The sequence below is a fragment of the Balaenoptera ricei genome, chromosome 5, assembly GCF_028023285.1.
Source record: "Balaenoptera ricei isolate mBalRic1 chromosome 5, mBalRic1.hap2, whole genome shotgun sequence".
In the NCBI taxonomy this organism is placed as follows: domain Eukaryota; kingdom Metazoa; phylum Chordata; class Mammalia; order Artiodactyla; family Balaenopteridae; genus Balaenoptera; species Balaenoptera ricei.
This window is the reverse complement of record NC_082643.1, coordinates 78,446,432-79,023,147: the sequence shown is the minus strand read 5'-3', so window position 1 is coordinate 79,023,147 and position 576,716 is coordinate 78,446,432. Positions and strand designations below refer to the sequence as shown.

Genomic DNA, 576,716 nt, shown 5'->3' with positions numbered 1-576,716 from the left:
CGAGCCCTGGCCCGGGAAGATCTCACATGCTGCGGATCAACTAAGCCCGTGCGCCACAACTACTGAGCCTGAGCTCTAGAACCCGCAAGCCACAACTACTGAGCCCACGTGCCACAACTACTGAAGCCCGCGCACCTAGAGCCCGTGCTCCACAACAAGAGAAGCCACAACAATGAGAAGCCCGCGCACCGCAACGAAGAGTAGCTCCCGCTCACAACTAGAGAAAGCCCGCGCACAGTAACTAAGATCCATCACAGCCAAAAATAAAATAAATAAATTCATTTAAAAAAAGAAGAAGAAGACTGTGATGTTTTTGGGTCAAAGAAGAATTTCTTTTTTATTTTCTCTTTCAGTTTTATTGACATATAATTGACATACAGCAAAGAAGAATTTTTTTTTTTAGAATTCTTAAACAAGACTTGGAAAGCATAAATCATAAAGGAAAAGATTGATAAATTTGACTGGGTTAAAATTAACTTCTGTTAATATTTTATTATTTTCTGGTTAACCAAGGTAGGTTAATGGTCCCAGGTTTACACTCTCTGCGGGTAACAGAATAATGCAAATACATTGGTGCCGTTTCTACGGTGACTTTGCATTGCCTCCCTACTGTAGAGTAGGCAAAATGCACATGTCCACACAACTGAGTTTGAGCTTGACCACATGACTTGCTTTGGCCAACAGAATGCAGAATAACATATATGATGCTCAACTAGAGATGTCAAATGTGCTGGTGTGGTTTACCCTGCCCACTACCATCTATCATGAGAAGAGCATGCCCTGAATAGCTGCTGGTGTCACTGTCAGATAGCTCAGGAGTTGCCAAACTACAGCCTGGGGGCCAAATCTGACCTGCCACCTGTTTTTGTAATGAAATGTTTACTGGAGTACAGTCATGCTTATTCATTTATATATTGTCTATGGCTGCTTTCATCATACAACGGCAGAGTCGGATAGTTGTAGCAGACCATATGTTCTGCAAAGTCTAAATAATTTGCTTACATGGCCCACTACAGGAAAAGTTTGCCAACTCCTAATATAGATTTATTGATTTTGCTTCTCTTCCGTTGAGAAAACTAAGGTATCCAGTCTACTGTGGTAGGCAATGTTCTATAACTATCCATAAAAAACAAAAAAATTCATTGGTTAAATAACGACCATATAATAACTCTCTCAATAAGAAAATGTGTAGTTCTTCCCTCTATGGCCCGCATCCTGCAGCAAACAGTCAAGTCATAATATGTGAATTTTAGAAAATTTAAAGTAATCTATGAAACGTATTTTCAAATGTATTATTTGAAACTGATGAATAAGAAAAAGTAAAGGGACAAAGTATTTTTATCTTAAATATTTGCACCTCCAAAAGGCTTTCTGACAGCTTTCTCTGAAGAACTATTGCAATAGATTCTCAGTCCCTGTCTATTGCATCACCCTATTTATTTAATTAAAAATTTTCACAATTAAAAAAAAAAATAGTTGCTGGTGCCTTCAAATGAGAGGTACGTGGAGCAGACCTAACCAGACCTGAAGTCTGAAACAGAACCACCCTGGTGGACCAACAGACCTGTGGGTTAGGAAAATAAAATTCTGTTGCCTCAAACCATTTAGATTTTGAGGGTGCTTTTTAATACAACATTATTCTAGCAATAGCTGAGTAGCACATTAACTTAATTAAAAGAAAAAAATTATTTTGGAAGGATGCTGGGGGCTCACAGAGTCAATAACAGGGTGGAGGCGCAGAAACAGGCAGGAACTAGGATATTTCTTGAGGATAAGATGCAAAGACCCGCAAGAAGTCTGAAAGCAGGTTCTGGAAGGCTGGGATGAAATAGAATTCTTTTTTGTTTCTTTGATCCTCCAGTCAAGATTCAAATACCAGGAAGAGAGAATGTAACTGACCTAGCTTGGGCCACCTCTCTACCCATTAATGAAGGAATGCTGGAATCTTGGTCATTGTCTCCCAGACTATGTCCAGTGGGAAGAAAGAATGCCCAAAAGGAAATGTTGTACTTTTAAAAAGATGGGTTTGAAACTGGGCAGCCAGAAACATGAAATGGCCAAGACTCGTACTGACCAAGCAAACTTCTGGTTATGCTATTTCTTCCACCGAGGGGCTGAAGAAGAGAATACCCACCAGCATTTGTACTTACCTGTCAGTAATGATACTTTTCACAGTAAACTCGTGCTTGGTCTTGAGAAAAGGCTATCTAACTGTTACTTGCCAGAACTGTTTTCCTGTGTCTGTGTAGGACCTACCTCTGCATCCCAAGTGACTTCCTGGAGAGGGTCACCTTAGCCACTAGCTGGCCTCCTAGAGGTCTCCTCTGAGGTCACCATTTTCCACCACAGAGACTAGACGAATAGTCTAGACAGAGTAAAGGGAGTAGCAGCAAGCAGGTTGGTTGGTATTAGATTTTACTTTGAAGACCTAGGTAATCAGAATAAGCTTTAGCTCACATAACCAGCTGGGCATAGTTGGAGTAACTTTGTGTTGGGGAATAACTCAAACAGAACTCTGTTTTAGGAAAATTATTTTTTCTAGGGTGTATGGGTTGGAGAACAGAAGGGAGCAACAGTCCATGGGGTCTGTTGGTCTCTACAGTGTAGTTTTCAAGCTAGAAATATAACCACGGGGAACTTCTTTGAGACGTTTCCTACTCCCCAGAAGTCTCCCATCCAAGGCCAAGGCAAGCCTGGTCCTGCTAATCATCAGAGACTAGATGAAATCAGCCATGTTCCGGAGTGCATGGTATGGCATCAATAAAGGATTGGGGGTATTTCTACATCGGGGCTCCCAGACTGTGAGCTATGAATCCTCTGGAGAGCCTTGGAGCTGTTGCAAGATACCCCAAGTCTATATACACCCCAAACACTGTCTGAGGCTGGGTAGATAACATATCGTATATGTCTGCACTACTCTTCCCTAAATGTATGTAGAAGTGATTGGATTTAATTCAATGCAAATTCATTCCCAAGAGTTACTAGAGTCATAATATTAGTTTCTTGTTAGTATAGATTTTTCTCAACCAATAAATATTACTGTCAGAGAGGGATCTACAAACTAGAAATAATATAACACCTGTCTCACTGAATTGATGTGAGGTTTAATTGATTAAAGGCCTGCAGGCTCTTAGAACAGTGCTTGAAACAGAGTAAATGTTCAGTAAATACCAACCATTATTATAAAGCGAGCTTCATGTTTAAAAGGTGGGAACTACTCATCTCAATAATCTCTAGAACCATTCTTGTGTCACTGAGTTTTAATGGCTTTATGAATTTTATGATAAGTCTTGTGAAGGGGAAAGAAATACTTTGAGATCTGTTGATCCTGCTGGTTCTAATTTCGAATGCATGAAATCACTATGGCTATAAGCTGTTCCCAACTCAGGTAGAAGGCATCCTTGGAAAAGAGCCCGTATCTCTTTGATTGACAGCGTGGTGGAGAGAGGCCAAACCCGGAGACCTCCGGGAACTGGTACAACCTTCATCTTGTTTCCTCCAGTGATGAATAATGAACTGCTGTTCAGTCAAAAGCAGCTTGCCCACCGGAAAGCTCAACAGCAACTACTACGGTAACCACAAGGTGTCGCTGTGACCCAAAATTTCACACACGGGCATAGGTTCATTTTCCAAGCTTTCTTTCACAGTGCTTCTCAAACCCTACTGAGAGTAAGAATCAGCTGAGGTCTTGTTAAAATGCAGATTCTAATTCATTAGGTCTGGGATGGAGCCTGAAAGCCTGCATTTCTAACAAGGTCTCAGGTGATGCCGATGCTGGAGCTTTCGGCATTTCTGCATTGTGGTCTTGATGTGGGCCGGGAGTAAGAATTAAGTAGACCCGAAAAGCGGCCCCATTCTACGCCTTTCGGAGGTAGTGGAGAGGAAGAAGAAAGAAAAATGGGAAACAACAAAAGAAAAAGAGGGCAGCTTTCTTTTAACATGCCAATCCCACAAGCCTCCTGCGGTTCCGTCCTCTGAAGGGTGACTGATGTGGCAGGTGCCCTGGTCAAGGTGAGCCGTGGAGAAGATCAGAAAGGGTTTTCCCGGGACGTTCTTTCTCTGACACGGGGGCTCATTAAAGAACTTATTGCAGAACTTATAAAACACGAAGTGGCCAAATGCTTCAGCACACACTCCATAGCTCCCCCCAAAAGCCAATTCAGGTTTCTAGTAGAGTCCGTATAAATAGGCTGAGGGGAGCCAAACTGGGAATTGAAAATGTGGCCTAGCCGGAAGAGACGCCGTGCTGATGGCGTTGCTCTTGCATGCACAATGGGATCTATTTTAATATCTTGATCTTCTGCTTTCCGCCTCCGGAAAGGCCCGTGGGTGGGGCGCAACCAACGAAGTGAAACTGCTTCTAATCCGACTTCCCTGGGGCCCTGGCGTTAAGGTTAGATGCACGCTGCGAAATGAGAAGTTGCAGGGCAGCTGCCTCCCGCTGTGCTGCTACTTCTCTTGGTTTTTTTTGTTTGTTTGTTTTTTTATTTTCCGGTTTGGTTTTTCCTTTTCAGTGATCTTCGTTTATTATTTGTGGCCTTTGGGGGCCTGAAGCTGGTTTTAAGACAGAGATTTCAAAATGAAAAACAAATTTCTATCTATTCAGTTTTAATCTATCAGTTCAGTTTAAAGTTTAGCCAGCTTTTGCTTGTAAAATCTAAGGAAGATGTTAGCTCTCAGGTTTTTTTAAGGTTCTGACAATGGAGTTAATTTCCCCCCTCCGTCCTCTCCTGGGCCTCCTTAGGGGGTAAACCTCCCCATCCAATTTGCATAAAATATGCAGCAGGGCGTCCTATCAGAACCCAAACTGGGAAGAAAAGTTTCGCTGTTTGGATGATGTTCACTCCTCTCCGTTTACATGCATAAATTGCTATGAATAACTGGGTTGGGGGAGATGGTGTTTTGGGGGGTCGCAAAGGAGGGGTGGGAAGGAGCACGGACAGGGGAAGGGAGGGGGCGCCGTTTCACACTCCTTCCTCCCTGGGCTGGTTCAGAGCTCCCAGGAAGGGATTTCCCAGGAACGGATTTCATAAGAGACTCGGTGAGACTCTGGATCCCAGCGTAGAAGCTTTGAAATGCTGAGATGTTGACAGCCTGTTTTGAGGAAAGAGGTTTCGTTGTTGCTTTTAATCTCGCGTAGCACATGTAGTTCAGCTATTTGTTTTGATTACATAAACCACATACTTGGCTTGGGGGAGCCGATTTCCTGAACTTTTTAAAGAATAAAATGTTTTAATATTCTAATTTGAACTTGTTATATAAATTGTAAAGGCTAAGAAATATGACACAATTTTATGGTCTTTGCACAATTATGAATCCTGAAACAATCTTGTACAAAAACTGGAAAGGGAAACAGCAAAGGACCAAAAATTATTTTTGCCCAATAGGCTAGTTATTCACAATTTTGCCTTCATAATTTATTATTAAGCATCAAAAGATCTAGTGATTTTTCTTCACTTTCACTTTTCAGAAAAATGAATATTTGACAATGGGAAGAAATTAAAAGGTTATAAAAGTTATAGAAAAATTTCACCAGATCATTATTTTGATTATACATACTTATGGTACTTTTTTTACAAAATTTATTTATTTTATTATTTATTTATTTTTGGCAGTATTGGGTCTTCGTTGCTGCGTGTGGGCTTTCTCTAGTTGCGGCGAGTGGGGGCTACTTTTCTTTGCGGTGCGCGGGCTGCTCATTGCGGTGGTTTCTCTTGTTGCAGAGCATGGGCTCTATATGCGTGGGCTTCAGTAGTTGTAGCGCATGGGCTCAGTAGTTGTGGCTCGCGGGCTCTAGAGCACAGGCTCAGTAGTTGTGGCGCAAGGGCTTAGTTGCTCTGCGGCATGTGGTATGTTCCCAGACCAGGGCTCAAACCTGTGTGCCCTGCACTGGCAGGCAGATTCTTAACTACAGCACCACCAGGGAAGTCCCCCTTATGGTACTATTTTTATTGGAATGAATATGCGGTGTTTTCCTCTTTCCTTAGTGTCTCTTTAATCAGGAAGTTTTCTGAGGTTGTGTATATAGCCACAGTCACTTTTTATTTTAAAAAGTTGACTGGTACTTTATAGATTTGGTAGTTTTATAGTGTATATTTATGTGCACCCAAATCAATACGTTTGTTTTTGAAGGTTTATTTATCTATTTCTCTAACAGAGTCATTTAATATGACATCAGATTTTAAATTATTAGTCACTTTCAGATAAACTGTAAGCACCAATAGGATTGTCTTACGTTTCCTATTTTTTTTTTTTTTATTGAGGCATGATTCACATTTAATATTACATTAGTTTCAGGTGTACAATATAATGATTAGCTATTTGTATCTATTGCAAAATGATCATTACAATAAGTCTAATTAACATCTGTAACACCATAATAACATTTGTAACACCATACATAGCTACAAATTTTTTTCTTGTGATGAGAACTTTTAATATCTTCACTTTTAGCCACTTTCAAATATGCCGTACAGTATTATTAACTATAGTTACCATGCTGTACGTTACATCCCCATGACTTATTTTATAACTAGAAATTTGTACCTTTTGACCCCCTTCACTCATTTCACCCACAACTCTACCCCTGCCTCTGGCAACTACCAATCTGTTCTCTGTATCTATGACCTTGTTTTTTTGCTTTTGGTCTTGTTTTTGTTTTGGATTCCATATATAAGTGAGATCAAGTAGTATTTGTCTTTCTCTGCCTGACTTACTTCACTTAGCCTAATGTCTTCAAGGTCTACCCATGTTGTCACAAATGGCAAGATTTTTTTTTATGGCTAAATAATAATCCATTGTTTATACACCACATTTTCTTTATTCATTCACTATCCATGGACCCTTAGGTTAGTTCCATATTTTGACTATTGTACATAGTGCTGAAATGAACATATATTCTTTTCAAATCAGTGGTTTTTGTTTTCTTCAAATAAATACCCAGGTATGAAATTGCTAGATCATATGGTAGTTCTCTTTTTAATTTTTTGAAAAAACTCCCTGCTGTTTTTCATAGTGACTGCACCAATTTACATTTCCAACAACAGTGCACAAGGGTTCCTTTACCTCCACATCCTTGCCAACAATTGTTATTTCTTGTCTTTTTGATGACGGCCATTCTAACAGGTGTGAGGTGGTATCTCGTTGTGGTTTTGATTGCATTTCCCTGATGATTAGTGATGTTGAGCCTGTTGACTTGGTGAGATTCTGAATCCTAGCATTGCAGCTATGGGATGCTGAGATGTCGACACCCAGTTTTGAGGAAAGATATTGAACCCACCACCATACGGAGCTCAGCATGGCTTCTCACCTCTAGATAAGTGGATTTGGGATTATTGGGAGAAAGCACCCTTAACATGAACATTAGCACCATCAAGAAGGCACTTCATTCAGCGACGTCAATAGTGCAAGACTCCTTCAAGGACCTTGACAGGCCCCAGTCTAGATACCTGAGATAGCTGGAGTGGAGTAGACTGTGGTGGTACCAGATGGTGAGAGTGGCTGACAGTGTGGGATATGAGCACACACAAGGCTCCTTGGGATCCCACAGAAGTATTCATAGGGACCAAGAATTTGGGGTCATTGATGTTGAGGAGGCTTCTTTGTAGCCACAGGCAGTGAGGGCTGGAAGCATGTGGGTTACACACCAAACCATGCTAATTTCTCTTATGCAACAAGATCCCTCCATCCGAGAACAGGGTCTAGCAGGAACAGTAGTTAGTTTCCAAGCTCTTGGGAGGCAGCCTAGCAGGAAAGATAAGAAAGCAGGCTCTGTAATCAGACCACCTTGAATTTCTGTCATTTACTAGCCACGAAACCTTAACTTTTTGGTACCTTGGGTACTTTGTCTATTATATGAGAATAATAATAAAATTTAATTCACAGGTCTATGAGGATTAACAGGTAAAGTTCATAACAGCCTTAGAACAGTGACAGGCACATATAAACCCCAAGAAGGGTCAGGTTTGTATTGTTACACAGTAGGCCAGGATACTTCAAACAGCATCATGGAGACTGATTCACCCCTTTTTTAGAAATAAAAGAACCAGGAGGAGGTTGAGGGCTGATGGGTCTTTGGATCTCCTCAGGGCTAGTGAGTCTAGGAATTAAAAGAAGACATTGGTCCTAATGACAATGAGAGCTAACCTGGTAGAGATTCTTCCAGCATATGTCTCTGGTCTATTTTTTTCCCAGGACCAAAGGTACTGCTTCCAGGAAGTCAAACACTTCAGGGCCTTAGGATTGGAGAGTTCCTGGGCACAACTAAGGCTCTAACTTCCTCCATGGGGAGAACATAAGTTAATAATGTGGTACTTTCACCCATCGTGATATAAAATAAGATGCCTCTTCTTCTTTCAGTTTTTTATGAAAACCATAGGAGGAACTTCCTATAACCTTAATATCATGGTACTAGAATTTGCCTGTTCCAAACTGTCAGATCCATCAATCTTAGCACTGAATTTCACCACATCCCCATTAGCACTCGAGACAAAAACTGTCCTGAAACTGAAATAAGTCATTGTGCCACCAAGAAATAAGAAGCAATGTATGTTCTGGCTGCATAAGCCAGGATATTCTCCTTCTCAGAGCTGCCTCGGGTGTGCAGGGCGGCAGGAAAATTTTTTTTTGCAGAGCTCCTGTCTTTTATAGTTATTATATAAATAACCTGATTTTAAAATGTTTCAAAAGGTACAGACCTATGTGAAGTACAGTGACTTTTCCATGGAGATGGATAGAGAAGAGTTACTTGTACATTGTCCATTGTCCATTGTGCCTCAGAAGATTCTTTGTAGGGTCCAAGCACCTTCTCGCCCTGTTCAAATCCAGGAACCATCTCTTCAGGCATTTTATTGTCCAATGTACTGTTCCTGGTTAATTTCCACCAAAAAAAAAAAAAAAAAAAGCAATGCTGTAATTAACCACACAGACCACGGCTCTTCGGAACCTGCTTCCATTAAACAGTATAGATCTTCTTGCCTCTGCAGTTCCCTGATAGCATGTCTGTAATGATGGTTTTATTACTACTCATGTCACTGCATCTGTCCACAATGCCTTACAGTGACTCTCTCTCAGAGTGCTGTGCCTCACTGATGCAAGTCTTCCCCAAAGTATGCAGGAAAACGTAAACTAGTATTTGTTTTCTGGTCCTGTTTAGTCTAACATTCAGAATTTTATGGTGGAAACATAGAATAAGGCATATTCCAGTTGTGTCTTCTCTTGGACTCTTGAGATGGTAATCACTGCATCCCTAGAATGGGAGCTCTTTCAGTGTTGACTGAAAACTCACCATCGCCAGTGGGGAGGGTAGTGAGGGGTCCATGCAAGAAGAGAGAGGCTCAGTTCCACTCCCACAACATATGTCCTCCCCTTATGAACATGGCTTACGACAGGGAGAGCATGATGTCGTCATGTCAATGGGAGGTGAGAGAGGACATTGACCGGAAAGCCCATTGGTGTTCAGTCTTGAAAGCCATCCTCCAAGGACTACCTAATACATGGCACAGAACTGCAGCAATGGTGGTTATCACCCGGGATGCTGGGGGCTGGGGGATGAAGCGGGCAGCATCTGCTGTCACACCTGTCACAGGTACTGAAGACAGGAGGTGGCACCACAATCAAATCACAGATGGACACAGGCCTACACTGCTGGCTCAAGCCCAAGGGTTGGTGGTAGACTGTTGGTAGCCCAGACCCCCCACGTCATCTTGTGGTCGATATGTGAGTCACCCCAAATCAGCACATGTGCACCGTTCTGGTGGCCCAATCTTGGGTGACCCCACGCTGCTTCAGCCAGCAGAAGTGATCTTCTTGCCGGACTGTCCACCTCAAATGGAGGCCCAACCACCAGTCTCTGAGAGGACCGCATAGGCGTGAGATCCAGAGCTCCGCAGGATACCTGGTTGGCCTCATGTGCAAGGCAGAGGGTCAGAAAGTACCTTGAAGGGTCGAGTGAAGACCAGGATCCATGTGGGTCTGGATGTGGGCCAGGGACATCCTGTTTGGAGGACATTGTCAGGCCTGGCCGTACCAGGGCTTAAGAATGTACCCATCATTACAGACATGCCATCAGGGAACTACAGAAGCAAAACCTATCGGAAAATTCAAGGAAGTCTCTCCAAAGATCTGGGGGTGGGGGAGAGGGGAAGGCGTCTGAGGAGTGGGCCATGGCAGAGGCTTTATTGGCCCAGAACTTCCCCTTCTCCTCTTGAAAAGCTGATACAGCAACAAGAAGAGGGACACTGATGGGGGTTGGGGGGGACCATAAAACCCATTTGTGGTGATTCCTATAATCTGCAGACTCTGAAATTCAAGGGCTGTCCACAGCAAGCCCCTGAGATGAAGCAGATCCCAACAGGTGGAAGTAAAGAGAAGAGCCAAAGGTGGGGGGCAGGGGGAGACGACCCAGGGACGGCTGGTCCCAGAAAATGTAAGCAAAAATATAGTTATTGAAGGTGAGGGAGGCTCCCTGCCGAGTAAATCTATGTGCCTGATGTACAACAAGGGCTGACACTGAAGTGGGTGACCTTGGCTGCCCTGCTAGACCTGAGAAGAGCAGAGGCGGCCAATCAACGAAGTGTCTACAGACAAACTATATTTCCTTTGGAAAATCCTTGGAGAGTAGCTATGTGCCAGGCACTGTCCTGGGCACAGGTAGAAGCAACATCTGTGAGCAAAATAGACAAAATCTCTGCTCTAAAGGAGTTTGCATTCTAGTGGGGGAAGATGGAATAAGCAAAATAAATAGAAAAATGATAATGGAGGGCTGAGATCAGTACCAGCTTCACACAGGTGAAAAACGGAGCTAAGGGACCATGGGAAGTTTCCCCAGCAGAGTACCAGTCATGAAGCCGTCCTCACAACCTCCAGGGGAAACCAGGATCCCAATTATTCTTCATCCTTTATACAAAGAACACGTTCTGGCTTGTGGACAAAGGGTGGCTAATCTGAGAAGCTACCTCCGGTCGTGAGTTACTGATAGAACAAGAACGTTGTTTTAGGAATGTGAATCAGGTTGCAAACGCAGGATGCCCTGGTGAGTAGGTAAAGACTGCAGACAGAAACCAGATCTCAAATAATTGTGGGGAAGATTTAGGGGTTGTCCAGCTGCTAAAATCAGAAGTTGCTGAGAACTAAGCCTAATGTGTTATTTTTTTTAATTATAATAAAATGTCTATTTAAAAAACTGTATTACTAAACTGGGGACAGGAATAACGGCCATGAATAACCCAATCCTGACAACTTTAGGGCTGATGTTATCCTCTTTGTTTGTTCCAAGTTAATTAATCTGTAAAGGTAAGAGTCTCACACTAATTTATGCAAGATCGACAAAGTCTTTATACAGTGTCTGTCTGACTCTTTCCGAAGCCGTGAATCACACTAATATCAGCAGCCCAGCTGCTGGGACCCTGGGAGGAGAGGTGTTCTCCTAATCCTCTGCCATCTCTCCACTGTGGTTTCCTCGGGTTTCCCATTCTACCAGACAGACCAAGGCTCACCAGGAAGACAGAAGAGAGACACTCAGCCTCAGGGCTGCTGAACTGTAGCTCCTCAGAGTAGACTGGCCGTCGGCCAAATGGAAGTACAACCCACTTCTAGATTGACACCAGCCTTCTCCCTACACTCTCAGGCTGACCTTCTTGAGTCCACTTTTTTTAATGACTACTAGTGTGAGGAATTCATACGACCACAAACTATAAGGAAACACAGTAGATGCAGAGCCCAATTTTAGCCTGCTTAGGAGATTGGTTTTATTAGCTTGAACGAGCTGAAATAGATGTCTTTGTAAGTCAAGAACAACCAAATATTGGCAAATTCACCTGATTCAAGCTGTACTCAGGAATCCATCAATTCTGGGTTCTCAGTCTTCTCTTCCTTTCACCTATTCCTGCTCTTCCTCTTCAGCTTCTCAGAATTTGCCTTCAAATTCCACTCTCTATCCTGAAGCCAGCTGAGTCCCTACTGAGTTCCTCTAGCTAACCCAACGTCCATTCCATAAACATTCATTGAGCATCTTTTCTGAACCATGGACTGAGCAAACTGCCGCTGATACAAGGGCAGAGGGAAGTCTGTCCTCACCTTTGAGGAGCTCATAGAAGAGTAAGAAAGGGATTTTTTTAAAGATATAGAATCAGTTTGGTGATGAAAATATGTCCCAAGTGTTACAGAGAATAGAGGAACATCATGCTTGGGGGAAGAAATGAGGAAAGTTTCAAAGAAGAGTCGACATTTGGATTGTGCCTGAAGGATATGTAAGATTTCCTAAACGAACTAAGTCAGGAAAGGTATCACAGGCAGACATGATGCCAAGTTCTAGAGTCTGGGGGCATGAAAGGAGATGTGTGTTCTGGGAAAGGGCCAATAATTTGATAGGGTTCAATGATAGGATGCAAGGCGATCGGTGTCAGATCTTAAAGGCATTTCCTTCCTTTATCATGTGGGTGAGCCACAGAAATTTTCCTAATCAGGGAAAGAACATGTTTGTTCTTGATGTTTGTTTTTGCAAAATTCAAGAGAGCTTGTTTTCTTCCAATGAACTGTGAGGCTAGAAGGGAAGATCAAACAAAATGAGTAGGATGTGTAGGCTTTTAACATTATCTTTATTGTTTTCTCTGCTTGCAAAAGAAGTATAGATTCATTCTAAGCAACTCCAACATTACAGAAATATACAACATAGAAACCAAATGCTCCCTGTAATCCAAACTCCCAGACCCTAACCACTGTTACTACACCAATGTACAGGTATAGATTCCTTTAGACTCCTATTTCAATGTATAAACCAAAATATAAACTTTCTCCATACCAGAAAATATAGAGCTACCTCATTTTTTAATGGCTGTGTAATATTCTGTTGCATTAATGTACTATAATTTGTTAGATCAATCCTTATTTTGTGGACATTTGAGCTGTTTTTAATTTTTCATGATTACAAACAATGCCAGGATGAATGCCTTTTTTACATAAACCTTTGCAAATTGCATTTCTCTAGGATACATTCTTAGAGCTCCTTCAAGGAACTGACATGAAGGAATGATAATTTTTCATTTGAATAGATATTGCCAAATTGCCATCATAAAGGTTGTATCAATTTATATCCTAACAGTATATTCAGGTCCCAATTTCCCTAGGGGTGGGTGGGACTCTATAGGCAGTCTGTTCTTATCAGAGAGATTGCAGAACCTCGAGACTCTTCATTCAGTTCTGTGAATGTCTGCAGTTCACACATCTCTCTGGTTTCTAATAAATTAACACGAATAGCAGCTCGAAGGTTTGCCCAAAAAAGGCCACACTTACGCCTATCCTTGGGCCATTCCAAGTATGCTTTCTTTTCCATGAGAGTTTTCAGCTTAGGATACCTGGTAGGAATACAGTAGAGTGGAATGGGTTCCAGTAAGATAAGAATTATGTAATCAGAACTTTCATGGAAGAGATCGTGATGGGCAAAGTAGAGTTCATAATGGCACCACTCCGTCTGGACAAAGTTGGGAGACAAAACAAAGATGGACTTATAACTTTTCTCAATGCATTTTATGGTATCTTCAGTAATGCTCTTGCCAGGGTCAGAGTTTCCCTCGTGAAGGCAAATCAGGACAGAACCATCTTCTTTCTCTACATTGGGAATCAATTCATGCTTCACCCAGGCAGAATCATGTTCACTGTATGAAATAAACACATGGAATTGGATATTTCTCTTGAGCTGTTCTTGGGTTGTCTTCCTAAACCTGTGCCATGTCTGTGTCCATTGACCTAGCATCCTGAGATACCAGGGCAGATCGAAGTGGAGGCAGCAGAAGGCCACAGCCATCCCCAGAACTAGCATGATAAACACAATGGTGACAATCAACAAAGGTGTGTTGCAAGATATTTCAGGAAGATGAACATCTTTTAACTGAGTCCCCTTTAGATTCAAAGGGTATTCACAGATGTATGAATCTGACCATCCAACCATCATGCCCTCTGAGTATTTTTCAAGCTGAATGAAATCTCTTAATTCACAGGTACACCGGAATGGATTTCTTCCTACATTTAGAGTCTTAACTTCCTGGCAGCTCTGGAAAAAATCCAGAGATGGGCTGAGAATTAAGTTCATTTCAATGTTCAGAACTGAGAGTCTTCTGAAATGACTGCACCCAGGAAGATCAGTTAGAAAATTAAATGCAAGATTTAACTCTCGCAAGGATGTCAGGTGAATAATGTCTTTAGGGACAGTTTGAATTTTGTTATTATTCAAGTCAAGTATTTGAATATTTCTGGGCAAGCACCTGAAAACAGAATCAGCAAATTTGTTGGATGACAAGTTCATGGTGATCAAGGTTTCTGGCCACAAGCAATTTTCATCATTTTCATGTTGTAACAGATTTTCGCTCAGATCTAAGTGCCTCAAGGATGTGTTGCCGGCAAAGCAACTCACTAAGGAAAGTGTCTCCAATTTATTGTCCTTCAAAATGAGAGTTTTCAAATGAGGCAGTTGGATAGAATTTTTAAACACGTCATCTGTTAAGATATTGTTAGCAAAATTTAAATATTGGAATCTTGTAGGATATATAGGGAACAGCATGTGAGGCATTTGTGCATCTGATATTGTCAGGTTTTCTATATCCATTTTGGTAAAAAGCAAGTAGACTCTCTCCTGTGGGATATTAAAAATTCTGAAATGTACATTCTCCAATTTTATAGTTTTCATTACAGTATTTGAGTAGTCAAATGAATTATGGTCAAGATAAACCTTACCTCCAAAAGTCACATGTTGAATCTGGAAATATTCTACTGATGTATGCCAAACAAATTGGAAGATAAGCAGAAGATCATCCCAGAGTAAATCAACTTTATTAAGTAACAGAATGGATGTCTTGGCATTCTCTAAAATAAGATTTTGCTGAGTTTCATAACTTGCAAATTGGCTTTTGCCATCTATATTCGTAATTTCTAATATTTTTGAAGTCTTCATTCCATCATGCAAAAGAACCCAGAAATTTGTGTTCATTGGTAAAACAATGTGAAGTTTTGTTGTGTTTAAGATGGGCAGGCTACCTTCTTCATAATGAGAAAGAGTTCTCAATCCTAAGAAGACAGTATTTAGATGCAAATGAGCAATTTTCTGGAAATCTGATTTTTGTATTTTTGCCCCACTCAAACCTAGGATTTCCAGGTGTGACATGTTGCCAGTCTCCTCACAGATAGGCACGGTGTCAAAGTCATTGAAGGACAGATCTAAATGTCTGAGACCTGCCAGTGAGAACCAAGTTACACTCTTCAGTCTGTTGTAAGACACATCTAAATATCTTAACTCCTTGTTGAATTCAAAGGTCTTGATATCCAGCTCTTGAATTCTGTTACGGCATAGAATCAAAACTTTCAGTTTAGAGAAGGAATGAAAATCTGAACGCTGGAGTTGAAAAAGGAGGTTGTAGGACAAATCCAGTATGGTTGTGGTTGGGGTCAAGTCTTCAGGAACCTTTCTTAAAGACATGTTGGAGCAGTTGGTAGTCAATTCTGTTTCTTCTGGCAGCTTTGAAGCCCCACTATGCACTGACGTAACAATACTACAAAATACATAAATGCTTCTGATATGTTTCATTGTAATTCTGAGGATTTTATCACTGGTTCACCTCAGATGAGTTTTTTCACACATCACCTCATATGAATGAGGAAGATGAGTTCAACTCCTAGAAAGACAACATATAATGTTAAGTGGTTATGTGATTTGTTAAACCCTGTAGGATTTTTTTTTTTTAATGCCAACATCTGACTATATTCACCAAGAATTTGGAATAGGGTTCCAACCCATTTATTGAGTCTTTGACTTGATCTCAGAGCTTGGCTCATAGATTTCCAAGCCAGTTACTGTGTCACACCCCCATCACTGAGGCAAGTCAGGATTCCCAGAAGGGAGATAGATATATAATAGTTGGCAGAAGTTCCTCCCACCCAGTTCAAATTAGGGACTGTGTTGCTAGGTCATAGTCAACACCCCCCTGCCACATCCCCTTTTGATAGCCTGAAAGCTTTAAGAAAATTAAAAGAAATTTTTAAAAATTAAGATTTTTTTAGAGCAGTTTAAGATTCATAGCAAAATTGAAGGGAAGGTACAGAGATTTTCCATATCCCTCCTGCCTCCACACATGCACAGCCTCCCCCAATATCAACACACCCACTGGAGTGGTGCATTTGTTACAATTGATGGACCTACATTGACTCCTCATAATCATGCAAAGTCCATAGTTTAAGCTATCGTTCACTCTTGGTGTTGTACATTCTAAGGGTTTGGATACATTATGGATACATAATGACGTGTATCCATCATTATGGTATCATACAGAGTATTTTCATTTCCCTAAAAATCCTCTATGCCAATTCATCTCCGCCCACCCCACAACCACTGGCAACCACTGGTCTTTTTATTGTCTCCATAGTTTTGCCTTTTCTAGAATGACATATAGTTGGAATCATACAGTATGTCCCTTTTTCAGATTGGCTTCTTTCTCTTAGTAATATGCACTTAGGTTTCTTCCATGTCTTTGCATGGCTTGATCGTTCATTTCTTTTTAGCGCTGAATAATATTTCATTGTCTGGATGTACCCCAGTTTATCCATTCACCTACTGAAGGACATCTTGGTCGCTTCCAAGTTTTAGCAAATATGAATAAAGCTGCTATAAATACCTGTGTACAGGTTTTTGTGTGGACATAAGTTCTCAGTTAAAATAATTCTTCATCACTGAATGCTGTGGGCCCCTGAATTAATGCCATGAAGTTGTTCTTCAACTTTGTATTTGTGAACATAGAGAGTCTCTTGAGTGAATATCTGACTTTCAATAACACTTACCCATGTGTATAGAAGGTCCAAAACACGGAAATAAACAGAATGGTTCCTGTCCTTGTGCCTCCATATGTCTTTAGGTTGGTGGCAAAAGCAATCTGGATCACTGCTAAATGGTGATAATGATAGAAACAATTTCCATTTCTTGTAGCTTTTTGATGTGCTAAGAGATATACTAAACCCTTCACATATATTATCTCACTTATCCATCACAAAACTCTGGGAGAGAAGTACTATTACCCACATTTTATAGATGAAGAAACTCATGGATGCAGAATTCTGAGGATTTTGAGAGAAGAATCAGGCTTCAAGTGTTTGTTTAGACACAGAACAGAGGTGGTTGGAGAACTAAGAATTTCATATTATTATTCAAGGTATTTATTGAGTACCTACTCTGCCAGGCACTTTTTCTAGCCACTGAGGATATAACAGTGAATAGAACAGATAGAATTTCTCTTCTGACGCAGCTTATATTCTAGTAAGGGGTAAGAAAGGAGAGACTATACACAAAATAATAAATTTATCTGTTAGGTGATGATCAGGGCTAGAAAGAAAATAACTAAATGAGGGGACTTGAGGGTGACTGGGGAGAGAGATTTTGTACAGGATGGTCTAAAAAGGCCTCACATGACCTTCATGCAAAGATCTAAAGGGAGTGAGGAAGTGAGCCACTTGTTGTCTGGGGATAGAGTATTCTGGAGAGAGAGAGCAGGTACAAGTTCAGAGACCTGATTGGGGGGACATGTTTGGAAAATGCGGGGAATGACTTGTGGAATTGGGGGAGGTGGATTGAAGACGTCAGACCTTGTAAGGATTGGGGATTTTCCTCTGACTAAAATAAGAAACCAGTACAGGATGTAGAGTAGAGGAGTCATAGATTCTGATGTACGTCTTAAAGAGTCCTCTGCTTGTCTGTTGGAAATGACTGGAAGGGCACAAGCCTGGCAGGGAAGATCCCGGGGACACTATGGAATAATTCATGCAAGAAAGAAGGTAGAGAGGGAGGTGGTGAGAAGTGGTTAGATTCTACTATTAAATCAGTAAATTCTTCAACTTTACGTCCTCCCTCAACAGGCACTCTGAAAACACAAGGGAAGGTAACTAGCAGTGGTGAGAGTTTTTCTGCTTCTACTTGCATGTGTTTAATACACATTGACCCTCAGTCTCCCTCAGACTGGTCACTCCCATAGACAAACAGGAGGAACAAGAGGCAAACTCATGGTGTAGTGAGACTTCTCTGTACTGTTCATGCTGTCCTGTTGTTCTGAGAAGTTGTGTGTATGTGTGTGTGTGTGTGTTGTGTGTGTGTTGTGTGTGTGTGTATGCACCCATGCAGGGATGGTGGGGAGAAAAACTGGCAGAGCTAACACAAAAGGATACCTGGAATATTACTCGCTCCCATCTGGATTTTTCTTTCTCTAGAACCTGTCTGGTTTTATTGTTGTGGTTGTTCTTGTTGAAATGAAGAAATTCTAGAAAACATGTTGATATTTCCTAAGATAACTTACAAATGAAAATACTTTATAAAATCGTTTCATAGAAAATAGGAAAAGGGAAAGAGAAATGTCATGTCAAGCATCCTGTGACGTGAGTGTGAAGAGAGTATGTTGATTTTTGATATTCCTTGTCCGTTGTGCCCTCAGTGGAAGAGGACCATGAAAGGCACTGGCTGGGGGTGGGGCTGAGGAGGGGCGAGCCCAGAACTGGCCTTTCACTTTTCCGCTGAGATAGTCCCTCCATGTTTATTTCCTCCAGTCCATCCCACGCAGCCCTTTCTTGGTCATCTCCTTTTTCTGTAACATTTAATATACCATCCAATGATCAAAATAAGAACAAATACCAACATAAAAAAAGAATCTCTGTGATATAACTTTATGTCCATGGTTATTTTCCAGATTTTAGGAATCCAGCAAAATAAATTAGTTGCCAATACCAAATTTTAATCCATACCCACATTTAAGATGACCTGAGTAATTGTTCTGTTTGATAAATCTACACATTTATTCAGCATGTCTGGTAGCATCTCCACGCCATATTGACTCTCATGCAAATGAGGCAGTGGCCACCTGATATCTTTTTGGATAACAGCTACCATTCACTTACTTTCTGTAGATTGATTCCTACAACCACCACCTTGTAAGGTAGGTGCTATCACTGTTCAGCCTTTACAGGTAGAGAAGGTGGCTCTCAGAGAGGCCCTGTAACTGCCTCACAGTCACAACTTAACCCATGGTGAGTGCAGAGCCTGGGCTCTTAGCCACTCTGCTATCTTGTCTCTCTAGGGTGAGTCAAGATAAATCTGTTTTCAAAATACACTATAATACATTAATCATAATGAAATTATAGCTCACTACGTCATGCTGAGTCTTTAATGTTTCCTTATACACAGTTCAAGGAATCCAGTGAATAAGTCTGCAAGTGTCACCCAACTTAGGATTTAGATCAGTTACTTACAAGGATTGACATGGATTGAGCCATTATGTTGAGCACTGTCTTGTCGAAGCCACTGTATTTTGGGGTCACTTGTTACAGCACCCTGCCTATGTCCTACCTAACGTACTGTTGCACTTAGAATGAAATCCAAACTCCCAATACTGGATTATAACGTCTCCCAGGAGCTGGTCTTGCTTCCTTCTGGGATCTCATTTCATATAACTCTTCTCCTGACCCTCTGCACTCCAATCATACTGCCCCTTTCTTTGTTCCTTGGCCACATCATGCTTGCCCCAACCTCAGGGCCTACCCTAGTTTTCCCCTCAACTTGGGATGCTCTTCTCTCATCCTTCCTTGGCTGGATCTTTCTTATCATTTAGGTCTTGGCTTAAAGTTTATCTCCTCTAAGGAACCTGATTTGACCACCTAATCTAAAGAGGCCATTTTGGGCTTCCCTGGTGGTGCAGTGGTTAAGAATCCACCTGCCAATGCAGGCGACACGGGTTCGAGCCCTGGTCCAGGAAGATCCCACATGCCGCGGAGCAACTAAGCCCGTACGCCACAACTACTGAACCTGCGCTCTAGAGCCCATGAGCCACAACTACTGAAGCCCACAGGCCTAGAGCCCGTGCTCTGCAATAAGAGAAGCCACCGCAATGAGAAGCCTGTGCACCGCAACAAAGAGTAGCCCCTGCTCACCGCAACTAGAGAAAGCCTGCGTGCAGCAACGAAGACCCGATGAGCCAAAAATAAATAAACAAAATAAATAATTTTTTTTTAATGGGAAAAAAAGGCCGTTTAGATTAACTTGGTGTTCGTTCCCTTCATCCTATTTTATTTCTCTACAAAATAGAGCACTTACCACTCTCTGAAACTTTTGTTCATGTATTTGTTTGTTGATTACTACCCCACCGCTCACACCCATGAGAGAAGGGGTCCGACAATCTTGCTCATCTCTGTATTCCCAGCACAGAGAATAGTGCCTGGTACATGGCATGTGCTCAGTAAATACATTAATGTATATATGAGTAAATGATCTCAATGTTGTATTCCTTAGCACAATGCGGTACATAATATGCTCTCGAAAATATGTATTGGATGAATTAACTGGAGTTATGAATTCCTGTTATAATGCAGTGCATGATAATCAGAGAATGAGTTTAGTGATAGGAATTGATCACTAAGGCATAAAAGAGATAATGTATATAAACCACTTGGTATCACACCTAGCATATCACAAATGGAAGCAGTTATTAGGGCCAAGACTAGGGTGATTTCAGGCACAAATTTTAAGAAGCACCAAGAAACTCAGAAATCAAGATAAATAATATTTTAATAAAATATTTTAAAATTAATATAAAATCCATAATGAACAAAATATCAAATTTTTTCATAAAGACAGGGTTAGTATTACTGATTTTTCCTCTTGTCTCAGGTTCCAGTATGGCTTGGTAGGACATTGGCAGTTATAGTCATTAGGAAGATGAAGTGTTGGGCTTCCCTGGTGGCGCAGTGGTTGAGAATCTGCCTGCCAATGCAGGAGACACGGGTTCGAGTCCTGGTCTGGGAAGATCCCACATGCCGCGGAGCAACTAGGCCCGTGAGCCACAATTACTGAGCCTGCGCGTCTGGAGCCTGTGCTCCGCAACAAGAGAGGCCGCGATAGTGAGAGGCCCGCGCACCGCGATGAAGAGTGGCCCCCGCTTGCCACAACTAGAGAAAGCCCTCACACAGAAACGAAGACCCAACACAGCCATAAATAAATAAAATAAATAAAGATACATGAAATTGCTAAAATTAAAAAAAAAAATATGGGACATGCTCACCATCCGTCCTTTTAAAAAAAAAAAAGAAGAAGATGAAGTGTTTTTAACATTATTGTCTCACAGAGTACTTCAGTTCATAGCAACTTACTGTAAGTTGCTCCTATGTCTAGGAGCTATGGCCCTTGAAAAATGCTATGTCTAGGAGCTAAAGCAACCCAGTTGCTTTATCTGGAATCCCCTGAGTTGAGATGTCATAGCTTTCATGTTTTACCCACCTCTTCTCTCTGCCCAATACCACAACCTCATGTGAAACTTATTTTAAAGAAGTGAGAGGAACTAACTCTTTCTGAACTTCTCTTAATATAATAAGATAAAAAGGTCCTCTCAGGCAATGCATATAAATTATGGCATTTCATTTAAACATTTTTAAAAGTAGGACAAACTTTTGATGAAAGATGCAGTCAATAAATATGTTACTATCATAGTCATGCTACTGTTACTGGGTGCTGAAAGCAGGTGAAAAACAGAATGACTTTCTTTAATAGTTTATGATTTAAAAGTCCAAGTCAAAAGACACCATGAAATGATTATTGGTAGCTTGCCAAAGAATACTTAAACATCTAATTTCTCTTTACCCAATGATGCAAAAAAAAAAAAAAATGGAGTAGGGGTTAAAAACCCATCGAATGTTGAATAATCTTTACAACGTAAGAGTAAGAAAGACTGACATTTTATGAGCGTTTCCCGTTTGCCTGGCACAGAGCTAAATGCTTTCCATACATTCATTATCTTGTTCAATCCTCTCAACAACCCAACAAAATGATGGATATTTTTATCCCCATTTTACAAATGGAGGAGCTAAAACTCAGAGGTTAAGTAACTTGTCCAAGGTGAGCCAGTGAATAAGCGGTAGAGCATGAATTTGAACCCAGACCTATCTGTTCCTTCTGAACCCAAATGGAAGGCATTTCAAACTCTGAAATGAAAGAGTTTAGGGTGTGATTACCGAGGCTAATTCCGTTGCCAGGACTAATTGCCACTGTGGCCTCTTCCTCTCTTCCCACCTTATGTGCCTCTCTCCGAAGCTATTTATACTCTGCTAGGTGTCATAAATTTCCAGAAATCAGCAAAAGGAAACCCAAACTCTCAAGCGCCTGCAAGACAATTCCTCAGGTCAATAGTGATCAATAGTAAGCCCAAGGTCACTCACTAATCATTAACATTTAGATTAGTATAGGCAAAATAATAAATACTGAAAATCTGAACAAGGCTACTTTCCTCCCATTTACTGAATAAGTCTGAAAAATCTAAAAATCTGAACAAATCTACTTTCCTCCCACTTTCTTTAGAAAAGACCCATGCAGCCCTTAGTTCGTTTTCATGAGTGTTACAGCAAACAAAACTAAAGAGTTCTTACCCTCAGGCTTGCAGCGTCTCCGTCAGAGCTGCAGGTGTGGATGATCATAGACAGGACTAGAACTGGCTGGAGGAGTGATTGAATCAAGCTTTTCTGTGAAGCTTACGCTCCTTTGCCCTCTACTGCACAGTGGTGGCATTACATGTTGCATGAGTTCATACAATCTTAGATCACTTTTTAAAGAATTGCAGTAAAATACACATAATGTAAAATTTACCGTTTTAACCATTTTAAGTGTACAGTTCAGTGGCATTAAGTACATTCACATAGTTGTTCACCCATCAGCATCACCCATCTCCAGAACCTTTTCATCATCCCTCCCTGAAACTCTATATCCATTAAGCAGTAACTCCCATTCCTCCCTCTCTTCAGTCCCTGGTAACCACTATTCTACTTTCTGTCCCTATAAATTTGCCTACTCTAGGTACCTCAAATAAGTGGAATCATACAATATTTGTCCTTTTGTGACTGGCTTATTTCATTTAGCATAATGTGTTCCAGGTTCTTCCATGTTGTAGTGTGTATCACAATTTCCTTCCTTCCCTTCTTAAGGCTGAATAATGTTCTGTTGTATGTATATACCACATTTTGTTTATCCATTCATCCATCAATGGATATTTGGGTTGTTTTCACCTTTTGACTATTGTGAATAATGTTTCTATGGACATGGACGTGTACAAATATCTGTGCAAGTCCCTGGTTTCAGTTCTTGTGGGTAGATACCTAGAAGTGGAATTGCTGGATCATATGGCAATTCTACGTTTAAATTTTTGCAGAACTGCCATATACTGTTTCCCACAGCATCTTAGAGCACTTCGATGGTGCTTTACTTCAAGGTTCGAATCAGTCATGCCGCCCATCAAACTGGGTGGGAAGGCCAAGTGATAATAAGAAGAAATAGGAATGGTGGCTCCAAAATTTCAGCAATCTGACTGGAAGAGAGTGGGAAGGGGTTAATTAGAGGCTTTGTCTTGAAACGAAGTGGTAAAACAAGCATGACATTTTTTAATGTAGACTGCAGAGAACAGATCAATTTTTTAAAAGCAACACTTTTTGAGGTTTTATTTATACTTGACTTTAGGTTCAGATGACACTGCTGGAGATCACTAAGGAAGATGAAAATTTCCAAATGGATTTGTCCACAGGGGGGTGATGGTCAATTTTTAAATGGATAATTATAATAGGTTTATGTAAATGTAAAATCGGGGGGTCCTTAACACAAAATTTTTTTCACAATTATGTTGAGGTTCTTTAGTAAAAATGTATGTATCTCTATATATATTGTAGGGATAAAATCATACAATGAATAACTGTAAAGAAAAACAACAAAAACAGTCTGTTCTACTGCCCACCTAAACATGTACAAACATGTCTACATTCACATATACATGAAGTCAGGTGCTGGATGCATGCCCATCGGAAATATTGGAGAGAGTGTTGTTAGCTTGTTGGATAAGCTCTAAAATTTCTTTCATCTCAGAAATTCTCCAACAACTCTGATCGGTACACATATTCTATACAGCCCTCTCGAGAAAAAATAATCACTTGGGGTTTTTCATGTCCAAAGACATATTCTTCCCTTTCTCAGAGCCCAACATTTTTAAACATTCTATACTCTCAGTGAATGGGGAATTTTCTTTACTTATTTTTATTATCCAGAAACAAGTCAAGCCAAGTTAGAGAGTAGTATTCTGTGCCGTCATCATCATCATCGTTGTGATCACTATAGCTTGCATTCTTCCTAAGTGCAGAAAGTATTGCAAATAAGATATTGGCTAATCCTCACTACAAAGGACATAGAACATATATATGATTCCCATTTGACAGATGATGAATCTGGTTCAGTCAGAATAAGAAACTTGCCCAAGGCCATCCTCTGGTAAGAGATGGAGTCAAGATTTAAAACTGAGTCTAGAGACTTCCCTGGTGGTCCAGTGGCTAAGACTCCATGCTCCCAATGCAGGGAGCCTGGGTTCGATCCCTGGTCAGGGAACTAGATCTCACATGATGCAACTAAGAGTTTGCATGCTACAACTAAGATATCCTGCATGCCGCAACTAAAGATCCCACATGCCACAACTAAGACCCAACGCAGCCAAACAAATAAATATTTTTAAAAAATAAATAAAACTGAGTCTATCTGGCTCCAAAGCCCACAATTTTCACTACTTCAGGTACCTAAGAGTTTGTATCCTATTTCCTCTGCCTTCACCTGGAATTTCTAAAATCTTTAAATCCTTATTTGCAATTAGCTGTAAGAATAGTATGCTCAGAACCATATGTGCTGATATCTTTGGCTAGTAATTTTTTTTATTCCCTTCAAAAATCTTTCTCCCTTTTCCTTCCTTTTATTCCCCCTCTCCTCTTATTTTAGTTATCTGCATACATGTAATGTCCTCTGATTGACTGTAAGTTTTTTAGGGCAAGAAACAACTAGCACAGGTTAAGTGTTACGTGGGTTTCTCCTCCCAAAAGTGAAGACTGAGACAAGAGCTTTGTGTGTGGGTCATTTGTTCTGAAGACGTAATCTCAGGGCTCAAGAGTGAGGAGACTGAGAAGAATGAAACAAGGAAGAACGGAAAGCCAAGCCAAGAGTGAGTTATTGAGCTGGTTACTCCTGTGGGCAAGTAAGTTTCAATCCCATGGGGGATTCTGAGGAATGGTCTAGACTATGCCTCATTTTTTTTACCCAAGAATAAAAGAGAAAGGAATATTTATCTAATGACTCCCATCCCTTTAGAAGTCAAGGATCTCTTCCCAGGGTATCTCTTGTACTTCCAGGTTTGTGCATAGACCAGAATAGCTGAACAGGCTTCTACAAACGTCCTGTAGCGTGGTATTAGTGACATCATGGGGCATAAAGTGAGAAGTAGATGGCGCAGCTATGACAAGGTGCTGCCGAGCTACACTTGCCTAGAACTGGCTGCCAGAGTAAGAGTCTCTAGAGACTGACTGATGAGTATGGAAAATAGCTGATATCATAAAGCTGGGGAAGAAAGTATGACAAAGCCCATTCCTTGCACTGCTCCAATCTGCTCATGCCCTATTTTAATAGTTTCCCCAAAGACAGGGATGCTGTATATAGAAGCAGTACACATAGACTATATTCCTCCCTCTGATCAAAAGAGCAAAGGCTCTCCTGCATGCTAGTTCAGACAACTAGAATCTTAGCAAGATATCCAGCCACAGAAAACCAGACTCAATTTCCATTTGGCCTGAAGTGTAACACACTCTTGGTTTGGGACCCTGAGACAAGTATTCTACTGCAAGTAGTTTATTTCAAAGGTGTTCCCAGGAAACACGCTTGGAGGAATGAGGATATGAAATAAAAATAGAAAGGAAGCCAGTAGAGTCATTTCTACCATAGAGAATCAGAATTCCATCCTACTGGGGGATTCAGGGAGAATGTAAAGTATACCCCAGATTTGTCTCCCCCAAAATGGGTGAGAAAGTTGTGGTATTTATCTGCCACTTCCTTTCTGGCATTGGTTGATGGCTGCTTCCAAGGACAACTTCCAGCACTTCTGAATTGCCCTTTGTGTGGACTAAGTGGCTCCTCATGGCCAAGAAGAAAATACTTCAGGCAAAGAGTCTCCAGTATTAGCAATAAACAGCCTTCAACATGCAGAGGCAAATGCTGAGTGGAAATGAGGAGGACGCCAATAGCTTTAGAAATCTGCTTTAGAAACCCAGCTACAAGTATAAAGTGCATGGAGTTTTCTAACACTGACCCTGGCACAAAGGGACATTTATCAACTGAAGTTGTTTGAATAGGTGCTTCTCTTGATTACATGATAATTTCAATGAATTCAGTCCTACCAAAGAAATAGGTGAATCCTGATGAATATAGATGCAAAAATCCATAAGAAAATACTGGCAAACAGAATCCAACAACACATTAAAAGGATCATACACCATGATCACGTGGGATTTATCACAGGGATGCAAGGATTCTTCAATATACACAAATCAATCAATGTGAAAACCATATTAACAAATTGAAGAATAAAAACCATATGATCATCTCAATAGATGAAGAAAAAGCTTCTAACAAAATTCAACACCCATTTATGATAAAAACTCTCCAGAAAGTGGGCATAGAGGGAACCTACCTCAACATAATAAAGGCCATATACGACAAACCCACAGCAAACATCATTCTCAATGGTGAAAAACTGAAAGCATTTTCTTCAAGATCAGAAGAACAAGACAAGGATGTCCACTCTCGCCACTCTTATTCAACATAGTTTTGGAAGTCCTAACCACGGCAATCAGAGAAGAAAAAGAAATAAAAGGAATACAAATTGGAAAAGAAGAAGTAAAACTGTCACTGTTTGCAGATGACATGATACTATGCGTAGAGAATCCTAAAGATGCCACCAGAAATCTACAAGAGCTAATCAATGAATGTGGTAAAGTTGCAGGATACAAAATTAATGCAGAGAAATCTCTTATAGTCCTATAAACTAATGATGAAAAATCTGAAACAGAAATTAAGGAAACACTCCCATTTACCATTGCAACAAAAAGAATAAAATACCTAGGAATAAACCTACCTAGGGAGGTAAAACACCTGTACTCAGAAAACTATAAGACACTGATGAAAGAAATTAAAGACGATACAAACGGATGGAGAGATATAGCATGTTCTTGATTGGAAGAATCAATGTTGTGAAAATGACTATACTACCCAAAGCAATCTACAGATTCAATGCAATCCCTATCAAATTACCAATGGCATTTTTTACAGAACTAGAACAAAAAAAAATCTTAAAATTTGTGTGGAGACACAAAAGACCCCGAATAGCCAAAGCAGTCTTGAGGGGAAAAAACGGAGCTGGAGGAATCAGACTCCCTGACTTCAGACTATACTACAAAGCTACAGTAATCAAGACAATATGGTACTGGCACAAAAACAGAAATATAGATCAGTGGAACAAGATAGAAAGCCCAGAGATAAACCCACGCACCTATGGTCAACTAATCTATGACAAAGGAGGCAAGGATATACAATGGAGAAAAGACAGTCTCTTCAATAAGTGGTGCTGGGAAAACTGGACAGCTACATGTAAAAGAATGACATTAGAACACTCCCTAATGCCATACACAAAAATAAACTCAAAATGGATTAGAGACCTAAATGTAAGACTGGACACTATAAAACTCTTAGAGAAAAACATAGGAAGAACACTCTTTGACATAAATCACAGCAAGATCTTTTTTGATCCACCTCCTAGAGTAATGGAAATAAAAACAAAAATAAACAAATGGGATCTAATGAAACTTAAAAGCTTTTGCAAAGGAAAGGAAACTACAAACAAGAGGAAAAGACAACCCTCAGAATGGGAGAAAATATTTGCAAACGAATCAATGGACAAAGGATTAATCTCCAAAATATATAAACAGCTTAAGCAGCTCACTATTAAAAAAACAAACAACCCAATCCAAAAATGGGCAGAAGACCTAAATAGACATTTTTCCGAAGAAGACATACAGATGGCCAAGAAGCACATGAAAAGCTGCTCAATATCACTAATCATTAGAGAAATGCAAATCAAAACTACCATGAGGGATCACCTCACACCAGTTAGAATGGACATCATGAGAAAATCTACAAACAATAAATGCTGGAGAGGGTGTGGAGAAAAGGGAACCCTCGTGCACTGTTGGTGGGAATGTAAATTGATACAGCCACTATGGAGAACAGTATGGAGGTTCCTTAAAAAACTGAAAATAGAATTACTATATGAACCAGCAATCCCACTACCGGGCATATACCCTGAGAAAACCATAATTCAAAAGGAGTCATGTACCACAATGTTCATTGCCGCTCTATTCACAATAGCCAGGACATGGAAGTAACCTAAGTGTCCACGACAGATGAATGGATAAAGAAGATGTGGCACATATATACAATGGAATATTACTCAGCCATAAAAAGAAATGAAAGTGAGTTATTTGTAGTGAGGTGGATGGACCTAGAGACTGTCATACAGAGTGAAGTAAGTCAGAAAGAGAAAAACAAATACCGTATGCTAACACATATATACAGAATCTATAAAAGAAAAAAAAGGTTCTGAAGAACCTAGGGGCAGGACAGGAATAAAGACGCAGACATAGAGAATGGACTTGAGGACACGGGGAGGGGGAAGGGTAAGCTGGGATGAAGTGAGAGAGTGGCATGGACTTACATATACTACCAAATGTAAAATAGATAGCTAGTGGGAAGCAGCCACATAGCACAGAGAGATCAGCTCGGTGCTTTGTGACCACCTAGAGGGGTGGGATAGAGAGGGTGGGAGGGAGATGTAAGAGGGAGGAGATATGGGGATATATGTATATGCATAGCTGATTTGCTTTGTTATAAAGCAGAAACTAACACACCATTGTAAAGCAATTATGCTCCAATAAAGATGTTAAAAAAAAATAGGTAACTAATAAGAACCTGCTGTATAAAAAAATAAATAAAATAAAATTCAAAAATACAAAAAAAAAAAAAAAGAAATAGGTGAATCCCTCATGTGGTAGAAATTAACTGTTTAAATAGAAATTATAACATTTCATCAAATTTATTACCACATATACATGGGGAACTGGGGCCTGAAAGGACATACACATTTTTATCTACATCCTAAATTCAGAATCATGTTTATATCCATATTGATGCAAAACAAGGTCATTGCTGGAGCTTCTAAAAGCAGCAACATTTTTTCCGAATGCAGCAGAGGAATATTTTTAGATTTGTGTGTGACTTATTTCTTTTGCTTTGTCCATCAGTTTAATATTAATGGATGCTCTTAGATTAGCCCAAAAAAGTCCATGTTTGCTCTTCTCCTTGGGCCATTCCAAATAAGTTCTCTGTGCCATGAGAGCTTTGAGTTTGTGATAGCTGCTAGGAATGGAATACTGTGGAATGGGATCCAGCAAGATCAGGATTAAGTTATTAGATCCTTCATTGAAGAGATTGTGATGGGCAAAATAGAGTTCATAATGGCACCACTCACTCTGGACAAAGTTGGGAGACAAAACAAAGATGGACTTGTAACTTTTCTCAATGCAGTTTATGATATTTTCCATGATGCTCTTGCCAGGAACAAAGTTTCTCTCATGGAGACAAATTCTTATATCTTCTTTTTCTAGGTTTGGTATTAATTCATTCTTCACCCAGGCAGAATCATGCCCACTATATGAAATAAAAGCATGGAACTGGACAGTTCTTTGGAGTTCTTCTAAGGGTACATTCCTAGCCCTGCGCCGGGTCTGGGTCCACTGACACACCATCCTGAGATACCAGGGCAGATCCAAGTAGATACAGAGGACAGTCACTGTAACAGCAAACACCAGCCCAGAGACCCCAATGGTGACAATCAGCAGAGCTGTGTTGCAGGATAATTGAGATACATGGAAGTCCTTTAGTGGGGTTCCCTTATAGCTTTCTGGATAATCACACTTATAAGAATCAGGCCAACCCTCTACCACTTCACTTGATACTTGGCATATGCTTTGGATAAAGTCTCTTAACTCACATGTACACTGGAATGGATTGTTCCCTGCTTTTAGGGACCTAATCTTCTGGCAGCTCTGGAAGAAATCAGCTGATGGGTTGGAGACTGAATTATAGTCAATGATCAGTATGGAAAGGCTGCTAAAGGTACCACATCCAGGAAGGTGGGCTAAAGAATTGGAAGCAACATTGAGTTCTTGCAAAGTTTCTAGACTGGTGACATCTATAGGGATGCTCCTTATCCTGTTATTGTGGAGATCAAGAACTTTGACCCTGGGAGGTAAACATCTGAAAACAGAGTCAGTAAGTATATTTGAAGACATATTTAAACTTAATAAACTTCTGGTCCAAGGGCAATTTCCTTCACTTTCATCATACTTTAGGGAATTCTGGCTAACATCCAATTGTTGTAGAGACTTCATCTCCTTGGTCATATGAACTATATTTGCAAGTTCTTTTAACTGATTCATTTGTAAACTGAGTGTCTTCAAATTAGCCAAGTTTGCACAGTTTCTAAAAACCATGTCTGTTAAGAGATTGTTGGAAAAATTCAAATACAGAAGTGGGCTAATTTGGGATGGGCAGACCATGTGGACCATGTGTGCAGCAGACACTGTGAGATGCTGGATGTTCATATTTGAAAGGATTTTATAGATATAACCTTGTGGAAGGCTGAACACATCATTGACAACTTGGTGTATAGACAAGGTCTTCAGTGAAGTACCAGAATAATCAAAATCGCTGAAGTCAACGCGACCTTGTAGTTTCACATTTGAAATTGAGAAATACTTGATGTTTGTATGCCAAACCAACTGGAGGATCATAAAGAAGGAATTCCAAGTTGTTTCAATGTTGTTTAAAGTAAGATTTGATAACCTTGAATTCTTTTGAAGTTTTGACAGAACATTTTGGAAAGAAGAACACCCATTATCATCTAGCACACATTTGATATTAGACAGTTCCAGACTTACGGCGGTGCTGACTGACACATCCAAAATAAAATGGAATTCATTTCTTGTGGGGAAAACAATGTGCAGACTCTGGGTGTTAAGGTCTCGAAGGCTCTCAGGGTCTTCTTTTTCCCCATAAGTGTCTCCTAAGACCAGTAAAACCTTACTGATGTGCAAATAAGCAATCGGCAGCATGCTGGATTTTTGTAACTGTGTGGCACTCAACCCCAGAAATTCTAGTTGAGACATGTTGCCAAGCTCTTGGCATATGGGCAGAGCATCAAATGCATTAAATGAGAGGTCTAAGTGCTTGAGGTTCAGAGTAGGGTGGCAAGAAATCTTCTCCAGCTTGTTGTGGGACAAATCCAAGTATTCCAGTTCTTGGTTGAATCTGAAAACACTCATGTCAAGATACTGGATTCTATTATGAGAAATTATCAAAATCTTCAGCTTTGATAGTGATATGATGTCAGAAGTCCGAAGTTCAGAAATGTAGTTTTGTGATATATCTAAGATTGTTGTGTTCAGGGATAGGTCTTTGGGAACATGGGTAAGACCTGTTTTTGATCTGTCAACTAAAAATTCACTTTCATTAGATAACTGGGTTCTGATCTCAAGTATTAGTATGAAGATGATGGCAAAATGGAAGATACTAGAATTCGTTTTAGTCATTTTGTAACAGTAAACAATCCTAAGGGTAGCTGCTATTCTTCAGAGCATCTTGATACAGATACAGATCCTAGGGGAAAAAAAAAATCAACATTAATTGACTGTATTAAATTAGGCATGGCTGACATTAAACATTTTTTACTAGAGACTCATTAAATGAAGTTTACATTATTTGGAGTCACACAACCTGAAACCAGGAAAATATACATATTTATAAACAATTATACTATCTCTAATCAAATAACTTTTAATATGGATACGTAATGGGCTGAATGGTGACTCTCTCCCCAAAAAAGATATGTCTGCCTCCTAACCATGTCCTAATCTCCTAACTGAATGTTATCTAATTTAGAAAAAGGGTATTTGTAGAGATAGTTAAGTTAAGAATCTTGAGAAGATCATCCTGGATTATCTAGGTGGTCTCTAAATCCAATGACAATTATCCTTACAAGAGAAAGGGGGAGCATTATTTACAATAACCAAGATATGGAAGCAACCTAAGTGTTCATCAATAGACAAAAGATAAAGATGTGGTATACATATACAATGGAATATTACTCAGCCACTAAAAAAAAAAATGAAATCTTGCCATTTGCAACAACATGGATAGATCTAGAAGGTATTATGCTAAGTGGAATAAGTCAGACAGAGAAAGACAAAAACCACATGATCTCACTTTTATGTGGAATCTAAAAAACAAAACGAACAAAATGAAAACAGATTCATAGATACAGAGAATAAATGTGTGCCAGTGGGGAGGTGGATGGAGGGTGGGAGCAATAGGTGAAGGGGATTAAGAGGTACAAATCACCAGTTATATAATAAATAAGTTACGGGGATGTAACATACAGCATGAGGAATATGGTCAATAATATTGCAATAACTCTGTATGGGGACAGATGGTTACTAAACATATCGTGGTGATCATTCCATAATGTATTCAAATGTCAAATCATTATGCAATACATCAACTACATTTCAGTTAAAAATAATAATTATAATTTTTAAGCATAAAAAATTAATTATAAAGAGAAAGGCAGAGGAATATTTGACAGAGACAACAAAGACATGGAGAAGAAGGCCATATGAAGATATGAAGAGGGCCATATGAAGGCAGAGAGTGGAATGATACACCCACAAGGCAAGGAATGCCAATAGCCAGAGAGCCACCAGAAGCCGGAGAGGCTCTGGAGAGAGTGCAGCTCTGCTGACGCCCTGAATTTAGACTTCTGGCCTCCACATCTATGAGAGAACAAGCTTCTGTTGTTATAAGCCACCAAGTTTATGGTAACTGGTTACAACAGCCACAGGAAGCTAATACAGATGGCTTTACACATTCAAGGGGAGTCCTCTGACCCCAACCTCCCCAAGATCCTTTAGAGCTCAAGCTAGGCTTCACAGCTGGTGTACTTTCTACATTTGATATGTACCTCCCCATGGCTTTTTTGAGAGTTCCATCCCTGTGTGGTTGAATTAGGATTCTTTTTGCATTACCTTTTGTTACCTGCACATAGTTTGGTGCCTAACTTTGGTCTTATTCAAAAGACAAGGATGTCCACTCTCGCCACTCTTATTCAACATAGTTTTGGAAGTCCTAGCCACTGCAATCAGAGAAGAAAAATAAATAAAAGGAATACAAACTGGAAAAGAAGAAGTAAAACTGTCACTGTTTGCAGATGACATGATCCTATACATAGAGAATCCTAAAGATGCCACCAGAAAACTACTAGAGCTAATCAATGAATTTGGTAAAAGTTGCAGGACACAAAATTAATGCACAGAAATCTCTTGCATTCCTATATACTAACAACGAAAGATCAAAAAGAGAAATTAAGGAAACAATCCCATTCACCATTCCAACCAAAAGTGGTGGGGGGAGGGGTGGTGCTGGTGGAATGAATTGGGAGATTGAGATTGACATATATACACTAATACGTATAAAATAGACAACTAATAAGAACCTGCTGTATAAAAAATAAAATAAAATTCAAAAATTCCATAAATAAAAGAATCCTGCCAATGTAGGGGACACAGGTACGAGCCCTTGTCTGGGAAGATCCCACATGCCAAGGAGCAACTAAGCCCGTGCACCACAACTACTGAGCCCTCGTGCCACAACTACTGAAGCCCGCGTGCCTAGAGCCCGTGCTCCGCAACAAGAGAAGCCACCGCAATGAGAAGCCCGCGCACCGCAACGAAGAGTGGCCCCCGCTCGCCGCAACTGGAGAAAGCCCACGCACAGCAACGAAGACCCAACGCAGCCAAAAATAAATAAAATAAAATTAATTAAAAAATAAAAGTAAAGGTGGTATTTTTATGTCATTGATTGTATTTGGCTGAAAGACCCAGACATGTCCCAAGTCTTCCTCTCTAGCTTCCTGAAAGAGCTACTCATACAAGGAGAAATATTTCAATGAGAATAAAAATACTACTCAATTACTGCCTGGGCCAGTGCCTAATATCTCAGAACAGAACCATCCTGTATAAGCTATATTGAAGTAAAAGTGGTTTGGGCTTATGGCTCGAGTGGGTTTCCCTACTTATTCCTAAACCTGAATCCAAATCTGGGGATCTTTTAACTTTCTGGCCAAACTCCAGAGTTCAAGGAAGCAGTGGTCAGCACCGTCAGGTATGGTGCACAGCGTGTGACGGGAGAGACAAGGGCAGAGACAGGATCCCACACACAGACGTGAGCGCTTAGCACACAGTGAACCCATCACAAGCAAGATGAAAGCTGTCCTTGTTTCCTTAACAACGGCAACCATCACAACAAATTTAAATTTATGAAACTGAGACAGGCTGGGACCTGGGACCCTCTGTGGCAGTGCTGCAGTGCTTGCATCTGGACAAATGACTCCTCAAGCAACAAAAAAAAACAAAACAACTCTAAGGGACTAAAAATAACTGCGTGCATGTAAAGTTGGGGCAAATTCTGGACAAAAGACACAAAAAGACCAAAAAGGCCCAGCTGCCGCTTCTAAAGAGCCTGGAGCAAAAGCAGAGTACTGCGCATGCCCCCTGCACACAGCACCACAAAGGGGCGGGCAAACCACCAAGCCACCCCTCCAGCGACCCCCTGGACACACCCCTAACCTCACCCCCATATAAGGAACCAGCTCACCCCACCCCACCTCGGGCCAGCAAGCAAGGGAAACTGTTACTTGTTCTTGCTCCCGTCTGCTGCGGCAGGGGCCCCAATAAAGCCTTGCCTGAATTTCCTGTCTGGCGTCTGGTCAATTTCTATTTATTGGGGAAGGCCAAGAACCCTGGTCAGTATCAAAACTGCCTGTCTTCAAGCATTTAATGAAAGCATGGCTTCAGTTTTCTATCTAGCTTAATTAGTTGACTCAAATATCTTCTATTTGCTCAACCTCCATTCTGCCCTTTCATTTATAGTCATTATTTGAAGCACTCAGTTTATGAAACCATCGTATTACAACTGAGAAGATCAATGGCCAGCTCTTTTTACATTCCTTTCCGTTTATGCCTGACTGTCCCATCCCTTTAATGGGAAGACATTTGTTAACTAAGTTAGGGGCCACTCTTTCTCGAGGGGCAAGGGAACCACCCTCATCACCAAATGGTTCTAACAAAAAGCAAAAAGGAACAGATAAAATCTGAAGCTAAAATAGAAGCCTTAGTAGACCCTGGAATGTGCAATATCGAGGTTCCGGGCTTGGCCAAAGATATCCAGACAGTGATTATTAAGTAAAAAGGGTTATACAGTGTCTAAATATAAGGTACAAATTTCTTAAACCTAAGGAAGATCTTCAAAAATGTTTGTAAGTAGATTAACAAAATAGGAGGCCACTGGTCTGACTAAACTGACCATAGCTGATATTCAGACCCTGATAGGAATTTTGGAAGAGGCCTTCTCCCTTAAGCTAAATGAGGAAAAGTAAAACTTTCCAACATAGGCGAATGGGTATGTCAGTCCTTCAATATCATTGAGGTAACCACCCAATTCTTTGAAAAGGAAAACAAAACTGTCCTTGTTTTACAAATGTAGTCTTTACAGGACCAGAGGTGTGGTTCCAAAAATAATCCAAAACCCACCAATCCTTTTGCCACTCCCAAAGCCTTCCCTATTTATCTTAAGAGGCTTGAAAGTATTAAACAAAGGGGAAACAAAGTCATCCTAGGAGGAACTTGCCTGTACCTTTGAGAAGCAAATATCCTATGTGGTCTTCTCAGGAACCCTAATCTCTGACATCTTTTTAAATGGAAATTTTTTAAAAGAGGGTAAAGTAATTTAGAACTTGACTTGTCAAGGATAAATAGAAATCTTAAGTGCCTTTTCTGTAAACACTAGTAAAAAGGGTTTGTTCCATCTGCTACAAGCCCAGTTTGAATCCAGCCCCTTGTAACTGATGGCTTTTATGTTATACCTGGCTGAGGGCTGAAATTTTGAAATGGGTACTAGAAGGCCTCTGTGTTTGTTTGTGTGTTCATATGTATCTGTATGTGTGTTGTAGGTGTATGATATTGCGAAAAATGAATTTGTAAAAGAGCTCTACTTAATAGGCTTAAAAAAAAATTAAGTGCTTATATAAATACTCAGAAATAGAAAATAATCTGGCCAGAATGAATTTCAGGTTCATGTTATCTGGATAATGTTCACTACTAAACTGATATCTGGTATTGAAGGTGGCTTAAGCTTGTTGGTTTGATTAATATAGACATGTAAGAGTCATCAATGTTAAGTATAATACTTCTGTTGTAACTAGGTGTTTTTTTTTTAAGCTTTTTTCCCCATACATTTATTTATTTATTTATTTATTTATGGCTGCATTGGGTCTTCGTTGCTGCACACCGGCTTTCTCTAGTTGCGGTGAGCGGAGGCTACTCTTCCTTGCGGTGTGTGGGCTTCTCATTGCGGTGGCTTCTCTTGTTCCGGAGCACGGGCTCTAGGTGCATGGGTTTCAGTAGTTGTGGCATGCGGGCTCAGTAGTTTTGGCTCATGGGCTCTAGAGCGCAGGCGCAGTAGTTGTGGTGCACGGGCTTAGTTGTTCCGTGGCATGTGGAGTTTTCCCGGACCAGGGCTCGAACCCATGTCCCCTGCATTGGCAGGCGGATTCTTAACCACTGCACCAGGGAAGTCCTGTACCTAGGTTTATTAGAGGTCAAATAAGATCTTATTCTATCTGTTACAAATTTGTCAACAAGACAAGTAACTCAACGTGAAAAAAACTTTTAAGAAAAGTGTTTTTAGTAAAAATGGTGTGAAGAATGAAAAATACTGAAAAGAGTTATACATGATCAGGATTTTCTAGGATTGGATTACATTTAGTTGGGTAAATGGATTTTGTTGGGAGTGGGCTGGGACAAGTCTGGATTTGGTTTCTCCCTCCAGAGTTTTCTTGAAATGCTGATTTTAATAACAGATAGTATGAGTGTCTTTACCTTTAAGTGATCTGTATTTGTTTTTGCGATCTTTTGTAACTTTAGTTAAGGAATACGTATTGTCTCACAGTGACCTATGATCTTATTTTACAAAAAGTTTTAAAACTTTTTGACAAACTTCCCAAATGTCAAATTTTAATTAAGTTTCTTTTGATTTCCAGCTAACTTTAGAGGGCCCCTGAGGTATCTTAAAGAGAAATATTTAACTAGGATTATTCGGTATGTTAAGTTAAATGTAATCATTCATAATTCTGGTTATTGTAATCAAGATTCTTTATCGATTACACTGTAATCAGATGTTTAACCATGCCTTTTAAGTCTTTTGTCATTTATAGATATTTTTGTACTCTGATGCTATTACAAAAAATGCTTCATGATCAAGGAGATTCACAGAAAGGCTACGGAAGCAGTTACAACGGTTCCACACCAAGGTGATGGCTATGTGAGGATTCCAGCCCTTACTGACTTGAAACGAGGAGCTGTCCTGCCCCTGGGGCCCCTAGATCAGGCATCCAGAGATTTTTACTCTGACAGGCAAGGTCAACGCCCCTACTCAGCGTTGAAGCACTTACAGAAGACGGAACATTGCCCTTCTGCTTCCCATAAGAATATGGGAGTAAAATCTCTGAGGGGGGTATGAAACAGGAGGGAAGGGGGCAGGGCACAAACCTTTGAAAGAATGACATAGCCCAAGGACATGACATAAACTGATTAGAACAAAATGGGTCCAAGATGGCGGACAAGTCAACTTCCACTAGACCTTGAGCCTCAGTATATGCTCACTGTAACACATCAGCAAGCTAAATGACACACCCACAGGCACCAAGACAGTTCCAAGACGGACCACAAGGATCAAAAACTGGTGGTGGCCCAATTCCTGGAAATCCCCGCCCCTTCCCAAAATAGCTGGAATACTCCTCCCACTCATTAGCCTATGAAATTACCCACCCCTATAAAAACTGACAACCCCATACCCTGGTGTCTTTCTCACCTTCTGAGATGGCCCACACTCTGTCTGCGGAGTGTGTTTCTCTCTAAATAAATCCACTTCTTGCCTTAAAAAAAAAAAAAAATTCTATAATTAAGAAGTCAAAGTGTTGCATACAAGAGGAACTGACTTTTAGGCACTTACAGGAGCTACAAATTGTATATGTTAAACTTGCTAGATCAGTGAAAAATCAATATTTTTTGTCAAAGTCCTAATGACCAGCACTGAATCTCATCTGTAGTAGAAACTCAAAACTATTTTATTGCCAAATAAAGTTATTATTTGCAAAGTTGATTAGTAATAGGGTGCTTTAATCAGAAAGTATAAAAATATCTCCAGGTGTGTTTATGTCTATTTTCATGATTATGATAGGTTTAGCTTCACCTTTTATGATCCAATGCATCAATACATGTGAATCGCCTTTGTTTGAAGACTTTGGGGGCATCCTGTCAGGACTTTGACTTATCTTAATAGCTAATACTCATACAATCTGGCTCATTAAGTTCAGTCCCACAAATATTTATTGAGAGTTTTCTTTGCACCAGGGCAACTAGCTATTAACCACAGGCTGAAAGGATCAGAACCAGGTCAAGAGATTTTCTGCTTTGTTTCCTATGTGGTTTTGTGAACTTTCGCTTTCTGTTGTAAAGATGCAGTCACAACTCTTTGGATCCAATTGGGGGTAGCCTGGGAAACATTTTCAAAACCTGCAATTCCCCCTGACTAGTAGCACCCCACGATAGTTTCAGTGGTCTGAGAAAACAGAAAAAAAAAATAAAATAAATAGCTTGTGGAAACAGCCCAGAGAAAAAACTCCAATGAACCTGCCCATAAAAAACAGAGGAGTCATTCGGCAGCACGGCCTCCGGGAGTAATTTACCTGTAACCCATTGTCCTCAGCAACATCACTGCGAAGAGATAAACGGAGAGGACAGGATGAAGAGCAGGGTCACCTGAAATCAACACCTCGCAGCTCTAGAAGAAACCCATGAGGAGACGTTTGTGACCCCAATGTTCATCTCCCAACTGAAACATATCTCCTAAAAGCAAATCACGCCTGAGATGAGGTTCATTCAGGAAAAAATAACACACACACACACACACACACACACAAAAACCCTTTCTCTGACTTAGGACAAGGAGCTGATAAATAAGTACATATCAGAAATAAACCACTTACAAAAACACCCAGGACTTAATCATAGAGATGTTCGAGATTTCTGTGTCTAACGACTCATTATACCATAATTTTATTTTATAGAATTTAAAAAGATGTCGCTTACCAAGACGCCCTGTTCCTCTGTCCTGTTGGTAGTCTGTAGGAAAATCAAGTACTTCCTCAAACATTTATTTCACTGGTAACCACGTTTAATGTTTGGGGTTGGGGTGGGGAAGCTCTTTCACGCCACCTACTGAAGCCCACTGAAATTACATTACACAGTCAGTGTAAACCTATTTTCTCCTGTTCAATGTAGAGAACGGTCTGCGGGTTAATTGCTAGACCTGCATTAAGATAGAATTGCCTCTCCGTGGCTCTCCTTCACTACAGTTAGTTCACTATTGTCTACACTAAGGAAGTGAAGGAGGTGGTGCTAATAATCCACAGATGATTTATTGGCTGAATTCGAAATGCTGTGCTGGTGGAGGTAGGGGTCCTGGTCTGAAGTATTCCAGGTGTTTTGCTTATCTTATTGCCTTTTTTATATACATATAAACTTATTTATTTATTTATTTGTTTATTTATTTTTGGCTGTGCTGGGTCTTTGTGGCCGCACGCAGGTTTTCTCTGGTTGTGGTGAGCGGGGGCTGTTCTTCGTTGCGGTGCGCGAGCTTCTCATTGCGGTTGCTTCTTTCATTGAGGAGCATGGGCTCTAGGCGCGCGGGCTTCAGTAGTTGTGGCACGTGGGCTCCGTAGTTGTGGCTTACGGGCTCTAGAGCACAGGCTCAGTAGTTGTGGCGCACGGGCTTAGTTGCTCCATGGCATGTGGGATCTTCCCGGACCAGGGCTCGAACCTGTGTCCCCTGCATTGGCAGACGGATTCTTAACCACTGTGCCACCAGGGAAGTCCATCTAATTGGCTTTTGATCAGGCCACTATTAAAGGTGGCTGAAAGTGGGAAGAGGGAGGGGTCAAGATAAAAGTTTTGCTAAAACTCATTCATAGAGAAGATCACTCATGGGCTTTTACCAAATGGATGCTAATCATGTCTTTTCTGACAAACTGGTTTTCAGAGAAAATCTGGTGCTCACATTTTTTTCCATGGATATTTCAAACTTTCTTCAAAAAGCGATTTTTGAAATCTCCATGTGAAAAACACGCTAGCTAACAATCTCTTTTCTCCGATAAGGTCTAAGACATTTCCTGTGGGTTCGTTGCTGTTGTCGGCATGCTCAAGGAATCCAACCTGATAATTCCACTCTGGTCTTTTAAAAGAACAACAGTAACAAAATAACAAATGGGCAAATAAAGCTAAGAAATGCTAGCTAGCTGTCTTCCTCTGAACTTGTGCTCAGCCTGGTGCTGCATGATGTCCTGTACAAGCTGGATGCAGTTCTTGCTGGAATCAGCTTTTCTCCCACAGCAAGCAAAGTCAACTTCCCTAAGAACCCTGAGATGCTTTTTGACTTGTACTATTCTGTCTCTCTCTGTTTCCTCCTATCCCCTCACAATTTGTTTAAGGGGGAGGCATGTCTATAAATATATTTCTGTGACTGAAAGAATGAACGTCCTCCCCCCTCCACTCTCACTTATCATTACTTCCCCCAGGTCCATAACTGGAGATAAGGGTGCTCTTTGATTAACAATTCAGTTCCTGGCTCCCAAAAGGCATTTGACTTTGTGAACCAAATCTAGAAACTAATGCCCAGGACAGGGAAGTCAGCAGGGCAGAAAGAAAGCACTTTAGCACTCAAAAAGTCCTGTGTTTCCCTTCAAGCTCATCCCCACTCTGAGTTGCCCACCCGCCTCTTTTTTTTTCTCCCTATTATCCAATAGGTCAGCAGTCTCCAACCGTTTTTGGCACCAGGGACTGGTTTCGTGGAAGACAATTTTTCCACAGAAGTGGGTGGGTGGGGGACGGTTCAGGCGGTAATGCCAGCGGTGGGGAGCAGTGGGGAGCGATGGGGAGTGGTGGGGGGCGGCAGACGAAGCTTCACTCGCTTGCCCGCCACGCACCTCCTGCTATGCGGCTCGGTCCCTAAGAGGCTGCGGACCGGTAGCAGTCCACAGCCCGGGAGTTGGGGACCCGTGTAATAGGTAACCAGGGGACAAACATACTTGTAATCATGTACACCCAGGCATTGATATATCCACCTCTCCTAAGGAAAAACTTTAATTCTCAAAGAACATGCTTTCTGTTAACTTTTTAAACTATTTTATTTAACCCAATATATCCAAAATATCATTTTAACGTGCCATCAATATAAAACATTATTAATAAGATATCATATATAATATTCTTCATTCTAAGTCTTCAAAATCCAGTGTGTGTTCTACATTCACAGCCCATCTCATCTGGGCTCCCCACATTTCAGGTGTTCAATGGGCACACGTGGCTAGTGGCTCTACCATATTGGATGGCCCGAGTCTAGATGGAGTTATCACAGCCATGCAAATAAGTACAAGCCTAAGTCCAGTCAACAGCAGCTCAAAGAGCTAACTTAAAACAGAGGTTCCATGTCTTAGACTCTAGGCACCTCTTTACTTCTCTCAATAGCAGTTTCTGCCCACTCTTGATTCCATACCCAGGTGTTTCTTTTTGGATCCAGGGCAATGTAAATATTCTGCCAATTAGATGTGACCTGTACTTGTTGTTTGTTTTTTTTAAACAAAAGTTTTATTGAGATATAATTCATATACCATAAAAAATTTCACCCATTTAAAGTGTACAATTCAGTGACTTCAGATAAATTCACAGAACTGTGCAACCATTACAAGCAATTTAGAACATTTTCATCACCCTGAAAAGAACCACACCCCTTAGCTGTCACCCTCCAATGCTCCATTTGCCTCAGACCTAGACAACCACTATAGATTGTACTAATCTCTATAGATTTGCCTATTCTGGATACTTCATATAAATGGAATCATATTATAAGTGGTTCTTTGTGTGGTTTTTTTTTTTTTTCACTTAGACTAGTGTTTTCAAGATCCATCCATGTTGAACCATGTATCAGGATTTCATTTTTTTGTTGCTAAATAACTTTCCTTTGTATGGATATACCACATTTTATTTATCCATTCATCAGCTGATGGATATTTGGGTTGTTTACACTTATGGCTCTTATGAATATATAAACATTCATGTACAAGTTTTTGGTAGACATACTCTCTCTTGGGTATATACTTAGATACTTAGGCATGGACTTGCTGCGTCGTATGGTAACTGTGTTTAGTCTTTTGAGGAGTTCCAGGCTAGCTGCACCATTTTACCTTTCCACCAACAGTGTATAAGGGCTCCAGTTTCTCCACATCCTTGCTAACACTTATCATCTGACTTTTCTTATAACCTTCTTACTGGGAATGAAGCAGTACCTCATTATGGTTTTAACTTGCATTTCCTTGATACCTAATGATGTTGAGCATCTTTTCATGTGTAGATTAGCCATTTGTATATCTTCTTTGCAAATTTGCTGAACTTGTTTATTAGTTCTAATGGTTTTTTAGTGGATTCCTAAGTATTTTCTGCAATTAAAATCATGTCATCTGCAAAATGTCATCTTCTTCCTTTCCAAGATGGATACCTTTTATAATATGTTCTTGCCTAACTGCCCTGGCTGGCACTCCCAGTACAATGTGGAATGGAAGTGGTGTGAGCAGACACCCTCATCTGGCTCCAAATGTTAGGGAAGAGCTTTGAGAACCATTAAGTATGATGTTAGCTGTGAGTTTTCCATCTATGCTTTTTATCAGGTTGTGGAAGTTCCCATCTGTTTCTAGTTTGTGAGTGTTATTTTTCCGGAAGAGGCAGAGTATTGTTTCTTAATCAACAAGGAAGAAAACAAATGCTCTGACCACAGTGTCTTAGTTTGGGAGATGCCTCTCCCAGCGGAGTTAGTACAGTTGACCCTTGAACAAAGCAGGTGTTAAGGGTGCCTAATATGATTATAACTTTACAGTTGGCCCTTTGTAGCTGCGGTTCCGCATCCTTGGATTCAACCAACTGCAAATAGTGTAGTACTGTAGTACATATTTATTGAAAAAATATCTGTGTGTAAGTGGACCAGTGCAGTTCAAACTCATCTTTTTCAAGGGTCAGCTGTACTCACAACTGTGTTCCATTCCTTCCTTCCCTCCCTATTTTCCTGACAGAAAGCACAATTCCTCTCTCCCACCTGACCCTAGAGTTCAAACTGTGCCCAATGAAGCTGGCTGGGAATGAAAAATGACATCACTAGGACATTTAGCATTTAATTAATTCTCCCTTAACGACTTAAAATTTTCCAGCAATTTTTTTTTGAGTTGCCACCTGAGTAAATCTTAGGCTAAGGCCAGCCTGTCTCTAGCTACTGACCTGAGGGTCTTTTAGCTTCACGAAATGTTAACCAGCAACTTTGTACACAATCTTGGTCCAAGTTTTTTACTGTTGGCTTAGGATAAATTCCTGGAAGGAGTAAATAAATGTCTTGGATGGTTTTTCATGTTTATTGATAATTTCTATCACTTTTGTGAATTACTTGTTCACATCATTGCCTATATCAGGGTTATGATTTTACTATTTAATTATATATTCTCTTTTATGTTACTGACACTAACCCTCCATCAAACTTTTTGCAAACATCTTCGCTCATTGTTTATCTTTTTATCTCATGATCTTTTGAACCAATAAATACATAACTTTTTATATAAACAGGTAAGTTGACTTTCTCTTTGCTGCTACTGTCAGTTAGTTGTGTGCTGGTGAACCAGGTTACAAAACAAAAATAAAAAGCCTGATTTTTTAGCACTTGCCAATATCTATGGTGTAAGTATTTCCAGTATAGCTGATTTCTAGCTACCAACTGACCTGCCTGCAAAATTTCTGAATATTTAACCACTGGTTCTCACAAGTGTGTACAAACCAGCTCCAGCAGACTACTGCTATATGTTCCTTTTAGGTTTAGAGTGTTCTTCTTCATAACAAGGTCAGATAAATATATGTGTATATGTTCTCCTCAAACATAATTTTTTAGTTAATTTGATTTTTTTATTATCCAAGTAATAAATGTTTACTGAAGAAAACAGGAAATATGAATAAATAAAAACAAAATTTCAAATCAATAATAACTTACCATATAGAGATACACCAACATCATTTTTGGAGCAACCATGAAGACTTTTTAATATATATATAAACATGCTTTAGGCTCTTGATGCCTGTTGCCAAATTGCTATTCAGTAAGTTTGTACAGTTTACATACACACACACACACACACACACACACACACACACCCACCCCCTCAGATGGCACTGGACCAAGTATTCTGTTTTGTAATCTGCTTTTCTTAATCCATAATACATCGTAAATGTCTGTTTATATCAGTAAATATCCACCTACAGCTTTGTTATTATTGGCTGAATAATATTCCATTTTATTTACAATGTATTTTTAAAATATTTTAATTAACAGTGTATTCAAGCAATCTTTTTAAGTTGTCTCCAAACTTCACATTATTAACATAAACAACTCTGCAATAAGCAGCATGTTCATCCATTTTCTTAGGGTGTGTATGAGCAATTATTTCCTTAGGATACATTCCATGAAGTGAACTCTCTGAACCAACTGACATAAATCCATACCATTTTTCTCTGCCTATTGCTATGAATATGTCTTTTTCATTTTTATTTTTTTTGATATGTCTTTTTAAAATGATTATTTAATCCAAATTTAGAATAGATTTTTAGGTTGTTCATCTGCCATATAATTCAATAGCCTACTGACAATTTTGGTTTCCCTTCTCGTCTGTTGGTTCTACTGATTATGGTATAGGGTGTTGACTGGAACTTTTACTATGACTTGGGTCCAAAACCAAGGACTAGGAAGTGTTACTTACCCCATATTCTAAGGAGAGCTCCCAACAATTCAGGCCAAGCACTTCCTAAAGCAGTTGAACCAGACAGTGCAATCCCCACCATCACCCCATCCTCACATTTCCCAGGTACATATACATAAAGGGGCGGCAGTGAGAGAGTCAGCAGCATTGAGATACCAGTGTTTATGATGTAAGGCTACACCCTATGATATGGGGAAAGAAGACCTTTAGATGGAATTGGAGATTGCAAATGTTAAGCTAGAGTGCACTGTTAATACCTCAAAAGGGCTGAAGATGTCTGAAATCTGCTCACAAAAATTACTTCGTATTTAGACTTGACTCTGTTGAGATTCCTTACTCCGTGCTTCCAATGCAGGAGGCGTGGGTTCGATCCCTGGTCTGGGAACTAAGATCCCACATGCCATGCGTCCAAACAAACAAACAAACAAAAAACAGAAAGTCCCTGTGGCTTTAGAAATCCCTTTAAGTCTCTTTATCTGCCTGTAATTTATTCTCATTCTCTTCTGATCAAACCAATCTCCAGAAATCTAGACAGAAAGTGACCTCCTCCTTTTCCAGTGTTGTGTTCTGTGTTCTCATTAAGACTCACTCTCTCCTCCATTTATAGCCCAGTCATCCAGTCACTGTCTCTTAGCCATGCTCTCACACCCCTCCATCCCATCTTCTCTGCCAATCTCTCCCTTTTTTGGACTTCAGAACTTCAGAACTGTGAGAAATACATTTCTGTGGTTTAAGCCACCCAGCCTGTGGTATTCTGTCAGGGCAGCCTTAGCAGACCCCTGCACCACTCTTCTCGATAATGGTCACGAGGCAGGTAACCCTGTTCCCCACTCCTCAATCCCCGTCCTCACCCACCACCATGACAGCAGGTCATGACAAGGAGCTTGACTTTTGTTCTAGCTGCAAGGGGAGGTCATTAGAACGTTTAAAGCAGGCGAGTGGCTTAAAATAATTTATACTTTAAAAATAAGTACTCTGATTGCTGTTTGGAGAATGTATGAGGCAAGAGTAAAAGCAGGGAGGCCGGTGAGTTTACTGCAGTCGTACAGGTGAGAGATATGGGTGGCTTAGTCGGGACAGCAGATGCTATACTCCAGGTTACAGAGTGGAACATGCACACTCTGTCCCTGATGGCCTGCAGACTCAGCTGGGGGTGGCAGGAGAAAAAAAGAGAGGGAAGAATATGACAGAATCTGTGTGGGTCCATGAGACACTTCTGTATCCTTGAAATAAATACGCCCTTTCCCAAGTTGGTATCTGCTACTTGCAACTGGAAGAATTCAAAAGAGGAAACAGAGGATTCCTGGAGATAGAACATCTTTATCTAAAAAACAAACTGATCTCTTATGATAGAGCTTTCATATGTCTGAAACGTGTATGGTTTCATATGTGACAAAAATACAGGTTTTGTTTAATTCTATTTGAAAGTGCCAAAATTCTATATTTTCACTGTCAACAGTATTTTGTGGGAAACATATTGGAACCATTTTAAAATATTTGATCATTTAGAATGTGTGACATAGTTTGTTGTTGTTTGCTTTTTTTATGAATTTATTTATTTTTTATTTATTTTATTTTTGGCTGTGTTGGGTCTTTGTTGCTGCGCACGGGCTTTCTCTAGTTGTGGCGAGCGGGGTCTACTCTTCCTTGTGGTGCGCGGGCTTCTCATTGCGGTGGCTTCTCTTGTTGCGGAGCACGGGCTCTAGATGTGCAGGCTTCAGTAGTTGTGGCTCGCAGGCTCTAGAGCGCAGGCTCAGTAGTTGTGGTGCACGGGCTTAGTTGCTCCGCAGAATGTGAGATTTTCCCAGACCAGCAATCAAACCTGTGTTCCCTGCATTTGCAGGCGGATTCTTAACCACTGCCCCACCAGGGAAGTCCCAGTTGTTGTTTGCTGTTTTGGTTTTGTTTGTTGATTTGGGGATTTTTTAGTTTAGGAAACAAGTCCAACAGAGGCTAGAGAAAATTTACCATTTGAGAGAGGGCCTGTGGAAGAAAGTAAGTGCTCTCCTGAAGAGAAGGAAGGGCTAATGCAGACAGAAGATGACTCTAATACAATTTCATTAAGGCTAATTTCTTTATAACTATTAATTGTGAAACCAGTTTATTGAATGAGCTAAGTCCAGAAGGAAAGGGCTTTATTTTTCTCTCTAACCATAACTTTACAAGCAAGTTTTGTTGAATCTCTCCCTCTATAAGGATCTATTCAGGATCTATCCTGAATCCTGAATCCCATAGATTTTAGTGACAAGTCTCATTTTAGTAACTGCACCCCTATTTCAGGCATTGAAATGTCCAGGCCAGTCCAGTTTAACATCAGTCTCACACCTAATTCAAAATTCTGCTTGGCCCTGGCTCAGGCCTTTCTTGCAGTGAAGCGAGGAAGGAGTGCGGTCAATATCATCACTCCTCCTCCATCTTCTCTGCCTTCTCTATATTCTGGATGTTCCCAGGCCACTGCAAGTGAAGAGAGTATTAGAGAAAAAGGAGCAAGTCTCCCTGCAATTAACTATTGGATAAGGCAGGCAGGCCATCATGCCTCTGCCTCTGATTATGGCAGAGTCCAAATGTTGGCTCTTTCACAGGATGCATCTGTGGGTCATTCAGAGGCCTTGGGGGGATCCCACATTGCACAGCTCTTTGATGCAAGTGGCACATTCTCTGGCTGACCTCTTGCAGCACCCCCCTGACCCCCCAAGTCATACGCCTCTTCTCCCTAACGCCTTGCCTCTTAGCAGTATTGTCCCTTTGCACAACAGGCTGCCCTATTAGCTAAAGTCGTATCATGACAACTCAAGCCCAGCTACCCTTCCCATGGTCATTATGGCCCACAGGAAATCCACAACACTTCTGCCATGCCAAATAATGGAAGAGTAGGTTGCAATCACTGCTTCCTTTCTTTCCTCATCCTGCCATTTTGGGCTGCCCAAGCCACCCTCTTACCTCCTGAATTCTCCAGGTGAGGAGCACTCATCCATTCATTCAACAAATATTTATCAAGCACCTATATTTGCAAAGCATTGTTTGCCAATAGGTGACACTCATCCAGCTCTTCCAAGAGCTCTCACTCCATACTCTGTCTGCCACACTGGACCTGTGCATTCCTGTTACTCTGCAAGCTTTCAGGCTGGGAGTAGGATGTGAGGTTACTCTTCTCCTAAGCTTAGAGCCCATCTCGGTTGCCTTTGGGAGAAATCCAAAGCAATTTCCCCATAAGTCTAGAACCTCTACTTAATGACTCTCTAATCACTCTTTTGAAGCCAGTCTTCTGAAAATAAGTAATATGAGTTGATAGTTACTGATAGTTACTGACCTCTTTCTGCTATTTTTTAGTAATTCCAGCCTGGCTGTGTCTAATATCTGTTTAAAATGTGGTGATATTTACTGCCTTTTGTCAGCTTTGAGGCATTCGCCAAAATTCTAACACAACCAGATAACTCCTATTCAATAGGTTACAAATAAATTTGGCTCTCAGTTTCCTTGGCAAGCCAGTAAATCATGTCTCTGGCCTCAACAGCCTATGACTAAGACTCTATTTCCCTTTATATACATAGACTACCAATGCCATGAGTCACTACTGATTAATTGCATATTTGTGTAGCAAAGTCAAACATTTTATAAACTATTACTCAGATGTGAAGAAAAAAAATAGTATCTTTATTTTCCATAGCTGGTCTAATTTTTCCCCCAGCCCCAAAGTAGAGCAGGATAACAGAGCCGACCAGAGGCCGATGAGGATCCACAGGACACTCCAAGCACCACTGCATACAGTTCTGAGGTTGACTCTTTCCTTGCTGCCATGAAGTCTCATAAACTCGTGCTCACACAAAATCCTCTGGGGAAAGGAGAAGAGAGGGGAAAGGTCCTTGAACGACTGAGCATTTACTCAAAAGAGCTTGTTTCAATTTGAAACAGAATGGTTCAACCAGAAGAGACTGAGCTACCTGTCATCAGCAAGTTTGAGCACCACCACAGCCCCCAGTCTGGTTCCCAGTTCAGCTGAAACACAGTTGTCATTAAGTGTTTCCTGAATGCATGGAGATAATGAAGGCAGCATCCACAATAAATTGAAAGCACAGTGTCCATCAGAATCCAAGTTAATGATGGTTTCTTAAGTTGGACTTCTGATCTTTTTATTTTTTCAAGCTTTCACATCATCATTTTCAGTGACTAGTGTTAATTTAAGATTAAAAGCAGCTCTAATATTAGCCCAAAAAAGTCCATGTTTGCTCTTCTCCTTGGGCCATTCCAAATAAGTTCTCTGTGCCATGAGAGCCCTCAGCTTGTGATACTTGCCAGGAATGCTGTTCTGTGGAATGGGTTCCAGCAAGATCAGGATTAAGTTATTAGATCCTTCATGGAAGAGATTGTGGTGGGCAAAGTAGAGTTCATAATGGCACCACTCACTCTGGACAAAGTTGGGAGACAAAACAAAGATGGACTTGTAACTTTTCTCAATGCAGTTTATAATATTTTCCACGATGCTCTTGCCAGGAACAAAGTTTCTCTCATGGAGACAAATTCTTATATCTTCTTTTTCTAGACAAGGTACAAGTTCATTCTTCACCCAGGCAGAATCATGTTCACTGTATGAAATAAAAGCATGGAACTGGAGAGCTCTTTGGAGTTCTTCTAAGGGTACATTCCTAGCCCTGTGCCGGGTCTGGGTCCACTGACACACCATCCTGAGATACCAGGGCAGATCCAAGTAGATACAGAGGACAGTCACAGTAACAGCCAACACCAGCCCAGGGACCCCAATGGTGACAATCAGCAGAGCTGTGTTGCAGGATAATTGAGATACACGGAAGTCCTTTAGTGGGGTTCCCTTATAGCTTTCTGGATAATCACACTTATAAGAATCAGGCCAACCCTCTACCACTTCACTTGATACTTGGCCTACGCTTTGGATAAAGTCTCTTAACTCACATGTACATTGGAATGGATTGTTCCCTGCTTTTAGGGACCTAATCTCCTGACAGCTCTGGAAGAAATCAGCTGACGGATTGGAGATTGAATTATAGTCAATGATCAGTATGGAAAGGCTGCTAAAGGTACCACATCCAGGAAGGTGGGCTAAAGAATTGGAAGCAACATTGAGTTCTTGCAAAGTTTCTAGACTGGTGACATCTTTAGGGATGCTCCTTATTCTGTTATTGTGGAGATCAAGAACCTTGACCCTGGGAGGTAAACATCTGAAAACAGAGTCAGTAAGTATATTTGAAGATAAATTTAACACCACTATACTCCCAACCCAAGTGCAATTTCCATCATGTCTATCATATTCCAAAGAATTCCAGCTAACATCCAGTATTTCCAAAGACAGCATATCCTTAGTCATGAGACCTACTTTGAAAAGGTCTTTTAATTCATTCTTTTGTAGAATAAGTGTCTCCAATCTAGTTAAAGTGTGGCAATTTTGAAAAACACTATCTGTGAAAATATTCTGGGTGAAGTTCAAAAACGTAAATGTGCTTGGTTTCTGAGGACAAAGCATGTGTACAAAAGGTGTGTCTGATATGGTTAACATCGTAATAGTCATCTCAGAAAACACTGTGTATAATGCTGTCTGTGAAAAAATAAAAACTCTGTTTATAACATGTTCTATATTCAGTGCTTTCAATGTTGTTTCATGATAAGTAAAAACTTCTTCATTGATGCTTTCAACTATTGTTAAATTGTAAATATTGAGATATTCTACAGGTTTGGGCCAAAGGAATTGAAAAACTCCAACCAAACATTTCCAAGTTGTTTCCATATGGTTTAGGGTAAAATTCAGTAAGGTTGGCCCTCTAGTGAGTTCTGATAAAAATTTAGTTAAAACTTGACAGTTGTCATCATTCAATTTAATATTAGTCAGTTGTAACCACCCTAAACTATTCACTGATATGTTAACTTGGACAGAGAAGAAGCTATTTGGGTGAAAAACAAGGTGAAGTTCCTTTGTATTCAGAATTTGAAGACTTTCTTTCTCATTTTCTTTCACAAAATAACCTTCCAAATCCAGAAGGACGCAACTTAGGTGCAAGTGAGCAATTGGTAGTAGATCTAATTGCTGTAACTTTGTAGCACTTAATCCTAAGAAATTCAGTTGAGTCAAGCTGCCAAATTCCTTACAGATGGGCAGGGTATCAAAGTCATTGAATGAGAGGTCTAAATGCTTGAGACTTGTAGTGATCGGATGACAGGATATCTTCTGCAACCGATTGTGAGATAAATCCAAATATTCCAAATCCTGGTTGAACTTGAAAATACTAATATCAAGGCACTGGATTCTATTATGGGAAAGTCTCAAAACTTTCAGCCCTGAGAGAAAGCCGATGTCAGAGAGGTGAAGCTCAGATACGTAGTTTTGAGACATATCTAAGACTTCGGTTTTTGGTGACAGGTCTTTGGGAACATGAATAAGGCCTATTTTTGACATGTCCACCACAAATTCACTTTCATCAGAGAACTGGATTATGGTTCCAAATACTAATGTCAGGATGTAAACAAAATGAAGGTTTCTGACAGCAGATTCTTTGTCTTTGGTCATGATGTTGAAGTGGCTATCCCCTAGAGGGTTGTTGCTATTCTTCAGAACATCTTGATATGAATCCAAATTCTAGAAGTATAATATACGTTAAGATGTATAAAGATCGGATGATTGCTCTCAAACCTCAGCTTACTAAACACAAAATCTCAGTGAGTTCTTCATTCATTATCAGAATCATTTCTGTCCCCATAATTTAATGTGTTATTTTTTCCAGTTATACAAGTTGCTTGTGCCAGGAAAGGCAATACAGACCTTGTTATCAAAGAATTGTGGTTGTGTGTTCTAACCTGTCTGGTGGCTCTCTGAGGGATCCACTCAGGAGCGTGCCTTTGTTTCATCCCATCCAACTCAGAACTTTCCCAGGGCTGCAGCAGCCTCCTGGACAGTGTTTCGAAAACCTTTAAAGGCACGAACACTAGCCACAGCCACCTGGAGCAAGGGATAAGAGATGGGGCAGGCAGCAGACACACCAAAAAGCCAGAGAAGAAGGAAGCTGGGAAAGGAGATACATGGGAGAAAAAAGGCTCTGGAAAGCTCCATGTATCCCAGGTAATCTAGAGGCCATACACATGCCCAGGGCTGGATGCATGCTTAGAGAAGACCTGAGAAAATCCTAAACATTCACCTCTGGTTGGCTTTTAGGCTCCGTGCAAGCAGAAAGTAAAAGCTAAGGCAGAGTTGTAAACAGCCTGGATAAGCACTGAAGAAATGCTTCAACACAGAGCCAATCTGCAAAGATCAGGTGTTTTTTGTTTTGTTTTGTTTTGTTTTTTTTCTCCAGATGTTTAAGAAAATCTCTGTCAAATCACTAGCTGACCACTAAGCCAATGGAACAGAGAATTCAATGGCCACACACAAGAAGGAATACAGTCTTTACAAAAATAGTTTAGAAACATCACTAAACAAATAAACAACCACACCCCACAGCAAGCAGCAACAACAAACGCTGGGAAAGAGAAGAATCTGAGTTACCACATCCTAATATTTCCAGAGTTACCACGTTATCATATTCAAAATGTCCGACTGAAGCAAAAGAACTATGAGGCATGCAGAGAAATAAAAAAGTATTGTTCATTCATAGGAAAAAAAATTAAAAGAACAAAGTTAGAGAATTGACGCTACCCAACTTCAAGTCTTACATAAAGCTACAGCAATCAAGACAGTGTGGTATTGGTGAAAGAATGGACAGATAGATCAACTGTCCAGCATAGTGAGCTCAAAAATAAACCCATCCAAATACAGTCAACTGATCCTTTACAAAGGAGCAAAGACAATTCAGTGAAGAAAAGATAGTCTTTTTAACAAATAGTGCTGGAAGAACTAGACATTCCACATGCAAAAAAAAAAAAAAAAAAAAGAAGGTCTAGCTCAAATTGGACCATAGACCTAAATGTAAAATACAAAACTATAAAACTTCTAGAGGTTAGTATAGGAGAAAATCTAGGTGACCTTGAATTTGGCAATGACTTTTAGACACAACATCAAAAGTACAATCCATGAAAGAAAAAAATGTTAAGTTGGACTTCATTAAAATTAAAATTTTCTGCTTTGCAATTAAGAAAATGAAGAGACAAGCCACAGACTGGGAGAAAATATTTGCAAAGCACATATCTGTTAAAGAACTTGTATCCAAAATAAATGAAGAACTCAAGCTCAACAGGAAAATAAACAACACAATTTAAAAATGGGCAAAAGATCTGAACAGATATTTCGCCAAAGAAGATATACAAATGGCAAATAACGACATGAGAAGATACTCAATACCATGTGTCATTAGGGAATTGCAAATTAAAACAACGAGGAACTACTACATACCTGTTAGAGTGGCCAATCAATCCTGAAACAACATCAAATGTTGGTGAGGATATGGAGCAACTGGGACTTTCATTCATTATTGAAATTCAAAATGGTACAGATATTTTGGAAGACAGTCTGACAGTTTCTTACATAGCTAAACAGTCTTACCATATAAGCCAGCAATCACACTCCTAGATATTTACCCAAATGAACTGAAAATCTATGTCTACACAAAAACCTGCATGTGGATGTTGATAGAAGCTTTATTCATAGCAGCCCCAAACTGAAAGCAACAAGATGTCTTTCAATAGGTAAAAAGATAAACAAGCTGTGGTACATCCATCCAATGGATTATTATTCAGCAATAAAAAGAAATGAGCTGTCAAGCCATGGAGGAACCAAAATGCAGATTGCTAAGTGAGGAAGCCAATCAGAAAAGGCTACCAACTGTATGATTCCAACTCTCTGACATTCTGGAAAAGGCAAAACTAAAGAGACATTAAAGATCAGTGGTTGACAGAGGCTGGGGGAGTAGGGGATGAATAGGCAGAGTATAGAGGACTTTTAGGGCACTGAAACTATTCCATGTGATATTGTAATGGTGGATATATGACCTTATGCATTTGTCAAACTTATAGAACTATGCAACACAAAGACTGAATCCTAATGTAAAGTATAGACTTTAGTTAATAATATAGCAATATTGGTTCATCAATTATAACACATATACCACACTAATGCAAAATGTTATAATAAGGAAAATTGTGTGCAGTGGAAAGGGAGTATATGGGAACTCTCCGGCCCATTTACTCAAATTTTCTGTAAACCGAAAACTGCTCTAAAAAATAAAGTCTATTTAAAAAAAAAAAAAAAAAAAAAGGAGAAGAAAAGTCAATAGAAATGGTCCCCGAGGAAGCACAGGCATTGACTTGCTAGACAAAGACTTTAAATCAACTGTCTTAAAAGCTAACTACATGACTATGGTCTCTTTTCATTGGACTCAGCATACTTTATTGCTCTTTCAAAGGGCAATCCTCTTATCCCCTCAAAATGTTTACCAGTCAGTCAGTTTGATCATCTAAAATTGTACAAAAGGGTACGCAAGGAGCTACTGCCAAAAACTACAAGATATTCTCAAGAGTCTACACCAGTATTCAGTTTGGTACTACGCTCAGCCATCTGCTGCAACCAGTGACCCCTCATGGGTGAAGGGTTAACAAACTCATTTCTCTCCTTCTCCATGGACTAATCTGATCTAACTCTTTTCTGGAAACCTGATACAGGGAGAATGTCAGCTGTGTTATCAGGAAGAATCACTTATGATAAAAATGACCATTGAGGGGCTTCCCTGGTGGCGCAGTGGTTAAGAATCCGCCTGCATATGCAGGGAACATGGGTTCGATCCCTTGTCTGGGAAGATCCCACATGCCGTGGAGCAACTAAGCCCGTGCGCCACAACTACTGAGCCTGTGCTCTAGGGCCCGCGAGCCACAACTACCAAAGCCCACGCGCCTAGAGCCCGTGCTCCACAATAAGAGAAGCCACCGCAATGAGAAGCCCACGCACCACAACAAAGAGTAGCCCAGCTCACCACAACTAGAGAAAGCCCGTGCACAGCAACAAAGACCCAACACAGCCAAAAACAAAAACAAATAAATAAATTTATTTAAAAAAAAATGACCATTGAACGGTAAATAGCATCCAGGCCGAAAGGACTGCGTATGAACTATAAATACCAAGAAGGAAACCTGAGCTCTATTTCCTCTCCTGTATCTTCCTGAGTAAACTGGGACCAAGTGTGGCCTATTAGGGCTTGTGCGTCTGAATGTTGAGATGAGCCTGAGAGGTCCTCCTGGTGGGCATTGCAGAACCACGCCAGCAGTAGGCTAGACCTTCAGATCCTCAACTCAATTTGGCTAAAACAACATGAGATGAAAAGGATGGGGAGGAAGGTGGTTGACAAGTCCCTGAGGCCTGGTTGGAAGGCCCATCTCCCTGTAGCTTGATGGCTAAATCTCTATGGCATATGACAGGGGATAAATCCTCTTGTGAGGGTAGATGAAGATAGGAATGAGGCCAAGTTTGTGTTACAAGGAAGAACTACTTATACTCTTTACCTCCATGAATTGGACCTCAACAAAACCAGCTGTAGCTGGGCTGTAAGAGAGGATATTACCGTTCATGGAGCCATATGAGAACATATGATTAATACAGGCCAAGCCAGGCATTGATGACTAGCTGCGAGGTGGAAGCAGATTCACCAGCCCACAGACATCATGCTTGTGACTGAGACAAAGGGGTGAAAATAAAATTGTGCAAAAGGTCAAGCAAGAAGCCAGTCCCAGAAATTCAGACACACATTCGTGAGTCTATGCCACTCCAGCTCTGATCTGCACAGAAAAACATCTATGAGCCCCAGCAGGGAACAAAAGCTGGCCAGGACACACCAGGCTCCACAGCCACCTAATTCCCTCAGCAGCATCCTGAGAGCAGCAGTGGCAGCTGTGATGGCCACAGGGCAGCCTCCTGCACCTACATTGGAGTGTCCACACCACATCTGCCTGGAACCACCTATAGGCAGAGGTTAGAAGTGCTTCACAGACTGGCAAGGGTCCGTTGAGATAACACATATACTCTGCTCTTTCCAGTCACAGGATTTTTTTTTAGTTGCAGGATCTCATTTTTGGACACAATTCCCATAAACATGGAAATATGTTTTTCCCATTCACATTAGACCAGAAGCAACAAATTCAGAGAGGCAGGATTCGGTACTTGATAATCTGAAATCATCAAGTTCCTACAGTTGACAAACTGATAAAACTGGAGAAGATGGAGAAATATTAAAAAGTGCACTGAAGAAATCGGAAGGCACGTCAGGATAAAGCTGCTGCATGTAAGACAAAAGTCTTCCCAGAGCCCAGAAAGTCTCACTGTACTACAATGGATTACAAGACATTGCCTCTCATGACAATGATGCTGAGTGAATGAGAAAAGATTACCTGACTGAGGGGAGGAGGCAGGTGTATGCACCCACGGACTCAATATCTGCTTACCAAGACAAAGGGCTAGAACTTCGAGGCTTGCTCAACCCTACTTAGGATCTGATCTCCACAAAAAAGCATCTAGGAGGCCCCAGGGGACAAGAGCAGGCAACAGGGTCCTGTGTAGCAGGAATAATTGAGAACAGATTTTGACTACTTGTTGTTGTTCAGTTTTATTAACAAAAGGATCCACTGTTCATCACTTGAGGGCATACTGGAAACAGCAAAATAGTTAAGAGATGAATAGTTTCAATTAGTCATACTTTGGAAGAGTAAAAACTCTTCTGGGTTGGGGAAATTTCATTACAAAATGGCATATAGTAGTTAAAAGTCCCTCCCGGCTCCTCCAATACAGCATTTCCCAACTGCCCATCAAAACACCCAGAAAACACAGAAACTCTCAAAAACCCACCTTGCCACCAAAACCAAAGAGGGATGGAAAATTAATGGCCGGATCCAAAAGCATTTACACTCATGAAGAAATATCTGGAGCTGTATTAAGGAAAACCTGGCATACTCAAGCTTTGTTTCAGGAAAACAGATTCCCTTCTGAAAGGCAGGAAAGAATTTTGTCCCTCTACCTGTTTGTCTCTGATTCAAACACCAAGGATAAGTAACAACCAGGCAATTAAGTAGCATTTCTTTTACCCCAATGCTACTGATGTTAATGGGTCAGAATACTGAGTTTTCCCTCTGAAGACCACCACCCCCCAGCTCTCCAAGATTTCTACACCTAGTCAGTGATGGACATTATCAGGTAAGAACTGAGCAAGAAGCACTATCACCACTCCTATTCAACACAGTACTGAAAGTCCTAGCCAGAGCAATTAGGCAAGAAAAAGAAATAAAGGTGTCCAAATTGGAAAAGAAGAAGTAAAATTATCTCTGTTTGCAAATGATATGATTTTATATGTAGAGAATCCTAAAGATTCCACCAAAAAACTGTTAGAATAAACAAATTCAGTAAGTTTCAGGATACAAAACCAACATACAAAATTAGCTGTGTTTCTATGTGCTAACAAAAAACTATATGAAAAAGAAATAAAGAAAACAATCCCATTTACAAATGCAAGAAAAATAATAAAATACTTAAGAATAAATTTAACCAAGGAGGTGAAAGACCTCTACACTGAAAACTATAAGGAATTGATGAAAGAAATTGAAGAAGACACAAATAAATGGAAAGATATGCCATGTTCATGGATTAGAAGACTTAATATTGTTAAAATGTCCACACCACCCAAAGCCATCTATAGATTCAATGCAATCCCTAACAAATTCCAAAGGCATTTTCCACAGAAATGAAAAAAAAATCCTAAAATTCATATGGAGCCACAAAAGACCCTGACTAGCCAAAATAAGCCTGAGACAGAGCAAAGCTGGAGGCATCACACTTCCTGGTTTCAAACCATATTACAAAGCTATAGTAATCAAAACAGTATAAATTTAGCATAAAAACAGACACACAGACGAATGGAACAAAATCAAGAGCTGAGAACTAAGCTCACACATATATGGTCAACTAATATTTGGCAAGAGAGTCAAGAAGACTCAATGCAGAAAGGGCTGTCTCTCCAATAAATGGTGTTTGGAAAAGTGGATAAGCACATGCAAAAGAATGCAATTGAACCCCTGTCTTACCCCACTCACAAAAATTTACTCCAAATGGATTAAAGACTTAACTGTAAGATCTGAAACCATAAAACTCCTAGAAAAACAAGTAGGAGAAAAGCTCCCTGACTGTGGTCTTGGAAATGATTTTTTTTGGATCTGACACCAAAAACATAAGCAACAAATGCAAAAATAAATAAATGGAGCTACATCAAACTAAAAATCTTCTGCACAGCAACAGAAACAATCAACAAAATGAAAAATCAACCAACAGAATAGGAGAAAATATAAACCATTTTATCTGGTAAGGGGTTAATATCCAAAATATGTAAGGAACTCATACAACTCAATAGTGAAAACAAAACAAAAACTTAAATAATTTTATTTAAAAATGGGCAGAAGACCTAAATAGACAGTTTTTCCAAAGAAGATATACAGATGGCCAACAGGTACATGAAGAAATGCACAACATCACTAATCATCAGGGAAATGTAAATCAAAATCACAATGAGATATCACCTCACACCTGTTAGAATGGCTATTCTCAAAAAGACAAGAGATAACAAATGTTGGCAAGGATGTGGAGAAAAGGGAACCCTTGTGCACTGTTGGTGGGAATGTAAATTGGTGCAGCCACTATGGAAAACAGTATGGAGATCCCTCAAAAAATCAAAAATAGAACTACCATGTGATCTAGCAATCCCACTTATGGGTATGTATCTGAAGGAAATGAAATAACTATCTCAAAGATAGTGCACCCCCATGTTCATTCCAGCATTATTCCCAATAGCCAAGACATGGAAACAACCTAAGTGTCTATCAGCGGGTGAATGGGTAAAGAAAATGTGGTGCAGACATACAGTGGAATAGTATCCACCCATAAAAAGAAGGAAATACTGCCATTTGTGACAACATGAATGGAACTTGAGGGCATTATGCTAAGTGAAAGTAAGTCAGACAGAGAAAGACAAATACTGTATAATCTCACTTATATGTGGGATCTAAAAAAGCCAAACTCATAGAACAGAGAGTAGAAAGGTAGTGGCCAGGAAACAGAGGAAATGGGGAGATGTTAGTCAAAGGCTACAAGCTTCCAGATGTAAGGCGAATGGGTTCTAGGGATCCAATATGCAACCTGAGGACTACAGTTAACAATAATGTATAATATACTTGAAAATTGCTAAGAGAGTAGATCATACATATTATTACCACACACACACACAAAGGTGTGTGTGATGGATGTGAATAACTAACCTTATTGTGGTAATCATTCTGCAATATATATGTATCAAATTGTCACACTGTAGACCTTAGACTTACACAGTGTTGTATGCCAATTATATCTCAATAACGCTGGAAAATAAAAAGAACTGGGCAAGAGGTAAGGAGGGATTTGAGGGGGTACATTTCATTCTGAGTGGTGTAAGACCTACAACAATACTTGTAAATGGGGCAGAGATAAGAACTTTAGCAAGTGTATTCATCAGAAATTGCAGTTTGTATGTAAAATACTCCATTAGGTCAAAGTATCAGAGAATTGGGCAATGAGAATAAGAGACGCTACTGTTTAATACTGGTTAAAACAAATAGCTCACAATGAAAACACAACAGATAAGAACACCTATGCAATGAATAACATTGCATCAAAATTTACAAAGTAACAATGCTGAAAACATAAGGAGACATTGATAATGAAAGTAATATATTTCTCTGGGTCACAGTTAGATCAAGTAGCAAAAAATAAACATATATGGAGGGTTTGAATAAAATAATTAATAAAGGATTTAATAGAGACATAAACTTTGACCCTACAAAAAGAGAATATTTTATATCTAAGTGCCAGGGTTCATGGAACATTTGCTAAAATTGTTTCTTAGGTCAAATACATTTTAAAACAAATACCCCAAAGCAGAAATTCATGAAGTCATATTTCTGACTACAAAATAAACTTTTAAGATCACTTTTTAAAATGTTCTAAATATGTTCTGGATCAAGAAAATCACATTTTCAATTATAAACATTAAAAATGATGAGAGGGCTTCCCTGGTGGCGCAGTGGTTGAGAATCTGCCTGCCAATGCAGGCAACACGGGTTTGAGCCCTGGTCTGGGAGGATCCCACATGCCATGGAGCAGCTGGGCCCGTGAGCCACAACTACTGAGCCTGCGCGTCTGGAGCCTGTGCTCCGCAACAAGAGAGGCCGCGATAGTGAGAGGCCCGTGCACCGCGATGAAGAGTGGTCCCCACTTGCCACAACTAGAGAAAGCCCTCACACAGAAACGACGACCCAACACAGCCATAAATAAATAAATAAATAAATAAATAAATAAATAAATAAACACAAAAGTTAAAAAAAAAAAATGATGAGAGTCAACAGGGTGATATGCACATGCGCTAGCCACCGCCTCTTGCCCTAAATCCCCAAAATGATGAAATACACACACACACACACACACACACACACACACACACTTCAAAGCAGAAAGGGAAGTCTTTAGGGGAACTGAAACCAAAAGAAGTCTCTGAAATCCACAAGCAGATTGGACTACCATAGACAGAACAGTAGCCTCCCAGAGATGTCCACTTCCTAATCTCAGAACTTGTAAATATGCTGTTACATGGAAAAAGGGATTAAAAGTTGCAGGTAGAATTAAGATTGCTAATCAGCTGACCTTAAAAGTTACTCAGGTGGGCCCAATGTAATCAAAGTATCCTTAAAAGTGGAAAAGGGAGGCAGAAGAGGTCAGAGTGATGTGATATGAGAAGGACGTGACCTTTCTTGAGGAAGAGGGCCATGAGCCAAGGTACACAAGCAGCCTCTAGAAGCTCAGAAAGGCAAGTAAGTGGATTCTCCCATAGAGGCTCCAGAAGCAATGCAGCCTTACCAACACCTTAAACCCAACAAGACCTATGTTGGACTACTAGCCTATGGAACTGTAAGATGATAAAGTGTGTTTTTTAAGCCACTAAGTTTGTGGTAATTTGTTACAGCAGCAATATAGAATTAATACAGACTAGTTTGGTCTACCCTTCCAACAAGCAGGCTGTGAAAACAGATCAACAAGCAGTTTTACATGGAGCCTCAAGCACAATTTGAGTTGCACAAACAAGAAGCATGACACTTTTACAAAGCAAACACTGTGATAGAAAGGAACCAAACTCAAGATACAACAGACATTAACACCCAAGGAGACAGAGATAAAAGAGCAGAATAGGCATTTTAATAGATAGATATCCTCAGAGAGGTAAGATTCTAAAAAAGAATTGAGTAGGAATCATGAAAATTAAAAACTTAATAACTGAAATGGAAAACTCACTGGATGAGTTGGACTGCGGAGTGGCACTGCTGATGTGAGAATAAGTGAGATAGAAGACCAAGAAGAGGAATTTTCCCAAAATAGAGTCCAAGAGGCCAAAGAGATTAAATATATGAAAGAAATGCTAAAAGATGTGGAAGACAGATCCACTGTATGAATTACTAAAGGACAGACTCTATCCTCTGAAAAAGAAACTGACTCAAAAAAAAAAAATTGGGAATCAAGAAGGAATACTTTGCAAAGAAAGTAGAAAATTTATTGCTAAGTCCCAATAAGGATTGATGACAAAAATTTTAATAACAATCTGGAATTTAAATTGCCAATGATAACAAGGGAGTTAGTTAGTGGATAGTGGAGGGAGAGGGGCAGAGCGGACTGAAAGCATGTAAAGATCCTTGCCTGACTGAGAAGAAGCTATAGATACCAATTAACTGAAGATTCTGTTAGAAAAATATAAGTTTAAGTATGTGTATTATAAAACTAAGAGTATGTATATGTATATTATTAAAATATAAGTAAAAGAGATAAATTCCAACTATTTGGTAGTAGGGAGAAGATCAGATTGAAGAAACCCTAATCAATCTTGCTCTGTGCTGAAGGGATAATACATAGTGATTAATTCGGATGTTTCTGGGATTTTAAGCATGACATTATTAGCAAATCTATGACAATAACACAGCAATGGATAAAAGGAAAAAAAAAACACAGAAGAGCATCTCCATAGATGTTAAAAATTCACTTGATAAAATTCAGCATTCATCTTTGACTAAAAACATGTTAATTAAAGTATACATTTAAAAGATACTTTTAAAACTTGATAAAGAATATATCAAGTATCTGACTTAAACCAATATCCCACCCTCAAAGCATTTCCATGAAAGTCAATATCAAGGATGCCCACTATAATTTAACACTGTTTTAGAAGTTCTAGCCATTGTAAGTAAGGGGTGAAAATGAGAGACAGAAATATTGGAATGGAGGAAATAAAATTATCATTATTTTTAGATTATGTTATTGTCAATGTGGAAAATCCAAGAGAAGTAATTAAAAAACTGTTAGAACCAGTAAAAGAGTACAATAAAGGGGCCAGTACAAAAATATTTTTTTAAAAAGAAATCTGTCCAAAAATAGCAGGTTGTTCAAATAAATTATGGTATCTCCATATAATTAAATATTACTGTGTGGCCTTTAAAATAATGAAAATCTAATTCCATGGAGTATTGCTCACTATATATATGTGACAAAAAGTAGCTTATTTATAAAATGTGCAGCAGTTAATATGTACACATGCATATGGAAAAATTAATAAGATACATACCAAGATATTAACAGTGATGATCTCTACCTGGTAAAATTTTAAGGGGAGGGGTTATTTTCCTTTTAGTTGTTACCTATATTTTTCAAATTTTGGACATTTAAAATTAAGTAGATCACGTGATTTGCTCAGAAAATTTATCCCCCCAAAATCAATAGTCAATAATATGAATAACGTCCAGTCACACAAAAATCATATTAAATCAAAATAGTGTATAACATCTAAATGAAACTTGTGGTATTGGACTGAATCTCAACTTAGACAGACCTGCTGTAAACGTTACTTGAGTAACAAGGGGAGAAAGGATTTTAAGAGGGACCAGGTATTAGATTCTATTAAGAAATAAATGTTAATTTTTGATAATGTTATTTGGCTATGTTAGGAAAATGTACTTTTTTTAGAAATACAGAATGAAGCATTTAGAGATGAATCATTAGCACGCCTATAATTTAAGATATTTAAGTATAAAAAGATAAAGTGAATCAAATGGGAATTTTTTTCTTAAATATTTTTTAAAAGGCATGATTATTTTCACCTACCAAATTGGGAAAATTCAAAAATATAGTACCCAGTGTTAGCAGGTGGGACTAAAATAAGAACTCTCACTTACTGCTGGCAGGAATGAAAAATTAGTACAACCTTTGTGAAAGGCAATTTGGTCCCATGTATAAATTCCTTAAAAATATGCTTACCCTTATTTTAGCAATTCCACTTCTCAGAATTTTCTTCTAAAGGAATACACATAAAAATATTACTATGAGGTTGCTCATGAAGATGAAAAATTGAAAAAAATCATAATGACTAGTAGAGAAAATTGTTTAATCAGTTATGGTACACCCATACCGTGGAATAGCATGCAGCCTCAAATACTGCACTTTGGAAAAAAAATTTCTACGATATAATGTTAAGTGAACAAAAGAATACAAAATCGTGTGTGCAGTAGGACTCTAGTTCTGTTAAATATGATTAAAAACTGACATGTACACAAAGCCTAGGGGAAAAAAAGAATGGAAAGATATATACAAAATGCTAACAGTGGTTATCTCTAGATCTCTAACTCAGATGAATTTATATTTCCAAAATTTCTAATTTTGAACATCTTTTATAAGTTGAAAGGCTTGTCTGGAAATATAGCTAATATAAAAGTATTCTATATTTAAAGAAATATAATACACTTGCATTTGTGTGGAGAGAGAGAGAGGGAGAACTTCTTCCACGTGATAGATGATTGACATCCGTGAATGAGAACCCACTCAGAGGTCTCTGGATGGTGTCTGTGTTCAGGGGACTGAAACTCAGCCACTACGTGGGAAAGTTGATCAGCTTCCTGTATATCACCCTGCTTCCAAAACACAAATATTCCTCCCCGATCATTTATATCCTCAAGCGTTTCCTAGTGTTTACATTTAAGCCAGGAGCTTCTCTATTTAAGAAAAAAAAAAATATGGAGGGGGGAAAAGGGAGACGAGAGAGCGGAAGATTACAGAGGTCACAACTTTTTTTTTAAAAGGAAGTGGAAGAGATAAAAGGTAAAAGGTGTTTTGTTTTGTTTTTTTCTTTAATGCATCAAATGAAAGGTGTGGGTGGGGGAGACAGATGGAAGAAGCTCTATATCAAGAAATAAAATGATGTATAGGATCTATGAAAATAAAAACTACGAAACAGGAAAGACTGGAAAAACGTGCAATTCCATAATCAAATAAACAAATATGCAAGAGAAATACTGTTTTATTTTTCAAAGTTTAGGTGAGAAGGTTGAATAAGGCAAGTTCTGAGCCAGTCCCTGCCACTTCCTCCATTTAATAAATGTTTATTCAGAGTGTACTATGTGCCAAAACTGCCCCAGACGTCCAGTGCTGTGGATATAAATACGAATAGCACAGGCATAAGCCCTGCTTTCAAAAGCTTATAAATTAGTGACAGACACAAATAAACAATTATAGAACCATGTGACAGGAAGGATCAAACACTCATGTCTGTGGTAAAAATACATAACATGTGATAGGTGCCATATCAGCGGCACAAACTACTGTAAACCTTACTGAAAACAAGGAACTAGGGAAAGGTGAAAAAAAATGTAGTAGACAAAAACAGAAGAAAGAAATAACATCAGTTAGTTTTTTCCTTAACTATGACAAGTGCTAGTTATTTTTATATCTTTCAAGATAGCTATATCTTTATCTTTCTTGTATAATAAGAAGAACGCTTGCAACATTTTAAAAAAAAAAACAAACCTTAAAATCATTTTGCAAAAACTTAAAAGAAACTTTACCTATTTCCTATACAATCGTTAGCATTTTCTTGCTTATCTGAAGTAATTATTCCATAATTTGAAAAAGCCACAAAAGGCTTCTTACTTACCAAGATTTCTTTCTCAGAAGAAGAGAAAGTAACTTCTAAACGCACGGAAAAATAAGTGCTTGACAAAATGCGAGTCCTTAGTTCAAGTAAAGCAATACCATAAAAACGGTTTGCGCCATCTGTCGGACATTACTGGAATTACCCCTGCACATGAATTTCCCCTTCAAAGGCCCTGAGCAAAGCATGTGGTCAGTAGCTTTTTCTGGGCTACAGATTAAAACAGTAATCAAATTTTTAAATTCATATGATCACGCAGCTTATGACAATTTCAGTGTGAAGAAAAATGTTTTTCTAAGGTGATATTTATGTGTAAAAGTTTTCAGCCTGAATGTTAAATTGTCACCACAATGGAAAGTTATTGAACTTTGCCTGTTTTATCACCATTTTTAATATTTCCAATAAAATTGCAACTACCATGATCAATCAGCTTTGAAGCATTATTTTATCTGGACGGGATACCTTAAAATAAAATGAACTTAGGTTCAAGAACTGGTTTTCAAAAAATCAACTTTTAAGGAAAGTTTAGTAGTTACCACACCTGGGGGAAATTACATCCTGTTTCTCCATGTTCTGACCAACATTTGGTATTGTTAGATGTTTTCATTTTTAATTCTAAAATAATAAATACCACTGAGATCCTGCAAGACTAATTAAAAATCAATTTTCTAAAGGCCATTTAGAATAATTTTAGAACAATATCAACAAAGGTTGATGATACAAAAAGAGGATGTCTGATTAACCAGATACTTCAGGCAGCCAGGATACCCTGTTCCCAAGACTTTCCCTTAACTGAGGTTCTGTAAAGAACTGAACATATGAGTTAAATATTCATTCTATAACTAATCCCACTGTTTGGCATTATTTCATCGTTAAAAAAACAAGTTAAGACTGTACAGTCTGACCCACGACAAATTTGGACATCAGGGTTAGAATCACTTCTGCTTTCAGGTGGAAGGAAAGGCCAACTTCTTACTATTCATTCTTACTCATCAAACATAACGGGAAGCCTTCACAGGCCTGGGGAGGGTCAACAAGGAGTGGCTGGATCTCTGCTGAATGAGCAGAGGAGATGGCTGGAGTGGACTGGGTGCCTGTGACCCTGGGAAGCCAGCTTTGTGAAACAGGCAGAGGAGAAAGGAACCAGCTATGGGTTTGAGGGAATTTCAAACAACACTGAGCCAAAGTCTTTAAGAAATAAGCACACATACATCGCTGCAGATTTGGTCACATCACACAGTGACAAAATGTTTATGAGCATTTGGTCACAAACGCTCATTAGGGTATTGCATAATAATGCTGGTTTTCGGGAACAAAGAGGCTATTCTTGTTGAGGCTGTTAGAATTCTGAGAAATGTCTTTAAGGAGATGACAAAACCCACAAAAATCAGGTAATGTGCAAGATGGCATGGCAGTGGAACAAACAAACAGACAGTGCTGGGCAGAAGTCCTCCAAATGCCATGTCCTAGCTGTATGGCCTTGGGCAAGTGGCTTAACCTCAAAGACTCCATTTATTCATCCACAAAATGGGAGTGCTTGTGACTTTTTGGGGAAGATAATAAATAAAAAGTGTCTGGAATAGTGATTTCCATAGAAGACAAGTCATTATAGTAAGGAGTTTTAGAATTCTATGCAAGCCTCACATTTTTTCTGCTGAGGTGGAAAGACTATTAAATGAAGAAAAGCAAAGGGCAGAAGAGTATGGAGAGTGTTTCAGCATTTGCATAAAATCCGGTCCCTCAGACATCTGCACAGGTTATCTTCTTGCCAGGAGTAAGGCACACACAGAGGAGAGACACACACACACACACAGAGAAAGGAACAGGCCAGGTGAAAACAGAGACAGAGATCGGAATTCTGCAGCCACAAGCCAAGGAATGCCTGGACTCACCAGTAGCTGGCAGCCCTGCCAGCACCTTGATTTTGGACTTCCGGCCTCCAAAAGTGTAAGAGAATAAGTTTCTCTTGTTTTAAGCCACCTGATTTGTGGGAATTTGTTATGGCAGCCACAGGCATCTAACACAAGGGTCTACATACTTGTGCTGATATCTGCATAAAAGTCTTTTTTTCTGAGGGGATACTTAAGAAACTGTGAGCCGAAGAACCAAGGGAGGGAGATATTTTTACTCATCATTTTATGCTCTTTTGTCCTGTTTGATTTTTTTTTTTACTATGTACATGCATTACTTTTATTTTTAAAAAATAAAATAGCATTATAGTGGGGTAAGTAAAATAGTCTAAAGCCAGCAAATATACTGTCTCCATACAAACAGAAGCAAGACATTACTTTAATGATTTTTGTTCTTTAAAAAAACTTCTCTTTCCCTGGAAAATCAATTAAAAAATATCAATTGCCTACCAACAGCTTTGAAACAAGTTATATAAAAATGATCAGCATCATAAAATATACAAACCCCTAGAAATGAAATTGATAACTTAGATATTAAATATTAATATTAATATTAAAACCAAAATCTTCTGCTGAATTAAAAAGAAAAAACAAAACACATTCCAGAAGATACTTGTAACACATATAACCACAAAAGGATTAATATCTGAAATATATAAAGAATTCCTACAAATCACTAATAAAATGGCTAACAAACCCAATGCGGGGGAGTAGGAATTAGCAAAGGATATAATCAAATGGATAACAGGATAACATTAAGACAACCAGGAGACACCATTGTACACCCCTGGGATGGACAAAAATTAAAACATCTAATGATACCAAGTGTTGGTCACAATGTGAGGAAACAGGACCTCTTATACATGTCCAGAGATTCTGACTTAAATAGTCCAGGATGGGGCCAGACATCAGTATTATTTTGAAAGCTCTTCAGGTGATTCCGCTCCAACCCAGTGAGGATCAGGGCGCCCTGAGACCTAAACACCATCCTGAACACCGCGCCCTCTAGTGGTCCCTAGTGGTCTCCAGTGGTCCCTCTTTTCCTCACACCTCAGGGCCTGGAGGTGATATAGGTTTCCCTGACTCTCACTGCTACTTCCAGATCGCTGTTCTTCCCTCCAACCCTTGAAACCTACCCCTCCTGGTTGCAGTCATCCACAGGCCCATCACTCCCTCATTCATTGAGTATTTTTGCACCATTCACTGTCTGAGTCCAACACCACCGCTGTCATAACTCTAGCGATTTCAGGAGCTATGTAGACATTCTTTCATTCCCCTGGCTTCTTAGTTCTTTGATATTCTCTCTTCTAATGAGCTTGTCCTGAAACCTACCTCAGCCATGCATTCCCCTATTGTATCCTACATATTATTATTACCAATGGCTGTGCTCTCTCCATAACCTCTCTTGCCAGCATCCCGCTTTTCAACTAGCGCCTCTAACTCTTTCTCTCGGATGCCAACAATTCCCCAGTCCCACTGCACTGGACTGAAAGATCATGGTCCACCCTTTTAATCATCTCTCTGAATTCACCCTCAGCTACCTTACTCCTCTCTCCTCAACCCAGGTTAAATCCAACTTGCCACTGGACTATATTGAGCCTGACCAGCTGAACATAGTTGGAGAAAATACACACCCGTGCTGACTGTCTCACTTGAAATTCATGACTGGGTCCCAACCTCAAGAGAGAGAAGCGATCCTACTATCCTTTTTGCTCCCCTTCCCTAGCCCGTTCACTCTCACTGTCTTACACATCCTCCTCTTATGCTTCCAAAACCTCCTTTCCTTCCTCACTTTCAGCTGCTGATGCTTCATTTTTCAGGAAGAAAATAAATGCAGCCAGAAGAGCATTTCCACATCTTCCCTCCAAAGTTCTACTAGCGCCTACTTGTCCCTGTTCTATCTGTGCTTTCCTCTGTTCTCCTGAATGAACTCTCTGTGTCGAGCCAATTCCTCCCCATTAAGCACTGAACCTCACTCCTGCTTATCTACTCAAGGAAATCCCTTTGGAGTTATCCTCTCTACGTTGCATCATCATTTTTTTGCTCTAATGTATGATTCCAATTAGCATATAATGCTACAATTTCTCTCATAGTAAAAAACAAAACCCTCCTCTGAACCCACAACCTCTTCCTCTCTGCTCCTCTTTACACCAGAAATCCTTGAAAAAGTTGTTTTACTCACTATCTCCAATTATTCTCCTCCCATCTTCTCAAACCCCCCCCTCTATATATATATATTCTTTTTCATATTCTTTTCCATTATGGTTTATTACAGGATAATGAATACAGTTCCCTGTGCTATACAGTAGGACTTGTTGTTTACCTATTTTATATAAGTAGTTTGTATCTGCTAATCCCAAACTCCTAATTTATCCCTCCCCCACCCCCTTTCCCCTTTGGTAACATAAATTTGTTTTCTCTGTCTGTGAGTCTGTTTCTGTTTCATAAATAAGTTCATTTGTATCATATTTTAGATGACACATGTAAGTGATATCATATGGTATCTGTCTTTCTCTTTCTAACTTACTTCACTTAGTATGATAATCTCTAGGTCCATCCACCATCTGCCTCAAACCCCAAACCTGTCCCTTTTGCATCCTTCCTCATCTCAGTAAATGATACTTCTATTCTTGCAGGCTAAATTCCTTGGAGTAATTTGAGACTTCTTTCTTTTGCTCAAACTCCACATCCAATCCATGAGCAAATCCACAAGCAAAACCACTCTCATGCCCTCCACCACTCCCACGTGGCCAAACCATCAACTCCCTCACATCGATAACTGCGGTGGACTCCTAATTGGTCTATCTGGCTCTACCTTTCCCTCCACCCACCCCCCCAACCCCATCCCAACCCAATTAAAATCATGGCACACTCCTACTCAAAAGCTGTAAGGATTCCCTTGCTGCTCAAAGCATAAGCCAAATCCCTACCATGGTTTGCAAGGCACTGCCTGGTCTGCCCCATCTCTCAGTCTTCAGTGCCTCTGTGGCCTCACCTCCTTCCACTCTGCCCCATCCTCCCTCTGCTCCAGCCACACTGGCCATCTTACCATTCTGTGAGCGCACCAAGCATGCTCCCACACTGCTCCTGACGTTCCCCCTGCCTGAAACTGTCCCCAAATATCACCGTTGTTCACTCCCTCACTTCCTTAAAGTCTACACTGAAGTGCCGCTTTATCTGCAGGGCCTTCCCTGACCACGGTTGCTCCCGCCCATCATTCCCTAGACCCTATAGACTCCATATTCTGCTTTATTCCACCACCTGGCACATTATCTAGTTAGGGTCTATCTGCCTTGTGACAGAATATAAGTTCTTGGAGGGCAGGACTTTGCTCTGCTCCTTATTTCATCCCTACCTAGATCAGTTTTAGGTACATAGCGCACTCTCAAAAAATTTTTGTTTAATGAATGGTTGGGACCACAGTGTAGAACGATTTCATAATATCTAGTGACGGTAAACTGGCTATTCCATTTCTAGCCTGGGATACAAGAAAACATATACAAAGTTGACCATTGCAGCTCTATATGCAATATAGTAGATAGCGCTATACTGGCATTCAGCACATGTAAAAACATGTAATAGTGAAACATGAAACACACTAAATGTCCATTGTGTGGGGAATGGATAAATTGTGGCACATTCATACAGTGGAATCCCATGAAGACTTAAAAATGCATGTACTGGAGCTACATGTATGAATATGAATGTTTCTCAAAAATATAATATTGAGTAAGCAAGTGTACAGGATGTTATTTATAACATTTTAAAATACTGAAAAACAATTTTATATAGTGTTGATGAATGAGGATATGTGCAGTCAAATGTAATAGAACTACGCGTGGGAAGGATGCACAACCACCTCAGGACACTCGTTACCGTTACCTCCGGAGAAGGTGGAGACTAGGAGGAACAGGGTTTCAAACATATCTGTAACTTTTTTCTTTTTAAAAGAAGGTTCTAAAATAAATGTGGCAAAAAATAAAATTTGTTAAATCTACATATTGTCATACCATTCTCTACTTTTCTTCACACACATAAGTATTTGTCATATTGTTCCCAACCTGGGTTCTTGGACTCTTTAATCAATAGAAATTGCTAAGAGGCCAGACGAGGAATTCAGGCAAGGCTTTATGGGGACTCGTGCTGCAGCACGAGGGATTGAAAACAAGTAACAGGTGCCCTTGCTCGATCCCCAAGGTGGGTGAGCTGGTCCCTTAAATGGGGTGAGGGTAAGGGCAGATTGGTGCGTTGGGCTGGAGGGTGGCTTAGGTCATTTGCCCACCCCCTTGGTGGTGCTGCATGCAGGGATCATGCTCAGGACCCTGCTTTTGCTCCTGGCACTTCAGAAGTGGCAGTTGGGTTTCGGCTTTTTTGTATCTTATTGTTCATATTTTGCCCCAACTGCACATGCATGCAGCTGTCTTTAGTCCCTCATAGTTTCTTTGTATTCTGTTGCTTGAGGAGACATGTGTCCAGGTGCAAGCAGTGCAGTAAAGGGTCCCAGGTCCCAGGTCCCAGCCTGTCTCAATATTATTCTCTAGTTTTCTATATATTTTAACTACTCCTGAGGTTTTTAAATAAAAATTGCTTACATTGCCAAAAATTAAAATTTTGAAATAAGCCGGGTGGGCTTGAAGCAGCAACATTTGAGTAAAAGGGCATAATTAGCAGTTGGCAACAAAACCTGTTGCTTGATTGATAGTCTTTTATTGTAAAGGTACAGTTTGGGTCAAAGGAGAAAAGAAAACTGGATAAACCTATCTAAGGAGACAAAAGACCGGTACTCCTAAAACTATAAAACTGATGAAAGAAATCGAAGATGACACAAACAGATAGAAAGATATACCATGTTGTATATACCATTGATTGGAAGAATCAATATTGTCAAAATGACTATACTATCCACGGCAATCTACAGATTCAGTGTTATCCCTATCAAATTACCAATGGCATTTTTCACAGATCTGGAACAAAAAAATCTTAAAATTTGTATGGAGACACAAAAGGCCCTGAATAGCCAAAGCAATTTTGAGAAAGAAAAACGGAGCTGGAGGAATCAGGCTCCCTGACTTCAGACTATACTACAAAGCTACAGTCATCAAAACAGTATGGTACTGGCACAAAAACAGAAATATACATCAATGGAACAGGATAGAAAGCCCATAAATAAACCCACTCACTTATGGCCAATTAATCTACAACAAAGGAGGTAAGACTATACAATGGAGGAAAGACAGTCTCTTCAATAAATGGTGCTGGGAAAACTGAACAGCTACATGTAAAATAAAAAAAGAAATTAGAACATTCTTTAACACCGTACACAAAAATAAACTCAAAATGGATTAAAGACCTAAATGTAAGGCCAGATACTATAAAACTCTTAGAGGAAAACATAGGCAGAACACTCTTTGACATAAATCGCAGCTATATCTTTTTCAAGCCATCTCCTAGAGTAATGGAAATAAAAACAAAAATAAACACATGGGAACTAGTTAAACTCAAAAGCTTTTGCACAGCAAAGGAAACCATAAACAAAACGAAAAGACAACCCACAGAATGGGAGAAAATATGTGCAAATGATACAACCAACAAGCGACTAGTCTCCAAAATTTACAAACAGCTCATGTGCCTCAATATCAAAAAAACAAACAACCCAGTCAAAAAATTAGCAGAAGACCTAAATAGACATTTCTCCAAAGAAGACATACAGATGACCAAGAGGCACATGAAAAGATGCTCAACATCACTAATTATTAGAGAAATGCAAATCAAAACTACAATGAGATATCACCTCACACCAGTCAGAATGGTGTTAAAAATCTAAAGATAATAAATGCTTGAGAGGGTGTGGATAAAAGGGAACCCTTCTAGACTGTTAGTGGGAATGTAAATTGGTGCAGCCACTATGGAAAACAGTATGGAGGTTCCTTAAAAAACTAAAAATAGAGTTACCATATGATCCCACAATCCCATTCCTTTGCATATATCCATAGAAAACTCTAATTCAAAAAAAATACATGCACCCCAATGTTCATAGCAACATTATTTGCAAGAGCCAAGACATGGAAACAACCCAAATGCCCATCAACAGATGAATGCATAAAGAAGATGTGGTACATATATACAATGGAATATTACTCAGCCATTAAAAAGAATGAAATAATGCCATTTGCAGCAACATGGATGGACCTGGAGATTATCATACTAAGTGAAGTAAGAGAAAGACAAATATGATATCACTTATATATGGAATCTTAAAAAAAAATGATACAAGTGAAGTTATTTACAAAACAGAAACAGACTCACAGACTTAGAGAACGAACTTATGGTTACCAGGGGGAAGAGTGGTGGGAGATAGATTAGGAGTTTGGAATTGACATGTACACACTGCTATATTTAAAATAGATAACCATCAAGGACCTACTGTATAGCACAGGGAACTCTGCTCAATATTCTGTAATAACCTAAATGGGAAAACAATTTGAAAAAGAATAGATACATGTATATGCACAACTGAAACTAACACAACATTGTTAATCAACTGTACTCCAATATAAAATTTAACTTTAAATTTAAATTTAAAAACAAGGGGAGGAATGCCTGATTGGGTTGTTGCCTTTCAGCAGGGCAAGGAGGGACAGGTGTGGCAAAGGTATTTGCTATGCCCTAGGCAGGCACAGAAGTCACAGGCAATGGTGTTTGTGTCTGTGGTACACCAAAACACACCTGTCACACCTGGAATACAATTTGCTAACACTCACAATGGCAGAACTCAGAAAGAATCACTGTTTTTAAAATTAAATTTTCCCTAAACTTTATACAAAAAATTACAATACATATACATATTCACAAGAATAGGTTTATACTATATATACACTTTTGTAAGCTTCCCTTGCTCTCAACTTAATATTCGGCTATGGCCCGCCTTCCTTCCATATCAACAAATTGGACGTACAGTTATAATTAATGACTACAGCATATCCGATTGTTTGAAGTTACCATAGTTTACTTCACCAGTCTTTTTACTGGGGGACAGATTATTTCCGCGTTATTTTCCCCGGCATAAACAACCACAATAAACATCCTTGGACATACATATTTGCACATTTGACTGTTTACTTAGTACAATTCGCAGATGTGGGATTCCTGGGCCAAAGCTAATACATTTGAATTTTGATCCACATTTCTAAACTGACCTTCTAGAAAGTATTTTTATTCGGTTGATTGGTTTTAAATCAAATTACACTCCCACAAACAGGGTAAGACAAAGCTGTTTAAAGCACCACCAGGGGATCGCAAACTCTTACTGAACTTGAGCGGCCCCTTCTCGGTGAAACTACGGGGTTTCCTGGGCGCTTTTAAAGGAAGGAAAGGGATCCGGAGAACCCCGAGTCCCGCCCTGGGTGGGGGTGGGCGCCCCTCCAGCTCACCCGGAGGCACAAAGCCGGAAAAGCCAAGTTCCCCAAGGTTGGTCGGAAGCGCGGCCGCGACCCCCGCAGCCTGAGGAAGGAGGTGCCCGGGGCTTCCGCAGCGCTCTTGGCGGGGGCGGGGTCACGGGGGGGCGGGGCCCTGTCGGGGCCGCGGGGCGGGGCAGCTCGGCCCGTCAGCGCCCGTCCCCCTCCCGGCCCGCCCTCAGGCCGCGTCCCCGCCAGCCCTGCCGACGTGGCGGGGCGGGACCCGGCGGGCGCTCCCGCGCGCACTCGGCCGCCTGAGCGGTAAGAGCCCTGGGCACCTCTCGCCGTCATCCCCTTCCCCGGGCGGGCAGACGTGGGGGGCGTGGGGATGCGGGGACAGCCGCCGCGGGGTGGTGGGGAGACCCTGCCGTCGCTGCTCGTCCTGTTTCCGGAGTCGGCAGCGGCTTGGCACGGGGCGCAGGACCCGGAGGACCGGCCTTGGGGGGTGAGGGTCCCGGGCGGCGCGAGCGGTGCGGCCGAGGGCCCTGCGTGGGTGCGGGCGTGTGAGTGTGTGTGTGTGAGTGTGTGTCGCTCCGGGTCCACGCTCATGCACACACCCACACGCCCGCACTCCGGCTCTGCCCCCTCGGCCGGCGAGAACCTCTGCGGAGCCTGTCTTGTGCTCCCGAAGTATCCGGTCCAGCACCATGCAAGTCGGAAAAAGTTTCCCCAAGGTCCCGGGTCCGACTGAGAGGTAGGCTGCGGGGCCTCCGCAGCGGGGGAGCACAGAGGAAGCAAGTCCTATCCCGGGGTTCGCTGCCCTTGGCTTCGGAAAACTGAGCTCAGGCCTTGACCTCCCACCCAAGCTCATCATCTCTCGCCCTGCAGACGCCGGCAGTGCCGGCTCTTCCACCCCAGCCAACACCCTAAGCCAGCAGCACCTCCATTCACAGCCCCCAGGTTGAGTCCTACTCCCTACACCAGCTCCCCAGCCCCCCACCTGCCCACCCAGTTGGCTCATCTTCTTCCCTGGAATCTGGTGAGTATTTCCAGTCATCTCAGATCAGGCGCCTAAATTTCACTGCACTTTCCTAGAGTAGGAGACCTCTCTGTATCATCTTAAGAGTGATCTCTGTCCTACCAATCCCATCAATTCCCATCCTAAACACGGAGAGAGTCAGGCAGGTGGCTTTTTAAAATCAATGTCTCTTGAACTCCAGAAGACCTCAGCCAACCTGAGGAAACTGAGAATGAGGCAGGCTTACTCCTCACAGGCCTCTCTCTGCCCTCTTTTCCTCCTAGTGCAACTTTCCTACCTCACCCATATCCATTCCCTGCTCTCTCTTTCCTTTCTCCATCAAAACCTGAGCTCAGGGCAGACTGATAAACTCCTTACATCATAAGCTTTAAGCAAAAGAAGGAAACTTTCAGGGTGGAATTTGAGGCTCCACGGAGCCAGTGCAGAAGGAATTTGAGGGTAGGAAGGGACCTTGCTGAATCTCAGGGATTCAGACCATGTAAGCAGCCATTTATTTATAAGACCAGGCTTATATGGAACGTTGTTTCTTTTTAATCAATATCGAACAATATATTTCAGTTCAGTAAATATTAGAGGATCCAAAGCCAAGCTATGTGCTTGTTGGTCACAGTTCTGGAGGAGAGAATGACACAGAAATAAATATTCCTTATAAATGCCATAGAAGTCCATGCAAGGTATCACGAAAAACATGGAAGAGAGAGTAATTCATTCTTTGGAAGGAGTGGGGCAAATTCAGGAAAATTTCAAAGTAAACAGTGACATTACACATTGAGAAACAAATAGGAGCTTGCCAGGCAGTTGGAGACAGGGCATCCTGGGCAGAGAAACCAGCATAAGCAGAGGTGGGGATGTTTATGAGCAGTGCCGGCAGTGATGGCGCGTCTGGTGAGGGAAGAGTGTCGGGTGTGTTGAGAGTTACAGAAGCGGATAGAGAGACTGGAGCTGGATTGTATGGGCCCACGGATGCCATGCAAAGGTGTTTAAACCTAGTGGTTTTTAAAGAGGGGAGCAGGTAGGTCCTATCTGTGTTTCATAAAATTACCTGGCAGACATGTGGAGGCCAGACGGAAGGAAAAAGAGACTGGGCTCTGGGCACGTGTACTTGTCAAGCACCGTAGAAACTCTTGCAACCTGGTTAAGAGCCTGTCATCCACAGTTTTTGTTCCTGGTCTTTCACTGACTGGCACTTTTTGAAATTGGGAGCAGTGATTTCACACAGGGTATGGTATTACCAAATTCTTATTTTGCCAAGTGAGACCATTAAAAAAAAATCCATGCGCACCACCACTATTTCGTAAAACGAAAGACATTTTAATACCAGGAAAAGCACGAAGGCTAAACTTGCAAGATGAAGGCAGTGCTTTACATTTAATAAATTTAGACTGATGAAAAACTCGCTATCTTGTCCTCATTTTTCTCTGTCATCATGGACTGGTTCCAGTCCTGCAGTCTGGTGGTGGGGAACAAAGTATCCAGATCTTTTTGTCCAGCCTTACTCTACATAGGAGGGAGTGAGGAAGCCCAACAAGAATGAGTTGTACGCCCACAGAGGGATGGTGGGACCAGAGCATGGCTCTTTCCGCCTCAGCATCCATCCCTCCCATCCCTCGCTATTCCTCCATATCGCTCTTGGTCCAGCCACACAGCATCTGTTCTGAATATCTAGATTCATTCTTGGGCATTTGCACATACTCTTATCCCATCATGCCTGAATAACTATCAAAGCCGCTCTCAAGGCTCTCCCATGTCTGAGATCAGTCTAGTTCAGGCACATCTTTCCCTGCTTTGATGTGCTGTTTTGCATCATCACTTAACCATTTCACGTTAGATGCAATAGTTTCCTGGGCCTTCACTGACAAGCAATAAAATGAAAACAGATTATTTGTTTTCTGAAGGATAGTAACCATGTCTTCCGTTTTAAACTTATTTTTGGAGCTGTGATGTTGCTGCTCCAATACCTAGTTCTGGGAGCATTTTAGGTGATGAATGAATTTACTGATGAAAAACTAACTTATTCCCAGCCCATAAAGGCTTCTTTATATGCCGCTCTTCCTCTCCTTGGAATTTACTGAAGAAGCCTCCTTGTTTCTGTGGGTTGAGGCTCCCTGGCATCAAAGCCACAGGACGTGGCTGCAGTGATCAACATTCCAAACCATAAATCAGGGGAGATTTTAAGTCTGACTGCTTCTGGGGCATCCAGGCAGAGATGGGGGCTGTCCCAGGAAATAGCATGTATCACAGCTGTAGTCCTTCTGGACACCAACAGTCACTGCATAGAAACAGCTGTGTCTTGAGAACACACAGTTTCTAATGGCTTCAGACAAAAGGGCACCGTCTTAAAAATGATTACAGGTCTCCTGTCATAATAACATCCAGAGTAGACAAAGGTCTACCAGGACAAAAAAGGTTTGGGGGGGGATTCTTTTTTGGTTTTGGTTTAGGGAAAATGTGGACCTGTAACAGGCAGAAGTTCATGTACAATTAGAAGTTAAAGTAGGGCTGAATATTATGGTGACCATTTTTATTATTTGAACAGATGAAAAAATATAGTCTTTCTGAAATGTATAAGTTGTCCATAAATATTTCCTAACAGTATTGGTTCAGCACCTGATAGATGAATTTTGGGCATGTTTCTGAAGGAATGGCTTCATGTTGATGCTTGAATACAGAGCAGCTGCAGGGAAGAGAGGTTTTGTTCGATAATTTTTCCACAGTTGAGGTGAGCTGACTTAGGGCAGTTTGGCCATCAGAGATGGAGGAGGACAGTAGGGCTCCTCTGTGCAACATCCCTACCAAGACTGATTGATTGTACCATGAATCCACCTCTCAGATGGAGTTCTGCCTCACACTCACATGTATATTAGCGACCAGGCTCAGTTATGTAGCTTGTTCTTGTAGGTTGATGAAGTCCTAGCTCTCTTTGCTTTCAGGACTGCTCTGGTGTCAGGACTCAGCTAACCTTCTAATCAGGCTTTGATGTTCTCCTGCAATTAGCAGAAGAACTAGAAAAACTCTACTGCAAAGTTCAATAGCTGCTGGACTGGCCCTGGAAATGGAAGAGCTGAAAGCACCTGTGCATAATTTCTTGCCAATCCACTTTAAGCACTATTTCCATTTTATCAGTGAAAAATGCTTTTAATACCCCTTAGGATAAGTAGTACCCCCTGATAAATAGCGATCAGAGAGAGGGATAATTGAACCCTCTCAGGAGGTGAACACTCCGTTTCAGAATCTGAGATGCTAAGTAAGTAAAGACCCTGGAGAGTAATTCCTGAATAGGGCACTTCAAATGTTAACCAGCCACCCTCAGGGCATAAAATACAGCTAACTCACATAGATGTCACATGGTATGTGCTGAAATATTTTAGCACTGGGAACAGTATCACAACAATTGAGGGTGAAGCAGATACAACAAAGTGTTTATAATGCTTTTTATTCACCCATGAATGTTTATCGTAACCAGGTTTATTCTCATGTTCCTGCTTATAGAGAAGTGAAATAGTTTGGAACTTCTTAATAATCCAGATTAATAATAAGGATTTTCAAATTATCTTATAAAGAAATTAAGATATCAGACAGTGCCTATGACCAGCTGTTGATGAACAAAAAATGGGAATATCAGTGATGTCCAATATGGACCCATTCTCCTTATGGTTGTGCCCCTAGGACCCAGGCGGGGATAGGGCAAATTAGGACAGAGAACTCTAGGCCATGGCCATCAAGCAGTGTCCTAGACCATGGGTTAGCAAACATTTTCTATAAAGGGCCAGCTAATAAATATTTTAGGCTTTGCAGTTTTGTGGGCCATATGGTCTCTGTTGCAGCTATTCAGCTCTGCTGGTGTACTAGAGAAGCCATAGACAGTACATAAACAAATGAGCGTGTCTGTGTTCCAATAAAATTTTATTTATCAAAACACAGGGAAGGCAGATTTAGCCAGCAGGCTGTAGTTTGGCAGCCCCTCTCCTAGGCCAGTCCTGACTCAAAGTTTTCATAAAGATTTTATAAGTTTCCACGTGATGATAGCTTTTCAAGTATCCTCCCTCAATCTCATCCCCCCTCCCACGAACCACAGTAACTACTCCTTTTCTGTACAGTGGCCTTTTTCACTCTTTACTATTTCATCTAGGCATTGACCATACTCATTGACAGACCATATCCAACCTTGAATATCTGAAATTTAATATCCCACCTAAAAGGAAATATGCATTATTTGCCTTTCCCATCTGTAGACTTGTTTACAGGTGTGTTATCAGAGAATTCAAGTACTTTTGTTTAAAAAGAGACATTCTAACTCAGTTATCTGGGAGGTGAAGGGACAAAGGAAAGACAATATGGGTCATTTGGAATCGCTTGCTGTAAGATAACTCCTGAGTAGTGAATGGGGTAAAGACATTTTCTGCTTGCTTTCATTCCAAATTACACTTTAATTTTAAATCTCCACAAAAATATTAATATAACTCAACACACATATTTGTTGAGCTTCCCACTATGTTCAAGAAACCATGTTAAGTGCTATATAAAATATGAAGACAAAACAAGGAAGATCCTTGTCTTCATAGAATTTACAGTATAGTAGGAAAATACTCAAACGACTGATCAAAGACGATTGTAACCCTCCAAAGTGAGACAGATGCAAAGCACTCTGGGAAGTTCAGAGGAAGAAAAATTATATCCAGTTGGGAAGAACAAAAATAGAGGAGGCGGTTATTTTAAATGGGCCTTAAATATGTTAAAACACCATAATGAACCAACAGCCACCTGAGGTTCTTTTGTGAATGTCAGGCATTTTTCACATAGTTATGTTGTCTCACTTAAGGATTTGGAAGGGCATCGTGGGAGGTAAACCTAGTGGGATCAGAGCACAGAGGTCCTTGGATGCCAGCTGAAGGATGCAGCTTCATCTCAATAGGAAGTGGGAAGCCCCTGAGGATGTCTGAGCAGGAGGTGATGTAATTAAAGCAGTGAGGTAAAGGGTGGGGAAGGATGGGGAAGTGAAAGGGAGAACAGTGGAGAGGTGAACCCAATATTGAAATCATCAACATGAATCAAATTGATGACCTGATTGAAAGTGATGGCAGGGAAAATAGAAGTAAAAGAAAGCATATGGATTCTGAATAAAGAGCCTCTAGAATTTGAGCACTGGTTGAATGTAAGAGAAGAGGCAAGTGGCATTGCAGATAGGGCTCCAACGTGGCTCAATCTCAAAGTCAGACATGGGTTCAGATCTCAAATCTGCCACTGTTCCTTAAAGTGTGACCTCTGAGCATCAGTTGCCTCATCTGTAAAATGAAGCTTGTCGTATCTAACTCACAGGAGATAGCACATTTAAAGATCTTGGATTTAATAGGCACTCAGTAAATGATAGCTATTGATATTATGTATTCTTGAGAGAGTGAAGGTTTGGTCAATGACAGCTCTGAGATTTTAAGCCTGGGTTATTGGAGAAATCTAGGTGCCATTAAAAGAAACACAAAGGTCAAAGTGAAGATCCAGAATTAATGGCAAGACAACAGGTTTCCTTTGGGACAGAAAGAGATGTTCAGCTGATGATTAGAACTGCTTATCCAATGGTAGAAATTTTTCTGTGACAGTGTATTGAGATACAATTCATACATAACAAAGTTGACATACTAAAAAGTCACTCTTTTTAAATGTGCAATTCAGTGGTTTTTAACATGTTCACAGAATTGTACAGCCATTACCACTATCTAGTTTTAGGGCATTTTCATGACCCACAAAAGAAATCTATACCCATTAGCAACCATTACTCATTTCCCCTCCCTTCAGCCCCTAGAAGCCACTAATTTACTTTCTGTCTGTATAGAATGGAGGTAGATATTTGAGAGTCACAACATAGAAGTGTGTAAAACTGTGAGAAAGGAATGTGATTCACCAAGGGAGAGAATGTAGCAAGAGAAAAGAAAATAGCTAGACAACTTTAGGGAATGGCTATTTGAGGGGACAAGAGGGTTGGCATGGGCATGTGAGTTCTAAGTCTGTGCCATCATGTGACCAATATGTTAAATGGCTTCCTATATACTGTGGTTTTAACAGTGACCAGAGATTTGACCAACTGGTAAACACTGAGGTCAACAAAAATACCCACTGATTTTCCTGAGACTTGTCTTCCTGTGTAGTGAGAACACTGTGTCTTTATTTTAGACTAAGAAAATTATCATCTTGAATAAGCCTTCTAGATATGTGTTATCCAGTAAGATAGCCACTAGCCACACATACCTGTGTAAATTTGTTTACATTATTTAAAATTAATTTTTTTTTTTTTTTGGCTGCACCGCATAGCTTGTGGGATCTTAGTTCCCCAACCAGGGATCGAACCCAGGCCCACAGCCCTGAAAGCGCCAAGTCCTAACCACTGGACCACCAGGGAATTCCCTAAAATTAAATTTAAAAATTAGTTCCTCAGTTGCACTAGCCACATTTTAAGTGCTCAATAGCCACAGGTGACTGTTAGCTACCATATTGGCCAGTGCAGATACAGAACATTTTCATCATCACTGAAAGTTCTATTGAACTGCACTGTTCTATATGATAGCAATAACTTGCAAGCTTCATAAAGAGTTTTCTGCTTTGTAGTTATTTTGTAATGGCTACATTCCTTATTTGGCTTAATATTGGCTTCTTTTTTTTCTGTTTCATCCTTGTGTTTTTCCATCTAAACTATTGTCCAGATATAGCCCAGGCCTTCACGGGCTGGTACCCAACAAGGCACACTTATGTGTATATATGTCTCTCTCAATTTGAATTTCAGACCACATTGCAAAGCCAAATGTCAAATATTTTTTATAAGCTCTCAGGTATTTTCCGTGCTTATTCTCATTATGGCTACAAATATAATTAATAAAGTCATATTAAATAAATACTTTCACAGATACAGATAATACTCTTAGTTCCCATATGCATATTTATTTCTTCATGCCAAGTAAGAGATCCATGAAAGTTTAAAGAGAGCACGGTTGGCTTGTATTAGTTTTCTATTGCTTGTAACAAAGTACAACCAACATAGTGGTTTATAATAATACACATGTATTCTCTTATAGTTCTGGAGTTTCTGAAGGGAGAATGGTTTCCTTGACTTTTTCAGCTTCTAGTGGCCACCAATGTACCTTGGCTTGTGGCCCCTTCCTTCATCTTCAGAATGCATCACTCCAATCTCTGCTTCTATCATCACATCACCTTTTCCTCTTTGTAGTCAAATCTCCCTCTGCCTCTCTCTGATAAGGACACTTGTGATTTCATTTAGGGCTCACCCAGATAATCCAAGATTCTTAATTTAATCATATCTTCAAAGTCCTTTTGGCCATATAAGGTAACATTCACAGCTTCCAAGGATTATGACATGGATATTTTGGGGGGCCATTATTCAGCCTACCCCAAGGTTACATAAACTTTCTTCTTGGTAGAAGAAAGGTTACCCCCACCAGATTTAACTTAATTATTCAGGGCTTTGAATTAAAGTTTAACAATTCGGATTAAAGCATAAGGTGTTTGTTTGTAATCATGTTGACAGATACTAAAATGTCTGATGATGGCGATGACACCTTAGCCACTGGAGACAAAGCAGAAATCACCAACATGCCCAGTAGTGATACCTTACCCAAAGATGCAGAAGCGCACTGTGATTCAGCTACGATTTCAAATGAGCTAACGCCAGCTGACCCCAGAGGAGACGTGCATGAAAATGCGGCTGTTCAGGGTGCAGAGACTGCTGACACTGGACTCACTGAGCAGCCCAAAGACCCCGGTCCCGTGGAGCACCCCCCCAATGGAGAAGTGACTGAGGATGCCCTTGCTGAATGCATTGACTCCGTCAGCCTCGAGGCAGAACCTGGATCCGAAATACCCCTGAAAGAACAGAGTGATCCGGTAAGAGTGGTTCACTTGACTCAGTTCAACCTAACTTCTTACTGATACTACCACGGCCATAGATTTGTGCCAGGCTCTGGGGGTAGGGATTAGGAGTTCAGTATATACTGTGACATAACCTCGGTCGTCAAAGATGTGTTGTGTGGTGAGAAAAGGTATATATGAGAGTAATTGGTCATTATAATATTTGCATTTTGATAATTGTTTTATTATTAATAATAACAATCACCAATTATTGGGCACATCCTGTGTGCCAGGCACTCTGCTAGCTACTCTATATGTTATGTAATTCACTCTATACAACAGTTCTTTGAGGTTCTAAGCTGGATATTATTGACCTCCAGTTATAGACGAGGCAACCAGGCTCAGAGATATTAAGCAATCCAGTAAGATTAAGCTACTCAGTAGTAAATGGAAGATATTGTAATATTGAACGTAATGAGTCCAAATTATTAATGAACCTGATTCCACCCTAAACAGTGTTTCTTTAACATCACTCAAATTTTAATACATATTTACAAATCTACTGTGAAGGTCTTAAACATTCAGATCACTCATTTATTATCACATACCGCCGTCCAGGGGACCAGAGGCAGAACACGTTCATGCTTCCCTTCAGCGCCTGCACCTGTCTCTCTGGGAGATAAGACAGGCCAGTGTCTCCCAGGTTCCACATCAATATGACCATCAAGCTGGGTTTTCCTGACACCTTCCCCTCCATCCGTGTGGGGACTGGAAAGGGTGGGGAGGCACTGTCCTCCAATCCTGCCTTCTAGAAGGATGCTACGGTATAGGGGAAATGAGAGTCTTCCCTCTGCCAGGCCCAGCCCTGCTCTCCTGGAGTGTGCCACACAGATCACCGCCTTGAGGTGACTCTGCTGCAAGCAGTGAGGGACGGGAACGAAGCAGGGAGTCGGGGGGCCTGGGTTTTCATCCTCCATCTATCGTTAACTTTGTTAATTTGGGCAAGACACCTAAATTCTCTGTGCTTCAGTTTTTCCTCTGTAAAATGAGGACTTTGCACACGAAGACCACGAGGTGTCCTTCTAACTAATGTTTTGTGATTCTTTGATTCAGAATCAAGCTTCTTGGCCACAGTTTCCTCAAAGCGACTCTTAGAATTGTTCTAAGATGAGATGAGCTTCCTCAGGGAGGAGGCGGGGTTCCCATCACTGGAGTTGTTTAAACAAAAGCAAACAATCATTCTGCAGGAAAGTCATGGAAGGCATTTGAGGACCAGATGGGAGTTTGGATCAGATATGTAAACATACATGTAAAATTTTGTTTACAAGTTCCATGATATCACAGACCCTTTAAAGCCATCCATGGACCCCCCGTGAGGGAACTCCTAGACCAGAGGGTCTCGACTCTAGCTGAACATTTCAACCACTGAGAGAGCGTTAAGAAATAATGATGCCAGGATGTATATTAGCCTGAATTCTCCAGAGAAACAGAACCAATAGGATATACCCTATTCTTGTACTTACCTATATGCCTGACTCTGGAACCTGGGTTCCCTCCATGCTGTCTTTCTATTGGGGGACCATTGGTTCCCAATTGTTATTGTAAGTGCTACTATTGATACATATCTTTGTACATTAAGAAACTATGTCTTAGCCACACCATTCTGACCGAAGATGACTTAAAGAAACTACAAAAGCTCCACTGATTCAAAATACGTGAGCTCATGAAGGCTAGATTATACATTCCAATTTCAGACTTCTAAAAATTATAACAAGATTGCTAATAAAGATAGCACAAAAAAAGTCAGTATGCTCCTACACATCCATTTTCCTAAATTTTGAGCAAATCGAATGAATCCTGCTCTTGCAAGCACTTTATAAACCTCCTTAGTGCTACAGGGAGAGAGCCAACTGGCAGACAGATACTCCCCTCCTCTCCCAGCACCACTGATAGCTTTCAAGGACTTTGAAAAGGTGAACATTTCCTCATAATGAAGCATCACAAAAGTATCTGGATGGAAGTACAAATATTGGCCACAGAGTTGGGGCCATGGCTCTGCATGTATGTGTGTGGCATTGCATCAGGAGCTCAGATAGAAATGGGGTGTAGGAGGAATTCTTGTGAGTATATTGGTTCTAAGAAGGCAGAAAGCTGATATGGGTGGCTGGAAGGGCCTTGAAGGGAAAGGATATATCTCTTTCACCCAGGTTCCATTTAAACCCTTCTAAATAGGTACAAATATAGTCTCTTTTAAATAATTACCAGAAAAGGGGGTTCTGCTATCTCTCTTGGCAACCTATCCTTGTATCTTAAGTTAATATAGGAGAATTCAGTTTTGTGCTTCGTCTTCAAGCATTGTTCGTTTGCTGTTTTATTTGCTGTTTGTTGGACGCTTATAAGAAGTCCTTTTGCAGTGATGAAAACAACCATTTTTCTGTTGATCCAGCAGATAATGAATTCTACAAAAAACCTTCAATGAAAAGTTCATTTACAAGTTGGCTGTTTGGATCTTGAACACAGATCCCCTGAGGAATGTCAAGTCCTATAGGAGTAGTCAAGCTCCAAAACCTATCTGATTCCAGGTGTATCTGAGCCTAAAAGAATCTCATCACCTTTAAAAAAAGTTTCTAAGGGAAAATGCCTGCTTAAAAAAAAACCTGGCAGAATAGTCTTTGAAGAAGTAAACTTATATAATCTAGGACACACTAGATTTTGTGATAATGGGTTTAAATGTATATATTTTTCTATAAGTGGTCTGAGTTCCCTTAAAATCCACATTATTAGCTTCACCTTTGCCTGAGCCAGCATGGGGGCCATACCTTGGCAGGTAGGGCGGTGTGACAAGGAGGGGGCCTGGGGCCAGTGGTTCTGAGAGCTGCTCAGCTGGCACCTCTGCTTTGAAGGATCACACCGTTCACAGTTGATGCACTCAGAGAGGCTATTTCTGTCTTTAGGGCCCCTTTCTCATCCATTCTGAAGTACAGACTCAGAAGCCATTGAGTTAAGGCTTCCTTCAGGAATCCACTCTACAACATCCATAAGAGATGGTCCCCAGCCTCACTTGAACTTTGGAGGTTGTACTAGATCCTTTAAGGCCTCAACCAGCCTCAGGATACATGAGTTACGCCCCAGAATCTGAGTAGTGCAACTATCGTCAGGACACCTACCATCTAGTTGGGTAAGGCAGTGTTGCATAAAAGCAACTATAGCATGTCTTATAGTACTAGATAGGACAGGCACAAGAAAGCCTTAGATGGAGCACTCAAATCAATCTTAAGAAGTCAGTGAATTCTTCAGCCTCCATTCAGAGATGTTTGTCTTGAGTGCTAGCCTGGAGCGACATTTATTCCCAGAGATCTTGTGGGACCTTATTATATACTAGTCTATCAGCCCCTAAAAGATCTAATCTAGATAAAATTTCTCTAAATTCTTAGCACCAAGAAATATTTCCCAGAGTAAAAAAAATTTCATCCCTGCTGTCCTACACCAGTGCATAAGGCCAATTATGAAGAAGGTAAAGAACGCAATGTTACAACTAAAAGTACTCTCAAAGGAAAACATAAACTACCACTCAATAGTTCTGTCCCTAGAAAAGGAAAAGCAGGGTGTTTAAGAGCAATAAAATTGCTATCAACAGAGATAAAGATGAGAGAACATAGGCCAAGACATGCTGATGATAGATTTTTGCCTCTTAAATGAGTGAGTAGAGTTTGCTCCAATTCTGTTGGAGTATTTCTTCTTTTAAACCTCTCTCCATCATGGCACCTGCTTTTTGACTTGGGCAACCAGGTGGATGCTGTTGCCTGTTGGCTATATTGGGCAGTGCTTCCTAAATCTGGTGGTATATTAGAATTACCTGGGAAGCTTGTTAGAAATTCAGATTCTCAGGGTAGAAACCCTGAGAGATTCTTTTTTAAAAATTTATTTACTTTATTTATTTATTTTTGGCTGCGTTGGGTCTTCGTTGCTGTGCACGGGCTTTCTCTAGTTGCGGCAAGCGGGGGCTACTCTTCATTGCGGTGTGCGGGCTTCTCATTGCGGTGGCTTCTCTTGTTGCAGAGCATGGGCTCTAGAGCACAGGCTCAGTAGCTGTGGCTCACGGGCTTAGTTGCTCCACGGCATGTGGGATCTTCCCAGGCCAGGACTGGAACCCGTGTCGCCTGCAATGGCAGGCGGATTCTTAACCACTGTGTCACCAGGGAAGCCTGCTGAGAGATTCTTATTCAAAAGATCACAGTAGAAGCCAAGACTCTGTATTTTTAATAAGTTCCCCCAGATAATACTCTTGCTGTCAGTCTGTGGACCCGTGTTTGGGAACCACGAATATGGGAATCGTGTAAAATTGAGAAGATGGTGAGTTCCATATTGAACATGAGATGAGACATCCAAGTGAAGATATTTTGTGGGCAGTTGGTTATGGTGGTCTGGAGCCCAGGGGTAGAGAGAGATTTGGAGGCCATCAGCAACTGGATGTTATTTAAGTAATGGGAGTGGGTAAGATTGCCCAGGTGTTATATATAAATAAAGAAAGAACAGAGGCCAAGGACCTGGCCCTGAAGTCTCCTGTCTCTAAGCCACTTTGGTCATGGACAGCTCTTTGATATGTTGTGATTGCCAGCAAAGTTCATTCTATAAATGAAATCAAATCTCAAATCACATTATACTACACTGACATTTTAAAATTAAACATTAATTAACAAGAAAGTTAAAGATAGCTTGTGAGGACTCATGTAGGCTTGAGAATGTGCCATTGTTTTGGACTTTTAGGTGCTTTGACCACTACCCTGCATGAAAGGTGCATTCAACGCAAATGTCTAGAATTCTAGGGGCAGGGGTTTCTTCCCTTATACCTGGCATCAAGAAATTGGAATTCTCCAGAGTTCAGAGATGGATAGAAGATCATTTAGTACAGAGAAAAACCCTTTCTTACACCCTATTCATGTAAAGGTAGGAAGAGGCTCTAAAATATATTTAACCATCTGCAAGTGTTTAATACCTTTAATTTTACCATCTAGAACCCCTTTCAGATATTTAAAATGCTAGTTAACAGTCCACCATGTTTACCAGTTAAAGCCCATTTCTGTAATTCAGTATGCTAATTAGCAAAGCATCAGACGTTAATACAGATGCAAATAATAGAAGTGTTCATTATAGCTGCCTTTGGGGTATGGCTTTCCTGATTAGGATGCCAGCTGACCACCTGGACTGTGCATATTTTATTGGAATGCTGGAAGCAGTTGGGTTGTAAGTTAATCTAAGGAGCTTCCATAATATCACAATATGCATGTGGAAACTTTCTAAAGTAAACTGAAATCATCATAGTAAGGGATGGACAAAAAAAAGCAAGTCAAAAGATAGGTCATGGAAGCCATGAGAATAGAGTCTTTTTTTTTTTTTTTTTAACTTTGGGTTTATTTATTTATTTATTTATTTATGGCTGTGTTGGGTCTTCGTTTCTGTGCGAGGGCTTTCTCTAGTTGCAGAGAGTGGGGGCCCCTCATTATCGCGGTCTCTCTTGTTGCGGAGCACAGGCTCCAGACGCGCAGGCTCAGTAGCTGTGGCTCACGGGCCCAGTTGCTCTGCGGCATGTGGGATCTTCCCAGACCAGGGCTCGAACCCGTGTCGCCTGCATTGGCAGGCAGATTCTCAACCACTGCGCCACCAGGGAAGCCCTGAATAGAGGCTTTTAAGAATTGTTAAGTGCTTAAGCTTCTGATGCTACTGAGAGGTCAAGAAATAAAATGACTAAAATGAGTCCATGGCTTTGACAATGAGGAAGCCATTGTGATCTTGGTGAGAATGGTTTCATGAAATAGTGACCATGGGAGAGTCATCATGGTGGGTAGAGGAGTGGAGGGGGTGGATACAGAAGGCAGGCACCTTTTTTAAGAGTTGAAGAAGAAAGAAAGACATGGAGCAGAAGAAAGAAAGACATGGAGCCAGAGAAGTTTGAAAGAAACATTTTGTCATCGTGATTTTCATTTGCTGGTTTTAAGATGGAGGAATCGTGCACATCATTAAATGTGGGAAGCAGCCAGTAGAGAAAGGTTGAAACACCAGGAAAAAAGGGAAAACCAACCTTCCCAGGCCCAGAGGAGTTCAGATGGAGGTGATAATTATAACTAAGAGGAAGATATCATTTCCATTATGATAGAAGGGGAGGAAGTAATTGTGACTGGGGGTGCAGTAAAGTTAGATTTGTATTGAGATAGGTTTTTGGTGTAGGCCAGTGTGTGTTTTGTCCATGAAAAAAAACTACTCAGACTTTTAATTTGGTTTAAACAATTAGTGTTCAATATATTAAGGTTACAGATTCAAAATGTCAATTCTCCCTAGTATTTACATTCATCTCACAAATCTTACTCTATTTAGAAGCCTAACATAATTGAACAGTCACTTTCAAGGGGCTTTTGATTAATGCTTGGTCCTTTTTGCCAACTTAAACACTGTCAAATATTTTTAAACTACATCTATAAACTTAATATACTTTTTAAGTACCTCATTTATCTACTTAAACAAAATCTTGCTGAGTACTTAAAAATTGTTGTAAATCTTAAATTAAATTTATAGAGTAGACTAAACAACCCCTTAGGTGGCATAACATTATGCATAAACTTAGGAAGATTTCAACTTAAAAATCAGAAGTCTAATAATTCAATTATTCATTTTAAATTGATTTTCAAAAAATTGTCACTCTAATCAGTCAAATTCCTTAAACATCAGTAGTATAGAAAAGACCAAATATGTACAGAATGATTAATAACATATTTCATGCTTTAAACCTTTCCATATTTGATTTTAAATCTTCCTAGAGTTGAATGATGCATACTCACCAAGGAACAAGATTACCTGGGAATAACTGAGGCCATTTTCAAGCAAATATTTCGACAGAGCTGCAGGCATCCAGAGCAATTTACATCCTCCCAAATGTCACACTGAGCCCTTTTTAGAACAGCTGTGTCACAAGTTACAAAACTTAAAAAGGCTTTGGTCTCATAACTCCTACTGTCCACATCCCAAGACCGAAGTTATACACAGTATCTGATTCTTGATCTACTCAAGGAAATAGGACAACCAGGTTGGTCTTTATCATTTAAGAGAGGTACATATATTTTCTATCTAAATGCTAAAGGCCTTTGATGAAATTCTAAGATTTGTACATATTTTTCTATCTAATGATACCTTTGAACTTGATAGCCTAAAAATAAATAAATGTCTTTTCTATTTAAAGAACTTCGAACTTGATAGAATCTTGCACTCTTTCATGTTCTTAGGACCACACAACAGTTATAGATGTTTAAATGATCTCCAGTTGAGTTTTAGAGATCCCTCTTGATCAAACCAAGTCTGATTTGCTGTTACAATATGAGGTCACTCTTCTATGAGTTTATGAGGAAGGGACAGGAAGTTGAGAGAGTTCTCATCTGATGGCTTCTGTTTTCTCTGTAAATTAGGATGTGAAGTTCTCCGGTAAAGGAGGTGGGGGTTACATGGGTGAGGGTGAGAAAAAAGCTTTAAAATATCCATATATGAAAATGGGAGATCTGAGTAGATCCATGCTGCCTACTTTATAGTCTCATAAGCATGTGACATTAAAGCTATTTAAAGTGGAGACAATACTCAAGATGAGATATATTTATAATTCATGTCAAACATTTAGTTTATGTGGTTTTATATTAAATGTGCACATTTAGTTATTTGAGTATTTGCCATTGATAACAAATATTCTTTTTAGCTGATCAAGAAGTCACAGCTCAATGTGAAAGGAGCTTTATTAATAAAGCAATTGAAGTAGTCACACTGCAAAAAGTTGTAGACTCATTTAACATTAATTTCCATTTGCTAGTCAATTACCAGCTGTCAGGGCATATTAAGTATTGTAAATTTGAGTCAGAAGCTGTCACCCCTAAGTGTATTAACTCTCCCTAATCACATAGGTAGAGATTTGTCCCATGAAAGAAATATATTAATCACCAACTTACATCTGTCTTCATCATGGTATAAAATTGCCACTGGCTTCATTGCTGAAGCAAAGTAAATCAATGTAGACACCAAAAATGAAAGCAGACTGTCATGAATCTTGAGTATTTCCATTCATGTTAACAAGCTTCTCATTGTTTCCAAACAGAAAAAAATGTCAACCAACTTTCAAAGCTTTTTGCTTCTTAGTGTTAAAAATGTAGTTACTTCTTCTTATTATTACTAGTTAACATTTGTGGAGTATTTATTATGTGCTAGGCACTACGCTTACAGCTTTATGTGAATTATTTCTTTTAATTTTCACAATAACCCTGTGAGGTTATTGGTTCTTATACTTATGGTTGCATTTTTGTAATGAGTCAGTGATAGCTAAAAGACTTGAGTAACTAACATGTCCAAGTGGCAGAGCCTGGAGTCAAACCCAAGCAATTTAATTCCATAACCTTTACTCTTGACCAGTAGTCTATGCTGATGGATGATGTTTGGTATTTACGAGGTGAATCACTTAGGAATGCATTTGGGTGCAAGTAACTAAGACCCAACATATATTAGCTTACAAAATAGCAATTAATTTTTTCTCACTTAACAGAAAGAATGGAGATATGCAACAACTCACATTTGTTTAGTAGCTTAGCAGTACCAGGACCAGTGACTCTGTGATTCCCTGGCCTTTCCCTCATGGCAGCAAAAATGGCTGCTTCAGTTTCAAGCATGAGGTCCACATTCAGGGCAGGAAAAAAGGAGAGGGGAGAGTTGGCACCAGCCAAAACTGTGTAATTTATCATGAAAGCAAAACCTTTCCCATTTATATCTCATTGGTCAAAACTGTTTCACATGGCCACCCTTATCTGCAAGAGTGGAAGATAAGAGTGGAAGACTGCATGCAGCAGGAAGTTGGGGATGATGATGGACCAGCCTTGAGTCAAAAGTTATAGAATCTACAAACTCTGTAGGAATTTTTCATTTACGCCTTAACTTCTTCCTTTGTCTTCTTGGAGTGAAAGAGCTGTTATTCTCCATCTCCTAATGTATTCTTGCCTCATTTTCTATAATGCATTCCTGGATATTAAGGGAAAGCTGTGGTTCCACCGAGTCAGGATGCATTGGTTGCAAGTAACAGAAGCTAAGCACACCTAAGAAAATGGATGAATTTCAGTCATTTATTTAACAACTAAATTTATTAAGCACTTATTATATGCCATGTGTTCTTCTATGCTCTGCGGACATAACAGTGAACAAAACATTAAAAGAGAGAGAAACACTGTGCTGGAATCTCATAAAACCCAAAAGTAGGAATGCAGCAGGGCCTTGAAGAGGGACAGGAAGCAGAGGCTGAGAAACTATCTGGAATCCAAACAGCTTCTCTGAGCGTATCTCCTTCATTCTGCTCACTGTGCTTTCTCTTAATTCTTAGTCTGCATGGTGGGTAGAATATGGTCACCCCACATTGTCTGAGTTTTTATCTTCTATTCAAGCTGAACCAGAATCTCTCAGTCCCAATCAAAATACCTAGGAAAAAGAATTTGAATCAAGTGAGCCCAGGGACAGTGACAGATATAGTTACAAGGGTCATTGTGAGTGGAGTGGACACCTTGAAAGTTGTCTACCTCAAAAGGCTTCCTGTTGCTATTCGCCATCTCCAAGCTTATTGATGCTTTTCTAGACACTTTGCCTACTACCATCCATGCCCAAACTCCCTCCTACCACCCCAGAGATTTGAAAGTTAACTCTACCTTGAAGAGCACATTATTTCAGTTCTGTAAAAATTGCATGAGTCAAGGTCGTTTTGGAGTTTTGACAAATCACTCTGTGCCCTAAAATATTAAATCTCCCCCTCCCCTCCACAGCCCTATCCCTGTCTTCCAGATAATGGGAGATTTGGGTCTTAGATGACATCAGATTCCCTTCTCACTTCAAGCTAAGCCCTCAGAAGCCAACACCACTACAAACCAATTTGGTTCCAAAGTACACATTGCAATGTAGACTGGTATATTCTTTTATGGCCCTTATAAACTATAAGCCAGTGAGATATGGTTGTTGGTGATTTTTTTTTAACCTTCTCTTTGTTTCAAATGAATGGATGTTTTTCCATTCAGGGATAAATGAAATTGCTGACCTTGTGGATAATCTGGTTTTTTGCAGGCCGTGGATTCCTCTCCACATGGAGGGGGATGGGCAGGCTGGGGCTCCTGGGGCAAATCTCTGCTCTCATCAGCATCTGCCACAGTAGGTAAGCATTACACATTGCGTTTGAATGGATAAAGTTCAGGAGCCAAATAGGATATGACGTTTTGATCATACCATGTACTGATAAGAGTTTAACATTAGCTCATGACATAATAAGAGCAAATTGTTTTCAGTGTTTGCTGTTTTAAGTGCTTCCTGTATATTAATATATTTATTCTTCAAAATAACCCTATGAGGAGGTACTCTTATTTTCTCCATTTTAGAGGTAAGGAAGCGGAATCACAGAGAGGTTAAACATTATCCAAAGTCAGGAGTGGCTGAATTGGGCTTTGAACCACACAGTATGGCTTTTAACCATTATATTATATTGCATCTTAGAATATAAGATTTGGGCTTTTATAATATATTCTTAATGCTTTGTGTTTATCATCCCGCTTGAACATTTTAAAATATACAAATAGCCTACTCCCTAAAAGGATTTGAGGTATCTCAATACAAGGCATTCATCACAGGGTATTGAAATACAAATACAAAAAAAAAAAAAAATGCAGGTAGGAAGGAGATATATATCAAGGCTAATATAACTGAACATTGACCTTAACTCTGAGATTCTTGGCTACCAGTAGATTATCTGTCTCACTGAGTGATAAAACAAGACTTAAGTTTATTTAGATAAATTTATTTTCCTTGTATTAAACTTTTGAAGAAATGTCCCGTATTGGCTCGTATACAAAGAGAAAATATAATGGACAATGTCTTCATCAGTGAAGGTTTGTCAAAATATTCTTCATGTGACCATTTCTTATATCCACTCTTCATGAAAACTGAAGGTACAACATAAACGTGTCTAAGATAATGTAGCCGTAGCATTTCATCTTGAGGGTGAAGAGTGAAGAGCAGGACAGGGGAAGCCACAGGTAACACAGCTTGCAGGTCATCTAACTCAGGTGTTCTCAAGGTATCTCTGTGCATGAGGATCTTGTGATGGGCCATGAATTGGTCCAATTCACTGTTACTCCTAGGTCCTTCTTCAAAGTCAGCAGGATAATTTCTCCCATGCTTCAAATCTCTCCCTTTAGGAAGGGCCCAAGTCCCTTTTAAAGCCCACCTGATTAGTTCAGGCTCATCCAGGATCTCTCTTTTGATTAACTCAAATTCAACTGATTAAGGACCTTAATTACTTCTGAAAAGTCCCTTCACCTTTACTATATAATGTAACCTAATCATGGGAATGAATCCCATCATATTCACAATCCTGTCCGCACTCAAAGTGGGGGGGGATTACATGTTGTATATGCCAGGGTTGAGAATCTTGGGGTGATCTTTCAATTCTCCCTAACAAACCTCCCTCTTCCGTTTGAAAACCTCATCAGTTATACCACCAATGCCAGAAACTTAGTATTTTTTAAGGGCTCTGGCTACATGTTGGAATTTTTTTTTCAGGAGAAGGAAGGATTTATTATTACTTGCAGTAAGTAAGGAGAACACCAGGGATCTTTCCCAAAGCACTGTCTCCCTGATATATGTTGGAAGTTTGAAAAGCATTTTAATCTTGGCATTTTTCTCTTATTTGCACCCACAATGACCAAAGGGCACATGAGGGAGAGCAAAGAAAATTTGAAATATTGATACTCATTCTAAGAATCCCTTTGGAAAAATTGGAGCTATCTTTAGAGATGTAGAGACTAAATTTGTTCATCACCACTGGTCATCACAACCCCAATAAATGCAATAACAAGATAGCTGAATGCCATCCCTAAGTTGTTCTCCAGGTATATTTTGGAGATTTTTGGTCAGGATGGGCTTTAGCTTTACAAAGTAATAGTAGCTAATCTAATAGCAGTATATACTTGAAAATGAGATAAGTATTTTGGTAGACCTGATAGAGAACTAAAACTTGAAGCATAAGGGGAGGCTTAGGTTCCAAGGCTGGAAACAGGCAGTGGTGGTGATTGGGAATTTGACTCCCAAAAGATAACAGGGATCACAAGTGTCCCACAAATGGAGAAGTGTCATAGCCAGGCTCACAGCCTGAAACAGAGGGTTAGAATAGGGTTCAACCACCTGTTTACAGAAGCTTGAAAAAGTTATGGGCACCGTCCTGGGTTGTGGTCTATCTTGAGCTACTATCTTTGGATTGAGAGAGGCAAGCAAGGCAGACCTTCCATTATGTACAGGCAAATAATATCCATCCAGGGCTTTGCAGCATTAACAGTTTATTATCACAGGGCGAAAAAACTTATTGGAAAACAGAGCACTCACAGCAGCAGACAAGCTCTTGAAGGTTTATAAATTGCCTGTGGAAAGTAAAGAAAGAAAATAACCACATATTCTATTGCAATTAATTCCCAATCAGAAACCTCATGTTACCCCTGGGGTAATTCCAGTTGTAGATGGAACTCTATGCAAGACAGCATCTATAACAAAACTCAGAGCTGTCAATTGAGCACTAGAAACAGAAACCAATGCTTCTTACAGTTGTTGAAAAACTGCAGTCACAATCATTAGAACTGTTTAGAGTTGGCAGGAGAGTAATTGGAGAATGGAAAGATTTAGAAGGTGGATCTTTCCTGGAAAGAGCACTGTATCAGAAGTCATAAGACCTGAGACCCGGTCCCAACTGCTACTAACTTGTGATCACAAAGAATTGTCACTACCTAGCTACACTATGCACTGAACCTCTCCAGACTCAGCTTCCTTACTTGGAGAAGTATGGGTGGAAGAACTTGAGAAATTCTAAGATTCCTTCCAACTTCCAGAATATAATGATTCCATAGTTTGTGGCTGTATATAGCAGGAGAAAGATATTTGTAACCACTGTGCTAAGTAGAAAAATATAGAAAATTGATTGACTTTTTGCTACACTGTATTTTTATATTTTATCTTTTGCCTCACTACTTTGACCCCCAAGGTTAAGGGAAAATGAGAAAAAGCAACCTTTCCAATGCTTATATAAAATCAAACATTTCTCAGCCAACAGTTGTTTTTGGAGAAGCCATATCTCCTGCATTAGTTTCGTTGACAGCCACGCTATTATCACATTCTAAGAAGACTTGATCAGCTGCCACTCATGCCTTTGGACAAGTTCGTAAGATACAATGAAAATGGTTGTTATTTAAGATCCAGGAAGAAACCAGAGTGGGAGAGGAAAATGTAAAAAAAAGGAAAAAAGCAATTTTGATGATAATTTCAAAGCACTGTTGTGAGAACCAGATGTGATTTCCCACAAGCACCTTAGAGACCTGACTTAATCATAGAATATATTGCTAAGCTAAGTGATGGACCAGTAATCAAAATGAAAGTCAACAATGCTGAGACATATACAAATATACCAAGGTAAAAATTCTACAGTAGAATACATCATCTTGTTTCCAGATACTACAAATGACCTACATGTTTATTTAAAATTCTAGTTTTGACAGTTTTATGAGCCTCAACACCTTGTATAAGAGTACCTGAGGAGGGGGAGGGAGATCTGATCCGCATATTTACCTTTTCAGAGTTACCATTGTTCTCCTTCCCCATCCTCTCCTGAGTTACACGATTTTTTCCTTCAGCACATTTTAATGAAAGCCTTCTACCAGCACTGTCAGAAATAATAAGGACTCTCAGGAGCAAGCCTTGCAAGAGAGTGAAGGGCTAGGAAAGCAGAACTGAGCTGCAGTGCAGTTGCGTCAGAGGCCACAGCCCATCCCACAGGGAGCTTGGGGGTTGGGATGACTCTTCAGAGCCGTCCCAGGGCGTAATGCCCAGGACCAGGCTTTTGTATCACCAGCTTCCCCACTGACCAGTCATTACAGTACAGTCTTGAGGGAGACATATCACAACAAATATAATAAAATGCACCCACATCCCTCATTAAATATATAATTTATATATAACTGTGGAAGAGTTGAATTTACTTGAACTATAGTTGACCAGTTGACCAAATATTACATTTTTGAACACATTGAAGTAAATATTATTTAAATTTCTAATTTGCAAATTTCCTTTTTTGTCTTTTAGAACCAATACTTCTTTTCAGGTCTTAAATCATTCCATAGGCCCCTGTAAGCTCATAGACTGTATTGACTGTTAGGTCAATAGGCGCTGTTTAGGGAGAAAGAGGCTGGCCCACCTTCTGTTGTCTATGTTTCTATACTCTGATTTTGCTAACATTATAAATGTTTATTTTTACTTATTTATTTAAGTTTACATTTTTTATCACTTTAATTAAAAGTTTTATTTTGAAAAATATTCAGACCTACAGAAGAGTTGCAAAAAAGTTATAATGAACTCTTACACTACCTTGATATAGATGAACCTAATAAATGTTTAGTTTTAGAAATAAACCAGATATATCAGAGAAATGAGATTATGGGATTTTTTTAAAGTTTCTTTTCTATATATCCACCTTTTAAAAAGAAAAAGAAAGAAATGAAATGAAAAAGAAGGAAATGTTATATTAAAGATTAAAGCAATCTAAAAGGGGAGAACCCTCTGAACAAGTTAGCTGCTGCCCTCCTGGGGGTCCTTTATCATAAGGGACCAGCAGAAAGTACCCATAAGGCTACCCAGTCATCCAGGGTGCTGTGTAGAACTACTGTTGCTCCCCTAAGTTACCACTTGGTCAGAGAGACCCTCCCACCAACAACAAATTATTTTCATCCTCCAGAAAGAGGGGAGACCTCCCTTCAATGGGGTTTTGATCTTCTCAACAAGAAGCGAGGTTGGTAAAAAGTTTTTGAGAAAAAATTAAACTGGAGGGAGAAGACAGCACCACACAGTGTCTTGGGATCCGTGCCTGCACAGCACAGGGATGATCCTAAAAACATTAAGCTGTACCAACCCAAGGCACAGCTGGGAGGGCCAGGGTTAGAGGAAGGCCTCACTGCAGGGGTGACCTTCACCTGGCTGTTTGGTCAAGGTAAGGTAACTCAAGCTAATTTTAACATAAACCAATATTTTAAAAATGAGGAAGCTCCTGATTAAGTATCTGATTTCCAAGGAGTTATAGAAATGGGACTAAAATTACATTTAATCAACTAGAAATGGCATGTAAGACTTTCTTAACATAACATAGTGATTGAGCAAGTGAGTTTTAGAGTCAGAAATATGGGGTTCAAATCCTGCCTCTGCCACTTATTGGTTTGGGGACCTTCAGCAAGTAATTTCGCATCACCAGGTCTCAGTTTTCTCAATCATGAAATGGGCATAATAGTATCTCTTACTTCATAATGAAAAGATTACATAAGATAATTTACTACACTGAAAATATTTAGTCCAGTGCCTGGGACATAGTAAGTGCTCAATAATGTTGACCAGTACCAAGGGTTTCACATATTTCTTCTCAGTGACCTTATAAAACCCTGAGAGGTAGATGTTATAAACCTCCTTTCAGAGAAGACACAGCAGCAGAGACTCAGAAAGGTCACCAGGACCACATGGCTAATAACTGATGGAACCAAAATTCCTCCACAAGACTCCTGACTCCTAAGTTTAGGGTGTTTTCCACTAGAGTATGGATGGTAAATTAAACACCAGCCCATTATTTAATATTTGTTTTTAAATGATACAGTAACACAGCATGTATTATCTTACCTTCTTTGCAGTACTCACCTTTTTACTGCAGTAAGTCAAAGAGTAGAGGATATTCCATCTTTAGAACCATATAATTTGGATGGGTTCATTTCTTGGGGATACTTAGGGTTCATGATGACATGTGAAGAAATGAATACATGAACCATACCCTGTAGTACTATTCATATTGGTTGTTTTTCTCTGTTATTGGTAGAACAAAATCAGTATCTCTGAGAATGAAACGCTCTCAGTCAAAAGACAACAGTGGCTCCATATTATTACTTCCTTGTCTGGGCACTAGATGTCACACTAAGTAAAATTTTAGAAGTTATTCTTCAAAGTAGGGTGTGGCATAGAGTCTAAACCTTAGCTATGAAAAACCATAGCTTTATATTTCTAGTAGAATGTAGTTAAAGATGTACTTTCACTAACAAAAGAACTCAGAAAAAAAGAACTGTTAATTAGAAAATATAATTGGAGGAATCTTAAATATGTGCAAATCCTTGTACATCCATTATACCTCAGTAGTGTGTGTATGTGTGTGTGTGTGTATATGTGTGTATATTTGTGTGTGTGTGTGTAGGTGGAGAAGCAGCCTATTGTCATGTCTGTTAAAAAGACACATTCTACTTATTATGCACATAAAATGGTATTTCCTTCCAGAAACAAAGCGATTTTTCTAGAGGCAGGTAATGTATACATATCCATAGTCGTTTGTGTTCTGAGATGGTGAGAAGCTGTTCTTCCCCGGGAAAAGATTCAGACATGGCTCTAACCTGCAAAGGGATGGAGAAGGTGAAAGAGGAGGTAATGACAGTGAGGTTCATTAAAACCTGAATGGTCTCAGGGAAGATATGGAATCATCTCTCTTGTACAGTTTACACAAAGAAGATATAGCAGCTGCCTACCAGCCTTCTGAAACTCATTTATCCCTTGATTTTAGCTCTCAGAAATCTAAATGAGAATCATGGATGGAGATTTGGATGTACATTATTTCCTTTTTGAAAATATTTGTGCTTTTAAAGGATGTCAAGGAATATGAGCTCAGTATATAATAAAGTTAGATAATTATATCCCATAATTTACATGTGTTACTGAACCTCCAGTGAGTTTCCATTGAAATGCTTTGAATTAATTGGAAGCTAGAGAGAATCGAGTCTTACTTTTAGCAGTTATAGTGCATCTTTTTTTAAAGTAACTCAGTAATGAATTCGGACTGTGTCTAATGATCTACACATGAATATAGTCATATGTTTTGTATGTAATTAATGTTGTAAACATTGTAAATAATGTTTCCTAAGTTTCAGTGTTTTCTAGATAGTGTATAATAACAGGTGATTCCCACTGGATATAATTAGTCCTCTATCAGTTTGGCAAATTTCGGTGCCGTGATTAAGTTAAGATCCCTCTGATAAGCAAGGTTACGATTGATGAAATATGACTCTTTGGGTTTGGGGTTCATCCATGTCTTTCTGTTATTCAGGAGATGGACGGTCAGTCATTTGAATGGTGCCCTCTACAACTAGATGGTTCTCTTTAGCTCTCAAATCCTGCTGTGACTTGGGCCTTTTTCCCCCAGATATTAATACTGCTGCTGCCTTGGGTTTTAATAACCTGAGGTCGCGTAGGTCCTGAGTGAATCTTTCATTTTCTCCCCGAGCACTAAGGGGGAGGTGAGTGCTGTGATGATGGCAGCCCAGGCTGCTTCTCCAAGAATTCAGGCAGCCACTTAGGACATCACTAGACTATTTCTCTAAGGAGAAAAAAATGGCTCCAAAATAAAATGTAGACAAGGCTATTTCTCTGTCAAGCCAAAGTTTGTTTGTGTGTATGTGTCAGGGGCGGGGTGGGGGGAGTAGATGAGTAGGTCAGCTCTGTATTCACTAAACAGTTATTGATGTTGAATACACACTGTGCTGGGCTCCAGAGAATTATAGGGATTGTCCCCACTCAGAGTAAAATCAGTGCCCCTCATCCTGGCCGACTATTCTTACATCTTGTGTTTGGACTGTTACTGCTTAAGATAACTATCAGAGCTGTTGAGTGCCCTTTCTGGTTTTCCCACTAGCTTGCCTTTGGATCTTGACATGTCATCTCTAGACCCTGCTCTCACACATACAGACCATACTAAAGGAATGACTGACACTTTGTGTTTGTTAAGGCTCAGCTGATTTCTATTCAACAAATGGTAATTGAGTACCTACAATAGGATAGGCCTGCAAGGAATCAAAAAATGAATGACACATACCTGCCTTGAGAAGCTTAGAAAAGAGGAAAGAGGGTAAGACAGGGATACCATTCACAGATAATATCTTGGGTTGGAAACCCCAGGTTGCTAGTTAGATAGTGTGAGAAGTAAGAGGGACTAATAAAGCATCTGGGAGCCCTGTACATGCACTTATTTCCTCCCACGACAACACAGTGGAGAAACTGAGTCACAGAGAGGTGGTAACTTCTCAAAAGTCACCCAGCTGGGTGATGGTGAAACTGAGCTCAGACTGGAACCCACGTCTGACGGCTCGCAAAGTCTGTGCTGTTAATCACCACATTCTCTCACGGTCGGGATATACACCTACAGCTTACAAGAGCTCTGGGAGATGAGCTATGGAACCTGCAGACCGTGGGCTTCTATTGTATCTATGAGCCGTATTTTATTTCCTGACAGGTCATGGGTTGACCGCGGTCAAGGAGAAAGCAGGGGCCACCCTCCGGATTCATAGTGTGAATTCTGGCTCTTCCGAAGGGGCCCAACCTGATACTGCAAATGAAGTCCCTCCAAGTGAGTGGTGCATTTATTTGGGGATTTCTTGGACTTGGGCTGCATTACACCATGTGCAGAAATAGATTTCCAAGTTCATATCAGCAAAACGAACTCTAAAAGGGTGTTTTTCTCTTCAGTAGCAGTTGCAGCCGCAGATCAGAGGCCTGCAGAAAGCCCACCCACTTCTCCTTCATCGGGGTCTCGGGGCATGCTGTCAGCCATCACCAATGCGGTTCAGAACACAGTGAGTCGTTAGCTGCTTCCTCTGTTTTCCCTGAGGTCTGCCAGTGCCTTTTTTTGATATTTCTATTTACCAGTGACCTAGATACATCAGAGAAAAGATGGTCTTGCTCGTAACTTTGGATTGTGATTTTGTTATGCTTTCTCCCACGGAGTAGGCGTAACCTTGGAACCAAAATGATAAGAACAAAATGAAATATATTTTATGTTTAAAAGAAGGGAGCTGCTTAGAAGGAACATTTTTCAGTGTGATATAACAGTGTCCTTTCCAATGGCTGCAAGGACAGCCTCTGTTTGCGGGGAGAGGGCTCTTTCTTAGAGCTGTTTTTCTGAGATGCTCTATGTTTCTTAACCTTCAATTTGAAAAATTATAAAGTGATTCAGGTATACATATATATATATATAGATAGATAGATAGATATACATATATATATACACACACATATATATATATACCAGCAAAGAATCAGGAACATTCCCCAACATGTTTCTAAAGTATTTCCAGATAACTAAGACCAACATTCTTCCTCCATCCCTACCTCCCAATTCCCACTCTCCTCTTTCCTTGAATAGCCCTAGTACCCATCCCTCCTTCCCAGGCCCCTTCCTTTTAAAGAAGCTTAAGAAGCTTGTTATTGACAACAAAACACTGATGAATAATGAATAAAGGGGGATGCACCCCAACTGAGATAAGGCAGTTAGCTGGTCTTCAGGATCAGAAAGAAAAGGTTTACTTTCTGCTGTGTGAAACCAAATAACTAGTTTTTTAAGAAATATGGCTCACGTCCAATTTATTCATTCATTCATTAAAAAAAAAAGGTAATTAGCTTTCATTATATCCCAAGAGCTATGCTAGATGCTGGGCATAAGCTGAAAGACAAGAGGGCATAACATCCTGGAAGGTGGAGGCAACTTAACAGTTGTCAAATGCAGTGCTGTGTGGGAAGAAGAGGGGGCTGTGGACACACATATGGGGGTGTCTTAGCCAGACTTCACATCAGGGCATGCCAGAAATAGGAAATGACTGTTCCTTTCCTTGCTACTCGAGGTCCTCTAGACTAAGCAGGGAGAAGGGGGGGTCAGCAAGTATGTTTTAGGAGTCGGATAGCAGTACAAGTCCAGTATGCCCATGGCGGGTGCGTGGGGAGGGTTGTAGGGTTGGGGATGGGACAGAGCGCTTTCATTACCTCTGGCGTAAGAAGTGAATTCATGGGGACTTCCCTGGTGGTCTAGTGGCTAAGACTTCACGCTCCCAACGCAAGGGAAGCGGGTTCGATCCCTGGTCGGGGAACTAAGATCCCACATGCCACATGCTACAAAGGCACTGCCAAAATAAAAAAAAGGAAGTAAATCCATGGTCTCCCTGAGCCACGAGGCAGGGCCCTCTGAGTTTGTCCTCAGCATCCTCACATTCCTTTCTGTGTGCTCTCCAACCTTCCAGTTCTCCCGTTTCCCAAGCTCCAGACACCCCCAAACCAAGTCTGCCCTTACTCAAAGTCCCTTCATCCTTCCTTCTCCCATCTTATTCTCTACTGAAGTAATCCCTCACAGGATGTTAGGAGAAAGTAAATCAAATTATGCAAAAGTGTGAATTGCTGATATCCCCTAGTCCTCCCAAAATATGTGCATTTAAAAATCTGTTTTGTAGTGTGATTATTGATTGGCTCCCAAATCTGAAACCAGTCTAAATGTCCAAGATGGAGATGACTAATAAAGCATATTAATCAGTGAAATCAAATATTGCTGTTGAAGTGATAATTATGAAAATGGATAATGCATATAAAGAATAATGTAATAATAAAATATAACCTATGCAAACTCATGTAAGGTGAGAAAAAACACAGATATATGCATATTGTAATTGTAATTGTATAGTTGGGGTATAGGCAAAGAAAATGTTGCAAAGAAATGTAAACAGTTCTGTTTGTATGTACAGTTTATGTGAGTAAATCTTGGTTGTTTTACTCTTTTTTTTAAAAGAGAAACAGTGACTGGCAAAGGAATTTGCAGTGGTTAACTACATAATAGAACAATTTCTAAAGCCAGAAGCACATGGAATCAACCTGTCTTATTTCATGAAAATACTAATTATAGGTGGTTATTGCTACTTTCTGAAAGTATGCAAGAGCCAGTGAAACAGCCTGAGGGTCCTACACTCTAGGGCCCTATATTAAAGAATTCCCTAAACTGGCAAGAGTATTTGACATTTTTATAGACTGCTCCAAATAATTCTGTTACTTGGGTTAAAATTTTTTCAAACAAAAACAGCAATTGGGTCACCTATTAATTTTTTGTCTTAGGAACATATCTTTTCATACACACAGCCAATAAAGTGAATCCCTAATGTGCTTTGGTTTTCTTAAGCATCCTTATTTAATAACATTGCATGTCCTACAAATTATATGACATACACTCTTCCACGGAAAAGAAAATAGGATTAAGTGGATAATAAATCTCCTGATGAGAAAAAATTGTAACTTTATATTGCTTTTAATATTTGAAGATAGTGCAGTCTAGGAGGTGCTAACTGCCTCGAAACAGCAAAACATGAAAACCTAATCTCGCGCAATTATCTCATTGGCAGGGTAAAAGCGTCTTAACAGGTGGTCTTGATGCTCTGGAATTCATTGGCAAGAAAACTATGAATGTCCTTGCAGAAAGCGACCCAGGTTTTAAGCGGACCAAGACACTCATGGAGAGAACCGTTTCCTTATCTCAGGTGGGATTATGTACTTTTGTGATTTGTTCTTTCGGTCAATAAAGTAAATAAATTTTTATTTATCTTTTTTAATAGATATTTTAAAGCACATGTCAAATTCAAATGACACAATATATAAGGGAGTGAAAATTGAGTTTCTAATACACCCCTTTCCCCAGCCACACATCATGGGAGACAACCATTGTTAACGACTTCTTACGGATTCTATCAGAGACATTATATAGACAGATTTAGATATAGATATGGATATAGATATGACTATATAGATAGATGTAGCTAAACATATACATATATATACATGTGCACATATATACATACAAACTTTTTCAACCAAATGTTAGCATACTAACCATGCTCCTTTGTACCTTGCTTTATTAAGTATAAATTATACTTAATAATTTCTTGAGGATGATTCCATTGATGCCATTTGTCTTAGTCCATTCGGGCTGCTATAACAGAATACTGCAGACTGGGGGGCTTATAAACAACAAACATTTATTTCTCAAAATTCTGGAGTCTGGGAAGTTCAAGATCAGAATAGCAGCAGATTCAGTGTCTGGTAAGGGCCTGCTTTCTGATTCATAGACAGACGTTTTCACACAGTTTCTTCGCAGGGTGGAAGAAGGCAAAGGAGCTCTCTGGGTCTCTTTTATAAGGACATGAATCCTGTTCGTAAGGGTTCCACCCTCATGACCTAATCACCTCCCAAAGGCCCCACCTCCAAATATCATCACACTGGGGATTATGTTTCAATGTAAGAATTTTGGGGAAACACAAGCATTCAGCCTATAGTGCCATTATATTCCAGCTCTGCCACGTTCTAGCTACATGACCTTGAGCAGATGCCTTAACCCTTCTGTGCCTCAGATTACTCATCTGTACACTGGGAACATCAATACCTACTGATCGCTTTGTTGTGAGGATGAAATGAGTTAGCATAGAACCTGACTCATAGTTAGCACCCAAGAATGTTAGTTGTTGTCATTGTCTTTTTTATGTGTCAAGATGACAGGTAGAAATGGTATCTCATTGGAATTTTAATTTATATTTCTCTTACTATGTGCAAGATTAGACTTCTCCTCTCATACTTCCAGCTCTAAAGTGTTCCTCCTTGACAAATATGGTATGAAGAATTTAATCTATGTTTTGCTTACTTACAGTAGTCAGTAAAATTAAAAATAATCTTATCTTATTATTATTAATAATAATCTTTATCTTATTTTCCAAATACAAAACTCTAATACGGAACTTGCTCTTTCAGTTGACACATGACCAGCTCGGACCCCATAGTGTCAATCATGCCCCTTTTCCCCTTCCCGCTTAAGAGTCTGATACACCACGTCTCTCTATGTCTTATCAAAATCAGGAGTAGCAGATGCAGGACCTTATAAATTTCACAGGCAGGACAAACACATCTTCCCATGGCTCAGTGCTGGGAAACCCCGAAGGAGCAATCACTGGCAACAGGTTAGTGGCAGCTCCTGAAAAGTTTGATTTTTAGGTTATTTCTTCTTGACTCTTCCAGAATAACCCACATGCAACCACTGTGATATTACAGCCCAGGTAGGGACTTGGCAGGATCAGCTAGACCATCACCCGCCTGATCCTTAAAGAAGAAAATAGATTTTGTATTAATCAGACCATTAACACTAGATGTTGTACAAATACAAAACAAAACCAAAAATAATAATAATAACCCAAGTATCAATGTGGCTTAAAATGAAGACGTTTTATCTTTCATTCCTATAGTGTTAGTGTTCGTGGGCAGCCCACATCTTGTGGCTCTACCATCTTAAAATCCTTTACTTCCAGCCTCATAGAAAGGGGAGAAAAATATGTGGGGGGCCATTACCCACTTCAACTTCCTTCCAGACAGTAATTTTTCATTCTGTCATTCACTCCACAATGCATTTTGAATGTCCACTATGTGCTAGGCACTGTTCTAAGCACTTGAGATACATCAGTGGTCAAAATGGATAAATATCCCTGTCATTATGGAGATTTATTCTAGTGAGGAGGGACAAACAAACAATAAACATTACCTCATATTTTAGAAGATGATGAGTGCTGTCAAAAAAATAGAAAAAATAGAGCAGAAAGAGGGTAATCAGGAATATGGGAGTGAGGGGCAGGTTAAGTATTAAGTCAGATTGTGAGGGAGAACTTCATGAAGATAGATGAATGACGTTTGAGCAAATACTTGAAGGAGATGAGGGGCTTGACTATGCAGAATCTGGGTGAGGCACATTTCAAGCAGCAAGAGCAGCTTGTGCAAAGGCCCTGAGGCAGGAGTGTCTGGGATGAACGAGGAAGAGTAAGGATGCTGTGTGGTGGGAGAGGAGTGAGCCAGGATGAGAGATGCTGAAGATGAGGCCAGAGTGGTCATGGGGAGCAGGTGACAGAAGATCGTGGAGGGCATTTGTAAGAACCTTTGACTTTACTGTTAGTGAAATGGGGAGACCATTGCAACGTTTTGGAGTGACAAGATCTGATCTTAAAAGTATCACTCTAGTTATGGTGTTGAAAATAGACTAGGTTGGGGGGAGGGTGAAGGGCAGGGAGACCAGTTAGAGTGTGTATCAGTCTACGTCCTCCCAGAAGCAGATGCCAAGGTAAGTTTAAACATGCAAGGATTTTAGTGGTAGAAATGACAATGTGAGAGAAAATTGTGGGAGTTGGGGGAGAGCCATCAGACCACAATGCAAGTCTGATCCCAGTGGAGGCGAACAAGAAAGGAGACTGGGTGCAATCATCCTAGACTGCTGTGCAGTCTAAGGAAGGTTTGGCAAAGCCATGGGAGAGTCCTTCATCCAAAGTCCACTGACAGAGGAGTTTCCATCTCCCAGGAGAAGGTCCGCCCTAACATCCCTGCTGCACCAGTGATTGGCAGGGGGAGGTGGTAAGAGGCATGACCTCAGTGCAAATGAAGAGTGGGTTTCAAAGAGCCCCTCGGGGCTCTTGGTCATTTATGCTCCCCTCTCACAGCCTCCTCAGGAGGTGTTTGCAGGTGTCTAAACAAAGGATAGTGGTGGCTCAGAGCGGTGTGAAGCCATGAAGGTGGTGATGAAGGCTGGTTCTGGGTGTAGTCTGAAGGTCGATCCAGAGTTCCTGGTGGACTGAATATGGAGTATGAGATAAAAGGAAGAGGCATGGATGATTCCAAGGTTTTTGCCTGAGCAGCTACAAGGAGGAAGCTGCCATCAACTGAGAGAGGGACATCTGTTATGTTTTTCCTAATCCACACTAAATAACTCTGGACATCAGAAATGTTCATGCATGCCCTCCCTAAGTTTCTCATGCATTCTATCTTACTCTTTGAATAACATGGGGACAGGGTGATTCTCAGATCCCACTGGTGTAAGTTTCCAAAGCTGCCCTTCTGTCCCAATGTCTTCCACGCCAGACTCACTCACTGCTATTTAAACCAATCTCCTTTTCTTCTCCAGAAGGAGTGTAGCAGCAGCGCCCCAAAAGCCAGTGAGTTCTTCTTTAGGCCACTTTAATTTCACTCTCCATTTCTTGGGTGAATCCACATCATTCCAAAGTGACCGTTTCCCTTTACCTTTTATTGCATCCCTTTTTCCCCTCTAACCTGAATTAGAATTTAGAGATGGAAGTTGGTGTAGGAAAGAAAGCAATTTCAGTGTCACTTTGTTACTTTATTTCACCACCACCCAAGCCAGTGAGATCCGTGGGGGTAGCTGGGTTTTATTGTAAATGTTAACAATTCCCAGGGATGATTTGATGGGGCTGTTTTGAAAACTTTCAGGTCTTATACTTATTTAGTCTTAAAGACAGGCAGGAGGGAGAATTCTGTCTGCAGCCTGGTGGGTTTGGGGTTAACAACCTCAAGAGCCAAAAAGGAGAATGAAGCTGATTGTTTATTGACACATAATAAAAACCAAAATCTATTCTTTCATGATCTGCCCCTTGTGACCTTGTGGTGGCCAATGCATTTATGGTGCTCTTCACAGATATTAGAGAACCCTATAAACTAAGTGCCACAGTCACCTTGATGAGGAAGCAAATAAAAGATGCTTAGAATCGAAGAAAGCAAAGGCAGGAAATTAAGAGTAACTTGTGGACTTGTGTTTATTTTACTGTCTTATTTAATCAACAGAAAAATAACGAGAAAAATGATCAACCTGGAGAGGAACTTGGTTCACAGTATTTCTCGAAACCAATCTATCAAAGAATTGATAAGCTAACATTCTTATTTATATTAATATTTATATTTATATTAAGTATCTGGTGAGGAATACACTATGAGTTTATATTTTGTTAATTATTTTCATCAAAGATGTTTAATAACCACACACACAAAATTTTTAAATAACTCAAAATCAGATCAGCTTATTTCTGATTTGAAGTCTGCCTAGGTGCACAAGTTGCAATTAATCCTGTCACAATAGATTCAACTTTCCCAGTGTACATAAAATTTGCTCATTATAGGAAATCTGGACATTTTAAAAAATAAGATTAATCACATACATGGAAAACACTTCAGTAGAAACCACTGTTCAGCTTTTGTTTTGCTTCTTTTCAGTCCTCTTCCTGGGTGTAGAATTTTTGCTTTGTTTTGCTGTGTACATACATATGAATATGAAAAGTTCAAAGTGGAATATTATGTAAAAAACTGTGAGTAAAATCAATGCAAAAAGTTATTTTTTTAGAATTTCCACAGTGACTGAAACCTGCTCTGCACAAGTACCAAGTCAATGCTCATCTCCCCCAACATCTTCCGCAGGAAATGCGGCTTTTAAGCGTACACTTAGTTTACAAACACTGTGTATTTGTGCAGATGTTGCGGGAAGCCAAGGAGAAGGAGAAGCAGAGGCTGGCGCAGCAGCTCACGGCCGAGAGGACCGCACACTACGGGATGCTCTTTGATGAGTATCAGGGTTTGTCACACCTGGAAGCCCTGGAAATTCTGTCCAATGAAAGCGAAAGCAAGGTATGTCTGTCCTGGTCATTTGAAGTAGCATGCTCATGAATACGTCTTCTTTCTTTCTTTTTTTTTTTTTTTAATGTTTAAAAAAAATTTATTAAAAACACATACACACACACACACCAACAGGGTCCCTGTACTCATCTCCCACATTTGGGGTCTGAGGACTGTCTACTACATTAGAGGCATCTGGAGTGAATACGTCTTCTTAAACATGAAAGAAAGCCTCCTTTTTAGAGCCTCATTGCTGTGCTGAGGTCACAGATACTGTCCAGCCTGATGACCCCCCTCAGGCTCCATATTATTTTCTCTCTATCCTGTGTCTAGCTGTTCCCCTTCACCAGCCCCAGGAGGGCCAGCATGATAGGAGTCATCACCACCCCCAATTCACGGCCCAAAAGGCCGTGCAAACCCTGGCTGTCAGCGCCTGGCCTGTGCCTCCCTTTGACGATGTAGTATCCAGATCAGAGGTGCCCTGCCAGGCCATGTCTTCATTCCTACCCAGTGGAGACAAAGCAGCTGGTATTTCTCCCAGACTGCAGGGTTCTAATATATTTAGTTTCATGGATGATATAGTTATTTATTCACCCATTGGTTAGAATGCCTGGGCCACAAAGGGCAGGATTATCTTACTGGGTGTTAAAGCTCTATTTAGTGATGCTCCTGAACAGAGCTCTGGGGAATTACCTCACAGCCCTGCACATTCACACTCTCTGATCCCAAGAAAACAAACATGAATAGTGGAAGTCAGCAGGGTTGGTGATTTCTTTTTTTTTTTTTTTAATGTGTTGGACTTTTTTACTAGCCTGAGGCTTCTTACAGAAAGGTTGGCATGTGTGCTGGATATCTTCTCTCTCTTTTATTTATTTATTTATTTATTTATTTATTTATTTATGGCTGTGTTGGGTCTTCGTTACTGTGCGAGGGCTTTCTCTAGTTGCGGCAAGTGGGGGCCACTCTTCATCGCGGTGCGTGGGCCTCTCATTATCGCGGCCTCTCTTGTTGCGGAGCACAGGCTCCAGACCCACAGGCTCAGTAGTTGTGGCTCACGGGCCCAGTTGCTCCATGACATGTGGGATCTTCCCAGACCAGGGCTCGAACCCGTGTCCCCTGCATTGGCAGGCAGACTCTCAACCACTGCGCCACCAGGGAAGCCCGATTTCTTTTTTTTAAAAGGATCTATGTGTGTGTGTGTGTGTGTGTGTGTGTCCCCAAATGTGTGTGTTTTTATTTAACAAACACTTATATGGCATTTATATAATCACTAATCTAAGCACTTTAAAACTATTAACTCATCTAATTGTATATACTGCTCTTTTGTGAGTCAGGCTGACTGTAGTCTGGGGTGTTTTTGCAGTGGAGGCCACAGGGCAGTACCCTCTGGACCTCCTGGGAGGCGCCATGGGCCATCCCAGTGACATTTACTGGGGGGAGAGGCAGGTCCTCAGACAGGAGGCTGAACTTGGAAGTAAGCCTTAGAAGCGAACAGTGATTTTTGACCCTCTGTTGGCCTTACATTTGGACTTTGGGGGGTTGAGACATTCTTGAAGCCCACCTAGTCAGGGAAAGATGACCACTGCTATATAACAGGTAACCAAGAACCAAACAGGATGGACACACACACACACAAGTTTACAGAATTACAAGTTACTATGTGTTTATTTCCTTTTTTGTTATCCATCAGACATCACTGACCGTCTTGTGGTTAAACTGTTAACGGATCATTTTTTTTAAAAGCAAAATCATGACTCATGCAGATACCAAATGAACACAAATCAAAGAATTTACTTAAATGAAAGAACCAGACAGATGTTACAACCGGTTTGAAGGAAAAGCCAAAGAAGCACAAATGCATATGAAATAAAGCAATTTTGAAATGAATGTACAAATGGACACAAACCTGGTTTTTCCATAGAAGGAGAGGTTGTCCCTCCACTGGGCAAAATTCATTATTGTTTTGCACTGCTATCAGCTGTCTACATTTTACAGAGTTATAAAATTACTCCCATGGAATCAGAATCCAATAATCTGGTAAAGTGTGATCTGGAAAATGTAGTTTTCCACTGAAGCACAAACTTTTCCCTACAAAAGCAGGGTTTGGGGATCAGGCATTATGTGATCAAATGCCACTCAGTAACTGTATGGTTTCGGACCTGTCTTACCTCAGTCTCCTTATCTATGAAATGGGAATGCTAATCAACTTCGTAAAATTATTAAAAGAATTAAATGAGATAATCCATGTGAAGCTAGTTGCAGCATGCCTAATACATAATAAGCAGTCAATAAATGTTAGCTGCCATTTTATACATACACATGTATATGCATATATAATGTTGATGACATTTTATTTTTATATGCATTCTTATATATACATGTTATTATTATTGAAAACATTACAGGGGAGCATGGCGCCTTGAATCTATCACGGTGGTAGAGAGACATTCCACTCTGGCTGGTTCCAATGCAGATCTAGCTGTAAAACAGCCCCAGGCCTCTAGAAAAGAGCCCCAGAGGACTGATGTTGCCAGGAAGGCAGTTTGGTCCCTGGAGGGGGGCATTTCCCTCTGTTGGCATACTGCTCCCACAAGCTCTGCTTTTTTTCCCCAGCCTGGAGATTTTCATAGTTGTCATAGTGAGAAATGCAGAACTTTTTCTTGGCATAGTAATAATAGTTACTGGGTGTTATAATAAATAGTCCTAAAAATATATAGGTCAAAAACAGTAAGAGTTCTCACTCCTGTGACAGTCCAAGATATGAGTGTCTGGTCAGCAGGCAGCTTTCCAGCATTTAGGGATCCAGAAGCCGGGCTCTGTCCATCTTGTGGCTCCACTAGTCCCAGCCTAATATTCACAGGCTCCTGGCAAGAATACAAATGGAGACCCTACTGGGGTTGTCAGATTTAGCAAATAAAAATACAGGATGACTAATAAAATTTTAACTTTAGATAAACAGTGAATACTTTCTTAGTATAAATATGTCCTATGCAATATTTGAGATACACACTTATACCAAGAAAACATTCATTGTTTATCTGGAATTCAAATTCAATCAGACATCCTATATTTTATCTGGCAACCCTGCACATACCAAATATTTAAAAGTTAAAGAGCTTTTGGAAACAAACTCTTTTTTTTTAAATTAATTTATTTATTTTTGGCTGCACTGAATCTTCGTTGCTGCATGCGGGCTTTCTCTAGTTGCGGCGAGCCGGGGCTACTCTTCGTTGTGGTGCGCGGGCTTCTCACTGCGGCGGCTTCTCTTGTTGTGGAGCACGGGCTCTGGGTGCACGGGCTTCAGTAGTTGTGGCCCGTGGGCTCAGTAGTTGTAGCTCGCGGGCTCTAGAGCGCAGGCTCAGTAGTTGTGGCACACAGGCTTAGTTGCTCCGCGGCATGTGGGATCTTCCCGGACCAGGGCTCAAACCCATGTCCCCGGCCTTGGCAGGAGGATTCCCAACGACTGTGCCACCAGGGAAGTCCTGGAAACAAACTCTTAAAGAAAATATATTCTGTCATCCTTCCTTGACAAACGTACTTTCATAATGGCCTGGAAGGCCAGGTTCCCATTTAGAATTCTCAGACTCCTCAAATTTTCATATCACCCTCCTGCCTGCTCTCTTCCCTTTATCTCCAGCTGTCTGTTGCTTCAAGGACCCTCATTGGCACGAGTGAGGAAGCCCCAGTTCAAGCACCAGCCACATCCCCTGCAAACGGCCACCTTTGTCCATCCCTTGGGCCTAGGAGTGCACACTCCAGTGGATGGTCCCACCATAAGGAGCACAGCCTGGGGATGAGGTCCATATAGACTGTGGACCACACTCCAGTGGATGGTCCCACCACAGGGAATACAGCCTGGGGAAGAGGTCCATACAGATCATGAAAGGGAACCTTCAGTCACCTGGAGAGTGATCTAGAACTGGGAGTGTGGGTTCTGGGTGGGCACATCCCTTTGGCCCTGTGGACTCCCCTATGACCAAGTCTAATGTATTGGATTTCACTGTCCTCTAGGACCTTGTTGTCTTCTTCATCCCACCAGCATAGGGAGAGAGAATATAGAGGGGACGTTCCCATTTGTTAAAAACTTTAACCCAGAAATGGTACACATCTCGTCTGCTAACATTCCATTGGCTGAAACTTAGACAGGGTGTACAGAATTATAAGGAATCATTACTACCTACTAGATTGATTCTAGGATGGCAACAGGCATGGCAACGTGCTGTACTATAAATCTTAAGGAAAAACTAATATTTTTATTGCCATTATATTCAATACTTAACAAAACCAGTAAACAAGAATCCTCAAAATGACACCCCACACCCCCTTTCAGGGAAAAGATTTACAAGGCAGACTGTTTACCCTTGTGTCCCTGACAACACTTAAGCACAGTGCCAAGCATATAGTCAGCATTCCATGAATATCGAGGAGTGCATGATTACTTATTATTTATTATCGGATTGAAGTAAAGATTTAATGCACATCGTGCTAGCATAATGGAATGAACTAGGAGGAAGCAAAAGAGATGCTGTAATAGAAAGATGCTGACCAAAGAGTACTTCACTAAAAATAACCCTTCCTTGGAGATGCCAAAAGCATAAAACCCCAATGCATTCACTCCTGGAGGATGGCTACCCTCAGAAGACACAGAGAAACCAAGAGGCCCCATATATGTGTATACATTTTCACTAAGCGCTGTACTTTAACATTTATTCAATTACCCATTTTTCTTTACTCTGAGAAAAGTGCTGTTTAGAAAATATACCTGGAGCATAATGATATGATGTGGGCATATCTAGGACCGTGAGCCCTAAACATGAGTGTATGAGCTGAAGTGAAGACTCTGAAGAGGTCAGGGCAGAAGGGAGTGGCGGCGGCAGCATGCAGGGAGCATTACTTCCACCTGCTGAACCCGGAACCTAATGGGTTTTGTGTTGATGACTTCCCCCTGAACTTCCTCTCAGAGCCTTGGTGCCAGTTGCATTATGTCCTGCTGATGTGCATTAGCAACTTTTAGGGAAATGGTGTCTGGCCTCGGCGATGCCCTCTTTAACTCTCTCACTCATCTGGACTGCAAGTCTACTACCGTAATCAATATTAAAACACAATCCAAGGAGTGTGGCAGCTTCTCTGCTGGCTCTCCCTCCAGAGCAAGTGTTTGACCTGCAGAATGAAAAATTTAAAACCTTACTACTTTATAGTCAGACTTCACTTTTTGTATGGTTCTCCATGCTCTGTGACCGTTTTGGAAATTCAGATGGTCTTCAGATTCACAGAGGTTGACTGACCATCTGTACAAATAATTTTTAAGTGTTTATGAAGGACAGTTTCAAAAGAGGGGTTCTGAAGACAGTGAACAGGGAGCACACCAGTTTAAACATCATCCTCTGTGCAGTATCCCTGCCCACCCTCTCGCCTCCCCAAGGGGCCTTGCAGCCCCCTTGCTGGGAACGCCCTACTGTCACTACACTCACACCTGGTGTGGCTGTTACCTGTTCACATGGGCCTCCCTCCTTGAGACTGTAAGATCTCTGAGAAGAAAAATGTATCTTGTACGCTTTTGTAACCCCAGTACAATAGAACATCTAGCAAGTGTATTTGTATGCTTGTCTGTAATATACATACAACTATTTATTTATATATTTGTTTACATACACTTTTTTATTGAAGTATAGTTGCTTTACAATATTGTTAAAGTTTGTTTGTTTGTTAGTTTCAGGTGTACAGCAAAGTGACTCAGTTATTTTTTTCAGATTATATTCCATTATAGGTTATTACAAGATATTAAGTATAATTCCCTGTGCTGTATAGTAAATCTTTCTACTCATCTATTTTACATGTAGTAGTTTGTATCTGTTAATCCCATACTCCTCCCTCCCTCTCCCCTTTGGTAACCATAAGTTTGTTTTCTGTCTTACATATATGTTTGTTTACATTATATATATAATTTATTGACCATCACAATAAATACTCCTGAGTACATCATTTCATTTAACCTTCAAAACAGTCTTATAAGGTAGATGCTATAAGTTCTCATTTTAGAGATAAGAGAACTGAGTCACAGAAAGGTTAAGTAAATTATCCAAAGTCACATAATTAATAAGTGAAGAGCTGATATTTGAATCCAGGGTTGACACCAAGGTATGTTTTCAGCCACTATGATAGAAGAGCTACCACCAACATTTACTTAGCATCTGCTGTTTGCACTTGTGCAATGTTCTTCACATTCGTTATTTCATTTAGCCCACAAAGGATCACAATGAAGTGTGGCTCTCAGTTTAAAACAGAAAACTTCCTTTGGGTGTATACCCAGAAGTGGAATTGCTGAATCACATGGTAGATCTATTTTTAATTTTTTGAGGAAGGCAAAAACAGGATTTTGAAGAGATATATGCACTCCCATGTTTATTGCGTTAGTCACAATAGCCAAGATATGGAAACATCCTAAACGCCCATCAACAGATGAATGGATTCAAAAAGGTGTGAGATATATACACAATAGAATATTATTCAGCCATGAGAAAGGAGGACATCCAGCCATTTGCAACAACATGGTTGGACCTTGAGCACCTTATGCTAAGTGAGATAAGCATGATAGCACTTATATGTGGAATCTCAAAAAAGTCAAACTCATAAAAAACAGTAAAATGGTGGTTAGCAGGGGATTAGGGGGAGGATAAGATAGATGTTACTTAGAGGTACAAACTTGCAAAAGTAGTAAATAAGCCATAGAGATCTAATGTGTAGTATGAGGCATATGGACAACAGTATTGTACTATAATCATCAAACTTGCTAAGAGACTACAATTTTAATTGTCTCAACCACTAAAAAGAAAGTATAATTATGTAATGTGATAGAGGTGCTAAATATCGCTACAATGGCAATCATATTACAATATACATATGTATCAAATTAACATGTTATGCACCTTAAATTTACACAATGTTATCTGTCAAATATATTCAATTAAAAACATGAGAAAACTGAGGCCCAAGGAGCTTATGTAACTTACCCGAAGTTGCACAGTTACTAGGCAGTTAAATCCAACATTCAACCCAGTGTTACCTCCCACACCATGAATCACCTGGGAGAACTGGGCAGAGCTGTACGTAAACATCATTAATGAGAAGAAAAGATGACAGTTATGCTGACCTATTTCTTTTTTTCAGGTTCAGTCATTTTTAGCATCACTTGATGGAGAGAAGCTGGAAGTCTTAAAAAATGACCTAATTTCCATTAAAGACATCTTTGCAGCCAAAGAATTAGAGAATGAAGAGAATCAAGAAGTGCAAGGTAAAGGAAAATAACCAGTTAAATAGCAAGACAAACGATTGGTACCGTCCTTACAAAACTGCTGTTAATAAGCACAGCCCTTTGAACAGGGGAGAATTGCTTAATTCAGGTGCTCCTCCTGCCCACTTCCAAACTCTCTGTGCATCTGCTCTCATTACAGGAGCTGGTCACATTGACCTATGGTCCTCCTGTCCCTTGGGTGGGAACTCCTGAGTGAGGCACCTTTATTTCTCTGGTGTCCCTGGCACGTCACAGGCACATAGCAAATGCATCTGGTCGAGTGAACAAAGAGCACAGTGCACTCAACAGGGCCCTGATGACTGGAGTTTATGCTCCAGTGTCTGATTTTTTACCTGCATGTGGAAGTTGTTGAATGTGGTTGATGTTGATGGTGAGCAGGTCTTTCGATGGATTTCTTATCATATTTTTCTTCTTCCTTTTCATTTCTGTGTGTAGGAGTTAGGGTGTATTTGTAAGTGGCCTACATCTCACCCAAAAAGTACAAAGGCACATGGTGCATCAAGGCGTGATTTGTCAAGTTTGATTGATTTACACTAAAGTGAGCCAAGTACGCGCTCCCAATACTCTTCCAGCCAGATGATGACATGACCCCAAGGAGACTAGAACCTATTTTGTGAGAAGCAAGGCTTCCTTGAGAGAGGAAAAGAGGTTCCCAAAGTTGGACGTGCTTAATGATTAAGTTGTCCATTTGGGAGCAGAATATAGTAAAGCATTTGCTGTGTACATGGAGAGTGATTAATGTCATCACCAAGCACTAGACAGTTGTTTCACGTAGGTTACGCTGAAAACTTAAGCAACCTTGGACACGCAAGGCTGGCTTCTCCTGGGATCATCTGAAGGGTCTTATTTGCAACATTTTCACTACTTACTTGCTATTTGTCCTTGAACAAGTTATATAACCTTTCTGAAATTCAGTATCTTACCTGTAAAATGGAGACAGTGATACCTATTCCTGAGGGCTATTGTAAGGATCAAATTAGATAATATATGCAAAAACATATTACAGAGCCTGGCACACAGAACTGCTCGAAGTGTTAGCTGTTATTATTATTAAAAGTGCTGACACAATTCCAGGAAAATAGTAAAGATGCAATAAGTTATAGCTTTTATTTACAATTGTACTTGTGATAATGTACATGCGTATCATCCACTCTCTGGAAGCATTTTGTGCCCAGACGTGTTACATATCTTTAATCAAATCTCAAACACAAGAGCACAAATGCTTCAGCCTAGATGCTCAGGGCAAAATTATTCTAAGCATTTGCAAACTGTCTTTTAAATACTATCTCCCGCTTTAGCCCCACATGCTGACCTTATGTGCCTTCAGTTTAATGAGATTTATGCTCACTGCATCAAAGTAGAAGAATCAATTATACTGAAGCATAGGAAAAGGTCAATATCAAAGAGACAGTTGGAGAACAATGTTTTTGAGCATTTGTGTGTTTCTACAAAGTCACAAAGGATGACAATCTTGTCTTTGCTTTGATAATGAAGAAACTAAGATACTAGCTGTCAAAGGTCATGCAGCTAGTATTCTGAACCCAAGATGAACTAATGTAGATGCCCCTTTTCCAGAGTAACAATCACCAAAAAGATGCAGGCTATTTTTCTTCAGTTTATGATGCCTGAGGTAGACCTTTGCCTTATTGGGGGTGTCATTCAGAACGGATAAAAACAGGATCCCAAATTCTCCCTAACGTCAAAGAAATATTGTTTCCAGTGTAAGTTAATGCAGTATGGCATCCCCAACTAGTGCAATTTCTTGGAGAGAAAACTTGATTCGATACTGTTAAATAGAAAATGTTACTACATGTGTTATGTTCCAGTCTTAATATAGAGCTTCAGTAAATGGAGATTTTTGAATATGACCAAAAAAAAAAAAAAAATTGAAGTCCTGAACAGCATGCTTAAGAAATGGTAGATTAATCTCTCTTTAAGTGATGGAACCCTGTTACCTCCCATAATATGTCCATTTTCCTAAAGGGCAGCTCCAGATGATCAAAACACAATTAATTTTAATTAACTTAATTTAATAATTAAATGTCATTTAAACACGTAAAGAAGAATGGGAGAGAAGAACAGCAGGGTTGTCATTAAATCAATCCAATATGATGGAGTGTTACAACTCCAGAAAGGTGAGGGATTAATTAAAAGCTGTCGAGAGCAATCTCATTAGTGAGGGTGAGCAGACAATCCAGGAGCAAAATTCTGGGAGAAACCACAGCATTCTCATCATATTTTTTCTTCCAAGCACTTGCATTCCTAAAAGCCCCCTAACACCCAAATAATTTATTTGGTACTCTTAGAAAATGTAATAAACTGTCATTTTTAGATAAATTTAATATTGGGCTCCTCTGCATTTAATAACATCAGCTAATGATTTGCATGTTTGTCCTACCAGCAGAGTGTAATTTTATCACACTGCCGTGGGTCTCTAATTTGGTTTACCAGTGTTGTGAAGAGATTTTTAAAAGATATTTTCTCTTTTTATTGACTTGGTGAAGATCTTCTCGGCCACACGTACAGACCAAGAATTGTAGTAATAGGTATTGTTTGTTGCAACATTCTTTAACATCTGTTTTTTATTTACATCCATTTTTCTCTGTGATGATTTTCCTAAAATATCTGCTACAAGTTATTGGTGTATTTCTCTGTCTTATAGAACGAACGCACATTTAAAAGCTGGAGCTACAGAGAGTACGTGTATCCTAATTTAGTGTTGATTACTCTCAAATATTTTTAATCTCCCTATGTTTATATCTTTGTAACACTTAACAGTATAGTTTATATAAAACTTTAGTGTTTACGAAATACTTACACATTTGTTGTATTATTTGCTCCTTACAATAACACTGGAGTAGATGGTTGGGTTTTATTATCCTATATTTACAGAGGAGGAAATAGAGGCTAAGAAGCCCTGTGACTGGCCCCAGGTCACAGAGCCACTAGTGCAGGAGCTGGGGAAGAACCTCCACGTCCTCAGCCTCAGGCCAGGGCTCTTTCTGCCCTGCAGCACTGCCTCACACAGATGAGAAGGACCAGGCAGTTTGGAAACCAGACCCCATGGGAGTGGCCCCTCTTACTTTGCCTACCTAGAGAGGATGAGACCAAGATCTCTGCCCAGCAGAGAGAGAATCTCAGCTTTTGATGGCCTCTCCATCTCTCTCTCTCTCATTCTCTCTCTGACTCTGTAGCCCTCCAGCTCTCCCTTTGTACATGTGACTAAAGCCTTCTCATTTTTGAAGGCTCTGTTCAGGCATCACCTCCTCCAGAAAGGTTTCTTAATACCCCTGAGAATTGGATCAAGTGTTGCAGAAGACTGCTCCGTCTGAGCACTTGCTTTATGGGTTTTATGATTTGCTTGTGTCAGCTTCACTGTGAACAAAGACAGCCATCTCTCCCTCTACCGCAAGGCACATGCCTGCCTCCCCCTGTGGCGGTCACCCTGTCCTCCTTGCTGTCCCTGAGCAAGCCAGGCACACTCCCTCCTGGACTTGACCCTGGCAGTGCCTCTGCCTGGAAGGCTCTTCCCCTGGTCTGTGTTGCTCATCCCTCTCCTCCTCTGGTTTATTACTCAAAAGCCATTTTCTCAGCTCCTCTCCATTTGAAATTCCTAACCCCGAGCTGTCCCTATTCCTCTTCCTTGATTTATACTTCTCCATAAAGCTTCTCACCTGACATATATGTTTTACTTCTCTAGTTTGTTTATTGACCTGCTCCCCAATGAGAATATATAAATTCTAGGTGATGATAAACTGATGAGGCCAAATTCTTTGAACAAAGACCTACCAGTTCTCCTGGCTGTCTTCACAAGCTGCTGATTAACCATTTTGTCTCTAAAACAGAAATAAGCACAAGCAGACAAGTGTTAGATACAGTATTTCTCACATAGCTTAGTCCTCTCTGAAGCTACTGCCTTCACCCACTAACACAGGCCACGGTATTTTCTTCTCAGAGGGTTTCTGAGATCATGTAATAAGGCCAGATGAATGATGCTTTTATCCCTCCACCACCGCCCCAAACTGGTGATACAATCCATTGTGAAATCAATTCTTTAGCACTTATAAGAAACTTTGAAAACGGCCTCAACTTGTAGATACAAATGAGAGATATAAAATTGTAACTTTTAAAGATCTCTCCTCTTTATTGCCCACCAATAATATTAAGTTATTTTTATTTCATGATATATATATAACACATTATAGATAATCAATATATTAGTATCTATGGTATAATATATTAGTAAATTATTTATTCAGTACATATTCATTTTAGCACCTGTTATGTTCCAGGCACTGTGTTAGATGCTCTGGATTCAGGAATGAGCAAAACAAATATTGTCTGTATCCGTAGGTAGCTTCCAATCTGAAGGGAAGACATATCATTACGAAATATTGTAGGACCAGGAAGGTGTCCTAGGAAACCGTGGGAAATTTCTCCAGAGATATAATGTTGTTATAAGTATTAAGATACAAGTAGATGACCCATGGAGACTAATTCTGCCTGCTCAGCACTGTGGCTCTGCGGACCTAAAAGGGTACCCTGAGTGTCATTAAGGGTTGCAGTGCTAAGCATAACAGTACCATAAGTCATAAACACAGTGTTGTCCCAGGGCTCTCAAGCCTGAGAAGGGTCATTCATTTGTCCATTCAGTCACTCAGCAAACAGCTACTGACCACCTATAGCTGTGAACAAGACCGGTAGGTCCCTCCCTGCCCTCACGTGCCCTTCGGGCCAGCCCAGGGGTGCCCCAGCTAGAGCTGCGAGCAGCAAGACTCCACCAGCCCCTCGCCCAGCTGCAGCCTGCTGCCTCGCCTCTGTGCTCATGCACGGGCACAGCTTGTCTTTGCCCGGCGGCTGGAGGGCGGGCTGCTGCTGCCCCCACTTATACTCTGACTGCGGGCTGTAAGGTTGGGGCAGCTGCCACATTCTGAAGGATGAAGAATAAATCATGCTTCTTACTTCTGTCATTTTCTATTTCCAGGGATAGAAGAAAAGGGAGAAGAATTTGCTAGCATGCTTACAGAGCTCCTCTTTGAATTGCATGTTGCGGCCACGCCTGACAAACTCAATAAGGTCAGCACCATATGAATCTCGGTTTTTGCTCGTTGGTTTTTTTTTTTTTTTTAAAAGGTCTCGGTTGTAAAATCCAGAAATCCACCTGAAATAGAAAAACCCCAAGTCCCAGTGGCACGTGGCGGGAGGGGAGTCCCAGGTCAGTAATTAAGATTCGAGGAGGCAACATCATGAAATGTGACGGCGGAGAACGTGCTAGGCTGTGTCGTGAGACCTGCGTTTTAGTTGCAGTTTCACTGGTAATTACCTTGTGACCTTGAACAAGTCGTTTCTCCTTAACATAGGGTCTTATATCAGATCAGTGGTTATCCTCAGCCTAGAGAAGGAGAGAAGGTGCAGAATCACCAAAGGGCTTTTTCAAATTCCATCTCCCCTCCCCTCGAAAGTGACATGCCAGCATTAGGCAGAGAAAGCACATCTGCCAGAGCCAGGCCACTCACACAACCCCTCCCACTGGAAAGCTGGTGCTTCGTCGTGTCTAAGACCATCTGAGCTTTCACTGTCTGGGTTCTTCTGAGAGTTAACACTGGATGTTTTGCAAGTTCCTACAAGGTCTTGCTATGGCATTTCTTAATGAGGTCACTGATCATTAATTACTTAAAACTGTCATTTTTCCCATTCTCTCTCTCTTTCTTCTCTTTTTTTTTTTTTGAATTTTTGAATTTTATTTAATTTATTTTTTTATACAGTAGGTTCTTATTAGTCCTCCATTTTATACATATCAGTGTATACATGTCAATCCTAGCCTCCCAGTTCATCCCACCACCACTCCCTCTCTTTCTTCTCTTTAGCGATCAGTGGTTGACACAGGTCCTCACTCATCAAGGTGGGTGAGGAAAGGGCAGACTGAGGCAGTGAGGTGGAGAGATGAGCAATTTCTTTATCTCTGGTAGAGGTCACTGATTCTGGCAGGTCAGTGACTTGAACACAGCAGGGAAATTGCCTCATTCATCTCCACATAGCACCTGCCGCAGCTCAGAGAGTGTGTGTGGTGCCTCCAAGGTCTCACTGGCTTATTTACATAGGTAAACCTTTGTCCCTAAAAGAGGACACACCAAGCATGGTTTGTTAGGTTTTGTCTCCCCCAGTCTTCTCCCCATTAACTTGCCATCAACACCATGACACATTAAACTTTGACATACAAGCTTTCAAATGAGAAGTAAGTTTTGCATAAGCTCAGATGCAACTTAAGCAAACAGCTTAAACTATAATATAAAAGCTGGTGAGTCTGCCCTTTCAAAATTCAGGGAGTAACTAACAGATAGGGAAGGTGGTTTCTGCTTGTTCAAAAACTTTTAAGGCCACAAGTTGCTCAAACTGCACTCATGTGAAGTGAAACTCATCGCAGTTCTTCTCCTGTTCCCACCCCCCGACCCCGCCCTGAGAGGTTCTGGCATGGCTGGAGAGGAGCAGAGCCGTCCTTCATCTTCCGGCGTGATACATTATTAGGTTCATGAAATATTAAGGGCTTCATGAGACATAGCAGATGAGGAAATTTGCTTTAGCAATGACCCTGGCTAAATTTCATATATAAAAATATATATATGAAATTTTATAGTTGGTCACAAAAAGTGAAAAATATACTGTGGCTTTTCCAAAGTGACAGTCATTTTTATTCCTATCTGAGTATCATTTTATCTTTTTTTATAGATTTTATTTATTTATTTATTTACTTTTTGGCCACATTGGGTCTTCTGTTGCTGTGCACAGGGTTTCTCTAGTTGCTGTGAGCGGGGGCTACTCTTTGCTGCGGTGCGAGGGCTTCTCATTGCAGTGGCTTCTCTTGTTGCGGAGCACAGGCTCTAGGCGTGCAGGCTTCAGTAGTTGTGGCACATGGGCTTCAGTAGTTGTGGCTCACGGGCTCTAGAGTGCAGGCTCAGTAGTTGTGGCGCGCGGGCTTAGTTGCTCTGCGGCATGTGGGATCTTCCCGGACCAGGGCTGGAACCCGTGTCCCCTGCATTGGCAGGCAGATTCTTAACCACTGCGCCACCAGGGAAGCCCTGAATATCATTTTAGAATGCTTTCCAAAAATTCCTCTGGCCCTGCAGTTTTCTCTCCATACATTCTTTCTATTCTGTCCCTTTTTCTTACTGTATTTTTTACCAGGAAGCAACAACAAGGTGTTTTTAAGGAAGTTGAGGAATTGCCCCATCACTCTTTAAACGTACAGAGAAGCACCCTTGACTGTTTAGGGTTTGATCCAAGTCGTGGGATTGGCTTTTGTGTCTCCATATTTGTACAATAAACGTATTGCTTTGGTTGGGGGCCTTTGCAGGCCATGAAAAAAGCTCATGACTGGGTGGAAGAGGATCAAACCATGGTGCCAGTAGATGTGGCCGAAGAGTCAGAGGACAAAACAAAGAAGGAAGAAAAGGAAGAGGAACCTGAAAACCCCGAAGAAGACAAGAAGGAAGAAAGGAAAACTAAGACAGTCGAGGTAAACACATTACAGATCGTCCGCCTAAAGAGCAGTAACATGATGTTCATTTTATTAACAGCCTAATTTTAAGTGAGGCAAACCCATTTCATTTTCATTTATACCCTATTCCACACTATAGAAATACGAGTATTAATGTAATAAACACTAAAATTTCTCTGTACCAGGACATTTTGTGATTTAGCATAGATATAGTAGCTTTCCTCCATAGCGTTACAGTTATAATTTAAAGGAAAAAAGATCTTTAAGAATATAGTTGATTTATCTTTAGGGTAAAATTCCATCTTATATGCAAATCTGTAACCATAACATGTCCTTATTCCCCATAACTAATGAGGTAATTGAACCGTTTTCCAAAAAAGAATTTCATTGCCACAGTTTTTATTCTGCAGTTTAATAAATTTATATGTGCATAATTTATAATCTGCCTATGTTCAAAAATGAGTTCGTAATAACTTCATTTTACGTTGAATTTTAATTTTAGAGAAAGAAAGTTTCAAATTAGATCACTCTAAAGAAAAATGCCCACTGAGGTCTGTTCAATTCAGCCTCCCTTCCACACGCTTTCACGAGTACCTGTGTGTTGTGTGCCCAGCACTACTCTGAGAACTGGGGACCCAGCTGTGAAGAAGGCTTGTTATGCCCCTGGGACCTGGTGACACTTCTGTTTTTGTTTTTTTGGGGGGTTTTTTTTAGTTTTTTTTTTTTTATTAATTAATTTATTTGTTTATTTATTTATTTTTGGCTGTGTTGGGTCTTCGTTTCTGTGCGAGGGCTTTCTCTAGTTGCGGCAAGCGGGGGCCACTCTTCATCGCGGTGCACGGGCCTCTCACTGTCGCGTCTCCTCTTGTTGCGGAGCACAGGCTCCAGACGCGCAGACTCAGTAGTTGTGGCTCACAGGCCTAGTTGCTCCACGGCATGTGGGATCTTCCCAGACCAGGGCTCGAACTCGTGTCCCCTGCATTAGCAGGCAGATTCTCAACCACTGCGCCACCAGGGAAGCCCGACACTTCTGTTTTATGGTAGCATTTCCACTTAGAAAAGTCTTAGGTACGCCCATTAATCTTTGGGTAAATTTTTTCAGGTCATATTTGTTTTGGGGGATCTTTTACCAGGAATTATATAATTGTTTTAATGTCCCAGGATTTTTTTAGAAAGCATCTGCTCAATGAATAATTTTCTGACTTGCACTTTTTGCTTTCAGGAGGTATACATGCAGTCCATCGAAAGCCTGGCAGAAGTAACAGCTCGCTGTATTGAGCAGCTTCATAAAGTAGCAGAATTAATTCTTCATGGACAAGAAGAGGAAAAACCAGCTCAGGACCAAGCAAAAGTTCTGATAAAGTAAATGTTACTTTTAATTCTTATTTTTCCAATTTTATGTATACGTGCCATTCAACTGCACACACACACACTCGCGTACACCCTCAGCTACTAAAGATTCAGATTTCGTGTCAACTAATTCCATTGTTCTATGGTCATCTTAAGAAATAAGGACTCTCTTAAGAAATGAACCAAGTTAGCGAGAACAGTAATAATTAGCTAGACGTTCCAGGAATTATTTATGAAGAGATTTAAGGGAAGACACCGTAAATCATTCAGAGCTAAGTGTTTGTTTTAATAGATCAGAATCTTGAAAGTACAGACCTTTGAATATAATTACATTTTCAATATGCCACACAGATAAAAGACACCTTAATGGACCTTCTCAACTAGTTTCACAGAAATATGCAAACACACCCCCACTGGTCCGAGGGACTTATACCAGCTCTGCATATTCTGAATTCTGGCAATGATGGTCACTAACGTAAGCCAGTTCACTGTGGATTGCTTTTGCATGCATATTTGCTATCATATGTTTATTCTTCAATAAGCTACTATTATTAGTTTAGTGAAATAAAAATGTGTGTATATATATAATGTTATATACATGAAAATAGCTGGTATGGAGCGTTCATTAAAATAGTTGATTATGGAGCTGAAGAATAAGCCATTAACTTTTATGCGTATGAGTGTAAGCTGTGGTATAGAAAATCAGCACAGGTCCAAATGCCCTCTCATTATTATATAGACACAGGAACCAAAATAAGAGCCTCCTAAAAATATATGGGTACACACACACACACACACACACACACACACACACACACACACCTCAACTCATTCACTCACTTGCTAGCTAACTAGTCTTCACTTATTACTACATTTGGCATTGTAGGTTGGGGAGCAAATTTTTGGTGGAAGGACCTTCCAAAAAGTCATTATTAGTGTCTCTGATGGCATTTTTCCTCACTTGTACAGATTTGTGATCTAGTATAGATTTTCATATCTAAACATGTGAAAATCGAAGCTATTATAAGCACTGCACAATCCTGCCCTTAAAATGCCTACAAAGAATATGTACTTGTCTCGACGTAAAGAAGGAAGAGGAAAGGGCAAAATAGGAAAAGTTTCAAGTATTGAGGAAAACATCTGAGTACTGTTTTATATTTGCATGCTGATTTGAAAGAGGAGGGCTGAAGTCAGAAGTTTCTGAGTATGGAAAGCAGAACCTTACCCTTAGCTCCTGTCTGACTCTCAGCCCCTGATTGTCCCAACCTTACCAAGCTGCTCCAAGCAAAATGTAATAAGGCCTCATATATGTCTGTACAATAAGTGCCTTTCCACCCACCTGCCTGAGAACATAGGCAGAACTGCTCTTTGCTATCTCTTGGCCTTACTCCTGACCCTTTCTGCAGATAAGTTTTGGATGGGTGGGTGGATGGATGAGTAGTTGGATGGATAGATGAGTGGAAGGAGGGATAGATGGATATAGCTCAACAAACCTGAATACATAGCTTAGACAGAACCCCTATTTATCAGAACAAAACTTGCCTCTACTGACATCACTAGATCTTTTAACATGTAAGATTCTTAACTTGGAGTTATTCTTTGCTAATAGCATTTTAATCACTTCATAAAAGTCATATATACTTATTGTTAAAAAAAATCAGGCAAAATGCACCATTGTTAGGTAGATTGTTTTCAGTTTTTGTCATCATCTATAATGTTATGACAAACATTGCTTTGTTAAATATTTATATCTATCTTGCATTATTTTCTTGGGGTAAAGTCCTAGGCGTGGAATGGCTGGAATAAACATTGGGGTAAAGTTTTGATGTAAGTCTTAAAAAACATATTCTACAGGATCTTTATTTTGAGGCATCTCATAAAAACATAATCAAGATATGAAGAGACATCTGAGTTTGAATTTCTTCATCTATAAAATGGGAATAATAATGGACCCTAATAAGGTCATTATGCAGATTAAATGTGATTATGCATATAAAAGTATTTAACATAGTACCTCAGTGAATGTTCATTATTATTTTCAAATGAGCAATGCTGGAGAAAAGTCCCTTGGCAAGAGTTTTATACCCCCTGTGGAGCTCAAGCCTGGTATTTTCCTCCATACGCTTTTGCTTTGGAAAAGAGGTAGGGTGAGAATTAGATTAAACTGTGATTGTGAATCATGGAAGAATACTGAGGAAAACATTTCTACAGAGCATCTTCAAACTTGAGCGCCCTTCTTTTAAAGGGAATACTGTATTAATATCAATAAATGTATTAATGGTACAATTATTTTTCTTTATTAAAAATCCCCAAATCTCTTTTTTTCTTCTTTCAGATTAACTACTGCAATGTGTAAGGAAGTGGCCTCCTTATCAGAGAAGTTTACAAATTCTTTAACCACTGTTGGGGTAAGATTATGATACTGATTCTTTTTTCACCTTTTTGAGGGGGAGGCCTACAACGGGCTGTGATATGAAGTGGAGGACATAGTACCTTCTTTGAAAGCTCCACAAAGCAGAAGCTCTGCCGGGACGTTTGCTAAAATGAGGCCTGAGCATCTTCTCTAGCTATAGGCAGCTTAAGGCTCTCATCTGGCTGAGTTCTAGCCCTGATGTGACCATATCAGACATACAAGGTATTGGGTGGATTTTCAAACCTCTCTGGGCCTCACTTCCTTTATTTGTTCACTAAGGTTCCTTCTATTATTTAACATCTGTGATATATAATTCCACAGTCTCTAGTAAAATAACTCATTTTTAATATTCACATTAACTGTTGCCCTGAAAGCCTATTTTATAAGCCACACAAGACAAAAATGTCTGTGCTTTATTGTTACACTTCAACTTTGACCAAAAGAAAAAAATTTTACCAATCAATCTGTAGAAGTGTTTCTATTCTCAAGGCAACAATTTTGAAAGGTTCGGCATTCATTTGGAGCTATGGCTTCTGGTTATTTTCTTTAGAAATCAGTCATGTTATGTAACTCAGCCTAATGGGATTGGAGAAGATAGTGGCAATTATTCCTTTTCAACCTTTCTACTTTTCCTTTTACGGCCCTGGATGCAAAGGCAGATGATTCTTTACATGAGAAACAGCAAGTTTCACTTCCTGTTTTAGCTGGGGTGTTTGGGTTACAAATGTATTAGTTTCCTAGGGCTGCCTTGACCAGTACCACACACTGGGTGACTTCAACAACAGAAATGTATCGTCTCACCATTCTGGAGGCTAGAAGTCTGAAAGTAGGGTATTGGTAGAGCCATGCTTCTTCTGAAGCCTCTAGGGAAGGACCCTTCTCTGCCTCTTCCAGCTTCCCAGGCATTCTTTAGCTTGCAGCAGTGTAACCCCAATTTCTTTCTCTATCTTCACATCATCTTCCCTCTGTGTGTGTCTGTGTCCACGTTTCCCTCTTCTTATAAGGACAGTAGTCATATTGGATTAAGGTATGACCAGTACAACCTCATCTTATCTAATTGAATCTGCAACACCCTATATCCAAATAAGGTCACAGTCTGATATGCTGGAGGTGGACTTCAACATATCTCTTCCTAACACAAAGTAACAGAAACAAGCACTAAATAATTTAGACAGAAAGGGGAGTTTATTAAAGGTAGTGGAGGTATATGGGTGGGGGACCCATCACCGGAGCTCATGTACCTTCTCTCTAAAGTGTTGCTATTACTGTGACTCAATTACAGCAGTTCCTAGTTCTCTCCATTCAAATTCCAGGATCCTGGGTGAGAAGGTTTGAAAGGCTCAGATATGCATCTTGGTGTCTCCAGTAGTGATGAGGACAGGGTCGTATCATGTAGACCTACTTTGCTGCTGGGGTGCACGTCTTCCCACCCCCACCCCAGGCAAAGAGCAGTTCTCAAAAAAAGCAAAAATGATTGTGGACTGGGCTATCAGGTGTTGTGCACCTCTCAGACTTCTGTAAGTGGCTTAGTTGATAAAGGATGAGTTACATACCAACTATTCATGCTGCTGTCAAAGAATATGGTTTGCTTCCCCTATTTTGTAAAACACCAGCTTTTATATTTGTCTAATTTCAGGCCTTCAGCAATAGAGCTTCACTGTAAACAGGCAGAGTGAAGGGGGAGGGTAGAAGCTCATTGATAGGATAGGCTTGATAAAATACATTTATGTGATTGGCATCCTCTACGTTAACTGATGCCCATGGACTTTGGTGTAACTGCTAGATTTACAGAGAGGTGTGAGCTCTTAATCAGGATGGAATGACCTTGGCGACTCAGCTTCCCAAGGCTCTACTGTACCCTCTTCTCACTCTTTCCAGTTTACTACCTGAGAAACTGAGTCTCAGAAGGGTGAACGATTCACCCAGTTAACTCAACTCCTAGTTGGCTGCCCATCAGACACAGCAGACAGATAGCTAACTGTTTGGTTCTCTACGGTTGCCTAGTGATGAGGATGTATATGTCTGTGTCTATGTGTGTTATATGTTTTATATGATTCATGTTAAACATTAATTAATTTACATCAGTGGGTAAGATTCATGGTATTGCTTTCCATTCCCTTTAATGTATTGTATTCCAGCACAGTGCTTCTCAAACCTTAATGTGCAAGCAAATAACCTAGAGAGCTTATGAAATGCAGATTTTGATTCAGTGGGTCTAGGATGAGGACTGAGATTCTGCATTTCTAACAAACTCCCAAGTGGTAACAGTGCTCCGAATTCATATCCTACATTTTGAGTAGCAAAGCTCTAGCAGATAAGTGTGTACTTGAATCAATACACACACATAAAATACACGCACACACACACACACACACACACGTGTCCAAATGTTTGTATGAACAAAATCAGGAACACACAGATTATCGTTTGGAGAAAGAAAAAGCCAAATCTAAATGGAGTTTACTGAAATACCATCTCACGACAACAGTACCTCTCATCTTGTGCTGTGATGAATCATTCACGTCAAGTCATTGTTTCTGTTCTCTAAAAGAGCCATTATTCATAACTTGAAGCTAATGAGTGTATATTGCTCTCCAGACTCTATTTAAATTGCTTGCACATCTCATTGATTCTGAAAACCAATGCCATTTTATTGCCCTCATTTTGGTTATATTTTAGAAGCTTATTGATAATCAAATAAACATGAGAGCAAACCATAATGGATTTTCTGGTTACTTACTAAAATGACTGGATTTTTAAAGAGTTTTTTCCCAAGACTCCATTCTGGTTTCCCCAGTAAGACATTACTTAGCCCTTGGTAGAGTAATGTCAGTGAAAGTGGGCTGCTCTGGGAAGAAATAGTTCATTTATATACTTTTGTTTGCCATAAGGTCTTTCAAGTACAGTGAGGGAAAGCAGCCTATTAAGACTGCCCTCTTCTTTCTAGTCCCTGTAATTAGTTATTGTCTAAGAGTGGATTGAACATTTTAGATAGAGAAGACTGGACATAATAATAACGGCGACATGAACACTAACTCCCACTTTTTGAACATCTACTTAATATCAGGTTCTGTATTCTGCGCTTTCCACGTTTTGCAAACTGGGGCATGCTGACCTGTTTGCAAGTTATATTTAAGAGTGTTTTAACTTTACTGCCAACCTTGAAGACACACCCTATAACCAAGTACCCGTGTTTGCATTTAAAAGAAAAAAGACTACAGACCAGGGCTGGAACTAGGGTAAGCAAGTAAAGGTACTTAACATGTCTACCAAATTTAAGGGGACTCCCCCCCTACAAATAGAGACAAAGAAACAACCTCAGTCATCTTGATAGATATTTTAATGCAGTATTTTAAAAATCAAAATTAACACCAAAAAATCATGATGAACAAAATATCAAAAATTTAAATAAAGACTGAATCCGACCCAGTACAACTCAGCCTCACTCATCTCTCCCTAATCCTAGACCTGCTACGAGCTTTAAATACTTTAAAAGGTCTGAGTGTAAATTTCTAGCTACATGACCTTAAGCAAGTTACTCAACCTTCCTGATTCCTATTTTCTCATCTTTATTTTTAAAAATTTTTTTATTAAGATTTTTTTTTGATGTGGACCATTTTTAAAGTCTTTATTGAATTTGTTACAATATTGCTTCTGTTTTATGTTTTGGTTCCTTGGCCGCAAGGCATGTGGGATCTTAGCTCACCAACCAGGGATTGAACACGCACCCCTTGCACTGGCAGGCGAAGTCTTAACCACTGGACCGCCAGGGACGTCCCCTATTTTCTCATCTTTAAATCGGGGTTATCATGGTACCTACCTACCTCCTAAGATTTCTGTCGAAATTAAATGATCGTGTAGGGGAAGCACCAAATATGAAGCCTTGTCTGTAGTAAGCATTCCACTTCTCCCCTTCTTCTCTAAGAGATTCCTCAACAAAGCCAGCGTCTTACATTTTCTGGGACAAGCCTTGGAGTACAGCACCTAATCTGTCAATTTTATCCTTTTGATTCCACAGAGCAACAAGAAGGCTGAGGTCCTTAACCCCATGATCAATAGTGTATTGTTAGAGGTAAGTGGCCTCCTGGAGAGAAAGTGCTTCTGAATCAAAGCAAATGTTAGAGCTACATTTTTTTTTTTTGTATTTTTCCCAGGCAGCAAGTGTTACTGCAATTCTAAATTTTATCGTCTAAAGTCTTTTTTGAGTACATGTGTGCAGTTAAACCAGCTGTAAACCCTCGGGTGAAGCAGCAATACCTCATTTTCAAGAATTCTGATTATAAAGAGAAACGCTAAGCTCGCATGTTATTTCTGTCGCTGTTTCCCCCGACAGAAGCACATTTCTGCTGCCAAGTTTGACACCAGATTTAACACTGTGATAATTGGCTGCAATGAGGGATTCTTGCTCAGTGGTGATTTTCATAAAAATGGGCACTTCCCTCCATTTACATAACCTTGAGTTTAGCTGGGTCGAAGCTGCAGACTGGCAAAAATGACAAGTAGAATGTTTAGCATCTGCCCGTTCAGTGACCAGAGGCAAGACCCTCTGTGACCACTCACTCCGTGGCCTGCCCACCCACCAGGACATTGTAACATGAACATGCAGCTGCCCCATACAGCTGTGGCTTTGCCAGAAGTAACGATGTAAAACCGAAGAAAAGAAGCCCAGGAGGCCTCATTCTTGACTCAGAGGCACTGTGTTCCATCTGTGGTTAGTGGAGGAAAACCTTCTATTAGGGACCAGCTCTAAGGAACTGGCACATCTGTAGCCCCAGGGCACCCCACTGAAGCCGCAAGGTGTTGACAAGTTGAGTTTGAACACGGGCAATGCATATACAGTAGTTTCTTGCTGTCTGAAGTACCTGTCAAATGCAAAATTTGGAAATTACAAAAGTCAGGGAGGGCCACCTATGTATTTATAGCAATGCGTTTAGGAATTGGGTCTTATCGTTAAGGGAAACTACCAAGGTACAAGAATAACAATGTGGTGACAACAAATGTTATTGTTTAAGACACAGCCACAGAGGGGGATGGAGTTGACAAGAAGAGACAAGGAACCACAGAGGCAGGTTCTGGAGGACACAGCTAAGAGGAAACCCAGGCAGTCAGAGGCAGAATAGAAACATCCAAAGAAATGTGTTTACATCTGCTTTAAGCACCAACATTAAAAGAAAAATATTCTAAAATAGTGTGGGGTATGAGGAGAAGGAACATTATCAAATGGGAGGAGTTGTCAAGCTGGAACTCTGACAATAACCCTCCAACCACCATTTTCTCCCTTCATAGGGCTGCAATAGCACCACATACATACAGGATGCCTTCCAGCTGCTGCTGCCTGTCTTGCAGGTTTCACACATCCAGACCAGTCCTTCCAAAGCACAGCCATGAGCTGGCCAGACTCCATCTAGTTAAAGGAAACAGCAGGCCCTGTTGCTCTGATATATACCATTTCATGGAATGTTTTCGACGCATCTGACCACAGATGCCTGTTTGGAGACACTACAAGCAATTTTGCACAGACAGATTGAGAATGCAAGTTCAAAGACAGTATCATTTCTCTTAATGTATACGGTTGTTTTTACAAGTAATTATGTTTCCTTTATGTTAATTTAAATTTACACGGCTTTGTATTGATAATTTCCTTTATCTGGAGTTCACTCAAAATATTCATTTCTATTTTCCTGGTCAAGCATCTTATATTTGGAAATTCATGGGCAGACCCTAGACTTTAAATTTCCACTTTTAAATTTCCCATTCTTATAGTATGACTTAAAATCAATTCTTATCCTAAACTTAGTTTTGTTATATTAATGCCACTGTCAGAGATAACACTACTCATAGATATTACCTATTATGGTGAAAGAGGAACATAAGTATCTGTTTATAGTCATGTATTCTCAAAACAAGCATTTATTGAGCTCCTACTGTGTGCTCACAATAGAGGAACATGATCTCACCCCAGTAGAGACAGATATGCTGAGAGAGGATTTATAATAATTCTTAAAATGCTTTAAAATACTATTAACTTTTCTAAACCTTAAAAAATTTGAAGAACAAGGTAAATTAGTGGTTTTTTAAATGTTCTACCCTTCAACTGATTGTACTTTTTTATCCCAAACTTTACATATGGGATGAAAATACGTATGAAAAGGGATACTAAAGAATATTTTGTTTAAAATTGAATTCTTATGACCATAAGTACATAATAGCACAATCATAAAGCTTGTAAGTACTCAGATAGAAAATTAAGGGAATTACAACAGAGTAGACCCCCAGAACTGCATTTTTAAATCTACTACAGTTGAGTCAAGCTGTTCCATGAATACACAGATCACACTCGCCAATGGTAAATGTAATGATTGCTTCTAAAGACAGAAAATGCTGACGTGTGGATGACTAAATGGTCACAATCCAGGAGGCCTGCACAGAAGACCCTGCGACCAGGAGAGGCCTTGTCAATGGGCATTTCCCCCCCCCCGAGCCCCAGATGGTCACTCTGGGTGGGGGTCCTGTACAATGTTCCTATCTGGGAGGCCCACTGACATCCCTCCAGGTACTGTCACAAGGTGTCTTGCACAGTGGCTCTCTCCAGGCCAAATGAAGCCTATACTTTTGCCAGGGTGAAAAAATCCCTCATTCACTTTTGGTTTTATTCCCCTGATAGAGTTCCATACAGGCAAAGTAGGGATATTTTCGTATCATCCTACTTCTTAGCATTTTATTTTCCAATATCCTGCATTTCATTTGTGTATCTCCTGAAACAACGAAATGGAAAATATAAGAATTTATAATCTGGAAAAAAAATTCTCTGAGGAATCAATTAAAGCTGGGTTTTCCTACTTGCTTTTTTTTTTGGCTGCGTTGGGTCTTTGTTGCTGCACGCGGGCTTTCTCTAGTTGCGGCGAGCGGGGGCTACTCTTCATTATGGTTCGCGGGCTTCTCATTGCGGTGGCTTCTCTTGTTGCGGAGCATGAGTTCTAGGCACGCAGGCTTCAGTAGTTGTGGCACGCGGGCTCGGTAGTTGTGGCTTGCGGGCCCTAGAGTATGCGGGCTTCAGTAGTTGTGGCACACGGGCTTAGTTGCTCTGCAGCATGTGGGATCTTCCCAGACCAGGGATCGAATCCGTGTCCCCTGCATTGGCAGGCAGATTCTTAACCACTGAGCCACCAGGGAAGTAGGGAAGTCCCCCTACTTGCTTTTTGATGAGAACAATTAATTGATGAAAGTGTTCCATTTGCCTCGTCATAAATTTTAGACTTTTTGTGTATAGAGCAGAAGAAAGGGTTTAGATTTACAATTTCTTCACATCAGATGTTTTAGCATCAGATGGATTTATAGACATTAACTGGAAATGTAAAAGAAACCAATAGTTTCAAAGGGGCTAGATTTCCAAAATTAGACTTTAAGCCTAACTGCACCCATTTAGTGCATAGCAAAATTTTTAATCATAAAATGAAATAGAAATCTGAAAAAGAACAAGAGAGATAATTATTTGTTTAAAAGTGGTTGACATTATTTACATTACATTTATATATCTTTTAATGATAGAATGTCGAGGGTTGCCAAATGGAAACGTAGGCTGAGAGATGATTCCTGGGGCCTAGCTCCATGGTCTGTGAATTACATTATTTAAGAGAGAATCATCACTTAAAATATATCCACTCTCCAGGATTGCTCTCTTTCAATACTGTTTTTCACCATCACTTTTATTTTTTTTTTATTTTTGGCTGCGTTGGGTCTTCGTTGCGGTGTCCGGGCTTCTCATTGCAACGGCCTCTTTTCCTGCGGAGCACGGGCTCCAGGCGCATGGGCTTCAGTAGTTGTGGCACACGGGCTCAGCAGCTGTGGCACATGAGTTCTAGAGCGCAGGCTCAGTAGTTGTTGTGCACGGACCTAGCTTCTCCGCGGCATGTGGGATCCTCCCGGGCCAGGGCTTGAATCCATGTCCCCTGCACTGGCAGGCGGAGTCTTAACCACTGCACCACGAGGGAAGCCCCCACCATCACTTTTAAATAACTGCTTCTTTGCTTTGCTTTAAAAGCTAGCAAAGCACAGGATCCAGATCTGGGCACATGTCAATCCGTTACTGAATGAATGATTTAGCAGGCTTACTTTGGAAGTTTTGTATTCCTTCAATAATCCTTTACATAAATTGGGTTCATTTCACTCTATGCAATTCCTCTGAACATGCATGCCAGTTTTTTATTTTTTCCTTACATCAAGTGCAAAAGAAGTTCTAGTCTAAACAATGAATGTAGTCCTGTGCCTGTGCCTGTGCCTTATTAAATAAAAAGCATCAAAAGCATATTTCAAATTCAAAGCAAAATGCATCCAAGAAAAATTGCTTTGGGGTATTGATACATACAGCTCTGAAGGGCAAAATCCCAAATCTTAAAGCAAAGGCCTAAGCTTAAATATTCTATCCCACTGAGGACAGAAGCCTCTCTTTTCTCTGGGTCTCACACTGGGCTGTACATCAAGCCCATGGTTAAATGAGCAGTGTGGCTCACTGGGGCAGTGCCAGGAATGAGCTGCTTCAGCTGCACCCACTAAGGAACCATGGACCTCAGCTGCAGAACTCAAAGGCAAAGAAGCACCAGCCTTGGGAAGGCAAAGGAAAGTGCGAATTACATGGTAGAAGTCCCAACCGAGAAATGAGAGTGTCTCCAGTGCTTTGTAGAAGTCAGCTGCCCCGAGGTGCTTGCATATCTGGGAAATTACCTTCTGCACAGGCCAGCCAGGCTGCACTTAAGCTAGAAACAAAAGCAGGCTGACTCCAGTCACAGCCATCTCAGAGGTCCAGGATATAACGTCTTACGAAGTAATTCAGCAAAAATGTGAAATAAGCATATTTCTCTTCTTTCCTAAAAAAAAAAATGTATGTATGTATGCTGAACAGATGGGGTGGATCATAACACATGACTTCAATCCGTATTTAATTTTATAAAAGCAGTTATTCTTCAAGGTCAAGGTAAATTTTGTAATGTTAAAAATTACCCTTTGGTCTTCCTCTTAAGCGTGCCCTACATTCTGATATTCAGATCCAGGCTTCAACTTAGTTTCTTAAATTATTGTGTTTGTAAAGGCACATCAGAAGAGATCATAATGAAAATTCAGTTCAGAACTGCAATTTTGCCTTGATTTTGTAGTTGATTAGAATTCAAAAATCCATAGGAGTGGATTCAGACCAGCCATTCTTCACATTAAAGAAAAAAATCATGGGGTTAACCATTTGTTGTATTTTTCTAGATATCTCATAACTTATTCAGGTTTGTGTTCATTTTCTGTATATTTACCTATAAATAGATGCTCCACTACAATATCTGCTATTAAACAAATCTAAGTTCTTTGTGTGTGTGTGCATGCTTAGATCCTGAAAATAATCTGAGTTACTCTATCGTTTGGGCATTTTACCTTTAGCAATGATTAACTTATTACAACCGAACAGTAAGAAATCAATGGTGTTTCTGATATTTCTAGTGTCTCTTGTCAACATAGACTGGGAATAGAAGCTGATTATAGAGGGTAAGAATTTTGTGTTGGAATTGAAGCTACATTTACCTTTGTCTGAATCAGAGAATATTTTTCTCTGCATGAGCTGTCAGCCAAAAAGCAAAAGGATTATGTCTGCCTTTGGTCACTGCTGACTCACTTGACAGGCCTGTCTCTTCTATTAGTCTCAAAGAAATTCCATACTGCAAAAGACTAATATGTACATTTCATATATGCCTTCCCTGAGAACAGAAGTTTAGGGTAATTCAGAAATGGTCTGTCTCCTTGCCCTGGGTTTCACCACTAGGTTTCTAGAGCTGCATTTGGAGGAAAAAGCAAGCATAGAAGCCAAGACCAGATGGATGAAACCTTGGCAAAAAAGCAAAGCTAATTCTCTGCCTTGAGTCCCTGCCATCTTTATCCTTTTTTTCTCTCAGGACTTTTTTGACAGTCATTAAGTGCCTCTCTTCCAGGATCAGCTTTTCACATCCTGCCTCTCTTTTTCCTCTTGTATCCTTTCTCTTTCTCTACATTTATACTCTCCTTTCCCCATTTACCTCACCAGAAAACAATCCAGACAAAACATTTCTATAATGATCATTATATGTATTTACTGTTTGCTGGGCACTGTGCTGAGTGTTTTATATGCATTATCCCATTTAATCTCCATAAGTACCCTATTGGGTAGATATTATTACAATTTCCACTGCCTAAATGAGAACATTTAGACCCAAGGAATTATGTAACTCATCCAATCTTACACAACTAGTAAAACAGAGCCAGGATTCAAATCCATGTCAGTTCGTCCTGACCAGCTAGCATTGTAAACTATTATGTAGAACTTCCCAACAAAAGAGAAAAGTAACATGTTATTTTTAGAGACATCTGAACACTTATGTGTTTAGTTCTCTTTATGCTGTGAGGTGGATTTGTAGCTGAAAGATTTGGTCGTCAGCTTTGGTTGTTTCCACACGACTGAGAACACACTGGGGCCAAAGAGACACAGAATGAAGCCGTGCGAGGTTATTGAGCCCCTGGATGGTTCTCACCGCAGGCCTCTTCACTGCTTCACAGACATTTACATCAAGCAGCTCCCTGGTCAACTTCAACACAGCAGCCTGTCTCACAGGTGCCTTTGATTGTCCTAGAATGGCTCCATTTCTTCCTCCCCCTCCCCCTCCCCCTTCACTGGTGCCAAGGAAGCCCATTTTCATATCACCACCCTTCCTGAAAATCCTTAACCCTCTACTATTTGCCTGAAGCTTGGGGTTGTTTTATGCTTCCCTTGCCTTGAAGATTACTGACTTTAGGCAGCCTCTCTGCTGAATCTTCAGTACCAGGTGCTGTGAGATACAGATAAGTGTCTTAAGGATGTACTCAGTAATGCCTGCTTGTCCCTGAACTTGGTGCTGTTCCCTGTTTAGCCCAAGAAATTATGGTGGTGGTAGTGATAGGGATGATGATGATGGTGGTGGTGGTGGTTGTGATGATGATGATAATGATGATGATTTTGGTGGTGGTAATAGAGATGATGACGGTGATGGTGATGATGTACTTATTCACTAAGTACTTACTATGTCCCAGATGCTTTATCTCCATGATCTCAATTTAATTCCCAATGTCAACCTTATGAGATAGCGACTATTATCATACTCATTTTACAGATGAAAAGCGAAGCACAGAGAGATTAAATAATCTGCCTGAGGTTATCCAACTGATAATCGGAAGAGATAGGATTTATATCCAGGCAGTGTATAAAATGCTAGTCAGAGCCCACAGACAAGCAGATACCTGGTCATAAAAAGGAAAAGTTGCTCATTTTCCCTTGGGTTGAGTTCTTTTCTTCCAGCTAATATCCGGGCTCTCCTCTCTCTATCCTGTGGCCTCAGGCAGAGACAAATTGCTCCACAAATCTCCCTGTCAGAAGGCTAACCACATTCCATAACCACAGAGAAAGTGGGTAGCCTGTGTGTCCCATTCTCCCTCATGTTATAAATCTCATGCCGAGTGGTCCATTTCTCACTGAAAACTGTGATTGCCTCTTAACACTTCTGCAAGAAAGCTCTTGTCTACTATCTTTGGGAAAAAATCCGCTGCTAGGAAATGTGATAAAGGATGAGAAACCAGTGATGCACTGCAGGGCAAAAAGACTGGTCATTTCTGTCAGAAAGAATTATTTGGTCCTAGAGGACATCTTAGTCAGGGATACATAGGATAATTTTCTTCCAGACAGCTTCACACATCCCTCCCTCACTTCTTTGAGGTCTTTATTCAAAAGCACACCTTCTTGGTGAGGTATCTCCAGGTCAAATTGCAACCCTCCCAATATTCCCTTTCCCTGCTTTGTTTTTTTCTCCTTAGGATATATCACTATCTACCATCCTTTACATCTTACTTGTCTATTATTTATCTCTTGCATTGGGATGTAATTTCCATAAGGCAGGGATTTTTTTTGTCTGTTAACATATTCCCTGCATGCAAACCAGTGTTTGGCTCATAGTAGGGGCTCAGTAATGATTTGTTGAATGAACAAATACATCAAAGTCTTAAGGGTGCAATCTGTAAACAGTGAATAAGAGAATGGAAACAGCCATATTATGGAGTAATTAATGATGGAGAATATCTGATCGAGTTAATGTTAACTATAGAAGTCCTTGTGTCCATTTTAATGGTATTTGGTGTTGTAACGTAAATGGGCATGATTTGGGGGCTTAGAAGTACATAAACATTTTTTCCATTAAAGTGAATGGAATTTACATTTTTTTACTTAGAAGAATTCACTCTGTAAGGGATTTTTCACGACTCTTCATCAGGCCGGGGTAGACTATAGTGAGAAATTAGAACCACCTTAATAAGTAACTATGGTATACCAATACCGTGAAATATTATGCAACAGTTAAAAAGAATAGAAAGCATGTGTCCTGATCTGTTTGAGCTGCTGTAATAAATATACCATAGACTAGGTGGCTTAAACAATAAACATTTATTTCTCCAGTTCTGGAGGCTGGGAAGTCTAAGATCTAGATGCTGGCAGATCCAGTGTCTGGTGAGACCCCACTTCTTGGTTTGCAGATGGCTGTCTTCTCATTGCATTCTTACACAGCAGAGAGCGAAGAGAGAGAGGAAGCAAGCTCTCTTATGTCTCTGCTTATAATCGCACTAATCTCATTCATGAGGGCTCCACACTTATGACCTAATTACTTCCTCAAGGCCCTGCCTCCAAATACCATCACATTGGGGATTAGGCTTCAACACATGAATTTGGGGAGGATACAGACATTCAGTCCATAGCAAGGTGGAAGAGATCTCTGTACTAATGGAGCTCTAAAATGTATCACTGAGTGAAAAAAGAAAGCTACAGTATGGTACTTCTAGTATATATATATTTTTTAAATGATTTTTTTTTAAATTTTTATTTATTTATTTATTTATTATTTATGGCTGTGTTGGGTCTTCTTTTCTGTGCAAGGGCTTTCTCTAGTTGTGGCAAGCAGGGGCCACTCTTCATCGCGGTGCGCGGGCCTCTCACTATCGCAGCCTCTCTTTTTGCAGAGCACAGGCTCCAGACACACAGGCTCAGCTATTGTGGCTCACGGGCCTAGTTGCTCCGCGGCATGTGGGATCTTCCCAGACCAGGGCTCGAACCTGTGTCCCCTGCATTGGCAGGCAGATTCTCAACCACTGCGCCACCAGGGAAGCCCACTTCTAGTATATTTTATCTCAAATAACATGTGCACACACAAAAATATAATACACACACACACACATATTCCTAGAAGAAGATCTGGAAAGATACACACAAAACTATTAACGATGCTTGTGATCAGGGATGGAAAAGGTTGCAATAGGGTGGGGAGAACATCAGAATTTGACATAGTAGTCAAAGGAAACTCCAGTGTTGTTCGTAATATTTAAATATTTTTATAATGAAAATATATTAATGGATGACTTATATAATGAAAATTTTAAAACCAAAACAAGAAGCAAAAGAACATAGCTTCTGATGAGGGAGACAAGAGGATAGGGCCCTGCCAGAGACTTAAAGTGTAAAATACACAGGTTATTTTTCAACAGAAGGGCCAGAAGTGTGAGTGAGAGCATCTAAATGATTTGGATTTCTTTGTCATCAATGTTCCTATAAAGTTCTAAGACAATTTTGAGGACTATACGAATCTCTCCTTCCTTTCCTCAAAAAAGCCCAAAACCAAGTATTCCAAATGCATAGTTTGTAAAGACTGTGATGATGTAAACAGAAAAATTTGTCATTTCTATCTCACTGGAAAAGGCCAACTTCTTTAGCTGGATAGTCTCTCTAATCTTCCTACTAAACCTGAACAATTCTACGTCTATGTAATGACTACAAAAGCAATTTCAGAAACATCTGGAGGGAAACACCACACAAATGAATGAGTCTGTGGTTCACAATTATTAGTTTGATGCCCAAATGCATATCATATTTGCAAGAGGCAGTTTACAATCTGCTCATCTTGACAAATGTAGCACAAGGGGATTTAAATCCCTGCATTTGCAATTTCTGTCTCTCCCTCTCCAAATTTATGGCGAAATTGTAGACATGAATAATGTGTCAGGGATGAGTGAACTGAGGTCTGTGCTCTGTTCCTATAGCTCCATTTCGCTCAAAGGAGAGTAATGAATGGAAAACAAAGAAAAGTCTCAGCAGATAATGAATTTGAGTCCTAATGACCTTCCTGAACTGTAAAATGGATTTTCTTGGCATTGCCCAAACCATTTGGTGCCTGTAGTGAGGTGTGAAAACATTTTGACCATTTGGGGCCATGACCATGCATTTTAAGTATTTCCTCGATGATTCATGAAGAGTCAGAACTACCTTTCCATGGAAAGGTGAAAATCATCCACCAGTGGTAATGGAAGACTTGTTTCCAACCTGCCCTGTCTATTGCCTTGACAGCAGTGTGACTGATTATTAGGAGTCTTGGACTATTCTGCAGCCCCCTGGGACCATAGTATGGCCATTTATATAAGATATGGTTATCACAATCCAATGCCTGGTATCGCACATCTCTTTCTTTTAAAACCAGTTGATCTCTGGCAAGGAATATAGAGTGAAGACTCACATTTACTCAAAGAAAGTCGTGTGCAGAATAACATGTTTGCTTACTGAACAGTAACAAGTCTGTCACTTGACTGGTCATCTCCATCTGGATTTGCTGCAAAGGCAGCAGTCGATCAGTCACTGCTAGGGCATCAATACCTAATGGGAATAATATACATCAATGGTCTGAAATTAGTTGGCATAAAAATGAAAGGCTCATTGACTTTTAAGAGCAGGAATACAGGCTTCCATGTATTGCATCCAAACAGCCCGTCCATTGTGGCCTGCTTGCTTCTTTGACATAGTCATATTTTTCTTCTTTCCAGAGCTAAAACTGAAACAAATCATGAGATAAAGTAAAAGAGGAAAACATCTATTGATTTTCATGCAGCTCTACCCTTCATTCATTCAATTATCCATTCATCCATATATTCATCCAGTCAGTACATAACATTTATTGCAACTGTTGTACCCTCTAGTAATTAAAATAGGGTTCAATTTGAAATTCAAACTGAAACCAACTTTGGATAAGTTCTCTTATCCAAAATTATATAAATCTGTTTGGGCAAAAAAATCCACTAGGTATATCCATGGTTTCCACAGCTACCCACCTATATGTTAATGACACCCAAATTTCTACCTGGAGCCCTGATAGCACTCCTGGATTCTAGCCATGGAGTCAGCTTCCTACCAGACACCTGTACGTTTGGGTGTCCTAGTAAATTTAATCTGAACATGTCTGAATTGAATTCATCACCTTTTCCCCTCCTTCTACATTCTCTGTCTTAGTTGCTTGTCTTAGATGCACAGTGTTACTTCTACCAGAAGCCTAGCTGTCACCCTAGGCTCTTGCTTTTCTTCACCCTCAACACCCAATCAGTTTCCAAATGCTATCAGTTACTTCTTTGTATATCTTCCTCAGTCTTGTTTCCCTTTCTTCTCATCATTCCTGTGAACTGGTGTAATAGATACTGAAGGGTAGCAGCATATGTCACTTCAGTATATAACTGTAGGAGTTCAGGACGTGCCATCCCCAAATATGCTGCTTTGGTATGTTGATTACTTTGAGTTGTAGGCACTTGAAAAACAGCAAATACAGGGAGAGGCTTCATTTGAACTCCCCTTATCTACCTGAAGATAGATCCTCCAAAAGGAAATCAGTTGTCATAGATTCCCACACTAGGAGTTTCATCAACCAGGGAAGATTGACTCAATACAGGAGAGGAGACTATGAGATGACGCCACCCCCAGACAGACTTTGTCACAAACTATCACACCTCCCACCTGTTCTTCTAAGGACCCATTCATATTTCCAAAAACTCATTTACTCTCCCCTAAGAGGCTGACATCTCCTGCCCCTTTCCCTATTTAGATGGCATTTGAGTCTGAATTCTAAGCCACCTCTTTGAGTTACTCATTCTTCCCTGGATATCACCCGTGTATACATGAGGTTACATGTTAGTAAATTTCTGATTGTTTTCCTCTTGTCAATCTGCCTTTTATTACAGGGGTCTCAGTTAAGAACTCAGAAGGGTAGGGGGAAAATCATTTTTCCTCTCCTGTGATACCAAGCTGGTGTCAGCGCAGGTCTTAGTCCCCCTCTAATCACCCACGATGGTAGTGTCAGCATAGACTCTCTAAGAGGGCAAACCTTCGTTGGCTGAACCCCAGCATTCGGGAAAATACCCAAACAAAGCCCTTCGTAATCTGGTCCCTGCCTATCTTTTCTGGCACCTTCATCAATTCCTCATCAACTCAAGGGTAAAGCCCACAGAGATCCTTGTGGGTTGCCCCTTGCACCATGCTCCCTCTCAGCTCTATGTAGTGGCAATTTAACTTATGCAGCTGCTACCATGCATTGATTGGAGCCCATCAGGGACCCGTATGAATTGAGGAATTCAACATTATCGCTAACATCATAGACCAAGGCATTCCTAAAATCAGCATCGCATCATTAGCACAAATTGTGCTTTAATGGAATTTATCTTAGACTGGATTTTTAAAAATCTGGCTATAATATAACCCCAAAAGAGGGATGAAATTTCCTCCAGTGTCTCAATCTTCTCTTACTGCAATGATTCAAAAACTGGTACTCAGGGATAATTGGGAAGGAAAAAAAAGAATTTTCCTGAGAAAAGTGTTAACCATTAATAAACCTTTTTTTTAAAAAACTATAGTGAATTCCCAAACCTTTCAGTTTATTATTGTGCATTGAAACTCTCCAAAAGGGGGACTGAAGGTGCAGCTTCTCTCCAGGTTGAACAGGGAAGCCTAGATCTGGAGCCCCAAATAACAGCCACCTCCAGTGGTGTTCCTCTGAATGCAATCTGGCTTCCCTCTCTTCCAATAACCTTGTGAGTAATAAATCATTCTTTCAGTTGTGCAGTAGCATTTAAGACCTGCCTGCTTAATCTTTAATTGGTTAAGCAGTTACACGCTCAAATTATAGAGTGTGAAGAATATCACAATAGATCACAGTATTGTTAGTTTTCCCCTGCAGAACCCTGACATTATCAACTTTAACAAAGCCCATCCCTCACCCACATTAATTACTGCAATGTCCTTGAAAGAGAATAGCATGGTTATTACTATTTCCAAGAGAGCATGCTTCTGTCTCCTGCATGACAGGAGCTCACACGTGTGTGTGTGTGTGTGTGTGTGTGTTAGACACATAGATCTTAATTTAGGCCCCCCTTTTCTGTACACAACTGCCCAAGTGTCTTCATATGTATTCTTTACACCCTGGCCAACTTCTCCTTTCAGTCTCAGATTGTGTCCCCTCCTCCAGGAAGTTTTCCTTCACTTCTTCCTCCTTCATTTAGGTTCCCCTTGTCTGGGCTCCCATAGCACTCCATTCATTAAGTCCACAAACACTTATTGGGTAATTTCTATATCAGATACCAGTATTCGTTACTGGCGCTCAGACACTAGCTTGTTGGGGGCACAGGTAGGCCAACCTGGGTCGCCAGGGAGGGGAGGCCTACATGCCCAGGGCTCATAAAACCAGTTCCCAAGGGAGGCAGGAAGCCTCCTACCTCCTCTTCCTCTCTCCTCCCTACTGCTCCTCCACCCTTACCCATCCCATGCAAACCAGCAGTTTCTCAGGAATACAGCCTGTGTGAATTCTGTCTCTGATGACATTTCTGTCAGTAAAACATGCCATTGAAAGAGATCCTTTTTGCTCACATTGATCTAATTATTCTGCTAAAAAAGCAACAACTACTACTGAATAATAAACTTTTCGTCTAGTATTAGTCTGTTATTTAGATAGCTGGAATAAAATAGACAATTTTTAAAGTACCGTTTTTTCTATTGAATTTTTCACTCTGAATAAAGAATAATGTAAGAAAAAGAAATCTCACTATGATGTAATCATTAAGCACTCTTTTTTTTTTTTAACATCTTTATTGGAGTATAATTGCCTTAAAATGTTGTGTTAGTTTCTGCTCTATAACAAAGTGAATCAACTATACATATACAAATATCCACATATCTCCTCCCTCTTGCGTCTCCTTCCCACCCTCCCTATCCCACCCCTCTAGGTGGTCACAAAGCACTGAGCTGATCTCCCTGTGCTATGCGGCTGCTTCCCACTAGCTATCTGTTTTACATTTCATAGTAGATATAAGTCCATGCCACTCTCTCACTTCATCCCAGCTTACCCATCCCCCTCCCCGTGTCCTCAAGTCCATTCTCTACATCTACATCTTTATTCCTGTCCTGCCCCTAGGTACTTCAGAACCTTTTTCTTTTTTGTTTTTTAGATTCCCTATATATGTGTTAGCATACGGTATTTGTTTTTCTCTTTCTGACTTAACTTCACTCTGTAGGACAGACTCTAGGTCCATCCACCTCACTACAAATAACTCAATTTCATTTCTTTTTATGGCTGAGTAATATTCCATTGTATATATGTACCACATCTTCTTTATCCACTCATCTGTCGTTGGACACTTCGGTTGCTTCCATGTCCTGGCTATTGTAAATAGAGCTGCAATGAACATTGTGGTACATGACACTTTTTGAATTATGGTTTTCTCTGGGTATATGCCCATTAGTGGGATTGCTGGGTCTATGGTAGTTCTATTTTTAGTTTTGTAAGGAACCTCCATACTGTTCTCCATAGTGGCTGTATCAACTTACATTCCCAACAAGAGTGCAAGAGGGTTCCCTTTTCTCCACACCCTCTCCAGCATTTACTGTTTGTAGATTTTTTGATGATGGCCATTCTGACTGGTGTGAGGTGATACCTCATTGTAGTTTTTTTTTTTTTTTTTTTAATTTATTTATTTATTTTTGACTGTGTTGGGTCTTCGTTTCTGTGTGAGGGCTTTCCCTGGTTGTGGCAAGTGGGGGCCACTCTTCATCGCGGTGCACGGGCCTCTCACTATCGCGGCCTCTCTTGGGAGCACACGCTCCAGACACGCAGGCTCAGCAGTTGTGGCTCACGGGCCTAGTTGCTCCGCGGCATGTGGGATCTTCCCAGACCAGGGCTCGAACCCGTGTCCCCTGCATTAGCAGGCAGATTCTCAACCACTGTGCCACCAGGGAAGCCCTCATTGTAGTTTTGATTTGCATTTCTCTACTGATTAGTGATGTTGAGCATTCTTTTGTGTGTTTCTTGGCAATCTGTATATCTTCTTTGGGGAAATGTCTATTTAGGTCTTCTGCCCATTTTTGGATTGGGTTGTTTGTTTTTTTGATATTGAGCTGCATGAGCTGCTTGTAAATGGTGGAGATTAATCCTTTGTCAGTTGCTTCATTTGCCAATATTTTCTCCCATTCTGAGGGTTGTCTTTTTGTCTTGTTTACGGTTTCCTTTGCTGTGCAAAAGCTTTTAAGTTTCATTAGGTCCCATTTGTTTATTTTTGTTTTTATTTCCATTTCTCTAGGAGGTGGGTCAAAAAGGATCTTGCTGTGATTTCTATCATAGAGTGGTCTGCCTATGTTTTCCTCTAAGAGTTTTATAGTGTCTGGCCTTATATTTAGGACTTTAATCCATTTTGAGTTTATTTTTGTGTATGGTGTTGGGGAATGTTCTAATTTCATTCTTTTACATGTAGCTGTCCAGTTTTCCCAGCACCACTTATTGAAGAAGCTGTCTTTTCTCCGTTGTATATTCTTGCTTCCTTTATCAAAAATAGGGTGACCATATGTGCGTGGGTTTATCTCTGGGCTTTCTATCCTGTTCCATTGATCTATATTTCTGTTTTTGTGCCAGTACCACACTGTCCTGATTACTGTAGCTTGGTAGTATAGTCTGAAGTCCAGGAGCCTGATTCTTCCAGCTCGGTTTTTCTTTCTCAAGATTGCTTTGGCTATTCAGGGTCTTTTGTGTTTCTATACAAATTGTGAAATTTTTTGTTCTAGTTCTGTGAAAAATGCCAGTGGTAGTTTGATAGGGATTGCATTGAATCTGTAGATTGCTTTGGGTAATATAGTCATTTTCACAATGTTGATTCTTCCACTCCAAGAACATGGTATATCTCTCCATCTGTTTGTATTGTTTTTAATTTCTTTCATCAGTGTCTTATAGTGTTCTGCATACAGGTCTTTTGTCTCCTTAGACTGGTTTATTCCTAAGGTATGTTATTCTTTTTGTTGCAATGGTAAATGGGAGTGTTTCCTTAATTTCTCTTTCATATTTTTCGTCATTATTGCATAGGAATGCAAGAGATTTCTGTGCATTAATTTTGTATCCTGCTACTTTACCAAATTCATTGATTAGCTCTAGTAGTTTTCTGGTAGCGTCCTTAGGATTCTCTATGTATAGTATCATGTCATCTGCAAACAGTGACACCTTTCCTTCTTCTTTTCCGATTTGGATTCCTTTTATTTTTGTTCTCTGATTGCTGTGGCTAAAACTTCCAAAACTATGTTGAATAATAGTGGTGAGAGTGGGCAACCTTGTCTTGTTCCTGATCTTAGTGGAAATGGTTTCAGTTTTTCACCATTGAGAATGATGTTGGCTGTGGATTTGTCATATATGGCCTTTATTATGTTGACGTAAGTTCCCTCTATACCTAATTTCTGGAGGGTTTTTATCATAAATGGTGTTGAATTTTGTCAAAAGCTTTTTCTGCATCTATTGAGATGATCATATGGTTTTTCTCCTTCAATTTGTTAATATGGTGTATCACATTGATTGATTTGCGTATATTGAAGAATCCTTGCATTCCTGGGATAAACCCTGCTTGATCATGGTGTATGATCCTTTTAATGTGTTGTTGGATTCTGTTTGCTAGTATTTTGTTGAGGATTTTTGCATCTATGTTCATCAGTGATATTGGCCTGTAGTTTTCTTTCTTTGTGACATCCTTGTCTGGTTTTGGTATCAGGGTTATGATGGCCTCGTAGAATGAGTTTGGGAGTATTCCTTCCTCTGCTATTTTTTGGAAGGTTTGAGAAGGATAGGTGTTAGCTCTTCTCTAAATGTTTGATAGAATTTGCCTGTGAAGCCATCTGGTCTGGGCTTTTGTTTGTTGGAAAATTTTTAATCAGTCTCAAATTCAGTGCTTGTGATTGGTCTGTTTATATTTTCTATTTCTTCCTGGTTCAGTCTCAGAAGGTTGTGCTTTTCTAAGAATTTGTCCATTTCTTCCAGGTTGTCCATTTTATTGGCATACACTTGCTTGTAGTAGTCTCTCATGATCCTTTGTGTTTCTGCAGTGTCAGTTGTTACTTCTCCTTTTTCATTTCTAATTCTATTGATTTGAGTCTTCTCCCTTTTATTCTTGATGAGTCTGCCTAATGGTTTATCAATTTTGTTTATCTTCTCAAAGAACCAGCTTTTAGTTTTATTGATCTTTGCTATTGTTTCCTTCATTTCTTTTTCATTTATTTCTGATCTGATGTTTATGATTTCTTTCCTTCTGCTGACTTTGGGGTTTTTTTGTTGTTCTTCTTCTTCTTTCTCTAATTGCTTTAGGTGTAATGTTAGGTTGTTTATTTGAGATGTTTCTTGTTTCTTGAGGTAGGATTGTATTGCTATAAACTTCCTTCTTAGAACTGCTTTTGCTGCATCCCATAGGTTTTGGGTCATCGTGTTTTCATTGTCATTTGTTTCTAGGTATTTTTTGATTTCCTCAGTGATCTCTTGGTTATTAAGTAGTGTATTGTTTAGCCTCCATGTGTTTGTACTTTTTACAGATTTTTTTCCTGTAATTGATATCTAGTCTCATAGCACTGTGGTCGGAAAAGATACTTGATATGATTTCAATTTTCTTAAATTTACCAACACTTGATTTGTGACCCAAGATATGATCTATCCTAGAGAGTGTTCCATGAGCACTTGAGAAGAAAGTGTATTCTGCTGTTTTTGGATGGAATGTCCTGTAAATATCAATGAAGTAGATCTTGTTTAATGTGTCATTTAAAGCTTGTGTTTCCTTATTTATTTTCATTTTGGATGATCTGTCCATCAGTGAAAGTGGGGTGTTAAAGTCCCCTACTATGATTGTGTTACTGTCGATTTCCCCTTTTATGGCTGTTAGCATTTGCCTTTTGTATTGAGATGCTCTTATGTTGGGTTCATAAATATTTACAATTGTTATATCTTCTTCTTGGATTGATCCCTTGATCATTATGTAGTGTCCTTCTTTGTCTCTTGTAAGAGTCTTTATTTTAAAGTCTATTTTGTCTGATATGAGAATTACCACTCCAGTTTTTTTTGATTTCCATTTGTATGGAATATCTTTTTCCATCCCCTCACTTTCAGTCTGTATGTGTCCCTAGGTCTGAAGTGGGTCTCTTGTAGACAGCGTATATACGGGTCTTGTTTTTGTATCCATTCAGCGAGTCTATGTCTTTTGGGTGGAGCATTTAATCCATTTACATTTAAGGTAATTATCGATATGTATGTTGCTATTACCATTTTCTTAATTGTTTTGGATTTGTTATTGTAGGTCTTTTTCTTCTCTTGTGTTTCTCGCCTAGAGAAGTTCCTTTAGCATTTGCTGTAAAGCTGGTTTGGTGGTGCTGACTTCTCTTTGCTTTTGCTTGTAAAGTTTTAATTTCTCCATTGAATCTGAATGAGATCCTTGCTGGGTAGAGTAATCTTGGTTGTAGGTTTTTCCCTTTCCTCACTTTAAATATGTCCTGCCACTCCCTTCTGGCTTGCAGAGTTTCTGCTGAAAGATCAGATGTTAACCTTATGGGGATTCCCTTGTGTGTTATTTGTTGTTTTTCCCTTGCTGCTTTTAATATTTTTCTTTGTATTTAATTTTTGATAGTTTGATTAATATGTGTCTTGGCATGTTTCTCCTTGGATTTATCTTGTATGGGACTCTCTGTGTTTCTGGACTTGATTAACTATTTCCTTTCCCATATTTGGGAAGTTTTCAACCATAATCTCTTAAAATATTTTCTCAGTCCCTTTCTTTTTCTCTTCCTCTTCTGTGACCCCTATAATTCGAATGTTGGTGCATTTAATGTTGTCCCAGAGGTCTCTGAGACTGTCCTCAATTCTTTTCATACTTTTGTCTTTATTCTGCTCTGCAGTAGTTATTTCCACTATTTTATCTTCCAGGTCACTTATCCGTTCTTCTGCCTCAGTTATTCTGCTATTGATTCATTCTGGAGAATTTTTAATTTCATGTATTGTGTTGTTCATCAGTTTGTTTGCTCTTTAGTTCTTCTAGGTCCTTGTTAAATGTTTCTTGTATTTTCTCCATTCTATTTCCAAGATTTTGGATCATCTTTACTATCATTACTCTGAATTCTTTTTCAGGTAGACTGCCTATTTCCTCTTCATTTGTTTGGTCTGGTGGATTTTTACCCCACTCCTTCATCTGCCGTGTGTTTCTCTGTCTTCTAATTTTGCTTAACTTACTGTGTTTGGGGTCTCCTTTTCGCAGACTGCAGGTTCATAGTTCCCATTGTTTTTGGTGTCTGCCCCCAGTGGGTGAGGTTGGTTCAGTGGGTTGTGTAGGCTTCCTGGTGGAAGGGACTAGTGCCTGTGTTCTGGTGGATGAGGCTGGATCTTGTCTTTCTGGTGGGCAGGACCATGTCTGGTGGTGTGTTTTGGGGTGTCTGTGAACTTATAATGATTTTAGGCAGCCTCTCTGCTAATGGGTGGGGTTGTGTTCCTGTCTTGCTAGTTGTTTGGCATAGGGTGTCCAGCACTGGAGCTTGCTGGCCGTTGAGTGGAGCTGGGTCTTAATGTTGAGATGGAGATCTCTGGGAGAGTTTTCGCCATTTGATATTACATGGAGCCAGGAGGTCTCTGGTGGACCAATGTCCTGAACTCGGCTCTCCCACATCAGAGGCTCAGGCCTGACACCCGGCTGGAGCACCAAGACCCTGTCAGCCACACGGCTCAGAAGGAAAGGGAGAAATAAATAAATAAATTAAATAAAGTTATTAAAATAAAATGTAAAAAATTATTAAAAATAAAAAAGAAAGAAAGAAGAGAGCAACCAAACCAAAAAACAAATCCACCAATGATAACAAGCGCTAACAACTATACTAAAAAAAAAAAAGAAAATGGACAGACAGAACCCTAGCACAAATGGTAAAAGCAAAGCTATACAGACAAAATCACACAAAGAAGCATACACATACACCCTCAGAAAAAGAGAAAAAGGAAAAAAATATATATATCATTGCTCCCAAAGTCCACCACCTCAATTTTGGGATGATTCGTTGTCTATTCAGGTATTCCACAGATGCAGGGTACATCAAGTTGATGGTGGAGATTTAATCCGCTGCTCCTGAGGCTGCTGGGAGAGATTTCCCTTTCTCTTCTTTGTTCGCACAGCTCCTGGGGTTCAGCTTTGGATTGGCCCCGCCTCTGCACGTAGGTCGCCTGAGGGCGTCTGTTCCCCGCCCAGACAGAACAAGGTTAAAGGAGCAGCTGCTTCGGGGGCTCTGGCTCACTCAGGCTGGGGGGAGGGAAGGGTACGGATGTGGGACGAGCCTGCGGCAGCAGAGGCCGGCGTGACGTTGCACCAGCCTGAGGCGCGCAGTGCGTTCTCCTGGGGAAGTTGTCCCCGGATCACGGGACCCTGGCAGTGGCGGGCTGCACCGGCTCCCAGGAGGGGCGGTGTGGAGAGTGACCTGTGCTTGCACACAGGTTTCTTGGTGGCGGCGGCAGCAGCAGCCTTAGCGTCTCCTGCCCGTCTCTGGGGTCCGCGCTGTTAGCCGCGGCTCGCGCCCGTCTCTGGAGCTCGTTTAGGCGGCGCTCTGAATCCCCTCTCCTTGCGCACCAGGAAACAAAGAGGCAAGAAAAAGTCTCTTGTCTCTTCAGCAGCTCCAGACTTTTTCCCGGACTCCCTCCCGGCTAGCCGTGGTGCACTAGCCCCCTTCAGGCTGTGTTCACGCCGCCAACCCCAGGCCTCTCCCTGGGGTCTGACCTCCGAAACTGGAGCCTCAGCTCCCAGCCCCTGCCCGCCCCGGTGGGTGAGCAGACAAGCCTCTCGGGGTGGTGAGTGCTGGTCGGCACCGATCCTCCATGCGGGAATCTCTCCGCTTTGCCCTCCGCACCCCTGTGGCTGCGCTCTCCTCCGTGGCTCCGAAGCTTCCCCCCTCTGCCACCCGCAGTCTCCGCCCGCGAAGGGGCTTCCTAGTGTGTGGAAACCTTTCCTCCTTCACAGCTCCCTCCCAGAGGTGCAGGTCCCGTCCCTATTCTTTTGTCTCTGTTTTTCCTTTTTTCTTTTGCCCTACCCCAGCGTTCGGTAGGTGTTCTGTGGGAGTTGTTCCACATGTAGCTGTATTTCTGATGTATTTGTGGGGAGGAAGGTGATCTCCACGTCTTACTCTTCTGCCGTCTTGAAGGTCTCCCCCATTAAGCACTCTTGATTTGTTTTGACATAGGGGAACTTTGTTTTGATGAATTGTTTAAAAATAAAACATAGTCCGTTTGCCAAAATAGGATGGGGAATAGAGATGATTTCCTGTTTCTCTGTAACAAATTTCAAGTAGAAAAATGTTTTGAACCCATAAGCAGAAAGAGACTTTCCAGGTACTTAGTTCACAGCTTTTTCTAAACAATATTTGTCTGTTTTTGCACTGTAATTAATATCATTCACCAAAGGGGATCTTGAGATGAGTTCAAAGAATTTACCTCTTTTAAAAATCTATTAAATGATTTACCTTTGATCCTATTTTATGAGCATCCAGAGCAAAAAGCTTCCTTCTGTGCAATTTTTCTCACAACTACCAAATAATTAAGTTCTTTAGATGTGCTTTGTTGCATGGGTAGAGACAAGAAAAGCATTTGTTGTGTAGGAGTACTTGCAGTTGAGTGGTGCTTTTTAAGTATACCCTCCAAGCATTGTTGGGACACAAGAGATTCATGCTACAGAACCCCCTGCTAGAAGTGTTTATGAAAAGGTATTGGACAATATCTTCCTAAGAAGATGGATCTACCTTTACCTCCATAATTAAGATGTAACAGGGAAGAGGGTTAAGGACATGGACTTTGAACCCAGACCACCTGGGTTCAAATCTCAACTCTGCCACTTAAACCTGTGTGTCCTTGAGCAACTACTTGACCTCTCTTTGCCTTAATTTCTTCACCTATAAGTTGGGATCCTGATAAAAGTACTTACCTTCGGGTATTGTGCTTAAAATAGAGACAGGCACATAATTAGTACTATATTAAAACCCTCCTCAACTCCTACCCTAACATTGGGCTATTTTGGCAGCAGTTGTATGAGCTACGACTGCCCTAAAGCAACTGAAAAAATAGAGCAGATATATATGTTTTAGTGTGAGTTGAGGACGGCTCTCCCCAAATGCACACAGCCAGAAGCTAGAGTTAAAAATGGTAGATAATCACTTTCAGAACCCTAGCCCATATGTTTCCCTAGAGCAAACCACTTCCTTTCCAAACATGAATTTCAAGAGAAAAATAAACATTTATAGATAGCTGGAAAGAATTAAGCCTCCATATAAGGATATAAACTGATGCCTGTCTTTACCAGATGCCATATACCTGAAAGGACTATCTCTGAAACAAGTTTTTTAACTACACAAAGCAAGTTGTCAGTTTGCGGGGGGAAATGAAGATTTTAAAGTCACTATTCTGTATTAATCATGAGAGAGAGAGGAGAAAGTCAGGCTGTGGTTTATACTAAAAAGGAATTAAAATTAAAAACTGACTACACTACCCTGGGCAAAGGAGACCCTGTCTTATTCCCAGTTCTGTCACTGACAAGCTCTGTGATGTAACCTTGGGTGAAACCCTTAACCTCTGGGAGCTTCAATTTCCTCAGCTGTAAAATGCGGGCATTGACCAAATGATCTATAAGATTTCTTACAGCTCAGACATCCTATGAATTTACGAAATAAAGTAGATGTTAGATGTATATAGCAGGCAACAGAAACCAGCTCTGAAACTGAAGCAGGAAAGAATCTTTTTGCAAGGATGTTACTGGTAGCTCACAGAATCAAAGGGAAGACTGGAGAATCAGGCTCAGGACCAAGGCAGTTTGGTGGGGGTAGGGGGATATTGGGGTGTCTAAAAGCAGGAATGACTCAGCAACTGGAATGAAGAAGCTCAGATCTTTTTTTCCACCCTCGTGTCGCTATAAATCAAAGTCCTAAGAAAGTGGGTCAAATTGGTCTAGCTCAGGTCATATGTCACCCCTTGGCCGATGGGAAAGAAACCATGATTTGCAGTCTTGCCAAGACATCATTCAATGGACGAGAGATAATTCCTAAGAGGAAAGTCATATAAGACCACGAAAGAAAGGTAATGACGACCATGCAGCTCTTCACTACAAATGTTGTGCCTGCCTTTGTAATATCACACACTGATATCACTTTTCTATGTGGAAATAGTTGGGTTATTTTCACAGTCCATCTGAAAATAGACGTGTCTTTGGAGGGAGATAATGGCCCCAGGACAGCGCTGTTGACACCCATCATGAAATGCTGGGCAATGACATATGCTTGGCAAACAGCCTTAGCATGCCCCCAAGAGATTGTTCTGGGGGGAAAATAAACAAGCCTGCGTTTTGTCTTCAATCAGTTTCTCTCTGCACATCTCCTTGGAATTGAGGAGGAACATTCCCAGAGCCACACAATAGTCATTTCCTCTTCTTCCATGTTTACAGAGCCCTGTTTTCATTCTGATGGTCAATTCCTCTCCCCTCTTTAAAAACCAAGCAAATCTGAGTTCTTCTAAACTAGTCATCATGGTCCCAACCCCCTGTCCTGTCATTGGTGGGTTTAAGGGTGGGTCTGTGATCCAATCCTAGATGCTCTGACATGAGGAGAAATCTTTCCAGGAGGGGTCTTCTTATAAAGTTTCTTTACTCTTAAAAAGGATACTGTGGTGTAAGAATGTGCTGATGGCTGGTGCTGTGGCACCACCATTTAATACAATCTCTTCTTGAAACCATAAGAGGGGAAGCCTGAAGGCAAAAGCCAACAAGTTGAAGATGGCAGAGAGGAAAAGGAGGAAAGAACCTGCGTGCTCGATGATGTGAGTTCTTGAATTCACCAACTTGGGACGCACCCTATTCAGAATTTCTATTAGGTAAGACAATAAATCTTATAATTTATGTCATTTTGATTTGGGCCTCCTATTACTTGTAGATGAAAGTACCTCAATTATAACCCTCAACATGATATTCTTTCAATAAGCAATACATTTATCTCCATATTTCTCTCTGGAAACAGCCTTAACTCTCAGGTGAAAAAATAACTCATCCAAAGAATTTTGTATTATTTTTTGCCAAAATGTCCTGTTTTGCTCCATGCCCTTGCATGCACACTTCATCTTGCCCCTCAAATTATAGAAGCTTCTAGACTACCCTATCTTTACTAAAGTACATGATTCCCAGTTCATAGAGGATTTTTAAATGCATCTTTTGTTGTCGTATCTCTCAGTTAATCAATAACATCCTTATTTGGATTTTAAAAATGTAAGAACTTCCTTCCACTCATTATCCTAAGATTGCCACCCATCAGAATAGCACCAATAGTTGGAGATGGTTAAGAAAGATGCAGACAGAAAAGAGAAATAAAATAAAAAATAGACAGAGAAGGAAGTAAACAAAATCAGATCATGAGAATCAACTGTCAGAAAATTGACTCCAAGTCTTTATTCTACCATGTTTTACATGAAGGGAAAGAAATATAGTTGGGAGAGAGACAGACAGAGCTATCTTCTGACAGAGGGAGAAAGGAAGATGCAATTTATACGATATTTATCCTTTGTAAAATTTGGTTTTATTAAATTTCGTGTAGGTACAAAAGTATATTTTAAAATATATGTAAGCTACATAGAATCATGACACAATGACTCCCATATACCCACCACCAAGTTTATAACAGAACATGACAGTTGTGTTAGAAGTCCCTGGCATGTAGCTGCCCATCCCCATCCCCTTCCCCATCGCCTTAGAGGTAACCACTGTGCTGAATTTACAGCCAACACCTGTCAAACTCCATTGATGAGCGTTGCGAGGGAGGAGCGGGTAGGGAGGAGTGAGTACCTGTCCCTGGGGACTCAGAAGCTGGAGAAGCTGTGGTTCCCAGTCTCCTCACAATCTGGAGGGGAAACAGACATCAGTACAATGGTTGTGGTGTGAGGCAGGATGGAGAAGTACTTTGCAAGAGGACTAAATGCTGGGAAAGCACAGAAAAGAGACATTATTCCAGCTGAGGTCAGCAGGGGCCGCTCCATGGGCAAGGTAGCCTTTCTGCCTTTGAAGGGTGGAGAGGATTTCTGCAGATGGAAGGAGAGGGCAGATGTCACAGTCAGAAAGGAGGCAGAAGGAGCAAGGTGGTCTGAAGAATAACTGCTCCATCCAGGATGACTAAGGATGCAGGGGGCAGGGGGAAAGTAGAAGTTACAACCAGGATGAAAGTAAAGTTTGAAGGGAATCCTCTGGGAAATGAAAATTCTTCTAGAAACCCAAGCTAGCTGCTATAAATTCAGGTGATGCTGTTTTCCCCACATAGAGATCCGGAGGGGTGCCCTCCGTGCCTCTTCTCTCCGCCTTCTCCTGCCCCACCCTCATTCCCACACCTGCATCACATCATTGCCAAGTGCCTCCAATTCTCCCCTCACATCCTCTCTCTCTGTCTCTCCCTCTTTCTACCTCTCCAATTCCACCGTGTCGGCTCAGCGACTGAGCAACCCCGGCAACCTCCCCGCCTGGTGCCAGGTGCCCTCCCCCCAGTGCACACCTGAACCCCTCTGCATGGAGTGCTGGGCTCCCGGCTACCGAGCGGGACACAGAGGTCAAGGAGGTGAGTGTGGCTCACAGCTGGGAAGGGGAGCCCGCGGTGAGAGCCACAGACACACGACGACAAGGCTGTAAGTCATAGGGAGGGGGCACGAGGTGGGTCAGTGTCAGACGTGGAACCAGTTGAAAACCGGAATGGGCTAAAAGTCAGGCTCAGTTGTGTAGACTGGAAGCCAGGCATCACACCAGGCACCCAGGAACACAGTGTCGTTTTTATTGGAGCCAGGTGGGCAGGGAGGCGAGCAGAACTGCGGGGCTGAGGGAGACATGCAGGACCAGCAATGCCGAGGCAGTTCCATCAGAGGCCCTCCTCCGAAGGCAGGTTCACCCAGCCTCCTTGCACTCCCAGAAGAGAGGCCGCTGGTGCTCTTGGAGGGAGCCCTTCTCTCAGGCACCCCCTCCAAGCATCCTGCACCCTTTGTCCCGTCTCCAGCCCACAGTGCGAGTCCTGGGAGCAGCGCCGGCTTTACACACCTTGACTGGAGCCAAATATTAGTCCAGAGATGGCAGGCAAACTGGTGAGCTTCCCTTGGCCTCAGCTTCCTCAGGGGTAATGACACCTGTCTTGAGAGCAGTTGTGAGGAGGAAATGAGTATACACGGAATGTGCCTGATGCATAGGGAGGCTCAAGAAATAGTTCTCCATCCAACAAATATTTATTAAGCGCCTACTGTGAGCTGAGCATTCTACCAGCTGCCAGGGATAGGACGGTGAGCAGAACCAGTCTAGAGAAGGAGACAGACATTGATTAACAACCACAAAAATAATTGTAAATGACCGATATGAAAAGGGCTATGAGGGCTGCGAACATGTACACTTGGGAGATTTGACTTCTACTGAGAGAACAGGAAAAGCCATCTTCCAGACCCTGCTCAAAAGTGGCCTTCCCAAGAAGCCCACCAGATTACCCCCACTGGCAATGGTTCTTTTGGCCTGTGAACTCTCAGCATGAAGCATGGAGCCTGCTAATGACATTTATCTTACCATTGCATCTAGTATTATAACTAACGGCATTCATATCCTGTCTCCTCCTCCACATCGTAAGCTTGCTGTGGGCGGAGAGCCCATAACACTACATCCCTCAGTGCTTCACAGTTTCTGTTAAAGTCTAGTATTTTAATAAATAAGTGAAATTAGCTTCTAAAAGCTGCCACAATGTAACAGAACTTGAAGCTTAATTCATGCCTTTTGTAAACCAAGTTCCCATTGATTTCCAAGTCATTTGTCAGATCATAATAGGTGATATACAAGGGAACAATAATTTGACTTCTCAGAAACTGTATAAGGTCCATACCTCAGAGAATGTGACATCCCTCAATTCCTGCTGAAGTATCCCAGACCTGAGCCTGACTCACCTATTAATCAGGGATATACAAATAAGAAAAAGTATGGCTAGTAGAATTCCATTTGCCAAATCCTCAATCCCTAAATTTTACAATTAGAATTTCAGTTTGTGATCTAACAAAAAAAAAAAAAACTGGAGTACCAAAAAAACCTCTGTGTGCTGAAACATTCATTCCTGTTAGGTTGCTTAATGTTAAATCTGACCCTGCAGTTAAACTCTGAAAATCTACTCAGATAAGCAATTTTAACCATATAATGACGTCAGGAGATTAAGTTCCACCTTAACTCTCAGAAGGTGTTTTCTTTTCATTTTTTAAATTGAAGTATAGTTGGTTTACAATGTTGTGTTAATTTCTGCTGTACCGCAAAGTGATTCAGTAATACATATACATTCTTTTTGATGTTCTTTTCCATTATGGTTTATCTCAGGATATTGAATATAGTTCCCTGTGCTATCCAGTAGGACCTTGTTGTTTATCCATTCTATATGTAATAGTTTGCATCTACTAACCCCAAACTCTCAGTCCATCCCTCTCCCACTCCCCCTTGGCAACCACAAGTCTATTCTCTATGTCTGTGAGTCTGTTTCTATTTCGTAGATAGATTCATTTGTGTCATATTTTGGATTCCACATATAAGTGATATCATATGGTATTTGTCTCTCTGACTTACTTTGCTTAATATGATAATCTCTAGGTCCATCCATGTTGCTGCACATGGCATTATTTCATTCTTTCTTAAGGCTGAGTAGTATTCCATTGTATATATACAGCACGTCTTCTTTACTCATTCATCTGCTGATGGACATTTATCTTGTTTCCATGTCTTGGCTATTGTGAATAGTGCTACTATGAACATAGTGGTACATGTATCTTTTTTTTTCTTTTTCTTTTTTTAATTGGAGTATAGTTGCCTTACAATGTTGTGTTGGTTTCTGCTGTACAACAAAGTGAATTAGCTATATGTATACATATATGCCCTTCCTCTTGAGCCTCCCTCCCACCCCCCTGTCCCACCCCTCTGGGTTATCACAGGCGTGCATGTATCTTTTTGAACTATAGTTTTGCCCGGATATATGCCCAGGAGTGGGATCTCTGGGTCATATGGTAGTTCTATCTTTAGTTTTTTGAGGACCCTCCATAATGTTTTCCATAGTGACTGCACCAACATACTTTCCCACCAACAGTGTAGGAGGGTTCCCTTTTCTCTACACCCTCCCCAGCATTTATTATTTGTAGAATTTTTAGTGATGGCCATTCTGATCAGTGTGAGGTGATATCTCATTGTACTTTTGATTTCCAGTTCTCTAATACAGTAAGTCCCCTACATACGAACAAGTTCCCTTCCAAGAGCGCATTCATAAGTCCAATTTGTTCATAAGTCCAACAAAGTTAGCCTAAGTACCCAACTAACACAATCGGCTATATACCACTGCTTTTACGCTTACTTCTGGACATCCTGGGCTTGAAATAATGATACTGTACTACTGTACTCTCTACAGTACTGTACAATAAAGTACACAAAAGCACAACCACTTGTAGAGGATGCACACACGTGACAAGGTATGCCAGACACATGAACTTACATGATTGGACATGCAAACACATGTTCGCATCTCTGAAAGTTCACAACTTGAAGGTTCATATGTAGGGGACTTACTGTAATTAGCAGTGTTGAGCATCTTTTCATGTGCCTGTTGGCCATCTGTATGTCTTTTTTGGAGAAGTGTCTATTTAGGTCTTCTGCTCATTTTTCGATTGGGTTGTTTGTTTTTTTGTTGTTGAGTTGTATGAGCTGTTTGTATATTTTGGAAATTAGGCCTTGTTCGTCTCATCATTTGCAAATATTTTCTCCCATTCCATAGGTTGCTTTTTCATTTTGTTTATGGCTTCTTTTGCTGTACAAAAGCTTGTAAGTTTCCCTAGATCCCCATAATAATTAGATTATTTTTGTTTTTATTTCTATTGCCTTGGGAGACTGACCTAAGAAAACATTGGTACAATTTATGTCAGAGAATGTTTTGCCTATGTTCTCTTCTAGGAATTTTATGATGTCATGTCTTATGTTTAAGTCGTTAAGCCATTTTGTGTTTATTTTTGTGCATAGTGTGAGAGTGTATTCTAACTTCATTGATTACATGCAGCTATCCAACTTTCCCAGCACCACTTGCTGAAGAGACTGTCTTTTTCCCATTGTGTATTCTTGCCTCCTTTGTCGAAGATTATTGACCATAGGTGTGTGGGTTTACTTCAGAGCTCTCTATTCTGTCCCATTGATCCATATGTCTGTTTTTGTGCCAATACCACACTGTTTTGATTACTTTAGCTTTGTAGTATTGTCTGAAGTATGAGAGGGTTATGCCTCCTGCTTTGGTTTTTTTTTTTGTTTTTTTGTTTTTCCTCAAGATTGCTTTGGCAATTTGGGGTCTTTTATTGTTCCATATCAATTTTAGGATTATTTGTTCTAGTTCTGTGAAAACTGTCATGGGTATTTGATAGGGATCACATTAAATCTGTAGATTGCTTTGGGTAGTAAGGCCATTTTAACAATATTAATTCTTTGGAAGGTATTTTTCTATTTTTCAATGTTAAGAACTGTCCTCTTTTTTATATATGATTTTACTGTAATTAATAACTATAATTATTCTTGACATCAATGATAGCTATGAAAAGATGAAAGCCAAAAGAAACAGAGGGAACATGTTGTTATTAGATTTAAACATTCAAGTATTTCACTTAAATTCATTTTATTTTGGTATTTTGAATTTTTTTTAAACATCCCAGTGCCAAAAGGAGGCAAGATTTACAGATGCAAACAAATGTATAAACAAACAACCCAGGTCCTCTTAAGCAATTTGCCAAATAGAAACAATCCATCTATATAAGAAAACACATCAAATCAGGATCTGCAATGCGGGCCAGTGAGAGAAAGGATTTGCATCCTCAACCCTGTTTTTGGTTCCTCAAAATCAAAATCTTGGGGCTAGTGTAAGCTGTATAATGATGGATAAACAAAGAGAGTAAGTGTTCTCTTGCTTTTTCCATGGGTTTCATTAGCTTGTTTTCCATGACTCATAATGCCTTCCTGAAAAAAACTCTTGTCCCTTTGATCTCCTGGGTCAAATGAGTACTGTTGAGTTAGTTTCCATCAACCAGTCAGCACTCCTACTGGTTCCTATTGTGCATCCACAGCCAGACCAACAATTACCAGTTAACTCATTGCCAGAATAGAATTATGAGTACTCTTCAGAAGGGTTCAGTCCAAATTGCCCAGAGGAACTCATAAGGATAGTCTGAAGATTTAAAAAAAGGCAAATATTATTCACACAAAAATGTTGTTGACCTGAAAATTATTAGTGGAAAAAAATTTTAAACCATTTATTAAAACTATGTCTTATAAGAACACGAAAAACTCCCTAAAGTCACTGATTAAGGGCTCTTTCCAATCCTTTGTTATGCCATGGACACTCCTTTATATCCCCAAGTAGACAGTGTGATTAGTGGTAATAAACTTCTCAGCCTAGGTCCCAGGAAACCTAGGGTCTCCTCCAGCCTCTGCCACTATATTTTTTTGGCTTATTTTCCACTTATATAAAATAAAAGTGAAAGTGTTCATGCAAGTTTCTTTTGGTTACAGGAGTCCATGATTCTAGTAGAGAGACACAGAAGTTGAGATTTATCCATTCACTCAATACTTATGTCCACTAAATATTTATTGGACATCTATTAAATGCTAGGCAACATGTCCTCTGAATGAGGGGTCTCCCCATAATGCTCCCCAAGTCCCTTGTGGGTGCCTCCATCATGGTACTTGACACTCAGTTGGAATTAGGGATTCCCTAATCTGATTCCTCCACTGATAGACTGCATGTTATTTTGCCAATGAGTAGCAGAATTCTTGGCACACAGTAGGTGCTCCAAAAGCATTTGGTAAAAGGACAGAGGAGAGCTCTTCACGAGCAAGCTTGAGCATCCCAGAATGAGGACCAGAATGAGAAATATCAAGCATAATAGCCAGTAACATTTCATTAAAACAATTATATGATGACATTATATTCTCCCTAGGAATTTCTGAGCCAACAGCAGACCCTGATTTCACTAAAGACCCAAGCACGAAGACCTGCCTCTCTCTAGTCCTGAAGACAAAGTGTTCCTTGGCACTTAGTTTCCAGTTTGATGTATTGGGCCACCTATGCTGGAACCCTTTGGTTGTCTCTCCAGATCTGCCTTCCCCTTTTGTCCACTTTGCTTGGTGCTCTGGGAGGCCAATCTATATGAACTCTCTCAATCTAGCACCAGTGTCCTCTGGCTCTGGTTGGGTTTGGCCAGTGGGGAGTACTAGACATTGGGAAAAAAGGAGAACACCCTTTTGGGTGTTGGGATATTCATTCTCTCTCCTCAGGGCAACCACAGGCTGTTGTGTCCATGACCAAAAGCCACAGCTCCTATCAGGCAACCCTCCCCACATATTCCTTCTGTGTATGTATGTGTGTGCTTCTGTCTCTGTCTCTCTGAGTTCCTTGTCCCTTTAGTCTTAGGGACAGTAGCAGTGCCCCCAGTTACTAGTCCTAGGATGCTACACTGTCCTTTTTTGGTTTTCCCACATCCTGGTTTAATAGGCCCTTTATGAAACTCTCCCCAAATTATTCAATATGAGGATACCATCAGTTTCCTGCCGGGACCCAAATATTATAAACAGTAAATGATCTAGTCTATCACCACCAAGCACAATAAAAGAATACTAAGAAATGCTAGTTTCCCTTCTTGTCCCTGTTATAATTTTTATACCCCCTACAGTGGTTATCAGTAGTGCCTTTAACAAAATAGCTATTTAATAAATATTTGTTGAACGAAAGAAAAAGATTTCTAAGACATTTCTGATCACAGTTTTGTATACAAATACATGGAAATCAATGTGCATTAATCTAGGTTATCAAATATTAAATTTAGAGAAGTTTTATTTCAGTAGTTGGAAGTCAGTGAGTAGTTCTGCTTTACAAATTTACATTCTCTCTTTTCTCATGTTCCAAGTGAAACAGTGATTAGCCTGCTGGACTTACGACTCAACCCCAGGAAACAGTACCAAGAGATGAGTAGACATCTCAGGGCACATGTTGTTCAACAGACTAAGAGATTAGTTTACTGGTCCTTCCTAGACCTTGGAGGAAACAGTGATTATATTTCATGCCATCTAATTCATATGAACTGATTTCACAAGTTCATCACTTTCTATCTCCTACACCTGGATAGAAATGCAGTTTGGGGTAAACTATACCTCCTTGGATCTATTCACGTTTATAATGAATAGTCAAATCGTCAATAAAGCTGAAGCATCACTCACCGTGTATATTGATCTTGCTGATGCGCCATGGAAGTAACTTCTAGTTCTGGTATTGGAGGAAGCGCGTCCTTGACCTGAGCCATAGGCAGCCTCTGCGTGGTCTCTGCTGTTTAAGAAGGAGAGCTGTTCTAGTCTGTATTTAGTCAAGAGCAATGCTAAAGTAGACACAGTATATTCCAATGTAGTAAGAGAACCATGCCTTCCACCTAGACAGGACTCTGGCAGTTTCCACGACTTACTAAATTTCCTGCCTGCACCTCTGACACTTTGTTTTTCTTTTCTCATTAGTCATCAGTATTATACACATCAGTGTATACATGTCAATCCCAATCGCCCAATTCATCACACCACCATCCCCACCCCCCAGCAACTTTCCCCCTTGGTGTACATACATTTGTTCTCTACATCTGTGTCTCAACTTCTGCCCTGCAAACTGGTTCATCTGTACCATTTTTCTAGGTTCCACATGCATGCATTAATATACGATATTTGTTTTTCTCTTTCTGACTTACTTCACTCTGTATGACAGTCTCTAGATCCATCCACGTCTCGACAAATGACCCAATTTTGTTCCTTTTTTTGGCTGAGTAATATTCCATTGTATATATGTACCACTTCTTCTTTATCGATTCATCTGTTAATGGGCATTTAGGTTGCCTCCATGACCTGGCTATTGTAAATAGTGCTGCAATGAACATTCGGGTGCATGTGTCTTTTTGAATTATGGTTTTCTCTGGGTATATGCCCAGTAGTGGGATTGCTGGGTCATATGGTAATTCTATTTTTAGTTTTTTAAGGAACCTCCATACTGTTCTCCATAGTGGCTGTATCAATTTACATTCCCACCAACAGCGCAAGAGGTTTCCCTTTTCTCCACACCCTCTCCAGCATTTGTTGTTTGTAGACTCTCTGACGGTGCCCATTCTAACTGGTGTGAGGTGATACCTCATTGTAGTTTTGATTTGCATTTCTCTAATAATTAGTGATGTTGAGCAGCTTTTCATGTGCTTCTTGGCCATCTGTATGTCTTCTTTGGAGAAATGTCTATTTAGGTCTTCTGCCCATTTTTGGATTGGGTTGGTTTGTTTCTTTAATATTGAGCTGCATGGGCTGTTTATATATTTTGGAGATTAATCCTTTGTCCGTTGATTCATTTGCAAATATTTTCTCCCATTCTGAGGGTTGTCTTTTCGTCTTGTTTATGGTTTCCTTTGCTGTGCAAAAGCTTTGAAGTTTCATTAGGTCCCATTTGTTTATTTTTGTTTTTATTTCCATTACTCTAGGAGGTGGGTCAAAAAAGATCTTGCTGTGATTTATGTCAAAGAATGTTCTTCCTATGTTTTCCTCTAAGAGTTTTATAGTGTCTGGTCTTACATTTAGGTCTCGATTCCATTTTGAGTTTATTTTTGTGTATGGTGTTAGGGAGTGTTCTAATTTCATTCTTTTACATGTAGCTGTCCAGTTTACCCAGCACCACTTATTGAAGAGACTGTCTTTTCTCCATTGTATATCCTTGCCTCCTTTGTCATAGATTAGTTGACCATATGTGCCTGGGTTTATCTCTGGGCTTTCTGTCTTGTTCCATTGATCTATGTTTCTGTTTTTGTGTCAGTACCATACTGTCTTGATTACTGTAGCTTTGTAGTGTAGTCTGAAGTCAGGGAATCTGATACCTCCAGCTCCATTTTTTTCCCTCAAGATTGCTTTGGCTTTTCAGGGTCGTTTGTGTCTCCATACAAATTTTAAGATTTTTTGTTCTAGTTCCATAAAAAATGCCATTGGTAATTTGATAGGGATTGCATTGAATCTGTAGATTGCTTTGGATAGTATAGTCATTTTCACAATATTGATTCTTCCAATCCAAGAACATGGTATATCTCTCCAACTGTTGGTATCACCTTTAATTTCTTTTCTTTTCTTTTTTTTTTTTAAATTAATTAATTTATTTATTTATTTTGCCTGCACCTCTGACACTTTGTGTTGTTTTTCTCATTAGTCATCAATATTATACACATCAGTGTATACATGCTACGTGATGTGTACACATGGCTGTGTTGGGTCTTCGTTTATGTGCGAGGGCTTTCTCTAGTTGTGGCAAGCGGGGGCCACTCTTCATCACGGTGCGTGGGCCTCTCACTGTCACGGCCTCTCTTGTTGCGGAGCACAGGCTCCAGATGCACAGGCTCAGTAGTTGTGGCGCACAGGCTTAGTTGTTCCGCGGCGTGTGGGATCTTCCCGAACCAGGGCTCGAACCCATGTCCCCTGCATTGGCAGGCAGATTCTCAACCACTGCGCCACCAGGGAAGCCCATCACCTTTAATTTCTTTCATCAGTGTCTTATAGTTTTCTGAATACAGGTCTTTTGTCTCCCTAGGTAGGTTTATTCCTAGGTATTTTATTCTTTTTGTTGCAATGGTAAATGGGAGTGTTTCCTTAATTTCTCTTTCTGATTTTTCATCATTAGTGTATAGGAATGCAAGAGATTTCTGTGCATTAATTTTGTATCCTGCAACTTTACCAAATTCATTGATGAGCTCTAGTAGTTTTCTGGTAGCATCTTTAGGATTCTCTATGTATAGTATCATGTCATCTGCAAAAAGTGACAGTTTTACTTCTTCTTTTCCAATTTGTATTCCTTTTGTTTCTTTTTCTTCTCTGATTGCCATGGTTAGGACTTCCAAAACTATGTTGAATAATAGTAGTGAGAGTGGACATCCTTGTCTTGTTCCTGATCTTAGAGGAAATGCTTTCAGTTTTTCACCATTGAGAATGATGTTTGCTGTGGGTTTGTCATATATGGCCTTTATTATGTTGAGGTAGGTTCCCTCTATGCCCACTTTCTGGAGAGTTTTTATCATAAATGGGTATTGGATTTTCTCAGAAGCTTTTTCTTCATCTACTGAGATGATCATATGGTTTTTATTCTTCAATTTGTTAATATGGTGTATCACATTGATTGAGTTGTGTATATTGAAGAATCCTTGCATCCCTGGGATAAATCCCACTTGATCATGGTGTATGATCCTTTTAATGTGTTGTTGGATTCTGTTTGCCAGTATTTTGTTGAGGATTTTTGCATCTATATTCATCAGTGATATCGGTCTGTAATTTTCTTTTTTTGAAGTATCTTTGTCTGGTTTTGGTATCAGGGTGATGGTGGCCTCATAGAATGAGTTTGGGAGTGTTCCTTCCTCTGCAATTTTTGGAAGAGTTTGAGAAGGATGGGTGTTAGCTCTTCTCTAAATGTTTGATAGAATTCACCTGTGAAGCCATCTGGTCCTGGACTTCTGTTTGTTGGAAGATTTTTAATCACAGTTTCAATTTTATTACTTGTGATTGGTCTGTTCATATTTTCTATTTCTTCCTGGTTCAGTCTTGGAAGGTTATACCTTTCTAAGAATTTGTCCATTTCTTCCAGGTTGTCCATTTTATTGGCATAGAGTTGCTTGTAGTAGTCTTTTAGGATGCTTTGTATTTCTGCGGTGTCTGTTGTAACTTCTCCTTTTTTCATTTCTAATTTTGTTGATTTGAGTCCTCTCCCTCTTTTTCTGGATGAGTCTGGCTAATGCTTTATCAATTTTGTTTATCTTCTCAAAGAACCAACTTTTAGTTTTATTGATCTTTGCTATTGTTTTCTTTGTTTCTATTTCATTTATTTCTGCTCTGATCTTTATGATTTCTTTCCTTCTACTAACTTTGGGTTTTGTTTGCTCTTCTTTCTCTAGTTCCTTGAGGTGTAAGGTTAGATTGTTTATTTGAGATTTTTCTTGTTTCTTGAGGTAGGCTTGTATAGCTATAAACTTCCCTCTTAGAACTGCTTTTGCTGCATCCCATAGGTTTTGGATCGTCGTGTTTTCATTGTCATTTGTCTCTAGGTATTTTTTGATGTCCTCTTTGGTTTCTTCAGTGATCTCTTGGTTATTTAGTGACGTAGTGTTTAGCCTCCATGTGTTTGTGTTTTTTACGTTTTTTTCCCTGTAATTCATTTCTAATCTCATAGTGTTGTGGTCAGAAAAGATGCTTGATATGATTTCAATTTACTTAAATTTACTGAGGCTTGATTTGTGACCCAAGATGTGATCTATCCTGTAGAATGTTCTGTGCGCACTTGAGAAGAACGTGTAATCTGCTGTTTTTGGATGGAATGTCCTATATATATCAATTAAATCTATCTGGTCTATTGTGTCATTTAAAGCTTCTGTTTCCTTATTTATTTTCATTTTGGATGATCTGTCCATTGGTGTAAGTGAGGTGTTAAAGTCCCCCAGTATTACTGTGTTACTGTCGATTTCCTCTTTATAGCTGTTAGCAGTTGCCTTATGTATTGAGGTGCTCCTATGTTGGGTGCATATATATTTATAATTGTTATATCTTCTTCTTGGATTGATCCCTTGATCATTATGTACTGTCCTTCCTTGTCTCTTGTACCATTCTTTATTTTAAAGTCTATTTTATGTGATAGGAGTATTGCTACTCCAGCTTTCTTTTGATTTCCATTTGCATGGAATATCTTTTTCCATCCCCTCACTTTCGGTCTGTATGTGTCCCTAGGTCTGGAGTGGGTCTCTTGTAGACAGCATATATATGGGTCTTGTTTTTGTATCCATTCAGCAAGCCTGTGTCTTTTGGTTGGAGCATTTAATCCATTCACGTTTAAGGTAATTATCGATATGTATGTTCCTATGACCATTTTCTTAATTGTTTTGGGTTTGTTTTTGTAGGTCCTTTTCTTCTCTTGTGTTTCCCACTTAGAGAAGTTCCTTTAGCATTTGTTGTAGAGCTGGTTTGGTGGTGCTGAATTCTCTTAGCTTTTGCTTGTCTGTCAAGCTTTTGATTTCTCCATCGAATCTGAATGAGATCCTTGCGGGGTAGAGTAATCTTGGTTGTAGGCTCTTCCCTTTCATCACTTTAAGTATATCATGCCACTCCCTTTTGGCTTGTAGAGTTTCTGCTGAGAAATCAGCTGTTAACCTTATGGGAGTTCCCTTGTATGTTATTTGTCGTTTTTCCCTTGCTGCTTTCAATAATTTTTCTTTGTCTTTAATTTTTGCCACTTTGATTACTATGTGTCTCGGTGTGTTTCTCCTTGGGTTTATCCTGTATGGGACTCTCTGCACTTCCTGGACTTGGGGGGCTATTTCCTTTCCCACGTTAGGAAAGTTTTCAACTATAATCTCTTGAAATATTTTCTCTGGTCCTTTCTCTCTCTCTTCTCCTTCTGGGACCCTTATAATGTGAATGTTGTTACGTTTAATGTTTTCCCAGAGGTCTCTTAGGCTGTCTTCATTTCTTTTCATTCTTTTTTCTTTAGTCTGTTCCGCAGCAGTGAATTCCACCATTCTGTCTTCCAGTTCACTTATCCGTTCTTCTGCCTCAGTTATTCTGCTGTTGATTCCTTCTAGTGTAGTTTTCATTTCAGTTATTGTGTTGTTCATTTCTATTTGTTTGTTCTTTAATTCTTCTAGGTCTTTGTTAAACATTTCTTTCATCTTCTCGATCTTTGCCTCCATTCTTTATGAGGTCCTGGATCATCTTCACTATCATTATTCTGAATTCTTTTTCTGGAAGGTTGCCTATCTCCATGTCATTTAGTTGTTTTTCTGGGGTTTTATCTTGTTCCTTCATCTGGTACATAGCCCTCTGCCTTTTCATCTTGACTGTCTTTCTGTGAATGTGGTTTTTGTTTCACAGGTTGCAGGATTGTAGTTCTTCTTGCTTCTGCTGTCTGCCCTCTCAACTCTGACACTTTTAACCCTTTTCTCTCAACTCTGTATCTATCCTTTCAATTCCTCCTCCCTCATCTCCTTCTGAGCACAAGATCTGCAGTATAGTTAAGGAGGAGCAAAGTAAAGAAAAAATTTAAGGTACAATGTCAAGTAGCAAGAAAAGAATTTTAGTTTGGAAAGTACAAACATTTCCTTCTTTGCATATTGTTGAAATATGTCCCTAAGAATAATATTAATAAATAACATCCTTGATTTCAGGGACAATTTTACCAAAAAGCAAGGTTACCAATTAGATGAACTCTAACCTGTCTTCCTTTGCTATGACTCTGTGACTTTATAAAATTCTTCTAATATTATCTTCAACTGACTTTAAATAGAAGGTAAAACTTAATGTCCATGGCTCAATGGTATCTCTTTTATTCCACTGGGGTCCTGGGTCTTGCTTTTCTAGTCTTTATATTGAAACTTGAGTTCTACATAATACACGTGGTTTTTTGCTTCACAGATGTCTCTACTTTTTATACAAAGCCCTGAACATGGTTGGAAATGAGGTGACCTCTAATTTAAAGAGAAATTTGTGTAGTTGCTTCTTAAGAAGAGATATCAGAAAGGAAGATTTAAGTATAATCAAGAATATGACTCTTTTTTTCCAAGAAGAGTATTAAACACTGGTGTAGTTTACCAAAAGGGAAATCCTGTCAAACCTTCTCTCAGAATGTTATTCCTTTAATTAGAAAAAAATTTTTGATAAGAAAAACTTATTTTTTTGGATTTAATTTTCTGTATAAGGAATACATTCAGCTGATTAAAAAATTTTAAACTATGAAGGGATATTCAGTGAATATTCCTTTTTACCCCATCTCCCAGGCAATCACTTCCCATCATATCACATAGTTCTTTCCCTTCTAGATAGTTGATAGGTAGATAGATAGATAGGTAGATAGATAGATGATAAATTTGTACTTTAATATATGTGTTATTAAAATGTTGTTTTTGTCATTCTTTACACAATTAGTAGAATACCATACATATATATCATGAATGATGTATCTTAGGGAAACTTTCCACATAAGTGCTTCCTCTTTCCTTTTTACAACGTCCTGGTATTCCACAGTATGGATGTAACACCATGTCTTTAAACAGCCTAGATGGTGTTTGCTTAGATGGTGTCTAATCATTTTTGATCTTGTAAATACACAAGCAATAAACATTGTATAGATGCTATTTCTCTCCTATGTGAGTAAATCTATAGGATAAGTTCCTAGAAATAAAATTGCTGGCTTAAAGAACTTATACATTTGTAACTTTGATGGTTATTGCCAAATTACCTATCATGGAAGTTGCACCAATTTCGCCTCTCAGTTTACCTTAGTAAAGTATGAGAGTACCTCTTGCCCCTTGCCATAGAGTGTGACGTCAAACTTCTGGATTTTTGCCAATCTGATAGATGAAAGTGGCATCTCAGTGTAGCTTCAACTTGCTTTCCCACCTGAATGAAGCTCCATGAGAGCAGAAATCTTTATTTTGTTTGGTTCACTGCTGTGTCTCTTATACCCAAGTGACCAATATTATTGGCACATAGTAAACAACAACAACAAAACATTTTTTAAAGAATTTGGTCTGAGCGAGACCAAACAACCTTTCATATGTTTAAGAACTATTTGTATTTCCTTTTTCTGTAAACAGTCCATTCTTGTCCTTTACCCATTTGCCTACTAGGTTATGGTCTTTTCTTCATCAATTATTAGAAGCTCCTTATATACTAGGAAAGGTTGCTTATTTGTGATGAACTGCAAATAACTTTCCCCCAATTGCTTTTGCTGTGTACATTCTTTTGCACAGGGTCAAATTTATTAGTGTTTTAGCTGAGTTTTGTGTCATGATTAGTTCTGCATTAGTTGTAAATGAATTCTACCATTGTTTCTTCTATTACTTTTGTGGTTTCATGTTTTCATTAAAATCACTGATCTGTATGGAATTTACTCCAGTATTAGTGTGGGCTCTGGATTAAGTAAATTTTTTTTCCTAGATGATTATTCAGTTGTTCCAACATCATTCATTCAGTATTTCTTTGTTTTCCTACTGATTTGATATGCCATTTTCATCATTTACTAAAGTCCTGAACTTTCTAATGTTTCATTGGATATTTTTATCTAGTCTGTACCAGTACCATAATGGAATGGATACTCCTCCTGTTTATTCTTCTATGTCCATTTTTTCCTGTCTACTATTGACAGTTTATTTTTCATTGGGATATGGAAATGAACTTGTTTATTTATTGATTTAGGGGAAATTGGCATCTTTTTATATTCATCTTCCTTTCAAGAACATTATATACCATTCCTTTTCTTCAAGTCATTTTTATGTCTCTCAGGAGCATTTTTCTGAAGTTTTCTTCAGAAAGATCATGCACATTTCTTATGAAGTTTATTCCTAATTACTTTATTTTCAGCAGCTGTTTTAAATGCAGTATATCTTCTAACTGGTTGTTGTTTAAATATATAAATATTGTTTGACTTTTTATATTAATTTTGTACCCTGCCCCTTACTGAACTTTTCAAAGATGTTTTTAGGGAATTAGATTTTTTGGGTACATATCATATCATCTGCAAAATAAGTGATCATTTTACCTATCCTTTCCAACTTGTGAACCTTGTAGTTCTGCCTCTTATCTAATTGTGTTGATTAGTACTTCTAGGATAACTGTAGATAAAGTGGCAATAGTGAACATTCTTGAACATTTCTGGCTTTAGCTAAGCATGCTTTTAGTGTTTCCCTACTAAGCATGAGTCTGAGTTTTTGTTTGAGACAGATATATTTTATCATATTATGGAAGTACCTATTTATCTTATTTTTATTAGGTGTTTTTATGAAGAATGGGTATTGTATTTTGTCAAATACATTTTTTTTTCATTTTTAACAACTGTATTGATAGCTTTGACATATAAACATAGTAATTATATAAGGTGTACATACAACTTGATATTTTGATATATGCATACATTGTGAAAAGATCACCACGATAAAGCTAAATAACTTATCCATCACCTCCACATAGTTACCATTGTGTGTGTGTGTTGAGAAAATTTAATTTAAAATCTATCCTTTTAGCAGATTTCAAGTATACAATACAGATTAAATAACACTTATACAAAATACCCAATTGTTTATACTTAGCATTATATCTTCCTTAATTTGTCTAAATTTTATACATTTTGCTTTTTGTGTGTGGTTTCTGGATTTTTAATTTAGATTTTACTATATGAATTATGCTTTCTGTAATTTAGTCTTAGGTGTTTTGATCGTTAGGTAAATTGTTTTTAATTTTACTAGTTTTACTAAAGGTTTACAAAATCCCTACAGCTATTGCTGTGAAATGACCTAAGCCAATCTAACCATGCACAACCCTTAGGTTCTTATCAGTAGATAAAATCAACTACCAAAAAGTTTGAGCATGGGAATCTCACCAGGAGAAATTTTTCCTCACATACAGGCATTTATTAGGTATTTGTTAGCCAGTAGAGAGAGGGCAAGGACACAGCTTGGAAAACCTGCTGTATAGGCTTGATGTGAGTCCATGCTCCCTGTCACTTGGGCTTCACAGCTCACTTGGGGAGGACAGGACATGCTCCAGAGGTAGGACTTGCTTAGGCTTGCAGTTGGTATCATGCAGCCAGGGACCTGTGCAAGGAGTTGGACGATTCCTAAAGTAGAGGTTACAGTGTTGGCTGGGTTCTCATACCCCATTAGTGCAGCCATGGAGCATTTTTCTACAATATTTTATCCAACTAACAAATCTTGAATGCCTCTAATTTCAACAGTGAACATACAATTCGGACTTTGATTACCACTAATTTTACTAATGAAAACTCATTTCTAATATTCATCATTCTACTTAGCAAAGTCTCTGGTTGATAGCTCAGAGCCTTGTGGTGTGCTTAATATTTAACTGTAACATCATATTATCTATGCTGAAATGTTTTAAATCAATTGAATATAGCATAACAGCTATATTTGTCTTTTAAAAATTAGAAGTAAATTTGTAGAATAAATAATGAGAAAAGTAGGTCTTCTAAGTCTTCTTCTTTTGTGCGTATAATCAAATACATTTTTATCATCTATAGAAATGATCCAACAATCGTTCCCTTAGATCTGTTAATATGATGAATGATATTAATAGATCTCCTAATGCTGAACTGTTCTTGTATTCGTGGAATAAGCCCCACTTGATCATAGGAGTGTGTGTATGTAGGTATGTATACATATTTTTTTAAACTGTGCTACTGGATTCTTTTGCTAATATTTGTTGAGGATTTTTGCATAGATAGACATAAGTAAGATTGCTCGATACTTTCATTTTAGACACAATCTTCCTTGGGCTTGAATATAAACGTTTATTTCATAAATAGACGTAGGAAACATCCTTTTTTTCTATGGTCTATAACAGTTAAAATACCACTGGAAATATCTGTTGTTTAGAAATTGTTAAAATTCCACTGCGTACTGCTCTTCCTGTTATTTTTTGAGAAATAACTGACAAATTTTCTATTTCTTCTATGATAATGGTTTTGTTTAGATTTTCTGTTCTTCTGATGTGAGGTTCTGTAAGTTTTCTCAGAAAAGTATCCGTCTTAACTAGACATTTAAAAAATTAAGGTAACAACTAGTCTTTAAGGGAATAGATGCATTTTTGAGGCCATGTCCAGCAGATAACCGAGGGCCCTTTCCTTCCTATAGAAATGCTAAAATCACCACCAAAGTCCACATTTTTTCCTATGGAGCCTTTAGCTGTAAAGAGTAAATGACAAAGCTTTCTTGACTGATTAGAGCAAAGGTGGGAAAACAAGACCAGTTTTTCCATTTTTATTTTATTGTCGGTAAGGACCAACCGCACCTATGAGACTAGATCTATCAGCCTTATCTGTGTCACACTGAAAGTTCCCAGGCGTCTGTGATTTTTGTCCTCTGAAATCTGTGCTTCTCAAGGGTGGCTGTAGCAAGCAGGATCTCAAACAGCCCCCAGATTCCCACCCCTGGTGTACATGGCAGCCCTTGTGACTCCCTTCCCTTGAGCGTGGGCAGGGCGGTAAATAGCATCTCATTCCGGTGACTGGGTTACACTAAGATGAAGAGCTTTTGCAGGTGTAATTAACATCCCAAATCAGTTGATTTTGAGAGAGACTATCCTGGGTGGGTCTGACTTAAGGAGGTGAAAGCTTTTAATAGAGAGACTGGGCCCTCCCTGGGGTCAGAGAGCATCCCTCCCTGGGCTCAGGAAGCATGCCGCCATGTCTGCACTGTCTATGGAAAGGGTCATGTAGCAGGGGTCTGCAGCTGGCCTCTAGGACCTGAGAGGGGCCTCTGACTGAGAGCCAGTTAAGAAGCCAGGGCCTTCAGTCTACAGCCTCAAAGAAAGGAATTCTGCCAACACCCTGAACCAGCTTGGAAGGAGAGCCTCCAGATGAGAGCACAGGCCAGCTCACATCTTGATTTCAAGCTTGTGAGTCCCTGAGATCCAGCAAAGTTGTTCCCAAATTTCTCACCCACAGAAACTGTGAGATAATGAGCATGTGTTGTTTTAAGCCCCTAAGGTTGTGGTAATTTGTTACACAACAATAGAAAACGAATGAAGTGATCAACAGAGCCTTGGCTTGAAAATCCCCAGAGGTAGTAATTTAAAATGCAGGTTCTAGGACCCTGCCCCAGATCTACTGAATTACAATCTCCTTTCATAAAGGCCCAGGAGCCTTTGATGGTTGATTCTGATGCACATTAAAGCTTCAGAATGAACTTACCATGAGAATAATTGTTTAGACATCTTTGACAAAGCATCTTTTTTTAAACTTTTTATCTTATATTGGAGTATAGTTGATTAACAATGTTGTGTTAGTTTGGGGTGTACAGCAAAGTGATTCTGTTATACATATACATGTATCTATTCTTTTTCAAATTCTTTTCCCATTTAGGTTGTTACCAAATATTGAGCAGAGTTCCCTGTACTATACAGTAGGTCCTTGTTGGTTATCTATTTTAAATATAGCAGTGTGTACGTGTCAATCCCAAACTCCCTAACTATCCCTTCCCACAACGCTTCCTCCCTGACAAAACATCTTTTAACCTTCCAGAATTCGAGATTTGGAGATAATTCTTTTTAAAGGTTAAAATCTCAAAAGAGCCTATTCATGAAACCAAATAATTATCAAAGAAAATTAACAGAGCTCTTTTGGTTGGAAAGCCAAACTGCTCATCATTTGCTTATTCATAAGGTTTGCTGATGTTTTATAGTACGGTATAACCATAATTCAGAAAGCCATTATCTGTCAAAATGACAGCTAGTCCGAAGTAACTCTCTAGTGGTACGTTATCTTCTATTTCTCCTAGTATCCAAAGTCATGTAAGTTACATGCTAATAGGAAAACTTCTGAAAAATTGATAAAAAAGCAAAAAGGTAGGATATCTTGTCATTTTTATACCTTCTTTAGAATAGCTAAAACAGGTGGAATTTTTTTTCTAGTTTTACACTGAGAAATAGGGTTTCTTTCAAATCATATTAATTCAGCAACACTAGTTAAGTCAGCAGAAGTAGTCAGAAGTATTTTAAAACCTCACAGAAGTCTTTTCATGAATTTGTCAAATCTCTAAACCAAATATTTCTTTGACTTTTTCCAAGAACCTTAGCAGAGCCTAAAAAATTTAAAAGAACCCCGGTCTGAGTTTTGACCTGGTTGAGTCTAGTGAACAAAATGGATTTCCAACAGTAGAAACTTTGATTAAAAATAAAACTCCATGCCTTAGGTTCTTGAATAAAGCCCCTATCATTCCATCCATGAAAATGTCCAAGTTGACCTCTGATATTTCTTTCTCTCCTTTTTAAAAAATGTTATCACTTTTCAAAATGCTTTATATCTATGTCATCTGGTATCTAACCTCAATTCATCTTTCCAAAGTAATTATTGATTCCCACTTAGTAATGGAAACTTACGAGGTATTTTCTTCACTTTGTTCCTGATGATTTTCATGTCGAAGACAAGGTACATCTCCCACACTGAAGACACATCTAAAACTTCCCCATCCTAGTCAGGCTGTCTTGGCTGCTAAGGGAATTTGCCCCATCAATGTTTGATATTCGTTATCTCTAAAAATACTTGTTCAGCTAAATTTTACTTGGTTATTAAATTGGAAAGCCAAAAAACAAAAGAAGGAGAACAAAACAGATTTAGGTATCCATACTATCTATGACCCTCTGTGACCTCTACTTCCCCAATAGTGAATTTATCCGATTTTGCATAAATTTGCATAATTTATCCTTATTTGTCTGCCTCCTTATGTACAGAGATTGTATTTTCATGCATGGTTTTACTCCCCAGAACCCACCTTGGAGCATGACACATAATAGGTACTCAATAAATACATGTTGAATGACTGAAAGAATGTTATTTAACTTCTTTGTGCCTCATGTTTCTTAATAACATGGTGCGGGTTCAAGCAGAACAAAAAGTCAACTCTGGGGTGCCACCCAGGAATTTGGAGACAAGGAAAATAAGAGTGCCCTGTGAGAAAGCACTACTAAGTGCAAAACAAAGTATTTTTACTGGCATCTTTTTAAGCCCACTGGAGGGCCCTGCTCAGAATTTAGTAGGACCTGTGTGTGAACTCAGCAGGGAAGGGCTATGGATAGCTAAACTCGGAAGCGATGACCTTGGGCGCTTCCTTCTCTCCTTCGTACTTTGGGAGATTCAGCCATGACTCTTTGTGGAGACAATGGCAATAAATGTCTAAACTGTTACCCACAAAGTACTTGGTTTCCTCATAAGAGCCTCTCCAAAAAGGAAGGAATTCAAGTTAATTGTCACAGATTGCTTCGGTCAAGACAGATGTGGACATTTTCAGATGGTTTGGTGATTCTTATTCAGTTCTCTAATCTGGCTTCAAAAAAACTTTTCAGTCTTAATTATTTCTTCTTACTGTCATAGGAATGCAGAATTTCAATATTGCTATGCATCATTCTGATCTTTCCATCACATAAAAACACAGGCACTTTTGTGCAAGCCCAAGATAGCTAGTAGCCTTTTAGGGTTAATAGAACAAATTATGGTGGCTTAAAATAGATTTCCATTATTCAAAACGCCAACTCCCTACTATGTTCTAAGATCCATCTGTTATTTTTAACGGTGATCCTAAAACTACTCAGCTATTCCAAATCTGGCCAGTGTGAAAATCAAATGAGGATGGAAAAATAAATGACTGCAGAATTATCTAGAAATAGCAATTAAAGAGGGAAAAAAACCCTCCTTGAACAGACAGCTGCCAATACTCTGAGCCATTGACTCAGTTTCCAATTCATTCACACTGCAGGTATCCTTAATACTCCAAGGAATAAAACTGATGAAGTGTTTAACCATTCTCCTCTTGTTATTTGGGGTAGGCATTATCAAAAGTTATAATTTGAGGGAGAAAGTATTTGAAAGGTCTTTGTAAGACAGCAGCAGTCATTCTTTCAACATAGACAGTGTAGAGTTGTATTTATTTAACAAATATTTATTGGGTACCTATTCTGAACTCTTACATGTACTGTGCCATGAGCTGGGGATGCAGTGATAAGTATTATCAGATAGTGTCCCGGATCTCAAGGAACTAACTGGCTCATAGGAGAGACATCAATCAAATAATAACAGAAATGTAAAAAAGCAACAGTGATAATTGCCACAAAGAGAGATGTGTGATGTTATGAGGGTGTAATTTACCTGGTCCACCAGCTCTGAGACAACTTCCCTGAGGAAGTGTTAGTTAAGCCAAAATCAGAAGGACAGGGTTGGACTTAACTAGATAAAGGCAGGGTGGGAAAAGGGGAGGATTGCAAGGGAGGTGGCAAGGGAGGCCAGATGGTTCAGGCAGGGGGAGTTTGTGCGAAGATGGAGAAGATGTTTATCTGCATATGTTTTATCATCAGTTTTTTCAGACCTGGCACAAATGGCTGTCACATAAAGTCATTCAATGAATGAATAGAATAAATCATCTTATTTTGCCTATAGATTCTTCACACTTTATGAATTTCCTCCTGCATGTAGAGTCACCCTCTGAATCTTGATCTATTCTGTAACCAAGCAGATGGCTATAACCTTTACTGTTTTATGAACCCCAATCTGTATTTTGAGTCTTAAATATTATAGTTAAGCAAGTAAAAATTAAATTTCCATGTTATCTTGCTTGGTTGCTAGACACCTGGCACCAGTAATTTATCTTCTCTTCGGCAGAAAATTGAAACCTGCTTAGTCTTTATTATGTTAGCCTTAAACATGTTGCAAATTATAATTTTACATTGCCACTAGTTTTATTTTGGGGTAATATATATTACTGGGTCATCCACTTCCTTTTGGCATTTAGCAATTCTCCTTCACAATGAATTTCCGCTTTCTTTGCTTTAAGAGCCCACCCACATTAAGTGCCAGTGCTGAAATGTTACTTTGAGGATGACTCACATTGTCTCACACAAGCTTCTGATACCTTACAGAGAAAATGTCTCATCTCAGTTCCCAGCGCTAAATGTAAAAGAGCGAGAAAAGTTTTGATCTGTGGTTTGAACCAGCAGGAGTAAACTCCCCAGTTCATCTTGCCATTAAGTGATGTGCTGGAAAGTGCAGCCATTGGACAGAACTGAGTGTGAACCCTAACCCTGCTGGGATCTGGCAGTGGGTCAGTTACTTTAAACTCCCTTAGCTTCAGTTTTCTCACCAGGAAAAAAAGTGAGGTTCTTATGAAATGAAATCAAATGATGTGTGTGGAAGTACTGTGCACGTGGAAGGTGCTGAATGAGTTTGTATAGCTTTATTAGCTTCCCTTCTCCTAGGGAACTAGGAATTGAATCTCCTGAAGGGTGGTGTCAGCTCCATGGAGGCGGGGACTGCGCTGTGGTACAGCCGCTGCATCGGTAATGCTTAGCACAATTTCTGGCCCACAGTCAGTGTTCAACAGATTTTGGTTGAATATTTGAAGGTGAAGAACTTCAAGTTTTAAAGATCTCACCATTTTTGATGGACAAAGTAGAGAGATGACAGGACTCCCTTGGCTGACCCATGCAGTGGAGGCTCGAATCCTAGGAACCTGGTGTCGTGCTTGTAGATATTTATTTGTTGGCTGACCAGCATGTGGACATCTCAGGGGTACTCTCAAGTATGCAGGAAGCCAGAGGGGCAGATATCTCCTCTCCCTGCCTCCTGGTACCCAGAGTACCAATCTGTGGCCTGCATTCAGTCAACCAGCTACCCCTCCTTAGGGCTTGCAATCCTGGGCAGTGATGCAAAGTTGCCAGGTGGTCAAAGGGAAGCTCTAGCAGCCCAGAGGGAGCATCCAGTGGTGGTGACGCCAGCAGACGCATTCTCACCAGACCATTCCTATGGGGCTGTATTTTTGGCTGCTTGGCCTCTCTTGAGTCCTGCATAAGCTCAGCTTGCCTAATGTTCCTGTTGCTTCCATGGGTTACCTACTGGTTTTCCAATAAATTTCCTTTCTGCCAAGTCAGCCAAGTTGGTTTCTATTGTCTGCATCCAATAATTCGAGTCCTAGTACACTGCTCCTGCCCTTGGCCTTGGTCTCCCAATGTGGTCAACTCATTAAACACCGTTTCTAGGGATGCATTTCAAAGTTACTTTTGCATCGTTCTCAAAATCTCTTCTTCAAGATTTTTTTTATTATTCTTTGATATCCTTAGCAATTCTACAAAGTGCATTTTATGTTCTTCAATGAAATGGAATTATGTTCCCTCTGAACACTCTTTGTCTCTCCATTTGTTTTCACATTTCCCAGCCTCCAAGATTCATTTCTCATTCATCTTCTGTTTTTACTCAATACTCATTTCCCCTTAGGGTTTGTGCGATTTAATAAGCTTTTATTGTGCATGAACTACATGCCAGATATTATGCTAGGGACAGGGATCCAAAGATGAATAAGACAGAGTTATCACATGTGTGAAGAGAATAGTCGAGTGAATAAAATGTAAAATAGATTAATACCAAGGCAGGCAACAGAAGGTATCACACTTCCCCAAGCAAGGAAGAAAATATCGGAGACACATAAAAGCTTGGGATTTGATTCTGTATGATATCTCTTTCTACAGCGATGAGGCTTATTTACTCTATCGGTGTTTAACCTGCCCCAGTACATGCCAAGCCCCGTGCAGTGCCAGGGTGTTGGTAATCTCTCCTTATTTCTCTCTTATCTTTTTGAGGGTGTGAGTTATCTATAGCTCTGTGTGTATGTGTGTCACAGTACTTACTTTGCAATACATGAACAACTAGAGAGACATTCTGGAATGTACAGCCAGAGCTGACAGCAAGCTGCTCGGCTGAATGTGACTATAGTCACTGCTCTCTTTGAACTACATTTTTTTTTCGCTCGTGTTACTGCTTCTCCTGAGAACCACGCTGGCACATTTTTTTTCCCCTTAGATTCTCACTGCTGCCTATAATCCATCATTACAAAGAGAGGCCTTAAAAACAGCACTCGGGGGAGACATTATTTCCTTCCCATTTCGCTCTCAGAAAGAGCAACTTAGAATGGGAGGGGAAAATTGGATGTAGGTTAAAGGAATATATATAACAAGAAAGCATCTGCTTCTACCCCTCTTTAAGATGCTAAGCTTCAAAAGGCCTCTTGGTTTTAAAAAAGGCTGTCACCCCTTGGCCCGCTCTAAACATTAATATTATATGCCTGGTAATAAAGCCAGAGGATTTTTTGTGAGAGCCATTAAAGGGAAAGGATGGCCGAGACAGATTTCTCTGGTGAATGAAAATCACAGGCTCATAAAAAGAACCTGTGAGGTTAGTCTTGTGGTTAGCTAGTACTTTAAATTTGCGATTCCCCCGATTATATTTGTTGACGGGAACTGCTGAACTTTTCTCAGACAAGGCTGTGATGCTCAAAATTATGACTTAAAAAGAGAAAGTACCAGAATTCCTAAGGCAACCAAAAGCCCAGCAGCACCAGGTTAAAACACGCCTGGTACATGAACGTCAGGGTACTGATAAAAGGGGAGAACAGAGGAAATGCAATTTTCTCCCCATAAAAGTTAATTTTGCCATTTGAAACCGCCCTATGATATTTATGTCATTCATCAAACAAGATTGTCACTGACCCCACAAAATTTTCATCAACTTTCTTCACATTTAGCTGGTGTCAAATGACTACTTAGCTAATGCTTATTATTAGCCATAGGTTAATAATTTTACTGCTAATTATGAGAGTAGAAAGTCTAAATTTTTTTAATTGAGCTCTTTAGGTGCACCCAACCCAATTTTTCCTCACGCTAAGGGTGTGAGTACCTCCTAGTTTAAATAACTAAGGAAAGTCTCAGCACAGTTCCCAGTGAAATGCTGTGCAAATCTCCATGTGGTTACAGATGCAGCTATGGTGGGCGCTCGGCGTTTGTTCGGTTTCCTTCCATTTTTGAAAACCGTTTACACACCAGACTTGAAGCTCCTTATCTAACTTCTCACAGAGTATGAAGGCACCCACTCCCTGGCTGTGTGCAAGGAGCTGTGGTAACGTTAGTCATAATTCTGTGGTTTTCAAAGAGTCAAGGACGTTATTTCTCCCTGATGAAAAAGAGGCCTTTGCCCACGTTGCATTCTCTCTCTCTTTCTTTTTAATGCGGTTTGACAACTTGAATTCAGAAGGAGGTTTCACAATTAGAAGAACGAGATCGAACCACAGCATCTGTGCTCACAGCCCCCTTAGCTGCTCTAATTAGGATTCCCTTATTCCATTTCTAGTTTTCAGGAGAGGACAGGGGACTTTTTAATTGGGGCTATTAGACGTTCTCTTTGTACAATGACACCCTCTGCTAAGCGAAGGCTCCAGCAAAAGCCATGCCCACTCTGCAATTACTTCTTGCAATTCCGAGGAATAATGGTATCTTGTCTCATTTAAAAATAAACCTGAGGCTTATTCCTTATTGCTTTCTCTCCTCTGCCTACTCACATGAATTTCTTCTTGCCAATTAAACCAACTTTCCATTATTTAAGGAGGTAGTTTTGATCATAACTGTCCCCTGATAATAAGACATATTAAACTAGATTTCATTTGCTCACAGCTCCTTTCTTCCAGCTACAAGACTAATTTAAATGAGCTCAGATCACTCGATCTTATGTTTACTCAATAGTGAGTGGTGAAGTGTTGGAATTTCATAAGTGGTACTCTGCATGTTGCAGAACTCACCTGAAATAACCTGCACATTCAATGTTCGCAGTTTCTCAGAATCACTTCCTCTTAAGAGGACAGATGTCGGTTTGTATTTATGACCTATTCCAAGAAAAGAAATTAAATATTTAGATGATAAGCAAGCACATTCTTAATATATATTCCCCATGTCGGTTCCAAGGATTACCAAGGAAAATGGGCCATTCACAGCAGAGCCTGGAGTAACAAGACATTAAGAGCCTTTTCTTATTAAGTTATTTTCCATTAACAAATAGGTACTTTCTAAAACCAGTGACTTCTCCACTGCCATAAATGCCATTATGCATCTCTTCTTAAATGCAGAATATTATTTACATTATTACATACAATAAATATGATATACACAATATTTGATGTATATTTAATATTTAATAATATTTAATGTCATAAATGGCATAGTATTTTTCACTACTTCATATGCTTGGATTTGCAAGGCAAGCTTTTGAAAGCCAGTAAGCCTGTCATTTAGGTAGATGTTCATAAAAACTTAATGTCACTCCCCACTATTGGTCTCTTTCTAGGCATTTTTTTCTATCTGGCTTCTATCTCTCTTTCCTAATATGTAATCATTCATAGAAAAACAGATCAAGGAACTCAAAACTATGCACTAATTGCAAATGACACACATTTATTTAAAATAATATAATTTTCAAAACTAGAAAGACCCTGGGTCTTAATTCTGTCATTTTATTAGCTGCATTACTTTGGACAAAACAATCTCTCTGAGGCTCAGGGGTTTTTCATCTATAAAAAATGAAAGGAATAGCACATACCCTGTTTATAAACTTTGAGAATCTAGTAAAAATCTCATGAAAATGTTCTGAAAATGTTTATTCTACAAATATACAATACTGATGATGTTATTACCCAATGCATTTAGGGCCTTATATACTAAGGTACCAATGACAAGACTTGATATGAAACTGCTTTCAGAAATATCTCCAACAAACACTTAGCCAAAAAAATTAATGAAACTTTCACTCAACCCTACAGGCAACCACTCTTTCTGCCTACTGAAAGGACTAACACAGCCTTGCCTGTCAAAGAACACAAGAGCCTTGGGAAATGCTACACCAGCACAATGCTACTATCCTTTATTGAGAACTACTAGGCACTGGGCACTGTGTTACACTTCTTACGTAATCTCTTTAGTTCAATCCTTACCTCAGCCCTTGTGGGAATGGTGATTATTCTTGTTTTACAGAGGAGGAAAGGGACACTCAAACATGGCAAGTAACTTGCACAAAGTCACATAACTAGTAAGTGGTAGCACTAGGGTTCTAACCTAAGTCCACCTGACTCCAAAGCCTAGTCTTGTAATGACACAGTTTATCCTGTCTCTAAGAGACCAACTACTCATATTATAAACTGTCCATCAGGTCTGGTGTTCAGCCAGTATCTGCATGGGTGCATGCCCGTGGAGCCAGTATGTGCATGGGTGCACACCAGAAGGGTCATATATACATGCTCACACACCAGTAGGGCCAGCATATACACGGGTGCACACCAGAAGGGTCATATATACATGCTCACACACCAGTAGGGCCAGCATATACACGGGTGCACACCAGAAGGGTCATGTATACATGCTCACACACCAGTAGAGCCAGTATATACACGGGTGCACATCAGAAGGGTCATGTATACATGCTCACACACCAGTAGAGCCAGTATATACACGGGTGCACATCAGAAGGGTCATGTATACATGCTCACACACCAGTAGGGCCAGTATATACACAGGTGCACACCAGAAGGGTCATGTATACATGCTCACACACCAGTAGGGCCAGTATATACACGGGTGCACACCAGAAGGGTCATGTATACATGCTCACACACCAGTAGAGCCAGTATATACACGGGTGCACATCAGAAGGGTCATGTATACATGCTCACACACCAGTAGAGCCAGTATATACACGGGTGCACATCAGAAGGGTCATGTATACATGCTCACACACCAGTAGAACCAGTATATACACGGGTGCACATCAGAAGGGTCATGTATACATGCTCACACACCAGTAGGGCCAGTATATACACGGGTGCACATCAGAAGGGTCATGTATACATGCTCACACACCAGTAGAGGCAGTATATACACGGGTGCACACCAGAAGGGTCATGTATACATGCTCACACACCAGTAGGGCCAGTATATACATGGGTGCACACCAGAAGGGTCATGTATACATGCTCACACACCAGTAGGGCCAGCATATACACGGGTGCACATCAGAAGGGTCATGTATACATGCTCACACACCAGTAGAGGCAGTATATACACGGGTGCACACCAGAAGGGTCATGTATACATGCTCACACACCAGTAGGGCCAGTATATACATGGGTGCACACCAGAAGGGTCATGTATACATGCTCACACACCACTAGGGCCAGCATATACATGAGTGCACACCAGAAGACCATGATAGTAGTTGACAGTCAATGTCCATTCTGATAGGTGGATGCCCGTGTTATACTAGTTAATTCTTTTTTAATATCATCCCTACTTCCTGATTTCCAACTACACATTTTAGTGCTTCACAGTCAAAAATCTACTGTCCCCCCCACACTTATTAAAGATTGACTCCTGCTCATCACCTAGAGCCTAGAGCTCAAGACCTCCAACTCCGAAATTCTTTATCACCACTCCCTATTCTTCTACCCGTCTTCTGCCCTCACTTCCACCAAGCTCTGCTCAACCTGCAGTGCACCAACTCCTTCCAGTTCATGCAGCCTTTCTTCCCCTTCTATTCACTTGTCTGGGCTGGAGAAAGACACATGAAAATCCTGGAGAGCTGGCCCTATGTCTTACTTATGCTTATGTTCCTTGGGTTACCTAGGATCACCACTTACACACAGTAGGTGCTCAGTTAGTGGTAAATTGAACTAGAAAAAGAAATTGAACCTACAGATAAGATTAGGAGTACCTTGATACGAGATGAATTCTCCCAAAAGATGGATTTATTTTTCAATACTTACCCTGCCACTTCTGCACTCTCCTGTGGGCTTCAAGTATTTTGTGGGTAATGAAGATGAGCAAAAATATAAAAACTAATAGAACCAGAACATACCAAGTGATCTTCATGGAACAAATAAAACCTGCAAAGAAAAATGTACTATAAAAATATGGTAAAATGATGCAGCAGATAAGAGGCAATATGGTAATGTAGCTGGCTTCTACTATACATTCTGCCCATAACTGAAAAGTTGAATATATAACCATCACTGTTACAAGGTCACTTGCTTTCCTGAGTTCTTTCCTAACGCATTAAATGAAGAAACATGACCAAGTGGTTTCCAGGGATCCATTTAGTTTCAAAATTCTAGGATTAATTTCACTTCCAAGTTATATTGATGTTAGTTTTGCTATCATTGCTATCACTAGGTTAAGACCACAACAAGCAGAGTGCCAGAATCAGAGTCATTTGTGATTAACAATTTGGCCCTGGGCCAAGCAGCCAAAAAATGTATCCTCAAATCAACAAAGATGCAGTGTGTAAGATGAGGATGGGGAAGAAAGGGAAAGGCAAAGAAAGAGGCTGGATTGAGGCATATAAGAGACCAGGGTAGATGATTAATCAGACCTTCTTTCCACAGGGGCTCGCGTGGCAATGATCAGATCAAGTGCATGCATTAGTTAAACATACAGTTACTCTCGCCTAAATTTAATAAGGATACAGGTAAAAAATCGCTCATTCAAATGACAGTGAGACAACATGGAAGGAGAGTCACCATCAGCAATAGCTTGGCACGATATTCTTTTGTCCCATAAACATACACTGGCCAGCAGACCCAGGAATCAGTAACTTAAAGGAGGGTGACTTCATTATGTCCAAAACACAATTGTCTACTGACTTTCTAAGCCACCCTATGTACTCTCTTCCTTGTATGCAAAGCACAGCTAGTACTTATTCAACTTAGCAGGATATATAACTTGTTAATACCTTTAGATGACTGCTCTTTTGGGACTCATGATCTGGGTACCCCTTTTACAGGTACCCCACTCCATAAGCAGATGTACATTAAATAGGCAGTGAACATTTATTTAGAGAAGACACTGAATGGAGAAGGTAGAGGTTGATTGGAATGGCAGCACTCAGCCTTCCTAACATCATTCCATACTGTTTAGACTTGCATACCTCACTCAGCAAAATAAAAGCATGCAGTTAACTGGCATAGAAGATGTGCAGTGCCAGCAAGAGTCAAGGTGGGCCTGATACCAAGGTATCATGGGCACTGATCAAGCTATGAAAAAAAACCCATGCATTCACCAACTTTATATTACAATAGCAGAATGTACACAGTTGGGGCCAAGCCAGCCAGTACACCCACCAAAGCACCATTGAGAACACAGATGAGTGTATCTCCCTACATCCTATGCTGTCCCCCTACTCCTCGTCCCTGTAGCCATCTTGGAGAGGAACAAGGGGAAATGGACAGGAATCTGAAAAAAATCTAAAGAGGTGGATTAAATTATTTTTTCTGAGTAAATTTACCAGACTGGTCTAAATTTAGTTCCCCCCCCCCACCACCCTCCAGTAGATAGGACTTTTAAGGGAGATCAAATTAGTCTTTGCACAGCAGAGTAAAATATGAATAAATTTTTAATCTTCTACACATGGCAAAATAGGTATACTTTCTCCCAAATACAAGACTATATATTTGCACTACTATGTCTAAAATAGATAGCTAATGAGAACCTACTGTATAGCACAGGGAACTCTAGTCAGTGCAATGTGGTGACTTAAATGGGAAGGAAATCCAAAAAAGAGGGGCTATGTGTACATGTATAGCTGCTTCACTTTGCTGTACAGCAGAAACTAACACAACATTATAAAGCAACTATACTCCAATAAAAATTAATTTAAAAAAGACTACATATTTGTACACCTCTGTTATCTTTCTGATTTATGGACCCATAAAAGCTGTCAATTACTACTTCACTTTGACTGGAATTTATAATTTTTTCCATTAACACAAAAATTAATTCTCAAAATAATGAATATGGTAATGCTTATTCTTCCTTCATGTTTTAGAAGATACAAAAAGCAATTAGATAGATACATAAATGGACACTGAAACAAGTATAAGTTTTGAATATATATAATCTAAACCTCTTTATCTTTCAGATTTCATCATAGTCTCCTACTCTATGTGGTCTTTTCAGAACCTCCAACCTCATTCCTGAGCCAGAGGGAATTAACCCCCCTGTTCAGCTTCTCAGATCCTCTCCCATACCCCCTACACATACGCACACCTTGAAATACCCCTCTAACTGCAGAGACTGTAGGGCCTTGAGCAAACTAACTCACAGGAGAAATTTATTTGAAGTCTTATATTTCACTTTAAAAATGCATGCATATTATATATTTGTGTTTGCTTTAAAATCAATATAACATTTTAAAATAATTACCTCTAATAGAATTAAAGCTTTAGAAAAGCATTCTAAGGCAATCTGAAAGGCTTCCCTATGTCTGGAACCTCAGAAAACACAAGAAGTTACTCTGCCATAGCACCTGTCCCACTGATTGCACTGACTCCATTGTTTTACATCCATCTATCTCTGTGTCTCCAGTGCCTGGCACACTGATTGGCATACAGCAGGCACTCATTAAATGGTTATATCATAAAATGCTCTTCAAGAGTAGAGTTTATGGGTCAAGTGAGGGTACCCTGCTTAGTAGTGAGGATCAATTGTGTTAATTCAGAATAGGGTGACTAGAGTGTTAATCAACCTTAAGCAGAATTAAGATATATGTAAGTTTTATATTTCAGACTCCTACCTTTCCCTCAGAGTCATCCAGTGACTCAAAATGCTTAATCTGTACCCCACCTATCTTCACAGCAATACATCAAAAATCCCTTTAATTCAGGTCCGTTTCTCAGCTCTAAGAGAGGACATGTTAAATCAATTCAAAATTTAATAGCACATCACAATGTATATGTATATTTAAATTTAAAAAGAAATATCATCCTTTAATACACAAGTGTGATAGTGTTACCTCAAGCACAGCTAATAGGCATTCCCAGAAGTTATTCTGGGGCAGAGGGTCTTTCTAATACCCCTCAGATCACAACCCATAGACATCTCCTCCACCTCTGAGTACAGCTGGGCTCCACAAAAAGCACATTTTGAAAGAAAAATAAACAGATAAAGGGCTAACATTCTTTCCAGCTTTGCTATTTCATCAATAAAATTCTTCAACTATTCGACTTTCAATGCAGTTAATGTGATAGTCCTTACTTAACTTTGTGTCTATATTCCATTCTCCTTTTCCCTCTAATTTCCTTAAAAACTTACTTTTTACATCCATTTCTAGGTGCAAAGAAATATTTATACAATTATTCGGGTGTTCCATAATTCTACAAGTATGGTTTATATCTGTTTCCTTGGTTGGATCTTCCTCTTTGATTGCTGACCTTCTAGTGTGGGTTTTTAGATTACAGGTAATGTTATATTCCTCCAAGTGGTCAACCATAGGAGTTACAGTGAAGTTAAAATGTTGACAAGGTGAATGAAAATCATTTGCCTTCACTTCCGTTGATCCTCTCATGATAAGAACTAGAAAGAGATTAAGAAAATGTTATTCACAAAAAACAGTAGTACATAGTAAGAAAACACATAGAACTCAAAACTAAATCCCCTCCATCCTATACAACAAAAAAGAGTAGAAACAAGAAGATACCAGCACTAAAAATAACAATTACAGTGCTTACATTTTTTAAAAGAGTGAAAACTAGGTGAGTTTGAAATAAAATTGGAGCATCTCAAAGAAAAAGAAAACATTTCCCTGATGACTTGTGGGACAGATTTTATTGTCCAAAATGGTCACAACAATATTTCCCATCCCACATTATACTAGTTTGCTAGGGTTGTCATAACAAAGTACCACAAAATGGGTGGCTTAAACAACAGAAACTTATTGTCTCACAGTTCTGGAGGCTACACTTTCAAAATTAAGGTGTTGACAAGGTTCCTTCCTTCTGAGGGCTGTGAGGAACAACCTGTCCCATGCTTCCCTTCTAGCTTCTGGTGGTTTGCTGGCAGTCTTTAGTGTTCCTTGTCTTATAGAAGCATCACCCTGATCTCTGCTTTCATCTTCACATGGCATTCTCCCTATGTGTGCATGTCTATATCCAAATTTTTTTTATTTATAAGGATGCATCAAGGATTCAGTGACTCCTTGGGGAATCAAAGTATGATTTTATATGAGAACCTGCAAGTTTACTTAGACTTTTTTCAGTACTTTTGAAGAGAGCTTGCTAAATAATCCTTTAACCATTAAATGTGCATGGATTATAGTGGCATTTTGATGTATTTTAAACATAGATTTTTTTATAAATCAAAGTAAACCAAGAACAAGTTATTATACTATCTCAAAGCCTGTAAGTCACTCATTGAGCACCACACAGCTGAGTGTTCCAGGGCCACTAGACTTAAAATTGGGATGTATTATTAATACTTTTTTAACAGAATAAGGTTATTTATCCTTGATAATTTTAATTCTCACTTTTCTTTTGCATTTACCTTCTGATGTTTGTTCCTGAGAAATAAAATCCATGTTTCCTTTGGACTCACAAGCCAAACATGAGGAGCACGTTTTAAATTCACTTGTGATGTCTTGGCAAATCCTGGTGAAGTTTTGAAAACTGGAGTGATTTACAAAGATTCCCGTAATAGTCTGAGTTTCTCTTATTGGTTGCAGAAAAGTCACGAAAGAAAAATTTAAAGAGGAGAATGAATAGGTGAAATTAGGTTGTAAACATACTTCCAGGCATGATAGCTCCAACGTGTTTCCTATAAAGGAAAAAACAAAACAAAACAAAACAAAAAACAACTTTCTTTACTGTAAAATTTTGAGGTTTTGGCATTCAAATGAATACACAATAAGCTCCCAGTTTTTCTTAGGCAGATTCAGTATGTTTCTGTTTATCACTGACAAGACTTTGTTTTCACATGAATTAACAATATCTAGTCCATTTAAATATTTCTTTTTAAAAATTTGTCAACATTCCCTATTAATTTTCAGAGAAGAAAAGTCCTGCTGAGAAGTTCTTTGAAACCCTAGCATTGTAACCATTCTCTTTTCTAGGAAAGTTTTAATGGACAAACCTTAGTTTCCTCTGAATCCATCTGTTCCCAAATAGAGGCTCAAGTGAATTGCATGGAGTTGAATAGGGAATGGAAAACTTGAACAGTATCTCTGTATTAGTTTCTGAGGGCTGCTGTAACAAACTACTACAATCTTGGTGGCTTAAAACAAGAGAAATTTATTCTTTTACAGTCCTGAAGGCCAGAAGTTCAATGCCAGTATTACTGGTCTGAAACCGAGGCGTCCCCAAGACCACACTCCCTCTGAAGACCTTGCACCTCTTCCAAATTTTGGGAACTGTTGGCATTCTTTGGCTTGTGACCACATCACTCCAATCTCTGCTTCCATGGTCACATTACCTTCTCCTCTGTATCTCCATCTTCTACTCTTCTGTCTGTGTCAAATCTCCCTCTGCCTCTCTCTCATAAGGACACTTGTGATTAGATTTAGGTCCCACCAGGATAAGGCTCAGGATAATCTCCCCATCTCAAGATTCTTAACTTAATCACGTGTGTAGAGACTGTTTTTTCCTATAAGGTAACATTTATAGGTTCCCAGGGATTAACGCCTGATATATTTGGGTGACCATTATTCAACCTACTTGAAATTTAATTGGATGGCATCATAATTTTTATTTTGGTCTGAAGACAAATATCAGATTTGGAAATAATGGCATAATAGAAGGAAGACTGAGTTCAAAGCAAAAGACAAAGACTCTAGTGCTAAAGCTGTTATTAGCCAAGATACCTGAATAACTTACTTTGTCTCCACAAGTCTCATTTTCTCATTAGCAAAATAGAGATAATAACAAGATCCTGCTAACCTTGTGGGGTTATAGTAGCATCAAGTGATATATATGAAAATATTTTTGAAAATTGTTCAAATGTATATTATTAAAATGCAAACCCATATTCCAAAGTAAAAATTTAAAATTCATCCTTTATTTAAGATAGGATTATGTAAGATTTAATCCACATGAGTAATTAAAGCTCACCATATGAAAATTGGGAATCCCTATGTAGCAGTAATGATAAACTAAGGAATAGATAACCTCTCTTTCAGATATTCTCAGTTTGACAGTCATTTCCTAGCATGAGAAAATAGCTGACAAGCTCAGTTCCACATTTATGTGGCTTTCGTTACCATTTCTCATAATCATATGGGGCAAAATATATTTTTTAAATTTTCTAAATAATGTGGAGCACAATGAAAGAATTACTTCATTTTTAAGAATGATTACTCCTAGTCATACATCTTGATTCAAACATAAAGGAAAATCAAACTATTGATTGATATTAAAGCACATTTTTTACTTGTTGAATTTGTACTTTGATAGTAATTTCATAATTGTTTCGTTACTGATGATTATATTTTTTTTATTTAACAAATTAAAGGTTCATTTACCAGCCCTCTACATTTGAAATTGCTTCTGTAATAATTCACATGTAATTTCCAGCTATAAACACATTTCATACTTGAGTTGCTATAAAAGTTTTGGGAGGTAGAGATTGTATTTTAGACAAATACACAATTTTGTAATGTCTCAATATATTTGTAAACAAAGTTGTAATCAAATTAAAACTAATTTTTAAAAAAATTGTCTTCAATAATAATGTCCCAAAAAGAAGGTAGGAATGTACCATTTGATAGAAATCTATAATCTGTAGATTTTTTTGTATTACTAAACACATGAAAAACTTATTTCTTGCCATCTTTCCATTTTTCTCACTGGCATTTTTCATCTTATGAAATTTTCAACTTCTTGAATTTATATTCTTATGTTATGACCTAGAAGGGAGATAGAGAAATTTTTACTGTCAATATTGCAGTCTTCTTATCCAATAAGTGACAAACTTGGCTTTCTAGAATTGTTGAGATATATCCTTTATATTTGGCTATGAGGTCATTTTATGATGGTTTTTAAATCTTAGTTTTAAATAATTCAATTAGGAAAGAAAGAAATACAGGACATACCCTTCCCCAGTATAATTTTAAGAAATAAATGAAGTCTACTCAATCATTTTTGTTATCAGCTGGGCTGTATTCTCATCTTCATAAACAAGGATATATGAATTTAACTACTGCCATTAATATTGCTGAGAGTCAGACATCTAAATTCTCACTCCCAGAGATAGAAATGATTCCAGAATTACTCCAGTACTAAGACTGCAATCTTTCAAGATAAGGATATAGAATACTAAGTAGAATTAGGAAAATAAGTTACAGTATAGGACAAATGCGCAAGTCAATGATTTTTTCTTTTTAAAGAAAACCAAAGAGTAAGGTTAAGCTGTCTTTATTTTCTTTTTTAACTTTTATTGTAAACATATATCATATACAAGCATATATTAAATGTATTGTTCCAATTAAAGAATAATAAAAATAAACGAACACCCATGTATCTATCACACAGATTAAGAAATAGAATACTAGCAACATCTCTGAAGCACCCTATCCCTCCCTGCCCCTACATACTCCTTCTTTCCCAGAGGTTAAGCACCACATTGAATTTTGTTGCATTAGCCTACTGTATACATATATATGGACTATATTGTAGGTATTCATCTATGACTTGATTTTTTTACTGAATATGTTTTAGTTGTGTTGCTACACATGGCTGTAGTTAATTATTTGTGGTACATTTTGAATGAATATACTACAATTTATATATCCATTCTTCTGACAGTGAGCATTTGGGTTGTTTCTATTTTTGCTGCTCTGGATAATATTGCTATGAACCATAACTCTCATACATTGTTGGTAGGAATGTAAAATAGTACAACCACTTTCGAAAACATTTTTATTTTCTTTAAGTTAAACATATACTTAGCACATGACCCAACAATTCTACTCCTAGGAGTTTACAAAAGAGAAATAAAAACATATGTCCACACAAATACCTGTACATGAATTTTCATGGCACCTTTAAAATTTATAATAGCCAAGAACTGGAAACAATCCAAAAGTCCAACAACTAGTGAATATATAAACAATTCCTGACACATCCATAGAATGAAATACTACTCAGCAACAAAAAGGAAGAAAATGCTGATACAAACAACAACACGGATGAATCTCAAATGCATTATGCCAAAGGAAAGAAGCCAAACACAGGTGACTATATACTAATGTGATTCCATTCATATGAAGTTGTAGAAAATTGAAAACTATATTGATAGTGGGAGAAGGGTTCTTCTGCAAAGGAGAAAGAGGGACATTTTGGAGGTATTGGAAAGTTGTATATCTTGATTGTGTTGATAGTTACATTGCTGTAAACATTTGTCAAACCTCAAACTTTACACTTAAAAATGGCAGCATTTTAGTATATGTAAATTATATCTCAATAAAACTTATTTTACAATAGCGCTACTATGAATATTCATGAACATGTCTCCTGATACACAAATACAGTAGTTTCTCTAGCATACATATTGAATGAAATTGCTGGGTATTCAGTATGCACATCTTTGATTTTACTAGAAAATGCCAAATCATTGTACAAAGCAGTTGGACCAATTTAATCTCCCACCTGCAGTGTATAAAAGTTTCCCATTGATGCATATCTTGGCCAGCACTTTACAAGTTTTGACAATTCAGTGACTGTTAAATAGAATCTCATCATGGTTTAAAAGTGTATTTTCCTGGTTTTCCCTACTTTTTCTATTTTTCCATTTTTCTGGTAGGTTGTTTGTCTTTTTCTTATTAATGTTTAGGAGTTTTTAACTTTCCTTTTTAAAATTTTAAGAAGTTGTTTACATTTTTTATCAAGATATCTTCTCACAGTTTGTACCTTGTCCATTCATTTTCTTTATGACCTTTTAGTTAAAGGAAGCTCTTAACTTGAATGTATTGAATTTATCAATCATTTTCTTTACAATTTGTGCTTTGTGTCTTGTTTAAGAAATTCTTCTCCTGGACTTCCCTGGTGGCACAGTGGTTAGGAATCGCCTGCTAATGCAGGGGAGATGGGTTCGAGCCCTGGTCCGTGAAGATCCCACATGCCGCAGAGGAGCTAAGCCCATGCACCACAACTATTGAGCCTGCGCTCTAGAGCCCGTGAGCCACAACTACTGAGCCTGTGTGCCACAACTACTGAAGCCCGCGCACCTAGAGCACATGCTCCACCACAAGAGAAGCCACTGCAATAAGAAGCCCATGCACTGCAACGAAGAGTAGCCCCCACTCGCGGCAACTAGAGAAAAACCCGCGCGAAGCAACGAAGACCCAACGCAGCCAAAAATAAAATAAATAAATTTATAAAAAAAAAGAATCTTTCTCCTTTAAAAAGATCTTCACCCACATGGTCTTCTAAAAGTTTGGAAGTTTTGCCTTTTATGTTTAAGTTCTTAATCTATCTGGTATTGTGTACAGTATGAAGTAGGAAACCAGATTAGTTTCTCCCACATGTGACAATCAATTGTACTACCAATTGTTAAGTAGTCTATCTTTTCCCCACTATCTGTAATGACATCTCTATAATCTATCAAAGTATCCACGTATGTATGACTGTGTTTCCGGGTTCTCAATTTTGTTCCATCAGTCCATTTTTCTATCTTGGCAAAGATATGTTACTGACTTAATTACTTTTGCTCTGTAAAGCTCTTATATCTGATAGGAAAAATCTCCTCACCTTGTTCATTTTCTTTAGGAACATCTTAGCGATTCTTGGCCCTTTGCTCTTTCCAATACATTTTAGAATCAGCTTACTAAGTTCAGTGAAGAACCCAGTTGTGATTCTGACTTGAATCTCAAAATCAGTTGGAGAAAAAAGATATGCTACTGAGTTTCTCTTATCACTCATTTATTCCTTTCTTTCTCTCTATATAGGCATTCTTTGATATCTTTTAATAAAGTTTCCAAATTTTCACCGTTATGGTCCCATATATCTTTTGTTAGATTTCCTCCTGGCTACCTTATTTTTTGTTGCTATTGCCAATAGTATCTTCCAAGAAATATGTTTTCTGTTTATTAGTGGTACATGGAAATACAGTTGACTCTTGAATATCAATTTTATTTTTTACCACTTTGTAAACTTCCTTATTAATTTTAATTTTTCCTATAAATCTTTTGAGTTTTCTATGCAGATATGCATGTTGACTGCAGATAATGACACCTTTATCTCTTGCTTTTCAATCCTTATACCATTTATTTCTTTTGCTTGTCTTAATGCACTGACTAGGACCTCCAGTACCATGATAGAGGTGTTGAGAGAGGACATCCTTGCTTGCTCCTGCACGCTTATGATGTTCAACGCTGAGAATGATGTATAATCATTTTTAGACATCCTGTTTCACTTTAAGGAAGTTCCCTTCTATTCCTAGTTTGCTAAGAGTTTTTAATTATAAGGGCTGTTGAATATAATTGAATGCTCTTTCAACAACTATTGAGATGATTATATAGTCTTTCTTCTTTAATCAGTTAATACAGTGAATTACATTATTAGATTTTCTAATGCTAACTCAATCTTGCATTCCAGGAATAAATCTAATTTGATCATTTTTATACATTGCTGCAATCAGATTCTTAATGTTTTGTTTAAATGTTTTTTACCTGTATTTATAAATGAGATTGGCCTGTAAAGTTTTCCTTTTTGTCTTTGTTGGGTTTGGATACTAAGATATACTAGCCTTAAAAATAAATTGGAAAATGTTCCCCTTTTTCTATTTTCTAAGAAGGTTTATTATAAAATTGCACTTATGCATTGCATGGGGAGATCAGCTCGGTGCTTTGTGACCACCTAGAGGGGTGGGATAGGGACGGTGGGAGGGAGATGCAAGAGGGAGGGGATATGGGGATATATGTATACATATAGCTGATTCACTTTGTTATACAGCAGAAACTAACACAACAATGTAAAGCAATCATACTCCAATAAAGATGTTAAAATAAATAAATAAATAAATAATAACAAAATAGCATTTATCTGTTCAATCCATTTCTTGAAAGTTTGACAGAACTTGCATATAAAAGCATCTGAACCTAGTGCTTTTTCAGGAAAATTAAACCACTGGTTCAATTTTCTTTATTGCTGTACGATTCTTGGGTTTTCCATTTCTTCCCACGTAAGTTTTGGTAAGTTATATTTTTCTAAAAATGTGTCTTTATATTTTAAATTTATTGACTTAAAGTTATTCATAATAATATCATTATATTTTAAATTTCTATGTCCCTTTTTCATTCCTAACATTTGTTACTTGTGCCTTCTCTTTTTTGATTATTCAATTTTAGTAGGCAGAATAATGGCCTCCCTAAGATGTCCGTATCCTAATTCCCAGAACCTGTGAATATGTTATATTACATGGCAAAGAGGAATTAAGGCAAAAGATGGAATTCAAGTTGCTAATGAACTGTTCTTAAAATACGGAAATTATCCTGGATTATCTGGGTGGGCATAATGTAATCATACATGTGTCAGATGGGAGAAAAACTCAACAGGCCATCCCTGGCTTTGAAGATCGAAGGAAGCCACAAGCCAAGGAAAGCAGGCAGCTTCCAGAAGCTGGAAAAGACAAGAAAATAAATGTATTCTTTCCTAGAGCCTCTGAAATGAATGTAACCCTACTAACACCTTGATTTTAGCTCAGTGAGAACTCTGCTGGACTTCTTACAGGCTGTAAGATAATATATTTGTGCTGTTTGAAGCTACTGTTTGTGGCCATTTGTACAGTGGCCATAAGAAACTAATACATCAGTCATTCCAGAAGTGTGTCCATTTAATTAGTCTTTCCAAAGAACCAACTTTTGACTTTATTGATCCTTTCTATTGTATCTTTTAATTTCATTGACTTTTGCTTTTGTCTTTATTATTTCCTGCCTTCTACTTTCCTTGGGTTTATCTCCCTGTCTTTCTTCTGACATCTTACATATAAGTATTTAAAGCTATAAATTTTCTTCTAAATACCTGCCATTTTTATAATATCCCACAAGTTTTAATTGATTTTATTTTATTATCATTAATTTTTACCATTTTCTAATTTCCATTATGATTTCTTCTCATCCATGGGTTATTCAGAAGTGAACTTTTTACATTTCCAAATACATTGTTTGTTTTTAGTTTTCTTTTTGTTACTAGATTCTAGCTTAATTGCATTTAGTCAGATATATATTAAAGATTGTTTGAAATTTATTGAGGCTTACTTAGTTTCATAACCTAGTATGTGGTGAATTTGTACTAATGTTTCATAAGTGCCCAAAAATAATATGTATTTCCAGATGTTGAGTTCAGTATTCTAAATATGTCATTAGATAAAACAAGTTATATAAATTGTTTGAATCATCTGTATTCTTATTATCTGTCTGATTATATTTTATACTGGAGAATCATGTTTAAAATCTCCCACTCTAATAATGAATTTATAAATGTCTCTTTTAAGCTATCTCATTAGGGGCATACAAATTTAGAACTGATAGATATTTTTGTGAAGTGAACTCTTTTCCATACATATTGACCTTCTTTATTGCTAATAATGACTTTGATCTTAAAATCTTATATTAAGACAGTGATACGTGCTTTCTTCAATTACTATTTGCTCCTTATATTTTTCTCATCCTTTTATTTTTATCTTTCTCATATTCTAATGCTTTAGGTGCATCTCATTTAAATGTCATATTGCTGAAATTTTTAAAATTTAACCTGATAATTTTTTGTCTCTTTACCTGGATGGATTTGCCTACTTACACTTACTGAGATCATTGATATATTTGGATTTAACTCCATCATATTATTTAGTGCTTTCTATTTTTACCACTTTCCCTATTACCTTTCTTGCTATCTATTGATTTAATGATTTTTTAAATTCCATTGTTTTTCCCTTTAGTTATTTGCAGGTTAGACACTATATTTCTATTATTTTAGTAATTTTTAACATGCATCCTTAACAAGTCTAAAGCCAATCAATAATGTTACCCTCTTTCAAACAATATAAGGATCTTAGAATACTTTAACTCTGATCACATCCTTCCTGACTTAAATGCTATTTTTGTACAACATTTTAGTTCTACCTTGTTTTTTCATTGACACACAAATTAGTAGTTAATTTTGTTTTATACAGTAATATTTTCAAGATTTATTTGTATTTACTCATATATTTATAATTGTTGTTGAGGGTTCTTTTCCTGCCACTTCTTCTTGCATCTCTGTCTTTTCTCCTAGGATTATATTCTTTCTCCTGAAAGTAATTCTCTAGCAGTTCCTTCACTGAGGATCTGCTGATTATACACTCCCTGTTTTTGTTCATCTGAAGATATATATCTCATCAATTCTAGATTGACAATAATTTTGCCCCAGCACTTAGCAGACATTATTCCAGTGCCTTCTGATTTTCATTGTTGCTTTCAAGAAGTGAGTTCTCAGCCTAATTATTGTTCCTTTGAAGACAATCTGCCTTTATCTCTGGTTATTTTTAAGATCTCTTTAGGTTTCATGTTCTACAGAATTTCTTTTTATTTATTCTATCTAGAATTTATTGGGTTTCCTGAATCTGAGGATTTGAGTCCTTCATTGCTTCTGTAAAATTATCAGCCACATCTCTACAAACATTTTCCCCATTCTGTCTCTTCTCTTCTTTCATAGTTTTAATTAGAAATATCTCCCTTTGTTCTCCCATGGAGAGCTATTTCTAATTCAACTCTGTTTCACATTTTCTATTTCTTTGGTTCTCTGAAATGTGTTCTAAGTAATTTCCTTAGATCTATATTCCACTTCATTAATTCATTATTCAGTTGCATCTAATCTATTTATTGCATTCCTTGTGTTTCTACTTCAAGTTATTATATTTTCATAATTAGAATTTCTAGTAGGGTTCTTTTTCAAATCTGCCTGGTTATATTTAATAATCTTGTTTTTTCTTTTTTAAATACTATAGAAGTGGAATCGTATAGTATTGGCTTTTTTTTTTTTTTTTTTTTGGCTGCTTTGGGTCTTCGTTTCTGTGCGAGGGCTTTCTCTAGTTGTGGCAAGCGGGGCCACTCTTCATCGTGGTGCGCGGGCCTCTCATTATCACGGCCTCTCTTGTTGCGGAGCACAGGCTCCAGACGCGCAGGCTCAGTAGTTGTGGCTCACGGGCCTAGTTGCTCCGCGGCTTGTGGGATCTTCCCAGACCAGGGCTCAAACCCGTGTCCCCTGCATTAGCAGGCAGATTCTCAATCACTGCACCACCAGGGAAGCCCCAATAATCTTGTTTCTTAATCATACATTTTGATACCATTTTTAATGTATTGAAACAAATTAAATACTTATTTTATATTTTATATCTCATAATTCTGATATCTGAATTCTTTAAAGATCTGATTATATTTGTTGTTTCTGTTGACTCTTGTCAACTGGAGTCTTAATATGTTTTATGATTTTTGATAATAGCTCATGTTCCTTAGAATTTTATTCAGGAATATCTGAGATCTGGTTTGAAGGTATTTTCCTCCAGAGAGGATTGTGTTTGCCTCTACTTGATGTCTAATGGCACCATTAATCCAAAATCAGTTTAAATTAAATTTTTGGATTGGGCTTTTCACACTTCATAGACAATGACCCTCAGTATCCAAATTATGACCATCTTGTGTTCACAGACTCTCAAAGGAATTTTTTCCTTGCAAAATTTACTTACAAACCAACAGGTTATTTTCCTTGATTACTCTTTCATGGAGCATATCATCTTTTGTGTCCCAGACTTACATGTCCTGCCCATGTATGGCCCAATGAAACTGAGACTCTAGCCACCAGGAATTGGTAGATACTCCTGAGGTGACCAATTTCTTCACTCTTGCTTATCCACCTAGATTTGTAATTTCTAGTCATTTTCCATCGTTAAGGAGTTTTTAAATTTTCTTATCGGTTCAACTATGTATTTTTAATGTTTTTAATATGTTTTATCTTGTATTTTTAGATATTTTGTGCCAGAAGTGTTTTTCAAAGTATGACTGCAAGAACAGAAGTCTCATCTATCTGTTGACCTTCAAAAGTAAGTGAGAATTTATAATAAAATCTTCATTGTTTGGCCCACAATAGGAGCTCCAGAAACTACTTTATGTCATATTTTCCCAATACCTAGGTTATTCCTCTGTTAATCAGTTGTCAGGGAACTCTAAGGAAGCATGGATTATTTTAGACAATATATATATTCTAAGTGTTATTGCTCCAATATATTACATATAAACCAGAGAAGATAAATCTTACCATGAGATATAGTGAGTACAACTCCTTTGGAGAAGCATTTGGTGATTTCTTATAAAATTAAATATACTCAGCTATTTCACTACTAGATGGTTATCCAGTGAAATGAAGACATATATTTATACAAAGATTTGTAGAAGAATGTTCATAACCGCATTTTTATAATAGCCCAAAACTGGAAACAACCCAGTGGTTGAAAGGACAATTGTAGTGTATTTGGACAATGGGCTACTTGACAGTAAACAGAAGGGAACTACTGATACACTCAATAACATGGATGAATCTCAGAAACATTATACTAAGCTAAAGAAGCCAGACCAAAAGTAGATACTTTGTGATTATTCCATTTATACAAAGTATAAGGGACTTCGCTGCTGATCCAGTGGTTAAGACTCCACGCTCCCAGTGCAGGGGGCCTGGGTTCAATCCTCTGGTCAGGGCACTAGATCCCGCATGCCGCAACTAAGACCTGGTGCAACCAAATAAATAAATAAATAAATTTTTTTTTTTAAAAAAAAACAAGTATAAGAAGGGACAAAACTAAACTATGGTGAGCTAGGCCAGAAAGTTGCCTTGGGGTTGGAAGGAGATTTGATCGGAAAGAGCAGAAGGAATCTTCCTGAGAGTGATGACAATCTGTACCTTGTATGGGGTGATAGATAGGTGCATACAACTGTGAAAATTCATGAAACTGAACACTTAAGACCTTTCCATTTTATTGTAGGTAAATTATGTCTTTAAAAAAATAGTCAAACCGAACAAAACGTAGCCAATTGTTTCTAAAGATCTTTCATCATTACTGGATATTCTGTAGCTAAATTCAGCAATTTAAAAATATTAGCTGCCAGAGGTATAGACAAGATGGCAGAGTAGGAAGATCTTGAGCTCACATCCTCCCATGGGCACACGAAAATTACAAATATTTATAGGTCAACTATCAATGAGAACAACCTGAAGACTAGCAGAAAAGATTTTTCACAACTAAAGATATAGAGAAGAAAGCACAATTAGATGGGAAGGAGGAGCAGAGACGTGGTACAGTCAAGACCATGCCTCCAGTTAGGTGGCCCACAAATGGGAGCATAATCACAACTGCAAATGTTCTCGCCAAGGAGCAAGGGGTTTGAGCCCCACTTTGGGCTCCTTAGCCCAGGGGTTCTGCACCAAAAACATGAGCCCCCCAGAACACTTGGTTTTGAAGGCCAGAGGGGTTTACATATGGGAGAGTCAGAGGGCTGTAGGAAACAGAGACACCACTGAAAATCTCACACCCCCCAAGCCTCAGCACAGAAGGAGTAATTTGAAAGAAGCCTGGGTCAGGCTGATCCTGGAGAGCCTCCCAGCGACATGGGAAGCACCTGGGATTCTTGCTTGTGGACATAGATGCTGGTGGCAGCCATTCTTGGGAGCTCATTCTACCACAAGACCACAGGTGCTGGAAAATGCCATTTTGGAGTCCTCCCTCCAGCCTATTAGCATCAGGGGCTTATCCACCCACTAGCAGGCCAGCCACTAGCACCAGGCCCCCGCAGGCCCCACAGCCAGCTACACCAGGACCTGGCTCCACCAGCTGGCCAGCAGCCACCACACAAGCAGAGCCTGGCAGCCAACCAGCCAGGGGCCAGCCCCGCCTACCAGAGTGCAAACAGTAGTTGGCCCCAAAACAACGGAAGGACCCACACAGCCAAGTAGGAAGTACCCCTAGAGCATATAGCTCCAGTGACTATGAAGGAGTGTTCTGTTGGGCCCCATGAGACTTCTCCTACATAAGGCCACTTCTCCAAGATTGGGAAATGTAAATGGCCTAACAAATACATATAAATAAACACAGAGAACTGGGCAAAATCCAGAGACAGAGGAATATGTTCCAAACAAAGGAAAAAGACAAAATCCCAAAAGAACTAAGTGAAGTTGAGATAAGCAATCTACCCAATAAAGAATTCAGGGCAATGATCATAAAGATGCTCAATGGGGCTTCCCTGGTGGCGCAGTGGTTGAGAATCTGCCTGCCAATGCAGGGGACACGGGTTCGAGCTCTGGTCTGGGAAGATCCCACATGCCGTGGAGCAGCTAGGCCCGTGAGCCACAATTACTGAGCCTGTGCGTCTGGAGCATGTGCTCCGCAACAAGAGGGGCTGCGACAGTGAGAGGCCCGCACACCGCGACGAAGAGTGGCCCCCGCTTGCCACAACTAGAGAAAGCCCTCGCACAGAAACGAAGACCCAACACAGCCAAAAAAATAAATTTAAAAAAAAAAAAAAGATGCTCAATGAACTCAGAAGAATAAATGAACACAGTGAGAGGTTTAACAAAGAGAAAATATAAAGAACCCAAAAGCTAAAGAATACAATAACTGAAATAAAAAACACACTAGAAGGAATCAACAATAGATTAGATGATACGGAGAAACAGATTAGCAAACTAGGAGACAAAGTAGTGGAAATCATCCAAGTCGAACAGAAAAAGGAATTTTTTTCAACTTCAAACATACTAATATTTGCATTATAGGGATCCCAGGAGAAGAGAAAGAGAGAAATGTGCAGATAATTTATTTGAAGACATAATAGTTAAAAAATTTCCTAACCTGGGAAAGGAAATAGACATCTAGGTTCAAGAAGTACAGAAAGTCCCAAATAAGATGAACCCAAAGTGGTCCACACCAAGACATATTATAATTAAAATGGCAAAAATTAAAGATAAAGAGAATCTTAAAATCAGCAAGGGAAAAGCAACTAGCTACGTATAAGGAAACGCCCATAAAACTCTCAGCTGACTTTTCAGCAGAAACTTTGCAGGCCAGAAGGGATATATTCAAAATGATGAAAGGAAAAAAACCTACAACCAAGAACATTCTATCCTGCAAGGCTATCATTCAGATTTGTAGGAAAGATAACGAGTTTTACAGATAAGCAGAAGCTAAGAGTTCAGAACCACTAAACTGGCTTTACAAGAAATATTAAAGGGACTTCTCTAAGTGGAAAAGAAAGACCACAGCTAGAAATATGAAGTTACAAAAGGAAAAATCTCATTGATGAAAGCAAACAGTAGATCAACCACTTATATTATGATGGTTAAAAAACAAAAGTAGTAAAATCATCTATATCTACAGTAAGTAGTTAAGGGATACACAAAACAAAAAAATGTAAAATATGATGTCAAAGGCATTAAACATTTGGGAGATAGTAAAAATGCAGGGTTATTATAATACATGCAAACATAACAGATCATCAACTTAAAACAATTACATGTATTATAGGTTGTCATATATATCTCTTGGTAACTACAAACCAAAAATCTATAATAGATACTCACACAAAAAACGAAAAAGGAACTCAAACATAACACTAAAGATAATCATCAAATCACAAGAGAAGAGAGCAAAAGAAGAGGAAAGGAACAAAAAAGGACTCTAAAACAACCCCAAAACAATTAACAAAATGTCAGTAAGTACATACCTATCAATAATTACTTTAAATTTAAGTGGACTAAATACTCCAATCAAAAGATATAGCATGGCTGAATGCATACAAAAACAAAAATCATATACATGCTGCCTACAAGAAACTCACTTCAGATCTACAGACACACGCAGACTGAAAGTGAGGGGATGGAAAAGAATGCTCCATGCAAATGAAAAAAAAAAACTGAGGTAGCAATAATTATATAAGACAAAATAGACTTCAAAAAAAAGACTATAACAAGAGCCAGAGAAGAACATTATGTAATGATCATGGGATCAATCCAAGAAGGTAAAACAACTCTAAACATATATGCACCCAACATAAGAGCACCTAAGTACATAAAGCACATATTAACAAATGTAAAGAGAGAAATTGACAGTAACACAACAACAGTGAGGGACTTTTAACGCCGCACTTACATCAATGGACAGATCATCCAGGCATAATATCAATAAGGAAACACTGGCCAACAGATTAGAGCAGATAGGCTTAATAGATATACATAAAACATTCCATAGAAAAGCAGCAGAATACACATTCTCTTCAAGTGAACATAAAATGTTCTCCAAGATAGATCTCATGCTAGGCGACAACACAAGTCTCAGTAAATTTAAGAAGATTGAAATCTTATCAAGCATCTTTTCTGACTACAACAGTATGAGACTAGAAATCAACTACAAGAAAAAAACTGCAAAAAACACAAACACATGGAGGCCAAACAATATGCCACTAAGTGCCCAATGGGTCACTGAAGAAATTAAAGAGGAAATCAAAAAATACCTGGACAAATGAAAATGGAAACACAACAATCCAAAATCTATGGGGTGCAGCAAAAGCAGTTCTAAAAGGAAAGTTTATAGCAATATAAGCTTACCTCAGGAAACAAAAAAAATAAGTAAACAATCTAACCTTACACCTAAAGGAACCAGAAAAGGAAGACAAAGTTAGCAGAAGGAAAAAATCATAAAGATCAGAGCAGAAATAAATGAAATTGAGACTGAAAAAAAAAAAAACCAGAAAAGATCAATGAAACTAAGAGCTGGTTCTTGGAAAAGATAAACAAAATTGATGACCCTTTCACCAGACTATCAAGAGAAAAGGAGAGCTTCCCTGGTGGCGCAGTGGTTAAGAATCCATCTGCCAATGCAGGAGACATGGGTTCAAGCCCTGGTCCGGGAAGATCCCACATGCTGCGGAGCAGCTAAGCCCGTGCGCCACAACTACTGAGACTGCGTGCCTAGAGCCCATGCTCTGCAACAAGAGAAGCCACCACAATAAGAAGCCCTCACATCGCAACGAAAAGCAACCCCTGCTTGCCGCAACTAGAGAAAGCCTGCACACAGTAACGAAGACCCAACGCAGCCAAAAATAAATAAATAAATAAATAAAATTTTAAAAAGAGAGAGAGAGAAAAAGAGAGAGAGCCCAAATAAATAAAATCAGAAATGAAATAGAAGTTACAACCAACATCACAGTAATACAAAGGGATCATAAGAGATTAGTACAAACAATTATATACCAATAAAAAGGACAACCTAGAGAAATGGATAAATTCCTAGAAACGTTTAATCTCCCAGGACCAAATCAGGAAGAAATAGAAAGTATGAACAGACTGATTAGCAATAATGAAATTGAATCAGTAATTTTAAAACTCCCAAGAAACGATAGTCCAGGACCAGAGAGCTTTGCAGGTAAAGTCCACCCAACATTTAAAAAGAGTTAATACCTATCCTACTTAAACTATTTCAAAAAATTTAAAGGGAAGGAGTGCCTCCAAACTCATTCTACAAGGATGGCATCACTCTGATACCAAAACCAGATAAAGACACCACCAAACACAAAAAGAAAATTACAGGCCAATATCACTGAAAATATTAGCAAACCAAATTCAACAATACATTAAAAGGATCATACACCATGATCAAGTGGGATTTATCCCAGAGATGCAAGGACGGCATTTTTCACAGAGCTAGAACAAATAATTCGAAACTTTGTATGGAACCACAAAGACCCCGGATAGTTTAAAAGAAAAAAACTTAAACAGGAAAAGCTTGAGGTATCACACTCCCTGATTTCAGATTATACTATAAAGCTACAGTAACCAAAGAGTATTACTGGCACAAAAACAGATACATAGGTCAATGGAACAGAATAGAGAGCCCAGAAATAAACCCACACTTAAATGGTCAATTAATCTATGACAAAGGAGGCAAGAATATGCAATGAGGAAAAGACAGCCTCTTCAATAAATAGTGTTGGAAAAACTGGACCGATACATGCAAAACAATCGAACCAGAGTACTTTCTCACACCATATACAAAAATGAACTGAAAATGGATTAAAGACAAATGTAAGACCTAAAACCATAAATCTTCCAGAAGAAAACATAGGCAGTAAGTTCTTTGATATTGGTCTTATTAATATTTTTGGATCTGTCTCCTCAGGCAAGGGAAGCCAAAGCAAAAATAAACAAACAGGACTATGTCAAACTAAAAGGCTTTTGCACAGTGAAGGAAAATATCAGCAAAATGAAAAGGCGGCCTACTGAATGAGAGAAGATACTTGCAAACAGTGTATCTGATAAGGGGTTAATATCACAAAGAGCTCATACAATTCAACATCAAAAAATCAACAACTAAATTAAAAGTGGGCCAAGGACCCAAATAACATTTTCCAAAGAAGACATACAGATGGCCAACAAACACATGAAAAGATGCTCAACATGACTAATCATCAGGTAAATGCAAATCAAAATCACAATAAGATACCACCACACACCTGTCAGAATGGCTGTTATAAAAATACAACAAATAAGTGTTGACAAGAATGTGAAGAAAAGGATACCCTTGTGCACTACTGGTGGGAATGTAAACTGGTGCAGCTGCTATGGAAAATAGTATGGAGGTTACTCAAAAAGTAAAAATAGAACTACCATATGATCCAGCAATTCCATTTCTGGGTATTTTTCCAAAGAAAACAAAAACACTAATTTGAAAAGATATATGCATCCCTATATTCATTGCAGCATTATTTACAATAGCCAATATATGGAAGCAACCTAAGTATCCATTGACAGATGAATAGATAAACAATATGTGGTATACACAGTTGACCCTTGAACAACACAGGTTTGGAACTGCATGGGTCCAAACTTCTACATGGATTTTTTTCAATAGTAAATACTACAGTACTACAAGATCCACAGTTGGTTGAATCTGCAGATGCAGAACGGTGGGTGTGGAGGAACTACGTATTTGGAGGGCCAATTATAAGTTACGCATGGACTTTTTACTTTAAGGAGGGTCAGCACCCCTAACAACTGTGTTGTTTAAGGGTCAATTGTATATACAATGGAATATTGCTCAGCCATAGAAAATAACGAAATCTTGACAGTTGTGACAACATGGATGGACCTAGAGGGTATTATATAAGTAAAATCAGTCAGACAGAGAAAGACAAATACTGTATTATTTCACTTATATGTGGAATCTAAAAACAAAACAAACATATCAAAACAGAAACAGACTCAAACAGAACAAACTGGTAGTTGTTAGAGGGGAGAGGGGTGAGGGGAAGAGTGAAATAGATGAGGGAGATTAAGAGGTACAAACTTCCAGTTATAAAATAAATAACTCTCAGGGATGTAATGTCCAGCATAGGGAATATAATCAATAATATGTAAAAACTTTGTATGGTGACAGATGGTAACTAGACTTATTGTGGCAATCATTTTGTAATATATAAAGATATCAAATCACTATGTTGTACACCTGAAACTAATATAATATGGTAACTCAATTATACTTAAATTTAAAATTTTTAATTAAAAAATTCTTGCCTCTAACCACATAAACTGCATAAAAGATATGCCATGATAAATTTCTATTCCACAACAATTAAAATATGCATATTGGTTGCGAGGATAGAAGTTCATGGCTTAGCTGCCTAATTTACAAAGACGTTAGTTAATATATATTGCTTTCCTTTGGTCACAGGTCTGTTTCTTTAACAACTGGCATAGACTCAAAAGAGTATCAATTTCAATAGCAAAAATTCAATTATATTTCCATTTGAGTACAATAGTTGAAGCTTCTCTAGTAATATTGAGCGGGAAAGGGTGAAAAAATATCATGTTGTGTATGGATGATACATCCATGGTGTTAACCAGATTAGGAACAGGGCAGTCTAGAGAGAGTATGGATTTATTCAGAGATCATTTAGGAAAGACAATATAAAATATTTCCTAGGAGGAAGGGGCAAGGTTTGGGATCACTTTTAACCTATGGTCGCAGTATATGAATGGCAGGTTTGGGACATAAGAAAGAGACTGCTGGTTTTATTTGTCAAAACAAGGAAAGTAAATGCACACTGTGAAATTCTCCATTGGGGAAAAAAATGGTAGGTAAATGATTCAGGGTAAAGTGATGCATATCTTTTAAGTAAAAGATTCTGTGAAATAAATTTCAGAGGCTGCACAACCTAAAAGTTCTAGGTTTGTGGTGAAATTTTATGTTTCAAAAATGTAAGATGAGGATAATAACGCCTGGCCTACCTAAATTAAAAGATGGTTGTGAGGGTCTGATGGGAAATGCTTCCTTCCAGAAAGCATTTTCTTTTTTATTTCCTTTATAATATTTTTTATTTCCTTTACAATATGACTCAAAAATTTCACTTAAGCACAAATTGAGTGACTTCTAATGTGGCGGGTACGTCCTAAGTGCTTGAAATATGAACAAAACAGACAAAAAAACCTCATTTTCATTGAGCTTATGTTCTATTTGGAGAAATCAGGCAACAAAAAATATAAACAATAAATAAGTCAATAATATAGGTGGTAAGTGCTATGGAGGAAAGAAACAGAGCGGTATAAGGGGAATATACATTACCATATTAATGTTTTAGAGAAAGCCATTTTTTCTATAAAAACAAAAAAGATATTCCAAGAGAACACTTATCTACCAATGCAAATGAATGAGACATGTAGTGAGAAAGCTTCCCAAGCAAGGGTTATTGGTATTGTAACCTCGCCTATGAGAGAATAAGGCCAATTCTGCCAAAGCAGTGAAAAGCATTATTTCCAGCAGTATTTTTTTTGCCAGTACGTATGTCTAAGATATATATGTAAAAATACCATGTCCATTAGTAGCCATTTTAAAACTATAATGATTCAGAAAATTCAGTAAGAAATAAAATCTTAAAAAAAAGCAAATTTATCCATCTAGGCTTATTCCTTCTTCCCGTAGATTTTCAGAATAGTCTCCCTTGAGAATGATGCTTCACCATTAATGAGTTGAAATATTTAATGAGTTAAAATGAGTTATTATATGTAAAAGTACTTGGTATATAGTACCTGCATATGTATGTATAAATATTTGTTAAATTTTTAAAAAAATTTTTTAATAGTCATGACTATATCCCAAACCTGATTGGGGATTACTGATTAAATTATTAATGCATCAGCCAATAAGAAAATAAAGTGCCCATTTTTTGAGAACTAAGATAAGAATTTCTCAAATTGATTGTAGTTACCCTGATTACACTGGTCTTTATAATACAGATATAAGTAATATGTACATACGCTCATATACTTCAGGGTTTATCCTATAGTTTGTAAGTATTTGAGGTTCCTTTATCCTTTGTTTTCTTCCACTTCACTGCTCACTATACAGCCATTTCCATCAGAAAGTGTGAAGTGGAAGGGAAATGAAAGCTGGTAAACATAGTGTATGTCAGTTTGGCTCTTAAAAGTAAGACAGGAAGTCAAAACAGCTAGATGAAATTAGGTATGAGGTGTTTTCATCTGTGCTATTCCTGGTCCTCGTCACCACAGTCAGGAATATACTCACATAACTCACTAAAATTTCTGGCTTCAAGAATTTCTGAGATATAAATACGAGTATATTTTATTTGAAAATCAATAACAATTGCTTCTTCTAGAAAGTGCTCCTGCAAGTAGCTAAGGAGAAATATTAGGTGATCATTAGAACTCTGACAATTATTTCTCTTTGTGAATGAAAATGGAAGAAACATCCTCCCCTCGACAGGACTGGAAGCAACTTTTATGTTCCCATTGCATCTTTTTAACATTGCTGTTTTCATAATTACAGTATTGTATTTAATTATTTACTGGTCAGTCCTCCCCTTGACTGAAAACTTTTTGAAGGAAGAATTGCCTTCATTTTTGTAGCCTTGGGTTCCTAGTACAGTTAGACACTATTCATAAGTGAAAGAATAAATAAATAAAAGATCACTGAGATTTATATGAGTTAACCAGGTCTCTCTCTCTCTCTCTCTCTCTTAAACACTGTAAGTCCACCTAAACCAGGTTGGTAAAACATCTCTTATTTGGAACAACCCAGCTCCCTTAATTTCAAGAAGCTCTGAATAAAAATATATCCATACCCTTTTATATCTCTATTATCTAATGCAATATAAGAGTATGAAACTGTTATATTAACTACTGTGTCTTATTATAAGCTGCCTTTCCAATAAACTGAAAGCTAGAATAAGCTATCTTGCCAGTGCAAACCAATGCAAAGTCATTAAAAGTCCCAAACACCATTAAAGAAGTTCCCCTTCTTTGCTAAAGTTAGACTAAATAGCTTATACTATGTAATTATAATAATTGAATATTCTGTGTAATGATTATTCAGATACATTCTTGATGAAGAATGATCAAACACAGTGCTCTATTTTTAACTTAGGCCTTCAGAGGATTTATTATTTTGAAATCAAATCTATTAAACCTGGTGAATACATTATTCCTCATTAAGATTCCTTTTGAATTCATTCGACATGTTAAAGAGTGTATTGATAAATAATTTACAAGTAAAAATCATTTTATAATATTTATCTTAGAAATTAAAGTGAATAGAATATAAGAATGGAAAAAAGACACAACTAACTGACAGAAAGGGTAAGACTACATGGGAAACTCTCATGGTTAATTTTAGCATTTCAGGAACTCTTTTATCTTATCATCTAAATAATCTTACTAGATATTTTATTCCATGAAATACATCAGGTAACAAGTCAACTCATTTCATAAGGCAACTCTTATTGTGATTAAAAATTATTTTTAAAAAAGACAAAACAATTATGTGCCCTTAGTTTAATCAATATCGAACTGTATAAAATGAGGCTATATAAACTTGCTCCTGGTGACCCATAAACCATTATAAAATATAAAGCATTATTACACTCTTGCATGTGTAAAACATTTTGCCTAAGAATCAACTTTTCATTTATGGCAGCTCTGTGCAAAATTCCTTCTACCACAAAATGATATTAGGACAAAATGGTGGTTTTCAAACAGTTTTGTTTGTTAGTTCCAAGGAGAGTTCCTTTGAAACAAAATTCTCAAATAAATCCATCACTCTAAAAAGAGTTGGAGGAAATATCCACGTTGCTCTTGGACAAAGAAAAGAGAAATGGGTATTTTAAATTTTAGGAGGCAGTAAAGGTAGTATTGGAAGCTATTGTAATCAGTTAAGAACCTAAGAGTACAAAATCATTATCAATGATGGTTGATTATTGTCGAGACATCTGCCCCAAAAAGAAAAACTTTTAACATGCTCTTGTAGTCACCAGTTCTCACAAAACACTAACCAATACTTAGCAAATAGATCATTAAATCTTTTAGACTGATTACCTGGTTTTCATTAGATCCAACCTGATTTTCTTTGGAGGTGCTAGATACATCTATCTGACCTACCTTAGACAGCTATTAAACGAGCTACCCCTCAGCCCACAATAGCTTAAAAATTGAAATAGGTTATCTCCATTCCAATTCTAACTATTCCTTTTATATTTTCATTCAGTGAAATCAAGAATTAAAATATAGGCTATGATTGCTTAATCTAAGCAACATAATGCCAGAAAACCAAGAGTAATTTGAAAAATTCGATTATTCACAAAATGGACATTCATAGTATTTATTTATCAAAAAAATTTTATCTGCTACTTCACATCATGTATATGCAATATTAAATAATCATTGCAATATGTCACCAAATGTTATTAGCAAAAGTATTTTCATCTGGCCACTTAGTATTATGTATATGCAATGATAAATAATCATTGCAAAAAGTCATCAAATACAAGCTTTTCTCCGATTTTAATCAAATTCATATGATAACTTTTAAATGATAGAACACAGCATTTTCTTTTTACTTTTTCTTCTTATAAAATGCTAGGGAACACAATTACCATTCAAACAATCACACTAATATATTTTCAAATCTTTTACTGACACATAAACATAGTTTAAATTTACATCTGTTTATTTTCCTACCCTAGGTTTCAGCAATATCACAATTTTCTGAAATATACACAAAGCTACACAAAAATTTTGTTCCATTTTTCTCTAGTTGCAAATATGCACAGGCATACACCTGCTTAAATTTGCACCCATCTTATCTTAATAGTATTTTGAAAAAAATCTAAATACATTTCCATAAAGTGACAGTAAGTGATGTGCGTGAAATAGTTGTGATAGAGGGAATTCAAGCATTTTTAACATAGTAAATGTTACTTTCTTTATAAAATAATTCCAGAATGTAAAAGCATACTTAAAACTGTTTTGAAGGAAACTTTCAAAGAGCAAAATCATATGATGAGATTATTGTAAACTCAGTGTTTGAAAGCTAGAATACAGATTTCAAGTATTTCTTTTCATTTTTTCATTTCATTATTGTATGCTACAATACTTAAGTACTACCACTGTAAACTGGTAAAGACATTTTGGAAATAATAAATGGTAAGAGTATACACACGTGTGCGTGCACACACACATACACATCTATATCTATCTAATGTATCCATGTATATTCTTAGATATAGCAATCTTATTCCTGGGAATTTGTCCTCAGAAAATAGTTCAGTAGAAGGGAAAAGTATGTAGATGCTTTTGGGAGGAGCAGTTATTATCTTTTAAATTGGAGGAAATTTTTCAAATTCTAAAAATAATAAAATAGTTGAAAAAATTCTGGGGCGAAATGTTATAATAAGCTATTATGCATATATAGCAAGTAATTATTAACACTGTAGAAACATTGGAAAGGTTTTTTAATACCATTGTAAGTCAAAGAGCATAATGCAAATCATATGTCTTCTATTTTAAAATAAAACAAATGCATAAAAACAATACTTAAGTACTGTAAGATTACTGTACTATATAACAGTCAACTAAAATTGCAATCGCATTTTATTAGCTTTTCGGACATAGAACTTCAGCCCACACAACATGTATTCAAAAAAAAGGCCTTTCCTGTAACCATTAGCTGACATAATTTTTAAAAATTAAAAAAGAAAAAATAGATTGTAATTAAATACTCACCGTTCGGTGTCTTGAAATATTCTGGCAAAATTAAAATGAACGTGATCACTATGGCCAAAAGTAATTTAAGGACGGCTGTATTGGTCATGTTTCTTCACATGACACGTGTGTTCTCATCAAGTACATTGATGGCATGTTTCTTCCTGGTTTAAGTTTCATCTCTGCGGTACTTTGTTTATACAGTTTACCTCATACTCACTTCCTTTTTTATAAAAAGGAGGCCTTGAACTGAGACTTCTTCATTTTTGAGTCACTTTCCACTAAGAAAAGTATCTTCTAACAAGCACTTTCAAACTATCTTCTAAACAAGAAAGAATAAAGAAATGATCTCAGGAAGTAAAGAGGTCTTGTTCTCATCTAAATTTGAAGCTATTTTCCTACACTTAACCAATCTGTGTGAGTAAATATAAACCCACAATATACTCACCAAAAATGAAATGATGAATGTCAGTCATGTCCAGGTTGTAAGAACATCATTCATTCATTTACTTATTAAGTGATTATTGACCCACTTTTACGTGCATTGTCCTGGATTCTGGTGTTCAGAAAACAATATGTCTAGAAGACAGTAAACAGTACAAACGTAAGGATAAATTAAAAAGACATGTAAAATTTTGGCTCTACTTTACTACACTGTATAAAAGCAATAGAATGGGACTTATTATCATTATACCTATAAATACAGGGATTATTGTTACAGAATCCACATTTTCAGTTCCCGTTTCAAAAAAAGATCCATTACAAAAATTCCAGTGAAATAAAATGCATTGTCTTAGAATATAAATGAAGGGCAGGCAAAATTCATGGTGAATATAGAATATGTGCAAACAAGTGTTTTTATTCCATTGTTCTTGTTTTCTGGTTTTAAAAAAAAAAATGGTATCAGATATGTCCAATCTTTTCTCCCTGCTCATTCCCTCTTGTACCCCCACCACCCATCCATTTCCATTTATCCTATTTCTTGTTCTTTACCCACTCAGCCCTGGGCTTTATGGAACCATGGGTGAGCTGGGGGTAGGAAACAGGGAACAAAGGTCATCCTGTGAATATATTGTGAATATGAACTAACTGTCTTTTCTTCTGATTGGGTGCAACAATTTGTTGGACAAATAGGAACCATGGACCTTAGGACTTGAGTCTAAGAACAGTCAAAATGGGTGTATGACTTCAAACATAGGACTTATTTTATGACCAGCATCAAGGATCATTCAAAGGAAGAGAGGAATTGATGAGAGTTATGGCCTGCACCAATTACTGGACTGAGATATATTGGATTACAGGTCAGGCAGTGTCTTCAGTAGAGATTCTGGTAAGGATGGATGGGAAACCCTGTTCCTTAATTCTTAGAGGTATCACTAAGTGGTCCGTGGACCCTCTACTCCCCATTTTGACCCTGTTTTGATTCCCTCAGACATTCTAACTCTTATTTATGAATACAAACATTCCATCCATAACTTTACCAATGGCGATAAAATTGATCAAGAAAGTATTTACTTGACATAGCACTATTAAGTCAGTTTAATTCCTGGATGAATTTTCTTATAAGAGCAGTTAAACCACTTCTATATTTTTCCCCTTTAATTTTGATTTTACTGAAACTACTTTTGTTAGTACCTGTCCTTTTTTATGAACGACAGCGCTTTGGTTCACTTACTAATTTTTTTGTCCATATTAAATTTTATGGATTTGTGAGTTTTTTGTTTGTGTGGTAGTATTTCTTATAGATCTGCTTCTTTCCTTGCTACTCCCTTCCCCCCAGTATGAACTCAGGCTGCTAAACTTATTCCTGAACACCTAGAAGATAAACTCCCCTAGCGGCTCCATGGGTCCTTTGTCAATAATGGGCTGCTCCATGTTCTCTGCAGCTGGTTTCTCTGGTGCTGTACAGATGGTGGATGTCAGGAGACCAGTCCAGGGTCCCTTAGTCCCAGGCCACTGCCTGGCTGCTCTGAGGATGTAGGGGATCAGTGTCTCATACCTGGCCTATAATCCATTTGCCGGATACCAGTGTATCATCTCTGATTTAGCAAATCGAGAGAAAATTGTGATATTCCTTCAGATTTTTTTTTTTTTTTAAGATTTTTTTTTTTTAATTTTTTTTTATTTATTCATTTATTTATTTATTTATGGCTGTGTTGGGTCTTCGTTTCTGTGCGAGGGCTTTCTCTAGTTGTGGCAAGTGGGGGGCCACTCTTCATCGCGGTGCGCGGGCCTCTCACTATCGCGGCCTGTCTTGTTGCGGAGCACAGGCTCCAGACGCGCAGGCTCAGTAGTTGTGGCTCACGGGCCCAGTTGCTCCGCGGCATGTGGGATCTTCCCAGACCAGGGCTCGAACCCGTGTCCCCTGCATTGGCAGGCAGACTCTCAACCACTGCGCCACCAGGGAAGCCCTCCTTCAGATATTTCAAGAATCTTTTATTGTCCTCGATTGTTCTATTATATTTTAATTTAATTTTCATAAATACTTTTGATCTTTCTGCTTACCGTTACTAACAGCTTAAAGTGTTAGCAGAACAATAGCCAACAAGAAGTTCCAAGTATCCCTTGGGTCAAATCCTCCAAGATTCAATAGCAAGGGTGAAAAGAGCTGAAGTATCTTGCTTTTTCTGACTGCCATAATTCATCCACTAAAATGTTTTATTACTGACATTGCCACATAAAGTATGTCATTAAATATTTGCATTTTAAACACCACCAATCACTAAAATTTAAGAATTAGGCTGCAGTTTCTTGTAGGTAATCCAACTTAAAATGATAGTGCCTTAGAAATAAATAAATATAGGTTGTGCCAACTCTCGATTTAATTTAACTTTTAATTTTAATTTGAAGGTAGAACTGAAGCAGCAGAAAAGTGAGAAACAAATAAGTAGGTAAACATCTAGTGGTGTGTAAGAAACTTTGTTTAACAATGTTATTTGTGGCTTTGAAGGCCAGAGATGTAGTAAGCTCTAAACCTTTAAGTGTGTGACTCTGAGTTACTGTTAGAATTTAATGTGAATATTTACCCTAAGGTACTGTGAGAAGTCCAGGAGACTCCCAGAGCCTGAGAAGTGCGTAAGGGTAAAGGACACTCCTCTTTAGATGTCCCCCCTTGCATCTGTGCTCTCCTTTCTTTCATATTTCTGTACCATCACCTCTCTGTCAGCCAAACATGAAAACTCTACAGAATAAGTTATTTCTAAAGGCTATTTGATGTAAAATAGATAGCTAGTAGGAAGCAGCCGCATAGCACAGAGAGATCAGCTCGGTGCTTTGTGACCACTTAGAGGGGTGGGATAGGGAGGGTGGGAGGCAGACCCAAGAGGGAGGAGATATGGGGATGTATGTATATGTATAGCTGATTCACTTTGTTATACAGCAGAAACTAACACACCATTGTAAAGCAATTATACTCCAATAAAGATGTTAAAAAATAAAATAAATAAAATAAAGACTATTTGATTTTTAATGGTTCATAGCTAGATCAAAATTTATTTAAGCATACTCCATTTGTCATTAAAATTTTTTTATATGTACCACAATGTGAATAGTCACATACATATATTTTTGTGCAAGTCTGATTATAGAGTAGAATTATGAAGACAAACAGCATAAAGATTTTTGAAGTTCTTAATTCATACAGGTAACTGTCTCCCAGCAAAGCTGTGTCAACATATACTCTACCCACAGTGGATGAGGGTGCCCTTGTATCACCAAACTTCAGCACTGGCCATTTTATCCTTTTAACCTTTGTCAATTTGAAAGGGAAAAAAAACCCAAAACTTGTTTTAATTTGTGTTTCTCTGATTGCTAGTAGGTCTGAACATATTCCATATTTACTGGCAATTTGAATTTCTTCTCTTGTGAATTGCCTCTTCGTGTCTTTTATGGGAGCACTCATATCCTTGTTGTTGCTCTATAGGCCTCTTTTCTCTATTGGGAATATGTATCTTTTGCCATATATGTTGCAAACATTTTTCCCAGGTTGTCATGTTCCCTTTTGTTTTGTATATGGTGGGCTTCTTCTCCCCCATTTTGTGACAATTTCCAAAGCACCTTCACAAATATCAGATTATAAAAAGAGGATGGCTACAAATCTGCAGTTACCCACTGTGGGCTTCTCTCTACTATCTCAATGAAGGAATAAAACCTTAATAAATCGAAAACACAAGAGATTGTTGATACTGTACTAGTGTTTAACATTCCTAAGTTTATATTTCATATTTGAGAGTCGGATTCTGGAAATACTTTATTGTATCTATAATTCTAATTGAAAAAAGTCTTAATTAAATAATCGTATGTTGCGTGCTAGATACAACTTTTTTAAATGAGAGAATCCTTTATTTCAAGGAGCTGCTCTATCAGGAAAGCAAGAGCAACATAGTTTTAAAAAATAATAGTCTTAAAAATGATGGTTTGGGGGCTTCCCTGGTGGCGCAGTGGTTGAGAATCTGCCTGCCAATGCAGGGGACACGGGTTCGAGCCCTGGTCTGGGAGGATCCCACATGCCACGGAGCAACTGGGCCCGTGAGCCACAACTACTGAGCCTGCGCGTCTGGAGCCTGTGCTCCGCAACAAGAGAGGCCACGATGGTGAGAGGCCCGCGCATCGCGATGAAGAGTGGCCCCCGCTTGCCGCAACTAGAGAAAGCCCTCCCACAGAAACGAAGACCCAACACAGCCAAAAATAAATAATTTTTTTAAAAAAATGATGGTTTCGATTTAAAGTCTGTGTAGTTATCTCTTATTATATGAAATATACACTTGTTGTAATACTTTATATGAGCAGTATTTTTTCTATTTTTTCTTGGTTGAAACTACCCCCAATCCCTTCACTATATTCTGTGGAAAGATCTTTTGAGGTCAACAAAAACAATAGCAATGATCAATGACATTTATTAAATGTTTACTATGTGCTATTACACATTGTTGACTTAAAACAAGTAGACTGCCAATTATTTCTCCAGGAAAAAAAAAGTGGGGGGTTGTTATTCAGGATCAGCAAAGAATTGCAATTCAGAGCCTGCAATCATGGCAAGCCACAAGCAAGTCCCCAGCAAAAGTGAAGAGGAGCACTCTTTTATAGAAGGGGAAAGGAAATTGGGAGGGCTATAGTAAACAAAGAGTCCATGGATTTTCATTGGTTGAGTTGTGACAGTGTCTCATTGGTTGAGCTCTTGCCAGGCAAGAAGAGGAGTCTTTCTTCTTCCTATTAGGCTCTTCTATTGTTGTAGGGCACGGGAGCTCCCTACTCTGGTCTCCCAACTCTATTTAATTGAGGTTTCTGTTGATTAATTTTTTACAACATTATTGAATGTTTTATATGGATTATTTTATTCAATCCCCAGCAACTTTCTGAGGGAGTTTCTATTGTTATTCCAATTTTACAGGCAAAGAATATGAGGCATAGAGAAGTCAAGTAATGTGCTTAAAATCACATTGTTAATAAACAGTAAAGCTAAGCTTCAAACCCACAGAGTCTGACTGTAGATTTAATGTAGTCAACCACTGTGCTATACCCCCAGTTACAGACAGTGTGAGAACATTTGTCTGTCAGAGAAGGATCACTTATGAAATAATAATAATAGCAAACACAAATAGAGTAAGTCCCCTACATACGAACCTTCAAGTTGCAAACTTTCAAAAATGCGAACATGCATTTGCATGTCCAATCACGTAAGTTAGTTCACGTGTCTGGCGTTTACTGTCACATGCGTGCATCCTCTACAAGTGGTTGTGCTTTTGTGTACTTTACTGTACAGTACTGTATAGAGTACAGTAGTACAGTATCTTTATTTCAAGCCCAGGATGTCCGGAAAAATCAGCAGTATATAGCCGATTGTGTTAGTTGGGTACCTAGGCTAACTTTGTTTGACTTAGGAACAAAATTGGACTTATGAACGTGCTCTTGGAATGGAACTCATTCGTATGTAGGGGACTTACTGTACAGCCCTTTCTGTGTGCCAGACATTGCTCTAGTCGAGGGTTTCTCACAGGTGGCACTACCAACATTTGGGGCTGGATAATTCTGTGTAGGGGGCTATCCTGTGCATTGTAGGATGTTTAGCAGCAGAGGCCGGTAGCAACCCTCCTCACCCCTGTTTGGACAACAACAACAAAAAATGTCTGCAGACAATCCCAGATGTCTCTGGGGTGGGCCAAATAGCTCCCAGTTGAGAACTACTGTGCTAAAAACTTCACTTACATTAAGTCATTTAATCCTAATAACAACCATATGAAATAGTTACTGTCATTATTTCCATTCTACCCACTTCAGACCAGTTCTATTCTAGATAATCTAATCATCCAGAAAGTGAATTTAAAAGACAATTCATAATTTGGATCAGTCTAATTACCTCTAATTGTATTATTTGCAGATAAACCATCTACTTTGGCAACACAGCAATGCTTGGACTAACACATTTTGTGGGTGGAAATAATCTTTTATTAATGAGGCCCACCTAAGTATAGAGAGGTTTTGGGGAAGCTCCAATGTCCTCATTCATTTTGCAGCTCATTCAACAGATATTTACTGAACACCTACACAGTGTCAGGCAGTGTTCTGAACCCTGGAGATGAAGTGGGAAATGAAGCAAAGTCCTGGCACTCACATTCTGGTGGGAGTGTACATTCCAGTGACAGACAACAATCAAGAAAATAATGACAATAGTTCATTTTCAGATAATGTTAAGTGTTCTGAAAAAAATAAGAGTATGATGTGCTAACAGAGAGTTGGGCAAGGTACACGTTGGCTTAAATAAGGATGTTAAAGAAGACTTTCTATGATTTCTTTTATATGACACCAGGGAAAAGCAGAAGTGCAGAGACAGAAAACAGGCCAGTTGTTGCCAGAGGCTGGAGGTAGAGGGAGGGGTTGACTACAAAGGCACATGAGGGAATTTTTAAGGTGATGGAAATATTATATATCTTGATTATATCTTGATGATGGCGGCGATTATAAAACTGTATGCAAAAACTCTAGAACTGTACACTGAAAAGGGTAGATTTTACTTTATGTAAATTGTAACTCAGTAAACATAATTCTCTCTCTCTCTCCACATAGGCTTTCTACTATTTTAGAAACAAAGACTATTGAGAAAGAGGCTGGGATGTTGTTCCTGAGGCTGGGAGTGTGGGCCAGAACTTGAACTTAATTGGAGAGAAATTCAGAGAAAGCCTCAGGTCAGGCTGACAGGAGACCACAGTGTTGCCCCTGCTTGCCTTGTTACCTTCAGTGGCTGTAGTGAGGCTGCTGCAAAGAACTGAGGTCATGTGGCCACACAGGAGGTCACCTGTTAGCAGCCAGTTCAGCCCGGCCAACCTGGGATGTACACCTGGCCCCTCAGAGAACCAGAAAAGATGCTCAGCGTTGCTCAGACCGCAGGCTGCGGTTCACTGAGCTGCCTTTTCTTTGTTCACCTCCCCTCTGGGGAAGATCTGGTTTGCTCTGCCACAGCTGGGTTTAGAACTCTCAAGACTAAGCAGAGTTCACCCAAGGTCTTCACCCACAGGCTTCCTCACAGGTGTCAGGCCTTCATGTGCCTGGCCCATACATGGCTGCTTTCCCTAACCTGTCCCCACCCCATCACCTGTGGCAGGAAAAGCAGAGTCTGTTTTCACTAACAAAACCCGTTGAACTGAGATAGCAGCCTGTGCAGGAAGGAACCTGTTGGGACCACTTTCCTTAAAAGGAATAAGAGGCAGGCTTGTCTGCCCAGACAGTACAGTCAGACAGGGGAGGCTAGATGGAAAGCCACCCTGGAATGGATTCCTTGGACCACTGCAGTATTTCAGCCTCTGGGAACAAAGTTTTTGGCAACTAATTTGACCTTGAAATATATTATCATGTTAATGACATGTATCAAGAAACAGAAAAGCACAACCGAAACATTCTTCATGATGCTAGAATATAACAACCTTTGACTCTTTAGGAAATAGAGTAAAATCAATCGCTGAGCATCTGAAAGTTTTAGGTCCAATAGGTCCATACTCAGATAAAAAGAAGTGGCTGCAATAGGAGGGCTCTTCTAAATCTAAGCAACACTATTTCTTGATTTTCTTGGGAATGGAGGGGAGGAGAACGAAATGCATTCATAATTTGACATTGAAACGCCCTCTTGTTGCAGCAAGTTCTTTATATCTGAGACTGGACCTATTGCACCTAATACTTTCAGATGCTGAGCGATTGATTTTACTCTATTTCCTAAAGAGTCAAAGGTTGTTATATTCTAGCATCATGAAGAATGTTCTGATTGTGCTTCTCCGTCTCTTGATACATGTAATCTATAAGTAATACTATGTCTTGACTTTCTTAGGGACTGGGGAAGGAGAAAGAAATGTTTGTTTTCTTCCCTGTCTTGCTGAGACCATTGACTCTGAGACTGTCTTTGAATGTGTACAGAACATGCCACCTTCTAGTCACCCACTGTTTTTGTATCTGAGGGTCAGCTGCTTATCACTCAACCAGAAACTTTCCTCAAGAATTCTGTGCTAAGTATAGATACTGAATATAGAATGCAGGTGTGAACAAAGAGGGATTTGTGCTTTTAAAAAAAAGATGAGCAAAATGGAGGAGGAAGAGGAAGCATAATGATTGATAAGAACTTTTCAGTTTACATATCTGTCTGAATCATCTTTGTTTAATACTCTTCCCCATAACAAGTAGCATGGTGTCTTCTGTGCTGTAAGCCTCTTCATCACATCTGGTAAATGTTGCTGCATGAATATTCTAAGAGCAAACCATCAGCACAGTGCCAAACCTAAATGCTTAACCCTGCATAGTGGTTATCTACTTGTTCTCTGAGACCATTGAGATGGAAGCTAGAGGAGTGGTTCCTGTCTGTTAGGCAGTGGACCCGGAAGTAATATATCAAATACGAAGATACATCGAGGAACATTTTTTAAAAAGCAAAACAAGTATATTGAGACGCTGGAAGAATTTTTTTTAATGCATGAAAATAAATACAAGTACTTTGTGTTCATTCTCTTGCCTTATAAGTTAATAGGATCCTAAATTAAGGACCTTCTAAAGTTTTATGAAACTGGTAGTGTAACACTATAAATTAGAGGAAAGTTTCCATTCATATATGTTATAATGCTAAGGGGTAGAAATGGCCATACCCTAATAAGTTGCTATTTCTCAAGGCTTCATAGGCAAGGGGTTTTTTTCATTCATTCATTCATTCAACAAATATTTATGAGTGCCTGCCATCATTGACTTCTCAGCTTGTCAGGGAGGCAGACAAGTAAATCAATGTTCATAGCCCATTAAGTACCTGTGACGATAGAGGAGTATGCAGGATATTATGGGAACACAGAGAAGGAACAGGGTCAGCCTGGAAGATTCAGGATAAAGATTGCCAGATGAGATGCCCCTTGAGTTGAATCTTGAGGAACTCACGCAAGCAGAGATTGGAAAGGCAGCACATTCCAGATAGAGGAAACATATGTAGAAGTATAATTATAGAAGAAATGATACATTCTGGACACTGCAAATCATTCAGAATGGGCACAGGCCTGGAGAGGTAAGAAAGGGGTAAGGTTATAAAGGATCTTACAACCATGCTAAGATGTTTGAACTTTACCCTGAAGGCAATGGAGTCACTAAAGCTTGTTAAGCAGGGTCCTGGGGGATGAACAGAATTAGGTTTGTGTTTTAGCAAGGTTAGGGAGACTGGCAGGAAGTGTTTAAATTTGTTTTACAAAAACCTTTTTTTCCGGTTAGAACACGGCCTGATTATAAAAGGCCTACTTACAAATGAGTGAATGGAAATATATGCATGAGAGAATGCACATTCTTTCCCAATGTCCCCAGCAGGTTTGGCGGGTGGGGAGGCTTGGGTTTTTTTGTGGTTGTCGTTTACTTTTCTTAATTTTTGGTAAAAAGTTGGCTTTATTTGTTACTTTTTCACCTTATCTCAGTTATGCCATTTTGGCGACCACAGTGGCAATCCCCCGGAAGCTGGGGCTGGTACCCACCCACCATGATCATTAACCACAGAGCGTGAACCTGAGCCTAGCAGGCCCCACTGAATGGTTACAAGCTTCAGGCAGGGCTGCAGGGTGCCCCCCACGAGGCCCAGTGCCCTCCGACTCACAGCCCCTGAGCCTGAGGACTACTACCCTGCCTGCCAGGGGCCACAGTGCTCCCATGGGAGGGGGGTTGCTGAGCAGACCGTGTGTTGGGGGAGATGCCAGATCTCTGCTCAGGACCAGGTCTGATATGGCCATCTGTGATATGACAAGGGACCATGGAGCATTGTGAAGACACAATGACACACAATGACAAGGGACCATGGAGCATTGTGAAGACCACAGCATGGAGCACTGTGATGACAGGAGTCATGGGGCATTGTGATGACAGGTGGCATGGGACACTGTGATGAGAGTGGGCATGGAGCATTGTGATGACAGGTGTCATGGAGCATTTTGATGAAAGGGGTCATGGAGCATTGTGGTGACAGGGGGCATGGACCATTGTGATGAAAGGAGTAATGGAGCATTGTGATGACAAGGGTCACAGATCATTGTGACTACAGGGATCATGGAGCATTGTGATGACAAGGGTCATGGAGCATTGTGATGAGAAGGGCCATGGAGCATTGTGATGACAGGGGTCATGGGGCATTGTGATGACAGGGGTCATGGAGCATTGTAATGACAAGGCCATGGAGCATTGTGATGACAGGGGTCATGGGGCATTGTGATGACAGGGGTCATGGAGCATTGTAATGACAAGGCCATGGAGCATTGTGATGAAAGGGGTGATGGAACATTGTGATGACAAGGACCATGAAGCATTGTGATGACAAGTGCATGGAGCATTGTGATGACAAGGGTCATGGAGCACTGTGATGACAAGGGCATGGAGCATTGTGATGACAGGGGTCATGGGGCCTTGTGATGTGAAGGTTCATGGAGCATTGTGATGACTGGTGCCATGGAGCTTTGTGATGAGAAGGGCCATGGAGAATTGTGATGACAGGGGTCATGGAGAATTGTGATGAAAGGGGTCATGGGGCACTGTGATTACAGGGATCATGGAGAATTGTGATGAAAAGCACCATGGAGCATTGTCATGACAATGGTCATGGAGCATTGTGATGACAAGTTCATGGAGCACTGTGATGGCAAGGGCATGGAGCATTTTGATGAAAGGGGTCATGGAGCATTGTGATGACAAGGAAATGGAGCATTGTGATGAAAAGGGCCATGAAGCATTGTGATGAAAGTGGACATGGAGCATTGTGATGACAGGGGTCATGGAGCATTGTTATGACAGGGGCCATGGAGCGTTGTGATGAAACGGGTCATGGGGCATTGTGATGACAAGGGCGTGGAGTATTGTGATGACAAAAGCCATGGAGCCAATGTGATATGGTGGTATGTCCTGGACTGTGGGAGGACAGACCTGTTGGGCACATCCTGGTTCTGCCGCTGACTTGCTGGGCAGCTTTAGACAAGTCACTTCTTGTCCCTCTGTCAGTCTGTTTCCTGATAGGCACTGCCAGTGATGTCTCTTAGGAGCCCCTCATGACTCAGACAGGTGCCAAGTTTGCCACCTCTGCTGAATTATGACCATGGATTTGTGCTTTGAAGGCCACTGTGTGTCTGTTGCTGAGCATCTCTCGCCATAGGGCTGCCCTTGCCCCTGGTGTTCCCTTCTTAGAACTGGGGCGCCCTCCAGCAAGAAACCCTCAGGCAGTCAGTGTCTGACTCTGTTGTCTCTGCTGCCCAGCACTGCCAGGCCCCTGTCCCAAGAGGGGAGTCCTTAAACATTCTAATTCCTAAGATCTAGGTCACCTGTTATTGTAAACAGAACTTATTTTAGACACAATTGTGAGTCTTTCTATTGTAGGGTAGTTCTTATGTGAATGCTCTGGGGATGGAAAGGAGTAACATGACAGTGGGCTTATAATGACCTTTCCTCCATAAAGAGAGTCCCACCTGAAGAAGGGGCTCTCACATTGGGTCAGTCCCCAAAGTCCTGGCACTGGACTGGGACTATACCATAGCCCTCTGACCAGAAGTAAGAATTGAACAGGTGCACAAGTCCAATAGTTGTGACTGGGACAAGCCTGATGGCTCTCATGTGAAAGACAGAAAAAATGACCCTACCATGTGGAGAAAGAAAGGAAGTCAAGAGGGAAGGAAACTAGGTAGATTGCCTGCAAATTTATACCTGCCCTTTGGGGATGGAAATTTGATCCTGGAAGAATGGAAACTGGAGAAGAGCAGCTGAACGAATGAATGGAGTTATGGGTGTTGCTTATATTTTCCATAATAATTTCCTTTTTATTTTCCTTTAGAATTTAGTAAAGTTCATTTTGAAAATTCTAGATTGGCTTGGCTGTGGTAAAGAAAGCCAAGGAAACCTTTAATTTAATTTAATTTAATTTAATTTGGTATTTGAACCAAGTTAAAAAGGGAAATGAATTACCCTGGGGAACCAAGAGAAACCAGAGTGAGAATCTGAAGTGAACTTCAAGGGGACACATTTTGGGTTGGGTTTCTTGGCCATCTATCTCTCCCAACCTGGAGATTCTCCTTCCAGGGGTATGATCTGCTCAGACCTTTTAAAGCTCTGTATTGTCATAGGAAACTGTTTCATGTCAAAACATGGATAGCTGCAATACTGTTAAAAGTAATCCTAAAGTCTCTAAAAAGATTCCCATTCCTGGGATTTTGAACATGGATACTGTATATAATGATATTTAAGCCTTTAATTCTCCCCACTCACACAACTGGTAATCAGAGCAGAAAATGAAAAGTCAAACCACTTCTTTACTAAGGGCATCTATACACTAGGATTAAGTTCTGTTTGCTATCTATCAGTGCTACATTTTAACCAGATTAAAACATTAATTGTTGGGCTTCCCTGGTGGTGCAGTGGTTGAGAATCTGCCTGCCAATGCAGGGGACACGGGTTCGAGCCCTGGTCTGGGAAGATCCCACATGCCACGGAGCAACTAGGCCCGTGAGCCACAACTACTGAGCCTGCGCGTCTGGAGCCTGTGCTCCGCAACAAGAGAGGCCACGATAGTGAGAGGCCCGCGCACCGCGATGAAGAGTGGCCCCCGCTTGCCGCAACTAGAGAAAGCCCTCGCACAGAAATGAAGACCCAACATAGCAACCAATCAATCAATCAGTGAAAAATAAATAAATCTTAAAAGCAGAAACCTACCATTTAAAAAAAAAAAAAAAAAAACTACCAGATTTTATAAAAAAAAAAAAAAAAACATTAATTGTTAACCTCACTATCATGATTATTACCAACTAAAATCATCTGAGCATTCACAAAGGACATTGTATTGGCACCATTTATCAAGTTATCAGTAGAGTAATCACATTTTAGGTTCAATTATTCCACTTCTGATTACTGTTATATTGTTTCATCTCAGGGAAAAATATTAAGACTGACAACATTTATTGATCTATCATTATTCTCTGATTCTATGGATCCATTTTGGGCCAAGTTGTAAGATCTTAGCATAAATTCTTAGCTGGGAATGCTTCTTCAATTCCTGTTTCTTAGTGTATTGCCAGAATAAGAGATTAAAACCTGCCATTTTCAAATTCTAATTTTAAATAGGGTAAAACCAGGCTGTATTTTAGACCTTATAAATATGTCTAAGTCATATGACTCACTTATAAGATAAATTTCATGAAAGCCCTTTGGCCATTACAAAAAGGGATACAAGCTATCTTTCCTATGTGAAGCCATTCATTCATTTAAAACATATATATACATATATTTGCTGAGTATCTACTATGTGACAGACAACAGTAAGTAATAAGACACTGGATATGTAACAGTGAACTAAACAGACAGGATTCTGCTCTCATGGAGCTTACATTCTCATGGGAGTAGAGAAACAAATATATGTCAGGTGGTGCTAAGTGTTGAGAAAAAGGAGATGGGGTGGGGTGGTGGTTTGCAGGTTTACATAACATAGTCAGGAAAGGTGACATGAAAAAAAAAGGGAGACAGTCACGTGTATCGCTAACAGCCTTCCAAACAGACAGACATGCAAAGGCTTCACTGGCAAATTCTTGGTTGGTTGGCAGGAGTGAAAGGAGTCCACTGTGTGGAACAGCCTGAGAGCAAGCATGGTGTGAGCTGAGGCCAACAGCAGGATGCCAGATCATGAGGGATGTTTTATTTGATTTGCTTTCACTGGGGTGGAGGAGCAAATAAACTGAAAACAGATTAGTAAGTCAGAGAATAGATTTCAGAACCGAACAAACAATATACTTAGCATGGGGGAAAAAAAAAAGAGAGAGAGAGAGAGGGAATTCCTATTTCTTTTTTACTGCAGCTGTAATCTGATTTGATTGTAATGCTTTTTTAGCCTTTCTCACTATAAACCCAAATGAAAAAGACTGAATTAAATTTCCAAAACTGAACAAATAACTATGAGAGGAAACAAAACTATGAGAAGAATGTCATTTGCTGTCAATGTGCACAAATGTTAACACTGAAAAATCAAATGAGAGCTTAAAATTAGTACCAAATTCTATAAATTCAGGCTGTGGGTCTACACAGTTATCTTGTGTTAAGTACACAAGACAATGCTATAGAAGTAATTTTTATCTATGCATGGTAGGTGTGATTGCAAAGAGGGAGTGGGGCGTCTCTTCCAGGTGGCTCTGATAAAAGATGTATCCTGAGCTTTGCGGTTGGAGCCCTCAGTGGTAGATTTTGTGAAGTATCTCTTCCTGATTGTAACAGTTTAAAATCAGGTCATCCACTTTGAACTAGCATATCAATGCTTCATTGTTTTACATTACTTTGCTTTTTCTAACCACTTCCCCAAGAGGGAGTGTACAAAATAGATCCCTAAATAGATCTCCCAGGCACCCCAGACTGTTGCCACAATTTGGCTATGTTGTTTTGCTTATGACTTGACCCATCAGTCTTCTGGACCATTTGCTTCCATTGGGTTTTCATTATGGACACGTACTGAAGACCTCCTTAGTAAGTCATTTTGGGAGGACTGACCACATGCAGCCGTCACCGATGGGATAGATAGAGACGGCTCAGAGTACACTGACTCTGCAAATAATGAACATATGCATTACATTGAGAACAAAAAGCAGGTTGGCATTTCCTTTACACATCAGTCTGAGACAAACTAAGGAAACCCCTTCCCTCCCTTATCCACCGTGAGCTCCGTGGGGCAGGGACCTTAACTGTTTTGCTTAAGACTTAGTGAGTTAACATACATAAAGCGCTTTAGATTTGTGTTTGCCATATAGGCGCTGAATAAACTAGTCATTGACATTCTCAGCATCTATCATATATATACATTAACATACATAGGCTAGAGAAATGGATAAGGAACCAACTTTTGAGGAATTCTTATTATCCCACCATTGGAAACCAATGATTATGGCCACAGAGTTGAGGATCATAACTGCTATGTCACAATACCCACAAACTCACTACCTGGAGCACAATAATTATCCGAGTGTTGCGAGGGGACGGGTTGCAGGGGCTGGAGAAGAGAGGCAACTCTTGGTGAGTTCCCCCAAAGCTCTAGGACAATACAGTCCTGTTCTCCAAGGAATCAAAAAAACACAGGCCAGCTCTCCGATCGGCTTCCAGCCCTGCAGAGGGACCTCTTCCTAAACTTCCACCCCCAGGAATTCCCCCTTATCCCAGTTTCAAGGGGCGGGGAACAACCAGAATCTTTGTCAGGTCCTCCGCGCCCCGCCCCCTCCGCCCAGAGCCCCACCCAGCCTGACGTACCCCTCCCCCACAAGCTCCCCTCCCCGCAGCCTGCGCCCTTGCCTCCCCTCTACTCCCCGCCCCTCCCCCTTCTCCTCTCCCTCCCCGGGCCCAGGCCGTCGGCGCGCACCACTCCGGGGGCAAGGGAAACCGCCAACCGGGTGACGGCGGCGGTCTCTCGGGGCGAGGGGGCCAGTGAAGAGGGGGCGGAGCCTGGCTGGAGGGGGCGGGGCCTGGCTGGAGGGGGCGGGGCGGGCAGCCGCTCACGCCGCGCCCGGACTGACGGGCGAGCCGGCCCCCGACCCCCACCCGCCGGCTCGCTCGCCCCCCCTTCGGGGCTGCCAGACGAATTTCTCTCCCCACTGGCCTGGTGCGGCCTGACGGAGGCGGAGTGGCTCGCTCCGGGCCGGCCGGCGCCGGGGGTGAGGCTGCCGGGAAGGAGCTGGGGGCGCTCGAGGGGCCGAGCATCCCTCTCCTCGGCCCGCCGGCCCCCGTCCCCCGCCTTCCCTCCTCCTCCCGCCTGGCCGCCCCGCCCCGCCGTGACCCCCGGGCGCCTCCAGAGCCCGACGCGGTAAGTGCGACTTCCTCTTCGGCGTCGGGGATGGGGCCGCAGCGGGCCGGCCGCGCGCCGAGGCCCGCTCCCGTCTCCGCGCGAGCCTCCCGCCCCCGCGCGAGCCTCCCGCCCGGCCGCGGCGGCCAGACTCCGGCCGGGCCCTCGGGGAGGCGGCCCCGGGGCGTCTCGGTCCGGAGGGGTGGGCCAGGCGGGGACTTCCCCGAGCCGCGCCCGGAGCTCGAACCCCGGCCCGGTCTCCCGCCGCGCAGCAGAGAGTCCGGAGCTGCGTCTGGGCCGCCCTCGAGTTGTGCAAAGTTCTGGACGCGGCGTTTGTGGCAGGCCGACTGCGGCGTGGGCTGCTGTCCAGAATCAGTGCTTCCTCCCCGTACTCTTCTACCAGTAAAACAAAGTGGAAACCTTATTTCCACTTTTTTTTTCCCATTGTTACCCGCAGGCGATCATAATCTAAGTTTTTAAGTATATAATTGCCTCATCCCCGGAGTGTGGAGAATCAGAAAGAGACTTTATTTCAATAAAAACCGGCGTGTCTGGTTGAAACTTTTTCATTTAGGCGTTTCAGTGCATACGCAGGGATCAAAAGCTGACGAAGAAAGTTTACTGAATCAAAGAGTAAAGCATTTCTGACGTCTTTATTATCATTCCGTTTTTAAAAAAATTTTTGAGTAATTGATAGATTCATAAAATTCAAACGGTACAAAAGAGATACACAAAGTCTCTCGCCCAACCCACCAATATTACCAGTTTCTTGTGCATCTTTCCAGGGATCACGTATATGCTAATGTCCTTGCTTTCTTTAAAAAAAAATAATAAAATGTAACTGTTGTGTGTTAAGTGCCTAGCAGTTACTGGTACCCAATAAATGGTAGTTGTCCTTACGTTTAGAAAAGAGTTTAATAAGTCTTTTTGGTATTAGACCGCTGAAAACCCAGTAGTAACTTTTCTTCTGGTTTAAGCGTGGCGAATTTGATTATATTGTGAATGTGTATGTTCTATTGGCTTGTCATAACTATGTGGATACTTTTACACAAAGGTGACACTGATATTTTGGGGTAATGGGACAGGTAGGGAGGTATCAATATGAAATTGTAAGAAAATAGGACTTAGTATATACAATAGATAGTTTCAAAAATGATTTGAAGCAACTTAGTGTCCATATGGTATTGTAGGGTAAAACAAAACTAAATGAGAAAAACTGAGGCAGAGCAGGGGAAAAAAAGACTACAAAGTCAAGGGTAAGATAATACCAAGTGCATAAGATCCCGTACTAGAGGTGAGTCACAGTTTTGGCTCTGGGCTTCCCTAGCAGCCAGGCGGAAAAAAGAGAGAGAGAGTGGAATAAAATAAGTTTCAGTGTGTTTCTAATTCCAAGATAAAAACAAACCAGTTCTCCTGCATAAGCACGACATTTTCTAGTAATGAGGCCTGAGAGGAACATTTTCTCATGGGCCCTAATAAAAAGGAAGATTGTTGTGATGCAGTTGACAACAGCTTTAAAATATCCCTACAGAAACTGATGAATTTTGGATAACCGTGTTCTTCAGTATAGGACAATGGTAAGACTCTAAAGGTGAGTTCTCTGAAGGCTTAACTTGATCCATTCATAAAGTTTAGAATTACCTAGGACAGTATTTCCCAAACTGTGTTCTTAGGCATCAGAAATTAGTAGTTTATTTCTTAAAATAAGATTCTGAGCTCAAATAAGTTTGAGATAACTGGGTTAGACAAATTTCAATAGTTTTTTTTCCCCCTCAATTTCTTGGCTAATGTTCAAGTTTACTGTCTTAAAGGGGGATGTATTGTGTGACCTTTTCCAAAATTATTTGACTATGGAACACAAATTGAGAACCACTGAACCTGTAGAAATGGGTGGATTGCCTATCCTTCAGGTGATTCTTTTTTTTTTTTTTTTTTTTAATTTAGTTATTTTTGGCTGCGTTGGGTCTTCGTTGCTGTGCCTGGGCGTTCTCCAGTTGCGGCGAGCGGGGGCTAGTCTTCGATGCGGTGCGCGGGCTTCTCACTGTGGTGGCTTCTCTTGTTGCGGAGCACCGGCTCTAGGCATGTGAGCTTCAGTAGTTATGGTGCACGGGCTCAGTAGTTGTGGCTCGTGAGCTCTAGAGTGCAGGCTCAGTAGTTGTGGCGCATGGGCTTAGTTGCTCCGCAGCATGTGGGATCTTCCTGGACCAGGACTCGAACCCCTGTCACCTGTGTTGGCAGGCGGATTCTTAACCACTACGCCCCCAGGGAAGCCCCCTTCAGGTGATTCTTTGTGAATATTTCTTACAGCTGAGGTTTGATAAGAAGTAGAGAGCAAAGGGTTTGAGGTTAGCCAGTTTATTAAGAGCCAAACTGAAGATAATCTAAAAGTCAGAATTTTTTTTTTTTGGCTGTGCGGCATGTGGGATCTTAGTTCCCAGACCAGGGATCGAACCCTCGACCCCTGTGTTGGACGTGCAGAGTCTTGACCACTGGACCTCCAGGGAAGTCCCTAAAAGTCACAATTTTAAAATACTATATATCAAAGGAAAAGGCTACTCTTCCCCGGAGTTCTTTTATAGTTCCTTGTTGTTCTGCAAATTGCCAAATGGTCTCGAGAACTTTTTCCTGTTCTGTGCTTCAGGGTACTCAGGGTCTTGATTTAAACTAGGTTTAGGCAAGCAGAACTCCTTAAAGGTTGACTTTTATTATTCTTGGATGTAAGTAGGTCATTAACATTTACTTTTTATCCTAAACACTGTTGGTACTATTACTATCAAATCCTAGAATTCTGTAGCTGTAAGAGATCTTCTTGGAAAGCATGGTACATAATGGAAAGGGGTTTGGAGCTGGAAAATCTGGGATTGTGCTACTAATGTGCAGGGTTGTTTCCAGTAAGTTTATGAACCTCTCTGAATCTGTTTCCTTATTTGTAAGATTAGAATGATGACAGCACACAATTCATTCAGTAGATGTTGAGAGTCTAGTAGGTACTGGGTAGTAGAAAAACAGCTTTAAGGGCACAAATGAAATAATGTATCAGGAATCCTTTACTGTCCAAATTTTTTCTGTTCTTGAGTGTAGATGGCAAGAGTTTGAACAACAAGGAATATCATCCTATCCAAATATATTTGGTCTCTGAGTTTCAGATAGCAAGTAGTGAGGGGTTGAGAGAATGAGGGATTAGTCCAAAAATTTATTTGACTCCATCCAGTTGTGTTTGGATTTTGAGAGTTTGGATAATGAGCGATACTTCTATAAGAAAGTATTCTATAAATGATGCAATGCTGTACAAAACGTTACCATTCTGAAGACAATGAGAGGGGTTTGCAGAGTATATCAGGTAGGGTAAATAATGATGTGGTAACAAAAGCCCTCACATCTTAGTGGTTTAAAACAACAAAGGTTTGTTGCTCAGTCAGGCTACATGTCCAGTTAGGGTCAGCAGGAGAGCTCTGTTCCAGTAATCATTTAGAGCTCCAGGTTGTCAGAGGCTCTATCTCAACACCTGCTTCCACATTTGTTAGGGAGGGGAGAAGATGTGATAAATTGCACATTGGCTCTTAAAGGCTCTACATGAAAGTGACACAGTAACTTCTACTGCCATTTCATTGGCCAAACAAGTCATATGACTGCAACCCAACTTCAAGGAGGTGGAGAACTGCAATTCTATCTCGTGCCCAGAAGGAGGAGAACGGGAATAGTCTTAAGAACAATCTAAGCAGACTTTATAGTACCGCAAGTTAATACAAAATCTGAATAAATCAAATCCAGATTATGTTTTTCAGTATTCCATTTAGAGAATAGAAAACAGCATTTCTTTGTGTATATATATATATAATCATAGAATTATGCTAATGAGAATTTAAAGAACGTATTTTATTAATTGGAACTGAAATGCTTTTGAAAACTCCCAATTAGACAAACTGTTTGGCCAAGTGGATTTCATTATTTTTTAATTATATGTCCATTCAATAAACATTTGTTAAATGTGGTGTGTATGAGGCAGGATGTTAGATACCATGAGGATAAAAAGATGAATGGGAAGTTTATACCCCAACAGAAAATAACTATAATTGAATTCTCTCTCTTTCCCTTTCTCTTTAAAACAACATTAAAAAAAAAAATTAACAGAATCTTTCAATATGATAAAACCTGATTATGTATATATACATCGTTACACTTTGCCTCTAACCATCTTTTTTGGTCTTAGGGATTATTTGGTGACAAGTTATAGAAAATTATTTAAACTAATTTAAGCAAAAAGAGTGTTTTGTTAGAAAAGGGATATAGCTTTATGTCAAAGAATCCAAGGGCAAGAAGTGCAGCTGAGTCTCAGAGGCAACTGGCATCAATAACAGAAAGTTAGGAGCTGGGCTGCTTGCCCCCTCCAGGTCTATGTGATCTCTTGTCAGTGTCTCTCTCTGCACATACACTTCATTCCTCTTTTTCTCTGTTGACTGGTTTTCTCTACTCTGCTGTTAAATGGGTGTGTTTAACCTAAGAGTTCATACGCTTAAAGGAAACTAACTAGAGCCTTTAGCAATTCCAAAAGAACTACTTTTTTTCTAAGTGCCACATCTTGGTTAGTTCTTAAGTTAACCACTATCAGAATTTGAAAATAATAGAGTTGGCCCTAAAATATCAATATAACAAGTTAGGGTAATTGACAACTTTGTAATAAAGGAGGCAGTTCTAATAGCTTAGGATGAAAGAAATCTGTGATGCTGGTGAAAGTTCTGCTACATAATTAACATCAGCTTGCAAATCTCCTGGGATAGGCTGATTAGAATAATCAGGATAAGAAGGTAGAACTGGAGCTGACTTGTGGCAACAATATCCCCTCCCTGAACACTGGCAAATGCCATCTCCATTGTAATCCTTTTAGCCATCCCTTCTCCCTCTCCCAAGGTACAGACTACTGAATTGTCTAACTCTTATTAAGTCACCTACTTTTGATGCTAATGCAGTGCTCCCTGGTTTCTTCCCATGGCTAATAATGCAGGAAGAAGGGAGCACTTAATAGACTGCTTTACGCTGTTCTTTTCTTTCTTTTTTTTAAAAATTTATTTATTTTATTTATTTTTTATTTTTGGCTGAGTTGGGTCTTCATTGCTGCGCACGGGTTTTCTCTAGCTGCAGCGAGCGGGGGCTGCTCTTCCTTGCCGTGCGTGGGCTTCTTGTTGCGGAGCACGGGCTCTAGGCACGTGGGCTTCAGTAGTTGTGGCATGTGGGCTCAGTAGTTGTGGCTCACGGGCTCTAGAGCGCAGGCTCAGTAGTTGTGGCACACGGGCTTAGTTGCCCCATGGCATGTGGGATCTTCCTGGACCAGGGCTCGAACCTGTGTCTCCTGCATTGGCAGGCGGATTCTTAACCACTGTGCCACGAGGGAAGCCCTACGCTGTTCTTTTCTATCCTCCAAATTGGTCTAGACACTCTACTTGGCATTTTACCCTTTAACATGATCGCCATATTTCTCCACCAACTTAACCTATTTTTATTCTTGATAAATTTCCATTCTTTTTCTGTAAACTGTGTACTTAGCTTCTCTAGAAAAGTTCCCTTGGCATTCTTTACCTATGCAATATCTCCTTTAGTTTTGGTTGAAAAACATCTGTAGCTTCACCTTAGCAGATGGCTGAAGGGATGGATTGTGGAGAGGTAGTATATGTTACCTGGAAGAGGGAATCCCCAGGAACAAATAACCACAGAGCAAGGCAAGTAAAAGCTGTATAAGAGATCAGGTGGGATTTGACAGGGATACATGTTAGGCTAAAAAAAAAAAGAGGAAGGGGTTGGGTTCAGATTGTAGAACATCTGGAACGTCATTCTAAGACATTCTTATAGACTTGTTGCTGTGCAAATGAATGGGTCTTCTTGGGTTCAGACTCGTAAAACTACCACAGGCTTGTTTACTCAGAAGGCTATCAGACAGGAACCACAGCTTGCCAGCAAGGCAGCATCACATATTCCTCATCAGTGGCTGTAATCCTCACAGCAGGCCATGTAAGCAGTTCATGTAGCCACCTGGGAGACATCTCTCCCCGTGAAAGCTTAGGTGCAAGGAGACAAAGCTCACAACAGGAAGATGCGAGAGCTGAGTTGGCTTAAAAACCTCGTGTCCCACAGGAGACAGTTCTCTCTTACAGGATTCCATAGACTTAGCTTCCAGGGTCCCCACAGGGAATGTGCCAATTACAAGAGCCACCACACTTAGGAAAGTCAAAGCTATGGCTTCTTAAGAGGTATTTATAATTCATCATTCCTCTGAGTCCAGATGCAAATTTACTAATCGGGGGATCATTTTTACTATAAGCAATGTTGCCAGGTAGCATAGTCGACATACCTACTTCCATCAGATTGCCAGGGGAATAGAGCCAAGAGAGTTAACTGAAGGTTAGTAGTAGAAGGCAAAAAGATTTTACCCACACTTGTCATTATCCACAGTGTTTTCCGTAGTCCTTTTCATTTGGGAAGTATTCAATAATATTCATTTTGCTTATGTTAATGTAGTGTGTTTTAACTCTTCGTGACAGAAAGTGTGAAATAGAGAGCTTGAGAGAAAGGGAAGACTGGAAAGGTAGGCAAGGACTACTAGGTTGTCAAAAACACTGAATTCCATACTAAAGATCTTGGCTTTTATTTATCTTGTAGGTGATCAGGGAAAAAAAAAGTTTTAAGTAAGCGTGATGTCAAGAATTACACTTTGGAAGGTTAACTTTGGCTATAGTGTGAAGAGCCAAAGGCTGGTTGGTTCATTTCTAGTAAATATTTGCCTTTCTTTGGGGAGATATTTCTCTGATAAGCAGAAAGAGGGAATACTCAATTCTGTGCTCTGCAGGAGTTTAGAATTGCTGGACAGCTTCAGCATGGTCCACTGGATGGAGGGGCCTGAACCAGTTCGTCTTTCTAAATTTATTCGCCATCCCCCCCAACCCCCAACTTGAAGACTGAGAGTTTGGGAGGACTGCTCTGAACTGCCTGAGAAAATTGGATTAACACTAAGAAATAATCCTCGCCTCCACTGGTCTCCACTGATCGCCATTTGACTCACTAGCATGCCTTATTTTGCTTTTTGCCAGAGTTAAATTATAGAACAGTCTTTTGGTGGCTTTTTCACTTCTTTTCTTTCTTTCTTTCTTTTTCCCTTTTTTTTGGTTTGGTTTGGTTTTTTTAGGCCTGATTGTAGGGCAAGCCAGGGAGTTTCTTTAATGGCTAACTGGTTTAACATTTGTAGTGATTAACCATTTCTAATTATGAGCAGTTGAGAAACCTAGTGCTTCACGTTTTTCTCCTCTCTATTGCTTACATTGCCCTTTTGACCCTTTCCTTACCCAGCTTACACTGTTCTATCTAATATAAAATACAGTTCATAAAATCTGATTGATCCTACAGCAGAGTCAAGTTGATCTGTGATGGGCTCATTATGTTCCGAGAACTCAGGCAATTTTGCTTGATTATATTTGTGTCTAGAGAGTACTGATTGATTACTTTTTTCCATCACCATAAAGCTACAAAGAAGACAGAAACACTGACTGGATTTGGTTCAGGTCAGTAAAAGATAAAATTACGGTTATACAGATTATTACTTTTTATGGTATATAAGACAGCTATGTGCACATGCCAAACATAAAGTATCCAGCAGGAATTTAGCAGTGGTTTGCCGTCATATTTATGGTATGATTTTCATCCTTGTGCCACAGCAAATACATGGTTAAATTCACAGAATCTAAGGAGGTGGGGGTGCTAAGGAAATCTTTTGTTTTGACCTGTCGTCAAGTCAAAGGGCTGTTTTTTAAAGTAAATATTTTGTTATAATCATGCTATGGTCTTCAGAGTATCAATTGTGATAACTTCTATAGATGAGTTGGGGATTAAAAGGCCATATAATATTAGTTTCGCTGATTTTTAAAATGTAGCTTGTTCTACTACAAGCTGTTAGTACCAACAGACAGTTGAGGGATGAAAATGTACTTTTGATGTTAATGTGGGTCAGCACTTCACCCTATAAGAAATAGTGACAGAAGTTGGGAGGGAGCCAAGTGGGGCAAAATCTGTGAGGCATTTGTATTTGGTGAATAAATGCCATATTGGCACTTAATTGCAATAATGATGAACTTAGTATTTTGTTATATTAGGAGTGATGTGGTAAGTACTCTTTTTTTCTTGCTTATTGTCTTTTTGCTTTTAGTTTGGTCAGTCTTACTGATAAAGCATTTAAGTCTGCTCTATGGCTCTCTTCTAGATAGCTAACCTTGATAACCTAGATAACAAATCAACTACACCCTGAGTCTGCTTCCCAATTTGGACAATGAGGGTAAATACCTACTCTACCTTCTAACAAGGTAGCTGTGGGTTACAAATGAGAATACTTTAAAAGCAAGAAGCAATGTGATGTACTTGACAGTGTATGGTCTTTAGAGCCAGTCTTGGATTCAAATTGAACCCTGCTACTCACCAGATAGATATATGTAGCCTTACTTCACTTCAGGGTCCTCACGTGTAAGGGGAAAGCGGAATGACCCCATTGCTTAAGTGTCTGTGACAACTGAATGCTCCATTCAATGTAAAGTATTCCATGTTACCCTGCACATTTGCACACTGAAGAAGTGGTAGCTGCTTTTACAAATTCAGATTCTTACTCAGTTCTTCCACGTTCTACTTACTTAATCCATTTATCTTAAGAGAAAACTGAAGATGGAGGAGGTAAAGTGGTTTGTTAGAATTATACAGCTGAGTGAGTGGCTCAGTTATTGACTCAAGTTCTTTCTGCTCTACCACTTAGGCTACCACTAATAAGTGACCATGTGGGAAAATGACAGCAGAAGCGCCCCCCACCAACTAACTCTGAACTGACTCATGGTTTTAACCTAACGCACTCTCTTCCCTCTGTAAAATGTACTTACTGATCCCAGGGGCCAAGTGATTACTCATGGCTGAGTAGGCTACTCCACAGCAGACCTGCATGACTCTGTGCCTACCTGTTGAGTTGGGTACTTACCAAAAGTTGGTTGTGTTTATTCACAAACCTGTTTTTAACAGTTATGCTTGTTATGGTAACTATAAAACATTGGTAAACATGTAAATTCATGAGAGTGTAAGGAAAAGAGAATTCATTCTTTGAAAATTAAGTTGACTGCTTTGGGACGTCATCTCAATATAAATGAATTATTAACAAATTTGCTATGAAATTTGATGAAGGCTGGATAACTGTAAAAGACTAGCGGGAACATCATCAAAGTCTAAACCAGAGGCTGTCAAAGTGTTCAAGTCCATGGTCCAGCTAACTGGTCATTAGACTATTAGTGGTTCTCAAGGAAATAAGGAGCCCACACCAGAAAGTAAATTAACTACATCATTAAGCACACCGTTTGGTTCAGCTGAGGGTTTTTTCGTGGTAAGACTTTCTCCTTGAAGGAAGCGGTGCATTAATTTACATTCTGGCGCAAGTTTTTTATGTCGTGGTGGATAGACCATTGGACTAATGGATTCTGTATTCATATTCTTTCAGAAGTGCTTTTAAGTTCTCTCTCCATTTATAGAAGCAATAAGTGGAAATCATAGATGATGGGTCATTGTGAGCATGGCTTATGCAAGAAAGAGGACCCAAGCTCAGTAGGAGGCCCACGTCAAATATATGGCATTAACCCTATATGAAAAGATTTGTGAATGAATGTGCATTTATGTTTAAGTTGAGATAAAACCTTTAAGAATACGTAAATATAATTTTTATGCTTACTAACTTTTTCATTTAATGGACCAGCTATGGGTTTCATCCAACAAGGGGGCTTTTATCATACTCAGAGTTCCAGCTTAACTGGAAATATATCTTTCACCTCTGCAGCTATCTTAGCATCCTGTGCTTGCCCCTGTATATTTTTACCATGCTGTATTGCAGTTTTAAAATTGAATGTCAGTGCCTGTATTGTAAGTGCTTCAAAAGCCATAGTCCTTTCTGTAACCTTCATAGAGTTTCCAGTCTTGGGAAGAAGGCAGACATTAAGTAAATAATTTCAGTGAGACTATTGAATTACCTGAGCAAGTAGTTTGGAATGCTATGTGACCATATAGCAAGGAGACATAATTTAGTTTAAAGGTTAAAATTTACCCCACTCATTTTTTTTTTCACCTTGATCTTATATAAGTATATATCACAATACTTTTAGGGTACACAAAGAAATAAAATGCTTGTATTAGATGGCTATTACCATGAAATTAGTCTTGAGTCTTCAGTGTATATGAGAGTTCTCAACTGCTGTTTTCAATCTACTGTGTAACTTACAAAGCTAAACTAAATCTCTTAGCCTGTTACAGCTGATTTTAAATTCAATACTTATTTTTAATTTTCATTTACTGTTTTTTTTTCACACACACACACTGTATTTTATTTTTACAAGAGATAAACAGACTGACACCAAGCATTGTACATGGATGACCACAATAAAAGCAACAATGATTGCAATTACCAAACATGAAACACACTCATACTATGTCATAATATTGACATTCAGTCCAGTAATCCTCCACTGTAACAGCTCCTTTACTTTGCAGTGAAAATTGATTTGTATATTCTTTGCCTCTGAGTCCTTGTGGGATTTTTTTTTTTTTAATTCAAACAGAAAGTCACAAAAATTATACTCATCCTCATCAGTTCACTCAGTCCCATGTAATTAATTTTTTTTTTCATCTTGATCTTTTGTTAGCACTTTTATGAGTTTATCAGTTTTTCATTAGAGTTTTGAAAATGTTTATTCATTCAGTTCAGCAGTACAGTCAGTTACCAGAAACCTGTACTTGTCAGAGTCTTTTCCATGAATTTCTTGAAGATGAAACCCTTTTATAGGAACATATTTGCAAAACCATCAGAGTACACCCAGAACTGTCTGTAAATGACAAAAGACTTAAAAATGACCATGGTTAAAGATTTGATGAAAGTTCATAATAATGCAGTTGACAAGAAAATTAGTTATTTCTGAGATATACATTTTAAAGTAATAACTAGGATTATGACTTATAACATTATACCAGAACATATAAGATTTTTAGAAATTTCATGTAATGTCCAAAACATTTATATTAACATATTTCCATACAAATAACCCAATGAAAGTTTAGTATTAGTTGTTTTGTTTGTTTTTTTTTTTATACTGCAAGTTCTTATTCGTCACCAATTTTATGCACATCAGTGTATACATGTCAATCCCAATAGCCCAATTCAGCACACCACCATCACCACCCCACCGCAGTTTTCCCCCCTTGGTGTCCATATGTCTGTTCTCTACATCTGTGTCTCAACTTCTGCCCTGCAAACCGGCTCATCTGTACCATTTTTCTAGGTTCCACATACATGCGTTAATATACGATATTTGTTTTTCTCTTTCTGACTTACTTCACTCTGTATGACAGTCTCTAGATCCATCCACGTCTCAACAAATGACTCAATTTCGTTCCTTTTTATGGCTGAGTAATATTCCATTGTATATATGTACCACAACTTCTTTATCCATTCGTCTGTTGATGGGCATTTAGGTTGCTTCCATGACCTGGCTATTGTAAATAGTGCTGCAATGAACATTCAGGTGCATGTGTCTTTTTGAATTACGGTTTTCTCTGGGTATATGCCCAGTAGTGGGATTGCTGGGTCATATGGTAATTCTATTTTTAGTTTGTGTTTTTTTGTTTTTTTTTTAAGATGTTAGCTATGAGTTTTTTTTTTTTTTTTAATTTATTTATTTATTTTTGGCTGTGTTGGGTCTTCGTTTCTGTGCGAGGGCTTTTCTCTAGTTGTGGCAAGCAGGGGCCATTCTTCATCGCGGTGCGCGGGCCTCTCACTATCGTGGCCTCTCTTGTTGCGGAGCACAGGCTCCAGACGCGCAGGCTCAGTAGTTGTGGCTCATGGGCCTAGTTGCTCCGCGGCATGTGGGATCTTCCCAGACCAGGGCTCAAACCCGTGTCCCCTGCATTAGCAGGCAGATTCTCAACCACTGTGCCACCAGGGAAGCCCTATTTTTAGTTTTTTAAGGAACCTCCATATTGTTCTCCATAGTGGCTGTATCCATTTACACTCCCACCAACAGTGCACGAGGGTTCCCTTTTCTCCACACCCTCTCCAGCATTTGTTGTTTGTAGATTTTCTGATGATGCCCATTCTAACTGGTGTGAGGTGATACCTCATTGTAGTTTTGATTTGCATTTCTCTAATAATTAGTGATGATGAGCATCTTTTCATGTGCTTCGTGGCTGTCTGTATGTCTTCTTTGGAGAAATGTCTATTTAGGTCTTCTGCGCATTTTTGGATTGGGTTGTTTGTTTCTTTAATACTGAGCTGCATGAGCTGTTTATATATTTTGGAGATTAATCCTTTGTCCGTTGATTTGTTTGCAAATATTTTCTCCCATTCTGAGGGTTGTCTTTTCGTCTTGTTTATGGTTTTGTTTGCTGTGCAAAAGCTTTTAACTTTCATTAGGTCCCATTTGTTTATTTTTGTTTTTATTTCCATTACTCTAGGAGGTGGATCAAAAAAGATCTTGCTGTGATTTATGTCAAAGAGTGTTCTTCCTATGTTTTCCTCTAAGAGTTTTATAGTGTCCAGTCTTACATTTAGGTCTCTAATCCATTTTGAGTTTATTTTTGTGTATGCTGTTAGGGAGTATTCTAATTTCATTCTTTTACATGTAGCTGTCCAGTTTTCCCAGCACCACTTATTGAAGAGACTGTCTTTTCTCCATTGTATATCCTTGCCTCCTTTGTCATAGGTTAGTTGACCATAGGTGCGTGGGTTTATCTCTGGGCTTTCTATCTTGTTCCATTGATCTATGTTTCTGTTTTTGTGCCAGTACCATATTGTCTTGATTACTGTAGCTTTGTAGTATAGTCTGAAGTCAGGGAGTCTCATTCCTCCAGCTCCGATTTTTTCCCTCAAGACTGCTTTGGCTACTCGGGGTCTTTTGTGTCTCCATACAAATTTTTTTTTTTTTTTTTTAGAAATTCACGTTCTTTTATTTATTTATTTATTTATTTATGACTGTGTTGGGTCTTTGTTTCTCTGCGAGGGCTTTCTCTAGTTGTGGCAAGTGGGGACCACTCTTCATCACGGTGCGCGGGCCTCTCACCATCGCGGGCTCTCTTGTTGCGGAGCACAGGCTCCAGACGCGCAGGCTCAGTAATTGTGGCTCACGGGCCCAGTTGCTCCGTGGCATGTGGGATCTTCCCAGACCAGGGCTCGAACCCGTGTCCCCTGCATTGGCAGGCAGATTCTCAACCACTGCGCCACCAGGGAAGCCCTCCATACAAATTTTAAGATGATTTGTTCTAACTCCATAAAAAATGCCATTGGTAATTTGATAGGGATTGCATTGAATCTGTAGATTGCTTTGGGTAGTATAGTCATTTTCACAGTGTTGATTCTTCCAATCCAAGAACATGGTATATCTCTCCATCTGTTGATATCATCTTTAATTTCTTTCATCAGTGTCTTATAGTTTTCTGCATACAGGTCTTTTGTCTCCCTAGGTAGGTTTATTCCTAGGTATTTTATTCTTTTTGTTGCAGTGGTAAATAGGAGTGTTTCCATAATTTCTCTTTCAGATTTTTCATCATTAGTGTATAGGAATGCAAGACATTTCTGTGCATTAATTTTGTATCCTGCAACTTTACCATATTCATTAATTAGCTCTAGCAGTTTTCTGGTGGCAGTTTTAGGATTCTCTATGTATAGTATCATGTCATCTGCAAACAGTGACAGTTTTACTTCTTCTTTTCCAATTTGTGTTCCTTTTATTTCTTTTTTTTCTCTGATTGCCGTGCCTAGGACTTCCAGAACTATGTTGAATAATAGTGGTGAGAGTGGACATCCTTGTCTCATTCCTGATCTTAGAGGAAATGCTTTCAGTTTTTCACCATTGAGAATGATGTTTGCTGTAGGTTTGTCATATATGGCCTTTATTATGTTGAGGTAGGTTCCCTTTATGCCCACTTTCTGGAGAGTTTTTATCATAAATGGGTGTTGCATTTTGTCAAAAGCTTTTTCTGCATCTATTGAGGTGATCATATGGTTTTTATTGTTCAATTTGTTAATACGGTGTATCACATTGATTGATTTGCATATATTGAAGAATCCTTGCATCCCTGGGATAAATCCCACTTGATCATGGTGTATGATCCTTTTAATGTGTTGCTGGATTCTGTTTGCTAGTATTTTGTTGAGGATTTTTGCATCTATATTCATCAGTGATATTGGTCTGTAATTTTCTTTTTTTGTAGTGTCTTTGTCTGGTTTTGGTATCAGGGTGATGGTGGCCTCATAGAATGAGTTTGGGAGTGTTCCTTCCTCTGCAATTTTTTGGAAGAGTTTGAGAAGGATAGGTGTTAGCTCTTCTCTAAATGTTTGATAGAATTCACCTGTGAAGCCATCTGGTCCTGGACTTTTGTTTGTTGGAAGATTTTTAATCACAGTTTCAATTTCATGACTTGTGATTGGTCTGTTCATATTTTCTGTTTCTTCCTGGTTCAGTCTTGGAAGGTTATACCTTTCTAAGAATTTGTCCATTTCTTCCAGGTTGTCCATTTTATTGGCATAAAGTTGCTTGTAGTAGTCTCTTAGGATGCTTTGTATTTCTGCGGTGTCCGTTGTAACTTCTCCTTTTTCATTTCTGATTTTATTGATTTGAGTCCTCTCCCTCTTTTTCTTGATGAGTCTGGCTAATGGCTTATCAATTTTGTTTATGTTCTCAAAGAACCAGTTTTTAGTTTTATTGATCTTTGCTATTGTTTTCTTTGTTTCTATTTCATTTATTTCCGCTCTGATCTTTATGATTTCTTTCCTTCTGCTAACTTTGGGTTTTGTTTGTTCTTCTTTCTCTAATTTCTTTAGGTGTAAGGTTAGATTGTTTACTTGAGATTTTTCTTGTTTCTTTAGGTAGGCTTGTATAGCTATAAACTTCCCTCTTAGAACTGCTTTTGCTGCATCCCATAGGTTTTGGGTCGTCGTGTTTTCATTGTCATTTGTCTCTAGGTATTGTTTGATTACCTCTTTGATTTCTTCAGTGATCTCTTGGTTATTTAGTAACGTATTGTTTAGCCTCCATGTGTTTGTGTTTTTTACGTTTTTTTCCCTGTAATTCATTTCTAATCTCATAGGGTTGTGGTCAGAAAAGATGCTTGAAATGATTTCAGTTTTCTTAAATTTACTGAGGCTTGATTTGTGACCCAAGATGTGATCTAACCTGGAGAATGTTCCGTGCGCACTTGAGAAGAACATGTAATCTGCTGTTTTTGGATGGAATGTCCTATAAATATCAATTAAATCTATCTGGTCTATTGTGTCATTTAAAGCTTCTGTTTCCTTATTTATTTTCATTTTGGATGATCTGTCCATTGGTGTAAGTGAGGTGTTAAAGTTCCCCACTATTATTGTGTTACTGTCAATTTCCTCTTTTATAGCTGTTAGCAGTTGCCTTATGTATTGAGGTGCTCCTATGTTGGGTGCATATATATTTATAATTGTTATATCTTCTTCTTGGATTGATCCCTTGATCATTATGTAGTGTCCTTCCTTGTCTCTTGTAACGTTCTTTATTTTAAAGTCTATTTTATCTGATATGAGTATAGCTACTCCAGCTTTCTTTTGATTTCCATTTGCATGGAATATCTTTTTCCACCCCCTCACTTTCAGTCTGTATGTGTCCCTAGGTCTGAAGTGGGTCTCTTGTAGACAGCATATATATGGGTCTTGTTTTTGTATCCATTCAGCAAGCCTGTGTCTTTTGGTTGGGGCATTTAATCCATTCACGTTTAAGGTAATTATCGATAGTTATGTTCCCATGACCATTTTCTTAATTGTTTTGGGTTTGTTTTGGTAGGTCCTTTTCTACCCTTGTGTTTCCCGCTTAGAGAAGTTCCTTTAGCATTTGTTGTAGAGCTGGTTTGGTGGTGCTGAATTCTCTTAGCTTTTGCTTGTCTGTAAAGCTTTTGATCTCTCCATGAAATCTAAATGAGATCCTTGCCAGGTAGAGTAATCTTGGTTGTAGGCTCTTCCCTTTCATCACTTTAAGTATATCATGCCACTTCCTTCTCGCTTGTAGAGTTTCTGCTGAGAAATCAGCTGTTAACCTTATGGGAGTTCCCTTGTATGTTATTTGTCGTTTTTCCCTTGCTGCTTTCAATAATTTTTCTTTGTCTTTAATTTTTGCCACTTTGATTACTATGTGTCTCGGCGTGTTTCTCCTTGGGTTTATCCTGTATGGGACTCTCTGCACTTCCTGGACTTGGGTGGCTATTTCCTTTCCCACGTTAGGGAAGTTTTTGCCTATAATCTCTTGAAATATTTTCTCTGGTCCTTTCTCTCTGTCTTCTCCTTCTGGGACCCCTATAATGTGAATGTTGTTGCATTTAATGTTGTCCCAGGTCTCTTAGGCTGTCTTCATTTCTTTTCATTCTTTTTTCTTTAGTCTGTTCCGCAGCAGTGAATTCCACCATTCTGTCTTCCAGGTCACTTATCCGTTCTTCTGCCTCAGTTATTCTGCTATTGATTCCTTCTAGTGTAGTTTTCATTTCAGTTATTGTATTGGTCATCTCTGTTTGTTTGTTCTTTAATTCTTCTAGGTCTTTGTTAATCATTTCTTGCATCTTCTCAGTCTTTGCCTCCATTCTTATTCCGAGGTCCTGGATCATCTTCACTATCATTATTCTGAATTCTTTTTCTGGAAGGTTGCCTATCTCCACTTCATTTAGTTGTTTTTCTGGGGTTTTTTCTTGTTCCTTCATCTGGTGTATAGCCCTCTGCCTTTTCATCTTGTCTGTCTTTCTGTAAATGTGGTTTTTGTTCCACAGGCTGCAAGATTGTAGTTTTTCTTGCTTCTGCTGTCTGCCCTCTGGTGGTTGAGGCTATCTAAGAGGCTTGATGGGAGGCTCTGGTGGTGGGTAGAGCTGACTGTTGCTGTTTCGGTCAGAGCTCCGTAAAGCTTTAATCCACTTGACTGTTGATGGGTGGGGCTGGGTTCCCTCCCTGTTGGTTGTTTTGCCTGAGGCAACCCAACACTGGAGCCTACCTGGGCTCTTTGGTGGGGCTAATGGCAGACTCTGGGAGGGCTCACGCCAAGGAGTACTTCCCAGAACCTCCGCTGCCAGTGTCCTTGTCCCCATGGTGAAACTGAGCCAGCCCCCGCCTCTGCAGGAGACCCTCCAACACTAGCAGGTAGGTCTGGTTCAGTCTCCCCCAGGGTCACTGCTCCTTCCCCTGGGTCCCGATGCGCACACTGTTCCATGTGCACCCTCCAAGAGTGGGATCTCTGTTTCCCCCAGTCCTGTCGAAGTCCTGCAGTCAATTCTCACTAGGCTTCAAGGTCTGATTCTCTATGAATTCCTCCTCCCGTTGCCGGACCCCCAGGTTGGGAAGCCTGATGTGGGGCTCAGAACTTTCACTCCAGTGGGTGGACTTCTGTGGTATAAGTGTTCACCAGTCTGTGAGTCACCCACCCGGCAGTTATGGGATTTGATTTTACTCTGATTGCGCTCCTCCTACCCTCTCACTGTGGCTTCTCCTTTGTCTTTGGATGTGGGGTATCTTTTTTGGTGAGTTCCAGTGTCTTCCTGTCGATGATTGTCCAGCAGCCAGTTGTGATTCTGGTGCTCTCGCAAGAGGGAGTGAGAGCACGTCCTTCTACTCCGCCATCTTGGTTAATCCTCTTCATTTACTGTTTAATCAGAAATATTTCCCAAATATTTTTAACAGAGTGAAAGATTTAACATTGTGCTAGAAATTTAATTTTGGATATCAGAGTGTGTTTCTAAACTTGTTTTTATTACAAAAGAGATTTTGATGCCATGTGTTTGTAGTAACGAGTGGAAAGAGTGCAAAGATAAGCAATGTTAACAGCCCAGGGTTCATCTACCCACACTTTAAATTTCTGATTTCTTAAATAGATTGTAGATTGATTTTTAACTATAAGCTAAATATGACTCTAGACTCCATATTCCTAGCTATTTTGTTGCTAAGTACATAATTAAAGCTAAGTTTGTCTAAAGCTACCCTCAGTCCCCCCTGAAACTGTATCCTTCTTACTTCCTTATTTCTGTTAATATTACCATTCTTCCAGCCCCCCACATTGGAAAATGCCGTCCTCTTTGACTTCTTCCTGTCCATTTGCCACAGACATTTTATCAGGCCTGTTTCTGTAGTATCTTTAACAGCCACCCCCCTTTCAGATCTCATTGCTTCCTGCCAAGGTTACTATCCTCTCACCTCAAAGAGTTTTCTGATTTTCCTACCAATGGCATCTTCCCTCACAAATCCATTCTTCACTTACCAAATTAATTTTTTTGGGGTATACCTCAAAATTCTTAACTCAGGAACCTCATCTTCTCCCGAATAAAGGACATACTTACCTCTTGATAATTAGTAAGGGTTTCATTCAAAACCCTCTTCTGCTATATTTTAAGATCGTTCAAGGTCTGTGCCATTAATTTATTCATTTATTCTTTGGTTTAAATTCAGTAAAAGTTTGAATGTCGTGCACTATACAAGTTGTTACAGATATAGTGGCCCCTGCCCTGATGGATTGTACTGTCTATTTTTTCATCTTTGAGTTCTTTCTGCTTATAGCAAAATTTATTGAGTTTATATAAATACAGGATTTCTTTTACATTTATAATGTTTGCTTTTAATGAGTTTGGGGAAGAGGTACAGAATTTTTATTTCTGGAATTAAAGTTAAAATTAAATCTCAAATCTTTCTTAACCTGGGTAAATACTGGACTGACATTTTCTGCTGTCATACATTTTTAAATGTTAGTGGAATTATATCAGTCTTCAAATTTTTAAAATAAGCCAAATTCTCATAAAAGACCTAATTTGACAGAGCTTTAAAAGTGTCCTGGAATTATCAAACTTTAAAGTGTTCTTTGAAATCATGTGTTGTAACTTATTCTTTTTATAGTTGAGGGGAAAATTGGGGAGGTGAAGTGCTGCTAAGTTAGTACAGTAAAATTAATTCTTGATGTGTTTTATGCAATATGTAGTACACACTTAAAACTATAGGAATAGATTCATTAAAATTGATTACTCATAAAACAAATACTGTTTTCTTAAAAACTCTATGTGAAGAGAGGTTTGTATAATAATGATTACACATATAAACCAGTTACTAAATGGTTGTAATTTAAATTGTTGAGTGAAGCCATAGCTTTAAAAGCCATACTGTTGAAGTGAGCTCATCTGCAGTCTATCTTAATGACATCTGTGTTGCTATTGTCATACTGAATAATGTCATCTTTTAAATTCACAGACTAACATTTGAGCAGTTTTGAAGCAGAAATTGCATGTGGATTCCTTAATTACATTTTAAAAAATGTATTCATAATTGACACTTACCTATTTTAAATACTGTGTGAGCTTTTGTATCTCAAATTTAAGTAAAGCAAAGTTATTAAAACAAGAAAGAGGTACAGAATATAATTTGATAATCAGTTTTAAGAAAGAAATGTCAGTCTGAAAAGATATCTGCTGTTTAGCCAGTAGATTTCAAAGTGATACAAATTTTATGCCTAAAGAATGAAATAGAAAAGAGAAGTTCTTAAAGTAATATATTGTGATTTTTCTCTTAAGTTGAAAGATACTAAAAAGGTTTTGTCACCAGAGGTAAATGTTTTCTAATATTCTTTTAACATTTGGTTCTTAAGTTTATTTTATAATTTCAAAAATGTACATAATAAGTATATATCTTTTATTATTGCTTTTATAGTTATTGGATTCATTCATTCATTAGAGAAATATTTATTCAGCACCTGTCTTTCAGGTACTGTTTTAAGTGCTAGGACTACAGCAGTGAGTCAAACAAAGCTGTACTGCAGCTGACTTTGTGGTGAGGGTAAAGATAATAATAAGGGAATAGCATCTAATATGCCAGGGGGTGATAAGTGCTGTGAAAAAAATCAAGAAGGTCAAGGGGATAGAGAATGATGAGGGATCTAATTTATATAGAGTAGCCTGTGCAAACCATTTTGATAATTTAACAATGTAATGCCTTTTAGTATGTATTGCTCTTTCATAAATAATTACCCTAGGAAGGACTTCTCATCAGAAATGCATAAATTTTTGAGCGAAACAATATTATTGTGTAGTAAAAGTTGATGGGACAGAAGAAAAAGTGTTATTTAAATAAATGCTGAATTCCATGCCATGAAAACCTTAATGCATAAGTTTACTACATATTTTTCATAAAGTATTTGGCCCAAGAATTCAGTTAAAGCCGGGAAATATTTCTGTAAACCCCTTTCTATCGGGGGGCTATAACAAGCTACTTTATCAGTAGATCATTTTTTAATGTATTTTGTTAGAGTAAAGATTTTTCCCCAAAATGCCCATGCTTAAGACAGGCTTAAGCTTAGGCGAAAATTGTTAGAGACCTAGCTATAAAGGATTTTGAGCAAATTCTGTCTTTGAGGAGTATTTTCCAACTTTGCTTGCCTAAATTCTCTCCATTTGTCATCATTTCCATTATTCAATATGACATTTAAAATTTTTGTTGCAATAGTGATCTTTTATTTTTTAAGTCTTTTATTTAAATATTCTATTTTAATGGTCATGTTATCCTCGTTCTAAGTTCTAATTTGTTTTTTCTTTGAACTTGCTAGGAGGTAAGAGAAGATACCAGCACATTTTTTTTTTTTTTTTTTGTGGCGTGTGAGCTCTAGAGCACATGGGCTCAGTGGTAGAGGTATGCGGACTTAGTTGCCCCGCAGCATGTGGGATCTTAGTTCCCCGACCAGGGGTCGAACCCATATCCCCTGCATTGAAAGGTGGATTCTTTTTTTTTTCCTTTATACAGCAGGTTCTCATTAGTTATCCATTTTATACATATTAGTGTGTATATGTCAATCCCAATCTCCCAATTAATCAGTACCAGCAAATTTTTAAAGAGCTAGATCTCTAATTCTGTCATTTCATTTCTTAATTCTTTAGTTTCTCCTCTAATCTTTATTATTTCATGACTCCTTTTAGAGGGCTTATTTGGTTTCAACTTGAATAGACTGACTAGTGCATGTCTTTTCTTTCCTTTTTAAATAATCAATGCATTTAGAAAGTCATAAATCTTACAGTAGAGGAAATATCCCACCTACAATGATTATCCAAGCCATCCACTGTGCTTAGGTGCCGTTTCTTTTTCTTTTATCAAAGTCTTCACTTTTTTTGCTCCAGTGCTTCTGCCTGCAGTCAACAATCTCACCTTCCTGTTGGATCATTCTCATCATTCTAATATGTTCTGTGTTTTTTAAAATCAACAAATAAACAAGCAGGCAAAACAAATCCATTGCCTTGATTCCTCAACTCTTCCAGCTGTAATCTCATTCCACAGCCTCACTACTGAGCAGAATTTTCTGAAGGAGTTGTCTGTACATGCTCTCTCTTATTTCTCATCTTCCGTTAACTCTTCAACCCACCGCAGTCTGGCTTTGGTCCCCAACCCTTTACTGAAACTGCTCCTATCTGATTTGGCAAAATTTTTATGTTGCCAATTCCAGTGGACATTTTTCTTTGCACATGGTACCTGACCTCTCATTTGACATTGTGACCATGCCTTTTGCATTGAAACACCTTTATCCCTTGACTTGCCTAACACCATAGGCTGCTGATTTTCCTCTACTTCATTGGTTGTTCCTTCTTAGTGTCCTTTGCCTTTATCTGTTACAGTTCCTTGGAGCTTGGATCTGAGCTCCAGGAACATTTATCCAACTACCTGACATCTCCACCTAGATGTCTCAAAGTTGCCTCTAACTTATCAAGAAATTAACACTAATTTTAAAAATATCATAGCTAATGAGAAAGTATGATAAAAGGACTGGATATAAGATAAATGTACTTAATACTTTTATTATAATAGCAATAACCATGTGGAAATGCTAGAAAAAATTTATTGTATTTACAACAGTGAAAAAAGAGAAAATAAAAGAACATGATAAAAATTTTAATAAGAAAGGCACAGGACCTATAGTTAAAAGATTTAAAAATCTTATTAATGAGCATAAGATCTGAACAAACTAAAAAACATATGCTTGGATGTGAAGCCTTGATATCATAAAATGCCAACCATCTTAAAATTAGTACACAAATTTAATGCAATTCCAGTTAGAATCTCAATAGGGTTGGATTTTTTTTTAAATATTTATTTATTTATTTGGCTGTGCCAGTCGTGTGCAGGATCTTTTAGTTGCAGCATGTGGGATCAAACCTGGGCCCCCTGCACGGGGAGCATGGAGTCTTAGCCACTGGACCACCAGGGAAGTCCCTAGGGTTGGATATTTTTGTTGAGAGGATTGGGTAATATTATTTTAAAGTATATATAGAAGAGTACATATTCAAAATTAGTTTAAAATTTATTGTAAAAGAATATATGTGGAGATAGGAACTTGCTTTAACAAATAATAAACATATTGTAAATGTACTGTAATTAAAACACTAATATTGGCATAAAAATAGACAAATGGTGCAACAGAATTAGCATCCTGAATTGTTAAAATTCATAACAAAAATAATACCTCAATTCGGTGGGAAAAGGGTGGTTTATATCAAGATGATGTTGATAATAGAGGGCTCATATTAGAAATATAAAGAATTATAATAATTGTTGACTGGTGGGCCTGTGAAAATGAATGAGAAGGATACACTCACTTTACTTTTGAAAATATAAATTTCAGGAAAGTAAACTATCTTTTCAAATTTAAAATGCACATACTTGCAACCCAGCAGTTCCACTCCTGTGAATAAATTCCAGAGACACAAAAGCCTCACAAGGATGTTTATTTCAACATTATCTTAATAGCATAAAACAAAAATACCTGAAATCAATCTGCATGCCCACTAGCAAGGAAGTAGTTTAATAAATTGTGTTTTACAATTATGGAATATTACGCAACTATTAAAAAGATCATTATTAGTTTATATTTCCATGTATATAATTTTGGTGGGAAAAGCAAAATGCCAAAATATGTATACAGTATGATCTCTTTTATAAAACAATAACAAAAACTCCTATATATGTGTATATAAGTTTGGATATGAGTTTTATAAAGAAAGAGAAAGTTGTGAAAGGCTCTACACCAAGCTGTCAGCATTGATTACCAGGAAGGAAGAGGAAGATTGACAAAATAAGTGTCTCGGTGAAAAAAGCATGCAGTATAAGTCCACTGATACAAAAGGTTGGGGTGGTGGTGAGCTTTTGTATATACATGCATATGTATGTATGTATGCATGTAACCAAACCCATGACTATTACAGCAGTGGTTAAAGGCTGCTACTTGGCCTTTGTCAACCCAAGATCCTAGTATCCCTTTAAAATCAGAAAGCCTATTTCAGTGGCTAATCTCCCACCTGCATCTCTAGCCTACTCAGAAGAGCTACTACATTAAAGAGGTATTTATTTAATGTGTATCTCACTATCTTGGTGAAGAGGGTCTTTGGCCCCTCTTGGGAGTGGAGGCATGGTTCAACATTTTAATGTTCACGTCTTTGGATTTCTTCTCTATATCGGGAAACGTCTTGCATATCAGTGGTCTTTTTTTTTTTTTAATAAATTAAAAAAAATTTTTTTTGGCTGCATTGGGTCTTCATTGCTGCACGTGGGCTTTCTGTAGTTGGGGCAAGCAGGGGCTACTCTTAGTAGTGGTACATGGGCTTCTCATTGTGCTGGCTTCTCTTGTTGCGGAGCACAAGCTCTAGGTGTGCGGGCTTCAGTAGTTGTGGCATGCAGGCTCTAGAGTGCAGGCTCAGTAGTTGTGGTGCACAGGCTTAGTTGCTCCGCAGCATGTGGGATCTTCCCGGACCAGGGCTCGAACCCGTGTCCCCTGCATTGGCAGGTGGATTCTTATGTACTGCGCTACCAGGGAAGCCCATCTCAGTGGTCTTTAATGAAGTCCACTCTTGTGTTCAGGCTCCAACCAATCAACCAAACAGCAAAACAATTAAAATTAGCTTATGGAGCTGACACAGTGTAAATGAACTCTCTGGTAATTGTTCTCATATTGACAGATTGAATTTAAAATTTGAAATTATATTTATATAAAAGTATATACATTAAAATGTATTCTTTATTTGTAATGTTCACTTAATTATCCTTTTCTCTACCGGAGTATAGCCCTCTTTAAAGAAAGAGCTTTGTTATTTATTTTTCTACCTTTTGTGGTGCCTTAAACATGTAAACGCTTGGTAAATATTTATTTGCATGAAGACAGTGATGGCAAGATCATTATGAACTACTACAGTGGTATTTCTTCATTGTGTGGGTCTATACCGTGCACTGCAAGATGTTTACCATCTCTGGCCCCTGCCAATTCAATGCCCATAGCCCTCTCTGGTCATTCCAACAACTAAAAATCCATGCCCCCTACTTCCAGAAGCCTTTCTGGGGTGTGGGAGCAGAGGGTTGGTGCTACCTTTGTTGAGAACCACAAGGCTAGAGTAATTGGAGAAGCCTTTCTAAGGGCAGCAGTATCTGTGCTAAACCTTGAGGGATGAGTGGGATTTCAAAACCAGAGAAATTGGGACACAAACAGCATGTAAAACAGGAAGCACTATAATGTAGACTCTGTCTTAACTGATGAAGCAGTGTGTCCATTTGGAAAATAGTTAGAAACAAAGTTGTATAGGTAGAGTGGAGTTAGAAGGGTGTTGATGAAAGGAGTCTGACAGAGGTGAGAGGAGAGGGAATGGTGTCATTTCACTCTCTAATGCATCCTGCATGCTACTGCCAAATTAATTTTCTAAAACATTGCCCCGTTCAACAGTCCACTTAACATTGCCTGCTAGCTTTACACCTTTGATGTGTGTTCAGGGCATTTTATGTCATCTTATGCATCCAAATTTATCTCTTATTACTCCTTAATATTAATTAGGTATTTCTGGTTGGCTGATCAAACTGATATTCCCCCCTCTTTCTTTGTCAGTATGCTCACTTCATGCTTTGTTAATATCTTTCTTCCTTTATAAAATCTTTCATCATTCTGGCTGTAAAACTTCTTACTATTCTTAGAAGCCTTCTCCCTAATGAAACTGGCCCATAGCACTCCACACCATCCTGATATCTCCTTTCTCTTTCTTACAGTATTTATGGTTTGTCCTACAGTATTTGGCACAAAATTATATATGGCTTTTCATGCCTATTATTCTTATTTCTCTGAATAATTTTTATTCTCCTAAGGAGCTGTGTGGGGTTAAGATATACCTCACAATATTTTTGTAACCCTCCAAAGCAGCTTTTTTTGTCATTTATTTTGTCATTTGTCATTGTGATATAGCACTAGATATTGAGCATCCTGAAAATTCAAACTCTGTTTTTGTAGATGACAAAATGTTAATACTGCAGCATTATAATATTTCTTACACTTAAGTTATCAATTTTGTTGTTTCAGTAACTCGATTTAATTATTTTTGAGGGTAGGAACCAAGATGTATGTATCTGTGTCCCCCATAATGCCTATAGAGTGTCTTGCTCACAATAATCATTCAATATTTTAAAATTTGATTGCATTTGATAGATTTTTATTTGCTTTATCAATTCTCCTTAGCTGTAACCGTGTTCAGACCATTGCTTTGTTTTGCCAACAACAGAGGGCACCATCAGGGTACTTATACACCCAAGAAATAATCCTATCCCAGTCCTAGGTAGCTTTCTTGAGCCACACTTTCCTTTTCCTAAGTAGTGTCATAGAAATTTGGCTATTGTAGTAATTCAGAGTGGCTCAATCCTAATTATAGAACAATATGGACTTCAGGTCATTTATTTGAGAAAGAATAAGTACTGTCATATTTTGATCCTTTGTAGTTTTCAGACCTTTTCTTTCTTCTTAGTCTTCTCAATATTCTTTGCTCAGATTAAGTCTTACCCAGATCTTACTGTATTAGTGAAACACACTCCTTTCCTGAAGGGAGAAGATAGAAGTGGAGAGCAGTGAACGGGAACCCCACCTTTGTACTCCTCCTCCTTCCTGACCCCGCATCCAAAGAGCCAGCTTGAAAATCACTATAACTCATCTAATTTAAAAAACTTTAAAACAACCTGTTGTTTTGTGATATCTCATTTAGGAACTTAGTATAAAAATAGAAACATTTTAGTTTTACAGTGATTTTTTTAAGTACAAAGGAAAATGCTGTGGAATACATTTCTTGTTTCAGCAATAAAAGAGTTAATATACTAAGCAGCAGAGACTGAGACACTGCGACGGGATAGTGCTTTCTGTCTCTGTCATTTGTGGTTTAAGAAAAGGGGGTGGTGTTCTGCGTTTAAAAGGACTTTAATGAATGCTGTCAGTGTTTGTGAGAGCTAATGGTCAGTAAGGGAAAGGAGAGTAGGGGACAGTGGTCTAGCTGTTTCAGGATAGGTGGATGAGAGTTTGCTCTGATTGAATGGAATGTTCCACCGTGTTTCATCTTTTTTTCATTGTCCTTTGTTCTCTATAATCTGATATATTGGTATAAAAGTAAATGTAGATATATATGTGAATGTGATTTATTTTCCTTTCAATTTGTTTATTGTGTACAACAGGGCAAATACTTCTCTTGTCTTGGTTGGATGCACAAATCTCTGTGCAGTGCTTTTTGCCTGTTGCCTAGACGATCACTTGGTTTCTCTGAGGATGTCTGGTTCTCGTAAAGAGTTTGATGTGAAGCAGATTTTGAAAATCAGATGGAGGTGGTTTAGCCATCAAGCATCATCTCCCAATTCTACAGTTGACAGCCAGCAGGGAGAATTTTGGAATCGAGGACAGACTGGAGCAAACGGTGGGAGAAAGTTTTTAGATCCGTGTAGCCTACAATTGCCTTTGGCTTCAATTGGTTACCGAAGGTCCAGCCAACTGGATTTTCAGAATTCACCTTCTTGGCCAATGGCATCCACCTCTGAAGTCCCTGCGTTTGAGTTTACAGCAGAAGATTGTGGCGGTGCACATTGGCTGGATAGACCAGAAGTGGATGATGGCACTAGTGAAGAAGAAAATGAATCTGATTCCAGTTCATGCAGGTTGATTATTTTCTTACTGATAGAAATGGGGTGTGGGGGTATATTCTATATACTGTTTAAAATAATTTAGTATTATTATTTAAAATCTATGATTTTATATATATATATATATATATATATATATATATATATACCTCTACATATATACACATATGTAATATCTTGGTATGTATATGTGGTACTTTTGCTGGGATTTTTTAAAATGTTCTAATATTGATTTTAATTCTGTAAAATTATAAAGACAACAAATAGCTTTCATTTTGAAATATCTTGTGTTCCCTATATAGATCTGGCTCTGCCTTGAAAATAATACATGGTAGCAATTTTATGCGTCATTGCCTTGCATTTTGCTTCATTCATTTATCTTCTATAGTCATAGCAAAACTATAGAAGACATTTCTATAGTATAAAAATTTTTATGACATTTTAGTTTGCAACAGATTATAGAGTCATTTTTAAATTTTTGTGAAAATGAAAGGTTTTATGAGGAGAGGCATATTGTAGTTGCCAATAATTTTTGCACCATTGTAGTTGTCAATAATATTTTTCTTATGGTTATTTCTCTTTGTCCTATGTTGCAGCCCTCCAGACTAATTCAGAGAATACAGTAACATGTCTCTTTCTAAGATGACAGCTACTAATTCCTGTTACCTTCACTTCTCTGAAAATTGTGCTATTTAGGGAAATGAAGGACATTCCTTCAGGAGAGTGTAAGGGAACATAGAGGAGCTAGATGTGGTCAGCTGGTGAAAAGGGGGCAAAAAGAAGGGGAAATGAGTTTGAGGAGAGAAAATTAAAAATTGGTAATTTCATAATGACTTTATCCACCTGCACCCGTGGAACCAGGCTTTACCTTTGAAATGAATTTTCTTCTTAATCAGTTTAAACTATCAATACTATAGCATATTATGTAACAAGTTAGGGCCTGAAAGTCATCTTTCTGATTCATCTTCATTTAAAAATATTTAAAGGCTTATTATTTTTCTAGATTAATTACTGGATCCTTTTTCTTTTAAAATTTCTTTACAGGTTTTGATAACACTTGTAATGTGTATGTTGGTTATTATTAATATAGGCATCATAAGAGATGGAGACAAAATGAGTTCGTATATTCAAATATCTTTTACTTGGGGATATTCACCGCCTTCTCTTCTAATCTTCACAATATGGAATTCTGAACTGTGATGCTGGAACAATAACAAATATAGAACAGTCCTCTATAATCATTTGTGTAATGGAGAGAGGGGAATATCTTTACATAGGTAACTAGTGTATTTAATTTTTTTTAATTTAATTAGTTCATGATTTAGCATTATTTTAAGGGAATAGGAGCCACAAATAATTTTAATATGGAGATCATTTGAATTAATATGGTTTCATTGTTTTGTATTTTCTTTGGATACTTGTTGCCATAAAAAGAATAAAGTATATATTAAAAGGTTCAGGGTTTATCATTTTTGGGATAAAACCATTCCCATTTGGTGGGAAACCAAAGAGTAATCATCTTTTTATTTGAAACCAATGCAACGTATCAAGAATATTCTAACAAAATTAGAAAAAAATCAAAACATTCATTCATTTACCAGCATTAGTTATGAAAATCTTAACATGTATCTACTACCTGGAGAGATTATGCATATGTGATTATAAAATTTATATACATGTATAACCTTAGAAAGGTTATACACACATAGGTCCCTATAATTTACTTCCTTCAACAAAAGTAGTTTGCATAGCTAATGATTACTGAAATTAAGTTAATCTATTCTTTAGTATCCATATTAAAGTGTCCTCTTGATGGGGTATTCATTATGACAGAAAAAGATTTTTTTTTTTTTACTGAGGTAGCTATGTGCATACTTCAAGAAAATACAATTGTCATTTTTAGTTGTAGGAGTTATAAAAATAAGAAAATTATATGTTTTAAAATATAAAATAAATGTAGTTGTTTTTAAAATGCTAATCAAGAATATTGAGAAAGTAAATAATAAGATGGGAGTAAACAGTTCACATCTGCAGTGACCAAACTATTTTTAAAATATTATTTCAAAAATAAAATGTACTTAGAGAACATGTCTTTGATTTTTAGATATGAGGGGAAATCTGTCAAAGAAATTTAATATTCCTGGTGTTTTAAAATTTCTATCCCAACATCTTATTGCAAAAAAGTAAAAAGCATTCTAGATTTTAGAAATGTCATTTGTGTGTATACTTCTACTTTTCCATTTTTTCCCTAGATTAAATATATCTAATTCTCACATCCTCCTTCAGTCCTCCAGCTCTGAGTCTTTGATCTTCGTTATGAGGATAAATTTATTTGCCCCCAGCTTTTTGATTAAGTAAGCAGTCTCTCTAGGTGTTTGCCCTTCTACTGTAAACAAATCAAAAACTATCACTGTTAATGTCAAAAGAAGCTACACTGACATTCATCAGATTTTGTATATGACTTGGATATAGTTCTTTTCATTATATAATATTTGCAAATAATAAAATATATAGTAAACATTTTATTTGCATATACTATAGATTGATATCACATGGTGGGGAAATACATACAATATACGAAGAATTTCTCATTTAAGCGGTCATAATACTTGTATAGACCTCAGAACTTAGATTGAAATTTTGAGTTATTAGAAAAAAGGGAAGACAACTTAGTGGTTTTACATACACAGAATCATAACCCCTACAGTGGGTCCAGACAAGTTAAAGCAGAAGTTAAGAGGCAGCGTATGTTGCTAATATGTTTGATCAGTTGTATTCTAAGTAGAAGAAATGTCTGCCTGAGCCTTCGACTTATGGTAATTTATGCTGTCACACATCTAAGTGATTTGAAAGTTTCTTATCTTTTAACTTTGATCTTGGGTCTGTAACCTAGCCACTCTTTGTCCATGGAATCATCTCTAAGTCATTACCTTGTTATTAAAATACAAACTTTGTGTTTTATACCGTGAGGAATTTTAGACCCTAAGTAACAGTTGTGACCTATGTGAGCAGTAGGTTCCAATGACTTTAACTCAGGGTGAATTTTCACCAGGGCCAGCCAGGTTTACATAGTGGCTCACCATGTGACCATAGCTTAAACACGGTTTACACTTTACTGGATTTGCCAATTTTGAAATTATGTAATTTTGACATATTGGAGAAATTTTCATTATTTCAACCTTTGTTTATAAAGTTAGGGTTTACTATTTTATATATCAGACTATTTTTAGTCAATATGTATCAAATACTACTATACAAATATCCAAAAATTATAATAGCTAATATTGATTGGGTGCTTGCTATCTGTGAGACACTGTTCTAAGCATTTTAGTACTATATTACCTCATTTAGTCTTCACAAATTTCTGAGTTAGATTGCTATTATTATCATTCTAATTGTAGAGATGAGGCCAATGAGGCACAGAAAGGGTAAGTAACTTGCTCAAGATTAGTAAGTAAAATAAAACCACATTTTTAAAAAGCTAAAGTTTATATTCTTACAATAGTTTTAGATTTACAGGAAAATTTCAAAGATAGTATAGTGAGTTCCTTATATTCCCACACCCAGTTTTCCCTATTACTAATATCTTATATTAATATGGTGTATCTGTTATTGTTGAACCAGTATGATACATTATTATTAACTAAAGCCCATACTTTATTCAGATTTCCTTAATTTCCTTTTTTCTGTTACAGAAAACGTCCTAACATCCTTTTTTTCTGTTACAGTCCAGGATACCAGTTACATTTAATCATCATATCTCCTTAGGCTCCTCTGGGCTGTGACAGTTTCTCAAACTTTCCTTGTTTTTGATGACCTTGGCAGTTTGGGGAGTAGTGGTCAGGTGTTTTGTAGAATGTCTTACTCAGTTGGGATTTGTCTGATATTTTTCTCATGGTTAGATGGGGGTTAATGAGTTTTAGGGAGGAAGACCACAACGGTAAAGTGCCATTTTCAGCACATCATATCACAGATACATATCATCAATCTAACTTATCATTGTTGATATTGACCTTGATCACTTGGAAATAGCTACATTTTGAACCCAAACGATTAACATGTAGATTTCATGCACACATACCAGTAAGCAGTTCTCTGTGACTATTCATTTAATCACTGAGTTCAACTTGGATCAACATAACAGTTAATGATTCAATCTATCCAGTTTCACTTTCTCTCCTCAACTAATTTTCTCAGCCTGGTTCTTGAAAAAGCCAACCCTGGCTGGCATACAGGTATAATCTCTCGACACACCCACAACCCTTTACCCACAGTCATCTGATCCGTCTTATCCGTGGTTTGCTACTCTGTGTTTCAACTGCAGATACCCTTGAACTCTTCTATACCTTGTCAGTTGATTTGCTATTCTTTGACTCATCTTGAAGGCATTTAGGTCCTTCTCCTCTCCCAACAAGGGGTTATCTTCATAATATACCATTTCTCAAGTGCTGTCTCCTTTTTCTTGACCCTCTTTAGGTTGTCTCTACATCTCCTTGTTTGAACCATTCTATTAATTCTGGTTCACTTTAAAATTAAAATCTTATATGTTTCCACATGAAAAAAATTTTGCTTCCAGAGATGGCAAAGAAGTTCAACTATATTGTACTTGTATCTGGGAAGGATGTATTGCATTGTCCTCCCTCACACATGTATGCCCAAGTCATATCATGGATTCCCTTGACATAAGCCGTGGAACCTCTCCCCAGAAAACCATCTGTATGTGTGTGTGCACATACATGTGCATATGTACACGTGTGTGTTAAATATTTCATATAGGGTTCAAGGAATTCGTGAACCCTCTAAAGCCTATCTGTACACTGTATCAATCAGTGTTCTTAGTTTTAAGCAACTGAAATTGGCTGGTTTAAACAGAGTAGGAATTTATTGGAATCACATTAGTTCCTAGAAAGAATCAGCTTAGGAAAAAGGTTAAGCATTACAGTTGCACAACTGGCCTTTATAAGTCCAGATTTTTAAGGCAAAAGAGCCTTTTATGACACTTATTGCTTATATTTTATTTTCATCTAGTTGGAACTGGATAGTGAAGTTTTACATTTTTAGAATTAGATATATTAGGCATGAAAACAATGATACACATGCACACATACACACACCCCACATAAACACTCATATGCACAGAGCCATATAATTTGGCCATGTAACTTTAGGGAATATATATTAGTAGAGAATAGGCTAAGATAATATAACAAAGAGATTCAGAAATATAGTGGCTCAAATAAAATAGAAGTTTATTTCTCTATCACCTAACAAATGGGAAAATGACCCAGGGCAGACAGGTAGCTCTGCTACACAGGTTCCCTCAGAGACCCAGATTCCTTCCATATTGTTTCTCCATCCTGTAGGGTGTTGTTATTTCTTTATGGTCAAAGCTTCCTCAGCTCCCCCCTCTGCATTCTAGCCTATGAGAAGGACCAAAGAAGGAAAAGGGAGGACATTAAGCAAATAACACAAGTTGCATATATCAGTTTTGCTCACGTGCCATTGTTGAAAACCTAGTCACATGGCCACAACTAGTAGCAAAGGAGGCGCAGCTGTGGTCTCTGCCTGGGTAGCCATGTGTCCAGCTAAAACTCATTACTGTGGTAAATGTGAAGAATGGTTTGGAGGTTATAATCAACAGGGTGCAAGAGGTGAAGACAGCTGGATAGAACTCTTTGGAATTCTTTGGATCTAATTTTTTAATGAGTTTTTTCCCATATTATTTACTATTTTTACCACTGAGATGTGAGCAAATAGAGATAAGCAAAAATGGAAAAACAAAAATTACAAATTACCCTGCCACCCCAAAATAATAACCATTAACAATTTGAGGAAGTATCCTTCCAGTATATTTTAGGTAAGTATAGAATAAAATTATGTTTTCAGAATAAAAATCTGAATCTTACTGTACATACTATTTTGTAACCTTTTTTGCCCTAATGTAAACATAAAATTAAGACTCTTTTGGTCAAAAAAGGCAGAAGCCCAACTTAAACTGACAAGCAAAGACTAGAAAATTTTGATTCACATAAGTAAATAAAAACTCAAACAAGTTTAGACATGATGAATCCAGATACTCAAATAACACCAGAAATCCTTTTTTTCCCCCTCTTTTTAGAATCTGTTTTCCTTTGTGATGGCATTTCCTTAGGCAGGCTTTCTTTGTGGTAGCAAAAAGCCATTAGCAGCTCCAAGTTTACTTTTTATCAGCTTAACCTCCTCAATGGAAAGAGAGTGACTCTTTTCCAAGAGTACCAACAAACATCTTGAAATGGACTCTCATTGGTCTTGTTTGGATCTTATGTCCACCCAAATAAATCATTATAACCAGAAGATATGATACTCTTGTTGGCCAGGCCTCAGTCCCTTGCTCACCTCTGCCCAGGGGAAAGACTCAACTCTGCCCAAGCCCTGTGAACTGAGGTAGGGTATATGTGGTTTCCCAAAAGGTCGAGATGGGTCTGTCATCATAGAAAGAATCCTGAATAGGAAAAAGCGGTGTCCAGTAAAACAGCTTGCTATGTCATTAAATGTTCTCCTGTATCTTTTTGAATAGCTACATCATTCTCCCATGCACAGACATACCTTTTGGTTATTTAACCAATATTCTAATTTTTTTGGAATTTAGATTGTTTCCAATATTTTCTTGTTAGAAACAACCTGTGATAACCCCTTCCCCGTAGCTAGATCTCTACATACAGATGACCATTTCCTCTGGATAAAGTCCCAAGGGTGTGCACATTTTTAGGGTTTTTGATCTGTATTCTCAAAGTTATTTCAGGAACATTACTCCTCTTTTAATTCTCAGCAGCATTGTATGAGAGGGCCCACTGGCCCTTCTCCTTCACACTGGTTATTGTTTAAGAAAATCTGATTCTTATGTAAACAACGTTTGACTCTTTTCACCACAGATATTTTGGCCGCAGGACCAGCAGAGAACTCCTTAAATTCCAAAATGAAAAAGTATTTCTCTTGAGAAGGGAAGAGGTGAAGGTATTCTTTTTCTTTGCCTCTTGCCATTTCTCTTTATGCACCTGCCTTGTCCTCTCCTTAAAAGAGACATCCCCAACTCCTCTTCCTCCTTGCTCATCTAAACCTTAAGATGTATTTCAGATCTAACCTGCTGCTGGTTGCCTTTCCGAACACCAGCCCATACTGATCTTTCCTTTCTGTAAATTCTGTCGCAGTTACATTCCAATTGGGGATGTACAAGATGATCTGTTGGAGAAATGGTAATTATATGTATATATACTAGAATGTTTATTTACATTTTATTTTTTAAATCTCTATTTTTTTCTGTTTTATAATGTAAATAATAATTGTACAATGATATATCTATATCTTTTATAAACTCATAAATATATATTGGGGCACATGCTTGAAAGTTCCCTGAAAAGGATATGCATAAGAATTTTTTTAGAGACTGCTAGCCTATACTAAGCAATTTACGTTCTTATTTTACATTTGTGGCTTTGAATATGTGTAAAAGATGTCAAAAGATTCATGATATAGTAATCTGCACTTTGGCAAAAGCATGAATTCTGAATGCCAGAAGCTATGAGGCAGCTTATCACTTACCTGGGGAGTGAGCCAAACAGACCACTTAGAGTTTCAATGCAGCTTTGTTTTCTACTCAAAATCATATACAGTATAATTCTTGTGAAGTGATTTTTAAAACTTCTTTTTGAAAAATTTCTCCATTAAGAAAGCCTAATGCACGTTCTGGTGATGATAGTGAGGAAATCTAAATAGTTTCTAATAAAAAGATAGTATTGGCCATGGTGCATATTGTGTGTCCGCACAGATGTGTGAAATCTGAAGAACTGCAAGTATTAGTGTTGCTGTTTACTTTTTTCCACTTTATAAAACTTAAGTCTTCAAATTCTAAGTCCCTTCACTAAAAAAGAAAATCATATCTTCTTTGCATCCCCAGTTTCTAACAACTGGTGCAATGCTACATCTGAGGAGTTACTCTATAAATAGTTGGTGACTTGATTTGTTTGATACTTGCCTCTTTTCTATGTTTAGGCATTTTCTGACTTACAAATTCATAGCCTACTGCAGAGGGACAATAAGCTAAAAATTAAATGTTTCCCGGTAGCCTGGAAATACCCAGCAATGTAGAGTTCGTTACAGTGAACATCTATTACAAAAGATTTGAATGATCTCATGATGTAATTCTTTGAAATATGACTTACCATCTTAGTAACATCTAAGAAATAAAACGAAGCAGAAATGTTAGATATATTTCCTCTGTTACCATGAAAAGATCTAGTAGAAATCACAGAGAAATGTGTTTTGAATGCTCCATAAATGGCCTATTCCCAGTTGTTTATATTGTGGGTTAGGATGTCTACTGGGTTTGTTAAAGGCCATTTTAATTAGGAATCAGGAAATTTAGTTATAAAAATTGATAATGTTGGCGATCATTTTTTAGGAAGACAACCAAACAAACAACATTGTATAAGACAAAAGACTGAGATTACAGGCCTTCCCATTGGCCTTTAAAAAGCAAGGATCTACTAATAGGAGTTTATTTACCTTGATTGTGTACTTATTCTGTGCTAGGGTTATGCATTCATTTAATAATCCTCCCATGAAGGATCCTCTAAAAGAAAGTACTATGTATTACTTATTCCTGTATTATTATTGAAATAATAATAGGTAAGACTTAGAGAAGTTATTTAACTCATCCAGATACATAGTGACAGAGTTGAATCAGCAGTATGCAATAGAACTTTATGCAATGATGGAAATGTTCTATATCTGCACCATCCAATCTGGCAGCCACTAGCCCCATGGGGCTACTTGAGCATTTGAAATATGACTAGTTCAACTAAAGAACTTTTTTATTTTATTTTATTTTAATTAAAATAGCCACATGGGGGATAGTAGCTACTGTATTGGACAGCACAGCTCTAGAACCTTCCTAAAGTGCTCTTAATCACTACCCCATACCTCTCCAATTCAAGCTTCCAAACCAAAACACATAATAGGAAAAGAAAGAGTAAGAAAGTACTGACATTATAAATTACACAGAGCCAGAGTATTAAAAACATTTGATAAGCCAGAGATAGAGATGTTATCTCTGCCCCATGGAAACCTAAGAGACTCTTGCTCTCTTAACCCTAGCTAAGGGGTAGTCACAGAGCAGTAGACTTTTGTCTAGGATCCTGAATTCTCATGTCTTTTGTTGTTGTTGTTGTTATTGTTTAATTATCCTCATTCATATTGTACTATCGTTCTCCCTTCATACCCTTGGTCCTTGCACTCACTGATGCCTTAGGGTAAAGGTAAGCAAAAATTTCCATTCCTTTGTGAGTGATTTGACCAACATTCTGAATGCCTCCTGATCCTGGTTTTGTATCCAGCTGCCTATATGTCCTTGGTTGATCACTTTGAGCCCTTTGGGGCCTCAAAATTTTCTCATCTGCAAAATAAGGGAGTTGAATTAAATGACTACATAGGTTCCTTCTAGATGTAAAAGTTCTGTGTATAATGGTTCTGATACCTAGGTTCTATAGTTGTATGGATATGCAGTAAATTCTTTTTTTAAGTAAATTCTTGCATTATTAACATTGTATGTGCAAGGTCCCAAATTTCTTAAAACAGAACAAGAAATGCTAGAAAGCTGTGCAGCTCTTTAAGCCTGAGTAGCTCTGTTCCTACCTCTTTCATGTTCCTTTTGTGAATGGATAGCTTTGCTTTTCCATAGACTACAAATCAGAAGCCTGCACTTCTTTTGATCCTTCATTTGGAGCAGTGGGAGTGATTGCTATACTCAGAAATCTCTGAATTAATTGTCTCATTGAAATAACATGTTTATTTAACATGTGATAGCAACTGAAGCCTTGAAAGCAAATCAAGAAGTTCAAAATGTTCAGCAGAGAGTGTAAATAGGAGTAGAAAATTTGAATTCGTAGGAGCCAGAGAGCTAATACAAATCAGCAAAGAGGGTAAGTTTGGTGGTCAAGAGGACAGCTGGTCCCTCTTTTCTAGGACCTGCCCAAATCCAACCCAGAGTTGCCACAGGGGGATGTGGGCCCAGGGGAGCCAGTCTTAAGTCCTGGAGCCGAGGCTGTCTCTCTGACAGCCCTTGGACGGGCCTGCCCATAAGGCCTTCCAGAACCTCCAAATCCTGTTCCTCCACTTGATGTGACCTCTTTTTAGGTGTTTGGATGCCTTCAGACAGGTCCTCCTATCTCTTTAGGGCTGTGGTTGTTAACTTGTAGATTAGTGAACAGGCTTCAGGGGGCTCTAACAATCTCCTCGGAAATTGTATGCAAAATTGTGTAAGGCAACTATGCATTTATTTGGGAAAAACTTCAACAGATTCTCAGAAGGGGTGGATGATGCAATAAAAATTAAACACATCTTTAAAAAAAAGTTTGAAATATTATTTTAGAATCATAAATAGTTTTGTTAATATGTATGTATATAAACAATTTTGATGTTTTACCTTTATGCTCATTTTGAATATAACAAATATTCTATTAAGTTTTACTAGTGCATTTAAAATATTCAAAGAAATTCAGTTTACAAATCTGAAGTAAAGCATCTATTGTGTATATCAATGTTTTGAATCTGTAAGTCGAACGCATGTTGATTTGTGTAATGTATCCATCTCTTGCCTGAAGTGTACTGGTGGTCTTCAGCCTGTGATGTGTTAGGATCGCACGTAGGGCTTTAAAAAATATGATGTTCAGGTTCTCACTTCAGACCTACTGAATCAGTCTTAAGGAATGAGACCTTGAACGCAAATGCTAAACTGCTTTCCAGATTATCCTGATTCATGTCATAGACTGAAGAACTAAACACTCTGAAAATTCTTGACAAGAAAAGAGATGGTCTCTTTATTAATTGGGCTTATACCAACATAAAAGCTGACCTGTAATAACTTAATGATGTTGGTATTATGAAGTTCTGTTGTTCTTTCAAAATTTAACATTGATTAACATTTATGTTTGGATGATGGCAATTCATCACTCAAAAACATTCAACTAACTCATTGACTAGTCATTACTGAGAATTTATTATAAAGTATAAGAAATGTAATACAAAATATAGGGGCCCTAAAAAAAAGTACTTGATTTATTTACCTCATATTTTCTTGTTCTTGAAAGAATTTGGACTTATAAAAATCAGGTGTTCTAATCTTCCTTCATCCTTAGATCACTAATACTCAATCATTTGTCAGTATTTTGACAATATAAAACTTCATTTTATTGACAAATGTTTTAAATCTTCAAATTGGTATTCATCAAGATCAACATTATTTGTTTTTGCTTATGTTACATTTTTCCTAGATTTTAAAATAGTTTCTAATTCTCATTTATTTATATAAGCAACATATAGTTACACATTACTCAATACATTTTTATACTAATGATCTTAAATGTAAAGTTGAGTATTTTATACCAGATTTTCCAAGTCATTACACCAATAATATTCATAGTGTGCAATATATACCTTCTAGATAATATATATTTTGCTTCTGTTATCATTATTGACAGTTATCCCCCAAGAACATATTTTAGGACCCATATTTGTATGGCGTTAAAAATGCAATGGGCTGGGAGGATTTAGGTAGAGATATATATTAGTCGAGGTACTGCTAACTTTCGAAACTGATACATCTCAATCAACATGAGAGTCCTTGTGAGTATAGTCTGTGTATACAGTCTTCTCAATTAAGAACACTCTTGTGTATATTTTACCTCTTCCTCCATATAAGTCCTCAGTCCACATGGACATAGAAAGAAAGAATGGGAGATACACACCTGCTCTTAGCCACTCTAGCCTGGAGTTGACACAGTTCATTTCGATCATAAGACCACACCTATCTGCGAGAGAGGCTGGGAGATGTAGTCTAGCTGTATTGCCAGGAGAAAAAGAAAAAGGGTTTTGGTGAACACATAGCATTCTCTATGAAAGCCCTATTTCTGCCATGAACAAACTCTCTGGCTTTTGTCAAAACACTTAATCTCCTTGGCTTCAGTTCCCTTTATTTTAAAAGATTCAAAGACTTTTTCTTTTTGATAAGATTATTAGATATTTATATTAAGAAAATTCTCTTAAGATATAGTGAGGCTTGATTCAACAAAGCATTTATCAGAATGATTATATCCGGGCTTCCCTGGTGGCGCAGTGGTTGAGAATCTGCCTGCTAATGCAGGGGACACGGGTTCGAGCCCTGGTCTGGGAAGATCCCACATGCCTCGGAGCAACTAGGCCCGTGAGCCACAACTACTGAGCCTGCTTTTCTGGAGCCTGTGCTCCGCAACAAGAGAGGCCGCGATAGTGAGAGGCCCGCGCACCGCGATGAAGAGTGGCCCCCGCTTGCCACAACTAGAGAAAGCCCTCGCACAGAAACGAAGACCCAACACAGCCAAAATAAATAAATAAATAAATAAATAAATAAATAAATAAATAAATAAGAATCATTATATCCTTAAAAGTAGATCTGATGAGAAATGATAACTAAGTTATGGCATAGTCGGTGGTTTTGTAGTTAATTGCATAACCAAGGGATGTTGATTACTTGATTCAAGTGATCTTGGATAAGGGATCTGGGGGAGAGGGGTGGATTTAGGATTTCATTCTTAGTCCCAATCTTTTCACTTTTTCACCAGTTCCATCAATGAATCATAATGAAAATATAGAACTCATACTCTTCAAATTATAATTTGGAAATTTCAAATAATTTTTAGATACCTGGGTTAGGCCATCAAATTCTTTTAAGCTATAATCTAAGTTATAGGTTACCTGGGCTATTGAAGACTAGTCAGAGAATCAAATGATTTATTTATAATTTATAATGATTTATTTATAATCTGTTAATAATTATTATTTATAATTTATAATTATTTATAATTCATTTATAATTTTATGATAATATATTTTGTATTCTAAACAGTTACAAATGAACTGTGAACATAACCCATTTTTAAGTAAAGGATGGCTTGGGTTTATATCTCCAAAAGAGTTTAATTCCCTTTCTGCCTTCAAAAAATGATCTCTTATGCCCTTAAATATAATGTTGGAGCTATGACTATCAATATGAATATAGTTTGGCTCTTTTTCAGCAGAGACGTCGTATTGACCAGAGAAGAGACCTCAAGAACAGGCAAAGAATATATGTAGCTATTAACTAGACGGTATCACATTCACAGTGTTTGCAAGACACACATGATTTGAGCCATCATTTGATTTTCAAAGGCAAAAATGATGAATGATTGTTCATTAATATAGACTGGTAGCATTGCTTCTATTACATCTGAAGGATTTAAAAGGACTTAATAGGAAAGATATTTTTAATGTGTTAGCGACTTTTCAAAACGTGTGTTTTCTTTCTTTTCAGGACTTGCAGTAGCGGTCAGACGTTATCAGCCTGCCATACTATGGAGCCATGTTCATCAGATGAATTCTTCCAAGCCCTTAATCACGCTGAACAGACATTCAAAAAGATGGAAAACTATTTGAGACACAAACAGTTATGCGATGTAATTCTAGTTGCTGGTGATCGCAGAATTCCAGCTCATAGGTAATTGTTTTCTAAATGTCTACATGTGTGAAATACTTCCTTGATCACTTAGTTATGTATGTTGAGGTAACTTGTTCTAATTGATTATGCAATGGACTATTTTGGTAAAGCGGTATATTTCATGGAGTTTCTGCAAGGAAGACAGTGCATATGAAATTATTACACATTAAATGACCCCAAAAGGATCACTTTCCCTCTGTAGAAGCATAAAAACAAAACATACCAGCCTGAAATTAGTATTGTTTGGTATAGATTTCAGCTACTATGAGCAGCACTCCACCTAATTCTCCCTGTTAAATAACTTTCAATAAGCTCAGTAGAAATTAGAGCTTTGAGTATTTAGAAACAAAAAGGCTGGTGGAACGGAGTGGCAAAACTTGAGCTTTTAAATAGCCACATCTATTCCAACTTCTGTTTGCCTGCCTCCAAGAAATATGAAAAGCAGTGGTGCTAGGGAATAAAAGCCTTTAAAAGAAATGAAGTATTACTTCTTGATGTAAGAAAAGGAAATGGAAGCTGTTAAATAAATAACAATTCATTATTTTTCTCCTAATAATTACATATTTAATTGTTCAGTGTTAATCACCATTATGATCCCAAAGGTTTTTTTTTTAATACCTTTCAAAACTAATTAATACTGTGTCCCAAAAGTTTTGTTAAACCCTCCAAAGCGAAAGTAAAATTAGAAAAAATGGGCTTGGTCTTAAAGTTTTCAGTTACTCAGTTCAGCATACATTTATTGAGATGCTACTATATATTGTGACAGAAAGTCCATGTTGTGAGCATGGGTTTATTAGAAAGATATTCCAACCTGAATTTCATACAGGCATCTCAAATTCCCTGTTTCCAAAACAGAACTCATTACCTTACCTGCAACGCTTGTGAAAGCCATCACCATCTCACCTGGATTACCAGTGCAAGAAACTCCTAACTAGTCTCACTGTTTGCACTTTTTCCCCTACGTTCTGTTCTCTACACAGCTCCCTGAGTGATCCTTTAAAATGGAACTTATATCTGGTTGCTTCTCTGATCAAACTTTCCAGTGCCTCCTCATGTCACAGTGTGAAAGCCCATGTCCTCACAGTGGCTCATGTGACCCAGCCTGCCATTACCTCTTTACCGTTCTGCCCTCCGTTCTCACTCTGCTTGAACCACACTGACCCCGTTGTGGTTTCTAGCATGTGGCAGGCATGCCACTTCTGCCTTTGGAGTTTTGCACTGGCTGCTCCTCTGCCTGAATGCTGTTCCCAAATACCTGTGTGACTAATTCCTGCACCTCCTTCAAGTCTTTTCTCAAGTGTCACCTTCCCATGAGACCACCTATTTAAACCCACTCCCCATTTGCCCTTACCCTGCTTTTTTCCCCATGGCACTTATCACTTTTTGATGTACTATAGAATTTACTTCTGCTGGATATTGTTTGTCTCCCTGTAGAATATAAGACTCCGTAAGAGAAGGTATTAATACATCTCAAGTATTTAGAACAGTGCCCAGTATTTATTAGGTGTGCATTATTATTTGTTCAGTGAGTAACTGAATGAATGGGCAGTTCTCAGAAGAAGAAACCTGAATGGCCAAAATACATTTGAAAACACCTTCAACCTCAGTAACAATCAGGTGAATGAAAATTAAAACAACAATGAGATACCATTTAACACCTTGCAGGTGGCCAAAATTTTGACATCGACAGTATTGTGGGGAAAGGTTAACTCTTTTGCAGTGCTGGTGCTAGACTAAACTGGCACAGCTCTTTGGAGAGCAGTTTGGCAAACCATAAGATTCAGCAATGCCCTCCTGGGGAGAGAGGTGAAGGGAATTAGAGAGGAGCACAGAGAGAGCTTCAACTATTATCTTTATCATAATTTCTACTTCTTTAACAAATGAATAAAGTAAATCTGTGTAAGTGTGCTGATATGGAAAATATCTTCAAGACATATTATCAAATGAAAAATGCACGTTTCAAATACATATATTTATAACCTATTTTTGCTTATATGTGACTATCAATAATTTGGACAGAGACATACCTAATATATAATAATGTATTATAACAAAATACAAAGTATAGTTTTGTATTGTGATAACGATATAATTTTATAACAAAATACAAACATTATAATATACTATAATAATTTGAAAATCATGAAGTTTAAAAATAACCTGCTAGGAACTTCCCTGGTGGTCCAGTGTGTAAGACTCCGTGCTCCCAATGCAGGGGGCCCGGGTTCGATCCCTGGTCAGGGAACTAGATCCCACATGCTGCAACTAAGAGTTTGCATGCCAACAGCTAAAAGATCCCACATGCCGCAACGAAGATCCCACACGTGGCAATGAAGACCTGATGCAGCCAAATACATAAATAAATATTTTTTAAAAAATAACCTAAGGGCTTCCCTGGTGGCGCAGTGGTTGAGAGTCTGCCTGCTAATGCAGGGGACACGGGTTCGAGCCCTGGTCTGGGAAGATCCCACATGCCATGGAGCAACTGGGCCCGTGAGCCATAACTGCTGAGCCTGCGCGTCTGGAGCCTGTGCCCCGCGACGGGAGGGGCCGTGATAGTGAGAGGCCCGCGCACCGCGATGAAGAGTGGCCCCCGCTTGCCGCAACTAGAGAAAGCCCTCGCACGAAACGAAGACCCAACACAGTTAAAAATACATAAATAAATAAATAAAGTAGCTATTAATTAAAAAAATAATAATAATAACCTAAAACCAGTATCAAATGTCTTCCATATATTGACTACCTCTACAATTAAAAAAAAAACAGGTTATTTTCAAAAGTGATAAAAAGAACCTTTACATTCCCCCCCCCCCCCATTTTTTATATCATCAGTTTAATGCTGTGAGCTTGTAGCTTTTTTTCAGGATGTTAAAAAGGGATATTTAAGTAGTGAATGAGTAAATCATTTATGTCAGCAGAAAATTTTCAGTAATGGTAATTTATTACTCAAAGGAAGGAGCTGGAGCATAAAGCAATTTGTCAAACTTAAAATGCATTTCTTAGTACCAAACACTTTCTATGGGTAACAAAATTTTTTTTAAAAAGGAAAAGAAAAATAAGGAAAAAGAAAGCAGCAGCATTTGCTAATGAACATCAGCTTTGATGTTGTCACTAATTTGTTGTTTTTCTTCTAATATGTTCTTAGATTGGTGCTCTCCTCTGTCTCAGATTATTTTGCTGCCATGTTTACTAATGATGTCAGGGAAGCAAGGCAAGAAGAAATAAAAATGGAAGGTGTAGAACCAAATTCACTGTGGTCCTTGATTCAGTATGCATATACAGGTAATAAATCTGAAAATATGAATTTAAAACTTCTTAGATTTAAGTTGTATTATTAGATTTCAGATTTCTGCTTTTAATAAAGCCTGCCACAGCTAACAGTTAATTCTGCTGTTATAATCACCACCCCTGGTGGTATGTATATAGGTTAAAATCTCTATATTAGAACCTTTAAAATGGTTTTCATAATAAGCTATTGAATGATATTCTTAAATGTTAATGTAATAATTTGATGAGTTATGTTTTTTATTATTGCATTTAAAATTTGAGTTATATGTAATAGATATATTACTAATTAAATCATTCTTTAAAAATTCTGGAAACAAGCTATTAATTTTTAAATTTTAGTAGAAGTCACAAAGTGCTAATAGTTTTTTTTCATGTTCAGTACTTTTTTTTCTTTTTGGAATATCTTAAATCATCTATGTCTGGAATGCATGTAATGAGCTCTTGTTTAGAATTATTACTGTTAACACCAATTATCTTATAAACTAAAGTTAATATAATTCCATAGTTAATGGAATTTCTTTTTATCATTAAGGCCGCCTTGAATTAAAAGAAGATAATATTGAGTGCCTGTTATCTACAGCTTGCCTTCTTCAGCTTTCACAGGTTGTGGAAGCATGCTGTAAGTTTTTAATGAAACAGCTTCACCCATCCAACTGTCTTGGAATCCGTTCTTTTGCTGATGCTCAAGGTTGTACAGATTTGCATAAAGTGGCTCACAATTATACTATGGTATGTATTTTTTGAAAAGCAGGAAGGTATATGCTCTTTGCCTTATTCCTTATTGTTGCAGGCTTATCTACATGTTGCTGTCTTCCCCATGGCTCTGCCATATGTCTTGAGGTTCAGGCTCACTGTGTAGTGTGTCATATTTTCATTGAGTTTTGAGGAAAAAACATCAAGTCATATTTCTCCTGATTTATGAGTCAAGCCTTAAGTTATTATAGCCACTAAGAAACAGAGCAGTAGCCTAGGACTATTCCATTCAAGATTTTCAGATCTGCTGCTTTTTAAAGCAGGATTTCCCCCAGACAGTTTATTTTGTAGCACATGGATGAATTTCAGAATTGTCCACATACTGATGGAAGTTGGTGATAGTGATTGTAGTGTATGGTGCAGTACTAGTACAGAAGATAGGAGGATGAAAGGGAGACTTTTTATTAAGGATAAATCTGACTATACGTTGGAAGTGTCTTTAGCTACATAGAAAAATGTTCTTATTAATTGTAGCAAATTATGTGCTCAAAGTAAAACACAGGGGGTTCTGATTCAGAAGCCTGGCAGATAATGGATATAGATTGATCTAGGACAGCAAGAAAATAAGGGCATGTTGAGGGCATACTGTTGGGACCAGCCTCCACCATCTCAACAGTAGAGGGATTTGGGGAACAGAGGTGTGTGGATCTTTAAGGAATGACCATCTTGCTACACGTGGGTCTTCACACCTGGGCAGTGATTGAAATTTTTGCTTTAAATGCTTCATTTAGGGCAATACAGCTTCTGAGAGAAGAAAGAATGTGAACATTCACATACACATATATCATTATCCATGTTACTGATTTAGTCAACATTTAGGAGATATTTTTTTTGTCTACCCTCTCCTCCATCCCCCTTCCTTCCATTGAATTGGTTTGTAGGTGAAGGGATTGAACAGTACTTTAGAAATCTTCTACTAGAGAAATAGAGATTTGGAAAAAATTATAAGAATAGATATTTGTAACTATTAGGAAGATTAATTCTACTTACTTCATGAGCTTAATGTGAGGATTAAATGAGTTAATAGAAGTTTAACACTTAAAACCGCGATTGATACATAGTATACCCAGTCAATAAATGATATCATCATCATCATCATTATTTAGATTTACTCTGTTCAACACAGTAGGGATCTATGTGAGTCAGCAAAAGCACTCAGGCAAAAGCAGAACCTTTATGGATTCGTTATTCTCCCCGTGGTGTAATCACTTCTTAGAAATGTTTCTTATTTATGATGTCAAAGGGCTTCAAGTGAAAAAATAGAGACTGTGTGACAGGGCAGTACTGTACAGACCTAGCATCGTATTACGTTAACATCTTTTAGACCTAGCATCATATTAGGTTAACATCTTTTTTTTTTTTTTTTTTTAAAGAAAGCACTCTTTTTTTTTTTAAATTAATTTATTTATTTATGGCTGTGTTGGGTCTTCGTTTCTGTGCGAGGGCTTTCTCTAGTTGTGGCAAGCGGAGGCCACTCTTCATCGCGGTGCGCGGGCCTCTCACTATCGCAGCCTCTCTTGTTGCGGAGCACAGGCTCCAGACGCGCAGGCTCAGTAATTGTGGCTCACGGGCCCAGCTGCTCTGCGGCATGTGGGATCTTCCCAGACCAGGGCTCGAACCCGTGTCCCCTGCATTAGCAGGCGGATTCTCAACCACTGCGCCACCAGGGAAGCCCCAGGTTTACATCTTTTAAAAAAAGTCCTTTGAAATATTTCCCCCCCAAGCCTTTCTTTTTTTTTTTTTCTTTTAAGGAAACTGGCACCCTTTTTAAATTTTTGCTTGTTTGTTTGTTTTTTGAATTTTATTTATTTATTTTTTATACAGCAGGTTCTTATTACTTATCTATTTTATACATATTAGTGCATATATGTCAATCCCAATCTCCTAATTCATCCCACCACCACCCGCTTTCCCTCCTTGGTGTCCATATTTTTGTTCTCTACATCTTTGTCTCTATTTCTGCCTTGCAAGCTGGCTCATCTGTACCATTTTTCTAGATTCCACATATATGTGTTACTATACAATATTTGTTTTTCTCTTTCTGACTTACTTCACTCTGTATGACAGTCTCTCGTAGGTGCATCCATGTCTCCACAAATGACCCAATTTCGTTCCTTTTTATGGCTGAGTAATATTCCATTGTATACATGTACCACATCTTCTTTATCCATTCGTCTGTCGATGGGCATTTAGGTTGCCTCCATGACCTGGCTATTGTAAATAATGCTGCAGTGAACATTGTGCATGTGTCTTTTTGAATTATGGTTTTCTCAGGGTGTATGCCCAGTAGTGGGATAGCTCGGTCATATGGTAATTCTATTTTTAGTTTTTTAAGGAACCTCCATACTGTTCTCCATAGTGGCTGTATCAATTTACATTCCCACCAACAGTGCAAGAGGGTTCCCTTTTCTCCACACCCTCTCCAGCATTTGTTGTTTGTAGATTTTCTGATGATGCCCATTCTAACTGGTGTGAGGTGATACCTCATTGTAGTTTTGATTTGCATTTCTCTAATAATTAGTGATGTTGAGCATCTTTTCATGTGCTTCGTGGCCATCTGTATGTCTTCTTTGGAGAAATGTCTATTTAGGTCTTCTGCCCATTTTTGGATTGGGTTGTTTGTTTCTTTAATATTGAGCTGCATGAGCTGTTTATATATTTTGGAGATTAATCCTTTGTCCGTTGATTCGTTTGCAAATATTTTCTCCCATTCTGAGGGTTGTCTTTTCATCTTGTTTATAGTTTCCTTTGCCGTGCAAAAGCTTTTAAGTTTCATTAGGTTCCATTTGTTTATTTTTGTTTTTATTTCCATTTCTCTAGGAGATGGGTCAAAAAAGATCTTGCTGTGAATTATGTCAAAGAGTGTTCTTCCTATGTTTTCCTCTAAGAGTTTTATAGTGTCCGGTCTTACATTTAGGTCTTTAATCCATTTTGAGTTTATTTTTGTGTATGATGTTAGGGAGTGTTCTAATTTCATTATTTTACATGTACCTGTCCAGTTTTCCCAGCACCAGTTATTGAAGAGACTGTCTTTTCTCCATTATATATCCTTGCCTCCTCTGTCATAGATTAGTTGACCATAGATGCATGGGTTTATCTCTGGGCTTTCTATCCTGTTCCATTGATCTATATTTCTGTTTTTGTGCCAGTACCATATTGTCTTGATTACTGTAGCTTTGTAGTATAGTCTGAAGTCAGGGAGTCTGATTCCTCCCGCTCTGTTTGTTTCCTTAAAGATTGCTTTGGCTATTCGGGGTCTTTTGTGTCTCCATACAAATTAAAAAATTTTTTTGCGGGCTTCCCTGGTGGCGCAGTGGTTGAGAATCTGCCTGCCAATGCAGGGGACATGGGTTCGAGCCCTGGTCTGGGAGGATCCCACATGCCGCGGAGCGACTAAGCCCGTGAGCCACAATTGCTGAGCCTGCGCGTCTGGAGCCTGTGCTCTGCAACGGGAGAGGCCACGATAGTGAGAGGCCCACGCAAGGCCCGCGCACCGCGATGAAGAGTGGCCCCCACTTGCCGCAGCTAGAGAAAGCTCTCACACAGAAGCGAGGACCCAACACAGCCATAAATAAATAAATAAATAAAATTTAAAAAAAAAATTTTTTTGTTCTAGTTCTGTAAAAGATTCATTGGTAATTTGATAGGGATTGCATTGAATCTGTAGATTGCTTTGGGTAGTATAGTCATTTTCACAATATTGATTCTTTCAATCCAAGAACATGGTATATCTCTCCATCTGTTTGTGTCATCTTTGATTTCTTTCATCAGTGTCTTATAATTTTCTGAGTACAGGTCTTTTACCTCCTTAGATAGGTTAATTCCTAGGTATTTTATTCTTTTGTTGCAATAGTGAATGAGATTGTTTCCTTAATTTCTCTTTCTGATCTTTCATTGTTAGTGTATAGGAATGCAAGAGATTTCTGTGCATTAGTTTCGTATCCTGCTACTTTACCAAATTCATTGATTAGCTCTAGTAGTTTTCTGGTGGCATCTTTAGGATTATCTATGTATAGTATCATGTCATCTGCAGTGACAGTTTTACTTGTTTTCTAATTAGGATTCCTTTTATTTCCTTTTCTTCTCTGATTGCCATGGCTAACACTACCAAAACTATGTTGAATAATAGTGGTGAGAGTGGGCAACCTTTTCTTGTTCCTGATCTTAGAAGAAATGGTTTCAGTTTTTCACCACTGAGAACGATGTTGACTGTGGGTTTGTCATATACGGCCTTTATTATGTTGAGGTAGGTTCCCTCTATGCCCACTTTCTGCAGAGTTTTTATCATAAATCGGTGTTGAATTTTGTCAAAAGCTTTTTCTGCATCTATTGAGATGATCATATGGTTTTTATTCTTCAATTTATTAATATGGTGTATCACACTGATTGATCTGCATATATTGAAGAATCCTTGCATCCCTGGGATAAATCCCACTTGATCATGGTGTATGATCCTTTTAATGTGTTGTTGGATTCTGTTTGCTAGTATTTTGTTGAGGATTTTTCATCTATATTCATCAGTGATATTGGTCTGTAATTTTCTTTTTTTGTAGTATCTTTGTCTGGTTTTGGTATCAGGGTGATGGTGGCCTCGTAGAATGAGTTTGGGAGTGTTCCTTCCTCTGCAATTTTTTGGAAGAGTTTGAGAAGGATGGGTCTTAGCTCTTCTCTAAATGTTTGATAGAATTCACCTGTGAAGCCATCTGGTCCTGGACTTTTGTTTGTTGGAAGATTTTTAATCACAGTTTCAATTTCATGACTTGTGATTGGTCTGTTCATATTTTCTGTTTCTTCCTGGTTCAGTCTTGGAAGGTTATACCTTTCTAAGAATTTATCCATTTCTTCCAGGTTGTCCATTTTATTGGCATAGAGTTGCATGTAGTAATCTCTTAGGATGCTTTGTATTTCTGTGGTGTCCATTGTAACCTCTCCTTTTTCACTTCTAATTTTGTTGATTTGAGTCCTCTCCCTCTTTTTCTTGATGAGTCTGGCTAAAGGTTTATCAATTTTGTTTATCTTCTCAAAGAACCAGCTTTTAGTTTTATTGGTCTTTGCTGTTGTTTTCTTTGTTTCTATTTCATTTATTTCTGCTCTGATCTTTATGATTTCTTTCCTTCTACTAATTTTGGGTTTTGTTTGTTCTTCTTTCTCTAGTTCCTTTAGGTGTAAGGTTAGATTGTTTATTTGAGATTTTTCTTGTTTCTTGAGGTAGGCTTGTATAGCTATAAACTTCCCTCTTAGAACTGCTTTTGCTGCATCCCATAGGTTTTGGATCATCATGTTTCCTTATTTGTCGCTAGGTATTTTTTGATTTCCTCTTTGATTTCTTCAGTGATCTCTTGGTTATTTAGTAACGTATTGTTTAGCTTCCATGTGTTTGTGTTTTTTACGTTTTTTTCCTGGTGATTTATTTTTAATCTCATAGCGTTGTGGTAGGAAAAGATACTTGATATGATTTCAGGTTTTTAAAATGTACCGAGGCTTGATTTGTGACCCAAGATGTGATCTATCCTGGAGAATGTTCCGTATGCACTTGAGAAGAAAGTGTAATCTGCTGTTTTTGGATGGAATGTCCTATAAGTACCTTATCTATCTGGTCTGTTGTGTCATTTAAAGCTTTTGTTTCCTTATTAGTTTTCTGTCTGGATGATCTGTCTGTTGGTGTAAGTGAGGTGTTAAAGTCCCCCAGTATTATTGTGTTACTGTCGATATCCTCTTTTATAGCTGTTAGCAGTTGCGTTATGTATTGAGGTGCTCCTATGTTGGGTGCATATATATTTATAATTGTTATATCTTCTTCTTGGATTGATCCCTTGATCATTATGTAGTGTCCTTCCTTGTCTCTTGTAACATTCTTTATTTCAAAGTCTCTTTTCTCTGATATGAGTATTGCTACTCCAACTTTCTTTTTATTTCCATTTGCATAGAGTTTCTTTTTCCATCCTCTCACTTTCAGTCCGTATGTGTCTGAAGTGGGTCTCTTGTAGACAGCATATATATGTGTCTCTTTTTGTATCCAATCAGTGAGCCTGTGTCTTTTGGTTGGGGCATTTAATCCATTCACATTTAAGGTAATTATCTATATGTATGTTCCTGTTACCATTTTCTTAATTGTTTTGGCTTTGTTTTTGTAGGTCTTTTCTTCTCTTGTGTTTCCCACTTAGAGAAGTTCCTTTAGCATTTGTTGTAGAGCTGGTTTGGTGGTGCTGAATTCTGTTAGCTTTTGCTTGTCTGTAAAGCTTTTGATTTCTCCGTTGAATCTGAATGAGATCCTTGCCGGGCAGAGTAATCTTGGTTGTACGTTCTTCCCTTTCATCACTTTAAGTATATCATGCCACTCCCTTCTGGCTTACAGAGTTTCTGCTGAGAAATCAGCTGTTAACCTTATGGGAGTTCCCTTGTATGTTATCTGTCGTTTTTCCCTTGCTGCTTTCAATAATTTTTCTTTGTCTTTAATTTTTGCCAGTTTGATTACTGTGTATCTCAGTGTGTTTCTCCTTGGGTTTATCCTGCCTGGGACTCTCTGCGCTTCCTGGACTTGGGTGGCTATTTCCTTTCCCATGTTAGGGAAGTTTTCGACTGTAATTTCTTCAGATATTTTCTTGGGTCCTTTCTCTCTCTCTTCTCCTTCTGGGACCCCTATTTTGCGGATGTTGTTGCGTTTAATGTTGTCCCAGAGGTCTCTTAGGCTGTCTTCATTTCTTTTCATTCTTTTCTCTTTATTCTGTTCTGCGGCAGTGAATTCCACCATTCTGTCTTCCAGGTCCCTTATCCGTTCTTCTGCCTCAGTTATTCTGCTATTGATTCCTTCTAGTGTAGTTTTCATTTCAGTTATTGTATTGTTCATCTCTGTTTGTTTGTTCTTTAATTCTTCTAGGTGTTTGTTCTTTAATTCTTCTAGGTCTTTGTTAAACATTTCTTGCATCTTCTCAATCTTTGCCTCCATTCTTTTTCCGAGGTCCTGCATCATCTTCACTATCATTATTCTGAATTCTTTTTCTGGAAGGTTGCCTATCTCCACTTCATTTAGTTGTTTTTCTGGGTTTTTTTCTTGTTCCTTCATCTGGTGCATAGTCCTCTGCCTTTTCATTTTGTCTATTTTTCTGTGAGTGTTGTTTTCGTTCCACAGGCTGCAAGATTGTAGTTCCTCTTGCTTCTGCTGTCTGCCCTCTGGTGGATGAGGCTGTCTTCCCCCCTAGTCTTTATTCTTCCCTGTAGATTTCTTAGTTTAACTTTTACAGCTTAGGTTCAAATATTTTTTGGAATAAGATAAATATAAATAAAATAAAGCTGGATTTTTTTTCCTTTGTAATCATTCCATAATTTACATAATATCTCTTACCTAAGAAGGAGTTTTATTCACATGCAAACATTTGTATGCATTTAGGTCATTGCTGTTCTTTACAGTAGAGGCACAGTTGCTCCTTTAAGGCTTAGATATAAATTAAATTTAAATTAGCTTGATGTTTATAAAGCTATTTTCATAGCCCATTAGTTGTGGTAGTTTTTTTCTCCCCAAGGCCATTATTTGACATTATTCAGTTTCAACAGAGACCTGAAATTGAATTCTAATAACAATAAGTACTTAGAGGCAGATTGTGTGATTTGAGTTGTTGCTGTGGGAACTGAATGAAAATGTATAGCAGAATTCAATCTTCAATTTAAATAAATCCCGCAGTAATTTCATGTGCTTGAAAACTATTCCAAAGGAGGAAGGAGCATAATGCTAGCAAGTGTTTGGTAGCATGATAGCTGTTTGTATCGTAAAATGGATTTAAAATATGAAGTAAGCACATGCCACAGAGTGAAATCAACTGTCACAATTAGCAAATAGTGCACGTACTTGGGATGTTCACTCATCCTGCATGAATACAAATAGGAAAGGATGAAAAGTTCCTTCTTGTAATCCTGAAATCTGGAAACTTTTGTTCTTGTTCTGACTGCCACCAAACGTGACCTGGAAGCCATCATGTAACCTCTACCAAAAAAATCTAAGACTGGTTATATCATTACAAATATTGAATGTCATTGTGGATTTATAAAATAAATACAAACATTTGATTTTACAATTTTAAATTTTGTTTCTTGATCTAGAAAACCTGTAAAAAACATTGAATTTTGCTAAAATACTTGCTTCAAAACCAAATTAATACTTTTGAAAAGCACTTTGTGTTTAACCTTGAGTTCAGTAGTATTTCCATAAGGTGTTGAAAAACTCCAATTTCACTTAATACAAATTCTACCAGAATGGAATGGGCATTGTTCTGAAATAGATATATCAACAAATAAACTATTAATTAAATGAATATTTATATAATCTTTTTCTCATTGATGAAATGCAATTAATTCCATTTGAAAGTATGGCAGTAGTTACTTCAGTGTTGTATAACTGTTGACTGTACTATATACTTTTGCACTATTAGAAATGTATATTATTTTGATTTCTTCAGAATCTCATCTAACATTATATAATAAATATCTTTCCGTTTATCTATGTGGTCTTTGTCCCTAAAATTTTTAATGCCTGAATAATAGCCAATTGAGTTACAACCCCCTAGAGCTGGACATTTAAGCTATTTCCCATTTTTTTTACTATTATAAATAATAATACAAAGAAGCACCATCAGAGAAGCATCAGCTTTTTTTCCCCCCTCTTGTGAATTATTTACTAAGGATTAAACTACTTGTGGTATAACTATGCGTTGAGAGCTTCAACATTTTTATAGCTCTTGCTGTGTGTTACCAAATCATTTTATAATGTCGGTATACAATTGAGTAGTACAATTTGCTTGAAGCCATTCCAGCCCTGAGGTTTTATTAAAATATATTTCTGAAAAATGATAATCAGTCATTTTAAAATAGATTCATTTGGGCATCTTTAACAAATCATGATGAATTGAGGCAATTGAATGTAGTTAATTATTCACGTATGGTTTTCCTCTTAAGAATTTCTTGGAAAGAAGTGAAATGTCAACCCAAGATATATCTTAGATCAGTGGCTAACTTGGGTTACTGGAGGCTATATGGAAAATACAATTCTCATCTTGATATAGAAGATAATTGTTGATAGTCCTTATCTCTAATTTAAATAGCTTGAGCTATTTTTAAATAGCTCTGATTTAAACAGCCTTAGCTTTTTTTTATTAAAACTGTATGCTGAGACAGCCATAGTACATTAAGAAGCATAAGAAAAACATTAAGGGACAATACTTCTAGCATTTGTATTTGTATTATAACTATGTAAGCAGCCCATGCATTAAGACTTGTAACCTTTTACAACAGAAGACTATTTCTTTTCTCTTTAGATTGTTCAGCATAATAGCCTAGTAAAAGTTATCTAAGGGCATTTTTATCTTCCATTTCAAATTATAAAGAGGCTGATTCTAGAATGTGGCCAGAACTGAGTCATCTTCTGTCTAAGGCCCTGGAGTCCCAGTGCACTGTAGGTCAACATTTTTGTTTTGGCTGTTTTTCCTATGAGACCAAAAGAACTTTGTATATAAATCAGGTAAGAAGAGATTAAAGTTTCCAAATCAGACCTAAAATCCTTGGTGGTCTTATAAATAATATTAAAATACTTTTAAAGGCCAGTTTGGCTCACGGATAGCTCTAAGGACACATTCTCTTCCCAGGCAGAGTCTGAGAAGACTTCCGTGGTTCAGAATGGTCTTGGGAAATTTAGCCACCCTAGAGGCCATTTCTGGGTAAGAGAAATAACTTCATTCTCACCCAGGTATTTTGCTTCCCTCTTGGCCAAAATCTTCTGCACCACAAATCTAAACTCACTTTTGATGTTAATCATACAAAGTGTCTATGTCATTTTTTCTATCTTCCTTTGAAAGACTTGCCAAAACTATTCCCTAACTTGAGCAAAGCAATACCGAAAAGTCCCAAATTTATTTTTTAATTGTAATAAATGATACAACGCTTTAATTCTACTTACATAGAAATAAGAATTTTAACATAATTACAGTTTAAATGTTATTTTCTGCTGTGTTTTTTCCCTTGCAAGCAATAATACATTGTAAGGAAGGGCGGAAGTATAAACTGTGTTTTGGCATCTAATTAAAAAATGTTTAGTTTCTTTTAAACTGTGATGGACAGAAGAAACAATATCAATTATATGCTCTTTTTCCCTCTAGGAACATTTCATGGAAGTAATTCGAAACCAGGAATTTGTGTTATTACCAGCCAGTGAAATTGCAAAGCTCTTGGCCAGTGATGACATGAACATTCCTAGTGAGGAGACAATATTGAATGCACTTCTTACTTGGGTCCGTCATGATTTGGAACAGAGACGGAAAGATCTCAGTAAACTTTTGGCTTATATTAGGCTACCTCTCCTTGCGCCACAGGTAAACTGTTTTTGATTATTTAAAATCAATGTCATAATTTCAACAACAGTAGTTGCTGCGACTTTGAGTAGTCAGCCTTCCACATCTGTGGGCTCTGCATCTCAAATTCAGCAAAGTGTAGATTGAAAATATTTTTTAAAAAATTCCAGAAAATTCCAAAATGCAAAACTTGAAGCTGTCCTGTACCAGCAACTATTACATAACATTTACGTTGCATTTACAACTAGTTACATAGCATTTGCATTGTATTTGGTATTGTAGGTAATCCAGAGATGATGTAAAATATACAGGAGACTGTGCAGAGGTTATCGGCAAATACTACGTATTTGAGGTGAAATGTTGTATCCACACAAATCCTGGAACCAACCCCCTGTCCCGAGAATACTGAGGGACTACTGTGTTCACTTTATGCTAATTACATTAATATGAGCTTATCTATTAATTACATTAATATGAGCTTATTTATTCTATTCAATATGGTTATTTTATATATATTCCTATGAAATGTTAAGGTGAAAAGATAGTGAGCAAAAAAAAAATTCTGTTTTCAACCCAGAGGGTCTGACTATCTAAATTGCATCCATTAAGTAACATTGTTGCTTTGAGGTTAGTAATTTTATTTGACTCAGCTGCAGACCTATCCTAGCAACTGCAGACCTATCCTAGCAACTGAAGAATTAATAAAGCTGCTAATGAAAGAAACACTGGACTCTAGGAACCAGAAAATTTAGATTAATTCATTTGCCACACATTTATTAAGTATCCACTAAATGCTGGATTCTGGTGGTATATAAATTAATAACATGTTAATAGTTCTGGCTCTGACATCTAAAACTCTGTGACTTGGCAAATTCACATACCTCGGTTTCTTCATCTGTCAAGTGGAGATAACATCCTTGCTATCTAACAGGACTTTTATGAGGATCAGGAAAGTGCTCTGTGAAATAAAATGTGTTATAAATAATATTAGTATAATTATTATCATTATTTTAGAATTGAGAGATATCTAGTTGGTATATTCAAAGCAATCAGTAACATATTTACATGCATGGTTTCCCCTTTTTACAATTTCAGCTGGAATATACAAAAATTTCCTCTGCATACTTTGCTACTTATTTTGAGGCCTTAAATAGAGTCCTTGACAGTAAAGAAAGAATGAGCTGTTACTGCTTGAGATCAGATTTTTTGTTGTTGTTGTTTAAAGTGCCATAAGTTTTATTTTATTTGTATTTATCTTGAGCATTATATATTATTTCCATCTGTTGTGAGCAAAAGTTACTGTTTGTTCTCTACCTCATAGAAACAAAAATCAGTGCTGATGCTTTATAAGAAAGACCTCTCTTCACAGATAGAATATTGTATGAATTCATAGGAGTGAAACTACATGAATTGATGACAATTCAGGAAAAATAACATCATAAAACATTTCTCTTAAAATCAGATTTTAAGATGAGAGGACTATCTTTGCTGATATCCAACAGAATTTTTTCTTATCCTTTTCTGAATGAAAGAAAATAAAATCTGAAAAATCCTAGTGGACTTTGAAAAGAATCTGTGCAATTAAGTAACCTGACAATTTACTTCAGTCCTGTAGCTTCAAATATTTATGATACTATATTTGCATGACTCTAAGAGATCTTTAAAATTTCTTTTATCCAGAATACTGCTGATAATCATAGCCATAAGATCTTAGAGTTGAAAGGCACTTTGGAGAACATTTAGTCTAACACCTGTTGTACAAATGAAGTAACAGACCAAAAAAGTAAAACCATATGCGCAGAATCACAAAGTGATTGCATAATTCCCTTCTGCGTTGTAGGTTTCTTTGGCTTTGTTACCTGGCTAACATCATATATTAGAGTTATGAGACAGAGGTAGGACTTGAACCCAAATAAAGTTCTATGCCTTTTCCACTGAACTATTCTGCCTTTTGAATGTACTTTGGGTAAATTTGCGAGGTGGGGGGAGGGACATCAGGTGGAGGAAGAAATAGATTAAAAAATAAATCAGTAATTACAATATAATGAGATGAAGGCTGTGATCTATACATAAACATGGTATTATGAAAATAATTGGAGTGGCCCACCCAGACTGATGGTGTGGAAGCTAGGAGAACCTCTGAAGTGTCACTCAGTTTGCAGGCTGAGTTCGCCACCCAAAAGAATGGGCATAATAACCCAGGGAAGAAGGGGTTCTAGTTATAGAGCCATGAGCAAATATATCGTGTTCTGGAATTTGAAGATAGCTTGCATGGCTAGAGTACAGAAATAAAAAGGCAGTGTTGAGAGATGAGGCTGGAGAGGTAAACGGACCAGATCGTGAAGGAACTCAGTCATGCCAAGGAGTTTGGATTTTATCCTAAAAGCAGTGAGGAAGCACTAAAGGGTTTTAAGTAGGGAATGGCATAATTATCCTTTTAGTTTAGAAAGATCCTATAACTGCATTGCAGAGAATGGATTGGAGGAGTCAAAGTAGAAATACACTAGGAAGGCTATTGGATTCAGACCAGTGAATTAATCACTTTCTGGAAGTGGAGGTAGAGAAATTAATTACCAGAGTCAAGAGCTATTTAGAAGGTAGAATTGATGCAACTTAATGACCAATTGAATGGTGCAGGGTAAAAAAGGGAAAAAAAAAGAAGGGTCCAGAATAATTCTGATTTGTGCAACTAGGTTGATGAAGGTGCTGTTGATTAAGACAGAATACAGGATGAAGAGCTGATTTTGAAGGTGGGGAAGAAAGTAGAAGAACCATGTTCCCAGAGCTTCTTGACACCTTTAATCCTCTTAGAGTCTAAGAAGTTTTGAAAACTACTTATTTAGGTTGTTGAAGCCAAGGGGAAGAGAGTGACACCGATCAAAGAGAACATGAGGGTACTAGGGGTGGAACCCTAAGAATTACTAATATTTAGTGGTAGTCCCAAAGCTGCCTAAATACCTGTAGTACCATTAAAAAGAGATTGCAAGTTCTAGAAGGAGGAAATTTTGGGGGGGGGGGCATGTTGGGTCTTCGTTGCCACGTGGGTTTTCTTTAGTTGCGGCGAGCGGGGGCTACTCTTCCTTGCGGTGCATGGACTTCTCATTGCAGTGGCTTCTCTTGTTGCAGAGCACGGGCTCTAGGCGCGTGGGCTTCAGTAGTTGTGGCTCACGGGCTCTGGAGCGTGGGCTTCAGTAGTTGTGGCTCACGGGCTCTGGAGCGTGGGCTCAGTAGTTGTGGCGCACGGGTTTAGTTGCTCCGCGGCATGTGGGATCTTCCCGGACCAGTGCTCGAACCCATGTCCCCTGCACTGGCAGGCGGATTCTGGACCACTGCGCCACCAGGGAAGCCCAAGAAGGAGGAAATTTTAACATCATCACATGCTACAGAGAAGACAGATAAGGATGGAAAAACCACTGGATTAGCCCAATGGTTCTCAAAGTGTGATCCCCAACTATAGGATCAGCACCACATGGGTAATTGTTTAAAATGAAAATTATTAGTTCCCCACTCTACACCTACTGAATCTGATACTCTGGGTGGTTATTAAAACACAAGCCAGCTGTGTTTTAATAAGCTCTCAGGTGCATCTGATGCCCACTCAAGTTTGAGAACCACTGTCTTAACTTGATGAGTAGCAGTGATGGAAGCCACATTGCTCTGTATAATTTAAACAAGTTAATAACACCTCTTGGAGCACTGTTTTTCTTTTCTACAGTGGTAATACTCTATTGCACCATTATGGCATTTAGAGATACTAGCAGGGTTTTTTTTTTTTTTCCCTTGCTAAAAGTAAAGGGCAAGTTTGCAGACTTAGAGTTGTCAAGTGATGAAGTATTGAAGTAGACTCTAAAATCATCAAGAAAATGTTGGATTGTATTCTGAATGTTTTATTTTAAAAGATAGGAAAAGGATGAAGTTGCTAAGATCTTAAAAGTTCTCATCACACACCAAAAAATTGTAACTCTCTGGGGGTGGATGTTAACTAGACTTATTGTGGTGATCATTTTCATATATATATATATCTCAAATCATTGTGTTGTACACCTGAAACTAATATGTTCTCTCTCAATTATATTTCAATAAAAAACAAAACTGAAAAATGAAAACAAAAGAAGTCTAGTGCCTATCAAATAAATGACTAATATTTTTTTAATTGACGTTAGATCCAGTTACCTAACGAATTTACTTCTGTGAAATAATTCCTTTTTCAATGAGGTTTTACCCTACTCCGTTGATAAGAAGCATTCTATTTACCCTAACTAGAAAGAGTTCAACTGACATATAGTAATTTTATTGTAGTGTCTCCTTAAAATGATAGAGGAAATCATATATATCATTGTAATCCTCATCCAAATGATAATTTTAGTGTGGCTTTTTTTTTTAAACTCTGAATAATCCAGAAGACAAGTGTGTGTAGTTTTATTTTACCTTCGAAAGCATTTCAGGCTTTTCTCTTTGATCCCATTTTAAATAATGTGCATAGAATGTGCACATTGGCCCTCGAACAGCATGGGGATTAATCTGTGCTAACGTGTAACCTCCATATCTGAGGTTCCTCTATATCTGTGGATTCAACCAGTGGACTGTGTAATACTGTGGTATTACTACTGAAAAATATCTGTGTATAAGTGGACCTGTGTGTTTTGTATCCACGTTGTTCAAGGGTCAACTGCATTAGGACATTATTTTAAAGATTTTGACACCTAAATTCTTACTGTTCCCAATGGTTACCCTGTATTACAAGTATCTTGGTCTCCACTGTTCTGTTCTCAATTCTCATTATTGTTTTTTACTAAAATTCAGAAATATAAAACGAGTCAGTATTTACATTTAGTATTCTTTTATTTTACAAGTTTTGGATACCAAAACTTTTTTTAAAGGCTGTAGAGTTCATAAATCATTCACATTCTGTTTTTCACTCTTAGTAGTAGTTGAAGGGACAGTTTTAGTGAAATAGTCATATAGTGAACAAGTATGTGAGTGAAGATAAAAATTTACAAATGGAAAATATTTCTTCTATTTTCTAAATGTTTCCATTTTAATAATTTGCCATTCTTTTATGGCAGAGAAGGTACATAGTATTCACCTAAAATGAAGAGTATATGAGAGTCTATATTTTGTAGTGCTTTATCAGTGCCTTCTGAATGATTTTCCAAATGATATCTGGTACCTTCCATTTGATTAATCTGATACTTAGATTAATGGATTCACATTTCCTTCCATTATTTTCATCTCTCTACTTACATATAATTAATCCCATTTGTTCAAAAATTATAGTGTCAGCATGCTAAGAAATATATTTTACTTCATATTGCAGTAACTATTGAGTCTTCCAAGACTTTACTTTCTACAATTTTTTCACATTTATTATTATTTTTTTTTACAAAGGACTAAAGCAATTATATATAACAGAAGTAATATAAACACTAAGATTAATCTAAATGAACCAGTTCGGCTTCCCTGGTGGCACAATGGTTAAGAATCCGCCTGCCAATGCAGGGGACACGGGTTCGGGCCTTGGTCTAGGAAGATCCCACATGCCGTGGAGCAACTAAGCCCATGTGCCACAACTACTGAGTCTGCATTCTGGAGCCCGTGAGCCACAACTACTGAAGCCCATGCGCCTAGAGCCCATGCTCCGCAACAAGAGAAGCCACTGCAATGAGAAGCCTGCACACCGCAACCAAGAGTAGCCCCCGCTAGCCGCAACTAGAGAAAGCCCGTGCACAGCAATGAAGACCCAGTGCAGCCAAAAAAATAAATACATAAAAAAAAAATGAACCAGCTCAATGCATATTCATTAATAGCTTCTCTAGCGAGTATAACTATATTTTGTGTACACAGAATAATATAGAATAATTAATACCAGAATTTATACTCTGGCATAGGTCCTGAGACTTATGTCTTAATTTGGCTTTTTTGCTTTTAGCATGCTGTTCTCAGTTTCCAAATGCCACAAACTATTTTACAGTGACTTTTGTTAGAGACTCTTCCTTCTCTTCCATTATCAAAATATGAACATACTCTCAACATTATTAGCCATTAAGGCAATGCAAAGTAAAACTGCATTTCCCACCCACTCAAGTGGCTAAAAAGAGAAGATAGTAATAATTGTTGGTGAGAATGTGGAGAAACAGGAACCCTCATAGATTGCTGGAGTGAATATAAATAGTGCAGCCACCTTGGAAAACAGTTTGACACTTTCTTAAAAAGTTAACATAAGTTTACGACATGACCCAGCAATTCTACTCCTAGGTATACACCCAAGAGAAATGAAAACATATATCCACATAAAGACTTGCACACAAATGTTCCTAGCAGCTTTATTCCTAATAGCCAAAAACTGGAAATAATATAAGTGTCCATCAACTGGTGAACGGATAGACAAAATGTGGTGTATCCATACGATGAATTATTATTCAACAGTAAAATGAAATGAAGTAGTGATACATGCTACACATTGATTAACCTCAAAAACATGCTAAATGAAAAAAAGCAAGATACAAGAGACCCCGTATTGTATGATTCTCTTTATACGAAACATCTAAGGGCAAATCTACAGAGACAGATTAGTGCTTGGAACAGGAGATAGGAACAGAGATTAATAGTAAACAGACATGCGGGATCTAATCAGGGTGATGAAAATGTTCCAAAACTGTTTTATGATAATGGTTGTACAACTTGGTAAATTTACTAAAAATCATTGAATTGTATACTTGAAATGGTGAATTATAAAATATATAAAATATACCTTGTATTATCAAATACAATCCTTCAGTGTATCAAAAGGATAATACACTATGACCAGGAAGGTTTTTTTCTAGGAATACAGGAATGGTTGAGTATTAGGAAATCTGTCAAGGTAATTATATCAGTAACTTCAAGGAGAAAAAGCCATATGATCATATTAATAGATGTATAAAAGATACTGGAAAAAATTAGCAACCATTCTTAATTTTAAAACTCTAAAGTAAAATAGGGAGAGAAGAAAACAACCTATCTATAATAAAGATGGATTACTAAATGCTTTAGTAACTATTATCTTAAATAGTGAAACACTAAAAACATATCAATTTAAACCAGAAAAATGAATACTCTATATCACCATGATTATTTAACATTGCTTTGAAGGTTTTAGCAACTACAATAATAAAATAAAAATGAAATAATTGGCATACATATTAGAAACAGATGCAACTATCCCTATTTGGTGATTATTATGATTATATGCCTAATAGCTAGAGTTTGATAAGGGAATGTGGTAAAGTTGTAGGTTATGATACAAGTATACAATGACAAAAGATATGCAGAGTGGAAATTCAAAAATCCATTTCCAGTAGCAATAAAAATAATTTTTAAAATATATTTATATATATTATTTAATACATTTAATATAAAATTAGTATATTTAATAAAAGGCATAATAGTACCTATATGAAGAAAGCTATAAACAGTAGAAAGGCTTCTTGAACAAAAAGACTTAGCATCATAAAAATGTAAATTCTCCCCAAATTAATAAATTTAATGCAGTTCATATTAGAATGCCAACAGGATCAAGATGGTGATGGGGAATTAGGTAAATTTGTCTTAAGTTTATATGGAAAGTAAAGACTCAAAAATAGCCAAGAAAACTGTGAAAATGAATAGTGAGGGTAGATTTATATCATATAAGCAGGAAATGCCATAAAGATGCTGTAATAAAATAGAGTATTAGAAAAGGAATAGACAAACAGATTAGAGGATCAAAGAGCAGATCTCATATATCCTGAGACTATTTATGACCAAGGTTCAATTCAGTTGGAAATGGAGGGTATTATTTAGTAAATGGTGCCGGTACAGAACTAGCTATTCATTTGGAAGAAAAAATATTTCTCAACTCATCTTCTGTTTAAAAATTAATTTCATATGGATCAATATCCTAAATGAAAGAAATAAGGCAGTAAAGGGGCAGGGAGGGGAATGGAGAACCAAGTACAAAAGGAAAAAAATCATTTTTTAAAAGGCAAGGTATGACCATATTTATACATTTACATAAAATTACATAGGTAAAAAAATAGGATTCAGTGAAGTACAAGGAATTTTAATTCGTTTAGAATAAATCACCATTTGGAGTTCTTTGCCCCTTAAAAAAATATGAAAGTTTTGTTTTTGCTGTTGGTTGCTTGTTGAACATTCTTTAGAGAGGTCAGGTAAATGCAGTCTAATTAGTCAACTCCTACTTATTATTCTTCAGTTAAAACTATTTCTAACTTAAAGAGTAAAATGATTTATTTTAGAAAATCTGGAAAATATAGAAACATACAAAGAAAGATTATTTAAAACACCAGTTTCCCCACTACCCAGAGATAAGCACTATTAAGATTTTAAAGCATACCACTTCTCCTCAGTTTCTGTTTTTCAATGAAACTTAAAATGTAAATTTTGTAAATGTTGAATATTTTAGTTAAAAATAGATGTCCAGACTTGGATTTTTTTTTAAACTTTCGCTTTATCTTTTTTTAAAATTTTTATTTATTTATTTATTTTAATTTGTTTGGCTGCATTGGGTCTTAGTTGTGGCACACAGGATCTTCATCGAGGCATGCAGGATCTTTCGTTGTGGTGCGCAAGCTCTTCGTTGTGGCGCGTAAGCTCTTCGTTGTGGCGTGCGGGCTTCTCTCTAGTTGTGTCACGTGGGCTCCAGGGTACGTGGGCTCTGTAGTTTGTGGCATGCAGGCTCTCTAGTTGAGGCTCACGCAAGCTCAGTAGTTGTGGCACGCGGGCTTAGTTGCCCCACGGCATGTGGGATCTTAGTTCCCTGACCAGGGATCGAACCCACATTTCCTACATTGGAAGGCAGATTCTTTACCACTGGACCACCAGAAAAGTCCCTTGGATTTTTTTTAATGAGATCATTTCCATTTGTGGACTAGTTTATTCTTTCAACCCTACTATTTTCGTGGTCATTCAATACACATACTCACTATTTCTTCTAGTTCCTAGCAGACATGGAAAATAATGCACTTTTTCGAGATGATATAGAATGTCAGAAACTAATTATGGAAGCAATGAAGTATCACCTACTACCAGAGAGACGGCCCATGTTACAGAGTCCTCGGACAAAACCTAGGAAGTCAACTGTCGGTACATTATTTGCAGTTGGAGGAATGGATTCAACAAAAGGTATTAAATAATCTTTTATTTGAAGGAATGGAAAAATGAATATTTTAAAATTATTTGTTGAAGTATAGTTGGTTTACAATGTTATGTTAGCTTCAGGTATGTAGCAGAGTGATTCAGCTATACATATACATATATCCACTCTTTTTATAGATTCTTTTCCCATACAGAGAAAAGAATAATACTCATTACAGAGTATTGAGTAGAGTTCCCTGTGCTATACAGGAGGTCCTTATTAGTTATCTATTTTATATATAGTAGTGTGTATATATCAATCCCAATCTCCCAATTTATCCCTCTCCCCTTTTCGCCCTGTTAACCATTAGATTGTTTTCTACATCTGTAACTCTATTTCTGTTTTGTAAGTAAGTTCATTTGTACCATTTTTTAAGATTCCACATATAAGTGATGTCATGCAATATTTGTCTTTCTCTGTCTGACTTACTTTACTCAGTATGACAATCTCTAGGTCCATCCATGGTGCTGCAAATGACATCATTTTGTTCTTTTTTATGGCTGAGTAGTAGTCCATTGTATATATGTACCACATCATCTTTATCCATTCATCTTTCGATGGACATTTAGGTTGCTTCCATGTCTTGGCTATTATAAATAGTGCTGCATTGAAAACTGGGGTGCATGTATCGTTTCAAAAAGTATAGAACAAAATGAATTTTAATTATTAATAAATATGGCCAAAGAGCTCCTTGGAGAAATGGCTGGTTCTAGCCCTGGGGTAGGAAAAGTACAAGATAGCTTAGAATGACTTGTAGTGCCAGAAAGTAAGGAAGTGCTCAAAGAATAATGGAGACAGGTCAGGAGATACAGGAGACAGTTTGTAGGGGCTACCACTGTCCAAACCTGGGATAATTTCAGCATCAAAATAAACAATGATAGTAAAAGATTATAAATAAGTATTCATGAATTCATACTGATACAAACAAAGGAGGGAGAAGGAATGCTTTTCCTTACGGTAGAATGCCAACTAATTAAAACAGAAGCAAAGATGGGATTAGAAAAATCATCATTTGGCAATCATCATATTTATAAGTAATTCAGTCAATAACCATTAATTCTCTAAGACTAGTAGGCGAAAGTCTAAGAGCAGGATCTTTAGTCTCAAAGTATCTCCCAACCATTTGCTTACTAGTTAAGCATAAAATGGTGTCTTTACAGTGGAGAAACCTGACACACAACACCTTAACCAAATAATCAAAAGTTGTATTGCCAGTAATGAGACTAACTAGCAGCCTGTGCTTCTTATATGATGCACTGAGAACTCAGCTGCACATCTGTGGTATTCTTGCCAAAAGTATATAATCTGGACTTAATCCTGAGAAAAAGACAAACAAATTCAGGTTGAGAGACAGTCTGCAAAATAACTTGTCTGAAGTATTCCAAAATGTCAACATCACGAAATACAAACAGATTTAGGAATTGTCTCAGATTACAAGAGACTAAAGAGACATGACAGCTATTATAATACATCATCTTGGATTTTCTTTTGTTATGAAGGACATAATTGGGACAAATGACGAAATCCGAATAAGCTCTGTAGATTAGATTAACAGCATTGTATAAATGTTAATTTCCAAATTTTGATGATTGTATTGTGGTTTTGTAAGAGGATTTCTTACAAAAGAAGAAAGATACACTGAAATATTTACGGGTACAGAGGCATCTTTTGTGCAACTTACTCTGAAACAGTTCAGAAAAAAATTCATACATACATAAAATCTATATACATGCATACATATATACATACATAGAAAGCAAATGTAAAACATAAGTATGTGCGAAATCTGGGTCAAGAGTATCTGGAAATTCTTTGTACTCTTCTTGCAGCGTTGTTACTCATAGTAACAATAATAGCAACAGACACTATACACAGTGCCTACTCAGTGCCAGGTATTGTGCCAAGAGGTTTCTGTGTATTATTTCTCAATATACATTGATCTCCTCTTCCTCTGAATTCCTAGTACTAATAATCTGCTATCCCTTGACAAAACCTCTGACTTCTGGCTACCTCTCTAATCTCAGCTCATTCTACTTCTCCCCTCCATCCTTCTGTTTCAGCTGCATTGGCCTCCCTGTTCATCTAACATGCTAATCGGTCTCCCATGTCAGGAGTGTTGCATTAGCTGTTTCCTCTCACTAGGATGCTCTGCGCCATGATATCACAATGTCCAGCAGAAATTCTTCACTCAGATCTCCTCTCAAACACCAGTTTACCAAAGAGGACTTCCATGACCATTCAGTAGCAATCTCTTGCCCATCACTTTCTAATCTTGCTTATCACTTTCTCCTTAGTCGGCTTCATGTTTCTTCATGGCACCTCTTACATTTGTTTATGGTCTGTCTACCTCTTTCCCCCAAATAAGCTCCAGGAAAGCAAGGATTTTTTTTGTTCACTAATATATTTACAGAACAGTGCCTCGTACATAGACGGCATCAGTAAGTATTGGTCAAATGAAGGAAGATTGTTCTCTGCCATCTCTTGTATTACTTGTATGACTAAAGCACTTGATGCAGTGATCACATCTAAAGGTTTCTCTTCTATGTGACATCTCAAAAGAATATAAAAATATGAGCTCTAATTGAAAATCTTGCATTGTTATTTAACTTTTAGGTTCACGGAAACAGATACAGATATGAATATAGCTATTATCACACATAGCATGTAACATAGTACTATGTACGTATGGATACTTAAGTTCTAAATATAGGCTTGATGACTGAATGTTACAGAGATACGTAAAGTAAGATAACTGATTGGAGTTATAGTTTAAGTATTTGAACATTTTTGGAGAGCTCCACTGTCCAGATAATCGATCTGCAAATACTTATTAAGTATCCACTATGTGCCTGGAACTGGTGCTTGCCTTTGTAGTCATTACTAGCACTTCCACTTCCCCTCTATCTTTCCCTCTCTTTTTCAAGGCTTTAACTGTTATCTCTGTATTAATTATAGTCTCGCACTTTGATGTTTTAAAATTTATTTTATTGAAGTAGGTTGATTTACAGTGTTGTCTTAATTTCTGCTGTACAGCAGAGTGATTCAGTTATATATATACATCCTTTTTCATATTCTTTTCCATGATGGTTTATCACAGGATATTGAATATAGTTCCCTGTGCTATAGTAGGACCTTGTTTTTATCCATTCTATACATAATAGTTTGCATCTGCTAATCCCAAACTCCCAATCCATCCCTCCCCCACCTGCCCTCCCCCTTGGCAACCGCAGGTCTGTTCTCTACATCTGTGAGTCTGTTTCTGTTTCATAGATAAGTCCATTTGTGTCATATTTTAGATTCCACATATAAGTATTACACTTTGATTTTATTCTCATATTTCCGACTGGTATAAAATATCTATTTGATGTTTGGCTTTCACCTTAAGCTTCATGTATCCAAGTCTTCTCTGACCATGTCTCCCAGACTTGAGAACTTGGGATCATAGTTCAGTGCTCTCCAGTGGACATCAACTCTAGCTCATTTAAGCAAATATGGAATTTATTGGAAGGCTGTTGAGAAACGGGTAGGACTACACCCACTGTCCCTGCTTCTTTATAATTCCTGCTTCAGACTTTAAATTCCGGTGCAGGCATCCATTTGACTAGCTTTAGGTGAGTCCTGGCCCTAAAATTCCAAGGACAAAGAGAATATCTGTCTTCTCAGGTTTCTGGAAGATAGGCTCCTGCCTCCCATCAAGGTCATACATACAGTGGAAAATTCCCCAAGCATGGGAAGGAAACTCAGATACTAAGTAGCCAAGTAAACAATACATATCTCCTCTCTCCCTCTCTTTCTCTCTCTCAAATTTCAACTCTGACAGTCACCAAGTGACTTCTTTCAAATGACTCTTATTCTTCCAAATTTCCACTGCTGTCTTGCTAATTCCAGTTAGCCTTCTATCAGCCCACAAATTTTGATCATGTTTATTTTGTGGGAATAGCATTCATTATATTTTTAATAGATGCCAGGCATTATGCTAAGCACTTGACCTACATTATTTCATTTCATCTTCCTAGCAACTCTCAAAGCTGAATGTTATTATTGCCGTCTTTTACAGAGGAGGTTACTGAGACTTAGAGAAGTTAACTAACTTTCCTAGGATCACACAGCTAATTAGTGATGGGATCAGGATTCAAACAGGCATTTTGACTGCTTAACTCTCATGTTAACTCTTCTGTTAACATGCCATTACTCTACTCAAAAACTCCAGCAATCTTTATTTCTTACTAATAAGTTATAAATTCCTCTTTCTAGGTTTCAAGAGTTTCTGTTATCTGACCTTTGCTACTTGACCAACTTTATTTCTAAGTCTTTCTTAATCATCAAATACTCTGAGGTTCTATCCTATTCAAGCTATCTTCCCAGGCCTTAATTTATCTTAGTCCCAGCATCTTCATAATGAAGAGCAATTTGCATCAGTCGGATGCGAGTCTGATTATTGGGTTCTTGGTCCCTTCATATATCTGATTAGTATAGACTCCAGCAAATAAGCCAGTAATGGTTCTAAATAGCCACTAAAAAAATGTCAGAATGTATTTGTGCTTACTTTTTTTAAAGGTTAATCCTTCAGTATAAATTAGGGAAGTTCTAAGCTTTTACATAGGATTTTGCAATTACTAAGATTTTGTTATTTGGAGATATATTTTTTAAGATATATGTTTTAGACCGTATTTTAAAATCTTATGTTTTTAAGAATTATGTTTGATATTAGCAAAAGAATTTTTATTTACTAGTTCATAAGACTATGATACTGCTTAGTGAACTAGATCTAAAAGGAATAACTTAAAATTCAGATTAAAAATCTTCTTTAAATTCATTAGTGAAGAGAGATGATTAGCAATGCCTTTTTGTTTGTTTGTTTGTTTTGTTTTGAATGGGAATTATTTATTTATTTGTTTATTTATGGCTGTCTTGGGTCTTCGTTTCTGTGCGAGGGCTTTCTCTAGTTGCAGCAAGTGGGGGCCACTCTTCATCGCGGTGTGCGGGCCTCTCACTATCGCGGCTTCTCTTGTTGCGGAGCACAGGCTTCAGACGCGCAGGCTCAGTAATTGTGGCTCACGGGCCTAGTTGCTGTGTGGCATGTGGGATCTTCCCAGACCAGGGCTCGAACCCGTGTCCCCTGCATTGGCAGGCAGATTCTCAACCACTGCGCAACCAGGGAAGCCCTAGCAATGCCTTTTTATTTGAGGAAGGAAGAAGTTTTTAAGGTCAAGTTTAGAGTGATGATTCAAGTATACTATTACATAAAATAATCTGAGTGTATGAGTAAAATCTCATTATAGCTAAAAATTACAAAGAATATTATTCAAATTCAAAAATATTTTTGAACAGCTACTGTATACAGTGGAGTCTATTATATGCCACTGAGAATGCAAAGATGGAAAGAGACTTGGTATTTATTGCAAATAACTTAAAATTTTTGTAAAGTAAATAAAAAATAATAAAACCCAAATATATAAGAAAGATATATTTTATATATATGCATATATATACACACACACACATATATATAAACCTTCAAAGGTTTCTTGCCATATATGTATATGGCAAAACTGTTTCTAAATTTTAGGAGGTATCAATAGCATCTGTGCTCTGGTGACCTAATTGTAGCAAATACTTTAGAATAAATGTTTGTCTTGATTGTAATTTTGTAAGAATAGCACTGATAGCATGTTGTATTAGAGGCTTAGAAGAGAGAAGTAAAGTAGATACTAACTGAACTCTTCATACCTGGGGGTTGGGTGTTTGTTTGTTTTAGAGGAGTGGGTCTTTTTTTTTTCTTAATTCCACTATTCTTACCTCATAAAGAGAGCAAAAGAGTTCCTTGGCTCTTCTAATTCTTAAAAAAATGTAGACACTGCCCAGCAGTTATTCCCTAAACTTTCCACTCTCATAGCTCCCAAAGCACTTGATGCACACTTATGCTCTTGTCCTTCCTGGTTGCAGTATAGTGTGTATCCTCTCCCTCCTCCTATGAAAGCCCCTCCCCTGTGCCCTGATACTGCCCTTTCCTGCCTCTTCAGGAACCTCCCACCATTATGAGGATCCCTTCATCTCCTGTCTTTTCAGCTTCCTTCCCCACAACTAGATCCTTCCCATTGACTCAAGTTTTTCCACTTTTAAAAGCAAAACAAAACGAAACCTCCCTCAACCCACTGAGTAATTCTTATCTCTCTCTTCCTTTTTGTAGTCAAACTTCTTAGAGGAATCGTCTATGCTCACTGTCTCCATTTCATCACCTCCCAATCATGTCTCAACTGCTCAAACAAGGGACCCTGCCTAAAGTCTTAAGTGACCTCCATGCAGCTAAATCCAGTCATACTTTTTAGTCTTCATCTTACTTGATACTCTCAGCAGCTATACACTTTTTTACTTTGGCTTCCACGGTGCTAAACTACCCTGCTTTCCTCCCACTTCTGGCTGTTGCTACTCAGCCCCCTTTGACAGATAATCCTTTCTCATTTGACCTCTTAGTACCAGAGCCAGGTGTACTCTGGTACTAGAGAATAGTAGGAGATGAGGACAGAGATACAAGCAAGGATGAGCTCATGCAGGGGCTTATTGTAATATATTAAATGTATTACTGTCACTGCTAATAATATACTTTTATATGTCTAATTTCATAAAACACTCAAGCGTGGTGAGCTTTTTATTTGCCTAACTTCTGTCTATCACTATTAAGGAGCAACAAGCATTGAAAAGTATGATCTCCGTACAAATATGTGGACTCCTGTAGCCAATATGAATGGGAGGAGGCTGCAGTTCGGCGTTGCGGTGCTAGATGACAAACTGTATGTGGTTGGAGGAAGAGATGGACTGAAGACTTTGAATACTGTAGAATGCTACAACCCCAAAACAAAAACTTGGAGTGTGATGCCTCCTATGTCTACACATAGGCATGGCCTTGGTAAGCGTAACTGCAGATTCGTTCATAAGGTCATACCCTAGGCTTGCACGGCATTTTCACATTCTTTACCAGGCAGAAGAGCAGTGCGGCAGCTGCTGGGCCAACAGCAGTCACCAAGCGTTCCTGCACATGCTCCCTGTCACCTGAGAAGCAGAAACAGAGAAAACAAGCCTGTACATAAACGTATATTGTGCAACCAGCACACGTGAAAACGTGAATGTTTAAGAATTGTGGTGTACCACGATGGACTGACAAGCCACCTTTTGACATGTGGGTTCTATGTTGACAATTAGTGTTATCTAACCTAATGGAAATGCATACTTATTTAAAATCCTTTAGCATTATTGTTTTTCATCTATATCCCTTAGTTTTTAAGCAGAAATGAGTATGACACAGAAAAATTTTGAGGTGGCACAGAGAATGTAATGATAGAGGCTTTTTATTCTTTAATTGAATAATTCACTGAGCAGATATTGATTAGTGTGTACTATATGCCATGCTCTGTGTTCTGTAGGTATACAAAGATGAGGAAGATGAGGCTTGCAATGTATGTGTATCATCCAGATTTTGCTGCATAACAAGCCACTTCAAAACTTGGAGGCTTAAACCAAGAACCATTTATTTAGCTCATGGATCTGTGTATCAGCTGGGCAGTTCTTCTGGTCTGGACTGTCTTAGAAGATTTCTGCTGGGTTTTCTCATGAATCTAGGTTGGGCAGGCAGGCTGGTTGGCTGGTTGATCTAGAATGGCCTCACTCACGTGTGTACTGGTAGACAGACTGTCAGCCTGGGCAGCAGAGGCAACTGGGCCATATGACGCTAATCATTCAGGCTAGCCCAGGCTTCCGCACATGGTGGCAGTCACAGGGTTTCAAAAGCAGAAAGAGAAGGCAGGCTCCAATGCACAAACACTTTTCAAGCTTCTGCTTGCCTCATGTTTGCTAACATCCCATTGGCCAAAACAAGTCACATGGCCAAGCCCAGATTCAAAGGATAGAGAAATAGACTCCTCCTCTTGATGGGAGGACCTACAAGAATCACATGAAAATAAGCATGTATTCTGGGAAAGGAAGAATATGTGACCATATCATCAATTTATCACAATTTGGAAAATGTTTAAAATAGTTGCAATAAAGAATTTGATAGGTTATCATAAAAGATGAATTAAAAGATGAATGAGTAGCAGTGAAAGGATAGTAGAGTTTGGATAGCATAGGTTTCTACTATACTCAATTTATTAATACTGAGCACCACAGTAGAGATTGCCCAAATGGCCAATGAAAAATATCTAGGCATGAAGATTGGTATGGTAGTGGGTACAGCAAAAAAATCAAAGAGACAAGGGATTCTACTAGTTGCATTTAGGTTTCAATGAAAGATGATCTTAAATTTCAAGTTAGGTAAGTGAGTAAAACCAGACAATTGGGGCTAAGGTACTGAGAGAAGAGCTTAAAATTAACTATATGAAATTTAACAAAGAAAACCATAACACATTACTCATGAGTCCATAAAATCAACTATTACGTAGGCACAGAATGGGAAGATATATCTTAAAAGCAACATGAACAGGACTTACAAATTTGTGTTGACCATAAAATCCAGGGTCAAAAGTATGATTCAACTGCAAACTTTCCCCTACTATGGGGAAAAGAAAATCAATTCTAGCTTAAGGTAAATCTTACAGATATAGTATTACATAGAATGAGAATGCCCATGATCCAGCTATGTCTTGTGCAGATGAGATTGTGCATGGAATACTATCATTAGTTCTAGGTACCATACAAAAGACTTTATTGAACTGCAGCAAGTTCAGAGGAGAATGATCATATCACTCAAAGTGTCTTCTTTAAGCCTTTATTTCCATTTTTGTGTCATTCAGAACAGCTTTGTTGTAACTAATTTACCTTATAATAAATAATGTTTTAAATTTGAACTTATAAAAGAAATCTTTACTTAAGTAAATTTTAAATTACTTAATTACACTCACACACACATATATATAATTGAATATGTATTATATATAATTGGAGATAGATAGATTAGATAAATAAGTAGATCTCCTATAGCCAGTACTGGCAGGACACAAATGAGTGGAATGATATGTTGGTTTTGGTCATACATGAATGGTGATTATTTATGTCATCTGGCCATGATTTCACAAAAGTAAATGTCTTCGTATCACAATATTTGTGTTTTGGCCTTCAAGTGATACATATTTATATCTCACCTGACTATGGTCATGTCATACCTCTTCTCAAAACCCTCTGCTGGCTTTCCATCTCATTTAGAATAAAATCCAAAGTCCTTACAATAATCCCGACCACCATGTGATTTGACTCCACCTTTCCTCTCATCTCCTACGCTCTCCCCCTTACTCACCCTCCACAGCCAACTGGACTCCTTGCTGTATGTACCACAGACACACTAAGCATGCCTCAGGGCCTTTGTACATACTGTTCTCTTTATCTCACCTTCTTCTCCCCCAGATACCTTCATGTCTGGTTTCCTAACTTCATTCACATTTTTGTTCAAATGTCACTTTTTCTGAGAGGTCTCCCTTGATCCTCTCTACTCTTTTACTTTGCTCCTTTTTTTATCTTTAAAAAAATTTTTTTTAAGATATAATTATTTATTTTATTTTATTTTTTTTGGCTGTTGGGTCTTTGTTGCTGCACGAGGGCTTTCTCTAGTTGTGGCAAGCGGGGGCTACTCTTGGTTGTGGTGAGTGGGCTTCTCATTACGGTGGCTTCTCCTGTTGTGGAGCACGGGCTCTAGGTGCGCAGGCTTCAGTAGTTGCAGCACACGGGCTCAGTAGTTCTGGCACGCAGGCTCTAGAGCGCAGGCTCAGTAGTTGTGGCTCACGGGCTTAGTTGCTCCTCGGCATGTGGGATCTTCCCAGACCAGGGATCGAACCCGTGTCCCCTGAATTGGCAGGCGGATTCTTATCCACTGCGCCACCAGGTAAGTCCTGCTACTTTTTTTTCTTATTAGCACTTATCAATGCCTGAAATATACTTTGTATCTGTTTCTTAACTAAAATATTAGGTCGGGGCTTCCCTGGTGGTGCAGTGGTTAAGAATCCGCCTGCCAATGCAGGGCACACGGGTTCAAGCCCTGGCCCAGGAAGAACCCACATGCCACGGAGCAGCTAGGCCTATGTGCCACAACTGCTGAGCCTGTGCTCTGGAGCCCGCGAGCCAGAGCTGCTGAAGCCCGCATGCCTGGAGCCTGTGCTCCACAGCAAGAGAGGCCACCACAGTGAGAGGCCCGCGCACTGCAACGAGGAGCGGCCCCCGCTCTCCACAACTAGAGAAAGCCTGCGTGCAGCAACGAAGACCCAACGCAGCCATAAATAAATAAATAAATGATTAAAATAAAATAAAATAAAATAGGTCCATCAGGGCAGAGCCCTTATCTATTATGTTCTACTAAGTGCCTGACACTTAGTAGAAACTCAATAGCTATTTGTTGAATAAATGAACAAATGAAATTTGGCTTGGTTCCCTCACGATGAAACACACCAATAGATTGTGGTATCAAATCTACAGCAAAATCTCATGAATTTGAATTAAAGGGAGAGAAGAATAAAATTGCTGTTTTCTAATATATTGTAAATCCAGATTATTGAAAAATGTTTTAAATATGGCAGTGTGTGCATCTTGTATTTTTTTAAAATACCTTTCCCCTGTTGGACCTCAAAATACTGCCTCTAAAACTTGTAAGGACTACAGTACTATTGCTTCCCCTCACCCACCCACCTATCTACCAAGAAGAGCTATGAGGAAGCCAGATATCTTTATCATAAATTTTTGCCTAGTTAAATTTGCATGTTAAAGGTTCATTGTATTTACATTTCAGTTAAAAGATTTTTAAGTCATTGCTTCTTTCCTGTCTCCTCGTAGGTGTGGCTGTATTGGAAGGTCCTATGTATGCAGTAGGAGGGCATGACGGTTGGAGCTATCTGAATACAGTGGAAAGATGGGACCCTCAGGCTCGCCAGTGGAATTTTGTTGCCACTATGTCCACTCCCAGAAGCACAGTAGGTGTGGCAGTACTAAGTGGAAAGTAAGGAAATACTTAAGGTTCCACTTAAAACACAATAAATTAAATGTATTAAGCTATATCTTGTCCAACTTAAAGATATATAGATATCATGAGAGAAATACTCTGAGTGATGTAAACAAACTTTTTAAATAGTCTCTTTTTATAATAGCCCTAAATATAAATGGCTCAACATTGTTAGTCTTTTATTCTAATGTGCAGATATTATAAATTTCTAGTTATCATTTTGAGTGAATAAATTTTATATGAATATTCAATTTAGTCAAAATCTGGTGGTTCATATAGCTTTAAAAGTATATGGTCTTTTAAAAGTTGTATGGTCTCTCTCATGTTTCCCTAAATAATTCTTTCCATTTCTTCTACTGATTTTTCCTTACTTTCACTTCCTTATCTTGGTAAACTGCTGAAAACTAGAATGCATTTAGAAAGAGGTGCTTTCTTGCTTCTTATCTGCTCTAAATAGAGTAAACAGATTTGGATAGAGCCACCACTCAAATACTAAATACATAGTATCTTTTTCAGGCCTTTCTTCCATAAAATGAAGCCCTTATGGTTATTAAATAAAAGTTGTTTGTTGCATACCTTTACTCACTTAAAATGTTTTATCATCATTTCCAGGAAGAGGAAAGAACCAAGGTTAAAATATAGAGACTTAAAATTATTTGTTGGATTGTTACTGATTATCAAAAAAATGAGAAAATGTTAGTAATATTTTTATATTTTATGACCTTAGGTCTTGTTTCCTCAGGACCTGTTAGTTGCGTCCTTTTTTTGGTTAATTTTTAGCACGATTACAAGTAATAAGATACAGAAATAGAAACCCAATTTTTAAATATCTCTGATCTCAATACACCTCCCCTCATTTGTTTTAGCTAAAGAAATAACTTCAAATTTTATCACTACATTTCTTTCCTAGTTCTTTGGGAGAAGAGTCAGCCACCAAAGAGTATAGAAAGTGAAAAAAAAGAAATTACTATTTCTGGCTAGAAATATTTATTTCTAATAGAAGACATAAGAATAAATGCCTTCTCTAAAACCTGATTTCCAGACCTACAGTATCCTGGACTTCTAGGCATAGAAGTATCTTACTTTCCTACCTTTTCTTTCTCTCTAATGAGAAATAAATATTTCTGTATTTAACCTACCTGAAGCACAATTTATTGAGTATAATTCTGAGAGTACCTAATAATATCAGAAGCTAAGGACTTCTTATCTACTAAATAGTAAGACAGTTGATTTTGAAAGTATCGTATATCTACGTTGTGATTTTAACTGGTCTGCTGGGGTAGACTGGTCACTTTGTCCCTAACCTTAACTCTCTCCCTTTCATTCTTCATTTTAGAGACTCACCTAATGTTCTGCCTAAAACACAAATAGGACCATGTCACTTTCCTACTTAAAACCTTTCAGTAGCTTACCTGACCAAGCCTCCTTTATGATCTTGCCTCTGTCCACCTCTCTAGCCTCTTCTCTCTCCTCTACCCATGCATAATACACTCCAGCAAAACTAATCTATTTGTGAAAAATACATTTTGTTTCACACTCCTATTATCTTTTAACCGACACCATCTTTCTTAGAATATTGTTTCCCCCACTTTCCTTCCTGGCAAACTCAGCATCCTTGAAACTTGCTTAAAAATCACCTCCAGGAAACCTCCAGTCCCCACTCTTACCTCTTCATTCCCCCTGCACTGATTGTCCATTCCATCCTCAGCAATTTTACTGTATATAATTTGTATATAATTGTATTGCAGCATGTACCACTCTATTATTGTAGTTATTGACTGGTCCATCTCCTATAGCAGATCATGGTCTTGAATGACCTGATCTGACTTCTTGTTTCTTACACCTAGCACAGTATCCAGCACATAAGTCTGAAGTGTGCAACCTTAGTGAAGAATATCCTGGTAACAATTATATGCAGTAGTGCTTTAATCACCCCAAGAAGAGGATGTGTTAATCCATCAACCACCATTTTTCTAAGCTTGCAGTACAATAAAGTAGCAATGTTTTAAAATATTTTGTTAGTTTCCATTTTGGGGTACAAATCCAGAACCTGGAAAAAATAGAAATTATGTTTTTAATATTTTAAATATGCAGTTGATTGAAAAAATTAATTATGTATCTTCTCTCTACCAGTCCTTTGTGATTTAAAACAAATCATTTCTCTGTGCCTCAATTTTTTTAATTTATAAAATGAAAAGCCCAGTTAAATACTGTTTTTGTTATTTTAAATTATTTTACAATGCTTCCTGATGCAAAATATAGTTCGTTTCTTTAGGGAAGAACTGTTTTGATGTTTTATGAGTTACACTCTGTATCTTAAAATTTTGAAAGTGTTAAAATTTTTATTTCTGCCATGTTTGACAGAAAGAAGCTTTGTCTAAACTTCCAGTTGCTCAGGCTACTTTTAAGCCATTGGCTGGCAAATACTTTTGGCAACAGAATCTTTCTTTCAAGTGAAATCTTACAGAAACCTCAATACTTAAGGCAAATGGAGGTTCAAGTTTATAATAAGCTTATTTTAAATTTATTATAAGTTTGAGTTTATAATATTTACTTACTGTAAAAATCAATGTAGAAGAATAAGTCTGTTTTAAAGAACACAGATTATTTCTGTTTTGTTTTGGTTGTCCAGTATGAAGAAAATCCTGATTCACAGATAAGAAGCTGAAATTGGTAATAGTTATTTTAACTACTAGAGCAATTTAATTGGAATCACAGGAAATTCTTCAGTTAAATTGCTCAAGTAGTTTGAAAGTAGTAGACATTTTTTTTCTCAGCTGAATCTCAAACAGTATCTACCAACCACTTGTATTCTTGATCATAATTTTAGAAGTCAGGTGAGACCTAAATCTTATTTTTAAATATGTAGTACAATACTATTGCAATTTGACATAATATTTCTCTTTTTATTGTAATAGATATTGTCATGGGGAAGAAAGTGAGTTCTGAATCTTGCATGACGTTTAATTGAGCCAGGTGATATTTTTGAAAATTAAAACTACTTTTTAATCTTTAATTTTAAATAAACCTTTTTGGGGGCCCCCTAACATTCTCCACAGAGTCCTGGTCTTAGAATACAGATTGAAAACCATTGTGTGAGATATGATTCTTCAGAAAGTGTTACAATACATTTTAGCCCTTAATATTATCTCAGTATGAATGTTGTTTATACATTTAACATCTCCTAAAATACCGTTTTCTAAAAGAATGCAAATAGAGACAGAATTTATTTTTCCCCTTTAACACTTATACCATGTTTACCATGTGCCAGGCAATATTCAAAGTACTTTAAATTTGATCACCAATAATCCTGTGAGGCAGGGCTTCTAGATTTTATGGATGATGAAGTTCAGGCAGACAGATATTAAATAACTTGTCCACAGTCACAGCTAGTAAGTGATAAGTGGTAGAACCAGGATTCAAACCCAGAGAGTCTGGCTCCAGAGTTCATGCTCTAAATCACTGTACTACACCACTTTTCACAAGGAAGACCCATGAATTCACTGTGAAGAGGGTAGGGTGTTGGAAGCCTATGATACTATATGTGCGTGTGTACATATATTTTTAGTTATTGACATTACCTAGTTGTTGATTCCTTCTAATATTCTATGATCCATATTTAGGTAATTATTCTTCCAAGTATTAGTTAAAGATGAGGACAGCTTAATATTAAGAACAGTAGCACAAAAAAATAGTTTTTAACAGATAAAATTTTTAACAGATTAAAGTTTCAAATAAATTTCAAATTCCATACTATTAATATATTTTAAGTTTAGAACAAGACACTGCTACAAACATGTTTTGCTGTTTAAGATATGGTCGTCTTATTATTTAAGAACCAGTTTGAGTGGCATAGGTACTTTAAATTATGAATTAAAATTATGAAACCTGTCTTTAAAATATGTATATTTACCCAAATATAAATACTTAGAGTTTTAATGGGCAGAAATTTGATATAGTTCAAATATTATTTCTCAAGAATTAAAAATAGCTAAATATTAACTAAGGCATCCATAAATTCAAAATGTGTGAGCTTTTGAACAAGCAGTGAACTGAAGTTATTATTATTTTTTTAAATGATAGAAAAAATATCTACAAAGAGCTTCCTAAGTGAATAGTAAGAAGATTTTGTGCTTAATAAAGAATATTCAAATGTTTAAATATTTAAAATATTTTATATATATTTTAAGTTCAGAGTAAAAAGACTTTTAAATTAATGCAGTATATTGATTGATAATAAATTGGTTTACTAGGCAATGTTTAGGACGTTAACATACCAATAAATATAAATATGGTATGTTAACGTCCTAAATGTTGCCTAGTAAATCAATATACTTGAATCTATAGTTTTTTTTTTTTGTTTTTTTTTTTTAAATGAGGTCTGCCTGTAGGTACATATGGTTTGTCTGTCTTCTTTTTATTTTATTTTTTTTAAAGGAACTTCATTTATTTATTTATTTATTTATTTTTTGGCTGTGTTGGGTCTTCGTTTCTGTGCGAGGGCTTTCTCTAGTTGCGATAAGCGGGGTCCACTCTTCATCACGGTACGCGGGCCTCTCACTATCGTGGCCTCTCTTGTTGCGGAGCACAGGCTCCAGACGCGCAGGCTCAGTAGTTGTGGCGCACAGGCTTAGTTGCTCCGCGGCATGTGGGATCTTCCCAGACCAGGGCTCGAACCAGTGTCCCCTGCATTGGCAGGCAGATTCTCAACCACTGCGCCACCAGGGAAGCCCTGAATCTATAGTTTTATTCTCATATTTCACTGTTACAAGTACATACCAGATGACTCTTGACTGTCCAACTGCTCATTAATATAACTATTGTCCTGGTTCTGCTTCTTCCTGGGTGACCATGTACAAGTCTCTTAATCTCCATGAATCCCAGTTTCTTCACCTGTGCAACAGGGATACAAATGGTTTGTCACAGCATCATTATAATGATTAAATTAATACATGTAAAGTGCCTCACCTGTGGTAGGTGCTCAGAGAAGGTTAGTTTCTTTCATTTATCACCAAGTCCTATCTTAGCTATTTAAGAAATGTCATGATATATTTATACACAATATTTTATCTATTTTAAGACATACTTTAACATCTCTAAAACTGTGATGCATTTTACACTCAATGGTAACTTGTCAAACAGATGGCAGCTGTGAAAATGTTGTCATTGTTTTCATGTGAGTTTATGTTTTCTTTTTTATATATGTACAGAATAATATATGATATATACATGTGCCATTTAATTGGTAGCACATCTTTCTTTTTTTAATAAATTTATTTATTTATTTATTTTTGGCTGAATTGGGTCTCCGTTGCTGTGCGCGGGCTTTCTCTAGTTGCGGCTAGTGGGGGCTACTCTTTGTTGCTACTCTTTGTTGCGGTGCTCGGACTTCTCATTGCAGTGGCTTCTCTTGTTGTGGAGCACGGGCTCTAGGCGCGTGGGCTTCAGTAGTTGTGGCACACGGGCTCAGTAGCTCTGGCTCGCGGGCTCTAGAGCACAGGCTCAGTAGTTGTGGCACACGGGCTTAGTTGCTCCGCGGCATGTGGGATCTTCCTGGAAGGGATCGAACCCATGTCCCCTGCATTGGCAGGCAGATTCTTAACCACTGCACCACCAGGGAAGTCCCATCTTCTTTCTCAATGGCACATAAATTGACAGTATTTCTTATCGTTGATGGCACCTTGAATTCAATGAAATACCATAAGAATAACCTCTGTCTTATGCATAATAATAGCACCATCTCTTATTTATCATCCCATTTGTTGTTTTTACAGACTTTATGCAGTTGGTGGTCGTGATGGCAGTTCTTGTCTCAAGTCAGTAGAATGCTTTGACCCTCATACTAATAAATGGACACTCTGTGCACAAATGTCAAAAAGGAGAGGGGGAGTAGGAGTCACTACCTGGAATGGATTGCTGTACGCCATCGGAGGCCACGACGCACCTGCATCCAACTTGACTTCCAGACTCTCAGACTGTGTGGAGAGGTAATTTCCTGTGAAGGAAAACTAGGAATAAAAAATCAAACCTAAGCCTCTGACACTTCCACACGAATTGATAACTCTTTATTGAGCATCCACCATGTGCAAGGCAGTTCCTTAGGAGCTCTGTAAACACTGGGTGGTCTGCTCAGGCCATCTCTCAGTCTGTCACCAAGAGCCTACTCAGTCTTCTCTCAATCTGACCTTAGAATTGATTATACAGTTTATTAATTGAATCATATGACAAACATTTATTGTGTACCTATTTTGTACTGGACATTGTACCTAATAAGAAAAGGGGTTTGACAAATTTCACAGAGAGTTAATTACGGGCTGGAGGCCAGATAAGAAGCAAAAAGGAGAGGGACATTCCTGACATATTTTGATATAGAATGAAGTAGTATGAAATACTAAAAGAAAATAAAGGGCTAGTAAGGCTTGAAAGCTTGAACAAGTCATCCTTGTTCGAAACTCAAATATGGGCCTAGGTAAAGAGCCCGACGTCAGTGGAAGCTCTGGACAGTGGCTTAGGCTCCCATCTGCTATGGTCAGTGGAATGGGGAGAATTGAAGGGCTTTAGGAGGTAGAGTCAATAGGAGTGTGTATGAACACTCCAAACCAGGAAGGAATATGTTTCATTCAGAAAACTGGAAGGCAGCCACTGTCATTGGAGAACAAAGAATGATGGAGAGAGTGGCAGGAAAGGAGTGGGGGGACATTGGGGCAGATCATACAGAGTCTTGAGGCCTTATTAAAAACTTTGGATTTTAAAGGGCAATGGGAAGTTAGTGAATGTGTGTGTATATTATTCAATAAATTATAAATGACTAGAAGAAGAATAAAAAGTGAAATGAAGGTTTGTTGATGACAACAAGTGCTTTCTATGAAATAATAAGCAGAGTTGGTTGGTGTTTTTTGAGAGAGCATGATAGTTACACCTGCATTTCACCTGTATTGGGGAGAAAATAATTCAGACTATGCTTGTTACATGTTATAATCCAGGAAAGGGATATAGGAGTCTTTATATACTTTGCCCCATAAATTATAGGCCCACTACAGGACTGCACCCAGTGAAAAATTGTTCATTGATACAAGAAGTATTGGAAGCAGTATAAGTGATCTTAGCATGATGTATCTGCTCTTAGATAGACAATTTGGGGCAGTTCTAATTAACATACTTCATGAAAGGAACAAGAAGCTCCAAAAATGGACAGTTAGCAATGATTGAGGCTGTAAGTCATCTTACATAGAGCTTCATGAATTGATTTCCTCAAATTTTCAGTAGGCAACCTGAAACCTTAAAGCAGTTTTCAACATTTACATTAGCTCTTTTGACTTGTTTAAGTGTTATGCATCTGCAAAATAACTCTATTATGTTGTAAGTTAAAAGTTTTCAGGAAAATATTGATATTTTTCTCTAAAATATGTTCAAATGTATTTTATATAGCAGATAAGATACAAGATTAAAGGACGAAACTATTTTTATGTAAAATATCGTGAGAACAGTATCAGCTCCAGTTCTAAAATTTTCTTTCAGATATGATCCCAAAACGGATATGTGGACTGCAGTGGCATCTATGAGCATCAGCAGAGATGCCGTGGGAGTCTGTTTACTTGGTGATAAGTTATATGCTGTCGGAGGGTATGATGGACAGACTTACCTTAATACAGTGGAGGCTTACGATCCCCAGACAAATGAGTGGACCCAGGTATGGCATTTCATTTTTCATTTTTACACTTACTCTGTTTTTATTACAAACAATTGTTTTGGTAAAACAGATCCTCTCAATTATGTCCAATATCAAAATATATAGCATAAACATGATAAAGTCATCTTTTAACTAAATATAAGAAAACAGAGGGAATATTTAATTTTATAGTATAGTTAAAATCCAAAATTACCTTTAAAGTATAAGTTAGTACTCAGAGAAATTCTTATTAGTTGGTTATTATTATTATTATTACCTGCCACCATTTACTTGCTGAGAATTGGTGAGATGTCCTAGCATTGATAGAGCTGATAGGACCACAAGAGGGCTGTAATAAAGGGAGGGAGATTGTGGAAAATTAAAAACAAAGATAGTAGTCAGGAACAAATGAACCACTTACCCATACATGAGCAATAATTTTTAAATACTCAAGCCACAGATATTTGGGAGCAGATCAAATGTCTGGTTATAACCTAGTAAAGATGGCAATCCTAAATTACATTAACAAGTAAGAAACCTGACCTGACAAACTTAACAGAAAAAATTCCCTCTTTGTCTACTTCTGAGAGGGCCTAGCGCTTCTAAGAATGATCTTTTGAGATCTTTGTTTCCATCATCACCCAGAACAGAACCAGGAATTTTCTGCCTCTGGCATCCAATTCAGTATATGGTACATAAAAGGCACTCAAATGTTTAATTGAGCCAAGGTTTTCCTGCGTACAAGGAGCAGTGGTAAGTACTGTCAAGAAAACAATACTTATGAGAATCCCTGCTGTCACAGAGCTTAACTACTTAGGTAGGTGAGATCTGCTCATGTAAAGGGAGGAGCCACAGTGTGGAGCAGTTGGTAGGAAGTGTCCCATGGTATAGGCAGTGAGTGGCCTAGGAAATCAGGGAGAAGAGAGAAAATGGCTGTTGAGAGGGCTTCAGTAAGGAAGAAGTGGGATTTAATCTAAGCCTTAATGAATTGATCCAATTCAAAAAGATAGAAGGAAGGGGCTTCCCTGGTGGTCCAATGGTTAAGACTCCTTGTTTCCACTGCAGGGGGCGAGGGTTCGCTGCCTAGTCAGGGAACTAAGATCCCACATGCCACGCAGCGTGGCCAAAAAATAAAAGGTAGGAGGAAAAAGGAAATTGTGTGAGAAAACATGAAAGAAATGTCACTAAAGCAGAAATATGCAGGCTCTGTTGAGGAAGTGTGGCGGGTTATAAGGCTCCATGCTTGAGAAGAGTAGGAGTTCTTATTGGAGAGGAAGGTTGGGGTCAGGATGGAGGTCTGCAATGGTCAACCTAAAAAGTTTGGTAATGAGAATCCAGTGGAGACTTTTAACCAAGAAAGCAATGCAGTAATAGAAAGTCCACATGTCAGCAGCTGGGGACAGGGTAAGTTGGGTTAGGAGCAGGGGAAGTGAAACCTGGGTGAAAGGAAAACATTTATAAAGTTACTTCAGTTATAAGGCTTGAGGTGTTAAATATACAGATGGATTCAAGAGATATTACCGAGTCCTGTTTATTTTTAATTCATACACTTACTAGGTTGTATAGAGAGGTGCAGCTTCTGAAGGAAACAGCAAAAGAATGATCAGAGAGTGTCTTAGTAGATAATGAAATAGAGCATTAAAAGAAAGGTGGGGAGCGGGGGGCTTCCCTGGCAGTCCAGTGGTTAAGATTCTGCGCTCCCAACGCAGGGAGCACAGGTTCAATCCCTGGTGGAGGAACTAAGATCCCACATGCTGCATAGCGCAGCCAAAGAAAATAAATAAAATGTTTAAAAAAAAAAGGAGAGGGGAATTTCAACAGCATAAGGAAGAATGAAGAAGATTTGTCATTCATGAAGTTGTCAGGACCTTTGAGAATATGATAGAAGCAGAAGCCACCACACAGTGTAAAAAGTAAAGAGAAGAGTAAAAAGTAAATGTGGGAGCTAGAGGGGCATACAATTTTAAAATAATGATGATGATAGAAAGTTAATACTTACTGAGCCATTTTATGTACCCGACTCTGGTCTAAGTACTTTACATTAAAGAATCTTCCCAACAACCCTATAAGGAAAGTACTATTATTTCCTCACTATGTTGGATGAAGAAGTCTGAGACAGAGAGGTTAAATAGCTGACCCAACGTCACACAGCAGATAAATGGTGGAGTTAGAATTTGAGCCTAGGATCTTTTTCACAATAGAGATGAAGACAAGAGAGTTGAACTGGATTCCAGATACTAGAAGGAGAAAGCAAAATTGAAGGGCACTTTTCTGAAAGAAGGACAGAAACAGAATTGAGAGCAAAGGCAGGTCCTCCTTAGACTGGAGGAAAGATCTTATCCTGCAAAGCTGGAAGGAAAAATGAGAATATCAGTGTAGAAAGATACAAAGTGTTTTTAAGTGAAGAGAAGGATAGAAAAAGAGACTTAGATTGTATGACCTTGATCTTGTTTCTTAAGTAAGTGAGATCACTTGGTGAAGGTGAGAAGGCATAATTTGAGAGCTTGAGTTAGAGCTACGGGATTTCATAGAAATTATGAGATTACCTACCATCAGCCTCCTACCATGGCAGAAGTAATTGTGAATGATAACCAAGGAATCCAAGAAGAGATAGAAGAATCTCTTTTCCTGAGATGTATTTTATTAAGCCCTTGGGCCAGTTATAAGGAAACCTATTAGCCAGTATTTCAGACTTGCTGTTACAGATAATTAATACCTTATGCTGAATCACCCTGTATCAAAATTAATAATCTGTGACCACATAGCTCTTTGGTTTACATGCCATCTCCTTTACTTTTTAAAAAATTCTTTTTATTGAAGTACAGTCAATGTACGATATTATGTTACAGGTATACAATATAGTGATTCACGATTTTAAAGGTTATGCTCCATTTATAGATATTATAAAATATTGACTGTATTCCCTGTGTTGTACAATATATCTTTGTAGCTTATTTTACACATAATAGTTTGTACCTCTTAATCCCCTAGCCCTATTTTTCCCCTCCCCCTTCCCTCTCCCCACTGGTAACCAATAATTTGTTCTCTATATCTGTGAGTCTGTTTCTTTTTTGTTATATTTGCTAGTTTGTTGTATTTTTTAGATTCTACATATAAGTGATTTTAAAGCTCCTAAATGTGAATTTACAACTATAGTATCTGAAAAATAAATGTTTTCCATTCAATGTTTCTACAAATGGACAAGAGGACATTTATTTGTACAGGGAATGAAATGTGATTACAAAGTCTTAAGCCACCACCCACCCCACTACCAGCCTTGACCCAAAGCAGGAGGTGACTGCATTGTATTTAATAAATTCTCTAAGCTAAACTTTCTAGCTGGTTGCCGTGACAGCATCAGCTATTCACAATGTAGAGACTTAGTGTCTTGAGTGTTTTGAGAAAAGCTGCTAATTACAGACATTTTGATTTAAATGACGTAGAGGTTACTTCTAGAATACTGTAAGTAGATATGGTTTTTAAATAGGTTATTTGTTCAAAAAGATATAACAGTGATCAAAACAACTGATTCAGATGGAGAACAACCAAGAATTCTCTTACAATTGAAGTCAGATGTATTCTTAAAATCCACTCATTTGTCTGGGGAGGAGGAGTCAAAATGACTGGAAAGTCACTTTGATATCATGTATTTGACAAAAATACTTTATGACATACACCCACATACATAAGTACAAAACAAACTTTCTTAGTACTTTATATTAGTCACCCCTTCCCAAATGCTAATGTCTTAATTCTGTTAGCTCAAATGCATAGATTCTTACTGGGCTCCAAGTAATCCTTCTTTTAAAACTATCCTTGTCCACACTTACCTCCGCTATGAATTGCCCAGTGTCAAGAGTACTTTAAAAAAAAAAAGACAAGAAGTGAAAGATTTAAGAATTGTTCCTAATGCATAAGTCAAGATTATACTTTTCCCATAGTACCTCATACTTCTATCTCACTGTCATGGAGTTTATTCACCAGGTTTGTTTCCACTCCTAAGGAGTTCAATCGGTGGTATTTATTATTTATTCACTCTGGTAAAAAGCAGTAGAATGGGTTTAGACTCTTCAGCCACGCTGAGAAGGTCATCAGTGAATGTGAAGTTAGTGGTTCCTCTGGAGTCGGCAGACCCAGGACATGTGGTATATTCTGTGTACTCTCTCTGAGATAGCACTTCCGCTGCATGGCCTCTCAGGATAATACTTGGTATTTTCTCCATATTAGTCACAAAGTTACTCTAAGTGTTCAGCATTTCCTCACATCCATATTGTGCATCATGTTGGCCAAAATAGTGTTTCATGTAGAACAATTCCTGTGCTATCTTTAAAAATCACCTTTAAAGAGAAGTAAATACTACATAATTATGTTATATACCCAAAACAATTTAGTCTATGAAGCTTTGGCATCAGGAGGAAGAGCCTTGTTTAAGACCTGGGCCAGCTTAGGGTTCGGGCAGCAGCTCTTTGCCAACAAGTATGAACTATTTCAATATTTCACCAACTGGTGTGGTATTATCAATGTTTTTACCCACAAACCCAACATGTGTCTTTTTTTTTTTTTTTTTTTTTAGGTTGCTCCACTGTGCCTAGGAAGAGCTGGGGCTTGCGTTGTGACTGTAAAGTTATAACAGTGCTTTGTTTTCTAAATGAAGATGTTCTCTTCCTTTATGAATTTAGTATAATTGTTCTACTATCGATGGATATGTTTTTAGTAAATTTGCAAGGCCACATTCCGGGGCACGAAGTGCCTGGTCTCTAAGGGAAGATGTTAAAACAAGGAAGAACCAGGATTAAATACTTTTATTTCTTAGCAAATCAAAACTGCAGCTGGTGGATTGTGAACGTATGTTCCTGATATAAAATATGAGGACAAATGCACTGCTCCTGACACAACCCAGTGTTAACCAGGAATTTCATTTCTTTTAATAATCAAGCCCATTTTGCTCATATTATCCACATTTCTTTTATTACAGTGCAAATACCCCAGATAAAACTTCTAATGTTTTGATTTGTAACTTTATCATACATGAATTATGGTAATTTTTATTCTTTTACTTAACCACAACCACTGTTTTAATGATATTACTAAAGACTATGCATTTAGTTGTTTTCAGAAATAGCTGCATTATATATGCTTCGCTTGTGGATATATTTCTAAAATCGGCTTAGTCCAATGAATAAAGAAAAATATTAAAGAGTTAGAACAACAAAGACCAAATAAAAACTTGATATGACCTTTGGGATCTATTTAAATATTCATTCCATCTAGATTAACCAAGAACTCCACGTTATGATATTCTTAAATTAGAATTGAAACATGGTGTTTTGCATTAAATTTAAGATATGCAAATTTTGTGGAGAAAATGTTATATACCCTCTAATGTTCTTTCACCTAATTAGCATTTCATCGTGTGAATTTGCTTTCTTTTATATTGTTAAAAATGTTTTGATTTTGTCTCTTTATATTGACAGAACTGTTTGGATATTCTTACGTTCTCAGATCTCTGTTTGCCTCCCCTGCCTTGTTTGCTAATTTTTGCCGGAGTTAGTTAATCCTTTGTGCTTCTTTGTAATCAAACAGTTTGGGGGGAATGGGCTTATTGAATGTTTGAAAAATAAGTTTAAAGTGTTTATTACCCAAAGTTTTGTACATTTGTACACTCTTAATTACACATGTGAATGTTAATATTCTCAGTGAATTATTTATTGTTTGCAAAAATGCACTGGGCAGTAACATTTTATGATAAATCCTTTAAGGTATAAGTCATTAACTTATATCTTAATGTAAAATGAGTATAAACTAAATTCCCACCTTTTAAAAGTCCATATTTTGGTTAATGTGTTTTTACATTTTATATCAGGGTAGACTTTATTTTAGTTGCTTCCTTTAAAAATTAAAAGAAACTTTTTTTTTTTTAGCTGATTTTGAATGCTCGTGAAATGTTTCTACACAGGAAACCAAGAAACTTAGTACGTCTATTCACAAAACAAATTCCATGGGCATTTTACTGGCGTGGCCACTAAGAAAATAGCAGTGATAGTGACAAATACATTAATATTTCATATATTCATTATAGTGTGGCTATGAATTCAGTTACTTTCCTGACAAGGAGGGATCAGTGGTAGAGTATATTTATGTATTTAGGGTAAGGGAGAGAGGAAGAGGAAAAGCTATAAGAAACAAAGCAAAAATTTCAAAAGCAGAAATGTGTCAGTACATCATCCCTTCTTGTGGAGGCTTAGACCTGTGATTTTGGACTTGTGATCATTTCTCATCTCCACTCATTATCCACTCTCTTGTCCCCTGTGCCCGCAATGGAGTCAGACTCATCTTAAAGTAAAGGAACTAATTCATTTCTCTGAGGATCTTCCTTTCCTTTATGGGATTCATAGAACAGTCCCTTTGATTTTTTATCCCACTGAAGGGGGCCTCTCTAATGCAGTTTTGTCATCAATAGGCTCTGCTCTTCTGGGTACTAGTGAAGAAAACTATTTCTTTTCTAGTGACAGAGCATTCACCAAAGCATTCATTCTTCTAGTCTGGGATCTTATAAATCTAGAGGAAAATATGGCCCTTCCTTGTGTGCATCATCTAACATTGCTGCCTTGACTTTTACTGTTAGCTTCTGCACTGAGATGTCTAGCTGCTCTTAATTTTAACCCCAATTAATGACCACCTTATGAAAAATAATAATATTTCTTATAATTATTGAATGCTTATTATGAACTAGGAACCAAGTTTTTGCATGTATTAATGCACTTAATCTTCACAGAAACCTTATGAGGTATGTTCTGTTATTATTCTCCTTTTTACAGATGAGGAACCCAGGTCAGGAAGAGTTTAACCCCAAGATTCTATATAGCAAATAAGTGGCAGAGCAGGGATTCAAACACAGGCAGTGGCTCAGGGTCCATTCTGTCATCACTCCTGTTTCTAGGTAGAAAAAGAAGTTTCCTTTTATGTGAGAAATCATTTACTTTAACAAAAAGAAAAGTGAAGAAGGCTTATGCTTTTTAGAAGTGAAATTTATCAGTCACACTCTTATCAGAAGATTTTTGTTTCTTACTATTGGGAAATTTTGTTTAAATCTCTTATGGAATTTTATATACATTTTGCTTTAGAAGAGTAAATGTAAGAAAACATACATTTCAGGTTTTATAAATATTAGATAAATTGCATGGTATTTTGGATGGCTGAACCATAAACAAATTTATTCATCAAAAATAAGCTTTATTGCCAACAAAATAGGTAACCTAGATGAAATGTACAAATTTCTAGGAACACACAAATCACCAAAACTGACTCAAGAAGAAGTAAAAAATCTAAACACATCTATAACAAGTAAAGAGATTGAATCAATAATCAAAAACCCCTCAACAAAGAAAGTACAGAACCAGAATTTAGTAGAAATCACTGGTGAAGTCTACCAAACATTAAAAGAAGAATTAACACGAATTCTTCTTAAACTCTTACAAAAAAATAGATTAGGAGTTAACACTTCCTAATTCCTTCTATAAGACCAGCATTACCTTGATACCTAAGCCAGACAAAGATTATATACCATGACAAACTAAGATTTATTGCAAGAATATGGGGGTGGTTCAACATATAAAAATCAATCAATGCGGTATACCACATAATAAAATGCAGAGAACTCAGCTAGAAGAAACTAGAACAGTGACATGAAAATAAAGCTCTTTGTTATTTAAAAAGAAAAATAGAATGAAGGGAACATAAACAACATTAGAATCTCAATTGATAAGAAAAAGCATTTGACAAAAATCAATACCCTTTCATGGCATTCAGCAAACTAGGAAGAGAATGGAACTTCCTCAGCCTGTTAAAAGGCATTCATGAAAAACCCACAGCTAACAGCATACTAAATGGTGAAAGATTGAAAGGTTTCCCTCTAAGATCAGGAAAATGTTCACTCCCACCACTGCTAGTCAACATTGTACCAGAGTTCTAGCCAGAGCAATTAGGCAAGAAAATAAATAAATAAACAAAAGGAATCCCAAATAGAAAGGAAAAAGTAAGGCTCTCCATTTGCAGCTGACATGATCCTGTATGTTAAAAATCCTAAAGAATACACACACAAACTATTAGAGCTAATAAACAAATTCATTAATGTTGCAGGATACAAGATCAACACACAATTGTTAGTTGATTCCTATACACAGGCCCAAAAAAAGAAAAAAAAAAGCTAAGATGGAAATTAAGAAAACCATTCCATTTACAATACTTGAAAATAAATCTAACCAAGGAGGTACAAGGCTTATACATTGAAAAGTACTAAACATTGCTGAAAGAAATTAAATAAGACCTAAATAAATGGAAGACATCTCATGTTCATGGTTTGGAAGACTTAATGTTAAGATGGAAATACTCCACAAATTAGTCTGTAGATTCAATGTAATCTCTGTCAAAAGCCCAATGGCCTTTTTTTGCAGAAATGGAAAAGCTGATCCTAAAATTTGTGTAAAATTGCAAAGGACCCAAAAGAGCCAAAACAATCTTGAAAAAGAAGAACAAAGTTGAAGGACTCACATTTCCTTATTTCAAAATTTATTACAAAGCTACAGTAATCAAAACAATGTGGTACTGGTGTAGGGATAAACGTATAGACCAAAAGCATAAAATAGAAAGTCCAGAAATAAACTGTGGTCAACATATTGTGGTCAATTGATTTTCAACAAGGGTGCCAAGGCCATTCAATGGAGAAAATAGTCTCTTCAACAAGTGGTGCTGGATATTCATGTTCAAAAGAGTGAATTTGGATCCTTACTTTACAACATATATAAGTATTAAAGACCTAAATATAAGAGCTAAAACCATAAAACTCTGAGAAGAAAACATAGGCATAAATCCTCATGACCTTTGATTTGACAATGATTTCTTAAATATGACATCAAAAGCACAAGCAACAAAAGAAAAAATAGATAAATTGGACTTCATCAAAATTAAAAGCCTCTGTATCAAAGGATACTATCAAGAAAGTGAAAAAACAACCCACAGAATGGGAGAAAATATTTGAAAATCATATCTGATAAAAGTCTAGTATCCAGAATATATAAGGAACTCTTACACTCAACAAAAAGGCAATCTAATTTTAAAATGGGCAAATGACTTGAATAAGCATTTCTCCAATGAAGATATATACAAATGGCCATCAAGCACATGAATAGATTCTCAACATCATTAGTTATTAGGGAAATGCAAATCCAAACAATAAGATACCACTTCACATCCACTAGGATGACTATAATTTTAAAAACAGAAAATAAGTGTTGGAGAGGATGTGGAGAAATTACATAGCAAAGAAAATGGTAAACCAAGGTGGAGCTTCCAACATCAAGGAAGTGATTGAAAGAAGATGAAAGACTGAGGAATGAGGCCTTGAACTCAGTATGTCAGGTCTCCCCACCGAGTCTCTGGGCCTGAAGACAAGCAGAGCCTCTCTTAGGTGTTGAAGCATTTAAATGAAATTGGGCTAAAAGCTCATGTTTTATTAAATTGCCTCAGACTTGGTCATTTGTTTACCGAAATATAGGGAGGTTGAGTCAACTTGATTACGTGGCAGATACTGTGTGCTGAGTACGTTATGTATATGTTCATACATTTAATCTTTACAATAGCCCTATGAAGTAGATATGATTATTCCCACTTAATGATGTAGAAACTAACAGAGCCAAATAACAGAGCCAAATTAAAAAACCAACCAGATGTGTATGACCTTAGAGCCTTTAACAAAAATCTATGCAAGATTGCCACATGCAGGTGAGTTCTGGCTGTCCTGATTACATAGGATGATGATACCTATTTGATGCCAAGGTTAGATATTGCGATAGTGCCCTCATCACATCTGTGCTACATTTTAAGCTTTTACTTTTAATGAGTAGAAACAGGCTGGGTAGTTCTGCCTATTATGTGCATGGTTGCATACACACACACACACACACACACACACACACACGCACATGCAGAAACTGATCCTTACTAAGTACCTTTCAGTGGTGAGAGGACAAAAGCAGGGCATTTTAGTAAGGATGGCATATTTAATGTCCTGGGTACAGAGAAGAATTGGTGCTGTCAATAGAGTGAAGAGCAGGGATGCTGAGTAGACCAGTAATGAGTGGAAATGAGAAGATGAGCCATTAGTAGAAAGTCATGAATCCATTATTAGAAGTTTAGTATAATTTAAGAGAGACAAATGCTTAAAAATTCTAAGGATATGAGGAAGATGATTCTGTAGTTATGATGTATTAGTCAGGGACCAATCAGGAGACAGAAACCACACAATAATTTGAACGGGAGGTTTCATATAAAGAATTAAATGCTATAATAGAGGACTGAGCTCACAAAGGATTGGCTGGTTATTAAGATTTGGAATTTGATTCTGCCCTATTTGCAAGCTAGTAAATTAGCCTGTTATTGTTTCATGGATGCTGGCTGAAGACACAAAACTCCTGGATCAGAGAAAAAGGACTTTATTAATCAAGGCGTAGAAAGCAGTATGACTGTCATCTTTGGGTTAATTCCCCTTGCCTCCCAAGTCCCACATGAGCAACGTGGAAGATCCCAGGTAGGAAATTCCCTGACTTGGGGAATCCACTACTTTTGTAGTAAATGGTAGGCAACCCTGAATTTAAACTATGTCTCAAATTTTAAAATTAATGTGTAGCATCTAATATTCCTTCCATGATCTGATTCCCTTGTCCAGCCCCAATTAAACTTCAGATTCAGAAGTTCAACAGAGACATGGAGGTACATCTCATGTTCTACCTAAACATCAATTGAGAGAACGCTAAAGGATGTTCTTTTCCTTTTCTGCATGAACTAACAATAACAACAAAATCTATTGTGGCCATCTTAGACTGTGTCATACCAGCCTATGGAACCTTCCTTGGAGAAATGAAGAAAAAAAGAAAAGAAAAAATGAGTGACTAAATAATAGAAGAAAAGGGCTTCCCTGGTGGCGCAGTGGTTAAGAATCCGCCTGCCAATGCAGGGGACACGGGTTCGAGCCCTGGTCCCGGAAGATCCCACATGCCGCGGAGCAACTGGGCCCGTGAGCCACAACTACTGAGCCTGCGCGTCTGGAGCCTGTGCTCCGCAACAAGAGAGGCCGCGATAGTGAGAGGCCCGCGCACCGCGATGAAGAGTGGCCCCCACTTGCCAGAACTGGAGAAAGCCCTTGCACAGAAACGAAGACCCAACACAGCTATAAATAAATAAATTAATTAAATTAAAAAAAAAAAAAATAATAGAAGAAAAAAGAAAGAAATAGAACATGGTAACGGGGAAAAAATGGTTTACAGGGGATATTATGAAGTTGAACAGAGAAGGGGGAAGTAAAGAATAGGGAACAAACTATCAAGATTTACAAGGCTTTTGAAAGTAAAAACAACAGCCCTTGAAAAATGTATACTGTTTACCAGTAATTTCAACCTTAAGTACCATCTGATTTTGTTGCCAAGCCAATTTAAAAGTAGGTAAGAGAATCAGAATGACTGACTGTAAAATTAATCTAATTCAAATAAAAACATATGAAGGACTTCCTTGGTGGTCCAGTGGTTAAGAACCCACCTTACAATGCAGGGGACGTGGGTTCAATCCCTGGTCAGGGGAACTAAGATCCCACATGCCTCGGCGCAACTAAGCCTGCACGCCACAACTAGAGAGCCCGTGAGCTGCAACAAAGACCCAGCTCAGCCAAAATAAAAAATAAATTTAAAAAAAAAATTTTTTTTTTAAAGTAATTTAAATTTCTTTTAAAAAAGCATTTTCCTATCCTAATAATGCGATCTAAAGCCATTAGGTGGAGTATGGCAAGGATGGAACCTGCAGTGGTGTTGAGGGACGTCATGGTAGCCCCATGTGGGGTATTGGAGTCCAAGTGGGGTGAAGAGGGCATCCTACAGAGGAGAGGGATGGCCTGGGGTAGGATGTCAGACCCCAAGCAAGGTAAGGAGGGTAACCACACAGGGGGCAGCCTGGCATTAGAAAGTCAGAGCCTGAGCAGTGAGGAAGGTGTGTGTGGGGAGGATGACACATAACGAGTCTAGAAAGAGGACTTAGAGCCCGGCAGGGAGGCGTGGGCATCCGGGCAGAGAGGGAATGGGGGCAGGGATTAGAGAGTGTTTGCATACAAGGGTGTGATGTTGTGATTTATAATAAGAAATATGTATCACTATTTGTCTTCCAGTTTCTGGCAGCCTCCTAAAACCCTTGGAATTTCCTGACCTGAGGGGCATCAAGGTGTCTTTTGTGTGCTAATGAGGTAACTTTCCGAAAGCACCTAAGGATGGAGGTCTGTTGCCAGGAGAACCAACTTAGTGATTAGAGGGTTGGAATTTTCAGTCCCACCTCCTTTACCTCAGGGGAGGGGAGAGAGGCTAGAAGTTGAATCAATCACCAATGGCCAATGATTTAACCAATCGTGCTTTGTAATGAAACCTCCATAAAAACCCAAAAGGATGGAGAACTTCTGGGTTGGTGAACACGTGGAGATACGAGGAATGGAATGCTCAGCAAGGACTGGAAGCTCTGAACCCTTTCTCCATACCTTGCCCTGTGCATCTCTTCCACCTGGCTGTTCCTGCGTTATATCCTTTTATAAACTGGTAAATAAAATGTTTCTGTGAGCAGCTCTAGCAAATGGATGGAACCCAAGGAGGAGGTTGTTGAAACCTCCAATCTATAGCTGGTTGGTCAGAATCACAGGTGACGCCTGGGCTTGAGATTGGTGTCAGAAGTGTGAGGGTGGGTGAGTAGAGGGTAACAGTCTAAGGACTGAGCCCTTAACCTGTGGGATCTGCCAGGATATTCCCAGGTAGTGTCAGAGTTGAGTTGAATTGTAGGACACCCAGCTGGTATCAGAGAATTGCTTGGTGGTGTGGAAAAACCCTGCAGACATTGGAATTGGTCCCAGAACTATTAAAGGGGATTAATCATATTAGTGATTATATTAAGGATAATGAAAGACCAGATTCTTACTGTTGGAGAAGAGAGTTATGAATACAGAAAAGGAAAAAAAAACTAGAATGAACACTGTAGTGTTGAATTGGAATTGGACATATTAGTATGAACTCAGTTTTCAAGATAGATTTAGGTAGATGATAGATAGATAGATAGATAATAAATAGATAAATAGATATATTCCCTAGCTCAGTCCACAGAGAGTCTGGGAATAGCAGTGATCACATCTTGTGCCCAGATCTTGACTGCTAAACATCACTTTCTACCAAAAGGAATGACAGATCCTTGGGCAAATGGCTGGTTCCAGAGTTGAGGCAGGGAAAATACATGGTGAACCTGGAACATCTTATTGTGCCAGTAAACAAGGCTGTGCTCAAAGAATGTTGGGGACATAGCAAAAGTACACAGAAGTCAGCTTCGAGGGGCTTCCACTGGCCAAACTGGAGCCAATTTAAGCATAAAAATACATGAGAATAATGAATATACCCCTTTGAATAACACAGGAATCCATACAGGTATAAATAAACACACAAACTGAAAGTTTGATGAGGAACAAGATACTTACATGGTTCTAAGATATCTCCCCCCAAAATACTCATTTATTACAAAGGGCAAAGGATAACTTTACAGGTAAGAAGCCTGGCAGATACCACTTTAATCAAGTGATCAAACTGAAAATCATCAGTAATGGGACAAATCAAAATCTTATGCCACAGGATAGAATGGGATGAGAACACAGCATTACTTCTGTGATACTCCTGCCAAAAATGCATAACATGAATCTAATCATGAGAAAATATCAGACAAAGTAAAATTGAGGGTCATTCTACAAAACAACTAGCCTGGAATTTTCAAACATGTTGAGGCATGAAAGTTAAGATTGAGCAGCTATACCAGATTGAAGACTAAAGAAAAATGGCAATTAAATGCAATGCATGATCCTGGATTGAGTTCTTTCACTGTAAGCAACATTATAGAGACAACTGTCAAAAGTTGAATGGTTCTGTGAATTAGATGATAGTAATGTATCAATGTTAACTTCTTGATTTTTATGGTTGTATTGTGGTTTTGTAGATAACTGTCTTTGTAGGAAATACAATGTATTCTGGGGTGATGGGCCATCATGCTGGCAACCTACTCTCAAACAATTCAGGGCAGGAGTCAGGGGTGGGGGGGGGGGTGGGGGGAGTTACTTTTCTGTAACTCTGATTGTTTCAAAATTTGGGAAAGTGGTTTTTAAAAAATAGGCCCATTTTAGGCTTAACACATGTTCACTGTTCTAGGCCTCCTCCTTCTGGTTTTCCACAAAGCAAATTTCTTGCCTTCCTCAGATGTATAGGAAACATTAGTGGAGTTGAAAATCATCTACAAGTAATTGATTATTGAAAACTGCACATCTGATCTCAGATTTGCCAGTGATAGCTTCTCCGCATATAACTCCATCAATGAGATCCATTTTATGAAAATGATCCATATTGCAAATGAAGCAGACAAAATTCAGTTTTCAATTTCTTCCTTCCAAGAAATTCTTAGAAGCAAATTGATACCCTTCCCTGTGGAAGAGATTAGATAAAGTGAGAGAAGGCATGGGAAGAAATGCTGAAACCTTTGAAATGAGTAGCATATATTTTACACATTAACTACGAAGATAAAAAGGTGTTTATATTCAGGGATAGCCTTAGGGTTTGAAAGACCTGATGTAACCAGAGTGTGTTAGGGCCTTAGCTCTGTGTTATACTAGTGGTCCTCCTATAGATAGAAGTATCAGCTAGAAGAAATCTAAGGGCAGGTCTCGGGTCCCTGACCACTTCTGCCCTGTAAGTCTGATCCTGTGTGTTTATCATAGAATGTTGCAGCATAACAGTTACATTACTTATCCATTATTTTCAGTCTTTCAGAATAGTAACTTTTCACTCTCAAATAGTAACTTTTCCCTTAGTTCCAAATACATCCCATCGGCTTGGCATTTTTAAATACCATAGGATATCTTTTTCTTTTTTTTTAAGAAAAATTCACATTTCTGGTGTGTTTTCAAGAAAAATCTTGAAGTCTGCAGCTACTTAAGACAATATTCACATTTCTCAACCCTACTACTCTGATTTTTCCTATTCTCTTTTTATTTTTGTTAATTTCTTTCCTTGCCTTTGGTATGCTTCTCTTCTGCCCTTTTAGAGAAAGCATTATTTTCAATCATTTACCCTTGGAGGACAGGCCCATCCAGAAGTTTTTAAATTACTAACACTAAGGGACTTCCCTCGTGGTGCAGTGGTTAAGAATCCACCTGCCAATGCAGGGGACACAGGTTCCATCCCTGGTCCAGGAAGATCCCACATGCCACGGACCAACTAAGCCCATGTACCACAACTACTAAGCCTGTGCTCTAGGGCCCGCGGGCCACAACTACTGAGCCCATGTGCAACAACTACTGAAGCCTGTGCGCCTAGAGCCTGTGCTCCACAACAAGAGAAGCCACCGCAGTGAGAAGCCCACGCACCGCAACGAAGAGTAGCCCCCGCTCTCCGCAACTGGAGAAAGCCTGTGTGCAGCAACAAAGACCCAATGCAGCCAAAAAATAAATAAATAAAAATTAAAAAAAATAAAGACATAATATTAAAAAAAAATCACTAATAATTGAGACAAGGGATACCCTTTGGTCACTGCATGCTCCTCATTGAGGACCTAAACACCCAGTTTAAAAAAAATTCAAATCCCCAGATACAGTATATTCTTAGGTATATTCAGAATATAGGTAAGTCAGAGCTTCTACCTAAGGCTCTTTATGAAACAAACAAAAAGCCTGGATTGTGTGATTAGGTAGATTCAACAGTTGTTTTATGACAAGGTTTAATCTGATTTTCAGAAAAGCTAGTTTTGTTTTATCAAGAAAATCACATTAAATGTAAAGATTCAGTGTTTGTGCATAGGCTTTATTTTTTAAATTAAGTCAAAATTCATATAACATAATATCCATTTTAAAGTGAACAATTCAGTAGTATTTAGTATATTCATATTGTTGTGTAACCACCACCTCTGTCTAGTTCCAAAACATTTTCATAAGCCCAAAAGAAAACCCTGTAGCCAGTAAGCAGTAACCCCCCATCCCTCTTTTCCCCAGCTGCTGGCAACCACCAATCTGCATCCCTTCTCTATGGATCTACCTATTCTGGGTATTTCATGTAGAATAATACAACATGTGACTTTATGTCAGGCTTCTTTCACTTAGCATATTTTCAAGATTCCTCCATTTTGTAGCATGAAATGTAGCAACACTTCATTCCTTTTTATTTTGGAACAATATTCCATTGTATGTGTATACCAAAATTTGGTTATCCATTCATGGACATTTGGGTTGTTTCTACCTTTTGGCTAATGTGAATAGTGCTGCTATGAACATATGTGTACAAGTATTTGTTTGAATCCCTGTTTTTAATTCTTTGGGGTGTATACCTAGGAGTGGGATTGCTGATTCATATAAGTAATTCTATGTTTAACTTTTTAAGGACCCGTCAAACTGGTTTCCAGAGCAACAGAGCTATTTTACATTAGTGAGCATAGGTTTTTACCAGAATTAGCTCTCCACTTTCAGAAACAAAACAGGCGTTCCATCTGCTGTTTTACATTTGGCATACTCTAGAATAAACCAATGGTTCTCACCTCTGTACACCACAGAATTAGAGAGAGAGAGAGAGAGAGAGAGCAGGAAAGAAATAAAAGATAGGCTTCATCTCTAGACATTCTGTTTCAATAAATCTGGGTTGAGCCTGAGCCACCCCAAGTGACCCCAAGTCATTCTAATGGCAGTCAGGATTAAGAACTACAATATGAACTCCGGGGAGTAATGCAAAAAATTTCCCCTAGAGAATAGAAATCATTAAATTGTCATGGACCCAGAACTAATTTTTTGTTTTGGTTTGGGTTGGGTTTTTTTTTATAGATCTGTATTGGAGTATAATTGCTTCACAATACTGTTTTAGTTTCTGTTGCACAACAAAGTGAATCAGCCATATGCATACATGTCCCCATATCCCCTCCCTCTTGAGCCTCCCTTCCATCCTCCCTATTCCACCCCTCTAGGTCATCGCAAAGCACTGAGCCGATCTCCCTGTGCTATGCTGTTGCTTCCCACCAGCCAACAATTTTACTTCAGTAGTGTATATATGTTGATGCTACTCTCACTTCGTCCCAGCTTCGCCCTCCCACCCCATGTCCTCAAGTCCATTTTCTATGTCTACCTCTTTATTCCTGCCCTGCAACTAGGTTCATCAGTACAATTTTTTTTTTTTTAGATTCCACATATATGTATTAGCATACAGTATTTGTTTTTCTCTTTCTGACTTACTTCACTCTGTATGACAGACTCTAGGTCCATCCACCTCCCTACAAATAACTCAATTTTTTCTCTTTTTATGGTTGAGTAATATTCCATTATATATATGTGCCACATCTTCTTTATCCATTCATCTGTCGATGGACACTTAGGTTGCTTCCATATCCTGGCTATTGTAAATAGTGCTGCAATGAACATTGTGGTACATGTCTCTTTTTGAATTATGGTTTTCTCAGGGTATATGCCCAGTAGTAGGATAGCCAGGTCATATGGTAGTTCTATTTTTAGTTTTTTAAGGAAACTCCATACTGTTTTCCATAGTGGTTGTATCAATTTACATTCCCACCAACAGTGCAGGAGGGTTCCCTTTGCACCACACTCTTTACAGCATTTATTGTTTCTAGATTTTTTGATAATGGCCATTCTGACCAGCATGAGGTGATACCTCATTGTAGTTTTGATTTGCATTTCTCTAATAATTAGTGATGTTGAGCATCTTTTCATGTGCCTCTTGGCCATCTGTATGTCTTCCTTGGTGAAATGTCTATTTGGGTCTTTCACCCATTTTTTAACTGGATTGTTTTTTTTTTGGAATTGAGCTCCATGAGCTGTTTATATATTTTGGAGATTAATCCTTTGTCTGTTGTTTCATTTGCAAATATTTTCTCCCATTCTGAGGGTTGTTTTTTTTGTCTTGTTTATGGTTTCCTTTGCTGTGCAAAAGCTTTTAAGTTTAATGAAGTCCCATTTGTTTATTTTTGTTTCTATTTCCGTAACTCTAGGATGTGGGTCATAAAAGATCTTGCTGTGGTTTATGTCAAAGAGTGTTTTTCCTATGTTTTCCTCCAAGAGTTTTATATTGTCTGGCCTTACATTTAAGTCTTTAATCCATTTGGAGTTTATTTTTTGTGTATGGTGTTAGGTAGTGTTCTAATTTCATTCTTTTACATGTATCTGTCCAGTTTTCCCAGCACCACTTATTGAAGAGGCTGCCTTTTCTCCGTTGTATGTTCTTGCCTCCTTTGCCATAAATTAGGTTCCCATATGTGCATGGGTTTACCTCTGGGCATTCTATCCTGTACCATTGATCTATATTTCTGTTTTTGTGCCAGTAGTTTACTGTCTTGATTACTGTAGCTTTGTGGGATAGTTTGAAGTCGGGGAGCCTGATTCCTCCAATTCCGTTTTTCTTTCTCAAGATTGCTTTGGTTATTCGGGGTCTTTTATGTTTCCATACGAATTGTAAAATTTTTTGTTCTAATTCTGTGAAGAATGCCATTGGTAGTTTGATAGGGATTGCATTGAATCTGTAGATTGCTTTGGGTAGTATAGTCATTTTCACAATATTGATTCTTCCAATCCAAGAACATGGTATATTTCTCCATCTGTTTGTGTCATCTTTGATTTCTTTCATCAGTGTTTTATAGTTTTCTGAGTACAAGTCTTTTGCCTCCTTAGGCAGGTTTATTCCTAGGTATTTTATTCTTTTTGTTGCAATGGTAAATGGGAGTATTTCCTTAATTTCTCTTTCTGATTTTTCATTGTTGCTGTATAGCTTCTCTTCTCACTTATGAACTCATTAATTAATTTTAATTAATTTAATTAAATTAATTAAAATTTAATTTTAATTAAAATTAAAACTAATTTTAATTTCTTAATTTCCTTGGCTATTTGATTCATAGCCATGTATCTGCACCTAGAATCATGCTTGGCACAGAATTGGACAAAAATAATTGGCTTAATTTTGAATATTCAATTATATATATTTTTTAAAAAAATAAATAAATTTATTTATTTATTTATTTTTGGCTGCTGTTGGGTCTTTGTTGCTGTGCACGGGTTTTCTCTAGTTGCGGCGAGCAGGGTCTACTCTGTTGTGGTGTGTGGGCTTCTCATTGCAGTGGCTTCTCTTGTTGCAGAGCACAGGCTCTAGGCATGTGGGCTTCAGTAGTTGTGGCTCACAGGCTCCAGAGCACAGGCTCAGTAGCTGTGGCACATGGGCTTTGTTGCTCCGTGGCATGTGGGATCTTCCTGCACCAGGGCTCGAACCCATGTCCCCTGCATTGGCAGGTGGATTCTTAACCACTGCGCCACCAGGGAAGCCCCAGATATTATTTTTGAATACACTATCTTTCTCTAGTTATTGTTAGGCTTATTAGACTTCCTTTCTATATAATATTGGTAGTAAATTATTTATTTCCTCAAATGGCTATCATTTTAAAGTTTGGAAGTGTAAATGATAAACTGGAGGCAAATTATAAGATGATCAAACAATATTGGCATTTCCTGGAAGTGTAGTATGCAATAAAAACTTTCTGAATTTATATCTATTTATCTTTAAAATCTGAATTCCACCTAAATTTCCTAGTTTCTTTATCTGTACTTAGTGTTAAATGTCATTATTTTCCATTCTCAATCCCATGCTATCCCTCTTTCTCTTCACCTTGGAAGCTCTCCTCTTTCTCTCTTTGGAAAAACATTTTTCTGATATTATAACAAGTTATGTTATTCATTCTTCTCAATATCCTTTTGAGAAGCTTCATACCATTTTTACCAGCTTTTATAGCAGATTCTGACAAATACTTTCCTCATAATGCCATACTTTTCCAGATAAATTAGAGGTTCCTGAAGATTACTATAACATATTTATTTATACTTAAATAAGGAATCAATTTTAAGTTGTATAGTTTATTTTAAAAAATAGCTCTGTGCACTCTAGAATTACCCCTTCCCATAGATTGTATAACAGATTGGCTAACTCTTCAGTGAATCTCTCCCAACAAATGGACACCAGATCCTTTCCCAGATATACAGGTTTAATCATGTTTCTGGTTCTTAAATTTTAGAATGGGAAGCTGTATTTCTCTTCTTTCCCAAATATTTTACATAAAATTTTGTATTCAGGTAAGGATACACATATTTCCAAGGTATACAAAAACTTCCAGAAGAATACCACAACTAAAAATATTTTAATCAATTTTCAACTTCCATTATAGATGAGAAAAGTGAATCTTAGGGGGAGTTCCCTGGCAGTCCAGTGGTTAGGACTTGGCACTTCCACTGCCATGGCCCAGGTTCAATCCCTGGTTGGGGAACTAGGATTCTGCAAGCCGAGGCGCAGCCAAAAAAAAAAAAAAAGAAAGAAAAGTGAAGCTAATAATTATCGCTACAATGGCAATCATATTACAGTATATAAATGTGTCAAATTAACATGTTGTACACCTTAAATCTACACCATGCTATATGTCAAATATATGTTTCAATTAAAAAACAAAAGTGAAGCTGAGAAAGTTAAGGACATAATCTGTTACTAACTGGTCGTTACTGGGTTCAAATCAGTTTGTCTGCATCTTCCACCTTCTACCTCATTACCTCTAAGTATCCTTTCTCTTTTATCCACCTACTGAAATCCTACCTATTCTGTTAGCCTAATGAGAAAAACAGAATAATAAAAAACAAAAAACTAGGCATTAATTAGGATCCCTGTTTTATCTAAAATAATAATACCAAATGCTCCTTGCAGCTTAAAAATAATGAATTGAAAAGTGACTTTCAGAGGCATATACGTGGAAAAGATTTGTTGCTTTGTAAATTTAATCAACATAAAAAGGAATACAGACTGTTTTTAGTATAACAAGTATGACAAAAAAGTGGAGAGGATTTAGGAAACAAATATGGAGAGAACAGTGGCCTCAAAGTGTAATCCCCAGATGGGCATAATCAGCATCACCTGAAACGTGTTAGAAACGCAAATTCTCCACATCAACCCCAGAAGGACTAAATCAGAGACCCCAGATGGAATCGAGCAATCTGTGTTTTAGCAGGCCCTCTAGGTGAGTCTGACGCCCACTAAAACTACCAGATACACAGTAAAGTTAGAGAACCAATTTTTCTAAATGATTCAGCCTCAGAAGCAGTGGAAGGAGTTGAAAAAGTTAATTTTCTTGGTATGGGGAAACTAAAAACTTTTATTAGGATTGTACGCTTTTCTATTGCTCAGTACTAAGCACCCTAATAAATGTGTTATATTATTTGACCTAAATAAATGTGTTAAATACACACATATATACCGTAATTATAAATACATAGTAAAATTGGTATACATAGGGGCAAAAACTAGAGGGAAATACGCCCCCTAATAAATGTGTTATATTATTTGACCTAAATAAATGTGTTAAATACACACATATATACCGTAATTATAAATACATAGTAAAATTGGTATACATAGGGGCAAAAACTAGAGGGAAATATGCCCCCCCCAAATTAATATGTTGATGTGGGATTTTTATTTTCTTTCCTTTTAACTAATTCTCCCATATCAGGTAAACATAATACATAGAAATTTGTACGCTTTTCTCCTGTTAATTGGTCTTACGTCAGTTTAATTCTCAGGCCGTAAAGGTAAAAGTAAAATTTTGTCTCACATTCCCTAAATCTAAAAAGTCCCATTCACTCTGTTTTAAATACTACAAGGACAATTTCTGAATTTCTACTTCTCTAACCTTTTTCTCCTTCACTCAATCACCTATTAAAAACATCTCCGTTTAAATGTGCAGGTCTTGCACCCAAATTTGAACATCTGAAGATACAAATATATCCCCAGCAGAAATCAGTCTTCAACTTTAACATGCCTTTAATAGCTTCAGAGTGATCTCTTTGCGTGGATTGCTTAAGAGTATTGCCCCATGAACCAACTCCCCCCTCCTTTTATCCACACTCAGCTCCTTTCTTTTCTTGAAATTCTCAGCGCCCTCCTCTGGCTACTATTGACTTCTTAGTAGCCGGGGCCGAAATTTACGTAGGCGCTTTCCATCGTCTCACAGAGTCAGCCTCCCCTGGGTCGCATCCAATCAAGGCCCCGCCAGAAAGCAGGGGCGCAGGAAGCCCTCGCGAGGTTCAACTTCTCTGGGCCTTGCTTCGCGGGCATCACGTGATCTCAGTCCACGCCTCCCGCTCTTCCTTGCGGAGGTCGGTACTAGGCGCTGTCCTTCAGCTGGCGCTCGCTGATTGGCCATTGCTCGCGAGGTCTCCTGGGTGACGGGAACGCGGTAGCCTTCTTGGAGGAGACTGGGTGCGCCTGCGCACTTGCTAGATCGCGCGGCTGCTGCTCGAGGTTTGAGATGAAGGTAAATAACTTACGAACCCCGGGGGAGCGGGAAGAAGCCCGCCAAGAGTCGCTTTGAGGATAGGAGCTTGTGACCTCCCTTCGTCCTCCCGAGTGCGTGAGAAGTGGGGAAGGGAAGGGGAGAGCAGGGGCGAAGTTGAAGGAACAAGGGAATAGGAAGGAAAATTGAAGAGGAGAAGGCGGGGAGGGAGGCCTCTCATTTCTGGGACCGCGGATGGAGTTGGTGCTTTGCGGGAAGAGGGAAGCCCGCCACGGCTGGAAATGAGCAGACTGGATCTGAAGAGAGCCCGAACTTCGCACGGTGGAAAGAACGAGTTGTGTGAAAGCGCTTGGAGGGTCGCGGTGAAGTTGACTCGTTCGGGAACTGCCTCATTTCTTGCAGCTAAACACCTAGCAAGCCGCGCGACTGCTCAGCGCCTTAAAACGAGTGAAAAGCCTGCGAAAAAATAATCTCAAATTGTATTGCCTGTGACTGGTGCAATTTACAGATCACCTGGTGGCGATGTACATGATTCACGGGGAAATCTGCACACGCAGGTCTCAAGCTCTAGAGCGTCATCCTCTGCACACAAGGTTTCTAGGCTTGGGCTTCTCGTGAATCCCATTCCCCGGTCACTGGCTACAGATCATTCACCCTTCGCTTTACCGAGCAATATCCCCTTACACACACACACCCCGGCCCTGATCTGGCAAAGAAATGGAAAGCTTTATTTTTATAAGTTCTGGTGGCTATTAATGTGGAGATTGGAGTTGACAGACTGGTAATCTTAACTCATTTCTAAAGCTCTTCACAATTTATGAAGTACCAGAAGTAAGGAGATATTATTATTCCTGGTTTACAGTTGAGAATTCTGTGTTTGAGGCAATTTAATCGACCTGCTTTAAGCCCTACAGCTGATAAAAAGCCAAATATAAATGTTGGTTTTCTGGTTGTGAAGCTAGCACCTTTTCCGGTCCATTGTATGTGTAAGGAGCGTCTGTAAAACTCCTTTGAAGAAAAATAGTTTATAAGATCACAGCCAGAGGAGGTCTACCATGAAGCTGGTAAAATTCAAGTTTAGGGACCCCTCACTTGCATGCAGGGGTTCCAGGGCAATGTGGTCATAAAATTGCAAAAGTAAGATGCTTTTATACTCCTTTTTTTTTTTCTTTAAGGGTGTCTTCATGCTCCACAAAACTTGGATGCACCTGTGATTTTAGCACACCTCTTTTCAGTAGAGGTGGATTTAATCTTTAACATAGTGAATGCCTATGGTTGGTGTTCAATTTTGACCATTGGAAGAGTTTTGTGTTGCTATTCAGACTGTCAAGCCACCTGCAGTAGTCTCTAAACTTCACATGCCTACATATAGGCGTCATTGTTTAACCTGTAATTTAACCTAATGTTAAAATCTACATTTATTCATCCAAACTCTTATGTTCCTAGATGTTCTAGATCAGCACTGTTTTGGTATAAATATAATGTGAGCCAATGTAACAATCTTAGTAGCCAAATTAAAATGTTTTTAAAGAAACAGGTAAGATTACTTTTCATAATATATTTTATTTTACCCAGTATATCCAAAATATTGTCATTTCAACATGTAATCAGTATGAAAATTATCAGTGAAGATAGTTTGCATTCTCTCCTTTATAGTCTTTGAAACCCCGTGCGTAGTTTATATTTACAGCACATCTAAATTTGGACTACCCACATTTCAAGTCCTCAATAAAATTCCAAGTCCACATGTGGTTTGTGGCTTCCATACTGGGTACACAGTTCTTTATTGTCTAAGTGAAAAGAATGATTTTTCAGTTGAAAAATTGTCCATCCAATAGCCGAATTAAACACCTAATGATAAAGTAAATGTAACTGATGGGGAAAGGAAAATAATAATTTTGAAGAAAGTATAGACATTTTGTCTTTCTATCAGGGTTAATATTTTTTAATAGCAATTTTGTTAAATTTAATCTCCCCAAATCTATGCTATTAATAATTAGCTAAGTTCAAGTTTAAATTATTTAAATTTTTAATAGCTATTAAACACTAAAGCCATACATTTTTATAAAATTAATATTCGAAAACATTCAAAAGCAGAAACGTTTTATAGTAAATGCTCCCATATATATCGAGGTCCATACTTTACCGACCAGATTGTGGTTATTTGGTTGGTTGGTTGATTGGTCATTTTGTTTGTTACATTGTTGACTTCTTTTGGGTAAGCTCTAGCATAAGCCTTCACCATCCTGAATCCTACTGTTTTCATTATCATGTTTTGACATCTTTTCTGACCAACGCTTAATTGTATGTTTTGAAAATATAGAAATTGTGTTGTGTTTTTTAGCGTGTTTTCTCACTGCTAGAAAAGACTTGGCTTGGCACACCAATAAAGTTTACCTGGCAGAAAACATCAGGAAACTACCTTGCAGTAACAGGGTAAGAAATCAGTGAATGTTGGTAAAGCATCCTAACTCCAAATGGTTGTATGCCCACCTAACTACACTATCTGTTCAGTAGAAATTCTTGGGTGATGACTGAATGGTGGGAAAAGTAATATATTTCCATTAACATCACAATTCATAGAACCTTTTCCCTGGTAATAACTTTTTACATATAAATTATGAAACTATCGTGAGAAAATAAAATCACTTGGGTGTATAAAAGAAACTCTTTAGAGAAATAAGAAGAAACATTTAAATCGTATCTTTGTGTTCTGATTGCTTTTAGAGCTGATCATATTGTGAAAATCTTTGATCGCCATGGTCAAAAAAGAAGTGAAATCAACTTACCTGGGTAAGTACAGTGGTAGATCCAAAACTTTTTCAAGCTTTGTGGCCTAAAAAATAAAAAAACACTGTCTTAAAACTATAATCAAATAGAATTTTATAACGTATCTCACCTGTATCTCCTATTTTGCTTTCTCCATTTGCAAAGAGATTTGGTTTTTTATACCATAAACAGTTAATGAAATATGTATATATATAGTATATGAATTAGAATTTAACGTTTATAAACATTCATACATTCACAGTTAAGCTGTAAGACAGAATTATAAATGAGTCCATGTGAAAGAATTCTTATTTAATTATAAACAAGCTTTAGTGTGTGTATATGCAGATAAGCCCATATGGCTGTAGTATTTCCTCTCTAATAGTTACTTTCTGCATACTTCTTAAAGGACAAAAACCTTATTTTAAGGAAGTCATTCTAGACTACAGTAAGCATAACATAAGCATTTTTAATGATTCAGTGTGATCATTCCCTGTATTAGTTATTTTACTGATAGTCTTAGTGGTTATTATGATGTGTAGAGTCCCTCACCTAAATGGTCTTATGCTGCCAAGCTTTTTAAATTCACATCTGCTTTCTGTAGCTTATCGCCACCATCTTTGCAAATCAGGTTGCTTTACTTCTCTCCCACCCACCTAATGCCACTATTTTAGCATTTCCCATTGCTCTCTTTTTTTTATTATTATTAATTTTTTTTTTCATCCAGTCAACCAAAAATTTTTTTTTAATGCTATTCTTGTCTGCTTACATTCTTTTTATGTATGTATGTATGTATGTATGTATGTATGGCTGTGTTGGGTCTTCGTTTCTGTGCGAGGGCTTTCTCTAGTTGTGGCAGGCAGGGGCCACTCTTCATCGCGGTGCGGTGGCCACTCTTCATCGCGGTGCGCGGGCCTCTCACTATCGCGGCCTCTCGTTGCCGAGCACAGGCTCCAGACACGCAAAATCTCTGAAAATATTATAGAAAATTAAGATCCCAAAACATATTTTATTTATTTATTTTTAACTTTTTTTATTTTTGGCCACACAGGGTGGCATGTGGGATCTTAGTTCCCTGACCAGGGATCGAACCCATGCCCCCTACATTGGGAGCACGGAGTCTTAACCACTGGACCACCAGGGAAGTCCCCCAAAACATATTTTAACAGTTCGAAGAATAAAATAACTGAATACCCAGCTATCTTATGTAAAGCTGAGTATGGCTTAGCCAGTACCCAAGAACAGAGGGTCTCCAAATGAAATATAGCATCAGAGAAGGAAGGAAAGGTTAATCTTCAAGGAAGTTCTTAAATTATAATAAACATTTGGAGTAATTTTAAACAGTAAGAAACATGTTAAATAGAGCATTTCCTATTTATAACTATTTTGTTATCTTAATTGAATCACTCTTATTCTATTAAGATATGAAATGAAAATAAACTTTCTTACTATTTCAGAAATCAGTCTTTCTTGTTGTTTGCAGTCCTACGTCTACCCAGGCTTGATCTGTTCAATACACAGTTTATCTAGTTATAACATCATTTCTTATCAGTACCTACTTTTTCCCTCTGTAAATCTGAAATAACCTTTCGAAAGTTGATCATACAAATTTCCTCTTGATTCCAGATGTGATTCCTTTCCAGAGGTGCTTGATGGGTTTGTTTTACCAAAGGGCCAGGCTCTTTATAGGTGTTGAGAAAATCTGCTAACTTATTAGGTATAATTATATTTAATATAGTATATGAAAATGATATTTAAAATAGAATTAAAAATGTTTCCATCCCCTCAACAACAACATAATTGGTGTTAGTTTTATCCAGGCACTGAATGGTGAGTTATATTTCTCACTTTAGAAAGTTTATGAAGTATTCAAAAATAGATTGAATGGTCTTGTTATAGACAAAAATCACAAATAGTTGAGTGTTTAAATTTCTTTCCCTACTTGAAAAAAATGCATAGTGATGTTTTGCTCTCTTTTTAAAAAGTAACTGTGTTGCTATGGATTGGGATAAGGATGGAGATATCCTAGCAGTGATTGCTGAGAAATCCAGTTGCATTTATCTATGGGATGCCAACACAAACAAAACCAGCCAGTTAGACAGTGGCATGAGGTAAGGATAACTTTTTTTATATTTTAAATCTTCACTTAGAAATATCATTATTTGCAGATTTGATGCTACAAATACTACTTTCATTATAAAGATGCATTGATAAGTTATTTTCTTATAAAGGAAAAAGTTCATTTCTTTTTTAATTGTTATATATAATCCTATTAATTTTGTTCAGTTAATTAGAATAAAGTTGTTATGATTATAAAATATGACTTCTTAAAAAGTTGCTTTCAATGGAACAGACTAAAATGTCCAAAGAAGAGAGAAAATGTATATGGGAAAATCTGGAGATGGGATTGGCTGCAGGCATGGCTAGATCAAGGGGTTCTAATGATGCAGTCAAGACTGTCTCCATCTCTCGGCTCTTCCTTTCTCTGTATTGACTTCTTCTAAGACTCTCTCTCTTTTTTAAATTTTACTGAAGTGTAGTTGATTTATAATGTGTTAATTTCTGCTGTACAGCAAACTGATTAAGTTAAACATATATATATTCTTCTTCATATTCTTTTCCATTATGGTTTATCACAGGATATTGAATATAGTTCCCTGTGCTATACAATAAGACCTTGTTGTTTATCCATCCTGTATATGTAAGTCAGACTCTTGATGGCTACTGGCAGGTATCAGCTTATACCATTCTTCACAGCAAGTTATGCCAGAGAAAAGAGCATGCCCCTGTCACATTACTAGTGTCCACTCATTTCTTCAGAAGGTCTCTGAATAAGGTAGGCAGGGCCATGGCGTTGATAATCCTACCCAGTGAAGAGTGGAGTGAGGGTGGGGCAGTTCACAAGTGGGAAAAATCCTGGGCAGACAGAATAAATTGCAGGTCTCTGCTAAAATGGAAACCATTTTGCCATATGGAAAAGAAAAACCTGTAGGTATTTACAACTAAAACTGCAATTTTGACCTTGGACAAATTGCTTAACCTCTCTGTAAGCCTCAATTTCTTCATATATGTAAAGAGTGTATAGTAATAATAATCTGCTTCATGGCATCATGTGGCCTGCAGGTGGGCAGGAAGAGATCACACACATACCGTAAGATTAGACTATACTTTTCCAACTTACTTACCAAGGAATAACAGAGCAGGACCAAACATGACCTTAGCGCAGGTTCTCTTGACCCTCCAAAGTGACGCACGAGACATGCATCCACAGGCAATAGTGTCTGAACAACATCAAGTCTTGCTAGGTCTGAGAACCTTCATTTCTATTTCTGTCCTTTAACACTTCGGTACATCACTTTTCAGAAGGATTTTACACACCCTGTGTACTTCCATTCAAGAGGATGTTTATAAACATCAAGTGTTGCTTCTTGAACCAAATTGAGCATCAGTGAGGCCACATCCTGACCCAGAGAAAAATGCATAATTAATCCCAGGTGTTTCGAATTGGCAGCTATGCCTCCCACTGTCTATCTTCCCCCGCTTCCATTTTCTCACATCATCTCAGGATTGTTGTGACAGTTAATTGTATGCAGTGGCCAGGCACCAAAATAAGAACTGAGGGAACAGTAGATGTTATTGTAATTATCAATAAAGTAAAATTAAGGGTGTTTTACTGTTGCTATTAATATTTTAATGTCTAAAGGCCTTTGGCTATAGAAAGGTATACCTACTACTATTTGTTTTTTTGTTAATGATCAATCTAATATATCATGATAGTTAACAATTTTGAATATCAAGTTTGCAAAATTTTCTTAAATATTTTGCAAACTTAAGTTTCCTTTAAACAATTAAAATTTCTTTTACAAATTTAATCTGATTAGATTCTTCTGTGCACTTCAAACAAATAATTCACAAAGCGTCAAATATAATTATTACAAAAGTTGCTGCAATGCCACTTAACTATCTTAAATTATTAGGTTAGCACAATGGGTTGAATTTATTTCATCATTTTTACTAAATGTATTTTTTCTACCTTTTTAAGATTATAGTGGTACTTACCCTGATCCTACCTAGGCCTACAGCAGTAATCACTTAGTTTTTTACCTGGGATACATCAGTCTTTTCAGAGAATCTCTGAGTACAGCATCTGGTTCATCAACCAGTAGATTCTTGGTTGGATCATGGAACATGGTTGCTTCTCCCAAGGCCATTCACACCCGAGTACTAGTCGCCCTACTCAGCTTCTTTTCTAATTGACCTTCAACTGTCATATCAGCAAGAATTTTATAAACCTGTGCCTCTCACATAGGTTGCCTTTTTTTGTAGCCAGGTGCATTTTCCTATAATAATATATTCATTACATTTTTCTTGGCCAGAAATATGTGTGATTATTATATGTTGGCCTGATCTGTTAGCATAATTGGAAACATATGTATGTCTTAGGATCTTACTGTACTTTGTAGGACCTTCTAGAGGTCTTATCTTCTAAGAGAGGAAAGATGAAGCCCATTCAGCTAACTCTTCTTTTGAAGACATTTGATTACTTGATCTTCTTGGAATACACTATTTAACCCTCTTTCTAGTTGGTTGTTGTGTGACTGTTGGTACTGATAAACTGTTGACTGGACTAATATTGTTACACTACTCTTACTATATGTGACCACAGTTGCTAATCAGACCTTGTTCTTGTCATATAGTTCCTCTTTTCTCTGGTACTATTTAGCTCACTCCAATTTTTTAAATTCATGTTTTCTGAGCAGCAGACTCCAAAACAGGATTAAATGTGTAAAGTGTTTATCACAGGAAATATCTGTGAGGGAACAGAGAGGGAGAAGAGGTTAGGAGAGCCGTCAGACCACAGTGCATGTCTGACCCTTGTAAAGGAGAGAGGGAAGAAAGAAAGGGGGGTAGAAACATCTGGGACCGCAGCACAGTTCTAAAAAGTTCAGCTAGGCCCAGTCTGAGCCAAGGTTACCATCAAAGGAGCCCTGTACCTCCCAGGAATGGGCCTCAGCAGGACCCCTGCCACGTGCAGTCATTGTCTGGGAGCAACCCATGGGAAGGTGTGGTCCCAGCATGTTGAGGTGATGGATTCCAATGCCTAGCAGCTGGGGGCCTTGGTCAGTTACACTTTCTATAGTTAGAGATCTGAGAGGCACGTTCTCAGGGCTGCTGTACCTACTTAAACTGAGAGATAAATGCATATTTATCTTTTATAAAATATGTACTTAATATCTTTTATAAAGTATACTGTATACTTAATATATTCAATAATTGTAAATATATACTCAATTGAAGAAATCTAGCAGCCCGGTATATTAATACTTCTTATTAAAATTAATTTTTACTAAACATTTTATTACATTCACTTATTATTACAACTAACTTTTCCTATGCTTTAAGTGAACTTTTGTCTTCCAAGTATCATTAGGTTTTATGGCCTGTCACAAACTCAACTTGCTTCAATTAAATATGTAATTTTTAATGCTCAAATTCCCCTAATTTAGCCAGAGGAGTCCCCTTTAAGCTGACTCTTTTGTCCTTTTATTACTGCCCTCAACATTCTTGAAAGCTGTGTTGCTTTCTGAAAACAGTAGCTTGATCTATCAGACTCGAAAAGTTTAGCTGCATCAGAATCACCTGGAGAGTTTATGAAAACACAGCCAGCTGGGCACCACCCGCAGAGTTTCTCATGCAGTAGGACAGGGGTGGGATCTGGGGACTAGCATTTCTGAAGTTCCCAGGTGATGATGCTGGTCCTGGGATTGTATTTTCATAACCACTTTTCTAGATCCATTGTGATTTCTTTCCTCAATATATAAATGAGCTACTCTCCAAGGAGTCTTGATTCCCTTTAGTAGAGGATTGTATAAAAGTTCAACCTTTGGATCCTAGAATGCACAGTAAGAACTGGTGGTAGGCAAACGTGCTTTCTACCTCCTTCTGAGCTACTCTTTAACAGTGACAGAGCTGGGAAATATATGTCCTTTTTCATGAATCATGAATTCCCAATGCTTTTTCCAATTTAGTATATCGTATAGTTGGACACTACTTTTTTTTAAAGCATGAGATGTTATCATCCATGAAGATTTTTACCACAATTAGAGTTACAACTATCATTAGTAGACAAATTAATAAGTATCTCATCATGAGTCATCTGATGAAATTTGAGATTCCATCGTGACTGAATTGAAGCCTATATTCATCATACATTTGTATTTTAAGTCTCACTCACCTAAGATCATTTTATAGTGTCTCAGAATGTCTTTAGCACTTCTTTGTTGTCCTAAAGCATTAAGTTGTAATTTTGTACTTCAGCTTCTAAGTAGATGTTAAAACTATTCATGAAGTACTTTTTAAAAGGACTACTTAGGGGGTTATAATTGTGAATTATTTAGTAATTTGTATCTTAATGTTACAGGGATCAATTGTCTTTCCTTCTTTGGTCAAAATTTGGAAGTTTCCTGGCTGTTGGAACTGTTAAAGGAAATTTGCTTATTTATAATCGTCAGACATCTCGAAAGATTCCTGTCCTTGGTAGGTTGTAGCTGGAAACACTGCTAAATATTTGAGATGCTTTACATAAATGTAAATTTTACCACCTCAGATTTCCCTGATATTGCAAGAGAAATTTTGTAGTTTACAATTAAGACTTCCCTGGTCAAGCCATACATCTATCTAAACTAGAAGATCCATCTTCACTACCTACTAAGAGTTTCCCAGGCTATGTAACTGGTTGCCCTAGGGTGAGCCTGTGCCTTTGGACACCAGTACATTAATAGCATGGCTTCCAACTGTCCCTTTCTCACCCAGATTGTGCCTCTGGCATGGAATAGCTCAGATGCATATCAACACATTAGTAGATGGGGTAAAACATTTGGTGGCTTCTTGGACAGAGTATGTCCAGATTCCTAATTCTGACCCCTCACTCTCTCCAAACACCAATTTAATCTAGGAGTGGACTTCGAGTTATATTTCCCTCAGGGTGTATGACTGGAGGGTATGTGTGTCTAATCCTTTGACCTTCTTGGTTCAGTCTCATTGATTCCCCCAGCCTCTGGTCACCTAGCATCTGCCCTCGGACTCCCCAGCAGGAAACAGTATCGATTCTTTTCAGTTATTGTAACATCATGCTGGTGAATGGTGAAACAGTGGGCTTAATTACATACAGGTGGCCAATATAATTTACCACTAATGAAAGAATTAAATCCTGGAGATAATAGTGCCCACAGAATACTTGAGAAAGTGCCTTTCAATTAAGGACACTTGTTCATTTCAAATTATTTTCACATATATGTATATCTTTCATAGGAATATTTTTAGTGCTCTACCTAAACAGTTATGTCATTGATCCACTTGAAAAATTAAACTAAAAACTTTTGAGTTACAAAACTCTGCTTTCACCATATAAATTAGTTTGACTTAAGTAGGCATTTTCTGTCTCCCACTTCATTTACAGGTATATTCTACCAGTTAACTTATAAGCCCTAGAAATTTTGACACTTGAGGTATAAGAAAATAATTTGTCAAAGCATGATTATTTTGTGTCAGTATCTGTCATATATACATGATTTTATATGTGATCTTTGTATTTAATATGAATATTGATTCTAATCTCAGCTAATTTAATTCACTGTGTAAAATGGAAAAGATTCAGGCTAATTATATATTTTAGGTCCTTTAGCTGCCTCTTTTAGAGTTAGTTGTGATTTGTGGCTCTGCTTTTTTTCCTTTGAAATAATTTACTTTCCTAAAACCAAGGCATTTCACTTCCAACAGCAGCTGCACAAATGCATGGTTTTTACAGTAGCTAATGTCTGTTACCTTGTTTCGTCATGCTCTGATTTATTTCCTTGAACTAGACTAGATATAGGCAGTTCTCACTTTGCATGCTTCTAACATGCATGAATTTCATTGTTCACAGTGTACCTAATATTGCCAGTCTCCCAATAACATGATTTACATTTCAGTGGCCATAGTATGGTAACTATAAGTTAATACTAATTAAATGAGTCAATATATGTAAAGTGCCCAGAACACCGTTAAGTAAGCACGCAAAACATGTTAACTGTTATCAGTGAAGTTAAGGCTAACCTGAATTCTGAGCACTAGAAGAAAAGGAGAGATTTTCTTCTCCCTTTCTTGAGTATAGAAAGAAGTTTGTCTTTGGCATCTTTCCACCTCTCTTCACGTACTCCTTTTTTCCCTTCTAACACCCATTACTTTGGACACCCAGTTCCAGTGTACCACTTAAGCCACTTAATCTATGATCAGCAAAATCTCCTGTTTCCCAGTCTCTTCTCTGAATGTTCCCTTCACTTTTGTGCTCTGGTCTTCTGATTTGAAATACTACCTCTATAGTCCCATATTTATCTCTTCCAAACTCTAGACTCATACATCCAGCTGCTTACTCAACATCTCCAATGAGATTTCTAGTAAACACTTCAAACTTAATATCACCAAAACCAATAGTTTTCCCTCTCATCATTGATGGCATTCCATCCTTTTAGATATTTAAGCCAAACCTTATCGTCATCCTTGACCCTTATCTTTCTCCTACTTTCCATACCTAATTTGCCAGAAAATCTAGTAGGGTCTATCTCCAAATATCTCCAGAATCAAGACTGTTCTCATCACCGTTACTGCTGCCACCGTGGTGTGGGGCTCAGACATCTTTGACCTGAATTTCTGGAATATCTTAACTGGTCTCCCTGCTTCAGATCTTTCCCTGCTATAGAATATCCTCAACCCGGAGGCCACAGTGAAGTTTCTGCTCGGAACTCTCCAGTGCTCTCCATGTCACCCAGGGTCAAAGTCCTCACTATGGCCAGCCAAGCCCTCTGTGACCTGGCCCTTGGCGACTCTCTGACTTCATCTCTTACTCATCTTCCGGGACTTCACAGCCATACATACTGTCCTCCTACCTGAGCCTCTAACACTCGGCAAACTCTGGCCTCAGGGTCTACTCTCTTAACGACTATTTATTTAGAGCCTGCCTTCTGCATACATACTGTATTAGGTTCTGTAAGGGGTACATGAATAAAATAAACATGATCTTTGTCTCAATAACAGCTAAAATAGCTAACATTTATATAGCATTTCCTATATGCCTGGCACTCTTCTAAGTGCTTTAACTCGTTTGATCCTCAACCCCTATGAGAGAGCTCCTACTATTATCCCCAATTTTTGGATGATGTGACTAAGGAATAGAAAGGTTAAGTCACTTACCCATGGTTTTGCAGTAAGTGGTGGAGCCACGTATTCAAAATAGGCAGTCTGCCTCCGGAATCTGTATACTTAATTAACCTTGGGGCTCTTGAGTATTTATCTATCCCAAGACCTTCGACAAATGCCCTCAGTGTCAGGCATGCAATTTCCACCCCAAAATGTGCTTTTTGCACTGTCTAGATTGCTCAATAAAAAAAGTCCTGATACTTAGTGGCTATCTAATATCCCTCACTAGCTAAATGAGTCAATTTTTAACACAAGTCTCACTAGGGTGCCTTCATATTTGTACCTCAGTGTCATCATGAATCATTGTATGTCCTTTAGTTATATACGAATAGTCAGAACTGTGACGTTGAATCTGCTTATGCCAAGGGTCTCCCACACTGTGAAGCTGAATATAGTAAAGATAGCTTTGGTGCTTTGAGATTTAAGCACATTTTGTGCTTAAGACATTATTGTGATAGGTTTGGTTATATGGTAAACAAACAAACTTGTCAAGGGGTGGAATATCTTTTTACGTTAGGACCTATGCTCATATGCACATAAAAAATTGGAAAACAGGATTGCCCTCATATGCCTGTATCTTGATTTACAACTTGGTAATAAACTGTTTTAAATAAGGTTGCTTAGACACTAACTGCTTTGATGAGATTTAAAATTTCTTGTCTGTTTAATTTCCATAGTATATTACGTAAACTTTCAGATTAACATCACAGATATCTAAAATTTTTTTTGAGAAATCAATATGTACAAAAATCATCTCTTTTTCAGGAAAACATACTAAGAGAATCACATGTGGATGTTGGAATGCAGAAAACATGCTTGCTTTAGGTGGTGAAGATAAAATGATTACAGTTAGTAATCAGGAAGGTGACACGATAAGACAGGTAATACAGTAACATCTCTTTGGTCTGCTATATTCAAATTTTCTTCCAAAACAAAGTTTGCCCTATCAAACTGATCTATAAAATTTAAAAATCTCTATGTGAGATATGTATACAATAACTTCACATTCTGAACATCAAATTTTTTTAATGTATTAGGACATATTTCTTTAATATGAATACTTTATCCAAATATCCTCCTTTGTACATTTCCCATTGGCTAGTATTAGCATGGATTATTAGCTCTGTGGTTATAGTCAAACAGTATATTTGTGAAATAACTCTTATTTTATATATGTATATTTACAACATAAATGTTAACAACTGGACTCAGAGTCAGGTAATGTAATCAGCTGCCTGATTCTAAAGCCCACTCCTTTAGCTGATATGTTAAATTGCTTCCAAACTAATCCTAATTAAATTTAATTTTAGGGTTAAATTTTACTGATGTTCAAATTTCCCAAGATTGATTAGATCTTCAGAGGCTCCTCTCAAGGGAATTTGTATTACCCGTAGCTATAGAAGCTCACCAGTGGCAAAATTTCACTTTGGATGACTTGGCTTATGATTTATTACTTCTAGAGCAATGTTGACATTCTTTGAATACCTGCTAGTTACATGGCACTGTGCTATGTACTGTAGAAGAAATATGAAATATGACTACAGAAGAAATATGAAATATGGCCCTATATTAACTATCTATTGCTGCATAATAAATTACCCCCAAAACTTAGCAGTTTAAAACAACAAACATTGCTTTGCAGTTTTTGTGGATGAGGAATCCAAGTGCAGCTAAGCTGGGTGCTTCTGCCTCAGGGTCTCTCATGAGGCTGCAATCATTTTATCAGTCTGAACTGCAGTCTTATCTGAAGGCTTGACTGGGGACCACACCAAAGCAGCTGGCAAGAGAGTGAGAATAGTCATTCAAGACTTAAGCTGCAATCATTAATAAATAACCTGATCTCAAAATTATTTTTGCTGTATTCTGTTCTCTAGAGGTGAGTCACTAGGCCCAGCCTACACTGAGGGGCCGGGATGGGGATTACACAAAGGCATGAACACCAGGAGGTGAGGATCATTCCAGACCATCTTAGAGGCTGCCCACCATAGGCCCCCTACTCTCAAGAAGAGAAAACTAATCATGATAAAACATATATCGTCTTATATGATTATCAAATTGTGTGATATAGCTTACAAGTCCTATAACATTTGTGAGATAGAGGAGATAAATGAAAGTTGGATTGTGAATCTGTAAGAGAGAAGATGATCTAAATCAGTCAGGGTATAGGCTAAACTACTGTAACAACGAGACCCAAAATTACAAGGACTCTAAGAATATGGTAGTTTGGGTAGTTTTTCCTCTTTTTTTCTCATAAAACAGAGAGGGGTAAGCATGTCATCTATGTATCTCTGCTTCTCAAGGTTGTATAAAGTCCCCCTTCCTTCCTTCCCCTCCCTTCCTTCCATCTTATTGTTCTGCCATTTTCTAGGGTGTTTTGCCTTCATGTGCATGGCTAAAGCAAGCATACCAGCACCTCATTTCAGCCCCAGGGAAGGGAAAAAGAGAAGTGGAGTGCAAGAAATTTGTGAACGACCTAATCTGGAAGATGCAATCATAATTTCCATTCATATCATATGACCAGAACCTAGTTCTGTGGTCACACCTTGCTGCTGCCAGGGAAGCTGCAAATTTAGTCTGCCTCGGTGATCATGTGCCCTGCTAAAACTTGTTTTAATGGGTATTGTAAGACATTTAGCAGTCGCTGTCATTCACTCCAAGCAGAACAGAACAAAGATAAGAGGAAAAACTTATTACAGCTTGTTCATGGCTTATTCCAGACTGGACTGACTGAAGATTTGGGCTTTGATTGAGAATTTATAGAAGATAAGTCTGAAGAAGAAAGTTGGTTCTTATATCTGGAAAGCTTTGAAAGTGAGATAGAAGTAACTCAATTATGTTGAGCAGACCATAGCATGATTACAGTGGTTCTTAAGGAAGGTTAATATGGCATTACAATAAAGATGTTAAAAACATATATATATATAGCATTACTGTAAAAAATAGTTTCTAGAAACCTTGTAATTTTGGTCCATCTATATTGGTGTCCTTTAGAATTAGAATGCTACAGGTCCCCCTTGTATCCATATCACACATCATCAGTAGATATTGGCATTTTTTTTCTTCACTGAATCAAGACCTTAGAATACTTTTCCACACATACCATCCAAGGAAGCCACTACCACTGAGCCATTATTAACATACAAGACAACTATTTCCCATTTTTAATCCCCAAGAAGTATGCTTCCAGAATTTGGCATACTACTTAAGTTATGATGCAGTAAACAAAACATACGTTATAAGTATTGTTTTGTCTGGTATTTTCTCTTCATTGCTTTGACTTGGCTATTCTGCAGAGCACTTCATTGTAACTTGTGTGGATTTATCTTTATTTTTCCTGCTGAGGACTTGTCTTGCTTCCTGAATCTGAAGATTGCTGTCTTTCATCAATCCTGGAAAGTTCTTAGTCATTATCTCTTTGAAATTCACCTCTTGCCCTTTCTATTCTGTCTTTCCAGAGCAACTGTTAGACATATGTTGGATCTTCTTATATCTCTTGATCTCTCTTTCATAGTTTCTTTTTGTCACTCTTTGCAATCTTCAGGATAATTTCCTCAAATCAGTTAACTTATTCTTTCTTCAAATTTGTCTAATCTTCTGTCCATCCCATTGAGTCTTTATTTTAATGGCTCTACTTTTTATTTGTAGAAAGTACTTTGTAGTTCTTTTTAAAATCTGCCTGGACTTTTTAAAGAAAGTGTTGTCTTTTCTTATATTTATGAGTCCTTTTATGTTTTTAGCCATTTTAAATGTATTTATTTTATGATCTCTTTCTGATAATTCTGTTCTTTTTAGATCTGGTGACTATTCCTCTTGATCCATTGTTTGTTTCTGAGTTTTCTCATTTTGAATTGTGAGCTCATCTCCAGCAGGGCTTGACTGTGGAAGTTTTTTGCAGCCTTTGAAGAGGCTTTAGATTCGTTTTGGCCAAACACTGCAGGGAGTTTCTAGACCACTCAAAGTATAACTTTGGACCTTAGACCACAATGAGCATAGGAGGGAAAGTCTTTGATTTGAAAAGAATTTTTTCTGACCCAAAGCCCAGCTTGAGCCAAATGGGCTTCCTTATTGTCTCCCTTTACCAGCTACTGCTCTGGATATCTGCAGCATCAGTTTCTGCACACACTTTGGTTTTCAATTTGATCTTTGCTTACGGTCCCTGGAAATCTTCCTAACCTTCTTTCAAGCTTATCTTAGCCATTTAATAAGATACGTGTTCAGTTTCATCCAGAATTTCTAGAAGTTTGTAGCAGTGGGATTTTCAGGTTGTTAGTCCAACCTGTAACAGAAATGAAAGCAAGTTACCTGTTTTAGTAATAGAATGAATTTGAGTTTGGGGTTTATTCATAGTGATAGTATTTTCACCTTTGCAGACACCAGTGAGATCAGAGCCTAGCGACATGCAGTTTTCCATGATGAAGACTGATGACCGCACCTCCACTGCTGAAAGCACAGTAAGAGTTCTAAATCAAATCCAGGCCCAAATTATTTGGTAATTTTTTAGGATATTCTGTCTCCTTTTCTAGTATGGTTCAGAATCTATAGTGATAAATAAATTATAGTCCTTCACTTATTAAACCAATGCAGGCCCCAGTTTCTCAGGCCTAAATGTTTTTTCTGCTGCCACCTAATATCACAGCAAATGAGGACAGCTTCCTGTTACACTTGCTGCTTTTCTTATTCTTATGGTAGCAAAAACAGTGGGGGCACCTTGAAAAGCAAGAGTATTGATTTCTCTATCTTTTTTTTTATTTTCACTCTATCAGATGTGGGGACCAGAGCTCTGGAAATTATAGTTTTATTTTTTTAATACCTTAGATTGTTTTCCCTGCCACATTTTAACATTCTGAAATCCAGATGATTTTTACAATCAACAAGAATATATTTAATGAAGTAATGTTCCTTTATTTCTCTAAAAGCTATTATTAAAGTGATAATAACTCCTAACTGGTAGCGTCTTAGAATCAAGGAAATATATCAAAGTGTTTCTCTTTACATATATATATCCATTACCCTTAATGAACCCAAATAAGTAATGCCCTCTTTTCTCTCCCCAACACAGTTAGACCCTCAACTGAGAATTATAGTTAAGTACTGACTTGTACCAGCTGGATAGTAGTCTAGCCACATTGACCAGTGCCCTGCAGGTGATGGGAAGAGTGATGATATAAAAAGCCGAGCTAGATTATCCACACAGGTGTGGACCTGTAATCCCAGATAGCCCAAAATCAAAATCAGACGGCCTTAGGATAGAAGACTCTCTATACTCCGGATATGAATTCAGTTTTAATGGAACTATGTCAGACCTACCTTCCTGTACTGCACAGGACTCATATTAGAGGTACAGAGAATTTTAAAAGGTTATTCCATCGAGCTATTTTAGTGTACTTCCAAGGGTGTATTGCATATATGTGAAGCCAAGGATCCTTCCCAGACTGTATATTAGTAAAATGTTACAAATGTTTTGAGTTAGTCATATTGTTACCTTACTAATTATAACATTTAACGTGCTAAATTTGGCTCATTGTTTTTCTAAATTAGGTTTATGCTGTTTGGATTTGCTTATTAGTCTTTTCATGAAGTACTGAGTAATTCATTTCATAATCTCTTTTATTTTCTGGCAGATAAGTGTAGTCGTCGGCAAGAAAACTTTGTTTCTTTTTAATCTAAATGAGCCAGATAGCCCAATTGATCTGGAGTTTCAGCAGCGCTACGGCAACATTGTCTGCTATAGTTGGTATGTACAAAAGCTCATTACAGAAGGATACCCCTGTGTTTTCCCTTACTAATTATAATATATTTAATTTTTGTCTGTAGCATTTTCACTTCTCTATGTAACATTTTCTGGATTATAGTCTATGATTTATTATGTGGAACTACCTAGCATATTATCTGGCAAATAGGCCCTTGATAAATTATATTCTCGAATTCCTTAGTTTTAAGGTATTTGCTTATTTACTGTACTGCAAATGATAGTTAATCTCCCTTTTTACTGTATTATTACCTTCGTTGCTATAGGTATGGTGATGGCTACATCTTGATTGGTTTTTCACGTGGAATTTTTGTGGTCATTTCCACTCATATTCGAGAGATCGGTCAAGAGATATTTCAGGCTCGTGACCATAAAGATAGTCTAACCAGTATTGCAGTATCACAGACCCTTAACAAAGCTGCTACATGTGGTGATAACTGGTAAGTTATATTCACATATTCCCAGGAAAGCTTATATAAGGAATATTTAAGAGATTCAACAAGACATTGTTAACTAATGTGATTCTATCAACCATAGTTGCACTGGTAGAATATGTTCGCAATTGAAAATTCCTAACATGCCTTTACCTCTGCCTTTAACACTCGGGGTAATATCTAAAATACTAAATGCATGCTAAATACAAAACCTAAAATGGAGTATGCTTGAAAATCAATCTTAAAAATAAAATAGGCACACTCCACCCTGTCACTCTCGCTGAATACAGCCATAAAACTTGAACAGAATCCATGGAACAGCTATTTAAGGACTCTGAAAAGTAAACAGTAGCAGGCAGATTGGAGAAGAAGGCCAGCGTTTGAAGTATCACTGAGCCAGCGGTGAGTCTCCCATTTGTCTTCCGGTCTCTCTCAGCCAGGACTCAAGGCAGCCTAAAACCTGGACCCTGGATGTAAGCACCGGGGCAGAGAGAGAGAACTCTGAGAGAAGCCCTTTAGTTCTGGCTCAAGTTGCAGGAAAGAGAACTCCTAACACTCAGAGAAAGTTGGGGAAATCCCCCAATTTTCTTTTTTTTTCTTTCTTTGTTCTCTCATGCCCCCAGCCACCAAGCAGTCTCACCATGGCAGTGACAGGAAGGACCCACAGGCACCTAAAACTCTGGTGGAGGGTAACCTTCCTCTCCAATTGGAGGAGCTGTGGTCCCAAGAAGGTGGGGCCTACCCTTGTTCTTTATTTTTCTCTCTGTCCTCTCACTACTTGGCTGCAGGCACAGTTGTAGGAGATACAAGGCAGAGCAGAGCAACTAGAGCCCCAGCTTTCCTGCTGGAAGACCAAAAAGCAGAGCCCCAGGGAACCAGAATATACCAGGGAGGTCCTGGAGAAGGAGAAACTCTGGAAAGCAACCCTATAAAGATATTTATGAACTCCCAGGTTCATCCCTGAGCTGTGTGTGTGTGTATCACATCCTAAACACATACCAAAGACTTTGAGAACTGAAATAAGGGATAGATCATAGCCCAGGTCCTATACTGGCCAAAGAGTAAGGCATACAGGGACATATCCGAGTACCACTGCAAAGGCTTTGGAAGTGGAACTGACATTGAAATCATAACCCACAGAAGGCTGGTTAAAATGTGTGGCCTGAACCCAACTGGGCTGATTGCCTGCTTAAAAAAAGAAAAAAAAAATTAACCTTCTCTGTGGGATTTAAACAAGACAGAGCGTCATAACATAATATTCAAAATGTCCAGAATATAACCCCAAATTACTTGACATATGAAGAATCAGGGAAATTTCAACTCACTTGAGAAATGGCAATCAAAAGACACCAATGCCAAGATGATGGAAATAGCAGCTATTATAAAAATGCTCCAAGAAGTAAGGGCTAGCATTCTCAAAACAGATGGGAACAGTCTCAGAAAAGAAACACAGCCTATAAAGAAGAACCAAATGGAAATTCTAGGACTGAAAAAATAATACTAATGCAGTGTATGTAACACCAGAATGGAAATCACAGAGTAAAAGAGTTGGTGAAGTTGAAGGTAGAGCAATAGAAATATCCGTTCAGAACCCAGAGGAAAAAAAGATCGGAAAAAAAAAAAAAATGAGCAGAGCCTCAGGGACCTGTGAAACTACCAAAGGTCTAACATTTGTGTCTTAAGAACCTCAGACATAATGGCCGGAAACTCTCACATTTGGCAAAAGACATAAACCTATATATTATAGAAGCTCAGCAAACCCCAAAAGGGTAAATCCAAAGAAATCTAGACCCAGACACATCATAATCAAACTGCTAAAAACTAAAGGCAAAGAAAAGATTTTGAAAGCAGCCAGAGAACATTTTGAATGACAGCAGATTTCTCACCATAAACCATAGAGGCCAGAAGGAAACTCACAACATTCTTAAAGTGCTGAAAGAAAAGAATTGTTAACCAAACCTCTATCTATATCCAGTAAAAATATCCATCAGTAATGAAGGTGAAATAAAAACATGCTCAGATGAAGGAGAATGAAGAGAATTTACTGCCAGTGGACCTCCTCTAAAAGAATTGCTGAAGGAAGTTCTTCAGATAGAAGAAAACAGATGACAGAAGGAAATTTGGAACATCAAGAATAAAAGAAAAGTAACAGTAATGGTAAATAGCTGGGTAGGTAAGGTGGAGGCAGGGGAGACTGTTGGTCACAAGGGCTATTGGAGAAGTCACATAAGGAACTTACTTTTGCTTGTGACTGTGGGCTGCTATGTAGGGCATGCATGTGCAGGAAGGACTAGTGTTAGTTTAAGGTCCCTGCAAGCCACTTGGCCAAAGTAGATGCCAAGGCAGCTACATCATGGTGTAGCTTAGCTAAACTCTCAACAGACTTGGACCGTGCTGTAAACCAACCAGACCTAGCAGACATCTACAGAACACTCCACCCAACAACAACAGAATGCACATTTTTTCCAAGCACCCATGGAACATTTACCAAGGTAGACCATATCCTGGACCATGAAACAAACCTCAGCAAATTGAAATTGAAATCATACAAAATGTGTTCTCTAACCATCATGTAATCATGCTTGAAATCAGTAACAGAAAGACAACAAGAAATTCTCTAAACACTTGGAAAGTAGACAACCTACTTCCAAATAACTCATGGGTCAAAGAGTAAATCTCAAAGCAAATTAAAAAATACATAGAACTTAGTGAAAATGGAAATGCAACATATCAAAATATATGAGAAGCAGCTAAAGCATTTCTGAGAAGAAAATTTATAGTATAAATTCATACACAGGAAAGAAAAGACTTCAAATCAATTAGCTAAGTTCCTACCTCAAGAAACTAGAAAAAGAAGAGCAAAATAGGCCCAGAGCAGAAGGAAGAAAGTAATAAAGAGCAGAAATTGAAAATTTAAAAATAGGAAAAAAATTAATTAAAAAGCTGGAATTTTTGAAAAAAATTGATAAGTCTCTAGCAAGGATGACAAAAATAGAGAGAAGACACAAATTACCAATATCAGGAGTGAAATAGAGGTATCACTACAGATCTGAAAACCATTAAAAGGAGAAAGGAATACTACAAACAACTTTATACTCAGAAATTTGACAACTTAGAAGATAGGGAACACAACCCAATCAAAAAATGGGTGGAAGATCTAAATAAACATTTTTCTAAAGGAGACATACAGATGGCCAAAAAGCACATGAAAAGATACTCAACATCATTAATTATTAGAGAAATGGAAATCAAAACTATAATGGGGTATCACCTCATACCAGTCAGAATGGCCATCATCAGAAAAATCTACAAGCAATAAATGTTGGAGAGGGTGTGGAGAAAAGGGAACCCTCCTACACTGTTGGTCGAAAAGATTCGTGCACCCCAATGTTCATTGCAGCATTATTTACAATGGCCAAGACATGGAAGCAACCTAAATGTCCATCGACAGAGGAGTGGATAAAGAAGATGTGGTACATATATACAAAAGAATATTACTCAGCCATAAAAAAGAACAAAATAATGCCATTTGCAGCAATATGGATGGACCTAGAGATTGTCATATTGAGTGAATAAGTCAGACGGAGAAAGACAAATATGATATCGCTTATATGTGGAATCTAAAAAAATGGTACAAATAAACTTATTTACAAAACAGAAATAGAGTCACAGATGTAGAAAACAAACCTATGGTTTCCAGGGGGGAAGGGAGGGGAGGGATAAATTGGGAGATTGGGATTGACATATACATATTACTATATATAAAATAGATAACTAATAAGGACCTACTGTATAGCACAGGGAACTCGACTCAATATTCTGTAATGACCTATATGGGAAAAGAACCTAAAAAAGAGTGGATATATGTATATGTATAACTGATTCACCTTTCTGTGTACTTGAAACTAACACAACATTGTAAATCAACTATATTCCAAAAAAAAAAAGAAACAGTTTTTCAAAAGCCACTAACTGCCAAAACTCAACCCAGATGAAATAGATAATCTGAATTATCTCTGTAACCATTAAAGACATTGAATAATAATTTTAAAGCTCCTGAAAAATACATCTTCACATCCAGATGGTTTCACTGGAGAATTCTACCAAACATTTAAAAAAGAATTAACACCAATTTTACAAAATCTCTTCAGAAAGAGGAGGAAACACTTCTCAACTTATTTTATAAGGCTAGTACTACCCTATACCAAAGCAAATAAAGATAGTATTAAAAAAAGAAAGAAAACTAGAGACCACTGTCTCTCATGAACTTAGACACAAAAATCCTCAACAAAATTGAGCAAACTGAATCCAGCAATGTAAAAAAAAATTGTACCTCATGACCAAGTGGGATTTATTCCAAGTATGCAAAGCTGGCTTAACATTCAAAAATCAATGTAAATTACCATATCATCAGTCAAAGAAGAAAAATCATATGATCACATCAATTGACACACACACACAAAATTTCACTAAATCTAACACCTATTCATAATAAAAACTTTCAGCAAATTAGGAGTAGAGGGGAATTACCTCAACTTGATAAAGAACATCTACAAAAAACTTATAGATAACATTATATTCTACGGTGAAAGACTGAATGCTGGCCCCCTAAGATTGGGAACAAGGCAAGGATATCCACTTTCATTACTCTAACTCAATCTAACATTAGACATTCTAGTCACTGCAGTAAGGCAAGAAAAAGAAATAAACCACATCCAGATTGGAATGGGAGAAGTATAACTATTTTTTATTTGCAGGTGACATGATAGTCTATGTAGGAAATCCCAAGGAATCTACAAACAAACTCTTAGAACTAAAATTAATTAGTGAGTTCAGCAGGGTGGCAAGATACAAGATCAACACATAATCAATTGCATGTCTATGTACTAACAATGAACGTGTGGAAACCAAATTTAAAATATACCATTTTTAATCAATCCAAAGAAAATGAAATACTTAGATACACACTTCACAAAATATGTACAAGTTCTGTATGCTGAAAATTACAAAATGTTGCTGAAAGAAATCAAAGAAGATGCAAATAAATGGAGAGACATACTGTGTTCATTGAGTGGGAGACTCAACACAATAAAGATTCCAGTTCTCTCCAAATCGATCTATAGATTTAATGAAATTCATATCTGAACCCCAGCATGGTTTTTTGTAGATAGAGAAAGCTTATTCTAAAATACATATGCAAAATCATAGGCCCTAAAATAGCTAACAGCAGTCTTTTAAAAAGAACAATAAAATTCTACCTGATATTAAAGCTTAGTATGTAGCTACAGTAATCAAGGCCATAGATTAATGGGAACAGAATAGAGAAGCCAGAAATAAACCCACACAAATATGCACAACTGATTCTTTTTTTTTTTTTTTTTAAAGATTTATTTATTTAATTGATTGATTGGTTGCTATGTTGGGTTTTCGTTTCTGTGCTAGGGCTTTCTCTAGTTGTGGCGAGCGGGGGCCACTCTTCATCGCGGTGCGCGGGCCTCTCACTATCGCGGCCTCTCTTGTTGCGGAGCACAGGCTCCAGACGCGCAGGCTCAGCAATTGTGGCTCACGGGCCCAGTCGCTCCGCGGCATGTGGGATCCTCCCAGACCAGGGCTCGAACCCGTGTCCTCCGCATCCGCAGGCAGACTCTCAACCACTGCGCCACCAGGGAAGCCCTGCACAACTGATTCTTGACAGAAATGCAAAAGTAACTAAATAGAATGAAAATAACCTTTTCAACAAATGGTGCTAGAGCAGTTGGAGATGCATACACCAAAAAAATTAACCTGAACCTAAACCTCACATCTTAATCAAAACTTAACTCAATGCATCATGGACTTAAATGTACTAGGCACAACCCTACCCCACATCTCAACAAACAAAAATTTAAAGGATAAAATATAATTAAATATAGAAAATTTAATATTTTCTTACCTTAACCCAGTGCATCCTCCTGTACATCCCTTTTTGAAGAAACTGACCTGTTCCATAGCTTATAATTGTTTGTGAACAAAAACAATTTAACTTAGCGCTCATATTTAAGGACTTTTTTTATTTTTCAGCATTAAAATCCATGACTTGGCAGAATTAAAAGACATGTATGCTATAATCAACCTGGATGATGAAAATAAAGGTACCGATTTTTCTGTAGCAGATTGACATTTTATCGTTTCGATTACAGAAAGTAATGTGTTACTGTATGGTTTGCATTAATTATAGGAGGAATAAAATTAACACCTTTTACTAGAGTTCCCTAAGATAGCCTCCTTATTTTAGTAATTACGTTGAGTCATACTCCTTGACTAGAAGCATATAAGTCCACTTTGATTCAAAGATTTCTGGTGCGTTTTATCCCAAATCCAGTTGCAAAAACTAAATTCTTACATACCTTCCGTTTGAGCCAGTGTTGAATGAATCAGGGCTCATGTTCATAAGCCAATCCATGATGAATGTCCTAGTCTAAATAAAGACTATTTAAACTATTTATAAAATTTGAAGATTTTTATGCCTCTGGCAGCTTAAGTGAAGACAGTTGCTTGTTTGCCTGCAACAGTATCTCTGTTTTTGAATAATCCTTTATTATGTCCATTATTTCAGGGTTGGGCACCTTGTCCTGGACAGATGATGGTCAGTTGCTGGCACTGTCTACCCAGAGGGGATCGCTCCATGTTTTTCTGACCAAGCTCCCTATCCTTGGGGATGCCTGCAGCACCAGGATTGCATATCTCACCTCCCTCCTTGAAGTCACCATAGCCAATCCTGTTGAAGGAGTATGAAAACGGTGTTACTTTTATTATTAATAAAATCAAAACAGTTTCAGTGGTTAACTACTGTTATTTTTCTCTATTATAGGAGCTACCAATCACAGTTTCTGTGGATGTGGAACCCAACTTTGTAGCAGTAGGGCTTTATCATCTGGCTGTGGGAATGAATAATCGAGCTTGGTTTTATGTCCTTGGAGAGAACGGCAAGTCTAAATCCAGTTGTTTTCTTATCTAGTGTATAATTTGTTTTTATTTGGGAAGCACTGATAGTTTCTTTTAAGACCAAGTCTTTCACTCTTTTTCTTCAGACATCTCTTTCTTAGCTTAAATGGTTTTGCAAATCTTCTAAAAAATTTGCATAAATTTTGGAAAGGTTTTATTCTTTACCTTTGTTGTGAAGACACCATGGTATAGTGGGGCAGAGTGTGATCTTTAGAATTGGGCCCTGGGTTCAAATTCCCTTCTGCCCCTTTTAGCTGGGTGCCTGTAGACAAATTCTTTACCCCTCTGAGCCTTGGTTTACTCATCTGGAAAATGAGGATTCTTCTACTTATGAGGAAAATTAAATGAAATAAAATGTGTGATCTGCTTTTGCACACGGTCTTTCTTAGGCACTTCTTGGTCTGGTGGGTACTTAGTAAATGTTGATTCCCTCCCCCGCTTTATTCTTTGAAAAATGACCATTAGCATCTGAAGGGAGCCTTGCTTTTTCTTCCCCTCCTTCCTCCTCTCCACCCCTTTCCCCACTGGAGGTCAGATATCCCTCAGGAACAGAGCCAACCTGAGAATTATCCTTAGATGTTCTATTAAGCTTACTGTCACTAAGGTTTAATTTTTGGTTGTTTTGCATGTGATTTTATTTTACATTACTTTGTTTCATGTGAACCACTAAGAAATTCCTGAAGGCAAATTTATATGGCAACTAAGATTTTCTTTAAAATGGCTAAAATAAAAATTTTAGGTTCAGAATATTCTTGCAAAGGCACACGTTTAAAACTTATTTGCAAATCATTAATTAGATCATTTTATTTATATTTTAATGTGTTTGGTTTTGTTTTAATTGCTGCAGCTGTTAAAAAATTGAAAGATGTGGAGTATCTGGGGACAGTAGCCAGCGTTTGCCTTCATTCTGACTATGCAGCTGCACTTTTTGAAGGCAAAGTCCAGTTACATTTGGTAAGTATAATTTTGATGTCCTGAGGCCTGCTCAGGTAAGTGATGAACAGCCTAATGTTTTATTATCAAGAACTTTGGTCAAGAAGCGACCATATGCTTTGTGACCACCTAGAGGGGTGGGATAAGGAGGGTTGGAGGGAGCACAAGAGGGAGGAGATATGGGAACATATGTATATGTATAACTGATTCACTTTGTTATACAGCAGAAACTAACACACCATTGTAAAGCAATGATACTCCAATAAAGATGTTAAAAAAACAAACAAACAAAAAAAACGGCATTAGGGTAAAAACTAGGAAATCTGAATAAAGTATGGAGTTATGTTATAAATGATGTATCGATATTCGTTATTATTTGTGATAAACGTACCATACTCATGTAACGTGTCAATGATAGGGGAAACCGGGTTTGGGGTATATGAGAACTCTACTATCTTCACACCTTTTCTAAAAATCTAAAAGCATTCTAAAATAAAGATTTATTTATTTATTTATTTATTTATTTATTTATTTATTTAAAGATTTATTTTTAAAAAATAAAAAAAATAAAGAAGCAACCATATGACAGACTAGCTAGAAAGCCAGATATGGATAAAGGATTAACAGAACTCCTTACCCTTCTGCACAAGCTGTTCAGTTAACTCCCAAGCTCTGTTCCCATGAAACCTGACAGAGTTTCAGCTGTGCTACTCACAACATTGCTTATGGTAAAAATGACTGTGTGAACTGCATCTAGGAGGAACTATAAGTAAATTGTAAAAACTGATGGTAATGCCATACGTCTGGCTTCCTGGAATGCACTGACCCGTGTATTTGGGCATGTCACTTGTGGGGATCTTGAAACTATGCCTGTTGAGTTGCTCAAGAGATATTGGCCCCTGAAATATGGGGCTTCTCAACCAGGGCATCTCCCACATCTGTTTCTTGGCTCTTTGCTTCTGGGAAGCCAAAGAGACTAGCTACTAGACAACTGCAGAGCCTGCTGCGGAGACTATTCCCATTAAAAGGGATGTTTAATGTGCCCTGCTGGCAAGCTGGGTTCCTTCCTGATATCTTTCTGAGTAAACTGGTCTGTGATAGTTTGGTGAGTCTGAATGTTTAGCTGAACTTAAGAGAAAGACTCTCCCCTACCCCTTAGATGTTGCAAACCAGGTTTATTCAGATAAATCTATGATCCACTATTATTCTTTATGTTTTAGATAGAAAGTGAAATGTTGGATGCTCAAGAAGAACGTGAGACTCGACTTTTCCCAGCAGTGGATGATAAGTGTCGTATTTTATGTCATGCCTTAACTGGTGATTTCCTCATCTATGGCACAGATGTACGTATTGTCTTCCTTAATATAGGACATGGGGGAATTTCTCATTTTTACTTTGTAATTTGTTTATTACATATGTGTTTATATACATATATTATATAGATATCAATGTGCAATTATAAACATTATATACTTATGTAGAGCACATAGGTGGCGTGATTTGCCAGTGTCAGGTGCCTTTGTAACTATAAGCAATTTTGATGGCACAACGGCTTTGGAGTCTGGACAATCTGGGCTCAGATACTAGCTCTCTTACTTGCTACTTCCTGCTTGACGCCTCCCAGCCTCATTTTCCTCATCTAGATGCTTTGAGGATTTAATTTGATGACAAATGTAAGACACGTCATTCAACTTCAGCTCTCCAGTGCCTACATTTAGTGGGCATTTAATTAAAATTAATTGAATATTGAGAATCCCACTTCAATTTTTTGGTCTTTGGAACCACCAATACCCTGTACTCCTAAATATTACATTAGCCACATATACATAAAACATAGTTTAGTAATAGCATCTTATATTTGTAAAAAGTTTTCAGAGTTTTTCAAAGCATATCATACCTCTTACCTTGCTTAGCCTCTAGAAGAATTCAGTAAAGTTGGTTTAAAAAAAAAAAAGGCATTGTTTTCCACATTAGAGAACAATTATTCACTGTTTCAAAGGTTCCATTTTCTCACACTTTTTTAAACCGAGCATATTTTAAAGCATGCTTATTGCCAGAAGAGAGACTTTTTAAATTTAATTTTGACCTAAAATAATGAGTCTTTGAGCTAATATACACAAGTAGGGTAGGTTTCATGTATCAGGTAAAGTGGTAAATGATATGGTAAATAAGTAGTAAATATAGTCATAAATATATAAGCAGGAAAGTTTTAGAGATAAGGATACTGAAGATTGAGAGGTTAGTAAGTTTGTAGTAGAGGTGGACTTAACAAGCAAGATTTTCTGATGGAAAATCTACTCTTGCCACCGTGCCACACAGCATTGTGAAGTAAGAACTCAAAGTACAGTAATCTGCCAATAACGTAGCATTTATCTCTATCTCAGTTTCTTTTTTTTATTGAGATATAATTGACATATAACATTATATTAGTTTCAGGTGTGCAGCATAATGATTCAATATTTGTACGTATTGCAAAATGGTAACCCTCTAGTCAACATCCATCACCACACATAGTTGCAAAATCTTTTTTTCTTATAAAATATCTCATTCTTGAGTGATTCTGAAAATGTCGGGGGTTTTTAGCAGCTTTATTGAAGTATAATTGTTATACAATAAACCACACTATTGAAAGTCTATAATTTGATAAGTTTTGACATATGTATATCCTGTGAAAACGCCATCAACTTAATCAAAATCGTGAACATATTCAACACCCCGAAAAGTTTTCTCATGACCCTTTATGATTCCTTCCTCCTGTCCCTCCCCACTGAGTGCTTTCTGTCACTACAAATGAACTTGTCTTCTCTAGAGTTGTATATAAGTGGAATCATATAGTAGGCACTCCTTTTGTCTGGCTCAGTATAGTTATTTTGAGATTCATCCATGTTGGTGTGTGTGTCAATAGTTCATTCCTTTTTCTTGCTGGGTAGTATTCCACAGTATGCATATATCATAATTTGCTTATCCATGAACCTGTGGATGGACATTGGTGTTACTTCCAGTTTGGAATATTTACAAATAAAGCTGCTATAAACAAATTTGTGTTCAAGTCTTTGTATAGACATAGGCTTTCTTTTTTCTCTTGGATAAATGCCTAGAAGTAGAATGATATGTCATATAGCAAATGTATGTTTAACCTTTTAAGAAACTGACAGACTCTTTTCTAAATTAATTGGTTGTACCATTTTACATTCCCATCAACAGTGTATGAGTGCTCCAGTTCCTCTACGTCCTCACTAACACTTGATATGATCGGTCTTTTACATTTTAGCCACTCTAATAAGTGTGTAGTGATACCTCATTATGATTTTAATTTGCATTTCACTAACGGACTAATGATGTAGAACATCTTTTCATATGCTTATTTGCTAGCTGTATATCTTTGGTGAAGTGTCCAAGTTTTTTGACCATTTCTTTTTTTTAATTTACTTATTTATTTATTTTTGGCTGCATTGGGTCTTCATTGCTGCGCGTGGGCTTTCTCTAGTTGCAGCGAGCAGGGGCTACTCTTCGTTGTGGTGCACAGGCTTCTCGTTGCGGAGCACAGGCTCTAGGCACACAGGCTTCAGTAGTTGTTCCACATGGGCTCAGTAGTTGGGGCTTGCGGGCTCTAGAGCACAGGCTCAGTAGTTGTGGCACACGGGCTTAGTTGCTCTGTGGCATGTGGGATCTTCTCAGACCAGGGCTTGAACCCCTGTCCCCTGCATTGGCAGGCAAATTCTTAACCACTGCGCCACCAGGGAAGCCCTTGACCATTTCTTTTTTTTTTTTTTTTTTTTTTTAAAGTGCCTTGGCAAATTTATTGTTCTAAGTCTGTAAGGTTACTTAGACTCTATGAAACATTCTTGTATCCATTCATTCTTAGGGAATACAGAGATTTTATACACATAAAATTCAAGTCTGCACTGACCATTTCTTAATTGGATTGTTTGTTTTCTTATTGAGCTTTGATGGTTCTTCACACATTTTGGATTCAAGTCCCTTATTGGATATATGCTTCACAAGTATTTTCCACCCAGCGCGTGAGTTGTCTTTTCAGTCTCTTAACAGTGTCTTTCAAAGAGGAGAATTTTAAAAATTTTGACCAGGTCCAGTTTATCAATTAATTTTTTTATAGGTTGTGCTTTGGGTGTCATATCGAAGAAATTTTTGCCTAACCCAAGGTCACAAAGTTTTTCTCTTATGTTTTCTAAAAGCTTTCAACTTTTATGTTTTACATTGAGGTCTGTGATCCATTTTGAGTTAATTTTTGTTTATGCTGTGAGATATGGATCAGAGTATTGTGGGTTTTTCCCTTGCATGTAGCTATTCAGTTGTTCCAGCAATGTTTGTTGAAAACACTATTATTCTGTTGAGTCGATTTTGTACTTTTGTCAAAAATCAATTGTCCGTAAATGCACAGATCTTTTTCTGGACTCTCTGTTCATTCTCTTGATCTGTTTATCTATCTTTACATCAGTATCACACTGTTTTGATTACTGTAGCTTTATAAGTCTTGAAATCAGGTAGTGTTAACCCTCTAACTTTTGTGTTTCCTTTTCAGAGTTGTTTTGGCTATCCTCAGTTTTTTGTATTCCCAGTTAAATTTTACAATAAGCTTGTCCAGTTTTACAAAAAGCCTGCTGGGATTTTTATTGGGATCATTGTTGAACTTACAGATCAACTGCCATCTTAACAATATTGAGTCTTCCCACGGAGGAACAAGTTATATATCTTCATTTATTTAGATTTTCTTTAATTTCTCTTAGCAATGTTTTGGAGTTTTCTGTGTACAGGTCTTTCACATCTTGTTTCAGATTTATACCTAAGTATTTCGTAGTTTGGGTACTCCTGTACATGGTATTGCTTTTTTATTTCAGTTTCTGATTATTCATTTCTAGCATATAGACATGCAACTGACTTTTGTATATTCATCTTGTATCCTGAAACCTAGCTAAACTCACTAGTTCTAGTAGCGTTTTTTTTGGTAGATTCCATTGGATTTTCTATATAGATGATCATGTCATCTGCTAATAAAGATAGTTTTACTTCTTCCTTTTCAATCTGCCTTCTATTCCAATACATTGTTGGATAGAAGCGATGAGAGTAGATGTCTTCGTCTTGTTCTTGACCATTAAGTATGATGTTAGCTGTAGGTCTTTTACAGATTCCTGTTATCAGGTTGAAGAAGTTTTCTTCTATTCCTAGTTTACTAAGAATTTCTATGCATGTTGGATTTTATCAAATGCTTTTTCTCCATCTATTGAAATGATCACATGGGTTTTCTTTTTTAGTTTGTTTATAATTTGTGGATTATGTTAATTAATTTTCTAGTGTTAAGCCAACCCAGCATTCCTGGGATAACCGCCACTTGATCATGATGTATTCTTCTTTTTATACATTGTTGAATTCATTTGCTAAAGTTTTATTTCAAATCTTTATATCTACGTACATGAGGGATATTGGTCTGCTGTTTTCTTTTCCTATGATGCCTTTGTCTGATTTTAGTATCAGGGTAATGATCGTAGAATGAGTTAGTCATCTTCAATTTTCTGGAAGAGTTGATTAGAATTAGTGTTTTGTTTTTTGTTTGTTTTTTGCTTAAATGTTTGAAAGAATGTGCCAGTGAAGCCTATTGGGTGATCAAGCAATTCCTAGCAGCAGTTGAGTAGTACCTGCTAGGTTGGCTTGCTGCACTTCCATAGATTCAGCTGGTAAGGAGGAAACAGTCCCAAATAGATGTATACAGCAAGGGAAGATCATGTTATTAGAGCTCCCCACATCCTTAGTGCCACAGGATAATACCAAACCGAAGGGGTCAGATGCTCTTCTAGGCACTCTGTGGTGGAGGACTCAACTCTGCTACAACTAAGCAGTTTATACTCTGCAGCTATACACTAAGAAAGATGAATTGGACAATCCAAGATGAATTGGACATCATTGGAACCAGGGAAGCAGCTGAGAAATTCCTCATGGAAGTCTCCCACAAGACAGAGAGGTGGATGAGAAATGACTCGGTGACAGATTTTCACAAGAGTGCCCATCTCACCATGTTCCTTGTAAGATAACAGAGGATTCTGCCAAGACATGGGTCAGACTACAGTTGAGCCTTGACTCTGTGGCATTGCAAAGTAGCCAGGTGCCATGGTGGAGCTGTTCTCCTACGAAGCCTTCTGGGCCTGGAGTTTTTTTTATGGGAAGGTTTTAAACTATAAATTTAATTCCTATAATCAATATCAAAATATTTGGATTATCTGTTTTTTTCATGAGTGAGCTTTGGTGGTTTGTGTTTTTCAAGGAATTTGTCCATTTATCTAACTTATCAAATGTATAGGCATAAAATTATTCATAATATTCCTTATTATCCTTTTAAATATTTGTAGAATCTGTAGTAATATCACCTGTTTCTTTCCTGATTTTGGTAACTTGTGTCATTTTTCCTGATTGGTCTGCCTGGAGGTTTATCAATTTTGTTTTATCAGTCTTTTAGAAGAATGCAACTTTTTGTTTCATTGATTTTCCTCTGTTGTTTTCTGTTTTCTGTTTCATTGATTTCTGCTCTGATCTTTATTTCCTTTCTCCTGCTTATTTTGGCTTTAATTTGTTCTTTTTCTAGTTTCTTAAGATGGAAGCTGAGTTCATTGAGTTGAGACCATTCTTTTCTAATATACTCCCTTAGTGCTAGACATTTTCCCCTGAGTACTATCTTAGCAACATCCCGCAAATTCTGATATGTTGTGTTTTATTTTTATTCAGTTCAAAATGTTTTACAATTTCTCTTTTAATTTCTTCTCTGATTCATGGGTTATTTAGAAGTCCCGTGTTTAGTTTTCAAACAATCAAGATTTTACAGAGATCTTTCTGTTATTGATTTCTGATTTAGTTCTGTTATGGTCAGTGAACATATTTTGTATGACTTGAATCCTTTTAAATTTGTGAGACTTACTTTATGGTACAGAGTATGATCTGTCTTGGTAAATGTTCTTGTGTATTTGGAGAGAATATGCTGTCCTAGAATGTCAGATCAAGGTGGTTGATAATGTTCAAGACTTCTGCAACTTTATATATACTTGTTCTGTCAATTATTGAGAAAATGGTATTGAAAACTCAGATTACAATTGTGGATTTATCTATTTCTCTTTGCAGATCTGTAAATTTTTTTTTTTATTTATGTGTATTGAAGCTCTGTTATTAGGTACATAACCATTCAGGATGGTTATGTTCTCTTCATAAATTAGCCCCTTTATCATTTTGAAATGACCCTTTTTATCCCTGGCAATAGTCTTTGCTCTGGAATTGATTTTGCCTGATATTAATATAGCCATTCTAGTTTTTTAGAATGTTACCCTGGTATATATTTTTCCATTCTTTTATTTTTAACCATTTGTGTCTTTATATGTAAAATATTTTTTTTGTAGGCACCATATTAATTCTCACAATTTGACAAAGTCTACCTTTTAATTACAGTGTTTATTTTTTTAATTTATTTATTTATTTATTTATTTATTTATTTATTTATTTATTTTTGGTTGTGTTGGGTCTTCGTTGCTTCGCACAGGCTTTCTCTAGCTGCGGTGAGTGGGGGCTACTCTTTGTTGCGGTGCGCGGGCTTCTCATTGTGGTGGCTTCTCTTGTTGCAGAGCACGGGCTCTAGGCATGCGGGTTTCAGTATTTGTTGCACATGGGCTCAGTAGTTGTGGCTCGTGGGCTCTAGAACTCAGGCTCAGTAGTTGTGGCGCACGGGCTTATTTGCGCCACAGCATGTGGGATCTTCCTGGACCCAGGGCTTGAACCCATGTCCCCTTCATTGGCAGGTGGATCCTTAACTACTGCGCCACCAGGGAAGTCCAATTATGTTGTTTAGACTTTTGAATTTAATGAGATTATCTCTGTGTTTAGGTTCAATCTACCATCTCGCTACTTGTTTTCTATTTGTCCCATCTCTTCTTTGTTGCCTTTTTCCTCTTCTTTTGCCTTCTTTTGGATTGTGTATTTTTTATTATTCAATTTTATCTCATTCATTGACCTTATTAGCTACAACTCTTATTTTAGTGGTTGTTTTAGGTTTTGTAGTATACATCCTTAATTTATCACAGGCTACCTTCAAGTGACATTATACCTTGTAAGGTATAGTGAATAGTATAAGTTCATTTATTAGAATAGTATGTGTCCCCTCCTACCTCTGCTGTTGCTGTCATACATTTTACTTTTACAGGTATTATAAACCCCATAATACACTGATATTAGTTTTGTTTAAACAATCAGTTAAGAGATTTACATAATAAGAAATATCTTATATATTTCTCCATATAGTTACCATTTTTGGTGCCCTTCATTCTATTATGTGGATCCATAGTTCCAGCTGGTATCATTTTCCTTCCACTAAAGGACTTCCTTTATCACTGTTTGTAGTGCTGGTCTACTGGTGATGAATTCTTTTGCTTTCATGTCTGAAAACATCTTTATTTCACCTGCATTTTTGAAAAATATTTTTGCTAGATATAGAATTGTAGGTTGACAGTTTTTTCTTTCAGTACTTTAAAGATGTTGCTCCTCTGCTCCTCTGTCTTCTTGCCTGCATTATTTCTAATGAGAAATCGGTCATCTTTATCTTTGTTCCTCTGTGTGTAAGCTGTCTTTTTCCTCTGGCTTCTTTTAATACTTTATCACTGGTTTTGAGCAATTTGATTGTGATCTGTCTTGATGTAATTTTCTTCATATTTCTTTGCTTGAGGTTGTTGAATCCAAGGGTTTATAGTTTTGTTTATTTATTTATTTATTTATTTATTTATTTATTTATGGCTGTGTTGGGTCTTCGTTTCTGTGCGAGGGCTTTCTCTAGTTGCGGCAAGCGGGGGGCCACTCTTCATCGCGGTGCGCAGGCCTCTCACTATCGTGGCCTCTCGCCTGTGCAGGCTCAGTAATTGTGGCTCATGGGCCTAGCTGCTCCGCGGCATGTGGGATCTTCCCAGACCAGGGCTCGAACCTGTGTCCCCTGCATTGGCAGGCAGATTCTCAACCACTCTGCCACCAGGGAAGCCCCAGGGTTTATAGTTTTAATAAAATTTGGAATATTTTCAGCCATTATTTCTTCAAGTATTGTTTTCTCCCTCTGTTTGCATTCCAATATCAGAAACTCCAATTATACATATATTAAACCACTTTAAATTATCCCACAGTTGATACTCTTTAAATTTTTTTATTTTTTTCTCAATTTAATTTTGGATAATTTCTACTGCTGTATTTCAAGGTCACTAGCCTTTTTTTCTGTCATGTTTAATCTGCCAGTAGTTTCATCCATCATATTTTTCATTTCAGACATGGTAGCTCACCTGCAAAAGATATATTAGAGTCTGTTTTTGTATCTTCCATGTCTCCACTTACCTTTTTAAACATATGCCATGCAGTGATATTAACTGTTTTAGTTACATTGTCTGCTAATTCTAATATCTGGGTCAGTTTTGATTGATCAGTTATTCTCCTTAATGTGGGTTATGTTTTCCTACTTCTTTGCACTCATGGTACTTTTACCTTTTGGCGTGCTGGATGTTTTTGTATTCCTAAAAATACTCTTGAGCTTTGTTCTGGGATGCAGTTAATTTGCTTGGAAACAGTTTGACCCTTTTGAGTCTGCTTTTGTGATTTGTTAGGTAGGTGTGAAACCTACCTAACAGTAGGTTTCAGTCACTGAAACAGTCACTGTTCCCAGTCCTGTGTGAGTGCCAGTCACTGTTCACTCTAATCCTTTTGGATGGTTCTTTTTCCTGGCTTCAACAGTTTTCTCATATTTATGCAGTGATTAGTTCTCTGCTGAAGACTCAAGGTAGACCCTCTGAAGATCTCCCAGGTTCTCTCTCAGTGCAGCTTTCTCCTCTCTGGTACTATACCCTGCAAAGTCTAGCTGCCTCCTTCCCTGCCCCCACTGGATTCTCAGCTCTATCTCCTCACCTCAGGGAATCATGTTCCACCTGCATTTTCCCTCCCTTTGCCATGGCTTGAAAACTCTCTCAAGGCGAAAGTTGGAGCATTCACAGGACTTACCTTGTTTGTTTCCCATCTCTCAGAGATCATTGTCCTTTGTTGCCTTATTCCAATATCTTAAAAACTGTTTTTTCATGTATTTTGTCTGTTATTTTTGGTCATTTTGGGTGGGAAAGTTAAATCACGTCTGTTATTCCATCTTGGCCTGAATAGAAATCTAAGATATTATCATGTGTTTTTATTTCAATTAAACTTTTTATTTTGAGATCATCATAGATTCACATGAAGTTGTAAGAAACAATACAGAGAGATCCTAATAAACCCTTTTCCTAGTTTCCCCCAATGGTAATATTACATTGCATTATCACAACCAGGGTATTGACATTAATAGTCAAGATACAGAACAATTCTGTCACTACAAGGATCCTTTATGTTGCTGTTTTATCTCCACATCCACTTTCCTCCTGCCCTCATCCTTAATCCCTGGTAACAAATAATCTGGCTTTTCTGGTGTATTCCAATGATCTATGTGTCTATCCCTCCACCAGTACTACAGAATCTTGATTGCTGTAGCTATAAAAAAAGTCTTGAAATTTAATAGACTAATTTTCCCACTATATTTTTTCAAAAATGTTTTAGCTATTTTAGTTCCTTTGCCGGTCCATATAAATTTTAGAATAATCTTGTCTGTGTCTACAAAAAAATCTTGCTGAGATTTTTGTTGGAATTATATTAAACCTGTATATAAGTTCAGGAGAAGTAACATGTTTACTATGACACCAATCCATGAATACAGTACACCTCTCCATTTATTCAGATGTTCTTTAATTCTTTCATTTGTGTTTGTTAGTTTTCAGCACACAAATCCTATGCATGCTTTGTTGAATTTACACCTAAGTATTTAATTTTTTTGAGTGATTATAAATGATATATTTTTAAATTTTGATGTCTACATGTTCTTTGCTAACATATAGAACTACAGTTGATTGTATCTGGTGGGTTTTGGTTTATTTTTTATTTTAAACTTAATTTTCTAATTTATTAATTAACAGCAAAAATATTTAAAGTAACATGACTTGAAAGTCACTCTTAAACAATAAGGGTATTTCTTGCAAGTGGAAAATCTGAAAAATCAATTAAACTTTAATATCACTAAGAATGTTAGAATTAATAGACTGTTGAATCACATATGCATTCCCATTTTACTAATTTTCTTGGGTCTGTACTTTGCTCATATAGTAGGTATTATTCTTAGATTCTTCCTTGATCAAAAATATGACATTTTTTTCTTTAAGTTAGGAAATAAGTTTAACATAAATGCTGAAAGTCTGTATTTTCTTGACAACCTTTTATTTCTATGACTGTATTTATTTTAGACTGGTGTCATTCAGTATTTCTACATTGAAGACTGGCAATTTGTTAATGATTATCGACATCCTGTCAGTGTGAAAAAGATTTTTCCTGACCCAAATGGGACCAGATTAGTTTTCATTGATGAAAAAAGTGATGGATATGTCTACTGTCCAGTAAGTCGAGAAAAGTTTTCAAATGCTTGTTTTTAAAAAATGCAACATATGAAGAAAAAAGTGTTTTTAAAATATATTCCATATATAAGATCATTTTCTCTTAAACCTTGCCAAGGATTGTAGTACTTTGCTATCATGTTTGTGATATCATGTTTGTGATCCGTTTTCATGACTATTCACATCAAGAAAAGTTTTTCCATTATTTTGCCATTTTTCAGTGTTAAAAATCTTCAGAGAGATTTTTTAGTGGAAAGAATAGTTGTTATATTCTGCACCATTTTTAACCTTATTTACTGCACAATATTACGGTGTATCTTCAGGTACATGAGTTTTCTCTCTAGAAATGCAATAGCGTCAGAGGGCAGGGACTGTTCTCTGTCCTTTCTGCCCACCTCAGTTGATTTCCCTCTTCCCTTAAAGATCCTGAACATAAAGGAAAGGTATTTTTGTATTAGGTGATTGAAAACAGATGAACCCATTTTTAGACTTAGTTACTCTTATTTTTAAACATCCTTAACTTTTTTGAGAATAGATTTAGATAAAGGAAATGTTGTGCTTTTACATCATCTACTATACTTGAATTTTTCATTTACTTTTGATATCCAGTTAATGAATTGTATGTTGTTGGTCACAGTTCACACAGCCTACAGCTGCTCTTGGACCCACCCTTAATAACTGTTCGTCTGTGCTTCACAGTGAAGACATGATTCAATGAAGACAGCTCTCCCCTCACAGTACACTCTCCTAGATATAAAGACTTCCTTCCTTCCGTTTCTGTCTCTCTCTCTCTTCCTCTCCTCCCTTCCTTTCTTTATCTTCCCTTCATTTTTTTTCTTTTTCTTTTCTTTCTTTGACAAATGTAACAGGTTTCCATGGGTGTCTGAATTATTTATGCCAAGTTCCTAATATTCTAGTTCTTATTCAACCCATTTCTCGATCACAGAACAAATGAGGAAAAATGACCTAAATATAAAGATGACCTTGCGTTCCCTCTACTTAATAAGGAAATTCGGTCTGTAGAGATTCCCTTTCTGGAACAGGGTATAAGGAAGTTAAGCTGCCTTGCTTCCTATGTGGGTTCACCCCGGGTGGAGTCTGCTGTTTAGACAGGGTGCACAAGAGGGTAGCAGGGTGCAGCGGGCACGGACAGGACTGACAGTGAGAAGAGGGGTCTGATGGCTCAGAGAAGGGCCAGGGGTAAGACCTGTCCCGGACAAGTTGATGTTTTTTTCTTTCTCCTTTTACAGTTCTCCTTTCCTTGATAATTTCTGTCAAAGAGGCTAGTGTGACCTCCTTCCTGGGGTTGGGACGAGGTTTCAGTGAGCTGATTTTTCCAAACATATTATCAGGCATAGGGTAGCTGTTTAGCAGGGGTTAGTTAAAGCTCTGCCCTCTTTACCTCTTTATCACAACTTAAAACCCTCACGTTCCAGAATTTTGTCACCTGTTGCTGCTCATCCCCTATCCCTTTTCCAAGTCTAACCTGCAACTCAGTTAAGTTAAAAAGAAAAACCCTGGTGAAACAAATCCGCACAAAAGAATGACTCCACGGGGGCATAGCCCCTCCCTAACCCAACATGGGGTTGGGTGTGAACTTCTTTCCAAGTTAGGGTCTCATTGGTAGGTTAGAATTTTAGGCTGTTGGACAAGATATTCGAGGGGCGTGTGGTACCCACAGGAGCAGTCCCTCTTTTAAATAATACCCAGTCTTGCCTAGGAGTAAGGCCAGCCTGGCAGGGAAGGGAAAGGAGAGCTTGTGGTGCAGAGCCTCCCCACACCTCAGACACAAGAGGAAGCTATGCTAAGGCCCTTGGACTCTTGACCAGAGTGCTGTGCTTTTTTTGTTTTATTTTAACACTCACCCTGTCATAGTGTGCTACTATTGCAGCTTACTTTTTCATCCAACTTCAAAGTGAGAAAAACATTGCTTCTGTGATGTACATATATGAAAGTATATAATAATTCAAACTACAACTATTCCTCTTTAAAATTCTCATATATACTCGCAATTTCTCTTCATATGTACATTTATTCAACCTCTTTTCCTTCACTGTGTGGATGGTAAGGAAGTGACTCCTGTCATACATTAGAATTGGGAGAGATGGCTTTTTTCTTACATGTGCCCTAATGAAAACCTTGCACCCCATCACTCCCTATATACCCATAAAGGATGACTTGTGATATACTGTAGGAAGTTCATAAACAGAGGCTGTAGAGTATAGTAGTTTAGTGCATGGGCAGACAGACAAACCTGGATTTGAGATTAGTAATAATGACAACTAATATTTCTGTGCTGAGTATGCTGTACATATATCAGGGATTTCTTTTAATCCTTACAGCAGCCCCAGAGATAAACACTCCTATCTTGCCATTTTACAGGTGGAGAAATTAAGGCATAGAAAAGGTAAGTCACTTGTCCAAGGTCACACAGTCAGCACATGGTATCAGTGGTGTGAGACTAGGCCGGCTTCCTCCAGGGCTCTCACTTTGATTGGATTCCCAGTTTCCCCATCTATAAAATGAATATGGTTCCAGGACCTACTTTGTAGATTGTATAAAAATTAAATGGGATAATGCACATAAAGCTTTCAGTACAGCATCTGCCACATAGTAAGCATTTAACAAATGGTTACCCCCTTTAAAACATTTCTACCATCTAGCAGTGGTGTGCTCATCCTTACAAACTGAGAGTCAGTATGACATAGTGGTTAGAAGCATAGACTGTGGAGCCAGACTGCCTGGTTCAAATCCTGACTCTTCAACATATTAGCTGTGTGACTTTGGGCAGATTTCTGTGTGCCTCAGTTTCTTCATCTGCAAAATGGGCATAATAGTATCTGTCTTATAGAGTAAGAGATTAGAATTCAATATATTAAATTATAATCTATTAAATTATATATATACTTACATATCTTAAAGTAATTCTATATATTAAATTCAATAAGTATAATTTACAAAAAGTAATTTATAAAGTAAATTAAGTAAATATAAGTACAATAAGTATAATTAAATATAAGTACACTACCTGGTAAGCAACACTATCCAATAGAAATGTAATTTGAACTACCTATATAATTTAAAATTTTCTACTAGTCACATTTTTTAAAAAAGGTAAAAAGAAACAGGTGAAATTAATTTTAATAATATTTTTAATTTAACCCAATATTATCATTTCAGTATGCAATAACATAAAAATTATTAATGAGATGTTTTACACTCTTTTTTTCATACTAACTCCTTGAGATCTGGTGGGTAGTTTACACTTCCCCACATCTCAATTTGGACTAGACACATTTCAGTGCTTAAGAGCCACATGTGGATATTAAATAGTGGCCATACTGTATTGTATGGCTGTATAATATTAGTTATTATTATTTATAGGAATTTTATATTTCATTCTTATTTTGAGAGGAAGATAGATTAGAGAGGAGGCAGGTGTTTCTTAGCTCCACATTGAGGATATATATAAGCCTATCTGCCTGAGGAATATGTGGAATCGGAATATGTGGACTGATTTTTTTTAATAGCTTTTATTACTGTAACTACAGTTTATGTTTGTTGGAATTGCACTGTAGAGAAGTTTTTGAAATAAAACATACCCAGTGTAATTTATTTAGATCTCAAATCATATACAGATTAATTTGTTTCTTCTCTAGTTGGAGCATTTCTGTACCCAGTATTATCGAAAATTTTCTAAGCACAAGTGTGTTCATAGTTTAAATTTCCGTCATCTTGAGCAACTTCAACTTTTTTTTCTTAACCTGAAGTTTTGTGTCCAGACTTGAAGTTTTTCCTGCAAATTCACCAAATTTTAGATAAAATCCTTGATTTTCCATATAACTACAGTTTTTTTTCAAGCCAGACCTATAGGAATGGGAAAAGAAACTTTTCTTCCTTTATCTTGGGGTGTTGCTGAGTTGAATGTGGGTTGGTAAGCTTTGCCAGCTAAGGCTGTAGACAGACTCCTTCCTACCAAGGCAAATGATAATAGTTTAAGTACAGACTTGGGGCAAATCTGTAAATCCTTATTTTGTAGGTTAATGATGCTACCTATGAGATTCCAGATTTTTCACCAACCATTAAAGGTGTTCTTTGGGAAAACTGGCCAATGGATAAAGGTGTGTTTATTGCCTACGATGATGATAAGGTGTACACTTACGTCTTTCACAAGGACACTATACAAGGTACTTAATCACTTTTTTGTACATTTACTGAGAAATACATTTCCACTGCAGTGAAATTAAAACATTCCTTTCTGATGTGTGTGCTGAGTATTAGATTTCAGCATTAAGAGGTCTGTTTTATAATATAGGATCCAAGGTCATTTTGGCTGGTGGCACCAAAGTTCCCTTCTGTCATAAACCTTTGCTGTTATATAACGGAGAATTGACCTGCCAGACGCAGAGTGGAAAAATAAACAACATCTACCTTAGCACCCACAGCTTCCTCCACAGTTTAAAAGATGTGGGGCTTAATGATCTGCGGCAGATGCTGACGCAGACTTTAATGCTAAAAAGGTATGGTTTTAAACACTTCTCATGGGGCCTCTCATTTGCTTTTGTGATTTTAAAGGTCAACTTCCATTAAAATAGTTAGAGGTAATAGTATTTACCTCGTTTACTTCACAGGATTAATGTGAGGCTCAGATAAGATGATGGATATGAGAATGTATATAAATTCTAAGGGAAGTACTTTTGTACAATACTATCGGTGCTTTATTCCAAGAAAAGCCGTTCAGAACAAAAAGGTTTCTCATCACCCAAATAGCACAGTTACTGTGAAATTCTAATAAACATAATTATTTCAACACTCTTAATTTCATCATAACAAAGTTTGATTTTACCTTACTTGAGATTTCTTTTTCCTGCTATTTCCTCTCACCTCTTAGGGCCACTGTGAATTCCTTTGTGGTTCTGATTCTTCTCACCATCTCTTAAATGTTGCTCTTCCTCAGGGTCCCTTGAGCTCCTTTCTTCTCTTCTCACTCTAATTATTCTTCCAGAGTGAATCTCCTCAAAGATGGTTTCAGTACCATCTATACGAGGCTGACTCCAAAATGTGCATCCTTGACTTAAACCTGTGTTTACCACTGCCTCCCAGTCATGTGTAGTTGGGAGTCCAGGAGTTCCTCAAACTTGCCTCATCATCTTCCCCAGCCTCCTCTTCTCCCCCTGCCCTAATCACATGGTGCACATGCCCTACCACCCACCCACTCCCACACATACCCACATACCCACACACACCCACACACCCTCACACACACACACATACACCCCCCCCCACACACACACACCCTCACACACACACCCTCGCACACACACCCACACACCCTCACACACACACACCCTCACACACACACACACACACCCCCTCACACACCCCCCCCCCCCACACACACACACACACCCCACACACACACACATACCCCAGGTCCTTTTGTCCTCTGCTATTCCCCCACCTTAACTCAGGCCCTCACGTGGAGTAATGTATATCGGAACCACTTCCTGACTGCTCTCTCTGCTGGTAGCCTCATGACAATCTAATCTATTCTCTACACACTTTGGAAAATGTGAATCTGATCCTCTCATTTCCCTGGTGAAGATCTTCCAGTGACTTCCTGATGCCTTTAGGAAGAAACCCCTGCTTCTCGGGACCTCAGCATGACACGCTAGGCTTATGATGATTTAATACTAGCCTCATCTGTCCCCACTCCTCCACGCCTCTCTGTGCGCTGACTGCTTGGATTCAGTATATTTTATGATTTCTTGCCTTGGCACGAGCCACTTTCTCATCCTGGGCTGCCCCTCCCTGTCTCTGTAGATAGTAACTCCTCATTCTTTACCATACAGCGGAGCCCTCTCCTCCTCCAGGAAGCCTTCCCAGAAGCCCTGACCACTGTCAGTCTCGGTCAGGGCCTTTCCAATGTGTTGCCTCAGAGCCAGGATCCCATGTGGAGAGTGGTTTAGAACACGTTATCGCTTACTGCTGTGTGACCTGGGCTGGATTTTTAAGGCCTCTAAGCCTCACTTTCCTCATCTCTAAAGGAGAAATAATAATAATACATAGTGTCATTAGGGTGATCCAGCAAGAGAATTTATACAAAGCACTTAGCACAAAGATTCACATATTGTAGGCACTCCGGTACCTTTGTCATACTGTGTCATAGGCATCTGTTTTCTTACCTGTCTCTTCCACCTTCCCCAAGTATGACTGCCTAAAGGACAGTGATTTGCATTTGAGCCTTACGTCTTGGTTCCTGGCACATAACGGTGCTCAGTGAATGTGTGTTGGATGGAAAAATGCATCAGTGAATAGAGGGGAAGGCGTAACATATTCATTAATGTAGGGGTTCCACAAAAAGTCTCACTGGCATTTATGGTTAAGTTTTATACCAGAGGTCAGCAAGCTTTTTCTGTTATGGTCCAGGTGGTAAGTATTTTCAGGCATTAAGGACCATAGGGTCTGTCACACCTACTCAGGTCAGCTGTTGCAGTGCAAGTGCAGCCAAGAGAGTCCGTAAAGAGCGGGCGGGTGAGCGTCTGTGCTCCACTCACACTTTATTCCCCAAAACAGGCAGCTGTGGGCCATAGTTTGCTGACCCCTGTTTTAAAAGTTCCCAATTTATAGGAATAGAGTACTAATTTTATTAGACTTATGTGAGAACAAAAATAATTTTCATCTGTGTGTGAAGTAAACCGAAAATAAATAAACAGAATTAGTTGTTGATGAGGGAAGGTGGTTATACAGAATAGATTCAGATTAATTCAAGAAGTTCAAGAAAAAACATCTGCATAAAACTGGAAGAAAAGTTTATATAGCTTTTCATCACTTGAAAATGATGAAAGATTAAGAAATGTTTCTGCAAAATTTATCTAGGGCATAACATTAAATTATATACAATCTGAAAATTGCCTCATAGGGGGCAAATAGAGCTCCCTGATTAAGCTTATGTACTCACCTGCTAGGTTTTCTGATGCTTGGGAAATGTGCAAGACTCTGAATGATCATGCTGCCTGGAATGAGTTGGCCAGAGCTTGTCTACACCACATGGAAGTGGAGTTTGCAATCCGTGTTTATCGGACAATTGGAAACGTTGGCATGGTGATGTCCTTGGAACAAATAAAGGTAAACGGCATCTTATGGGAATTATCAGATTAGCATCTAAATGGTGTTTAGTCAAACATTTAAAGTTTCTGCAGTTACTCTTACCTAACTCGTAAACAAATTAATCGATAGACCACTACCACTTCCTCCTAAGTACAGTCCTTAAATAAAAAACCCTTGTATTTCTTCTCATTAAAACTGCTTTTATTTGTAGGGAATAGAGGACTACAATCTTTTGGCAGGACATCTTGCCATGTTTACTAATGATTTCAACCTGGCTCAGGACCTGTACCTGGCATCCAGCTGTACCATTGCTGCCCTGGAGGTATGGCAGCAAATGAGGGGGAAAACACGCAAAGAGGCTCTCACCTTTTGTAGAGTTAAAATCTCTCAGCACCAGATACCACATGCCTTCCCCCTCCTAGAATTCAGACTTCAGCTTTCAGAATGCCTGAGTATTCATTAACTTCAGAAATATTTTCACTCTGCATTCTCTGGGGCCATGAAAGGCATGGTATTGTAACATTACCAAATGATTTAAAGTCAGACTGTGTCCAGAGAGGACAGATTCCATAACCTACAAAAACGCATACAAATAAAAACAGCCACCATTTCTTTCTTTCTTTCTTTCTTTCTTTCTTTATTTTATAGACAAAGATGTATATTTTAAGAGTATTTGTTTTTTTGTTTTTCTTAACATCTTTATTGGAGTATAATTGCTTTACAATGGTGTGTTAGTTTCTGCTTTATAACAAAGTGAATCAGCTGTACACATACATATATCCCCATATCTCCTCCCTCTTGCGTCTCCCTCCCACCCTCCCTATGCCACCCCTCTAGGTGGTCACAGAGCACCGAGCTGATCTCCCTGTGCTATGTGGCTGCTTCCCACTAGCTATCTGTTTTACATTTGGTAGTGTATATATGTCCATGCCACTCTCTCACTTCGTCCCAGCTTACCCTTCCCCCTCCCTGTGACCTAAAGTCCATTCTCTATGTCTGCATCTTTATTCCTGTCTTGCTCCTAGGTTCTTCAGAACCACTTTTTTTTTTTTTTTTAAGATTCCATATATATGTGTTAGCATATTGTATTTGTTTTTCTCTTTCTGGCTTACTTCACTCTGTATGAGAGACTCTGGGTCCATCCACCTCACTACAAATAACTCAATTTCGTTTCTTTTTATGGCTGAGTAATATTCCATTGTATATATGTGCCACATCTTCTTTAGCCATTCATCTGTCGATGGACACTTAGGTTGGTTCCATGTCCTGGCTATTGTAAATAGAGCTGCAGTGAACATTTTGGTACGTGACTCTTTTTGAATTATGGTTTTCTCAGGGTATATGCCCAGTAGTGGGATTGCTGGGTCCTATGGTAGTTCTATTTGTAGTTTTTTAAGGAACCTCCATACTGTTCTCCATAGTGGCTGTATCAATTTACATTCCCACCAACAGTGCAAGAGGGTTCCCTTTTCTCCACACCCTCTCCAGCATTTATTGTTTGTACATTTTTTGATGATGGCCATTCTGATTGGTGTGAGGTGATACCTCACTGTAGTTCTGATTTGCATTTCTCTAATGATTAGTGATGTTGAGCATCCTTTCATGTGTTTGTTGGCAATGTGTATATCTTCTTTGGAGAAATGTCAATTTAGGTCTTCTGCCCATTTTTGGATTGGGTTGTTTGTGTTTTTGATATTGAGCTGCATGAGCTGCTTGTAAATTTTGGAGATTAATCCTTTGTCAGTTGCTTCATTTGCAAATATTTTCTCCCATTCTGAGGGTTGTCTTTTGGTCTTGTTTATGTTTTCCTTTGCTGTGCAAAAGCTTTTAAGTTTCATTAGGCCCCATTTGTTTATTTTTGTTTTTATTTCCATTTCTGTAGGAGGTGGGTCAAAAAGGATCTTGCTGTGATTTATGTCATAGAGTGTTCTTCCTATGTTTTCCTCTAAGAGTTTTATAGTGTCTGGCCTTACATTTAGGTCTTTAATCCATTTTGAGTTTATTTTTGTGTATGGCGTTAGGGAGTGTTCTAATTTCATTCTTTTACATGTAGCTGTTCAGTTTTCCCAGCACCACTTATTGAAGAGGCTATCTTTTCTCCATTGTATATTCTTGCCTCCTTTATCAAAGATAAGGTGACCATAGGTGCATGGGTTTAGCTCTGAACAGCCACCATTTATCGAGTGCTCACACGTGCCAGGCACTTTTTTAAGCATTGACATATTTTAATTCATTTAATCTTCACAACAGTCCTGTGAGATAATACTATTATTTTCTCTATTTTCCAAATGGGAAAATAGAGGCGCGTTTGTCTTTTATTTATTATGTGAAATTCTCTTGTGTATGAAGAGGGGGCTAAGGCTTGTGTATCATCACTAGTTTCCCAGAGGTGAGTGTTGCAGGGGAAGGGTCAGAACGGAGTGAAGGACCTAGTTCAGCGCAAGGAAGGAGAGAGCTGTGGCAGTGTAGAGTAGCGGTTAAGAACGTGGATTTTAGAGTCGGACGTGGCTGGGTTCAGATCCCAGCTCTGTGTAACCTTGGACAAGTTATTTCATCTCTCTGTGCCCTAGATCCCATTTAAAGGCGGGATAACAATATCTAGCCCACAGGGTGTTGTAAAGATTTAAGGATGAGATTAGATCTTTTGGAACAGTGCCTGACGGGCTGTAAAGACAGAGATGGTGGCTGCTGACACTCACATTATTTCACCCCAGCCCGCATTTCTACAACCACATAGAGGGAAGCATATGTGCTGTTGATTTCACAGCTTCTCTTTTCAAATTGTTCTATAGCAAATTTTCATTTTTAAATTTTAAGTGGACTAAATTACTTTTGTTTTAAGAAAAAATTAGATAATTTTACAACACTATTTGAGATCACTGGGGACACCCTGAGAAATTTTCAGAACTTGGATTGGTAAGCACTGAAGTAGGAACATGGCTGCACTGAGTGAGGGCAACGTGTCATCCCAGCTCTTCTGCATTAGCTGTGGACACTTGTGTGCTGCTGGATTTGTAAAGGATTTAAGGTGATGGCTTCCCAGTGGAAAGAGGTGATTGCACCCCGTTGTTCCTTTAACCTCACTCTGAAGACTGATAGGTTAGCTAAGTAAAGAGGTTGGAAGCAAAGCCCTGCCGCCCAGCCCTGCCACACACTAACATTGAGACTTCGTGTGCAAAACTAGCCTCTCTTTGCCTCAGTTTCTGGATCCCTAAAATGGGCACAAGAGCAGCTCATTACAAAAAGCCTAGTTGTGAAAAGTAAATAGGCTAATGTCCTAAAACAGTACCTGGCAGAAAATAGCACTTACAAAATGTTAGCCATTATTAATTCTTTACAAAGAGTGAATAAAGTGAGGAATGAACTCTAAAAAATTAATAGTTTAATCTTTAATGGTTAGTTGTTATGTGGAATTATGTACCAGACACAGATAAAAGACCTTGGGAGCCAGAGAGAAAGACACGTTAACGTTTTATTTACGTTTGCTACTATTCGTCTCATGATATAGGTTCAGATTTTCTCAGAAAATAACATCAGTTCCTACAGTAAAGTATTTCTCAACTTTTTCTTTATCATCTCCCCTCTAAGGAGAAATATTAATTTTAATTTAGCTGATTGAATTAATTTTAATTCAATGTAATTTTTTCCTATGGAGAAAAATTAAATACTAAAGAAAATAAGATTTTGTTTAGGATTGAGTTTTGGAGGGCCACAAACCATTGTAACAGCCAAGATGTTTTTGGTCCCCAAGAACCAATTTTCACCCTTTTGGAGGCTCTGTCACCTGCATTGAGAATGTATGCTATAGTAATTTATTGTCTTTGGAAAGACCAAGTTTCATTTTTTAAACAAAAAGTATCTGTAATCACTTTTATTAAAAACTGTATGGTGACTGTGCAGAATAGTTTGCTATTTGAAATTAATATCTCTCTCTTCCTAATAGATGAGAAGGGATTTACAGCACTGGGACAGTGCTCTACAGCTGGCAAAACGTTTAGCCCCAGACCAAATACCGTTTATTTCAAAAGAATATGCTATTCAGCTTGAATTCACGTAAGTACTTGTCTTTTATATGTTTCAGTCAGTATCTAATTATTGAATATCTTCAATTCTAAACTGCTGTTCATTATAAGGCCATTGATTTAATAATTAAATCCATTGATTTAATAATTGCTTCTTAGGTGGAAAAAGCCATGTTAATTATACATCAGAAAGTGTTTTATTCTAACTAATGATGTCTTATCCATGTATTTATCCACTTGCATTTTCAGCATCAAAGTCAAGTTTGGGTGTAAGCCTTTTCTATATTTAGAGTCTGAATATTATTTTGAATCACATTTGGCCAACAACAGTTACACATAAACATTGGGGTGACTCTGCTTTTCTTAACCTATGCCCATGACCTTGACCTCTTTGAACACTTGGAGGATTTGCAGTGTGATTTCAAGGCACGGCGAAAAATACCAGGCTTTGTTCTACAACTTCTATTTGCTTAAATTTGTACTTTTTCTTTTGTAAATTGAATTGCACATGGATAAAAATTCAACAGTTAATGTTGAAAATCAAGCCAGAAACTTTTCACAGGTGGATATGTAGTGCTTGAATAATAATCCTTCATGATGCGTGATGAATAGGCTTCACAGATCTTTCCTACCTTTGAAAATGCCATAATCTATTCTGAGAGATTTAGAATTTTCTAGTGCTGTTAATTGCTAGATGGTCTTAACTGTCAGTAGTCTTAATCGACAGACTATACATTTTTATTTCAATGCTGCATAAAAGTGTAATTTTAGAGGCATTCAAGATCCAACTGTAAGCTCACCCTCAGCCATGGTTAATGCCACTAATGCAGATACCTGCAGAGACAAAAAATGAATAATTCATTTGCAAATATAAGTTCACAGGTATATGTGCAATGGCAGTTACATCACAACTGGACAATTCCTTTTGACATTTATTATAGGATACATTCCAATTTCAAAAACTATAAAATGGGGAAAATACTGTTTTTTGAACAAAGAAAATATGGTTCTAGCATTTAAAAAAAACATTTTTATATAGTTCCACTTTGTTTTCTATAGACTTTAGATTCATTGAGAATGTTGACAGATAATAGTTGTAGAAATTATTCCATCAAAAGTATTCTTTCATTTCTAACCAAGATACCTTATTTAAAATTTTCCATTTTGCAAATAAAAACTTTTTGGAGATTTTATTTCTTCTTAGTCAACCTTGATCTAAATTTGGCACATTTCTGCCTCTTATACAGTTAATCCATATGTTGAAAAGGTCAAATAGGAATCTTAGTACATAACACAACGGACAAGGCCCTCCGTGTCTGTCCTGAGAGTAACTGGGTCTTAGAGTAAAGAGAAAAGGGTCATTACACTGGGAGATGACCCACCATCTCCTGTCAGAGCACAAACACCCAAGTAAGCCCTGGAACCATCTAGAAAACTTCCATTGTCTCTTCTTTCAGGAGAATCAAAGTTGTTTTTTTTTTTTTTTTTAATTAATTTATTTATTTATGGCTGTGTTGGATCTTCGTTTCTGTGCGAGGGCTTTCTCTAGTTGTGGCAAGCGGGGGCCACTCTTCATCGCAGTGCGCGGGCCTCTCACTATCGTGGCCTCTCTTGTTGCGGAGCACAGGCTCCAGACGCGCAGGCTCAGCAATTGTGGTTCACGGGCCTAGTTGCTCCGCGGCATGTGGGATCTTCCCAGACCAGGGCTCGAACCCGTGTCCCCTGCATTGGCAGGCAGATTCTCAACCACTGCGCCACCAGGGAAGCCCGAGAATCAAAGTTTTTGTAGCAGACCCTCAAAAACTGTCTCGTTACAGTCAGATGAGCTGAGCCAGTTGAAAGCCTGTGATGTTGTTGATATTTTTTAACCCTTTCTGCTCGACACTTCACCGTGAAGCCACCAATTCCCAAAACTTTCACTGCTATTTCTGTGCTGACCCCTGGACCCTGATCTAGATACACAACCCAGCCCCCCAAATCAGGAGACTTTCCCTTGTGATAATAGTAATGAACTAAGTATATCTCATCATCATCCGATATCCCAGTAGCCACCAGCTGCTGATTTTGATGCTAAGGTCCTAGGCCTGTGCTCAGTTCCATCAGTCTGTTTTATTCTGCATCCAAGACATTGATTAGATCAAAGCAGGACCAGTCTGTCACCTGTGGGAGGGATTTAGCTCCCCAGTCTGGCACTAGAATAATGAGCTAGATCCACATGAGAGTTCCAAAATAATAATAAAGTGAGTGAACTAAAATACCATAAAAATAAAGTGAGAGTTCCAAAGTCTTTATTTAGCATCTCCTAACTGGGTTTGCCCAAGGAAAACCTCAGGTTCCTGAAGGAGGAACCATCAGGAGACATCTCTAGCTGTGTTGATGTAATTGGGTCCAAATATTAGAAATTCCCACCTAGGAACACTGCTGACTGTGAAGCCCTGGGCTGTCCAAAACAAAGTTCTCAATCGGCTTCTCTTCCAGAAAATTCCTTGTAACCAACAGATGAGGAAACTGAGTGAGGCTGAGAGAGGTTGAATAACGGGTCTAAGCTGATAAGGTGGAGCTCAAATAATGCCATTTTCAGAGCTGGTTAATTTATTATGGAGGAGATGATTTCTCAGAGGACAGTGGATCTCCAAATGGATCTTAAGCAAATCACTGATCCATTCTGTTCCAAGCAATAAAAATGAATTGAGGTAATAAATATGACTTCTAGATATGCAGATCCATGTTAGCATTGGTCATGGGAATAGGGAGTGGTATGATTTATTTCACGTATAATACTTCTTATCAGAATAAGAACCAGGGCCCCTAATACTGTCATCCCCAGTGTTTTCCTTCATTTCTACCCAGGTTCTCTCAATACATATTGTACTTATAAATATTGGGTGTTTGGAAAAAACATTCTTTTTTATGGTCACATGATGGTCTTTAGTGCCCCAAAGGAGATAATTAAGCAAAAGTGACCCATAAAATTTAATGCACCTCTCCAAAATGCCTAGCATACTGCAAAGTTAGTACCTTACAGTCTTCGCACGGTCTAAAGAGTCATGTACCAAAATGTTCATTGCAGCTCTGTTTACAATAAATATTTTTAAAGTAGCAAAATAATGGACTGCACTTGAAAGAATGCATGTATAAATGTTGTATATCACAACTTTTATGTGCGTAAGCAATTCAGTGACAGCTGATCTTTTAAATCTTGTATATGTAAATAAGATACTTAAATGTGTATTAAAATTCACATTTTTTTTTCAGGGGTGATTATGTAAATGCTTTGGCTCATTATGAGAAAGGAATAACAGGTGATAATAAGGTAACCTTGAATAAAGATAAGATATGCATAATTACCTTTGGGTTTATTGTTAGTTTCCTTTAAAAAATAATCTTATTTGCATTGTATTTATTCCCTATATAGCAGGTGAGCCTTTTTTCAGTTCATTAACAGCTTTGCAAGGATATGGTTAAATCATTTTAAAACACTTAGAACTCTTAAAAACTGAAGTTGACAATATTTTTGTCAGTCTGAAAAAGCTATGTTTCCCATTACACCCTAATTATGAGCTTCATATTAAGGTTGGGAGTAAGATTTTTATCCCTTCCCAGTTACAGGCTAGCTATGATTTTCATAAAGCTGTTCCTTTTACTCTTAAAAAGTTTCAATAACCACTTTGAAAGTGAATTCCCAGTCCATAAAAGTTTGTTCTGCCATTTCATTCCTTATGCTGTATCTTTTATGATGAACCTGGTAAGCATGTACTTTACCCACCATTCCAGTCCATTCTCCCATCCCAGACAATCCCAGAATTTTAGCTCAAGAAGCTAAATTTTGTGATAAAAATTGATGTTTTTTTTTTTAAATTGATATTTTTAAGTTAGGTGATGTCAAGATTGAAAATCTTTTTCTTTTCTATATTATATCTAGCATTTTATTACAAAAGTAATACAATTTCAGTATAGTCAATTTGAAAAATCACCAAAGTATGTTAACCTGCAAAGTGAGAGTCCAACGTTCTCTCCTCCATCCACACTCCTTAATGGTAACCACTGTTCATGATTTTATATATTTCCATCCAGAATCTCTGCTAAGCATACAGATATGTATATAATAGGGATTTTTACTAAAAATGAAATCATTCACTTCCATTCATTCAGCAAAGATCAACTGAGAATCCATTCTGTGAAAAGCAGCATTTTGCTTTATGGTCTTTCCAAATCAATACATTATGAATGTTTTAATTTTTTAAGAGCTTCTAAAATTTCATTGTTTGGATGTACCATGGTTTTTTCATCCACCCCCTTATTGATTATATTGTAGTTGGGGTTTTGTTTCTATCAAAAACACCACAGTGAATATTCTACCTAGTATATATATCTTTAGCTACTTAAAATAGTATTTCTGCAGGATATATTCTTACAGGTGAAATTTCTAGGTCATAAAACATGTGCTTTTAATTTTTTATACTGCTAGATTGCTCTCCAAAAGAACTTGTAGTAATTCATCCAGCTGTTAGTTGTGTAGGAAAGTGTCTGTTTCCCTCACATTTTCAACACTACCAATCTCTACCAATTTGATCAGCCAAAAAAAAGAGGTTATTTCATTTTACTTTGTGTGTGTTTGATTATTAGTGAAGTCAAGCATGTTTTATTTATTTATTGGCCAATTGTATGTTTTTTTATGAATTGCCTGACTATATCCTTTGTTCATTTATCTCTTGGGGTTTTGACATTTTCTTTGTTTGGCTGCATCTATTTAAGTTCGTCCTTAATTGTGTTATTAAAGACAGTCACCACTAGTCACATGTGGCCATTTAAGTTATTTAAAATTAAATAAAATATAAAATTCAGTTCCTCTATCACAAAATAAATAAATAAAGGTTTTTATGTTTCATCAGGCCTAGTAGAGAAATTTTCAGTTTGATAAATATTTTCTCTCTTAATGTTATTCATACATAGCATTTATGCTATGTGCCCAGTATATTTCCTCTCACATAAAATTTTATACCAAGAAGACATACAAAGAGATGCAAGGTATTATGACAAAGGGGCAGTAAAAATTTGGTCTTGAGCACAAAAGGTCTAGACTTCTAAAGAAAAAAATATAACTTTACAACAGGTGATTTTTAAAAAAAGACTCAATGTTATTTCAAAATCTTGAGATTTGCCAGAAAAGGATTAATGAAAGTAAACCATAACCTTTGGGCTCATTTTAGATTTAAATTGTTTGGCTAGAATACATCATTTTAAGTTAGGGTCTGATTCATTAGTTATTTGCCTTCTAATTTCAGGAACATGATGAGGTATGTCTGGCTGGCGTGGCCCAGATGTCCATAAGAATGGGAGACATCCGCCGAGGGGTTAGCCTGGCCCTCAAGCACCCCAGCAGGGTCCTTAAAAGAGACTGTGGAGCCATACTGGAGAATATGAAGGTGGACTTTTCTGTGAATAAATATTCATGTGGTCTCGTACATAATAAATTTAGTATTTTGACAATCTCATATTATTTTAGCAATTTTCAGAAGCAGCTCAACTCTATGAAAAAGGTCTCTACTATGACAAAGCAGCATCTGTTTACATCCGCTGTAAGAATTGGTAAGAAATTGCTAAAATTTGTTCTGAGCAGGTGTGGAAATGAATGTGTGTCGATGATCCCCCCACTGGTTTTCTTGCTGCTCCTCCCAGCTGTACAACTATTGCCTCTATCTGGGCCTTCCTTCCATCTCCTCTTTTTCTTTTTAGATGAGTTCACATTAATAGTTTCTTTTCCAAAGAACAGCACATTTCCTTGGTTTAATATGGGGAAATACCTGATCAGATAAATTGCTAGAATAAAAAAGCCCTATTGTCCCCAAAGAGTTAATGAACTAACCTTCATTTTCCCACAGAGGGTGGGCTAGTGGGGTTGGGGGCCGGAGAAAGAGCATTTTTTTTTTTTTTTTGCCAGCCGTCATATAAAACTATTTATTCATAAATATTTTCCAAAATGAAAATAGGTTTACCAAAAAAATTAAATCTTTTACCTATAGGAGGCCAAGATTTTTTAAAGATCACGATAACTGTTTTTTGAATCCTAAAAACTAATATCTGATTGTAGGAAGTTACTTTTAGAGCAAATGTAGTGCTGATATTATTCTCCTAAACCTACCTTTCTAGGGCAAAAGTTGGTGAACTTCTGCCTCATGTTTCTTCTCCAAAGATTCACTTGCAGTATGCCAAAGCTAAAGAAGCAGATGGAAGGTTTGTACAATTTCTCAATTTTATACAAATTTAAAAGAATGTTTTATAAATTAACTATTGATATTTGCAACCCTCTAAGAAAGGCAAAGCACAGAAAGACAGAAAATATCTTTACTCCTCACCTGGCTTGAAGTGCCAGACTATTAAATTTTTCCCACACTTTTATATACCTCAGTCAATCCTTTATGTATTCATATATGGACTAAAATCTCATTTTTACTTGAGGGTTAAATATTAGAAGTTGAAATTTTGATATAATATGGCATGAAAATGAAGTTAGGCAATAGTCATTTTATTAAGGACGATAACTTACAGATGCAGAGGAAAAGAATACTGTTTAAGCCATAAAACAGTATTAAAATATAGCAATGGATAGTTGATATCCTGAATATACAGATATTTCCTGGAACTTTAATACAAGAAACTCAAAAGCACTAGGAGGAAATGGGCTAAAGACAAGGAAGAAATACAGTTATGAAATTATATTTTATGCAAACGTGAAAAAGTTCTATCTCACTAACAGTAATTAAATTAAAGCAAACAGTATATCATTTTAACTTATCATATTGGGAAAAGATTTATTTTAAACTAATAACCATATTGTCAAAAAGCACTTGTTTTACATGACTGATGAGACTGTAAATTTCTAAAGCCTTTAGAAAATTGTTTAGCGATATGTATTAAGAGATTTTTAAAGGTTACTTCCTTCTACTTTTAGAAAAGTAACCTTAAGAAAGAGATATACACTAAATGTCTTGTTAAAATGCAAAGAGCTAGAGAGCTCATGGGGACTGAACAGAAGTCTTGAGCTCCATCTAGAGGTCAACACACAATGATTTTATATATCACTGTTAAGCTATATCTCTAATTGTGAAAAATTCCTTATTTTCTGTTTTCTAAAATAAGCCTGTATTACTATTATAATCTTTCCACTCTAACAAAAACAATAAAATGTAAAAAAATTGTATATATATGGTTCAGATGAGAAAACGGTAAAATTGGTATTTTACTGTTAGTTTATCAAACCTCTGAAAAGTACATATTTTAGTGAAATGGTTCCTGGTATTCTTTCTGATAAAAAATGAAGAAGTTCAAGAAAAATAAGCAACCACTGTCAATAAAAAAGTGTCCCAAACGTTTATTGACATTTTTCCCCCAAATGTGACAGTGTTAAGAAAGTTTGTCTGAAATAAGTATCTCTTATAGATACAAAGAAGCTGTTGTGGCTTATGAGAACGCAAAACAGTGGAACAGCGTGATCCGCATCTACCTGGACCACCTCAACAATCCAGAAAAGGCCGTCAGTGTTGTCAGGGAAACCCAGTCCCTGGATGGAGCCAAGATGGTAGCCCGGTAACATAACGCATTAATAGTTTTGGACTTCCAAAAACTAACCTTAAAAGAGAGCCCCCGCTTCCTCTTATCAAATAAATCAATTCAAATGGAATACTTATTCTGTTTTTTGGGTTTTTTTTTTTTTAATTATATCTAAGTGTTTAAAATCAAAGGCTCTTTGTTGTGGTCAACGTATGAGAGTATGTTTTCCAAATATAAACATATGGTATAGAACTGCAGTTTACCAAATACATTTTTACTTTTAAATGGTTTCTCCTGGTTGAAAAAGATCTTATTTTGTAAATGACAAAATTCTTTTAAATGAGTCAAGTTCATTAAAGTACTTTGTTTCAGGTTTTTTCTACAGCTAGGTGACTACGGGTCTGCCATCCAGTTTCTTGTTATGTCCAAATGTAATAATGAAGCTTTCACACTGGCTCAGCAGCACAACAAAATGGAAATCTATGCGGACATTATTGGTAAATATCGTTGTTTTCCCTAATTCCTCTTAAAGACTTTATCAGAGGAACACTTTGACTCTTATGGTCTAATGATCAGATTTGTATATCCACAAGGACATGCACACACACCATTTATACACAGACACACACACCAGCTATATGTTACTTGTTAGATTTCAAGATCCCTACTATACCTTAAAGATGAGATGGAATTATAAGACCATTTTCAAAAATTAAGGTGTTTTGGGTGACTTCCGCGAGAGGCCAGATTTCCCAAATCCTGCTACTGCTCAAGGAACCTGGTAAAGCAAGGTTCCAAGATGAAGGTAATAGGAAATGCAGAATGATTTTTGAAAAAGTAAATGTTTTCATAAATTTTTTAAATTGAGTTATAAATTAAGAATATATGATATGGTTTTTAAAGATTTTGAAAGTACAAAAGAAAATTTTATATTCTGAGAATACCGGCTTATAGGTTTTCTTCCTATGTTTGTAATTAGTCTTAGAAATTACTGAAATAATTTTCAGATTTTTCACTTCATGGGCCATGTATAACATTATTTGTGGTGTGATTTTTCTTCTTTTTTTCCTTTTTTATTGTGGTAAAATATACATAACGTAAATTTACCATTTCAACCATTTTTAAGTGTACAGTTTGGTTGCATTAAGTACATTCGCATTGTTGTGCAACTATCACCACATCCATCTCCAGAACTTTTTCATCATCCTAAACTAAAACTATATACCCATTAAACAATAGCTCCCATTCCCCTCACCTCCCAGCCTCGTAACCACTGTTCTACTTTCTGTCGCTATGATTTTGACTATTCGTGGTACCTTTTATAAGTGGAATTATAATATTTGTCCTGTTATGTTATTTCGTTTTTTTACAACTCACAAAATGACCATAAGAACTGTTGGTGGGGTTCACGAGAAGATTTTTGTTTCAGTCTTCAAGGGAAGTAATAGGTAAAAGCATCTTCTAATATCTTAGGAAGTCATTCAGGTAATTGGAGAAAATAAAGAGCTAAAGAAAAAAAGGAAATACAGATAAAAGCAACATTACAAATATTAATGTTTAACATGACAGATGACATTTCTGTCCTAACAATTGCAAATCATCATTGCACTAAAGCATTTAAGGTTTTCTAATTTCAGAAGGATGTGGCTTATCCTAAATCATACACACACACATACATATACACACATATGCCCTCCCACTCCCAAAACATAACACACACTTTTCTTCACCTTTCTTTACTCCCTTCTTTTATAAACTCCATATCTGCCTTGGTCTGGAGACACGGAGCTGTTCTTATACTTTGGTGCCCTACTGGGCCTCCAACTCCCATGGGTAAACGTAAACAATGAATTGGAATTCCAGCAGCTTTGGGGTCTTCTGTGCTTAATATGTTTAAGCCTGTAAAAGAAAAACAGAAAAGGAACTTCCCTGGTGGTTAAGACTCCACGCTCCCAATGCAGGGGGCCCGGGTTTGATCCCTGGTCAAGACACTAGACCCCGCATCCCACAACTAAGATCCAGCGCAGCCAAATATAAATAAATAAATAAATAAATAAATATTTTTTTTAAAAAAGGAAAAACAGTAATTATCTTTAAATAGCATCTGTTGTCCCTTTGAGTATCATCTCCCTTGTCTGACAAATACATACAGACTATTGTTTAAACTGGGCATTGGAGAAAGGAGATGGATTACATTTGCATTATGGTTAACTTTGCTCCTGATTGTTCCGAAACCCTAGGGAAATCCTGGATTGTTCCTTGTTTTAGGAAATAAGATTGAGACTCTTAAAGAAAGATAAAAGTCACTAAGGGTAATGTCAAACCATAACCCAGCTTCTCACAAAGCGTCATAACTTCCTCTCCTGATTGTTATTTAGAGCGAAAAGAAGATGGAACAGAGTTGATATGTGGGGTTATTATGGTGAATGTGTTTTGTGATGAAAAAGACACTGATAATAATATTTGCTGTGAAAAGGTTTTCATCACCTCTTTTTAGATCACCTGTTTTTAGATCCTATTTTTAGATTAGCAATAAGAGGTAAACAAGTTTTGCTTAAATATTTTACTCAATGAATTTCTGTTGTAGGTTCTGAAGACACTACTAATGAGGACTATCAAAGCATTGCCTTATATTTCGAAGGAGAAAAAAGACATTTTCAGGCTGGAAAATTCTTCTTGCTGTGTGGCCAGTATTCACGAGTGAGTATTTGCCAAGAAAACATACTTTGGACTCCATAGGAATGATCAGATAAAATAAATAATGATATTATTAAAATAATGATAATCATTAAAATAACGATATTATTTTAAGTAATATCTTAAAATATATTACGCTCCCAGACACCCAGATTTGAAGTCTCAGAGTCAGCCTTAAACTCTTCCCCTCTCTCCCACACCCAGTCACATTCTGCCTTCGTAACCTCTCTCACAGCTCTCTCTTTTTCGTTCTACCTCCATGTAATCCAAACCTGGGTCACCTCGCTTTAGATTATGGCAATGGTTTCCTATTTTCCTTGTTTTTAGCTTCTCTGTCTATAACTCATTCTTCATTTTGTTCCCCAAATGGTACTAACTTTGACTGACAAAGAGCCCTTAAAGCAGGGGTTACGGTGTTCAAGCAATGGACGTAAACAAGTGAAGCTGCAGGGTCAGGCTGTGCACTCACTGAGTGACAGGGCAGGGACTGCTGGACGGGACGCGATTCGTCTGAAGGGAACAGCTGCTGCTCACCTCCAAAAAAGTGTTGCCATTCAGGAGTTTGGGCCTACTAGCTCAGATCATAGGATTTTTCACAAGAAACACAAGTCTGGGTCAATATTAAAATATAGGCCCAGATATTTGTATAACATCTCACTGGCCAAAGAAACATGTCTGTGTGTGAATTCAGCCTTCAGGCCATCAATTTGCTGTTCTGGCCTCTTAGTTACTGAGTCTAAACTCCTTAGCTGGCACTCAAGAGAATTTCCGCAACTGACCAACCAGCCTGAACGTCCCAATCTGGCATCTAGCTTTTGCCGCTGAAGAATCCTACGCTCCCGCTAGCCTTTTCCCGTCCCTGTTCTCCACCTGGGTTCCTCTCTGCCCTCTTCCCCACCTTCCACAGACCTGTTCATCTTCAAGTCCTTTTCTTCTGTGTTATCTTCAAGATCATCCTCACGTCTAATCATCTTTTCTTCTTCAGACCACCTATAAAGCCAACTGGCAATACTGCCCATTTGCCTCTGAAACTTTTATAACTTTAAACGTCTTCATAGGTGTGGTGGTGTGGCATTCAGGAGTTAGACAACTATGGCTTAAAATAATTGATTATAATAATTATATTTTCATCACATCACATAGATCTCTCCAGTTAGATTGTACATGATACAAAGAGACGGCCTGGTATTTTCCATAGCATCTAGCACAGTCTCATATACAGAGCAGCAAGTTGTCAGTAAATATTTGTTGAGTGAATAAATGAATGAAAATAATTAAATCTTCCTACTGAAAGAGGGGACATTTTTCATTCTGATTTCATTTGAAATCAGAACTAGATTCTTCAAAGGGTCAACTGGATCCTTCCACTTTTTAAACTACACTCAGCCTTTTAAGTATATATTTTAAGACTCAGCACTGTGCAAGCTCCTGGTTGAGATGAAGATACTTTCACAAACTGTGATTACTTTGTTTGTGTGAAAACTTTGATTTTCCCAATGTGAAAGCAGTCCGAAAAATTTTAATTTCTATACAATTCTCATTTCAGGCACTTAAACACTTGCTGAAATGCCCAAGCTCAGAAGACAATGCAGCAATAGAAATGGCAATTGAAACTGTAAGTTAACTCTGGAATGAAACTTTCATGAATGCTAATTATTCTTTTAACTTTTTGAGGAAATTTCCAAACATTTACAAAAGTAGACCAAACAGCATAACAAACCCCCAGATACCCATCATGTCATTTCAACAGCTATCCGCACATGGCCAGTCATATTTTATTCATACACCCACCCTCTTTCCCTATATTATTTTAAAGCAAGTCACAGACATCATATCATTTCGTTTGTGGATACAAAATCTATCTCTAAAAGATAAGAACCTTTGCATTTTCTTTTAGGTGTAACTTGCATACAGTAAAATGCGCGAATCTTAAATATGCACCTCAATTAGTTTTTTCAAATAAAATCTGTGTACACCTGTGTAACCTCCATCCAGATCAAGCTCCCCAGAAGGCCCACTGCTGCCTCCCAATCAGTGTTCCCCACCAGGGGTAACCACAGTTCTGACTTCTATTCTTATAGAGTGGTTTTACATGTTTATGAATTTCACGTAAATGAAATCATACATATGTTCTCTTTTGTGTCCAGTTTCTTTCAGTCAGTATTAAGTCTGCGAAAGCATCTGTGTTATCGTGTGTAGCAATAGTTCATTCTTATTCATTGCTGTGTAGTATTCCACCATATGACTGTCACAATTTCTTTACCCATTATTCTGTTAATGGACATTTATGTTGCCTCAGTTTGGGCATATTATGAATAAAGTTGCCATATTGCTGTTCATGTCTTTTTGTGTACATAAGCCCTCAGTTTTATAGGGTATATATCCATGAGTAGAATTATTAGGTCACAGAGTATATATATATATCTTCAGCAATAGTAGGTACTGCCAAACATTTTTTTCAAAGTAGTTGTACCAGTTTCATTCTACCAACAATGTAAAAGAATGTAGTTGCTCCCCATCTTCACCAGCACTTATCAGTCTATTTCATTGTAACTATTCTGATAGATGTGCAGTGGTATCTTGTATGGTTTTAGTTCATTTTTCTAAAGAATAATGAAAGTGAGCATTTTTTCATGTGTTCATTAGCCATTCAAATATCCTCTTTTATGAAGTTCTGTTCAAGTCTTTTTTCTAATTTTTAATTGTATCATCTCATTCTTACTGATTTGTAGGACTGTATTATATATTCTGGATACAATTTGTTTCATCAGATAGATACATTGTTGTAACATGTATCAGTACTTTATTCCTCTTAAAGCCTAATAATATTTAATTGAATGTGTACACACTACATTTATCCATTCATCAGTTGATACACATTTGGGTTGTTTCCACTTTGGGGCTATTATGAATAATGCTGCTGTGAACATTTGTGTACAAGTTTTTGTGTGGACATGTGTTTTCATTTCTCTTGGGTATATACCTAGGAGCAGAATTGCTAGGCCATATGTTAAGTCTATGTTTAACATTTTGAGGAACTGCCAAACTGTTTCCCAAAGCAGCTACACCATTTTACATTCCCAGCAACTACGTATTGGGGTTCCAGTTTCTCCAACAATAATTTCTTGATATTGCTCCTTTGCTCTTGCTGTTACCCACACCTTGGACGCCCTCCCTCCTGCACCCCTGCCTCCTACCCAACATGCAGGACCCACTTCACACGCCACTCCCTGTAAAGTTTTCCTGAACTGTCCTCTGGATGAAATTTCACCCTCCTTAGAATCCTGTAAGTACTCTGAACCTTACTTACTGCTGCAGTTAACCCCCTTCAGATTAGTAGTTCCTCAAGGTCAAAGGCCCATCTCTTTATAGAGTGTTTAGCACATTGTGGACACTCAATAAATATTTATTGAAACTACTATGTAGGTGATATTAGTTTCCTTCCCATTCCTTTATTCCTTTATCTTCTTTCCACCTTGAGACCCCTCCCCTGAAAAAAAAAAAATCACCTTTACTTGTGACATGCATTTTCTCACAACCTGTGCATTTGTACCTGCTGATTCTCAACCAGAAGGCATAGCCCTTAATCATTTGAGAACATCTTTAAAATGTTCATACTTCACTCACTCCCACCCCCATCCTCTACACCTCAGGGTTCTGAAATACCTTCTTGGTGTGTGTGTTGGAGAAGGGGGCCAGTAATAGACCCCTAGTCGGGAGTCATCACCTGAGAGAACCCACGATAGGGATGGGAAAGATGGGTCTGTACAGCATCCGACGGTTAGCTTTGTCCGGGGCCTGCTCACCTCCTTGCAGTCAGCTTCTGCCTTCACCACTCCATAAACCTTCTCTAAAAGGTCCCCACTGATCTCGTCCTTGCTAAATACGGACGTCCCTTCTCAGCCTGCACCCTACCCCATGTTATGGCAGCATTTTACGCTATGATAGCGCATCTTTCTCGAACTTTTTACTCCCTTAGAACACTGCTCCTCCTGCCTTCCAGGTGCTCCTCCTGCCTTTCAGGTGCTCCTCCTGCCTTTCAGGTACTCCTCCGATGGTCCCTTCTCAGCCTTCTTCTCTGGCTCCTCTGCCCGTCAGTGGACGTGTCCTCAGCATTCTGTCTCCACCCTTCTTTTAATTCTGAGTGGCCACATCTGTTCCCTGCTGGCTCCCCTTTCCATCTATCCTAATGTCTTGGGTGTGCTCAAGTCCCTGAAATTCAAACTTAACTGGGCATCTTATATTTTTTTGTTTGCTTTATCTGGCAACACTGCCTGTTTGGCACCAGTCCAAGCCCTTTGTGTGTATTAACTTGTTTAATCCTTACAACAATTCTGTGAGTTGTTATACCAACAATTCTGTGGTATTATTTTTATCCTCTTTGAGGTCCCAAGAGTGACCTGCTCTGGATCACACAGGTTATCTTTTGACCTCAGGCAGGCTGACCCCAAAGCCCTTGCTTTAACCATTTCTCCGTACGGGCTTATTCACCCAAAGCCACGCACAAAAGCTGTCGAGGTGATGAGCTCTACCTTCTCTTCCTTCCTTAGAGCAGTGGCGAGAGCAGAGGCAACAGATTGGTCAAAGCTTAGCTTTCCTACACTGGGGATGACCACGGTCAGTGGAGCGTGTAGAAATTCTGCAGCCCGAGAGCCTCTGTCCCCACAGGTTCACGGCCACCTCTTCTGTGCTCAAGTCTACTGATCTCATCCTTCCTCTCCTGCACAAAGAACTTCCGAACTTTTCCTTACACTTTCCCGGAGGGGTGGCAAGCTAGGCCACATGTTGCTCTGTCCCTAATGAGTTTCCTTCCTTTTCCGGTAGCTTTTCTCACTGTATCGCTAATGTGACTGCGCTGTTCAGTGTTCCTTCTCCTTGGCTGAGCTCCAGTTGGGTTCTTGGCTCACCTCTTTTTTATAGACACAAGACTCTTAAGCCTCCTAATCTTGTCAGTAACTATTCCTACTATCTAAATCTAATACATTTCCGTCCTCCAATTTGATAAATAATTTCCCCGATCAACACCGCCCAACACGGCAGTGATTTAACTCAGAGCTTTATGGAGATGACTCTCAAATCCAGATTTCCAGGCCAAAGTCCTCTCCAGAACTCCACCCCACATTTCCAGCTGCCTGCCCTCTTCTGGGACCCTCTGGCCTTACTTTTATTTCTACTTTAAATTACACGTAGCCATATGCAAGTGCCTTTTCTCGGGGAGCTGCTGGAGATGAGGCACTTGGAGGTATATTGTTGTACAAGGTCCAGCTCCTGTGCTCAAGATGGCACTCTCTCCATGTCACAGTCACTTATCTTAAGAAAGTTTTTACTGAAACATCCAAGAAGTACATTCTCTCTGTGTGTAAAAAAAATACCACAGTATTTTGATACGGCAACTTAGAAAAGCTATAGCTTCTAAGGATGGATTTTTATTAATGGAGACTCTACAAATGAATGGAGACATACCCTGAGCTTACATCATGTTTCAGGCACTTGACTATAGGTATTTTTCCACAATTTTTAAATTTCGTCTCCTCAGTAGATTATTTGTCCTCCCCCCCAGCGCCGTCCACGACCACCCCTTCCTAAGTTTAAGATGCTGGACTTATTGTTTCTTTCTCTTCCTAAACAGGTTGGTCAAGCCAGAGATGAACTGCTGACCAGTCAACTGATAGACCACCTTATGGGGGAGAGTGACGGCATGCCTAAGGTACTAAAAGTGTTTTCGCCACTGAGATTCTCAAGTATCTTAGTTATGGTTTTACTTTATTCTGTTTTTATCTGTTAGGACTTTTGCATCATAGATGTAAAAAATTTTCTTTCTGGGTGCAGCTTTAGGTCATCTAGGCAGACCCTGAATTTTAGATATTGTGTACATTCACTCTTTGATATTGGCATTGCCCCCTGTGAAATAGCCACGCCCTTCTGGGTAACAATCCTCACCACCCACGATTTTTCTCAAATGTTATAGAGTTTTATTTATTCTAGGAATTATGAAAATGATTATCAAAACCATGAGTTAGCACTAATCCCTAAAAATCAGTGTACTTTGTTCATATTTCAGAAATTTGGGGACTTAATAAAAATCCTATTTACCTTAAAAGTAACTCACTGAAAATATAAAATAGAAATAAATCATTAAGAACATGTTTTCGAAATAGGTGAATTGGATTTTGTGCAGAAGTTGGTCTTCTCTCAGTCCTAAGGAGGACAGACTCCTTTCAGAACGCCCCTAGAGCCTTTTTTTTCACTTTTGCTTTGGTGTTTTAAGGGGATCTGCTTGTGAAAGAAACTCGAGTACAGTTGACCCTTGAATGACACGGGTGTGAACTGCACAGGTCCGCTTATACACAGATTTTTTTCAATAGTAAATACTATAGTACTACCCGATCTCAGGTTGGTTGAATCCGAGGATACAGAGGAACTGCAGATACAGAAGGGTGACTATAAATTAAACACTGATTTTCAACTGCGTGGAGGTCGGCGTCCCCTAACCCCAGCACTGTTCAAGGGTCAGTTGTAAGTGATTTGGATACAAGGTGCTGGAATGTCATAGCTGGAGAGGATTGTAGCCATCCTGATCCCTGAGTCCATTTTCTGTATTTTACAGATAAAGACACTGAGACCCAGGGAGGCTAAGTTAATCTGCCAAAGGGCACAGGCCCTTAAACTGTGCCGAACCACCTCACCTTATGTCCACTTATTCTAATAATCAGCAAACCAGCATCAAGTATGTGAAATCGTTTAGAGTTAACATAGGAATAGAAAATGGGCCAAAGAAAATTTTATAGGCCAGAAAAATTTATATAGGTGTAAAAATTTTTGAAATCTTGCGAAGTTGGTACATTGTATAAGAGCACCTTTCCGTTTGAAGCACACGAGAGAGAACTCTGTGGACTTGGGTTAGCACACAGACTCTGAAGCCAGACCACTGCGGTTCAGATCCTGGCTCTGGAGAGGTGCTGCTGTGTTTCAGTTTCTCATCAATGAAATTAGTACAGAATCGCACCTTCCTCCCAGGAAGGGTATGAGGATTTAAACGAGTTATTACTTCTAAGGATACTTAGAATATTTACCTGGCACATATTAAACCCCGAATAAATACTTGATAAATAATTCTTTGTTGGCTTTAAAAAAAAACAATTTCAACCCTCAGTTACTGGGAAGTGAATGTGATTCTAACTGAAATGCAAAATTTTAGATGTTTCTCCACTTAGCAAATGCAGAAAGTGATGTTTCTCTAACGGCTTGTACGTCAGGATGCCAAGTACCTGTTCCGCTTGTACATGGCCCTGAAGCAGTACCGAGAAGCCGCCCGGACTGCCATCATCATTGCCAGGGAAGAGCAGTCTGCAGGTAGGTCCCCAGTAGGCATGCTTTTCTCCCCAAACAAGCAGTAGAAGCCAGCTCCAGCCCCTTCTCTGTCCATTTCTAATCTAGGCTTGCTTTGAACCCAAAAAGCTAGGCGGATGGCCATTTCTGGGCTTCAGGGAAGTGAAATAATTCACCATCACAGAACAGCTCCACTGAAGCCTTCTCATGTTAGGTGCTAGTTCCTCTCCTCCTCACAGTTCTGTCTCCTGGATGGCGACTTCTCTGACCTCTCCAGCCCACAGAGCCCCCTGCACTTTCACTACACTTTCTTTCCATCCCAGGTATTTGGCCTTAACAATATAAAACATATTACAAGGTGGAAGACAGTGTGGTATTCTTATTGACCTAGTTCTTTATAACACGCAGGGACTGTTTATAGAATCTCTAGAATGGTTCTGTTCATATCTATGCTCTGTAAATACTCATTGAAAAAGTCAGAATTAGTCTGACATCTTCACTAATTTTTGCAAGCTGATTCTTTCAGATGTTCATAAATATGGAATACAATTTTGGAAAATATGGAATCAAATCTCATTCTTTATTACTTAGTAACTTAATAAGATGATTAACAAAATCCACCTGTAAAATGGTGGCCCATAGAAAGTCCTCAGATTTCATCCTTTGCAGTAATGTCATCTTACCACCTCTTTTCAAGGAAACTATCGGAATGCACATGACGTTCTCTTCAGCATGTATGCAGAACTTAAATCTCAGAAGATCAAAATTCCCTCTGAGATGGCCACCAACCTCATGATTCTGCACAGTTACATACTAGTGAAGGTGAGGCCCTTTGAGTGACTTGGGACCCAGTCTGCCAGGTGCGCTAATCACCTGAAGGGCTTTCCTTCTGGGCTCCTTTCCATTGGATTAGAGCCATTTCCTAGATCTCTGTAGCGTTAACCGAAAAAGCAAGATACAGAATAATTATACAATATGCTGCCTTTTGTGTACCAAAAGGCAGAAAAATATATATTTTTTTCATTGCAAATAAAATTAGAAATATACTTTAAAAAAAACCTAGGAAAAATAGTTTCCTGAAGGGATCAAGGCATGGGGCAGAGGAGGCGTTTCACCAAACCCAGTCAGGGGAGAAGAGGAAGAACAGGTTTCTCCATATAGTATATCTTTTTATACTGTTTTGATTTTGAAGCATATAAATGTATTACTTGGTCAAAAAAAGATTTACAGAAAACATTTTTCTTTAACCAGAGCTTCCTAAGTTTATTAATTCTAGGATAGTGGATTTTATACAATTCCACTGTGTTTTAATACAATTTAGTTTTCATCTGAATATAAAATAGATATTCACTGAGAAAATTTAGAGAATATAGAAAAGTATAATGAAGAAATAACTTGCCCCCTTTAAATCCATCACCAGATATAACAATTGTTAACACTGTGTTGTATATATCCTCCATATTTCTAAAATACATGTGTGCACCCTTTTTTTTTTACATTAGGAATATATTTATGTCCATAAAAATCACTGATATTTTTTAATCAGTGATTTTCAATAAAAACAAAATAGAACATGCAAACCTGAAATACTTCTATTTACAATTTACATAAATATTATATGTGTGTATATATATATACACACACACATATATATATGTATATACACACACACACACACACATATTTATATACAGACACATATCTTTGTAAAAATACAGGTAGATGCCAACTTACATACTTTTCCAAATTTTCATTTATGTCAAAGTACATCTTCCCATATTAATGCTAAGTCAGTTTTCAGGCCAGACCACAAGAGCTTATGCAATTCTGAAGTTTTCTAGGTTACAGCAATCACGTTATGAATGGTTTAGATCCTAATTATGGTCCATAACAGCACTGCCCAATAGAACTTTCCGCAGTGCTAGAAGTGTTCTGTATCCACTAGCCTGGCTGTGGAGCACTTGAAATACAGATAGTGCAACTGATAAACTAAACTTTAAATTTTACATAATCTTAATTTTTATTTAAGTAGCCACATGTGACTAATGGCTGCCATTTTAGGCCCCATAGGTCTATAGTCCTGATTGTAAGAGAAAACTTAGAATTCCAACTTGCAATCACCAGGAGTGCATTTCCCTTCGGAGCCACAGGGGGTCCCTTCTCTCGTACAGAAAGGAATAGAAAGGGGGAGGGAGGACTTTCTCAGCTTCAGACATCAGTGCTGGTGCCAATGTGCTGGGGGCACAGAATCCAGCCTTTAGGGGTGGAGGGGAGGATAGAAACAAGTTAGTGGAAGATGGGAACAAAAATAGGGATTGCTATAAGAAGCCCTCCAGGACCAGGGCTTTCTTCCACCAAAAGCCATAGGGATGGTTCTCGAGTCTTTTTCTTTTCCTCCGGCCCTAAGAGCTGGCCCATCACTTCCACTGGACCAGACATCCTCTTCCCCTTCCACTGAAGAGCACCCATGTTACTTTTCCCCTCTGCTCTAGTCTCTTATTCAAGCACCAGGTATTTTCAAGATTTTTAACTGCTTGTGGTATCAGAAGGGAAACTATTAGACCTTATCAAATAAGAATTGATGTAAAAATGTCACAGCCCTCTTTGACACAAAGGACTGGAGAAAGTCAGCCACATTTCAGGGGAAATGGAGACTTGGCTTTGGTGGATGCTTCCTCCCCGAGCTGAGACAGGGACTTTGGCTGAAGGACAGCCTGGGGCCTTTGCACATGGGGGGCTGAGCCGGGCAGTCTGAGGCCCAGGGAGTCAGTGGAGGGTGACTTTAGATTCAGTTAATATTTACGAATTACGTTGCAGTGCTCAGTAAATTATATCATCATCCACGTGCTTAGACCGGATGGATGTTATGCCTGGGAGTTGAGTTATTCTGTACTCACCCTTCACCTTCTCACCAAATATCATCAGTTCTGACTCCTCGTCTGTCTACTTCTCTCCATCCCCACTGCCTGCCCTCTGTGGACCGCTTCCTCTCACTGGACGACAGCAGTGACATTGTGGTCCGGCCCTGCCGACTCCCCAGCCTCATGTCATCCTAAGTGGACCCCCTCCTTTCATCACAGATCCCACTCGTACTTGCCTAAGCTCAGGCCCCTCCAGCCATCGTTGCCCCTTCCCTTACACAGGCAGCGCCCTCTTCCTATAGCAACTCATCCTCTCTCCTGCCTAACTCAGAACTCAGCTTTCAGGTCTCACAACAACTTGTTAGTCCCCCCATAATGGCCAGTAAGAGATGGACCAGGGATTTGAACTCATGTTGAGTGGTCTCAGGCAAAGTAAAAAGCAGAGTGTAGAGTAGGGGTGAGGCTGGTGACGCCAGGGGGCCAAGTCGCAGCTGCTGGAAGGAGGATAAGGGAGAAACCCCAAGTGGCATTAAAGTAAGGCTGCAAGGAGCCCGTGACCACCTGTTCAGGGTCACAATCAAGGAGTTGTTTATTTGGGTGAATGAAACATGGATTAGGGTTAAAGTCTATAAGAAGAGTAAAATTTATCATTTATTTCAGATTCACGTTAAAAATGGAAATCATATGAAAGGGGCACGTATGCTTATCCGGGTGGCCAACAACATCAGCAAATTTCCGTCACGTGAGTACTGAGAGGAGCCCGTGGTCCCCATTTCTGCCTGACTGTAGCATGACGAGATCCTCCTCACTAACTCTGCCAGCCGCTGTCCTCTACACGTAGTAACTCATTTAATCCTCACAACAACCCCGTGAAGCGGTGTAACCGGCGTCTGTCCCCAAGACCACCCCCAGGTGTGATAATTCACGAGGGGAACTCACATAACTCAACATACAGTAGTGCTAAAGGTAAGATTTATTACAGGGAAAGGATACAAAGCAAAATCGGCAGAGGGGAAAGGTGCAGGGGTGGGGCCCGGAGGTCAGGGGCGAGCGTCCACAGCCCCCCTGCCACCCCCCCGCGCAGTGAAGTCACACGGGACACACTCAGCACCTCCGGGCAGCACGTGGAAGGTGGTGTCTACAGGGTGCTTGTGAGAGACTCGGTACCCAGGGGTGGTCTTGGGGAGCTGGCCACGTCAGCACCGCCTGCTTGGCCTGTACCAAGTTTTCAGACTCCCAGAAAGCAGGTGCTCCGCATAAACCCTGTTGTTTGTACAAAAAGGCCAGGAACAGGCAGCCACTCTTCTCGGTTCTGGAAATGGCGGGAACTCTCCCAAAATCCAAGTTCCCAGATCCCAGTTTCAGGCAGATCCTTCTAAGGAAAACAGTCTCAAGATTGCACACAAGTGGCCTATTGTTATCTTCCCTATTTTACAGATAAGCAAACTGGGGCAAAAGAAGTGAGGTAACACTTGCCCGAGACCATACTGTCAGCCAGTAAGTCTGACTCTGTGTTCTCAACCACTGTAGACCATTGCCTCTGAAAAAGGTCCCAGTATTCTAAAAGACATGTCATTATAACATTTTTCAGTGATCAGATTTTGTCACATTCCATGACGGGGTCAACAAAGGTTTTCTGTAAAGGGTCAGATGTCGAACGTTCGGGGCTTTGTGGGCCACGTGTCTCTGCTGCAACTATTCGACTCCGCCGTTTCGGCGTGACCTGTACATAAACGGATGAGCGTGGCTGTTCCGACAGAACTTTACTCTTTGGGACATTAACATTTGAACCTCATAAATCTTTCACATGTCACAGAATATTCTTCTCCTTTTGATTTTTTTTCCAGTCGTTTAAAAATGTAAAAGTCTTTCTTAGCAAATGGGCCATACAGAAACAGAGGGCCAGATTTAGCTCACAGGTCATAATTCACCAACCCCTGTTCTCTAAATGTGTTCTTTTTTGTTACATAATAAAGACTAAAATAATTGTACAGCATGCTGGCAAAGGGTGTGATAGTACAGGCATTCTCATGACTGCTGGTGGGAATGCACATTGTTGTGGCCTTTCTAGAAAGCAGTTTGGCAATTTGTGCTAGGAGTATTTTTTCTTTAAAGTCACGTTCTTTGAGCCAGTAATTTGACTTTTAGGTATCTGTCCTGAAGAAACAGGTGCACGCAGAGAGGTCAGTGCATGAAATTGTTCATCTCCCCACCCATTCATCAGCAGTCCTGTCAAATGCAAAAAACTCTCTCAGAGGCGGGGAAGCACGCACACAAAAGGTTACTGCGAGGGAGTGTGGGTCCTGGTGTTACAGGCCAAACACAGTATCATCAGGGGAAAGACATTGTGGTGAGCAGTTACCTGACTCCACTGCCGTGCCCTTTCCTCGTTAGTTAAACAGTCCATTTCTGGTTCTTGGTCAGAAGAAGCGAATTTAGAGATGTGCAATCCTGGCATCACGCCAGCAGAGGCAACGTGCTCTTCCCGCTCCTGTTTGTGTTGCAGACATCGTGCCGATCCTGACGTCTACCGTGATCGAGTGTCACAGGGCCGGCCTGAAGCACTCTGCCTTCAGCTTTGCAGCCATGTTGATGAGGCCCGAGTACCGCAACAAGATAGATGTCAAATACAAAAAGAAGATCGAGGCAATGGTCAGGTAGGCGGCGACAGCTGTTTCTACCATCTAATCGCACTTCACAAGTGTATCTTTCAGAACATAGCTGCTATTTTGTGGGCTGAACAAGAACACAGATTGGGGGTAGCAATTAGGATTGTACTCAGCTACCAGCACCTGGAAACCGAACGACGGCTTTATCTGACTTATCTGACTCATGCACAAGGCATCGTAGTCCAGGGCTGGTGGTGCCATGTCCCGATGTCACCAAGGACCGATCCCTCTGCCTTTTGGCTTTACCATCCAGAGCACAGAGGTTTCCTCCTCATGGCTGCACAGTGGTGGTTGTCATGGTGGGGTGACATCATGTACCCCATTCAACGCAGAAAGGAGGAGGGAAATTAAAAGATGAAAAGGTCTTTTGCCTTTTTAGTTAGGAAGGACACCACCCCCAGGACTTGCATTTACATCTCACTACTCAGCCGCGTGGCTACCTCTAGCTGAAAAGCATACTGCTGAGTAAAAACCAAGTTCTGTTGGCAAGGAAGAAGGAAAAGATGGCTATTAGGGAGGCAGCAAATAGCGTGTCTGCCACAGACAAAGAGTGGATATTTCTCAGTGTAAGAAACTTGGTAATTATACCGCCTATTGCCAAAAGAGACTCCATTTCGAAATCCTGTGTAGCTCCAAAGGCACATAAGGCATATCCTCACTTCAGAAAGCCTGGTTTTCAACAGGAAAACTAGGAGAAAGTAGCATTCATCTTTACAAAAGGAAAAATTAACTGCAATCCTGTAGTAGTTCTGTACTACCACTTGTTCACAGCGATGACATCTGGGGTACCTGTTAGTCCCATTTTGACCAGGGAACTCAGGTGTACCTGAATCTTGACCCAGAACTCTCTCATCTCAGCCAAGGGAGATGGCTACACCAGTAATGGCAAAGGGAAGCAAATACTACTTATTGTTAGCTGGGCTCATGGCAGAGAACTCTAACCTGGAGAGGGGCTACTTGGAACACTCCCTTTTTTTTTTTCAAAGCTGATACGCCTAAGTAGCTTCAGACCAAATCAGTCTGAGCCAACATACCTGCCATCAGGGAGAGTGAGGTGGGGAGAAAAAGCTAGAGCACATTTATCCCCCAGTTTCGTGCCACACCAGCCTAGGTGCCAGCTTGAAGAGGCGCTGGTTATTCTCTCCCCGCGCAAGAGTACTCTTAGCTATGAGGTCTAATACGGTATCTGCTGGCTGCATGTAGCTATTTAAACTTAAATTAATTAAAAGTGAATAAAATGTAAAACGTAGTTCCTCACACTCTCCATATTTCAAGTGCTCTGAGCTCCATGTGGCTCACAGCTACCGTATTGGAGAGCGCAGAATTAGAACAGTGCCATTGTCACAGAAAGTTGTGCTGCACAGCCCTGGACAGCCTTCACGACCTCAGTACACAAAGGGAAAGACAGAGAAGTAGCAAGCTCACTACTCCAGTGGCAAGGAAGACACGAGACAGCCAGACCCACCCGTGTTTTCTCCCACGTAATGTGCTGTGAACTCCAGCTCCCAGAGGTGGCCATGGAATGCTAGTCTGAGCAGTCCTCATTCCTCTCGCTCCTCCATGGGCCGGAGCTTGTATCTCTAGTCTCAGGGTCTGACTATGAAGAAGTAGGTGCATTTCATGTGATTCTTCCTCACAGGAGACCTGATACATCCGAGACAGAAGAGGCCACAACCCCATGTCCATTCTGCGAATTTCTTCTCCCAGAGTGTGAACTTCTCTGTCCTGGATGTAAAAATAACATCCCATATTGCATTGCAACAGTAAGTTTCTTTATCATTATTTCCCTTTCTTTGCATATATATCTATAGCCCATTTGAATACTTGTTGTGTGTCAATACTTTCTTCACTTCTGAAATAATCTTATCCCTCAAATTTCCTGCAACATTTAGCATACAATTTCATGGTCAACAAAGTTGAAAGTTATATTCAAGGCACATAATAACCTAAGTGAGTATCAGGAAGGCACTGTGGGGCAGGAGAGCACACACTTGGGGATCAGATGGTCCTAGGCTTAGATCGTCTTTCTGCCCCTTACTGGTTACATAACCTGGTGCGATTTGCTTTTACCTTGCTAGGTCCATCGGTTAACAGTACCTGCCTATTGAGGTAAACTGCAGGTTGACGAGAGGACATGTTTGAAGCCTTAATACAATTCCCGGCATGCTGTAGCACTTAATAAGTGATGGCTTTTATTATACACTTTAATATTAAGACCTATTATTAGAAAATTTTTAAATATCAGATTATTTGTTCATCACTAGGCTAACATAAGCTTTATTTTAAAGGAAAATAAATCTAGGTAATGTCACAATATTGAAGATTATTCTCTTTATACATGAATCTGATAAATTTGGCTTTAGTCCTTTTGATGCCATTTCTTTCTAATCAATTACCCACCTATGTGAAATATCAATAATTTCATAATTTAGAGGTCTGGCTTTTAACTGTAACCATGTATTCTAATTGAATAATGGGGGGAGTTTTAAAAATAAAGATGAATTTTATTCTTCAATGTACTGTTTCCAGGGTCGACATATGTTAAAGGATGATTGGACAGTGTGTCCACATTGCGACTTCCCTGCACTGTATTCAGAATTCAAGATGTAAGTGCACATCATTTCACTCAGCCATACAGATTTATCGAATAATAGGCCTTTTATTCAACCACTTTTATACTGAGGTCTCTTTATTTGTTCATGTTCTTAAAAATCTCTAAAGACTCAAATTGTCTTCTTGGAAGAGAACCTTCTGTGATCTTTGAGAACATTTTCCTTAAACGGGATTTCACATGAGACTGAATATTCCTAATTCTTAAGTCTCATGATGAACATGTACTAAGAAGTAGAAAGGAATAGTTGCTTTTCACATCACAATAACCCAAAAGTAAAGGAATATTTAATCTACTCTGTCTTTCCCTCTCCAAACAGCATGTTAAACACTGAAAGCACATGTCCTATGTGTTCAGAAAGATTAAACTTTGCTCAGCTGAAAAAAATCTCAGACTGTACCCAGTACCTGCGGACAGAAGTGGAGCAGTGAGTGGCATGTGCAGGTAAGTGCCCGACCATCCACTTACCTTCCCAGGGCACGAGATCCACGGGGTGGACACAGCTTTACAGTGTGTTTTGCCATTGGCTCCTTTTTGTGCATCATGTAACTTGTCAGATTTGAACGAACAAAACTTGTCAGATTTGAAACAAACCTTTGATGTACTTTAAAAAAAAAAAAGCTAAAACGCAGGTTGTACAGTCTCCATGGTGACAAAGGTTATTTGGCCAAGCAGCAGCATGGATTCCAACCAAAACATATATTATCAAATCACATGGGCTTCTTTTTAACCAGTCCATTAAAACTGTAGCTAGCTATTAACAGGGGGGTTTTTGAGTTCTATAATTCAGGAGAATATATTGTAAAAATTTTTGCTTCCAGAGGCTTGAAAAATCCCCATTTCTTTTTCTTTCCAAGTGTCATTTTTGTTGCCTGGAAGCAGCACAATACCCCTTCCACTCTCACTCCATTGGCAAGAATGTACTCAGAGGGCCACACGTACTGCAAGCAGAGGCAGGGAAACACAGTCTCCAGGTGGAAAGCCAAAAGCCCCTGCCAAAAACTCTTTAAGATTCTTTAATTAAAAGGAAAAAGTGAGACTAGTCCCTGACACAGCACTAAACATAGTTAAAACGAAACCCTAGGTTTTCACACGAAACCTGTCCTCGCAATCTTCACTCCATCAGTAAACAGCAGCTCCATCCTACCAGCTGATCAGGATGGAAATGTGGACACCACCAATCCCCCAGTCCATGGGCAAGTCCTCTCAGTCCCCTTGCAGTGTATCTGGTTCCCTTCCTCAGGGGGACTTTTTATTGCACCTGCAAAAATAAAGAGCCTAAAAGACTCGACATGAACTGGGCCCCAGCCTCCTCTGCTCACTACGCTGCAGCCCCACTGGCCTCTTGGCTGTTCCTTGGACTCCAAACTGCTTTCTGTAGCACCTGCAGTCTCTCACATTCCTGCCAGCAGCACCCAAGGGTTCTAGTTTTCCCACATCCTCACCAACACTTGCTGTTGTCTGCATGCTTGATTATAACCATCCTAGTAGGTGTGAAGTAGTATCGCATTGTGGTTTTGATGTGCATTTCCCTAATGATAACGATGTTGAGCATCTTTTCACGTGCTTGTCGGCCATTTGTGTATCTTCTTTAGATAACTGTCTTCAAGTCCTTTACCCATTTTTTTAACTGGGTATTTTTTCTTTTTATCGAGTTGTAAGAATCCTTAATATATTCTAGGTACAAGTCCTCTATCAGATACGTGATGTGCAAATATCCTATTCTGTGCAAGTATTTTTTTACTTTCTTCATAGCATCCTTTGATGTACATAAGTTTTTATTATTTTGATGAAGTCCAATTTATTTTTTTTCCTTTGGCTGCTTGTGTTCTTCGTGTCATGTCTAAGAAACCACTGCTTAACCTAGCGTCACAAAGATTGACACTTAATGTTTCATTCTAAGAGTTTTATAGTTGCTGCTCTTATACTTAACGTCTTTGATCCATTTAATTTTTGTGTATGATGTGAGGTAGGGACCCAATTTCCTTTTGTGTGTGGATGACCAGGTGTCTCAGCACCATTTGTTGAAAAGACTATTCCTTTCCTATTATTACTGGGTATTGCCTTATTATTGTTATAAAGGTTCTTTATTTGTATATTCTAGATCTAAATCTTAGTCAGATTTATTTTGCCGATATTTTCTCCCACTCTGTGGCTTCCCACTTCTTTTTCTTTTTTTTTTTTGTTTTTTGTTTTTAATTTTTTATTTATTTATTTTTGGCTGCGTTGGGTCTTCGTTGCTGTGCGTGGGCTTTTCTCTAGTTGCGGCGAGCGGGGGCTACTCTTCGTTGTAGTGCGCGGGCTTCTCATTGCAGTGGCTTCCCTTGTTGTGGAGCACAGGCTCTAGGTGTGTGGGCTTAGTAGTTGTGGCACGCGGGCTCAGTAGTTGTGGTGCACGGGCTTAGTTGCTCCGCAGCATGTGGGATTTTCCCGGACCAGGGACCACTTCTTTTTCTTAATGGTCTTTTTTTTTTTTGGAATATAGTTGATTTATCAACTATACAATGTGTTAGTTTCAGGTGTACAGCAAAGTGAATCAGTTATACATATACCTTAATGGTCTTTTGATGAACAGATTTTGATTCTGATGAATTATAATTTATCATTGTTTTATTTTATTATTACTTTCTGTGTCTAAGAAAATTTTTGCCTACTCAAAAGTCAGGAGCATATTCGCCTATGTTTTTTTCTAGAAGCTCTGGGTCTGTGATCCATCTTGAAGTTATTTTTGTTTACAGTATGAGGTGGGGATTGAGATTCTTTTCCCCCTCAAGTAGATATCCAGTCTTCCAACACCATTTGTTGAAAAGTCTTTCCTTTCCCCATTGAACTGCTTGCATGCCTTTGTTGAAAATCAGCTGGGTTTTAAAAATGGGTCTACTTCTGGACCCTCTCTTCTTTTCCATTGCTCTATTTGTCCCCTATTTTTACACTATACTGTCTTCATTACTGTGACGTTATAGCATATCTTAAAGCCAGGTATTGTGGATTCTACAACTTTGTCATTTTTTCCAAGACTGCTTTGACTACTCTTACTTCTCTCCATTTCTCTCTAAAATTTTAGAATCAGTTTGTCAAATCCTGTTTTAAAATCTTGCTCAAATTATGATTGGGATATGTTTATTTTTCTGTTGCCACATATTATGACATATTTAGCATCTTAAAACAATATACATTTAATATTTCACAACTTTTTGAGGTATAATTATCACCTTGTATTAGTTTTAGGTGTACAACATAATGATTTGATATATGTTTACACCATGAAATGATTACCACAGTAATTTAGTTAACATCCATCACCACACAGTTACAATTTTTTTTTAACTGAGAACTTTTAACATCTATTCTCTTAGCAACTTCCAAGTATACAGTGTTGTTAACTGTAATCGCCATGCTGTATATTACATCCCCAGGACTTACTTGTAATTGGAATTTTATACCTTTTGACCACCTTCATTCTGCCCACCCCCACCCTCTGGCAACCAACAAATTGTTCTGTATCTATGAGTTCAGTGGGGTTTTTTTTTTAATTAAACATGTAAGTGAGATCATATAGTATCTGTCTCTTATTTCATTTACCATAATGCCCTCAAGGTCCATCCATGTTGGTACAAATGGCAGTATTTCCTTCTTTTTTATATGTATATACACATGTATACATATACACCACATATTCTTTATTCAGTGCCATTTTCTTTATCCAGTATTAGTGGACACTTAGGTCATTTCCATGTCTTGGCTATTGTAAATAATGCTGTAATGAACACTGGGGTGCAGATACCTTTTCAAGGTAGTGATTTTGTTTCCTTCAGATAAATACACAGAAGTAGAATTGCTGGAACATATGGTAGTTCTATTTTTAACTTTTTGAGGAATCTCTATAGTGTTTTCCATAATGGCTGCATCAATTTACATGCCCACCAACAGTGCACAGTGGATACCTTTTCTCCATATCCTTGCCAAGACTTGTTATTTCTTGTCATTTTGATAATAGCCATTCTAACAGGTGTGAGGTGATATCTCATCGTGGTTTTGATTTGCATTTCCCTGATTAGTGATGCTGAGCACCTTTTCATGTACGTATTGACCATATGTGTGTTTTCTTTGGAAAAATGTCTATTCAGAGCCTTTGCCCATTTTTTTAATTGGATGTTTTTTTCTATTGAGTTGTATGAGTTCTTTATATATTTTGTATATTAACCCAAATTATCAGATGTATGATTTGCAAATATTTCTCCCATTCCATAGGTTGCCTTTTCATTTTGTTGATGGCAACTTTTTAGATTGATGTAGTCTTACTTGTTTATATTTGCTTTGTTGCCTTTGCTTTTGGTGTCACATACAAAAATACATTGCCAAGACCAATGTCAAGGAGCTTACTCTCTATGGTTTCGTCTAAGAGTTTTATGTTGTCAGGCCTTATGTTCAAGACTTTAATCCATTTTGAGTTAATTTTTGTGTATGGTGTAAGACAGTGATCCAGTTTCATTCTTTTGCACGTGGCTGTCCAGTTTTCCCAACACCATTTATTTAAGAGACTGCCTTTCCCCATTGTATATTCTTGGCTTCTTTGTCATAAGTTGACCATATATGCACAGGTTTATTTCTGGGCTCTCTATTCTCTTCCATGAATCTGTGTGTCTGTTTTTATACTGATACCATACTGTTTTGATTACTATAGCTGCATAATATAGTTTGAAATCAGGAAATGTGGTGCTTCCAGCTTTGTTCTTTCTCAACATTGCTTTTTGGCTGTTCAGTGTCTTTGTCGTTACATACAAATATTAGGATTGTTTGTTCTATTTCTGTGAAAAATGCCATTGGAAATTGACAGGAATTGCATTGAATCTGTAGATTGCTTTGGGTAGTGTGGACACTTTAACAATATTAATTCTTCCAATCCATAAGCATAGAAAATCTTTCCATTTATTTATATCTTCAGTTTCTTTCATCAGTGTCTTATAGTTTTTCAGTGCACAGGTCTTTCACCTCCTCGGTTAAATTCACTCCTAGGTATTGTATTCTTTTTGATGCAATTGTAAATAAGATTGTTTTCTTAATTTCTCTTTCTGATAGTTCATTATTAGATACAACAGATTTTTGTATATTGATTTTGTATCCTGCAATTTTGCTGAATTTATTAGTTCTAACAGCTTTTTTGGTGGTCTTCAGGGTTCCCTATATATAATATGTCATCTGCAAATAGCGACAGTTTAACTTACTCCTTTCCTATCTGAATGCCTTTTATTTCTTTTTCTCGCCTGAAGGCAAGAGTGACATCCTTGTCTTATTCCTGATCTTCGAGGAAAAGCTTTCAGCTTTTCACCATTGAGTGTGATAGCTGTGGGCTTGTCCTATATGGCCTTTATGATGTTGAGGTATGTTCCCTCTATACCCACTTTTGTGAAAGTTTTTATCATGAGCAGATGTTGAATTTTGTCAGATGCTTTTTCTATATCAAGATGATCATATGATTTTTATCCTTCATTTTGTTAATGTGGTGTATCATCTTGATTGATTTCTGGCTGTTAGACTATCCTTGCATTCCTCCAATAAATCCCACTTGATTATGGTGTGTGATTCCTTTAATGTATTATTGAATTCAGTTTGCTAATATTTTGTTGAGGATTTTTGCAACTATGTTCATCAGAGATATTGGCCTGTAATTTTCTTTCTTGTAGCTTCTTTGTCTGGTTTTGGTATCAGAGTAATGCTGGCCTCATGGAATGAGTTTGGAAGTGTTTCCTCTTCTGTTTTTTGGAAAAGTTTGAGAAGGATTGGTATTAATTCTTCTCTGTTTGGTAGAATTAACCAGTGAAGCCATCTGGTCCTGGATTTTTGTTTGTCAGGTTGTTTTTGATTACTGATTCAATCTCCTTGATAGTAATTGGTCTAATTTTCTATTTCTTCATGATTCAGTATTAGAAGGTTGTATGTTTCTAGGAATTTATCCATTTCTTCTAGGTTGTCCATTTTGCTGGCATTATAGTATTTCGTAGTAGTCTCTTTTGTATTTCTGTGGTATCGAATGTAGTATCTCCTCTTTCATTTCTGATTTTGAGTCCCTTTTCTTGGTGATTCTAGCTAAAGGTTTGTCTATTTATCTATCTTTTTGGGGAAAAAAAATAGCTATTAGTTTTATTGAACTTTTCTATTGTCTTTTATAGTCTCCATTTCATTTATTTCTGCTCTTTGAGATTTCTTTCCTCTACTAACTTTGGGCTTAGCTTGTTCTTTTTCTAGTTCCTTAAGGTGTGAAGTTTATTTGAGATCCTTCTTGTTTCTTAACGCAGGTGTTTATTGTTATGAGCTTCCTTCTTAGAAACTGTTTTTGTTGCATCCCAGAAGATTTGGTATGCTGTATAGCTGTACCTCAGTATTCTTGGGGGATTGGTTCCAGGATCCCTAGTGGACACCAACATCCACGGATGCTCAAGTCCCTTATATATAACGGTGTAGTATTTGAATATAACCTATGCACATCTTCCCGTATACTTTAAATCATCTCTAGATTACTTATATTACCTAATACAATGTAAATGCTATGTAAATAGTTGCCAGCATGTAGCAAATTCAAGTTTTGCTTTTTGGAACTTTCTGGTACTTTTTTTTTTTCCTGAATCTTTTGATCCATGGTTGGTTGGATCTGTGGATATGGAACCCACAGATATGGAGGGCCAACTCTATTTCCATTTTCATGTGTCAGGTATTTCTTTTATTTCTCTTTTGATTTCTTCTTTGACCCAGCGGTTGTTGAGTAGTAGCATGTTTGAATCTCCACGTATTTGTGAATTTTCCAGTTTTCTTCTTGTAATTGATTTGTAGTTTCATACTTTTGTGGTCAGAAAAGATGCTTGATATGATTTCAGTCTTCTAAATTTATTAAGACTTGTTTCGTGGCCTTACATATGATCTATCCTGGAGAAATGTTCCATGTGTGCTTGAGAAGAATGTGTATTCTCCTGCTTTGGGATGGAATGTTCTGTAAATGCGTTAAGTCCATCTGGTCTAACATGTCATTTAAGACCAATGTTTCCTTATTGGTTTTCTGTCAAATGAAAATCTATTCACTGATGAAAGTGGGATAATGAAGTCCCCTCCTTTTACTGTATTGCTCTTTCTCCCTTTAGATATGTTAATATTTGCTTATATTTAGGTGCTGCTAATGTAAATAAAAAATACTTACAAATGTTATATCCTCTTGTGGATTGATCCCTTTATCATTATATAATGGCCTTCTTTGTCCCTTCTTACAGTCTTTGTTTTAAAGTCTATTTTGTCTAAGTATAGCTACTCCAGCTTTCTTTTGGTTTCCATTAGCATGGAATATCTTTTTCCATTCCTTCACTTTCAGTCTGTGTGTCCTTAAAGCTGAGTGAGTCTCTTGCAGGCAGCATATAGATGGATCTTGGGTTTTATCCATTCTGTCTTTTGATCAGAGAATTTATAATTATATTTAAAGTAGTTATTGATAGATAGGGACTTGCTGCCATTTTGTTCATTGTTTTCTGGCTGTTTTGTAATTCCTTTGTTCCTTTCTTCTTTTCTTGCTCCTTTTTCTCTTTTTGTGATCTGACAATTTTCTGTAGTCATGTGCTTAGATAGATTCCTTTCTCTTTTGTCTACCATAGGTTTCGCTTTGTGGATACCATGAGACTTACTTACATAAAATATAACAGCCTGTTTGAAGTTGATAACAACTTAAGTTCAAATGCATTTTTACTCTCACCATCCACATTGTTTGTGATGTCACAATTTATATCTTTTTATCTTGTGTATCCATTAACAAATTATTATAGTTATTTTTACTATTTTGTCTTTTAACTTCCACACTAGATTTATAAGAAGTACCTACCATTACAACATTAGATTATTCTGAATTTATGTATTTAACTTTACCTTTGAGATTTACAATTTCATATATTTTCATATTGTTAATTAGTGCCCTTGTGTTTCAGCTTAAAGAAGTCCCTTTAACATTTCTTGTAAGGCCAGTCTAGTGATGATGAACCTCTTTAGCTTTTCCTTGCCTGGAAAACTTCCTCACTCCTTCAATTTTGAAGGATGGCTTTCCCAGGTAGAATATTCTTGGTTGGCAGTTTTATTCTTTCAGCACTTTGACTGTATCAGGCCACTCTCTTCAAGCCTGCAAAGTTTCTGCCAAAAGAATCTGCTGACAGTCTTATGAGGGGGAGGGGGTTCCCCTGTACATAACAAGCTGTTTTCTTTTGCTGCTTTTAAGATTGTCTTCTTGTCTTTAACTTCTGGCAGTTTAATTATAACTTGTCTTGGTATGGGCCTCTTTGGGTTGAGTTGCTGAGCACTAACTTAACTTTGCACTTTCTCATTCTTCTCATTAAGGTGGCTGTTATCATCATCCTCACTTTATAACAGAGGTTCAACAGCTTGCCCATACAGTTTTAGTCGGTTGAAAAGCCAAGACTGAAACTCAATTACAGACTGGAAATTTCTTACTTGAATGTAGTGATCCTGCTCCACATTCCAGAAATGAGCAAAAATAATATCTTCTTTATTATGCTTGGCTTTATTACTAAATGCTAGTAGTTACTTGAAACCCTTCTAAAAGCATATGGGTTTTTGTTTTTTATTTTTTTGTCCTTTCTAGGTATTTATTATGGTCCTGAGAAGATACCATTTTTCCACAGGAGGCTGTGTTTCTACCCCTGGCAGATTTCAAGATGGTCCTTCCTGAATACAGAAAAAACAAGGTCACCTCTCCAGGTCACCACTTTCAACTTCTGTAGAGTGGCAAACAAACAAACAGTGACATATAACATGCTGTTTATTATACTCTGTATATTTCCTCTTCTGAGTCTTACATATTCTATGCTCTATACTGTTAATAGTAACCTATGACATAACTGTAAATATTCAGCTTTTTGACATCTTTCTTTTCTATTTTGAAATACCTACTTTAAAATAAACTTATTGATTAGATATTTGTAATGTTTTCCCAGATTTAAAGACAGAAAAAGAAATAAAGGAAGATAGCTTTAAACCATACCGTGAAGTTTGGGCAGCACAGATATTAACAGTGTTAAAAAGTTTGAAGTGAGAGGCTTACACAAATCAAGGCTATTTAGCAGAATCAGTCTGAGAATAAAAACAGCAAAAATCAGTAAAATCAGCATTTTTAAAGAATGAAACTATAAGCTTATGTTTCTTGAGTCATTATACTAACTACATAGTTAGTATGGAATTCCTGTCACAAAATTAAATCATTTGACTTCCCCAAGGTGGTCGGAGGGTTCCTTTCCCATGTCACACACACCCAATACTATACATATCAGTATATGCTTCCTTGCCATCCAAAGCCAAAGTACCAAAGTCTGAGCAGCTGACAGAATCATGTAGCCTAACTCTGAGTATCATCAGATGATATGATTTTACAGTATAGCCACCAGCATTCTGAGCATTACAGAGGTACCTACAAGCCTAGGGTAGAACCCAAAGTGCCAATAAAGTTTTACAGCATCCAGGTATCCGTATGCATGCCTCCAGCTTTATGTTTTTCCTTCCCAAAGGCTGGCTAGAGGCCCTGGCCTTCCTAAGTAAGTGATACAAGTCATTACCATTAAACCCACCCGTGGTCCCTTTGTTTTGTGTTATCACTTGAGGGATGTTGTTGTAAGGTTACAGGAATAATAAGAGCCATAGGCACTTGGGATCTGTAAGGGTAAGCACATTATATTTTGGGAGTTAGTTATGGGCCTTAGACATTCACTAATGAGCATAATTGTACCAGAACTTATTTAGGAAGATACTCCTCCTAGTACACATAACTATGTGCTCCTTATTAATAACTTCAAGAGGCCCAATAATGTTGCTGTAAATAATACACTGATAAAACTTAAAAAATGAAGGATGAAGTAGTATTAGTAATAAAGTAGTAGTTTGTCATAGACTACCAAATGGCCAAGATTCAATGGATCGCAAAGAAAGCATGTATACAGTTTTAGGCTGCAAGGATGATGTGTGGCATCCAGTGGCTCCAATAAGGATTTACTGGTTGCTCCAAATCATAATGAACAAGTAAAGGACACTATCTGTTGTTCTGGCTGCAAGGAGATAACAGTCCCTTTCCTGGGAAGCACAGAGCAAGTAGGCAGATATGACTTGCATATCAAAAAGCAATAAAAATGGAAAAATACACATAAGTTTATGCTCACCCCACTGGTGAGGTGAGGCAGTCGTCAATCAAGAAAATCTTCACTGAAGCAGAAGTTTCAAGCAGGGCTTTTAACAAAGAGAGGGACGTGGCTTAGTAGGCAAAGGCTTAAGGCAACATTTTATTCCCATAATGAACTTAATCTACATGAAAGACATTTTTCACACTGGTAAATACATTTTAAATGTCTCAAGAACTTCCTCTCGCCTCCCAAACAAGACTATCAGTTCCTTAAAGGCAGGGAACAGAATCCTGATTTTACATTCCTTTTAGCACATACCTCGAAGAAGTAGCACATACCCTTGAGCATTTACTGACAAGATTAAAGAAATTGCTAGACACCCAAATTTCCAGACTAGTTCCACAGCCTCAGGCCCCTCAACAAGCAGTTACAGGTACAATCTAAAGTTCCAGTAGGGTTTGTGGAATCTGTCAGGACAGAACTGGATCCCTCAGGGACAAAGTAAACAAAAGCCATTTTAGTTCATTTAGTCCCAAACCAGAGTGAGGATAAGAGTTTGACCCAGCCTAGGCCCCACTGGTTTTAAACTAATGAGTTGAAACTCTGGAAGGCTAGGAATGTCTGACAATCTTTCTGCAGCCACAATACCCTCTAATAATAACAAACAGGCCTCTCCACGAAATTCTGTTCACACCAGAGGTGTGGTTGACACTCATAGGGGTAATGAACTTGGGAATTATAGAGTTCTGACTCTTCAACTGCCAAAGTTATGTTTCACAGAACAGGTTAGTAGGAATACAGTTAGCTTTTGTATCCAATCATTTGCAAATTAATAAGGAAAAAATATACCAACATAGTATCTTACTGTACAAGATGACAATCTTAAGAATTTGTACATGTATCATGTGAAACATTTTTATTTCTAATTTCTATTTTGCAAGATATTTGACAATGTACAAAGAATACCCAGTTCTAGGTGGTGATTGTTTTGTATTTTGATTTATTTACAAAATTTCTCCACATAATAGTAACTAACTACTCTTTTTTAAAAATCGGCATTGCTCCTATAATGGCCATTAGGATAAATTCTTAAGCCTACAAAAGCCGCCTTAGTACCTCTGTTCCCAGACATATTACTGTTAACTAAAAAAAATCTGACTCCAAAGCCCACATGTAGTTTCTAATTCTGAATATACAGTCGTTTTGAAGTACAATCTCATTAGATTGACAGGGGACAGTGGAGGACCCAAGCAGTCCTATCAACCTCTATAAGAGGTGTACATCAGCCTACTGTTTACATCCTTCTAGCTGTACCACCGTTTATTTGTAATGGGACCATGAGGTTGCCCCATTACACTAAAACATGGTTCCTTTGGAAAAACAAGGCATTCTCTAAGACCAGCTAGACTGGTCAGCAGGTTGAGTAAAAAGTAGCGGTCAGCAGTGAAAAATGGTTTCATTTCTTTGAACTTTTTCCTTTTCCTTTTCTGGACTCTTTTTCTGATTTTGAAGGCTTTGAAGATTTTGTCTTTTTCTGTTGGGAGGGAAAGATGCACAAAATAGTTAGTAGCTGTGTTTATGAGTAAATGAAATAAGTTCATCTCTACAATAAATCAAATCTTTACCTGCAACTTAATAAAGAAGAAAGGTTGCAAACACCTAGATCTTGAACTACGGCTACCCCCGATGAGCTTACTAATAACAACTGGCTAGCTGTAGCTCTGAACTATTGGAAAGCTATTTAGACCCTAGAACTAGGATATGTTCCCCAGAACACCGATATATTTAGGAAAGGCAAAATAAGCAAGAGATAATTTACACACACGGTAATGTTTTCATGAAGAATTTCCTTTTCTTTCAGTTTCAGATTAGAGATCCAAACACACTCAGTTTGAGCAGGGGAGGGAGCAGACTTCTTATGTCTGCACAAGACTAGAGAGCGCCACACTGGAGAAGGCCACTATTCCCACCCCTGCACATACAAAACAGAATCGAGGGGCAAGAATGATAAACGCGCACACACTCAGGACAGAAGAGGATACAAACTAGATTCCTTTGCCTCAGCCAATGGTAAACAGGGGGCTGACACCATAAATGATTTTAATCCTTCCTAGCAAAAGATGAGGATGTTTTGCCCTGAGAAACTTCTATGGGCAGTTCAACAGCTGTAGCAAAAAATCAATAACAGAAAGGAGAAATGGTTTCATTCAAAAGCTTTTCTTGATTATACTATGAAAATGTGTCTGTGGGTAAAGCACACACCAATGGCAAATAAAAAAAAATAGTCCTTTTTCCAACAGAGCATATGACCATCAATATGATGGCCTATTTTTTTTGCTGTCTGGCTCTTCCACTGTTACAAGAAGCTGACTGTTTATAAAAATGAAATCTACACCTTCTTCACCCTCGGAACTGTGATGAACAAAAAAAAAAGTATTTTCGGCTTCCTCTGTTACTTGCTAAACAGGCTCTGAATAATTTCAAAAGGCAAGTTATACAGAAGATAAGCTATTTTGAGGGAGTATCATAGCTTCTCCTATTTGCAGATGAAAATACTACCTTGATCATAGCATCAGTTTCCAAAGTATCCTGGTCTTTCTCATCAGATTGAGAGTCATCTTCATTTAACTCTTCATTGTATTCAGAATCCAGCGCTGGGCCTGTGCTGTGTCTGTGTATCTTTACTGCCTGGAGTGAATACGGAATAAGGTGGACTTCCTTATTGTAAGTTCTTGTGAAGGCTGCTTTCACCTACACAAAAGGAATAGAGGGAGGTTTTTAAAACTCTAACTGCCAAACAACCCCTTTAAACTCTGTAGGCCTAGAGGCTCTGAGAGACCCTAGGAGCCCCTTGAAATTGTTTGTAAAATATGTATGCATGTACATGTAAGTATATCTATATGCATTTTCCTATGGAGAAGTTCCATATTTTTCATGACATTCTTAATAGAGCCATGACTCAAAAAGTAAGAATCAGTATTTGGGAACATTAGGCAGATTTTTAAAAGTCACTCTAAGTCATCAATTTTTTCTGTTCAGTGTTCTCTGCAGTTCTACAAAGTGACAAGCAAAGTTAGTGAACCAATAAATCAAAAAAGGCTTACAATAAAGTACAAGTTAAAGTTGTCCTTTAATTACCACAAAATATATAAATTACTGTTACCACAAAAATAGGCTATTTCAAAATACTAAGTAACTTGAAAAGCCTTAACCTCAAGCTTCTAAACCTAACTGTAGAATTAGTCCACAAATTCTAAAAATGGATGTCTCTTTTGAGAATTTACCTATAGTCATACCCGTAGTCAGGTCAAAATTCTAGAGAAGGCAAGCCACAGAGAACATGCTTCTAGAACAGCACCAAGTAAACAAGCACAAGGGTGACATATTAGATATCACAAACTCATTTATGTCACTTTAGTTTTTTCATGTTCACTATATAAAGTAGGGGATACATTATTACATAATAGATTGTCCAACTGTAATAAATACACTAAAACACAGATTAGGCAGACTAAGAAAAAGTCTAAAAATGCTCAGCCAGTAAACACTTCTTTTCATAATGCATTACCACCACCTCACTTTTACTTCCCCAGGCTCATCTGCCTACCCTTGTAAGGAATACATCTACATTTGCTCCTCGGATTTCACACCTTGCTTTTCCACGCAGGATAAGGCAAAGATAAAACTATAAATTATAAAAGTCAAATCCCAAAGTCTACTCTTAATATTGTACTCAAATAGTATCTTTGGAAAGCACAGACCATAAGCAAAAAGCATTTAAGAAAAGAAATTAAACTTTTAAAAGCATCTTAAACATCTCTGAAGTACTCCTAGTACACGGTAATTACAAAGTGATGGAGAACCAGCGGGGTACACAGCTTACCTTGGGATCCAGCTTGGAGAAGGGACTAGGTCTGTCTCCCCAGCTGCTAATTTCCATGATATTCTCAAAGTCTTCTTTCATCAAATAATACGTGTCCATAAGAGCAACAACATCCTGTACTCCTTCTATCCCTTGTGAGGTCAAGGGCTGTACAAGTGCATCCCTTATATGTGACAGATAATCCACGTTTACAGTCCTTTTGCTGGAGTAAGTTCTTAAACCAAGACAAAAGAGATACACTGTAATCAATGGCAAACTACCACCAACTCATAGTTTGCTGGAGTTTAATCCACTTTTAACAATGTTTAATGGAATGCTTACTAAGGAACAGCTGGTGTAGGGAAAGCTTAGCACTACGCCACTAGGGTAATGGATACACACCGATGTGTCTACACAAATACAGGGGAAGCATCGAAGAGGCACACCCCAGGGCAAAGTGGTACGTCACCTTGAAAAAGTGGTGGGCAGGGAATAGGAAAGGAGCGGAAAGGCAGGCCTTCAGCTTGAGCAATGAGAAGAGCAGGGGAAAAGAGCCCTTTCAAGCTTCTAAGAGGCCACCTGTATCTCTTGGCTCATGGTCCCTTTGTCCATCTTCAAAGCCAGCAGTGGGAGCGCAGCATCTTCACATCTCTGACTGACGCTGCTGCCTACCTCCACCACTCTTTTTATTTATTTTTTTTTTGTAAAAACACTTATGATTACATTGGGCCCATCCAGATAATCCAGGGTGATCTTCCCATCTCAAGATGGAAATAAATTTGTGTTGTTTTAAGCCAGTAAATTTTGGTAATTTGCTATAGCAGCAATAGAAAACTAACATGGGGTAGCAAAAAAAAGACCCACACCATAGGCTACGAAGAGGGATCATAGTAGGAAGCAGAATTCTACAGGAACAGAAGAAAGGAACATCTCAGTTCAGTTTTAAACAAAAGTTAAGGTTAGACTAATATTAATATTCTCTCCAGGGACTAGAAAGGAAAATAAGATTGCTTAAGTAGTTCTTCATGGTTAAAAACGAATCCCTAAAGTTCACTTAATATTTGTGTGCAAGCACATTTCTAAGTTTCTAAACTGTAAAAAATTTAACCAAATAAGAATTTTTGAACTTCCTTAAACTTCTCCAAAGATACTGGTTTTCAATCTGAGTATCCACCTTCTGTAATATGCTAAACCCTGTCCCAAATGACTAGGTCAGTTTACTATTAGGATAGGAGGCAAAAATTAGTTCATTTACTTAAATAGTTCCCTTTTTCCTATTAATTTATTTGGAGGCCAAGATATTATGTATGCCTACTAGTAATAGGCATAGTCACAATAACAATAAATAATAGCACTACCTCAGATTTATATAGCTTTAAAACTTATCTTAACATTATGGCACATCTACCATCTGGCTTTATTCTCCAAAGTATCCTTTTAAGTGATAAAACGAGTGTCATACTAATTACAGATAATAAAACTCAGGGCCATGAACTTATCCACGTTCATTTATCTAGTTAGTAATGAAATCAAAACTAAAACACAAATCTTTGTGACTCATGCTATCCTTATTAAAGGCTAAATATACTACCCTGATAAAATGCCACACATAGAGTAATACCCCGCTTACCTGAGACTCATATGCAATGCTAGGTCCTGAACAATACGATCGTGTTTGCCCATAGATGAGTGCTTCCCCAACCAACTTGGGAAGGTAGGAAACTGGGTCATGTACCCCCTCATTAACTCTCCAGGAAGAACACTGGCATAAATGGCCTGAAAAAATTAATCGCAGTCCACAAGTTAAATTCAGTACTGAGTTAAGTTGCTTCTTTAGCAGCTGTTGGCTTCCAAGCAGTCTCCGGAAAATGCAGTAACATTGCCCCTGGTACCTAATTCCAAGATAGGCCCCTTCCCTCTCTCTCTCATCTGTTGGTGTGGGAAACTTCAACTTGAGAAAACAATTAATTGCAGTAAATGCCTTGGTCCAAAACATGTTATGGCCCTCACAGACCATCTTGCCAACCCAGACTCAGCCAACTGATCTCAACATACACCAGTTACCTCACAATGCCAGTGTTATAGAAAAAACTGTTTAAGAGTAATATGACTGTCTTCAACATAAGGTATCAATAAACCAGGTGGATCAAAGCATGGAAAATCTAATTAGGGAATCAAGTAAACTGGCACTTGAGAAAAGTTTTTTTTAAAGGTATCCTTGGATATCTTTTATATCCAGGGTTTTTACCTTTTTTTTTATATATAAATTTATTTATTTTTGGCTGTGTTAGGTCTTCGTTGTGGGCTTTCTCTAGTTGCAGTGAGCGTGGGCTACTCTTCGTTGCGGTGTGCGGGCTTCTCATTGCAGTGGCTTCTCTTGTTATGGAGCATGGGCTCTAGGTGTGTGGGCTTCAGTAGTTGTGGTATGCAGGCTCAGTAGTTGTGGCTCATGGGCTCTAGAGCACAGGCTCAGTAGTTGTGGCGAACAGGCTTAGTTCTCCGTGGCATGTGTTATCTTCCCGGACCAGGGCTCAAACCCATGTCCCCTGCATTGGCAGGTGGATTCTTAACCACCGCACCACCAAGGAAGTCCCAGAGTTTTCACTTTTTTAAAGGTTCGAATTATACATAAATCTTGTATCCTGCTTTGTTCTAATAATATTCTCTCGTAAGTATTTTTTATATTAGATCATCTTTACAAGTAATTTTAAAGGCTGCATAATGTTCCATCAAGAGGATTTGCCATAATTAATCAGACTCTTATTGCTGAACATGGAGATTTTCTCCCACTTCTTGCTATCAAAATTAATGCTTTAGGGCAGGGGTCCCCAACCCCCAAGCCACGCACCGGTATCCGTAGGAACCGGGCTGCACAGCAGGAGGTGAGCGGCGGGCAAGCGAGCGAAGCTTCATCTGTATTTACAGCCGCTCCCCGTCACTCGCATTACCGCCTGAGCTCCACCTCCTGTCAGATCAGTGGTGGCATTAGATTCTCATAGGAGCGTGAACCCTACTGTGAACTGTGCACGCGAGGGATCTAGGTTGCGTGCTCCTTATGAGAATCTAATGCCTGATGATCTGAAGTGGAGCTGAGGCGGTCCCATCACCCCCAGATGGGACCGTCTAGTTGCAGGAAAACAAGCTTAAGGCTCCCACTGATTCTGCCTTATGGTGAGTTGTATAATTATTCCATTATATATTACAATGTAATAATAATAGAAATAAAGTGCACAATAAATGTAATGCGCTTAAATCATCCCAAAACCATCCCCCACCCACCACCACCATCCGTGGGAAAACTGTCTTCCATGAAACTGGTCCCTGGTGCCAAAAAGGCTGGGGACCCCTGCTTTAGGAAGTATTTTTGCACATTAAGCTCTTCCTGTGTTTAACATTATTTCTTCAAGATAAATTCTCATAGGTATAATTACTAGGTATAAAAAAAAAATGAACACTTTTAAAACGTAAGAGAAAGGAATCTTTAAAAGAAGAGTAGACCTCCAGAAGTCCCTTGCTTGTTAGGTCAATATTACATAAATATGCAAAACTCAAGAATAAATAACCAGTCTTAATTACGAAAGTTTGCAAAACTCTGTTTTGAGTAAAAGATATCAACCTAAATAAAGTACCCAATACAAAGCTGCCTCTGTAGCAAGGAAGAATAAAGAAAATCAGAATTCATATGTCAGAAAACTGGCTGCGGACCTGCCCTGGTTGCATTTCTTCAGGGATGAGCTACTTAGTAACAATCTGGGAGAGTCAAGAATGACAAAAAAAGAAATGGATTCTTAAGGTAAAAGAGAGCAAATGAAACTTTTGACTCACATCTTAGTTATGACCAAACTCTGACATTCCTATTTCCGTATGTCCATTTACATTAAAAACGTTGAAAAACAAGAGTAGATTAAGAAATAGACAATAGTGACCACAAGGTACTTTAATCTATAACATATTATATTTTTTGCCATTAAGAGCCATAATGTTTATCTGGTAATTCAAATAATTACAGGAGCTAAAAGCTATTTTGTTCTAACTAAAGCAGGGTCTGCGCTTTAAGGAAAGCCCTATGCTTACCTGTGTGGGCAGAAGACTCCAGTTTTGCTTATTCCGGATCTGACGGTCCACTAGGTCACCATCAGATATGCTGTCTGCTGCTCTGCTTAAAAGCATCAAGTGCTTTTTCATGTCACCCCTGCAGGAATAAACCAGTCCAAATTACACCACTGTCCACACTCCACACCCCTCCCTCCCAGGTATCTGGCCTTCGTAGGGCTGGGAGGGGTACTAATTCTACCCCTCACTAGCTCTGAATACTCACCCTGCGGCTACAGGCTTCACATGTATGTAGTTCTCCTGGACAAAGAGGGGTGCTATTGAATAATCATAAAAAAAGAGATCTAATTTGTCCACAAGTGACATATGAGCAGTCTCCTCTCCAGTTACAAACACTTTCCGGGCAACATCAAATGGGCCCTAAAAAGAGAGAGGGACATACCTAGTAGAATGACCAATATCCAAAACACTGACAATGCCAAATGCTAGCTAAGATGTGTAGCAACAGAAACTCTCTTTCACTGCTGGTAGGAGTGCAAGATGGTACAGTCACTTTGGAATACAGATCGGTAGTTTCTTACAAAACTAAATATATTCTTAACATACCATCCAACAACTCCGCTCCTTGGTATTTACCCAAGTGAACTGAAAACATATCCACATAAAAAGAAATGACTTACAAAGCCATGAAAAGATATGGAGAAACCTTAAACATATATTACTAAGTAAAAGAAGCCAATCTGAAAAGATGACATACTATACGACTCCAACTATATGACATTCTGAAAAAGGTGAAACTATGGAGACAGTAAAAAGATTAGTGGTTACCAGGGGCTGGGGGAAGGGAGGGATGAACAGGCAAAGCAAAGAGGATTTTTAGGGCAGTGAAAGTATTCTGTATGATACTACAATGGTGGATAAAGGCCACTACATATTTGTCAAAACCCATAGAATGTACACCACCAAGAGCAAACCCTAATGTTAAACTACGGACTGTGGGTGATAATGGTCTCTCAGTGTAGGTCATCAATTGTAACAAATGTGCTGCTCTGGTGGTGGGTGTTGACAGTGGGGGACATTATACAGGGGGATATGCAGGCAATCTCGATTTTGCTGTGAACCTAAAATGGCTCTGAAAATGTTTACTAATTTTTTAAAAAGAGGAAGGGAGGGGAAAAATACTGTTTAATCATTGCTCTAACTGTAATAATAAATTCTGACTGGTGACTAGGTGAAACAACACAGAGATAATTGATACAGACCTCTAGTTTCAGAGAGGTCATTTAAACTATAAGCCAACTGAAACAAGATTATTCTGAACAGTTCCAAAACCATTCAAAACATGAAATCCATACATAAGGGACTCTAGAAAGGCCATTTCGTAACTACTGAGGCATAAAACTTCCCTTTCTCAAAATTTACAATTACATTGACAGTCCTTAAGGAAAAATTCATTTGAATTAGAAACACTTTTAGCAGCTGTCTATATCTCTTACTATAAATATCCATAGGTTCCATAGGTGTCTCAAGGAACTATAAGAACTATTTCAATTAAATTAATACTGACAGGAAAAGAAGGGCTTTGGCACTTAAGAAGTGGAAATTTATTTTACCAATTTGATATCCTTTTTGGCTCTATGAGAATCAGCCTTAGCCTGGTCATAGGTTAGTGCTTTACTTCGTGCACACCACATACTCAGATTGTGTAAAACCTGAAAGAAACACAAGTAAGACACTGTTAAGACAGGAAAATACTGCCACTCCCCATCCCCAAAACACTGAAGGCATCCATTCAAAATAATCATCAATGTTATATAATATATATCTAATTTACCTGTCTGATATCTTGATTGGCTCCCAAAATTATTTCATTCATAGCTGGAGGGGGGATCTTTAAACCCTCTTTAAATGCAATAGACATCATAGCACCCTGAAATTGACAAAGGGGAATGAATCTTCAATGATTTTTTTTTAATTCATATAATCAGATTTTTAAAAAATATTTATCAGGTACTTTTAAAAACTGACCCAGAAAACACTTAAAAAATAAAAAGACACTTTCCCAAGGAACATTATAAGTTTCAATCTCCAGGCTTTGAAGATTGGAGATCTTATGGGGCATTTTTCTACAAAGCTTTCATCCGAAAAGATTTCCTCTTTATGATGAGGCTCTGCCCACATTTCCAATCTTCATGAGCTTGTAGAATTGTGGAACTGAAGAGCCACTGTGGATCTTGAATATTACCTTTCCCAAGCCTCATATATCCCAGAAATCATATTTTCATTCACAGAAAGATAGACAAGATGAAAAGGCAGAGGGCTATATACCAGATGAAGGAACAAGATAAAACCCGAGAAAAACAACTAAATGAAGTGGAGATAGGCAACCTTACAGAAAAAGAATTCAGAATAATGATAGTGAAGATGATCCAGGACGGTGGAAAAAGAATAGAGGCAAAGATCGAGAAGATGCAAGAAATGTTTAACAAAGACCTAGAAGAATTAAAGAACAAACAAACCAAGATGAACAATACAATAACTGAAATGAAAACTACACTAGAAGGAATCAATAGCAGAATAACTGAGGCAGAAGAAAGCATAAGTGACCTGGAAGACAGAATGGTGGAATTCACTGCTGCAGAATAGAATAAAGAAAAAGAATGAAAAGAAATGAAGACAGCCTAAGAGACCACTGGGACAACATTAAACACAACAACATTCGCATTATAGGGGTCTCAGAAGGAGAAGAGAGAGAGAAAGGACCAGAGAAAATATTTGAAGAGATTATAGTCGAAAACTTCCCTAACATGGTAAAGGAAATAGCCACCCAAGTCCAGGAAGTGTGAATCCCATATAGGATAAACCCAAGGAGAAACACACCGAGACACATAGTAATCAAAGTGGCAAAAATTAAAGACAAAGAAAAATTATTGAAAGCAGCAAGGGAAAAACGACAAATAACATACAAGGGAACTCCCATAAGGTTAACAGCTGATTTCTCAGCAGAAACTCTACAAGCCAGAAGGGAGTGGCATGATATACTTAAAGTGATGAAAGGGAAGAACCTACAACCAAGATTACTCTACCTGGCAAAGATCTCATTCAGATTCGATGGAGAAATCAAAAGCTTTACAGACAAGCAAAAGCTAAGAGAATTCAGCACCACCAAACCAGCTCTATAACAAATGCTAAAGGAATTTCTCTAAGTGGGAAACACAAGAGAAGAAAAGGACCTACAATAACAAACCCAAACATTTAAGAAAATGGGAATAGGAACATACATATCGATAATTACCTTAAAGGTAAATGGATTAAATGCTCCCACCAAAAGACACAGACTGGCTAAATGGATACAAAAACAAGACCCGTATATATGCTATCTACAAGAGACCCACTTCAGACCTAGGGACACATACAGACTGAAAGTGAAAGGATGGAAAAAGATATTCCATGCCAATAGAAATCAAAAGAAAGCTGGAGTAGCAATACTCATATCAGATAAAATAGACTTTAAAATAAAGAATGTTACAAGAGACAAGGAAGGACACTACATAATGATCAAGGGATCAATCCAAGAAGAAGATATTACAATTTTAAATATATATGCACCCAACATAGGAGCACCTCAATACAAAAGACAACTGCTAACAGCTATAAAAGAGGAAAGTGACAGTAACACAATAATAGTGGGGGACTTTAACACCTCACTTACACCAATGGACAGATTATCCAAACAAAATAAATAAGGAAACACAAGCTTTAATTGACACAAAGGACCAGATAGATTTAATTGATATTTATAGGACATTCCATCCAAAAACAGCAGATTACACTTTCTTCTCAAGTGCACACGGAACATTCTCCAGGATAGATCACATCTTGGGTCACAAATCAAGCCTCAGTAAATTTAAGAAAACTGAAATCATATCAAGCATCTTTTCTGACCACAACGCTATGAGATTAGAAATGAATTACAGGGGAAAAAATGTAAAAAACACAAACACATGGAGGCTAAACAATACGTGACTAAATAACCAAGAGATCACTGAAGAAATCAAAGAGGAAATCAAAAAATACCTAGAGACAAATGACAATGAAAACACGACGATCCAAAACCTATGGGATGCAGCAAAAGCAGTTCTAAGAGGGAAGTTTATAGCTATACAAGCCTACCTCAAGAAACAAGAAAAATCTCAAACAATCTAACCTTACACCTCAAGGAACTAGAGAAAGAAGAACAAACAAAACCCGAAGTTAGCAGAAGGAAAGAAATCATAAAGATCAGAGCGGAAATAAATGAAATAGAAACAAAGAAAACAACAGCAAAGATCAATAAAACTAAAGGCTGGTTCTGTGAGAAGATAAACAAAATTGATAAACCATTAGCCAGACTCATCAAGAAAAAGAGGGAGAGGACTCAAATCAATAAAATTAGAAATGAAAAAGGAGAAGTTACAACAGACGCCGCAGATATACAGAGCATCCTAAGAGACTACTACAAGCAACTCTATGCCAATAAAATGGACAACCTGGAAGAAATGGACAAATTCTTAGAAAGGTATAACCTTCCAAGAGTGAACCAGGAAGAAATAGAAAATATGAACAGAAGAATCACAAGTAATGAAATTAAAACTGTGTTTAAAAATCTTCCAACAAACAGATGTCCAGGACCAGATGGCTTCACAGGTGAATTCTATCCAACATTTAGAGACGAGCTAACACTCATCCTTCTCAAACTCTTCCAAAAAATTTCAGAGGAAGGAACACTCCCAAACTCATTTTATGAGGCCACCATCACCCTGATACCAAAACCAGACAAAGATACTACAAAAATGAAAATTACAGACCAATATCACTGATGAATATAGATGCAAAAATCTGTAACAAAATACTAGCAAACAGAATCCAACAACACATTACAAGGATCATACACCACGATCAAGTGGGATTTATCCCAGGGATGCAAGGATTCTTCAACATACGCAAATCAATCAATGTGATACACCATATTAACAAATTGAAGAATAAAAACCATATGATCAGCTCAATAGATGCAGAAAAAAGCTTTGGACAAAATTCAACACCCATTTATGATAAAAACTCTCCAGAAACTGGGCACAGAGGGAACCTACCTCAACATAATAAAGACCATATACAACAAACCCACAGCAAGCATCATTCTCAATGGTGAAAAACTGAAAGCCTTTCCTCTAAGATCAGGAATGAGACAAGGATGTCCACTCTCACCACTATTATTCAACATAGTTTTGGAAGTCCTAGCCACGGCAATCAGAGAAGAAAAAGAAATAAAAGGAATATAAATTGGAAAAGAAGAAATAAAACTGTCACTGTTTGCAGATGACATGATACTATACATAGAGAATGCTAAAACTGCCACCAGAAAACTACTAGAGCTAATCAATGAATTTGGTAAAGTTGCAGGATACAAAATTAATGCACAGAAATCTCTTGCATTCCTATACACTAATGATGAAAAATCTGAAAGAGAAATTATGGAAACACTCCCATTTACCATTGCAACAAAAAGAATAAAATACCTAGGAATAAACCTACCTAGGGAGACAAAAGACCTGTATGCAGAAAACTATAAGACACTGATGAAAGAAATTAAAGATGATACCAACAAATGGAGAGATATACCATGTTCTTGGATTGGAAGAATCAACATTGTGAAAATGACTATACTACCCAAAGCAATATACAGATTCAATGCAATCCCTATCGAATTACCAATGGCATTTTTTACGGAACTAGAACAAATAATCTTAAAATTTGTATGGAGACACAAAAGACCCCAAATAGCCTAAGCAGTCTTGAGGGAAAAAAACGGAGCTGAAGGAATGAGACTCCCTGACTTCAGACTATACTACAAAGCTACAGTAATCAAGACAGTGTGGTACTGGCACAAAACAGAAAAATAGATCAATGGAACAAGATAGAAAGCCCAGAGATAAACCCACACACCTATGGTCAACTAATCTATGGCAAAGGAGGCAAGGATATACAATGGAGAAAAGACAGTCTCTTCAATAAGTGGTGCTGGGAAAACTGGACAGCTACATGTAAAAGAATGAAATTAGAACACTCCCTAACACCATACATAAAAATAAACTCAAAATGGATTCGAGACCTAAATGTAAGACCGGACACTATAAAACTCTTAGAGGAAAACATAGGAAGAACACTCTCTGACATAAATCACAGCAAGATCTTTTTTGATCCACCTCCTAGAGTAATGGAAATAAAATCAAAAATAAACAAATGGGACCTAATGAAACTTCAAAGCTTTTGCACAGCAAAGGAAACCATAAACAAGACGAAAAGACAACCCTCAGAATGGGAGAAAATATTTGCAAACGAATCAATGGACAAAGGATTAATCTCCAAAATATATAAACAGCTCATGCAGCTCAATATTAAAGAAACAAACAACCCAATCCAAAAATGCGCAGAAGACCCAGATAGACATTTCTCCAAAGAAGACATACAGATGGCCAAGAAGCACATGAAAAGCTGCTCAACATCACTAATTATTAGAGAAATGCAAATCAAAACTACAATGAGGTATCACCTCACACCAGTTAGAATGGGCGTCATCAGAAAGTCTACGAACAACAAATGCTGGAGAGGGTGTGGAGAAAAGGGAACCCTCTTGCACTGTTGGTGGGAATGTAAATTGATATAGCCACTGTGGAGAACAGTATGGAGGTTCCTTAAAAAACTAAAAATAGAATTACCATATGATCCAGGAATCCCACCACTGGGCATATACCCAGAGAAAACCGTAATTCAAAAAGACACATGCACCCCAGTGTTCATTGCAGCACTATTTACAATAGCCAGGTCATGGAAGCAACCTAAATGCCCATCGACAGACGAATGGATAAAGAAGTTGTGGTACATATATACAATGGAATATTACTCAGCCATAAAAAGGAACGAAATTGAGTCATTTGTTGAGATGTGGATGGATCTAGAGACTTTCATACAGAGTGAAGTAAGTCAGAAAGAGAAAAACAAATATCGTATATTAACGCATGTATGTGGAACCTAGAAAAATGTTACAGATGAGCCAGTTTGCAGGGCAGAAGTTGAGACACAGATGTAGAGAACAAACGTATGGACACCAAGGGGGGAAAACCGCGGTGGGGTGGGGATGGTGGTGTGCTGAATTGGTTGATTGGGATTGACATGTATACACTCATGTGTATAAAATTGATGACTAATGAGAACCTGCAGTATAAATACAAACAAACAAAAAAAGAAATCATATTTTCTCTGTGTATATGCTGTGATAAAGCTCAGAACTTGGGCTTCCCTGGTGGCGCAGTGTTTGAGAATCTGCCTGCTAATGCAGGGGACACGGGTTCGAGCCCTGGTCTGGGAAGATCCCACATGCCGTGGAGCAACTAGGCCCGTGAGCCACAACTACTGAGCCTGCGCGTTTGGAGCCTGTGCTCTGCAATAAGAGAGGCCACGATAGTGAGAGGCCCGCGCACCACGATGAAGAGTGGCCCCCGCTTGCCGCAACTGGAGAAAGCCCTCGCACAGAAATGAAGACCCAACACAGCCAAAAATAAATAAATAAATAATAATTTAAAAAAAAAAAAAAAGCTCAGAACTTGAAGCACTGGTTCAAAAGTTACGTTTATGTTAAAACTGTAATAGCTATAGTCCCTCCCCAAATTGTACTCATTTATACATCTGTCATTAACATATGAAAATACCCTTTCCCATACCCTAGACAACACAATATATTGTCGAGATTTTAAAATGAAAAAAAACAAAACAAAACAAAACACTGACCCAAAAATATATAGGATAGTGTGATGGAGAAAAATATTCCAATTATCATACCTTAATTTGTTCAACCCGAGGTCTTTGAAAACGAAGATCAAAACAATAATGAACCAAAGATCGAATCTTGGGATGATTTCTATCATTGCACATACAAATAATGGGAATTTTTGTATGTTTTATCAGGCCAATTAATTCCTGAAAGGCAAATTTGCAACATAAAAAATTTATAAAAGAACAACAAAATACCACACAACGTATGTATTTTAGGCTTTAAAACCTCCTCAGCAACATGCCTGAATTGCTGTAAATATCACAGCATGATAATTAGTTATTTAAATTTTTTTTTTTTTTTTAAATAAAAATCAACAGTAAAACTTCAAAAATACGGTGCTTTCATTACCTGAATTCCTCCCCTGTCCTCATTGCCGGCCATGCCATCTACTTCATCCATGATGAGAGCATGTTTCGTGCCTACTGAATGGGCTGCTCCGCCTACCCCACGTTGAGAAGCAAAGGGATGGGACACAAACAAAACCACAATTGTTCAAACACGGCTGCTTTAAAAATGTATCTATGTAACACAGGTCCATGGCGTGAAATTCAAAAGGCACAAGAGTAAGCAGTGAAAAGAAATTCTTTCCCACCTCTGTCCCCTAAGATACGCAGTTTCTAGAGGCAAACACTGGGAACAGTCTCCTGTACGTATATCCCTTAAGAGACATTCTATACATATTAAAAACATGTGTACATAAAAATGTATACCTTGGTTTTATCATTTAATATGTTTTTGTGATCTGTTCCTTATCTGCACATACAGAACACCTCATTTATTAAAGGCTATTTAAATATTCCATTTTACACATACATCATAATTAACCACTTTCCACTGATAAAATATGAAATGCCTTCAATCTTTTGCTATTATGAATCGTGTGCAATGAATACCCCTACACATATATGTCATTTTGCATATATACAAGTATAACGGTTGCTGAATTCCAGAATTGGATTTTCTGGGTTAAAAGGTACGTATAATTTAACTTTGAGCAATACTGTCAGATTGCTCTCCAGAGCTGTACCAATTTATACTCCCACTAATCATGTATAAGAGTGACGTTTCCTGAGCAAATTCTTTTTATCATCTTCTACCGTTCAGGTGACCATGCAATATACCATAGATTCTAAATATGCAGTATAGTCTGTAATTTGGGTATCTTATTTTCCGCATAAACTCTGGCCACGCCAGACCACTAGCTACAACCTGAAACACAGTGGCACTTTCACACTATGTCCTTTCTCCTCCTCTACCACCTTTGCCTGAAATAACCTCTTCCACCCACAAACTATTCTCTTTCTCATTCTTCAAGACCCTTTGAACAAACGTCACCCTTTTACTGGTAGTTTTCCCCAATGTCTCAAATAGAATCATTCCTTCACCTACAGCCTTTATCTCCTCTCTCATCGCACTGTATTAGTTATCAGCTTTCTCTCTTCACAGGATTCACTTTTGAATCCTCCAAAATCTGCATAAATATGTCCACATATACATTTTTATCACATTCTCAGAAACCACTAAGACCTGACCAAAAAAAAAAGTTAACTACTGTTCTATCAGAATTATGTCAGAGGCTTTTCTTATTCTCTCATTAGCCCTAGGACTTAGAAGGGTGCCTGGCACATAGTAATGTTCAATACTGGTTACTGAACATTGAAATTAACCTGTTTTTCTTACATAACCTCTCCCCCCCTCACCCAAAAAACCAGTTTAAAAATCCACGTACTTGAATAAAAGCCTTTGATGCTGGTATTATTCAGCGATTCAGCAACAATCTCCTTCAAACTGTTCTTACTCCGAGTGTCACTTGCATTCAGTTCCACGTAGCTATATCCCAATTCCTAATCAAAATGTTGGACACCATTACTATCACAATGCAAATTAATAACTCACCCCCAAAAAACAAGGCAATTAAGGAAGAAAGAGGGTAGAGAAGTCACATAAGTAACCATGGGTGCAAAGATAAAGTAGGATACTAACAGACAATAAGATTAACTATAATATGCCTCACATTATTAAGAGATTCTTTTAAAATATCATATGCATAACATACCACACACACGTAAACACACACAAGTTTGGTCTTAAAACCTTAGCTGACATATCACTAATCTGGAAGAGTATATTTGAACATGAGCAATTTTAATAAGTTTGCTTCTTAAAGTCCCCAAAAGAATTAAATATAACCATCCTAAAATTTCAATAGTAGATCTAGAATTAATCTTTATTAAGATACCAAAAAGTAATTATTGACTCTTTAAGATAAACTATAGAGTTAAATCATTCTTTGTCAAACTATCCCTATACACAATCTTCCTCTCAAATTGTGAAAAGTAATTTGGACTTATTTCCCAAAATTGATCATTATGTTGATCATAAGGCATTATGAAAGACCGTAATTCAATTCCCAAAGAAAGTAATGATAATAATAAAGGGAAAATAAGAGCCATCTTCACAATTGTAGAGACTAGGGAAAAAAATTTTTGTTTTTTTAAATGTTGAATAATAGAGTAGAAAATATATAGTTATTACACCAACTAAAAATTTATGGTCTGGTCCATACAACAAAGACTAAATGAAACCACCAGCCTATCCAACAGAGGGTTGGGAAATCCAGCAATAAATTTTTTTAATATATATTTATTTATTTATTTGGTTGCACCGAGTCTTAGTTGTGGCACGCAGGCTCCTTAGTTGTGGCATGTGAACTCTTTAGTTGCGGCATGTATGTGGGATCTAGTTACCTGACCAGGGATCAAACCCGGGCCCCATGCGTTGGGAGCATGGAGTCTTAACCACTGCACCACCAGGGCAGTCCCAATCCAGCAATAAATTTAAAGTAAGTTTAAAACCTCTCATTTTATTATGCTGATACTATATCATGTATCGTTTCATACCATCCTGATACACGAGCCCTGGTTGGCTCTAGTGCCTCATCCTCTCATTGTCCAGAGATATGGCAGCTGTAGAGACAACAAGAGCAAAGGCAGGATCCCATAGCAGTGAAGAGGTAGACTACCTGGGTTCACACTGTGCCACCACCCTCCTCTATAAGCCTGTTTCATTTGTCACATGAGGATGGCAACAGTACCTATATTCAGTACACAGAATTCTTCCTACAAGGGTATATAAGATATCTGTATCTATAAGAGTCTGTAAGACATATTATCTATAAGATTATACACCCAAGGGCTTATTTGCACACTGTCTGGCACACAAGTGAATATCACCTATTATTATAATAACCAATATTTAAAAAAGGGTGAAAATGACAAATATGCCCAGAACCAAAGCAAATTCTAGAGGTTTGATTTTAGAAAAGTAATGACAGAATACCCACCTGACAAACCAGAGAAGCTGTGGTTGTTTTGCCAACACCGGGAGGGCCTGAGAGCAATGCAGCTTTAAAACTGGAGCCATCATCTTTGCCAGCAAATTTACCAAACTTTGCTGCTAGGAAAAAAGAAGTTCCAGAATGTTAACCTCTACTACCTAAGAGAAATGCAGGAATGGCAGGAATAGCTGCATAAAGTTAGCATCAGGAGCACCTCCAGTTTAGTTCGAAATTTGCAGAATATTTTTTACAAAGTATAAACAACAGTTTCCAGAGCATTTAGTGAAATTCTACTCCCTACCTCACCTCCACTCAAAATGAAACACTATAACTAACTTTAAAACCCGGATTTGAAACAGTAATCTAATGAGTTTCCTTTCCTACAAAAGCACAGGTCGCGAAGCAGACTGCCTGGGCTCTGACCCTAACTCTACGGCTCACCAGCTGGGAGAACTTCAGAAGTGACGTAACCCCGCTGTATCTGTTTCCTCCTTTGTAAAATGAGGGTAACAATAGTAACGCGTCTGGTGGGCATGTTGTGAGGACGGACATGCTGAGCACAGAGCCTGGCATGTCTCAGTAAATACTAACAAGCACAGTCACCTACATGATCACAAAAAGAACGAATTGAAGATGCTGTATCTGCAACTATCCTGCCCAGCTCAACTCCTCCCCTTATCACGTGGGGACCTGGCACATAATGGGTTCTCAGTTCATATACAAGGACTGAGAGAGAGATGGTTAAACCTACTTCAGGCATGGGAAAACGGACTATAGTTCACCCGAAGCCTTAAAAAGTCTTCTCTAGGTACACAAAGCACTTATACCACCTTTTATTTGGTTTTGGAAAGAGAAAAGGGGTCAGCTTAAGTTTAACCCTGTATTATTACAATTATATTATCTAACTGTTATAAATAAAATAAACTGGCATTGTTGGCCAATGTCTAGTGACCACCTAGACATTAATAACCCAGTCATTGCTTTGGGAATTCACTATGATGCTCACTAAATTTTTCCTTCTTATTTCTCACACAGTATCACCCAGGGCTGTGGCTGGAGCTCAAGACAACACTACTAACATTTGTGATTGGAAACTTCAGTTCCAATAATAAATACTTTGGACATTAAATATACATTGTGACTGTTCATTTTCCGTGCCTACCAAAAGCAAACATGCTACTGGGATTTTCAGGCTGCCTACTCCGTAAGCATGCCTCAACTTTTTATTTGCACCTTTCCTCCTGAGTCTCTCTGGCCCTTTCAGGGGTCTTGCTCTCACATGTCTCGGACCTTGGTACATGTATGCTCTCCCACCTGACACTCCCCTCCCTTCACTTAGCTAACTCCTTCTTAGTTTCCAAGTCTTAGCTCAGATATCTCTTCCTCTAGGGATGAGAATCCCTGACCACACACTTCCACCCCCGAGGACCCTATACTTAACCCTGTAACAGTACTTAGCACAATACATTTTAATTACTGGTTTATCTACGTCTCCCTCACTGACCGGGAGTGCCTTAAAGGGGACTGTGTTTTGTTCACAATAGGACTCCTGCGGTCTAGTACAGCACTTAGGCTCAGAGCAGGCTCTCAATAAATGCTTGCTGAGAGATCAATGAACCAACTACTACACTTCCTAACACATGTGTCACTGAGCAATGACATGGTGACAGACACACAAAAAAATGAATGAAGCTGTAAAATCACCGTGTTTCTTATCTTCGGATGGACTCTTGTGCCAGTTTTGGAGCCAGCGTAGGAGTTTGTTGGCACAGCTCTGGTCACCTTGCTGTCCAATTATGGTCTTGAGCGAGGCTGGCTTATATTTATCCACCCAGAGCAAATTTTCCACTTTGTTTTCACTGCTGTCATCAGCCAAGTTCCTAGCCCAGCTGTCACCATTTGTTTCCTCAGCCACCTGCTCCTTGAAGTGCAGGCCTCTCTGAAACATACTTGTTTCCTTTTTTATTGACTTTATAGAGCTTTCCTTTTTGGGAGTCAGTTTGCACTTTTTAGATTCTGATTCCTTCTTAGTTGGACTAATTTTTCGTTTTCCTTGGTCATTTTTTTGGGGTGTTCTTTCCAATTTGGATTTTTCTTTCTTCATCTTAAAAATTGGAGGAAAAAAGAAACCTGATGAGATATAGAGAATTTCCATCCTTCTAAATGTACTCTAGAGGGCAATCTGAGATATCCAAATGAGCTACCCAACCTGGGTCTGTCTTTTCACAATGGACCCTGCTATTTGTGGAAATCCCCATCTTCCAAACTTTAAAAAAATTAACAGCACACCAAAAAGTACCCAAATACAATTTTTAAAATGAGAAGATATTAGTTTTTTGAAAGTAATAAGTATTATAAAATCAGTTTTAAAAAAGGTAAAGGATTAAGAATTTGTTTTCTGACTAGTTAATATTTAATTCCTCCACAAAAACTCGTACACAAATGTTCATAGCAGCATTATTATATTTTATACATACAAATAATTATATTATTATAGCCAAAAAATGGAAACAACCCAAAATGGCCATCAACACATGAACAAATAAACAAAATGTGGTATATCCACACAATGGAATACTAATCACCAATAAAAAGGAGTGAAGCACTGATTTATACTTCAACATAGCTGAACCTTGAAAACACGATGCTAAGTGAAAAAAGCCAGAAAAAAAGACCACATATTCCATGTTTCCCTTTATAGAAAATTTCCAGAACAGGCAAATACATAGACAGAAAGTAGAGTAGTGGTTGCCAGGGGTGGGTATGAAGAGTGACTGCTAATGGGTGCAGCGTTTCTGTGGGGAGTGATGAAAATGTTCTGGAACAGACAGTGGTGACAGCTGCACAGTCTTGTGAGTATACTAAAAACCACTAACATACATTTTAAAAGGGTGAATTTTATGATGTGTGAATAATGTCTCAATAAAAAAAAAAGTGCCTCTTCACCAGTGAGTGGGTGCTAAAATTAGTGGGTGAATGTTTGAGGAAAAACAAGGTATTAAAGTATCTCCCCAAGATATTTATCAATTACAAAGGGGAAAAACTGTCACTTCACCGGTGGGAAAACCAGGCAGAAATCATCTTAACCAAGTAATAGAGGTTAACATCACCAGTAATAAGACACATCGACATCATGCACAGCTGATACGATGCACTGAGGAGGACAGAGTATCACTTATGTGTTCTTCTTTGCCAAAAATGCATAACCTCAATCTAACCATGAGAAAACATCAACAACCCAAACTGAGAGACATTCTACAAAACAACTGACTAGTACTCATCAAATCAAGGTCATAAAAAGACAAGGAAAGACTTGAGGAACTATCATAGATTGGAGGAGACTAAGAAGACACAATTCAGTGCAGTGTGGGATCCTAAGGATAACGGGGGGGAATTGTGAAGTTAACAGCATGGCATGAATGTTAACCTCCTGGTTTTGATAACTGTATTACGGCTATGTAAGCTGTCAACATTAGGGGACACTGATGACAGGCTAATCCAAATCATTCCCCAAGATTTTTCTAACTGGAATAAATCGGAAGACCACCTCACCACTTGGGTGACAGAGCTGGGGACATTAAACTTGGGCTGCTGGCACCCCTGTGTCCTACACATGGAAAAGACCTGTATATAGTGGAAATGAATAAAGCTAACACTAGGAGAAGTAAAGAGACAGAAACTGAAAGGGTCCTAAAAGCACTGCAGTCTGTACATGCAGTAGTTCCTACATCCAACTGCCCAGAGTTTAGTTATGTGAGTCAAAATTTTTTCCTTTTTGCTAAAGCTAATATCGGCTTGGTTTCTGTCACAACTGGAAAAGTCCTAATATAGTTCTAAATGAAAATATTATCATGCTGATACCTATAGTATATCCTTCAAAGAACTCTTAAGCAAGAACCTTTGCACAATGTTATTGCAAGAATATGGAAAATATGGACGGTTTAAGTAGATATGGTAAGTGCAATACAAGGTCCCCTCTCCCTCCTCATACTCCTTTGAGAAAGGTAAGGAAATACATCAAAGACAACAGCCTACAGCAGAGTCCACCACTCAAAAGGAAATAAGGTAAGTTCATTTGCGGTAGAAGGAAAAGTTAATTTTTTAGCCCACAGACCTTCATCCACCCAAGAAATGTCTCTGTGAAACAGGGAAGTTGCTATACACCAACTTAAATAAGTCAAGTTCATTGTATACAAACCTCAGCTTCAGCTGCTATTTCATACTTGGACTTCTTGCCTGGCATAGTTCGAATCAGATTCAATAGGCCATCCTCATCAATAATTTTTGTTCCCAAGGCTGCTGCCTATTAATTAAAAATGCAAATCATTGAAACCATTACTTTCTGTAAAAAAAAAAATATGATTCTCAGGCTTGTCAGAAGGTGAAAAACCACATTTGTAAATTAGATAACACTGGAATATTTTCTAAAACCACGTTCATGAAAAAGTATCATTAAAAAGAAAGAAAATAACAGATACCTCCTCTAAGAGTGGTGGGTTGGCACCTGAGGTATCACACTGCCACTTCTGTGGATTGCTTTACCTCTCCCTCTGCCCTACAAAGGTCAAAGCCACTAGGGTCAAAGCCAGATCGGCTGGCAGACATTCTCCTCCACCTTATCCCTGCTAACAGAACTCCAATGTGTCCATCTCCAAGTGATGACTTATGATTGGTCTGAGAATCAGAAAAGTCCTCATCCTCCCCAACCTCTCGTGTAGCTGTGAATGGCCATGTGACAGCTCCGGCCACTGAGACTTAAGTGGAATTCTGTTAAGAGGTGTTTCCAGGAAAACTCTTATAAGGTCAGTCACAGCTAGTATGACATCTTGTCACTGCTCCCTATTTCCTGCCTTACATGTGAACTTGAGAGTGGCAGCTACCTTGCAACACAAGGCAACGTGCATGAAGACAGAAGTGGAGGATGGCACTAAGTCTAGCTACATCACCGAGGTGCTGAACCATCCCCCGCAACTGCCTGCCTCTGGAATTCTCATAAGGTAAGGAAATAAGCAGCTATTTGTCAAAACCACAGTTAGTCAGGTATTCTATTACTTGGAATTAAGTGCAACAGACCTTCCAATAAAAAGATCTTCCAGTTAAAAAACTTAAGATGGAGTCCACAGCAGCATATATAGGAATACTTAGGACTAGAAAAAGAGGAAAACTGCATTTGCTTCTATCTTCAAAAAAATATTTTGATTAGAATACTACACTAAGAAAGCCAAGTAAATAGGAACTGTGCCTTCAACTGGAAAACCAAAATCCCAGGGTCAAAGCCAAACAACATTTCTGTGGAGAAGAAATAATGAAGAAATTATTTTTCCATTTTTTTCCTTCATCTCACTCTGTGTAAAGGACATTACTACATATGGTCACATGAAGAGCCTGCCAAGGCAAGCAGGCTACTTCACTGTGCTGAGAACACAGCAGTACCCACCTTATCACTCTTGGACTGACCACTGTCACGACCCATGACAAGGTAGTTTGTTTTCTTGCTGACATTTCCTGTTACTTTTCCCCCATAACGCTCAATTAGAGACTTGGCCTCATCTCGTTCAATGGACTCCAGCACTCCTGTGATTACAAATGTAAGGCCTTCCAAGCAATTTTCAGCTCCCTAAAAACCAAAGTGTTCAAGCAGAGAGGAAATTACATGACAGCTTTCCAAAGAAATATTTGGCATCAAAGCTGCAGGAAGTTGATTTTTCTCATTCGACATCATAAATAATCTCAGCATGAAAAAATTTACAGGAAATTTACAGCAAATAAGCAGGAACAAATTAAATCCTGAGAAATTCTTATGTAGGTTAACATTTAATAAACTTATAAAACCAGCAATAAAAAATATATGTCCAATGTGGTTAAGAAAGTGTATTAAAATTATCCATTCATACCATTCTCATTTTTTTAAATATTTAAACTACTAGTTAACTTGTAAAACTTTAACAACCAGATGCAATGCACCTACAGAATATCTTGCTATTGTTAAAAAATGAAAGTTTCAATTCTGAAAAAACTAAACAAGTTTGAGCTCCTGCCCTTCTCTCTGGCTGTTTACCCTATGATAGTAAATCTAACAACCTGCGAGCAACTTAAAGGCAACAGCACATAATCTCTTGATTGGAAAGTTAACTTGATAATACAAAAGACACGCGCCAAAGAGAGCCAAGTCCTACAGATTTTGCCTTTTCCATCGAAGCTAGTTCACTTCTCAGCCCTTTCACTGCTACTAGCCTAGACAAGTCACTATTATTTCTCACTATCTCTCCTAATTGATCTCCCTATATTTATTCCTCCCCCTCCACTGCACTCTATATTCAGCAGCCAGAGTGCTCTCCTTGAAATGTAAATCTGATCATACTTTTCCCCACTTACAACTCCTCTTAGGGCCAGGTTCCTCTGTCACACCCCCTAAAAGAATCTCGGATTTTTCCCTTATGGCACATATCACAATTATAATTAAATAATAATTTACTTAATGTCTCTTTCCTGAGTTAGACCATAAGCACCATGAAGGCAAAGAGCATGAATCTTGTGACTGCCACAGCCTATCTCCTAAATCGTAAAGATGGTGACTAAGGCTTTTCTGTTCATTTTTAATTATTAATTCTCTGCTACTATAAACATGGTAAATACATACATAGACCCACAGACCAGAGGCCATGACATATCCTCTCAGTACTCTTACCTTCGGTATCTCTTTGGAGCCCAGAGCTTTGGGACCTTCTCGATTTAAGTAGCTTCGATAAGCTTGATAATTAGTGCGTCTCTTTTCAGAATCTTCAGGACTTATAGACTTCGGGGAGAGGGAGAGGAAATTGAATAAAGTCATGCAAATTTAATGTAAAATTAAAAATACATATCAATAAATAAACATTAAGTCACTTCAGTGTTTGATCCTGATATTAACAATTTTAGCTACAGAGGTACTCCCCAATTTACACGTGCCTGGCTTATAAATATCCCTGCCATCAGCCCTTCTCAAACCTTTTGACTCTCTCTAAAGGCACATACCTCAGGGTAGACTGGGTGTATAAGCCAAGTTGTTAGCCCCAAGCAAAAAAAACGAAAAGGAAGACTTCCCTGGTGGCACAGTGGTTAAGAATCCGCCTGCCAATGCAGGGGAAATGGGTTCAAGCCCAGGTCCGGGAAGATCCCACATGCCGCGGAGCAACTAAGCCCATGTGCCACAGCTACTGAGCCTACGCTCTAGAGCCCGCGAGCCACAACTACTGAGCCCGCATGCCACAACTACTGAAGCCTGTGCGCCTAGAGCCCCTGCTCCGCAACAAGAGAAGCCACCACAATGAGAAGCCCATGCACCGCAACAAAGAGTAGCCCCTGCTCGCCACAACTAGAGAAAGCCTGCATGCAGCAACAAAGACCCAACGCAGCCAAAAATAAATAAATAAATAAATTTATTTATTTAAAAAAAAAAAAGTACTATAATGACTTACAAAGTTCGAAATAAAACTTGAAAACAATCAAACCAAGATCAACACACAGCCCCCAAATGATATGCTTTTAGAAAATTTATACCTCTTTTTTAGCTGGAGAACTTTTGATTTTCTTAGGAGTTCTTGTCTCTTTTAACTCAATGGCATTTTCTTTTCTTTTTGAGGCCATAGGCTCTGTTTCTTTATTAGAACTTTCTTCTTTTTTTTTCAAAAGTGTCAGCTTGGAACTGGTTTTTGGAGAAGAAGTTTCTCCTATTTTATGAGTAGATGACCTGGAATGTTGCTGAGATTCTTTTGAACTTTCATATTTAGTTTGCTTCTTAGGACTGCAATTCTTTCTGTTATCTGAAAATTGTTCTGTTTTTATTAGGAAGAAAGAAAAGATTATGATTGTTGTTTTTGGAAAATGATACCCAATATCAAGATTATTTTTTCATTTTTCAACTGAATAGTCTTAATAGGACACAACGTCATATGGTGACTTCATAACATGCACATTAAGATTTTAGTTCTTCAGTTTATACAGAACATTTATTTTTAAAAATTAAACATCTGTATATTACTTCTTTGTATAACCAGTTCAAATTAAGGGATCTGCCTTTTTAAATATAAATTACTCACTAATTGAAATAATATGGTAAACTACATCTGAGAACATGGACTTTATTCCACAGATAAATGTCAATGATCTGAAATTCACACAGAGAAAAGTTGTTAATTAAAATATGTTACATAAAAAATTCTGTTTGTAATAAAGTCTGAAAGAATCTTGGGATTTCAAGACTAAAATTATATGAACAGATATACTTATAAGATTAAGCCCATCTATATTAACAGATGGTTAGATATCAGAACCACTAAAAAAAAAAAACTAAAACCTACAGACAACGAGCAGAAGAGCTTCAGATGACCTGGACAACTATGAGCCAACTCTATGAGCCTGAAACATCTAGTTCTTTGTCTTCACGTATTGAAGTCCACACAGTTGCACTACACTTGGAAATAAACATGAAGCCGAGAGCTATGATACATTTCTCACAATCAGAGCAGACAGGCATTCTACACCAACTAATATCCAAACAGCTTCCTAGGTGTCTAAGTAGAACACGCTCCAGCACTCCTATGAAATATCTATCTAAGAATACCAGGTAATTACTGAACAGAACATTTAAAAATGGTTACATGAATTTTCTTCGATAAAGATAAATGTTCCAGCTTACTTTTTTCTGCTAGTTTTACCTTTATGATGATATTTAGGTTTTTCTGCTTTATATAAACTGGCTTGTACAAATGAAAACGTCTCTCTCTCTCCTGGGTCCTTTTGAGCCTAAGAAAACGTAAAAAGTGTCAAATGTGACAAACAACAGGAAAACTATTACCACAAAATATGTTGTTAAAATCAACCAAAGATTAAGGGTCATCTTCCAAAGTAGAGGAACAATACAATAAATTTTCATTCATTTATACACAAAATTTCTGGGGCAAATGAAACATGTTTTATTACTTTTAATTTTACAGATGAGGAAACAGATGAAAGGGTATAAAAAATACATCTATAAAAAATTATGCCAGTTGTTCCCCACTTGTGAGTCTGAAAATGAAAGCCTTGTTTCTGCTGGTTTCATCTCCATTCTCAAATTGTTAGCATTATGCAGTTAAAAACTAAAATCTAAACCCAAAAGACTAAATTAAAAACAATCTAAAGATCAAAAGAAAAATAAAGAGTATTTTCTCAAGAGAAAAAAAATGTCCATTCTCTTCACTGCTCCTTCAAAACTCTACATTTTACAAAGAGGTCACAAATTGGGGTGCATGATACAGCATTTTTTTAAAATAATTCTAATTTAAATGCCTTTAGATGAAGTAAGGCTTTTCAAATGACAAAGTCCCCACCATACCCTATTGTATTACACCTGCCTGCTGTAAAATCTTTTAAAATAGTCAGATATTGATGACAATATTAACAGAATGTGATTTAACAGAAATAAGGCTAATTTTTTGGAGATCAAGTGCTTAAAGAAAAAAATCTTGATGCTTTTAGAGATTCCCAAAAATGCACTCATTATTATTTGAGACTGTCCTAATACAGATCTTAAAGTTAGCTAACTAGAAACAGCAAAATTATGTTTTTAAAAAGACAGTAATTAATATTAAAATTATTAAACTTCAGATTCCATCGGAATCTTTACAAGTGTTATTCTCTGAACAAGTACATGAGAACCCCTTTGTGACAGAGAGTAAGTAAAAGTTACAACTTGTTTTGTGAAGAAGGGTTTTGGTTGGCTTTGGCTCTATCAACCTTCCTTTAGGAAGAAGTTTCTCAATGAGCTTCTCCAAAAACATTTTAATAAATGAAAATAATTTAGCTTCTCTCTACAAGAGTTATTCATGGTTTTATCTCCAGAGCCTAGACTACACAGGTCTGAAAGGGAACACTGATCTGTACTGTATATTCAGAGTGCAAACAGCCTGGTAAAACACCACCTTTTTGGTCTTGGGTTCTTCATCCAACATGGCTAATGTTCTGGCAAACTCTTCATCTTCATGCAGTTGTCTCTCTAGCTGTAAAAAGCGTCAACACAGTGAGCTGCTTTTTTTCTTTTTGTAAATGAAAAGTTTTAAAATGTGTGGTTCATGATGCTTAAAAGAAACCGGAAAAACATTTCCCAGAAAGTAACTAGGACATTTTTTCACTTAATAGCTGAGTATCACAAGTTTCTTTCGCTAAGCCAAATTAGACTGCAGAACATATATCTCTAGTTTTGCAGGCATGATAGATAAATTGAGCATAGAGTTCCAAGTCTTTAGCTTTTTCTTAATGGTCCCAATGCAACACTTACAGATCTCTCATCTCTATTAATTTTAAACTCTGAAAAGAGTTCAGGAGAGAATCATTATCCTAACAGAAAAACAATAGCCTTGTGGGGGATGGGGGCGGGGCACACATAGAATTGAATCTATAAACCAAGAAAATTATATACCTTCTTTGCACACACAGTAAGATACATACTAATGCAACTATCACTAATATCATCAAACTTCTATTTTCAATTACTAATTCAAATGTATCTGTTCTGATATTTTTTTAAATTGAAGTATAGTAGACTTAACATTAGCATATTAGTTTAAGGGGTACAACACAGTAGTAATTTATCTGTCCTGACTTTTGAAAATTTAAGTCATTATATCAGAAGTTTTCCTAAAATGCTAATGTAACACGCAGACATTCTAGTCACCTCGCTGTTATTTCCAAATATTTTTACTTTCAGTAAAATGGAGCTCTTCCAGAAGAGAACGTGTGGAAGTAGAATATATTTCTCATGATAAATTAAACGGTTTTATGCTCCCTGATAAAATGGCCTAATACAATCTATTATTCTAACAAAGGAAAGGACCTCAAAATCCACCCAATCAAAAAGAAAAGGTTTAGAAACTGGTATAAGCCTGGTAAGAGCTCAGTAACCAAGCCTCCTCTTGTCTATAAAATGAACTAACTCAAGCTACAAAGAACTATAAGCAAGCCAGACAGATGCAGATCAATATACTCTCTATTGCCTAATATTTCTTCACCATAGCTGAACTACACATCTAATTTCTAAAAACAATATGAAAATCTTCATCATATAAAGGTCCTTCAAACTCTAAACTTCCAGTGGTCCTGCAAGGATTTCTGGTTGAACTTTACACCATTTTTCTAAAATTTCACACTAGGTAGTATACTTCTAGTAAAGAGGATTCTAGATGTTTTAGAAGACAGAAGAAATTTAAATACTTCCATTAGAAATTCATTACTGGTAATTATGGCATCATGTGACCAAAAGTCTTATATTTTAATACAATGTTTATTAGCACAGCAGATAGTGTTTAACATACTGACTTGCATGTTAGATTCTGGGCACACATTCACTAAATGAATAAACCAAAAGGTGAAAGTGAGGGGGGGAAAAGAAAATAGATGCTCTTAGAGGGATAATTAGGAAAGACATCATCAGTCAGTTATTAACACTCTGAAAGTCCTTCATCAGACTAATAAGTTACCCAAACAGGATACTGAAAGAATGTGATAGAAATGGGAAAACAGAGGATTGTGATACAAAGTGCCACACCTGGTTTGGAAAGGATAGGGTAAGCCTCCAGTATTTCAGACAGATAAGAAGTCAGGTCCCTAAAAACATCACTTCATGATCTTACCTAGGCCATCTGTCCTACCCTGAGTCATGTGGATATCTGTATGTAGTTTATAAAATTCAGTGTCGTCAATAAGATGGAAAAAGATTTTGAAAACACATACTATAAACTGCCAAATTAATAAAATGTGAAAAGTCAGCATATTTCAGAAGACTAGAATACTGTTCTCTCACAACAATTGTTATCAAGAGCCCCTTCTTTGTATATGTAGAGCTGATTCACTTTGTTATAAAGCAGAAACTAGCACACCATTGTAAAGCAATTATACTCCAATAAAGACGTTTAAAAAAAAAAAAGAGCCTCTTCTTTGCCAAGCACTAAGATGAACACTGATGTCACAACAGTTGAGACATAAACAGCCCTGGGAGGTAGAGTTTAAAGTCTACATACAGGAAGACACTGAAATAGCAATTTAAGAAGACACAAATAAACGTTAATAGTAGCTACAGGGCATACAGAAGGGATTTCTAACATAGTTTAGGGAATATGAGAAAGTCACACTTAAGCTAATAAACAGGAAGGAGGTTCAAACAGCAGGTACCAAGGTCTGGAGCCTCTGACAGAGACGAACACTCCCCCTTGAAATACCTTCTTCACTTGGCTTACATAAAATACCAAGCTTTCATCAGTGTCTTATAATTTTCTGCATACAGATCTTTTGTCTCCTTAGGTAGGTTTATTCCTAGATATTTTATTCTTTTTGTTGCAGTGGTAAATGGGAGTGTTTTCTTAATTTCACTTTCAGATTTTTCATCATTAGTGTATAGGAATGCAAGAGATTTCTGTGCATTAATTTTGTATCCTGCTACTTTACCAAATTCATTGATTAGCTCTAGTAGTTTTCTGGTAGCTTCTTTAGGATTCTCTACGTATAGTATCATGTCATCTGCAAACAGTGACAGCTTTACTTCTTCTTTTCCGATTTGGATTCCTTTTATTTCTTTTTCTACTCTGATTGCTGTGGCTAACACTTCCAAAACTATGTTGAATAATAGTGGTGAGAATGGGCAACCCTGTCTTGTTCCTGATCTTAGTGGAAATGGTTTCAGTTTTTCACCATTGAGGACAATGTTGGCTGGGGGTTTGTCATATATGGCCTTTATTATGTTGAGGAAAGTTCCCTCTATGCCTACTTTCTGCAGGGCTTTTATCATAAATGGGTGTTGAATTTTGTCGAAAGCTTTCTCTGCATCTATTGAGATGATCATATGGTTTTTCTCCTTCAATTTGTTAATATGGTGTATCACGTTGATTGATTTGCGTATATTGAAGAATCCTTGCATTCCTGGGATAAACCTCACTTAATCATGGTGTATGATCCTTTTAATGTGCTGTTGGATTCTGTTTGCTAGTATTTTGTTGAGGATTTTTGCATCTATGTTCATCAGTGATATTGGCCTGTAGTTTTCTTTCTTTGTGACATCTTTGTCTGGTTTTGGTACCAGAGTGATGGTGGCCTCGTAGAATGAGTTGGGGAGTGTTCCTGGAGAGATATACCATGTTCTTGGATTGGAAGAATCAACATTGTGAAAATGACTCTACTACCCAAAGCAATCTACAGATTCAATGCAATCCCTATCGAACTACCACTGGCATTTTTCACAGAACTAGAACAAAAAATTTCACAATTTGTATGGAAACACAAAAGACCCCGAATAGCCAAAGCAATCTTGAGAACGAGAAAAGGAGCTGGAGGAATCAGGCTCCCTGACTTCAGACTATACTACAAAGGTACAGTAATCAAGACAGTATGGTACTGGCACAAAAACAGAAATATAGATCAATGGAACAGGATAGAAAGCCCAGAGATAAACCCATGTACATAATGCCACCTTATCTTTGATAAAGGAGGCAAGCATATACAGTGGAGAAAAGACAGCCTCTTCAATAAGTGGTGCTGGGAAAACTGGACAGGTACATGTAAAAGTACGAAATTAGAACACTCCCTAACACCATACACCAAAATAAACTCAAAATGGATTAAAGACCTAAATGTAAGGCCAGACACTATCAAACTCTTAGAGGAAAACATAGGCAGAACACTCTATGACATAAATCACAGCAAGATCCTTTTTGACCCACCTCCTAGAGAAATGGAAATAAAAACAAAAATAAACAAAAATAAACAAAAAAAATGGAAATAAAAACAAAAAAATAAAATAGACCTAATGAAACTTAAAAGCTTTTGCACAGCAAAGGAAACCATAAACAAGACCAAAAGGCAACCCTCAGAATGGGAGAAAAGTATTTGCAAATGAAGCAACTGACAAAGGATTAATCTCCAAAATTTACAAGCAGCTCATGCAGCTCAATAACAAAAACACAAACAACCCAATCCAAAAATGGGCAGAAGACCTAAATAGACATTTCTCCAAAGAAGATATACAGATTGCCAACAAACACATGAAAGAATGCTCAACATCATTAATCATTAGAGAAATGCAAATCAAAACTACAATGAGATATCATCTCACACCAGTCAGAATGGCCATCATCAAAAAATCTAGAAACAATAAATGCTGGAGAGGGTGTGGAGAAAATAGAACACTCTTGCACTGTTGGTGGGAATGTAAATTGATACAGCCACTATGGAAAACAGTATGGAGGTTCCTTACAAAACTACAAATGGAACTACCATACGACCCAGCAATCCCACTACTGGGCATATACCCTGAGAAAACCATAATTCAAAAAGAGTCACGTACCAAAATGTTCACTGCAGCTCTATTTACAATAGCCAGGACATGGAAGCAACCTAAGTGTCCATCATCGGATGAATGGATAAAGAAGATGTGGCACATATATACAATGGAATATTACTCAGCCATAAAAAAGAAACGAAATTGAGTTATTTGTAGTGAGGTGGATGGAGTTAGAGTCTGTCATACAGAGTGAAGTAAGTCAGAAAGAGAAAAACCAATACAGTATGCTAACACATATATATGGAATCTAAGGAAAAAAAAAAAAAAGTCGTGAAGAACCTAGTGGTAAGACGGGAATAAAGACACAGACCTACTAGAGAATGGACTTGAGGATATGGGGAGGGGGAAGGGTAAGCTGTGACAAAGTGAGAGAGTGGCATGGACATATATACACTACCAAACGTAAAATAGCTAGCTAGTGGGAAGCAGCCGCATAGCACAGGGAGATCAGCTCGGTGCTTTGTGACCACCTAGAGGGGTGGGATAGGGAGGGTGGGAGGGAGGGAGATGCAAGAGGGAAGAGATATGGGAACATATGTATACGTATAACTGATTCACTTTGTTATAAAGCAGAAACTAACACACCATTGTAAAGCAATTATACTCCAATAAAGATGTTAAAAAAGATAAATAAATAAATTAAAATTAAATACCAAGCTTTCCTGATTGTCCTACTTCACTAGCCACTTTCTTTAAATCTCCTCTGCTGGAGCATCCTTCTCTTCCTGACCTCTCATTGTTAACAGGGCCCCAGAGCTCAATCCTGAGACTTCTTTTCTGTTTACGTTCTCTCCCCATGATCTCATCTAGTTACACTGGTTTTAATACCATTCAAATGTTAATGATCCCAAATAAATATCTTCAGCTTAGACCTCTCCCCTGAGCTCCAGATTCCTCTACCCAACTACCCACTCTGCATCTCCATTTGGAAGCCTATTAGGCATCTCAAACTTATGTGCAAAACTGAATTCTTGATATCCCTGTACCAGTGTTCCAGTCTTAATAAATGATATCACCATTCACCCAGTTGCTCAAGCCGAAAAACATGGAGTCATCTTTGAATCTTCTCTTTCCCTCCTACCTTACGTCCAGTCTATCTGCAACAACTTGAAGGTTGCACCTTCAAAGCATATACAGATGATGACCACTTCTCACTACCTCTTCCATTACCCCCATCCTGGTAAAAGCCAACATATTCTCTCACCTCCCCTACCGTAACAGTCTCCAAAATGATCGGCTTTTGCTCTTGCCCACCGTGGTTTCTTTAGCTTCATAGCAGCCAGAATAATTTTCTTTTAAGATCCATCAAAAGTCATGTCATTTCTCTATTCAATACTCCAATGGCTTCTCATCTCACAGAGACTAAAATCCAAACTCCTTACCATCCCAAGTCCTTCCAGTAGGTACCAAAGACCAGTCATGACATAACAGGATTTGCTGCTGGTCATTTCTTCCAAACTCATCAAACTCAAACATTTCTACCTCAGGATGCTTACACCTGCTATTCTCTATGTTTAGAGGAAATCTTCCTCCAGGTAGAAGGAAGCCCCATGGCTCACCATTATCATGAATTATGTGCCCCAATGTCACTTCCTCAGAGGGGTTTTCCTAACCGCTGTATTTCAAATAGAACACTCATAACCCCCACTGATCATTCCTTTACTTTTCCTCGTAGTATTTATAATGATCTGACATTTTTTTTTTTTTTTAATTTCGGTATCCTTAACACCTAGAAGTGTGCCACGCACTCAGTAAGTGCTCAATAAATACTTACTGAATGAATGTAACAGGTTCACTACAAAGGGCACTCTGAACTGAAGATAGATTTAGAGATTACCAGCATATGCATAGTACTTAAAGCCACAGAAGTAGATGAGATTGCCCAGAGTGGAAAGAGAAGAGATATGACCAAGTTAAATTATTTTAACTATTCTAAAGGAGGGTTCCATTCAAAGAAATCTAATAATAAATCTTTAGTTATCCTCTGCTCTCATTATCTTTTCTATAAACTTAGATTTTCATATAGTATTAGATTTTAACTTATTTTACACATAACTCTTACAATGAGGCTCAATCCAAAATGAAACTAGAACTATCTTAATTGTCTGCCTGAGTAGACTAAATAGCAAGTGACAACATCAAGGTGCTAATGATATCTAAAGAAAATGCTAATACCTCTGCATCTTCATCAAGTTGCAATTGCTTGGCGATGGCTTCATCATTTAATCTGGAATCATCTGCATTTTGTGAAGGCTACATTTCAAGGAAAATCAAGCAAGATCAGCATAAACCTTAAGTTCAAAATAAGGTGCTTTTTCTTAACTAGCTGAATAAATACACCAATGAGAGATAAATCTATCAGTTATGAAATAGACTCAATGCACACCAGCCAAAAATTACGTTCATGGCTACTCCGTGACCACATCCAATATCTTAACAAGCAAATATCCTACAGACAGATGATTCTCACTTAATTCTATTGAAATATTCAAAAGAAGTACCCCCCAAAACCCTAGAGACTAACGTCTTGGCTTCAGAAGTAGTCCAGAACATTGGCACACCAATACATGAGAAAGATTACATTGTCTAACAGAGGTACTAAAGAAATCAACACACACACTGCTCGGCAGGCTTCCACGCAGGGAACTACTTTCACTAACTTATCTGTATTTGTTTCCTAAATGTCCAGGAAAAGATGAATCCAACATCAGCCAAAATAGAGAAGGTCACAAGTATAGCATAGGGAGGCTCTATTCTAAGTTATGTGTTCATGACCTCATTTGGGAACAATTATATTGTCTGAGGTCAAGAGTAAAATTGAGTTTGCATTCTGAGTATTTAAATTCTAAGAATCACAATTCATTCTTATGACTTAAATGATCTTTTCTCACTTTCAAATATTAAAAACTTAAATGTGTGATATTCTAACTTGGTCGTCCTCCAACATAATAGCAATACATTTTACCCATAATCATAGGAAAATTGTTTTCATCAATAAAATGTTGGTCTATTCATAAAATCCAATTTCACCTCTTATGAATAACTGAACGGGTACAAATCCTGAACATTCCTGCTTGCCTGTAGAACACTCACCTCTTTTCTTCTGCTTGCCACCATCTTCTTATCCGATCTTTGGACACTTGCCGTTCCAAAATAATCAAGCACTGATGTGGGGGTAAGTTTCATCGGTGACAAAGGCTTACTCTTAGTGTTTAGTGTCTTAGTGTTTTCTTCATTCTTTTTCATGTTTGATGCTCCAAGATAACTATTTGGAGATCCTCCATTCTCTTTTGACTTAGAGGCTGCCTTCTTACACACAAAGTCATCTTCTTCATCTTAAATGAAATATGATCAGATATGGCTTGATAAAATATCAATTCTAATTACAAAAGCAACCACTTCCACCAACTTTATAAAAAATATACAAGTGCTATGGAATGCTAATGATTTTCTTTTCTTCCTATCTCCTAAATTCAACAGTTATCCTCACATTTACCAGTGCCAGGTCTGTAATACACCATCTCCCCCAATTACTACCCAGAGTACACAAACGTGTATATTTACTCATGTATTCAACAAATAATTACTGAGCATCCATTATGTGCTAGGCACTGAGGATACAGCAGTGAATAAAAAAGACAAAATCCCTGCCCTCATGGAGCTTGGAACCTAGAAGAGGAAACAGATACAGAAATAAACATATACTGTCAAGTTATAAGTGCTATGAAGAAAAGTAAGACAGAATGAAAAGAATTAGAGAGTGATGAAGGGTGCTCTTTTAGATAGGGTAGTCAGGGAAAGCTTCTCGATAAGCCACATTTGAAGAGAGCCCTGAAATGAAGTTACCTCAGGCAAGAATGTTCAGGCAATGAAAACTACAAGTGCAAAAGCCTTAAACTGAGTGTGCTTGGAGGTTCCTGTGACTGCAGCAGAATGAAGTGGGTACACCACAAGAGTTAAGGTGAGAGAGGTAGAGGCCAAATCCCATAGAACTTTGTAGATCACAGAAGGAATTTTAGGTTTTATTTTAGAATGGGAATCCACCAGAGAATTTTCAGCAGAGTTGTGCGTAATCCAACTTAAGTCACGTCCTTTGGAGAACACACTGTCAAAGGATAAAAGCAAATGCAGGGAGACCATTTAGGGAGCTATTCTACATAGTTCCAGAAGAAATGCTGAAGCCTTGGACTAGGGTGGTATTTGCAGAGGTGTTAAGAAGTTGTCAGAGTCTAGCTATACATCGAAGGTGGACTATCTAGCAATATCTAACTATTCATTGAAGACTTTAAACACTTTGTCTTATAACATTTTCTTTCCAAAAAGTTTCCATTGAACATCTGGCTTTAAAAGTCTTTCTAAGCATTCATGACAATGCATAGATAATTAAAGACCCCAAAAATGCGCCTCAAAAGGGTCTCAGTAAACTTTTTTGTTTGATTCAGTGATTCGCAAGATAAAAAGCTTTTTACTTTGGCCTAATAACAAAAGAAATCCAATAAAAAGAAAAATCTAAAAGGCAGTTGTGAAGACTAGGTCAGATCACTGTGGGGGAGGGAGGGTTCACTTTATAAGTTTGGTATTCAAGGCCACATATGAATGGGTCTTACCTCCTCTCAAGTACTCATTCAACTACTAGTATTTGCTAAGGGTCATACATGCCAAGCACTGTGCTGTTCCTAGGTGCTGCCATCTCAAACAAAAAAGTATCCAAGATATGTAAAAATCAAGAAGGATTTAGTCTGACTCTCTAATTATTATATTTATATTAAAATTAAACTATAAACTTTACAAAGCATAAATAACTCTTACAGGTTTCTGAGTACTAAATGTAAAAAGTAATCCACTATTTAAAGCAAGAGCAGAGTAGACACCTCTGAGGATGTCCATACCGTTCACTATAAGCCTACTTTCCCTAAGGACTTACACCCCACTCCACCCTCCAGGGGCCTCCAATAACCACAGATATATTTATTAGATGGTTCCATATTCCTTGCCATCACAAACCGGACCAGGAGTGGGCACTTGAACAAGGTGGGGCGAATCTTACCCTTGATCAGTTTGCTGAACTAATGTGTTTAAACTAAGGTGCTAAAGGTTTATTTTTGCATGCAATGACATTCAGCAATGGCCTTCTAATAAATTCCATTTTGCTTACAACAAGCTAGGTTTTCTTCTTAACCTGCAACCAAAGATTTTAGGTAAAGCATACTTGTTTTCTTATCTTCAACTATAGCCAATCTACCTTCAAGATTAAATTAAAAATTCATTCATCAATCCTTCTAAGCACATCCAAGGCTTGATACACTTACCAGATTTCAATCCATGTATTGACAAGAGTCAACAGACTAAGTTTAGTCACTCATATATCTGTTCTTCCTACATGACAACCAGTCCTTCTCTGCCTCTGCCATCTGATTCAGATGGTTCTGCAAAGGTTAGGTGACATTATCCCCATTCCACTTAGGTACGATAGCCACGTAAATCACTCATAACCATCCTAGTAACCATTGATAATATAATCTGAAACTCCTTCCCTCTTCTCTAAGATAACAACATAATGAATTGTTATATTATTGAAATCCAATTTTTTATAATTTAAGGTTTGTCTATTTTAAATCCCTAGACACAGTTAAGCTGTAGCATAACCAAACCAGTAGCATTCCACAACAAACTATTCTACCTTAGCAGTCAAAACAAATTATACGAAATCCCCTTAAAAGAAGATTCAAAACAAAATTAACATTGCTGGGACTTCCCTGGTGGCGCACTGGTTAAGAATCCTCCTGCCAATGTAGGGGACACAGGTTCAATCCCTGGTCCGGGAAGATCCCACATGCCATGGAGCTACTAAATTCGTGCGCTACAACTACTAAGCCTGCACTCTAGAGCCCGCGAGCCACAACTACTGAGCCCGCGCACCTAGAGCTCGTGCTCCACAACAAGAGAAGCCACTGCAACAAGAAGCCCGCACACAGCAATGAAGAGTAGCTCCTGCTTGCCGCAAATAGAGAAAGCCCACGTGCGGCAACGAAGACCCAATGGAGCCCTAAATAAATAAATAAATAAATGTATTTATTTATTTTTAAAAATAATAACAGCATTGTTGATATCCTGGCTTTAATAAAAATAAAATAAAATAAGAAAGCCACAAAACTGGAACCTCCTAAGTATAGATATCCAATATATCTTCTTAGGCAGTAAGTGCAAAGTTAAAAGCATATCTAGTATATACAAGACAAGACTTCCAATCTTATCTGAGAGCTTATTAAATTTTATAATTTTTACTTGGTTTGTTTTGAATTCAACAACTGTACTTCTGGGGAGGAAGGATTTCCTTAATGGAGAAAGAACAAAATTAAACTGTATCTGCAAAATGACAGTCTTCTACTAGTTTTTCCCTCGCTTTAAAAATGCCAAAAGCAGTAACATTCCATTTCCACTACCCCTAGCCATGTGTACAAGCAGTATGACAGAAAATCCCAGAACTGAATGGACCAAGTCAACCACTATGTTTTTCTGTTATAGTTCTTCCCCTTCATTCAAGAACTTCCTTAGTATATAAAATATTGTAATTGTCCTTAAGCAATTAACTCAAACAAGATCAATCACTGATATTTGGTATAGACTCAGAAAGGGAAACAATGGTATTGTAGATATTTGCAATCCCTAGCTTAACGCTTTCTCCAGCAATCTCATAAATATTCACAGGTAACAGATGAGCATGAAATTTAGTGAGATCAAGAATTTCTAAGACTACCAGATTAAAAAGATTGTTGGCAAGGGTGTAGGGAAATGGGACCTTTACATACGCAATAGGCAATAGTATTTTAAAATAGTAAATTAAAAAAAATCTTTACGGGGGGCAATCTTGCAACATGTATCAAAACCTCACAAATGCATACCCATTAGTTGGATCCAGCAATTCCACTTCTTTTTTTAATTTTTTTTTATTTTGGCCGCACCGGGTCTCAGTTGCTACACGCAGGATCTTCATTGCGGCACGTGGGATCTTTAGCTGCAGCATGCAGGTGGCATCTAGTTCCCTGACCAGGGATCCAACCCGGGCCCCCTGCATTGGGAGCACAGAGTCTTACCCACTGGACCACCAGGAAAGTCCCAGCAATTCCACTTCTAACTAATTAGTCTAAAAACAAATCGGGGGGGGGGGTCTTCCCTGGTGGCGCAGTGGTTAGGAATCCACCTGCCAATGCAGGGGACACGAGTTCGAGCCCTGGTCCAGGAAGATCCCACATGCCGCGGGGCAACTAAGCCCGTGCACCACAACTAATGAGCCTGCACTCTAGACCCCGCGAGCCACAACTACTAAAGCCCACAGGCTTAGAGCCTGGGCTCTGCAAAAAGAGAAGCCACCAAAATGAGAAGCCCGCGCGCTGCAACAAAGGCCCAACGCAGCCAAAAATAAATAAATTAAATAAATAAAATTTAAAGTAAATAAATTAATTAAAACAGGGACTTCATGGTGGTCCAGTGGGTAAGACCCCGCGCTTCCACTGCAGGGGGCGCAGCTTCGATCCCTGGTCGGGGAATGAAGATCCCACATGCTGCACACCGAGGCCAAAAAAAAAAACAAAACAAATGAACATGTACACAAAGATATATGTACAAAAATGCTTATCATGGCATTTGTCCATTCAAAAGTATGGAGAAAAGACTGCAAGAGGGCAAGAAAAGATGAAGGAAAAATTAAGGGACTAATACAGTTTAGACAAAAAAGACAGCCTCAACTATGACAGTTGCACCAAAGATAGAAATAAGTGAACATTGTTTATAAAGTGGGAAAACAAATAACCTGAATTCCTACTATTATGTTCAACCATGTAATGAATTATGCAACAACCGAAAATTATAATGCATATCCATATTTACTGACATCAAGATATTCGTATGTGTATTAAGTGATAAAAGAGATACTACAAGATGTTTAGTGATATATCTAAATCTACCCATCTACGTATTTATAGATATGCTTTTAAATTCACGTTCAAAGATCTGAAAAGAATAAAATGTTACCAACTTTTATCTCTGGATAGGGGATTCTGGGTGATTTTTCATTTCTTTCATCGTATCTTTTTCATCTGTGTATTACACTTCTCTTTCTTTTTAACCTACGTCTCATATTTTACAACAAATTGACTATCTCCTAGAAACTCTGTCCCCTTGGCTTTCTGAGACAGAAAAGGTTTGGCTTTAGTTTCTCCCTCCTCTCCATTTTTCTTTGCTTACTTCTTCCATTATTTATTAGCATCTCTGCTTATTCTGTCACTAGCTTCAGGGACTTCATGGTATCTTTTTATCTAATTTATGATATAATTAGTTTATAATAGTTATCATTATTGAACATTAAACTCCATGCCAGGTACTCTACCACATTCTTTATAATGCATTATCTTTAGTCAACTAGTTCTCTTATTCCATACATGGATTCCATTTTCCACATTCCTGGCAAATGCAGACTGGGCTTAAATACTTTCAAAATTGAGCAGTGTAATTCAACGTGACCTCCTCTTTCTTTGGTGAACAGCACTACTGTACTCTTTAGAAAAGTTCTTCCTTATATTAAGCCAAAACACTTCCCTGTGAATTCCACCTATTTTCCTTAATTAATCTTTTTTCACATTCAGTGTTTGAAGACTGCCTTCGTTTTCTTCTTTAGCTCCTCTTCCCTACAAATGGTAAAGTTTCAAACCACTCACCATTTGGGTTATTGGAAAGATTAGATTTTTAAAAATCAAAGTGCCCAGTATAGTACCTCGCCATGTTATAATAAACATTCAATAAACAATAAAGCAGTATTCTCTGGTGAAAACAATACTGAACCAAAAGTCCAGAAAACTAAAATGCTAACCTGACTTCGACTTTCTATTGTTATTTTAATTAATTATCTGGGATTCGTTGTCCTCTGCAAAATGTTGGACCAGACAAACTCTTTTAAGATTTTCCCTTCTATAATTCTGAAAAATCTGTGGATAGTCACATAGATTTTGTAGCTACTGTACTCAATACTGGTGAGAATGTGATAAGTCTGTACTAATATAAACACTAACTATGAAAGTGTAAACTACTGGGTTAGCCAAAAAAGTTCGTTTGGGTTTTTCTGTAACATCTTACGAAAAACCCAAATGAACTTTTTGGTCAACCCAATAGTATGACTTTTCTAGAAAGCAATTTGGCAAAATATATCTAGAACCTTAAAGAAGTTCATAACCTTTAGCATAGTAATTCTTAGAGATAATGAGAGGTGCTGACAAACATTTATATACAAATATATTCATCACACTACTAAGAACATTAAAAATGTAGGCAACAAAAATAATTAAAACTGGAAGGGCTATATACATTGTGATCTAGTCATACAATGAATTCATGCAGTCAAAAAAAATTAAGCCCAAATTTCAAAGCTCAAAAAAAAATTATGAAAACAGTAAAATTAAGCTGGCAAAAAACCAAAAATGCATCACTTTGTTCTTTAGGTTAGCCTTAAACATCACTCCTAAAAGAGAGCTTCTTTCCAAAGCCTTCTCTACTAGAGATCTTTTTACAATGGGTTTAAAGTTAACAATGTCTTCAAGCTACAGATCCCAAAAATATACTACATCTAAACATAGACATAATTTTATAAACATTTGCATAAATATTGAGTAAAAATGTAATTTTCAAGAAAAAATATGGAAATATTCTGCATGAAATTTCAAGTATGCTTTCACTGTACTAAGCAAAAATTGTATACAAGGTCCTTTGTTCTCTACTAACCACAAAATAAATGGTTCTCCAAGTCCCCCTGGAAAGCAGGACCAATTCTAGTGAAATACAGTTATGCAAAAAGGAAAAAAAATATTGACTTGCTTGATTTAATGCTCATTTAGTGTCCTGTGATTTGTGAACTTCTCCATAGTCCTTATAGTTACATGGACCTGTAACTATAAGGCTGTGACCATCCTTATGTAAAATAAATATTTTACAATTCTACACAGTGTGTAGAGATGGAACATCCCAAATAAAGTTATGGTTGTTTTTCTTTTTTAACATTTGTTCTTGTTTTGTAATGAGCCTAAATTTGTTCTGCCTTGTCAGAAGCCAAAGGCAAAACTGTGTTCTCTTCTTGGCATTAACTTAAAATAATGATAAACAGATCTAAGTCAGATTTCTGTGACCTAGTTGAAAATCATGGGCAACTGAACACTTAGAATCTCCCCCCAGGATATCTGACTCCTTATAAAAACACCATTTATTTTTATTTATATACAACATAACCTCAAATGTGGTAAGAATCACCACGTAAACTAGCATTATCCAACATACAGCAGAGGAATTGCCTGGAAGAGAAGATTGCTTTGCCACTCTGAGTTAGATACATTCATTTATTTAAAAGGATAACAAATGAAAGAGCAAGAAAATAATGTGCAGGTCTCTAAAAAAATCTAATTCTGAAGTTCCTACTGCTGAGAGTTTGGGATTCTGATTTTTTTCCTTCAGTGTGAAACACACAGAAACCAAATTAATGGAGACCATCGGAGAGAATTTGGTTACAGAGATTAAAAATAATTTATTTTGCAACAAGTCAGAAACTAAAAAGGGAATCTGAGTCGTTAGAGCCTTTTTCTACTAAGTTCCTTTCCAATACTTCCTTGAGTCAAAAATCCAAACTGTCATTTTGGTTGTGGACATAGAGAAAGGTTCATGCATATTCCAAGTCTTCAATAAACATTTGTTAATTAAGTAGACGGAAGAGAAACTACACATGTCATCTTTGCACCACCTATAGGGTGTGAGAATCAGACATTCTGGGGTGAATCACTGAATGATTTACGTGGTGAATCAGATATATTTCAGTATAATGAAATAAAACTGAGACTGCTCATCCTTAATCAAGAAATTCAGAGATATCATGATTCTTTACTAATAAATCCTCTTAGAATCAAATGGAGTCAGTTATATTTTAAGAATAAAATTATTTAATAATTCGTGAGGTCTAGTGAGGTAGGTAAGTAATGATATTTATCATTAAGAGAAAAAAGTACTGGCTTGTGCTGTGATGTTATCTACCATATAGAGTCCTCCCCAGAGCAGGAATAACAGTCCATGGAAAGTCACAGCTGGTTTCAATTACTGAGAAAACAACGCAGGAGAAGAAAGTGGTAAACATTTTACTACTTACTCGCCTCCTTCCTCCATCTCCACTGCACCAATTAGGAAAAGAAAAAGGAGGTTCAGGGTTAGGGGAGGGAGGGCTTACACAACTAGCCACAGGTACATTATCCAGAGCTTCGTACAACTCTAAAGCATGAAACGGGCAATAGAAGGAAAACTCGACTGACCGGAAGAGTTAAGGGAGTGGTTCAGCAATGCAATTCTCCACTTCCATTCACATTCCACTTCCCCGCACATGAGAGGACATAACAACGCTGGTTTATATGCTAAGACCAAGTATAAATCACCTGTATATTGTTTTATTAGTGCTTAATGACATTTTCATAACATAATCCTACTTCCTTAGCATTCTGGAGTACAATCCTGTATCTCTCCTACTTTCACAAGTACCTGACAACAAAATATGTGTCACCAGAAAACAACAGTCTGTTCATTTTCAAAGATGTTTCAGACACTCAATAATCATTCCAGATACTCTAGTGCTTCATTATTCACTATGTCCTTTTCAGTTCTCCCTCTTCATATGCCACTGAATTTTTTTTCAGGTCTCATAATAGGCACTACTGAAAGGGGACTGAAGAGCAAACTAGGGAAAAAAGACTATAAGAAAGCATCTAGCTCTTATAATGATGCTTTAGTCAAAATGAATTTGGGAATGAAATTGCTAAAGGATATCAGTGACCCTGAATCATCATATAAAATGGAAGAAGTCTCTAAAGATTAAAGAGGAGAAATGGAGTCCTAATTGTCAAAAAGAGAAAGGCAGATCCCCAGCTACAGAAATATAGAAGGAGAAAGGTTTGGTAACAATTCTACACAACAATATCAAGAGCAGGGCAAAAAGAGAGTATTTACAGATGGCCAACAGTCACATGAAAAGATGCTCAAGATGGCTAATTATTAGAGAAATGCAAATCAAAACTACAATGAGATATCACCTCACACCAGTCAGAATGGCCATCATTAAAAAGTCAACAAATAACAAATGCTGAAGAGGGGGTGGAGAAAAGGGAACCCTCCTACACTACTGGTGGGAATGTAAGTTGGTGCAACCACTATGGAAAACAGCATGGAGGTTCCTCAGAAAACTAAAAGTAGAACTACCCTATGACCCAGCAATCCCACTATTGGGCATATATCTGGACAAAACTATAATTCAAAAAGATACATGCACCCCAATGTTCATAGCAGCACTATTCACAATAGCCAAGACACGGAAACAACTTAAATGTCCATCGACAGATGAATGGATAAAGATGTGGTACATATACACAATGGAATACTACTCAGCCATAAAAAAGAATGAAATAATGCCATTTGCAGCAACATGGATGCAACTAGAGGTTATCATATTAACTGAAGTAAGTCAGAAAGAGAAGACAAATACCATATGATACCACTTATATGTGGAATCTAAAACATGACACAAATGAACTCATCTACAAAACAGAAACAGACTCACAGACACAGAGAACAGACTTGTTGCCAAGGGGGAGGGGGGGGAGGGAGGGACAGAGCGGGAGTTTGGGGTTAGCAGATGCAAACTATTATATATAGAATAGATAAACAACAAGGTCCTACTGTATAGCACAGTAAGCTATATTCAATATCCTATGATAAACCATAATGGAAAAGGATATGAAAAAGAATGTACATATATGTATAACTGAATTACTTTGCTGTATAGCAGAAATTAACACATTATAAATCAACTATACTTCAATAAAAAATTAAAATAAAAAACAAACAAACAAACAAAAACCAAAAAGAGAGTATTTAACAGAAGCAGACAGAGATTCACTGAGATTAAACTATGCTGGCCTGAGCCATCATTTATTCTTTGAGTTACAGGACTAGTAGATGAGATGAATATTAGAAACAGGGATGTCTGGACTGTAACAAAGCACCTACCAAATTGTCTTCCGATAGGCTATGGCAGGGTTTTTAACCTCTGCATTACTGACATTTTGAGCCAAATAATTCTTGCAGGGGGCTCTCTGGTGCACTGTAGGATGTTTAGCAGCAACTCTGGCCTCTACCAACTAGATGCCGCAGCATCCGCCAGTTGCGATGACCAAAAATAGCACTCCAGATATGCCAGATTTTTTGCTGGAAGGCAAAATCACCCTTGATTAAGAAGCACTGCTTTATGGCAAGATGGAGAAATACAAGATACGTAACAGTGGTTTCTGAGATTCATAACTAACTGAAAAGCTCTTCAGAAGAAACTGAAAAGCTGTATCCAGGATGCTGATATTCGATCACGTCAATTTTGAAAAAGGTTTCTTTACATGCCCCTTAATACTAAACAGTTTTACTAATGATTCAGAAAGAAATACATAGATAGGTTTATCAAATTTGTAGAAGATATGAAATCGGATGATATAAAAAATAAGTGGATGAGGGGCATCCAAAGAACTACAGGATTCTTTCTCACTGAAGCTTTGTGCAACCTTAGGTTGAAAATTGATTCTTTGAGAGTAAGTTTTCTTAAGGTAAGTCAGCCCTAATATTAGGTAGTTTTGAAGATCAAATGAGACAGATAGGAAATATAAGCCATATAATAAATAATGTTATTCCATTCCGTGAAGTCAGTCTAAAAGTGTTTTGAAAAAAATTTATAATAGTATACAAGACAAAATTTATGTTAACGTTATTAAGGTCGAATTCTCTCTGCCTTTCACGTGGACACAGAGGTTTCAAGTAAAGTAAGGGATTCCTACACAGATGATCTGTAATTAAGAAAATACAAGGGACAATACAATACTAGGTAGTATTAATCTGGTGTAAATAAATCTGTGAAAGTTTATAAATTGAATTTTTTAAAGTAGATTTTCTCTTTCTATAAGTTAGAAAGTAATGAATAATGCATATGAAATAGCACTACTGATTTCCAAACTTCACATTATTCTCCTTTCTAGTATACACAGTACCTAAATCTCCATGTTAAATCCTACCAAAACCTCTGACGTTTATCTCAAATTTCTCTCTCTCCCAGGAAATGTTTCCTGAACTTCCAAAATAAAAGTTACCTCTCTTATGCCCAAATATCCTTGGAAGATATTTTTATCACTGTTAATTGTTTCCTTGTATTACAATTTTTATGTAAAAGGCTTATCTCCCCCGTAGAGTTTAAGCCCTTGAAAACAGGACTGAGCTTTATTCTCTTATCTATTTCATAGATTGTCCAGTATGCTGTTGGGCACAAACAGTGAACAATCGTGTTTGTTAAATAAATAAATCAGTGAGAATTTAATATTGTTAAATGAAAGTATGCAAATGTAAAATTAAAAAAAAAAATAGATGACAGAATCAGAATACAAAAGCCTGGAATCTAACAAGATAAAAACGTAAGAGTTTCAGAAAAAATTTTCAGAAAAAAAATTTAATAAGGATAAACATAAAGTCCCTTTTCTGAACCTGAGAAGCACAAAGTGGAACACCCTTCTATTCTCCATAATACAGGTGAATAAACTACACCCTTAAAACAAATGCCACTTAACCTCAAGAAATTCTATTCTCTTTTAAGTGATAATATTCTTCATTGTGAATTGTCCACTTATTGATAGTTAAATATGTTCTATTACAATGAAGCATAAACAAGTATGTTCACCTCAATAATCCAATATCCAAAATAAGAGTATGAGAAAAATTAAATGCATACTATTAAAATTTACTATGCAGAAGTTTAAAAGAATGAGATAGGAATCTTTTCTGTATTGAAAGAAAGAGAGGCTGGGGGGTGGGGAGGAGAAAAGGAGAGAAGGAAGGAGGAAGGGAAGGAGACATTAAGTTATGAAAAAGCAAGCTGCAGAAATGTTACAAGATGCCACTCTCAAATACGTGTATATATGTAAATATATATGTGTGTGTATATATATTTTTTTAATTTATATAGCTATGTAAGGCAAAAGGGATGGATGAAGGAATGGAACATTTTTTATCTGAATTGTTTCTTTTTCAGTGAAAATGTGTTACTTAGGTAATTCTGAATAATATTAATCTAAATACTCATCCTCAAAAATCTAAACTTAGTTTCTTTTATAGTCTTATAAAGACTATAAATATTAATAGTATTAATTTTTTTAATTAATATTGATTTTAAATCCATATTAATTTTTGAACAAGTATAATGAAAGAAATATAATACACAGTTCTTAGGTTTCCTCTCACTTCAAGGAAATTCTCTGTCTCAGTCACACTGGGTTTCCCTGAAAATATCTAAGAGAAGTTCTCTACCCTATACAGAAATCTATTCCTATTTGTCTGGTACACAAAGCTATATGTCACTGAAAATTAGTACACACATTGCCCAATAATATTTTCTGCTGCTATTTTCCCAAGTCACAAGTCACTGATATTACATGGTAACCTGGAGAACACTACATTCCCAATTTTTTCCCACTTAATGTCCCCAAAATAATTATAACTTCAAGAACACTATCAGCCTCTGGAATTATATGCTCAATAAAAATTACCAGTCATAACAACCCACAGAATGGGAGAAAATATTTGTAAATGAAGCAACGAACAAGAGATTATCTCCAAAATATACAAGCAGCTCCTGTTTGTACATTTTTTAATATAAAAAAAAAAAACCCAAACAACCCAATCAGAACATCGGCAGAAGATCTAAATAGACTTTTCTCCAAAGAAGACATACAGAGGGCCAAAAATCACATGAAAAGATGCTCAACATCACTAATTACTAGAGAAATGCAAATCAAAACTACAATGGAAGAAAAAAAAAAAAAAAAAAACTACAATGATGTACCACCTCACACCAGTCAGAATGGCCATCATTAAAAAGTCTACAAATAACAAATGCTGAAGAGGGGGGTAGAGAGATGGAGAGGGTGTGGAGAAAAGGAAACTCTCCTACACTGTTGGTGGGAATGTAAACTGGTACAACCATTATGGAGAACAGTATGGAGGTTCCTTAAAAAATTACATATAAAACTACCATATCATCTGGCAATCCCACTCCTGGGCATATATCTGGAGAAAACCACAATTTGAAAAGGTACATGCACCCCAATGTTCATTGCAGCATTATTTACAATAGCCAAGACATGGAAGCAACCTAAATGTCCACTGACAGAGGAGTGGATAAAAAGATGTGGTACAGATTTACGATGGAATACTACGCAGTCATAAAAAAGAATGAAATAATGCCATTTGCCGCAACACGGATGGACCCAGAGATTGTCATACTGAGTGAAGTAAGTCAGACAAAGACAAATATCACATGATATCGCTTATATGTGGAATCCAAAAAAATGGTACAGATGAACTTATTTACAAAACAGAAAAACAGTCACAGATGTAGAAAACAAACTTATGGTTACCCAGGGGGGAAGTGGGGAGGGGATAAATTGGGAGATTGGGATTGACATATACACACTACTATGTAACTAATAAGGACCTACTGTATAGCACAGGGAACTTGACTCAATACTCTGTTATGACCTATATGGGAAAAGAATCTAAAAATGAGTAGAGATATATATATATATGCACATATATTCACTTTGCTGTACACGTGAAACTAACACAACATCGTAAATCAACTGTACTCCAATAAAAATTTTTTTAAAATTACCCGTCATAAACAATTCTCAAGATAGGGAAAACCCCCACCATTTCAACCAAACACAAGCAGCCCCTGATGAAACTGCATAATAAAAGGTCATCTGTGTCAAACAAAACTCAAGGTCTCTCACTTCATTAAACAACTAAAAGTAAACATATTTACCCAGTACAACAAGTATTTGGATTTTTACCAACCTACAAGAACATTTTACTACAGTCAATGGTTAGCTATGAAGATATGTATAAGCAATTTTTTTCCTTTTCCTGTAATATGGGAAACTAATGTAGTCAAAGTACTTTAAAAATCAGTAAGGGACTTCCCTGGCAGTCCAGTGGTTAAGACTTCGCCTTCCAATGCAGGGGGTGCAGGTTCGATCCCTGGTCGGGGAGCTAAGATCTCACATGCCTCGCGGTCAAAAAACCAAAACATAAAACAGAAGCAATATTGTAACAAATCCAATAAAGACTTTAAAAATAGTCCGCATCAAAAAAATCTTTAAAAAAATCAATACGTAATAGAAGACAAATTTAATCAAACAAAGTGATGATGAAAAGTGTGTCATGGAGCTAAATGATAAGCCTAAAGATCTGTATAATAATACAGCCTAAAGAATTGTGTAATAGTACAAACAAAAGCACCTGAAGTAGGTTAAGTAGGGTATTTTCTTTTCTTTTTTAACCTTTTTTTTAATTAATTTTTATTGGAGTATAGTTGCTTAGTAGGTTATTTTCTAAAGTAAGGTTATTTCCAAGACTTCCTTGGTGGTCCAGTGGGTAAGACTCTGCACTCCCAACACAGGGGGCCCAGGTTCAATCCCTGGTCGGGGAACTAGATCCCACATGCATGCCACAACTAAGAAGTCCACAGGCCACAACTAAGAGCCCGCATGGCGCAACTAAGACCTGGTACACCCAAAGTAAATAAATAAATAAATATTTAAAAATAAATAAATAAAGTAAGGTTATTTCCTAAATATGTTTCTCATTGTTTATAAAGCACTGTGCAACAGGAATAAAATGCAAGCCACATTTTAAAAAAGGAAAAAGAAACAGATGAAATTAATTTTAATATTTCATTTATCCCAACAGATTCAGATTATTTCAACATGCAATCAATGCTAAAAAATTATTAATAAGATAATTTATCCTTTTTTTGTAGTAAGTCTTTGAAATCTGTACTTCACACATAAAACATTCTCAATTTGGGCTAATAATATTTCAAGTGCTCAAAAGCCACATGTAGTAGTTCCCATACTGGACAAAGAACATCTATAACATAAGTGGGTCAAATACAATTTCTAAATTTCTAAAGCACAGTTATATAATCCAAAAAAGCCCTAAGTATCTAAGCAAAAGCAAATGTCTTTAGCATAATCTTAAAGGCAGATGTAGGTATACGATCAGGTCAAAATACAATAATAACAGTTAATACTTACTGAGCTTTCAGTAATGTGCCAGACCCTATTTTAATTGCTTTTCAAGCATTATCTCATTTGATCAAGCACAAAGGCCTCTGATGTAGGCACTAGTAATACCCCCATTTTACAAACAAGGAAACTAAGACACAGGGAAGGTAAATGAAGGTTTAACCCAGGCAGGAGGTTTTACTCAAGAGCTCATGCTCTTAAACACTACACATGCTATGCTGTAAGGAAAAAAAAAAGTTGGTTTATAAAAGATAAAATATGGAATAGTAAAGAAAATTGTTTCTTTTGGAATTAACAGGTTTTTAAAACTGAATCATATCATATAATCCTTTTCCACAAGAAGCTCCAAACTCCAAAAAAAAAAAAAAAAGTACAATTTTATTACCACAAATATTTTATTTAACCTTATACTGACAAATTGTTGTTGTGGTTTTTTTTTTTTTTGGCCACGTGGCATGTGGGATCTTAGTTCCCTGACCAGGGATCGAACCCATGCCCCCAGAATTGGAAGCATGAAGTCTTAACCACTGGACCGCCAGGCAAGTCCCAATATACTGATAACTATTTATTTCTACAATATGAATACTTATTCATAACCAGCATTGAAAATTTGTATGTAGTTTTGGCTTAAAAAAAATAATAATAAAAGAATTATTTTATGGTCAAGAAATTTCTAGTTAGTTTATTAATTTCAAGAAGCTGCACTTTTCTTTTTTTGAAACTCATTATATTTCTGATTTTATTATGCTAATTTTATTGCAGACTTCTTTTTAACAGTCTCATTCTCTTTTATGATGGGAAGGAAAAGGGCTTTTCTCCCATTCACCTATCATTCCAAGGCATAAAAAAGTATGAGAAGATAAAACAGGCAAAAAAACAGCTAACTTCTTTCCTGTATCTCAAATCCAGGAAAAAGCAGAATACTATGTAATACTGAACATCATATGAGATAGATATACTGTACCCCAAGATTTTTTGCTAAGACAAGATAACAACATTCACTTTCACATGTACATACCCTTGGCAGGGTGATATAACTACTGTCTAATGGTCATAAAAATTTCAGATAAGATGATAGTTATCTCTTCAGAAAATAACATTCGAAAATACCTGGTCTGAAATAAACAGTCCCGTGTTTAAGAAAACCTGTGATCAGAGCTTAAATTGTTTGACCCTTCTGTGTACCTAAAGTCACAAGATAACGATAGCCTTGATCCACAGTTGAAGGCCATTGCTGTCTGCACACTAACTTTGACGTTTTCAGGGTGTCACTGGAAAGCCTGATCACACCACCTTCGGTTACATAATAAACCTATCACCATACTGGTTTTAGTATCCCTCCCACATATTCAAAACTTGACAAAGGTGGCCAGATGTAAGAGGGAGCCTTTTAATGGAAGAGCGCATTTGCACAACGTGCCTGAGCAGATATTTAGCAACAGAACAGAAAGGTTCAAGAGTCAATCTGCCACAGGCCATAATGAAGAAATTTATCTCAGCTCACAAAAAATTTTACAGAAAATATGTTCTTGTCACTTAGATTTTCTCTTTGGTCATTTGAACAACTTTATCAAATACGTAAATGTTTCAGAGAGCCTACAAAGCTTCATCTGTGGGCTTCTTTCATTTTTATTTTTTCCTTTTGACAGCCTGTTATCTGTTTCAGGCACTGGGTCTGGCCCTTTCATATGCATCATCCCATTAAGTTTTCCCAACTAGCCTATTCAATTAGTGTTTCTGCTTTACATAAAGGGAGACAGACTCACTGCCCTTTAGCCCAGTCACACAGCTGTTAGATGTGAACCAAGGATGTACCCTCCAGGCAGGGCTTCTGACCTTCCAGTCTCAGCTTCCTTCTACAATACAAGGACTTCTTTCCTGTTTCATTCCCTACTTACTGACCAATTTATCTACCATGAGTACCTTCATACTCTCAAGTAACAGCCCATACGTGTAAGCAAATTCCAATAACATTAAAACATTAAAGGTGGGGCTTCCCTGGAGGTTCAGTGGTTAAGAATCTGCAGGGGACACAGGTTTGAGCCCTGGTCCGGGAAGATCCCACATGCCGCAGAGCAACTAAGCCTGTGCGCCACAACTACTGAGCCTCCGCTCTAGAGCCCGCGAGCCACAACTATTGAGCCCATGCGCCACAACTATTGACGCCCGCGCGCCTAGAGCCCGTGCTTCGCAACAAGAGAAGCCACTGCAATGAGAAGCCAGCGCACCACAACAAAGAGTAGCCCCCGCTCGCCGCAACTAGAGAAAGCCCGCATGTAGCAACAAAGAACCAACACAGCCAAAAATAAATAAATTTTAAAAAATTATATTAAAAAACCATTAAAGGTGAATTATATCTCAGTAAAGCTGATGTTAAAAAATAAAAAAATTTTATATGTAATCATGCTAATAACATCAGCTCTCCAATTATCCTAACAGTAAACCATAGATAGCATGGCTGAATGAAACCCACAGGTAATCCAAAAACATAACCTATAACTCATCTCTCAAAATGTTTATAGATCAGTCCCTAAGTATCGCTAACTTTTAAGACTCTCATTACTTCACTCGTAGATTACCATAAATGCCTCAGCCTCCCCAATTATGACTTTTCTATTCTCCTTCCCACCTTAAATACTAGCAATCACTCTAAAATACTATTTTCATCATTCTATAACTGTTCAAAAACTTTAATGGTTCCCTTTTCCCTGCTATGTGGAATTCCTCTGCCTAGCTTCCAAGATCTTCCCTAAATGGGCTTCATTACCTCTCATTATTCCTCATCATGTGGGCAAGCAATCTCTTCAGTGTCCTGGGAATACATCAAGCCTTGTGCTGGATGCTGTGCTTTAAATAATCCCATCTTATTACCCAGACATGTTCTTTCCCTCCATCACGGGCTCATCCGTCAAGGGTTAGATCAAATCTTACCCTCTCCATCAAGCCCTCTCCCTGACTATTGCATATTGCAGCCTCAGGCAATTCCTATAGTACCTAGGAGTCTTTAATCATCTTTGTACCCCCAGCACCTAGTATCTAGGACGGAAAAGACAATCAATAAATGTCTGTTGAATGTAAGCTGTAACATGCTGTGTCAAAATAATTGTGGTTTTTACCCTGTCTCTTCAAACCAGGTGTATTCACTTCACTAGCAATACAAGTAGCAGAGTGTTAAAAATAATGGTGTCAGAGGTTTTCCTTAAGATGAACAAACCAGTGAGGTATCAGACGCTCTCATGGCCCCTTTAAGCATTTCTATATAGGAACTGATAAAACAGGTTCTGTGAATTTGAAGATGGTCTCCTCTAGGAGTTAACAATGCTAAAATCTAAATGACTTTATAATGCACCCATCGAAGTTTTTTTCCTAAGATGACAATATAATTCAGGGCTCCTCACCATAAAAGAATACTATCTATGAAACAATTATTTATACTATGAAATCTTAAGATTAGTGTACATTTATAAATGTCTCATTTTTTGACCAGTCAAAACAGCTCAAATAAATATAAATACACTGACAATCATTTTTTTTAAAAGCCAATGCTAAAATCTTTTGTGTCACCAGAGAATATAAGGAATTTAGGTCACATCTGTGCTAGATTATAAAGCACAAATATGAACAGTCATTATATACTTAAGATTGTTATGACTTTAACACCCAAGATAAAAAAACTTACATTAAAAAGCTTTAGAACAACCCAATATTTGAATATATGATTCAAGACAGAGCTTCAACATATATGCTTCAATATACAGCACTTTAAAAAAATTCTAAGAACCAATTCCCCTGTAATTGGCCCTTAACTCACAGAAAATGCCAAAGATAATTACAGCCTTCCCCTGGTAAATATAATTCAACAAACCAAAAAAGGCAACAGAAATTCAGTTCAAAGTGAAGGAGGTACATTTAGATACCAACGAGAAGCTCAAGAACATAACACACACTGAGCTTTTTTTCTAAAACAATAAACATGTTCGGTACCCTTACCTGTTTCTGAAATGTATGTAACAGGATCCTGGTGTCGAATTTTAGCAGGTTTAGAAGACAGTGGCAATTTTTCTGGTCGCTTTTTGGAGTTTTTTACCTGCACTGTCTCCTCTGATTCTGAATCTAAATGACAGGAAAATTAAAACTTTGAAAAGAAATAGTATAATATAGTGTGTTTTTAAAGTGGGTTTTTTTGTGGTTTTTTTGTTTGTTTGTTTTTTGGCTGTGCCATGCATCTTTCGGGATCTTAGTTCTCCGACCAGGGATCAAACCCGGGCCCACAGCAGTAAAAGCACCAAGTCCTAACCACTGGACCACCACGGAATCCCCTTAAAGTGGTTATTATTAACCAATTCCTCAAGACCCTTTTCAAGGCAAATCTCTTTTATAAATTCTCATAGGTTGCCTTCTATCCAGTGTTAAGCCTTTGTATTACTTTTCTGTTGCTGCTGTGACAAATCACCACAAACTTAGTGGCTTAAAACGACACAAATGGGGAATTCCCTGGCGGTCCAGTGGTTAGGACTCCGTGCTTCCACTGCAGGGGTCACGGGTTCTATCCCTGGTCAGGGAACTAAGACCTCGCATGCCACATGAAGCAGCCAAAAAAAACAACAAACCAACACAAATGTATTATCTCACAGTTCTGGAGGTTGGAAATCCAATTTGGGTCTCACTGGGCTAAAATCAAGCATCAGGAAGGCTGTGATCCTTTCTGGATACTATAGGGAAGAATCCATTTCCTCACCATTCTAGTTTCTAGTGACTGCTAGCATTCCTTAGCTCATGGCCCCCACTTCCTCCATCTTCAAAGCCCGCAACATCAGGCAAAGTCCTTCTCATGCTGCCATCTCTCTAATTCTCTAACCTTCTTCCATAGTCAATCTCTCTCTAAATCTCTTCTTCTGCCTTCCTCTTCTTTGTGACCACATTGGGCCCATCTAGATAATCTCCCTACTTTAAGGTCATCTGATTATTAACCTTAATGTCACCTACAATTTTAATTCCCTTTTGCCATGTACCTAACATATACACAGGTTCTATTAACTAGGGTGTGGACATCTTTGGGGGCCATTATTCTGTCTACCACAATCTAATCACCCAGAGCACTTAAATATAAATCAAGACAAAGTATAAATACCTCGTATACGTCTGGTACACAATAGAGGAGTTTCAGAAACTTTAGTGTCCTTCCTCTTCCTCTCACCATGCATTTTTAAATCCTGTCTCATACTGTTCTAAAATGTATCAAACAATTAAATTTCCACTTTCCCAAAAGATGGAAACTCCTGGGGAATGGTGATATGTACTTATTTCAAATTCTTTACAATTCTATACAGCAGTAAAAGACTCACGATAAACACTCAAGTACTTTTAGAAAATGAGTCAGAATCTTTGCTGTCACTGTCAAAATCCTGACAATCTATAAATGCTTCCTTAGGTTACATTTCTAATTTTAAGAATTCATACCAAATAGATCTTCTCCAAAAAAAGCAAAACCTAAAACTTCCTGAGTTCTACCATTATTTTAACATATCATAAAAGGCATGCATAAAAATGTATGTTCCCTATCTTAAAAGTACAGTTGATCCTTGAAGATGGGTTTGAACTGCACATGTCTACTTATACACAGATTTTTTTCAATAAATACATTGGAAAAACTTTTGGAGATTTGCAACAATTTGAAAAAAGAGACAAACCACGTAGCCTAGAAATATCGAAAAAGTTAAGAAAAAAGTATGTTATGAATGCATAAAATATATGTAGATACTAGTCTATCCCTACATAGGTATAAGGTGATCTTTAATATAAAATTAATGTGTTAGTTTTCTGTTTTATAACTTTGCTTTCAAAGAATTACATTACTATACAGTATGCCTCTCTGTAACTGGAGAAACTGCATATCAGCCTATCTATCATCACAGGTGAGTTTTTTTTTAATGTAACAATGTTTCCAACACTGTATTATGAATATGACTAATACTGTATGCCAAAATTTTATAACAGATTCATTCATTAGTGCATAGGCTAGGCTATCATGAAGCAATCGTATCAATAACACTAGGCTACCATAAAGCAATCATACTGCTGCTTCTTCATTATCAATGCATGAATCGTTATATCTGTAAATAAATACTAACTTCCTTTTCACATTACCTTTTCATTTTTGATGTCTAGTGTTAGTAATACATATAACATCTACAGTCTTTTGTATCATATTAGATGATATTGATGTAGGTACTGAGAGATGATTCATCTTGTAAACAGATGACATAAACTTACAGTATCAATAAATACAGTACAGTACTGTAAAGGTATTTTCTCTGCCTTAAGATTCTCTTAATAACACTTTCTTTTCTCTAGCTTACTTTATTGTAAGAATATAGTAAAAAATATATATAACATACAAAATATGTATTAAGTGACTTTTTATGTTATTGACAAGGCTTCTGATCAGCAGTAGGCTATTAGTACTTAAGTTTTGCGGGGAGTCAAAAGTTATATGCAGATTTTCAACTACAAGGGGGGTTGAAGACCCAACCCTTGCATTATTCAAGGGTCAACTGTATATTCAAAGTTTTCAAATTGTGTTTGTTCCTTTCTAACTGCAACAAAAAAGGACCAGATCAAAAGCACAAAAATTATATTTTAGATCTTTGTTTCTAAAGCAACATTTTATGGCACTATTTTTCAAATTCAGTTTCTAAGAACCTCAGCTGAAAGAGAAGTTAATATGAATATTTTAAAAAATAAATATACCATATTCAAAGTAAGTTTCAGACACGCTGTATATACTATCTCCCCTCCCGAACAAAACTTTAATATATTAACATATTTCGGCTCTGATAAATTCTGTAGTATAATAAAGTTGTTTTCAACTTTACTTGAACATAGAGCCCTCTTCTCACAGCACCTGTTAACATCACAGAGAGCTGTGTGTCTCAGAACGTCAGTCTGGAAAACCCTGTTCTAACAGATATAAAATAGTCTGTAAACTTGAAAGCTCCTCAAAAGAAATATTACCTGAATCATAGATGATCCTCTTTTTCTTGTTTGGTTGCTTCTGCTTGAAGTCATCTTCTTTACAAGAACTATTTACCTATAAACATCACAGTATAATTAGAACACAGAGAAGCCCATATAACTTAGCTGTTTTTTCCTCATTAGATTTGGGCGCAATAGTTCACAACTGGAGGAACGCTGCCCTCCCAGGAAACATTTCTGCTTGTCGTAACTGGGGTGAGGGTGTTACTGGCATATAGTGGGTAGACGAGGGATACTACTAAACATCCTTCAATGCACAGGACAGTCCTCCACAACGAAGAATTATCCTGCCCCAAATGTCAGTAATGCCCGAATTATGCTAAAGAACAGGCCAGACCCATCATCAAAAAGATAAGAGATAACAAATGCTGGTGTGGGTGCGGAGAAAAGGGAACCCTTGTGCATCGTTGGTGGGACTGTAATCAGTGCAGCCACTACAGAAAACAGTATGGAGGTTCCTCAAAAACTTTAAAATAGAACTAACTACCATATGACCCAGCAATTCCACTTCTGAGAACATAACCAAAGGAAACAAAAACACTAACTTGAAAAGGTATCTGCACCCACATGTGGTAATCACTGTGGTAATTATTTCATAATATATGTAAGTCAAACCATCATGCTGTACACCTCAAACTTATACAGTGGTGTATGTCAATTATTTCTCAATAAAACTTGGGGGGGGGCGGGAAGGAGCAGGGGAGAGAATAAGCCGGATAATAATTGCATCAGATGGCAAAGGCAGGATTGTAGAAAAGGCTATATTATTATTCATTTCCACTTTCAACACTAACCTATGTATAACAAAGAGTAAAAGGATATCAGATATTACAAGGCAAGTGCTTCCTGAAAATGAAAAATTGAGACAGAAATAAAAGCTAAGGAGTTGTGGGCCTATCACTACTCATTGCCTGGTGGAAAACTAAATAAAACCAAGGCAAAGGGTATTAATATTTATATTTTTTAGTTATATACACATTTCTAACATATTCATAAGGTATTACTAATATTTTGTAGTTATACATCACATTTCTAACACATTCAAATTCCCCCCCCCAAAAATCAAGAAAGCAGACAGCAAAAAAACCGACTATAATCAATTACAAGGTAGAAATATGTTTCTATCCATTATAATAAAACTTCAAAAACTTAAGCACAATCAACTAGCTTGGAAGAAAATGAGATGAATAAACCACTGTAATTCAAATACACCACCAGACTAGAGGACAGGGTTAGAAACAATGACAATAACTCAAAAGTGAGAGAAAGGGGTATCCCAGGAGGGAGAGAGCCACAGAAGGGGTGTTCCAAATTCTGTCAATAAACTTAGCCCAAATCTGTGGCTGTCTCCTGAACTATATATGCACACAAAAACTCGAAGTGCCCAGCTAAGGTTAAAAAAAATTGAACAAAGATTTCAGATGCTGCCCATAACAGAGTGGACAGGAGTGTGGAGTTTGAGTTCAGGCAAGTTAACTGCCTGCTAAACTAAAAGAATTAACACCCTTTGGAGGAAATAACAGAATCCAAAGTTCCTACATTGTAAAATTCACACTATGCAAGGTAAATCCAAAATAACCAGATGTACAAAGAAATAGGAAATGTGACCTGTGATGGTTACTTTTATCTGTCAACCTGACTGGGCCACAAGGTGCCCAGATATTTCATCAAACAAGATCAAATAGAATTTGCCTTGCTAGGTTCTAGACTTGCTTGGCACCTGTCGCCCCCTTCTTTCTTCTGATTTCTCCCTTTTGAAATGGGAATGTGTATTCTATGCCTGTCTTACTATTATATTTTGGAAGCACATACTTTGTCTGGTTTCACAGGTTCACAGCTGGAGAAGAATTTTGTCTCAGGATGCATCATACCTGAAGTCTCACCCATATATGATTTAGATGATATTTAGATAAGCCTTTGGACTTCAGACTTTAGAACTGGTGATGCACTGAATTAAGACTTTGGGGGGCTTTAGAATGGAATAAATGTATTTTGCATGCAAAAAGGACATGAATTTGGGGGGACCATTGGCAGAATATTATGGAATGAATGCTTGTATCCCCCCAAAATTCATAGATTGAATCCCTAACCCCCAGTATGGCTGTGTTTGGAGATGGAGTCTCTAAGGAGGTAATTAAGGTTAAATGAAGTCATAAGGGTAGAGCCCTGATCTGACAAGTTAGTGTCCTTATAAGAAGAGAAACCAGAGGACTCACGTGCATACACTCACTCACTCTGTCTCTCAACCTCTCACCCCACGTGCTCACACCAAGGAAAGGCTATGTGAAGACTCAGCAAGAAGGGAGCCATCTGCAAACCAGAAAGAGAGTTCTCGAGAGAAACTGAATTGACTGGAACCTTAATCATAGACTTCTAGCTTCCAGAACTGTAAGAAAATAAATTCCTGTTTTTAAGTCAGTCAGTCTATAGTATTTTATGGTAGCCCAAACTGACTAATATATGACCCACAGACTCAAGATAAAAGGCACGAAACTGAGATGAATCCAGACGTTAGAATTAGTAGGCAATGCTAGAACTGAAAGATACAATACTTAAAACAAAATATTCACTGCACAGGCTTAATAGCAAATTGGAGATGACAGAAGAGTCAAAGAACTTGAGGACAGTAATAGAGAAATTATCCAATCTGAAGTACAGAGGAAAAAAAGAATAAAAATGAATAAGCTGCAATGATCTGTGATGCAATTCCAAAATTCTTTTTTTTTTTTTACATATTTTCTTATTTATTTTGGCTGCACCAGGTCTTAGCTGTGGCACACGGGATCTTTAGTTGCGGCGTGAGGACTTCTTAGTTACAGCATGCAAACTCTTAGTTGCGGCATGCACGCAGGATCTAGTTCCCAGACCAGGGATCAACCCGGGCCCCCTGCACTGGGAGCATGGAGTCTTACTCACTGGGCCACCAGGGAAGTCCCACAATTCCAAAATTCTAATGTGTATATAATTGGAATTCCATAAGAAGAGGAGAGAGAGAATGAGGCAGAAATATATTTGAAGAAATAATGGCAAAAGTTCCCAAATTTGAAGAAAGATATAAATTTACAGAGTCAAGAAGCTCAGAAACCCTAAACAGTATAAACACAAGAAAATCACACACAGGTACACCATGGGCAAAGCTGAAACCAAAGATACAGAGAAAATCTTTTAAAGCAGCATGAGAAAAATAATACATTACATACAAGAGAATACAACATGACTGCTAACATCTCACCAGGAAAAATGGAGGCCAAAAAAAGAATGGGACATTTTTAAGTGCTGAAACAAACTGTCAATCCAAAACTCTATATCCAGCAAAAATATCCTTCAAGAATGAAGGCAAAATAAAGACATTTTTAGATAAACAAAAACTTACAGGATTCATTGCCAACAGACCTACTCTACAAGAAATGCTTAAAAAAATTCTTCAGGTTTAAAGAAAATTATATTAGATGGAAATTCAGATCTTCAGTAAGAAATGAAAAGCACTAGAAGCAGCAAATACATAGTTAAGTACAAAAGATCAATTCTCTTCTTTGTTTTTTTTTTTTTTTTTTGCAGAGCAGAAAACTGAGGTTTTTATTTTAGTCTCACCTAAGAAATAAAAAAAAATTATTTATGTGTTTAAATTATAATTTATTGATGATTTTGATGGTTTGCTTATTTTAAATTATTATATATATTTGTTTATAATTTTAATCTTACATATTTTTAAAATTTTGTTTAATTTTGTTTATCTTATTAATTTAAGGTAAGTTTTTATTGAGAAATAATTGACATGTAACATTATATTAGTTTCAGGTGTATAACATGAAGATTTGATATTTGTATATATTGCAAAATGATCATAACAAGTCATTAACATCCATCACCACACGTGGTTACAAATCAATTTTCCTCTTTTAACTTCTTCAAAATAATGTCAGTTTACAGCAATAATTATTACACTGAATGTGGAGTATTAATATATGTCGATATAATACATATGCCAATTAGGGCATAAAGGATGGGGTGGTGGTAAACAGACCTGTAGAGTTGCAGAATTCTTACATTTTACACAAAGTGGAACAATATTAACTCAAATACACTATTGTAGTCATTGTCTGCTTTTCATAGTGACGCTGTATCTTAATTTCTCTGAGGCCCAAGGAGGACAGGAAAAAGAATAAAGCTTTCCTCCAAAGCCTTCCCTCACCAGAAGCCCAATACCATTCACCTGGCACTCCTGTCTTTATAAGCAAATTTTGGTCTTAAAACACAAAGTTTTAACAACTAAAAAGGGTTCCATGTCTAGTGAAGGAAAACACCAAGCTATGAATGCAGTAAGATATATTAACCAGAAATAAGTAATACCTTATTATTTTCTTCTTCCTCTGCTAAATGAGTTGAAATCTATATTTACTCAAGGCTCCAAATAAATCAAATCTCAGAACTGAGTTTATTTTATACAATTCAATACTGTATCTGGAAAACTGACCTTGATTTCCTTTATTCCTTTCTTTGCTTTTATAGTTTCTTCAGCAGACTTAGTTTTCTCATTCTTCTTTGCTGTTTCACTTACAACTTTCTTTCCACTTGGTATAACCCCAAAGAATTTTCGAATATCCTAGAAGCAAAAAAGGAGAATCATAAACAAACATTAACTGCACAAAATTCCAATTTCAATTGTAAAAAGGAACAACTCTCCACACACACTGGTTTACTCTAGGTAATTTCTTCATAATGAGATAGTTCCATGTGTGCAGCAGCATTCTTTCTATATGCAAAAGTTAACTGATAAAATTACCTCAGTTAAAAATAATGTGTCCGGAAACTTCCCTGGCGGTCCAGTGGTTAGGACTCCTCACTTTCACTGCTGAGGGCCCGGGTTCAATCCCTGGTTGGGGAACTAAGATCCCGCAAGCCACGTGGTGTGCATCACCCCCCCCCAAAAAAAAAAGATTAAAAAAATAATGTGCCTAATGAAAAGTAATATTAATTCTCAGAATCTGGCCAAAAACAGGGCAAAAATAAACAAAGGAAATTTTTCCTAACGACAGCACAACTACTAAAGAGGTAAGTAACAAGCATTTATTGATCAGGCATGCACACACCCCATCATCTCAGGCATAGCAGGTGAAAAGACAAAGAGTTGAAGAACATAATCCTTGCCTATGGGATTTTGTTTTTAATATTTATTTATTTATTTATTTGGTTACACTGGGTCTTAGTTGCAGCAGGCAGGCTCCTTAGTTGCACCTCCAGGGCTCCTTAGTTACAGCATGCATGTGGGATCTAGTTCCCTGACCAGGGATCGAACCCGGGCCCCCTGCACTGAGAGCACGGAGTCTTATCCACGGTGCCACCAGGGAAGTCCCACCTATGGGATTTATACTCCAGTTTGAGAGAAGAATAACTCTCAGAACCCTGATCATTTAAGACCTTAATAACTAAGAACCTTGAAATTATTTTCCTTTACATGATTTTTCCAAATTCTGAAGAAAAAATTTTGACTACAATACTTTCTTCAATTACTCTACCCCGTGTTAAACAACAGAATCAAATTAATCATACTGAAACATTTACAATGTAATTTACAATTAATATCACTCACCTTTCTTATCCCTTGCATACATACTCTTCCCTACCCTTTTAGATTTTAGCTTTGAAGAAACTGTGGTATAGAGAAAAGGGAACGGACCTTAGAATGAGAAACCTCTGGTATGAATCTCTGCTCTAGTGCTTTCTAGCTGGGTGACCCTGAGCAAGTTACTTTAATCTGTTTTCTCATCAGTAAAGTGAGACTAATACTCCCTACACTTTATGAGGATTAATCATGCATCTATCACAACATTGGCTCAGTAAAAAGCTTCCCTTCTCCCTCATTTATGAACTATTTATTATCCCTTCATGTCACTGAAACATCTCCGTTCACAGTTGTCTCTGCTCACAGGCAAGGGTATAAGGAACAAAGAATAGTGAGAATTTAGGATCTGAATTCCAAAGGATGGGCTCAAGAGCCTGTTGTACTGTTTTCCCTATTCCTATCCTTAATGGTCATAAGCCTGAGTCTTCAATTCTTTTAACCTGTTCCAACCTATCTCTATTGTAGTGAGGAAAATGCCTGTTAAAAGTACTTTACCAAGTGTAAGAAAGGTAACAATTTTTCTCCTAGATCCTCGCAGTAATTGTCAAACCCTTAAAATGTCAAAAATCCCAAACAAGTGTGTTATAGAAAGACATACACACACACACAGCTTTGTGGTTAAGGCAATAAAGAAAACAGATAAATGAGGTACACAGACATGTTAAATTTTTTTTGAAAGGTTACAGACTTCCCTAGTTTTACACCCTCTTTTGTAAATTTCTTAATATAAAAAAGTCACAAATCCATACTAATAAAGTCTAAGTCTAAAAAATACTGTTTGCAGAATGGATACCTCAGCTATGAAACTGAGACATTTGTGTCAGGTGCTAAAGAAAAGATATATGGATAAGAAAGTCAGAAAGCCACAGTCTTCCCTATAATTTGCAAAGAATTGAGTTTGAGGCTAACAACTATTTACTTTATTGCTTCTGGAGGAAATGAGAGTTTCACATTGGAGTTTCACTTTTGAAATTACCAAGTGAGTCTTCATTCAAACAGTGGTGATTTTTAAAACACATACAAACACATACACACACACACACACACACACACACACACACACACACACACCACACATGCACCATGGAAATATCAAAACTAAATATTAATAATCAGCTTAAAGTCAATGGTGGTTTTCCATCTGTGTTGGAACCACAAATACTTAAAAAAGCAAGAGAAAGAAAACAAAATATAATTCAGGAAATGGAATTGTTGGTAACGTTGAGCTCTCTGATTTTTGTCTGTTCCATACTGCCAATCCTTAGCATTGTTGCAACCTTTCCTCCCTAAGTAATTCTTCCTATTCACAACCCTTTTCTTTTCTTTTCCCTTTATTCTACCCTACTCTCCCACTCCCCATGCCCTTATACTCTGATGGCAGCTGAACAATTAAATTACAGCATCCTGATCTAACTCAATATACATTAAAAATCTAAACTTTCGGAAAAGAATTTACATCAGAATGAAAGCGATTCTATACTCACACCTTTTTAGGGATTATCTCCAGTGTGAGCAGCCATCTGGTGTATGAACATTTAAGAGCCAAAGGTCACCAATTTGACTTTAATTTATAGTGTGACTTCACCTTACTCTTAATTAACATTCCCTGTCTGGTATTCCAGGTCTTCGAAGACTAGTGACTAATCAAACTCCCAAGTAATGGATCTAGACATCACTCTTAACTGCACGGAATAATTCTTGCTGAGTGTATGAGTAGAAAAAGGAACAAATTTTTAAGTTTACTTTTATAATCTTAGCAAAGGGAAGTCCTTCCAAGCAGAACATCAAGGCTAGAAGCCACCCATAAAGAAAGACAGATTTGACTGCATAAAAATAAAACAAAAGATGCCATAAACAAAGTTAAAATATAAGCAACTAACAGAAAATATCTACAACATGTTATATATAAGAAGGCTCCTACAAATCAATAAAAAATAACCCAGTAGAAAAATGAGTAAAAGCTACCAGTAGACAAATTATAAAGAAATGCAAATAACCAACAAACGTAACAAAAGATGCTCAACTTCACAAATAATAAACAGATAAATTAGAACTTGATTATATTTCCCTAAGCGGTAAAAGATTGATAATGCCCAGATATGTCAAAGTTGTGGGGAAACATGCTCACATACTACACTGCTAATAAAAGTAAAAATTGGTATAACCTTTCCAAGACAATCCAACAATATCTATCAAAATTTTAAATGTGCATACCCTTTGTCCCCGTAATTTCATTTCTAAAGTAAATGGTAAAAGAAATAGTTTTATTTCGGGAACCAAAAGAGAGTAGTAATTCACTCTTCTTACTTTCTTTTTTAATAGTTACTAAGTGAACAGGTCAGTTCAAATAAGGCAAAAGATTTAGGCAAAAATCACATAAAAATTAAAACAAATTTTAGCACACACAGCTAATAGTAACAAGTAAGTTTTTCACGCTTTTACTTACAGCTACTGGACATAGAGATTTATCTCTTCTGATGATTCTGTGAGGTATAAAGGCAAATAGAATGATTTATCTCCATTTTATAGGTAAGTAAGTGGAATTAAGTCAGACAAAAAAAAGCTTTTTGTCAGTTTTGCCACCTACTTCCAGACACTTGGGATGAATTACTTAACTTCTCTGGCCCTTAGTTTCCTCATAATGCCACTTACTCCACAGGATTCCTGTGGGGATTAGAAGAGATGGCACAACAGAATGGAACCTGGTCCTCTGACTCCAAATCCCTTTCATAGTTCTCTACTTGACCATGACTGCCCCCTCATAGTTTTACCATAATTCTAAGGATCTATGCAAAAGTAGCCATACTCCACAACTAGCAATACGGCCTTTCCATTCTCATTATTCCTGATACATTTGATCCTTGTGTGATTACAGGCAGACACTTAGGACACAAACAGGAAAATGCCCTCATGAGGCTACCTGGGAGACAAATTAGTATATAAAGAATTAAATACAAAGCAGTGCTAAGACAGAGCTAAGTCACAAAACTGTAAGAGCACCAGGAGCACCTAACACAGAGAGCCTCAGGGACAGTTTACCAAAAGAAGCAACACCTGAAATGGGTCCCAAAATGATTAGCAGGAGATACTTTTGACAGTCATAGAAATCTGAGTTTGAAAACATTGCTGTAAGTTCCATACAGCAGGCCTGTCTAGCTTACTCACCTCTGTATCTCAAGTACAGGGCCAGCACCTCAGATAAGCAGATGCTTAATTAATAATGGTTGAACACATGAGTGGTTATTCCTAAGGTCACTGACCTTCACACCTGGGCTCAGAAAGAGAAGTTCTTAATTATGTAAAATGAAATTCATGGTAAATTTGTTTTTAAAGATTGTGTATTAAAATAATCTTTACTTGAGATTAATTTTTTGCCATCACTTTACCTATTGCACTTTGTTTTAAGAAACTTTAAGTGGGTATTAAATTAACACTTATTGTGTATTATTACTTCTATCATATGGTACTCTCTTGTCATATTACAACATTGTGGCTACAAAAAGCAAAACACTTTCACTTTTAGTATAATACTTCCTCTTCTTCAGGGCTTTTTTCTGAAGGCTATTAATGGCTCTCCATGAACCTTAAGTTAAAAACTTCTGATTCACATATTCACACTGCACAAGCTAACTCACATCCATCTCAATGTCAGTACCACTTATTTATTTATTTATTTACTTTTGGCTGTGTTGGGTCTTCGTTTCTGTGCGAGGGCTTTCTCTAGTTGCGGCGAGCGGGGCCCACTCTTCATCGCGGTGCGCGGGCCTCTCACCGTCGCGGCCTCTCTTGTTGCGGAGCACAGGCTCCAGACGCGCAGGCTCAGTAGTTGTGGCTCACGGGCCCAGCTGCTCTGCGGCATGTGGGATCTTCCCAGACCAGGGCTCGAACCCGTGTCCCCTGCCTTAGCAGGCAGATTCTCAACCACTGCGCCACCAGGGAAGCCCAATATCAGTACCACTTAAAAACACACTGCTACTTCCTAAATCTTGTCTCGACTCAAGACCTCTGAGCTCCATATCCATGTAGCCAATAGTCTGTCATCTCCACCTCTACCAAATGCCCCAAAGGTGCCTCCAACTCATAATATCCAAAACTAAGCCCATATTTTGGAGGCTTGCTTCTCTCTCTTTATTTCCCACCTCAATGCATAGCACCACCATTCACCGAAAACAGAAAAATGAGCACTGTTTTTCCTCCTCATTCTGACCCTCCACCTAATCAACCAACCCAACCTAATCTCCCAAATACTGCTGTTTTCTTTCCTCTATTTCTGTTGCCAATGCCCTGATTTAGGGCTTCATTTATTTACTTTTTTAACAAACCCTTAAATAGTACTTACTCTGTGCCAGACAATGATTTAAACACTTAAAAAAATTAATTTAATCCACAGAACAAATCTATGACATTCTTTAACTTTAATTGACAGATGAAAAAACTGTGAATGACAACAAGGCATTTTCTAGTAAAAGTTTTGAAATTTAAATGCTCTTAAGTGTAAGCAAAAAAAAAAAAAAAAAAAGATTTATTGCACTCTCCTACCCTAAGGTGTAACTAACAATTCTACAACACTATTAAAGAGAAGCATCGCCTATCAGGCAACCCAAATGCAATTTTAATATGCAAAAGTCAAGACAAAGTACCAGACCTCGCTGGTACTCAAAAAAATCATGCATTTTTTAGAATTTTCTAACTTGGTTGATTATAAATCTATTAACAGAGATTTAAAAAAAATTTCTTTTGCAGTAAATACTCCTAAACCTGCACAAAGTTAAGCCATCATAATGACCTTTTAACTTTAAAAAGTCAAAGTACAAAAGCTGATATATATCTATTTTGAAGTATAACCAAACAGCTCTAATAACTTTTTTTCACTGCTGATGGGCTCAACCAACCAACAAGTTATATGTGCCTACCAAAAATGCAAAGAGAAAGCAAATCATGCCACTGTGTTCACTTACTTTGAAGAGTACAGGATTTTATGCAAAATAAGTACTGCAGTGCTCTGTGGGGTAGCTGCCAAAATATTACATTTTGGCTTTACTTCTCTATTTTGAAAGTAAAGAAATATAAATATTTCTGATTAATATTTTTAAGTCCTCCACCAAATCCACAAGCAGAAATTGATTATCACCAACACACTTCACAAAACCTATCCAAATGTAAAAATCTTTTATCTTTAAAACCACTTAAATGCAAAATTATACATCTGACTAATATTGTATATTGATAGCAGCACAGAAGAGACAAATGAAATGAAATAATTTTAAAATAGTTAAAATTATATTATACTTTAAAAACAACAGGTAAGTTGTTGGAATGTAGTCCCTTAAGGTCAGGAAAAATACAGATCCTTCTTGCTACTCCTATTCAACACTGTGGCAAAAAAAAAAAAACTAATTAGGAAAAAAATAAATTATAAAAGGGGCACCTAGATTGGACAGGAAGAAGAAAAATTATCTTTACTTGCCGATGAAATGATCTTAAATAGAGAAAATCCTAAGGAATTCACTAAAAAAACTATTAGAACTACGAAATGAGTTCTCCAAGGTTGCATGACACACAAGGTCAGTATACTAAAACCAATTATATTTCTATACTTTTGCAATGAACAATCCAGAAGTGAAATTAAGGAAACAATTCCAGGACTTCCCTGGTGGCGCAGTGGTTAAGAATCCGCCTGCCAATACAGGGGACATGGGTTCGAGCCCTAGTCCGGGAAGATCCCACATGCCACGGAGCAACTAAGCCCGTGCTCCACAACTACTGAGCCTGCGCTCTAGAGCCCGTGCACCGCAACTACTGAGCCCATGTGCCACAACTACTGTAGCCCGTGTGCCACAACTACTGAGCCTGCACTCTAGAGCCCGCAAGCCACAGCTACTGAGCCCAGGTGCCACAACTACTGAAGCCCGCGCACCTAGAGCCCGTGCTCCCCCACAAAAGAAGCCACCGCAATGAGAAGCCCGCGCACCGCAACAAAGAGTAACCCCCGCTTGCCGCAACTAGAGAAAGCCCGCGCGCAGCAACGAAAACCCAACACATTATAAAAGGGTGACAACGCTGCTCCAGGAGAGCATTCACATAGTAAACTACAGTGTGAAAGGTCTCCCCCAGAATGCTGCAATGAAGCAGCTTAGATGTAGTCAGACTCTCTTTGACAGCTCTTCAAAAAGGCTTTCCCTTAAGTTTCATGCATGTTTAATTCAAACTTATGCATACTTTCAATAAATAACTACGCCAGCCAATGAATTATATATGGTGATTTCTTAAAAACGGCATCTTTCAAGTTTTATTCCCATTTTGAGCAAATAATTAAATCCTTGTAGCAATTCAAATCATTTACATGGCTACTGTTTATTCTGTTTATTTTAATTTCATTTAGATTCCTTTAACAGACATTATATTCACATGGTTCAAAAATTCAAAAGGGTAAAACGTCTCCCTCCCACCCTGCCTCTCAGACACACATTTCCCATCTTTGGAGGCAACAAATGTTATCAGTTAGTTCCTTGTGTATCCTTCACATCTTCAAGCAAAATATGCATATTCTTTTCTCTCCTTTTCTACATAAAGTGGTAGCATACTTTACATATTGTCCTGCACCTTCTTTTTTCACTTATCTTGGCAACTGTTTCACATCAGGGCATAAAGTTTTCTCTTTTTTAGTGGTTGCATAGTATTCCATTTTGTGGATATATAGTATTTTATTCCTTTGGTAACTTTAATTGGAAAAGATCTGAGAAAAAGATGCAGCTCCAAGGGCAAGAGTTGCTAACCTTGCACCTGTAAAAGTGCTTCAGAAGATATGTGAATCCCCTAAAATGGTATGTATTCGTATGTATTTCTGTGGGCAGGAAACTTGCATACCATTCACCACAACATCAAAGAAAGCTGTGACCCAAGCAAAAGTTAAGAACTACTGTACAATATAACTTGTGCATAGGTGTTCAATAAACATAGGTTGAACAGAATTCTGGTCTAGGATTCTGCTAATTTTTGTACTACAAGACAGAAGGACTAAATTAAACACTAATATAATCCAAAACTCTTATGTACTTTATAGAACCTTTTCCCCACTTCTTTTCTGAGAAGGTCTTTATTTTTCATATGCACTATGAACAGGAGTACTAAGAGGGAAAAGAACCAATCATTTAAAGTAACTGAATAATCAAAAGTTGACTATATAAGCTGTTGTTCACCATAACTGACAACATCAGAGGCATCTTTGATGTCCCTTAAACTCTTTGTAATGTTCCACAGAGTCCTTCCTGAGAAAATTAGATCATTAGTAATGTAGTTGTATATTTCCTACCACATGCCAGGCAACAGAATAGAAGCTTTACATTTATTATCGTGTTTAATCCTCAAGACAATCACTTAAGGCAGCTATATTTCCCCCCTTTTACAGGTAAGGAAACAGAGGATTTAAGAGGTTAAAGTTAAGATATTTACTTAATCAAAACCACTTAACCATTAAATGGCAGAGCAAGACCAAAACATTGCCTCACTCTCACCTTCAATACTCCAAATCTCATGAACTTTACACAATTACCATAGTGCCTGAAGTCCAAAATGCAATTATGATCATTATAGGGAGGTGGTATAATGTAGTGGTCAGAAAAACCTAGGTTCTAATTCTAGCTCAACCATTTATTAGTCATATCACAAATTGTTCAAACTCTAAAAGCCTTCTTTGTCATCTGTAAAACTGGATTGCTGTGAGGTTTAAATGAAGAAAGGCATGTAAAACAAACAGCCTGCATATCCACCTGAAGAAGATACTTGTTACAAGGTGGCTATTATCATCATTTCATCCTTCTCTGAGAAGAAACACGAAGGGCTGTAAGGGTTCCCAATTTGGCATAAAATTCCACACACACAGCTCAGAATGCTGGCATTGTGACAGACAAATAAGCTGATTGAAGATAAAATGACTGAAAAAGTTATGTCTGATTATTAAGTAGATTCTGGCTTAATGGACCATCATAAATTGTCCTTTAAATTAAAATATTTCAAATACATACTTGTATCTATTGCCATTCCAGTGTAAATGTCTGTTTTGACGGCTGCATAATTATTTCACTCTCTATTTAAAGGATTTATGCAGAATTATGCACTGAGGGGTTTTTTTTAAGATTATTTTTAACATCAGGTGATAAGCGATGACAGCTGTCAAATGTATTACAGCTGTTTCTACCAGGTTTTTTGCTTTGTTTTTTTCCTGGTAAACCGTGTTATCCCTTTGATTTCTATGAACTCATCTAAACAAAATAAAACATCCTTCCCATGCCATCGATTTCAAAACGGCTCTGTGATGAGCATTTCGCAGAGCTGTTAATGATGAAAGTTGAAGGCCTAAGACAACTTTTTCATTAGAAAGGAAAGTCTGTAACATTCTTCTCCTTCGAGACCCAAGGCCTGAAATCAACGCTTTAGGCAGGACTCAAACCGAGGTTCGAAGCAACACTGAACAGGAAAAGCAACTGTACCGCCGAGCCCCCAAAATCACCTTCATGACTCCCTTCCTTTCTCCCTTCCCCCAAGAGTGGAAAAAAGTTAAAACTGCTGCGCAGCACGAATAGCCCTGCGCGCTGGCTGCGGCTGAGAGCTGAAGCCCGCGGTGCAAGGAAAGCTGTGAGACCAGTGCCCAGTTTGTGGCCCCTTTCTTGCCTTCGCTCCCCTCCGAAGCCACGCATCGCGGTCCTCCCCGACCCTCCATGCCAGGAATGCCAGGTCCACGCCCAGCCTGCAAACTCTCCCCAGCCCCCTGGCCGCATAGCCTCCCCCGGGGGCTCACCATTGCAGCCCACGGATGAAGGCGCGGGCGGGCAGGCCGGCCGGCTGGGGAATCCGTTACCGCGGCTCGGGATCCATTCGCGCCAACAACTTCTCCCGCGAAGTGGAAGGAGGTCGAGGCAGCGGCGCCCTGTGATGACGTCAGGAGGTGCGCAGCTTCCTGTGGGCCCAGGCCGGGGCCGGGAGGCGGGAGGCGGGAGACGCCACGTGGGCCCAGGTGCAGTCCCCGAGACCCGCGGGCCGCCGCAATCGCGAGGAGAGGCGGGGCCCAGGACCGCACCCAGATTTGCGTCTTCCGCTTCTCTCGGGGGCTCTCAAGTGGGGAGGTTTTGAGATTGATTTCCCCCGAGGGCGGGCACGTTTAGAGGATGCATTGCGCTCCTTTAAATGTAGCTTTAAAATGTTTCTGTTACCAGCCGCAGTAAGACACCTTTTAGGTGTACGTTTCACATATTACATTTTAATATCTATTCTGAAACAAAAATTTCACCAAACAGTACTTACCCTGATTTTTTTTTTTTTTAATGTTTGACCAATCGAATTGGTCTTTTCGCCTACTTTTAAATGGAGACCCACAGTTTGAAAACACTTTTAGGACAATTTTATGTTGTATAATTCCAGGGCAGAAAAGACTTTGGTAAAATAGTCATTACTACCCACGCCATTTTATAAATGAAAAATATAAGGCCCAAACAAGCTAAGGGTCCTAGCTGGGAATCTAGGCCTCCAAATTCCCAAACCTGCGTGGCTGAGTCCCTCAAAGGGGTGTGTGTGAAACCAAGGCATAAATAAGGTACATCTTCTCCGTAGAAGAACAATGATCCCGAAAGCTTTGGAGTAAACAAGTTTTATATTAATAGATAAGCAATTGAACTGTGGAATAGCATGTGACATTTGCATACAATTTTAAGAGAAAACATGAGGCCTTAAAGAGTTTAATGGGAAGAGCAATATCTCCAGCTTTGGCCCTAGACTTTCAAACACTTATCCACCCACCCCCTGTTCCGTCTTGCATTTTATCACACCCATATCGCTACAGTGAAAGGTAGCAAAGACTTCAGGAATAAAACAGAGGCTAAGCATGGAGAGCTCCTATTTATTAACTGCCCACTGTAGTATGTGCCAGGCATGCAGCTATGGACTATCCCAGTTTAACTCATCTAATACCCACAATGACACTGGCTACTATTATTGTCCCCAATTTACAAAGGAGTAAACTATAGCTCATGAACAGGGCCTCATTGCATGGGACCCTCTGAAGCCAATATGCTAGGGTTCCTAGCCCCACCACATGCTAATTGTGTAACCATGGGCAAGTTACTATGCCTCAGTTTCCTCAACTGTAAAACAAGGATAATAGTACTATGTTCTTCATAAGGTTATGAAACTGTTCCTGGCACATAAGCAGATAATAATCTTTTTTTTAAGTCAGCTATTATCATTATTATTACACAAGGCTAGGTATTATCAAGGGAGATGTTTCCAAAAAAGAACTTATCTACACCATAATTTTACTCAGGGAAATACTTGATTGGGGAGGAGGGGAGTCATTAGATCCTTTGAGAAATCAATAAGCTATGAAGCTACTCCCCAGAAAACTGTACATAGCAGACACATCACATAAATTTTTGCCTATAACTTCAGAGAACCTAAACCAATTGACAATGTTCATTGTGTTGTAAATAAGCAAATAAGATGTATATTAAATGTTTTACATATCTTTTACATTATACTACTTTAAATTTTTTCATTCCTTTTTTAGTATTTTGAAGACTTCCTTGAATTCAGGTGAGAATTAAGTCAGAAGACTGTAACTTCCAGAAAGATACTGAACTGAATTTGTTGGATTGTTTTTTTTTTCCCTCAATAAATTTATTTATTTATTTATTTGTGTATTTGTTTATTTATTTATTTATTTATTTTTGGCTGCGTTGGTCTTTGTTGCTGCACAAGGGTCTTCTCTAGTTGTGGTGAGCGGGGACTACTCTTCACTGCAGTGAATGGGCTTCTCATTGAGGTGGCTTCTCTTGTTGCAGAGCAAGCACAGGTTCTAGGCCCACAGGCTTCAGTAGTTGTGGTGCGCGGGCTCTAAAGCACAGGCTCAGTAATTGTGGCACACGGGCTTAGTTGCTCCGTGGCATTGGATTGTTTTCTTTAGGAACATTTACTTGGAAATATTCTATCTCAAAAATGTACCAGGACTTCCCTGGTGGTGCAGTGGTTAGGAATCCGCCTGCCAATGCAGGGGACATGGGTTTGAGCCCTGGTCCGGGAGGATCTCACATGCCGCGGAGAGGCTAGGCCTGTGCACCACAACTACTGAGCCCGTGAGCCACAACTACTGAGCCCGCATGCCATAACTGCTGGGGCCCGGGCGCCTGGAGCCCGTGCTCCACGACAGGCGGGGCCGCCGCAGTGAGAGGCCTGCGCACCGCAGAGAGGAGTAGCCCCCACTCGCTGCAACTAGAGAAAGTCCGTGCACAGCAACAGAGACCCAACACAGCCATAAATAAATAAATAAATAAATAAAATTTTTTTTAAATGTTCCAGATTTAAAATGGCTGTATATGCTTTGAAACTTCTCCCCAAACGTGGGCTGGCCTGTGACTGATTTGATCTAAGAATATGGTGGAAATGATGCTATGACAGTTCCAAATGTAAGCTTTAAGAGGACCAGCAACTCTCATCTTGCTCTCTTGAAGCCCTGAGCCACCATGTAAAGCAGGAGAAGCGGCCAGTTGAGCCCAGGCTTACAGCCATCTCCACCAGGTACCAGGCTTGTAAGTGAAACCATCTTGGACCCATCATACCAGCTACTAGTGGAATTCCACTAAGTGACCCCAGTCAGCACTACGTAGAGCAGAAAGATCACCTAGTCAAGGCTTGCCTAAATTCTCTGACCCACAGTAGTGTGAGCATAATAAAATTATTGTTCTTTTAAGGTACTAAGTTTGGGGTAGATTGTTGTAAAGTAATAGATAAACAGAAATGTTTTAAAGAACCCAAAGTGTAACCAAAAAATAAGCAGGAACAGAATATTCATGCTTATTTTCTCCACTGTGGTGATTTTGATGCATCATTCAACAAATATTTATTGAACATCTACTGTGTGTCGGCACTTTTTTATGTGCATGCTGGGAAACCATAGTAAACAAGACAGACAGTCCCAGCTTCCCTAAAGTTCATATTTCTGAGGAAAAGAGAAAAATAAGTAAGTAGACAAAAATAAATTCTGTACTTTCAGATAAGGGTAAGTGCTATAAAGAAAGGCTTCATGAGACTTTAAGCCAAAAGATTGCTATGATCCCATCATTTTACACTTTGTATTTTATGGCCAAAAAAAGAAAAAAAAAGATTGCTATGTGTTTTGTGGCAAAATATGATTCTCTTTTGTTTCCCATGGCAGAGAAATTTGAAGAGTGCTAAAAAGATTCCCAAACATGATTTTTTTTTAATTTGTCTGTAGGAGAGCAGCAGAGTCTCCTGTTAGGTTTGTTTCTGCATAATAACTGCATCTGGATTTTAACCTTTACAGGGCACCATTCTATAACAGTGTCTAGTTTGAATTTATTCCAGGCAAAAGACCAGCCTGTGTGCCCCTTCCATCTCTATGTGGCCTTTCTTCGACAATGAGAATAAAATGATAATAGGTCATAACTACTCCCATCTCTCAGGGGTTTTTTTTTTTGGCTGCGCCAAGCGGTATTAACTCCCCAACCAGCAATGGAACCCGTGCCCCCTGCAGTGGAAGTGCAGAGTCTTAACCACTGGACCACCAGGGAAGTCCCCCATCTCTCACTATTAACTGAAAGACTACAATAATGCATCTCCAAGAAACTGAGGATTCACAAAGGAAGAATACAACAAACTAGGGCTGTTGATTTTTAGATAGTTTTTTTAGAGAGGCCCAGAAAGTCATTTATCGGTGATGTAAAACATTAGCTAACAAAGATTCCTTGCATGTTTTCTTGAAAGTATTTTCATAAAAACTGTCTGCTCATGTTTTCCTTAGTCATGCTTTCCTTAGTTCAGCTCTTCTTGGTATAAATGTTTCTGAAACCAGCTGATGAATAAATAAGACCAATAATTCATTTGTAGAGTAACACTGGTAACAGATAACACAGCAATTGAATAAACACTGCAGAGTCCAGAATTAAGAGCATCTTCAAAAGCCTAAAATATTTTTTTAGACATTTTTTTCTTTTAATAATGGTTTGAGACCTATCACAGAGAAGACCCATTTTAAGGGATATATTATGTATTGGATCTGATCACCTGATGCTCACTGGCCTTCTCTTAATCCTTAAAAGAAAGGGCTTCAAGCAAAACTGTCAACAAAGCCAATTTTGTGAAAGTTAGGGATCTCTTTCCCTCCTCCACTTAGGGATATATCACTGGTAGAAGAATTATTGACATTCCCTGAAGAACTCTTTACCTGAAAAGTTAGAATATTGACAGTGACATCTCTACTAGTATGTTTCTAAACGTGTGAATAGTTGGATTAAGCGAATAATAATTGGTTCTCTTTCCATAACATATACAAGGAGTTAAATCATTGCCCTCCCCAAAATGACTTAAAAGCTGTGTGTTAGAAAGTGCGTGACTTGAATTTTGGTCATTCTTTATAATCTAACTACTGCCATATGTAAGTGAAAAACAATTGCAAAGGGCAGTATAAATTCTCAGCGTTAATGCCTGTGCCTTAGTTAACCTACCTGTGTGATGGGAATAACTCTTTACTTGGAGTCACTTGGAAATGCTTTTCAAGAGCACAATAGTTACATTGTCTTTCACATAGACTTTCATAAATCAGCAGAAATCAATCGAATTTTCACTGTGCAACAACAAATGTGACTTTCTGCCCTCTGGATAAATATTAGCATGTCCTGCTTTGTCAGGGTTTTTTGGAACATTTTCCTTATAGAAAACAATCCGTTAGGCAGCTTGTCCTTTTCTGTGTTTGTGATACCTGCAGAGATCCAGAACAATGATGTTGACCTTGTAATCCATTTATGAACATAATCATTAAGTCATAATCTGTCACCATTAAAGTGGACTTAAGAAATTAGGCACTATGTCATTTATCTTAATTCTTGGATGAATTAAGATTATCATATTAATCATATTAATATGATCAATCATTAATATGATTATGCTTGAGTAATCTAAATTTATATAAACTTGACTGATGATATTTTACAAATAATAAAGTTTGTTACATTAATAAATGTCTCTTCACTTAAGTTAGAAGAAACATTTACATTTAAAAAAGTAAATTTAACAAAAAACATATAACTTTACTATTGACATACACATTTGATTATATATGTAATGTATCTCAAATTGTGAATTAATTCCCTAAAATATTCATTGGCAATTTTAAAGGTGTTTATAGACAGAGTAACAGGAATGCCAACAGTATTTTGTAGCGATGGTAGATTTTACGATTAGGATAATCTTTCATTCTCCAAGTCCTACAAATCAAAGTAATTCTAGAATTTTTTGTTGTTTCATAGGAATAATGTGAGGCATAGCAAATAAAGGAAACTACAATAAGTTATTTGAGAACTGCAGCTATAGTAAGAATGACCACATACTTGGATATTATAGACCTTTAAGACTCTTGAGAATCTGAGCTTCTATAATAAGATACACCTAGAATTGTTATTCATATTTCAACAAAGTTTGCAATAAAAACATTTTTGAACTTCCATGGAAATCTCACGGGTCATCTTTCTCAACATGCAGTTTAAACAGAATTGAATGTAATCACTGTTTATACAGAGTAGTGTATATTAGAGGTAAAAAAAAAAAATCTTGTAAATGAACACAAGTCAGAATAGAAAAGACGCGTGAAAAAGGAATTCCCATAAATTCTCATCTTCCATAAAATATACAGCAAAATCTTATTCATATGAAGTACGATTCATTGCCACAAAAAGGATATAAACAATACTTTTAACATATACATTTAAATTGCTACTTCCTATAGGAAGAGCTAACCTTGCTTTAAAACAAAGTCAGGTGCTTTGGACTCTATATTTTAAAATATTATACCTAGTTTGATGCCTTTATATAAATATTATCATTAGCTCTGGGATGGTGGGAAGCGTTATAACTGGTAAAGTAAATACAGCGTATCACTAATACCTGGGATGCCCTAGACATTTTTCAGGAAATGTTTATTTTAGTCTAAGAGTATGATTTGCAAAAACCTAACATTACTGTATGTTGAAACCATTACTGTAGTTGAATTTCACCTCTTTTCCCTTCTTCCACCATGGGTGCATAATCTAAATCTGATCATGAGAAAACATCAAACAGACCAAAACTGAGAGACCATCTACAAATTAACTGACCAGGATTCAGCAACAGTCATGAAACGTCATGAAAGCAAGGTCATGAAAGATGGAGGAACTGTCACAGATTGGAGAGGACTAAAAATACACAGTAACTAAATGCAATGTGGCTTCCTGGACAGAGAGGACGTTAGAAGGAAATAAGGTAAAATTTGAATAAGATCCGTACTTTAGTAAATAGTAGCATATCATAGTATCCCAGTTTTGATCATTGCAAGTGATTATAATAAGTTAATATGAAGCAAAACTGAGTGAAGGATGCGTGTGAACTCTCTGTACTCTTTTTGCAACTTTCCTATAACTATTTTTAAGTAAAAAAAAAAAAAAAAAAAAGATGACCCCAAAGTAGATGGCTGTGCTGTTAAACAAACAGGATTGGAGGTAGGAAACAAGAATTTGGTTTTTGGACATGTTAAATCTGAGATGTCTTTTAGACTTGGAATGAAAGAAATAGTCATGAACAAAGAAATTAGAAAATTTGTATTTATGTCCAAGTAATGTATAACATGGCTATGAAGCTTAATGAAATTTTTAAGAAGATCATTTGTTTAAAAAAAACTTGAAGGTATAATTAATAAATTATTAATAACCTGGAACTTAAATATTTATGATTTCAACAAAACATTTCTTCATGAGAAGTATTTCTTGATGAAATACTTTCTTCACTTTGTTTCAAGGACATCTGTAGTCTCCTAGTTTTCTTCTTTCTTCAGTAGTCAGTCCTCAGACTCTTATGTTCATTGCTCCTAATTTTCTGTCCTTTTAATATTTGATTACCCTAGGGCTTGTTTCTATACTCACTGCCTGGTGATTTCATCCAATCTCATAGACTTACATACTATATAAATACTGACACTTCCAAATTTCTATCAACTGCTGATTTTTCCTGTAAACTTCAGATTTATGTATCCATTTTCCAACTTCACATCTCCACTTGGCTGTCTAATAGACATATCAAAGTTACTCTGTCCAAAACTAAACTCCTAATCTTCCCTCACAAACCTGCATCTCAACTGATAGCATCCTACCATTTGCTCAGGCCAAAAATTTTTGAAGCAATCCTACTTTGTCTCTCTCTGTCTCTCTGTCTCTCTGTCTCTCTCTCTCTCTCTCTCTCTCTCTCTCACACACACACACACACACACACACACAGACAGACACACAGACACTCATATCCAAGCCATCAGCAAATTCTGTTGGTACTACCTTCACAACATAACCAGAACCTAACAAATCTCACTATGTCTACCAGTACCATGCAGGTCCAAGCCACCATCAGCTCTCACCTGGTTATCGTCTCTTGACTGATTGCCCTGATTCAGCTTTTGTTCCCCTCACAGTACACCCTGAACCCAGCATCCAGACTGATTCTTTTCAAATGTGAGTTAGATCGTGTCACTCTCTGCTGAAAACTCTCTAGTGCTCCTCTTCTCATTAAGGGTATAAGACAAATTCCTCCCTGTTCCCCTGTGCCATCTGGCCCTATTACCTCTCTATACTTACTGCCTACTACTCTCAGTCATTCCACCTCAGCCACACTGACCTCTTCATTATTTCTTGAAGGTGCCAGACATGCTTCTGCTTCAAGGACGTTTCACTCTCTACTCACTCTCTGGCGAGTGCTCTTCCCTCAACTATCTGTACAGTTCACCCCCTCACCACGTCAAAGCCTCTACTCACAATCAAAGATGACCAAACACCAGCACCATGAGTGAGAGTCAGCAAAAAACAACAAAAAACAGATTTAGGTTCCCAATAACTAGCGATTCAGAATACAGCACAGCTATGTATGAAGTATTTACAGACATAATCACAGAGAGGAACATTTCATCTATTGACCAACAGTATAGGAAGCAGAAATCACTCTGGATATTTCATTCAGAAAAGAGTATTGTTTTGGTTTTTCACAGGAATTTAGTACTTAATCTGTTGGAGGGGCAGGGGTTTAAGAAATGAAGCCAGACACCACCACTAGACTTTTGGCTTCATCACTAGACTTTTGGCTTTAAGGTCACACTTGGAAACTGCAACGACTGTTGCTGCTTTCATGACCACTGCCACTGCCAAGGCCTCCCACACTTAGGAATTTGGAGTCAGTCCGGGGAACGTGGAGCTGGCTGCTTCAACTACTAGTGGTACTAGAAGTGGCCCATCAGCTTCTACCACCACAGGAAGCATCACCTCTGTCTCCTTTTGAAAGTTTATATGAAATGATCCCCAACCTAGAAGTCTAAAACCAGCCAAACAACCAAACAAATGTTTGTGGGAAAAGACATGTAATCCCCACTCCTGTCCTCCAAAATGTATTCCCTCTGTATCTTCTTTCAGGAAACTACTAGAAAATGTGCTTCATCAAAATGAGGGGGCAAACAAAAAGGAAGATATAGGAAGATATCAGGTAAAGAAAAAGGCAATCCAGCACAGAAAAAGAAAAGGGAGGGGAATCCCCAGGTGTGCCCCAGGTGTAGAGAGAGGACAAGCTGTCCAGACTGCAGCAGTGTCACTTAGGAGACAGGCATAGCAAGGGCTGTCATCACTGTGCCCTCTGGACAAAGCTACTGGGACATTTACTCCATGACAAGGAGGGAATAAACCAGGAAAAATGAAAGAATGAGATTCATGTAATGGAATCCAAACTAGGAAAAGGTAAAGGAATTCCTAAGTTGTCAGCAAAGGGAAGTCCCAAAATGACAAATAGGCAGAATGGAACAGGGCCAGAGCATCAGTAGATAGAGGGGAACAAAGGTCTGCAGGAGGAGTAACTCCAAGAAAAAAGATTGAAACTAATAATAGAAGAGATTGACCTTGTACTAAGAGCTATTGGCAGGTGTGGGAACTTGGCAATAGGTACAGACAACTAAGCAAATGAAAAACAAGGCAATTATTAACCGACAAGAAAAACAAAAAGAAAGGGAGAGAACATAATTATAGTGTACTACAGTACTCAGCAATGAATAATATTTATGTAAAAAATAATGTAAACTCTAGATATCAATTTAACAAAAAGGTAATTTTTTTAACCAACAGAAAATGGTGATACCAGAAACCTAAATCTTTATCTACCATGAAAGGACATCAATAGATAGTCTAAAATTAATGAATTGAAAGATAGCAGTACCTGAGTATTATGCAAAATACAAATGTCGTGATGTACAAATTCTAGACGAACAGCTACAGAGTTGAAAGTGGGGGAGGGGATGGGGGAGTAAATACCTAATAAAAATAAAAATTAATTTTAAGAAGATCACACATGAAAAACAAAACTATAAAAGGACTAAAAACAATATATAGGAGAATATCTTTACAATTTTGGAGTGGGGACTGCTTTCCTGGCCCAGAAACCCAAAAGGAAATGAATAATTTGATTGTACAAAGTGAAAGCCTTTTGCGCACGTAAATATTTTAAAGCAAAGTTCAGTAATATTCTGAAATCGATTGTGGTAATGGTTGCACAACTCTGAATACACTAAAAACTGTTGAATTGTATATTTTTAGTGGATGAATTGTATGGTATGGGGGTTATATCTCAATAAAGCTGTTTTTAAAAAGACTTAGATCGTTGGGAGAAAATATTTGCAACATATACATCAGACAAGGGATTTAATACTTTATATATAATGAGCTTCCTCCTCTAATTCTTTAGAAAAAGAAAAAATCAGAAAGTAAACAAAGGAGATGAAAAGGTAACTCACAGAAGAAAAAATTCAAAGGACCAATAAAAATATGAAACCCAAATGAATACAAAAATGAAATGACATTTTTTACCATATTGACAAAAAAGAGAACTATTGATAATACCCAATACTGAGGAAAATAGGGGAAAATGGCCCTCATGCACTAATGGTAGGAGCTTGAAAGTATCTACTGCCTTTCTGAAGGCAGTTGGGAAATATCCCTGAACATAGAAAATATACATACTCTTTAACCCAACAATTCCAGTTTTAGCAATCTCTTGTATCTCCCACATATGCAAAGTTATGGATTCAAGGTTATTAATTGCAGAATTGTTTGTAATAGAAAAAATGGAAAAACTTAAATGTTTACCAGTTCATAAATAGTTAAATAAATAAAATATATAGGTGCATATATGCCATGGAATATTATGCATCTATTGGAAACCACTTAGCTAGATTCATGTGTACTGACATAGGAAGAGCTTCAGAATAAATTATTAAGAAAATAGAGGGCTTCCCTGGTGGCACAGTGGTTGAGAATCCACCTGCCAGTGCAGGGGACTGGGTTCGAGCCCTGGTCGGGGCAGATCCCACATGCCGCAGAGCAACTAAGCCCGTGCGCCACAACTACTGAGCCTGCGCTCTAGAGCCTGCAGCCACAATTGTTGAAGCCTGAACGCTTTGAGCCCGTGCTCCGCAGCGGGAGAGGCCGCCGCAGTGAGAAGCCCGCGCACCACAGCGAGGGGTAGCCCCCGCTCGCTGCAACTAGAGAAAGCACGCGCACAGTAACGAAGACACAACTCAGCCAAAAATAAATAAAAGAAAATAAATAAATTTATTTAAAAGAAAATAGAGCATGTTGTAGTATACTGTGTATGGTGTGTGATCATATTTATGGTTTTTAAAAGTACAAAAAGTGTGTATGTGTGTGTAAAGATAGACTCCAAATGTTAACAGGGGGGACTTCACCTTTTTGCTCCATATTCTTTTATTTTTACTCCTTTAAAATCACCTCTTAATAATTTGTTTCTAGTATTTTAAAGAATTTGAATTCTAAAAAGAAACGGAAGTCAGGTATTTATTCAGATCTTCTGAATCAGTCTCCAGGGGTGGAGATTGAGCATATGTATTTTTTAAAACTCAAGAGGTGATTCTGGGGCTTCCCTGGTGGCGCAGTGGTTGAGAATCTGCCTGCCAATGCAGGGGACACGGGTTCGAGCCCTGGTCTGGGAAGATCCCACATGCCGCGGAGCAGCTGGGCCCGTGAGCCACAATTACTGAGCCTGCGCGTCTGGAGCCTGTGCTCCGCAACGAGAGAGGCTGCGATAGTGAGAGGCCCGCGCACCGCGATGAAGAGTGGTCCCCGCTTGCCGCAACTAGAGAAAGCCCTCGCACAGAAACGAAGACCCAACACAGCCATAAATAAATAAATAAATAAATTAATTAAAAAAAAAAAAAAGAGGTGATTCTGATGCATAGCAAAAATTGAGAATGTGGAAAACAGTACAGAAATTCCTCAAAAAATTAAACATAGAATTTCCATATGATCCAGCAGTTCCACTTCTGGGTATACACTCCAAAGAATTGAAAACACGGACTCTAACAGGTATTTATATACTCATTTCATAGCAGCGTTATTCACAATAAGCAAAAGCTAGAAACAACCCAGATGTTCATCAATGGATGAATGGATAAACAAAACGTGGTAGAGCCACACAATGGAATATTATTCAGCCTTAGAAGGGAATTAAATTCTGACACATGTTACAAATGGATGAACCGTTATGAAAACGTAATGCTAAGTGAAATAAGACAAACACAAAAGGACAGGAATAGTGTGATTCTATTTATGTGAGATACCTGGAGAAGTCAAATTCATAGAGATGCAGAAAGTAGATTGTTGATACTGGAGGCTCAGGGGAGGGGGAAACGGGGGGTTATTGTTGAATGGGTACAGAGTTTCAGTTTGGGAAGATGACCGAATTCTGGAGATGGGTGATGATGATGGTGGCACAACAATGTGAATGCACTTAATGCCACTGAACTGTACATCTAAAAATGGTTAAAATGGTAAATTTCATGTTACATATATTTTACCACAATAAAAATGTTTTTAAAGGCTTGAGAAAAACTACTTTTTCACTTCTTCTTGTGTGATGCATCTCCATTCATTTCTAAAACTTCACCTATTGTCTATATACTGATAATGCCCACATCTATATCTTCAGAAAAAATCTTTCCTCAAACTTTAGTCTCAAATACTACCTGGTCAGATATCTCATACCTCAAACTCAAAATGTTTAAAACACCATCCTCTTTCCAAAGTCTTCTGTATTCTGTTTTACCCAGTTGCCCAAATCAGAACTCTGGGTCACCATTGGCTCCTTCTCCTAAACTCAGTCTCAACATCCAATTGATTATTGAGGCCTGTCGATATTATCTTCTAACTAGTTCTTTTTTTTTTTTTTTTTTTTTTGGTTGCATTGGGTCTTCGCGGCTGCGCACGGGCTTTCTCTAGTTGCGGGCGGGGGCTACTCTTTGTTTTGGTGCTCGGGCTTCTCATTGCGGTGGCCTCTCCTGTTGTGGAGCACCGGCTCTAGGCGCGTGGGCTTCAGTAGTTGTGGCACACGGGCTCAGTAGTTGTGGCTCGTGGGCTCTAGAGTGCAGGCTCAGTAGTTGTGACACACGGGCCCAGCCGCTCTGCGTCATGTGGGATCTTCCCGGACCAGGGCTCGAACCTGTGTCCCCTGCATTGGCAGGCGGATTCTTAACCACTGCGCCACCAGGGAAGCCCTTCTAACTAGTTCTTGAACTTGTTTCTTTCTCGCCACCTACACTACTACTACCTTTGTTCAAGCCAAATCATTTTTCACTCAGATTAACGGAAGAGCCTCTTAACCAATCTCCCTGCCCCCAGGATTACCCACTCCCTGCCAGAGTGATTCTCCTAGAGTGCAGATCTGATCAGGGCACTCTCCTGTGGCAGAGGATGCTAGCTAAACACCAAAATGTATGCTCTCCCTTCCACAGCATTGAATATAGAGAATAGAGTGTCCAGCCAGCCTTTCCTCTACAGGTGGCCACAAATCTATAAGATTTATGAATACTGTGACATCTTCAGTTTTAAATTCCAGCCTCCAGCAAAGTGCTTGATCCATAGGAGATAGTCAACAAAGATTTGTGGAATGAATAGATGAATGATTAAGTGATGAATTCTGGCCTCTAATATCTTGGTCCCAAAATGCTCATCTATAAAATAAAGGGCTTACCTAGATGATCTCTAAAGACCCTTCCAGCTGTAAAATTCTGTCATTTGTACAAAGCATTATGAAGTGATGTTTTGAATGTAGAATTCCTAGAGTGTGTATATCTGTCCCACTTACCTGGTACTTGGCAGACGCTATTTCTATTCTTAGACATTTTATGGTTTTTATTATGTTTTTTCCTTGACTAAACTGTATACTCTTTGAGGGCAGGGACATATATATAGTTCTCTCCTAGGACCTAAGATGGGTCATTTTATGAGTAAAATATTGAATAAATATTTGATAATTGTTTAGGAAAGATGATGCCCTATCCTGATTCACTAAGTCATGATAAATACTTCATGAATTCATAGTCTGTTTTCATAAATATTTAGAAATTTTTAATCTCAGTATTAAGTCATTGTCATCATAAAATTTCTTCATATGTGTTTTTTTCTTTCATTCTTTTTTTTTTTCATTCTATACCAGTCAGAGTGTTTTATTTAAAAAAACAAAATGAAGCAAAAAAGTCCTTTAATCAGAAAGTCATTAAATTCAGTATTAACTCAAGTTCTCAAAAATCAATCGACGAAAGCCAACAGGTGCATCAGAGAAAAGCTGGCAGCTGTTGACAGTTCTTTGGTGGAAAAGTAAGTTGCATACTTATACAAGCTGCCCTAATGATCATCAAGCCCAAGTTATGTTGTCCAAATACAGGTTTCAAGATACACTAAAGAAACCATACAGACAGCCCCAACAGTATAAAAATTTGACAATGAAGTTGAAGTATGTAGGAAAGTCAAGTATGACAACATACATGAATAATTTATAAAATAAGACTGTCAATCCTAGAAAACTAAAATGGGGAGACCTCAGGAATGGTAACGAACATAAAACGAGGGCTAGTGGCAAATGAAACAACCCCAAACATTTTCCCAATGACTAAGCTAAAAAATGACAGCTTAAGAGACTATTAACATGTAGTTTTTCTTCTGGCTATCAATCAATACATATATTAAATTAGGGTAATTTTTTTCTACTCAGTTACCATCATTTCTTTCTTCTTACCTTTTCCCTAGTTTTCTCTTGCAACAGTTTTCCTTTGGCTTGACCAGTGGAACTCAAAAGGTTTGGAACCTAAGGTGAGCATCAACTCATTATTGGAATAGCACTTGGGAAATGCAATCGTAGAAAAGACAAATTTGTGCAGCGTTGGTGGTATAGTGGTGAGCATAGCTGCCCTCCTAAAAAAGACAAATTTTAATTGAAGTGGCTTGACAAAGTTAGGCAGCCATTCTCAATGTGACAGTGTCCGCCTGTTAATCAGTAGGTTAATGGCTTCTCTCGGCTGGATCGCATGACCCCGCACGATAGTGGCGTGCTCCCTGGTGGGTAACTGCAGAGCTATGTGTGCAAACACCCGCCCATTTAAGCTTACAAATAAATGCAAAGCATTGTTTTAAACCATTTAAGTAGAATAAATATTGCATTTCTATCAGCCTGGTTTTCCTCGTGAACTAGCTTGGAGTGCTGTGCATGACACAGAAGACACAATAGTTAATTACTTGCTACTCCAAGCTCCTTAGACTTCAGTACTTCCCACTCTTCAAGCCTCAGCACTTTTTTTGCAGCAGTAATGGTATTCTTCATTAGCATTGCCACTGTCGTGGGCCCAACACCCCCCAGGGACTGGAGTGATGTAACCGGCTTTCTTCCTGACTCCTTCAAAATCCACATCTCCAACCAACTTGGGTTTAGCAGTTATGGGATCTTGAATTCTATTTATTCCCACATCAATGACAGCTGCTCCTTCCTTAATCATATTGGCTGTGATCAGATTTGGAATGCCTGCAGCGGAGACCACAATATCTGCAAGAGCTGTATGTTTCTTCAGCTGCTCCTTGGGAGTGTATGGATGAGAAATTGTGACAGCAGCGTCACCTCCAGGATGTTCGTGCACCCCTTCGGTGTGTAGTAACACTGCAATGGGCATTCCAACATTTTTTAACCTTCCACCCACACCCACATTCTTCCCTAGGGTTGGAATGCCAGTTTGCTTAATTATTTCCTACACACCCCATGGAGTAGCTGGTAACATGGAATTCTGGTCCAAACACATTCGCCCTACGTTAATTACATGAAAGCCATCACCATCTTTGTCTGGAGAAACAGCACTGCAGATCTTTCTCTCATCAATGTGCTCTGGAAGAGGCAGCTGAACGAGGAGGCCATCTACATTATCATCATTATTTAGTTTATTGATTAAATTCAACAGTTCTTCCTCTGAAATTGAAGCTGGTTTCACAATTGTCTCACGGTTGATTCCCACATCAGCAGCTGCTCTGGTTTTGTGGAGGACAGAGGAGTGACTTGTGGAATTCTCGCCAACCAGAACCACGCTCAGGTGCGGCCGTTTGTTGCCTGACGCCACCCACTCTTCCACCTCCTGCTGCACTTCCTGCTTGATCTGCTTGGCAAGTTTCCTTCCAGAAATGACAACAGCTTCATTTCGTACTGCCAAGAGGTGGAAGGGGCGATGGTGGAGGCAACAGCTCTGCACCGGGCCGGAGCAGCAGGGTGGCCAAAGTGGATGCGAGGGACACTGCAGCCATGGCCAGCGCCCTCTCTTTCATTCTTTAAAAAAAAAAAAAAAAGCCAAGACATTGAAGCAACCTAAGTGCCCCATCAACAGATGAATGGATAAAGAAGATGTGATATATATATATTCCATTATATATATAATGTATATATTATGTACTATGTAATAGTATGTATAATATATATAGTAATATATACTATAGTATATATATAATAGACTATTACTCAGCCATTAAAAAAAAAGAATGAAACACTACCATTTGCAGAAACATAGACGGACCTAGAGATTATCATGCTAAGTAAAGTAAGTCAGAAAGAGAAAGACAAATACCATATGATATCACTTATTTGTGGAGTCTACAATATGACACAAATGAACTTATTTACAAAACAGAAACAGACTCACAGACATAGAAAACAAACCTATGGTTACCAAAGGGAAAGGGGAAGGGGTGGGATAAATTAGGAGTAAGGGGTTAACAGATACATACCACTATATATAAAATAGATAACAAAGATTTACTTTTTAGCACAGGAACTATATTCAATATCTTGTAATAATCTATAATGGAAAAGAATTTGAAGCTGTACACCTGAAACTAACACAATATTGTAAATCAACTATAGTTAAATAAAAATAAATTTTAAAAAATACTCAGTACACATTTCAAAACTTAGCCTTTGTCAATTAACTTTTTTTAATTAAAAGACTTTTATTGAGCAATTATAGTTTCCATACACTCCTTCACTCCCTCCCCCCACATTTCCCCTATTTTTAACATCTTGCATTAGTGTGGTATATTTGTTACAATTGGTAGGCCAATATTGATATATTACTAACTAAAGTTCATAGTTTACATTAGGGTTCACTCTTTTTTTAAATTAATTAATTTATTTATTTATTTTGGCTGTGTTGGGTCTTCGTTGCTGTACGCGGGCTATCTCTAGTTGTGTTGAGCAGGGTTAGTCTTCCTTGCGGTGCGCGGTCTTCTCATTGTGGTGGCTTCTCTTGTTGTGGAGCACGGGCTCTAGGCACATGGGCTTAGTTGTGGCACGCAGGCTCAGTAGTTGTGGCTCATGGACTCTAGAGCGCAGGCTCAGTAGTTGTGGCACATGGGCTTAGTTGCTCCATGTCATGTGGGATCTTCCTGAACCAGGGCTCGAACCCATGTCCCCTGCATTGGCAGGTGAATTCTTAACCACTGCGCCACCAGAGGAGTCCCAGCGTTCACTCTTTGTGTTGTACATTCTAAGGATTTTGATTAATGGGTCCAACATCACACTATCCTACAAAATATTCCTTTCACTGCCCCAAAAATCCCCTGTGATCCATTTATTCAGCCCTTCCTCTCCCAGTACTTGGGGACCACTGATCTTTTTACAGCTTAACATATATTATAGTTTGAATCATACAGTATGTAGCCTTTTCAGATTGGTTTCTTTCACTTAGTAATGTACATTTAAGGCTCCTCCATGTCTTTTCCTGGCTTAATACCTCATTTCTTCTTATCACTGAATAATATTCCATTGTATGGATATGACACAGCTTTGTTTATCCACTCACCTATTAAATGACATGTTGGTTGCTTCCAAGTTTTGGCAATTATGAATAAAGCTTCTACAAACATTCATGTGCAGGTTTTTGTGTGGACATAAATTTTCAATTCATTGGGGAAATACCAAGGAGTATGATTGCTGGATAGTGTGATAAGAGTATGTTTGGTAAGAAACTTATAAGTAGTTTTGTAAGAAATTTCCAAGGCGCCTTCCAAATCGTCCATAAGTTTTTGCATTCTCACCAACAATAAATAAGAGTTTCTGTTGTTCCACAACCTTGTCAGCATTTGGTATTGTCAGTGTTCTGGATTTTGACCATTCTAATAGGTATGTACCAGTATCTCATTGTTTTAATTTGCAATTCCCTAATGACATATAATGCGGAGTATCTTTTCATATACTTATTTGCCATCTGTATATTTTCTTTGCTGAGACGTTTGTTCAGATTTTTTGCATCCTTTTAATTGGATTTTTTTATTATTGTTTTTGTTGAATTTTAGAGTTCTTTGTACATTTTGGATACTAGTGCTTTATTGATGTTTATCTGTTTTGCACAGATTTTCTCCTAATGTGTGGATAATCTTTTCCTTCTCTTAACAATGTCTTTTGCAGAGCAGAAGCTTTTGGTTTTTTGGTTTTTGTTTTGTTTTGTTTTGTTTTGTTTTGTTTTGTTTTAAATGAAGTTCAACTTGTAAATTTTTTTTCTTTGTTGGGTCATGTTTTTGGTGTTATATCTAACAAGTCATTGTCAAACCCAAGGTCTCCTAGATTTTCTTCTATGTTATCTTCTAGAAGTTTTATAGTTTTTCACTTTATATTTAGGTCTGTGATTCACTTTGAGTTAATTTTTGTGAAGTGTGTAAAGTCTTTAACTAGATTCATTTTTTTGCAAGTGGGTGTCCAGTTATTCCAGCAACATTTGTTGAAAAGGCTATCCTTACTCCATTGAATTGCTTTTGCTCCTCTGTCAAAGATCAACTGACCAGGGCTTCCCTGGTGGTGCAGTGGTTGAGAATCTGCCTGCCAATGCAGGGGACACGGGTTCGGGCCCTGGTCTGGGAAGATCCCACATGCCGCGGAGCAACTGGGCCCGTGAGTCACAATTACTGAGCCTGCGCATCTGGAGCCTGTGGTCTGCAACAAGAGAGGCCACGATAGTGAGAGGCCCACGCACCGCGATGAAGAGTGGCCCCCGCTTGCCACAACTAGAGAAAGCCCTAGCACAGAAACGAAGACCCAACACAGCCATAAATAAATTAATTAATTAATTTAAAAAAAAAAAGATCAACTGACCATATTTATGGGGGTGTATTTCTGGGCTCTCTATATTGTACCATTACTCTGTGTGTCTTTTGCTAATACCACACTGTCTTGATTGCTGTAGCTTAAGAGAAAGTTTTTTTTTTTAATATTTATTTATTTATTTTGGCTGTGCCAGGTCTTAGTTGTGGCACACAGGATCCTCGCTGTGGCATGTGGGACCTTTAGCTGTGGCATGCAAACTCTTAGTTGTGGCAGGCATGTGGGAACTAGTTCTCCAACCAGGGATCGAATTCGGGCCCCCTGCATTGGCAGCGCATAGTCTTACTCACTGGACCACCAGGGAAGTCCCTAGAGAAAGTCTTAAAGTCAAGTATCATCAGTCCTTGGATTGTCCTTTAATATTATGTTGGTTATTCTGGGTCTTTTGCCTTTCTATATAAACTTTAGGATCAATTTGTCAATATCCATAAAAATACCTGGCTGGGATTTTTAGGGATTGCATTGAATCTATAGATCAAGTTACAGAGAACTCACATCTTGATAATATTTAATTTTCCTATCCATGTACATGGAATCTCTCTCCATTTATTTAGATCTTTCTGATTTCTTTCATCAGAGTTTTGTAATTTTCCTCATATAGATCTTGCACATATTTTGTTAGATTTATACCTAAGTACTTAACTTTATTTGGTGCCAATGTAAATGGTATTATCTTTTTAATTTCAAATTCCAATTGTCCACTGCTGGTAAATAAGAAAACAATTGATTTTTGTATATTAAACTGTACTTAACAACCTTGATATATAGTTGCTCACTAGTTCCAGAATTTTTTTTTTTTTTTTTGGTTAACTCTTTGGGATTTCCTACATTGACAATGATCATCATCTACAAAGATGGTCTTATTTCTTGCTTCCTGATCTGTATAATTTTTATTTCCTCTTCTTGTCTTGTTACATTAGCTAGGACTTCTCGTATGATGTTGAACAGAAGTGGTGAGAGTAGAAATCCTTGCCTTGTTCCTAATCTTAGCAGGAAACTATCTAATTTCTCATCAATAAAGTTTTATATCTAATATTGACTTTTTAATGTTCATTTTTGTTATTAAAAGTAAAAGTTTTTAATATATAAAATAAAGGAAATAATTATAACCTATTTTTCACCATCCAAACACAATATGGTAAAATGTGGGTATTTTCTTATAATTCTATGTATTGGTTATAGCTTTTATCACATCATTATAATCATACCATTATTCAATTTATTATTTGGATTTTTTCAGTTAGTTTTTTATCTTCAACATTTTAATGTTACTATATATTCTTTGAAAATGTTAACAACGCTACAACATTTCACCAAATGAATATTTCATGCTTTAGGTAATTATTCTCTTATGAATGAATCCTTAAATTATTTTTAATTTCCTTCTGTCATAAATAATGCTGCTATAAAAATATTTGCACATATAGCATTTTTATATTGGTAATAACTTATTATGAAACATTTCAGAAGTTATTAGATTAAAAGATATGACAAAATCTAAGGTTCATGATATATTGAAAAATTGCTTTCCATGAGTATTGTACAAATTTATATTCTAATCAGCAATGTCCTACAATCTCATCAACACTGATTTTCATTACTGATATTTATTTTTGCTAATTTTATAAAAGAAAATATTATATAGTTATTTTTGTATGTGTTTTTAATTACTGGTCATTTAAATTTTTTTCATTAGCTACACAGTCCTCTTTTGTATATTTTTCATTCATGTTGTTTGTCCATTTATTTGATTTAGAGTATTTTTCATATTGATTTGCGATGAATTACTTATATAATAAAAAGTTAGCCATTTTCTTTCTAGATCTGCTCCTTTTTCAAGTTTGTTATTAGTCTTCCAATTTTTATTTTTTCAAATATTTTAATTATAAATTATATGTGATCATATATACATAAGATCATACAAAATATATATTTATATAATTTCATATTTACTTTGTTTTCTTCTAGAGTTCTGTGGCTCTCTCTTTCTCTCTCTCTCTCTCTCTCTCTCTCTATATATATATATATATATATATTTTTTTTTTTTTTTTTTTTTTGGCTGTGCCACATGGCTTGTGGGATCTTATTTCCCCATCCAGGGATTGAACCTGGGCCCTCAGCAGTGAAAGTACAGAGTCCTAACCACTGGACTGTCAAGGAATTCCCTATATATATACTTTTTTTTAATTGTGGTAAAATACACATTACATAAAATTTACCATCTTAAATGTCTGTGGCTATATATTTTTGAAATAAATATGTTTGTGAGGGTGCAAATTATTACATTAAATTTTTTTATTTTTAGTAATCATTTCATAATATATACATATATATCAAATCATTATGTTGTATACCTTAAACTAAAATGATGTTATATGTCAATTAAATCTCAATAAACCTGGAAATTTTTTTTTTTTGGCACGCCGCACAGCATGCGGGATCTTAGTCCCCCCACCAGGGATCAAATCTGCACCCCCTGCAGTGGACGCATGGAGCCTTAGCCACTGGACCACCAGGGAAGTCCCAAACCTGGAAAATTTTTATTTTAAAATAAGGAATTAACTGCGTCAACTCCATTCATTTAACAGACAGTGATTAAGCATTTACTCTGATAAGTGATGATAAAAATTTAGATAAGAGATATTCTTACAGTCTAGTAAGGGAGACAAACAATTCCCGGATTATGTGATAAATACAGTGATAGAGGTATACATAGTATACCATAGGTACATTCCTTCATTCAGCATATACTTTAGGCCCCAGTTATTCAACAGGGAACCAAACAGTAACGGTCCTTATTTTTAAAAGAGAGAGAGATGACAGTCAAACAGAGGATACAAATAAATGTATTGTATGTTAAGTGTCAAAACAGCAAAAGCATGGGCTGCCATGGGGACACAGAGACTATCCATCTAAATCATCTCAAACTAGCTTTTTTCACTCCCTGGCTGCCTGAGGATCAACTGCCATCATGAATGACACTGCAACTATCTGGACCAGGAAGTTCATGACCAAATGACTACTTCAGCAGAAACAACTGGTCACTGACGTCCTTCTTCCTGGGAACACAACAGTACCTAAGACAGAAACGAGAAAAACTAGCTAAAATGTACAAGACCACACCAGATGTCATCTTTGTATTTGGATTCAGAACCTATTTTGGTGGTAACAAGACAGCTGATTTACAGTTCCTTAGATTACACCCAAAAAAATGAACCCAGACATAGACTTCCAAGACGTGGCCTGTATGAGAAGAAGCATACCTCAAGAAAACAGCAAAAGGAATGCAAGAACAGAATAAAGAAAAGTCAGGGGACTGTAAGGCCAATGTTAAGGCTGGCAAAATGTGAACTGGAGACTGGACACAAGTGGAGTAGATTCTGCAGTGACTTTATCTGCAGCGATTGTGAAGATTTTTCACAAGAGGACTGATAAACTAAAAACTTTTTAAAATCTAAATTTAAAAATAAATAAAATCAAACTGGGGAGTCAGAAAGGCTTTCCAGAGGAGGTACTGAAATTTTGAAAAACAGGTAGACATGAGCTAGTTGAAGGGGGGGGAGAACACATCCTATGCAGAGAGCACACGTACCAAGGCACAGGGATGGGGCTGATCAATGTGTGCACAGCTGTTTAGAGGTTATTTGTTATGGCTGCAGGGAAGGGGGTTACTTGTGGTTAACGGATGAGAAATGAAGCTAAAAATGTAGGCAGGAGCCAGAACTTAGTGTCTCTTATGCTAAATCCTAGCGTCACTTCCTGAATAATCCTTCCCTTTCACATAAAAATAAGTAATGTTCACTGAGCACTTACTATGTATGTGTCAGTATCTGTTCGAAGTGCTTTACATGTATTAACTCATTTAATCCTCACAATAATTCAGGCAGTCGATACTATTATTATGCCTTATCTTACATGAGAGGAAACTGAGGAGCAGAAAGGTGAAAGAACGTGTCCCCAGTCGCACAGCTGTATGACTGGCAGTCTAATTCCAGGGGCCAAACTATTAACCACTCTGCTTCTCATTAGTATGTGATGCTTCAAATATTTAAAACTTTAACTTTTTTCAAGGTTATTTGGAGGCTATAGAGTCTGTAATATTTCTTTTTATTTATTCTTATTGCAGACAATGTTCCTTAAATTATTTTTTAATGTTTTTATATCTGAAGGTAGTAAACAGCTTCACTATTTTCTTTTTCAGTTTTTTTTTTTAATGATTGCCTATTTATTCTTTAAGTGAACTTCCACAATAATTTTGTTGAAGTAAAATTTGGGATTAGAGGACTTTGGTTAAAAGTGCATTAAATGTATAAATTAAATTGGAAATGATTCAGTGTTTCCACCCAAATAATTATTCAATGTTTCAGTGTTATATATTTCTTCATTTATCTTTTTTTAATTTATAAAGACATTTTTATAATTTTCTTAAAATAGATAGCACTTAATAAGATTATTCTTAGATGTGTTGTAATTTTCGTGGAAGTGTAATATCTTATGTTTTTTAATTCTTTATTTTTGGCATCTAGGAATGCTATTTATTTGTCCATAAGATTGTTTTTCCTGAAATGTGAAAAATAAAATTACCACTCAAAAACTATAAAAATAGAAAAGGTATACACTTTGCTCAGTAATGTCCAAAACATTCAGAAAAGATTTGGATCCATACGAAAGGCTACAAAGAAACTATGGCATTTTATTCATTGTTGATGTGTGTTTGTTACACATTGGAACTATTGTCGCATGTATTTCCATCTAATTTTTCCAATAATAAGAGAGAAGGTGACGTGTTGGTGAGGGTAATAGAGCCCCCTCCCTCAAATTAACGTTGCTCTCCATGACCCACCCTAAGTCTCACAGTTCAAGCTAATCATTGACAGAGCTTTACAATCACAAGCTTTTTTACTGAAGCGTTGATAAGACAGTCAAGCAGCTAGTGGCAAATGAAGCCAGGCTGTGCGGCATGATCTCCAGGGAATGAATGGATTTTCTTCAGCACCGATGAAAGAAACATACGCTACAGGAAAACAATGTCCAGCGGGGGACTGCAAAGATGTGTCATCCTGTCAGCATTTATTCTCCTCCAAGCTGTTACTGGATTCTCTGGAGACGGAAGAGCTATATGGTCTAAAAATCCTAATTTTAGTCCGGTAAATGAAAGTCAGCTGTTTCTCTATGACACTTTTCCTAAAAACTTTTTCTGGGGCGTTGGGACTGGAGCATTTCAAGTGGAAGGGAATTGGAAGACAGATGGAAAAGGACCCTCTATATGGGATCATTTCATCCATACACACCTTAAAAATGTCAACGGCACAAATAGTTCCAGTGACAGTTACATTTTTCTGGAAAAAGACTTATCAGCCCTGGATTTTTTAGGTGTTTCTTTTTATCAATTTTCAATTTCCTGGCCAAGGCTCTTCCCCGATGGAATAGTATCAGCTGCTAACGCAAAAGGTCTCCAGTACTATAATACTCTTCTCAACGCCCTGGTACTTAGAAACGTTGAACCTATAGTTACTTTATACCATTGGGATTTGCCTTTGGCGCTGCAAGAAAAATATGGGGGGTGGAAAAATGAAACCATAATAGATATCTTCAATGACTATGCCACATACTGCTTCCAGACGTTTGGGGACCGTGTCAAATATTGGATTACAATTCACAACCCATATCTAGTCGCTTGGCATGGGTATGGGACAGGTATCCATGCCCCTGGAGAGAAGGGAAATTTAGCAGCTGTCTACACCGTGGGACACAACCTGATCAAGGTACTGTACAGCTGACTTCTTATTATAGCTTCACAGTATAAAGAGCAGTAGTTTAAAAGAAACTCTAAGAAATGTATCTTCCATTTAAATAACTCTTTTTATTGAAATCAACTCAACTAATTTTAGTCTAATTCACAAGTTCTATCCTCAAATTTCATTCTTAGTGTATGTTTTATTTATCTAAGCTATTATTAATGTATTAATCCAATTATTTTCCTTAAATATTGCACTTTTTAAATTAACTATTTTTAAGTCTACTGTTATACATCAGAGCATGAGAATGTGGGTTTACTTTCATTCTGTGGAAAACCAGTCCTTTAAAAATTTCATTGTTGAAACCCTTTTCTGACCACATGCAACAATTTCATAATTTTATGTTAAGGCATGACCATTTCAAATATGTATTTGTTGTTAGTCTTGCTATACTTAGTGATATTTAGAAATAGTGAGCTCAATAAATGTTAGCTAACTGATGATACATATTAAATGCAGGAATTGAAATAAATGTATTTCACAGTTGGTTTCATTTGTATTACATGGCAGGAAAGATGACATTATTTGTTCTAGGAGCTAAAATTCAACTAGTAGCATAAAAACTGGGAAGAATATGCTTTAAGTGTTTTAAAGGAGCATATTTCAAAAGCTAGAGTTTATGCTGGGAAATGCTAAAATGATTAAAACAATAGTGAAAATGTAAGCAAAATAATAGCTAATATTTATTGAGTGCTTACTATTTACCACAGATGACATTAAGCATATTACATGCATTATCACATTTAATCCTCATGATAACCTTATGAACTGGGTCCTATTATTATCCCCATTTTAAAGATGAGCAAACTGAAGCTTAGTGAGATTAAATAACTTGCCCAAGTTTACAGAGTAAAATGAGCTGTTGTCAACATGGAATTTATAAATTACAACAACATTAGTAAACATTGAATGCCTCTATTAAGAATATTTTTAAAAGAGCAATCTTTCAGGAATTTTCAAGAGATTTCATCTCATATTGAGGCTAATATCTAGAATCAGACTTCACTTTTTGAGCTAAATAGCTTGCTTGGGAAAAATAAATTACCCTGGACACCTGCTACGTTTTGAAAATGAAAAATGCTTTACTAGTAGGGTTTCATAATGTGCTACGAGACGTAATTTGATTTTTTAATAATCAAATGTTAAATATATAGAAACAGAAAAATGTATAGGAACATAAAATTACTCCATGTCTAAATTTGCACATACAAAATATCTGTTAATCCTTCTTTTCTTTTTGAACTTTCTGGATTATACGTGTGCATTGCACTATGGTTCAGTCACATCTGCCCTTGCAGTTAACAGATTGCATTACAATCTCAAGGTCATTTACATAGCTTTGAATATAGTTGTATATAGAACATATTATTAATATGTGGGTATACTGTGATTTAGCAAATAGGCCTCAAGGGGAGAAAAATTATAGCTATTAACTATGAAGATTATGCATATATATTTTAGAAAAAATATTCCTTTTATTTAGTTCTTTCAATTATTAAAACATTACATGCTTGTGTAAACTGAGAAACATCAGATTGTACCAAAGGGTACACAATGAAAAGGTTAAATTTCTCCCTCCCTCTCCACCTGATAATCCCAACCTCAAGAAAACTAGTATTAGTAGTATTTTATATAGTCTTTTTAAAGTTGTCTATGCAAATACATGCACATATATGCTTATTCAACTTTTGTGTAAAGAAAAATATTCTAAATTGTTAAAAAGTTTTTGGTTACCTGGAAAAATGTTAACAATTAGAATTATCATGAAGAATATGTTTCAGTGGTTCATTTAAAGCCTTAAAAACTGACTGATAGGGGGCTTCCCTGGTGGCGCAGCGGTTGAGAATCTGCCTGCCAATGCAGGGGACACGGGTTCGAGCCCTGGTCCGGGAAGATCCCACATGCCACGGAGCAACTAGGCCCGTGAGCCACAATTACTGAGCCTGCGCGTCTGGAGCCTGTGCTCCGCAACAAGAGAGGCCACGATAGTGAGAGGCCCGCGCACCGCGATGAAGAGTGGCCCCCGCTTGCCGCAACTGGAGAAAGCCCTCGCACAGAAACGAAGACCCAACACAGCCATAAGTAAATAAATAAATAAATAAAATTTAAAAAAAAAAAAAAAAAAACTGACTGATAAAAATACACAAGAAAAAGTTATAACTAACAAATAGATGCTGCTTCCAAACCTAACCTATCAAAGCTATATTTTCAGATGTTTTTCATTTTCCTCTAATTTAAGATAAGCTCTGCCTCTAACACAAAATTAACACTCTCTGATAGTAACATAAATTTTATAGTGTTAAATTGATGGATTACATTTTTAAATTATTATGTTTTCCAAATAATTTCTTTCATCCCTTTAAAGTTTCTAAATCACGAACCTACATAAGGAGCATGAGGGGTCCCTTGTAATTAGTCAGAAAGTGAACTCTGCCGCATAACCCAGTGGCTTATAGCACCAGAGAGAAATCTTGCAATAGTCTGGCGGCCTGAGGTGAACTAGATTTCCTCACTTGCTCCCTCTCTGTCCTCCTTTTAACATAGAAAAGATTAATTTGATATTTTATGTTGCAATGAAGTATTTCTTCCTTATTATGCCACCTTGTGACCCAGAAGAAGCATTCTTTAGGACTAGTTTTTTGTCCAAGAATATTTATTGAGTTAAAAAAACTAATATAAAACTAAATTCATGGGTGGTTTATAGACCACTTTATTCCCCAATCCTCAGATATTGAAAAGATTTCACAGCGGCTATTGCAATGTTTCTAGTTCCAGGATGATGCTGAAAATGCCATCTCAGTCTGAAATGTCCTGGTTTGCAGGAAACCTAAATGGTCTAGGCAGTCCTGAGACTGACCTGGAATCTAGACTCCACTTTATGCGGACTTGGTGGCACCTAGAGCAGGTCTCTCAGGTAGAAATTTACTATAATCACCCCTACTAATAGATGCTGCACTCTGAGATTTTTACAATATTTGGAATAGAAAGTGGGTGCCTTTTTTGGCCTTAACCATTTATATATTATCTATAATCTTTACAACAACCTTGCCAGGTACCTATTATTATCTCCATTGACAGAGTGACATTTCTACCAAGCATCATGTCACTCCCTTGCATAAAATCCATTAGTGGCTTCCCAAAGTTTTAGGGATAAAGTCCCAAGTTTTCATCAAGATCTTCAAGACACAACCCCGGCCTCCATTCCCTCCTTCCTGGCCATCCCCATCTCTCTCCCGTCCCCATCACTAATGCCGACCCCTTGTACCCTACACTCCACAATAATGCACTACTAGGAGTGCCTTAATTTTACCTTACTATTCCTCTCCACTCAGCCTCTACTAGCTCTCTATCCAGCTAGAACACCCTCCTTACTCCCTGCTTTATCCATCTAATGTCCTTCAATACTCAATTTAGGCGGTCACCAGCTCTAAGTTCTCCTTGACTCGTTAGGGTCAGCGTCCCTCCTGAGGGCTCCCATCATAAAAGGTGCTTGCTTTTATCATAGCAGTCTTTTCATATGCTACTTTTCCATCTCCCCCAACTATCCTGAGAGTTCTTTGCAAGGAGAGACTATTTTTCACGTGTTTTATGTTTCCAGCACCTAGCACAGAATATTAGGTACATGATAGGTATTAAGGTTTGTGGAATGAGTGGTTTAGGATTTCCATCTTAAACCTTGTCATCAAAGAACCAATCTCAAGTTCAAAATTCATATTTCATTGCATTCTTGCTAATTCTTGAAATATTGCTTATATTAATCCAGTGGTGTGTTTATAAGTTAGGACTCTTACAGAAACCTAATTCAAGTTGGCTTAAGCAAAAATGAGCATTTTCCTATAACCAGATCACAGGGATGAATGGACCCAGTAACCAGGACACTCTCAGAAGCCCTTTATCTCAGTCTCTCATGTCTATTTCTTCTTGTGGGTTCTCCTCATTCTCTCCTTTGTAGAGGAGAGTTCTCTCTCCCAAGTTCAGTTTTTAAAACCCCAGAGACAGATCCTAGCCTGTTTGGCCTATGCACTCATGCCTCAGAGCAGCAGAGCTGCAAGTTTTCACATTAGTAAAGGCAGTAATGGTGTCTGTTTTCATTCTATTTTTAAAGCAGTAAATATGCATAATAACTGAAATTTATAGATTCCATCCCCTCCTCCTTAAAATGAAATATCTGAGAGCCTCTGAGTAAACATGCAGGGAGGTTGGGGGATATGAGATGGCTCATAAGATGGTAACTCATTCAGTTTATTACTCCACTAAATACTGCCAGCTTCCATGATAGTTCTGACCACTTCATGGCTTTAAATTATTATCTTTCATAGATGTGAACTGTTTACATAGTACCAGGATTTCTCAACCTGGGCACTATTGACATATTGGGCCAAATAATTCTTTCTTGTCGTGAGCTGTCCTGTGCATTACAGGACGTTTAACAGCATCCCTGGCCTCTGCCCCCTAGATGACAGTGGCACCCTCCTCCACAGGGTTACAACAACCAAAATTGTCTCCAGACGTTGCCAAATGTCCCCTGGAGTTGGGGGCGGGGGGACGGGACAAAATTTCTCCCCCTTCCCTTCCATGAAAACCACTGACTTAAACCTATAAATTGGCAACTGGTTAAAGACATGAAGCATAAAAAACAAGAAGTTTGAAATAGAATCAGTATGAGGGACGTAAAATTGTCTCAGTTTTAGAAAATTGCCTCAAGGAGATTTTCACCAGTCGCATACATAGACTCTAATTTATGCCATATCAGGATGTTTTTAGAGAACAAACGATTCTTTAAAAAATGTTAAATGAGGAAATAATGTTGATGATTGTATCTAATTTGGCTTTTCACACTTTGGGAATAAAGACTGTTCCTACTAACTTTGTGTTATTTGTAAAATACTTGAAAGAGTTGCCCCAAACTATTTCTCTTATATAGTTATTTATGAACAAAACAGTAAACTTACTTTTTGAAAGCTTGTATTTTTTTAAGAGTAAAATTCAAGAATTCAAACAGAATGTTATAGAAGCAATATTATAAATATATAAATATTTATCCATTTTTGATGCCATAACACTGTGTTTCACAAAGTTTGGGTATTTTGTGCATCACTTCATGCTGGCTTTTTTGCTGGCTTTTTTGTTTGTCTGTATATCCAAGTACCACATGCACTATTATTTATTAAAACATTTTTCTTTAAAAATGTTTATTTTGAGGGGAGTTCCCTGGTGGTCTAGTAGTTAGGATTCAGTGCTTTCACTTCTGTGGTCTGGGGTTCAATCCCTGGTCAGGGAACCGAGATCCCACAAACCGTGTGGCCAAAAAAAAAAAAATGTTTATTTTGAAAGGAAATTTTATATCCTATTATACACGAAATACCAGTATTTTCTAATATCCTTAAAATAAATATGTAACATTTAAAATTAAAAAATGTTCATCTTTGTTATGCCCAATGTCATATCCCATACAAAAAGAGGTAGGTGTACCAGCCTTGGAAAAGACCTTTGAATATGTAAATTTTATTCTGCATTTTAGTATATATTCAGTCGTAAAACCAAACACATTGTGTCATTTAAAAATGTGTCATAAAATGCTTTTTCTTATGTAATTAAAATAATTTTTAAAATGTAAAAATATTTATTAGATGGGAAAATGCCAATACTTATGTTTATGTATATGAGTATTTTATATATGAGTATTTTATTTTCTGAATATTTTAAACTTCTTTGAAATAAACTTTTCAGTACAATCTTTAAAGAAATAGACTTATATAAAATAAAATATATGTCAACACTTGTTTGTATACCACACACAAATAATGAAATGATTTTTTAAATTCCTCAGGGGCTCAAGAGATTGCTTAATACTGTGAAAGAGGGTTTCAGGACAAGAAATGTTGGGAAACTCTACTCTAGGTCAAGGCCTCACCCATTTGTTCCTGAGCCTAGAATAAGACTTGATTTATTCCCTATTTTTCCACCTCTTTGAGGAACTCTGTCTTAGCATTTATTGGCGTCATTCCCTCAGAGAAGGTCACACGAGGCTGCATATGTATTAGGTATTCAATAAATAATATTAATTATTTTCTATTTAAGGGAGATCTGCCTGGCCCCAGAAAGTATTTAAAATTGTTATTGAATAAAAGTGGACTTCAGACACACACACAGACACAAACACACATGCACACCCACACACACGCACACCAACCCAGATACTGGCATAAACATATAGTCTTTTCAGAACATGCAAATCAATTTCTGTGTATACCAGCGTCTATTAAAAAGTTTACATTGAAAGCCCATCTCGAAACAAGGTGCAGAATGTTGATGATCCTTAAAGCTGAGAGATGTGTTTTGAGGGGTCGTTATACTATTCTTTCTATTTTTATGTGTTGTGACAAAAGCAAAAAATACATAAGATGAGAAAGTAAAGAGAATATTTTGTATTTTTAAAAGAAAAGGAAAGAAAACAATCATCTTTATATAGTACACTTCTTAAGGACTTGTCGAAATTCTTAACCAAAATTTAGTGCTAAAACAGCAAAAACAGCTGTGAAAAAGCCACCATTCACATGATTTATAGCTAAGCCTTCGTTGGCAACAGACAGCTGCAACTGCTTTCTTTTTTATAAATTTATTTTCTATTTACTTATCTTTTGGCCGTGTTGGGTCTTCATTGCTGCACGTGGGCTTTCTCTAGCTGCGGCCAGGGAGGGTTACTCTTCATTGAGGTGCAGGGGCTTCTCATTGCGGTGGCTTCTCTTGTTGCGGAGCAGGGGCTCTAGGCACGCGGGCTTCAGTAGTTGTGGCACGTGGGCTCAGTAGTTGTGGCTCGTGGGCTTAGTTGCTCCGCGGCATGTGGGATCTTCCTGGACCAGGGCTCGAACTCGTGTCCCCTGCATTGGCAGGTGGATTCTTAGCCACTGCGCCACCAGGAAAGTCCCTGCTTTCTTGAACAAGAAGGCTGCAGTGTTTCACAGGCACATTTAAATAGATTAAATGTCATTTTTAAACCTCTTTGGCCCAACACCCCCACCAATATCTCGAAGACTAAGTGTAATATTTTGAAATGCAGTTTCTAGCTGGAGCATTTTTAGCTTGCCTTGGTTAGACAGAAGCAAAATCTTCAAGGATAGTCTGAAACGATTTTTTTCCATAAAAAAAGAAAGGAATTTTTAAAAACTCCCTTGTTAAAGTTGGGTTGCAAGACAATAACATATTAAAATTAATTTTTGCTAAATCTTGTAGCTAAAAAACTAGCCCAAGCTTTTCTGTCAGTGAGAAGGTTAAAAAAAAACTTAACTTGCTACCTTCCACCATGTCCCCGCCAACACCAAAAACAAGCAAACAAACAAAAAAGAACACAGAAATGGGGAGAATAAAGGACAGAGATTGGTCTTAAGTCTTAAAAATGGAGACTTGAGACAATTTTTACAGATAACTTTTTGACATTTTGTCCTACTATTCTTTTTTTTTTTTTAATATTTATTTATTTATTTATTTATGGCTGTGTTGGGTCTTCGTTTCTGTGCGAGGGCTTTGTCTAGTTGTGGCGAGCGGGGGCCACTCTTCATCACGGTGCGCGGGTCTCTCGCTATCGCGGCCTCTCTTGATGCGGAGCACAGGCTCCAGATGCGCAGGCTCAGTAGTTGTGGTGCACGGGCTTTGTTGCTCCGCGGCATGTGGGATCTTCCCAGACCAGGGCTTGAACCCGTGTCCCCTGCATTGGCAGGCAGATTCTCAACCACTGCGCCACCAGGGAAGCCCCCATACTATTCTTAATAACGATTATTATAAGCAGAATATTTTTTCACACACCTAATGTACTGTCAGAAACTGTACTAGGTACTTTTCACATGTTAGCTCATTCAATTCTCACATCAACCCTGCCAGGTAGATATTCTTATAGGCATTTTATAGTTGATGAAACTGAAGCCCACAGAAATTTGCCTGAGGTTACAAAGCTGTACAAGTGTGGTTTTTTTACTCATAATAAGTGTCAGATCCAAAATTTAAATTTCATCTGTCCGAATCCAAGCTAGCAAGTTTTAATGACATGAATCAGCTACCTAGCCTCAGTGAAAAACAATTTACAGCCTACAACTCCATTGCAGCCACTTGTGTTGATGCAGACTCAATAGATATTTGACTCATATTACCTATTTAAAGACCAAAACAATCTACGCATATCCATTCATCTGTCAATGGACATTTAGGTTGCTTCCATGTCCTGGCTATTGTAAATAGTGCTGCAATGAACATTGTGGTACATGTCTCTTTTTGAATTATGGTTTTCTCAGGGTATATGCCCAGTAGTGGAATTGCTGCGTCATATGGTAGTTGTGGCACATATATATGATGGAATATTACTCAGCCATAAAAAGAAACAAAATTGAGTTATTTGTAGTGAGGTGGATGGACCTGGAGTCTGTCATACAGAGTGAGGTAAGTCAGAAAGAGAAAAACAAATACTGTATGCTAATGCATATATATGGGATCTAAAAAAAAAAAGAATGGCACTGATGAACCTAGTGGCAGGGCAGGAATAAAGACATAGACATAGAGAATGGACTTGAGGACACAGGGAGGGAGGGGGAAGCTGGGGCGAAGCGAGAGTAGCATCGACATATATACACTACCAAATGTCAAATAGATAGCTAGTGGGAAGCAGCTGCATAGCACAGGGAGATCATCTCGGTGCCTTGCGATGACCTAGAGGGGTGGGATAAGGTGGGTGGGAGGGAGACGCAAGAGGGAGGGGATATGGAGACATACGTATGCACATAGCTGATTTGCTCTGTTATACAGCAGAAACTAACACAGTACTGTGAAGCAATTATACTCCAATAAAGATCTATTTTTAAAAATCTATCTACATGTTTTATTTGTCCACAAAATCTATGAACAGTTTATCACTGATCCATACATTAACCATGAGTTTTTTCCTTTGTCCCCATGATTTTACTTTTTATTTGCTCAAAACTTTAGTGTCCCATTAAAGTGCTGTTAAATCACATACGTGTGCCCTCGGCAATACCATCTAAAGTTTAAAAATGTTAACACAATCATTCATTTAATTAGCTAATGCATAGTACATTTTATATAAAAATACATATATGTATATATATATACATATATATATATTTTTTTTTTTTTTTTTCAAAATGCCACGCGGCTTATGGGATCTCAGTTCCCTGACCAGGGATTGAACCCGGGCCACAGCAGTGAAAGACCAGAATCCTAACCACCAGGCGACCAGGGAACTCTCCATAGTACCTATATTATTATCCCAACTCATCTTCATTAGGACCTAAGACACCGCTAACAAAATATAGGAAATAATGATCAAACAAGTTAAAACTAGTATTCTTATAGATGTTCCCAATCAAATTTGAATAAAAGGTAAAAACAGCTCTCGGATAAGAATTGCTAAAAAGTTTCAATAACCAGAATACCATTGTTAGAGAGAAGAGTCATGTAAAAAAAAACTATTTGTAGACGACAATTGGTATTTTATAACCTTCAAGAGAGCAGTATTTACCTTTTCTAATCATTAAGTAGAAAAAGTTATACTTCAGTGAATGATTAACAGGTTTAAATAAATGTAATTATAAATGTTCAGAGAATAACATTGTGATCATATTTAAACAGCTTAATTTGACATGAACACTCTTATACGTGGAAAATTAGGCCCAACTGGAGAATAGAAAATATTGTAAGTAGTGGAAACAGTGCTAGATATGACGAAATTATGAACTGAGGGAAACTTCACACTAGTTTATAATATAATACATGTGTCATTTATTTGCATGTAAAAAATCTTACAGAGAAAACTCAATATTAGAAAATAGTCTATGTTAAAAAGGAGTAATTGGGCTTCCCTGGTGAGGCAGTGGTTGAGAATCTGCCTGCCAATGCAGGGCACACGGGTTCAAGCCCTGGTCCGGGAAGATCCCACATGCCGCGGAGCAACTAAGTCCGTGAGCCACAACTACTGAGCCTGCGCGTCTGGAGCCTGTGCTCCGCAACAAGAGAGGCCACGATAGTGAGAGGCCCACGCACCGCGATGAAGAGTGGCCCCTGCTCGTCACAACTAGAGAAAGCCCTCGCACAGAAACGAAGACCCAACACAGCCAATAAATAAATAAATAAATTTTTCTTTAAAGTGAAAAAAAAAAGGAGTAATTAAAATTATTGAACATTAACAGCAATTCTCTTGCTGAAAAGTAAAGGGATGCTGAGAATAGATCAGAACCTTCTAACTTACTAACCAATAAACAGTGAATCACAGAAGAAATTAAAATGATTTCCTGGGTGATCTAACAGTGCTACTTGTTTGGGGGAGCCTTGAGGCTGGTGAAAACCAGGATTTTTAGTATTTGGAGGATTCCATTCATTGGTTCTTTATGGCATCATATCTTGACCAGAGATTATGTGACTGAATCTTAAATAAAGAGCTGGGTTTACTGTTATCAGTTCTTCTTCCATGTTAATCACGTGTGTATTGTACGCCTCCTCCTTTTACCTTTGAATATCAATGTATTATTCCAGAGTAAAAATATATAATGACATCCAGAATAAAAGAACTTTTAATTTGTTTTTTTTTTTCCTTTGAGATTTTTGGAACTTCAGAGAAAGTAAAGAGTGATAGCATAGAGCAATTAAATTCACTGACAGAAACCATCTGTTTCAACCAATTCTCGTGACATTTTTAAATTTCAAAAATAATGCATTTTTACTGAAAAACATTCAAACGATACAGAAAGACATAAAGTTAAAAAACGAAAGCTCTCCTCTTTTCTTACTCCCTAATCCCATACTCTAGAAGTAACAACTGCTAGCGGCTTGTTCAATGTCCAAATATTTTTCTATGTATATATAAGCATATACATATAGTCATTTTTTTACAAATTTGAATCATATTACTACATTAAGCTTTTGTTATCATTTCTAATTAATTGAAATGTAGAAGTATACTGTTTTTCTTCTACTTATTTCTATACTTCTCTCTCCTACTAGAGGTCAGAGGTCATCTGAAGGCAGGAGCTATCTTGTTAATATTTTTTCTAAATGCCTACTAAGGTGACTTGCTTTTTTTTTTTAAGCAGTCTCCGTAGAGACTCTCAAAAATTGCCAATGTCAACTATATTTCAAGTCTTCATGGCGGGGTATTGGGAAAGTTTTCAACTAGAAATAATCATGCCTCGGATAAACCTCATTGGCTATGATACTGCCACTGCGCAAAGCTGCCTTGTATTTGTTAAATAAGTGTTTATAGACTTGAATTTAAGCAATCAATCAACATAAATGAATGAAGAGTGATGAAAAGGATAAAATAATAGCTATGGGTTGAGGCCTTCCTTGGTGGCACAGTGGTTAAGAATCCGCCTGCCAATGCAAGGGACATGGGTTCGAGCCCTGGTCCGGGAGGATCCCACATACAGCAAAGCAACTAAGCCCGTGCGCCACAGCTACTGAGCCTGAGCTCTAGATCCTGTGAGCCCCAACTACTGAGCCTGCGTGCCACAACTACTGAAGCCTGCGCACCTAGAGCCTGTCCTCTGCAGCAAGAGAAGTCACCGTGACGAGAAGCCCGCGCACCGCAACTAGAGAAAGCCCGCGTGCAGCAAAGAAGACCCAACGCAGACAAAAATAAATAAATAAATTTATTTTTTTAAAAAATAGCCATGGGTTGAAGGAAAGAGATAAGTAAAAATGATTTCTCTAAACTTGATTTTGCTGATGTGTATAATTTCTTGAAGGGGAAAAAATAATTAAGCAGAACAGAAGGTAATGCTGATGAACTCTCTGTTTGACTGGGGACTGAGGGGGTTGGATGAAGGCGTAATCAAAACCATGACTCTCAGATTGTCTCTTAGAGTGTTCCTGGCACCCAAACACTGTCAGATGGCTTTCTCAATGTACTGGCCCTTGTTTTTGTGCCATGTCTGTTACATACACTTGCATTTGCACAGCCTGTTCAATCACCTTTGAGTCTAAGATGTAAAAGTGTGTTTCAAAAGCTCATAATTTAATGTGCATCATGTCCAGAAATCACAGTGATCTAGAGGCTGAAGGATTTAGTTCTAATTCTGGCTTTGCACTAACTGAGACCTTGGGCAAATCACTTCTTTTTCTTTTTTTTTTTTTTGGCCGCGCCATGCGGCTTGTGGGATCTTAGTTCCCTGACCACGGATCGAACCCCGGGCCCCTGCAGTGGAAGCGCAGAGTCCCACCAACCACTGGACCACCAGGGAATTCCCAAGTCACTTATTTCTTTTGCTTCAGCATCTTATCTATAATAGAGAGTTTTTAAGAATTGGACCAAATGATCTCTAAAGTCCATCTTCTACCTCTAATTAGCAGGCAAGAACACAGAACTTGGAGCAATACAGCCTGGGCTTGACTTAGCTTATGAACAAGCTACCTAACCTCTCTTCCCTCTCCTATAAAACGGGAATAATAATAGTACCTACTTCTCAAGATTTAAATGAGGATTAAATGAGATAGTACATGGAAAGTGCTTAGAATAGTGCTCAGCACATTTAGCACTAAATATATGTTCATTCTTATTACTGTTTATATTGTAAATTTTCTATGGTTCTGTAATTTAACCACTATTCTGTTATATTTGATCATGAAAGTCACTCATCTTTAAGGACCATTTAATTATGATTTGTTCAAAGGTGATGCTGGGCTAACGGCTATGCAACCACAGCGTCCCTGCCCTTTCGGTCTAACATCGACAATGGTGTAATGATCACCATCCTTGGTCAAGACAGTCAAGTGTAGAAATGGTTCCTAAGGGACTCATTTAGCCTCTGACACCAGTAAGGACAATATCCAGTGTCAACATCGCTGGTTCTAGGAAAGAGGTACAGGGAATTACACATAAATATTACATGCTGTACTAGACACTTGGAAAACTACATGGTTTTCTGAATACCCCAAATTTGCTGGCAGGTCCTCCATGAACTTTCTAGGTGATCCTAAATTCCAGACACGTATAGATACTTTATTCTCAACAGGTGAGAGTGGGACCCTCATTCTAGGACTGTTTAGTTCTTTTAATAACCAAGTACAGCCGAAAGAAAATATAATTTTAGAACAGTATGCTGTGGTTCACGTCAAATGGCCTTTCCCCAACATTCAAAATTTAGAACTGGTGGGACATACAGAAAGCACGATGGTTTAGTATAGTGATCAGAGAGGCCTGGATTCACATCCTGTCTCCACGACTACCTAGCCTCTGTGAACTTCAGTTTCTTCTCTAAAATGGGAAAAATAAAACCTGCTTTGCAGAGGCTGTATTATCAACAATGTATGTCAGGTCACCAACAAACTAGCTGATCCATAGTGGGCATTTATTCAACAAGTATTCTATGCCAGGCTCTTCCCTGGACATCTGTATGTATAACTGTGAACAAAAGAGATACAGTCCCTGCACTCAGGAAGCTCGTAGGCCAGGAGTGGACCTATGTTGCATGGGCCTGAGACTTACATAAGGAAAAAATTCAAAATTATGGACACAAAAGCTGGTGCAAAGGTAAACATCTATTTAGAATGAGAAAAATATTACAACAAATTACTGTGGTCTTGGAGATTCAGATTCCTTATTTTCTGAGGTCTCTTCAAGGAATTTATCAGAAATATCGATACTTACTTAGAAATGTTTCCAATCACTACTTGGCTCCCCACCCTCCCAGCACATTTCATGGGGACTCAGGCGAGTGAGGAGTACTGAAGTTTCAGCTTCCTTAGGTTCATGGTCAGTCTGCCTTTGTTGCAGGCCCCAAAATGGTAGGTCTTATTTTTGTTTTTGTACAAATTATATTATTTGTAATTCTCAGAGTGGTTTCTATGTTGACTATCTTTAACTTTTTATTCCTAAATCCTGAGGAAAGGCTTTAAGTCTCCAACCCAGGTTATTTTAGCTTCGATTATACTTGGAGATATAGTCTTTTTGCATTAAAAAAATTACTAATAGGATCACTATTGTTAATTTAGTACTAACAGAAAGCTTAAAATGTCATTTCACCTTCTGCAAAGTTGGCATGCAAATGTTCTCCTTGGGCAATGAACCTGAACTTCAGTAAGGTACCAATTTACTGATATTGATTTCTTCTAAGTGCCCTTCTAATATCTGGGGAAACCCACAGATGCTTCATTTAATAAATTATGAACTTTATTCTAGACCTTTTTCCCTTTGTGTTGCCAGGTTTAGATTCTGGCTCAGGCACTGGTTTAGTTTAGTAATATTATAATTGAAATTAGAATTCTATAACAATAATAGGACTTTTTTAAGGAACAAGTATATTAGAGTTTAGTTTTTACATGATTTCTATATGGACATCCTGACACTAGGCAAATTGATAACAATCAATGATTTGTTAGAATAAGTTGAAAATACAATGATTGAAAAGAAAATAGGAGGAAAATGAATTTTAATATGATCATTACTGAGTTAGTCCAACCATAGAAAATATGAATTCGAACCATTAAAAATAGAATGGGTAAATATTTTCTTTATGAAAGGTGGTAACTTTTGTTAATATTTAAATTCTCTCCTAAGAATAATGAGGGTAAGATATTGTTTCCAAGAGAGTTTCAAGATTGTCAAAAAATTAATAAGAAAATAACAATCACATAATTTTTTTTTAGCAATGAACAATAAAGTTCACATATCTTAAGCACCCAATAAATATTTGTGGAATGAATGAATGTTAAATAATCTGGAAGAGCAGCAATTGTAACTAGTAGAAAACTTGATACTTAATATAAAGAAGTGCTGAGTAAGTTAAATAATAAATCAAACTGAAATTAATTCTAGCCCAAATGAACAATGAATAATTTTGATCAGCAGCAAAAAAATAAATGAGGACAAAATGGTCAGCTGCAAGCCTTGAGAGGTCAGGGAGAGCCATCTGCGAACAACCCTCACGCCTACACAACTTCCCACAGTTCTGCACAGCAGGTTAAATAATTTTCAGCTCGCTCTTTCAAAGTCCTTCAAATTTAGGTTCGTGTGGTTTTCATAGGGTCTTTACATGTATTACCTCATTCCATCTTCACAACGATTCTCTAGAGTGTTTATTTTTAGCTCAGTATAATGAAGGAGGGATCTGAGGCTGCTAAGAGGGAATTGACTGATCCAAGACCGTAAAGCTAATTAGTAGCAGGGCCAGTGCTAGAGCCTGGGTGTCCTGCTTTCAAGACCCGGGTCTTGTCCCCTGTGGTACCAAGTAGGTGAGTAGCACTTTTATATCATTCCTGATGGCCAGTTATCCCCCAAAAGAGCAATCAATGATTCTAAGCAGGTGGTTAGAAAACACTCACAGTGAAGGACAAAATGTATGGAAATCAATTTGGAAACATGCAAAACAATTCAAAAAATAGGTAGCTCATTCCTGGGATTAAAAAAAGGAAAGGATTCTAACAAATTAAAGCTATATGACCAAAGTTAGTTACTACATTATTTATGACAGGAAGGAAGGAAGGAAGGCATGAAGAGAGAGAAAGAGAGAGAGAGGAAGGAGGGAGGGAGGGAGGGTAAGTAAAGGGAGGGAAGAAGGAAGGAAAGATGGCAGGAAAAGAAAAACAAGCTAATTTTTATCAAAAGAGGGAGATGACTAAGTAAATCATATTTCATCAGATTGATGAATTGTTATACTAAGATTATTATGAAAACTAAAAATAACATGGAAAATGTTAGAGTGACTTTAGCTGGGAAATATATTTGGAAAAGTTGGGGGGAACACAAATATGAAAACAGTTTGCTCTGTGGAGTTTTAAAGTATATTTTCTTTAATGATTTTCATTTAATACTTTATTAAATAGTTTTAACAATAAACAAGTTTATAGTTCACATGAAAATATTTCAGCCAAAATGTGGCTAAATTCATGCACAGATTTGAAAATTTAACAAAAATTTAATTTTTGACAAATGATTGGGTGTTCCTTAAATACAGACACGTGTGATGCGCTAGGTTTCTTCAACGCAAGCCTTCCGAAGCACTGCCTTCCACCCGTGTCCCTTCCACCACTTCTCCCTGACCTCTGACCCCTTCTTCATCTTTGTTTCTAAAGTTGTCCAGCTATCTTATTTGCCTCCTATCATCCACAGAACTTATCTGAGTCTGGACTTCCAGGGGCATCAAAGAGCTGCTACGTTAGATTAGAGGAGGGGACAGAATGAGATATTAGGTCCCTGGCTGTCTCTCAATGACATTAGGCCCTGCTATCTGCCTCAAAAAGAAAAAGCTGACTTCCCCTTTAAGCTACTGAATCTAAAGAACAAAGGTTGAAGCTCCCTTAAATCAATCATTCCAAAGGTAGACGGCCTTGTACAAGATAGAGGGTAACCTTGGAAAATCACAGAATGACTATTGTGCAAGGTTGCAGGGCCCAGGTTGCACTCCCCCGCCAACCCCAGTTCAGTTTCCCCAGCAGACCTCCTTTATGAGCATTGGACCAAAGCACACGCATAGATACCCCAGTTTCATCAGGAGTTATGTCAAACTCACTGCCTCAGAGCAATAGTTTTTACCTTGTTACCTGGCGAACAGGATCAGGTTATAACTACAAGTGCTGCACAAAGAACCTCCCCCACATTCTCCACATGAGGATGGAGAGGCTGTCTTCAGCCCAGAGCAAAGATAACCCTAGATACCTTGATAGCCTATGCAAATAGCAGCAAAGGTGAAAGAGACACTGTGAAACACCAAGGTCAACTTGGGGCATAACAACACATGTATACATAGATACATGGAGAGATATATATCTCCAGAAAACTCGCTTGGAAAGCTATTGCAAAGGTACATGTCTGTTATCACAGCTTAAGTCATCTTTCATATAGTTACAGAAATAAGCAATAGAATATCTATTTCAAAGAAAAGCCCCCCTCCTTTTTTTCCCTATTAGAACCGGTTAACTGCTGTTAGGACTGGTTTAATACATTTATATTAATTTCATCTCACTCTCCCTTTAGCGTCTGATGGCATCATATTCGCAAGGCAGCTAGTTTATGGCTCAGAACCTTACGTGTGTTTAGTGCTTCACAGTTTACACATCAGAGGTGCACACCCACCCTAAAGAGGCGTACTGATCACTCACTGCGGCTTTTATGGATGAAAGCACTGAGGCTACCAAGGGATTAAGTGACCGCTTAGAATAAAGCAAAGAATGCCTCCCTGTGAATTCTAGTAATGCATGATTGCTTTTGTTTCAAATCAGGAAAAATGCAGTTAAGACTTTCTGCTGTGTATACACTACCAAATGTAAAATAGATAGCTAGTGGGAAGCAGCCACATAGCACAGGGAGATCAGCTCAGTGCTTTGTGACCACCTAGAGGGGTGGGATAGGGAGGGTGGGAGGGAGACACAGGAGGGAGGGGATATGGGGATATATGTATATGTATAGCTGATTCACTCTGTTATACAGCAGAAACTAACACACCATTGTAAAGCAATTATACTCTAATAAATGTGTTTAAAAAAAAAAAAAAGACTTTCTGCTGTGATTCCAGCCCCAGAAAAGTCGAGAAAGAGCTGCTGAGACCACTTAAGGTGGAATCTGACCTGGGCTGCCCTGAGATTCCTTTCAGAAGCTGGAACCTAGGGGTGGAGGCAGGGGAGGAGGCTACAGCCTGAACACTTTTCTGAGAAGGACATTCTTAAGGATCTTTAGGAACATTTGGGTGCTAAATGGTTCCAGGATCTTCCAATGAAAACGGAGTAAGAACAGGTAGATAGAGGTAATACCTTGAGGCATCTACTTCTTCAGAAAATCTTTCATGGAATTATTTAAATTAGCTATTCTTGCATAAAGCAAGGAGACACCAGTTTTGGAATCCTCAGCCGTTACATTAATGTCTATCTTTCCCCACCTAACAGAGTTTATGGAACATTTTTAATGTCCACAGGATCTATCAGGTTTGAGCCATTGCTCGTTTTTCTTTTGTTTTTGACCTACAAAAAGGCACTTTTGGATAATTCAGCCCAATATAAAACATCTCCAATGAGCAAAAGGAAAGCTAAAGAACAAGACTGAAAGCAGACTTTGTGGGTTACAAATAATAAGGGTTTGTGCCCTAGTTTTAGAAACACCCAATTAGAGGAGAAATTGGCAGACCTGGGAAGAGCCATCAAGAGACAAGCAAGTCAGGTGCTGAGAGGAGGAGAGGCGGATACATAAAGGAGCAAGCTCTGGCTGGCCAGGCAGGAAGGAGACCTTGCGCATTTAACTGGCCTTGAGTCCTTAACTAGAGTCCTCAAGTTAAGAACCATACAGCTCATGGTTCTTTACTGAATCATGCCTCTGCCTTAATTTAGTGTCTTATTTTATTCAGTTTTATATGTTTCTCTTTCATACATTTTAGTCTTATTTTCCCATTAAGATTACTGGCTCCTGAGAGCAAATCCCTGCACCATTTATTTCAGCCTCTCAGGGCAGGGCAAGACAGGCATTGAGTCAGTGCTCAGTAAGTACCTATTAAATAGACTGGAAACTGATCGTGAGGCTCTGTTTTAAGTGAACGCAACAGGAAATGTAAATTCCAGGGGGGCCAATAATAATAATATCCATCTTTAGGCAGTAGCTCCTAGGTGCTCTATTCTATGCTACATATTTAATATATACGTTAGCTCTACATCTAACAACAACTTTACAGAGGGTATTATTATTTTTAACTTCATTTTACAGCTGAGAATACGAAGAGATTTCAGACAGGTTAAGTGCCTTATCTAAGGCTACTATAGTTAGTACCTGAACTTCAAGCCCAAGTGAGCTGATCCCAAATCCTACACTATTTCCACTGGTTTTCTGCACTGTGCCATGCCTGCCACCCTTTTATAATAATAGTAATAATAGCTAAGGCTTATATAGAGCTATACTGTGTGCCAGCCACTGTTCTAGAGTGCATTAATTCATTCAATCCTTACAACAAGCCTAGGAGGTGAGCTCTATTACTATCCATTTACAGAATTTAGAAATTGTATTATCCTGGACTTCTAAGTTAGGGCCAAAAGAAGACTCTGTAGAACAATGAGAGAGCACTGCTCTGAGTCTTTCTATGTAGAGGAAGAAACCCTATAATCCACATAGCGTCTCACCTGTACCCAGCCCCGAGAGAGCCCGGAAGGGAGCCAGGGAGAGGAGAAGTAAGATGGAGCTAGGACAAGAGCTCTCTGCCTGCCTCTCGGTAATCCTATAGGGGAGGCTTTAGGTTGGAAGCACAGGGGAAGTGAACAGAGAGCAGACTTTGCGGTCATCAGGGTTCCCTGGCAGCTTTCCCCTGCAGCACCCGACGCTTCACTAATTTGTCCATGAAGACCTTCTATCAGCCAAGTCACAACCCTGTGAGTAAGGACAGTAAAGATTAACAATATTTTCTTGTTCTTAGGCTCATTCGAAAGTCTGGCATAACTACAATAGAAATTTCCGCCCACATCAGAAGGGTCGGTTATCAATCACGTTGGGATCCCACTGGATTGAACCAAACAGATCAGAAAACACAATGGATATACTCAAGTGCCAACAATCCATGGTTTCTGTGCTCGGGTGGTTTGCCAACCCTATCCACGGGGATGGTAACTATCCAGAGGTGATGAAAAAGAAGTTGTTCTCCATTCTACCCCTCTTCTCTGAAGCGGAGAAGAATGAGGTGAGGGGCACAGCTGACTTCTTTGCCTTTTCCTTTGGACCCAACAATTTCAAGCCCTACAACACCATGGCTAAAATGGGACAAAATGTGTCCCTCAATTTAAGAGACGTGCTGAACTGGATTAAACTGGAATATGGCAATCCCCGAATACTGATCACTGAGAATGGCTGGTTCACGGACAGTCATGTGAAAACAGAGGATACCACAGCCATCTACATGATGAAGAACTTCCTCAACCAGGTTCTCCAAGGTTGGTTGCACATTAGCTCAAAATAACTGTCTTGAATACTTATGCTATAGGGTATTTAAAGTCACCTTTGAATATATGATTATTGTTGTTATGGTCATTGTTGGACTTTCCTATTTTCCAATGTTGACAGAATTTTTTAACGTTACTCTCATCCTTTTTTTTTTATAAATGTATTTATTTATTTATTTTTGGCTGCGTTGGGTCTTCATTGCTGCTCATGGGCTTTTCCCTAGCTGTGGCGAGCGGGGGCTACTCTTCGTTGCGGCGTGCGGGCTTCTCATTGCCATGGCTTCTCTTGTTGCGGAGCACAGGCTCTAGGCGCGCGGGCTTCAGTAGTTGTGGCACGTGGGCTCAGTAGTTGTGGCTCGCGGGCTCTAGAGCGCAGGCTCAGTAGTTGTGGCGCCTGGGCTTAGTTGCTCCGTGACATGTGGGATCCTCCCAGACCAGGGATCAAACCCACGTCCCCTGCATTGGCAGGCGGATTCTTAACCACTGAGCCCCCAGAGAAGTCCCACTCTCGTGTCCTTTTAAATAAAGGTTTGAAAACAATAGTTTTACACTGTAGATACATCCTTAATTGGCAACAGGATGCTGTTTCATTCCTTTTAAAAGGACATAATGCTAAAGGAGACATGTCAAAAGTTTTCTAACAGTAGTACTTTAGTCTAAGATGCTGAAAGTTTTTTTGATTGTGCTCCTTTTACTCTACTACATGACTCAGTGACGAAAAGTCTGAAGACAAAGAATGAGCCATGAATGGCTAAACTGAGCAACTTCTATTGTTCTTGGATATTTCTCTAATCCCTGCCCATCCCCTCATTCCTTTTCCTTTACTCAGGTAGTGACATCTGCAGGTGGCTGACTGAAATAATGGAGCAGAGGACAAGCTCGAATTATGATGTTCTGTCCCCTACAGAGTTGGGCCCCATTTCTCTCCTATATAAAGGAATTCTCAGTGGATCTTTCTACAACTCTGTAGCTCTCTTTAGAAGTCACAAGCTTGGAGGGAATTCCCTGGAGGTCCAGTGGTTAGGACTCGTGGCTTTCACTGCTGAGGGCCCGGGTTCGATCCCTGGTCAGGGAACTAAGGTCCCGAAGGTGGCACAGCATGGCCAAGAGAAAAAAAAAATGTCACAAGCTTGGAGAAAAATCCCTGGTTCTGCAGAAGAGTATGTTCAGGGAGGGTCCTCAGGGAGAGCAAGATGTGCTGTCCCAACTTGCAGGAGGAGCACATGGAACAGAGCCTTGCCCAGCCACGGGGCGCATGCACATGGGGGCCTCCAGAGCAGAGGACTCTGCCCACAGGGCCCGGGCCAAATGCCAAGCACTTTGGCGAAAGTGGTGTCATTCCCCAGGCGTTACCATTCCACCTCTCCTCAGGACCCTATGACACCAGAGAGACTAGAACCAGGGCCTGCTGAAACATATTTATTTCATCGGAACCCCTTTTTTTTGGCCGTGCCATGCGGTGTACAGGACCCCAATTCCCCGACCAGGGATGGAACCCACGCCCGCTGCAGTGGAAGCACAGAGTCCCAACCACTGGACCACTAGGGAAGTCCCACATCAGAATCTCTTGACATCAATTCCCTTGACATTGACTCCACCTTTTAGGAAAAGTATATCAGTGATAAAACCCCCAAAGTGCAGAAATGAGACATTACCATGAGAAAATGAAAGCTTTTAAGAAAAGAAAAATGGTTCATGATTGATTGGGGTATTTGTTGTTTTTATTGCATATTTCATTTTTATCTAGTTCCTAAAAGTTATTGAATTTAAAGCTGGAAAGTTCCTGAGAGATCATCTTTTCCAAACTTCTCTATTTACAAATGAGGAAACAGAGATCGAGAAACTTGCCCAATAGCCCCGTCCCAGGAGCACAGTAGAGCAAGTCCTCTCCCCTCCTGCCCCTCGGCCCAGTCAGTTCTTGTTCTCTTACATCACTGTGCTTCCTTCTCCTCCTTAAATCTACATTCACATATGCTCATTCTCAAAGCTGATATTTCAGTCCCTGAGGATTGTTTCACAGAAGATAGTTTGTCCACAAATGGGAACCAACCCAAGGTTGAAATGAGAAACTCTTGGTCATGAGCAGACATCTACATTGGTCCCAAAGGGTTCTGGAAATTACCATGCCCTCTGACACAGATCTTTTTTTTTTAACTATTTCAATTCAGTATTTTACTTGTTTTTTTTTTTTCTTCTTATAAATCCTCAACTGCTATTTATTTATTTGTTTATTTATTTATTTATTTATTTTTGGCTGCGTTGGGTCTTCGTTGCTGTGTGCAGGCTTTCTCTAGTTGCTACGAGCGGGGGCTACTCTTCTTTGTGGTGCACGGGCTTCTCACTGCGGTGGCCTCTCTTGTTGTGGAGCACGGACTCTAGGCACACGGGCTTCAGTAGTTGTGGCATGCGGGCTCTAGAACGCAGGCTCAGTAGTTGTGGCACACAGGCTTAGTTGCTCCGCAGCATGTGGGATCTTCCCAGACCAGGGATCGAACCCACGTCCCCTGCATTGGCAGGCGGATTCTTAACCACTGTGCCACCAGGGAAGTCCTCTGACACAGATTTGCACACTAAGTCTCAGGAATATTTTAAATTTTATCCTTTAACTGTGTCATTCACTTGGGAAGACCACTCTAGATGAAAATAACTGCCCCTTTTCAAATATAAAAATAAATTTTCTATTTGATATATTGGGCCTGCAAATTAGGAAAAAGGTTGCTTTCACAATATGCCGCCCCTGGCATGTCATTAGTGAGGTCGTAAACATGAACCAGAGTGTGTAGTCCTCTGAACATCTCTGCTTTTTTTCCTTCTGTGCAGCAATCAAGTTTGATGAAATACGAGTGTTTGGTTACACTGCCTGGTCCCTCCTGGATGGCTTTGAATGGCAGGATGCTTACACCACTCGCCGAGGATTATTTTATGTGGATTTTAATAGTAAACAAAAAGAAAGAAAGCCTAAGTCTTCAGCACGTTACTATAAACAGATCATACAAGAAAATGGTTTCACTTTGAAAGAGTCCACACCAGATGTGCAGGGTCAGTTTCCCTGTGATTTCTCCTGGGGCATCACTGAATCTGTCCTTAAGGTAAGTGGCTACTTACAAATTAACTATAAAGTGGTGCAAGTAGTACACAATATTTTCTTTCACTTTACTCAATGACATCTAGGAGATAGCTGTCAGACAATATCAAATACCATGATCACTTGGAGGTTATGAGGGGAAGGTGGGGAAAGAGGAAGGAAGAGGAAGAGAAGAATTCATGCTTACTGAGAGCTTTTCATACTGCCCTCAAGTTGTGTACAGTCTAGAGGGAACTTACAGTCATTTTTGTGAGAGGCATTTGTTAGTAGTGTCAAAATTAAGGGAAAATAATTTTATAGATCTTTTTAAAAAAATTTTTGGCTGGGCTGCACGGCTTGCAGGATTTTAGTCCAGGGATTGAACCCACGCCCTCAGCAGTGAAAGCACCAAGTCCTAACCACTGGAATGCCAGGAATTCCCTAGATTTTTGTTTCATCAAAAGCAAATTGTTAGTGACCTTTTATTTAAGTGATTCCTCTTATTTGATAAATTTGGGTTATTTGCCTTATGAGGTCTTTATACCCCAGTGGGGCCTCCTGACTTGTCTCATTCCTCACCTTCTTCAGATGTTTACTCAGATGTCACCTTCTCAATAAGGCTTCCCTCCACTCCAAAAAGCATAACTCCAACACTATCAGTGCACATTCCCCCTTCCTGCTCTATTTTCCTACATAGCATTCACCATTCTCTAGCATACTATGTACATTACACATTTCCCTTTTTTCTCCAGCTTTACTGAGATACAATTGACGTACAATATTGTGTAAATTTGAGGAGTACAATGTGTTGATTTGATACGGTTATATATTACAAAATCATTACCACTATGGCATTAGCTATCACTTCCATACCATCACAAGCAATTCCCATTTCTTTTTTTGTGGTGAGAAAATTTAAGATCTACTCTCTTAGCAACTTTCAAGTATGTAATACAATATTATTAACTATAGTCACCATGTTGTACAACAGACCCCCAGAACATGTTAATATTATAACTGGAAGTTTGTGCCCTTCAACCGGCATCTCCCCATTTCCCCCACCCCCAGCCCCTGATAACCACTTTACACATTTTTCTTACTGATCACCTGTCTTCCCCTACTAGAATGCAAACTTTCTCCGCAAGAGGTGGAGACGTTTGAGGCTTTGCTGCCTGCTGTATGCCTTACTAGAGCAATGTAAGGCACATGGCAGGTGCTTAATGCATAGTGCATGAATAAGGTCAACTTTTAGAGCCAGGTGAGCCCTTCGAAACCTCTTACTCCAAATCCTTCATTTTATAGCTGAGGAAAGTAAGACCTATCAATTAATAATTGAGACCCAAGTGACTTGCCCAAGGTAACACAAATAGTGGCAGAACTGTAGCAGGCAAACTTCAAGCCCCCAGATACACAATGCTCTTTCCAAAATAATAATAACTACTTTTTGAAGCTCCTACTATGTACCAAGCACTTAACTGCTGTATGTATGTGCATTCTATCTACTTAATCTTTGTTTTTTAATTTTATTTATTTATTTTTGGCTGTGTTGTGTCTTCATTGCTGCGTGCAGGCTTTCTCTAGTTGCGGCGAGCAGGGGGTACTCTTCGTTGTGGTGTGCGGGCTTCTCACTGCGGTGGCTTCTCTTTGTTGCAAAGCACAGGCTCTAGGCGTGCAGGCTCAGTAGTTGTGGCTCTCGGGTTCTAGAGCACAGGCTCAGTAGTTGTGGCGCAGGGGCTTAGTTGCTCCGCAGCATGTGGGATCTTCCTGGACCTGGGCTCGAACCCTGGACCAGAGCTCGAACCCATGTCCCTTGCATTGGCAGGCAGATTCTTAACCACTGCACCACCAGGGAAGTCCCTGTCTACTTAATCTTAAAACCCTCATTTTAAGAGACACAGATGTAGAGAACAACTCTATGGACACCAACGGAGGAAAGTGGCAGGGGGGTTGGTGGTGATGGGATGAATTGGGAGATTGGGATTGACATGTATACACTAATATGTATAAAATAGATAACTAATAAGAACCTGCTGTATAAAAAATAAATAAAATTAAATTAAAAAAAAAAACCACCTCATTTTATAGGCAAAGAACCTGAAGTTTAGGGAGGTTACATAGCTTGTCCGGGTTACCCGGATTTGTCTGTCTCCTGACCATTATGCTATAAGACCCCACAATACCACACTATTACTTGTATTCTAGAAGCATATGGAAAAACAAGATGTGCAAGGACCAGACAAAATGACCCAAACCATGAGTGGGCAAAGTTACGAATCTCAACCCCTATCGATATTTAAATAAGACTTTAGTAAAGGCTCAGAGGTGATAAAAGGGGGAAAGATATAGAGAGTAATATAAACACAGTGACTCACCTTCAGTTTGTGTCCCCTGGAGAGCCACCTACTTACCCAGTGTCTATCTCCTCCTCCACATGGCACAGGCAGGCCATCTTTTCCATACCACTTCAAGTAGGTTTATATTTTCCAAAATTCCAGACCCAGCAAAGAGAGGCCCCAGGGGAGACAAGAGTTCCAGCCTGTACATGACCCAACCTATAAGTTCCTGCTTCCTCTGAAGACCCATCTGTTCCCCAGTGTTTGACAGTGTGAATGTCTGCCCCCCCTGTGGACCCTACTCCTATTACTCAGAGCAAGAGCTGATCACTTGGGTCAGGGGAAAGTAATTCTGTGATCAACCAGGCCTGGGTTTCTTGCTCACACCTGGAGCCCGTCAAGGAGTCAGTGTCCCTTGAACTTAAACCAGGAGTGAGGATGAGTTGTTTGCCAAGAAAAATTAGGGTGCGTTTTGAAAACTCAGCCAGATGATGTACGAATAGATGATGGGTAAGCAAAAGAGTAGATGTTTTCTATAGGAAGACTAATAAAGTGAAAGTAACATTTTAAAAATATTGCTATGCCTACCCACACACATCTTATTTTCCTCCAACCTTTTTTTCCTTCAATATTCTTCTCCAACATTTTGTTTTGAAAAATTTCAAACTAGTACAATAAACACCCATATTCCCTTCATCAAGATTGGCTGATTGTTAACATGTTGCCATGTTTGGTTTATCTCTCTCTCTTTTAGAACCATCAAAAAGTTGCAGACATCATTATACTTTACCCCAAAATATTTCAGCATGTGTCTTCTAAGAACAGTGACATTCTCCTATCTCATACTATTATCATACTCAGGATATTTAATATTTATTCAATATCATCCAACATACAATCCATATTCAAATTTTCCTAAATGTCCCAAAAATGTCCTTGATAGATCAAAAAAAACTTTTTTTTTATCATGAACAAGGAACACATATTTGTTGTTGTGTATCTTTAGCCTTTTAATTCAGAGCAATCCCCCTAATCTCTTGGTATTGACATTTTTGAAGAGTTCAGGCCAGATGCTTGTAGAGTGTTTCATGGATTTCTCTGTTTCTTTATTAGATTAGTTAACCATTTCTGGAAATAATACTACATAGATGATGTTGTGTATTTCCCATACATCAAATTAGGAGGCACATAAAATTAGTTTGTTTCATTACTGAAGACATTAGTTGAAGTAATAGTCACCAGATTTCTTGGTTAAGGTGGCATTTGCCAGATCTCTTAACTGAAAAGTACCTTTTCCATTTGTAATTAAGAATTAATCTGATGGTGATACTTTGAGACTGTATAAATATCCTGTTCCCCAACAACATTTAACCAATGGTCTTAAAATTGGTACAATAACCTTGCCTGAATTAATGATTACTTTGTAGATCGCAAAATGGTGAATTTCTAATTAGATTATTCCTTCTATATTTATTTGGTGAATTCTTTTAAATTCAATGTGTTATAATTCATTGTTGTCATTGTTTCATTGGGCCTTTTGATACTCAAATTTTCTCAAATTTGGCCAATGGGACTCTTTCAAGCTGCTCCTGTGTCTTTTTGACATTTCCCTTTCAGTTTTTAAGCACTTCCTTATTTTTCTGGCACAAGATGTACCAGCATCACTTCATTCTTTTCCTGCCCCAGACCTGGAAAAAGCCATTACTCCAAAAACCCCAGGATCCTTTTAGTGGAAAATAGAACTTTAGAACCAAGCTCTGGGAGCCAGGGTTGAGATCAGGGTGCAATACTTTAACTATTTCTATCGGCAGATTAATCACACACTGGCTAAGACTAATGCTTTCTGGAGATTTTTTAAAGTAAGACAGATTTGGGGAATTCCCTGGCAGTCCAGTGGTTAGGAGTCGGCGTTTTCACTGCCGTGGCCCAGTTCAATCCCACGTCAGGGAACTAAGATCCTGCAAACCGCGCCTCGGCCAAAAAAAAAAAAAAAGTAAGAGATTTTTCATTTGATCTTGCCTTACCTTATGGTAAGATTTCCCTTTGTAAATACACTTTCAATATCATGATGCTCTGAGATTTCAAAACACTGAAACTGACCATCTAGGCTAGGAGGGTTTTACTCTAATAATTATATACAGATTTACCTTCATGCTCACATGATCAATGTTCTCTCAGTTTAATGTTCTAGATAACTGGCTGGCAGATGGCAAGTGGGAATGATATGATTTTGTAATTAGACTATGAAGGATGACACACGAGAAAACAATTAGAGGGAAAATATTTACCAAAGGTTAATTACCCATTTATTCCAGGTGTATTTAAATTCAGTCATGGGAAGAAAAAGCACTTTAAAACAAGTTCAGAACTTTTACTTTTTTTAAATTAAGCTTGAATTTGGATATGTTTTTCTTAAGCCCTTTTCTGTTTTAATTTAGACTCAAGGGCCTAGCAGGCAATTATTGCAAGGAAAACTAAACCCAAGTTATAAGTACCTTATGTTTGTAGAGTGCTTTAGAGTTGACAGAGCAGTTGCCCAGATCACAGACTTCTCACAGCACACCTGTGAGGTGCGTGAGATTGCTCTGTCACTATACAGAGTTGCCAAGCCTTGAGTTTTAAAGGGACAGAATTAGAACAGGAGTCCAGGGCTCTCTCTCTGGTGGAGGGGCAGGGAATGGGACGTCATCAGATCCAAGAGTCAACTTGGGAGTTTCTGGCGGTTATTTCAGGGTCCTCTCTTTTCATAGTTCAAGTCCCTTATGTAAGGAGGGTGTTGAGTATTCTCCCTTTAGATGAATAAATGCTTTGTTCTCACAGGCACATGGGTGGGGGAGAAACAGAATGATGCACATGTGATACCACTTGGACTTTTCAAATAAGAGGCGTTAGAGAGATGCCTTCAGCAAATGCAAGGGGTCATTCCCCAACCTGTCCCACTGTCCTCTTTTAGCAACTGTGGCGGGGGTCAACCAGCCCCCTCTAACCCCAAGTGCTGATCTCAGTGAAATCCTCAACAACTGGAATGTTAACTTTGCCTTCAATTTATGGCAGGGTTTGGAAGGTCCATCTTTTGTGATTCCTTTTAACTGAGAGGACTAAGCCAATTTCCTGATGCATTTGAACAGAATCACATGAGACCCCCACTACATTACTGGGGTTTTAGGACCGACGAACTGGAAAACAGCTTCTCAGTGTTTTCTTTCTTTTTTTTTAAAATTAATTAATTAATTTATTATTTATTTTTGGCTGTGTTGGGTCTTTGTTGCTGCGCACGGGCTTTCTCTAGTTGCAGTGAGCGGGGGCTACTCTTTGTTGCGGTGCATGGGCTTCTCACTGTGATGGCTTCTCTTGTTGCAGAGCACGGGCTCTAGGTGAGCAGGCTCAGTAGTTGTGGCACGCAGGCTCTAGAGTGCAGGCTCAGTAGTTGTGGCGCAAGGGCTAAGTTGCTCCGCGGCATGTGGGATCTTCCCGGACCAGGGCTCGAACCCATGTCCCCCGCCTTGGCAGGCAGATTCTTAACCTCTGTCCCACCAGCGAAGTCCCTGCTCAGTGTTTTCTGAAAGACAACTTGTTTTCCAAGGCAAGCCCTGGGTGTAGTTCCTTCTCTACATTTTCTGGTCTCCCCAGTAAATTTCAAGCGCTGAGAGGGAGGATAACACATCAGGCCTTTTTTCTGACATCGCCAGAATAGCAGGAAGACATATGTTGTTATGAAGGACATGTGCATCATTTATTTTCTCTATTGTCAGTGAGAGGCAAAGTAAGGTCAGGCTCTTCTTCTCAGAGGATGTATGCCGAGTCTGTCTGCCAGGGTGTGCTTTACCTGAATGCACTTGCTTTTCACAGCCAGAGTCGGTGGCTTCCTCCCCACAGTTCAGCGATCCTCACCTGTATGTGTGGAATGTGACGGGCAACAGACTGTTGCACCGAGTGGAAGGAGTGAGGCTGAAAACACGACCAGCTCAATGCACGGATTTTGTCAGTGTCAAAAGACAGCTTGAGATGTTGGCAAGAATGAAAGTCACCCACTACAGGTTTGCTCTGGACTGGCCCTCAATCCTTCCCACTGGCAACCTGTCCACGGTTAACCGACAGGCTCTGAGGTACTACAGGTGTGTGGTCAGTGAGGGACTGAAGCTCAACATCTCCTCAATGGTCACGTTGTACTATCCAACCCACGCCCACCTAGGCCTCCCCACGCCTCTGCTGCACAGTGGAGGGTGGCTGAACCGGTCGACGACCAAGGCCTTCCAGGACTATGCCAACCTGTGCTTCCAGGAGCTGGGGGACCTCGTGAAGCTCTGGATCACCATCAACGAGCCTAACCGGCTGAGTGACATCTACGACCGCTCTAGTAACGACACCTACTGGGCAGCCCACCACCTGATGATCGCCCACGCCCTGGCCTGGCACCTCTACGACCAGCAGTACAGGCCTGCGCAGCGCGGGGTTGTGTCGCTGTCTCTGCACTCGGACTGGGCCGAACCCGCCAATCCCTATGCGGACTCACACTGGAAGGCGGCCGAGCGCTTCCTCCAGTTCGAAATCGCCTGGTTCGCAGAGCCCCTCTTCAAGACTGGGGACTACCCGTTGGCCATGAGGGAGTACATCACCTCCAAGAATAGGCAAGGGCTCACGCGCTCCGCACTGCCTCAGTTCACCGAGGAGGAAAGGAGGCTGGTCAAGGGCACTGCAGACTTCTACGCCCTGAACCACTTCACCACCAGGTTCGTGATGCACGAGCGGCAGAATGGCAGCAACTACGACGCGGACAGGGACATCCAGTTTCTGCAGGACATCACCTGCCTGAGCTCCCCCACCCGCCTGGCCGTGATACCCTGGGGAGAGCGCAAGGTGCTGAAGTGGATCCGGAGGAACTATGGAGACGTGGATGTTTACATCACGGCCAGTGGCATCGACGACCAGTCTCTGGAAAATGATGAACTCCGGAAACACTACTTAGAGAAATACATTCAGGAGGCTTTGAAAGGTGAGGTTCGGGGGCTATTTAAGATTCAGTGAAGTATGACATTCCCAGATAATATGCACAGAAGAATGAGGGGAACAGGTTCATTAATGACAGTGTCAGCTCACTATGGGAAATTTGGCAAGTATAGAAAAATACTTTTAAAAACCTGAAATCTTACTCCCCCGAAAAAAGTGCCTAGACTCGTGCTGACTAGATATCATTAATACAATTGAGCTCATACTATAATATAGTCTTGTAGCCAACTTTTTTCTTAATATATTATAAATGTGTTCTGTCATTAAAAGTTCCTTGTTAACATTATTTTAATGGTTGCTTAATATCTCATTATAGGGACATATCTCAGTGTACTTAGCCACCCCTCTAATGTTTGATACTTAGGTGTTTTTTTAACTACTAAAAAATAGGCATCTTTGTATATAAATTTTTGTCTTCATTTCTAATGATCTCCTTGGGATGGATTCTCCAACATGGAATTATTGGGTCATATATTATAAACAGCAGTGTTTGAGAGTGCTTATCTCACATACTCTTCCCAGCATTGGTTAATATCGCATTTTAAAAAAATATTATTTTTAAATGTTCATGATCAATTTGTTGAAGCTGCAAAAATTTCCTAGAAATTTATTCATTTATTTGACAAATATTTATTGAGCACCTAGTATGGGCAAAAACTGTTCTGGGCACTATGCCACCACTGAACAAAAATAAAGATTACTGTCCTTTATGGAGCCTGTATTTTTCTGGAATAAGAGTCAACAAACAAGTATAAGATATAGCATGTCAGGGGTGAAAAGGTCTGGGGAGAAAAAACAGCAGAGAAGAGGGTGCCTCAGGGTGGGAGACAGGAGTGGTTACAATTCTAAATAGAGTGGCTAGGGAACCTCAAAGATCCTCAGAGAAGTGAGGCAGCAAACCGATAGTTACTTAAAGAGGTGTTCCAGGTAAGAGAAGAGCAAATGCAAAAGCCCTGATGTTGGAGCATGCCTGGCCTATTTGAGGATCAGGAAAGAGGTCAGAATAGTTAGAATGAGCAAGGGGGAAAGTAACTGAAGATGAGTTCAAGGAGGAAAGGGAAGAGGCAAATCAGGTAGGGCTTAGTAGACCATTGTAAGAACTGTGGCTCTTTGAGTGAGATAGGAAGGTTCTAGGAGGTTTTAAACAGAAGGGTGACATGCTCCAACTCACACTTTAAAAGAATTACTCTGGTTACTCTTTGTGAATACACTGTAAAGGAGCAAGAATTGAAACAGGGAGAATTGCACTGGTCTGTGTAAGGATAACAGTGGATTGGATCAGGCTATTAAGAGTGGACATGGTGAGAAGTGGCCGGGTTCTGGATGTATTTTGAAGGTAGTCAAACAGGATTGGATGTGGGTATGAGAGAAGAAAGATGATTCCAACATTTTGGCTTGAGCAACTAAAAGGATGAGTGGCCATTTATCAGGTTGGGGAACAGGTTTTTGGAGATGAGTTGTTTGTTGTGCACAGGTTAAGTTTGAGATGTCTTTAGACGTCCAAGTAGAGATGTCAAGTAGGCTAACAGATATGAACCTCAGGTTCAGAGGAGAGGTCTGGGGCTGAGACACAAATTTGGGAATCAAGAGCAAATTGATGTATTTAAAACAAAAAAGCTGAAGGAGATCACTAAGAAAGCAAGCACAGAGAAGAGGGCTGAGCCCTGAGAAACCAGTAAAAAAAAAAAAAAAGACTGAACAGGAGCCAATGCTGTAAAAGATAACTAGAGGAGGATGTGCAATCAAGGGAGGTTGTTGTTTTTGCTTATTAAGATACCAGAAGTTATAGCATATTTATATGGAAATGGTCCAGTAGTGAGGGAAAATACATGAGAAAAGAGAAAGAACAATGGAGCGATGTCCTTGAGTAGACAAGAGAGAATAAACTTAGTGGAGAAGTCAGCTTCCTGCAGGAGCATGAAAAGGTCATCCACAGTAACAGGAGAGAAAGCAGAATACCAGTGCAAACGCCAGTAGGTGGGTAGATGTGATTATAGGAGACTGAAGTTCTCCTCTGAGAGCTTTAGTTCAGCGGAAGTAGGGAGGAAGGTCATCACTTCAAAGCAAGGATGACAGAGTAGGGGCTATCAGTTTGAGGACAGGAAGAAGGTGTGAAAAAGTTGAGGAAAGGGCTTCCCTAGTGGCGCAGTGGTTAAGAAGCCGACTTCCAATGCAGGAGAGACGGGTACAAGCCCTGGTCCGGGAAGATCCCACATGCCGCGGACCAACAAAGCCCGTGTGCCGCAACTACTGAGCCTGTGCTCTAGAGCCCGCGAGCCACAACTACTGAAGCCCGCGTGCCTAGAGCTCGTGCTCCGCAACAAGAGAAGCCTCTGCGATGAGCACAGGCACCACAACGAAGAGTAGCCCCCACTCGCCGCAACTAGAGAAAGCCCACGCGCAGCAAAGAAGACCCAACACAGCCAAAAATAAAAACAAATAAATAAATTTATTTAAAAAAAAAAAGTTGAGGAGAGCTAGAGTGAGTGGCTGGGGAAACCAAGTGTAGTTATTGGGCAGCACAAAGGGCACATCTGAGATTTAAAATCAGGCCAAATAGGCATGGTTTTTCTGCTTTTGACCCTAGGAACAAAAGTGACAGTAAGTCCTTTGAGCTTCATGGCTCCAATTCTTAAATCTGCTTTTCCTCCAGGTGTTTTTGTATTATTATAGATCAAAGTTTTACTTCAAATTTCTTTTTAAAGTTATAGCATTACACATATTTTCATCTTAAGATCAATCAAAAGAATGTCAAAAAAACCTTTAATGAAAATCACATTTTATGGGCACGAGTTTCAGATTGTTTCAATGAAAACTAAATTCTTATTCAAAGATATTTTATAGTCCACTTGTGATTAATAATGTTCATTTCTGATATTTTTCAGCATACTTGATTGATAAAATCAAAATCAAAGGCTATTATGTATTCAAACTGACTGAAGAAAAATCTAGACCCAGATTTGGATTCTTCACATCTGATTTCAAAGCTAAATCCTCAATCCAGTTTTACAACGAACTCATCAGCAACAATGGCTTCCTTTCTGAAAACAGTAGTCCTAGATGCAGTCAAACTCAAAGAAACACAGAGTGTATTGTCTGCTTACTTCTTGTGCAGAAGAAACCGCTGATATTCTTTGGATGTTGTTTCTTCTCTACCCTGGTTCTACTTTTATCAATTACCGTTTTTCATAAGCTAAAGAGAAGAAAATTTTGGAAAGCAAAGAACTTACAACACATACCATTAAAAAAAGGCCACGAGAGTTCTTAGCTAAGCTGATCCTACAATATTTATCTGCATGATGGAAAAGTTTAAAAATTCACTCCAGTTCCATATAGTGGTAACTTACAGAAGATACACCTATATTGTAGAAAAACGACAGTTTTGAGATATTAGTGATAGCCAAGGTAATGACAATAGATGTCTCCACTGTGTGGTTCAAATTTTCCCTTAGGTGTTAACATCAGTGAATTCAGTTCTTGGATCTAAGGTAAAGGTTTCCCTAGACGGTAAGGTATGAGGATTATCTGATACATTGTTTCATGGAGTTTGATGAGCTGTTTCCTATCATTATTCTGCAGTTTTTTTCTATGAATACCAATAGCTACTTATGATAAAAGAAATTGTTTTGAAAAAAGTGCAACTTTGTTAAGACTCCATAGCAGAGATTTAACTCGTAACATGGGATAATCAGTGATAAATTCTGTCACTTCTAACAAGGTGCTTTCCCCTTTGGTCAGGATGTTTCTCAAATGGAAAGAAAAAATAGGGTAAGTAGTGCTTGTCTATAGCCAGTTACAGTACAGACTGTAGCACATCAATCCCTTAGTTTTTCTCAATAAAAATTAAAATTATTAAGCACTCACAAAACATCTAATTTTGTGAGGTCTCTTTTTCCAGATGATTTTTTTAAAATAACATTTAATTTCCAAAACTCTCTCATGTTAAAGATCAGATGACTAAGATTAGAGAGCTAGACCCAACTGCCTGTGATGACAGGGAAGTCACTCAACCTCACCGTACACGCACAGCAACTTCTTTAGACAAACTGACATTATTCCTCACTTGAATTTTCTAAGGTGACAAGATGTAGCATACTTAGGAAAATTAAAACGTTCTAAAAAGACGAAAAGTTTTTAATTATCAAGTTACCAAAGGACCATTTATCCCATAAGACTTGCTCTCTCCCCTGAAGTGCTTCACTGTTATGACACATGCATATAGAGACCTCTCAAGGTGTAGACTGCAGCCATATCTGGACCTCTCAACTGTGTCTCTTTGGACACAATTCAGAACGTTGGTGGTCTGCATGAGTTGAAACTATTCTTACATTGCAACTTTTGAAACTAGGATTAAGTAAATTCTTAAACCTGAATTTGCAGTTTGACTTTCTTGAACTCTATGCTTAATATTCATTCACTGTATTCTCAATGTTGGAAGATAAACTGAATCTAAACCCATTTATACCCATTCTTTCTTTAGGCGAGTCAGTATTTAAATAACTAACCATTGTCTACTCTCCTGGAATTTTGACTTTAAGAGTCAAAGGAGGGACCTCCCTGGTGGTGCAGTGGTGAAGAATCCACCTGCCAATGCAGGGGACACAGGCTCAAGCCCTGGTCTGGGAAGATCCCACATGCTGCAGAGCAACTAAGCCCGTGTGCCACAACTACTGAGCCTGCCTTCTAAAGCCCGCGCACCTACAGCCTGTGCTCCGTAACAAGAGAAGCCACTGCAATGAGAAGCCCGAGCACCACAACGAAGAGTAGCCCCCGCTCGCCGCCAACTAGAGAAAGTTCGCGCACAACAAAGACCCAACGCAGCCAAAAAAATAAATAATTTTTAAAAAAGGAGCAAACACTCATTAAAAAAAACAAAACAACACAACCGGGCTTCCCTGGTGGCGCAGAGGTTGAGAATCTGCCTGCCAATGCAGGGGACACGGGTTTGAGCCCTGGTCTGGGAAGATCCCACATGCCGCGGAACAACTAGGCCCGTGAGCCACAACTACTGAGCCTGCGCGTCTGGAGCTTGTGCTCCGCAACACGAGAGGCCGCGACAGTGGGAGGCCCACGCACCGCGATGAAGAGTGGCCCCCGCTTGCCGCAACTAGAGAAAGCCCTCACACAGAAACGAAGACCCAACACAGCCAAAAATAAATAAATAAAAATAATAAAAAAAAAAACGAAGACCAAACGCAGCCCAAAATAAGTAAATATAATAAATCTAAAAAAAAGATAAAGGAAAGCTCTTATTTCCTACACAACTGAGATACTAATTGATAATAGCATTAAGTTTCAAAGATACAGATTACACAATTGGTCAATTCAAACAAATGCAAAAGTGATGAGACATCAATTTGCTATCTGGCTGGCCAAATTCAAATAGTAAAATTTGGCAAATGTGTTCTTCTATTCTCCTTGTTCCAACTGCACCCCTCCTTCAAACTTAGCAGATTTTAGGTTATGTTTTCCAAGGAATTTTTTGTATTTTTTTTGAGAACCACTTAGTTATTGGGCTTGAGGCTATACACAATTACAATAACTAGTCAATTATTTTAATTTTACGGATTATCAGTTGAGCAACTCATCAACTCTTTAACCTCTAACGTCCAAGGTTTTGAAAAAGAAATGCATATTCAGTCATAGGAATAACAAAGCTTTAGAATTAAGATTTTGCTTTTATGGTCTCTACTTTGTGTTTTGATTAAAGTATCTTGTACTCATGGTTTGTTTAGTCCACTAAACAGCATTATTTTATGTCTTTACATTTAGTGCTTAAGACTTATGACCCCCTTTTTTAAACTTGTTGCCTTGCCATAAATTCTTGCAAATAGTAAAGTCCCTAACCCAATGCTTACCTTTTTTTTTTTGCCACTTGGGAATTTTTTGTTTTTCTTCTTTTTAAACTTATTTTTTGGCCACACCATATGGGAATCTTAGTTCCCCAACCAGGGATCAAACCCACCGCCCCCTGAAGTGGAAGCACAGTCTTAACCACTGGTTTAAGCCATCATCATACAAGAGTCCCTAGGTAAACATTTAAATCTGGCTCATGATCAATTATATTTACTATTCAAGTTTTTCTTAAACTCATTTTAAAATCATAAAGGGTCGATTAGGAACTGTTGATAGCTTTTGACAGGGTAAGATCTTTAAATTTAAGCTTTTCTGAGACTTGGAAGAAAATCATCTTAAAATGTAGCTTGTGTTACTTTGTATATTGTAACATTACTGTTGTATTCAATGTAACAAACCTTTCACTAAAAAGTCTAATATATATGGAAATATCACAACTATGGTGTTTAAAGAGCCTCTGGAAAATGAGGTCAGTACATTGTGACTAGGTGTTTAATTCTCGATGTAATTTATTCCAAATAAACCGGTTTATGCTGATTATTTATATTCAACTAACAATCTGGTCAGTTTTAAGAACTGTGGAATGTGAATGGGTTTGGTGTTGTAACTGGGTTCTGCCCCAACACTGCCTCCCCCATCCTCCCAAACTGTGTGCCAACTGGGTAACTTACTCCTGAGTATGTTTTCTGATTATACAACGTGGACTCCTACACCTCAAAACTGAAAAAACACACACGTGCTTATCCATAGTAAACACAGAAAAACGTGGAGGTCTTCCCTGGGGAGAACTAGACTTTCATTTACCACATCCAAGTTACTGAATGGAAATAACTCCTTAGCTTCAACCAGACTGCAATAGTTACGCTGTGAAGGTCTCATACCACCCACTTCACTCTTGGAGAGCATCACACTTACTCCCACAGCTGCTACTACCGCCTATATGCTGACACTCTTCAACAGTAACACCTCTATCCCTCTGCAATATTGCCACTTGGAAATTACTTCCTCAACCCTCAAATTCTGTCAACACCTTCCAAAACATCTTTCTAGTCCCATTACTATTACTGAATCTGCGTAACTTGAATCTCCCTGGCAATCTGGGAACCATTCACTCAGCAAACAGCTAAGTGCCAGACATTTTTCCAGGTTCTTTACTTGGAATATCCCAGTGTAGAAAAGACCACATCCTCATGAAGGTTAGACTCTAGCAGGAAAAAAGCATACAATCAATACACAACAAAGTAAACTATTAATATTACATTATAAATACTATGGACAAAAACAAGTGAAGCAGGGTAAGGGTATGCTAGGATGGGCATGAGGAATGAGCACAATTAATAGGATGGTCAACGTAAGCTTCACTGAAAACACTGGACTATAGACTTGAAGATAACCTGTCACTCCAAAGGGAAAGACAACTTCAAGGCTTTAAGGCAGTGGTATTGAGGAGCAGGAAGGTCAACTCAGTCAGTGTAGTCAGAAAGGTTACAAGGGAGTTTGAAAAATGCATTCTGGCTACTGCTGAGAACAGATAGGGGAGGGAGTAGCAAGGGTGGATCAGTTTAAAGGGTTTTGGCTTCATCTTCTAATTGTGAAAAATTTCAAAACTTTATGCAAATAGGAATAGTATAGTGAATCCCCATCATTCAGCTTCAACAAATATCAATGTATTGAAACCCTAGACCTAGAACCCCATCCAATGCCTACCTCAAACCTCATCTAAAATATTTCAAAGCAAAACTTACATTTACAATTTCATCCATTTCTTAAATACTTAACCATTATCAAACCAAAGATTATTAACTCAATATAAAAATTAATTTCATTTATCTAAATGAAGATCTTTTAAAATCCTTATGTTCCAAATGGGTTTTATTTTTTCTTGCTTAGTTCCTGAACATACCTTACTTTGAAGGCACAGCCCACAGATTTTTCTAACAGACTAGACACACAGGATGTAAGAGAAATCAAACTTGAATGTTAAGTTTTGCCTGAGAAATCATAAAGTTGGAGTTTCTATCAAGGAAGAGATTTAGAGGCAATCCTATTGAGTTAAGATAGTCTAGTATGGTAGTGTATCTAAAGCATGACACATGGAATGAAGAGACTATGGAAGTGTTATAAGTTTTTTTTAGATATCAAGGACTAGGACACAGGAGTAAATGGCTGAAATTACGCTAAAACAAAGAACCTTGGGCCACAGCAACCATGTTTATCATGAATATAAATTAACTCCATCTTCTAATATCACTTCTCAGCTGCTTTTTCACACAAAGTTACTGTGACTCAGGCACTTGCCCTCACAAATATTCAAATTCGTGCCTCTGCGAAATTACACATACCTTCAGGACATCTCCCAAAGTTCTTCATCCAATAATGAACAACCACAGTGTCACCTGTCACTGGTACCCATATTCCTCTTGCCTGAAATACCCTTGCTATTCCTTCAAACCACTTCTCCCATTAAGTCTTACTTTAAAAAACCCTCCTATTCCTTCTGTTATTGTTCTTAGCACACTAGAATTTACTTAGCTGCTTACTGGCCAAATAGTTGGAAAGGATAATCAATTTAAGAGAAAGTCCCAAGTCAAAAGAGCTTTTATTCGTTTTTAAAATATCACATATGAGTCTGGCCTCTTGCAGTTTCTGTAACTGGATCACTGTAAAAAGAAATGAAAATGTCAGTAAATCTCCATCAATATCCTTGCCCAGAAAAGTTCTACTCTGAATCATCTAAAACATACTTCAAGACTATGACTTACTGGTTCATAGTAAAAACGTGTCAACTCTCTTATTCTGCCAAATTTACTGTGTTCCAGAATGCAGCTCTCCATTTTCTACCTTTGCTACACCTCCAGTTTAAGTCTCTTAATCAATTAAGACCCCCAACTAAAGCAGTTAATAAAATTTATATGGACATTACAAGAACCCACCTCAGATCTTATTCATCAGCCTGCTGAACTGTTCCTTTTTCAGAAACATAGATACCATCCAAAAATTTTCTGATATCCTTGTTTTTAACTGTTGTGGCTTGCTGAATCAAAGCAGCTGTAAGAGTGAAAAAGATAAGGCAATTATTTTATCAGCCAAACCCATCATAAGCAAGTATTTTATTACGTGCTATATACTTAAAACCCAAGTATCTTTGGGATAGTTTATTAGAGTCCCACCATTTAAAAAAACTCACCAATCTTTTTGTCTATTTCATTGTTCTGCTTTCTCTCTCCTTCCCCGTAATTTTTTTATTTACAGTTACTTATGTTTGATTGCTCTATTAGAGGTATAACAAATTACACTTGAGTCCTTTTGTCCCTATTAATATCCAATGTACTTGAGTCTTCTGTTTCTTTTGTGCCTTCACATGTCTAATTGTTTTTCTGTACACAGAGTTCCTAGGTGTGTTTTTAATTGACTGACCAGTGTCTTTACAAACTCCCCATAGAACACTGTAAGTAAAATAAACGGATGAAAAAAAAAAGAAAAAAGCTCACTAAAAGAACATATACCAGGTATTCAACTACAAGATCTAGGTAAGATTTTATGGGCATAATCAAGCACAGTAAACATACAAACCTGAATTTGACACAAGTTCAATGTCATTTCCTTCAAGAATCAACTCATCTTTCTGGGCTTGAGATACTGAACAAGCAACACCTAAAAAGGTAAGAGAGCATGTGCATAGTGTCAACATAAAATTTGTAGCATATTTAAAATATTTAAATTAAGTAGCAATTTATTCCATTTAAAATTCCACACACCAAAAGAAATTGTTTTGTAACAGAATCTGTATTATCTGGGCCAATCTTGTATTCCTGCTTGAATGAATCTGTCCCAGACTGATTACAGACTATGATTCAATTAAGGAGTATGAGAAAAAGGTATTCAGCTAGTAGGATTTAGCTGTACAAAGATTTGTATCCAGTCTTACTTTTACTGTATATTTGGTATTCCTCAAAGCTCACTTTTCACCTAAGGGTTCTCATTAAGTATTGCTGACCATAGCAACTATCATATATTTTTGTAGAGCCATTAATAGGTACAATCCCTTCTTCCCACCCCCACCCAATTCAACAGAATCAAACAGCATCGAGAGCACTAAGTTTTAAAACTTTCTAATGTTTCAGTGTTAACTATGCATCAGACAAGAACTATTTTTAAAATGCATTTCAAATTCAAGTCATTTAATCATGAGATGTTCCCAATTTTACAGATGAGTAAAATGAGCTAATAGAGGTAATCTGCCCAAGGCTGACAGTGAGAGCTGAGACTTGAAACTAGGAAATCTAGGTATTAACCTCTATTCAAATGGTCTTTTTTTTGGATTTCAGTTTGCAAAACCAATCACAGCTCCCATGGCCTGCAAACTACCCCAAATGTAAGCCTTCAAGAACCACAACTGGTATAAATATGATACAAAGCAATAACCAAAATGGATAATTCTGAAATAAATCTGGTCTTATTTATAGCTACCCCAAAATACCAGCCTTCACAAGTAGAAAGAAAATTTCTAAACCATACCTGGCCTCATCCGAACCCTGCGGATGTACTTTTCACCCAAAAAATTTCGGATTTCAACAAGAGAACCAGTCTCCTGAATAACAACGTTGATGGGGAAGTGAGCATACACAGACCTCATCTTGTAACGGAAGCCCTAGGTTAAATAAACAAACTATTAGCAATGCTGAGAAATTTGAAAGGATTTCCAGTTTTTCTCTGAAAACCAAGTATGAGTTGCCCTTTTATAAGGAACATTTACATATTTGTCAGGGCTGTCTCCCTCCCTGCACCTAGAAAAGGATGACCAAATCTCTAGAAATTACCAATGGAGACTTTAGAGGAAAATTTCCTCCTTCCTGACAAAGGAAACTGAAACAGTTCTCACACAGCACTCATTGTCAAGGTTTTGTAAAATGTTATCACCCATACCAAGCCTTACAACAATCTTACACACAAACGTGTTTCTGTATCTCCTCACTGGACTGTGAAGCTCCTTAAGGAAGCATGTATTTTACCACCTGCTATGCCCACGGTAAACAATGCTAGTTTCCCATTAAAGAAGAACCCCAAAGCCCTTCATCTTAGACATCAAGCTAACATACTGAGTTACTAAGGTACGCCAGGTCACAAGAACTGATGACACCAAGACAGGCCCCCCGCCCTCAAGGAACCTAACCTGGTATGTTTTTAAGGAAATGGACAGGGAGCTCAGAAATTAGGTCCACCTTTTTCTATCCCTACAAGAGGTCCTGGTGGTGACAGGCATAAAACAAGAAACCAAAGCCTACCCTGTATGTTACATTTTTTAATATAAAAAAAAAAAGCACGCTGAAGGTGAGTCCTATTTTGTGTGGAAAAAACACCATCAGCATACTATTAAGATCATCTGGTCTTTACTCTTATTTATCACTCAATCTTTACTCACATCACTTAATCCTAAGACCTAGGAATGTCTATTAAACACATTTGCCAAGATCACTTTTTCCCAAGTACTTAATAAGTACACATAACTCACTAAATTACATGCATAATCTATTCTCTGCAGCAGACATTTATGTTGCATACATAAATCACAGCTGAGAAACCTCCCCTTCCAAAACAAAGTAGTCTGGTTAACCTGCTTACCAGTGTAACGCCCTTGATCATGTTCTGTACATGACTACAGATAGTGCGAACAGTGGCCAGTTCCTTCCTATTCCCCCACCATTTGTCAACCCGGAGCTGTAACAGAACAAAAACTTTAGAAAATTCTTTCCAGTAGTAAGTAGGCTTGGAAAAAAGTCCATATATTCACAGTAAGTACTCTAGATTCTAGTATTTGCCCAAATTAAAACACACGTTTTTCAAGGAAAAATTAAACCACAAAGCCCTCAGTTAACATTTTTGTTACTGTATATTACAGGTACACTACTACTTCACAAAGGAATGACAACCCAGAACACAAGTTTTGTACAAGCTGCATCAAACTTCACTCCTTGAAAACTAAAATACCAGGTTTAAAAGACCTACTGCTGCGTTCCTAAGATTCTTACAAAACAATCAGAAGAAAAATAAACTTAGCTTGTAACAGCATTAAGACCTGATACGAATGACAACTACTAGTACTGATCTTTTATAATCCACTCTGTTCAGAATCTGGTTTTCCAATTTCACTGAAGCAACAACACCAAAACTAGTTACGCTTCTGGACACCAAACTTCAACTTAAAACACTGAACCTCAATTCCATAATTTTAAAAACAACCCAATCTGATGCTCTTAAATCACAACCTTCCAAACAAGCAACTGAAGTGTCAAAAAAAACAGAAATAAAAACTCACCCTCTTCTTTTTCTTCCCAAGGAGACTGAGTTCTACGTTGATATGATTGAAGTCCCTCCGCAGGGTGCCTCTGGGGCCCTTCACAATAACTGTGCGTCCCTTCAGAGTAATGTCGACTAGGAGAGAACGTATTCGTGAGGCCTCGCAACAAGGTATAGGGCATGTAGTAAAGATGTAAGAAAAATGCAAACACCAGGTCTCGTACCATTTTCTGGAATGTCGACAGTCTGATTGCTGAGAATGGTCTTCATTCTGAAACAAAAACGCTTGGGGTAAGAAGGCCGCAGAGGACCTGTTTTCGACCAAACTACGATGCACGGAGCTCCACTCCTACCGGAGACCGCAGGCAAAAATCCCGGGAAGGATACGGGAGGACCAGCACGGAGAGCGGCCCCCACTACGCCCTGGCCTGGAAGGAGCAGCTCCTCGGCGGGTGTTATAAGCCCAATGGGCCAAATCCCGCTCAGCGCAACCCTGGGACTCCCATCAAGCCGGCGCCATCCCGGCAAGGCTGAGGAGTGGGGGTAGGCCTAAAAGCCCAGCACAGGGCTCGAATCCCATCGCCACCAAATTCATACGGCATTCGCTGCGTGGGGAGACAACCAAGATAGGGTTTCTGAGGGCCAGACTCGCGCCGCTGGCTTTCCCTGACCCGATGGCTTCGGATTCCCAAGGCCCACCGACTACAGTAACCAACCTCACCTCGCAGTAGATGCGGCAAAGAGAGGGCGTCTTTCGTCATCACGTTCTTATAGTCCGTAAGAGTCCTGCGTATGGCGTCATAAGCGCGCGACGCGACTAGGCTAAGGCAGCCAATCGCGGAGCAGGGCAGGTTCCACAGGGTCAGGTGTGGCTCAGGTTGTTGGTCATAAATCGAGTGACGGTTTTTCCATCTTTGTTTTCCCGGGAATTAGTGATCGCTCGACCCTGCTAGAAAAAAAAAGAGAGGGATGTCTCTACGCTGCGGGGGCGCGGTCCGCACCGTGGGCCCCCGGGTGAGCTGCGGGGCGAGCAGGGTGCGGGCGTGGGGTGGGGGGGCTCCCATCCCTTTAGAGCGCCCAATAATGCCAGCACTTAACTGAGTGTTTACTTCGAGCCAGGTACTGTTCTAAACATTTTTCTTGTGGTATCTCATTTAATTCTTCCGACACCCCCACGAGGTTAAGTCTCTGGTACTGGTTTGTTTGTAGGTCTCTCTGGCTGGCGCTGAGAGCTTTTTTTCTGCGTATCAGTGATTTGTACTCTGTATTTATTGGAGCGTTATAGGAGCACTGCGGTGAGCACTCCAGATTCCTACTGTGTGTTGAGCTCTTCTTGTGTACTAGACACCGGTTTGGGCAATTAGAACCCAAATCTATGCTCTAGACTCGAGCGGGAGACCTGGGCAAGTACAATAGCAATCGTGCAGCATTAATAGGCACTGTATTTTTTTTTTTTTTTTAATTCTTGAAGGTTCTTTTGCTTTATAAGTACTGACTCTTGAATTTTATAGTGTTTTGTCCGTGTGTGTTCAGATCTAGAAGCCAATGGCTTCTTATGGTCAACAAATACATATTGAGTGACTTCCTTCTTTAAACACAGAATGTAACCTAGAAAATTAAAACATTAGGTTTGGTTTCCCTTCTTCAAGTTCTGTGAAACTAGTTGAGCACTACCTCTACGTTTTAACACGTATGCTTATCCAAAGTCCAAAGCAGAGAGATTTACTTCAAATTTCATTTAAACGTCCTTGACTCAAGTCAGGAATAGAAAATTCAAAGCTGTAGTGTCTTCTCCCTTATTGCAATTTAAACTTGAAAAACAGACTTTTAGTACCTAAATGGGTTACATGAAAAGTGTGGCATGTTAGCCAGTTCCAGTGTTTCCAAATCTATTCTAAATCCAGCAGGAAATGGTCAGCTCCCGTTCTCCTTTAGGTTTGGTTTGTTCCCCTTGGGTCCTCCTTAATCTTAGATTCTCAGCTCCTACACAGAGCTTGTAAATAGTTTGACATAATTTCTGAATCAGTTCTCTGGGTTTTACCCTTCCTTTTAGGTATTAAAATAGGTTAAAACTTAGTTATTCCAAACCCCACTAAATAAATGTCATAATGAACCCTTTGTTTAGGTATTTGGAAGATATTTATGCAGTCCAGTCAGAGAAGTAAGTTCCTTGCCGGATAAAAAAAAGAAATTTTTACAGAATGGACCAGACCTTCAAGATTTTGTATCTGGTGATCTAGCAGACAAGAGCACCTGGGACGAATATAAAGGAGACTTAAAACGCCAGAAAGGAGAAAGGTAATTGAAATTTTGAGGTAATTTTAATGTCCCATTTCTTCATAGTGCATCATTTTCAGATATAACCAAGCCCTAGGGTATATTTTTAATCAGCTTGTTAAATTTAGCTAAAAATCATTAGAAAGAAGTGATAACAAACATAGATAGAATAGGTGACTAGGTGAGATTGTTGGAATCTATTTCTTTTCTCTCTGCCCTCTGACAGTTTTTCTTCACCCTTCCTAGGACTTAGCCATCTTACACCACCATCTCCCATTTTCCATCCAGCAACAAATTTCTTCAGAGAGCAAAGATTATCACCTTGTTACTAGTCTATTACACTTTAATAAGTTTTTCATTATTACTGGGTGTCGGTGATCTAACTTGTTGCTTTGCCTAGTCAATGTACATATGATCTTAGTTTAAAAGAATTGTAAGGGAATTTAGTGCAGAGAGCAAATTGTATTGGGAGATACTTTACCTAGCAACTTCTAGATCACAAGTGGGTGGAAGTCAAAGGGAACCTGAGGAAATGTAGTCTTCACTCCAAATTTTAGATTTTTTTCCACTTAATAACTATCAAAATCTAGAATGTAGAGCAGAAAGTTCACTTGTGGGATCTCTCCTTAATCTGAACAAATATAGAACTTTTTGTCAGTATTATTTTTTAGGGAATGAGATGTTCAAAAGCTTCTTCATTTTTTTATTGGGATGGTGTTACTCTGTGCCTTTGCAAAAGTAGACATGAGCACAGTGCCCTGCTAGACACAGTTATAGGTGTTTTCTAAAGTGGTTTGAGCAAATCTAAATTTCATTCTCTGTTATTACTCCTATGGCAGAAATTAAAAGAGTTAATCCAGGATTATGGGGGGAAAATTCCTAACTAGGAATTGTAATAGTGCAGAGTAACTTCAAAGCTGTGTGATTATTTGGGAACATACTTGTTAATGTATAGTTATATTTGGCTTTCCTCAGGTTAAGACTACCTCCATGGCTAAAGACAGAGATTCCCATGGGGAAAAATTACAATAAACTGAAAAATACTTTGCGGAATTTAAATCTTCATACAGTAAGTTATCAGAGGGTTAAATATCCCTCTTTACCAGAAGCCGTAATTTTTCCATATATCTGTAACTTAAAAATTAATAAAATACGTATCAAAAATAGCAAGGAAAAAAAAATAGCAAGGAAAGTAAATAAAGATGTTTAGTGATACATTACTCTCAGTAATGGAAATACATTTAAAGATTATTTTCCCTGCAAAAGAAACAAAAAGTAATTGTATTCTTTAACCTCTCATTTAATAGTACAAACAAAAAAATTTTTTTTCTGCAATTTTGGGAATGAGGGTTTTTGTGTGTTTTATATTACAAATTAAGTACATGCTTGTTGGAAAGGGTATATTAAATGTGAAGCATCCTATATGCAATCTCAAATGTTTAACTGTTACACCACTTTAACTGTTCAACATATACCCTTGCAGACCTTTTTATTTGCACATGTAAAATATATACATTCATATAGGGTTTTTTTTGGTTTTGTTTTTTTAAAATTTATTTACTTATTTATTTTTGTCTGCATTGGGTCTCCATTTCTACGTGTGGGCTTTCTCTACTTGTGGCGAGCAGGGGCTACTCTTCGTTGCGGTGCACGGACTTCTCATTGCAGTGGCAGGGTTCGGGGCTCTAGGCGCCTGGGCTCAGTAGTTGTGGCGCACGGGCTTAGTTGCTCCGCGGCATGTGGGATCTTCCCGGACCAGGGCTCAAACCCGTGTCCCCCGCATTGGCAGGCGGATTCTTAACCACTGCACCACCAGGGAAGTCCCTTCATATAGTTTTTAATTTAAAAATGGAATCCTAATATCTATATACTTCGACAGTTTTAACAGCATTTTTGAATAGTGAATTTCTTCATAAATATGCTGTGAAGAATGGATAGTGTAAACATGCCTGATGACTAATTTGCTCAATTGGTAAGTATTTTCAACCTGACTGTATTCAGTTCCCTTTTACCCACAGGTGTGTGAGGAAGCTCGATGTCCCAATATTGGAGAGTGTTGGGGAGGCGGAGAACATGCCACTGCCACTGCCACAATCATGGTAAGGCCAGCCTCAAATTCTAAAGTCTAGAGACTGAAAGGAAATGTTTTGTGTCTTTCTCCTACAAATGTACATTATGGGGCTTCCCTGGTGGCGCAGTGGTTGAGAATCTGCCTGCTAATGCACGGAACACGGGTTCGAGCCCTGCTCTGGGAAGATCCCACATGCCGTGGAGCAACTGGGCCCGTGAGCCACGACTACTGAGCCTGCGCGTCTGGAGCCTGTGCTCCGCAACAAGAGAGGCCGCGATAGTGAGCGGCCCGCGCACCGCAATGAAGAGTGGCCCCCGCTCCCCACAACTAGAGAAAGCCCTCACACAGAAATGAAGACCCAACACAGCTAAAAATAAATAAATAAATAAATAAATTTATTTAAAAAAAAAAAAAAATGTACATTATGAATCTCTGATCAGATTTCTTGTTACATATGAGTTTATGAGAAATGTGGGAAAAAACCCAACAGAATAATCCAGCCTGTTATGATCTCACCCTTCTCTGAATAAGTCTATTATTGATTCTTCCATCTACCTGATGGTTAATCATGCACTGCCTTGAGATATCTCTTCTATTAATTTTTGGAAATGTTCTTCATGTTCACTTAACTTGTTATTCACTTTGCCCCTTAAATAATAAGCATATATTTTTCTCCCTCATGGGACTTTCAGTTGGCCCACGTTCATCTGTTCCTAACTGGGCTAAGCTGGACTCCAGGAAGTAGGTTGGGTTCAGGTCTGCTCTAGAGAGCTTTATTCATGGACCGGTGGCTCTCCAAGGCATATTCTTTTCATGGAGGTTGGAAGGAGCACAAGAGGGCAAGCCAACCATCCATGCACATTTGAGACTTCTGCTTCGTCATGGCTGCTATCATTCTATTGGCCAAAATAAGCCACATGGCCAAGCCAAGCATGAGTGGGAGTAGAGACATAACTTCCTCCCCAAGTAGGCGGGCCCTGCAAGTTGCATGGCAGTGGGTAAGATGTATAATCTTAATATGATGGAGTAAGAAATAGGATTAACAATGCAATCTACCATATTATTTATACAGAGGAGTTTGCAGATTGAAGTATTGGGTTAAATATAAATTATGTGCAACTGAAAGTCCATACTTGTCTGGGGAATGTCTGATAAACTGTTGAGTTATATCAGCAAGAGACTATTTAGATGAGGAGCTGGGGATTCTTATGAGATAGAGCTCCTTCTGGAATAATACAGAGCCAACCAGAGAGCTTATCTAAGTTATGCAATGTCAATTCTTGAAGGAAGGAGTGATTCTGAATACTCCATGATGGAAATCTCTGGTTTTATCCCTTGCCTTTCCTTTTCTTTAGTTTTACCATATATGTTTGTATTCCTTAACTGTATTGTTTAGCTTTGAATGTTTTAAATTTCTTAAAAACAGAATCAAAGTTTATACATTCATTGCAGTTTTATTCCCTTAACATTACATTCTCTAAGTCATCTGTTTATTTGATTTAAATTGTAACATTTCTATTCTAGTTGATGGGTGACACATGTACAAGAGGTTGTAGATTTTGTTCTGTTAAGACTGCGAGAAATCCACCTCCACTGGATGCCAATGAGCCCTACAATACTGCAAAGGCAATTGCAGAGTGGGGTCTGGATTATGTAGTCCTGACGTCTGTGGATCGAGATGGTTAGTACATCATCATTACCTCTTCCAGAAATTGGCTCTTATTAAGTTATGACATCATCTTAAGCAGTGGACTCTTTTGTTTCTAGATATGCCTGATGGAGGAGCTGAGCACTTTGCAAAGACTGTGTCTTACTTAAAGGAAAGGTACTTACTTGTTTTTGCATTTGCTTGTGTAATTTAAGGACTTTTGTTGATCCATGTAAATTCAGTTTATTTTAGGTCTTTACCTTAAAGTAGTGGTTATTAACCTTTTGTGGGGATTATAAACCTGTCTCATAATCTGCTGGAAATTATGTGGTCTTTTATCCAGAAAAGTCGTATTCAAACATACAGATACATATTTGCAGAAATTTTAGGGATGTAGGGACACAAACTTATTCATGGACCTTTAGTCGGTAGAACCCCTCCTTCATATTTGAGTATCAGTCTAAACTTTGAGTAATTTTCTGAGAAGTATAAAACTAGTCTTCCTAGCACTGATTTAAATAAACCATCATCTAGAAGAAGTTAGGATGAGATAAACTCCCACATTGTTAAAATATGTAATCTTGATATAAATTTTATCACTATTGATATGCCCTGGGAATTTTACCCATAACTAACAATTTATTAACATGTAAATTCCATGTATTTAAAAAGCATTTAAAAAGGAGTTTTTTTTATTTATTTATTTATTTAATTTATTTATTTTTGGCTGCGTTGGGTCTTCATTGCTGCGCGGGCTTTCTCTAGTTGCGGCGAGCGGGGGCTACTCTTCATTGCGGTGCGTGGGCTTCTCATTGCGGTGGCTCCTCTTGTTGCGGAGCACGGGCTCTAGGCGCGTGGGCTTCAGTAGTTGTGGCTTGCGGGCTCTAGAGCGCAGGCTCAGTAGTTGTGGTGCACGGGCTTAGTTGCTCCACGGCATGTGGAATCTTCCTGGACCAGGGCTCGAACCCATGTCCCCTGCATTGGCAGGCGGATTCTTAACCACTGCGCCACCAGGGAAGCCCTATGCTTATTTTCTACAGCTCAGTACTAGTCTAACACTCTCAGTAAATGTTTTTTCAGTGATTCCCCCAATATTTTCTATTTTATTTTTTTATAGTTCATTTAAAAAAAGTTTTGTTTGCCACCCACAAAATTGATCTCACAAACCACTAATGAGTCTCAACTTGCAGTTAAAAAAACAGTGAGTTATGTGTTCTTTCAACATGTCTTGTATCCATGGGAAGGGTGTGTATGTGGTCCTTTCTACATCTGTTCTCGCATGAAACAGCTCCAAAAAAAACTTTGCAGTTGGGTTTGTGAAAAAGTTTTAGTTTCCCAGTCATTTCTACTACTTGTCAAAGGGAACAGCTTTATGACCTAGTTCATATTTTAATGCTTGAATGCATAAATATAGCCAGAATGTAAATAGGAAGATTAATGTTTAGCTTGTATTTCATTTAAGCAAAGCTCATGACTCAGCAACTCAGAAGATAGTTTTTTTTTTAATATTATTTTACTCTTTTTTTATGATATATTTTAATTAATTAATTATTTATTTATTTATTTATGGCTGTGTTGGGTCTTCATTTCTGTGCAAGGGCTTTCTCTAGTTGCGGCAAGTGGGGGCCACTCTTCATTGCGGTGCGCGGGCCTCTCGCTATCGCGGCCTCTCTTGTTGCGGAGCACAGGCTCCAGACGCGCAGGCTCAGCAATTGTGGCTCACGGGCCTAGTTGCTCCGTGGCATGTGGCATCCTCCCAGACCAGGGCTCGAACCCGTGTCTCCTGCATTGGCAGGCAGATTCTCAACCACTGCGCCCAGTGAAGCCCCAGAATATAGTTTTTAAAGCTCAGAGCACTTGTGAAATATTTGTCTAGAGGAAGGGAGGAGGGCACTATTCATGAATTTTAAAAGAATGCAAAATTAAAGGAATTAATATTTGCATTCACATAAGAGATATCCCAATTTATTTTCTAAAAAAATACAAAGGTTATTTTATATTTAATGTTTCATATTTGTATGTTAATTCCTTTAAACAATTTTTTAATACCTACTTAATAAAGTTTAAAATTCTATATAATCCCAAAATTTATTCTGATCATTATTTACATGCAGATGTGTTTTAACCACAGTGTGCATATTATTTGATGTTATAGGTTTGTTTGGTTTTTTGGGGGGTTTTTTGTTTGTTTTTCATTTAACAGTTCATATATAAACATTTGTGTGTTCATGCTATTCTTGGCAAGGTTCTAAAGCTTACTGTATTGAAACTGATACTGAATGAGTACTGGTGACTTCTATTTTGAGCAACGGTTATGTCAACTCTTTTCCTCAGTTTGATACTTATCTCTTTTTCACCCTAGGAATCCGAAAATCCTTGTGGAATGTCTCACCCCTGATTTCCGAGGAGATCTTAAAGCAATAGAAAAAGTTGCTCTGTCAGGATTAGATGTGTATGCACATAATGTAGAAACAGTTCCAGAATTACAGAGGTGATTTCATATACAGAGTAATGTTGGGAAGTTTGGAGGGTCAGAATCTGCTATATTTTCTCACTTGTTTCAGGGGAGAACTTTGTAATTCGCTTTTATAAAGTGAACTCTGTTTTTAAACAAAAACAACATATGTCTATTGCAGAAAAATTTTTAAATGTAGCCAACAAAAAGAGTGTAAACATCACTCATAATATTTCCACCTAGTAGTATCAATTACTAACATCTAAGTGTAATATATACTTATATATTTATACATGTGTATATATGTTTTGGTACACACACACATAATGAGCATCTTTTTTTTCTTTTTTTTTTTGTAAAGTATCATTGCAAGTGCCATCGAGCTGTTTTTTTCAAAGAACAGTTTTCAGAAAGAAAAACTTACTCAAGAGCAATTGCTTTGATTGTAGTTCTAAAAAAAGACTTTTAACCATCCACTTGGCAATAATATATACAGTAAATGATGCTGAAGAAAAACCTAGTACACTCAGATGTATTTCAGATCTCTTTTAAAAAGTAGATACTATGCTGTCTTACTCTTCCTAATAATTTTAGTAGTTAGAAATAATTACAGATTGTTATTCTACATCAGTAAGTACATTCATATTTCAGAAAAATGAAAAATTTTGGGCAAGATTAATAATTCATTTTCATTATTTTAGTAAAGCATTTGATAGTGATTTTATTAGGTTCTACACATTATTCTGTGTTAAAGAAAGAAGTAGGATAAACAATAACCAGGATTTCCACTAAATCATAAATATATTAGGGAGCATGACTTGAATTCAGTGGAGAAATAACTTCCAAAAAGTAATTTCCTTATTATCAATTGTGTGTGTGTGAATTTTAATATTTATTTATTTATTTATCTTGGCTGTGCCTGGTCTTAGTTGCTGCATGAGGGATCTTCATTGCGGCATGCGTGTGGGATCTAGTTCCCTGACCGGGGATCAAACTTGGGCCCCCTGCATTGGGAGCATGGAGTCCTACCCACTGGACCACCGGAGAAGTCACTGTGATTATTTTTAAATTCATTAATTTGTTTCCTCTCTTCCCTGTGAACTGGTCTCTGATTAAAAATAACAACCATAACAACAAATCAATTACACAAAATAAAGGTACATTAGAATTCAAATGAAGGCTGATTTAACATCACCAGCTTCGTGTCCTTTGGGCCTTATCCATTTAAGCCATGGTGGTTTGGCCCCTGTTGAAGTCTAGCACACAGCCTGTTCCAACCCTGTCATATCTCATGATACCACCACCAGTGGGTGCCAGTTTCTCTGTTTTCATTTAAAAAACATTATCCAGGACTTACTGGTGGTACAGTGGTTAAGAATCCAGCTACCAATGCAGGGGACACATGTTCAAGCCCTGGTCCCAGAAGATATGACATGGCTGTGGAGCAAGTAAGCCCGTGCGCCACAACTACTGAGCCTGCGCTCTAGAGCCCGTGCTCCGCAACAAGAGAAGCCACTGCAATGAGAAGCCCGTGCACCACAACAAAGAGTAGCCCCCGCTCAGCACAACTAGAGAAAGCCCGTGCACAGCAACGAAGACCCAACACAGCCAAAAATTAAATTAATTAATTAATTTTTAAAAATAATAAATAAATAAAAAACATTATCCTTTGCAGTGAAAATTCCAGAATCATGTATTTTTTTACCTAAGAGATGTCAAGCTATATACTTACCAGCAGAGGGCAGCTTAGTCTTTAGAAATGAACATAAAAGTTTCATTCCTCTGAAATGGTTCAGGTTAAATAGTTTTTTCTTTGTTCAGTATCGAGATTTTCTTCCACTTTTTTCCCCTTCTCTCTTGACTACTCTTCTAATCACTTATTCTCAGCTACAGAATCCTGGTTTCTCAATGAGTAATTCATAAAATGAATTAACTTCATTCATTACTTCCATTCTCATTTTCTCTGCCCCAGGCTTGAAAGGCCTGAAAAGTCAACAGAGTTGGGGGCCTAGTGAAGCTTGATTTTCTATCCTAAAGTAGCACTTAGACATTTGTCCAAAAATGCTACCATTGAACCATATGATGTAGCATGATGTCCAGAATGTACTTTTCTGGTCTTTCAGGTTGCTTGCATAATTATGTACTTAGTTGAGCTTGTGGTTATTCTTGCTGACAACAGCTTTGCTGTTTTCAAGGAAAGTTCGTGATCCCCGGGCCAATTTTGACCAGTCTCTATGCATACTGAAACATGCCAAGGAAGTTCGACCTGATGTTATTTCTAAAACATCTATAATGTTGGGTTTAGGTGAGAATGACGAGCAAGTATATGCAACGATGAAAGGTAAAGAAATTGAAAATGAAAACTCTTTTCCGTTTAATTTGAGTAATAGCAGGAATCCCACTTTGAAGGACCTGTTATGCTTTGTCCATAGTCTCAGCGAAAGTGCCAGTGAGAACAAACATATAGTATATGTTGTAAACAGCAGCATAGAAAGGAAAGGAAGTATGTTTTCTTAAAACTTTATGGAACGATGTACAGGATGCTCAGGATATGAAATTTGCATCCCATTTTATTTCTTACCCTTTCATCAACTAAAAACATGATTTTGTCCACTTTTCTTATTCACTCATTAGACAGTTTTTGAGTCCAGCCAGGTATCAGGAGCTCTGTCAAGCACTGACAATCCAAAGATGACTAGGATGAATTCAGGCCTTTGAGGAAGTGCTTACTTATAGAATTGTTAACATAACATGGTGTGCTTTGGACTTCACTGAACCTTAGTCCATTAAATCCATTTGCTTTGTGATTCTTGTGCTTCTTAAATTTTAAAATATAAAAGCTTTTATTTTACCTGAAGATCCTTGCCCAACTTACAGTTATTTATTGGTTCAAAGAGTAATAAGTTCAAATAATAATTAAAAGCTGCTCTTTACAACAATGCATACAGTTAGCATCGTAAAAACATCTGCTAATGTAACATGTGCTTTTTTTCCTGTAGTACTTCGTGAAGCAGATGTGGACTGTTTGACTTTAGGACAATATATGCAGCCAACAAAGCGCCACCTTAAGGTACAACTACCATAAATTGCCAAATGTTTAATGGTAATTTGAATTAAATCTTTATTTTCTTTAGGTAAAATTAAGAAGCTACTGGCTTTTTAGTGTAGTGTTCCATGTGTATTTCTAAGTTCCAGTTTCCATTTTATTATCTGCATAAAGCAGCTACACTGGCACTCATTTGCTGCCCCCAAAATTGTATAACTTAAGTGACCTACAGGAAAAAAAATTTTAAGTTGGGAAGTTGTGTTCATTCACACTTGGTGATCTTGTGATTTGTTTTAGAATTATATGAGAGCCAGAGGTGAAGTAAGAAAAAAAAGTAGGTCTCCCTATTTCTATATTGGACATTTATTCATTCATTCAAAAAACATTTCTTGAGTAGCGACCATGTGCCAGACACCGTGCCGAGCAGAAGATACAGGATGAGTAACAGTCTTGTCCTCAGGAATCTTTTTTTTTTTTTTCTGTCAGGAATCTTATAGAAATAGGTGTGATTAATTTTTTTTTTTTTTTTTTTTTTCAAGTTATACACCCAGGTCACTTTAATTTACTGCTTTATTCTGCAAAAGTAGCAAATGTAGCAAATGGCTAATCTTGTTTTAGTGTTTGGCACTCTGTGGTACCAAGGTCCAGAATTCCATTCATGTGAATATGTTGATCCATTCTTTTCATCCAGTCACCATTTATTAGGTGTCACCATGTACCAAGTACTATTCTGGATGCTTTGGGTATGGAGATAAAGGAGACCTGGTCCCTGCTCTCAAGGAGCTGTGATTAATTTTTGATTGTACTTGTTGGTCAGTAAAGGAATGATACAGGTATATAATCTCTACAAATAATCTCATTTTCTTTCCCTTTTGGAATAGCTAATATAATTCCAAATTGATATGTTTCCCCTCCTCTCTAATTTCACTATAATTACGTTCTGACCGAGTAGCCAACAAGTAGATTTTTGTATAGAACCGAAATGATTTAGGAAAATTCTAGAATCTAGAATTAATTCTTTAAATCTAGGTTGAAGAATACATTACTCCTGAAAAGTTCAAATACTGGGAAAAAGTAGGAAATGAACTTGGATTTCATTATACTGCAAGTGGCCCTCTGGTGCGTTCTTCATATAAAGCAGGTAAGTTAGACTGCAGAGCATGGTTCTATTTAGTCCGTAATTTTCCACATTAAAAGAATAATAGCTGTGGTTGTCTTTTGTGGGGAAGAAAAAAAAATTTTTTTTTTTCTGAAGTATCTTTAGGAACTTCGCTCCATAAGGGTAAGTATCTATTTGACAACATTGCTGCTTGTATTAATATCTTTGTGTTTTTCCTCCCAGAAGCAACAGGAAAAAAAATCCATAAGGTTATTTCCCCTATGGAAATGTTTAGTATCATTTTACTATCTACAGTGCAATTTTTTATTTTAACTTATTAATTAATTTATTTATTTTTGGCTGCATTGGGTCTTCATCGCTGCACACAGGCTTTCTCTAGTTGCGGCGACCGGTGGCTACTCTTCATTGCGGTGCACGGCCTTCTCATTACTGTGGCTTCTCTTGTAGCGGAGCACAGGCTCTAGGCACACAGGCTTCAGTAGTTGTGGCACGTGGGCTCAGCAGTTGTGGCTCGTGGGCTCTAGAGCGCAGGCTCAGTAGCTGTGGAGCATGGGCTTAGTTGCTCCGCAGCATGTGGGATCTTCCTGGACCAGGGATCAAACCCGTGTCCCCTGCATTGGCAGGAGGATTCTTAACCGCCGCACCACCAGGGAAGTCCTAAAAGCCTTTTTCAAGAGATAAAGTCATGTGGTAATGGCCATTACAAGAATAAACAGCTAGTTATTTTTTGGGTATGTCCAAACCATGTTATACTATTAATGATCTTTTAAATGACTGTTACCTAGTGGAGTCTAAATCCTAGATATGTTAAAATTAGGCATAAATTCTATTTGTAAAAATTAATGTTCAGGTGTTAGTAATATTCAGTGTGTTCCTGTAAAGAAACTGAAGACATTTTAATGAACTAACAACAGCTTATCTTAGTTATAAAACCCAAGAATTTGATTCAACACTGACTGACAGGTTGTGGGAATTTTGGAAACCAATAATGATAAGTGATTTATTCTTCAAGGAGCACTACTGGCAAGCTAAAAATATATATAAAGGACCAACATCAGCTTTCAGGGCGGTCAAAGTAGAAAAATGTCATTTGAAAGGACTTTTTTTTTTTTTTTTTTTTTTTAAATTTATTTAGTTTTGGCTGTGTTGGGTCTTCGTTTCTGCGCGAGGGCTTTCTCTAGTTGCGGCAAGCAGGGGCCACTCTTCATTGCGGTGCGTGGGCCTCTCGCTATCGCGGCCTCTCTTGTTGCGGAGCACAGGCTCCAGACGCGCAGGCTCAGTAGTTGTGGCTCACGGGCCCAGTTGCTCCGCGGCATGTGGGATCTTCCTAGACCAGGGCTCGAACCCGTGTCCCCTGCATTGGCAGGCGGATTCTCAACCACTGCACCACCAGGGAAGCCCCTGAAAGGACTTTTTATTTTGTTGGTTTGGGTTTTTTTGTTTGTTTTTTGTTTTGTTTTGTTTGTTTTTGTTTTTGGTAAGGAAAATTTCTAACAATTATGAGGAAGTGAATTATAAACTTTTTAATTCCTTTAAAATTACCAGTAAAAGGTCAAAGTCTTAGATTCAGATGATGGATTAGGATCTGATAATATGGTTCTACTCTTACCAGATTTAGATGAGGCATGGGGCAGCACGGATTATTCTCTCCATTACTTGGCAAGGTTATGAGTCTTAGGATTCTTGGTGATTGTGTACAGATAACAATCATCACAATTCTACTTATGTATTAAGATGACAGAGAAGTTCATCAGACTCCTCATAAAGTCAGGCCTGCAGTGCTGAACTCTGCCAATAAGCTTTGAGCCGTGCTATAACAGTGATAGACTAAATGGAACCCTAATGACCTGAAAAGTGAAAGTGCCCCCTCTAAGCAGCTAACTTAGTGCACAGGCACATCTTAGCGGGTGGAGAGAAAGCAAGCCCATTATAGATGAAGAGCTCTTGCTTCCCTAGAGGGGAATAAGCTAAAGAGATGCCATCAAATCAATCTGCTCAACTGCAGCAAGGTCTGTTTTATAAACATCAGATCCAGGCTAATAATGTAGCAGAATTGCTCTCTGAAATGAATTGTGCCAACAGCAGTACTTTGTCGGTGATGAGGAATAGATGGTGCACATGAAGTGGAATAAATGCACAGAAGCAGCCCACAGATACAATAGGGTCACCCTTTATAATATTTCTTTACTAGAAAGAGTAATGGTAAAAATTGTAGTGATAGAAAAAGTTTTTTAAGAATAACAACTAGGGACTTCCCTGGTGGCGCAGTGGTTAAGAATCCACCTGCCAATTCAGGGGACGCAGGTTTGAGCCCTGGTCTGGGAAGATCCCACATGCCACGGAGCAACTAAGCCCGTGCACCACAACTACTGAGCCCACATGCTGCAACTACTGAAGCCCATGCACTTAGAGCCTGTGCTTCGCAACAAGAGAAGCCACCGCAATAAGAAGCCTGAGCACCACAACGAAGAGTAGCCCCCGCTCGCCACAACTAGAGAAAGCCCGCACACAGCAACAAAGACCCAATGCAGCCAAAAACGAACAATAAATAAATTTATGAAAAAAAAGCTCTTTTAAAAGAAAAAGAATAATGACTAAGCATTATGGTTGAGGAAAGGACCAAAGATACGGGGGATATGTGAGGTTAGAAAATTATTGCCATTGAGATTTGAGAAGAGAAAAACACCAATAAATACAAAAGTCATCTTTAAAGGGAAACACTGAAGTATAATTATTCTGAAATTTACTTTAAATTGCTATTAATGTATTTTCATTTTTCCTAAATAGGTGAATTTTTCCTGAAAAATCTAGTGGCTAAAAGAAAAACAAAAGCCCTCTAACACTTAACAAGACATTCAAGATCGCAGGAATTTTAAAACTTTGACTCCAGTTGGTAACAGAAGTGGTGGCAGAATGCCTAGACTTCAGTGGATATATCCCAGTCTTTTTGTTTTACGAAAAATATCAGTAAGCTGTGCATATTTAATTATAATAATTCATTTGTCTTTTAGCATATCTTCTTTGTCCCAGTAAACAATTGCTTGTTATGATGTAATCATAAAACATCTTTGTAAGAGTTTACTGTTAATAGTGTAGTTTAAACAATACATTAAAAACTTCTAGAAAATCTTTTAAGCCTCTATACATCATTGTCACGTTTCATTTCTGAAAAATGACATACTGTGATGAAACAGTCAAAATAGATTGAGATTGTATCTGTTTACTTATAAGTAGCATATGTCCTTTGCATAACATCGTTGGAATAATGTAGAAAGGCTTAAGAGTTTCAGTGTTGACTCTTCACGTTGATATGACTACTTTAGACCTACAGAAGAGTTTTATGTTGATTGCTTGTTTAGGACCTCTATTAAACCAAGACCATGATGTTGTCCAAGATGGGGAAATATAACCTAAAAATAAAAT

At 38.3% G+C, this 576,716-nt stretch overlaps 11 protein-coding genes, 2 non-coding genes and 2 pseudogenes across 35 annotated transcripts; 7 read left to right on the top strand and 8 right to left on the bottom strand.

Moving 5' to 3' along the window:
* Positions 1-13,138: 13,138 nt before the first annotated feature.
* Positions 13,139-15,574, bottom strand: TLR10 (toll like receptor 10). Its single transcript, XM_059924144.1, has one exon. The coding sequence runs from the start codon at positions 15,572-15,574 to the stop codon at positions 13,139-13,141; it is 2,436 nt and encodes an 811-aa protein (XP_059780127.1).
* Positions 15,575-29,013: 13,439 nt separating this feature from the next.
* TLR1 (toll like receptor 1) lies at positions 29,014-74,377 on the bottom strand. 9 transcript variants are annotated; one of them, XM_059923191.1, is made up of 7 exons: positions 64,952-64,984; positions 63,283-63,318; positions 39,229-39,261; positions 38,826-38,920; positions 37,949-38,012; positions 33,049-33,155; positions 29,014-31,624 (listed from the first exon to the last, which is right to left on the bottom strand). In XM_059923191.1, exon 7 carries the CDS (start codon positions 31,555-31,557, stop codon positions 29,167-29,169), a length of 2,391 nt encoding a protein of 796 aa, XP_059779174.1. In that variant the 5' UTR covers positions 31,558-31,624; positions 33,049-33,155; positions 37,949-38,012; positions 38,826-38,920; positions 39,229-39,261; positions 63,283-63,318; positions 64,952-64,984; the 3' UTR covers positions 29,014-29,166. The 9 variants fall into 9 exon arrangements, with proteins under 9 accessions (XP_059779174.1, XP_059779175.1, XP_059779172.1 ...); XM_059923192.1 differs by lacking the exons at positions 63,283-63,318; positions 64,952-64,984 and adding an exon at positions 74,289-74,350; XM_059923189.1 differs by lacking the exons at positions 39,229-39,261; positions 63,283-63,318; positions 64,952-64,984 and adding an exon at positions 74,289-74,377.
* Positions 48,610-74,390, bottom strand: TLR6 (toll like receptor 6). Of its 2 annotated transcripts, XR_009503322.1 has the most exons (3): positions 64,952-65,006; positions 48,920-51,579; positions 48,610-48,810 (listed from the first exon to the last, which is right to left on the bottom strand). XR_009503322.1 is itself a non-coding variant. In XM_059923188.1 (2 exons), exon 2 carries the CDS (start codon positions 51,508-51,510, stop codon positions 49,117-49,119), a length of 2,394 nt encoding a protein of 797 aa, XP_059779171.1. In that variant the 5' UTR covers positions 51,511-51,579; positions 74,289-74,390; the 3' UTR covers positions 48,610-49,116. The 2 variants fall into 2 exon arrangements, 1 of the variants encoding a protein (XP_059779171.1); XM_059923188.1 differs by lacking the exon at positions 64,952-65,006 and adding an exon at positions 74,289-74,390 and having other exon boundaries at positions 48,610-51,579.
* Positions 74,391-74,494: 104 nt separating this feature from the next.
* On the top strand, positions 74,495-196,359 carry FAM114A1 (family with sequence similarity 114 member A1). Of its 4 annotated transcripts, none has more exons than XM_059923185.1 (14): positions 74,495-74,573; positions 82,823-83,178; positions 93,265-93,352; positions 101,534-101,647; positions 101,767-101,873; positions 104,454-104,588; positions 109,390-109,542; positions 116,698-116,821; positions 121,827-121,918; positions 124,194-124,355; positions 125,560-125,699; positions 128,023-128,095; positions 132,119-132,172; positions 195,513-196,359. In XM_059923185.1, the coding sequence occupies exons 2-14, from the start codon at positions 82,831-82,833 to the stop codon at positions 195,564-195,566; spliced, it is 1,644 nt and encodes a 547-aa protein (XP_059779168.1). In that variant the 5' UTR covers positions 74,495-74,573; positions 82,823-82,830; the 3' UTR covers positions 195,567-196,359. The 4 variants fall into 4 exon arrangements, with proteins under 4 accessions (XP_059779168.1, XP_059779167.1, XP_059779166.1 ...); XM_059923184.1 differs by lacking the exon at positions 195,513-196,359 and adding an exon at positions 133,387-134,943 and having other exon boundaries at positions 101,770-101,873; XM_059923183.1 differs by lacking the exon at positions 195,513-196,359 and adding an exon at positions 133,387-134,943.
* TMEM156 (transmembrane protein 156) lies at positions 162,444-214,665 on the bottom strand. The gene is made up of 7 exons (XM_059923187.1): positions 214,578-214,665; positions 191,047-191,316; positions 189,820-190,080; positions 186,498-186,617; positions 183,489-183,572; positions 164,551-164,656; positions 162,444-162,502 (listed from the first exon to the last, which is right to left on the bottom strand). Exons 1-7 carry the CDS (start codon positions 214,663-214,665, stop codon positions 162,490-162,492), a joined length of 942 nt encoding a protein of 313 aa, XP_059779170.1. The 3' UTR covers positions 162,444-162,489.
* A 15,867-nt stretch (positions 214,666-230,532) lies between these two features.
* Positions 230,533-319,249, top strand: KLHL5 (kelch like family member 5). 3 transcript variants are annotated; one of them, XM_059924143.1, is made up of 11 exons: positions 230,533-230,856; positions 271,185-271,367; positions 274,513-274,649; positions 275,188-275,384; positions 285,551-285,763; positions 294,718-294,904; positions 301,600-301,824; positions 305,727-305,889; positions 311,667-311,879; positions 313,411-313,582; positions 318,135-319,249. In XM_059924143.1, exons 2-11 carry the CDS (start codon positions 271,225-271,227, stop codon positions 318,189-318,191), a joined length of 1,707 nt encoding a protein of 568 aa, XP_059780126.1. In that variant the 5' UTR covers positions 230,533-230,856; positions 271,185-271,224; the 3' UTR covers positions 318,192-319,249. The 3 variants fall into 3 exon arrangements, with proteins under 3 accessions (XP_059780126.1, XP_059780125.1, XP_059780123.1); XM_059924142.1 differs by lacking the exon at positions 230,533-230,856 and adding an exon at positions 232,366-232,426; XM_059924140.1 differs by lacking the exon at positions 230,533-230,856 and adding an exon at positions 257,399-257,839.
* Positions 319,250-333,892: 14,643 nt separating this feature from the next.
* TRNAG-UCC (transfer RNA glycine (anticodon UCC)) lies at positions 333,893-333,964 on the top strand. The gene has a single exon. It is a non-coding gene; the product is annotated as a tRNA-Gly (tRNA).
* Positions 333,965-335,916: 1,952 nt separating this feature from the next.
* Positions 335,917-419,583, top strand: WDR19 (WD repeat domain 19). 3 transcript variants are annotated; one of them, XM_059923171.1, is made up of 37 exons: positions 335,917-335,998; positions 338,322-338,413; positions 338,705-338,770; positions 340,732-340,857; positions 345,168-345,283; positions 348,746-348,861; positions 352,351-352,431; positions 353,602-353,714; positions 353,996-354,169; positions 360,224-360,294; positions 360,759-360,931; positions 361,014-361,128; positions 361,995-362,101; positions 363,301-363,423; positions 373,417-373,566; positions 377,603-377,750; positions 377,879-378,083; positions 380,532-380,691; positions 380,885-380,995; positions 384,617-384,726; positions 387,951-388,008; positions 389,981-390,121; positions 390,202-390,284; positions 390,846-390,929; positions 392,136-392,282; positions 392,619-392,743; positions 394,834-394,946; positions 396,490-396,558; positions 400,573-400,650; positions 402,200-402,296; positions 402,970-403,094; positions 405,794-405,875; positions 407,640-407,790; positions 409,442-409,565; positions 410,332-410,408; positions 410,733-410,857; positions 419,043-419,583. In XM_059923171.1, exons 1-36 carry the CDS (start codon positions 335,993-335,995, stop codon positions 410,842-410,844), a joined length of 4,029 nt encoding a protein of 1,342 aa, XP_059779154.1. In that variant the 5' UTR covers positions 335,917-335,992; the 3' UTR covers positions 410,845-410,857; positions 419,043-419,583. The 3 variants fall into 3 exon arrangements, with proteins under 3 accessions (XP_059779154.1, XP_059779156.1, XP_059779155.1); XM_059923173.1 differs by lacking the exon at positions 335,917-335,998 and adding an exon at positions 336,060-336,090; XM_059923172.1 differs by lacking the exons at positions 335,917-335,998; positions 338,322-338,413; positions 338,705-338,770; positions 345,168-345,283 and having other exon boundaries at positions 340,786-340,857.
* A 1,115-nt stretch (positions 419,584-420,698) lies between these two features.
* RFC1 (replication factor C subunit 1) lies at positions 420,699-493,896 on the bottom strand. Of its 2 annotated transcripts, none has more exons than XM_059923179.1 (25): positions 493,683-493,896; positions 483,737-483,865; positions 479,242-479,317; positions 476,218-476,340; positions 457,133-457,374; positions 456,215-456,292; positions 449,634-449,711; positions 448,389-448,476; positions 447,232-447,506; positions 446,381-446,488; positions 445,130-445,309; positions 443,891-443,995; positions 441,397-441,796; positions 439,699-439,811; positions 438,085-438,199; positions 436,704-436,795; positions 436,361-436,498; positions 430,317-430,412; positions 430,096-430,194; positions 428,748-428,902; positions 428,504-428,621; positions 426,060-426,205; positions 424,451-424,664; positions 423,127-423,318; positions 420,699-422,101 (listed from the first exon to the last, which is right to left on the bottom strand). In XM_059923179.1, the coding sequence occupies exons 1-25, from the start codon at positions 493,683-493,685 to the stop codon at positions 422,024-422,026; spliced, it is 3,441 nt and encodes a 1,146-aa protein (XP_059779162.1). In that variant the 5' UTR covers positions 493,686-493,896; the 3' UTR covers positions 420,699-422,023. The 2 variants fall into 2 exon arrangements, with proteins under 2 accessions (XP_059779162.1, XP_059779163.1); XM_059923180.1 differs by having other exon boundaries at positions 439,699-439,808.
* A 14,620-nt stretch (positions 493,897-508,516) lies between these two features.
* LOC132366543 (bifunctional methylenetetrahydrofolate dehydrogenase/cyclohydrolase, mitochondrial-like) lies at positions 508,517-509,571 on the bottom strand (annotated as a pseudogene).
* Positions 509,572-515,387: 5,816 nt separating this feature from the next.
* Positions 515,388-515,848, top strand: LOC132366246 (small ribosomal subunit protein eS24-like; annotated as a pseudogene).
* A 1,508-nt stretch (positions 515,849-517,356) lies between these two features.
* Positions 517,357-551,791, top strand: KLB (klotho beta). The gene is given in 5 exon segments (XM_059923836.1): positions 517,357-518,181; positions 537,600-538,110; positions 540,940-541,208; positions 547,366-548,509; positions 551,409-551,791. Coding segments are annotated over 5 exon segments (3,132 nt in total).
* Positions 529,308-529,447, bottom strand: LOC132366783 (U4 spliceosomal RNA). Its single transcript, XR_009503511.1, has one exon. It is a non-coding gene; the product is annotated as a U4 spliceosomal RNA (small nuclear RNA).
* A 5,156-nt stretch (positions 551,792-556,947) lies between the features above and the next one.
* Positions 556,948-561,010, bottom strand: RPL9 (ribosomal protein L9). Of its 2 annotated transcripts, XM_059923169.1 has the most exons (7): positions 560,901-561,010; positions 560,696-560,811; positions 560,002-560,097; positions 558,898-559,030; positions 557,953-558,033; positions 557,313-557,427; positions 556,948-557,039 (listed from the first exon to the last, which is right to left on the bottom strand). In XM_059923169.1, the coding sequence occupies exons 1-6, from the start codon at positions 560,944-560,946 to the stop codon at positions 557,321-557,323; spliced, it is 579 nt and encodes a 192-aa protein (XP_059779152.1). In that variant the 5' UTR covers positions 560,947-561,010; the 3' UTR covers positions 556,948-557,039; positions 557,313-557,320. The 2 variants fall into 2 exon arrangements, with proteins under 2 accessions (XP_059779152.1, XP_059779153.1); XM_059923170.1 differs by lacking the exon at positions 560,002-560,097.
* Positions 561,011-561,527: 517 nt separating this feature from the next.
* LIAS (lipoic acid synthetase) lies at positions 561,528-576,445 on the top strand. 5 transcript variants are annotated; one of them, XM_059923163.1, is made up of 11 exons: positions 561,528-561,690; positions 562,802-562,974; positions 563,929-564,022; positions 564,972-565,052; positions 566,549-566,705; positions 566,792-566,849; positions 569,035-569,163; positions 571,323-571,468; positions 572,127-572,197; positions 573,203-573,314; positions 576,081-576,441. In XM_059923163.1, exons 1-11 carry the CDS (start codon positions 561,646-561,648, stop codon positions 576,131-576,133), a joined length of 1,119 nt encoding a protein of 372 aa, XP_059779146.1. In that variant the 5' UTR covers positions 561,528-561,645; the 3' UTR covers positions 576,134-576,441. The 5 variants fall into 5 exon arrangements, with proteins under 5 accessions (XP_059779146.1, XP_059779147.1, XP_059779148.1 ...); XM_059923164.1 differs by lacking the exon at positions 564,972-565,052 and having other exon boundaries at positions 576,081-576,443; XM_059923165.1 differs by lacking the exon at positions 573,203-573,314 and having other exon boundaries at positions 576,081-576,443.
* The last annotated feature ends 271 nt before the right edge of the window (positions 576,446-576,716 follow it).

Bases quoted from the DNA above. Each gene is read 5' to 3' on its own strand.
- TLR10 (XM_059924144.1), bottom strand. From the start codon at position 15,574: ATGAAACATATCAGAAGCATTTATGTATTTTGTAGTATTGTTACGTCA.
- TLR1 (XM_059923189.1), bottom strand. From the start codon at position 31,557: ATGACTAAAACGAATTCTAGTATCTTCCATTTTGCCATCATCTTCATA.
- TLR6 (XM_059923188.1), bottom strand. From the start codon at position 51,510: ATGACCAAAGACAAAGAATCTGCTGTCAGAAACCTTCATTTTGTTTAC.
- FAM114A1 (XM_059923183.1), top strand. From the start codon at position 82,831: ATGTCTGATGATGGCGATGACACCTTAGCCACTGGAGACAAAGCAGAA. The intron at 101,874-104,453 runs GTGAGTCGTTAG...TCTCATTGGCAG, and splicing joins CCAATGCGGTTCAGAACACA to GGTAAAAGCGTCTTAACAGG. The intron at 128,096-132,118 runs GTAAGATTATGA...TTGATTCCACAG, and splicing joins ATTCTTTAACCACTGTTGGG to AGCAACAAGAAGGCTGAGGT.
- TMEM156 (XM_059923187.1), bottom strand. From the start codon at position 214,665: ATGACCAATACAGCCGTCCTTAAATTACTTTTGGCCATAGTGATCACG. The intron at 186,618-189,819 runs GTAAGTTTTTAA...TTTTCTTTGCAG, and splicing joins CCTAGAAATGGATGTAAAAA to GTTTTATTTGTTCCATGAAG. The intron at 183,573-186,497 runs GTAAGTATTGAA...TTCTTGGAATAG, and splicing joins GAGAGTGCAGAAGTGGCAGG to GTCATAAATACAAACCGACA.
- KLHL5 (XM_059924140.1), top strand. From the start codon at position 257,457: ATGTCTGGTTCTCGTAAAGAGTTTGATGTGAAGCAGATTTTGAAAATC. The intron at 275,385-285,550 runs GTATGTATTTTT...TTTTCCCTCTAG, and splicing joins TGGCTCACAATTATACTATG to GAACATTTCATGGAAGTAAT. The intron at 301,825-305,726 runs GTAAGCGTAACT...GTCTCCTCGTAG, and splicing joins TACACATAGGCATGGCCTTG to GTGTGGCTGTATTGGAAGGT.
- WDR19 (XM_059923171.1), top strand. The intron at 377,751-377,878 runs GTACTTAATCAC...TTTATAATATAG, and splicing joins TCACAAGGACACTATACAAG to GATCCAAGGTCATTTTGGCT. The intron at 392,283-392,618 runs GTAACATAACGC...ACTTTGTTTCAG, and splicing joins GGAGCCAAGATGGTAGCCCG to GTTTTTTCTACAGCTAGGTG.
- RFC1 (XM_059923179.1), bottom strand. The intron at 479,318-483,736 runs GTCAGTTTTCCA...TGATGTTTATAG, and splicing joins AAGGAATAAAGGAAATCAAG to GTAAATAGTTCTTGTAAAGA. The intron at 447,507-448,388 runs GTAAAACTAGCA...TAATAAAAACAG, and splicing joins ACCTAAATATCATCATAAAG to AACAATTTTCAGATAACAGA.
- RPL9 (XM_059923169.1), bottom strand. From the start codon at position 560,946: ATGAAGACCATTCTCAGCAATCAGACTGTCGACATTCCAGAAAATG. The intron at 560,812-560,900 runs GTACGAGACCTG...GTTCTCTCCTAG, and splicing joins TGTCGACATTCCAGAAAATG to TCGACATTACTCTGAAGGGA. The intron at 559,031-560,001 runs GTAAGCAGGTTA...TATTTAACCTAG, and splicing joins TGATCAAGGGCGTTACACTG to GGCTTCCGTTACAAGATGAG.
- LIAS (XM_059923163.1), top strand. From the start codon at position 561,646: ATGTCTCTACGCTGCGGGGGCGCGGTCCGCACCGTGGGCCCCCGG. The intron at 566,706-566,791 runs GTTAGTACATCA...TTTTGTTTCTAG, and splicing joins GACGTCTGTGGATCGAGATG to ATATGCCTGATGGAGGAGCT. The intron at 572,198-573,202 runs GTACAACTACCA...CTTTAAATCTAG, and splicing joins CAACAAAGCGCCACCTTAAG to GTTGAAGAATACATTACTCC.